The 422,886-nt window shown below is 42.4% G+C and overlaps 5 protein-coding genes across 7 annotated transcripts; 3 read left to right on the forward strand and 2 right to left on the reverse strand.

The window, feature by feature from the left end:
* The first annotated feature begins 2,696 nt into the window (after positions 1–2,696).
* SLC48A1 (solute carrier family 48 member 1) lies at positions 2,697–32,503 on the forward strand. The gene is made up of 3 exons (XM_089482854.1): positions 2,697–2,941; positions 27,134–27,301; positions 29,227–32,503. Exons 1-3 carry the CDS (start codon positions 2,803–2,805, stop codon positions 29,361–29,363), a joined length of 444 nt encoding a protein of 147 aa, XP_089338980.1. The 5' UTR covers positions 2,697–2,802; the 3' UTR covers positions 29,364–32,503.
* Positions 32,504–79,450: 46,947 nt separating this feature from the next.
* On the forward strand, positions 79,451–80,030 carry LOC149322768 (twist-related protein 2-like). Its single transcript, XM_089509301.1, has one exon. It carries the CDS (start codon positions 79,524–79,526, stop codon positions 80,028–80,030), a length of 507 nt encoding a protein of 168 aa, XP_089365427.1. The 5' UTR covers positions 79,451–79,523.
* A 40,758-nt stretch (positions 80,031–120,788) lies between these two features.
* HDAC7 (histone deacetylase 7) lies at positions 120,789–378,652 on the reverse strand. 3 transcript variants are annotated; one of them, XM_089482885.1, is made up of 27 exons: positions 378,553–378,652; positions 344,320–344,416; positions 291,752–291,837; positions 198,961–199,154; positions 197,594–197,684; positions 186,379–186,490; positions 183,534–183,649; positions 178,850–178,972; positions 178,013–178,122; positions 175,332–175,454; positions 173,312–173,495; positions 170,270–170,475; positions 169,347–169,538; positions 168,323–168,554; positions 166,570–166,703; positions 156,872–156,992; positions 154,508–154,557; positions 151,214–151,321; positions 146,639–146,694; positions 144,213–144,300; positions 143,377–143,496; positions 138,686–138,783; positions 133,974–134,092; positions 131,283–131,416; positions 128,253–128,337; positions 127,032–127,164; positions 120,789–125,613 (listed from the first exon to the last, which is right to left on the reverse strand). In XM_089482885.1, exons 4-27 carry the CDS (start codon positions 199,105–199,107, stop codon positions 125,571–125,573), a joined length of 2,925 nt encoding a protein of 974 aa, XP_089339011.1. In that variant the 5' UTR covers positions 199,108–199,154; positions 291,752–291,837; positions 344,320–344,416; positions 378,553–378,652; the 3' UTR covers positions 120,789–125,570. The 3 variants fall into 3 exon arrangements, with proteins under 3 accessions (XP_089339011.1, XP_089339002.1, XP_089338993.1); XM_089482876.1 differs by lacking the exon at positions 344,320–344,416; XM_089482867.1 differs by lacking the exons at positions 291,752–291,837; positions 344,320–344,416; positions 378,553–378,652 and adding an exon at positions 282,481–282,981.
* A 41,885-nt stretch (positions 378,653–420,537) lies between these two features.
* On the reverse strand, positions 420,538–421,228 carry LOC149322770 (histone H2B 5). The gene has a single exon (XM_089482909.1). The coding sequence runs from the start codon at positions 421,137–421,139 to the stop codon at positions 420,759–420,761; it is 381 nt and encodes a 126-aa protein (XP_089339035.1). The 5' UTR covers positions 421,140–421,228; the 3' UTR covers positions 420,538–420,758.
* A 307-nt stretch (positions 421,229–421,535) lies between these two features.
* On the forward strand, positions 421,536–422,377 carry LOC149322771 (histone H2A type 2-C-like). Its single transcript, XM_089482899.1, has one exon. It carries the CDS (start codon positions 421,574–421,576, stop codon positions 421,961–421,963), a length of 390 nt encoding a protein of 129 aa, XP_089339025.1. The 5' UTR covers positions 421,536–421,573; the 3' UTR covers positions 421,964–422,377.
* Positions 422,378–422,886: the final 509 nt, after the last annotated feature.

The raw sequence follows: 422,886 nt of genomic DNA on the forward strand, positions 1-422,886 counted from the left end.
GCTCAGTGCTCTGGAATCCTGGGAATTGTAGTTTATTGTGGCACCAGAGCTGTCAGAGAAGGCTTAATGTCTCACAAAACCACAGTACCCAGAATTCCCTAGCATTGAGCCAGGGCAGTTAAAGTGGTCTCAGACTGGATTATTTCTGCAGTGTGTTTTGGACCAGAGAAGGCTAAATATCTCCAAACTACAAACCCCAGAATTCCAGCACCATGGCAGTTAAAGTGATGTCAAACCGGGTTAACATTGCAGTGTAGATGCAGCCAAAATATCCCCCATGTTCTCCCTCTTCTGAGAGAGAGAGAGAGAATGAGTGAGTAAATTTCCTATTACACAATTGTAGCACTTTGATCCCACTTTATCTGCCATGGCTGCATTCTACAGAATCATGGGATTTGTAGCTTGGTCAAGCAGGAAAGCTCTTTGGCACAGAACTCTGAATACTTCACCAAACTACAAATCTTAGGATTTCATAGGCTGGAAGCATGGCAGTTCAAGGATGGCAGCCTTGACAGCCATCGACCTAAACTTCTGAATGTGGAGGAGGAAAGTTCATATTGAAGCCCAAAGCTATGGGGAGAGAGGGAAGCATGGGGTCATTTAGATTATCAGTGACAATGACACTGTGTGTCCCCTTCCCTGCTTAGTCTTGCCTGTTCCCTGTCTTACCTGGAATTACTCCATAGATTGGAATCCCTGCCCTGAACAAGCTTATCTGGTATTATCTTTACTAACTTTTGGATAACAGATAAAGATTCTTTCCAAGTAACTGGTGCTTCCAGACACTACACTCATTGTCACAGAATTAAGTGTGAAGAGGGAGAAGGGGGAGAGAACACCTTCATACTCTTCCATCTGTGAGCTGAAATAACAGGTTGCTCCGTATCTTTCTAGTACTTCTTCCGCCACCGCCATCACACCATTCCTTTCTACAAAGAAACCCACTAAGGAGGAAAACTATAGAACAGCTCCACAATGCATCTGAAAGGTAGAGTTTGGAAACAGCCATCTGAAGGTGCATCTACACTGTAGAAATCATGCAGTTTGACACCACTTTAACTGCCATGGCTCCATCCTACAGAATCCTGGGATTTGTAGGTTTGTGAAAAAACAACACTTTTGGGCAGAGAATGCTAAATCCCTTTAAAACTACAAATCCCAAGGCTCCATAAGATGGAGCGACAGAACTTACAGTGGTGTCAAAGTGCATGATTTCTACAGTGTAGATGTACCCTGAAAGGAGCCTACATTTGCCCATGGTTTTATTACACATTGTTACTAACCTGATTCTTATCTGATGCTGTTTTTGGCTTTAGTTTTGACTTTCTACTTCAGTGCATTGAATTTCAAGCTTCCTTGAAGCTTTTTCTTTCCAGAAAAAGGAGGATAAAAAAAAAAAAAAACTCACAGTAGTTTGACTTCAAGGTATACTGAATAACAATGCGTTTTGTTGTTGTTCTTGTAGTTGTTGCTGCTGCTGTGCGCAGTCAAGTCATTTCAACTTATGAGGGCCCTAAGGCACACCTATCATGGGGTTTTTCTGGCAAGAGGAAGAAACTGTCTACACTGTAGAAATGATGCAGTTTGACACTACTTTTATTTTCATTTATTATTGCTCATCGTCATCACCATCATCACAACCCCACAATGTCAAAGGGTCTATAATCTCACTTCATGTTTACAGGGACAGTGGCCAGCGTGCTTTGAGTGTTAAACGATGGGCAAGTCACGTTCCTTCAGTCTCATAGGAAGGCAATGACAAACCACTTCTGAACAAACCTTGCCAAAAATCACTCCCATCTTAAGATAGGCTCTCACAGTGGTTTGCATGTTAGACTACGGCTGTGGAGACCAGGGTTCAAATCCTGGATTGGCTATGTAAACCCAGTGGGTGACCTTGAGTGAGCCACACTCTCTCAGCCTCAGAGGATGGCAAGGGCAAATCCATTCTGTGGCCATAAGTCAGAAGCCAAGCCCTTGGGCACACCACCCTCTCTCAGACTCAGGTGAAGGCAAGATTGGCATGTAGTGGTCCTCAACCTTTGGTCCTCTAGATTTTTTGGAGACTTCAACTCCCAAGAATTCCTGAAAAATGCGCAGACTGGACTGGGGACCTCTGGGAATGCAAGTCCAAAACATCCGGAGGCCCAAAGGTTTAAATATTTTAATCTAAATGTTTAAATATTAATGTTTATACACTTGATGGGGTGTCATATTGAGGAGGGAGCAAGCTTGTTTTCTGCTGCTCCAGAGAACAGGACCCGGATCCAATGGATGCCAGTTCCAGGAAAAGAGATTCCACCTCAACATTAGGAGGATCTTCTTGACAGTAAGGGCTGTTCGACAGTGGAACACACTCTAGTGGAGTCTCCTTCCTTGGAAGTCTTTAAGCAGAGGCTGGAGGCCATCTGTCAATGGGGATGCTTTGATTGAGAGTTCCTGCATGGCAGATTGAGAGTTCCTGCATGGCAGAATGGGGTTGGACTGGATGGCCCTTGGGGTCTCTTCCAACTCTAGGATTCTAGGATTCTAGATGGAGAACCCCTGCAAGAAACCTTGCCAGGCAAAAAAAAAAACCCAGGACAGGTTCCCGGAGTGGGAAAGGCAGCAGGGGCAGAGCAACCACCGGCCCCACCTCCACCCCCTCAATTGTGACGTCATGGGCCTTGTTGCAAGTGGGCAGGCGCTGAGTCCCCCGAGCCGCGGAGCGTCGCTGCAAAGGCTGCCCAGGAGGACAGAGAACCAGTGAACGAGGCGTCTGTCTGGGGGACCTGGGCTGCTGCTGCTGCTGCTGCTGCTGCGATGGCGGTGGGCAAGAGGCTGGCCCTCCGCTTGGCCTACGCGGCGGCGGGGACCCTGTCGGGGCTCTCGGTCTTCCTCGCCTGGAACCTGGCCCCTGCCTTTAGGCAGCCTTGCACCGCCGCCGCCGGAGGACTCTCTGGTAAGAAGCAGCAGAAGAAGACCCCTCTCCTTCTCTCCCTCCCTCTCTCTCGCTCCCAGGGAAGGAGACACGCGTCTCTGCCACTGCACGTCTGAAGGCAACACCCGTGTCTGTCTTAGTACGTCTGAAACAGGGTGGGTGAGTGGAGCAAGGGGGGCAGATGTCCTCATTGCCAAGGAGGACACAATGTAGGAGATGGGAGGGTGTTTTTGGGACTGGAAGCTTTGGGTCCCAATTTTTTTCTGGGGAGAAGAGGAATACCTATTATTACTAGTACTGGTCCCAATTTTGGGGGAGAAGAGGGGTACCAAGACATATAACAGCAACAACTATTACAACGACAGTAATGTTAATAATAACAATGGTAATGATAACAACAACAACACTTGTTGTTATCCCTACCATTGTTATTATTAACATCACTGTTGTTTTTATATCACTTGTTACCCCCCTTGTCCCCCCAAATGGGGACCAATAACAGTAATAATAATAATAATAGTAATAATAATAGCAATAATGATCGATGGTGATGCTGCTGTGGATGATGATGATGATGTAGGTAGTGTAAATCCCTGCTGCTTAGTCACACTCAAAATGGAGGGTTTTTTTAAATTCCTCCTGGGCAGAAGGTGGACCTGGAGGACCCGTTTGGTCAAAGGAGGACGTCCGGTCACTCTTGGTTGGAGGCGTATGGTGGTTGTTGTTGTGGGCCTCCAAGTTGTTTCAGACTTGTGGAGAGCCTATCATGGGTTTTCCTTGGCATGATTCGTTCAGGGCTTGCCATTGCTGCCTTCTGAAGCTGAGAGAGTGTGACTTGCCAAAGGCCACACAGTGGGCTTCCATGGCTGGCCAAGCAGGCATTGGCACCAAGCAGGGATGGCCATCTGTCAATGGGGATGCTTTGATTGAGAGTTCCTGCATGGCAGAATGGGGTTGGACTGGATGGCCCTTGGGGTCTCTTCCAACTCTATGATTCTATGACTCCAGTGTCATAGTCCCAACGCTCTAACCACTACAACATATTGGCTTGCTAAAAGGATACTGTTACTTACTACTGTTTATTGATACTGTAGTTGTTGTATACCTCCCAAGTCATTTCCCACTTGTGGCAACCCTAAGGCAAAGTTATCATGAGGTTTTCCAGGCAGGTTTCTTCAGAGGGACTTTGCCATTGCCATCCTCTGAGGCTGAGAGAGTGTGACTCTTTCACCCAGTGGGCTCTCATGGCCGAGCTGGGATTTGAACCCGTCCATAGTCCAACATTGAAATCATTACACCATTTGGCTCACGTTCACCATACAGCAAAATACAATAACATCCAAAATTCACAAAGCAGTTATACCTTTATTTGACCAACCAAAATCCACAGAAAATACACGATGCAGGCTTTCAAAGCTCCACTGGCTTCTTCATCAGGCAAAGGTGTTTTTAAAAACCATTTGTTGTTGTTGTTGTGTGCCTTCAAGTCATTGACGACTTAGGGCAACCCTAAGGCAAAGCTATCATGGGGTTTCCTTGGCAAGATTTGCTCAGGGGTTGCCTTTGCCGTCCTCTGAGGCTGAGAGAGTGTGACTTGCCCAAGGCCTTCATTTCCAACTTGAAGGCCAACCTGTCACAGGGTTTTCTTGTCAGTTTTCTTCAGAGCAGGTTTGCCATTGCCTTCCTCTGAGGCTGAGAGAGTGTGACTTGCCCAGGGTCACCCAGTGGGTTTACATGGCTGAGTCAGGATTCCAACCCTGGTCCCTAGAGTCATAGACAGACACTCAAACCACAAAAATCATACAGGAGGAAAATAGTATAAAATGATGATGTTAGTCACAGGCCTGCATTTTCTCAAGGTGTTGTTGTTGTGTTGTTCTGGGTTGAGACAGCGGCTGTCTCCTCCTTGCTCATCCCTTTGTCTCCAGGCCCAAGAGACCAGTTGGTTACTCTGCCATAGGTGATGCACAGGAGCTTGTTCATGGGTGAAACATTTAAAATATATATTCTCAAGCACTGTATCATTTGACTTGGGAATATTTCCCTTGCTTTGGATCTGTACTCAACAGTCGTAAAGGCTGGTTGAGAGGAGGGTACGTTTCACCTTGCCTTATAAAAAGGCTTCATAAGGAGTTTTAATGCGATGGTAGACTAAACTCCACAAAAGTAAGCCCTGCTGAGTTCAATGAAACTGACTCCCTAACAGTGGCATCACTAGGGTTGGTGTAACCTGTTGCGGTTAACTCATGGTATCACACACACACACATACCATTGACTTCCTCCATCCTGCACTGTACAGAACCCTTAGTCACGTTTTTCGTATTAATGTTACTCATAAATCGTAATTCCCATATATCTCTTCAGTGTTTTAAAGGGACACAGGTTATAGGTTATTTCAGCTGAAAGGCAGATGTTTGAGGAGCATAGTGTCATCCCACTTAAGGGTTTCACCTAGTGTGGTCCGCACCCCCACACTGCTGTAGTGATGCCACTGTTTCCTAATACGTTTGTAGTTCTGTAGCTTTATGGACTCACACACACAGGCCCTGCATTTTCATCCTCTTGCTCTAAAGGAGCTACACCATAGCCTTGCAAGCAGGTACCCAAATATATGTTTCTAGCCCACAGGATTTTTAAGAATAGTTATACAATAATGACAACAAGTATGCTGATTTTAGGTAATCTTTGCTGTCAGACCATTTTATGATTATCTGGTATGTGTTTGTGTGCTGTGTGCCTTCAAGTCATTTCCAACTTACGGCAACCCTAAGGCGAATCTATCACAGGGGATTCTTGGCAAGACTTGTTCAGAGGAGGTTTACCATTACCTTCTTCCTTAATTGGGAAATTCATTTCTCTGTATTTCCCTTCTGGAAGGGATTTTGAAGATGTCACAAGGGACCAGAATAGGCTTATTTACAATCTGGTCTCCATAGACTAGTTATTGTACATATTTCTTGTGTGTATCTTTCTATTCGCTTTAATGGACCAGGTTGTTACCAGCTACAGGCAAAGTCTCCCTTACCTGGAAATGTGAAATACTCCAAAATTCAAAATTGTCCACATGGGTGGCAGAGATAGTGATACCTTTGCTTTCTATTGGTTCTGTGTAGACAAACTTTGTTTCATGCACAAAATTATTTTAATTATTTTGTATAAAATTATCTTCAGGCTATGTGTATCAGGTGTATACGGAACATAAAATAATTTCATGTTTAGGTTTGGGTTCCATCTCCAAGATCTCTCATTATGTAAATGCAGACATTCCAAAATCCAAACAAGTCCATAATCCAAAACACTTCTGCTCTCAAGCATTTCAGATATGAGAGACTCAACCTGTACTACGCTTGTTTTATTATTATTCGCAGCACAAGTTCTCTGGGTAGTTTACAAACAAACACAACACTGTAGTGTAGTACAGGCAATAGTAACTATTAGAACTAAGAATATCCTTTAAAAACACAGATTTTTTTTTAATGGGAAGGCCTGGGATAAAAATGTTATTTAACCCTGGGGTGAATGGAATGTCTTTAACCTAGTACCATCCTTGGCACTAGGCATTCTTGTCTGTCAAAAATGGGGGGGGGGGGAATGGCCCCTCAAGTTTTTTGTGGGTTTTTCGGGTTATGTGGCCATGCTCTAGAAGAGTTTATTCCTACAAAACCCACAGAAAACTATGGATGCCGGCCATGTAAAGCCTTTGGCCCCTCAAGTGTTTTTGGACTGCACCTTCCATTATCCTTACCATTGAGCAAACTGGCAGGGGTTTCTGGGAGTAAAAGTTAAAAAATTCTAGGGGGCCTTCCCTGCCCTCTGTTTCATAACTGTGATGCCACCCCCCAAAAGACCTTCTGCCAGTGTTTCCCCCCGATTTTTCATCATTCTGACCAAAATATAAAGGGGGATGAGTGTTGTCTTCCTTGATAGTTTAATAAGTTCATTAAATTAGGTAAGAAAATCCAGAAGATGTAGTTGGAGCGTAGAAGTATTTTTCAGTTCCAGACTATAACCCTGTTAGAAAATTATTAAATTAGACAAGCAGCATTTTAAAGTAAATTGCATAGTCACATAAATAATTGACAGTCAACTCTGCAGGATTGATAACTTGGCTTATTTAGGGAAATGCAGTTGCAATTCAGTTACATATGGCTCTGCTTGACGCCGAGCCAAACTGTTGCTGGCTTAGCTGATACTATCTGACCCTAACTGGTAGCAGCTCTCTGGGGTTTTGTGTTGATAGTCTTTTCCAGTCCCTAAGGCCCCTATAAAGATAATTTCCAGGGCTTGAATTGGGAGAACTTTCTGTCTGCAAAGCATATTCTGTACTGTGGGGCTGTTGGTGTTTATGCTAGTGAGTGCATTTAGAGTACCTCCACAGTATGAACTATTTTTTTTTTCTGTACAGAAACTGGTTTCTGGTTCTGTCATGTTCTAAGATGGGGAATGTGTGACACTTGGAAGGTAGCTGTACTTCAATTCCCATCAACCACAGCCAACTTGACCAGGAGGCCATACCTCCCCTATCCTAAAAGAGGGGAGAACAAACCAGATCATCCCATGTCACTGGGCAGGCTGGCAGGTGCTCCTGGGTTTTGGAGTCCAACAACTTCTTGAGTGCCACACTTTAACCATCCCTTTTGTAAAGGTTCACTGCTGCCAGGAAGTGGTCTCAGTTTGCTGCTTAAAGTTGCCAAGAGAACCCTATAATAGGTTTCCCTCAAGGTTGCCATAAGTTGGAAACAACTTGAAGGCACACAACAGCAGCAACAAAGAGAAATGCCAAGCTTGATACCATCTTCTAGTGCAGTGCTTCTCAGGCTATCAGATGTGAGAAATCAGCAATTAATGTTTTTCTAGAGAGCCAGGGACCAGAATTAAAATTGTGACCATTGGGTGTAATTGTTTCTTTCTTTCCTGGAAACTGCACAAGGATTGGCACAGGTCTAGGGACCACCACTTTGAGAAGCAGTGTTCTAGTGGACTGTCTGGCTATGCTTTTGTATGTTTTGAAGCAGATGTGGGGAAGCTGAAACTCGCTGGCCATTGTTGGCCTGCAGCTGCCATTATTCCTCATTATTGACCATTTTAGGTAGAGGTGAAGGGTGTTGAAGTTCAATAACATCCGGAAGGCAAACTGGATGTACAGTAAGTAGCATGTCTTTGTCCACTTTATCCGAGGAATCCCCAGTCATGAAAAACTGGAAATATAGCAGAAATGGGGAAGTGGTATCTTTTTATTAAAGTATTTGTTTACTGACTCACAGTGTGCTTTGCTGTTGTGTTCCTTCAAGTCATTTCCGACTTATGGTAACCCTAAGGCGACCATATCACAGAATTTTCTTGGTGCAGCTGAGTTGGAAAAGCCAAGGGCTGTACTCCTCCAGACTTCAGACTAAAGGCTCATATGACTGAATACTGTATTCAGTATTATGCCTGCCTTTTCCTCCCTAAGGGGAAAAAATCAAGTATTTCTCAAATGTTTTTTCTATTTACTTTGTTCATTCACTTTAAGGATCATCTCCTATGTTTACAGCTAGGTCTATTCCATTTTCATTCATCCCCCCCCCCTTTTTTTTTTTTTTTTGGTCACTGTCCACTTTTACTGGCTCTATCTACTAGGAGAACTCAAATTCAGGGGCCTCAGTTCATTTGTGTGTCCCAAGTAGATTACACCCTTTGAAGCAATAGGATTTACATAAATGGTGACTTGCCAAATTTATATTGATTATCTGTGTGTTTATGTTGGTTCTCAAGTAGCCTGTTGACTTATGATGTCCTCATGAATTTCATAGGTTTTTCTAAGACGAGGAACACTCAGAGGTAGTTTCTCATTGCCTTTCTCCAAAATACAGCCTACAACACCTGGTATTCCCTGGCATTACACCATTCAAATACCAAGCAGGGCTGACCCAGCTTAGTGTTCAGGTTCAGACTGCATCTGATGCCTTCAGGGTATTTAGGCCTTTATATTCATTCATAAGTGAGATTAACAGTTGGATTTAGGCCACTGTAAATAGGATACAACAACAACAGCGACAAAAATAATTAAAAAATTATTTCTTACCTGACTCTCCTCAAAGCTCAAGGCAGGGAACAGCATAGATTAAAACACATAAAACATTTAAATACATTATGTTAAAACACATAAACAAAAATCATCCAGCATAAAATTAAAATATTCCATTTTAAAATACATAGTTTAAAATCAACAGAATGTTACTTGCATGTAGAAAACAAGATATAAGGGGAATAGATTTAATAACTTTATGCTTTTTTCCTAATACAACATACCAATTCTCTATCAGTAGGAAGAGATTTGTCAGGGCATGTGCCTTAATAGGTGCCCTCACCTAAAGTCTGAACTAGTGTAGCTCAGACAGATAAGAGCTAGGCTTTAGATGCCAATAAATACTTAGGATCTGTTCATGTACTCTCCAGCCCCACATGAACACCACAAAATATATAGTATATCGGAGGAGGATGTGTGCACAGCTTAATTTCTTGTCATTGATCTGACTCAAAATGTGGGATGGGAAGATTGGCCTGGTTCACAGAGAATGATAAAGCTAGTTGTGGTTTGTTGAATGGTGGCTTAGAATACTATACAGACCTGTGGCCACAGATAAACCATGGTTTGTTAAGCCAATCGTAAACCACAATTAGAAGTCATGTGGTTTTTTTTTGTTGTTGCTTGTAAAATCTGGCTTGTTTAAACCATTTCTGGACCTGCAACCCTGGTTTGTTTCTGCCTTGTTTTCCCCACCTGCCCACCTCAAAGTGGATCTGACAATATGGGTGGAAGGAAATGGACCAGAAATTAGGAAAACTTGTTTTGATTTGTTTACATGTTGAGTCTCACTTATTCAGAATTCTGAAATCCAGAATGTTTCAAAAACTAAAACTTTTTCAGGGTGCCTGAGATAGTGACACCTTTTGCTTTCTAATGGTTGAATATACGCAAACTTTGTTTCATGCACAAAATTATTAAAAATACTGTATTGTATAAAATTACTTTTAGACCATGTAGCATCTTTGAGACTAACTGAAAGAAAGAGGTTGGTAGCATGAGCTTTCATAGACTTAAGCCTTCTTCCTCAGATGCATGTTTGGAATGGAGAATCCAGAGGCAGAACTATATACTGTAAATTATTTGTGTGTGAGAATGTTGATTCAAGTAAAACCGTATGGGCATGGAGAAGACAAGTTCAGTTTTAGTGATGGTCATTGGTGACAAAGACAGGAGGAAGACTGTTGATTAAAGCCAAGGAGAATAGATAACCGTATGAATGAGTATTGGAATGTAGTGTTGGAAACAGAGATTTACCCTCTGGTGCAGGGACCGGCCTTTTTGTTCAGTGTAGAGTGCTGGAGGGCATTGTTGACATAGTATGGCATAAATCACATTGGAGAAAATGCATGTGAAAGTCTCTCTAATATTGTGGATGATGACATTAGGGCCTGTGATGATGTTTCCTGAATAGATGTGTGGGTAGAATTAGCATCTGGTTTGTGGCAAGGCTTTGTAGTGGTGTTCACACAAACATGCATCTGAGGAGGTAAACTCAAGTCTACAAAAGCTCATGCTACCCACTTCTTTATTTCAGTTAGTCTCAAAAGTGCTATACTAACTTTTCCATACTAACATGACTGTGTCTTTGAATTTCAGGCTATGTGTATAAGATATATACAAAACATAAATTAATTTTGTGTTTAGACTTAGGTCCTATCTTCAAGATATCTCATTATTTACATATATGTACATACAGATGTTAAAAAAAATTAAAAATCAAAATCTCAAACACTTCTGGTCCCAAGCATTTTGAATAAGAGATAAGAGAGACCAATCTGTATCTGCAAAATAGTTCCTGGCTAAAGCAACAATCCAAAATTAACAAAAACCATGGCTAGCGTGACAGCTATGTGTAGATCTCATATTTATACACAAGAGCCTACATTAATATAGGGTAGCTTAGTATCCATTGGTTACACAATCCCTATTCTCAATACTGATGTAGTAAAACCTATGTGGATCAATGGTCAATGTGCATGGCTCACAAGCCATTGTTAAATTGTAGTCTGTTATGCACACAAGCAGTGTGCAGTCACATGCTACTCTGTGTACTTAAATGCACTATTGCATGTGCAGTGCTCCCATGTGCACAATTCCACTTACGCTACCATCAATTAGATACAAGCATTGTATGTGTGTGTCCAAAAAAAATCACTGCATGTAGAGAGTAGCTTAAACCCACATATGCTACTAACAGGATGCCAGCTTCTCTGTGTTATACTGTCCATGGTAACATAAGGACATTTGGTTCATGTTTCATTACTTTATTTGGTTTCAAGCTAGGCAAATTAGCTGGCCCATCACCTTCTGCACCTCCTTCCAGTTCTGTTTAATTGTTTGGTGAATAACCTAGCTGCTAAATTTGTTAGAGGGGTGAGGGTTATGGAGGGAACTCTAGCTCAGTGCTGAAATGCATGGGTTAGATACGATTGCATGTCCAACGTTCAATCTATTGGGTTTTTTTGGGGGGGAGTGTTAGAGTAGGTGGTGTTTGGGAAGGATTTGGTACCTAGAGATGGAAAATACCTCTGACATAAAACCACTGGCCATCCATAGTTGACAAACTACAGAACAAGTCTGTGTCCTGACATTTGGATTGCGTTTTAAAAAGAGGTTCCATTGCATTCTCCCACCCCATGATTTTCCTCCCCTCCCTACAACTATGATTGATTATTCTTCATCTGCTGAGCAAGTGTAGTCCACCTTGGTTCCCTTCTGCAGACCATTAGGTTTTCCCTGAGCTGGTTCTTGTGTGGATTTTTCTGTCTTTGGCCAACACAAAACAGACACTCAAAGAATGACTTTGTTGTGGGCCAATGGTTTGAATTAGTAGACGATGGTTTACTGTGGTTATTACTTTAATCATTTGTAGGTACATTTCTTTTCTTTTATTGGACAAGTTGGCTTGTTGGAAGTAAAACAGTATTAAGAATGCCCATGGGCATGCTTTACTTGAATAATTTTAACGCTCCAACAGTTGCAGCTCTTAGAGCATCTTTCTTAAAATCTGCAAGAAATAACTTACAGCAAAGGCAGGTTCCACATGACCCTTAAGATACTGTTAAGCTGCAATTCCCAGCATCCCTAATCAGTATATCTAGCCTAACTGAAGAATGCTGAGTGTTGCAATCTAGTGTCATCTGGAGGGATGCATAATTTCTACCATTGACCTAGTAGTAGTAGCAGTAGCAGTAATAGTTAACTGCCCTTGAGTTGACCCCAACTCATGGAGACTCTGTTGATGAGACATCTCCAAGATCCCCCTCCTCCTCCACTGCTTTGGATAGGTCCTGCAAATTTACGCCTGTTATCTCCCTGCTTGATTCTAGCCATATTGCATGTTTTCTTCCTCTCTTTCTACCTTCCACCTTTCCTAGCATCATTGTCTTTTCTAATCTCACTATAAGTCCAAAGTACGAAAGTCTCAGTGTCATCATCTTGGCTTCCAGGGAGAGTTCAGGCTTTATCTGTTCAAAGATCCATTTGTTTGTCTTTTTGACTGTCCATGGTGTCCTCAGTACCGCATTTCAGATGAATTGATTTCCTTCCTATCTGCTTTCTTCACTGCCCAGTCCTCATGTCCACACATGGTGATGTACCATACAATGGTTTGTAATAATGCTTAATAATAATAATAATAATAATAATAATAATAATAATACAGGTCACCTTTTTCCCAGTTTCCTAGTTTGGAACTCTAGGTGGCTTACAAACTGTTAAAACAAACATTGGCCTGGTACAGACAGGCAGAAAGCACCGTCCTCGGGCCAAAACTAGGGTTCAGGAGTGCGCAGTGACCGCATGCTCCTGAATCCTAGTGCACAGTGGCGGTGCCATCATGGTGGCCTCCTGTCCACAGGGGAGCCGCCATGATGATACAAACACGGCGCAATGTCTTCATGTTGGGGTGCTACGCTTGCATCATCAACGAGCCACAGTGCGCCAATGGCACACTAATGGTGGTGGATGTGCGCGCCAAAAAGAACCCATCTTTAGCAGGTTCTTTTGGTGCAGAGGGCACCACATGGTTTGGTTGCTGCGGGCTCCCTCAGGAGCAAAAACAAGCAGCTCCAGTCCACACTTCTGGGGTGGTCTGTTGAGCCCCATTGTTAAAAATTGTCAGTCTGCAAAAGTTGGAATAATAAAAATGAGTAGCCACCTCAACAGATAAATCCAGCACATTATACAAGGCCTGTCTGCCTTGAAAAATCAGTTCTCAAAGGCTTGCCAGAATTAAAACGGGTTTTACCTGCTTGTGGAAAGATAGTAAGGAGGGTGAGCCAGCCTAGCCTCTTGGAGAGGGAGTTCCAGAGCTCAGGAACAGCCACTGGGAATGCCCTTTCCTGTGTTCCTGCCAAATGAACCTGCGTAGATGGTGGGATGGAGAATAGGGCCTCCCTAGAAGATCATAAAACACACTGAATATGTTTCTTCTTGTAGTTCCTGTGAGGATTGGGGGGGGGGGGAGTTCAAACTGGCAAAGCAGCTACAGGTGGGGAGGATGATGGTGGCATTTGGGTTCTTGTGGCCTCTTCTCTGTGAGATTAGTGTTCCTTTTAAAATGCAGGGGCAGGCAACTACACAAACACATATAGAGGCAGGAGTGATATGGCTCTCTAAATGATATTGGATTGCAACTCCCAGCAGCCTCGGCCAGCATTAGCCAATGGTGAAGGATGATGAGACTAACAGCCCAACATTTGGAAGAGACTACATTCTCCACAACTAGTCAAAGGGACATCAAAAGCCATAGTGGATATTTTTAGTGGAGGCTGTGAACATATTTACAGGAAGGCCCATCTTTCTTCCAGAATGGAAAGCAGAGAGATGGAGGTGGGATTTGCCTATGATATGAGAATTGGTGTTTAGATCTCTTTATTCAGTTGTGACTCCCTCACAGTTTTCAATTAAGTGCCCCACATTAGTAGCCAGTAGGACAGAAGCAATCAGTGCAGTCCAAGAGCAAATTTTCACAATCATGACACTTAAGAGGATTTTTTTGCTATATATAAGCCAGGCAGGTAGTACAGTTGATTGGATGAAGCAAGGCTTTGGATTAAATCTTTTCCTAGGCACTGTGTTTCTGAACAAGTGAAACAAAAGTGTGGTTTAGGGGATGAAGGACAGGAAGTGAGTGATTGTGCTGTGGCAAAGATGGGTTGAACCGCCTTCAAAGAAGTGGCCTAGTTGAGCTGTACTACACACTGAGGGAATTTATTTTGCATTAAAGAGCAATATCAGGAAGATCAAATACAGAATAGTCTGTTTCATCTAGTTCATAATTCCCAAACTTTGGTCCTCTAGGTGTTTTGGACTTCAGCTCCCACAAACCCCAGCCAGCTTGGCCAGCACTCAGGAATTCTGGGAGATGAAGTCCAAAACATCTGGAGGACCAAAATTTGGGAACCACTGATAGCCCAATATTTTCAGCTCCAACTGGCAGTGGTTCTCTTAAGGGCTAGTGTACATGATTAAGATACTCCTCATTCCAGTTGAATAGAATGTGACCCAGCCATATGATTCATAGGAGTCTGGACTTTTTTGTGGAATATGTATGTAAGACACTTCTTAAACTTAGCAGAAGTGAAGGCTTTATGGTTTTTACTGGCACATCCATGGAAATTCACAGAAATACACATTATAGCAGGGGTAGGCAACCTTTTTGAGCTGGGGGCCGGGTTGCTGTCCCTCAGACAGCTGGGGGGCCGAAGCCAATAAATAAATAAATAAATAAATAAATAAATAAATAAATAAAATAGGACAACACGGAGGACATGCGAAAAAATTTGATGATTTTTTAAAAAATGTAAATATAAATGCATGTTTCTTAGGCATGATCAAAATGGAGGACATTTGGGCCTCAGAAGCTGGCTGATATCAATATCACCATCATCATCACCACTATCATTGTTAAAGCAGAACTTTTAGCATTAAAAGCACCGAAAATACACAGAAATGCACTTTGGAAAGTCACACTGTCTCACCTTCGGAAAGACTGAGTGCATGTCTCAGAAACTGACTGATATCATCATCATCATCATTATCATCATCACTATCATTGTTAAAACAAAGCAGACCTGTACAAATGGAATGGAAATCCTCCTCCTCCTGCTGCTACTCTTCTTCTTCTTCCTCCTCCTCCTCCTCCTGCTCCTTCCTTCCTCCCTCCTCCTCCTTCCTCCTCCTCTTCCTCATTCCTCCTCCTTCCTTCCTTGCTTCCTCCCTCCTCCTCCTGCTCCTTCCTTCCTCCCTCCTCCTCCTCTTCCCCCACCCCCTTCCTTCCCTGCCCGCGGCTATCTGGCAGCCGCGGGAAGGGAGGCAAGGAGGAGGAGGACCCCCGCCCCCTTCCTGCCCTGCCTGTCCGCCGGCTGAGGGCCGCTTGCACAAGATGCCAATGGCCCCATGCCCTTGCACGAGAGGCCCGGTCCTGCCGCCGATTGCTGCTGCCACGGGGCCTTTGGCCTCTTGTGCAAATGGCCTTTGGCCCCGCGCCAGCGGCACTCGGCGGCAGGACCGGGCTCGGGCCGGTCCCAAGGCCTCGCGGGGCTGGATCCGGCCCGCGGGCCGGGGGTTGCCGACCCCTGCATTATAGAATGTATCTGACTAGCTGCTTCAAATGAACCATTGATGTGAATGTGTGAAAATCCATAGCAGTTTGCACATTCTGCAGCCACAGCTTAAACCATCCCCTCCCTCTACTGCCAATCCCAAGATTCCATAGGATGGAGTCAAAATAGAATTGTAGTGCTATAATTCTATAGTGTGAAATGGTCCCAGTGCCCTCTTGGTAAAGCCCTGTGTGAAATTGTCTTTTTGCTGTGCCTTGCTCACTTCTTCCAGTATCAACAGACTGCCTTTGGGCAGCTGAAGCTGTTATCCTAAGTTGGGCATCACCATGATTTCTAGCAGCCATGAAATTCCCAGTAGGAACATGCAGTGAGAATGATGGTCATTACGGGAAGAATGTGGGTGTGTCTGCACTGTTGAAATAATGCAGTTTGACACCACTTTAACTCCCATGGCTCCATCCTACAGAATCCTGGGATCTGTAGTTTTATGAGACACCAGCACTCTTTGGCAGAAAAGGCTAAAGACCTTGTAAAACTACAAGCTCCCTGATTTCATAGGATGGAGCTGTAGCACTTAAAGTGGTGTCAAACTGCATTATTTCTACATTGTAGATGCACGCTGGGTCAGAAATCTGAAGATGTCTCAAGAAGACTTTGAGATAGGTTCTTTTAAACTACAATTCCCGGAGTCCCCTGCAACAGTGCTTCTTGAGGTATCTGTTATGGAGTACTGACAGTTTTTTACCCCAATGTTCCAGGGACTAATACTATATTTGTGCCTATTGGGTACAGTTCTTCCATCCTTTCCTGGAAATTTGCCAGGGAGTGGCACCCAATGGCTCAGGGCTGATATCAGGCCATGGACCACCACATTGAGTACCACTATCCTAGGTGATTCTGAAATTTGTAGTTTACACAAAGGGACCTTTTGCAAGCTCTTATCTCTAGCAACCAGGGATTCTACATAACTGGTGATTTCTCAGAAAATATTGCTTCAAAGGAGAGCAGGCTGCTGGTATGTTGACAAAATCATCTTAAACACCACTTCTGAGATGATGAGTCAAGACTGCTTTTTAATGCTTTTCTGGATCTGAAAAAACAAGTTGGGTTTTGTTTTGCTTTTATTTTTCATTCTATTTTTTATTTAATTTTTTCATTAAAAAAAATTTAAGAGAAGAATCCAAAATGCTGGACTGGGTGTGGGTGAAGATGACCAGTGTCCTGAGCGTGGGCATCTGTGTGTCCATGCTGAGTTGCCAAGAAAACAAAGAGAACCCCAGTTCCTCCCTTGTACATCTTCTGCCTTCCTCTGGGATGTTGTTGATGTCACTTTCCTCATTCCAGCAAGCAGAGGAATGGAGGCAAGGGAAGGCAAGTGTTGTTCAAAACAACTGTATTGTGCAACAGCCCAGTTGACGCAGCCAAGAGTTTGTTTGTGCTGGATCTGGACCAAAGAGCTCAGGCTCTGCTAGATGACTTTCTCACAGTTGCTTCGTTTCAGTCAGGAGAGAAGAAGTATCTGCCTGTCCTGGACTCTCTGTAGGGGAAGCATTGCCTTCAACCAAAAGAGTGGTGTGACAGAGGAGGGATACTTGCACTACTTATCTTTAAGAAAAACCAAAGATCCACATTCCTTTCTTGAAATCAGCCTGGTGAGCTGTTGGATGTAACTGAGCTTACAGTTACATGCAGTAACTGATTTACTGCTACAGTGAGCCATATCCCTGAGTAGGGATGCACAGAACTAAGCAGTGCTTTTTGTGCTTGGTATGGAAAATACCAAAATATCTAATATCTGCTTTCCTTCATCCCACATTAATACTTTCCTTTCATTCTACTCAGTGTTTTTGATCCTGCGTGCAGCTGGAATGCAGCCCCTCTGAGACCCTTCTCAAATTGGAGTGTGACTCATGGGCCAAAATATATATTTCTCATTCTTTTTTTACACCATTAGTTGAAATGTGGGGCCATCCATCCCTAATACCTTCCCTGCTAGTGGCACTGAAACGCCAAGAATCTGATATCACATCTCTTCCAGTTCTGAGATTTGACCCAGATATGGCAGTTTTTCAGTTTTTGGGATTGTTGGGAGGGTGGAATGGGGCCTTTTTGCCCAAGTTTTTGGCTGATTTTTAACATTTTGGGAGTCCGGTTTGGAGCTTCTGGGGGCCCACAAATTACATGGATCTTCATGTGGCTTACAGGTTTCCCCACTTCTGGTTTACACCATAGGTTCCCACCCAGCAGTAACACTTTGAGTGTCAGTGGGCAAGGGAAGAACAGTTGTGGTTCATAAATCATTGAAGAAATGAACTTTGCACATGTTCTGGGGAGCATTATTCCTTGTTCCAGGGTTTAGTTTTGATGCCGAAGATCAGTTCACAAGATTCCAAGGCTGAGGCCTCATGGATCCTGGGGCAGCCTGAGGAGTTCTCCATCCCATTTTCATTTTCCCTGTACGAGTGAGATGCTGAAGAAATACTGTATTTTTATTGCTTGATAAAGACTGTGTTTCTGCTGGAGAACATACATCCACCAGAATACATTGATTTCTATGTCTTGTTACAAGAGCTTAGAAGGGATTTAACAGCTATGACTGCATTCTTAATTCTTAAAACAGAATCAGCTAGCCCAGGGGTAGGTAACCAGGTTTGGACTATTCAGTAATTCCCATCAGCCTATGCTGAAGAAGATCTGAAACATTTCTTACCTGTGAAGCTTTTTTAAGCAACATGAGAATATTGGCTTTCATAAATGAGGTTTCTGCTTTTCATGGGTTTGGAGGTGGGGGTGGGGGTGGGGGTGGGGGAATGCGGAGAATCCCATTGCCAGTCCAGTCAACTTTTAAAAGTGCCACAATATACTATAATTCCTAGGATTCCCTAGTACTGAGCCAGGACAGTTAAAGCAGTCTCAAACAGGATTATTTCTGCAGTGTGTTTTGGACCTATGATCCTATGATTATTGAAGCAGCTTTTCAGATTGATACATCTCATAAAGTTAACCTGACATAGTATTAACTAGGCCTGTGGAATCTGTGGCCCTCAAGAAGTTACTAGACTGCAGTTCCTATGATCCCTACCATTGACTGTGTTGGCTAGGGCTGATGGGAGCTGCAATCCAGGAATATCCAGCAAGCCACAGTTTTCCCACTCCAGACTTAAAGGTTAGTCTTGGGGGGAGGAGAAACATACTGAATTTGATTGCCCTGGATTTAAGGCATCAGAACATTTTCCTGAATACAGTCATCCCTCCTTATCCACAGATTTTTTTATCCATCGATTCAAGCTTCCATGGTTTGAAAATACAGTACTTCAAAAATATACAAATTCCCATTGGCAAACCTTGTTTTTGCCCTTTTTTATGAGGGGCACCATTTTACTATGCCATTATACTTACATGGGACTTGAGCATACACACATTTTGGAACCCATGGGGGGTATCCCCCAGCTGATACCAAGGGCCCACTGTATTTTTTTTCCAGTTCCAAAATTTCTAGAAAACCCACATCAGTGTGAACTGAAAATCTGTAAACCACAGCTAGTTTACCAGAAGACGTTTTTGAGCTGCAAAGCTGCCTTGACTCTGGAAAGAACTTGTTTAGACTTTGCAGAGTTTTCGTCTTCCTCCGACTTGTTTTCCCCTTTTTTTGCAGAGTCATGTTGGAGGCTTCCTTTCCTGTGGTTCCCTTGCTGTGTCATGTTTTTTTTCAAGTGCCCTGTCAGGTGGCCTTACCACAAGGAGCCTGCATTGGGTGCTGCTGAATCAGTTTCTGACATGTGAGGGCAAGTCTCTGACCGCACACTTCCTGCTTACAAAAGCAGACTAGGAATGGAGGGGTGACTTGGCATTTTTAGAATGCTGTCTGTTTTCCACGTTATCCAGATGTGTGCATTTCTGCTGCCAAGTCTCTGATGACTGAGATCTGCAAAAGAGGAAGTTTGGCCTTTCTTCTCCATTTGAGAAACACTTGTGGGTTCCCCCCCCCCCCCAGTCAAACTTGCTGACATGGTTTTGCTCTTGTTTTGTGCTTCACGTATAAGTGAGAGCCTTTCATAGAATCATAGAGTTGAAAGAGACCACAAGGACCATCCAGTCCAATTCCCTACCATACAGGAACTCTCAAGCAAAACATCCCTGACAGATGGACATCCAGCCTCTGTTTAAAGACCTTCACTACTTTCCGAGGGAGTATGTTTCACTGTCAAACCGCTCTTACTGTCAAGAAGTTTCTCCCAATGTTAAGTTGGAATCTCTTGTCATGTAGCTTGCATCCACTGTTCCGGGTCCTATTCTCTGGAGCAGCAGAAAACAAGCTTGCTCCAGCCTCAATATGACACCCCTTCAAATACTTATATAGGACTATCATAGCATCACGGTTAAGTCACTGCTATCTACCCTAGTGCTTTCCAGGCTATCTCATGTGGGGGGCTGTTGTTAAGCACCTTCAAAGTTGATCCCGGCTCATGTTGACCCTGTGGACGAGACACTTCCAAGACCCCATGTCCTCCACTGTTCTGCTTAGTCCCTGTAATTTCATATTGTGAACTCCCTAATAGCAAAACACAGCTCAAGGCTTTCCATAGTCTGCTCAAGAATAAGTGCTAGTACAACATCTTCTAGGAATCCTTTATGTAAGGAAAGTTCTACTGGTTTGTAGAACTGTTGTAGTGTTGAGGTGGGCTGCTCTGACTGCAGGCTCATTTGTGACTATTTAAAAGTAAGCCTTTGTTTCTTTGTGATTTTTCTCCCCTTCTTTCATTCTTTATGGGCTACAGTCATCTTTGTACTTTCAAAGACCAAACTGGGAGAGGAGGGATTCAAGAAAAGCAAGGGGAAGGAGCATGGCTCACTCTTTATACAGGCCTCAGTGTCCATGGCCTCCCTCGCCGCCATATTTGCTTTCCTCCTCATTCAGAGAAGAACAACATCCTCATGCTACATGTCAAATGACACTCCCATCTCCAAATAGAGGTTTCTTGCATGCATCATTGAAACAGGATTAGGGACACCTAAGATCAAATCTCCACTCAAGGTGCCTGTACACTGTTGAAATAATAGTTTGACACCACTTTAAGTGCTGTTGCTCCATCCTGTCGTCTCTTGGGATTTGTAATTTTAAAAAAGTCATTAGCCTTCTCTGCCAAAGCATGTTGGTGCCTCAAAAATCTACAGATCTCATGATTCTGTAAGGTGGAGTAAAGTGCTGTCAAATTGCATTATTTCTGCAGTGTAGATGCACCCTCAGCCATAAAGTTTTCTCTGTCTGACTTTTGACTGGTCTTTTCCCCTTACACACACACACATGCACATCCTGACAGTTGTTGTGAGGATGAAAGGTCAGGTATGCTGTAGAGCTCACTAAAGGAAAGGAAGGGATAAAAGGTGACAAAAGAAACCTGTTCCTCCATCTAACAAAGGGACTTGTGGCCTCACAAATGATGAAGACATGTTGAATTGCAAAGGAAATATCTTTTTTGTGTTGCAAGTAGATGTTAAATGATCTGGAATTTGAGAATCTTCCAGAAGCCACAGAGCCAGAAAGAGAAGGTGCAGGCGTACAAGCAATTTCTCTCCATATCATCTGAACTGAAAACAAAAACAGCAAAATGCAGGCCTATGACTAACATCTTCAATTTTTTCCCCTCCTGTATGGCTTTTAACAACTTGCCTGATGAAGAGGCCAGAAGAGCATCAAAAGCTTGCAACATGTATATTGTGAATTTTGGCTAGCCAATAAAGGTATCACTGCTTGGTGGATTTTTGATATTACAGAGACTTGAAATTAAGTTTGAAACTGCTGCAGAAGGCCATCCAGTTCTGTCATCTGCAGCAGCTTTTTCTCACCACAAGATGGCACTCCTTCCATTGTATACCTTTCTGATTAATTTGGAGGCCTGGAATCTAAAAGTCTGAACTCACAGAGAAAACAGCCTTTGAGGCATTGGAAGCCAGAAACTGTGCAGTTGTAGAGCACTGACTTTATTTTTTCTTGTAACACAAGAGATCATATAAGAATAGGTATATAGTGGTCATTTGGTATCCGCTGCAGTTTGGTTCCAGGACCCCCCCTCCCCCGATGCCCAAATTCATGGATGCTCAGGTTTTATTAAACAAATAGCATAGTGAAATGGTGTCCCTTATATAAAATGGCAAATTCCAAGGTTTGCCTTTGGAATGTATATTATTTTTGAGTATTTTCAAACCATGAATGGTTGAATCCGTGGATAAAAATATCATGGATATAGAGAGCCGACTGTATGTTGAACCACAGAATCTTGTGGCATCTTGAAAGGTTTAATTCATTACAGGATAAGCTTTGAAGGGCTAGAATTCACTTCATCAGATGCATGAATGCGATACATTCCCCACCCCTCTAGATGTTTTTGGCTCCAATTCCTACTGTCCCCAGAAAGTAGAGTGAATATTCAGGGATGATGAGAGATACAGACTGGAAGATTTGGAAAACAGTATCTGGAAGGCAACAGGCTGTGGGAACAGTTGCATCAAGTATTGCCCTAAGCTGCAGGCCTATAGACCTCTGCCACTATGTGTGTGTAGCTCCAGTTAACATACTGTATAATGGAAGTGATGAAGTCCAACAATGGTTGATGATGCCATAACAAATGTAAGTTTTCAGGTGCCACAGAACTATGTTATTTTTGCTCAAACAGACAACACAGGTATTTAGAAATACTCCGGTTGCTATGAAATTGCTGACTTCTGATGGCCTGAATTTCTCTGAGGTGGTGAACCTGTGTTTGGCCTTCACTGGGTTAGACAGCAAAAATACTTCCTGCACATAGAAAGCAAGCTAATAATAATAATAATAATAATAATAATAATAATAAATTTTATTTATACCCCGCCCTTCCATGGAAATGATCAGGGCGGCTTACAAAATTTATAAAAACATTACAATACAGGATTAAAAATTCAATATAACAATTAAAACCATTACTACAAAAAACAAAAAACAGGAACAGGAACAGTAAAATAAAAAATACATATATCAGGGGCAGGAGAAAAATGCAAAAAAGTTCCATCGGTCCAGGGTCAAAAGGGAAAAAAGGGGGCAGGAAGAATAGACAAACAAATTAAGGTGGGAAGGCCAGCCGGAATAGATATGTTTTCAGCTGTTTTTTAAAAGCAGCTAATGAGGCGGCGGAGCGAAGCTCTGCAGGGAGCTTATTCCAAAGTAAAGGGGCAGCAGTAGTAAAAGCCCTCTGTGAGGTCCGAGTAAGGTTAGACCTAGGGACCTCCAACAATTTAGTCCCGGATGTTCTGAGTGTGCGGGGTGGATTATATGGGGAGAGACGGTCCTCCAAGTACCCTGGGCCCAAGCCATTTAGGGCTTTATAGGTCAAAACCAACACCTTGTATTGGGCTCGGAAGCGAATAGGCAGCCAGTGAAGGTCTTTTAAAATAGGTGTTATATGGTCCGACCTGGAGCTACCAGCGACCAATCTGGCTGCCATGTTCTGCACCAATTGCAGCTTCCGAGTTTGGTACAAGGGTTGCCCCATGTAGAGCGCGTTGCAGAAATCCAATCGAGAGGTTACCAAAGCACGTACAACAGCTTCTAGGTCCTTTCGGTCCAGGTAGGGACGCAGCTGGCGTATCAGCTGAAGCTGATAACAGGCACTCCTGACTGTCGCATCCACCTGAGAAGTCAGCTGGAGCGACGAATCAAGGAGTACTCCCAAGCTGCGCACCAGTCCTTCAGGGGGAGCGTGACCCCATTCAGGGCCGGGTGACAGATCTCACCACCAGAACCGGGGAACCTATCACTGGTACTTCCGTTTTCCCTGGATTCACACTGAGTTTGTTCTCCCTCATCCAGCCCATTACCGACGCCAAGCAGGCATCTAGAGGAGAGATGCCATCCTTAGTTACTGCATCAGTCGGAGACATAGAGAAAATTATCTGGGTGTCATCAGCGTACTGATAACACCGCGCCCCATGTCTCCGGATGATCTCTCCCAGCGGCTTCATGTAAATGTTGAATAGCATAGGGGACAAAATCGCTCCCTGAGGGACACCAGATGTCAGGGCCCTCCTGTCGGAGCGACAGTCCCCCAGCTCCACCATCTGGGACCTACCCGAGAGGTAGGAACGGAACCACTGCAAAGCAGTGCCCCCAATTCCCAACTCCCTCAGGCGTCCCAGAAGGATACCATGGTCGATGGTATCGAAGGCCGCTGAGATGTCCAAGAGCACTAACAGGGACACGCTCCCCCTGTCCATGCCCAGACGGAGATCATCAACTAAGGCGACCATGGCAGTCTCAACTCCATAGCCCGCCCGGAAGCCGGTTTGAAATGGGTCTAGAAAATCGGTGTCATCCAAGATCGACTGAAGCTGGAAGGCGACTGCTCTCTCGATCACCTTCTCTAAAAAAGGTAGCAGCGAGATGGGTCTATAATTATTATGAATCAGGGGGTCTAAGGAGGGCTTCTTTAGCAGGGGTTTAACCACTGCTAATTTTAATTTAGATGGAAACTGACCCTCACTTAGAGATGTATTGATTATGTGATGCAACATTAGTCGCACCACATCTCCCCCCTGAGCTGCCAACCATGAGGGACAGGGATCAAGAGAGCAAGTCGTCTTCCTAACACTTCGGAGGATCTTGTCCACTTCATCGGTACTAACAAACTCAAAGTGATCCAGTATAACAGGGACTACGGACGCTTCGGACACCTCTCCTATAGGATCTGCACAAAAACTGGCGTCGAGATCAGCCCTTACCCGAGAGATTTTATCCGCAAAGAAGTTATTAAAATCGTCGCAGCAGGCTTTAGATGGCTCCAAGATAGGGCTCAGGGTGGGAGGGAGCCTAGTTAGCTCCCTCACAACCCTGAACAGCTCTGCCGGACGCGACTCTGCGGACGCAATACGTGCAGCATAGAAGGAGTTCTTTGCTGCACGTATTGCCACTCCATAAGCTCTTAAATGAGAGCGAAGGAGTGTCCTGTCAGACAAGCGCTGATGTCTACACCATTTATGCTCTAGTCGTTGCACGACCCGCTTCCTTACCCTGAGATCTTCCGTATACCAAGGTTGTTTATTGGAAGCAGGCCGGAAAGGACACTTGGGAGCGATACTGTGTATAGCCCTAGAGAGATTAGTATCCCAGATGTCGGTTAGGGCATCAACAGAATCGCCGTCAGAGCCAGTCGTATACCCCTCTAGGGCTTCTTGGAACCTTATGGGTTCCATCAGCCTTCGAGGGTGGACCATCCTAATAGGTCCGCCACCCCCGGGAGGGTTAATGGTAGGAGCCTTGATTCTAGCCTCAACCAGGAAGTGATCCGTCCATGACAAAGGAGAGACATTAGAAATCTCTACCCACGGAGCCTCCATGTCCGTACTGAAGATCACATCAAGAGTATTACCAGCACAATGAGTTGGCCTGAGACTAATTGAGACAGGCCCATGGCTGCCATGGTAGTCATGAACTACCGAGCCGCACCTGTTGGAGTATCACTGGCCTCGAAAGGGATGTTGAGGTCCCCCAGGACAAGAAGCCTAGGGGACTCCAACACCAGTTCCGAGACCAGCTGTGTCAGCTCGGCCAGGGAGTCTGTTAGCGCACGGGGTGGCCGGTAGACCAACAGAATCCCCAGACTGTCTCTAGCCTTCAGGGACAGGTAAATACATTCGATGTGATCTGTTTTCCGGACTGGGATCCTGGTTAAGGAGAGAGTGTTTTTATGGACCAAGGCAACACCGCCCCCCCGCCCACCTAACCTGATCTGGTCCTTAACTGAGTAGCCGGCTGGAAGGGCCTGGGCCCACACTGCCTCACTCTCAGGCCCCAGCCAGGTCTCAGTGATGCACGCCAGGTCGCAGTTTTTATCCTTTAAAAGGTCGTACATAATGTGGGTCTTATTTTTTATAGACCTGGCGTTGCATAGGAGCAGTATCAGGGTTTGTGGTACGACTGGGCTGACCCTCAGGCCTCTTTGGTTAGGAAAGTGGAAGGAAGGAGAGATAGGAATCACACATCGATCTCCCCTTCCGTTTAAACACCTGTCCACAGTCCTACCGCCATACCTCCCCTTACCCCGCACAATCTCAATCGGGGCTCCCATTACATATGCATCCGCCACCACAGCTGGCCTCCCATATCCCATTCCTACCCCAAAGTCCAATAATGACGATAAAACCCCGCAGCAACAAAGGAAGACAGCAGAAGATGTCATTCCTAAAAAACACCAACTAATCCAAAATTACCCCAAATTGCAAAAAAAATCCCAGCTCAAACCGATGACAATAGATTCCTGTTCCTCCTGGGAAGGAACGCCAGTAATTCGCCAGAAAAAAAAAAAAAAAAAAACCTAGGCGAATATAGTAGCGCGCCCAGCTGGTCTGTGGCAGCGTCCTCGGGTTGGGGGCCGGCGGGCCAGCTTTTGTAGAGAGAGCCGCTCCCACCGGCTCAACTCCTCCCTCCCTTCAAACGCCGCAGGGCGGCAAAGAGTCCTCCTGGCGCGGGGGCGCGCCCAGCTGGTCTGTGGCGGCGTCCTCGGGTTGGGGGCCGGCGGGCCGGCTTTTGTAGAGAGAGCCGCTCCCACCGGCTCAACTCCTCCCTCCCTTCAAGCGCCGCAGAGCGGCAAAGAGTCCTCCTGGCGCGGGGGCGCGCCCAGCTGGTCTGTGGCGGCGTCCTCGGGTTGGGGGCCGGCGGGCCGGCTTTTGTAGAGAGAGCCGCTCCCACCGGCTCAACTCCTCCCTCCCTTCAAGCACCGCAGGGCGGCAAAGAGTCCTTCTGGCGCAGGGGCGCGCCCAGCTGGTCTGTGGCGGCGTCCTCGGGTTGGGGGCCGGCGGGCCGGCTTTTGTAGAGAGAGCCGCTCCCACCGGCTCAACTCCTCCCTCCCTTCAAGCGCCGCAGAGCGGCAAAGAGTCCTCCTGGCGCGGGGGCGCGCCCAGCTGGTCTGTGGCGGCGTCCTCGGGTTGGGGGCCGGCGGGCCGGCTTTTGTAGAGAGAGCCGCTCCCACCGGCTCAACTCCTCCCTCCCTTCAAGCGCCGCAGGGCGACAAAGAGTCCTCCTGGCGCGGGGGCGCGCCCTATGGCGGGGTGGTGGTGGTGGTGTCCTAGTCATGCTTTCTTGGCGTATTACTAGGGAATTTTTTTAATGTTCAAGAAAAGTGTATACTGTAGAGAAGCATACCTTACCTTCTACAGTCTGAAATGATAAGAGTCCAGACTCCTCACAGGATTCTGGGGCTGCTGCCACACTGCAGAATTAATGCAGCTTAAGACTGCTTTATCTGGCATGATTCCATCCTATGGAATCCTGGGATTTGTAGTTGTGGCACTAGAGAAGGCTAAAAATCTCAAAAAACTACAAATCGCAGAATTCCATAGCATCGAGCCATGGAAATTAAAGTAGTGTCAAACTGCTTTATTTCTGCAGTGTCGATGCAGCCTGAGAGTCCAAAGATTGTTCATTTATCCTTTATTCATATCAAAACGAAGGCACATTAAGATTGTTAATCTACCTTTGTTTTCTAGTTCAGTGATCATTTTCCTTCCTTCCTTTCTCTTCTCTTCCCCCCATCTTAACCAAACAGGTGTGTTGGCGCTCTGGGCCCTGATCACCCATGTGATGTATGTACAGGACTACTGGAGGACTTGGCTGAAAGGGTTGAAGTTCTTCCTCTTCGTTGGAGTTCTGTTTGGCATTCTCTCTGTGGTGGGCTTCTGCACATTCCTGGCCCTGGCCATCACGCAACACCAGTGTAAGTGTGGGAACTTGGAGGTCTTTTCAGTTGCCCAACCTTTGGCACACCACCTTCTAGGCAATGGTTGGGAAAGTTATTTTTTTGGATGACAACACCCAGAATCTGCCAACCAACATGGGTTATGCTGGCTAGGGATTTCTGGGAGATGCCATCCAATAAGGCAACTTGTATTCTCCCATCCACTTTCCAGTCTTAACTTCAGAACCCAGTGTGTGGAGGACCTGTGGTCCTCCAGATATTGGACTGCTTATTTTAATAAATTAGGTTAACTAACAAGTTTATGAGAGTCAGTATGGTGTACAGTTTTCAACATTGAGACTACAACTCTGGACCAGGGCTCAGTTCCCTGCTTAGCCATGGAAACCCACTTGGGCAAGTCACACACTCTCAGCCCCAGAAAATCACTGTGATAGGTTAGCCTTACGATCATCATGATACCTGCTCTGTCCCCGTTTCACCAGCACTTTAAGCTAGTTTATTGATGTGGTTTTTAATCTTGTAATTTTTTTATCCTGTTTTTATTAATAATTTGATGTATTGTTGTGATTTTTATATGGATACTGTTTGTAAATTGTACATTGTGTTGTACCCTTGTTGTAACCCGCTTTGATCTGCCAGGAAAAGTGGGCTATAAATAGTTTATTATTATTTATTATTATCATAAGTTGGAAATGATTTGAAGACCCACAACAACAAACAACAGCTACTAGTTTATACCTTATGCAAAGGGATTTTGTATCACCTTTGAGACTAACTCTGAGCTTATGCTACCAGCCTTTTTCTCTCAGTTAGTCTCAAACATGCTACAAAATCCCTTTGCATACTGATTCAAACTAACATGGCTGTGTCTAGTTTATACCTTGTCTTTCCACCAACCAAAGTAATCCAGGCCACTAACAGTAATAATATTCAATTAAAATCTTAGGTAAAACATAAGATAAAACCACAGTTTAAATGCAGCAAAATGGAAACAAAAAAGCAATACCAACAGGCTAGGTCTCATGGCAAAGGCCCTGCCTGAATGAAAAAATCTTTGCATACCACTGGAAGAACAATAGAGTGAGATGTGGTCTCTCTCCAGGAGGGAGTTCCAGAATCTGGGACTAGCTGCCCAGAAGGCACCACAACCCTCTCATCCCCAACCAGCATAGTCTATGTTCTGGGGATGGGATATGAAATCCAGTAATATCCTGGTCTAGAAAGTTAGTGGGGAAAGGTGTGGTTACAAAGGAGAAAAAAGACAGGTGCTAAGGTCTGCACCTGATATTAATTGCAGGTCCATTGCTCCATTTCTGAACAATATGGAGAGTCCAGCTAATAGCTAGGCGAGGTGTAATTCTTTGAAAGGCAGGAAGTAGGTGGTCAGTTAAGAGTGGTGTTGGTGTCTTCAGCCCTGGAGGATCACAGTTCTCTGGTCCAAGCGATGAAGGGAAATGGCATAGAGAACATGGGAGCCACCTTATACCTGTGAGGCCTTCTAGAGCTTCAATCAGCTCTAGCCAGCATAGCTCATAGTGAGGAATACTAGAAGTTGCAGTCCCACAACCTCTGGAGGATTGCATGATTCCCACCCATCTGAATTGGAAAGGCACCATTCCAAACTGAGTTCAAAACTAGTTTGCCAGCACTACTGTATATGCAAACAATGCTATACATTTTGCCTACTCTGCCTGGCAGTGGCACTCTGTGTTCTCAGACAGATGGTTTTTATCAGCCCTGCTTCCTCAAAAAGCTTTTAGCTGGCACTTCCTGGGATAATGGCTTAGTGTTCACTCTGTTGGCTTTGTAGAAGGGGTGATGGTAACTCTCCTTGTCCAGCAGGCTGGAGTTTGGAGTAATGAGCAGCTAAAGCGATGCTTTTTTCTTTTTTTCCTAAAAAAAAACACCCTGGCATTTCAATGTGTGTCCATTCTTCTCTTTAGCCCTGATGGATCCAAAGAGCTACTACCTATCTTGCGTCTGGAGTGTCATCTCTTTCAAGTGGGCTTTCCTCCTCAGCTTATACTCCCATCGGTACAGGAATGAGTTTGCCGACATCAGCATTCTCAGTGACTTCTAAGACCACGGACTTCTTAATCCCATCAAGGGAAGGCCCGAGGGTGGACGCCAAAGCAGGCTATCTCAGAGCAAGGTGCTGGCAAGAGAACAGAAGCAAGAGGCTCTCGAGAGGCTGACAATGGACTCCTTTCCTGCCTCTTCACCATCAGTTTTGTTAGGGGCCCATGCTTCATCCGGTCACGTACTGTGTTGGCTAGTTCTGTCAGTTGTATATGTGTCTGTTCATCTCTGTGTCTCTTCACCTTTCCCGAGAACATTTGTCCTTATTTTGAGGGATGATCCAAGACCAGGTTTTCTGGTGCAAGCCCTTCTGGGCCTGTCTTTCTTCCCATGTGCACAACCCCATATATTTTTCTCTCTCTGTCCCCTCTCTCCTTCCCTCCCTCCCTCTCTTTTGTTAAGCTTTGTGTTAAAATTTGGAAAGCCTGTGGCGATCCTGATATCCATGACACAAGGCATGAAACAGCAGCTTTTCTTCTTCTCTTTCTCCTTCTGGCCTGCAAAGTGCTTGGCAAAAGTCTGAAGAGATGTGATGCAAGGGCCAGTTTGTACTCCTTTCATACAGATGTATTTTCGTAGGGTGAGGCATGAATCCATTTTAAGAGAAAACTATTTTGAAAAATGCTGCTCTTCTGTTTCCCTCCTTCAATTCCTTGTGGTTGTTGGTTGTGGTTGTGCATGGCTTTAGGAAGAAAACAAACCTGTGACTCTTTCTGGACATCATTACACATCACCTCACTTCATCCTTTCCTCCTGGCACTTTTTTTAAGCTGATGTTTTAAAGCGTGTCTAAACTGGCTGTCGGGAACTTTGACACTACAGATGTCTTGGACTATGATTCCTATTAGCTTCACCTGGCCAGGCTAGTGGTAATGTGTTGTGGGAGTTCTAGTCCCTGAAGCAGGAGTGCGCCAGTGGTTCTCCACTCCTGATTTTGGCAAAATTAAACACTTAATTGAAACTGTTCTCAATGTTGAAGATTGTCCATGTGGAATAAGAAAAAAACATAGGACACCTTTTGAATCTCCCCTCCACCCTGTTCCTGGAATGATTTGCTAATGTCTCACCTTCTTATCAGGAGACCTGTACTCTTACCTAAAAAAAAGATAATCTTTATAAAGTAAACAAGCATATATTTTATATTCTAGAAGCTGAGGTTATCTTCCATATCCCCACATGTGTTTGGATGAAAAGCATAAGATTGAGTTCTGGTGTTACATTACAATTCCTTTCTTTTTTGGCATTACAATTCATCTTCTCATCTACATCAGGGACGAGTGGTGCATGGTTTCCAGATGTTGTTAGTTTGCAACCCCATCAGCATAGCCACTGATGATGAATGGTCAGAGTTGCAATCCAGTACTATTCAGATGGCCACATATTCCCACAGTTCTGATCTATGAAAATATGTGTAAGAATTCGCTCTCAGCTACCCACTGGTCATTGCATTAAATGACAACACATCTGCATTTTAGCATCTTCCTGTGTGCTCTATCTAACCCAGATAGCTTTAAAAAAAAAAACACCACGTGTCTAATGTGTGTCTGTTTTTATTAGAACATTTAGCCTTTAAAGATTAAGCATGGTTGGGTGCAAAAGTCCAGAAATGAGGTGGGTGTGACTGTCAAAAGGTAGAAGTGGTGTTTGGACTCTCCCTGCCTAACCTGGATATAAATCAACTTTTGGAAAAAGAAAAGTTACTTCAGCTTTACCCCTAAATGTTCAGTAGTTCTACCTTGGGGTGAGGAGAGGTATTCTATAATATAATTGCTCCTCACTGTTTCATCTCCACATCCATCCCATTTTCAATTGGGATGCTGAGCTGGGGATGGGAAACAGTCTCCCTGTCTTTTTTGAGTTCAAGCCAAGCATTGCTTTCTGCTCCCTGGGCTTGGTTTGGTATTTGGGGTCCAAACTAATTTCTGTTTATTTGTTTTTGTTTTTTTGCTGGGGGGGTCCCAGGGGACAATGTGCCCTCCAACCCAATAGTTGCCCACCCTGGTCAAGGCCTGAAACCACTGCACCAATTGCTAGGCTAGATGGAGCAGTGGGATGACTTAATAAGGTCAGTGGCAGCTGATAACATCTCTGTTGGTGGGTATTAGTCCAGACTTTGGAAGAACTATACAAGGTACTGGACTTATTTGCAGAATAAAGTTCAGTACCATAGATAGCTCCTTGAAAGTTTAGATGAAAACCTAGGTCAGATTTTCTGCCCCACTTACATGGAAGCCATCATCTATCACTTCTGCTAAACCTTTTATGTATCTTTATGAACAGAGTGAGTGGCTGTGTAAAGGCCATATATCCCACCTCCTCAGTTGTGGCTGATCCAGGTTTCTCAGTTCTTTGGTAGCAACATCATGAGAACTTTGTAGCCCCTTCATGGAATCAGGAGCTATTGGACTGCTGCACATGAGCTCTAACACAGGGCCTACAAAAGCATGCTGAACTATTCCTGTTGGATGAGACAGCAGGAAGACAGCTTTAACATCTCTTCTGGCCCCTTACTAAATATTGAACTGACCACCTGGGCCTTTAAAATAATGACCTGCAGAGGACAGATTCAGTAGGTATAGTAGGGTTGGCTGCAGGGCCCATGCTTGCTGAATACCTTCTGAATTCAGGTTTCTTTTAAAGACACAGAAGCATCTTGGTAACCTTTTGTGTTGGCAGATGTTGGGAAAGCCTTCCTATGTTTTCTCCCACATGCATGAGAGGCCATAGGACAATGTCCAGTTGGCTCATGACCTGCTTTAGTTGGGTTGGGTGGTTGGTTACATCTAGAAAATGTAAGAGTGATAATTTACTATCATGGTTTCTGGCAGCAGCAGCAGGATGAGCAGGGAAAGTTGGACTCCTGTCCAGGGAAAAAAACCATAGATGGATTCCAAGTTTCATGGAAGCCTCAGCATTCATCAGAACACGGGACAGTACGTGCTCAAGCAGTGGTTTTGCACTGCATCAATTTGCTTCTTTTAACCAACCCCCATTTCAGCCCTGCTTAAATCAGCCAGCAATAATGAACTGGTTTTGCTCTTTCATATGTTTTGGGATGATGGTGGTATTGCACAAACATCTCACCTGGGAGAAAGCCGGTCACACTTTTTTTCTTATTAAATAAAGAGAGGCAGAGAATAATATGTGTCTATTTTGTATTATTTGCAGTGCAAACCCAACAGGAGAGTGCTTGTGGGTGAATGCTCAGCACCTTTGGATGATGGAGCAGTGCTCAAATGTTTTGCCCGAGATTAAAGAGAACATCTGATCCCATGCACAGGAACAGATGTATACCCTATCATTAGGTAGTGGATGGTACATGTACATAATGCATCATATGTTTATCTTACCCTTAGGGAACAGTACTGACTACAGGTACTGGATGAGATACTGAATTTACCATCAGAGAACAGTACCAACCATCAGTACTAGTTCAGGTATGCAGTTTGTCTTTAGAAAGCAGAATGCACCCATATACACTGTTTTATGTATGCATCCTATCATTAGATTGTGTTGATGTCAACTGGGGCTGCCAGACATGAGCACAGGTTTTAAAAGGCAGTTGAATTTATAGTTCAATTTATTATGGATGGAGTAATTAATTGAATTCACATTTTAATGCAGTCTTACCTAATTCTGCTCTTCTGAAACAATATTTAACCAAAATTCTGTTGCCCTTTAAAAGTTGACCTTCTTGCAAGGTTTTAGTGGCATTCTCTCTTTAAAATATAGGGGGAAGTGCAAACAACATGCAGACTGGCAAAAATGTCTTTTTAAAAATGCAATCTGTCAAGAAAATAGTTTCCAAAAGCATGCCTATGCAGGCACACTTCAGTTAAGTAAGCCCTCTTTACAAAGGAGGCCAACCTAGCCTTCCCTTTCTCCTCTCCTCCTCTGTTTAGCTGGACTTTTTTTAGCATCACTAAAAAAGGATAGTGGAGGCTGATGAAAGAAGGAAAAAAATCCTTGATGGATTTTGGAAGAAACTTTAAAGTATTCCCTGGAAGATTCAGAATGTTCATTTACTTACCAAGGCTTACCTGAGCTGGTTGTTTGATTTCACATGTGCATATTGTTAGTTTTGAATAAAAAAAAGTTTGCTAAAACATGTTGAATTACTCTTTTTTTGGTGGTGGTGAAGAAACCTGCCTTTATTATTTCCATGTTATTTCTACTTCTGGTCCTAAATGTTCTGTTAAAGAAATAACACTCAGGAACACATCCAATTCGTTAGCTGAAGTATACCTTTACCAGATAAAACTGCATACATATTTTTCATGTACGCTTCAAATCAAAAACAGAGTTGACATTCAGGGTAAACTGAATTTAAAATGAGACAGGTTCCCAGAGTTAAAGATAGGCTGAATATATGACTGGAAAAAATATGAATCTGGAAACATGCTCTAAACAAACCTGGCCAAGAAAACTTCATTATAGGTTTGCCTTAGGGTCAGAATTGACTTGAAGGCACACAACAATAAACAGACAGCGGTGAACAAAGTCTGGCCTACAGGGCATATGAAACCCTCATGCCCCTAGCATTTTTTTAAAAAATTAATTAAAATTAATTAATTACAAAAATTAATTACAAAAAGCCCCCCTGTGGCTTCTATAGGGTGTGAGGACACTGTTGCCATACTTTGCCCCTCCTGACTTGTTTTAGGCGAGGAGGGCATTTTATCAAATCTTGAAATAACGTCCAGTTTTGAAAAACACTTCCAGAACTACAACAGTTCCGTTGGGGCACAAAGGTGATGACCCCTTCCTCCCTGTATGTTCTCTAGAGAATGGGTAGAAATTGTACAGCCCTGATCTTTTTGGACTGCAGTACCCAGCATTCCTTCTCATGATTCTGATAGCTAGGACTGCTGGGACATGCAGTCCAGACACATCTGGAATACTGAACAATTGCTACCTGTCCCCTAAAGAATGCTAGGGGCTATTTGAAATGAGAAAATGGAGGGACATGCAGGGTGCAGCCTTCTGAAGTTCAGCTGATGGCATGTGTGGCTCATGGACATTTGGAAGTGGCCCACCTCCTGCTCCACTTAGACTTGAGAAGCTGCTGTGCATTTTGAAGTAGTACTGCAAAAAATCTTTTCTGTTATGCTGTGGGGGTATATTGACACCACTGCCTACCTGGTTACAGCACAGTAGGTCTGCAATCTAGCATGAAAGGGAAAGAGAGGGAATATCCCAGTTTGCTCTTGTCCCTTCAGCAGTACTTTGATCTGCAAACAGCAGGCAAATCTTTTCATGGAGTGGCTCTGAAATACGGTCACCTGCTATCAGACAGCTGCTGAAAGAGACCACTACAGGGCCAGTCCTTTGATGAAGCCAAGGGTGGGAATCATGTGGCCCTCCTGATGTTGCTGGGCTGCAAGTCCCAGCAGGCTAGCCAGTCTAGTCAATTGAGAGGAATGCTGGGAGTTGCAGTCCAACATCATCTATTGGTGGTGGCTATGGTTATAATGTGCTTTGAAATTGACTCTTGACTTATGGTGACCCTATCACAGTTTTTTTTTTCTGGAAGGGGAGGATTTGTTCAGATTGGGTTTGCCTATGCCTCTGTGGCTGAGAGAGTGTGACTTACCCAAGGTCACCCAGTGGATTTCCATGGCTCAGTGGAGATTCGAATCCTGGTCTCCCAGAGTCCTACCCTGACATTCAAACTACTACACTAGGTTGAAGCTCTAAAACCTTGAACCATCTCTGGAGGGTCACATAATTCCTGTCCTTGAATTAGGTAGAATGAAGAAGATGTCTCAGAGGGCAGATGCTCAGTGATGCAGAAGGGACACTTAGGGTGCAGCAGCTACAGCTTTATTTCATGGGAGGATGTCTTCCAGACAACCTGCCCTTGTGCAACCAAGCTAACCTGCAGAAATGTTATTGCTGAGTACAATAAGTCCCAGACTTCCCTTGCCAGACTGAAATGGTGAATGGTCTTGAAACCATGCCCTTATTAGGAATGCCTTAGGGAGCTGGGGATGTTTAGTCTGGAGAAGAGAAGGTTAAGAGATTATATGATAGCTCTGTTTAAATATTTGAAGGGACTTCATACTGAGGAGGGAACAGGCTTGTTTTCTGGTGCTCCAGAGAACAGGACCCGGAACAATGGATGCAAGCTATAGGAAAAGAGATTCCACCTCAACATTAGGAGGACCTTCCTGACAGTAAGGGCTGTTTTGACAGTGGAACAAACTCCCTCGGAATGTAATGGCGTCTCCTTCCTTGGAGGTCTTTAAACAGAGGCTGGATGACCATCTGTCAGGGATGCTTTGATTGAGAGTTCCTGCATGGCAGAATAGGGCTGGACTGGATGGCCCTTGTGGTCTCTTGCAACTCTATGATTCTATGATTCTATAGTCACTAGTCACAGTAGCTTGAGAAGTCTAAGAGCTGTAGTCTCCCCAAAGGACCTTTTCCAGTTTCCAGTCAAGTGCAATGTCTGTTTCCAACATAGAGTCTATTTCCATTGGGCATCTGTTTGGCTTCTGTAGGTGGAATGGAGAAGGGTGCCATTTTGATCACCTTGGGCATCAAAACAGTTTGGGGTAATCCTCCACTACACAGCGTAAGGACCAAGGCAGGTGTAATGTAGACTCAAGTCTATTTTTAAAAAATCCTTGTAAATACAGTAATGGTCTAAATATTCTATTGTTCTACAGCCAATAGATCAGTGGGGGTTATGTGGTTGTTGATTCACCACTCCATACCCTTCAACTGTCTCGATCTGGTAAGGGCAGCCTCAGTTAATCCTCTCTCCCAATTTTCAGCTGTTTTTAAAATGTTTCAGTTTCAATGTGGAGTCAAAGGCTTTCATGGCCAGCATCCATAGTTTTTTGTGGGTTTTTCGGGTTATCACAGATGCTGTGGTTGGCATCACAGATGCTGGCAAAACCTCAGGAAGAAACTCTTCTAGAACATGGCCACATAGCCCAAAACCCCCCACAAAAAACTATGTTTCAGTTTCTTTCTTTCCCTCCCCCTTTGTCTTCAACATACTTCACTTGCTACAAATTGAGCTCAAAGTGCAAAATGTAGTTTGCATTCAATTAGCACTTTGGAGAGGAGAGGAGGGGAAAGAATCTTTCCCTTCCAAAGAGGTTCAGGCTGCAGCCTCTCCTAGCTTGTGTGTTCTTATCTTTTGCCTTTTTGACCAGATTCTGACATTGCTAGGTCACATGTGTCCCAGTTTTCATCTGTGAAATGTTGGACGGTGTGAAGAATTTAAACTGAATGTTACTCAGAGCAGAGATCTGGGTTTTACAGCTTATGCTGTAAAGCAAAATGCATATGACAGACAGACAGACAGACAGACAGACAGACAGACATTAGAGTGCATGTTTAAAACAATTTTGACAGTAAACCTACAAATTGTCAAGCTTTTTTAAAGTTTTCAATTATTTTAGTAGTTAGCTAAGAAGTCAGTGGTCTATGTTTTCATCCTATCCATGGGGAAAAGGACATCAATCCCTTTTGTGGGCTATGGAAATGTAGAATACTCTCAGCAGGCTACTATTTTTTAAAAAAGCAATGTAATAATGTATTTGGTTGTATAATACAAATATACTTATGTTTTAAATAGGATTCTGGGCAGACAACCACAGTGAAAAGCTGTAAAATCAATATTGTTACAAAATATAATAAAAAGAAATATGTAGTATTAGTACATTACATGACTTCTAGGGATCATTTGCCTACCTGAGCTGAACCAGGAGTCTTTGCCATATAACAAAATGCACTCAACTAAGGTACGCACCTTGTCTCCCATTGCAAGGAACTACAAAGTTTTGGTGCAGCCACTAAGAAGGTCCTATCCCTTACACTATCTCCCTGAGACAAAGAGAACAGCCTGTCCATCAGATTTTAAACCATGAGGAGGCTGGTATGTATGTACACAAAATATGCATTTTTAGTCTTACCTTCCATCAAACCAGTAGGCCATGAAATACTATTGTTGAGGACCGGGTTTCTTCCATGGCTGGTTTGGACACTAAATAAAATGGCAGAGAGACAGTGAAGTGATCCAAGCCTCCTCTGCCAGCTTTCTCAACTGCCTGCAAGGAATTTTGGTTTGTCGTGACTACAAATGAAGTTCTAGAATTCCTGCAGCCTCACAAAAGAAATCTGAAGCAACAGAACTTATGTCATCAAACAGAACTTACATTACAAAACATGGAGGCAACCCAACAAGACCAAGGCTGAGATGTCAGACAGTAGGGGGAGGGGCGCAAACTGATTATCAGCTTCTTTAGCTGTAAACAGATATCTAGAAGCAGTTGGTGCAACCAGCCAAACCTATATGTGAAGAATCACACATAAATGTGTTCAGCTCACATATGCACACAGCCATTAAAGCAGAGATGAGATACCTTCCCCTTTTGCCCTCAGCTTACTTCAGTTGCTGCAAACTAAGTTCAAAGTGCCAAAATAGTTGTGTCACTCATTTTGTGCCAGTGTGTCATTTGAACAGGTCAGTGTGGGAAGCAGGAACAAGGTGGGAATGTTTCTTTTCCTCTGTGTGGGCACCACCATCGTTTCCACTCTCACGCTGTCCCTCCCATTAGGCACAGCCCCAGAGCACAGAGACTGAGGAACCCTCTTTCCATGTGCCCCCTAAGCTTGCCCTCTCTCCTCAGTCGTAGCCACACAGTCTGACCTGTGTTGAAGTGAGACTCAACAAGAAGTCTGGTCAACTTTTGCCCATGGGATCAAATGTATTTTTCCAGGAACACCTTCATGATGATCTCTCCAAGGAAGAGAACAGAAGTGCTACAATGGCATATAGAGAGGCATGGAGAAAGCCACTACTTAATCTCACTCCATTTCAGCTTTCTTTTCTCATGTAAGTGCAAAAGTAGTTTGTACTCAATTAAATCAGTAGTGTGGAAAAGAGAGCAGGGGGCAGAGTCTTTCCCTTCACAAGCAGTTCAAGCAAAATTAAACTGCTGAAGCCTCTCCTAGCGTGTGTGTTTTTCCTCTTTAATAGCTTTTGCCATTGTGACCACACGCTGATGTGGCTTGGCCACAGGTGTCCCAATTTTCTTCTGTGAAATGTTGGAGGATAGGAAAGTGTAACGGCAACTCTGGCGTGTCCTCTGCGCCTTTGTCCCAAGTTTCCAGGTCTGGGAACCATAGTGTTTGTTATTGCTAACATAGGGAGGAGTGTTGTTGGGGGGTGGGGGGTGGTCACAATTTATTTAGAAGATGCTGCCAGGCCAAGGCCTGTTTCCAGTCAGGCTTTGAGGGCCTCAGCCTCTGTGTTGGCGCGTTGACAGAGTGAGGCGTGGATGTTTGTTTTCTCCTCATCGGCGGATTTTTGTCCTGGAGCCAAAGCAGCCGAGAGATGCTGGTGGGAGGCCTTGATAATTGGAACATTTGGGATGTATTTGGATCCAAAAGGCCAGGACGGCCTCTCGGCTTTGATGGAGTTCCTGGAGCAGGACATGGGCCAATGCTGGATAGCCCCGCGGTTAAACACCCTGGTCATGCGATGCCGCCGCAGCCAGCTGCAGTCTGGAGCCAATTACAGCTGGAGTAGATTTGGAAGAGCTCCACTGAACATCCTCCCCTCCTCCCCATGAACACCTGGGCCTTCTCAGGGGGGAGAAGAATTTGCCCCTCAGCCTGGCTGGCAGTTGACTCCAAAGGGGCCTCATAATTCTCATAGAAAGAGCTGAGATGGGCAGATTCAGGGGAGAGCATGCTGGCTATAGGCCTAAATTTAGTTGGGATGTGTATGTGTATGTAAGAGAAGTGCCACACATAATGGTTTGAGTGGTGGACTAGGCCTATTGGAGACCACGGTTCGTACCCCTATTCAGCCATGGAAAACTACTGGGTGACATCAAGCCCTCCAACTGTTTCAGTTTGACAGGAACAGTTCTGATTAATCCTCTGTCCTCCCACTTTCTCAGCTGCTTTTAAAATGTCCCAGTTTCTCTCGCCTCTTCCCATCCTCTTCCTTTGTCTTCGGCTTATTTCATTTGCTGCAAACTGAGTTCAAGGTGCAAAAGTTGTTTATACTCCATTAACTCAGCGGGGAGGAGAGGCAAGGAGAGACCAGAATCTTGCCCTTTCCTGTAAACTCAGGCAAAAGCATACTACTGCCACCTCTCATAGATTTTTTGTTCTTTCTCATTAGTAACTTTTGCCATCTTGACCACCCTCTGATGTTGCTTGGTGGCATATGTCATAGTTTTCATCTGTAAAATGTTGGTGGTAAGGTGATATTGGAGAAGGTGAACACTTTTAGGCCCAAAGGAAAGCAATGGTAAACCTCCTCTGAATAAATGTTCCCAAGAAAACAATATGATAGCATTTGCATAAATTGGCATCAACTTGAAGGCACATAACAACAACAAATGGGTATGTGTAAAAGTCAATTAACTCAGTTAATTTGGCATGGCAGCTGGGGGTGGCAAGAACTATAGTGCAATCGCGAAGTTCAGAAAGAGAGAGGCAAAGAGAAGAAACAAATAACTATACCCACTAGTGTGAATTTATTTTTTTCCACCTGGAAGCCCAGGATCTGTTTTTTTAAAACAGGGCTGGGAATCATACAGTGCTCTGGGCACTCCAGCATCTCTGGGCACTATGGTCTATGACGAAGAATTCTGGGAATTGCAATCTAAGAGCACCTGAAGGACAATTTGAATCTGGCTTTCTCTTGCCTGGAAATCTGAAATATCTTAGCATTGATGTCTTTCCCCTTCTCAAAGGTCAGAGCACTATGGTCAACCTATTACCAGGTCTTGGGGACTTCTGAGTGAGGGATGTACAGTCACTGTCCTTTCTTTTCAGAGGCCACACCTCTTCCTTGGGGAGCAATAGAGGCATAGCTTAGTGATAGAGTACATGTTTGGGAGGCCCAGAGGTATAGGAGATTATCGCACTGTGTTCTGAGAACGTTCCTATCATCACGTGATGAGAACGTTCCTGGAACAGATATTACTGCATTAGTAAACTAGAACGTGATCAGAACGTGATCAGAACTGCATTTTACCGCACAGCGATTCCTGAAACCGTTCCGAGAACATATTCCACCAAGGCCGCCTCCGTCTCCTGATTGGCTGAAAGAATGACAGGCAGGGAGGCAGTGAAGCAGGCAGGCGAGCGACTGCAGTGAGGGAAGGGGGGTGTGAGAGAGAGAGAGGGGGGAAAGGAGGAGGGAGGGAAGGGAGGGAAGAAGGAGGGATCGGGAGGAAGGCAGGGAGAAAGAGAAATGGGGAGAGATGAGCCTTGCATGTTACATCCCAAACCTCCTTTGCAAGGTTGGGAAGAAGGAGGAGCTCCATGCAGGTCTCTTCAAGCCGAAGAAAAGCAAGTTGCCAGGGAGGGGACTGGGCCAAGGGCAGAGCCCCGGCAGCCATAGCAGCTCTTTAAACCGGTTAGCAAAGAAGAGTCCTCTGCTGTCATCCCAATTCCCCATTTTGGCTGCTTGTCAGCCTTTTGCCTCCTGTGTGTGTGCACATGTAATGTGTGCCTTCATAGAATCATAGAATCATAGAGTTGGAAGAGACCACAAGGGCCATCCAGTCCAACCCCATTCTGCCATGCAGGAAATCACAATCAAAGCATCCCCAACAGATGGCCATCCAGCCTCTGCTTAAAGACCTCCAAGGAAGGAGACTCCACTACACTCTGAGGAAAGAGTGTGTTCCACTGTCGAACAGCCCTTACTCTCAGGAAGTTCCTCCTAATATTGAAGTGGGATCTCTTTTCCTGGAGCTTGCATCCATTGCTCCGGGTCCTAGTCTCTGGAGCAGCAGAAAACAAGCTTGCTCCCTCATCAATGTGACATCCCTTCAAATATTTAAACAGGGCTATCATATCACCTCTTAATCTTCTCTTCTCCAGGCTAAACATCCCCAGCTCCTTAAGTCGTTCCTTGTAGGGCATGGTTTCCAGACCTTTCACCATTTTAGTCGCCCTCCTTTGGACACGCTCCTTTTTGAATTGTGGTGCCCAGAACTGGACACAATATTCCAGGTGGGGCCTGTGAGCTTCCCTCCCCGCTTTAATTCTTGTCTGGCTCTTTGCTATGGAATTCTGGGAGTTGTTTGCTTGCTTTTGTGTGTTGCTCCAAACAGAGGAGCTTTTGTGGGTTCCTTCCTGGAGGGAAGGAGGAGAAGGTCCTGGGCATCCCTGCCATCCTTGCCTCCTGCAGGCTGCCAGCACAGGAGCCCCGCTGGACATGACACTAGAGGCCCCCGCAGAAGCAGCCAGACCCTCTCCCTCTTGCTCTCTGCTCTGGTCCCCCTGTTTCCCTCTCTCTTTCTCTCTCTTTCCCTTCTTTCCTCTTCTCTCACTTGTCCCAACTTTCCTCCCTTCCCTCCCTCCTTCTTTCCCCCCTCACACACACACACCTTCCCTCACTGCAGTCGCTCGCCTGCCTGCCTCCCTCCCTGCCTGTCATTCTTTCAGCCAATCAGGAGACGGAGGAATGAGAGAACGGATTTGAGAACAGATAAGAATATCGCACATACCTCTGTTGGAACGTTCTCATCACGTTTCAGCTCTCTGGGAACACATTCATATCTGTACCCTCCTGGAACACATTTGGAACACATTTAAACGTTCTGAGAACCCGACTGGAACACATACGTGCGGTATACTCAAATGCGTTCCGTTCTCATCACGTGATGAGAACGGTCTCAGAACGCAGTGCGATAATCTCCATAGAGACAGAGGGTTAGGATAATAAGAAAAGCATATCCTCCCTCATTTCATGGATGCAAACTGGGGCACACATGACCAAACGACATCAGAGTATGGTTAAGATGACAAAAGTTATTAAAGAGGGAGAACACACATGCTAAGAGAGGCTGCAGCAATTTCTTTTTGTCTATGGCTGCATCTATGCTGCAGAATTAACATACTTTAATTGTCATGGCTCAATGCTATGGAATTCTGGGATCTGTATTTTTGTGATATATTTAGCCTTCTCTGTCAAAGCGCTCTAGTGCCACAACAAACTACAAATCCCAGGATTCCATAGGATAGAGCCATGATAGTTGAAGTGGTGCCAAACTGCATTACTGTATTTTCCGGCATATAAGACAACTGGGCGTATAAGACGACCCCCAACTTTTCCAGTTAAAATATAGAGTTTGGGATATACTCGCCGTATAAGACTCTTCCAACACACACCAAATAAAAATTTAAAAAATGTAAGATTTGATTTCAGTATGATAATTTTCATTCAAATGCTTATGACATGCAGGTACTTAGCAGGAAAACTTGTATACAAAGCCTGGTTGGATTGGTCAGTTCTCCCTGCCTGCCCAGCCCTCTCTGTCTCCAAGACTATCAGAGCGGTAGTGCAAACACGTCTCTTTTTCCATACCTCAGGCGTCCTGGATGCCTGCAGCTTGCTCCGCCCTTCACTTACACCTTCCTGGTGAGACACCCTCTCACCTCGTCATCAGGACCGCGTTAAGTCATTTCTTTCCACGAATCCTAGCTGTACAGTGCCGCCCTTACTGCTTTCATATGGTCACTGCATACGGTGGGGATGCAGCCGTGGCCGTTTTTTAACTCCCCCCACCATATGCGGCGACCACAGATTCTCCCAGTCTGGCTTGGAAACTTCAGCACCTGCCCTATAAGACAACACCCGGCGTATAAGACGACCCCTGACTTTTGAGAAGATTTTCCTGGGTTAAAAAGTAGTGTTATACGCCAGAAAGTACAGTAATTCTACAGTGGGGCAGCAGCCTAAGTCTACTTGGAAGGTCACGACTCTGCCCTCTCTTCTCCTCCCTGCTCCTACTGAGTTACTTGCATGATAATTATTTTTACATAGTTTTTTGTGGGTTTTTCAGGCTATGTGGCCATGTTCTAGAAAAGTTTATTCCTGACATTTCGAATAAACTCTTCTAGAACACGACCACATAGCCGAAAAAACCCATAAAAAACTATGGATGCTAGCCACGAAAGCCTTCGACTTCACATTTATTTTTACACTTTAAGCTCAGTTTACAGCAACCAAAATAACTGAGTACACAGGAGAAAGTGAGAAGAGGAAAGAAAAACATGGACATTTTAGAAGGAACTGGAAAAAAAATGAAAAGGCTAAAGATTAACTGGGACTGTATGGAAAAGGCCCACACTTGTAGCCTAGGCAATGGGAAGTGAAATTTTAAAAATGCAATTAGTTACAATTATCATACCAAGTCTTGGCCAAAATACTTGGCTACTGTTGCATTTTTTAAAACATAAATATTTATTTACTTGTTATTCAAAAGAGATTACGATTGTTAATTCTAATGAATATGCTATAAGCTGCTTCCCCATGGCACTATCACAAGAGAGCAATGAGTCCATTCATCTTTTATAATTCCAAAGGTAACCAAGGCCCTCTACAGATTGGCCTGAAAGGCTGGCCTGTGGATGGAGTCAGGGCATTGCGTTCAGATGACGCACACCCTGACTCTGCCTCCAGGGTGCCATGATGCCATGTGCCACTCCACATGCTGTACTGCGTGATGACGCTCCTCCGGCACTGTGTCCATATGACAAAGCACTGAAGGAGCGCCATATAGCCACACTACCATGGCTATGGCACCCTTTCGAGGGTGCAAAAAGGAGCCACTTTTTGTGGCTCTTTTTTGTGCCCTTGAAAGGCTGGATTGGGGCCGCGGCATAAGGTTACTGTGGTCCCTATCCGGCTAGGAAAGGGGCAGCATCTCAATGCCCTTTCAGGGTGGTCTTTTGAGCCCCTAACTTTGCAAATGTTAACCCCTATTGTTAAAATTTAAAAAAGGAATTGATTACAAGTAGCTTGTTATTTACAATGAGTTGCTTCCTGAGTCCCTGAAGACCTACTGCCCACCAGAGTACAAAACACTTGGCTGGAGGGACACTTTGGCTGGTCTGGTACAAGTCTGCTTCCTATGGCTGAAATGCATGATGTAAATCATGCAGCTTTCCAGATGTTGATGCCCCCCCCTCAATTCCCCAACTATTGGCTATGCTGGCTAACATTGCTGGGCGATGCAGTCTGACAATATCTGAAGAGTCACACAACTTAAACTGACAGATCCAATTAGAGCAGACTTATTGTGGCCTATATCCACTGGCTGACCCTGGACAAGTCACACTCTCTCAACCTCGGAGGATACCAATGGCAAAACTCCTCTGAACAAAACTTGCCCAGAAAACCCTATGATAGGGTCGCTTTAGGTTCACCATTAGTTAGAAATGATTTGAAGGCATACAACAACAACAATAACAACAACAAAACATTTTAAGGGCACCAGATCCTGTCTGATCTTGGAAGCTAAGCAGCATCAGCCCTGGTTAATGCTTGGATGGTTGACCACCAGTGAAATACCAGGTGCTTTAGGCTATATTTCAGAGGAAGGAACTGGCAACTACCTCTGAGGATTTTTTGACTAAGAAACCCATATGAAATGCACAGGGTTACTATAACTCAGCAGGCAACTTGATGGCATATGCACACACATATTGAACCAATGACATTTAAATAACTGTTGATTTATCATTCCCCAATTGATCAATAGCTATACTTTACTCTAGCTGGGACTAGCAAGTGTTCGTAGGCATACATTACTTGTGTAAATCCAAGTGTATGTTATAGTTAGCTAACAGCTAACAATTCTAAACTAATCACAGTGATTGTTTAGGCCTTTTTGTTCTAAAATCTTCATTCCATGAAGGTGGATGGCATTGAAGGGAATGGCTGGCTCTGGAGCAGATGATAGGAAACTGCAGCAGGGTGAGTGGCCATTTTTCCAACCCATAGTATATTCTGTGAGCCCCACAGGTTACCAAAAATGTCAGAAAATGAAAAAGGAGAGCAACCAGAATCAGAAGTTCACTTTTGGCTTAGGAGGAGAAAAAACTGGTTTTTTAATATATATTAAACAGTTCAATAGGTCCCTGTGCTTGTTGTTGTTGTTGTGTATCTTCAAGTAATTTCTGAACCAAAGGTGAACCTATTGTGGGGTTTTCTTGGCCAAATTTGTTCAGAGGGGACTTGACCTTGTCTTCATCTGAGGGTGAGAGAATGTGACTTGTTCAAGGTCACCCAGTGGGTTTCTCTGCCTGAATGGGGATTCAAATCCTTGTCCCCCAGTGTCCCAGTCAACACTTGATAGACCACTATGTCATACTGGCTCTCAATGGGTTCGTGAGATCATAGTGCTATAATTGTGCAGTGTGAAAAGACCCCAGCAGTGGGGATTTTTTTTTAATAGGTTGCGATTTGCCACTATTAGAAAAGGCACAACCACATAGGCGGTTGCAATGTGATCTTATGCAGAATTAAGTCCCAGTGCAGAATTCCAATGTAGAAATAAGTCCCACGGTAGAATTTACACTCAAATAAGTGTGCCAAAGTCTGTAGCCTTATTTTCTACGTGAGACAAATTAGAACAGTTGCATATGTCAGCATTACCAGAATTTGGTACTGAACCTAGGCAGCTATTGGGAGACAAGGGTTGGAAAGGTATTGCCACTTTCTACACATGAAATACAAGGTTTTGACCAGCAGAGGTCAGACTTGACAACAGTCAGGAATTATTGTATTAATACAACCAAGTATTATTTGGTTGTAGTGTCAGTGAGGGTGGAACTATACATCAGAAAGGGAAGACAAACCTTTCTGCTTTGTGGAAGTCTAGAGTCCATCCTTCCCATGACCACAGACATTCCTCTGAAAAATCTAGCCTTATATCATTAATCCTGCCTACCAAGACTGTCCTGCTTGCCCTCCTGTTTATCTATCTGACGTTATTGCTGTTTTACACTGGAGAAGGCTGCTTCAGAAGAGAAACAACTCTTCTTCATCAGGGGTTTTTATGTGACTGCTGGATTACATTTGCCAAAGAAACCAGAATTGTGAATATTATGCAGGAGCATGGCATTGGGGCTAGGTGAGTTCAGAGCCACCAACTCATCATCATTGAGGCCCTGAAGACTTGGGAGAATGGCTATCTTTTTACATGGAGCTGAAATGAGTCCAGTCTCAAGTGTGGTATAGGGTTGCCATATTCCACTTCCTTATATCTCGGCATCTAATTTGTAGATTACAATTATGCACATTATTAATTTGCATTCTGATTATGAAAATTCAATACATCAATTTTTGCACATTTTCCCCCCATTATGTTTCAAGCTCAGTACCAGTAGCAAGCTAAGAGCACTTTTTTCTTCTTTCCCTCCCTAAATGATGTGAAGAGAGGGAGGCTTACAAGCAGCCCCAGAGAGTAAAGGGTCTCCCTGTATTCTCTTCAGGCTGTTTAGAAGCAAAGTTTCACTGTTCTGCTTAACCCTGGGTTCAAGCCATCAACATAATCACCACACAACACAAGGCCATCTCTGCTCACCTCATTTTTTTCCCCACCTTCTATCAGTGGAAGAGGGAAGGAAACGGAAGAATAAGGCAATAATGATATACCTGCGCAGTAGTAAGTGGAGTGTGTGGGGACAGACGAGGCTCCCGACAGCGCCAGTCTTCTTGCATAGTTCCTTGTTTCATCACCACTTTGCCACATTTTAATCTACCCATCAGCCTGCAATGAAGGGAGAAATCTGGTACATTTTTTTAGTCCTTTCTATCTTGGCTTTTTCAGTTTTTTCTGGGACAAATGGCAACCCTAATGTGGTGCCATTGCCAAAAAGGCCTTCTCTTGAATCTCTATGTAATAGTATTGTGCCCAAAAGTGGGAAACAGCAATGCTGGAAAATGATAGCAAATCAGTTTTGTTAATGCCAATGTTAATTTGGAATTAGACTTGTTGGCATTAATCACCGAGTGCAATTATTTACTGCATGAATTGTTAAAGACACATAAGTAACTTGCTACTTTTTGATTTTCCACCATCTCTAAAAATGACCATAGCTGATCCAAACCCCATCACAGTACCCTATCATAGTACAATATCTGAAATTTACTGTACAACTACCCCAAAATTTCAATAACACAAAATAACAATCATTATTCATCTCATTAATGTCATTGCTATTTGATATATATAGAACAATTTTAAATTGTTGTTTAAAACTTAGCCAATTAGGGATGGGGAATATATAAACTTTTAGATCTTTGAGCAAGTATTATTGGGTTATTAACACCAAGTCACAAACAGATATTGTTAGCATGGTATACTGAGCTGAGTGTTTGCCTATGATTCAGGAGACCAGGGCTCAAATCTCTTCTCAGTTATGGAAATCTACTGGGTGACTTTGGTAAAGTCCCATTCTCTCAGCCTCAGAGGAAGGAAATGGCAAAAAACCCTCTGAATCTTGCCAAGAAAACCCTATATATGGCACCTTAGGGTTGCCATAATTTGGAAAATGACTTGAAGGCACACAACAACACGTGAATAGAAGCTGATTCATTCATCTGGTCTTGTTTGGCTATAGAACAGTCTATAGTTCTTTTATTTTCTTGTTAATCCCTGACCAGAAGAGAGAGTGATATGAAAAATATCCACAGCAAAAGGAACATACCCACCAATGTTTCACAGATGACAACCAGGACACATGTGGCCAAGCAACTGCAGAATGTGTTCAAGATGGCAAAAGTTATTAATGAGGAAGCTGAGAGAGGCTGCAGTAGTTTGCTTTTGTCTGAGCCTACTGAGATGGGCAAGATTCCACCTCCTATTTGCCTGTCCCCACTGCTGAATTAACTGAGTTCAAACTACTTTTATGCTTTGAGCTCAGTTTGCAGCAACTGAAGTAAGCTGAGGACAGAGGGGGAAGGTGGGAAGAGCAGAAGAGAGAAACTGGGCCGTTATTAAAGTGGTTTAAAAATGAGATGGGAAAGGATTAATTGGGAGTGTCTTTGCCAAATCAGTACAATTGGATGGTATCAAGCCAGGGTATGTTTTGAGGATAACTAGCAGTGACAACCCTTCTCTACACACTCACACACAGCCCTGGTGACCAACTGACAATCAAGCTATCAGTGCTGTGTCACAGCAGTTAACTGAGACGTAGAAGGAACATGTCTGCAGATCAGCACTGGATGAATGGTTTTGGAACAAAACACCCAGCATCCCCAGCCAAGGTAGCCCCTGAAGATGATGGTAACTTTTGGGCAATACATCTGGAGGGTGCTGGTTTGAAGAAGGCTGCTGTAAGTAATGACTGAGGTAAGCAAGCCTTCCAAACAGACCTGGTCAGTTTCATATTCTCCACATTGACGGTAGGCCACCAGCCCCATTGCATAGAATCATAGAATCATAGAGTTGGAAGACACCACAAGGGCCATCCAGTCCAACCCCATTCTGCCATGCAGGAACTCTCAATCAAATCATCCCCAACAGATGGCCATCCAGCCTCTGCTTAAAGACCTCCAAAGAAGGAGACTCCACTACACTCCAAGGAAGGAGTGTGTTCCACTGTCGAACAGCCCTTACTGTCAGGAAGTTCCTCCTAATGTTGAGGTGGAATCTCTTTTCCTGGAGCTTGCATCCATTGTTCCGGGTCCTGTTCTCTGGAGCAGCAGAAAACAAGCCAGCTCCCTCCTCAATATGACATCCCTTCAAGTATTTAAACAGGGCTATCATGTCACCTCTTAACCTTCTCTTCAACAGGCTAAACATCCCCAGCTCCCTAAGTCGTTCCTCATAGGGCATGGTTTCCAGACCCTTCACCATTTTAGTTGCCCTCCTTTGGACACACTCCAGTTTTTGAACATCCTTTTTAAATTGTGGTGCCCAGAATTGGACACAATATTCCAGGTGGGGCCTAACCAGAGCAGAATAGAGTGGCACTATTACTTCCCTTGATCTAGACACTAAAATCGCATTGGCCTTTTTAGCTGCTGCATCGCACTGTTGACTCATTTTCAACTTGTGCTACAGAGCATCCACAAACTCCCCATCCCCCATCCCATCTATGTCTGCTGCCAAAAGTGGGCAGAAAAATAACCTCAGAAATCCATAGAGTTTCTGCTTGGCCCACATGTATGACAAATGGGTTGCAGGTGGCTTGGAAACTGGCCAGGTGGACAGGCCAGTTTTAATAAAAATTGAGAGGCCAAAGAGACAACTGCCCTCACTCCACAGAGTCAAAGGCCTGTCTTGGGTGCACTTGAGCATTCCTTGTTCTCTTCTCTGTTAAAGCTGCCAACCCACTCATAGAAAAGTGATCTAGCTATACATAGTGCAAATGCCAGAAAAAGCAACAGGCAAAACTCCATGCCTTGCCCTCTGTCATTTAAAAGCTGGCAAAAGTTTTAATGAATACATAAACCGCTTAGATAAGTAGAGTTTTTGACATGCGGGACAGTCCAGGCTTTGTCCCTAGACTTACTCCAACATTCAATTGTTCTGGTTCCTACCTCCCTGATCTAGAAATTTGGTCCTGCCCAAATACCAGACTTTTCTATTTTAAGATTTGGCACATTTATTCTCCTGGGCCAAATATTTGAGATGTTTCATTGTGCCAGAAATATATTGTCTCTCTCACTCACACACACACACGTATAAATAATTTACTTGCTGGAAAAGAAGTTGAAGACACATATTATTTCTCCCCAAAGATATGAAAAATGTACAATAAAGCAAACCTTGGAAGTAACTTATTAAAACAACATGTTCTTTCCAATTAATAGATTTGCCCTAGAACTAAAATCCTCCCATGAGTATAACAGAATGAGGGACAACTTCATTTTCCTGTTGTTGTTGTTGTTGTGTAACTTTATTTTGAAGTTACTTTTACAGTTATGGGAAGGTGTAGCCTCATCAAATGATGGAGAAATCTAACATGAGTCAAATGCTGCCTCATGCAGGTGAATTCACTCATGCTGGTGAATTATGAACACTGATTAAAAAACTATTTTAGCAACTTTTGATTAGGTTTGGAATGGTAGATTGTAATTATCTAATGACTTTTACAAGTAATTTTCCAGACTTCTGACTGTGATGAGAAGTTAATCCCTCTTCCCTAAATTCTGTACATGTTTTGCAGGTTTTTGTGATGCATCAAAACCTGCCAGTCCTATTTGAGAAAAAAACGCAGTACAATCTTCCTTCAACCTAAGAATGAATGCACATGTTGTAGGTAACAGTGGCTTGACCATTTTCCCTTTTCATCATTCCATTCTGTCCAGTATTCTGGCTTAGGAGGCAGAAAAAACAACAACTGTGAGGTTGAAGACTTTTATGATTGGCATCCATAGTTTTTTGTGGGTTTTTCAGGCTATGTGGCCATGTTCTGGAAGAGTTTATTCCTGACATTTCACCAGCAGCTGTGGCTGGCATATAAATAAAAAAAAAATCCTCAGAATACTTTGGAGCACTCAGATCTTTTAAGAATAATGTGCAATTATCCTTAGGCCTAGATTTTGCATTGGGAGAAGTGCATGTATTACATATCTACCACCCCACACGCTATATTGTAAGCAGTGCAGTTGCCCCAATATGGCCATTTCCATGTTGGTGAAGAGAACAAGGTGATGAAAAGGGATTCATCCAGCTATTTCCCAGTAGCTTGATGCACTCAACAGGCATTTGCAGAAATCTCCAGGAGTCCTTGGGAGCTCTCTGCAGATGACGTCTTTGCAGAATATTAAGCTATATGAAATTAGTGGGATGCATCCCCTCTCATCTCCCTGCTCTTCAACAACATAGAAATGGCTGTGATCTAGTGGCTACACTGCTTACCTAGGTTGGCTGGAGGGGCATTTTGGTTGGAACAGAATTCCAACTTCCGCAATGAACCAAAACAAGAAACAAAACAAAAAAAAGTGAGTTGCAATGATGTACATCTAATTTAAAACAGATCCTAAAATGCAAAGATATGCAACTCAGCACAAAAGTTAGAATCATACAGACCATTGTATTCCTTATTACCAGGGATAGATGTAAGAGCTGGACAGTTAAGAAAGAAGATCGGTAGAAAATCAATTCATGTGAAATGTAGTGCTGGGGAAGAGTGCTGAGGATCCTGTGGACAGCCAAAAAGAGCAGATCAAGCCAAAAATCTCCCCGGAAGATTGAGGCTGTCGTACTTCGGATGCATCATGAGAAGGCACGACTCATTGGAAAAAAACAATAATGCTAGGAAAGGTGGAGGCAAGTAGAAAGAGAGAAAGGCCACATGCTAGATGGATGGACTCTATTAAAGAGGTCATGAGTATGAGTTTACAAGAACTAAGCAGACCAGTGGAGGACAGGGAGTCTTGCAGATGTCTCATCCACATGGTCACCATGGGTCGAGATTGACTCAAAGGCAGTTAACAACAACAGCAAGATATTCACTAACAGAATATACGTGTTTCCATCCACAGTGGGGACAAAATTGTAGTAACTATTCACCTTTCCATACAAGGATTAAATAATTGAAGATTTGCATTCCTAAAACAAAGGGAGGCAAACGTATGATCCTGGGGTCTCAAGTAGATGTCAAAGCCTTCAACCTGTCCAACCTCCCTGGACTCCCCTTTTGCTAGCCAAAAGAAGAGAGGGCAAACTGCCTTTCTTGGAAGCCCCCAGGAGTGGCAATTTATGTTATAAATAAGTTGCAAGCAGTCTCTGCACCATTTAACATGGGAAAGAGGCATCTGTCAAAACCATAAGTGGACCTGAATGTAATGAAAATGGAACACTTTTTGGTTACCTCTTTTGGGTCTATTTCAAAGGAAGGAAGGAAGGAAGGAAGGAAGGAAGGAAGGAAGGAAAATATAGCCGGTTTAGACAATGAATGGCTCACTGGTATAACTGCTATTGGGAACAGAGTGCTTGTGGCAGACAAAGAATGTCCATCCATGATACTGCTGCCACTGAAGCCAAAATCAGCATCCTGATTTTGGCTACTACTAGTTCAGCATCAATCTTTGTCCTCTATCTCTCTCTGTACATACCCAGAGACTCCTGGAGGGGGTGCTGTGGCAGGTTAGGCTCCCCAAGGGGTCTGCCTGGACCAAGTACAGCAGCGCAATGTGGAACGCGTTAATAGGGAAGGAGACGTGGCCTTTGAAGTGTCTCCCTTTGATGTCTTTCTCTCTCACACATAATAAATGGAACCTTATTTTCTTTGTCAGACAAAGAGGGAACTGCACCTCCCCCCATAGCCCCAGGCGCTGAAGTTCTTTGCCGTTCCCCCTTCTCCTCCTCAGCATGCCAACAGGGCCAATCTAGTTGGAAGATGTGGAGTAGACACAGTAAGACTCAATGGGCCTTCCTTCCTGCTTGGGTGAAAACAGAGCTCAGAAAAGATTAGTGTTTGGACTGCAAATCTCAGAATCCCTAGCAACCAGGCTGATGGGGATCCTGAGAACTGTAGGCCAAAAGGTAATCTTGCCAAATTCTGGATGGAATCTGCAGAAGTGATTCCAAAGGTCTGCCTCAAAGGTCTGCCTGGTGATCTTGTACAGCCTGTAATAGCCATGTGCTTGGGAAAGTTTCGTTTTTGGACTACAATTCTCAGATCTCACCAGCCAGCATAGGCATGCTGTTATTGCCATTGTTGCATGCCTTCGTTTCTAATTTATGGGACCCTAAAGTGGATGTATCACAGCGTTTTCTGGGGCTAAGTGTGTGTGATTCACCCAAGGTCACCCAGTGGGTTTCCATCCTGATGTCCAGAGTCATAGTCCAATGTTAAAACTACTACATCACGCTGGTTCTCATATGAATGCTAGTAGGGAGAAATTCTGGGATTTGTATTTTAAATATGTAACATTTCCAGACTCTGACTGCATGACACAGTGGGGTAGCTTTCTGGGGTAGGGATGCCAGATTTCAGGGTACGCATTTTCCAGATTTGCAGGGGGCTCCGCTCCAGGCAAGAGGAATGGTTTGTGTATAAATCTCCATCTCAGCTAGGAGAGTAGCTGCTTGCTACAATTTGCAAAGCTTAATTGATTTGTTTCTGTCACTTTCAAAGACTTTTGGGGAAAATATTTATGTAATTAGATAGCATCTTCATCTGGAAAACAGCCCCTTTAGCTCAAAAGGAGGAGGGGGGGGGGGAAAGAATGCATCAGCCCCTTCAGGATTAATTGATTTTTATTTTAGCATGCAACTTTGAGGATAGAAACCCACTTCTTCGGATGCAGTACAAAGTGATATCCAAGCCTCAGGATATAAAACATATTTACACAGTACACTCAGAACTTTGGTTAATTTTCCTGCTCTTGGTATCAGCACTAGTCTTGCTCAAACCCCTTAGGTTTCATTTGAAAGTAATACTGGGAGAGAGAAACAATGAAGACAGACGTATGTTCGCTTATAGTTGCATTCTTTTTCTTTCTTTTTAGCAGCTGAGAAGAGTTATTGGTTGCAAAATGTAAATAGGTGCCAATCAAATACCAAATATTTGTTCCATTTTTTTCTTTCTTTGTTGCTTTCCAAGTCCTTAAACAGAGAACAGTTGTGTCTTTCCCCACACGCTTTTAAAAGTTTGATACTGAAGGATTTTTGATGGGGAATTTTAACAGTGTTTTTCATGTTTTCCAAATCTATATACATGTGGAAGGCAGGCTAATAGTCCTAGATGGGATGGGAGGCTAATTTGCAAGGCTCTCAGAACTCGTCCTTGGAATGCCAAAAGCTAAGGGGAAGAAGAGAGTGCCATAGTTCTGTGATAGCCCTTGGCCAGAATTCAGTTAGAGGCATATACCCATGTAAATCACACTATGCACATGGGGCTAAAATGTCACCATTGCACAAGAGATGTATTCTGAGGAAACACAGTTGCACAGAATGTTTGTTCATCTGTGCTTTGCCTTTAGAAGTTGTGTATTGTGCACTGTGTATCCCATACTTTGCATTGTGGTTGTGCATCCTACAGTTTGCATTGTGATTCCACATTACAATTGTGCATCCTATATGTTCCATTGCACTTGCACACCATGTTTTGTGCATTGACAGTGGCACCGAGTCATTGATATATGTTGTGAAATATTGCTGTTCTTCATGGGAGTTGTACAGTGCTGATGTGGCATATGTCTGCATGTGGATATTTATTCAACAATAAGGGGATGTTTAACTGAGCCCCTTATGTTTGCATGCAAAAGGTCCCAAGCTTTATCCTGGGCATTTCTAGGTAGGGGTGGGAAAGGTCCCTCACAAAACCCTAGAGAACTGCTACCACTTAGCATATTAGGCAATTTCTTATGGCCCAGATCCAACTGTAAGTCCGAAATGGAGTAAATCCACTGAAACAATGGAAGTTGCACACATAATGACTTAACAAATTCCCAACTAGTTGGAACTAACTGTTTCATTTAGATCAGGAACTGGAATCATGCAGTACTCCATATATTGTTAAATTGCAATTCCCAGCATTCTTTACCATTGGCTACACTTACTAGGATCATGGGAACTGCAGTCCAGCAACATCCAGAGGGCTGCACAATTCCCACCCCTGAATTTAGGCTGATGTTCCTACATATTGTTTCAATTTCCACTGTCCTTTGGGTGCTTGAGAGGCTGAAGCCTTGTAAAGAAAAGCATTAATAAGTTAACAAGTTGAACAAGTTGGATGCGTTGGGGGGGGGGCACATGGTGCAGCCTTCTAGGGACAATAACCATTTCTGATTGCAGAGAGGGGATCAAAGTGTTTGACCACTTGTCTGAACAGAGAAAACTAATGTGGCAAAGAAATGTTAAACTAATGGGCATGCATTATTCTTTCCTTAATATTAAGAAGTGCGACAGTCCTGGGGAGATTGCATGTTAATAATAATAATAATAATAATAATAATAAAAATACAATTTATTTATATCCCGCCTCTCTACAAAATGCAATCAAGGCAGCTTACAAGATTAAAAATATACAATCTGAACCCTCAACCCACCCACCCCCCTTAAAACACAATTAAACAATGTAGAATTTAAATCATAAAACATACTTAAAAACAATACAATAGCTGTGGTGAAGTCAGAGGTCAGCAATTAGATTTTCCTTCTGCTGGCTGGAGAACTATTCAGGAAAGGCCTGCCAGAAGAGATCCATCTTTATAGCTTTTTTAAAGCTGTTTAGAGTGGTAATATGATGGAGCTCGTCTGGCAGGCCATTCCACAATCTGGGAGCTACAGCTGGAAAGGTCCTCTGGGAGGTTGTAGACAGCCTTGTTTTACATTATTATTAACAAGGCTGTAACAGATTTTTCCTTGAGGATCTAAGTGTGTGGGGAGGATTATATGGAAAGAGGTGATCCTGAAGATAGGTTGGACTGAAGCAATTTAGGGCTTTAAAGGTAATAACCAACACCTTGTACTGGGCCCGGAAACTGATGGGCAGCCAGTGGAGTGATCTTAAGACCGGTGTTATATGGTCTCTTCTGGATGTAACAGAGACCAATCTGGCTGCCATGTTCTGAACTAATTTAAGTTTCCGAACCAAGCACGAGGGTAGCCCCATGTAGAGTGCATTGCAGAAATCAAGGTGTGAGGTTACCAGTGCATGTACTACAGTCTCAAGGTCCCTGACTTCCAGGAAAGGGCGCAGCTGGCATATCAGCCGAAGCTGATAACAGGCACTCCTGACTGTCGCATTCACCTGATTTGTCATGTGAAGCGATGAATATAGGAGCACCCCTAGACTTTGAACACAGTCCTTTGAGGAGAATGTGACCCCTGCTAGGACTGGAGGTTGTATCCCAATACCTGGGTTTGGAGCCGATACTGTAAGAGTTTCTTTTTTCCTGTTGAAATTGTAAGGTGTTTATGGACTTCAATGGCTTCCCTGTACATTCTGACCTGATAGTTGTTGGCATGGTCCAGAACGAAAACCACCCAGGGTGAGGGGGATTCCCAGCAGACAATGGATCATTAAGCAAATGGACACCCTGTAGGCCTTGCCATTCAGCAACAGAACAATACACAGATTAACATGCAAATCACTTCCTCTCAACCAACTGTATATATACCCCACTCTCTTCCCTGCCAGCATTCTCTGAAGATGCCTGCAACAGCTGCTGGTGAAACGGCAGGAATAAACTCCGCTAGAACAAGGCCTCATAGCCTGAAAAACCCACATAAAACTATGGATGCCGACCATGAAAGCCTTCAACTTCACATTCTCCTTTCTTTATTTTGTCCTCCATACTCAAGAAGGAAAACCCACATGGGGCTGTCACTTCAGGGATTTCTTATGTCAACTTGTGTTTTTGATTTATTTTTACCAATCCTCTTGTACCATATTCATCTGCACAACAGCTGTTTGCCTTTCCATGGGCCACTGCTGGCCCCGTAGTGGATACTGATTTAAGGTGGCTGTCTGAATATGCTGCTGTGAAGGTAACAGATGAGAGGTCATGGTAACAGGTATGATTATGAGCAGAATCCCAGCAACATGAGAAAGCCTGTTAGAATTTCCTCTCCTAAGACAGTGTCATCATACGTTGGGTGAATTATTTATTTTATTACCTTTTTTTCTCTGGTGTTGCCACTGAGGGGCAAACCAAAGATGTAATAAAGAAAGTCTATGTACTGACTCTCCAGACGATATTTTAGGAACCTTATTTGAGAGTTGTTGTTGTGCGCCTTCAAGTTATTTCGGACTTATGGTGACCCTAAGGCAAATCTGTCACAGAGTTTTTTTGGTTTGTTCAGAGAGGGCTTTGCTTTGGTCTGAGTCTGAGAGAACGTGACTTGCCCAAGATAACCCAATGGGTTTCCATGGTTGAACAAAGATTCAAACCCTGGCTTCCAGAGTCATAGTTCAGCACTCAGTGACTGTCCTTTTTCAGAGACCATGCTTTAGTCTTAATCCTGTTGCTAATCTCAGGGATAAGCATAGACCAGGGATGGACAACTGTGGAAGGTTAGGGGACTGCATTAGCCCCCCCCCCCCAATCCCAGACTTTGGAAAGCCATCTTGTACTGCACTCACTCACACCAACAAACAAACAAACAAACAATTGTATCCCCAAATGCTCTCTAGGAAACATCAGAGAGCATTCTTACCATGTCTGGGGGCGGGGGGGGCTTCCTGGGCCATTTTAGCTGCAGAAGAGGGCTTTTTAAACAAGAGGAAATGAGCAAAAGTCACTTCTTGTTCAGTTCCTAATTCAAAAAAGGCCCCTCCTAGGCACAAATTGACCTGCAAGAGGAGAGGGTAGTGCAGATGCCCTTCTACATCTCCTGGAGGACATTTGGGAGCAAATAAATAAATAAATGTTGCAAGTTTTTAAAACATCCCATAGCCCACACTTTGTGCATCAGGGTACAAATCCACCAAATCAACAGCTGATGGGACATCAGCACTTTTGCAAGCCTCATTAAATAGATAGGTCTGTTCTTGTTGGGAGTAGCCAGCAGGATTCAGATCTGAACCTCCAAAATCCATCTCCCAACATGGAGAATTGCCATGTTGGCCGAGGAACTTATTGGATCTGTAGTTCAAAAAAAGTAATATTTCCAAGCTCTGTTCACGTATGTGTGTGGAGGGAAGAGGGGATAGTTGATTCAATCTGGGTCTACAACATTAGCATTGCAAGTATGACTGAACGTCAATTTAAAGCCAGACATTTAAGAGTTGAGCTGTCAGGATATTTTGTCTGGATGGACATATCTGCCCATTTTTGATTCTCTCACATTTGCATGTTATTCTTAAATTCTTTCCATCCAATTTCTAAAGAAATGCGAAAAATTTTAGTGCACAGTAAAACAATGATGATGATATTCCAGTTGGAGTGAAGTTCATGCATAACTAGTTGGAAATAATCCCACTGAACTTAACAGGATTTATTTCTGAATGAGACTGCCAATGAATACCAGGTGCTTTAGGGTACATTTAAGGGAAAGAACTGGCAAAGCCACCTCTGAGTATTCCTTCCCAAAGAAAACCTTGTGAAATCCATGGGGTCACCATAAGTGACAGGTGAATTGAAGGTACAAACACACACACAAGCATGCATAAGACTAGGTTATCTCAGTTATCTCAGAGGAAGACAAGTTATCAGTACAGTGTGGGCCATTCTGGGATTTGGAATTACTAACCTACATTCAATTGTTAGTTTCAATTAGAGTAGATCCATTCGTGCAATTTACCTAAGTGTTGAGCAAGTTTCTATTGATTCAATAATCTAGCTGGGACTGACAATCAGAATCAGGACACTGTCCCTTCTCCCATATATAGTAATTATAGAATGCCATGTTCTTGCAAATTTCCTTTTGTCTTTTTGTTCTTCTTCATTTAGATTTGTATGGTGGTGGTGATAATAGATGTACTTGATCATTTCCCCCCAATCTCCTATTCTCTAGATGTTCAGAGCTACAATATCCATCATCCCCATTCAGCATGTGTATAAGAGAGTACAGAGGCTGGGTTCCAGGACCCTTGAGGATACCAAGAACTGTGGATGCTCACGTCCCATTACAATGGCATAGTAAGAAAGTGCCCCTTATATAAAATGGCAAAATCAAAGTTTGCTTTTTGGAATTTATATCTCATTACTATTTTCAAGCTGTGGGTGGTTGTATCCATGGATAAAGAATCCGTGGATACAGAGAGTCAACTGTATATTTAAAAAAGTTGGCCATCACTGCAGCAACCACATCCAATCTAAATAAGGGAAAGTAGTGGAACAAGTTTCTTACAAGAAAAAGAATGACAGTGGAAATTAGGATAGCAGAATACAAGAATGGGGGGAAAGGAATAGATCTTGAATGGCAGCCTGTGGATAAGATTTTTTTAGGAGATAACAAAGGGTTTATAAAAAAAATGTATAAATGTCTGTTAGAAATAGAAATGGAAGAAGAAGTAATTAAGGAAAGCATGGTTAAATGGATGGATAATATTGGCTATACAATTCCATTATCCAGTTGGGAACGTTCTTGGAAACTGAATCTAAAATTTACTAAAGGGAATACATTGAAAGAAAATTATGTAAAAATATTCCACAGGTGGTATATAACTCCAGCCAGACTAGCTCGGATCAATATGTCCTATGACAATAAATGTTGGAAGTGCAAAGAGAAGGTTGGAACTTACTTCCATTTATGGTGGCAGTGTGAATATGTAAAGAAATATTGGATCATGATCCATAAAAAGATGCAAGAAACGTTGATGTTAAGATTTCCCTTAAAGCCTGAAATATTTCTACTGAATATGCTAGATACAATACAATCAAAATTATCAATGAATACAATGAGTATTATATTATATATGGTAACGGCAGCACGTATTAGTCTAGCAAAAAACTGGAGATCTGAGACACTGCCCTCATTAGAAGACTGGTTAACAAGACTACATGACTACTATGTAATGGATAAAATGACAATGCTAGGAGCAAACAGAACCATACAGGAACACGCTACTAAATGGGAAAATGTAACTAAATTATGGTAACTCTACTAGAACTGAGTTATAAGGAATTTCAGAAATTGAGGCTATTAGACTGATAGACAATGTAATGAACGTCAGATATCCGTTAAATCTATTGCATATGGAAATGTATAATATATATACCTTCTTTTACTTTTTTTTAATCTTCTTTTGTTGATGTATATATGAAATTTGCAATAAAAATTAAAAAAAAATACAAGAATGGGGGGAAAGTGAAGGAGAGAGTGAGAAAGTAGACTGTTAAAAAACCCAAAACACTAGAAATATATTAGAAATTAGAACAGCAGGATACAAGAGAGAGTGCAGAGAAGAGAGAGGAAGGGGTAGAGAAGGAGGGGGGGAGGAGGAAAAAGAAGAAGACGGCAAGAAGGAAGAGAGGAAGAACCTTATAAGAACAGCTAAATGATGATGACTTAACTCAGCTATGTCTCTGTTCCAAATCAAGCCCCACCTGAAACTGCTTTTCCATAAACAAAGCAGTGGTCAAGACTCAGAAAACAAGCATTTAGGCATGCCATGGTTTAGTTTGGCCTTAAGGGCCAGTTCTTTTTAAAAAGAAGGATATACTATTAGCTGCATGCATGCATGCATGCATTCACTGGTTGATTTCACTTTTATCAATGAGTTCAAGAATGGAGGTTGGATCTCCTCCAGCCCTCTTCAACTCACAATAACCATGTGAGGAAGGTCAAATAGAGAAGGAACTGCATTAGAGTCTTCCTTCTTTCTATATTAATACTGTTGCTGTGTTGAACAGTGTTTTATATACAACTTTGTAGGGTCTCTGTGAGTAAAGGCAGAATATCAATTAAGGGGGAGTTGTGTGTTAGACTTCACAGTGGCACAAATGACAAAGGGTTACCTATCTTATCCTCACCATAACCATGTGAAGTGCATTATTCTTAGAAGTAATGGCTTATCCAGCAAGCAGCAGAAGGGATGTACAAAACTCTGAGTAGATAGGTGGACTGAATTATTTTACACCACACGTAGGGATGTACCTTTTTTTAAAAAAAATTGGTCTCACACATTACTTACTGTCTTTCCCTCCCCATTCAGAATATATATCCTCCCCATCAGCAGCTTTAGGTTCACCTTACAACCATCACTTGATTCTGCCACCTCATTCTGTAGTAAAGCAGGCTTCACTCTGGCTGGAGAAAATGTGACCTTCTAGATGTTGCTAGACTCAGTGGTGGCTGTTGCCTTCTATGCCAACGAGACAATAAAATAGCTTTAAGTTTTACTCTAAACATTGAAGTAACTATCCAATATGTTCAGCCTAGTTTAGGGATAGTACTCAGAACCCTGGATAGCTCCTTTGGCCAAAAACTCAAGGTAGATTGACCATCCCACCAATCTATAGCCTCCTTCCTATGCTCCCAGGCTGTAGAAATCCCTTCTGCGAGCTGTTATGTTGGTTTCCTCCTTGTTATCCTTTTACCAGCAAGAAAAATAAATAAATAAGCATTTGGTGGATTTCAACAAGGGATTGGATTTAGGTAATCCCAGAATATCTTCAGATGTTCATTCTGTGTATTTTGTAGAGAAAGCACTTTTAACAAGGTGGATAAATTTTCCAGCCTTACAAAAATCACTTTGAATATTTTTAATTTGTAAGATTATTACTCTTTTATGTTTTAATTGGACCCTTAGTATCTACTGGGGTTTGGTTCCAGGACCCCTCTCCCCCCCCCCCCCCGGATACTAAAATCTGTGGATGCTGAAGTCCTGTTATATATAGTGGTTTAGTAAAATGGCCTCACTTGGGTAAAGCAGCAAAATTAAAGTTTGCTGGTGTGTGTGTGTGTGTGTGTGTGTGTGTGTGTGTGTTGAGATGAATATTTTTGAATCCATGGATGCAGAATCCATGGATAAGGAGGCCTGATTGTGCTTGTTTTATCTGAGTTTATTGTTACCTACCGTGAGTCCCATTTTGAGAGGGAGAAGCAGGGGACAAATTTTAAACAAACAAATCAATCTCTGACCATTGGCCATTCTGTCTGGGACTGATGGAAGTTAGAATCCAAGAACATCTGAAGGGCCATAGGTTCACCACTCTTGCCCTCGGTTTTCTGGCATTAGCAAGATTGTTCTCTCTGTGATCCAGATGATCCACAGCAGAAGACAGTGGACAAGCAGAGTTACTTGGCTTCTTGTGGGAACCAAAGCCAAGATCCAATGGGACCACTGATGGAGCATGAATCCTCCCCAGTGTAGTTACAGTGGTGCTTGGGGGTGGGATAAGAAAGCCTTCTGGAAAGATAACCAGCTCTTCAATGGTAAGGGAGGTGGAGCTATACCAGGAGCTTCTGTCTGCCTTTGCATACTCTGGACAAAGGTACAGCAGTTCTAGAAGGATATTGACAAGCTGGAATGTTACCAGAGAAGAGTAACCAGATGATAAAACATCTAGAAACCAGGCATTATGAGGAAAGATTTAGGGAGCTGGTTGTGTTTAGCCTGTTGAAGAGAAGACTGAGACCATCATAGCTGTCTTTTAAACATCTGAAGAGAGGTAATGTAGAACTTGTCTTCTGTTGCGCCTGAGACTGGAACACAAACTAATGGATTCAAAGTACAAGAAAAGAGATTCCACCGAAAGACTAAGAAGAATCTTTTGACACTAAGAGCTCTTTGGCAGTAGTATAGAGTATCCAAGCTCGACTCAGGCTTGCATCCTTCCGAGGTCGCTAAAATGAGTACCCAGACTGTTGGGGGCAAATTAGCTTACTTGCTAATTAGCTTACTTGCTGTTCACCGCTATGATCTTTGGAATAGCGGTATATAAATAAAACAAATTATTATTATTAAAATTATCCCAGAGGATAAACTCTCCTTCCTTGGAAGTCTTTAAACACAAGTCAGATGCACATCTCACAGGAGTGCTGCAGTTCTGTATTCCTACATGGCAGGAGGTTGAACTAGATGCCATTGTAGTCTCTTCCAACTCTAAGGTTTTATCATTGTGTGATTCTGTACAAAGGTATTAAATAGCTTCTTGTGCAGTGTCTTTGAAAATACTTACACCGGGTGCTGTTCCACCGGCAGGATTTCGACCAAAGTAATGTGTAACCTAGTCCTCAAAGATGGATGTAAGGCCCCGACAAATGTCATCTGCTTCAAAGATACAGATGTGCTGTTCCTGCTTAGCAGCGTGTCAGGAAAATTTCCTGCCTCTTTGGGCTGCCTTGCCACTGAAAACATCCCCAGAGCTCACTTGCAGCAGCCCAGTTTTTTTCCCTTCCCTGCTGAAGCAGTGTTTAATAACTGCTCAGCAACTGCGCATGTACCTATACACACACACGCACACACCATTTCCTGCCCCCCCTTTCCCCCCTCCTCTTTCTCCCCCCACATCAAAGGGCATGTAATTGGATGTGAATTTCCTCTGGCAAAAATCAGTAAGATCTGTAGCTCCACCAGCAAGGCAGCAGGATTTCCAGCTTGGAGGCCTGAACGTTTTGGGATGGTTATTTGGGCAAGGGATGGTGTCAGCTTGAAAAACAGAAGCAGTGATGAAACAGATTTTACAGCCCTATGATTGTCTCTCAAGCCCACACAGCTCATCCTTAGGCTCCTTAGCCCATGAAGAGTCTGACATCTAAACTGAGAGAAATAGGGGGTCATAGAGAAGCAATCCAGGGCAATGGCTATAATGCTCTCTTCACATGAGACATTGGTGTGTCATCCATGTGTGGATAGCAGAGAAATAGGGAATTCCTACTGCTGGCCTTTCTGCAACCACATCTTGATCAGATTATAGAGAATGCCCAGATCATGTAGTATAGCAAGGGGAACCTGTCACAGGAATATATCCATTGCAAAACAATGATCCCGATGTGAAAATAAAGTGAGTAATGAAAATGGAAGTACCCATGCTAGTTTCTCGCCTTCACTTCTGTTTAGTTTGTTTGTTTGTTTTTTACATCAAAATAAGTGTGAAACTAACATTTGGCTGTTCATTTAGTCTGACAGCTGTTTTGAAAATGAATGTGGACACCTACAGACTGAATGCTGGGGTTAAATCATCTCTGCATTCTGCCAGCTAATCATTATGCCACCATAAATCAGGTTGTAATGTGCAGCAGCAGCAGCAGCAGCAGCAAGGGATGGAAGAGAAAGCAATCTTCATTACTAGAGAGAACTGTCCTGCTGGCTTCCTAGGCTGTCACTTTTTCCATGTCTCCAAGGCACATGGAGCCATTTTAATCCTGATGCTACACTGCTGACTACCCCACCAACACCAGCATAATTGCACTGGTCGACAGTATCATAGTATCCATCTGATGCTCTGTGGTTTAATCAATTTATTCTTGCTATAATTTCTAGTCACATGTTTTCCCATTAGCTTCTTACAGAATCTCTTCTGTTAATAGGAACCATTGTCCCAAATAATACTTATGCCATAGTTAGAGAGATATGCCACCAAGTCACTAAAGATGGTACTATAGTCTACAGGTCCGTTAAAGTCAAATAATTCATTTTTACAAGCCAAAAACTCCAAAGCATCTGAGGAAGTGGGCTTAAGTCTATGAAAGCCTATCCTATCATCTTCTTTCTTTCTCTCATTTAGTCTCAAAGATGCTACAAGATCCCTCTGCACATAAAAATCCTCCAGGATGTTCACTCCTATGGTCTCCTTATGTATGTCAACATTCAGGTGTCTAGGAACAAAGATGTAGAGAACACACACATACATGCACACACATGCACACACACACTTGCGCATACATGCACACATGCCCATACACACACTCCTGGCTTGTTTGTTCCCAGTACACCTCGAGACACATCTGCTGGATTAAGTGAAGGAGATCTGTCCAGCTGGCAATTGGGATGCAAGAGGGATGATACTTTTACCCACTTCCCACTAGTACGCAAGGCTGTAAGAAGGAGAGGAGTGCTTCTGATGGTCGTAGCCTTCCTTGCTGGTAGAAGGGGATGAAAACATTATCATACTCACAAGTTGAACAGACCTGCTTTACCCTATCTGGCATGTGGCTCTTAAAATGGACTGGGTAGTATTTATGTAGGTTGACAGCAAGACTGTAGTCATACGAAAGAGAGTTCAGTTATGGATCTGCAACTCTAGGTTACAAATCTGTACCTGCAACACTGGATATCAGCAACTAGCTTTTATTATTATAAATGTTTGTGTAAGTCTACACAAACCTTGAAAAGCCTAGAGGTTTCAGGACCTGCTATCTACAAGCACTTTAAATCAAAGCTCAGAGAAGTTAGTTTCTTGAACCATAGTTCCCAGAACACCCAAGCTAGCATAACCATCAAGTGTGGTCCCAAATAGTGACATTTCCAAGCTCTGTTTTAAACTTTGCCTGTGTGCAGTATTTGGGCAAGGTGTCCTTCATGTTATTGGGCACTCTGAATTACGGTACTAAGGGAGAGACCTTCCATGCCTGGGCTTTGGCTTCCTCCCATCCCAGCTAGCAGTCAGCTTATGGGCCTTTCTCTGGACCACATTTCCATGCTTTGGCCTCATGCTGGGGTAAGTAAGGCTAAACAACAAACCTTGAACTGGCATTTTTAAGCTTCCATTCATTTCAAGGAGAGGGGGAGTTCCATGTAGGTGATGTCACGATGACAAGGAAATGAATTGCAAGGCCATCATTGATCAGGACTGGAGGCACCAGGATCAAAGGCTGAGGAACGCTCAAGGTCCCATTTACAACCGGCCTCCCCAGGATTCTGCCTGCCTATGTTCCCCAGAGTTACCCGAGCAACAGCATGCTCCAGCAGATGCTTTGCATTTTTGATTCACACCACACATGTTTCCACTCTAGGACAGAAATAATCAGAAAAACCTGTGTATCAACATCAGTGCTCCTCAACCCCCCCTCTACCACAAGTACTGCACTGGGCCACAGCTATTACTGGCTTCTTTACGTTCTCAGCATTCAAAATCACAAAGTGATCTCAAACTCCCTCACCATGTACTCTTACATGACTTGGTTTTTGCTGATTATGTCACAAACATATCCGAAACCATCTCCTGGGAAAAGCAGTACCTTGAATTGGCATTTTGGAATCTTTGGAGCAATGATAGTTAAACTCTCTCTTTCTTTCTCTTTGTGCGTGCACATATGGACTAGAATATGGATGAGGCATTACACTGATGTAGCTACATCAGCATAAGTGGAAACCTCAGGAGGAAAAAGTCCCCAAATGCAGTGGCCATGAAGGAGATAGGTAATTAGGAATTAGGACCCATTCACACTACACAATTATAGCACTATGATTCCACTTTAACTATCATGGCAACAACCTATGGAACCCTCAGATTTGCAGTTGAGGGAGGGGCCTTTAGAACCCACAGCCAGGGAGCTCATCTGGTTTCTTTGACCAAACTGCACTCCCCAGGACTTCATAGGATGCAACTGTGGCCATTAAAGTGGTACCATAGTGCTATAGACTGTGCAGCATGAGAGGGCTCTTGGAGGTGATATATTTTGTCTGCGTTCCCTCGTCACTGCTGGACAAACCTAGCAAGCCTGCAACTGCTAGGGTTCAAGCCATTAAACTGCTTTCTGCTGAGGCAGATCATTGGTCCATTTAGCTATGCAAAGTTAACCCAAGCTTTTCCCAATCTGGCACCCTTTCAAAGTGTTGGACTGCAATTCACATAATCACAATTAATGGGATATGCTAGTCATAGAGTCATAGTATTATAGAATTGGATTTGCCACCAAGTCCAACCCTTGCCTCAGTGCAGAATCACCAGCTAAAGCATCCCCAGCAGGTGACAATACAGTCTCTTTTTGAAGAAGTCCAGAAGAGGAGGTCTTGTCATCCCTGTGAGCAATTGGTTGCATTGCTGAATTGCTCTTACTGTCAAGAAGTTCCTTCGAGCATTCAGTCAAAATCTGCTGTCCTATAATTAAAAACCATTAGACCCTGTACTAATCTCTGGAGCAGCAGAGAACAGCTCTGCCCCCTCCTCTCTGTGGCAGCCCTTGAGTTATTTAAAGAGCACAATCATGTCACCATCTCAGTCTTCTCTTCAACAACCAGAACATGCCCAGCTCCTTCAAACTTTTCTCATACATTTTTTTCTCCACACCTCTGATCATCCTCATAGCCCTTTTTCTGAACCTGCTCCAATTTGTTTATATTCTTCTTAAAATGAGGTGCCCAAAACTGAGTGTGGTACTCCAGATGAAGCCTAACCAGTGCAGAATATAGCATGACTATTACTTCCCTCAACTTGGAAGCTATGGCCTGTTACAGACAGCCAAAATAAAGCTGCTTTGGGTCTCTTTGGAGGTATGCTGTTTAAATGATGCATGCATCCTAAGAATCCAGAAGCTGCACCAAAGCTGCACTCCAGTGCTTAGGTATGGAGTGTGGCTTTGGCGCGACCTCCGGACTCTTAGGACCCATGCATCATTTAAATAGCATACCTCCAAAGAGACCCGAAGCAGCTTTATTTTGGCAGTCTGTAACATGCCGAAGCTTCTATTAATGCAGACTAAAATAGGATGTGCCTTCATTGCTGCAACATCGCATTGCTGTCTCATGTTCAACTAATGTACAACAATTATCTAGGTTCTTTTGAATTATCTTCCTATTTTCGAAAGCGTTAGCCACCTCTCCTACTTTTTGGTCATCTGAAAACTTGAGAAGGATTCCTTCCACCTGACAAATCTATAATCATTGCATTGTCATTAAGATACTTGCAGACAGACTCTTGCATAATCGTTTCTAATATTTCTTCTAGTATTTCTTCACTCATCTGAGGAAGCAATCCAAGTCTACAAAAGCTTATGCTACAGCTTCTTTCACACATTCTCAAAAATGCTACAAGATCCTTTTGTATCCTGGTATTGAGTCTATGGATTCCTGGCTCTTCTTTTTTTAATCTTTTTTGAATTGAGGGATGTTTGCCTGTCTCCAATCTTTGGCACCTCACCTGTTATCCAAGATTTCTAAAATATGATGACAAGTTGTTCAGAGAGTGCATCAGCCAGTTTCTTCAGTACTTTGGGATACAGTTTGTCTGGCCCAGCAGATACCTAGGTGAGTCCTGACTAACTCCTTAATAATCTTGATTTGCAGTCCCACTCTGTTGCCAAGGCCTTTGCTGCTGCTGCATGGAAGCACACATTTCTCTTTTTGGGAAAAACAAAATGGAAGCAAAATAGGTATTGAGTATTTCTGCCTTTTCATTGTGGTTTTTGCATTTCGCCATTCTTATTGAACAGTAAAAAAGGATCCTTATTGACTATTGAGGGACAAGATGGTTCAAGAGGTTCAAATACTGATTCTGTTGATTGGAAGATAATACTGCACTGTAGCTGTAGGTCTCAAAATTTTAGTATGGAGTCCTCGTCTAGCACAGTGCTTCTTCTCAAATATGCAACCTTTCCACATTGACATCTACAGACAAACTCCCACCCTTCCAAAGAGGGTTCTCTGGAATATTATAGAGTAACAGAACATACTTCATGAGCTTTATTGTGCACTGATTCTCATTGCCCTGCCTTAAACTAAGGTTGAGATCCTATATCATCCTGGTGGAGTGTAATTCTCCAAAAGTGTGGCAAGAATCTGGTGGAATGCAGCTCCATTGCCTTGGCTAATAAATGGCCACAAGGATATGCCACAGCATAAGGCTGTTCCCTAATCCCATGGTGCTCAACAGCAACCAGAATATATCCAGGTGCCTGCTTGCAGCTGAACGTTGGCTGAAGAAATCACCTCCTAATAGAAATCTAGTCAATATGCCCAGTGTTCCTCACATCTGCTTATTGCGGATGAATAGAAATGCATCTGAAATTCTTTTCATCTAGTAGTTCCAAAATGCCGGCCATGTTCCTGAAATGGAACTAAAGTACTAGCAATTTTCTGTCTTTAATGTCCAAATTCATTCTGTCTTTATGGTTTCCAAATTCTATCTAAAATACTCTTTGAACCTGGTTTGATGGACTTAAAAGTCCCTGTGTTGCAGTTGGATCTCTGTTGCTAGATGTTCTTCTTGTTGTTTTGAATTATAACCTCCAATGTTTCTCTCTTTCCCCCATGCCCATGCTGGCCCAGCTTCTGGGAGTTGAAGTCAAATGACATGCAAAGAGCTAACACCTCCCCAAATTGTGCCTGTTGCCTTCCGTTTTTCCAACTCTACAGGAAGAACTTTGATGCAGCTAGTCTTTGCATATATTATTATTATTATTATTATTATTATTATTATTATTATTAACCTTTATTTATGAAGCGCTGTAAATTTACACAGCGCTGTACATGCAATCTTTTTAGTTAGACGGTTCCCTGCCCTCGGGCTTACAATCTAAAAAGACATGACACAGAAGGAGAAGGGAATGGTGGAGGGAAAGGGTAAGAGGTCCAGCAGTTCCTCTCTTCCTCCAAGGCCTGGACCAAGGCAGATGGACTGGAGGGAGGGCTTGGCTTCATAATGGATGGTTAATCATTTTCCAGGAAAAATACATACTCTCAAGTAGGATAATGCATATACAGTACATAGAGATACAGGAAATGGTTTGATAGACAGGCACCAAAAGAACATCAAATAGTAAGTGACAATTATGCAATGCCTGGGAAGGCTTCTCTAAACAGGATGGTTTTCAACTCCGTTTTGAAGTTGGTTAAAGAAGTGATGGCTCTTGCATGTGGGGGAAGAAGGTTCCAGGAGTGAGGGGCAGCAAGTGAAAAGGGGTGAATCCGGGATGGGGCAGAGGAAATCCTAGGCTGAGACAGCAGACCTTGACTATCAGAACGGAGGGCCCTAGTGGGAAGGTGAGGAGAAAGAAGGTCTGATAAGTAAGGAGCAGCTAGTCCATGGAGGGCTTTAAATGTCGATAGCAGGAGCTTATACTGAATGCGGAAAGGGAGGGGGAGCCAGTGAAGGGATGCCAACACAGGAGAGATGTGGTCAGAGCGGTGGGTGGAAGTGATAATGCGTGAAGCTGAATGCTGAACAGAGATTAAAGGACGGAGGTGAGAAAGACAAAGCCCAGCCAGGAGGACGTTACAGTAATCAAGTTGTGAGATCACTAGGGCATGGACCAGGATCTTGGCAGTAGAGGCGGAGAGATATGGTTGGATTTTAGCAATATTGTACAAAAAGAATCTACAAACCTTGGCTGTGGTCTGGATCTGAGGGATACACGACAGAGAAGAGTCAAAGATAAAACCAAGACTGCGGGCTTGCTGGACTGGTTGAATAGAAATGTTGTCCACAGAGACAGAAAAGGAGAGTTGAAGGGTGGCCTTAGGAGGCAAGACAAGAAGCTCTATCTTGGACATGTTGAGCTTCAAACGCCAATGGCGCATCCACTGTGAGACAGCTGTGAGGCAAGACGAAACTTGCTCTTCAAGCCTTGGAGAAAGGTCAGGGGCGGAAAGATACAGCTGGGTGTCATCGGCATACAGATGGTAGGAAAAGCCAAAAGAGCTAATGAGTTTTCCTAAGGACAGTGTGTAGAGAGAAAACAGAAGGGGACCCAGAACAGAGCCCTGAGGAACTCCAACAGATAAGGGAACAGGAGAAGAAGTCTGGTCCCCTGCAACTATTGCAAAAGATCTGCCAGACAAGTAAGATCTAAACCAGTCGAGAACAGAGTCTGAGAACCCAAGGTCAGAAAGTATATCAACTAGAAGACAGTGATCAACAGTGTCAAAGGCAGCAGACAAATCAAGAAGGATGAGTACAGAGTAAAGGCCATTAGGCTTGGCCTGTAAAAGGTCATTCGAAATCTTAGTGAGAGCTGTCTCAGTAGAATGCCTTGGGCGGAAACCAGACTGAAAGGGATCGAGGATGGAGTTGGCTTCAAGAAACTCAAGACAGCGTGAATAAACAACCCGTTCCAAAACCTTAGAAAGAAAGGGAAGAAGAGAAATCGGATGATAGCTAGACAAAGAGGAGGAGTCAAGAGAAGGTTTTTTCAGAATTGGGGAAATGAGAGCATGTTTGAAGTCCGAAGGGAAGGAGCCTGTAGAGAGAGAGAGATTGAAGATATGGAGAAGCGAGGGCAGAAAGGAGGGAGCTATAGAGATTAGAAGACGAGTAGGAATTGGATCAAGAGAACTGGTTGCAGGTTTGGAAGAGTTCAGAAGTGTAGAGAGTTCATCCAAAGAAGCAGGAGGAAACACAGAAAATTTGTTAGGCGAGGGCGATAGAAGATTAAGAGCAGAAGAAGAATCGGGAGGGACTATCTCAGAGCGAATAGTGGAAATCTTAGAGTTGAAATAATTAGCAAAGTCATTAGGAGAGAATGATGAAGAGACAGGAGGAGAGGGAGGTTTAAGCAAAGAGTTGAAGGTGGAGAAGAAACGCTGCGGACGCCTCTCATTGGCGGAGATCAATGATTTGTAATAATTCTGTTTTGCCATAGAGAGGGCGCGTGAGAAGGAAGAAAGAACAAATTTGAAATGGATAAAATCAGCCCACTCTTTGGACTTTCTCCAAAGACGTTCGGCCGCTCTAGAGCAGGACCGGAGAAACTTAATGTGGGGGTAAGCCAGGGCTGAGGTCTAGTCTTAGAGGAAGTAGTGCATACAGAGACAGGGGCAAAATGGTCAAGAGTTGAGGAAAGAGTGCTGATTATATTTTCTGGACTGGGATGAACAGCTGTCAGCCCAACCCAGATGTTTATTGATATTCTTTTTTAATTGAAGCTGATGATTCTTTAGCAGAAAAAGGCAGGAGTGTCAATTGCAGCCACCCTTTAGACACAGATGGACACTGGAAAGAGATTTCAAGGAGAAACAACTAGGAGTCTCAAAGTGAGGTAACTTTAAAGTGAGATGGGAAGTGTAATTCTGAATACTGAAACTAGAAAGCAACCAAGCTGCGCTGAGTGCCCTTTGCACTTCCCCCAAGCTGGATGACGATCTGGACAAAGACTGGTTTTTCCCTGAAATCTCATTATTTGACTTAAAATAAGTTTTTGCAGTTCAGAACTCCAGTTTTGCTCTGTCCCTTTTTTAAAGTCAAGCCAAATCATCCTGTCCTCCATTTGGGTCCCAAGAGAAATACTAACGTCTTAAGAAATGGGTCATCATCATACCCATCATCACTCTCCTCAAAGCTATTTAAGGGGTAAGAGCTTGGCTCATAAAATCCTTGATGTCTGTCCAGCTGTTGCTCATCCGGCTGTCCAAAGTGTTTTGAAATTTTAACCCATTTCCCCTGTATTCTGTTGAAAACTGACATATTTTGCAGCTTTGTCATTCAGCTCAGTTTCCATGAACTCTCAGGAAGTTTTGAAACTTATACTGATCTGTATAAAAGTTTTAGCCTTTCTCATAGGTTACCATTTCCCCAAGAAAGTTCCAGAAGCAAATGAAATAGGATTAGTAGTTTCCTTGTGAGAAAAGAGACTACTGGAAATGTGATTGGGGTTTTGTAAAATCAGCTTGCTTAAAAAGATACAACTGGGGGATCAATGTGGAAAGTTAAACATGGGGTTGGATCAGAAAAGATCCAGACAAGACAGCTCCAGTCTTCAGACTTGCATTGGTTCAATTCCTCTGCTCAACTTCAACTCCTATCATGTCCAATGGCTGCAGATAATGTGGATTACAGTCAGAACCTGGAAGCGTTATATGTTTGGACTACAATTCCCAGAATCCCCTAGCAGTATTCCCCACTGGGATAATTTTGGGGACTGTTGCCCAAAAGGCAACTCCTCCATACTCTGTATGCAGCCCAAAAATACTTGGGGGAAAGGATGAAAACAGTTGCTCTACTCTCTCCAACATAACCATCTTAATTCAGGTGTATCTGTGCATCATCATTATAACAGATTTACTACCACTTTAACTGTCATCATACGGACTTTAGGATTTGTTATTCAGGGAAATGGAGTAGAGCTTCTTTGCAGAGAATTTCAAGCACGTCACAAAATTCAGGTCCCAACATTCCTTTGCATGAAGTGCTGACAATTTAAAAAGCTTTAGTTTTCCTCATGTCTATTAGAGCCTGGAAGTATCAAGTAACATTTACATGTACTGTAACTAGTTACTAGGTGGGTGTAATGAAGGTGTTCCAAAGTTACACCAGTTTCAAGGTATATTCAAAAGTTACCCTTCAAGACATTTTAAAAGGGATATTGACAGAAAAATCTCAACGTTTCTGCCATTCCCTTGTCAAATATTTTTCCTTAAAAAAAAAAGAGACAGTAAAGAAAAAAATAACATAAGCATCACCAAACTGAGTAACAGAAACATGTTCTTTTTAAATTCTGTCATTAGTAATGGAATGAAGTACTTTAGCAAAACACATTCCGAAACCCTAGTAAAGATTCACCAATAGCTTGTATCTGTTCTAAGGATAGAAACAATACTGGTAAATACTCAGAAAATGGTTAAAAAAGTTTTTCCCAAGAATTGTCTCAGCTTTACTAGTAGGAAATTTTGCAAAAGAAATTGCATTTTCTGCCAAGGAAACAGCAAAAAATGACTTCCTGCACAGAAAATGCTATTTTGTGAGCAAAAAAATCCCGTTTGCAAATTTTGCACACACTAGGTCCAAAATTGCAGAGATTTGAAAACTGCATATTTTGCAATGACTTTCTTGCAAGGGGAAGAAAGTTGTTAAAATTACTCATTGCTTCTCAGAGAATGAAATTAGCAAAGAATATTTGCTGCATCAAAAACATTAGGAATCTATTGACAGAATAGGAAGATGAAGAAGGTCTGAGCAAACTCCTCAAATGTCCAGGCATAACCTTTGTCCTGCTGTGGGTCAACCTTAGCTAGCTGCCTGTTTTACGAGTCCTTCTTGTACAAAGCAGGCTCCAACTACAGAAGCTGGGAAACCTGCAGGAAGGAGACCTCCTGCCCTACTTTCCCAGGCCAATGTATGAATGATTCATTCTGCTGCTGACTCTATCCAGATCCATCCAGGCTTCCTGCCCTTTAGATAGTAGATGAAGACAACCAACAAGAAGCATGCAAAATGTCTGAAAAGCTGTAAATGTCATTCATATTTTATGCCCTGTGAAGAGATAAGAAAACTCGAGGTGCATTCAAGTAGGGGCACCATGTAAGCAAGGCACAAGGAAACACTGCCTTATCTCCACGTTCCTCTATTTCAAATAGTACGATATTCCCCCTCTTTCCCCCCTCCCTTCAGCGATCCCAGGTTGGATGTTCACTTATACACTACTAAGAAACAGGACAGAGATTTCTGCATGTTCATATACATGATCGTGCTAAAATGAATGACTCTAATTTAAATCAAAGTACAATACATCCTATTGTATCCCAACTTAAGAACTCAACATAATACATCACCACTGTGACTGGATGGTCTGTATACCTGCTGCTCAGTTTGCTGTCGAGATTCTCACTGTGGTTGGTCATCTCCCCAAACCCTGCAGCACTCCCTTCTTAGGATATTTTATCTTTGAGCAGGACTTGGATAGGATGGCCCTTCAAACAGAAGATGCCTACAAATAGAGAGACAACATAGTGTTGGAGTTTGTATGTTGGTCATTGTGGGCTGTTGACCTTGACTCATGGTGACCCTGTGGATGAAATGTCTCCAAGCCCCCCTGTCCTCTACCTCCCTGCTCAGGTCCTGCAGGCTCAGATCCATGGTCTCCTGGATTGAGTCTATCCATCTGGCATGTGGTCTTCCTCTCATACTTCCCTCCATCTTCCTCAGCATCATTGTCTTTTCCAATGATTTGTGTCTTCTTGTGATGTGGTCAAAGTACAGCAGCCTCAATTTAGTCATCTTGGCTTCCAGGGAGAGTTCAGCTTGATTTGTTCCAGATCCCAATTGTTTGTCTATTTGGAACCAGGGTTCATATCCATACTCAGCCCTGTCCTCTCAGGTTAAACCAGACCCCAACTAAATTGTGAATTTTTCCTTTATTGCCTAAATTCCTAGCATTGCAGAGAGTGAGAGTTTGGAAAATGGTTCACACCTAGAACTCTTACGTTTGCATTCCCTTGGTAATTTTGCCAGTCCCTTTTCTTTGGCTGCATACATACTATTTCTGAATGTTCATTTGAAGTTTTAAGTTACTACAGTTCTAGAAATGTATGGCTGAAAAGGTGGGGACAGAAAGAAAAAATAAGTCTAGATAAAGAAATAATCCAGTTTGACCCCACCTTAACTGCCATGGCTCAATGCTAGGGAAATCTGAGAACTGTAGTTTTGTGAGCCATTTAGCCTTCTTTGTCAGAAAGCTCCAGTGCCAAACCAAACTACATTTCCCAGAAATCCATAGCACTGAACCATGGACATTAATGTGGGGTGAAACAGGATTATTTCTGCAGTATGAATGCAGCCTGAGACACACAATTCCAACTACACTCTGGGGCAGTGAGGTAACTCAGTAGGATAAGCAAAGAAACAGATCCAAGCCCAAAATAAAAAGAGAAAACTTCACAGAAGCTCCTGCTCTAGCTCCAGCACAACCACCATAAATTCATTCCCTCTTAGGGTGTAGGGTTGCCATAATTGTCCACTTTTACCAGGGACAAAATGTGGAACAAATTCAAGACCAAACTGTAGGACAACTGCAGGACAAAACTCAGCCCAAAATGTAGGACATTGAAGAAAAATGGTGGACCTTAAATGTCCTACATTTTGAGCTGAGTTTTGTCCTGCAGTTGCCCTACAGTTTGGTCTTGAATTTGTCCTACATTTTGTCCCTGGTAAAAGTGGACAATTATGGCAGCCCTAGGTGTATCCACCCTGCATAATTAAAACATTTGACACCCTTTTAACAGCCATGACCCTATGCTACAGAATCCAGGGAGAGATCAGCTTGATTTGTTCCAGAACCCAATTGTTTGTCTATTTTGATTTGTAATTTAGTGAGGTATAAGCTTGGTCTGCTGGAGAGCTCTGGTGCTTCATCAAACTACAAATACCAGGATTCTGTAGGATAGAGTCATGACAGTAAAGGTGGTGTCAAATTGCTCTAATTCTGCAATGTGGATAGTCTCAGTATAAAATGCCTTGAGGAACAATGTGAGATACGAATCTAATCAATAAAATAGAATAGAATTCTCCTATTTGTTCATCCTGTTTATTCATTCCACTCATTTCACGCTTGTTATTGTTATTTGCCATTGACTTCAATTGATGGCAAATTCTATAGGAGAGGCCTCCAAGAGCCGTGATCATCAATAGCTCTGTGCAGTTCTTGCAAACTCAGGGCTGTTGCATCCTTGATTGACTCAATCCACCTATAGTTCAATCTCCCTCTTTTCCTGCTGCCTTTCACCAGTGAGCCATGTCATCTCATGATATGTCCAAAGAATGACAGCCTTAATTTTATTATTTTGGCTTCTGGGCAGAATTTAGCCTCAATTTGCTCTAGGGCTATTCATTTGTCTTTTTAAAAGTCTATGGCATCTGCAGAACTCCAGCACCACATTTCAAATTTTTATTTATTTATTTAGGTATTTATATTCCGCCCTTCAGCCCTAATGGCTCTCAGGGCAGCTTACAATTATTATTTTTAATCAGACAGTTCCCTGCCCTCAGGCTTACAATCTAAAAGACACGAAACAAAAGGAGAAGGGAATGGTGGAGGGAAAGGGGATGAGGTCCAGTGGTTCTTCTCTCCCTCTGAGGCCTGGACCAAGGCAGATGGATTGGAGGGAGGGCTCTTCCTTCTTCCAGGCTAGTCCTGATGGAGCTGGACCTGCCTGGTGAACTCCCTCTCAGGCCGGCAGATAGCACTTATGGAGGGCGGAGTCTCCTTCCTTCAGGTTAGTCCTGATGGAGCTGGACCAAATGAGTTGATTTCTTCCTGTCTTCTTTCTTCACTGTCCATACTCATACAGAGAAATCAATCTATGGTTGACCCACGCTAGCTTTGTCAAAAAACAAACCAACTCTCTCTATTTTTTTAAAAAAAATCATCAATTCACCCAAGATTTTACTAGTCTACACCCTGATATACATTTAGAATTATTTATTTGCATATTTGCTAATGATTAGTAGCTCAATAGTGGCTTAAGAAAACCTTCCATGTTTATAAACATTGCCTTACTCGGTCACCTGGAACTGATTCATGTTCACCAGAGGCAACCAAAGCCTCTGTGCTGCCTTGTGTTGAAGCATGGACTGAAATCCTAAACACCTTCCATAGCTGCTCCCACTGAGCCAGCTACAGAGTACATTGTTACCTTCACAGTATAGCAAGAAAGGAGCTATAGCTCACTTGAGTATTAGTTTATATAAATGCTGGCATTGAAGCACCTCTCTTTTCTCTTACATTGTAGTCCAGGGGCAGCTCACTAAGCCTCTAAGTCTCCCCTATGAATAAAGCATGTATGAAGGAAATTAGCATTAACCAATTTTTTTTTAAAAAACAAATTTCTCCATTTCAAGGAGTACAAAAATATTAATGACAGCATTTATGCATCTGTAATTTTCTCATCAGGAGGATACCACAGGAGTCACATTGTTCTGTTTTTGTTTTAAATCATGTGTTAGTGTAAAGTGTAAGTGTAATGTAATTTATAATATGCACATTATAAGCCAGTGTGGTGTCGTGGTTTGAGTGTTCAACTACAACTCTGGAGACCAGGGTTCAAATCCTGACTCGACCATAGAAACCCACTGGGTGACCTTGGCAAGTCACACTCTCTTAGCCTCAGAGGAAGGCCAAGGTAAAACCTGTTTGAAGAAACCTGCCAAGAAAACCCTGTGATAGATTACCCTGCGGGTCGCCATAAGTCAAAAATGACTCTGAGGCACACAACAAAAACAACAACAACATTATAAGTGAGTATATTTGAAAAATGTGGCTGTAGATTTCTTAGCTTGTGGGGGAAATGTTTTTTTTTTTTTTTTAAACAGTCTGGGAAAAGAACATACCAAAATATGCATGATTTTTTGTGTATTCCACAAAGAATGAAATGGTTTCACAATCTAATACTTTTGGGATCTTGAGAAAAGTGATGGAAAGGAAGCTGACAGATTTCCACACCCGTATCTGAAACACATTCATTGGGTTGAAGCATTCAGAGAATTCCTCCTGTCTCATGAACAAATGGATTATCAGATGAGGAAGTGAGCAGTCTTGGTTATACTGATTATGACAAGTTATCAGTCAGTCTAGCAGGCTGCCCTGGTTCATAGTCCAAACTCAAATGCACTAGTCAGGGATAGGTATTGAGCATATTTAGGGCAATATGTGTTCAACACTACAGACAGTTCCTTTAAAGTTTGGACTAACTTACTGTCCTTCTCCCCTCCCCAACATCTGAGCCACCAGGCTTCAATGTAGCCTGCCTCCCACCTTCAATCATTCTAGATCTTTAAGACTCCTTTGGGGGTCAGCATCAAGAAGCCATGGCAGTTTTTGACCGATTTGTTGTACAATGGACCCTTGTTATACGCTGGGGTTTGGTTCCAAGATCCCCTGTGGATAACAAAATCCGTGGATGCTCAAGTCCCATTAAATATATTGACATAGCAAAATGGTGTCCCTTATAAAAAATGGAAAATCAAATTTTGATATTTGAAATGTATACTTTTTTTGAACATTTTCAAACCATGGCTGCCTGAATCCATTTATAAGAAGGGCTGACTGTAGTAGCACTCTCTTTCACTTGGCAGCCGCAGCATGATGTGAATTTGTTGCTGCTGTGTGCCTTCAACTCATTTCCGATTTATGGCGTCCCTAAGGCAAAGCTATTACAGGGGTTTCTTGGCAAGATTTGTTCAGAGGGGGTTTGCCTTTGCCTTCCTCTGGGGATGAGAGAGTGTGACTTGGCCAAGGTCACCCAGTGGGTTTCATGGCCAAGTAGGGGTTCGAGAGCTGGTCTCCTAGTGTTCCAATAATCAAACCATTCCCCCACTCTGGCTCTCAAGACTAGCCTACGTGAAAGAAATCTATTTTCTGATGCAAGGAAATAAATGGTATGGAAAATGGGGTCCAATGCGTTCATTAGATTCTCAAAGGGGTCTGTGACACAAAAATGTAAAGAAACACTGATTAAGAGGACTGTGATTGCCCATCCCAGCTCTTGTGCATGAATGATCTTTCCAATCTTTTTTGCCAAAGCAAAAACAAAGGCTTGCATACTCCTAAACAAATAGAAACAGGCCCTGAAAAGACAGCACATCCCCTCCTAGTGGTTCTCTAGGCCCCAAATGGCAACTGTGTCCTTCCTGAGCTACAGGCGACATCTTATAAACTCCGGTTTTGGGACAAGGGACCAAAGGGTCTACCCAGCAGCCACCGCAGCACCGTTTATCTTTTTGATTAACAACGGAGGCACCACTGAAGGTAGTAGCAACAACTTCAACCAGAGTCCTGCTCTTTCCCTGACTGGGTTTGGGGCAGGGGTCAACCCAGCAGATCCCTGTCAATTAGGACTGCTGAGGAAAACATCCTCTGGCATTCAGGCAACTGGCAAGAGCATCTGTGCCTCATGGCTTTGATGAAGGGGGGGGGGGGTGAGGGAAGGATGCAGAGGGTGGAGTGGGGTGAGGGGAAGAGGAAAGGAAGGCAATCTGGAACCCATAAGCTCCCTTGATGTTTGCATTATCGTGAACGGTTGTCTTGGCCTGAGCGCCGCCCCTCCCCTTAGAATGCCTCACCCTATCCGTAAAGGGCATTAACAAACTTTTTAACAAGGTCCCTCCTCTCTTATAACCCTCAAGGAGGTGGTGGGATGGGTGTGGGGGGTGTGGAGAGAAAAAGGAGCGCGAATAAGCAGATCCTTGAAGGTGGAAGCAACTCAGAGAAGCTTCTCTGAAAAACATCAAGAAAGGCTGGCTGGTGGGATCCCTGCCTCTGAGGTTGCCCTTTGCTCCAAACCACAAGAGATTGCCATTGGGTTTGGATGCACTGTGGCCTGTTAGGTCCAAGTCCCTGGTGCCTGTGCCGAAGAGGGAAGGGAGGCCGATTTGAAGACGATGAAAGAAGAGAGCCTGTGCCCAGACTCCCCAGAAGGCAGCCTGGGGACTAGTGAGGAAGAAAGCGAGAAGGTGCCCAAGAAAGGCCTGCGCAAGAGAAGCCAGCTGGGCAAGCCCTCTTCCCTGGCCACCTCAGCCCCACCGGAGTGTAGCACCCCTTCACCACAGGGCAAACGCAGCAAGCGAAGTCCTGTGCCACAGACCTTTGAGGACATGCACACGCAGCGAGTGATAGCCAATGTGCGGGAGCGCCAGCGCACCCAGTCACTGAACGACGCCTTTGCTGAGCTGCGCAAGATCATCCCCACTCTGCCCTCGGACAAGCTCAGCAAGATCCAGACCCTCAAATTGGCTGCCCGCTACATCGACTTCCTCTACCAAGTCCTGCAGAGTGATGAGCTTGACCACAAGATTTCTAGCTGCAACTATCTGGCCCATGAGAGGCTCAGCTATGCCTTCTCAGTCTGGAGGATGGAAGGGGCCTGGTCCATGTCGGCATCCCACTGAGATACCCAGCCAGAAGGTAAGTGTTATTGACCTTTTTCCTACCTCTCTGGGAGACTCAAACTCTTCACTAGACTTAAATTGGAGGTTTCATTTCTATGGAATGGGTAGGAATTACCTATAAATCATGTTTTCACTGGCAGGATAAAACATCCAATTACCATTTTCCTTTTAAAAGGATGGACTTTGGGCAAGTGCAGTGTGTCATTCTGTTTTTCTTAGGAAGTCATGCAACCAACTTCCACATATCAAGAATAAGGAATATAGACTTCCAGGTTAGAAAGCATGACCTCCAGGCAGTATTAAGATCCTGAAAGCATTAGGCTTCACAGAGACAACTGTTTTTTAATTCTGAAGAGAGAGATGAAATTCATGTGCTCAGAGGTATTGATGCTGCTGGCATTCTGCATACACACTTCTTTTATCCTCCTGTCATTGCTGATCAAAAGCTGTTTAGTAGGAGAAGACTGCAGTCAGAATGAAGAGTTGATGACACTACAGGCAAATGTGATCTCTTTTTCCCCTTGTACTTTCATAAGAACTAATAAGAATTTGTTTTCAGTGTAAAATTGCCCATCCTTGACACTCTGGAAGAAGATACACATTCTAAGCAACAAAAAAAAAAAAACTCCACTTATATTCAGCAGGACTGAAACACAACAAAATATTAGTCTGATAGAACTGGATGCTGATGAGAATTTAATGCTTTCTTCTCCCAATGGTCATCACAATATGGTGATACTATGGCAAGAAAGCATTAAACTTTCATTGGCCACTGGTTTTAAAATTTTCTAATACACCAATATTTTGTTGTGTTTCAGTCCCTGACAGCTGAGCTGTTCTTGAATTTTAGCACCAAATCCTGCCATAGATTTTATATAAAGAGACAGGCTTTATTCCAGATATACTGGGTGCAGGACTGTACCTTTCTATGACAGCCACCTAATGTTTCCCCTTTTCTTTTTTGCTAACCCATCTGGGAATCAGCTATGCATTTTTCTGAATAGTTTATGTGTATCTTCTTTAACAGACTTCAATGGACATATAAGGCATCTGCATCAAAATGCCATATACTTATTACAGAATGCCCATAAACAGGCTTCTCACAGATTAAACACTGGGTTAGTCTGCTTCCGAAGGAAATGTAAAAAGCTATGTGCATTGAATGTTACATGTGATTTCACCTCCTACATTGAAAATTCCAGTCTATATTGAACAACACTTTTTCTGACATAACACAAAAAGCAAGACTGATGCTCAAGGGTACTCCATGCCCTCATTGCAAAGGCATCTTGCTACAGAGATATGCATAATCTTTCACCCATTCAGTCTTACTATGAGACAAAATACCATTATTTTTATTGTACACATGTGGAAGTGAGGCTGAAAAAGCAACAGCTTTTTAAAACCAACCTTCTGGTTATACCAAGATAACCACAATGTGCTAGGTACCCAGTTCATGTGCACTGGATGGTTGGATTAATCTGTGCCATGGATCAATAATACCTCCTGTCCTCATAATAAAACAATGTACCTATCATTATACAGAGGTAGCTACTGTAGATACTCATGCATAAGTCTAGAAATTTAGGTTAAAAAATTAACCCCAAAAACTTGAGCCAACTTATCCACAGGTCAATGGAGGTACTATACTTTAACTCTTATATAAAAAAGGAGCCATTCCCCTGGTGAAAGGGACAAGTGTAATCTGTCCTGGACGCACCCACACTTTCTCTGTTCTCTCATCCATCCAGCCTTTAGTGTTAGCAGAAACAGTTATGCCTGCTGGGATTTTGTAAATGCTTTGATATTTTTTTTCCTTTGCTCCATCCTTGAGATCCTTTGTTGCATGACCCTAAGTTTTGCCCTCAGCTTATCCAAGAGTTGCATAATTTTGGCCCCCGAACATGCCCTCGACTTATACATGAGGTTAGCTTATAGTTGCGAATATATTGTTCCCACCAGCTTGATATATGTTCCATATAACTTGTATAATTCCATATACCTGGTTCCATATACAGTCGATAATCCTAATTAAATTGCACAGCACTAATGAGTATATATGGTGTAAGGGAGGGATGCAGGAAACACTATACTCAACACAAGGCCAGCCGAAGACATATTGCTAGAAGTCAGAATAAGTACGGCATTCCTCCATACTTGTTCCTTAGGATGAAATTTTGAATGGTACAGAATGACTTTTAAAAAGTGTTATTCTAGTTCACCGGGGGGGGGGGGGGGATATGGAGATGTGCAGTTTCTGCTTTTCTTTATAATTTTCTTTTTGGATGGCAATGAATTCCGTAGGACAGAGCTTGAAAATCAGGGCTGTCCAAGTAGAATGCCACTCTTGAATGGGGCTTGGGTTCAGGTTTGTGATGATGATGACGACAACAACGACATATATATGAGCACCTCCTGGAATAAGGTGTGCAGTCAAGTCAAATACAGATTTGATGTGTGAGGATTATCCCAATTTGTATCAGAGAAAGTTGGCTCCAGTTTTTGAATGGGGAAGATAGTGCCATGTTCAGCCTGTCTCAGATGAAAATTCATATATGTCAAACAATGCTTTGGATCATCACTGCAAAAACAGCAGATTTGCCATGTCACCATGGGGCAAAGCAGAAATACAAGGACTGGTTGGCTGTACATGTTCCACTTTTAGTCGCCAGGCTAAGGCACTGACAGGGTTGCTGTGTCTTTAAAAAAATCAGATGTGATCATTTCTTCCCTCCTTTCCCAACACAATGCACCAATGGAAGAAGCCACACCTGAAAATATTTCTCTTTTCTATGCGAGGTATAGAAACCTGAGGAGAATCTGGGCATGTGTACCATTACAGTCATTAGTGCACTTGGAGAGAGATATGAATCATATGAATCAGACTGCCTCAACAACTGAACAAAAGTTATTCAAATTCTGCAACTAGAAAACCTCAATTCTGTAGCCAGGCTACATTATGCATATTTGAATGATTTCCCTTATTTTGCACAATTTGTTTTCTATCTTTTATTTTGTGCAAGTCTTTCTGTTTTCATCATGAGGAGATGCAAAGAATTATCATAGCATAACATATCATACTTACCATAGCAAAACAAATCCCAGCCTTCGGATGCCCACAGGTATATTTCTGTAACAATGAGGACTAGAAACTTGCCCTAGGGGATGGGGTCCATATTAGTGGTAGAGCATGGTTCTGCATACTAAAGAGCCCAGCTTCAATCTAGCCTCTCCAAAGAAAGCTAGGAAAGACTGCTGCTCAAAATACTGGAGAGTGAGCCCCTGCCAGGCAAAGTTGACAATACTAAACCAAATGGATTGATTTTCTGACTGAGTATATAAGATAGCATCTTATTTTTTTTAAAGAGGAAGAAAGCCAAAAATCCTGCTGCTCACTCCTACAAATAATTAATAGAAAATGCATGTGCATACGAATCATTATAGGCTTAAATACTGCGATCTCATTTAATAAATTGGAAGGGATTAAACCTGTATTGACTATGCTCTAGATTTTTCAATTACTGTCCCCATCTTGCTGGGTGGGTTATTTCTTTCTGAATGGGGTGGGTGCATGGTTCCTGCAGAATCATGTCCTACACCAGTTGGGCATTCTTTCTTTCTTTTCTTTTCTAAAAAACACCTCTCACTTAATTTCCATGTTAAAATCATATCCCACTTTTTGACCCCTTTCTTCCCACAGTTGGCCCTGACAACATATCTATAAGTAGTAAAATGTGGTTCTAAAAAAGAAATGAAAGCAAATCTCAGCCAGTCAATTAAAAAGGAAGAGATTGCATGGGTTTGTCATAGAGCGGTGAATAGGGCATTTTGTTGTTCTATCTAGGCAAAGGGGATGATAAAATACATACCGTAAGAGATTGATACAAGAACGCAAACTTTACAAAGTTTCAAAATTATGCGGAAGAGCACAAAGAAGTGAAGGAATTGCTTTGCATTGTAGCAAAGCTACGAGGCTTCAGAAAAGGGGAAATAATTCAGATTCAATCCCTGATTTTCTGAAGACGTGAAAGCCAGAATGCACCCCTACCCAACATTACACCCTCTTATTAAACAGTTAGTGGAACAGACCTGTTGGATCTCCCTCCTGATGAAATTCTACAAACAAGGGGCCGACCTGGAAAATGTCAAATCCGATTTCCGATGGTAAGAGTGCTCACTAAAGGCTGGCACTCAAAGGCTCCGGGGGTCACATATACACACATTGGAACAATCATCCTGCCTGGTATGTGTCCCATCCACTGCCTGAGCTCTGTGATGGGATTCGATATTATAGAGTAATTAAGCGGAGGCAAAAGGTGATCATTCTCCAGGACTGCTCCAGGCAGAGAGAGCAGTGCCCAGAAAAAGGAGAGCCTTTCATACCTGGCCTTGACCTCTGACTCCTATGGTTATTCTGTCCCTTGGGAACAGGAGGTTCAAAGCCTTTTCTGATCCCCCCCCTTTCCTTCTCTGCATCTCCAGTTTTACTTGTTTCCATATGTTGGAAGATTTATCCCCTTCTCCAAAGGGAAGGGAAAATGCAGACCTAAACAAAACAAGGGATGGGGAAACTGGTCAATTATGATTCTTCCCCTTATTCACATTTTTTAATTTCTAAATTTATGGACAAATTAGCAAATCTTAGTAATTCTATTTTCCCCCCACAAAATGGATCGAACAATCTTTTCCCCCATCAGCACTGATTTAATTTAAACAGCAACAGGAATTCTCAGTACCAAAGATGTTGCACCTGTGTCTAGGTAGCTATTAAAATCAGGAGTCTGGGTTGAACATGTGATGAGTCAAAGCCAGGTTTAAGAATTCAGCACTCAGAGCCCTCTGCCTGAATTTTTCTTTTACTTTTATATATTCAAATTCAGTGACAACAAGCAAATTAATCCTACCACTCCAGTCTCCCCCAAATTAATACATTTATAACAATATATCACATACAATTATGTGCATACATTTAAATCATCTATTAATCTACCCATATAGTCTATTTTAGCCATTATATGTTTAAATGAATGGTTTTCAACATTTAGATTATCATCATATTTACTTTCTTAAAATATAAATTCAGTTTTTCTACCCCGTTTGGGAAGAATTCAGCAATAATAAGAAATCCCTACAACCCAAAAAAGGACAATATAATTGTAACAATATCTCAAATACAGTCATGTACATACATTATCAAATCACCTATAAATAATCTGTCCATCTAATCTAGATATTTGTCCATATCTATTTGTCTGTCTACCTATCCAGACACACATAGTGCCTATTACTGGACATTATATGCCCAAATGAGTGAATTTCACCATTTAATTTTCTCTGTTGTTAACTGGTGACAAGTCAGCTTCAAGTCATGGTGACCCTAGGGATGAAAGACTTCCAAGTCACCCTAGCCTCGGCAGGACTTTTTATTTTAACCTATTTCTGAAGAGGAATTCAGCAATCACAGGTAAATAAATCCTTAATATCCAAAAGAAACAATATAATTATTACAATGTATCAAATACATTAATGTACATTCATTATCAAATCACCTATAAATATTCTGCATGATCTATCTATCTATCTATCTATCTATCTATCTATCTATCTATCTATCTATCTACCTACCTACCTACCTACCTATTTAGACACATCTATCCATCTGTCTTTCTGTCTGTTGAGCACATTTTTAGCCATTATATGCTCAAATGAATTATTTTCACCATTTAGATTATTTCCATATTTACCTTTTAAAAATAAAACTCAGCTTTTCCATCCCATATGGGTAGAAGAATTCAGCAATGACAAATAAATAAATCCCTACCACCCAATCTCCCAAACAAGAACAATAAAATTATAACAATCTATCAAACATTGTTAATTGCTAGCATACATTATCAAAACACCTGCTACCTATCTATCCATCTCTGTCTGTCTAGCTACCTGTTCAAACACATTTAATGTGTATTATTAGACAGCATATGTCCAAAAGATGTTTTGCCACATTTAAAAAAATAAATTATCATTTCCCCCCAGCCAGTTTGCGAAGAACTTATGTGTGAATTTGGTAGAATTTTTATCAAAAGAGAAACCAACAGAAATCTCAACGATCCCTAATTAAACCACTTATTTGATTTAGTCTGGAAATAAAAGACTAATAAAAGACCGTCCTCTGTAAAATAGGAGATATGATCACCTTGTTTGGGAACTTGCTTCTTAGGCTGCATCTACATGGAAGAAATAATGCTGTTTGACACCACATTAAGTGTGGTAGCTCAATCCTATGGAATCCTGGGATTTGTGGTTTTATAAGATCTTTAGCCTGTTTGGCCAAAGCGTGTTGGTGCCTCACAAAACTACAAATCCCAGGATTCTGTAGGGTGTAGCCATGGTAGTTAAAGTGATGTCAAACTTCATTATTTATATGGTGCACAACCTGCCACGGCTTTGACTAGTTGTTCTTTCTGGCAAGAATGCTATAAGCTGGGATGACTAGTGGCTTATGAAGATTTAACCTTTTAGTTCTTTGGGGATATGGGTTGCTTGTTCTTCATTGTTCCTTGGTTAGGTGGTGGTGGGGATTTTAGGCATCCATACAACCAGAGTTCGGATTCCAGTTCAATAAATGCTGGATTGTAACCTGGTCTTGAATGTGTGTCACTCCCTTGTTGAAATTAAAGAATTTAAAAAAGTATCTTAGGCCTGGGACAAACGGTCCTGAAGTGGCGTGCTGCCGGTGATACTAGGGTTAGGGACCGTGCACCAACCGCACAGTCCCTAACCCTAGCATGGCACGGCGGCGGCATCATGGTGGCGTCCTGTCCATATGGGCACCACCATCTTGATGTAAGGGACGCACAGTGTATACATGTCGCTGTGTGTCATGTACTTCACCGGCATGCCAGTGGTGCACTCATGAAGTGCGCCGTGCGCCGTAAAAAGAACCTGGTTTTTCTGTGGTTTGGCTGCCAGAGGGAAACATGCCAGTCCAGCCCAGCCTTTTTCAGAGGTATGTACTGGTCTTGAATTTGGCAAGGTTGTGGTTACAGTGCAAGCCACCAAGCCTCATCAACATTGAGGATCATGTCGAAGATACTAACCAGCATTTCACAGATCAAAACTGGTGTGCATGTAGCCAAGCAACATCTTAATGTCATTAAAATAGTAAAGGTTATTGGAGAAGTCGAAGACATAAGGCAGGGCAGGCTGCAGCAGTTTGCTTTTGCCCATGCCTACAGGAAAGGGCAAGAGTTCATTCCCTGCTCTCCTCCCCTTGTTGCTCTCCTCTCCCCTCTCCTTTTTTCCTTGCTGAGTTAATGGGGTGCAAGCTACTTTTGTACTTCAAACTCTGTTCACATCAATGCAGGTAAACCAAAGAAAAAGTGGGAAAAGCAGAAGAGAGAGAAAGTGGGTTATTTTAAAGGCAGCTGAAGAAATGGGATGACAGAAGATTAGTCATGACTGTTCCAGACAAATCAGGACAGTTAGAGGACATAAATTAATTCCTGAGCAAACAGTACTTGATCAGGGTCAAGACAGCAGGGTTACTCTATTCTGCACATTGTTTATTTGCTCCCCTTAGTGGGTAGAAGGACAAGAAATATCCATGCACACAGCACAGCACATAAAAGAGAAACACTTTCAAGAAAAATCTGGCAAGAAAAAGTCTGAGCAATCTCAGTTCCGGGGACATGACAACTTTTCTTTCTGGTATGAAGGCTACCTCTAGATAAAGTTGACTGGAGACACTGAAATGCCAGATTCCCAAGTTCCAGGGAAAGCTAGGCACACCCCTTGTCTAAAGTTGTGGAAAGGAATTGCCAATTACTATAGACATCACTGAGTCCAAAGAACCAATACATAATTACATTGCTTCAATCTAAGATAGCTTACTCTGTCACCTTCAGGATCACTCTGGTATTAGGTGGAGTGAGGCCACAGATTCAGATTCCTCCCCTCGCAATCTGAATCTGTAGCATAACTCTTATACCATGGGTGGTTCAGAAGGTGACAAAGGAAGCTATCTTAGACTGAATCCATTTAGATTGAAGAGCCCCCTTACCCAGATATTTTGCCTGAGAGCCCTGATCATTCCTCTCTCTTGGAAGACAAAGATATGTGTGTACCGCATAGCTTTGGATGCATCCCTAAAACAGCTTGCTCTCCTCAGGTATTCTGGAAGGCACTGCTTCCTTGCCAGTATTGAGGTGAGATCCATAGAACTGTGAGGGCGCCATCTTGTTCTTTGCTACAGCAGCAAATATGTCTTACAATGGCCCTGTGTCCTATCCCATGTTCTACAGCAAGTCCTTGGTATCCACTGGGGTTTGGTTCCAGGACCCCTAGTACATAACAAAATCCATGGATGCTCAAGTCTTATTAAATACAATGGCATAGCAAAATGGTGTCCCTTATATAAAAGAGAAAATCAAAGTTTGCTATTTGGATTTTATACTTTTTAAAAATATTTGTAAGCCTTGGATTATTTCTACAGTGTATGTGCATCCACAGAGGATATTTTCTTCAGTCACTGCACCTGTCCCCCAGACTGCACAATGAACTATTAGTAGAGATTCATTGGTTTGAGAATGGCTGAGTTGGTCTCAGCAGTAAAGACCAGTCTCGTCATTACTTCTATCCATCTTACTTTTAAATTATTGTTTTAAAAGTATTTATAAATAGATTTTAATATATAGTGTTTTTATACCCTCGCTGATATTATGTGTTATTTATTGTTGTTCCCCTCCTCCATCTACAGGATGAGGTGGGTAAGAAATAGTAATAACAACAACAATAGTTGACTAAATACAGAACTGTCATATTCTCTATACCAGGTGGCCACTAAGATAGATTCCTATTGCTATTAGAAGAGAACAAAGCTAACATTCCAAAGAATTACTAAAATCATTAAATTCCAAAACAAGATTGCATAAGTTCTGCATTCTAGAGCAAAGGAAACTGATTGATGCCAAGTCAGACCACTGATCCAATTAGATCACAGCAGTTCTCAAACTGGTTGTTCAAATGTTTGGATGTCAGCTCCCAGAGTTCCCTACAAATGGCCATTTTAGCTGGATTTGAAATCTTAAACATCTCAAACAGCAAAGATAGAGAACCATATATCTACAGTGAGCAAAGGGAATTTTCTATGGTTTTGAATGGAGGTCTTTCCCAGTCTGAAAAAACCTGTTCCATTGTATTGAATAGGGTGCATTCAAGAATCTACCAATAATTGTAGCTATGGAAGGGGAAATCTGTGAGTTTCACTTTCTCACACATTTCATTGTTTTTGTTTTTCTTCTTGTTGTTTTCAAAAGCTTGAGTTCTTGCTATCCTGGGGCAAATAGGTCCCATTTTCATCCCCACATCTATGCCGACCAAATTCTACATGTATAGCTATTCCCAGCACAGAAAGGGCCACGTTATGCCTGCCTAACAGGTAGCTGTCTAAAATGAAGAGCCTTTAAAAAAACAAGACAGGCAGGCAATCCTAAATCAGTGCTAACATGGTTGAACACACAGGGCTTCTGTGCTGCAGAAATAATCCAATTTGATACCGTTTCAACTGCCATGGTTCAAAGCTGTGGAATTCTGGGATTTGTAGTTTGGAGAGATATGAGCCTTCTCTGTCAGAGAGCTCCAATGCCATAATAAATTATACATCACAGAATTCCCTAGTATTGTGCCATGGCAATTAAAGTGGTGTGAAATTGGATTATTTCTGCAGTGTGGATGCAGCCAAAGTCAGCTTTTTATAAGTTAAGTATTCAAAGCCAAATGGCTGGGTGGATGAACTTGTTGCTTTTGGTTTATTCCACATTCATTCGATGATGATGATGATGATGAACATATCAGGCCAAAATTCACAACTGCAGTTACAAATGCATAACCTAGAGTAACACATTTATGACTGGTTCATATTCACGATCCCTAAATATTCTCTAATTCAGGAAATATGTAGGTATGTAATAGTCCCCCATTCCTCCCTTAGTGGGAACCAGTTGCTGTGAGTGACAGGGGTCTGTTGTCTTGTCAGTTGGGAAGCAGATGACTGATGTTTCCACCCCTCTCTCATGAGCGATCTCTGCTGCAGGTCAGGCTAGGAAATGCTACTTAGCTATGTAACTAGGGTAGTTACATAACTAAGTAGATGACTGTGACCTCAAATTCTTTCCAACCCAAATATGAATACATTTGTGAATGTTGATAAATTCTTATCCAAAATTAATGGAAATGAAATTGTCACCCACCCCTAACGGCAGCAGCAGATTATGAGACGTACCACATCCTAAGATCTGTGCCAAAGGGTGTGAATACATTCTTATGGCCTGTTCCTTTTGTACTGTTAGAGTCCAAATTAAAACAACAGGCTGGTGAGACCAGAGAGAAATGATACCCAGCCCTGGACAGATGATGGTTTGTGCAGTTTATTCTCTCAGGAACTAGAGGTCGGAGTTCTGACTGAGCACTCAGCTAGTGGGTTGCACGCTTGCATGATTTCTAGCATCATATAGTAGCAGCAAGGGAAGTCACATAAAATCCACTGTGCTGGAGGCCTTTTTCTTCTGCTGAAGTTGCTATAGTTATGCTGGTATAGTATGCCTCTGTATATCAGTTACTGGGAAGCACAAGATGGAGGGTCATGTTGCTGGTAGGCTTCCCATGGGCATATGATCACCACAATGTGAATGGACACACACTGACTGGCATCCTGTTAGTGATACAGGTTGACTCTTCCTTGTCTGAAATGCTTGGGACCAGAAATGTTTTGGATTTTGGAATATTTATTTATTTATTTTCCAATTTCAGAATCCCTGTATTAACACATGCATACATAATCAGATATCTTGGAGATGAGACCCAAGTCTAAATACAAAATTCATTCATATTTCTTATATACTTACTGGCATAACCTGAAGGTAATTTTATATTTTTAATTCATTTTGTGCATGGAACAACGTTTGTGTATACTGAACAATCAGAAAATAAAGGTGTCACTATCTCAGCCACCCATGAAAAAAAGTTTAGAATTTTGGAATATTTTGGATTTTGGAATTCAGAATAAGCGTGACTCAACCTGTATACACAGACATAAGTTAATGCAAGGAGAAATAATGGGGTGCACAACAGATGTATTTAACTGACAGTAGTGCAAATAGATTTGTGCAAGTGGGATTGTTGCATATGTGATAACACGTTAAAGTCCACAAGGTAGTGTGTGAAGGCACATTGCCTCTACACATTGGCTTTGCCCATTGAAATTGTGCATTGAGCCATCAACCCAGCACATTGACCCTTGATCTACATGCTTTGTACTATTTTAGTATTCAGTGAAGGCGCTGTGTGACATAACTCCACTGGTAGATATTTATGCCACACTGAAGTGATGTAGAATCTCCATTAATGAGTATGAGAGTCCTTTGGTCTTATCCAACGTGGCTGTTCTTATGTTAATAGGAATCCTGTTGGTTTTTCACTTTAATGCTAAAATTGGTAACTTTAATATATTGGTATATCATCCAGCTGACATCTAGGATTCATCCCTTAAATACTGACCATGTTAGTATTTTGCTAGTGGGCTTTTACTCCTTAGAGGAACACTGACAATATTACAGGATCTTTGTATTAAACAAATTGAACATAAGCAGAGCTGAGAACAAGGGGAAAAGATGCTGATGCTGATTTTGATGATAGCTGGAATCACTATGACAATTACAAATATATAACCTAGAGTTATGCATTCGCAATTGGTTTGTAGTCATGATTCCTATACATTCAATACTGGCTAAAATACTCTAAAGGAACCAAATCCTGTCTGATCTTGGAAGCTAAGCAGGGACAGCCCTGGTTAGCACTTGGATGGAAGACAGTCACTGAATACCAGATGCTGTAGGCTATATTCCAGAGCAAGGAATTGGCAAAATTCTGAGCATTCTGAAATTCTTGGGGTTGCCATAGGTTGACAGGCGATCTGAAGGTGCCTGTACATATATATTCACTAGTTTAGGGAATACAGTATATAGAGACCATGAAAGTCCTCTCATCCCCACTTACTGAGCAGCAGCCATTATGAGTGACAGGGTCTTGTTCCCCTATCAATTGGGGAGCAGCTGACAGTTTCCACCATCCCTGCTCTTGAGTGATCTTCAGTGTGAGGAGAAATTGCAAAAGGACCCTGTTTCTGACCATCACAACAGAGATTGCTAGGGGAGGGGTTGGTGGAAACATTAGTTAGCAGCTTCCCAATCAACAGGGGAACAGACCTCCATTAAACACAATGTCTGCTGCCCAGTAAGTGTGGGTTGTGGGAGTTGTGTCAGGAGTCACAACTTATCTACATAACTAAGGTGGTTACATAGCTAAGTAGGTGATGCAGAATTGCACCCAACAACAACAAAGTACAACAATAATACTGAGAGCCAGTGTGGTGTAGTGGACTGAGTGTTGGACTTTGGAGACCAGGGTTTGAATCCCTGCTCAGCCATGGAAACCCACTGGGTAACCTTGGGCAAGTCACACTCTCTCAGCCTCAGGTAGTCAAAGGCAAACCCACCTCTCAACAAATTTTGCCAAGAAACTCCCATTATAGGGTCACCTTAGGGTTGCCCTAAGTTGGAACTGACTTAAAGGCACACAAAAATAACAAGTAATAATATTAATTATAAGAAGAAAGAATCCAGCTGGTGTTCACCGATGATATAAGAGTATCATGCCTCCTGGAGATCATTCCAACTCCCTTTTTTAAAATCCTGATCTGTCTCTTCCACCACCGCATAGGGGAACTCCAGACATTTTTCTGTCTGCAGTGAGTCAGTAAAGGTTCCTCTCACACATTCACCCAAGTCAAGGTGGATAGCACTGTAAATCAAATTATGTTACCACTGAAGGTAGAACATAACCTGAAACAAAAATTCCCAATCACCTCTATCACCCATTACCAATAAAAACCACTATAACAAGGTAAACACCAATTTGCTGATTTTCTGTGATACCACAAATTTGCTCCCATTGCCTGCTGGCTCATGCTGCATATTGCAAGGCTGTTACTATTCTGTGCCATTTATACATAACAGCAATTCTAAAGCTTTAAAAGTCTGTGAAGTCAAAGGCTTTCATGGCCGGCCTCCATCGTTTTTTGTGGGTTTTTCGGGCTATGTGGCCATGTTCTAGAAGGGTTTATTCCTGATGTTTTGCCAGCATCTGTGGCTAGCATCTTCAGAGAAAGTTTGTCAGTTACATCTGTTGACTCCTGAGCCTCCCCACTAGTTTCATTCCAAAGCCTACCACTGTGTTGTTTCTTATATATGAAGTCGATAATACATATGTGTCATGACTTTGTGTTTGTTAACTGCCATTGAATCAGCCTTGACTCATGGCAACCCTGTGGATGAAGCATCTCCATGACCCCCCTTCCCTCCATTACTCTGCTTAGGTCCTGTAAATTCAGGCCCATAACCTCCCTGATTGAGTCTATCCATCTGGCATGTGGTCTTCCTCTTTTTCTGCAGCCTTTTACCTTCTCTAATATTATTGTCTTTTCTATTAATTCATGCCTTATCATGATGTAACTGAAGTACAACAGTTGGGTTTCTTGGGAGATTCCAGACTTCATCTGTCCTAGGACCCATTTGTTTCTTTTTGGCTGTCCACGGTACTATCAGCACTCTTATGATGTGCTCCAGCACCACATCTCAATGAACTGATTTTCTTTCTGTCAGCTTTCTTCACTGTCCAGCTCTCACATCAGTACGTGGTGATGGGGAATATAATGGCTTGGTCAATTTTTACTTTAGTATTCAGTTGAATATCTTTACACTTTAGATCTTACTTTAATTACACTTTAGTTCTTTCATGGCTACTCTTCCTTTTTCTAGACTTCTTATTGCTTAACTGCAGTCTCCATTCTGATCAATGTTTGATCCAAAGTATGGGCAATCTTTTCCTCATTATCTAGGTTGAATGTGTTTATGTCCTTATGCAGCCACAAATAGGGGAGGGGTGGATTGCTCCTCTTGGTCATCCATCATTTACCTCCAGGAGAAATGCTAATCCCTCAGTTTCTGGATGGCACGGATTAGCAATCTATTTACAGCTGGGACTCACCCAAGCCTCCCTCTATTATGTGGAAGAGTCTTTCCACATTACACAACTGATCTGTATTTGCCTATTTCATAGTGCCTTGTAAATGTGGAAGGCTCCTTCCACCCCATTGTATTGCAAACATCCTCCAGGGACGCTGAACCTGTTTATTCTGTACTAGTGGCCATGGACTGAATGGACTGAGGCCATACATTCTGCAGGCATGGAACTTTCACCAAATTATAACAAAAAAATATGTGCCTTGAGCCACCTTGCTATTTGACTCTTCAAAGTCATATTTCCATTTGTTTTCTGATTAAAGGAAGTCAACATGCTGCACAAATCCAGTTGGTGATTTATATTGGTATAAAGCTCACAGATGTCACTGTAAGCCACGTTTTTGACCAGGATAAACACAAGAGGAGAGAGGGCTGGAAAGTCAGCAGTGAAAGCAGTTCCCTTTATTGGATAAAGCTGCCCTGTTAGTTTCCTTTTCCACTCTACACCTCTGCCTCCTTCTATCTTCCATTCCCTCTTAGAGTAACACATCAGAACCAGCTTTACTTTAAATGCTCCCCACCACAAGCAGATACACACACCAACATACATACATACACACAGGAGAATTAAAGTATGTCCTTAATTTGCAGCTCATCTTATTACAATTTGCCAGTGATTGAAATAGTCCCACAACAATGAATCATTTAAAAGGGTTGATTAATCTACCAATGAAAGCTGGCAGCCCTATTAAGCCTTACGAGGCCGTTGGAAAATGCTTTGATCCCGGCTAAGATCGAAAGATATTAATTGCCTGTGTGAATGGGGAGGGACATTTCTATATAGAGCAAATCTCAAAAGCAAATCCATTTCTTTGGAAATGAAATCCCAGATGTCCAAGCGCATAATTAAGGTGAGGAGGGAGAAGGGAGATAGGCAGTTTGTGCATGCTTTTGAGTAGTCTGGCTGTTACCCTTCAGATTTTCCAGGGCTACCCCTAGATATTCAAAGCACATTTCAGGGCTACATCCTAGCTCAAAGGAAGCCGTTATGAAATCAGATTCCATGCTAATTCATGTATAATTCGGTGACAAACAAATGAGCAGTCAGTATGCTGAGTATTGCTCACAGCAGGTCAGTATCTCTCTAGTACAAAAAGTATCTCTCTAGTGAACACTGAGCTGCAGTTATGTGCAGCCCCAGTTACTGTGGAGACATGAAATGCACATTCAGTAATAACGTTATTCCAGAATTAAGGAATTAATTAATTCTGCCAAAAACAAATTTTACATGTCCTGGTTTATAAATGTAAAGGGCTAGATTAAGAATCATTGTTTATTTCTGTTCATAAAGTATGCTAGTTTAATTAATTCCAACTCTAAAAGGTGTTATTGTTGTGAATGCTCAGAGCACAATTCCTTATGGCCATATATTTGGTTGCATTAAAGATAGTTTATCTCATAATCAGTTTAATTTTGATTTTATACTAACATCTGTCACCAAGCAAAATGCAAAGGGATCTTGTAGCACCTTTGAGACTAACTGAGCAAAAGAAGTTATGGAATAAGTTTTTACAATAAAATAAAATAAAATAGAAATAATACTGCTGGAATCCTATATATCCAATTAAGCTATGTAGCATTAGATGTACTTTTCTATGTAGCAGAGGTGCTTAAAAAACAACACACCTTTACTGAATTGAGAAGATGTGTAACAGGACACCAGCAAGAGTGTCCAATGCACTCTTTATGTACATTTGTGCCAAATGTACATCAGAATTGATACAATGTGCATCCCATTGTACTTTGGTCACATTGCTCATTGTACTCTTTGCCAGCTCTGCTACGCAGTACCATAACAGCAGCCCTCCACTGTATAGGGATGTTACATACCAGCCCAATTCTAACTCCCTGAGACTTAAGGGCATTTCCAAAAATGTATGGCCCCAAAAGAATTCTGGCCTAACTTAATAATTCATACTATTATTGTCTGTATTCCAGTAATTTTTTTTTAATTGATAAAATTGCTTTAAAACAAATAAGTAACAAGAACAAAAAGAAGCAGAAGAAGAAAAGAGTGGAGAATAATAAGAATAAGAAAAAAAGAAAGAGAGCACAGAAAGGGGGAAAATCTCTTTGAACAAAGAAACTTTTTGAGTAAAGAAAAAAGTAAAAATGATGAGCACAAATGTAAGAAATGGAATAGTACAGGGAAGAAAATGTGTTAGTGTAGTTCAACCATTAAATTATATAGATGACCTTTTCGTTCCAATCACTTTATAAACTTCTTCTCCTGCTGCAGTTGTGGTTCTCTCCTCTTGTATGTTACCCCATTCAACCCCCTGCCATATTATACTAAAAGTTTAAAAGATTTTAAACCAACAAGTAGTAAGGGCATCTTGGAATTGAGGTGATCTTCTTTGCATCTTCTTGCATTCTATACCTGACACTGCATAAAGACTTTTCAGAAACTGACACCTCTCAGCCTTGGGATTCCAGCAAAAATCCCAAGGCTGAGAGGTGTCAGTTTCTGAAAAGTTGTAGGCAGAATTCTTTTGGGGCCATACATACCTCCAAAGTGACCCTATTATTATTATTATTATTATTATTATTATTATTATTATTATTAACCTTTATTTATAAAGCGCTGTAAATTTACACAGCGCTGTACATACAATCTTTTTAATTGGACTGTTCCCTGCCCTCAGGCTTACAATCTCAAAGCAGTTTTATTTTGGCCTGTCTGTTCAGGCCCAGTAATGTCTACTGGAATCTCTTAGTAAGCATGCCTCAACAGCATAAGAGAGAGGAAGGGGGAAAGAAGATAGGTCTGCCTCGCCAGCATGTTATGAAAAGCATAAATCTGTTGTAGTGCTCTTCTTCTTCTTCTTCTTCTTCTTCTTCTTCTTCTTCTTCTTCTTCTTCTTCTTAATTTAATTCAATATTATTTTGTAGTGCAAGAACCTTATGCTTTACATGTTATTTCGGCCTCTAGTAACAAATGTTCTGTTAAAGAAGTCATACCCAGTAATACATCTCCTTCATTAACCAAGGTATACCTGTCTTAGGAATGAACAAATTTGTCAGTTTTGCTTCCCTCCTATTGGAATTTTGCAAATTTCAGTAAATACTAACTGAAACAACTGAAATTTCCATCATCAAGGATCAAATAAGTTACCAGTTCATCTTTCCTTCAGATTTAAATAACACACAATTTGTTTGTTTCTGATCTAAAAACATACTGAAGAGAAATCCTCACCCATCTGTACTTTACTAACTCCTTCCTATTCTGCACTGTTGGACACCACTTTAACTGTCCTGGCTCAATGCTATGCAATTCTGAGATTTGTAGTTTTATGAGATGCTTAGCCTTCACTGTTAGAGCGCTCTGGTGTCACAGCAAACTACAAATCTCAGAATTCTATAACGTTGAGCTGTTACCATTAAAGAGGTTGTGAACTGCATTATTTCTGTAGTGCAAATGCAGCCCTAGAGGAACTGGGTTGGCTGACTTAGGCCTTATTCCCACTTACAGGTAAATCGGTTTGTGATTCGAATTGATGGATCTATTTGACAGCAGAACGTGGTTCCCACATTTGCCGCAAACACATTTTTCCCCTGTACAATAACCCACTTGTGGTTCACATTCACAAATGAATCGATTCAAAATGGACCCACTCCAGCTGGTCGAAGGGCAAATTTTAATTCTGATCTGTATCTGGTTCACACTTGACCACAATAGATTTATCCAAAAAGACACAGAAAAAAAAAAACAGCATTAAAAAGACGCGGGTTAAATAGGTCGAGCACATGGCTTCCCTCTCCGAATCACTTCAGCGATTTGGTTCAAGTGGAAACCAGGTTCATTTGAACCGGTTCAAACCGATTTGTGATCCAATTTAAAAGGTAGTGGGAATCAGGCCATGGAAAACAGAATGATGAACTGCAGCACCCTTGGTTTAATCCAAAAGAGCTCATCTTCTTACACTGTAGTATATGTTCTTATTCCATATCTAGAAAACATAGTGGTCCTTAATATACTACCTCTTCTCTTTTAACATTTATTTAGTACTGACACAGTGGTAGGAAAAACTGCAAAACATTTATCCCACATGCCAATCTGTCAGTTAGATCCAGATTTAGGTAAGCACAAGTTGCCCGTTGATTTATGCTGACCCTATGAATTTCATTGGGTTTTCTTAAGTAAAGGAAAATTCAGAGACGGTTCCGTATTGCCTTCTGCTGAAATCTAGCATACAGCATAGTGAGCCCACATGATTGAAATAAATAGGACAAATATTCATAATTTACTCAAATTCCATTAATTTTAATGGTGCTATGAAAGAAAGCCTCAGCCCTGTGTCTGCAAGACCCAAGCAGAGTGGTTGATGACAGGATGACTTGGAGGTCTCTCATTCGTAGGAGATTATCACATGGAGAAATACTCCCAATTTAGATATGGGATTGAAAACTCAAAACTTGGTGTTAACGCACACTCCAGCAGCTGGGCAAGTGCAACCTGGATGCAGTCCAGACCTCAGGAGCTGCACTTATACCACAGCTTTTCAAAAACTGGAGCTTGTCATTAATGAAATTCTGCCAGATAATGCAATAACACCTGGGTTTAAGTTTTCAATTCCGCATCTATATTGGGAGTATTTCTCCATGCAATAATCTCCATAGTGTTGCAACAAGTCAAAGTTGGCTTAGAATCACAGACCATAGAATTGAAAGAGAACACAAGGCTATCCAGTCCAATCAAACACAATCAAAGCACTCCCAACAGATGAGCACCCAGGCCCTGTTTAAAACTTCCAAAGAAGGAGACTTCACCATACTCCGAGACAGCATATTACACTGTTGAATAGCTCTTACTATCTATCAGGATATTCTTGCTAATGTTTTGCCCACAAACAAACCTGGCTCTGCCCTTCTTGTCTAGAAGCCTGTTGTCTTGAAGTTTCATGGATTTATGCCAGTATTAACACTTCACCAATTCTCAACAAGATTTTGCTTACCAGGGCAGAAGGGTACCCATCCTGATGTGGCACATTTAGCCTGTCTATTCCATTCAAGTCATCAAGTTTAGAGCTCCTATGACAGCTTGGAAATATTACTTTTTTTTTGGACTACAACTCATAGATTCCCTCACAAAACAAAAACAAAAACAATATAGCCCCCAAACCCATACGAATTTATTTTTTAAAAATTGTACAAACTTGTACAAAACTTATGCCAACTTTTTTTTTGCACAAAATGACTTTTTTCAAAAGCAGAACACTGTTTTGAAATACAAATGTGGGTTTCTCTGTGCCAAAATGCTAGGTGAGGATTGCAACATCCCCAACAATTTCCTCACAAAACAACAGAGGTTTCTGGGAAGCAGGGATTTTCTGCATGTGTCTGAAAAATATATGGGGGGTGAGGTTGGTTTGATTCAGACCCAACAATTTATGCGCAAAGAACCCATTACATACTTTGGAATGTGCTGATATGGACAAAAACTACAAAAATATTCATTTCTTCCCACAGAGAAAGAACAACTTGGGGAAAGTGTGAATCAGAATGCATCTGATTCATTTTCAGATGCAACAATGAAATAGTCAAATATTTACTTCCCTTCAACAAGTTAATGGGAGAAAGTTCTAGAAATTTTGGCTATCGCTTCAAACTATACAATACTTTAAATACATAAATCACTTTAAATATGTCTGGATTATTTTGTTAAATAGCAGCCATGTGAGAGAGGGAGCAATTGGGACTGTATGGCACAGGGACGGGCTTAACCCTTCCTTCTTGCTGTGTGACACAGTTGTCTCCCTCCCTCCCTTCCTCTCTATATATGCAGTTAACAAATAGAACTAAAAAAAATATAAAATGAGCAAAATGTTTTGGTATCCACTGCTTCAGTTGCTAAAGATGAAACTGAGCTGTATCCAAGATGGCAGTTTACACCATTTCCATCATTCGTCAGTGGATGATGGCAATGTCCTCTACACTGAGACCATATGGGGTTGGGGTTATAAGGGTATAAATCCAGAAAGTCTCCCTTTTGCCCAAACTGCCTGAATTAGGTGGCACCTCAATGTCAAACAGGGACAAATCAGATAAATTGTGATGTTCTGATCTGAAATGCCTGACCACTGCTTGCTCCAGCTTCCTGGTCAGGACTGCAGACTTGCAAGACTGTGGTTGTTTTCCTCATGTGTTACAGATTGCATTCTTTATGTATGCATTCAATCGCATAAGTAAGATTTCAGGACTGGCAGGTGAGAGTTCATTATTGTATGTAACTATACGCCTAAAAGATACTTATGGGTCATGCAACACTTTAACATCCTGGATGATGATTGGTGACTGATGTTTTCAGGACTGCTTTTACTAGCATGAATATATATTGTGGCATAGGAGTGTTTAAATGTGGCATAGGAGTGTTTATCTCCTTTAAACCCAGAGTGGATTTATTGGTCCATTAACATGAGCCACCACTGGGTCTCAATTGTGGATATGTATCTCTTTCTGTATTATTATATTCAACCAACAACTATTCTTCATCCTGAGTTAACAGACAACATTCCTCACCACGCTCCAGATTATTTCAACGATTCAGTAACAACATTATTCAAACATTCTGCAATCTTTACATTTATCCAAAAGAGAAGATATGCAGCTTTCTCAGCAGAAACAAACAAAATATCCCAGGTAGTCACAGCAGCCACTAACAGTGACTAGGTAGCCGCTGGTGCACTGAGGGGCTCGACAGACGGGCGGTTCAATGCCACCCCCTTCAGCTCCAGAAACAGGCTACGGCAACCATATGCTGTGGCCTACTTATGGAGCAAAAAGAAGCTCTGAAAAGGGGCTTCTTTTTGCACCATAAAAGGGGCACCATAACTGCCGTGGCACAGCGTTATGACACTTCTTGTGCACAGCGCTGTTTGGGTGCTGCGCATGAGGGACATCATCGTGGTTTATCATGTAAATGGGAGTGTGCCAAGGTGGCACCTCGGCAGAGGAAAAAGGGCTTGGAACGTGTGAACGCTCAGCCCTTCTTCACCCGCAGTACACAGTCAAGCCGGCACAAAGTACTGCTCTGTACTGCCTCTGAGTCTGTGCATACACGCTCAGCTTTAGAAGAAGGCAATGGCAAATGCTCTCTGAACAAATCTTGCCAAGAAAATCCTGGCAAAGGTTCACCTTAGGGTCACCATAAGTCAGAAACAACTTGATGGCACACACCAATACCAAGGTCACAACCAAGCTATGAAAATTACTAAACTCTTATCATCCCTAAGAGGTTAAAACCAAGAGCACTGATATCAGCATTGTCAGTCTCCACTTCCAGTGATCAACCAGAATATCTAGCTGGAACTTCTGTCTTTCCCTGCCCTAGACATTAGGCTCTAACATTCATTTATCCACCTGTAGTAAGAACAAGCCATGTGTTAAAACAGACTTCTAATTAACAATCTCCCTTCTGGAATTATCTTCTGGAATTATGCAACACCATGTTGTGAATTTGTGGAGAAGTTCTGCATCTAACAAAACACTCAGTGGCGTACCAGGAGACCTCAAGATCAGAGGTGGGCAAAGGACCCACAGAGCCCCAAAACCTCCCCCCTCCTCCCCAGTGGTTCTTGCATACTTCCTGAAGTTACCTCTTTTCTGGCACAAAAGAGGTGCATTGCCTTTCCTGAAAAGGTTCAGGAGAGGCCATTCACCTTTTCAGTATGTTGTGGGGTGCCTCGAAATTCCAAAACAAGAACTGAAGTTCCAGATTACTTCCTGGTTTGTTTGATTTAAAAAAAAAAAATCTGGCAACCCATGTACTCCCTCTTCACCCCAACAGATCTCATGGCAGAAAACCAGCCTCCAGACCTACCACAATTGTCCACCATTGTTCTAGATCTTGAAGCTGGTTGGCACTATTACTGTATATACTCACGCATAAATCTAGAAATTTTAGTCAAAAGATTTACCCAAAAACATAAGTCGACTTATCCACAAGACAATGTAAGTACTATAATTTAACTCTGGAGCCCTGGTGGCGCAGTGGTTAAATGCCTGTACTGCAGCCATTCACTCAAAACCACAAGGTTGTGAGTTCAAGACCAGCAAAAGGGCCCAAGCTCGACTCAGGCTTGCATCCTTCCGAAGTCGCTAAAATGAGTACCCAGACTGTTGGGGGAAAATTAGCTTACTTGCTAATTAGCTTACTTGCTGTTCACTGCTATGATCTTTGGAGTAGCGGTATATAAATAAAACAAATTAATTAATTAATTAACTCTTATTTAAAAAGGAGCCATGGCCTAGTGAAAGGCAAGAGTGTAATCTGTCCTGGAAGCATTGATCCTATTCTGCTCCCTCATCAATCAACTTTTAGGGTGAGCACAAACAGTTATACCTGCTAGAATTAATTTATTTGGCATTGTTTTCCTTTCCTTTGTGCTTTAGAGCCATTGTTACATGCCCTTACATTTTACCCTCAACTTATCCACAAGTCATATCAAATCTATAATTCTGCTCTCCAAACCTACCCAAACCTATACTCAAGTATATCTGGTAGTTCTAACTATGCTGGTCAACAAATCCAGATACCCCTGTTCCCATGTCCATCAAACAATAGGCACCAAGACTGTTATCTTGCTAAGTTGAGGGGTTTACTGCTTTCATACTATTATCGACTCCCTAGCTGAAGAGACCTGAAAGTGGTTTTATAACATAATTCTTAAACACATTTCTTTTGTCTTGCTGTTAAACAGAGGTTTGTGGGTTTTTGTGGGTTTTTTTTTTTTAAAAAATACCAAAACCTTGAAAAACTCATTCTGTTCATCTGCAAAGCTAGAGATTCTCAAATGGTTCAAAAGATCCACCAAAAAGCTGTAAACATTTAGAGAGGCCCTTCTTGTTTATTTTTTACTTAGTGACAAAGATAATGTTTTGACAAGGCCGTGTGTGTGTGTGTTTGCATGTTGGGTTAGGATTTTAAAGGACAGTAATAATACTAGCCCTTGGCACACAACTGACACAGGGAAAGGATGACAATCAATTATATACATAGGCCCGTTACAGACGGGCATAAAGTATGGACTGGGTCCGTATTAGGGTTAGAAAGGGGCATCCCTTCTGGACGCCCCTAACCCTAATACAGACCGAGTCTGTACAAAATGGTGGCGCCCGTTCCACACGGGGGCCGCCATCTTAACGTAGCGGATGTGCTGCATCTGCACGTCACACGACGCATATGACGCTGCGAGTGCGCCATTGGCGCCTCGCAGCATCATATTCATGCCGCAAAGAGAAGCGCCATTTTGGCACTTATTTGCAGCACGGAGGAGCCTCGCGGTTTGGATGCTGGGGCTCCTCCGCGCTGCAAATGGCGGTGGTGGCAGACCGCCCCTTTTGGGCGGTCTGTAACACGCCATAGTCATATAATTCTTCTTGTAGTTGTTGTTGTTCTGTGCCTTCAAATCCTTTCTGATGTATGGCAACCTTAAGGTGAGCCTATCATGGGGTTTTCTTAGTCTAATTTGTTCAGAGAGGATTTGCTCTTGCCTTCCTCCGAGGATGAGAGATTGTGACTTGCCCAAGATCACTCACTAGGTTTCCATGGCTGAGTGGGGATTCTCAAAGTCCTAGTCTAGCATTACACTATGTTGGTTCTCATTCATATAATACTAAGGTCTACATCCAATGGTTAGTCCTTAAGAAAGATTAGATATATTGAATCAATGTGATTCCCATCAGTGTTGTTGTTGTTGTCTTGCTGCTGCTGCTATGTGACTTCCATTAGAATTTTTTTTCTTTTTGAGGCTGAGAAATGTGACTTGCTCAAAGTCAGCCAGTGGATTTCCATGGCCATGTAGGGATTCAAACCCTAGTCTCCTGGAGTCTTGGTGCAGCACTACATCATTCTGGCTCCTTTAAAAAGGAGGTTTGGTATTGCTTTCTCTAAGGCCGAGAGAATGTGACTTGCCCAAGGTCACCCTCTAGCTTCTATGGCCAAGCAGGGATTCCAATCCTTGTGTGCCAGAGTTCAATTTGTCACTCAAGTTACTACACCACTTACAATTCAGTAACTGTTTAGTGCATGTTTTGTAATAGGAACTGGAATTTTTGTTTAGACCTACAATGTCAGATCATCCAGTAATGCTGATGGACTAGATTTAGAGAAAACAAGAGGAACACCAAAAAATGTAAGTAAGATTGGCAGTAAGGGAATGCTAGCAATAATGGCTTTTGTAGCTTAATGTTCTTTAATGCTGGCCAAGCACCAGCTAGTCTAAGCACTTTCCACCTAAGACTAATTGCCTGCAATGGGAAATATTTAAACATGTATTTAAACCCCCCAGCACGGTTAAATGGGACTTTAAAATGTGCTGGCAATGCCCGTAGTGGGTTGTTCTTCAAGGTCTCAGAAATGCCTATATGTGCTAAAAGACATTGTTTTAAAAGTCATATAGCAACCATATGCAACCTCTACTGTTCCCAAAGCTTGCTGTTCTTCACTAGAACCAATGCTGGATTAACATCCAGACCAATTTAACTACAATTTATGGATTATGAGAGGCCTCTAAATAGTGTGTACACACACAGTTACTAAATGTCAGTTTTCTATAATTAGCTAAAAATTAGCCAACATGGTGTAGTGGTTTGAGTGCTGGACTATGACTCTGGAGACCAGGGTTTGAATCCTCACACAGCCATGGAAACACACTGGGTGACCTTGGGCAAGTCATACATTCTCAGAAACCCCTGTGATAGGTTCATCTTAGGGTAGTGTCATGAGCCAGAAATGACTTGGACGCACACAACAACAACAAATAAAAACGGAAAGGGAAAACTCTCTAAGAGCCTCAACAGACTGGCATCAAAGGCCAGCTTTGGGGTGGAGTGGGGGCTTGGCATCTGCACAATGCATGCCCCAATTCCATGCCCATACCGGTGTGAAGTCATGTGTCCCAACACGTGGCAGGCAGCATCATGGTGCTTCTCTGGCGCTGTGTCCAGATGACGTAGCACCAAAGGAGTGCTGAAAAGCTGTGGCGCCAGTGACTATGGCACCCTTTCCATGGCATTAAAAGCTTTTTGTGCTGCAGAAAGGACAAATTGGAAGCACAGCCATTTAGTTGTTGTGGCCCTGATCCAGAATTGAAAGGGGCTGTCTGTTCAGCCCCTAAGAGACTATTACTTTGATATGAATAAAAATATACTCAATAGACACACTTTTTATATTAATGTTATGGGCTTCTTAAACTTGGCATAGCTAGTTCAGGACTTCCGCATGTCCTAATCCAGTCCTGATGAAAACTGAAACAATCTGGGAGAGGTGTAGAAATCTCAGAATAAATTCTTGTAATTTGAGTATGGTTTCATGAACTTTTGTGTATATAAGGTTTTCATTGACAGTTTTTATAATATTCCTGGTAATGGATGCCCTTGGATCAAGAAGCTTTAGTTCAGAACTGGGAACTGGTTAGTCCTCCAGATGATGTTGGACTTTAGCTCCCAATGGCCCTAGTCAGCATAGCCAATGATGATGATGATGATGATGATGATGATGATGATGATAATAAACAATATTGGGAACTGCAGTTCAGCAAGTACTTTGAGGGTCACACTATTTCCACCACTGCTTTAGAGTAACACACACAGTGTTGGCTCCAGACTGGATAAACTGAACTTCAGTTCCTATTGAAATAAATGTGGAAAGAGCATGAATAAGGCTGAGATAATTTATAATGACTTAGAACACCGTAAGAAAGGGATATAACATAAGGAGGTATTAGGAGGTATCATACCTCCTTATGGAATGTCAGAATAAGTATTTATACTACTTATGCTGACATTGCACAAGGAGGTATTAGATACCTCCTAATACTTCCTTACACAGTACCTAATACTTCCTTGTGAAATGAGTGTTCCCAGGCTGTGCAATGACAGCTTGGGATTAGCTCCAGTCCTCACCCAAATGATCAATGATTGGTGGTAGAAGAGGTGTATCAGGAGAGTTACCTCAAACTGCTCTCCCCCTGCCTTTTCTATTCATTATCAGACTTTAAACTTCATGCTCTTCAGGGCAGAGACCTGGGTTCCTTCTTCCTTAAGTGAGAAAGTACAGTGCGTATGACTGTAGGGTTTAAAACAGCATTGAAGGTAAACCCACAAAATCTAAAGCTTTCCATTTTTTGGTTGCTAGCTAAGAGGCTAGTGCTAAGGATTTCATGCTAGCCATGAAGAAGAAAGTCATCTCTTTTGCAGCCTGTATGGAAATGTAGCATACTATCACCAAGCTTCTATGAAAAACAAAGTAATGTGTTGTTGTTTTTTTGGCTGCTTAATCCAGAAATATATACTGTATGATTTACAAGGTATTCTAGGCAGCCAACCGCAGTGAAAAGCTGTAAAATAAAAATAGTTACAAAATATAATTTTAAAAAAGATAGCATCTGAAGAAACAGACCAATTCTAAGAAAATGTATGCTGCAACTTTCTTCAATCGGTTAGGCTCAAAGGTGCTACATGATCCCTTTGCATAGCTAGTGTTTGCACATTCCATGAGCCCCAGGAAGCAATTGTTTACTGGAACCAAGTCTTTGCCATATAGTGAAATGCAATCAGTAGAGGTACCACTCCAGTTTTTCAGGCTAAAAAAACTGTAAAGTTTTGGTGCGGCCACTAGGAAGCCCCTGTCTCTTGCATGTATCAGCTGTATTGCCATTATAAACGAGACAAAGAATATACCCTGCTCCTCAGATCGTAGGCCATGAATAGACTAATATATATGTACACAATATATACATACTTGGTTTTACCTTCTACAAAGCAGGTTGACTGTGAAAGGGCAAGATTGAGGACTGGGCTACCTTTCTTCCATGGCTAGGTTGGACAACTAATGGCAAAAGGACAACACAATGGAGAGATACAGCCCTCTTCTACCAGCCTTCTCAACTGCCTTTGTGGAATTTGTGGTCTCTCGTGGCTACAAGGGAGGTTTTAGAACTCTCCAAGCATCACAGAGGAAGTCTGACGTTAACAGAATGTCACCAAACAGAACTTCCATTAGAAAACATGAGACATCCCAGAGAGACCAGGGCCAAGGGTTCAGCTAGTAGGAGGGTGAACACTGGTTGATTGCCTTTGGCTCTCCAGGTGTTTTAGGCTACAAATTGTGCAGCCTCTTACTACTGGTGACTTAGAACACCACAAGCAAGAAACATATTGGTGTAAGTACTTATTCTAGAAACTTTAGTCCACAATATTTGCAAGGTCAAATTTCCCTGCTCTTGCTTTAAACAAGAGGAGCATGACTTTGGCAAAGAAATGATGAAACAGTAGGTTTTTAGGGGACTTATTAGCTAAAGGCACCAGATCCAGTCTGATCATAAACTCATGGAATGATAGAGCTGGAAGAGACCACAAGGGGCCACCCAGTTCAACTCCCACCATATAGGAATATACCATCAACACACTCCCAACATCTTGGAAGCTAAGCAGGGGCAGCCCTAGTTAGTACTAGCTAGCAAAGCTTAGATTGGGTGTGGAGGGATGTCTGCATACCTAAGTGGGCCAAAGCTTGGAAAAATTACTTTTAGGGACTGTAGCTCATGGAGTTCTAGGACATACTAGGGTGCTATGGTCCCTAAAATTAACACTTCCAAACTCTAGCAAAGACACGTTTCTCTCTCTCTCTCTCTGACATAAAATAGTGAGTTGACAAAGGGCAGCATAGTATAGTGATGAGTGTTTTACACTTTGGCTGAAGAGATTCTGAGATTTCACAAGAAAGAGGAACAACTCCCCCCCCCCAAAAAAAAAAATCCCATAAAGCTGCCAGCTCCAGAATTTCCTGGAATTTCTTTTCCCAGAGATACTAATTCAAGACCTCACACCAATTGGCAGAAACGTTTTTGCCAATTGTCTCAAAAATTTCATCAGGAGGGCTTTAGACTGAATTATATGGGGGAAGGAGACAGTATTTTTGGAAGGCAGGAGTATATCAAAGACTGGAGGTAATAGTCAAACTGTTATAGAAGGAACAAGGCAAATAGTGCAAGGACCCAACAGTGGGAGGGGAAAATAACTTTACTCAGGCAGCTAGATGTCTCTATACTCTCTATACACAGAGCATGGGAAATAAACAAGATGAACTTGAACTCCTATGCAGTATAAGTATAGCATCTAGATTAAAGGAAGTAATAGTGCCACTGTACTGTGGTCAGGCCTCACCTGGAATACTGTGTACAGTTCTGGGCACCACAATTCAAGAAGGATGTGGACAAGCTAGAGCTTTTCCAGAGGAAGGTGACTAAAATGTGAAGGATCTGGAAATCATGAGGAGAGACTTAAGGAGTTGAGTATGTCTAGCCTGGAGAAAAGATGGTTAAGAGGTGATATGATAGCTCTCTTCAAGTATTTAAAGGGGTGTCATATTGAAGAGGGAACAAGCTTGTTTTCTGCTGCTCCAGAGAATAGGATTCAAGTTAGAGGAAAAGAGATTCCACCTCAACTTTAGGAGGAACTTCCTGACAGTAAGAGCTGTTTGACAGTGGAACAAACTCCCTCAGAGTGTAGTGGAATCTCCTTCCTTGGAGGTCTTTAAACAGAAGATGGATGGCCATCTGTCAGGGATACTTTGATTGCAAGTTCCTGCATGGCAGAATGGAGTTGGACTGGATGGCCCTTGTGGTCTCTTCCAACTCTATGATCATGCCTTCCAAATGTCCTGATCTGGCAGGGACAATCTCAATTAATCCTCTGCCATCCCACTTTTTCAGCAGCTTTGAAAGTGTCCCTACTTCAGTTGCTGCAAAATGAGTTCAAAATGCAAAGTGGTTTGTGCTCATTTAACTATTCAATGGGGTGAGGAGAGGAATGAGGCAGAGTCATAAGCAAATGTATGCAGCCTCTCTTAGCTTGTGTATGCTTCCTCATTCATAACTTTTTGTGACCATCTTGACTACACTCTGATGTTGCTGCCTGGGTCACATGTGTCCCAGTTTTCATCTGTGAAACTTTGGAGGGCATTTAAGACCCACCCATTGCCAAATATTTTGCAGCCCCAATATTTTTAGAGGTTGGAACATCTAAAAAAGAAGTAAGCAAGACTGACTTCTGGGTTTTATTTGTTTTGCTTACAGTAAATGGTGCCACTCCCCCTCCCCCAACATTTGAGCTCACAGTCCTGCCCTAACTGTTCTTTGTCTTTACCTTTGATGATGACTTCACATAATGCATTAGGGCTACATGTAACCCAGGGAATAATGGAGAGTGGAAGATTCCTTTTTGAAATAGACCTGGACTCTGGGTACTTAGCACTCGTTTAGAGCAGTCAAATATTAAAAACAGGATAGAGTTACACAGACTTGCCTAAGTGATAAAAAAAATCATCTGGTTTATGATCCCTGAAAAAAAATGTGGATCTCAGCTGCTTTCATTTAAATCTGAAAGGAAATGCAGTTCAAAGGGATCTGTTCTCTCATCCGCAAAAGAGTTTTATGCATTTAATTTCCTTTGAGTGTGTGTGTGTGTGTGTGTGTGTGTGTGTGTGTGTATATATATATGAGAGCCAGCATGATGTAGTGGTTTGAGCATAGGACTAGAACTCTGGAGATCAAGGTTCAATTCCTCGCTCCGCCCTGAAACCCACTGGATGACATTGGGCAAGTCACACCCTCTCAGCCACAGAGAAAGGCAATGGCAAACTTCCTCACAACAAATCTTGCCAAGAAAACCCTATGTGGGGTTTTTGGCCTTAGGGTTGCCAGAAACAACTTGAGGGCAAACAACAACAACAATAACAACAGCACACAGACAAAATGACCCAACAGCTTGGTGTGGGGAAATACCAAGTACATGTTATGCCAAGCAATGTGACGGGGCTGCTTGCCTGCTTTCACCTCTGAAGATGTCTAAGCAAAGAGCTGCTGACTTTGCAAAATTGTTCATTGTTTGTACTTTAATCTGCAGGTGGAAAAGAAGATTTATTATTATATCTTGTCCGTTCTAGAATAGTTCTCTGTCTTTAGAATGTACAGTGGCATTTAGAACTTGGAAAAGTTATTTTTGAACTCCAGCTCCAGATTCCCCATGTCTCCTTTTTTTGGTTCTTTTGTCACTTTGACCTCGACGTATAGTGGCCTTATGAATGAGAGACCTCCATGTCAACCTATCATCAACAGCCCTGCTCAGGTTTTGCAAATTCATGGCTGTGGCTTCCTTATCTATCCATCTGGAATGTGGCCATCTTCTTTTTCTACTGCCTTCTACCTTACCAAGCATTACCATATTCTCATTTTATGGTCATAGTATGACACTCTGTCTAGTCATACTGTCTAATTAAATAATTAACTTTTTGTAAGACACTCAGAGCATTTCTAAAGACCATATTATAAATACTACTACTACTACTACTAACAACAACAACAACAACAAATAGTCATCTTGGCTTATAGGGAGAGTTCAGGCTTGATTTTTTTTCTAGGACCCATTTATTTGTCTTTTTAGCACTCTTTGGTGTCTGTAGAACTCTTCTCCTGCACTACACTTCATTGAGTTGATTTTCTTCCTATCTGCTTTCTGCACTGTCCAGCTTTCAACATCATAGATAGAAACTGGAAACACAATGGCATGGACAATCCTAACTTTAGTATTCAATGATATATCTTTACACTTCAGGATCTTGTCTAGTTCCTTCATAGCTGCCCTTCTAAGTCCTAGTCTTTTTATGATTTCTTGACCTAAGTCTCCCTCTGAATTAATGATTGAGCCAAGTTATGGAAAATCTGGAGCTGTTTCAGTATCTTCATTGCCTATTTTAAGGTTACTTGAAGCATCTGTGGTCATTACATTTGTTTTCTTAATATTCAATGTTCTTCCTTGACTTTCTCCAGTAATTGTTCCAAGTCTTTGCTATTTTTCTGCTGTTAGTATGGTGTCATCTGCATATCTTAAACTGTCGATGTTCCAATTTTCACACCTCCTTCAATAATATTTTATCTTACTTTATTTTATTTTTTTATCTTTAAACTTGTATACTTTTAGTGGCTGTTTTTAGCCTGCATCATCAGTGGTTGTTTTGACTTGGCAGATGCCAGCAGCTGTAGTTTAGAGCAGAAAAAAAAAGTTCTATGTTTCCAACTGCTATATATAGCACACCAATTTTAAACAAACCAAAAAGAGAGTCAATGGTAGCTGAATTTTAACAACAGGAGCTGGCACAGTACAGCCCCAGGGCCAAAAGTCCTTTCAGCCCCCCACCCAGCCAAAACCATGTTTTCATGTGAAAAACACCTCTCAAAATGGTCAAGTGCAAGTCCTACAGGTCTCTGGGGGATCACAGCAAGAAGCAGTTTCCAAGGTCCTTCCCATTCCCCCAAAACTGTACCTTTAAGCCAGTTTTCTGGCAGTTTTGCCCATCACAAGTCTGTGGGAGTGAAAACTGGCACTCAGAACCTCCACAGTTGCCCACCCCTGTTTCAAAACAAACCATAAAACCCCAGAAATTGAGCATGTCAGAAAAGAAAGGGTTCTAGCTCAGCCTTCTCCTTGGTATGACAGCCAGTGATTCTGCATGAGAAAGACATAATCAAAGCTTGGAATAAATGTTCCTCTCTATTATTGTTGTTATTTTCCATTAATCAGTTTTCCATTAATCAGTTTCAGTTTATGGTGGCCTATGTATGAGAGATATTCAAGTGTCACAGTGATCTACTGTTGTCTTCAGGTCCTGAAGACTCAAGGCAGTGGCTTCCTTGACTGACTCAATCCACCTGCAGTGTTGTCTTTTACTGCCTTCTGCTTTACCAAGCATTAAAGGCCCTCTACACACCAGCCATTAAGGCCGGCATAGGGGCAGAATTGGGGTGCAGTGTCCTCATCAGTCAAAGATGTAAAAAAAAGCTTACAAGATGAAAAAAAGGGACATAGTTAGCGTTACAGGCCTTTTGTCTCAGACATTACTTCTGTTATCAGTTAATATAGCCTGGAGGAATATCATTATAGGCAGAGGCAACTCCCTTTCTTGGCCATGTGAGGTCTAGGAAAAAAGGGAAAGAAAAGGCAGATAATAAGATATCAGCTTCATTAGCCGCTGCAAAGTAACTTCCCTTGAGATCCAGGCTATCACTGTCCTGTGCAAGGCTTCGACCCCATTTTTTAGGCAGAGAATACTGGATTGCTCAAGAAGTCTCTGTACTGATACATCTGGAAAAAACTTTTAGGTGCTTTGTAGGTAAACCTTTTGTGTTGAGCTCATCCCATCTCCCAGTTTTGCACACATGTTTGTTATCTATTTGATTTACTCACCCAGGCCCCTTTTAACAGGTTATGTGCTTTGAAGTCTAGTTATGGTGACCCTGTCATGGGGTTTTCTTGTCAAGATTTATTCAGGGGAGGTTTTCCATTGCCTTCTTCTAAGGCTGAAGGAGTACGACTTCACAATTACATGAATATGCGTTGCATTTGAACTGGTTCCCCATTGCCTGAAAATAGCATGCCATTGCCCGAATTTGAGTGTGGCAGTCTATCATGCAATAACGTGAAACCCCATGATTGCGTTCGGACTGACTTCCCATTGCCCGAATTTGCGTGTAGTGGGTTATCATGCAATAACGTTAAACCCCATGATTGCCAGTGGATTATATTTCCAATTTCCCTTGTCTGATAAACTCCAGTGTGAATGATCTCACTCATGCATTCCAGGTTAGCTATTCATACTATGGAATCACATTGATGGGTATCTCTGCAAGTTCCATTGCTCACATGTGCAAGCATTTGAATAAAGATGAAGTCGATAATGAGAATGCATTCGGAACATGTTCAACGCATGCAGTTTTATCCCGAGTCCATTCTGGTCTATTTGCATCAGTTATTCACACTACTGACAATGCAGATCTTTAGAAAAAAACCTTACCGGAAAACTCTATATCCATTATCCTGGATTAAGTGGGTTTTTGGCAGTCCCTCCCCCAAACTTAATTGGATGCATTCAGGATGCATGTGAACAGCATAGATTCAAGAATGATTATGTTCATCATTTGAATAATCCCTTAGAGTCCTAATCCAACACTTAAACCACCAAACTATCTGGCATCTAAAAAGTAGGTTTGTCATTGCTTTCTTCTTGGGTTCAGAGAGTGTGGCTTACTCAAAATGACCCAATGGTTTTTGCTGACTGAGCAGGAATTCAAAATCTGCTCTCCCAGAGCCCTAGTCCAGTACTCAAAGCACTGCCTTGCTACTTCTGGGGAAGTAGGCTCAAGTCTATGCAAGTTCATGCTACCAACTTCTGTTTTAGAGGGGTATCACTCACCATTTAAATTGATTTACCCTATTCACATTTAATTTTGAAGCCAGATTTTATCACATGTGTTGGAGACAAGGTGAGTGCAACCCGGCTCCAGCCTGGGTCCCAACCATGCTTCTCTGGCATTTTTTCAAAAACAGCAGACTCCCCGCGCGTGCAATAAAATCTGGCTTCAAAATTAAATGTGAATAGGGTAAGTCACTTTAAACTGAATGCAATAAACTCCTCAGTTAGTCTCAAAGGTGCTGCAAGATCCCTTTGGATACTGATTTTCCAGACTAACATAGTTATGGACGTCATCACACGGAGGAAGATTGGAGGCAAATTGGTTAAATCCCGTGCAGAAACAGGGATTTTAAAATCCGCTTTTGCAGGTTGTTTTTCAGATGCGTCGGCATCAATGGGAAATAAAGCAAAATTAATTTGAATGCAAAGTCGACAAAACACACTCCTTCTTTTCAGGAAATTCTCGAAAGTAAAAAGGAATGGGTTATGTTGACTTTGTGTTCAGATTAATGTTTCTCATTGATGCAAACTTCATCTGAAAAACTACCCCCTTTTACAGGATATTTCTAATTTCTGTTTGGGTTAACCCTAAACATCATGTGAAAAACAACCCACTTTTGCAGGTTTTTTTCACTGTCAATCAGGTTTCTGCACAGGATCTGTCACATGTGATAAACTCCTATGTCTTTTAATTGTTGATTCTATTTAACAATAATATGAATAATGTGCAAAACAATTATGTGGCATCTCACAACCCCAATGATGTTGCATTTTTTAAATGACAGCAAATAGTGATGAGACATGCTCTGAGATGGTCAACTGTTTATTCAGTATTTTTAAAATGCATTTAAATTTAGTATTTTAAAAATACTAGAATCATAGAATCGTAGAATCGTAGTGTTGGAAGAGACCACAAGGGCCATCCAGTCCAACCCCCTGCCATGCAGGAAATCTAAATCGAAGCATCCCCAACAGATGGCCATCTAGCCTCTGTTTAAAGACCTCAGTTGACATCTCAGAGCATGTTGAGCTTGTCTCCTCATTGTTTGCTGCTATTCAATGTGCTTTTAAATATTGTCTTTGCAACTATTTTTAATATTACCAACAATGGTGTCCCTCATTATCCTTGAAATGTGATTTATTCACGGTAACTATAATTAGTGTAATGGATTACTCCTGAGCTCTAGAAATTCTAAACTGTTCTCTTGACCAAATTATTTCCACTTTGTAATACTAATCAAAGCGACAGGTACCCAGTTCAAATTTGATACTGATATTCTGTTGGATTTTGTTTTATTTTTCTAGGTCCACTCAGGAAGAAGATGGCCTGTATCGCAGCCAAGAACAACAATAAGACACCTACTCAAGAGAAACTCAGGGCTTGTCCACCACCAGCTCGGAAGAGGAACAACACCATTATCTTGGGGGACAAAGGGAAGGGAAATGAACCCAACTCAAACCCAAGATGGTGAATCCAAGCTTTCCACCCAGCAAGAGCTGTGTACACAATGGGGCCGCAATCCCAAGCAGGCACAAACTACTGGGCTTGTTACAAGCTGGTCTCAAAATGTCTATACAGAACTCTTTTGAAGAGCTAATTTATTTTTGAATTTGCAGGTTTTAAGGAGATTTTTTAAAGCCCCCCCCCCCCATGTTGTCCCTTAGTCTTCAGTGTCAACTTGGCCAAATTTGCAGCAAAGCCCCAAACCCACAAGAGCACACTAGGATTCCTCTAACTCATTCTGCCTCTCCAATTAAGAGAGGGATTTGGTGAGCAAAAGCCTTCAGATGATCCATGTGCTGGATTCAGTTTTTAAGTCAGAAGTTCCCCTTACCCTCCTTAAGTCCTCTTAAAATGACTCCCTGTCTTCCCTTTATTTTAATCAGGCTTTGGTTTCTAAAACAGGTGTGAGGAATCTGGTAACAAATCAGGCCCTTTTGAGGTCCCAAGCCGACTCTCTTGGGTTCCCTGGATGTCCCTTTTCCACCATACAGTTTATTTTTTACAGTTTTTGAACTTCTGTATGTCCCACAGCTTCCATTTCTAAAAAAAAGTTAAAACACCTCTTCTAAGGCTTAGTTGTTGACTGTAAGTGCCTTAGGACTGCAAAAGTTGGCATTTTGTTCCCACCCATTTGCCTTTGGCCTTGAGCATCACTGGAAGGAAGCCTCGAGATAACTTCTCTGAAATTGAATGCAGCCATTGGTCTGAAAGAGGTCCACCACCTTTGCCCTAAGAGGAGAGGCTTTGGAAAGGGAAACCTCGCTTCTCTCACACACAGCACTGTGGGGGTTGGTTATGATGGTTCCGCTGCAAGAGAGACACTATGGCTACTGCCTTCAGTTATTGTCACTTTGAGCTTCTGGGCTAAATGCTAATATTGGGAATAGGTTCCATCCAGGGCTCAAGACTAGTGTTTCCTGCCTTAAAATAATGTATTGACTTTATCTTACCCAGTGGAAGAAGGTTTGAATGTTCAAACAGTTCTAGCCAACACATCGATTGTAGGTCCAGCTGGAATAAGCCCAGGATATAGTCTTAGTCTGCCATAACTACTCCTGATAATATGAATAAGACAGTGATGTGTGAGAGAAAGAGATCAAATGATCTTATTTGGGTACATTAACAGCACAGACTCACAAAATGGTTTAACCAGTTGTTACTTCTCATCAGGGAACCTTAGGTACAGTAGTTTTATTAAACATTTTGAGGTTTATTTTTTAAAAAAAGTATGTTCAAAATCCTGCATCAATGCATAACATTATGATGAAGGAACTATGGGCCCGTGCAGACAGGCCAAAATAAAGCTGCTTCGGGTCACTTTGGAGGTATGCTATTTAAATGATGCATGCATCCTAAGAGTCTGGTAGCTGCACCAAAGCCACGCTCCAGTACTTAGGACTGAAGCATGGCGTTGGCGTGGCTTCCGGACTCTTAGGACGCATGCATCATTTAAACAGCATACCTCCAAAGTGACTCGAGGCAGCTTTATTTTGGCCTGTCTGTACAGGGCCTATGTCACTGAAGTGACATATAATGAGATGAGTGAATTGCAATGATATACAATGGGGTTCTGCACATGGTGTACTGTTGTGAAATTGGGGCTTCCATTCTGCAACTGGGACTTCCATTGTTCAGTGTGCCCCAATGCACAATCTGTCTTGAGGGGCAATGTGTCCCAAAGCACATCAGGACATGTTGTACATTGAGACCACTGTGCAATGTCCACACTGCTGGATATGCTGGGCGCAGTGGTCGTGGATGCAGAGCGATTCACCTCTATCTGATTGTAAGTCAGTTAACAATAATCTAAATACCAGTGATGTACTCAAGTCTTTTACTCCAAGTCTCAAGTCAGGTCTAAAGTCTTTGTCTTCAGCTCTCAAGTCAAGTCCTTACAAGATACTTTCAAATCAAGCCTCAAGTCTGGGAGCCACCTTTAACAGAGAAAAAGGAGGCAGGATGCATTTCTCAGAGGGGAGCAGCAAATACATCAGGCAACTGGCTTGAGGAAGGGCTTGCAAGTCTGCTAGGCAGCCTGTCCCCTTTGCACATCACAGAAGCCTTCTAAAGCATTTGAAAAGCATTATAAGAATCCTTCTACCTCAAGACCATTGCCTAACACAGTTGCTGTTCCCCTCCGAGAAATCCATCCCACACTCTGGGGGCAGGTCTTGTCTGCTGCTCAAAGTGACTGATACCAACAAGTTGGTCACTAAAAATATACAAGTCATAAGTCAAGTATAGTCAAGTCAGTGCATCATTTATTGCCAAGTCAAGTCCAAGTCGAGTCATTGAAGTGACTTAAGTCTGACTGAGTCCAAAGTACTCAAGTCTATATCAATGCTAAATAGGTAACAGCTTGTCTGTTGATATCTTAACCTGAAGGAAATTTATGGCTGTTGATGCAGTATAACTGAACAGAGGCATGTAGTTTAGGAAGACCTTTTCTGAATGCTGTGGATTACAACCAAGGGTAGAATATCATCCCGGAAATCTTAGCGTTCCTGAACTTGTCTGACTGAGAAACTAAGAAGGGCTAGCCTAGTCAGTACTTTAATGGCTAAAAGTGCCTATTGTTTCCTCAGAGAAGAAAATTAATGAAGAATTACATCCATACTTCTGACTTATCATAACGCAGGTTTTTTACATTTCTTTAACCTTCAGGGAGGTACTAGAGCTTAATGGCAGAGCACCATATTTGCATATATAATATCTCAAGACCGACATCTCTAAAGAAACAGGTACTGTAGTAGGAAACAAGAAAGAACCCTGCCTTAAGGCTCTGGAGGACTACTGCCAGTCAGGGTAAGCAATCCTGGCATAGACAAATTGGTACTGTACAATAAAGAAACTTCTGTGTCCCCTTATTCTCATGAGTTGTTTGACAACTGTGATAGTATGCAGTTATATTCCATCATTGTGGGATGACTTTATAATGAAAAGGGCATCTTTCTACAAATCAAACCTTCTTGTATGAAGTTGAAGGCTTTCATGGCTGTCACCTGTAGTTTTTTGTTGGTTTTTCGGGCTATAAGGCTGTGTTTGATAAGAGTTTATTCCTGATATTTCTCCAGCAACTATGGCTGGCATCTTCAGAGAAATCTGAAGAAAATATCTGAAGATGCCAACCATAGCTGCTGGAGAAATGTCAGGAATAAACTCTTCTAGAACACAGCTTCATAGCCTGAAAAACCCACAAAAAATAACCTTGTTGTTATCTGTACTGTGCTTTTTAAAAAAAGACTAATCCCTTGTGGTATTTATTGATTTTTTTAAAAAAATTATGTACAAGATGGGTTATGGGACTGAAAAAGAAACAATTGGGAGGTATCAGGAAGGCAATTCGTATTTTTACTCAATAGGGGAAATGTGACGCCACCACCCCCAAGATGCTGCTGGATTGTACCTCCGATGACACCTTAACCATCACTATGCTAGTTAAGGATCATGGGAGTTGTAGTCCAAGAACACCCGGTGAAGCTCCCAGTCATGTTCCTTCTGGTACAGGACAGCAAGGGCTGGAGGGAGAACAGAATGGCAAAAGTCATGGTGGTGAACTACACCAGTGTCACTATGGTTATGATTGGAGGATAAAGGCCACCAGAAACCTGGTGGGTTCCTGTGACTCAGTGGGGATTTGAACCCTGGTCTCCCAGGCTGCATCTGCACTGCAGGAATAATAATGTAATTTGACAACATTTTAACTGCCAGGGCTCATTGCTTTGGAATTCTGGGATTTGTTTTGGCACCAGAGCTCCCTGAGACAGAGAAGGTTACTAAATATTTCACAAAACTATAAATCACAGAATTCCATAGCATTAAGCCATGGCAGTTGCAGTGGTGTCAAACAGCATTATTTCTGCAGTGCAGATGCAGTCCCAGCTCAACACTCATACCACTATACCATGGTGGTTTTAACAAATCCTGACAGGATTTATTCAACACTCAAATAACTACCCTAGACTAGCTGTAAAGAGAAAGTATTTTGTATCACTGATCGTTAAATAAGAAAAACAAACCAAACACTGTGGCAAATGCTTTTAAAATGGAGCATTTGTTTTGCCATACTAGCCTTAACATTTAGCCAAATCAGGGCTTCTAGGCCTGGCTCAAGCTCATACAATCCTCAAACCAAATAAACGTTGACTCTCTCCCTGGTGAAACCTTCATGAAGATAATCATTTATAAAACTTGTATCAGCACAAGACCTTTATCGGCCCAAGCCAATCGGTGAGAAAGTAGCATATCAAGTTTGTCCAAATGGTCCTTGGTCCCACCCACAAATTCTGTAAAATCAACAAAATGTACTCTGTAGGAGTATGGTTTGGTTAGTAAATGTCTAGGAACAGACTGGCCCTGCACGGGGGGGGGGGGGGGGGGGTTGGTTGGTTGCAGGACTCCCCTGTGAATACCAGAATCCAGAGATGCTCAAGTCCCATTAAATACAATATCCAGGGGTAGAGCATCTCTTTTTGTCTTGCAAATGAAACTAAATTTTATTTCCTAAGAGTACCCAGGAGAAACCTGCCTGCATGAATGTCTCTCCATACCATCTGAACCGAGAACAGCTACATTTGGACAAAATGCAGGCTTGTGACTAACACTGTTATATTTTTCCTCCTGTATGATTTTTAAAAAAACACCTTTGCCTGATGAAGAAGCCGGTGGAGCTTCAAAAGCTTGCAACTTGTATTTTGTGCATTTTGGTGGGCAAAAAAAAGGTATCACTGTTTTGTGGATTTTGGATGTTATTGTAATTAAATACAGTGGCATAGTAAAATGGTGTGCCTTGTATAATGGCAAAATCAAGGTTTGCTTTTTGGAGTTTATATTTTTTTCCTGCATATTTTCAAGTTGTGGATAGTTGAATCCATGGAGAACGAATCCATGGATATGGAGGGCCAATTGTATGTTGGATTAGAAGAGTGATGAGGAACATGCGGCCCTTCAGATGGAGTGGTAATCTTGTTTGCCAGCATGGCCAAGGGTGGAGAATGATGGGGCTTGCTATCCAAGAATGATTGAATCAGGGAAGAGAGAGACAACGAGAGACTCCCAAAACTGACAACACACATTTGCTTTTGGAATGTACTGTTGTCAGCAAGCATAAATGCATGTCCTTTTTGCTATTAGTCACTCCTTCTCAAGATTGATGAGAACTTGGACTGTCTAGAAGGCTCGCAAACATAGTCCCTCCCTCACATGGCTTTTTTTAAAGGCCTTGCCTTGGAACACCTTCTGTGGAAAATGTCCAATGCTTGAATGTGCAAAAGCCCCCTTTTCAGACTCCTCATAATCAGGAAGGTACAATCTTTAAAATTCCAACTTTCTTACTCATGTTGAAGTATGCAAACAATTCTGATAACCCCATGAGTACATATTTGTATTTTTAACATGCATCTGGAAACAATTATATACCTACAAATGCCTTTGCACGTGACTTCCTGTTGTTTCTCTAGTACCTTTTCTCCAAAACTTCTGCTTTTCCCCCCCAACATAGCCTAAAGCAAGGTTTTAATAGGATTTAGCAGCACACACCCCAGAGGTTCCCTAAACCTTGTGATATCTCACTGCCTTGACTCCAGGTTACCCAGTGGTTTTATACAGATTTATGCTAGCTTTGGAAAGTCCCAACGTGACCCATCGATCACCAATGTTACTGGTTTGACTAGAACAGAATTCTTTCACTTTCTCCTGTGGGCCCAAGGAGTTCAAATCCTAGGAAGGAAAGTAAAAAAAGAAAAAGAAAAGCTATTTGGTTGAATAAATAACTAGGTGGTGCAGCAGGGTCTCTTTTATGGTGGCTTCACTGTGTCAGACATCACTACTCAGGAAGTTTTGCCAGTGCTCTATATATACAGCACCCTTTCAAAACAGACACACATGTCCTGGTTCCAACAGAAAATGCAAAGAAGCAGAGTTGAAGAGCCAAAAAGAGAAACCTATTTACCTCCCAGGCAGAGCTCCACTGAGAAACCACCAACTTGCCAAACTTTGGGCAGAGCTCTTGCTCCATAATATCCACTTCCCTCCACAGGATCTCTTCAACAAATGGGCACCAACAGAGCAGATGCTTGTTGGGCCTCCTTATTATGTACATTAGCCCTGGTTAGTGCATGGATGGGAGACCACTAATGAATACCAAGTGCTGTGGGCTATATTTCAGAAGGAACCATCTCTAAGGATTCCTTGCCTTACCCTGTTAAATTCATGGGGTCGCTGTAAGTCAACAAGCAACTTGAAGGCACACACACACACACACGGCTGGGGTACTTGTGGTCCTCAAGATGTCGGCCTAAAACTCCCATAATGCCTTGTCAATGGTTATGTCAGCTGGCCCTTTGAGAAGCTGAAGTCCAAACTATCTGGGGAGATGGACGTTTCCACTTTCTTAACCATCATGATTTTGTCCTTACTCAAAGCACATGTGATGATGGCATCATTGTCCTACTCCCTGTACAGGTCTGCTCAGGAATAAGCCTTTGAATTCAAAGAGGCTTGCTCTCTGGTAAATTGACTTTCTTCTAAGCATAGAACTGCACTGGAAATCACTTAAAATCTGTGGGGATAAAGAGCCCTGATGAATTAAACACAACGTCTCATACATACACAAATTTTAAGGGGTTTATAATACAATTCTGTCTTTTTCTGTCTGTCTGTCCCTCTCTCTCGCACACAAAGAGTGAAAGATGCAGGACAGTATACATCCACAGTTCACACATTTAAGGAACAATTTACAAATGGACTAATATTTATTTGTCATGGCTCCAATTTTGTTTTTCACTGAATTTATAATACCTGTTTCTATTGTAGTTCTGGAGCATGTCCATGATCTTGGCTCCAAGTGGAGAAAGGTGGTGCCCAATTTTTTTAAGACCAAGGCATTGTAATTTAAAATAATGGTAAATTAATTATTAGCCCACGCCAAATATGGTTGCCTAGGAAGGAGTTAGGCTAGTATGGGAGTGCCAATCTGCTGGTGAAGAAGAGCTCTACCACTGGAGTAGCATGCTTTGTCCTGGTTCCCCCACAGAAAGCTTTGTGGGTATATATCAATCACCAATACCCTTTTCTGCTTGAAAGGACTGAAAAAAGAATGTCCTATGATTTATTGGAAATGTCCTGCATCTTCGATTCAAAACGCCCTCCTTCTCAATGTGATCCTGCACATACTGTGCCTGAATATGGTGTAGAAGCTGCCCTCCTGGTTCATTTCAATGGAACAGGGGGAAAAATGGACCTCACCTACTGTTCTGGCAGTAATGTTCCAATAGGGCTTTAACAGTAGTAAAATCTCTGCCCTGCAACTCTATCATCCCAGTCCCCCACAAGATGGCATATACGGTTGCTCTTGTAAGTCAGTTCCTGAATAAAATGCCTCAGTGCAAACACCAGTCCTGGATAAGGGATAACCTGTATCAGTAGCATCTTTGTAGTTACCATGTCAGTGGGCACTGGCTTGATTCTGAGTTTTTGCCTGAAGTAAAGTTATACAGTCTACATTGTGTACAATCGGCCCCCCACTTTTGCAGATTTGATTATTCATGGAATTTGACGAAAACGTTCTCCCTAGGAACCTCTAGGTCCTCCAGTGTGGCCCTACGGTCAACTTTCCCTAGAAATAGTGTTGGAGGACCAAGAGATCCCTAGTGGGAACACTTCCCTATACATTTGTAGGTTTTCCAGCAGAATTTTATAGTCAACTTCCAGCAGATGTTGCCATAGAGTTGTGCCGGAGGACCTAGAGATTCCTAGAGAGATGGCCTCACAGGTTTAAAAAAGTGTTGTTTTTTTTAAAGTGTGGTTTCTCCACTTTCACAGGGGCCCTGCGTCTCTAACCCAAGTGAATGTAGAGGGCCCACCCTACAAGGTGCTGAACATATATGGTGGGTGTATTTCAGTACCCTGGAAAGTTCCACTGTAGTTTCTTTAAAACCTGGAGTCAATTCACTGTGACACTGAAGCCATGTCAGTATTGTATTCCACTGAGTGCTTGCTACCTGAAATAGTCCTCAGATAGGAAACACACTCTCTCTCTCACACACACAAAAACACACAACCTGCTATAGCAGTTATGGCAGTGATGGACAACTTTGCGGACAACACTTTGGTTTCTAGCATTCCTACTAAAATTGAATACCAAAAGGAAAGTTATGGTACAAAATGAATATCCTATTACACCAAAGGTCTGAAGACCATGAATGGAAAAAAAAATAAATGGAAAATGATCAAAAACATATTTTTTGAGTGATGGGAACCAGACAGGAAAAACCCTGAACTGATGAAAATCCTTGTAGTTTGGTCCATGTGCAAAATTCATGCATGGTTGTTTTGCACAGAAAATATTTCTGCACAGAGATAGTTTTTTGTGCAGAACAGGCTGCCCTGGGCCCAAAACGATGTAATGTGGGGATTTAGTGTACAGAAAATTCACACACAGTTGTTTTTGCAAAGAAAACAGAATTTTCAGTGCAGAAAACCATACTTCTAGATTTCTTTTCTACACAGAATATGCTGTTTCTTGCACAGAAAACCTTTGTTTTCTAGGCAAAACAATTGTGTGAGGATTTTCTGAAGAGTCATTCCTGAATGGTGAATAGGTTTTGTAAACTGCACCGTTTTTGAAGACTTTCTTGCAGCAGGAAAAACATTGCTAGAATTGCTTGTTGCTTTTTTCAAAAAGATAATTAAGGATTATATTCCTTCTGAAAAGTGGCAGGACAGCATCCTCTTCCTTTTGGAGATGGACAGAACAGAAAAGACTTTTATTCCTTCCTTCTTCTATGTTTCCTTTTCCAAAGCTGCTGAATTTCAGCAGTGAGATTTTATTGGCAGAACACATGGCTTGACCTTGATCCCTAGCACCCTGTGCTGTCTATTCCTTTTATGGCTAACACTTTAAATAGACTGGCTTCATCCAATGAGACACCAATGCTTCCCTTCTTCTATGCCTGCTTTTATGTTGTTGTTTTTTCTCCTGAAACCCATCTTGGTGCATGGTAGGGTTATTCCCAACTGTGTGGCTGAGGCATGGGAACAGACCCATATCAAGCACAGTCCTGCTCTCTGCTGAAGAAAAAGTAAAATAACATGCCTGAACTGCAGCAAAGGCTCAATTTACTGGTTGGTTTAGATCCAGAAGTTTATATACATATTCTGCATACTGCATCTTCCAGCATACACCTTTCCACCCTTCTCACCCTTCTCCCTGCCCTCCCTGGTTCAGTTTGGCCACTGGCAGTGAGACTGAGAGACATGATAGATCTCCCATGTGCTAAATAATTTAACACAGGACAAATATTTCAGTCTACATGTGGATCATTGTTGTGGGGCTCTTGTCACTTGTGGCACTGGGAAGCTACAATGGTTTGCAGCAGTCCAGTTCATCTACACAAAGAGAAACAGAAGTGTGTGGAAAAGGAATGTATGTTCATCTGACTGATTTCCATTGGCAATTTTCTTAAACACCGCATGGGCTTTCCTTGTAGGACTTTTTTTTAACATAGTGGCAGCTCAGACAAATAAGAATTGGGTGCTTTTCTATAAAGATGTGACAGATGTGGAGATCCACTTACCACAATAACAGTGCATTTACAGATGCAATGCCTGCTTGTTTTCAAACATATCATAACGATTAGAAACTTGTGTGGAGTTGTTTTTTGTTTGTTTTTTACAAATGGGGGGGGGGGGGACAAAAGAGCACCCAAACAACTAAGATTTACAGGAAATGGAATTCTGCATATTGGTTGGGATAACAGAAGACACATTGCCTTGCTCACTTTCTCCCTTCCCTACTCCATCTTCCAAAGCTTGTTCCTTGGAAGAAGAACTATTTTGTGTTCATAAAACAGGGGCACACCAACCAGCCACAAGCACTGTAGAGTTGTCTATTTACATGGTGCCTTGATGCTGGAGGAATGAGGGCTTGAGTCCACAAGGAGATGCAGTTTGTTCCTGCAAAGTTCTATGAGAAACTGGACAAAAGTCTGTGTCTGTAAGAATCTGTATATAGTGCAAATTAGGGAGGTCCTAGAAAAAAAGGGGAAAGTTTGGGGCAGTGGTTGAAGCGAGAGCTGGGCTGGGTCACTGCTCAAGGATGCTCCAACTGTTGGAAATCCAATGGTTGTTTCTGAAAGTTTTTCCTCTTGCAAAGGTCCAGCTCCTTTCAAGATGGGAAGAAGTCTTGCTCAGAAAAAAAGAGAGAGAGAATAAGGACAGTAACACCCTGGCTCTGCCCCAGCAGGATCTGTCTGTGGGCCATCTTTGGTTCTGGAGGGAAAGGCACCACCCCAACGTCGGAGTAAACTCTCCAGTTCCGCAGTCCATATCCAGTCTCCTGTGTCCCACCAGGCACTGTCGGTGCTCAGAGTTTCATCCCAAGTTAGTTTCCCAACAACAGGAGCACCATGGGTCTGGGGACTATTGCTTGGATTGTGGAGTTCACATGTGGCAGCCCCTAAGGGGCAGCTACTAATCCTGGGTGATCTGCCATATGCCCCTTCTAGAGAGCCAGTATTGCAACAGTTGAGTCAGTTTTCTAGCCTTGTGGCTCAGAATAACATGGGCTATGCAGCAGCAGTAAGCCAGGACTGTGTTATGTGGAATGAGCCACCAAGGAAACTCCATTCCCATTGGGAGAATGTAACAGGCCTTCATTGGTTCATGGGCTCTTCTTCCATAGGCTCATCTTGCTGCCTAAATAAGAGGAAAACAGGATATAACCATTAGGAGAACACACTGGTAAAATCACAAGGATTGCAAGGTCCCTATAGCCAAAGGTGTATCTGCACACTGAAATAAACTGATTTAACAGTTGTTTGCTCTTCCCCAGGGAACTCTGGGAACTTTAGTTCTGTGCAGTGAAAAGACAGTAATTTTGGGTCCCTACTGGGATGTAAACAGTACTCACAAATTTTCTTGTGTTGGGCAAGAAAGGGCATCTTGACACATTAAGGCATCCCTTTAACAACTCAACCTTATGAAATATTCCTTGCATCTCAACCATTTTGTGAAAAAACTGTTAGCACAAAAGCTTGAACCCAGGTTTTGCACAAAAGAACATTTGCACAAATGTAAGGCTTTAAAAAAAATACAAAAATTCAAGTCAAAGACCAAATGAATGAGGGATTGAGGGAGTCATGCTAAAACAAAGGAAAGCAGCAGAAGCAGCAGTAAATGCAGCTGCCCCATGAAGACAAAAAGAGGAGGCCGGGGAAATTATAAAAGGATAATTTTTACTTGGCTGTAGAGGCTCTAAGAGAAGTGCAGGTGGTACAGTGGGTTGTTAGCCCCACATCTTCTCTCTGTTCTTTTGACCCTTCTTTGACCCCCATGCCCCCCTCTTTCATTCTAAATTATAACCAGAACCCATTAATTTGATGCCTGGTTGAAACAGTGGACCACACGTCAAATATATGGATTCTAGGTATACTTTAGAATGGTCAAAAGAATGAGTAATTGAAAAGTATGTCATTAAAAAGCAGGGGACACTTGGACTTAGTTTATCCACATGACAACTTTGTGGGGCAGACTGTAGCCAAGGCCATGTACTCACTGAGCTTTACTGGAGAGGTTTTCATTTGAACCCAACTTTCCCAGCTTCAAATCAAAATCTTCTGTTCTACTATATTTCCTGAGCACTTGCTGAAGAGGTGGCTCTCCCTTCTAAGTATGTGACTCCCCCAAATCAGACCATGCATTCCCTCAATGAAAGGCTGCTGTGAAACATTCCATCTTGCAGGCAGATGCACCATCTTGCGAGAAGATGTTTCTTCAGAAACAATTCACTGGAATTGCTAACACATTGAAGGGGCTGGTAGCAATTTGCATTTGGAAATATTCCTTTCTCCCCTCCCTTTGTGTGGCTATCTCAGAAGTCAAGGTTTCAGCAGCCAAATATTTATTTGAAATAGAAAAATCACTTTTGGGAGTCTGGCTAGGCATGGGCACTTTGTCTGACGTGTTTTGCTGACCACCACCCACACAAATTTGTCTTTGCAACTCTTCTCTAATCTTTTACTTAACTTCATGTCTCTGCATCATCTCCCACAACCATCACAATGGTGTGGTCTGAACAAACAATGGGTTTAGTAGATAGAAGCACCATTAATCACCTTTTTTCTGTCATCACAGAAAGTGAGGCCAGTGCTGTCACAGTTTCCACTTCTTCTGTGTCATGGTGCTGGGCTTCCAGAAATGAATAGCCCACAGTGGGGGTAAAACGTCTCACCGAGCTCCAGTATTGGCCTGGAACAGAGGAGGAGAGAATCACTACCTGGCCCATTTACCTTGCTAGCAGAATGGAAAGTCAAGCCCTATTGTGGTGCCACGGAAAATAAACCTATGAATGTTTTCGGACCTGGTTTCCTACCCCACAACCACAGAATGCAACCCATTGACGTATTATAGCAATGAGTGATTGACAAGACACAGAGTGTGATTGACAAGACACATTGTGACTACAGCTCCCAGAATTCCCCAGCCACTATAGCCAATGTGTATGCTGGCTGGTGCATTCTGTGAGTTTTAGTTAAAAAAAACCCATTCCCCCCTCAAGATTGGTTTGGACATGTTCTCCAACTACCACCTCTTCACAGATGAGGGGATGTTGCCATCTGGATTCTGTGATAAAGCAGTGTAAGTTAGAAATGACTTGAAGGCAAAAAACAAAAATAGAAAGAAAGAAAAACAAAGAAGGGAATTGTAGAGCCTAGACATGGAATTATTGACCAAAGAAGCTGGCCTTGAGGTAAGTCTTACACAATGGCTGAGGGAATTAATGGTCCAAACAATAGTTAGAAGCGTTCTGCAAGTAAGGCATGGATGGCAGGGAGACAAATGGTGCACAGGCAAGAGACATAGAAAGGAATCTGGCTTAAACCTTTGGAGATGGAAAAGACATGAGAGGAACACCACTGCAAACTTAGAGACTGGAGGCTCTAAATGGCCCTCTCACTTCAATGAAGAACTGGTATGACCCAGAAACAGTTTTATCTGGGATCAACTGCTTCTGCACATTGCCTGTTAGGCTAAGAAAGCCATAATTTTCTCTCCCATTTGGTTTACCTTTTCCAGGTCCCATTACTTTTGGAAACCTCTTCAGGTTTCTTCAGCTTGCTCCAAGGCTTCTCAATGATATGCTCTGGGCCCAGTCAGTTTTCAGATTCCCCCAAGCATGCCCACCTTCACACCAAACTGTGGCTGCAACAGGTATGCTCTCTTTTGAACTCTGAGGTGCCAAATCTCACTGACAGTGAAAGGCAAAAGACAGAACTGCTACTCCCCATATATATGTACATCCCCACCCCTTGCTGCATAGGAAAATTTCCACTTACTTTGCACCCGGATGACAGCCTCCAATGAGCACACTGCATTGGTGTTGGGTTTCTGCTGCAGGGTCTCCTCTGGGAGGGGTTCCAGCTATGTGGGGGGTGAAAAAACCAGCCATTCCTGTAACTGTTGTTTTCTCAGAGTATGCCTTGTGTACTCTAGGTCTGGAGAACCTCAGATCCTTGAGGCAAAATCTGATCCTCCTGGTGCTCCCCTGAAAGCTGAATCCCTTTCCCCCTAATGCCATCATTTGCTTGTTTTTCAGCTGTTGTAGGGGCCTTTTCCCACACTAAAAGGTCAAAGTACCTCTTTAAAGGCAGTAAGAGCTATAAAGAAAAATATGCTGCTATTTCAGTCCCTTCTCCTCTTACCTCTGGCCCAACTGACCAACAGTTGGAGGATGTCTCCTGAGAACAACATTGAAACTACATTTGGGCATCAGGATGAAACAGACGCCTCATCTCTGGTGCAGTCTTAAACAGTAACAACAAGGGGGCTCCCATGCTGGGAATCTGTCCCAGGCTTCAGGGTGTAGTTTATCCAAGGTGCTTAACCAGTATTGGGGCTAGTGTTCAGTACCATAGATACCTCCCTGGTTTGGACTCAAACTGCAATATATTCATTGCAAGACACCTTGAAAAACGGCCAATAGACACAAGATTTTTACTTTTTTTGGTGCATTTTGGGACTTTGAAAAAAAGGTTCATGAAGACAGCTTTGCACAAAACATTATATATATTTTTTGTAAAGTGCTTTTTATACTTCACTAATTTTTCACCAAAGAAGAAAAAAAAATAATAATCCTGAAATGCAAAAGAAGAAAGGACTGTGGAAAAGTTCTCATAAACTTGCCCAGTGAGAGGATTTCCCCCCCTCAGAACAATTTTTTAATGTTTTTAATTTTTTTTATTATCATGAAATGTATATATACATTTTACACATAACTACTTAACACATAACTACAACCATTCAACCACACACACACACACACACACACACACACACACACACACACACACTTAACCTATATAATAACAAAAAGCTACTACTTCTTAAATCCATCTGACTTCATAAAACACTTATTAAGGCCTATATTCTCAGCTTCTGATTTTCATATAATTTCCTTGTATGCAACAGTATTGTTTCTATTGAGCTCAGTATTTAGTCTTGTATTCTATCTTTCCCATCTCTTCTTGCAAAAGTTTATCATAGGGAACCATTCTTTATCAATGTTGTTAATGTCCTTATTATACTATATTTTAGATTGTAAGCCTGAGGGCAGGGAACCGTCTATTATCCCCTCTGTTGTAAGCCGTCTGGATTCTCAGTAATTGGGCAGCATATAAATAAACCCTATTATTATTATTATTATTGGGAGAAAACTTTTGATATGTTTCATTCTTAAGTGTGGGAATGAAGTCAATGAAGATATACAAACTGACATTTTTTCTAATCAGTTTTGGCTTTTGCTTGATGGCAAAATTGTGAGGAAGGAATAGCTTTTGGAGAGAGGTTTGTGGCCTTCAACCTCTTTTCCACACTGAGTGAAAACCTTTTGATCAGTCTAGGTCTTCAGAACATTCCTTGCACTTGTGTTAAAATGGTTTTTACTTTGATCTATGCATTGTTTTGCTCAGCTTTTTTCAGAGGAAGTTTTTAATGTCGCCTTCTACTGTTTGGTGATTTTGATTATGTTTTATACATTTTTATCATTTGTCAACATGATTTTGAATTACAGTTGTTGGGGTACAACCCAGGTTCTCCCCCCATAACTCTGGGCTTGCCAGAGTTATGTGGTAAACAGAGTTGGCCTAAAAAAGCCCTTGGCAGACTTGGGAAAGTTATTTTTGAACTAGGGCTATTAGGGTGACCCATAGCATGGGCACTGGCTAGGGGATTGCGGGAATTGAAGGCCCAGAAAAGAATATTCTCAAGCTCTGGCTTTGGGCGTTATGTTTTTATGTTCCCCTCTCAGCCACAAATCTTACTGAATTATCATCATCATTATTATTTTATTTTCTTATATCCCATCTTTCTCCCAAAAAGGGCCTTGGGCAAGACATTTTCTCAGTCTAAACTGTGACAAAGGGTTACTGCTGTAAGACCAGAATGAAACAGGAGGGAGAGAGGGAATCATTCATGTTGTCTTGTGCTCCATGGAGACATAAAAGGATAAAAATGTGATGGATGCATAGGTAAGAATTTATCACACTCAAGTCAGTATTTCATCTGCACAGAGGTTTTTGTATTTTTTGCTGACTATCTTGCAGGTACTACTACAGCAAAGCTTTGCAAAACCAATTTGGTAAGAGCCAAATAAATATGTACACCAAAAGACACTCAGGTTATGGAACACCTTCCCTCAAGAGGCCCCATTGTCCCTCCCCAAAGAAACTTCACTGGCACTTCAATACACTGCTTAATCTTTTTCATTTCACCATGCATCTCATCTCGCCTCATTCCCTTGTGCACTCTTTACATCTTGTGGCTTTTTTCCCAGTCCAATTTTTTTTAAAATTTAATTGCTTCCTTGTCTGTGTATTGTTTTAATGGATGCCTTGTTTGTACAAGTCCTGTGTTTAGAAATTAAAATCTGCCTTTGGGAGGAAGCTGTGATCACTCGGTAAAGAGAGAGGGAGAGAGAAAAGAAGCAGAATTGTGCACATTTTCAGAGACACCCTCCTCTATATTCTTTTGTTATATATTCTACAACTAAGGCATAGAGATGAAAGAAAACCCTGAAAGAAACTTTGGATGCATCTGCACTGCAGAATTAATGCAGTTTGACTCTGCTTTAATTGCTATAGCTCAATGCTACAGAATTCCGAGATCTGTAGTTTTGTGATATATTTAACTTTCACTGTCAGAGAACTCATTCCATAACAAGCTACACATCCCCGGATTCCAGAGAATGGAGCCAAGACAGTTAAAACAATATCAAATTGTACTAATTCTGCAGGGTGGCAGCAGCCTTGACTTCAGAAGAAGCCCCTGGATGCTTTCCTTGGGTTTTGCTAAGCATGGACTCTACTCACCTCATTACCCAGCAGGGCAGAGACACAGGCTTCAGAAGCATCACAGATGGCTGTCAGATCATGGCCTCCTTCCAGAGCAAGAACAAGGGCCCCTCCAGCCAAGTTCATCAGCTGCCGGGTCATGTAGCCAAAACCTTTGGGGAAAGCCAAGAGAAATCAGAAACATTAGACCTTCTGACACTCTCTGTTAAGAGAAGCTGACCGTATAATGGGGCAGAATAGGACACTTGGGAGAGGCAGAAGTAGCAGGCCTTTAGTCTGCCACTTGTCTTGGAAGACAGGTGACACAGATCTATGTGTTTCATATAGCTTGTCCTACACCTACCTAAACTGTTTGGCTGCTTGCAGGTATGTTGGAGAATCCTATCCCATAGCCTTTATTTAAGTAGGACACATCTGCTAGTCTAGTCGAGTATAGAAAGGAAACTGTCTTGTTCTTTGTTTCTTGAACCAGAATTACAGCCAGAGTACCTTCCTATTCCTATCATCTCTCTTTAAGCTCAGGACAGCTCCTCTTTGTGCTATTAATCTGTAAAGGGAAGGGTGGCCAGAGTAAATATTTGGAGAGGGCTCCTGTAATGATTGTGCAGAAGAGGAAATTTCAGCAGGGTTTTGCTTGTTGCCCCATTGTATCATAAGCAACACTTGTTGAGATTTCCTATTCTACACAACCATTAAAATGTACAGAAATTCTCTCCAGTTTTTAGTTTGGCAGTCCTAGCGAACTAGCCAATCAGCAAGTTTGTTGGTCTCCTCTGCATGATGTTCCAAGACTCACTCCCACACACAAGCATGTAAAGCTAACTCCCCCAAGTAATTTTAGTTGGACAAACAGACCTCTTCTGGGCCTCAAATGTAGTGGAATTCCCCCTACACACCATTTGAGGGCATCAGCGGGCATTTGGAGACAAACAAAATTCACACTTTTCCCCTCGAGAGTGGTGCAATGGGAGCAGGGTCCCCATGATCCCCAGGGGGAAATGCAACCCCCTAATTCTTGACATCTCCCGTTTCCTATTTTAGACTGATGTGGACATGAAACCTACTGGCACATCTGAGCTCTTCCGAACAAGATTTACCAGTTTTGGTTTAGAAGGTCATTTCCCAGGATGTTAGCCCCTTTTGGTAAAAGAAACTGAGAGGCAGACTCCTTTAACAGAGTTTGCAGGGAAATCTGCTGAATGTCTTGCATATCCCTGAGACTAACGTCAGTAAAGCAAGACAAACAAGCAGTGTTCAGTTCAAAGACACGGCTGTATTAGTTTGGATCAGTGTGCAAAGGGATGTTGTAGCACCTTTGACACAAAGAGAAAGAAGTTTGTAGCATAAGCTTTTGTAGAATGCATCTACTTCATAGGCATTTCATTCCATGCATCTCATGAAATAGGATGTGGCTGCTGTCACACTGCAGAATTAATGGTTTGACACCACTTTAACTGTCATGGATCTATCTTATAGAATCCTGGGATTTATAATTTTTTTGTGGCAGAACTCTCTGAGAGAGAAGGCTAAATATCTCACAAAACTACAAACTCCAGAATTCCACAGCACTGAGTTTTGTTTATTATGGAGCCCTGGTGGCACAGTGGTTAAATGCTGGTACTGCAGCTACTACTGCGGCTCCAAGGTTGTGAGTTCGATCCCAGGGCTCCAAGGTTGTCTCAGCCTTCCATCCTTTCATAAATTGGAAGTAAGATTACCCAGCTTGTGAGGGGCATTAATTGGCTTACAGACTATAAATGGCTTAGAGAGTGTTGAGTTCACTAATAAGGGATATAGAAATGTAAATGCTATTGAGCTATGGCAGTTAAAGCAATGTCTAACTGCATTAATTCTGCAGTGTAGATGCTGCCAGTGTCTACCAAAGCTTATGCTACAAACTTCTTCTCAGTGCTACAATATCCCTATTGCAGGCAATGTTCATGTTATATAAGAGAAAAGTTTACTAGTTATTTTGAAACATACATTCTACATATATTTCCTAAATCCTGATTAACTAAAGTTTGAGGTTAACCGAGAGGCTCAACAGAGTTGGTGCTCCTCATCTTGAAGGAGGAAGAAGAGACTGACAGAGAGGGAGAGGAAGGAAGAAACCTTTATGTGATCACAGAAACTTGAGAGTTTCTGGGAGCTTATGGAACTTTTTGCTTTGAGGACCATGTATTGCAATTTGTAGTGAAGTAAATGGAGAAAGCTTTAAGAGACAGTGTGAAATTGAACACAAGGCATGCAGAAAAGCCTTATGCTGACTAAAGCCCCTATTATTCTAATAGCAAATGGGAGGTAGGTGTATGAAATGAATGTCTGATTGGGGCAACATTTTCCAACCATTATGCCTCCTGAATCATTTTCATCCCTTTTCAAACATAATAATGAGTAAACAGATGCATTTAAAGATCCTCAATATGTGTGGAGTAGCAAGTAGATGATCCAGCTTTAGAGATATTTATTTATTGGATTTATATCCTACGTTTCTTCCAAAATAGAGCCCTTAGGCCCTGATAGTGCTCTGGCTGTGGCTTTCACATGCCAAACAGTGGTATAGACAGATCAACCAGAAGCTGTCTGTGTAACACCTACAATGGAGTCAAAACTCACTACTAGTGGACTGCATATTCCACATGGTTGACACACTGCTGGCTTCCTTTTGCTAATGGGCCCCCATGCAGCAGATACAGAAGGGAGACTTACATTTGGCTGAAACTTTGTAGCCTCCCAGTGGGGGAGGATGGCCCTCGGCTGCATCAAAGCCGGCAGACACCAGCACCACATCTGGGCAGAACTCACGGGCAATTGGCATCACAACTGTCCTGCAAAGGGACCAAAGAGAACTGAGTCAGGTTGGCTAGCATCTATGATACAGTAAGCTACAGCACTGATGTCTCCTGAAGTATCTCTACAGAAAGTCTCATTAAATGCAATGGCATAGTAAAATGGTGTCCCTTATATAAAATGGGAAAATCAAGGTTTGCTTTTTGGAATTTATATTTTTGGAATATTTTCAATCAATGGACAGTTGAATCCATAGAGGAAAAAAAAATCTGTGGATATGGAGGGCCAACAGCTTACTTCAGTGTATGCCAGTGTGCCTGATGTCCTGTTGGCTGAATAAGCCTTAACCAAAAAATCTCACCAAAGCCAAACAATGAAAGGGACTGGAGATAATCCACTGACTCATGTTCACTGATTTGGCTTTTCGATTATCTTTTGAGATTACTTTTGAGTTTTTAAGATTACTGGCAGTCACTGACCACACACTTAGACATTCATCTTATAAATCTGAAAGGCTAGGATCTTATTTCCCCTGCCCTCCCCCCCCCCAATAAAAAAAAAGGTCAGGGATGTTCCAAGAGCTGAATTCTGTGTGCCCGGTACTATATTTTGCACTGGTTCTGAGTTCTGCCATGGAACTGTGACATACACATAAATCTGTGCATCTGTTCCTCCCCTTCTTTTCCAGAGCCTTTGGTGTGTACTCTCATATATTCTGGAGTTTGCCTCTGGATGAAAGCAACCCAGAGCCTTTGTTTCCATGGGGAATCTATTTCCCCATACTCCCTGTGAAACCAGGAATGATCGCAGATTTGGATGTGTTCCCAGCAACGCCAAGGGTAAATTGGCTTGGACTGGCATTCCTTTTCGGACACCCTGCTGTGCAAGCCTTTCTCAGCTTGCTTACAGAGGGCCCAATAGGCTCACAACCTCGCCTGCTGGGATGAAAATCCCAGCCTTTTCTGAAGACCCATCCATCAGCGGGATCACGTTTGGCAAGCAGCTCAAAGAGACACCATCTCCAAGGGGCCTGGGAGCTGCATTTCTGCGTGCAGCAAGAGAAGTGAGTGTATGTGGGGGAACTATTTATAGAGACCTTTTAAGTGCAATCAAAGCACATATGCTGGGCAGCTGTGGGAGGGTGGCCACTTGCCAAAGCCCAAGCCTTGGCACGTATCAGGTTTGCAGTTCCAAACTGGGGTCTTGCCAAGCCCAGTCGGCCTCATTCATGGGGGCCTGAGCCCCAGCACTGCTGGCTTGGGCCACGTGGCAAAACTGAGCTCCAAGGACCCCTTTTTCACAGTTTTGTCTTGGTGTGGAAGCCACGGAAGTTCAGAGAGTCTTCAAGTGTAGGAAGGCTCAAGGGGAACTCGGGAGATATGGCATGGCAGGGAACCACCTTAGATGTGACACCACTGACAACTATAACAATGGGTCTCCAATGGTGGAGAAAGGTTGGTTTGCCAGATGCTGTGACAGAGAAAGCCCTGTTACATGTACCCACCAAATGAATGGATGCAAGATACATGTAACATTCCAAAAGCATGTGGGAAGCTCAAGACCCTCTCAAGAAATGAAGTGATGCATGCATAGAAGAAGATTCACATGATAGGCTCTCCCCAAGCAGCCTACAGATTCAGATAAGATCTTTACGATTTGGAGATGATAATCTATGTTGTAGTGGCTCTCATGACATAATAAAGGGTCTGGGGAGCAGCACTTTGTGTCTTGGCTTAAGACCAGCTTGAGGAACGTGTGGCCTTCTAGATGTTGTTCAACTGCAACTCCCATAATCTTTCACCACTGGCTTTACTCTCTACAGTTGATGGGAACTGCAATCTAGCAATGGTTGAGTGCAGCAGCAGGTGATAGCTCCCATCTCAGTGATCAGTAAATTTATTCTGGATTTTAGTACAAACTTTGAGGGAGTTAATATATGATTAAAGGTTTCAGGACCTAAAATAGCTCCTTTGTAGTCTGAACTAAAACCTGAAGCAGATTCATTACGCCAGTGACACGGAAGTCATCATTGTTGTTGTTGGGTTTTTTGTTGTTATTGTAACAATAACTATCCCACCTTTTTCCCAATATAGAGATTCAAGGAGGCTCACAAGAAATTTAAAACCACACAAAAAGTATAAATATAGTATTTTTTTTAAAAAATAGCAATTTATAAAGTGAAAACCATTAAACATTAAAATAGCAAAATGTATTTTTAAAAACTCTATACAAACCTTAAAATCGGAATTGCGAGGCATTTAAAAGTCCAGTCCTCATCAGTATGAAAAAGCTGACAGTAAAAAATGTTTTTATCTTCCGCCAAAAGGAGAACAGGAATGGTGCTTCTCTAGGGAGAGGGAGTGCCAAAGACTGGGGACCAGCCACCAAAAAGGTCCCTTCTCTTGCTTCCACCAAATGAACCTGAGAGGGTGGAGGAGAAGGGAGCAGGGCCTCTCCAGATGATCTTAATGCTGTAGTGGGCTCATAAACGGAGATACAGTCTTTCAAATAACCTGGACCCAAGCCATATAGTTACCACTGACTGGAGGGTCATACATTCCTTAGCCATGGTTTAAGGTTTCCATATGGTTTCCCAGGAACAACCATGGCAGGAGGGGATAGTGAATGATGAGAAAGATTGCTAGAGACACCAGTCAAAGGTGTGTGTGCATGTAATTTTTGATAATGCAGGGGAAAATATTTATGACCTAGTCCTAAGTTTAATCACGTTAACTTGGAAAGAAGTCCAATAGGACTCAGTAAGACTTGCATTTCTAAGGATGTATGTTCATTAAAGTAAGTATAGGTTCTTTTTTCCTTGGCAGCAAAGTATCCTGTCCTCCTACCCCACTCCCATGCTTTCTTATTTCATAGGATTAAAATAAAAAGACCCATCCTTCAAAAAACAGGCATGTGTGCATTCCATTATATAACAGCCCTGTATGTATACTAAAAGTTGTCTATCAGTGATTTGAAGCATTTGTTCTACTCAGGCATTTCCTGCTCAGCTTGAGCTGAGGCTTTGCAAAGCCTTACATTCAAGACTTCAAACTAGGGTTATCAAGCAGCACCACTTTAGAACTTAACTGATGTTTTATTGGGGATGAGCTAAATTAAATAGGGGATGCAAAGGAGCTGATTTGCAAAATGCTCTATTCCCTTGTGGCTGATTCATTGTTCCTCTGCACCCCGCTTCAACCTTGTTTAACTTTTAGACTCCAAACTCTGCTGGTAGTAACCTTTCTTTTAGTTATACTGTTCTATGAATTTGCATGTATACCAATAAGCAACACTGTCCAGTGGGCAGATAGGCTCTTTAACAACTAGGTCATAATGGACTAATTCTGAATGACTTACAAAGCAATCCCAGGAAAGTCTGTAACAGATGCAAGTCTCAGTAAATCCCACAGAGTTTACTTCCAGGCAAGTGAGTATAGGGCAGTGATGGCAAACATATGGTACCCATGCCAGAGGTGGCACTCCAGAGTCCTCTCTGTGGGCACATGTGCCATTGTCTCAGCACAGAGTTTGCCAGAGTTTGTTACTAGAAAGCCATAGGGACATGGTACTTAGCAATAAATAAGTGGGTTTTGGGTTGCAGTTTGGGCACTTGGCCTCGAAAAGGTTCACCATCACTGGTATAGGGTTACAGTCTGAATTAATTCGTTTTGGTGTTTGTGTACTGCTCTTCCACCAAAAGTTGTCCCCTTAAAGTAGAGGTGGGGAACTGAATCATTAGGAAAAACCAATTTTCAGTGTGATCCCCATCCTGCCAGTGAGACACAGGTCCATTTCCTCTGATGAAACGTAATGGTCCTGCTTCAGCCTACTTCCAGTTGAGTTTTTTTACTACTTTTGGGGATGAGAGAAACAATACTGCCACAGTTTGGGTCAATTTTGTCATTCTGGGCAATTTTGGGGGTTAAAAAATGGGGAGGAAGCTTAAAAAATTGCAAAATGAGATTGGGGTGTTACACACAATCCATGTGCCTCACCCTCCCCAAAACATCTAACCCTGACTTTAAGCAATATACAAAAGAGACAATGAGAATCTTGTCAAACATTTTGGTGTTTAATTAAGCAACCAGTTCGGTGGAAGGGAAATGATCTGAAATTTCCAATCTTTCAGAGAAAGAACAATCTATTTCTCAACCCACGGGGGGGGGGGGGGGGAGCTGTTTGACAGAGTCTTCTCCAAATATCCTCAACCATTTTCCTAACACTGGCTGCCATACCCCACACCTCATCATACTGCAGGATGACACTATGTCCAGGCCTTCTGAAGGTTACAAAATGGTGAGTAGGCTGCCACTTCATTTGCTGCTTGTTCCATTGAAATCAACTTGCTGTGTTGTGCTATGGTCACAGATTATGTGAATCCCACACTCCTGAAAAACTGATGGAGAATTCCTACTGCCACAAAAGAAATTCTGTGAAAGGGCCCACCCTGTCTTCTCTGCCAGCAAAGATGGTGTAGAAATTTGTAGAGCAGCACACAGTCTAGAATCCTGATTTCTTCCTCTTGTTTCCAATGTAAGTGGAATGTTATTAGAAGTTTCCACTGGCATTAGCCCATCAAGCTCCTTTAGATAAAATGGACACTGTGGCCCTGGCTCCAATTAAAAACTTACCGGAAAGCAGCCAAGTATTCTGGATCCCCCATGGGTGGGTCAAGGCCACCTGTCCAAGCGACATTGACGGTGAAGCCCTCACCAGCACAAGAGCCCACCTGAAAAAGAAAAACAGAGAGGGTCTGTAGCTCACGTCTTCTTACCCTTTCACACTCATCGGAAGACATCTTCAGGAGAAACACTTGCATAGGAGTCAGGCTTCAAGGTGCTGTCTGCTGCATTCAGCTGCAGTGTGAGCAAGCATCTATGACACAACAAGGGGATGAAACATATGACTCTCCTGGTGCCTTTGGATGGCAACTCACTTCAGGACTAGCCAGTACAGCCAATAGTCAGGGATGATGAGAGCTACAACCTAGCAACATTTGGAGGGTTATACACTCCATAACCTTCGTCTAGAGCAGTGGTTTCCAACCGTTAGTTTTCCATTTGTTTTGAACTTCAGCTCCCAGAAACCCCAGCCGACTGGCCAACAGTCAGGAACTATGGGAGCTGAAGTCCAAATCATCTGGAGCACCAAATGTTGGGAATCACTGATCTAGAGTAAATGAAGTGCCCAAGGCAGCTGTATGGGATTTCCTGATGTACCAGACTACATCCTCCAAGGGACCAGAAAAAAACAGATACACTGTCAACACTGGGTACTATATGGGCCATTCATTACAACAGGGAAAAAATTGTGGCACAAACCTTTTAACTTGTGGATGTGTTTCCTTAAATCATTTTTATGGTCTTAACTTCTGGGGAATTGTAACACAGTGGCTTGCGTGATGTTGGTCTAAGTGTTTTTTTAATTTTGTTTTTTGCATTCTTTGAAACACAAAACACATCCAATGTCATAGAGGACTGGTGATGGAGTTGCAGCCCTAACTGTTCAAAGAACTATCTTTTATAAAAGAAAGAAAGAAAGAAAGAAAGAAAGAAAGAAAGAAAGGCATCCACAAAACCCCAGGAATGAAGCAACTATATCTCCAGGGAGCTATCATCTCCCTCTCTCTCTAAAAGCCAGTTCCCAACTTTACATGACATGGGAGTGGAGCCAGGAAATGGGATCCAGGATGAAGTAAAGCAAGGAGAAGCTGACTTGCCTCTTAGGGGCTAAAATTCTCAAGGGCAAGGGGCAAATTTGGCTCCTATCCTAATGATGCCCTTGAGGTCTGCAATCTACTTTCTCCCATAAGAGCTATCACTCACTTCTGAAGAAGAAACTGAAGCCCTGAATATAGGGATACTGTTTAAGGGAAGGCAAAGCCTACACCAGGGATGGGATGGCCTGGTTCCCATGACCCTGTGCATTGCTCTCTCACAAGTTTATTTCAAAGGCTGTCAGCCAAACTGGTGGTACAGTGGTTGTTAAGGTCAAGACTAAGAGCAGGGCATGGGAATATGTTACATTTTTACACTACAGACCCCAGAAACCCCCAATAGCAGTTCTGAGAATAGTGGTCCAAAAAAAAAGTAACTTCCTCAAGTTCTGATGGGATACCCAGATTTGAATTGGCCTGAGGTAAACTCAAGCTGAGTGAGCTTGGGGCCAGTAATTTTCTCAATTTATTCTACCTTACAGGATTGTTGTGAAACTGAATGGGGGAGGGGGCCATGCATCCCATTGGAGAATGAATGGGATCAAAATGTGAAAATAAAATAAAAATAAAATAAACATACCACTTCTCACTACACACACACACACTCACCACCACCACCACTACCATGATGGTCATATGTCTAGCACAAATTAACATTGACTATTTTCCTCTATAGTGATAAATAGAATACTATTAGAAAGATGCAACCCAAAAGTCCAGTGGAGACAATGACCAGTAGCAGTTCATGAGTGTGTTTCTCTCCCTTACCCCATGATCTACTTGTGCACTGGGCAAGGTTTGTACAGGTTGTCACTTATAAGTGTCTACAGATCTTCTTGGACACATTAATACACAAAGGTGAATCAGAGAGCAACAGCAAATGCCAGCATGTGATATGCACATCTGTAACTTTGTGGAACACATGATAGATTTAAAATGTTTGTGTAAGATTAGCTGCTTCCTCCCCTCCACTTCACAAAATCTACTGCCACTCTCATATACAGCTGTTGCATTGATCTTTTTCTTCCCTGCAAGGACAGTCCAATTGTAAAATATGAAGTAGGCTAGAATTCAGTTCTGGGCTTGCTGTATGTACATATCAATGTAGGTACACTTTTTTTAATGTATACCAAGCCTTTCTGCCAAATAAGGCACTCAAGGTGGTCGACAGCAATAAAATAGAGATTAAAAATAAAATCTTGATTAAGAACACACCATAAAAATAAACTGAAAACACAGCAAAAGGCATGAGCATTGCTCTGCTGTTACCAGTATTGCAGAGGGTTTGGGGTTGTGTGTATGTGGTTAACCTCTCGCCTCACACATTGTAATTCCATGTTCTAGTATCCGGCATTTTATTATCTTTTGTGGAGAGTGAAGCCAGCCTGTGGCACAACCAAGCATGGCACCCACAAAAGTAAATGACCCTTGCAGGGTTTCCCCCCCTCTTCTTTTTAATATGCCTCTGATATAGAGAAAGACATGAGGTTTTGGAACAACAGCAGCAACAAAAACTTATTTTATTTTATTTTTAGCAATATTCATGTTCCATGCGACACATCCCAAGCTGGCTCCTTGTAAGCAAGCAACCACTGTACCCAGATGGTACTGAAAAGGAGTGGAACTTTAAATAGGGGGACTCCCTTTCCAGTGGGGAAAAAGATAGATAATGGTTTGGGAGATAGGAAGAGATAATCTTTGAAGTGTTGCCACCCTTACAGATAATGTAATGTATGCTAGCTGGGGGGAAAGAGATCCGTAAGAGAGGTCCTCAGAATTTTGCTTCAGTTCTCCATTTTGGCAGAGTCCGCAACATCTAAATAGACAGTGGAGCTGATGAATGAGGGAGAAACAGCTCATAAAAGGGGTGGGTGGGAGCCTGGAGTGATATGCCACAGTCTCCCAGGGATCTGCGCAACATCATAAACAATCCCTCAGACCCTTTGATATCTCCTGCTTGGAGGGAAAGATGAGAACCAGATGGGAGCATACTCTAGTTCTGGCCACTTTCAGCATTAAGCCTCTTTGAAAGCAGGTTATAAAACATGATGGATATGAAGCGCCAAAGAGTTTTGCCTATTCTCCCCACCCTCCTGGCTAGGAGGAAACACCACCATCCGTCACTAATTCTGGGAGTTTTCCAGCTTTGGCTTAATGAGTCTCTCTCCAAAGTGCTTTTACAAGTTATTGAAATCAGCCTGTCCTCCTCTTTTGTTCCCAATGTGTCGTGTTGTTTTAAAAACTTGTGAGAAGGGCTGACATGGTATGTAAAGGTCAGAGAAACTCATAGCTGTGAATTCTGATAAATCAGTATGTCATCTGATAAATCATATGTGGTTGCATTGTACTTATTGCAAAGAAGCTTCCAATATGGATGGGTTGAGCTGCTGCTCACAACCACAGCAGTTGCTCAGGGAATAAAACGGTTGTCCTAACAACATGCCTGCAGTCCAGTTATCTTGAAGAAAGTGATAGCTGTCAAGTAGATTATATTTAAAATTCAGGGATTTGTGGATAAGACTAAAGGCTAGAAAGCTGATTGGGTGGAAGTCCCAGAAGGGGAGGAACTCAAAGGTCGGATAATGCAGATGCAAGGACAGTAATAACTGTAACCAGAAGAGAGAGGAACTTGAAGGAAGGACAGTTATAATAGACAGTGCACAAATAGATAATGGGGCAGGAGTGCCCTATGTATCACACCTGGGAAAGTTCCCTTTCCTTTCCTTTTGGATTATAACTCCTCAAGTCCTCCTACCAATTCCAGATTTGTAAAACTGAATTTTTTCAAGCTTGGCTCTAGATGTTGCTGGATTACAATTCCCATGATCCCTTATCAGAATTGGCTACCATGGCTAGGGCACACAGGAGCTGAAGTCCAATGCTATCTGAAGGGTCTGGGGCAGAGGTTTGGGGACTCAGGGCTGTGGAGAAAGGTTTGTGCTTTTGGAACTAGATAGAAGGGAGACTTCTGCCTACCTTGGTTTCCACTGTTATTCCAGCAATGTGATCTTGCAAATGAGAACAAGCCGTGACCTAGTTTTATCTGAATGGCCTGACAGATGTAGCAGTTTTCAAGATTTATGTTACTGAAGACTTCTAGATGCTGTTTCCAAGGGACATCCAAAGGCATATCTTATTGGCAGGGCCAAGTTGGGAGTTTGCAGCCCAACAATTCACATATAGTGTCACTGAGTGCTTGGGGAGTGAATTGGGATCTGCAGCTGGGTCTCCGGAGAGAAAAGCTGCTATAGATTGGACCATGTTTGCTGAAAAGCAATACCACATGCATCCTCCAACTCTGAGGTACCTCTTGTTGTGTATCCATGTTCCCTCTACAAGTGCATGTAAGCAATTTCCAGGGACAATAGGAGCAAGTACAATGGCTCTCCTGAAATACAGCAGGGGCTGCTCATGCACCACTGGAATATTGGTGATAAGGTAGTAGTGGAATTTACCTTGAAAACTAGATGTCTCAGTAGAATGTGCCTTGTTTAAAAACAAAATTACAATTCCTGGAGGTTTTGAAATAAGAGCAACATCTTGTTTTTAAAGGGAATTCAGAGTGGTACCCCCCCCCCCCCCCCCGGACTTTAAACAGGAGCTCACCTCATCAGCTGCTCCACTTCCAGGGAAGAAGTTGCCATTGTCATGCCGATGTAGAGAAATATAGAGAACGTTTGGGTCTCGGTAGAACACTTGCTGTGTTCCATTGCCATGGTGAACATCCTGAGGAAGAGAAGGAGGAAGAACAAGAAGACAAAGTAAGGGGAGAAAATGCATGAGATCTTTTAGGGCAGGTCTGCACTGGCCAGAATACCCAGGGCTGCCTCCAAAGTTTTCTGAACCTGAAGCTGCTCCGATTTCCCCCCCTTTAACTGGGCACTCCGAAGAGACAACAGGCAGCTGTCTACATGTGTGGGACACTGTGCCACCTGGGTCTCTTCCTCTCTGGGGTAGAAAATGAGGTGTTCAGCATTTATCACATGGCAAGGTTTCTTGTTGTGACCACAGAGGGAGAGACTCACACCCATGACATTGGTGTTGGGCAGCACAGGGGGATGCTGTGTACACAGCTGCCCAGTGCCACTCTGCTGTGTTTTCCTGCAAAATTCAGAGCATATAGTGAGCTTTTTTTTTTTTTAAATGATATAAGGGATAGATGGCTCAGATATGATGTGGAACTGGCCTTCTATTGTGAAGACAGTCCATAGCCAAATCCAGGTGAAGACAGGATGCAATAAGGGCAGGAGGAAACCGGTGCAAATATCCCATGTAGAAATGACCTTACATAGTGTATAAGATCCTTCAGAGTCAGTGCCACTCAACCTCTACACTTCTAAATTTTATACCTCACATCTCTGCAAAGGTAACTAGAAACAAACTTGCAGCTTAGGAGAAAAAAAAGAATTCCTCTATGGCAATATGAAGGGCACAGAACTCACCCAGTCTACAATAAGGATCTTGCTGATTTTCCCTTTCTGTTGGAGCTGTCTGGCTGCAATTGCCACAGAGTTGAAGAAACAGAAGCCCCTGTCAAGGAAGAAGAGGGGGGCAAACAGGCTAGTATTCAGAACGAGCAGTAATGCACCTAGTTAGCTTCCCTTAATACTTATTTTGTTATTTATTTAAACTATCTGTTAGTGAAATCTATATCCTATCTTTCTTCCAATGAATATGGTTCTTACCTTTCTGCTTCACTGGTATCTTCACAATAACTTTGTGAGTACTTGTTGGTTGTTCTGTACCTTCGAGTTGTTTCCAACTTATGCTGACCGTAAAGTGAACCTATCATGGGGTTTTCTTGGCTAGATATATTCAGAGGTTTGCCATTGCCTTCCTCTGAAGCTGAGAGAGTGTGACTTGCCCAAAACCATCCAGTGGGGTTCCATGGCCAAGAGGGGATTCAAACCTTGACTTCCAGAATCCTAGTCCAACACTTAAACCATGTGGCTGGGATAGGCTGAGAGGGATTGTCCCAGGCTACCCAGTTAATTTTATAACTTAGTGGGAATTAGGGTATAGATCTCCAAAGTGCCAATCTAGCACTGTGAAATCCTGCACCACACTGGCATCCAGACTTTGCTCTTGTAACCCACTGCTTCCATACAACAGACAGTTTATGCTCTTTTTTGCAAAGATCATTCTTCTAAGAACTTGAATTATTATGAAAAGTGACACTAGCAATTATTATTTTGTCTGTTACTCATACAAGTAATGAATGCTTCATCGATGGATTTCCTACCAATATTAATTTTAAACCCCCTCCTATATATTATCTTCCCAACTACCCAAAAGCAATATTTTGCAATAATGAACAAATCTTATTCATTATGCAAAATACAGTTTTTGCCTTAATTTTGTTAAAATGTTTTAAAATATTGTTACCTCTTGTTCCTTAAAAATAAAAGGTAACGAATATCGACATTATTTTTAAGGTATTAATTTCAAACTTTGCATCTTGCAATACTGACACAAAGGAGCCATTTCCCAAACCCTACAAAGACACAGAGTGGTGGAACTTAGGCCAGGATTGGATAAATGTGTTATGGGCAGGGGAAAATTTTCTCTCTCTCTCTCTCTCACACACACACCCCTTTATGAAGCTAAGCCATGTGAATTCACTTTTACTTTTACTCAATTGATCTGTTTTGGGGGTGAGGTGGAAAGTGAAATCTTAATGTCTGAGGGTAGCTTTCCATGCTTTCTGGAGGAAGGTGTAGCAGTCCACATCCAGCCAGCATGGTGTGGTGGTTTGAGTGCTAGACTAGGACTCCAGAAGACCAGGGTTCGATTCCCAGCTTGGTCATAAAATCCACTGGGTGGTCTTGGGCAAGTCATGCTCTCTCAGAGGAAGGCAATGGCAAACCCCATCTGAACAAATCTTGTCAAGAAAACCCTGCAATAGGTTTGCCTTAGGGTTGCCCTAAGCTGGAAATAAAGGCACACAACAACAAGTGGCCCCCCGATCACTCTATACATAATTGGGAGGGAGAGTCTGGGGGATTCATGGTCTCCTGGTGGGCTGCGATTGAGGGTGCATTTCCCCTACCCATAAGTTATCCAGGGAAGGATGCACAGTTCCAGTGGTGTATCTCATTTGGGTTTGGTAAGCATCCATTATAACACACATGAATGAACTTTGAAGGACACTATCCTACAACTAGAGAACCAAAGTCTGATGTCAAGATTCTCCTTGAAGCATTTGTGTCTTAGGATGAATGAAAGCTCTTACTCCAGGTTCCTAACTTTATGATTACAGCAAAAGTTTGACCTGCCTGTGCAAATGAACCATCAGAGGCCGTACACCAGAGAGGAGAGCTAAAGCTGCACTGCAGAAATAATGCACTCTGACAACACTTTAATTGCCACAGTTGAATGCTATGGATTTCTGGGATTTATAGTTTGGTGAGGTACCCGAACTCTCTGAGAGAAAAGGCTAAATATCTCACAAAATTACATATTCCAGAATTTGATATCACTGAGCCATGGCAGTATTATTGCTGTATTATTTCTGCAGTGCAGATGCAGCCAAAGCTTTGCATCACCTCAGATGCAAGGCTTTTCACTGGAATTCCTTCACACATTAAGCGGAAAGCCAACAGAGGTTGATTAGTGATGTACATGCATGTCAGCTGCAAAGGCTTTCTATATAAATTTAATAAATCTTAGTATCTTCTGTTTGACTGGCAAACACAGTCACTCTGTAGAAATCCTGATGTAGCCAAACCTTCACCATCTATGCACGAAGGAGTGGACCAAAAGGCCCAATATATGCAGAAGTAAAAAATCTTTCTTTAATTTTATTTTGAAAAACGGGGAAGGCACTGTGACCAAGGAGGTTAAGAATAAGTAGAGATGCTGTCCTTACATAGCTGTTGAGGGATCTGCATGGTGTCCCGGCGGCCGTACAACTGCAAAACCATTCTGCAAGACAAATATATTTAAATACATCTATGCACATAATTTAAAAAAAAAACTGAAAAGAAGGCGACAGACATTGCGACATTATTACTGTTAGTACTGTTGCTGTTGTTATCATCATCATTAATATCCAGAATGCTTAGAATGAACTCAGTGTTACACAGAAATTTGAAAGCCTCAACATCAATTTATGTTCGGCACTAGATTAGCAAAATAAAAAAAAAATGGTGAGGGTTTGCCTTATACTTGTTTTCAATCATGTTTCAATATATGTAGTTATAAGTTCAGTAACTGGCATCTTTGTTTGTTTCTTTTTCCATCCACCACATTATATCTTACTTTAGATGTGGTTACTGTACTTAGTCTAAATGGCTGTCTTTTATGGGTATGATGCAGCCAGAGATAAGCCTTTCTTCCCTCTGTAATTAAGGTACATATACCTACCAATTAGCATTACCAGAGTGAAAACTGGAGAGGGTTCTTGTACTTTTAATGTTTCTGTAAAAAAGGAACTTTCTGTCATTGTTGCTTATCATACAGTCAAGAAACAAGCAACACCCATTGAAATTCCCTCATCTACACAACCACTAAAGGTCTGCTCCAGTTCTCACCCTGGCAACCATACTACCAATATAGGTAATCTTTTCATGCATTTGAGAAAGTAGGCTTTGGTCCATCAACACCACAATATATCTGTTATCTTAAATTGGGAGTGGGCAACTGTGACTTTCAAGAGGATTTTGGACTGCATCAGCTCTCATCAAAATAGCTAAGGTTGAGGGATGATGGGAGTTGCAATGCAACACGATCTGGAGAACCATATACTATCCATTCCTGGCTTATATAATGCCAACAGAATCTTGCTGGCTTTTGGCTGCAATGGACTAATATGGCCATCCCCTTGATTAAGTCTCAGTGGGAATGATGGAAGTTAAGTCACACTGCAGAATTAAAACAGTTTTAACATCTCCTTAACTGCCATGGCTCCATGCTATAGAATCCTGGGATTTGTAGTTTGTTGTGGTACCAGAGCTCTCTGGGAGAAAAAGGTTAATATTTCACAAAACAATAAATCCCAGAATTCAATAGCATTATTTCGGCAGTGCAAATACAGCTTAAGTGTTAGTACAAAAATGATCTCATCCACTGGATGTACAGGAGAAACATGAAGCTGGGGACTTCTGAATGGTGGGCCACATCTCACTGCTGAATTACCACGGAAAGGATGAGAATGAAAAGCTTTCAAAAATTAGAAGAAATATTTTGTATTTGTGAGAGAGATGATGGGTAGAATTCACAGCAAGCAAGTGGTGCCACTGAAAGCAGAAGGAAAAGTCAGTTTTGATTAAGTAATGTTGCATCAAAATCTCTGAGCCTTAAGTGTAACTCAGTATCTCTGCATCTAACCATTAATCAATATGTGCCAGCAAATATTTTCATATTGTGGCAAGGTTGTCTTATAGAAATGCATTTTGCAATCTTTCTGTTTGAAGAGTGCTTCACTCAATGAACGTTCAGATCTTACTCAATCAAGACCAGAATGGCAACTGCCAGCTAGAGGACTTATTCTGCAGCTGCTCCTAGATTGTGGAATGACCTGTCAGAAGAGATTTGACAGCTGAACACGCTGTCCAAATTGAAAACAGCTTTGAAGACCAGTTTCTTCTAGCAGACATATCTAGATGATTTTAAATCGTGAATTTTAAATGATGAATTTTAAGTGTGGGTCATTTAATATCTCCATGCACAAAGACCAGTTTCCTATGCCTTTGTGCACTAATGGCCATCATTAAAACTGGACCTGCAACTTCATCTCCATACACAAAGTATTTGTAATTTGAATTGACATCCTCATATACCAATGACATATATATGTCTGTCCCTGGCTTCCACTCCGCCAAATGCATTTGAAGACTTAGACTGAAGTCTACGGAAGCTCAATTGCTGTCAATTTCTTTCTTTCAGTTAGTCTCAAAGGTGCTACATGATCTCTCTACATACCCATTTTAATATGTGTATCTCTTATTTGTCATTTTAAATTGATGTGCTTTTTAACAAATGTGTTTTAACTGATGTTGTTCATCTGTTCAATGTTGTTGTTCCCTGCCTCAATCCATGGAGGGGGGAGGAGGGATAATGGATTTATTTTATTGTGTTATATGTTATGATGTAAGCCACCTCGATCTTGCTGAAGAGGCAGGATAGAAATAATAGTAATAATAATAATAATAATAATAATAATAATAATGGATCGAGGTGGCAATAAATAAATAAATACATTTATTAAGTTTTCCTTTCTCTGTTCAATACCCATCAAGCATAATTTGAATAAATAATAACAATCTCCCACACTACAACAGGTCCTCTAGCTGTCAGTCTGTTGTTGGTTGTGACCTATATGGCTTGGATCCAGGTTGTCTGGCTCTACCAACTTCACAGGTTTGGCTGGTGGGGACAAAAGCTGGGGGCTTCTTGGTGGCTGCCCAGAGGCTTTGCAAATCTCTCATTAGTGAAGGCAGAATGGCACCCTCCTTGCTGTCCTTCCATCAGCAGGTTCAGGCCATCTTTTTAGAACAGAAGGCTTATAAGGGGAGGGATTTACTATTTTAACTGTACTATTTTAAGCAGTACCAGTTTCGTTGTACTGTTTTTAAACTGCTTTTATCATTTTAAAGTGTCTGCTTTATGTTCTGTTAATATTGCTATTAATTTTATTCGATTTGAATGTTGACCTTTCATATACTTTTTAGCTATATTGTATTCGTTTCAATTTGTAATCCCCTGAGTCCCAGTTTTGGGGGAAAGGTGGGGAACAAATAAATATGATGGTGGTGGTGGTGGTGGTGATGATGATAATGACAACAATGATGATTATACATTAAAATGAATGGTGTGTCTGCTTATCTGTTTGAGAAGACTTTTAACAAGTAAATTGAATCCAGTCACTGAAAAGTAATATAATCCTTCTTGTTTACCAAAGTATAATGAAAAGGGAAAAAATCCATGAAAAAAAAACCAGCTCAGTAGTATTTAAAACTAAAGCTTTTTGTTAATTATTTTTAGCAGAGTCAAAAGGCAAGCTCTTTTCAGTAGTGATTTAGGGCCTAAAAGGTGAATGTGGGCAGCCTGGAAAAGTGAGAGTAACAAGTGATCTGCTGCATTGGGATCATCCATGTGTCTAGTCTAAGAAGCACTGCGCTTACTCTTAGTTGGCTTAGTTCACTCTGAGGGATGCCAACATAACTCATTATTATGTCTGCCTGTATGGGGATATCCCTCCATCCTCGGAACAACACCAACAATATCTTGACAAAAGGCAGGCTTGTGATTAACATCGGCATTTTTCCCCCTTCTGTATGATTTTTAACACCTTTGCCTAATGAAGAAGCCATATAGCTTTGAAAGTTTCTGTCATGTATTTTATATATTTTGGTTGTTCCAATAAAAGTTTTTGTCTCCAGTCCAACCTGTTGCAGTGGGAGAAAAATGAAACACTTTGCAAGAGGGTGACACTGCCTACCTATTAAAAATTCAGGCTCATCCTCCCTTAGTGAAATTTCCCTTCAATCTCAAAATGTCTAGCATTGCAGAGAGACTCTGAATATAATTCACACCCAGAATTGTTACCTTTGCTGCATTTGCATTACTTTGCTCACTTTTCCTGCCCCTTTTGTTGGGTGCCTAAACTGCATTTCTAAATGCTTCCTTGAAGTTTTAGATTACTGTAATGCTAAAATTTGGGAAAAGTAGGAAAATTTCATCAGGGGGCAGATTTTTTATCCTTTCTTCCCCTCTCATAGTTGCACCCCCACACTGAACACTACATGTCTCTTTATTCGGCCTCTATAAGTTGGGCATGTTGCGTATTTGACAAACCCAGTAATGACCATGATGGCATCATAATAAGCATCTTAACTTCAAAATTTAGCACACATTTCCTTCAACCTAGGGCTCATCAGACTTGCTGGACTGCATCCCTCTTCTTCTACAAACAGCACACCTAGTGTTGATGGAGGCATTTGTCATGGATTATATCTGAAGAATGGTTAGTTGAGGAAAGTTGACTTAGTGCTACACTACTCAATAAACCTGTTAGAATTTTTTATGCTGCATTCAGTTGATGGCTAACAACAGGTAAGATTTGCATCTGGGATTCTAATGAGAAAGATCAGAATAACCCAGTAACTGTGTTTAGATATTGCCATACTGCAATACCTAAACACACAGTACTGGAAACCGGGCAAGTAGAGAAAATCTTAAAGAGCAAAGATATAACTTATTTTCTTGGAGTTGAAATCCCCAAATCCTCCATGGCTTAATGCTATATTTATAGACATTTAGTAGCTGAACTGTGGAATGAGTTTTAATAAAGGCTGTTCTTTCAGAACACACTTGTGCTGCCTCTGTTATCCTGCCCTTAGGTTTTCAGGAGTTTCAAGACTATTTTTGTGCATTATATGCTTGCTGTGTCCTGTTCTTGTTCTGTTACAGAAAATAAACCACCCTGGTAACAATCTCTTACCTTCAGTTGCCTAGTGGCCACCTTGAAGGCCAGTTCGGTGACGCTACCAGCAGCCCAGCGTGCCGCATTGCTGGAATGCAGCTCATTCCAAATGGTATCACTGTCCACCTGGAGACAGAAGGAGATGACAAAGAGGTTATCCTGCACTGCATCTTCAAGGCAGACCTAATGCTAACACTTCTACATTCAGCCAATGACATCCCAAACCCTAAATTGGCAATATTCACATCTACATCTGTATAGTTCAACCACAGCATGGAAGGCTGTAGAGAACCAATGAAAAGCCACTGGAGAGAGAGAAATGGGTTGAGAAGACTCATCTCCAAGCACAAACCCATCCTCAGGTCCACTGAGTGCTTTGGGTGTAAGTCATTTTTCAAACGACTTTCCCTATGGACTTAACAGGGAAAACATCCTTCAAGTAAGAAATGACATTGCAGGATTGTTGTGCAAGGCAGTAAGGACGGCACAGCACTTTACATGTGACAAGTGCTCCTTAATGAAAATATATGATGCTATAGATGGGAAGCGGCATTGCCCCTAATGCATCAAAATTTCATGGGGTTCCCAAAGACACCAACCCCAAGGGCCATGCTCTGGCCGTGTGTGAATTGTTAAAGCATATTCCCCTCTAGCCAACATGGGGTAGAGGAAAAGGTGGCAGAGGGAAGAGAAATAATCGGTTCTTGTTACCTTCTCAGTTCTGTTTGATTCCTCAGCCTCCCCCCCACCCTCCCAACATCTTGGTTTGATCAGAAACACGTCATCGACAAAGAACCGGAAAACCTCAAAGATTCTCTTCTGATCAAGTCCATGTGTGAGCAGAACACTCCCCCACACCCCCCCCACTTCTGCCTTACCGCTCCAGGCGTGCGCTCGCTCTCCCTCTTTCTCTCCGGGTGCAGGGGAGCAGGGGGGGAAGAGAGGCAGCAAGGCCCATCCATAAGGATAGGGGAAGGGAAAGGGAGGAAGATACACAGATCAAGAGAAAGAGAGTAAAAGGGTTAAGAGAAGGAGAACAGGGATGGGCTGGGAGGCAGCATCCTGGAAAAAAGAGAGGAACAGAAAAAAGAAAGAGAGAGAGAGAGAAAAAGGCACTCAAGAAGGTGATGAGCGAAAGTGAACATGGCAGAGAGTCTAGAGGGGAGGGGGAACATGAAAGATAGAAAGAAGTTGGGACTGGGGAGATCCCTCCTCCTTCAAACTAATCCTAGTCCCACCCTGTATCACCAAATCCTAACAGGCCAAGGCTGCTAAGCAGAGAAGGGAGACCCAATAATAAGGAATGACTGTGGATGACCACATGAGCTGACACCTGAAAAGAACTGCTTTTTGGAAACTGTGGAAGGTAGGTCTAGTTCTCACCAAGATGTAAAGCTGCATCTGGTCTGTCTGACTTCACACTGTAGGCAAGAGCTTACATGAGAAAATTCTTCTTAATCTCTGTATTTCTAATGTGAAAAACTAGATAGCTGGGAAACATCTAGGCTAGGATCTCTGTCCTTGACTTTCAGTTTTCAGTTTTCTGTGTCAACTGATACATTTAGAGAGTCATTCTGCCATGTGAACCCACCAACTCCTTTCTAACATGATACTGGTCAAACACAGGTTTATTATGGAACAGGCTGATATCCATGGGGTGGACAGATGGGAGACCTGGCCAGCCCAAAAACCCCTTGACTTCTCTTTCCAGAGGAAGGATGGACTGGCCACCAATCTCACTGGCCTTGTGCACATATTTATTTCCCATTTAATAATGTATTTACACTTCATCTGCTTTACATTGTACTACGCTGACTACATTCATTATACTTAGGCCATGTCAAAACAAAGCTTATGACTATGGCCTTGGAGAAAAGCATTATGTGGTTTCATACTACATACATATAATATTATGACTCTACTTGCCTATGAAATCCTGGTGTTTGTAGTTTGATGAGGCACCAGAGAGATCTCTGGCTGAGATAACTAAGTTTTTGGTTGCCTTGTGCCTTCCATCAATCTCCAACTTAAGTTGGTCCTAAGGCCAACTATGATTCTATGATTCATCCTGCAATTATTTCAGCAATATTTCTTCAGAGGAGGATTGTCATTACTTTCTCTAAGGCTGAGTATGATTTCCTCAAGGTCATTCAGTTGGTTTCCATGTCCAAGTAGGGATTTGAACCCTACTCTTGCAGAGTCCTAGTCCAGCACCCAAACCACTATACCACACTGGCTCTCAAGCATTCTAAGCACCCCACCATAAACTGCAAATCCCAGGAGTCCATAGACGGTTGCCATGGCAGTTAAAGTGGAACCATAGTGTCATAACTGTGAAGTGTGAAAGGCCCCTGGTATAGGATGAGCCAAACAACTGGTTTTGTTTTGGAAATATTTTGACTGAACAAGACAGTTTGGGTAGAACTCCTGATTGTGGGTAGATATCAATAGTACATGTAGGCCTTGGAAATGAATTTTATAATAACTGTATGGTCCAGTTGCATGAATGTGCACAGAAGCCTCTGACAGGTTCCAAGATCACAGGTACTGCTAGCTTGTGCTAGAGAAGTATCTATGAGTGTCAGAACTTAACAAATAGTTGAAGGCAGGAAAAGGAAGCTGTGGCCTCCCTTTGCGGTTCTCATCAACCTAACCAGCACAGGTTGGGGATGGTGAGACTTGTTAGGCAAAGATCTCACTAGACCCTGGTTTATATTCCCACAGAGGTTGCCCTGTCAAGAGGAGGAGGATGAAGAGAAAGCTACAGAGCTGAGTAGAGCCTTAGCAGTGCTTTCATGGGAACAGCAGACAATTAATTCTGTCTCCTTCTCTCCTTAACTGAGAGAGGCCTTCTCATATAATAACCCATTTTGTAAGAGGAGGCATACTTTTGAATCAAAGTCTGCACTTGAGCAAACCAGGTAGGCTGACAATTTATGTGAAGGAAAAGCCACATATCAAAGGCTGAGGAATGTTGATCTTTGACTCTGTAGAGGCACCCAGGATGAAAGGGACCTCGATATAAATAATGCCTTTTCCGTAAAACTGAAACCAAAGAGGTCCAAGGTTCACTCCACTCTCTTCTCTGCAACAGCCCAGTTACTCCAGGCCTGGTTTAGACTACTGGCTATCCTGGTTAGAGGGAGACAGGCCAAAAGTCTGGAATAGTTTTTGCCACCTTCACAGTATTCCTGTATGTGTTGCAGCTAGGTGCTTCCTCCATTTCCTGCTAGTCTAGCACACAAAACTACCACATCACTCCTGGTTGTGGGGTATAGGTTTTAGGAGGGCATCTGACAGAAGGAAGCTTACCCCAACTCCACCACAGGGCAGCATGACAAACATCCGCTGGGACAGGATTCCTGCAAGAGAGTGAGAAAGAGAAAGTCAGGGTTTCCAGATCTCAGCGTCTGGATCAACTTCTCCATTCCTCAGGGTGAAGGAGAGGAATCTCAGACTGAGAACATTGCCTTATATGGGTTTGTTAGACTTGGAGTTTTACCTGTGGTCAATATTTAATGCATCATGGTTAATGGCTCCACCAGGGATTACCCCTTGCAATATGACCCATGTGACATCATCTGAGCCCATTCTCTGTGACATCACAAGGGGCCATCCCTAAATCTCATAGTCTGATGCAGAAATGTCAGGGTCAGGGATAGTCCTGGCCTGCCAGTTCTAGTTATAGAAGAAAGCATATGTGAACAACACATTATGTGGGATGCGGTGAATGGGAGCATATAGGAATGACACATTAAGTGCATAGCAACATAACAAAATATAGATCAATTTAACTGGTGTGGCTTCCCTCCCAGAATTCTGGCAATTGTAGCCCTGCAAAAGAGCCAAAGCAAAAAACCTTTAGCATCTTCATAATGGTACAATTCTCAAGATTCTCCAAGGGAAATCTTCATGGGTAAGAGAGTTTTCAATGGGTGTTCATGGATACACAATTCAGGATTACGCCTTCCAGATGTGCACAGCTAAAATTCCCATAATTCCTGTCCATTGGTCACGCTGTTTGGTGCACATGGTAGTTGCTTTTCAAAACATCAGAAGAGTCTTCAGGTTGCCCACCCCCACACTATGTGATTGTAAATAAATGAGCTTTAGGGGAAGGGTGTACATGGGAAACTCCAGCTCTATCTTCCTCTGCTTGCACAAGCATGGGAAGGCAGCGGCAGCCAGGAACAGTTTCTCTGCCTGTGTGGCCAAAGCAGAGAGTGGAAATGGCATTTAAAAAACAATTTGCTACATAGCTGATTGCAAAGGACTCCCCAATAGGTCATTATCATTGCCACTCCTATCCCAATTGCCCCCAGGCCTTGTCCCCAGAGAGTAATTCATGCATTGTATTAGTCATTATTTTTCCATAACTTTTTTTTAGAAGTCGGGAATCCATCTTAATTTTCATTAAAAGAAATCTAACATTTTTTGGGGGGTGATACCCCTCTATAAGGACCTAAGTACCCTGAAGGCACCAGATCTGCATCTGATCTTGGAAGCTAAGAGGGGTCAAGCCCTAGTTAGCACTTGGATGGGAGACTGCTAATGGATACTAGGTGCTGTGTAGGCTATACTTGACAGGCAGGAACTGGCCAAACTGCTTCTGAGTATTCCTTGCATAAGAAAACCTTATGAAATTCAGGAGTCACCATAAGCTGAAAGGTGACATGAAGGAACATACACCACACAACTCAACATACTGTATCCTGAGAAAACCTTTCAGTAGTGCGAAAGGGCCTTTGTTTTACCATGAGCGAAACAACTTAGTTTTATTTTGTAAAATATTCTGACTGAACCACATAGATGTGTGTGTGTGTGTGTGTGTGTGAGAGAGAGAGAGAGAGAGAGAGAGAGAGAGAGAGGGAGGGAGAGAGAGAGAGTGCATCTGTCTCTATCTATCTATCTATCTATCTATCTATCTCACCATAATGTTTGTTGAGAATTCCTAATTATGGTAGAAATCAAAAGTTTATGCAGGATGAATTTCTGGAATGACTGCTTGGCCTTGTTGCACTGATGGGCACAAAAGATTTTGAAAAGTTCCAGGGTTTTAATTTGTGCTGGAGACCTGTCTATGAGTGTGTCAAACCTTATAGGGGGAAAAGTCAAGAATAAAGGTGAATAGGTACAACAAAGTAATGATATTACCAATCATTATATTATTTGCAAAAGGACTGTCATTGTGCCCCTGTTCTCAGAAAAGTAATACTTTTCTGGTATTGTTGTTACTTGTGACACATTATATCCAAGCCCTGAGCTAAAGGGATCACTGCACATGGACATAATAGGAACAGAAAGGGTACACAAGAGACATATTTAAAGGTACAGCCATGTTTTCAAGGGCCTCTCATCTGAATAGCCACAATACCTGAGGGACATTTTGTGAAGCATAACCTCCAAATATAAAACAATAATGTTAAAAGCATTTCCCAGTTCATCACACCTGAATGACCATTTCCAATTTGTAGACTCTGCAACATTCCAGTGGGTGGCATTTCTTCCTTCCCAGAACAAATGGCTGGGGCTCAGTCCTCCATCTTTCACTTTGGGACTTACAGAGGATGGTCTTCAGTGGAGCTTATCTGGAGAAGTGTTTGTGGAAGAGGGGGCAGATAACCTTGCATGTACCTAGGACTAGTAGGTGAGAGCTGGTGTTGCTTTGGCTCCTACCTGCCAATTTCCCATTGTCCAGCTTCAGGCGGCTGAGGGGGTTGGTGCCATACAACAGCACATGACGCTCAGTGTGAACAGACTGCAGCTCTTCCAAAGTGGCCTTGCGCCCCCGGAGACACTGACAGGGAGACAAATCCGGGTAAGTCAAGAGAGCCAAATCTCACTATCAAGGCTTATCACTGATTGTGGAAGACAAATTTGTGAGATTCTAGGATGCCCACCAAGATGATACAGAGAACTTTATACCAGGGAGAATGGACACTTCTCTAAGGCTGAGGTTCAGGATACAGTTGGCCATCTGTATGCACGTATTCTTTATCCATGGTATTCAAGCATCCATGGCTTGAAATATTCCAAAAAGCAAACCTTTATTTTGCCATTTTATATCAGGGACAACATTTTACAATCCATTATATTTAACGAACATCCATAGATTTTGGTATCCACAGGAGGTCTTGGAACCAAACCCCAGGGGATTCCAATGACTCATTGTATTGGCATCTTGGCTTCCAAACAATTTTGTTGTGCCCTAAACATTGTAGGAGTTGAGGCTCCCTCTACATTGTTTCATCTCCTCTTCTCAAGAGCCAGGGCCACTTAAATAAGCAGACATGAGGCAAAAATGAAATTGGGCAGAGTGATAGTTTAGGGTGTCCTTCACACTACAAAATTATGACATTATGATTCCACTGTAACCACCAATTATCATCTTCCTCATATTCCTCATCATCATTTCTATCCTCTCTTTCTTCCCAAACTGGGAGACATACAACAGCTTACAATTTAAAAGAACAATAAATACAATGTTCATACAAGCATACAAAAAATTAAAATTAAAATAGGATTAAATTATTCACAGTATTAAAATAATTCAAACCTCAAATTAAAATAATAAATGCTATTTAAAAAGAAAAAACTTAAAAACAGCTCAGTTTAAAACAATACAGCATCCTCTAACTCATTATTTTAAAACTTTCTGTTTTAATAAAAAGGAATATATACGGATTTTGTGGGAACAAAAAAGATTTCGCCTGCTGACCATTCTGGCATCCCTAGGAAGGCATTTCCAGAGTCATTGAGATGGTGCTTACACAGCTTACATAGGTCTGCTTTAGGTTCTCCATTCTAAACATACATCTGAGGAAGTAGACTCAAGTCTACAAAACCCATGCAACCAACTTCTTTCAGTTAGTCTAAAAGGTGCCACAAGATCCCTTTGCATACTGATTTTCCAGACTAACACAGCTATATCTTTGAATTCTACCAAAGTATGTTACATTAGTCCAAATGGAAAGTAACTCAGGGCCTGAACAGACAGGACAAAATAAGGCTGCTTCAGGTCACTTTGGAGGTATGCTGCTTAAATGACACACACATCTTAAGAGACCAGAAGCTGTGCCAAAACTGCGCTCTAGTCCTTAGGACTGGAGTGTGGCTTTGGCGTGGCTTCCGGCCACGTAGGACACATGCATCATTTAAACAGCATACCTCCAAAGTGATCCGAAGCAGCTTTATTTTTGGCCTGTCTGTTCAGGCCCTAAGACATGTAGCAATTTGGCCAGATTTGGTGTCTCAAGGAACAGGTGCAGTTGGAGCACAAATTTTAAATGTGCAAAAGCATTCCTGGCCAATGCAGAAACCTGGGACTCCAGGTTCAAAGCTGAGTCCAGAAGTATCCTCAAACTGCAAACTTGTGTTTTCAAGGGGAGTATAACTCATCTAACACAGGCTGAATCCCTATTCCCTGTTCTGACTGTTTAGAAGCACCTGTCTTATTTGGATTATGTTTCATACTGATATCAGGCACTGGTTTAGGACCAGGACAGCCTCCTTGGATTGGGGTGGAAAGGTGCAGTAGAGTTATGCATCATCCTCATATTGATGCCAATGCACCCCATAACTCCAGACAACTTCTCCCAGCAGTTTAGTGTATACATTAAGCAGCATGGGGGACAAAACAGAACCCTAAAAGATCCCACAGGCCAATGACTAGAGAACCAACAGGAGCTCCCCAGCACCACCTTCTGGGTTTGCCCTTCCAGGTAAGAATTCTAGAGTAGACACTGTAAAATAATGCACCCAACTCCTGTCCCAGCAAGGCAGTCCAGAAGGATACCATGGTTGATGGGATTGCAAGAGGCTGAGAGATCCAGCAAAACCAAAAGGGGCACACTCCCCCTTTCCAGTTCCTGTGTAGGTCATCCACCAAGGTAATCAAAGCTGTCCCCATCCCATAACCTGGCCCCAAACCAGATTGAAACAGATCTAGATAATCTGTTTCATTCAGACATCCTTGGAGCTGGAAAGCCACCACATGACCATGCCCCAATATGGTATGTTGGACACTGGACAGTAATTACCCATTATAGAGGGATTTAGAGATGGCTTTTTCAACAAAGGTTACACAACTGCCTCCTTTAGGCAAGTTGGAGTGCTGCCTTGTTATAAGGAGGCACTGACTACTCCCTTCACCCACTCAGCTAGTCCCACTCTGGCCTGTTTAATAAGCCAGAAAGGGCAAGAGTCTAGTACATATGTGGTGGCTCTTGCGTCTCCAAGGATTCTGTCCGTATCCTCAGGCTGTACAAATTAAAATGTACCAAATAACACTGGATAAACAGGAGCCAAGGTAACACCCACTGGAACTGTATCAACTACAGTATCCAAGTTGGAGCAGATCTGATCGACTTTATCTGCAAAGTGTCGTGCAAATTCTTCACAGTGGGTTATTGAGCAGTCTGCAATTTCTAATTGAAGACCAGTGTATAATAGACCTCTGAAAACTCAAAACAGCTCTGCTTCTGGATGGCTGGTTACAGATGGGACAGACCCCTGGTTGTCATGCTGGCAGCAATATATATCTATTTTGCTGCCTGCACTGCTATGGAGTAGGCCATTATATAAGTTCTAACCTGTGTTTGGTCAGATTCATTGCAAGTCTTCTGCCAATATTGCTCCAGTCTCCATCTCATTCACTTCATTGTCACCAATTCCCTGGAGAGCCAGGGGGCTGGTTTGGCTCCACTCCACAAGAGAGGATGCTCAGGACAGATTGTGTCCACTACCCTGGTCTTTTCCCCATTTCAGACATGAGCCAGAGCTTTGACAGAATTGTCTGCTGAGGTGACAGAAAGATCCCGAAGAGCCATCAGGAATCCCTCTGGTTACATCAACTTCCTGGGCAAACCATCCTAATTCTTCACACACACACACACATACACCCCCCCCCCCAAAGATTCTGCATCCCAGTGAGTCTGAACATGGCCAGCTACTTAACTTTCCATAACAACAGAAGTGCTGAAAGTTCATCTACACCAAGATCACCATCACCCCATCTAGTACAGAAAACAAGGTCCAGAGTGTGCCCAGCAGCATGAACAGGGCCAGGTACCACTTGGGACAGACTAATGCTTGTCCTGGAGGCCATGAAATCCTGAGCCACTTCCAAAAGGGCAGTCTCAGTATGGATGTTGACATCTCCAGCACTACTAGCCACAGAGACATTAACACCAACTATGAGACCACCTTGACAGGCTCAGAAAGGGAGACTGCTGAACATTGAGGTGGGTAGTACATCAACAGGATACCTATTCTGTTCTGGCTGCCCACCTTTAGATATACACATTCCAAACTTGCTCACTGCAGCACAGAACACCTGGTCAGGGGATGGACTCCCAATAGACCATTGCAACTCCACCTCCCCATTATCCAGGTCTTTCCTATTTCAGTACAGAAAAACCTGGCAGGTAGAGCTGAGAGAGAGAGAAATACCCCTCAGCCTCATGCAACAAAGTTAGCATGCTCACCCATGCCTCAATGGCATTTGTTTTTCCATTCAGTGATTTGACATTCAACAGCAGCATTTTGTACCCAGGGCAACTGTTTCTAAGGCTAGACATGCTATTTGACCTAGAATATAGTTTGGGGTCTGCCATGCCAACATCCCATGGCAACCTGGGATGTGCAGTTTAGAGAATGGTCTTTAGAATCCCTCATCCAGGGATCTCCTCTGCTGCCTCTGGCCAAACTACAAACCCCAGGATTCCAGAGGATGCAGCCAGGCAGTTAAAGTGGGATCACAGTGCTATAACTGTGTAGTGTAAAAGACAACTTGGTAGCTTGGACTCACGCAATGCAAACTACTGGTAATTCTCCCAAAGGAGTGTCACTGCAATGTGCATGTCTTGTGTAAGAGCACTGCATAGGGTTGACAAGAAATCCATTTTTTGTGTGTCTTTTTCTGAAGCCTCCTCCCCCCCGGCAAATTGGAATAACTTAAAATTATTTTAAAAGGAAAATTGGATTATGGAACATTTTCTGACTGAATTATGAAAAAATGTTTACGAGAAAGTGTTCATATATTTACTTCTTGCAAAAGTATTTTTAAAAACTGTGCAACATGAAAACTTTTATATAAGACAATGTACTCTATCTGATCATTGCAATTCCTGATCTTGGTTTTATTTTCTCAATCATTTTTATGAGAATGAGTGTTTTATGCCTATCTGATGCTATAGAAAACTAGAGGAGAGAGTTATTATTTTCTAATGTTAATGGTTTCTTCCATTGTGGCTTTTTTTTTTTGCCCCTAATAAACTGCCAAAACTAAAGAGGCTTCTTAAAGCTGAGGACCTTGCATCTCCATTTATAACAATCCCCCTTTATATTTTTAAAATGTAATTATTGCCTGAAAAAGGGCACTTTTAATATACCAAATATAATATTTGTATGCCAAAGAAAATTATATATATCCAAAGGGATCCTGCAACATCTTTGAGACTAACTGTGCAAAAGGAGTTGTCTCATAGACATTCTTCGACTTAAGTCTACTTCATCAAATGCAAGCAGAGAAGGCTGAATTTGCACTGCAGAAATAATGCAGTTGACACTGCTTTAACTGCCATGGCTCATTGCTACTTGTAGGTTGTTGGTTTTTTTGTGTGGCACCAGAGCTTTCTGCCAGGGAAGGCCAAAAATCTGACAAAACTACAGATCCCAGAATTCCATACTATTGAGCCATGCAGTTAAAGTGATGCCAAACTGTATTATTTCTACAGTGCAGATGCAGCCCTTTTCTACAAAAGCTTATGATACAAACCTCTTTTGCACAGTTAGGTCCAAAACACACTGCAGAAATAATCCACTTTGAGATGGCTTTAACTGCTTGGGCTCAGTGCTGGGGAATCCTGAAAATTGTAGTTTATTGTGGCGCCAGAGCTCTCTGACAGAGAAGGCTAAATGTCTCACAAAATGACAGTTCTCAGAATTCCCTAGCACTGAGCCAGGGAAGTTAAAGCCGTCTCAAAGTGGATTATTTCTGCAGTGTGTTTTGGATCTTAGTCTCAAAAGTGCTACAATATCTCTTTACATACTTATATTCCAGACTAACACAGTAAGGTCTCGGAAAAGTATACATAATATGTTTTAGGTTCTTAAAGTAACAATGCAGAGGACATTAATACCACATTTCATTTTTCCCCCTGAAAATTTCTACTTTTTCTTGATACCTCCCCCCCAATGTGTTTTTCCATGACTTCAAAATTTCTGGAAACTTTTAAATCTCTAGCACTGGACCATAAAACATGTCATCTTGCCCTGCTCTCTACTCATGAGCCCCCCCCCTCCATTTCTCCTTACCCAATGGACCCTACTTCCCTCACCAAGATGCCATCATTCTTCAGCCCTAACTGCCTTTCCTCTGGGTTCTGTGGCATGGAGAAAACACATTGCTCTTGCCTAGCAACCAAAAAACAGAACAGACAGCCATATCTGCCATTGTTATTTCAGAATGGGAGATCCAGATCCAAAGTAAGGATCTTAGAGCCTGGAAACCATACCCTATGAGGAGCATCTTAGGCAGCTGGGTATGTTTAGCCCAGAGAAGAAAAGGTTAAGAGGTGATATGATAGCCCTGTTTAAATATTTGAAGGTATGTCATACTGAAAATGGAGTACATTTATATGCTGCAGCTCCAGAGAATAAGACTGCTGGGTTCAAACTACAGGAAAAAAAGATTCCATTTCAACATTAGGAGGAACTTCCTGACAGTAAGAGCTATTTGACAGCAAACCTTCTTTGGAGGTTTTTCAACAGAGGCTGGATGGCTATCTGTTAGGGGTGCTTTGATTGTGTGTTCCTATGTGGCAAGGGGTTGGACTGGATGGCCCTTGTGATCTCTTCCAACTCTATGATTATATGAGATGTCCATTCAACCCAACCTTCCAAAAGTGATGATATTGATGATATTCAAATATGGCCTTTTGACTAGAAAAATATTTGAACAAAATTACATTTTTGAGATAGTGGTTGTGGAAAGTGGTGATTTTAAAGTCTGCTCCACAGGGCAGCAAGAGAGTAATGAGACAGCTACCAATACAAGAATATGATCTAGAGAGGACTCTAAGAGTTTTGAAAGAAAAATAGTTCTTCATAAATTTCTTGAGAGTGCAACTGCTTTGGTGAACATTCACATCTGTCGAGCATCTGCGAAATGGGCGTCTTCAAAAAACGTGGTGGTGCTGACTTAACGGGGCAGGATTTACAGGGCATGAGAAATGTTTGTTGCTCAATGAGTCAACTGCCCTTTGAATTAACAAGGGCATTCAGCAACACTCCTAATTCGTTTATTGTTCAGGCTGGGGAACAAACATGTCAGTGGTGGAAATATGCATTGTCTAAAGTGCATCCTTGGTGTCTGGCGGAAATCCCTGTGATGGGAATTTGAAGTGGGTATGGAGGAAAACAGCAGCAGTTAGGGAATGGGGACAGGGACATGCTGTAACTCTAAAGAAAGCAGATTTTCTGTCTTTCATCTTGGGCTGCACTCCCAACAAAAGAGAGGTTTCATAATTTGGGGGCCTGACAGCTTTTTCATCCTAAAATTATCCTTTCCTTCCTTATTCTTCTGTCATTAATCCTCTTCAGCTCATGCAAGCACCATTTTGGGCAAAAGATAGTCCATTTCTCCATTTCTTGTTAATTTGTTCAGGGTGGGGGGATTAGAGATGGAAAGGACAGAAGCAGGGAAGAATATGGAGGTTTAGCTTTGACAACTTGGCTCTCTTGGAGGAAGGGAGTATTCCATTTGTTTAGAATAAAAGCCCACATTTAAAATATATATATATATATATATATATATATATATATATGAGGTATCTTGGAGATGGGATCCAAGTCTAAACATTAAATTTATGTATATTTCATATACACCTCATGCATGTAACCTGATGGTAACTTTATATATAATATTGTTTTTAGTAATTTTGTGTATGAAGTGTACACTGAACCATCAGAAAGCAAAGAAAATACTATGGAGATTATTGCATTACCTTCGCTGTCGGGATGGACCTGGGATGTAACTTTCTTAGGGCAGATCTTATCGCATTCACCCATCACTGGGCAGTATGCAGCCTGTATGAACCCAGGCATCTCCAGGCTTGTCCCACATATTTTCAAGAACAGGAAAATCTTGGCACCTGGATTAAATACAGACTGCATACTGCCCACCGATGGGTGAATGCGATAAGATCCAGCTTCAAAAAGTTACATCCCCAGGTCTATCCCAGCAGCGAAGCTAATGCAATAACCTCCTATGTCAGCCTCCCATGTAGACATTTTTGGGTTTTGGAGAATTTTGGAATTCTATGTTCGGAAGCCTCAACTTGTATTTATACCACAGAAGAGCTGGGGACCATTTCACATTACACACTTTCAGCACTATGATTCTAGTTTAATGAAATTTGCTACTTTGGGAGGGGTGTGTATAATTCTCAGACAGAGAGCTTTAGGATCTCCCCAAACTACAAATCCCACAATTTTATAGGATGAAGCCATGGCAATTTAAAATGGAATCATGGTACAGTCGGCCCTCCTTATTCGCTGCTTTGACATTTGTGGCTTTGATTATTATGTAATCAATAGGAATAATAATAATAATAATAATAATAATAGGAATCTCTGGTTCCTCCAATATATCTCTATGACTAACTTTCACAAAACAATGCACTTGAGGATCATGAAGATGTTTGTAACTGTTTGTTTTTATGTGCAATAAAATTTAATTAACAAAAACTTGTTATATGTTTGTAATATAAAAATGCAGCATGCTGAGCTGACGATCACAGCTGTGGCTTCCTTGTTTTTGATGGTCCATTCTATTTCTATTGTTCATCATCACCACATGAAAGAATTATTAGAAGACTTTGAAATTAAAATTTGCCCATTGGATTTGTCTACAATAACCATTATCTTGGGACGTAAATATTTGTTTATTTTATTCTCAAATGCTAAAATGAAACATTACAAAAGGTTTCTTCCTGCTGGGCTTGCATACAGACATCTTTGCATGTTGCTCAATGATTTTAGATGAAATTCTTCTGAAAGCCTATTGCTAAATAACATTTGTTTTCCTCTATTTTTTTCTCTCTATCATGTAGGGCTGAAAAAAAAATCTTGCTGAAGGTGTGGCTTTTTTTAGTCAGTTGTCTCAATCTGTCATTATACCTTTTTTTCAACATCAAGGAAAATATTTTCAAATCTTCAAATATTCCCTACCACAAATCTAACAGCCATAAGATGTCACAGGGGAGAGCTAGATCTACAATCACTGCTTCCTTGAAGTTTCTGCACACAATGAAACAGGCAAATCACATTTTTTTGGTGTGTTTAAATTTTAAAGTGTAAATCAGAGTTCCTGTTGTCTTTTCATGTTATCAGTACCAAACGTCTGTACAGCTGACAGAAAGTCTATTGTTCTCCTGTCTTGGGGAGATCGTCTGAGCTATTTGTTGCTGTTGTGTGCCTTCAAGTCACTTCTAAATTATGGCGACCCTACGGCAAACCTATCATAGGATTTTCTGAGGCTGAGAGTATGTGACTTGACCAAGGTCACCCAGGAGTTTCCATAGTCAAGTGGGGATTTGAATCCTGGTCTCCAGAATTGTTGTCCAATTCATCAGCTGAGGTCAACTTGTTTTTTTTTAGCAACTTCTCCAAAAAATGGCTTGCTTTTTCAGCACAAATTATATGCATCTTTAGGAGAAGGTTTCATGGCTTTTTATTTACTTATTTTCCTTTTTTATTTCCACCTGGAAGTGCACCAGGCAAAGCCGTGGTGCTCCTCAAATCTCAGTGACTAATTCCCATGGTTGTAGAAAATGCTATTTCCCTCTGCCATCCCTTTCCTTGCATAAATAACTATTTTGCTCCCTGTGCCCCCTGCTCTGAAGGCCCAAATCAAGGAATTAAAACCCAATACAAGTTGAGTGTCCCATAGCCGAAATGGTGGAACCAGAAAATTTTTTGGATTTTGGAATTTCTTTTTGAAATCAGGAATATTTGCAAATACATAATGAGATATCTTGGAGATGGTACCCAGGTCTAAACATAAAATTCATGTATGTCTCATATACTCTTTATACACATAGCCTGAAAGTAATTTTTATACACAATATTTTAATTAATTTTATGCCTGAAACAAACTTTGTGTACAAAGAACCATTAGAAACCAAAAATGTCACTATCTCCATGGAAAAAGTTTTGGATTTTAGAGCATTTTGGAATTCAGAATTCCAGATAAGGGAGATTCAACGTGTACCAAAAAAAAATAAGCCTAGAAGTCTTATTTGAAGCAGCAAGAAGACAATCTGTGAGGAAAAACACTCCCAGCATAACTCTTGGCCTGCAGTGCCCCCTACCTCACATTGGTTGCGTAGACCTCGTTCCTGCAGGCGAGACCAGATGCTCTGAATGCGACCGGCATGCTCAGGGTGGTTGCTGTTGTCTCCGCATGAGCACTGATGCTTCAGCATGACAGAGTCATACACAATTCCTGCAATGAAAGGACAAGGGCACCGAAGTCACCCATAAAGTTCTTTCTGGCCACTTTTATCTTGGATCAGTGGACCTCATGTGTAAGTCGAGGGCAAGTTTGAGGGCCAAAATTATGGATTTTTATATGCCCCGTGGATAAGTCAATGGTAAAATTTAGGAGCATGAAGCAAAGGAAAATGATGCCAAAGAACTTACAAGATTCTATCAGGCATGAATGTTTGGACTCACCTTTAAGGATGGATGGATAAGAGAGACAATGTGTCAATGCTTCATTTAGGTTGCAAACTGTAATTGTAAACTGTGCTAAGAGAGTGCTAAGTTCACTATTAGGCACTATAGAAATGTAAATGCTATTGCTATTGCTAGGTGCTCTCAGGATGGACAAAGCTTTTGCTTTTCTGCCATTCTACTCACAGAAGAGGATGGCTCCTTTTTAAATAAGAGTTATTAAAGTATAGTATTTACATTGGCCCATGGATAAATTGATCCGTTTTTTTAATCCATTTTTTACTACAATTTCTGGACTTCTACATGAGTATACATTAGTAACAACAAGAACAATTCTAGTCTCTAACAAGTTAGGAAGAACTGATTTAGCCTTACCTTTCCCAATATTAAAATCTTTCACATAACAAACCATTAGTTCTCTATGGGTTTTTCAAAATATGGCTCAACAGTCACAAAATCAGCTTCACTCAACTGCACTCTGAAGTGATTCTTGAAAAGTTGCCTGTTTAGGCTACAACTCCAGTGGCCATGTTGGCTAATGGATTCTGGAAGAGGCAGTCCAAAAAGGGGGCATTTCCTAGCCATGGATATAGTCCAGCATGAACTGTATGTAACACACATTATTTCTACACTTTTCAACTAGCCTTAAATGAGGCTTGATGAAGACATAATGATGTTTGGCTGTGGTTCATGGTGTTTAGGGGCCTTTGGGGAAAATAACCTATTTTGTATGTATTTGAGGTTCAGTCCTTCAAAGTCTCCTGGGGTGTATGTGTGCACTCCTTCACCCCCCTCACCTCCCACAACCCACTCCTGATACAGTGGGAAATCGTCCTGTGCTCTTCCATGCAGGGATTAAACCCTTTGTACCACAATCAAAGAACAGCAAGATCTGCTCCTTCTTTCCAGTACTGTACTTCTTTGCAATAACTGAAATCATGCTATGGAACCACAAACACATATTCCAAATTCATCTAGGAATTCCAGCTGTCTCAGTCAGCATAAACCAATAAATATAAATTTATTATTTATCAAACATAATAATCAAACATAAATCAATAGATTTTGACAGGCTACCAAATTTACTTTGGTTAGTCATTTGAACACATAGAGGTAAATCATCTGGTGCTAGCAGAAGCCCTTAACTCTGAGAAAAAGAGGCAAAAAGAATCACATTGCTGCAATTTCTGGTGGGAATCCTCTCTCTCTCTCTCTCTGTGTGTGTGTGTGTATTATATAGTTCTGACTTACGGCACTTCCCAGTAGCCCCTTTTAGTTTTACTTGACTAAAAGTAGGGAATTGTGGGAGCTGCAGTCCAAACCATCCAGGGGGCCATTGTCTGTCCATTTCTGTCACAGGAGATCAGAAATGTGTGTGGGAAATTTTACCTGTGGTGAACCGTGGTTTGGTAGACTGCTCCTGTACAGGTGTTGGCAGGGATTTGGAAGACGTATCCTGGCTGGGCAGGGAGGCAGTGGCTGGGGCGGGTGATGAATGAGCTCTGGAGAGTGGCCGGTGGCCTCCACGGGTAGCAGGGATCAGGAGTGAGTCGGCAGGAGGCTGTCTCCGGAGAAACTGGTGCTGCTGGATACGTTGCTGCTGCTCCCAGGCATACTGGGCCTGTTGAAGGGATTAAGACAAACACCATGTTATAAGGGGAACCCCTTTCTCTAAAAACTAAACTGGCTGTTGCTCCCATCCTGGTCCTTACTCAACCCATAGCACATGGTACTGTGCCTCCATGTTGTCTCTGCTTATGCTGCCCTCTGGAGATTTCAATTGATGCAGGCATCTCATTGGCTTTTTGGAAGCATCATATTGTGAAGGGCAGGCAGTAGGAAGAAAAAAAAAAGAAAAAAGGAAGGGATAAGGGGGGAGTGTGAGAAGGAAAGAGAGAGAGGGAGAAAGAGAGGAAGCTAAGAAGAGATTGTGGCATATTAAGGTGCATAAACTATGGCCAGATATGCACAGAAACCATCAAAGCAAATCAAAAGGCAAGGTCTGAACAAGGTATGATCAGAGCTTATCTGATCTTGGAAGCTAAGCAGGGTCAGCCCTGGTTAGTACATGGATGGAAGACCACCAACAAATACCAGGTTGCAGTAGGCTATACTTCAGAGGAAGGATCTGGCAAAACCACCTCGAAGGATTCCTTGTTTAAGAAAACTCTACAAAATTCATGGGGTCGCCATGAATCAACTGGTGACTTGAAGGCACATACATGCACACATGTATCTCACCTTGCTTATTCCTGGGAGATTCACAAGCTGCCATCAAAATGGAGCTTGTTCAGCCCTTTGTGAATGAGAGATAGAGAGAAAATGATAGGAAGAGAAAGGAAAAGGGGAGAAATAAAGGGTTCCTTCACATGGGGCAAAATGCTCATTTCCTCCTTCTTTTCCCTTCCAATACCTGCTGAAGGGCATGTTCCTCCTGAGGCTGGCCCAGTCTGGCGCTCCTTTCTGCCTCCTTACTGCCGCTTCCTGCTGACAAAGGCTCCACCTGGCTCTGAGGCAGGTCACTCAGATCTCCTCCTCCCTCCGCCTCCATATCTTCAGAAGAGGGGATCTGCTGCAGTCGTGGCTTCTCACTCTTGGACATGCGCTGTCGAATGACAAGCATGGATGAATCTGTCAACTCTGGTTTACCTCCGTTTCCTACTTTTCCAAACTGCGTGAATTTTTAGGCTTTTCCAAAATCATGGCATGAAAATTTGTGAGCACTGTTCTACATTTCTTTTCATGCGTGCCTTTTGTTTTGTTGACTGTTTTGCCTAATATGTAAGTAGCTTCCTTAAGACAACGAATAGATGATAATTTCATGAGTGTAAACATTTCTGTGTGTATTTTTGCCCCATCGTATGCATTTCTCCACCCTTTTTTACTGGAAAACTCAACTGAATTTCAGTTCACCTCTCAATTTGATTAGGTTTGTCTGCCTTTCTATGGCACATGAAATTTCTCCACACTCCACACATGTAAATACATTTAGGCTGTGCATATCATATTGCAATTTCAAGGTATAATTTTCATTTTGCTAGCTGTTTATGTCACAAATCCTGGCATGACATTCAGTGATATATGAGAATTACGATTTATGAATAACATCAGTACAAAAAACATTACTAAGGATTCTGTATGGTGTGGTATGGGAGGAAGTAAATGGGGGAGTGACACCATAGGTTAATGCACCAGGTGACCCCAGCCTCAGTGATACCACTGATCTTCACCAACAATGCATAGGACTGCCAAAATATCAGTGCCTCTACACATACTCCCTTCTCTCCCTTCCTCCCTCTTTCTCTCTCATTTGGAAAAGAGAAAACCAGAGCCCACCTTGCCCAGCAGTGTCTGCTGCTTCAGCCGCTCAAGGAAAAGGGTGTGATGTTGCTGGTAGGCCAGCTGTTGTTGTACGGCTCTGGAGCTGGGTGGCAGGGGCTCTGAACGTGTCCGTCCCAAGGGCTTGTGGATCGGCACTGAGAGCCGCTCTGGGGGAAGCACCGAATGGCTGAAGTGAAAGGGAACCGTTCCCAGACCTGGAACTGCAAGGTGGGCAGACAGAGGCATAAAGGTAGGAAAGGAAAACTCACATTAAGGTTAAGGGCACTATTGTTGTGCTTAAGAGTTTGGTCTGGCATGAGATAAAGAGACCACCCTTACAATCCAATGCCTGTTTTCTTGCCTGAAGCAGGCTTTATGTCCACAGTACATATGAGGCAGTTCAAGAAGCAAATCTGAGTGTTTCTTTGTGAAAGCATCTTCGTTTTACTGTTTCTAAATCCACAAAGCAGGCAGACTCTTTGAAAACATGGATGGCGCTTTTAGTGCGTCATTCAGCAGGAGTCCTGCTGTTTTCCGACTGTCCTCTCAGTCTCTGTCATGTTTGAAAAATGTAAACAAATGGACAAAAACAGAGTCTGGATTTTTAAAAAAACAATAAAATTTGGAATTCTGCACTGATTAGAGCACCTAAAGCTATGGACATGCCAAATTCTTTGCTGGTATTTGATTTTAGGAGATTATACATCACCGGCCATAAACAATAGTCTTTAGCATATTCTGTTCTCTCCTTTTATTACAATTTTTCTATTTTCTATTTTCTCTCTATTTTTTTGCACAGTATCATTTGTCTTTCTAAATCACAAAAGTGCAATCCCAGTTCATGCAGTTACATCTCCTTCTCATTAAGTCATCCAACCACTTGAGATTTATGTCTGCTTTGCCTCAGCATTCCTTCTCACTCACTCACAAAATTATTACAGTTAACATAATGGTCTGTTCTTTCTTGAAAGTGGTCACTAAAAGGGTAAAACATTTGCAAATTAAAAACAGGAAAATGATACTTTAAACACGCTTTCTTCAGAACTTCTGACAATTGTAGGGCAGAGTAGAAATTAAACATGAGCACCAAGGAGAAAAACCAAACAAACCAAAACCAAAAAAAGAAAAAAAAAAAAAAGGAAAGAAAGAAAAACAGAGGGGAATGAAATCAAAAGGCCTAACAGAGCCTTCTCCAGACATAAAAATACAATTAGCATGAAGATTATAGCAGGAATGTGATTCTGCACATGCTTACAGAGCTAAATGACAACTGTCAAGGTTGGTGCAACATTGCAGTTGTCTATTCAGTGGAACTGGCTTCCAGAAAACTGGGTCTAGAACTGCCAAAACACTGGGAAGGGGGGCACTTGAGGAAGGAACCCAGGTCCCTCCCTTCTTTGTTTTCTTTTTGTCAACCATAAATACACTCAGCTGCTATGCAGGACCAACAAAATTTATCTCTGTGCATTAACATAACTTTAGTGGTCTCTGGGTACAATGTTAAATCACTCAGGATCTTTCAAGGAAGACAAAGCCCCAAATGGAAGGAAGATATAAATAAGGTAGGGAAGGGCAGTTATTTTGTTTCTACATGCTAGCTAGGGCTGATGGAAGTTGTAGGCCAAAGAATTTGGGCAGCAGCATGATTTCCACCCCAACATAAGAGCACAAGCAAGAGGGTTTATAGATTTGTGGGTAACCAAGCAGAGAAAGGAAGAACTGTTTTCGATGGAGGAAAAGAAAAAGAGTACCATTTGGAGGAACTGAGTTTTCTTTTAGAAAAGAGTTTTCTTTTAGAAATAGGTTGTCTCAGTACAAAAGCTTATTCATTCATTCAATTATTCATTCATTAATTCAATTTATGTCCTGCTGTCTTCCTGCTAGGTGACACAAGATGGCTTAAAAAAAAAGTTTAGTTAAAAATATACTATTACAAACATTTTTTAACAAAAATAAACATCAGTTCTATTAAAATACATAGTTAAAACAGTTTTAAAATATCATAGTAGTATGCACAGGTGACGTAACAATGGCAGCGCCCTGTATACATTGTTATGTAAGTGCTGCACGGTGTCCATATGTAATGAGTGTGCAAGTGGCACACTTGTTACGCTGGCCCTGCGGCTTTAAAAGAACACACTTTTTGCAGGTTTTTTTCCCTCCACAGGGAAGCCACATGGTTTGGCGGCTGCGGCTTCCCTCCAGAGGAAAAAAGGCCGTCGCCAGACCAGATATTAAGCAAGGTATGTACCAGACATTAAGCAAGGTATGTACCGGGCCTCAACCTCCTGTGGGAGGGAGTTACTCAGTCTAGGAGTAGCCACTGAGAAGGCACTCTCCTGTCTCCTCACCAGGTATGCCTGTGAAGGTGGTGGCACCAAGAAAGCCCTCACCAGAAGGTCTTAGACCTTTATCACACCAGCCTACAGTCCTGTCACAATTGCACTAATTTAAGGATGGAAGAATACTGGTTTGGCATCATTTTTTATCACATGATAGCGCTTTGGTCATCTATGGTTGTGTGATCTATTTTCTACACTGTCAAATGCACGTTGGCAGCTGAGATAGCTGATTCCCCAGACCCTCCCAAAGCACATTGACACAGCAGCCCTGTCCTGGGGGTGGGGCAAGTGATCATGGCCGTCAACTATTTCCCTAAGTTGGCTTTTGAGTGAATGTGCACACAGCAACTGACTTAGGGAAGGTGTTGGCTGCAGTGATTGCTGTTATCTACCCCTATCCAGTTATACAGTTATCAATCCTCAATCTGACCTACCTCACACGGGTACTCATGAGGATGAGCCACCTATATAATCATCTTATTTGAGGAAAGGCAGGACATAAATATAATGAGAGAGAGAGAGAGAGAGAGAAGAAGGAAGGAAGGAAGGAAGGAAGGAAGGAAGGAAGGAAGGAAGGGGAAAAGACAGATTTTTGTTACTCCTTAATACCTACAACAGCCTCATGCTGATCTCTTCTGAACCCAAACCTGACATCATGCTAAAGAAACATTTCACTGCCCCATTCACTTCCATTACACAAGGTCTCAGTACTCACCTGTCACAAGAGGAGGATGGGCAAGTGAGGGCTCCAGAATGATCACAGGCTGAAGCCGAGTGGATAAAGGGCTTCCAGGCTCGTGTTGCTCCAAGCTGGTGGGCAGAAACAGGGGTGTGTGGGTGCTGGTGAGGACAGGCACCTTGTGGGCAAGGCCTGGGAGTGTCCTGTGATCTCCATCCCCCTAAAGACACACAGAAAGCTAATTGGATAATATGGATAAAAGAGCACTTCCTTGAATCCACTAAACTAACTTATCAACCCTCAAATGGTTGACGTACCAGGGATCTTATTTTCATCAGTGGTGAGTAGAAAGACGACCATCAACTCTTGCAGTACTGCTGGGCAATTTCTGATGGTCTTCTAACTGCCTTGTTAGGCTGCCGGGATTCCCCCCAAAAGATAGCTGGATCTTGGTACAACCCACCATGCTCGTTTTACATTCTTAAGCTCGAATGGCTATATGAAACCACTTCACTCAAATTAACTGTGTATAAAAAACTATGAAGAGGATACTGAACTCACTTTGTGTATTTCTAACATGCGGAGTATCACAAGAAACAACATGATCTATGAACGACTGAAATTTGTCTGCCCCTGCTTCACTTAGTCCCTAAACTGGAGAGCACAATGAACACTGAATGTCCAAGTATGCAAGATCTTATCAACAGGAAGTTTGTTGTTATTGTTGTTGTGGGCCTTCAAGTCATTTTGACTTATGTTGACCCTAAGGTGAACCAATCATGGGGTTGGTTTTTTTTTGGCAAGATTTGTTTAGAGGGAGTTTTCCATTGCCTTCCTCTGAGCCTGAGAGAGTGTTACTTGCCCAAAGTCACCCAATGGGTTTCCATGGCCGAGTGAGGTTTCAAACCCTAATCAACAGATTCATAGTCCAACACTTACATCATTATGCTGTCTCTCAACAGGAACCTATATACCAGATACGTATATCCAAATCCTGCCCAGCAAGGGAGAAGGGAAGGAGTTGACTGAGCACCATCCACTTCAAGGTTGTCCAACCTCAAGGTGTCTGCACTTCCTGCCCTCAGTGAAATCCACCCCACAGCATGGGTGTGAGGAACATCCAGCCTTGGGGCCAAGTCAGGCCTTCTCCCAATCTGACCATCTCAACTTCCTCAGATGGTCATGTTCTCTTCACCAAAACACATCATTCGGTGGGTTCCCAGATTTCACACAGGAGTCTGTTTTTAAAAGTTGAAATGTCTCTCCTAAGGTTTAATTGCTGCCAGTGAGGGTTTTGTGCTAGTGATGCTGGTACTCCTGTCCCCATCCTTTTGCTTTTGGCGCCTTCCATCAGTGCAAAGCTTTAGGATGCTTTGGCATGGCTGTTTCAGAGCAGGTGTTTCTGCATGGCCATTTCAGTATGGCTGTTTTAGTGCATGGCCATTTCAGTACAGCATGCTGAACTGTCCCAGAGAAGATGTTTGTAACCCAATTCCTAACTCTAGCACTGGCACTCTGACCCTTATCCTAACCCTCTAATCCTGCCAGAGCATCAATATAATCCCCTAATTCCAAGACTGGCGCCCAAACCCGAACCATAACCTAAATGATTTGAATGCACTCAATGCAGCCTCAGAATGTGGACAATCTCATGATCAATATGCATTGTTAATGAGTCTGGGGAAATAAATGAGTACAAATTAACAAATCTGGGACAATGATGGAAAAGCTGTGTTGAAATGGCTGCACTAAATCATCCAGTGCACAGTGGAATGCAGGCCCCAAAGTTCACTCATATTGAATGTGGACATTGGGCTGAGAAAAGTCATCCCTCTTTGCCACAGCAGGAGAGTCACCACTGAAAGAACAGCACTGGGACAAAAGAAATGCCCACAGAACCCATGGGAACTGGGGCATCTTTCCCTTTTCTACTCTTGACAAAACTATTTTCTTTTTTCTCTCCTTGCCCCCTCTGAAGATGCTTTTTCAGGGTCACCACCAAAAATAATCACTGAAACTCGTTGAAAAATGCTTATTTCTTCCTCCACAATCTTACCCGGGCAGGTGCTGCTGAAGAGGCTGGTAGTCCAAGGGTAAGCGCTGGGAGGGAGCCGGTGGGCTGAAGAGCAAACTGGGCCAATGAGCTCTCCTGCATCCTCAGACGCTGAGCTAGTGGTGTCTGAAGGAAAAGTGGAAAAATATTCACAGAATTTAGCAGGTGTAAAAAAATGTTTGGAGCCACAGGGAAAATGTGTCACACTGATTTTTTTAAATTTTGTCAATGAATCTGGTAGCCCATCTACCATGGAGCCATTGCCATGTTGCAAAGGAATATATGAATCTTCTAGGGCAGTGCTTTTTGGGTTATGTGATGTGGCAATATTTTCCTCCCTCCATTGTGCTAAGAAAAGCATTATATTTGTCCCCATTGGGTACAGTGGTTTCTTTCTTTCCTGGAAACTTGCTAAGGAACAGCAGCCAATAGTTCAAGGATGGGCACCACTCCGAGGACCACCAATTTGAGTAGCACTGTTCTAGCACATCCACTCACTTTTTAAAGGTACGTATTCCAAACAGGGATACAAGGAATTCTCCCCTCTCCCTTTTTTAAAGTTCAGTCAGAAAGGGAGTTTCACCACATTGAAACAAGACAGCTGGGAGATTATTATTGCATTTTGGATTGTTTTTGCAGAAAGAAAGAAAGAACCCTGTTCACACAAAAACTTGGTGTTGATGAAAAACCAACATTTTTGTCTGTGAAAAAAAAAAGTATGCACAAACACCAAAGATGGGTTCTAAAGGCAAATGATTTTCTTGCAATGTAGAAAAATAATAGAAAATGTAAAAAATGTCTTTTCATCTCATCCAGTGGGGAAATAAATATTTGAATTTATTCATTCTGGCAGACAAGAATGAAGAAAGTGAAGATTTATTTCCCAAACATGAATGAGAGCTTGCTAGCCTCACTGTCTATGTGGCAAGGGTGGACCAAATAAAGCTTTCAAGAATGCTCTGTACTTTGGCAGCAGCTGATGTAAAAACCATTCTTTGAAGCCAGAAAGTACAGTTTAAGTTATATCCAGTTTTAAGTTGAATCTCTTGGGTAATCTCCCACTGTTTGATAAACTTCCTGCTTTTGTCAAAGATTACCCCCCAAAATAGATGACAGCAAAGTGAGAAACATCATGGGTAGTGGGGCTTCCCCAACCCATTTCCATGGATCTTTGTGTGCACTGCACCACTCCAACCCACTTCCCAGTTAGGTAACTATTTAAAAATTAATCCCCACAATGGCCAATTGTGCACCCATGATTTGCCCCATAAATGTGATTCCCCTGGGCCTTCATTTCAACAAAATTAAAATGTCCCAAGGGGCTGACATCCTATTTAGAGTGCAAAAAGAGGCACATTTTGCCATTTAGAGGGGAACATGTTTTTGGGGGGATTGCAAAGGTTGGAGATATGTGGTGCTTTCAAGGGGGCTGAACTGGGATTCCTGCACGTGGCCCACAGATTGCAATTCACCAACCCCTGATGTAATGACATATAATTGTGAATTTGCATTCAGCTGCAGAGGAGCACATATTTTCAATTCTTTCCACCATAGCATCCCCTTGATTTGATTTTCCCAAGGAAAATAAAGACTTCATAATTATTTCCTTAATCATTCTCTGTCTCCTCTTTCAGCTAAATGTACCCAAGGCAGAGGACAAGAGGAGATGGGTCCACAGAAAATAAAATATAAATATAGGCTATCTGAAAATATAAATATGTCCCAGTCATTGGCAATCCAAAATACATGGTAGGTGCTGGTGGCTCCATGCAAAACCTCTAGGTATTGTTGGAGTGCAAGTCCTATCAGTGCAAGTCCTATCAGAAGAGCCAGAACAGCAAATGGCAAGAGATTATGGGAGCTGGAGTCTAACTGAAGGCAGAGACAGTGTGGTGTAGTGATTTGAGTGCCGGATGAGGACTCCAGAAGACTAATGTTTCAACTCCTTGTTAAGCCACTGAAACCCACTGGATGACCTTGGGCAAGTTACATTTTCTAAGAATCAGAGGAAGGCAAAGGCAGCCCCCCTTAGTCAGAAAGCCCGATAAGACCTTGTATGCATGGGTTAAAAGCCTCCTACCCCCTTCTGGTATCATCCTGTTCAGATGATGCAGAAACTTTGGTTCTAGTGTGGGCAGTTGATATATCCAGTACGTTTCACACAAGAAACAGAGTACAACATTAACATGGAGTAAAAAAAGCTTACCTGTTGTTCTGGATATCTGAGACAATCCAGAGCCCTTTGTTTCCGTGCCATGGCAGCTGTCTGCATGGGCATCCCACTAGGCCGCCTGGTGCATTTGCTGCTATGGGTCACTCATTATCAAGTCAGAATGAGGCTGTCAGCATGTGACTAGTGCTGGATGCCTCATTGTGACCTCAGAAGCTAGTGACTCTTGGTGGACACACCAGGTGGCCCAGCAGAATGCCCATGTCAACAGGCGCTGTGGCGTGGAAACAAAAGATGAGGATACAGGGGTAGCTTTGGGTAGTTGCTGGGCCAGGATATTTCAGACTGCCCCTGGAGTATCCTGCCCAGTGCAGAAAAGGTCTAAGTCACAGTCCACATGAAACACATAAGGACAACAAAACATCTGAAAGGCCTGATGTTTCTCGGCCCACAGGTCCATAGCCACAGATGCTATAGCGGTTTTGTCCTGTCTAGGATGCAATGAGGTCCTTACCTCTTGTGCCAGCCCTGGTGCTGGTGGCAGGGCTCCATGTTCTGGCACCAGGCTGTCATTGGGTGAACTGCAGCCAGACACAGGGGTGCTGCTGCTGCTGGGAGATGAATCTGTTGGTGACAAGGAACATGCAAGTTTCAAGATAATGAAGAAAAGTAAAGCAAAGGGGGAAACAGAAGGTCAGCAAGGCAGGAATGGAGATTGGCAGAGGACCATTGTATGGCTTGGATCAAGAGAAGGGAACGTCTTCCAGCCTGAGGGGAGAATTAAAATTTTAGGGAAATTGTTTTGTGGGAGAGCTTTTTAGTGGTGGGAAGGGCTGAAGTCAAAATAATGAGATCAAAAATATCACACATAAGGTTAAAGCTCATCCTGCCAAGAACCAAACCTTGTTTAGAGACATTTCAGCCTTTCAGAACTGGCCAGAATTGCACAACAGATAGAAATGTCATGGGGAAAAAGCCAGGTCATTGGAGGAACCCCATAGGCCTGGCTTTGGCCCCATAGCCATGGTGCTGGGAACATGGAGGTCTCTGGTTTGGGCTTCTAGCCAGCTGGTTTAGCTTAATTTCAAATAAATGTTTTCAAACTGAGCCCCACTCCAAACTGGTCTGGGTATCACAATCCCAAAGTTGACTAATGAGGAAACCAGGAAACACATGCCATTTCAAACCATCCTAGCAGCAATGGATACTCCAACACACTCTAGAGGTGTTACATTACAACTCCCATTATTCCCAGATTCTTTCTGGTTTTAACGGGAGTTGTCTCTCTAGAGGGTGCTGGGTCTTCCAGAGCAAGTGCTCTTTGAAGAAACCCTTCCAGTCTTTCTCTCACCAATGGCTTCTGGTGGACGCCTCTTCAAGGAAGGGGGTGCACTTTCCTTGCGGGTCAATGGGTTCTTGCGCCTCTCACCAGCCTTCTTAGCCTTATAGCGTAGCTTCAGGTTAGGCTCGGATGCTGAGGCAAATTCAGACGAGAACACAAGAAATCATGTTGTAGGTTAGAGAGGATGTCTAGGTGGCTCAGCAAAGCTGCTTTCCACAATGATGACTGAAAATCTGTCACCCTCAAATATGAATCCCCCCCTCAATGATATTTTCCTTCACTTCCAAAATTGCAGAGGGTGAAAATTGCCCATACTTGAATTTTTCTATTTGCTGTGTTCACCTTCCCTTATTTCTAAATGCACAACTGACATTCTAAATTGCTGCAATGCTAGGAATTTGGGACTGAAGAAAAATTGTAGGGGAGGTAGTGGATCAGGCATTACCTCCCCAAGGGGACTTTTTGGCACCTGCAGGTCAGCAAATACACTTGTCAGCCTCATTACTGATGGTGAGGATATGCATCATGCTTGCAAGATAACTTTCATGCAAGGTCACAGGAATGCAGGGGACACCTTTTATATGAAAACATAGCAAGGGTGCATCAAGGGTGGCAGTGGCTCTCCAAGGTTTCAGACAAGGTTCTTTGTGGGTTTTTTGGGCTATGTGGCCATGTTCTAGAAGATTTTCTTCCTGACATTTTGCCAGCATCTGTGACTGGCATCTTTCTCTGAAGATGCCAGCCACAGATGCTGGTGAAATGTCAGGAAGAAAATCTTCTAGAACATGGCCACATAGCCCAAAAAACTCACAAAAAAAACCATGGATGCTGGCCATGAAAGCCTTCAACTTCACATTTCAGACAAGGTTTTTTTCTGAGGCATATCTGTCAGTACCAAGGATTGCATGTGACATCTCCTGCAGGTAAACCATGTGCTTTGCCATTTAATTACAGGCTTTCCCTTCTTCTTTTTCTCTCTATCCAAGTCAGGGGAAATGCAGGGAGGGTGGCAGCATCAATAGGCAAACTAAGGGAGCAATGTTAATGCCTGAACAGTGACACACTAGATAATAAGAATAAATTGATAATATAATAGTAATCTAAACAATTAGCAACATCTGAACAAAAGCATTATTCCTAATTCCCTAATCTTACCTTTTGTCCAGTCTCTCCCTGCCTTCTTTCTTTCTTTCTTTCTTTCTTTCTTTCTTTCTTTCTTTCCCTTTCTTTTCTTTTCTTTTCTTTTTCCTCTCTATAGCTCCATCTGCACTGCAGAAATAATCTGGGTTGACAACACTTTACCTGTGATGGTTCTATGTTATGCAATTCTGAGAATTATAGTTTGTGGAGGCACTTGAGCTCTCTGACAGAGAAGACTAAATACTTCACAAAACTACAATTCCCAGAATTCCATAGCATTAAGCCATGGCAGTTAAAATGGTGTCAACCTGGATTCTTTCTGCAGTGCAAATGGAGCTTATTTGATTCTCTTTCCTGTTCCCAGAAACTATGGCCCAAAACACACTGCAGAAATAATCCCATTTGAGACCACTTTAACTGCCCTGGCTCAATGCTTGGGACTCCTGGGAATTGTAGTTTATTGTGGCATCAGAGCACTCGGAAAGAGAATGATAAATGTCTCACAAAACTGCAGTTCCTAGAATTCCCAAGCATTAAGCCAGGGCAGTTAAAGAGGTCTCAAACGGGGTCTCAAACGGGAAGGCGAGATCGATGCATAATATCTATCTCTCCTTCCATCCACTCTCCTAACCAAAGAGATCTGAGGGTTAGCCCAGCCGTACCACAAACCCTGTGTCTGCAATAAGACCCACATAATTTACAACCTTTTGCAGGACAAAAACTGCGACCTGGCGTTCATCACTGAGACCTGGCTTGGGCCTGAGAGCGAGGCAGTGTGGGCGCAGGCCCTCCCAGCCAGGTACTCAGTCAAGGACTAGATCAAGTTAGGTGGGCGGGGGGCGGTGTTGCCTTGATCCATAAAAACACTCTTAACTTAACCAGGAACCCAGACCGGAAAACGGATTACATTGAGTGTATTTACCTGACTCTGAAGGCCAGAGACAGTCTGGGGATTCTGTTGGTCTACCGGCCACCCCGTGCACTAACAGACTCCATGGCTGAGCCAACACAGCTGGTCTCGGAGCTGGTGTTGGAGTCCCCTAGGCTTCTTGTCCTGGGGGACCTCAACATCCCCTTTGAGGCCAGTCATGGTCCAAGAGGTGCAGCTCGGGAGTTCATGGCTACCATGACAGCCATGGGCCTGTCCCAATTAGTCTCAGGGCCGACGCATTGCACTGGTAATACCCTCGATGTGATCTTCAGTACGGACATGGAGTGTCCGTGGGCAGAGATCTCTAATATCTCTCCCCTGTCATGGACGGATCATTTCCTCGCTGAGGCTCGAATCAAGGCATCTAACTTAAGCCCCCCCGGGGGTGGTGGACCTATTAGGATGGTCCACCCTCGAAGGCTGATGGAACCCAAAAGGTTCCAAGAAGCCCTAGAGGGGTATATGGCTGGAACTGACGGCGATTCTGTTGATGCCATGACGAACATCTGGGATATTGATCTCTCCAGGGCTATACACAGTATTGCTCCCAAGCGTCCTTTCCAGTCTGCTTCCAATAAACAACCCTGGTATACGGAAGACCTCAGGGAAAGGAAGCGGGCTGCGCAACGACTAGAGCATAAATGGCGAAGACACCAGCACTTAGCCGACAAGGCACTCCTGGACTCTCATTTGAGAGCCTACGGAGTGGCAATAAGTGCAGCAAAGAACTTGTTCTATGCTGCACGTATTGCGTCCGTGGAGTCGCGTCCAGCAGAGCTGTTCAGGGTACCCCTCCCTGAACTATATTTTGGAACCATCTAAAGCCTGCTGTGACGAATTTAACAACTTCTTTGCGGATAAAATCTCTCGGATAAGGGCTGATCTCGACGTCAGTGTTTATGCAGATCCTATAAGAGAGGTATCCAGAGCCTCCGCGGCCCCTGTTATACTGGATCACTTTGAGTTTGTTAGTACCGAGGAAGTGGACAAGATCCTTCGAAGTGTTAGGAAGACGACATGCTCTCTCTATCCTTGTCCTTCATGGCTGGCATCTCAGGGGGGAGATGTGGTGTTAACTTTGTTGCACCGCATAATTAATACATCTCTAAGAGAGGGACAGTTTCCATCCAAATTAAAATTAGCAGTAGTTAAACCCCTGCTAAAAAAACCCTCCTTAGACCCCCTGATGCGACGGTCAGGAGTGCTTGTTATCAGCTCCGACTGATACGCCAGCTGCGTCCCTCCCTGGACCATAGGGACCTTGAAACTGTTGTACATGCTCTGGTAACCTCTCGACTGGATTTCTGCAACGCGCTCTACATGGGGCAACCCTTGTACCAAACCCGGAAGCTACAGTTGGTGCAGAATATGGCAGCAAGATTGGTCGCTGGTAGCTCCAGGCCTGACCATATAACACCTATTTTGAAAGATCTTCATTGGCTGCCTATTCGCTTCCGGGCTCAATACAAGGTGTTGGTTTTGACCTATAAAGCCCTAAATGGCTTGGGCCCAGGGTACTTGGAGGACCGCCTCTCCCCATACAATCCGCCCCGCACACTCAGAACAACAGGGATGAAACTGTTGGAGGTCCCTAAGACACGCCATGTGAGGACCTCACAGGGGGCTTTTTCTATCGCTGCCCCCAAACTTTGGAACAATCTCCCTGTCGAGCTCCGTTCCACCGCATCCTTAGTTCTTTTCAAAAAGAACTTGAAAAGAATTTAAAAACATATTTATTTCTGCAAGCCTTTCCACCATAATCATTTTATTCTTTGCCCCTCTATCAACGACCTTGGATTGTGTACCTGACCTGCCCTTGTACTTCTACTTGATTGTTGTTCTTTTTTAATGCTGTTTTTTAACTTTTTATCGATATGCTTTTATCTGTATTGTAAGCCGCCTTGATCAAAATATTGGAAAGGTGGGATATAAATAAATTTATTATTATTATTATTATTATTATTATTATTATTATTATTATTATTATTTCTGCAGTGCATTTTGTGCCAGTCTAAATTCCAGTCATCTAATCCTGCATGAGCAGAACTTTTACTTTATTTTTTTAAACAAATGAAGATTGTATATACTAGTTTGACACAAAAGAAACACTGGAAGAGGAAAACAAAAGTCTACAAGTTCCATAATGGTTCTCGTGATAACCTTGTAGAAGGAAGATGAGTGAGGATGAGCAGAAGCCCAATGGAGCTGGCCTCAGCACAACTAATGGAGTGGGCTTTCCCCCCATATTCCACTACAACCTGACTGTGGACAAGCCAAGAAATTGCATAAAAATCTATTGCTGTAACTATCCAAGTGATTCCAGGCTTTCATACTGGATTTATTTTTTTATGCCTGCTGAAATCTTGCCATTGGTTCTTGCCTTTGTCTTTCATATTTTTGATCTATCCATTGAACCTGCCTTTATCGGCACTTCATTGTGCAAACTGAAATTGCTGATCATCTTTATCTCCATGCCATGAAAAGCTTCACTAGCTGTCTTCTGCAGGTCAGCATGTTGCTGTTAACGACACAGAAGTAGCAAGGCTGCTCCCTCCCTTTGTCATTTGGCAATCCTAGTTGCCAAAGAAAACTGTCTCACCCCATTCTGCTCCACCTTCTCACCTGTTTTTCTTAGTGGGAAGTGCTCTGGAGAGTCCCCGGAACTGTTGGAGACAGGAGGGAAGAAACTGGGAAGCACAGAGTTGGCTGGGCTTTCACGTTCCATCGGCTCCAAGGACCTGCATGGAGGAGGAAAAAGAGGCTGGCTGTTCACACTCATTGAGCAGTATGACATATCAGTTAAGCAAATGAGCAGCAAACTAGAAAGTCTCAATTTCAAATCTCCCCTCACCTGTGAACCATGCCTGGAGGCATATAATCATTCATGGCCACAGAGGCGGTTGTTTCTCTTTATAGCAATAGCAATAGCATTTACATTTCTATAACACTTCATATTGAACTAAGCAGTCTCTAAGCAGTTTACAACATGTAAGCCAATTGCTCCAAACAAGCTGGGTACTCATTTTACTGACCTCTGAAAGGATGGAAGGCTGAGTTGACTTTGGAGCTCCTCAGGATCAAACTCACAATATTGTGGCTGCTGTACTGGCATTTAACCAATGTGCCACTAGGGCTCCTTTTTTGTATTTATGTACATTTATATCAATATTAAGGTATTTACTTCTCTTTTAACCTCAAATAGAGGCAATTATTCTGCATGCCAAGAGTGTATTCTCCCACTGAGTGATGTCCTGTATCCAGTTCAAAGTTCAGGGAAATTTCATTTGCCTTCTAAAGTAATTATTGGATCATATTCCTTAGACTCACCTGACATAGAGGTCCATAGGCTTTGCCTTCATTCTCTTCCTTTTGATGCCAAATCCAAATCCAAATCCCTCTGTCTCTCCACAAATCTTTTGAGAAGGAAGACCTAACCTTCTTGCCCCACTTGGTCTTCACAGGGGTAATTGCAGAGGTACGTACATATATATGCAGATGTGTGCCTTCAAGTCATCTGTCAACACATGGCAGCCCCATAATGCCATAAGGGTTTTCCTAGGCAAGGAACACTCTGAGGTGCTTGGTCCTTGCCTTCTTCCAAAATTTAGCATACAGCACCTAGTATTCCTTGGAGGTCTCCCATCCAAGTACTAAAAGGCTGGGCCTTATTAGCTTCCAAGATCAGATGGGAATTGGTGCCCTCAGGGCACTCACAAACACACATATACAAATATGAAAGGTTAGAAAAGGTTTTAACCTTGTCCTCATTCTGGCGATTCTGTGTAAGACTGCTGCAATGTGGGTGGGAGGGTGCTTTAGGATCACTGAAGGAGAAATTAATAGCTCCCCTACTCGCAAGCAACCCCAAATGATATTAGTACTTCCATCCATGATTAGTGGAATAGAAACAATGAGGGCAGCTTTCAAGGACACTATGGGCAAAATGAAGACATCCCCCACAATGACCTAGTCAGGGTTGCTGGGCAAGGAGGGGGGAACTTGTCATTAGTATATTATAGGGACATCAGTGCATGGAGGGGAGATACTGGCAGAGTGCCCTGGGTACAAATACGTTGACATGCAGGGTCACATAAGACCTGCAGGCTTTAAGTTCTTGACTATTATAGGGGAGAATAGCAAATCAACTGGCACCAACTGTTTGGATTTTCTTTCTAAGCATGACTTAATCCTTTTGAGAAGAATGTATCTTATACTGCAAGACACTTTTATCCATTTGGAGGTAGGTGGAGTTAATAGGAATTGCTGCGTTATGTCCCGTTTGTTTTTTAAACCTACCAAACATGTTTGCCTGGAGAAGTCTGTAGTGCAAAAGAATCTGTGTGGCCACATCATGAGCCATGACAGCCTCTGTTCAACCATGTTCAGCGTAATCTCTATCTCTGATAAGGAAATGACAATGCTGGTCTATCTGACAAGATTCATTGTAAGAATAGCTGAAATAATGTTTGTGAAGTGCTCTGAGTCCTTGAGGGCACTATAAAAATAGGCACAACCAGACTCTATCTGCTTTTCATGAGTTTATGTCCCACTGAGTTCAACAGGGTTGGCTCCTTCCCTGGAACACATAGCCTCATGGCTTAGTATTACTGGTGCTTCCATCTGTCATTCAATGAGTGCTGGTATTCAGGGTACCCTACTTCAGCTTAGTGCTTTCCAGATGCATTGATGCTACAAGCACCCCCCCCCCAACCAGCAATCCAATGGCTTTCTTGGCTGGGGGATAATAGGAAATATAGTCTAACACATTTGCGGGGGGGGGGGGGCAGTTTGAGGAAGACTCCTCCAGAGGCTCCTCCTTGTACTATTCTCAGACAGAAATCTAGACTCACCTTCACAGCATTTGGGGAATAACCAGCAGAAAGGAATGAATCAGGTCAACAGGCAATGGAATGTTGTTGCAGGGTTTCTCTAGGCAAATAACCCTTTGATGAACAATCCTGAATGTTGAGCATGTAAACAGGTCAACTGCTCTCAGAAAGGATGTCACAACCAAGGTGACAACAGGGTCACTGAAGGTGTGCCAAACTCACTTGCATGACACAGCCAAGGGAAAGGAAAGGGCAGCAAAAAGCTGAGTACACTTAAGGTGTAACGCTAGACATGCAAATTAAAATCCCAAGGGTGTTTTAACCAGTTCAGGTTGCTAGCACAGGGACACACCCAGGGAATACAGAATTAGGATTACAGGGTTGTAAAATAGAGTGCATTTAAAAATAACCTGTTTCCCTCCAAAAACAGTATGAAGCAAGATCCTATGCATGTTTACTTGGAAACTGTCCCCCAGTGTTAACTAGTCAAGGAACATACAAGATTGTCTTCATTCAGAATGTATCATCCAATACATCTGAAAGCACTGGGTTAAGAAAAATTGGTTTAAGCATTGATGCCTGGTAGATTATACATCCAGTATACAGATATTTGCAAACAGGAGTTATCACCAACTTACCTGTATGGCATTACAGGGGCAACAGGGGCATTGGTCCTTTCCAGAGCAGCCTGCTGTTTTTTGAGGATAACCTCAGCCAACTTCTGCTTCACAACCATACTTGCTACAGCACCTGTCAAGAGCAAGAAAGCAGCTGATAATAACAACTCTGTGATGCTATCAACACCTGGACACCACCTATAGCTTTTAGTATATCAAACTGCCACAGCAGTAGAAATGTTCAAAGTTTTTTTTTAAAATATAAGATGCATGGGAAGCATTCACTTTGATTTCAAGCCAAACTAAGTTCCTGGAAACCTGCTGCGATTTCTTCTTGTTGTTGTTGTTCTTCTTCTTCTTCTTCTTCCTCTTCTTCTATTTATTTGTATTAAACTTTCCCCAAAAAATTGGGACTCAAAGTGGCTCACAGTTTAAAAATACAACACAATTTAAAGCATACAAAGGGGAGCATTAAAACAGAATTAATTTATTAAAGTATTAAAACACATCATTCATTAAAAGAATAAAATTAAAAGTTAAAAAGTTAAAAACACTTAAAGCTTAAAAAATAAGATGCATCCTCCTTTTACACATTGTTTTAAAGGAAGAATGGGGGCAGGGTTCAGTTACCTTACGGCATCTTTACCACCAAACTTGGAAGCCTTCAGTGTTTCAGTTTTATTTACAAAGGTAACTCCTCCACTTTCTTGATCACTGTGGGACCCAAACTGTAAGGACTCATCACAGCCTTCAAGCATACGAAATATGGCTCTATGTGATGCACCTGTAGATGCACTATGAGCTTTAGCTGCAGCCATGGTTACTTCACACATCATAAACAAGAGAGAGGGGAGGGCAGGTATAAGGGACCTCTTTGCTTAGTTTTCACAATAAAACTTTGCTTTAGCAAAGTAATACCTAAAGTAAAAGTGCCTGGCCTTCTGTTTTGCTCTAAGAATATCTATGACAGATGGAATATGTTTTGGGGGATTCAGATCTAGAGCCCACTCTACCATCAAGGAGGAAGCTGAGTAGACAAAGCTGTATGTGGCATGTGGTAGCTGTCCTTTGCTGATGAAGCTAGACTGCTGCTTTTGGGTGGAGTAGAGGACACTATCCCATAATTACTAGTGAAGTAAGAGTCAATTGCCAATTTAGCTGCCTTCTGTGTGGAGAACACCTTTTTCGTCCTTTGCTTCAGGCAGCAAAATGGTTTGGGCCAGCCCCACTCAGCACAGTTTTAGAATTCTTAAGAATCCAATGACAAACTCATGTTTTGAGCTTGAATGAAGTCAGTCTTCCAAGCCTCTTTGAAGATAATCTTACAGCCTGCAATTATTAGGCTTGTGCAGTGCCATTCTGTTGCAGGAAACCTATAAGATGCGGAAAGTGATTTCAGGGAGTTAACTCAACAAATGTGTGCATGTGTGCACATATACAGTCTGCCCATGCCATACATGGGGGATCCATTCTGGACCGTCCCCTGTCCCATGTAAGGCAAATTTTGCATATGCTGGAGTCCCATTGATTTGAATAGCGGCACACACCCATGTGCCTCTGGTGCACATGCCATTTGGTCCCTTGTCGCTTGCCATCTGCGTATACTTAAATCTGCGTATGGTAAGGGTGCGTATGCCGAGGTCGCACTGTATACAGGTCTGGCAGGATCAAGGCCAATTGTAGAAATAAGGCAAGAAATAAGGCTGCCTGAAGGAGGACTACATCACTACAAAAGCAGCAAGCAGAGTGCTGTAGAATGACCGGAGCTCAGAAAAGTTACCACTGGAGATTACAGCTCCCAGAATCCCAAGTAGCATAGCTGCTGGCCATACTGGCAGGGGATTCTGGGAATTATGGTCCAAAATTAACTTGTTTGACCTCTGGATAGGCCTTGAACCAATGAGGCTTGTATGTACATTCCTCTTAAGCCATGGTTTGGCCATCTCAAAGAACTAGTCCTTCGTCGGACTTTGGAGGACTATAGCTCCACTGTGCCCTCATTTTTTTATTTTAAAGATGTTTCTTCCTCAAAAGGGCAGGGGCATAATTTCACCACATATCTGAGCATCCTTGGACCATTTTATGTCCAGAAGAGGCTTTATTTAAACTTGAAATCAACAGGAACTCAACTTTCTGCTTTAAGATAAGAAATATGTCTTTGGTCTCATGTTAGGCTCTTAACCTTAGTTCCTACTTCTTTGGGGAATACAGCCAACTGAGCTGACAGGATTGTTGTGAGAATGATTAGCACATATGAATTCTGAAATTATATTTTTGTTTTAAAAAAACATGCAAAATAATGACATCACTTGATTTACAAAGATTAACTCAGAAAAACAGCAAGTCTGCTGTCATCTGTTAAAGGTGGGGATGTGTCAGTTTAGCATGTATCTTGCAATCTATCTTCTGTGATTCCCAAATATTTTTTATTAATGCAACAACATATATATAGTTACATACAAACAAACAAAAAATGAAACAAAACATTTACCAATATTTAAATTTTTAGTAAAAAATAACTGCTATCCTTATAAACATTATTTGTATCAAGTCTGATAACAGTTAGTGATAAAAGTGATTTAACTGGCTATTAACAATTTATTTGCTGAGTTAATTCATTAAAGAAGCATTTTCCCCATTGCAAGAAAATGCTCAAAAACTGCACAGTTTTGCACATACTTTGTGCAAAATAGGCACATGGGATTTTTGTTCAGAAAACCTTTTCTACACAGAAAATATTATGGTATTTTATTTCTTTGGGTCAAAGCTGAACTGCATGGGTGGGGAGCATGTGGCTCTCTAGGACTGCAACTCCCAGCAAAGATAATGTTGAAGACTCATGGGAGCTGCAGTTCAAAAGCACTCCCCCCCCCCCACAGTTCAGTATGATTGTGTGATGAAGCAGATCTGCAATTGGATCGGCTTCCCTATCCACTGACCTGCTTACAGACACCACTTAAAAGAGAACAAGTGATACACAGTGAAAGAAAGGCCAATGGACCAGCCTGTACAGAGGATCTAAAGAGATCCTAAAATGTCCAGGGCTGCTTTGCATCACATCATTTCAAACCAACAACTGCACCGTTGAAGCAAAAAAAGAAGTATGAAATTATAATGTTAAAAATGACATACTAGTACACATATTCCCACTAATGTGTATTCAAAGGTCCATGCATGTGCAAACATACACATATAGAAAGGAAGTTATGACCTCACATACTTTCCCCTGTTCTCAAGATTTCTCTTTTAATTACTCTATCCTCTCCTGTTTGTCTCATCCCTGGAAAAGCTACAAGAAACACACAGCAATCACTTTCTGAATAGGTAGGATTGGGGTGCAGTGTAACAGCAACCAAGCTTTCAGAGTGGAAAGTGGTCTGCCAAGATTAATGAAGAAGCTTCAAACAACGGCTGTCTTAAAGAAATGGAAAACAATATCACAGACGTTATTTGTGGGTTTTTTGGGCTATGTGGCCATGTTCTAGAAGAGTTTCTTCCTGATGTTTTGTCAGCATTTGTGGCTGGCATCTTCAGAGAAAGATGCCAGCCACAGATGCTGGCAAAACGTCAGGAAGAAACTCTTCTAGAACATGGCCACATAGCCCGAAAAACCCACAAAAAAATTAAGGATGCCAGCCATGAAAGCCTTCGACTCTACAATATCACAGAAGCCAGGATGATAGGAAGGTTCAGTTCTAGGACTGCACACTAGATGGCAGGAAGGGTATATGCATGTGGAGTCCCAATGCCTCTAACAGCATGGAGAAATAGATGTTCCTCTGGTTGCTATCAACAAGGAACATACAATCCAAGAAATGCAAGGGACCCAAAGGAGTTTTCAATGAGCTGAGGCCATCTGTCAGGTTCCTGCTGATCTGCTCACAACCCCCTCCCCATGTTTATCTCTCCCTGATGTCTATTTTTCAAGGAAATCCTACAGTTCGTGGTGTGCATGCGCTTTACAGTTAAGGTCAGTGTCCCTCCAACATGATCACCATGTGCTTTCACTTGTAATTCTCTCTATTTTGTAACCACCTTGAATCCCAGTTTTGGGGAAAAAGCAGAATATAGATAAAGAAATGGAATTGAAATGTATACTCCATCTGTGGGCAACATGGAGAGGGAGCTGCTTCTTTTACACACACAAGAGACGAGAGGTTCTCCAATGAGGTGGACCTATTGTGAAAGAGGAACCTGCAAGTTGTCCATCACAGCTAGCAAGTGGCAAAGGTGAGGTGCTCACAAGAGACCTAGAGGGAAGAGCAGATCTGACTGATGGGGTAGCCACATTGCCACACTCTATTTATGGATAATTTTTCTATGTTTTGCTCCTCTTTGGTTGAATGCTCCATAGGAGGATGCCAGAAAAACCTTCTTCTTAAAAAGAAACCTCACTGTTGGTCAGGGTAGAAAGAAGAACTTTAGCTCTACTGCTAGTGTCACTTAATACATAGGCTTCCTTATTATTATCTTGATTTTAAATCCATGAAGATAACACACCATGAATGCTGCTTGTTTTCATGGCACTAGGGCAGGCATGGGCTAAGAACAGCCTACAGGTCACATGAAGATGCCTCAGGGTTATTTTTGTGGCCCTGGAGCCTCCAGGGATTAAAAAAAATGAGAAGTATTTTTGGCTCAAAATGCACTCTGGGAGCAAGGGAGGCATTTCACTACATTTATGTCCCCTTGGTCCATTTTAGCTCCAGGAAAGTACTAATAGTAGCAGTAGTAGTAATTTATTTCTTTATCACCTCGCTTCATGGATTGAGCCAGGGAACGATAACAATTAACAGACAAACAACATCAGTTAAAAAGACATCGGCTAAAACACACATAATTTAAAAAGACAAACAAGATGTACACATATTAAAACAATCCACGTTTAAAATTCACAATTTAAAAATCATCTGGCTAAGCCTATTGGAAGAGACTAATCTTTTAAATTCAGACAGCGTATTCAGCAGTCAAATCAATTCCAGCAGGTCATTCCATAGTCTAAGGGCGGCTGAAGAAAAATTTCTCTGGCTGGCAGATACCAACTTAGTCCTGGGTGACTGGACTAAATGGCTGCTAGATGGCCTGAGTGTACAGAGTGGATTACATGGGAGCAGGTGATCCTGTAAGTAACCTGGACCCAAACCATGTAGGGGTTTAAAGGTAATAACCAACACCTTGTACCTTGCCGGGAAACTAATTGGCAGCCAGTGGAGTGATTTCTGAACTTGGTACAGAGGTAGCCCAATGTACAGCACATTGCAAAGCCATGAATGACTTCTGATCAATTGATTTTTTATTATTTAAAAAGCCCTGACCTAGTTCTAAAATTGCCCTCATCCCCCTAGAGATTTTTTAGGACATGGGGACTTTTTTTCTTGGTGGTGTGGCCCTCCAAAGCCACCCAGGGGGCTAATACAGCTCCATAGCCAGGGCTGGCTCAAGGTATTTGGCCACCCTAGGCGAGAAATATTTTGGCACCTGTCACACCTCATAATTATTTTCATCCCTTGATTTACGCAAAAAAATTATACAAAAAAAATAAAGCCACCACGCAGCCCCTAAATTTTACCACCCTAGGCGGCTGCCTAGTTCGTCTATGTGGATGAGCCGGCCCTGACCATAGCCCCCAAAATTGCCCAGCTCCTGAGTCCATATGTGACTGAAACATCTTTGTTTGCTGATTATTAGATTGTGGTCTCATACCTGGAATTACACAGGATGGCTGGAGTGCATGGGTATTACTCTTGGTAGCATCTCCTCACCATTCTGAGTGACCTGAAATGACCACCCCATGATTCCAGACCTTACTCTTTGCAGAATGAGGAGGTCAAAGTGATGGAAAACAGCAATTCTGGTAATGAAGGTACCAGCTTGATGACCAGCTTGGCCATGAGTTGGGCACTCCACTGTTTGGACTGCACCTTCCAACATTCAGTTTTTGCTATGCTGGCTAGGGTATCTGTGAGTTGAAACTGACATGACTCCCACCTCTGCTCTAAATGTGGGCTTGGAAAGGTTATTTTTGATTGTCAAATCCCAGAATCCCTCAGGTAGTCCAAAAAACCAGCTTTGTCCAAGTTCTATAAACAGCTCCAGCCAACCCTCACTATTGATTCAGCTGACCAGGGCTGTTGGAAACTGAAGTTCAGTAACATCTAGGGGGCACAGACTTTGATAAAAAGTGAAGTCCAGCCACCAAGTAAAACCCAGAAATGAAGAAGTTCCAGGGGTATAAGTTGAGGATTCATCTGCCAGGAATGTTTGAGAAACAGGATACTGTATATTGTCAAAGGGCTATGGGGTGATTTCATGGCTCAATGATTCCTCTTGCATCCTTTTTGTGACTCAACAAGGGATGCAACATGGATAGAGTACACTCCCTGCCCCAAGATTGGCCTTCCAAACTTGCCTACATGATCCAGAACGCCATGTCGCTACAAGCAGTGGGTAGGAACAAACAAGAAATAACTCCAGGAAGGTGTTTGGCAGGACTCGTAAATCTGACGGGTCATCCCACATTTGAATCTGACCCACATCGTAGATTATGGACTCCCAGTGTTGGGCCCTTGAGAAAGACTTATGCCATCATAAGCTATCAGAGGTGCACCAGGAGCTCTATGGTTGGGGTGTCTGTGGTTTGTACAGTTTTGTCTCTTTCCATGGTCAGGAGAAACAGATTTCTACAAAATGTGCTAATTACATGAAAATCTGCTTATTTACCTAAAGGAATACAAAGTCATTCTCATCCCAGCTTTTCTTGGCATTTAAAACTTTGGAGCTCCCCTGCCTCCAGTCAATTAACACTTCAATAAATGCATGTATTAGATCTGAGTTTCCAAACTGGGGTGCATCTGCACTGTAAAAATAATGAAGTTTGACACTGTGTTAAGTGCTGTAGCTCCAATGTATGGAATCCTAAGATCTATACTTGTATAAAGTCTTTGGCCTTCTATGCCAAGGAGTGCTACTGCCTCATAAAACTACACATCCCAGGATTCTATAGAATGGAGTTATAGCACTTAAAGTGGTGTCAAACTTTTTGCCAAGTACATGCACCCCTACATTGGTTTGAGAAGCCCCACCGAACTTGACAGGATACACTTCAGAGAAAACAGAGATAACAGATCCATTCCTGATGACTTCTGAGATGATGTCCTTTTTGTCAGAAGAAATTAAAAATGACTGTACAGTGGATCCTTGGTATCTGCTGAGATTTGATTCCAGGATCCCACCTCCAGTCCCATGGATACGAAAAGCCTTGGATGCTCAAGTCACATTCTATACAATAGCATAGTACTGTAAAATGGTGTCCCTTATATAAAATGGCAAAATTAAGGTTTGCTTTTGGGGATTTATGTATTTTTGGAATATTTTCAAGCTGTGGATGGTTGAATCTGTGGATAAAAAATCTGTGAATATGGAGAGCCAACTGTGGTGAGAAAGTGGATTTCAATGGGGAAAAGTCTGAAGTTTCTAAAACCTGACTTTCTGATTAACAACAGCTTTGGAAATATTTGGAAAAGAGAATTTCTGTTTGATATCTAGTTAAAGCTTTGTTTCTTTCCCACCAAACAGGAAGTTCCCTCTTTATCAAGCTAGTGCCTTTTTCTATATCAAAAAAGTTGTACTATATAAGGGAAGTTTTCCCATGCTGCAGTGACATCTATTATGACTGCCCATGGCTCTAAAAGCTCTCTGACAGAGAACACTCACATCAGCTATTACTTGCTCCTTACGACTCTACACTGAAGGTATCAGAGCTCAAACCCAGCACCTACTTCCATTGTGAGGAAGCCCGTGCTCATATATTCAGAGGAGGTCCATCTCACAGTCTCACCACCTTCCCAGACACATTTATGGGAACGCAGGATGTTTGATATCTGGGTATGTATTTAAATCTGCATTTGGTTTACTTTTGGAAGTGGGCGTGAAGGCCTAGTATTAAGGGAAATGGTGGATTTAAATGAATTAACAACCACAACAAAAACCAGATAATTACAGTGTGAACTGCATGGACACATCTATGTCCCATTTCTGGATACGTTCTGCAGTGACGCAGTGTGACAGATGGGCACTATATCTATCTCCAATCAGCCCTTACAATAGCTGGCAAGCCCTCCCTCGACAAGTTTCTCTATCCTTGTGGGGGCCTGTTTTTACTTTTATTTTTGTGATGACATCCATACATTGGTGGAGAGGGGAAGAGTATGTGCATACATACACTCACACACATACTGTTAGCACAATGTTCAGCCAGCCTTATCTTGATCCCTGCATGCCAGACAGACAGGAAGAGATGGAATTAGTGATAAGAGGGCCTGAGAAAAACAGCACAGGAGGAAAAGGAGGGCTCTTGGCTGATTTTTTTTCCATTTTCTTCCATCGCCTGGTTAACTCTTCAAAGCACATGGAACACCATCGGATTCCAAAAGAATATTAAAAAGGCCCCCATATACAATTCCTCCCTCTGTCCCTTTACCTGTGTCATTTTATACTCTGGGAAACTCTCATTGTCTATAATAATCAAAGAGAATGTCTGTCTCTTTTCAGCCACAATTTATCAAGACACCATCCTAGATATGCCTGAAAAACTGACTGGAGTATTCTTAGCACCCAAGCAGCAGTGCCCAGTTTGGAGCTAAAAAGTCAGAATTCCAAAGACAGTGAGGCTGCTTGGGGGGGGGGGGGGGGGAGGGAACTGCTATAATTCATCATGGTAGATACTTCAAAATTTCAAAATGTTTTTTGTTCTTATCCAGGGTGCATCCATGCTGTAGAAATAATCCAGTTTGGCACCACTTTAACTGCCATGGCTCCATCGTACAGTATCCTGGGATTTGTAATTTTATGAGGCACCAGACCTCTTTGGCAAAGAAGGCTAAAAGTTTGTAAAACTACAAATCTCAGGATCCCATGGGATGGTGCTACAGCACTTAAAGTGGTGTCAACCTGCATTATTTCTACAGTGCAAATGGACCCCAAGTTGGAGTGCCTAGTTTCAAGACAAAATTCCAAAACACATGGCTTCCCAGGAACAAACAAACAAACAAACAAAAAAAGACAGGCTGATATAGTTTACTAGTAAGGGCTAAAACAGGAGAGGGCTGTTTGAGACACTGATGTTAAGCTCTCTATATACTGGGAAAAGCAGTGGGAAAACAGGAGAGAGCTAAGATACAGCAGCTAATATTCTTGTGGTTAAAAAAAGCTTGGCAAAGTGGGAGAAGGGACCACTGAGCTACTGTAGGTAAGGTTCTTACCTGGAACCAAACTCCAGCAGATACCAAGGGTCCACTGTATTTCAATTCTATCCCTAAGTTCGTAAGCATAGGTGTCTAATTCATTGATTGGTTTTACATTCAAAAGTGTCATGAAAAGGTCAATGGGATCACTTATAATCTCATTAAAGTGAATTGCAGGTGGGTGAAGGAAATACTGAACATCCAAGGTGCTAAAGATCTAAATGATTCCCAACACAGTCAAAACTCTCTCTCTTTCTAAACATCATTATATTAAGAATGTAAGAAGTGCAAACCACCCACATTTTATGATTAATCAATTATAATTAACTGATAATTATTCCCAAGTAATTTTACAATTAATTAAATAATTAATTATTGGTGGGGAATGGAAGTACAGCAGGGTGGGTACCTCTGGTGTTCCATATATTTTTGGACTAGAGCTCCCACAGTTCCTCACCATTGGATATTCTAGCAAGTGCTGATAGAGGTTGCGGTCTAGCAATCATCTGGAGGGAACCTAGTTTCCCATCCCAGCTGTAGGAACATAAATGTTCTAGGTGCTTTGAATCTTGTTCAGAAGATCTAAAACAGTGATGGTGAACCTTTTACAGACCGAGTGCCCAAACTGCAACTCAGACCCCACTTATTTATTGCAAAGTGCCACGTCCCTCTGGCTTACTAGTAAGAAACTTTGGCAAACTCTGTGCTAGGGCGACAGCATGTGTGCCCACAGAGAGGGCTCTGAGTGCCACCTCTGGCATGCGTGCCATAGGTTTGCCATCACTGATCTGAAATGCTGCTACTAGGCCTGACTGAAATAGCTCTGCTGGCTACCAGTCGATTTCTGGGCAGAACTGCTAGTGCTGGCTATGACCTTAAAAGTCCTAAGTGGTGTGGGTCCAGACTTTCTAAAAGAGTTTTTTCCTCTCTGAGTTGGTCCAACCTTAAAGACCTTTGGAGGAGTTCTTTCACTTGGTCCAACCACCATCACAGGGATGTTTGGTGAGGACATGGGAGAGGTCCCAAACTGTGGAATTCCCTCTCATGGGAGGCCTGGTTGGCCCCCTCTCTGCTCTCTTTCTGCTAGCAGCACCTGGACTAAACAGATAACACTTCTCTTCACACTCTCCAGATGACAGCAGAGATCCAGCAATACCATTTTCAAATATGCTGCCTTTTTTACATGTATCCTGAGGAGCTGACATGGGTTTTCACAGCTGAAACAAGCACAGATATTCACAACGTCCTCACATTCCTAAGGTTAAAGCCAAGTTTAGCACTTTTAGCCAAATGTCATATACTCCCAGGGCTTCTTGGTTTCCCCCTTGTTTCACACTTTCCCCACTTCTTTTTTCCTTCAGTCTGCCCAGATGCCATAACCACATGCTACCAAGGACAAGGTACCATAAAATGTAGGTCATTCAAGAAAAAATGAGGACACTGCAAAATAAAAGCTTAAAACATAAATACAAATATAAATTCATGTTTCTTAGTCATGCTCAAATTGGAGTACATTTTGGAATACCTCTTGGACAGAAGGTTGAAATGTAGGACATGTCCTGGAAAAAGAGGACAACTGGCCACCCTGACTCTGCCCTAATTCTCTTAGGATTGCCATGAGTCAAAATCAACTTGAAGGCAAACAACACACACACACACATACACAGAAATAAACATCACCACTACCACCACCACTGGTTTAGGGGATGTAGAGAAAGCTACCTCTCTCTCTCTCTCTCTCTCACACACACACACACACAGCTCAATCCTAAAAGCGAGAGGAAAAGTCAAGTGGTCTACATGGACTGAACAAAGGGCTGATACTGGTGGTCCTGTCCATATCTGCTGCCTAGTGGGTGTTTCACTCTGCCCAACGGCCCTTATGTACACCTTTTGCAATGCAAATAATAAGGGGGAACCCAGAGTTGTTGATACAAAACCGAAATTCTAACAGAATGTGAAGGGTGACAGAGAGAGCGAAGGATGGTGCTTACTACGTTTGCTTTTGTCTTTATGCAAGAGCAGTCGCAGCTCCTGCTCCTGCTTTCCAGGGATGGGATCTTGGGGTGGCGGCTCCATCGACACCTGGTATGGAGAGAGTAAAAGAGACCAAATGAACATCCCAGGGAAGGGGGTGAATTACCTCTTCAACAGGGAAGGAAATGTTGCATAGTGTGACCCAAGGCTGGGAAGAGATCCAGGTTGTGCAGGATCTATTGTATATACTCATGTATAAGTCTAGAAATTTAGGTCAAAAATTGACCCAAAAAACCTGAGTCGACTTATCCACAGGTCAATGTAAGTACTGTATCTTAACTCTTATTCTCAAGAGTATAATCTGCCCTGAAAGCACTGACCCCCTCTACTTTCTCATTCATCCAGCCTTAAGAGTGAGCACAAAGATTTAAGTCTGCTTAAATTTTGGAAGTTATTTGACATTGTTTTGCTTTGCTTCATCCTTTAGATCCTTTGTTATATGCCCCTAAATTCTACCCTCTACCTATCCAAGGGTCATATCAAAATCCATAATTTTGGCACCCAAACCTGCCCTCAACTTATACATGAGGTCGACTTATAGTACTTGGTGGATTTTGTTTTGTTTTTAATCTTTACATCTTGGGACTTTGGGAAAAGGTGTGAGTTTTTTGGACTACAGTTCTCAGAGTCATAGAATCACAGAATCATAGTCCATCATGCTGGGGGAATCTGGAAGCTGCAGTTTGAAAAAGCATCCCCCCCAATCTCTGCTCAAATAAAGGACAATACAAAAGACACCTCATGGAAATCAAAGAATTCTGAGTGAACAAATGTGCTTGAGCAGCAGAACTGAATACAAGTCACTGTTCTGCCAGACGAAAATGTACACCTCCTTCATGCCTCTTGAGCTATACTTTTTCAACCTCTAATTTAGAGTCATGGCTGCAGGGAACGTGTGGCCCTTCATATGATACCATGATATTAGATCCCATTGACACTGATTATGGTGACTAGAGCTGATGGAAATGGCAGTCCCACATGTGGGGGGGAGGGATTCATACGTTTTCCAGTCTGTTTGTTGTTAACTGCCACTGAGTCAATTTTAAGTCATGGCAACCCAGTGAATGAGACACCTCCAAGCTTGTTTTCATCTTCTCTATTTGGGGCCTGCCATCCCAGGGCTGTAGCCTCTAACAGACTTAGAGGCTATTATTTCACCAATACTAATTATACTACCAAGAATGTGCCAACTCAGATTGGTTTCCTTGCCCAGGGAACCCCAGAAGACAACCAAGACTAAGTTGACCCAAGAATGGCTCCTCCTTGGAAGGGCCGTGGGACCCACTTGCCTCCACCCAATCCCAAGAAAGCACAAGAGACTAACCCGCAGGTGCGGATGGGTGAGCTGTTCCACCTGCTGCTGGTGCAAGCTTGCCATTAAGAACTGGTGTTGTAGCTGTGTCTGCTTCAGAGCCAGCAAGGCAGTGTCTGGGCTGGGTTTGGCAAGGCGCTGTCCAATCCTCAGGTCCATGGGGATGGTCTGGGGAACCCGCAACGAGACAGAGAGCTTCACGGCAGCTGTTGAGGAAAAAGTCGTGTGTTGGTTTGTTTGTTTGTTTTTTGGTGTAGTGGTAGTGCTGCACTATGACTCTGGAGAGCAGGGCTCTAAACACCACTCAGCTGTGGAAAGCCAATGGGTGGCATTGGATAAGTCATGGTCTCAGTCTCAGAGGAAGGCAAAGGCAAACCCCTGCTGAACAAATCTTGCCAAGAAAACCCCATGATGGGGTCACTATAAGTCCAAAATGACTTGCAGGCACACCAAACAATTGATATCCCAGTCTATATCCAAAGATCTCAGGGCAGCTGACACTGAAATCAATTCAAAACAATAAAAATACCAATCATTTTAAAAGATTAAAATATATATTAAATCATTTACCAGTTTTAAAAAATCAGACAATTTAATGCTGGTCGAAACAACTTTATATAGTGCAACCATAAGACATATGCAACCTGGATAAAATTAGTTAGGCCTAAAGGCTTTAATAAAAACTCAGGTTTTTGACTTAGTACTAAAATGATCCCAACATTGGCATGAATTGGGCCTCTAAGGGAAGAGAACTTTATAACTAGTGTGCCACTGCAGAGAAGGCCCTTTCCCATGTTCTCCCACAATGTAATTTCTCTACTGGCGCGACATAGAGGAGAGCCCCTCCTATACACTCAGTTCTCAAGCAGGCATATATAGATATAGGCAGTTCTTCAAGTATTGCAGTCCCAAGCTTTCAATGTTATCACCAACACCCTGAATTAAGATTAGAAGCATATTGGCAACTGGTGCAATTCCTTCAGAACTTGTGTTATATAGTCTCTGAAAGAATTCTAATGAGAAGTCTAAGCTACTGCATTTTACTACCAGGAGATACTTGTCAGTAGAAACCCTTCCTGGCCTCTTCTATGAAACCCTTGGAAAAGTGCCCCCCTTTTTGCGCTACAGCCTCCAGAATCCTGCACCATGCTGCCTGAGGAGATTCTAGGAGTTATAGTGCAAAAATTAATATTTTCAGGTTTATTCCAGGCCTTACAAACTCTTTGATACTGGGCCTAGTGTGCCACTTTTTCTGTTGCCCCAACTGTGCCCACCAAGCTAACCTGCCTTGATTTTACAGCAGTAGATTTCAAATTGTTTTCCAGAAAATGCCAGGGCTCCTTTGAAGTCAAGAAGTTCCTCAAGAAAAAGGTCTGGGACTGTGTGATTATCCCAGTTTCCAAAAAAATCAGATGAACTGAATTCAGATTTCACACTTTTGCAGCAAGCATTGCAGCTCAAAATGCTTATTTTTGGATACAATATATTTTGAGAGCAAATGTCTTTGAGATATTTTTGAGAAACATTTTCAACAATGTGTTTGTGTGTCTGCAATAATATTAATGTAGATTTTAACAATACATGTATAAATATACAAGTGGATGGGAACTACTTATGAATGAGAACATACAACATTGACATAGGCAGGACATAGACTGATTCATCTATTCATCTATCCGTACTACAAGAACGGCCATCTCCTTCTGGATTTATTGAACAACAATGTCCATCCTCTCCAACTTTCAGGTCACTGAATATTTTATTTAATTCTTTGTAATAGTGTTGGCAGTGGAGTCACTAAATGGCAAATCAAGGGAGAGAGGGCCTTACAGATTTATTTTACAGAAATGTGACCAAACCTGATTTTGGACAGGCAATGGGAAATAAACCAATCCAGACATGTCCCCAGTTCTACATTAAAAATAAATGTCTGCCAAAATCTTTGTTAATTTAATTTTGCTAATTTCACAGAAGGCTATTACACTGGAGTGGATCCTTCCCGTCAATTCAAGATTTACTTTGCATGTAGAGATTTTACAACTCACCATTTCAATCCAAGGCCTTTAAGGTGGCTTATTAAAAAATAAAAATAAAACTAAAGTACCAAATGAGTTAGTGTGGTATAGTCTTTGAGTGTTGGAATATGACCCTGGAGATCAAGGTTTGAGAGACCATCACCATGGAAACCCACTGGGTGACTTTGGGAAACTCACACACTCACAGCCTCAGAGGAAGACAAAGGAAAACCTTTTTTGAGCAAATCTTGCCAAGAAAACACTGTGATAGGGTCACCTTGAAGGCATACAACAACAAGGTACTACAAGGCATAAATACTAAAATAATAAATCTAACACATGCACATGCCACTTAATAGAGAACCACAACCAGCAAAGCAGGCAGGTGGTGAATGTCAAAGAGATCAGAAACTCTAGACAAATGACCCTCAATAGAGTGGTGACTGCTGGACTTCAACTCCCAGATGCCCCAACTAGCATAGGCAACAGTGAGGGATTTTGGGAACTGATATCCCAAAATACCTGGAGCCTCCACGGCTGAAAACTACTGATCTAGGGAATAAGATGTTTTTCACTAAATGATTAAAAGCGTTGGGTAGATACCAACTGAGTCTCTCTAGGGAGGGTATTCTGTTCATTAGTTAGGGTACTACTGCTAAAAGTTTTTCCCTACTACCCAGCTACATCCCAGTCCCAATATTACCTAGGGCTATGAGCTCAGCAAGTTAGGAAGTAGTGTGAAAGGTAGTGGAAGTAAGGCAAAGATGAAAAGGAGATGAATGTGGGCAGGGAAGCAGGACTAGCGGCAGCCTAAGAGGAAGAACAAATTACCTTCTAAGCTACAGCTAAATTTCTGGTGCCAGAAACACAAGAGTCCTCATATTTTCCTGTCAGCTTGGATATATTACCTAAAAGGAGGCCTGGAAATCTGTTAAATCAACCCGTCAGTTGTCAATAGTCCAGCAACCAAAAGGCCCAGAAGAATCAGTCTGGATCCTGCTACTACTAATCCCAACAAAAGTTTAGATTTATTGGATCAACTGTCAATATTTACAGAACTTCTGTTGATTCAATAGGTCTGCTCTAATTGGAATAATAGGATTCAGGGCTTCATTCACAATTGTTTTCTCCACACAAACACCCCTGTTTACCCAAATAAATGTCAGAATTCATGCACCAAATCTGCTTCTGTGCAAAATTCAACATGAGCAGAAGCATCGGGGCAAACAGCTCAGGCAGCCCCTGTCCAGAGGAAACAAGACATAAGATCCACCAAGACATAATATTCACTCAACAGGAGATGAGCACAACTAATTTGTTGCCAGCAGGGATTATGTGGGGTGGGGACAGGTTAGGGAGTCTCTGGGCCTTTTACTGTATTGATGGTTAAGCATATTCTGTGCTGGATTGATTCTTATCACACAGTATTTGGCACAGAAGATGCCATCCTGGCAACCATAGTTTTCATCACATCTACTGCAGTAACTAAAATTATGGATGTGGAGAAAGCTGGGAAATGTTGGGCATTTTGGCTGGTGCTATCTTTAAATTCAGCAGGGTAGCTGTGCAGGATCTGTCCTTTCCTGGGTTGTTTCCATAGCATATTCCTTTTACACAACTGAGGATTTGGAGGTTGAATCTGGACTGTGGGTGGCAGTAAATCGATGTGGGGAATATTTTATCCTGGTTAAATTGTACTTCCTTCTCTAAAACTCCTAAGTCACTGTCACCAAGTACCATAAGGAAGCCAGCTTAAGATTCCACCCTGAACAGCAAAACCACTAATCGCATCCTCTCCCTCCAGACACTTATGAACAAGCCCACCAAAACCGCCCTGACAGCCAGCAAAATCACTTGGTTTTTGTAGTTGTCTGATAGGATCTGACACTACTGGGCTAAAACAAAACAAAACCCTGATCCTTGGGAGAACAGCCAAAGTGAAAACACACACACATACACACATGCCAGCCATTCCCAGCAAGATCAAAATAAAAAGGCAGGGAAAAGGGCAGCAAAGCAGGGGAAAACAGTTTCTTAGCTGTTGCTGAAGGGGTGAGGCTGGCGTTTGAGACTGCAGCCTTGGGTAAATCATTGCAATTGGCTTCGGGCCATCAACATGTAAAGAGGTTCAGAGAAAGGAGAAGAAAGAGACAGGGTTTTAAGACTAGAATTTGGAAGATCCAGATTTAGAGATGTAATTTTTCTCTAATTGTCCTCTTGAAGGAAGCAATAAGTAGTTTCAGCAATCTTCTTCCATCTGCGAGAAAGTCTTAGGAAACCACACACTTTTCAAAGCCTATTCACAACTGAAGACTTTCTGCACAAAATTTGCACATGGTTGTTTTGCATGGTAAACAGTATTTTCTGTGCAGAAAAAGCTGCTTGCTATACAGAAACTGCCGATTTCTGTGCAAATCAACCACATGCAAGTTTTCCCCATTATAACATCTTCTGTGTTCATTTTCTGCACAAAAAATAATATTCTGCACAGAAAATGCTTCCTGTTCAAACCAACCATGTGTGAATTTTGTGCAGAATAAGTTCCAAAGTGCAAAGATTTTTATTGGTCTATGATTCTTCTCATCAGGGTCTCTTAACACATGAAAAAACATGCTTTGGGACCATTATGGGTGGAATGTTTTCCAATATTCTTTTCATCTCTCTCTCTCTCTCTTAGATTGCTACAACTACTTGTTGCTTCCTTCAAGAAGAAAATTGTATGTGTGTGTATGTGTATCTTCAAGTCGCCTGAGAAGAATGTGAACAAAATTAAAAATAATACATAAAATATAATAAGATCAGAGGAAGGGTTTACTGTTTGTCAGTTGCAAACCATCTTCCGTGAAAAGCCATGGAAAACAAATTTAATTCAAGGCTATCATGCAAACTATAATCTTCATAGGATGTATCACTTTATTCTGCTTTGGTCAGACCTCACCTGGAATACCATTTCCAGTTCTGGGCACCACAATTCAAGGGGGATATTGACAAGCTGGACCATTTCCAGAGAATGGCAACCAAAACAGTAAAAGGTCTGGAAAAAATGCCCTATGAGGAATCGCTTAGAGAGTTGGGTATGTTTAGCCTGGGGAAAAGAAGGTTAAGGGGTGATCTGATAGACATTTTTAAATATTTGAAGGGATGTCATATTGAGGACGGAGCAAGCTTCTTTTCTGCAGCTCTAGAGACTAGAACATGGGGCAATGGGTTTAAACTACAGGAAAAGAGATTCCACCTAAATGTTAGTAAGAACTTCTTCACTGTAAGAGCTGTTCAACAGTGGAATACACTGTCTCGGAGTCTCTGAATTTCAACTTGGCCCAAACAGCCTCTCCATGGCTGGTTTGTTTATCGTTAGTCCTGTGCCAGAGTCTCATTATCCCAGTCCTGCTGAGAGCTCTGTGACATTCACAGATTAATGGTGCCCTGTGCCAATTGTTATTAAGCCCTTCTGCTGCCACTCTGGTGTGCCTGTTGAGTATGGAAGACTCCTTTTCCTTCCATAGGAGTAAACAGGGCTGAATATTTACATTCAAATGAGATGCCACAACATGTTAAGCACCTGCAGTGCTTAGTAAATGTTGTTCACAGCCAAACAGGGTCTTCAGGATGGGAAGGAGTCTATAATTTTAGCATAACACAGCCTGTGGCTTGGGAGCAAAATCCACAGAGCTCAGTGAGACTTGTTTCTCAGTAGGTCTCAGTAGGATTGTATTGTAAATAAGCTGGGTTACCAAAAGGTACGGTGGCTAGGGATGTATTAGTTACTCTCTCATCCATCAAAGTAATTAATCTGAAACACATATTCAGAATCTTCCATGGGTCATCCAAACGAATGTGAGGCTAAAACACCACCACCACCATCATCATCATGGTTGGAATCCTATTGAATTATTATGTAACTGTTCAATATGCATGTTCGTGAGTATAGTACTACTGACACAATGGCACTGTCAAAGAACCACAACAAGCCTCTAACTACCTATACTATACAACCCAACACAGATGAATGCCTCTACTTAGATGCCGAATATACCAACCAGAAATAAACTAGATGAACCATGCCTATAAGGATGTATATATAACAAATTGTTTCTACAATTACACACACACACATATTAAATCAATATGACATGAATAATTTCATGAAAAAAAATCAAAAGCCACATAGAAAGGACAATTTAATTGCCAACAGTAAGTTCAAGCTTCAAAAACACTTTGTGGAAACAGTAGCAGGCACATAACAAAGATAAGACCACAACAAAGTGTTTATGCAACATGTACATTTACATCAGGGATACTGAATCAATGAATTCATGGGAAAATGACATTGCTGACACAATCTCAAATGCCTCCCCCCCAAATCTACCTTAACATCCAGCAGCCACTTTGAGTGTGGATTGCTCCTGCCAGCAGGCTCAGGTATAATCAAAAGCAGCAGCCTTGTCACAACTCCTCATTGTACCGAAGATCCCTAGCAAGAGAGGCTGTTAATATTATCTTGAACCCTGATCACCAGTAGAACAGATCTCCATTGCTCAGTATCGATGCTGATTTTTAAGGTAGGTCTGGGGACATTGGGTCAGGAGACAATACAAACTTACACACTCAGTACTACATTTGTGAAGCAGGATCTTGGCCAATAACAGCAACAACAATATCTTTGGACAAACAAAAAATCTGAATGAAATAACCACAGGTATATTCAAAGTAGCACAATTATAAACAGTGACACTAATTGGAACCGGCCAAAATATCTGATAATGCCCCACTGACATCTAGATTCTTGAACAAAATCCCAAGCACTGATGGTCCAAAACTCCATCTGGTAACACCGGTAGACTGTGAAACTGATGTTATACAGTAGTAGCATTAATAGTTATAAGAAGCCAGCATGGTGTAGTGGTTTGAGCATTTGACTATGACTCTGAAGACCAGGGTTTGAATCCCAGCTCAGCCATGAAAACTCACTGGGTGACCTTGGACACCCAGCCTCATAGGATGACAATGACAATCCCCTCTGAAGTAACAACCATAGCTGTTGTTACTGTTTGTTGCTGTTATTATTATTAGCTTTCTTTGAGCAAGAACTTTTTACTGTAAAGGAGCATTCAAACATGCAATGTCTATTCCTTGCTTTGTAATAATGCTGTTTTTCTATGTTAGTTCTCCCTGAAATGCTAGGTTTACATGGATGAGAAGTTTTTTTATGTAAAAGAATAACCAAACATAAATATTTATCCTTTACACTGTGTGGATTCTAGATTTAATTCAGGGAAAGGCTAGATTTTGTTTAAGTACTAGAAGGCTGTAGGAAAAGAAGACAACTGCAGTACAGGTGGATACTCAGTCAGGTGAAAAATGGTCCTGAGTTTGCAGGACCTGAGCAAGGCTTTAAATAACTGGGTGTCTTAGAGGTCTCCCAACTGTTGTTGGTTTGTGCCTTCAAGTCATTTCTGACTTATGACAAGCCTAAGGTGAACCTATCACAGAGTTTTGGGGGGCTTAGAGTTATGTGGCTCACATCACCCAGTGGGTTTCGATGGAACAGCAAAGAATCAAGCCCATATCTCCAGCGTCATAATCGGGTGCTCAAACCACTACACTACACTGACTCTCTCTCATTGATAGGGTCACCATAAGTCAAAATTGACTTGATGGCAATTCGTAACAACAAAACCCACTGGTGCACAGATGCAAACGTAAGCTATATCTATTCCAAAACCCACCTATCCACATGCAAGCTGGGGAACAATTAAGAAGAAGGAGGGGGAGGAGGAAGAGGAGGAGGTGGTGGTGGTGGCACTTTTTAAAACAATGGAATGTTCAACATGCCATAGCTATCCTCTTTCTCTGTCAGTACCATCCAGGAAAAGCTTTCTCATCTGCCGATGAAGAAATTAGCCTAGCCTCATCCCATGACAAAGTTGGAAAGCCACTGTATGTGGGATGAAGAGAAGCACAGCCCACAACACTCAGAGATGTAAACCGCTGGCTCCTTCATCTCTTGATCTTTCCCAGTCCCTATTACGAAGACAGCTTCTTTCTTCACCTACGCGGTTCCACTTTGCTGAGCTGGATGCCGGTGTGGGTGGTTTAATGAGGCATTATCTCCCTCCTGCAGATTCTCCCAACAACAGTGGCTGCCCTAAGGGCAGGGCTTGGCAGTCTTGTTTACACAATCGGGAAGCACTTGGATTCCTGGAAGTTTTCCCCCCTCTTCCTTGGTCTGTTTTCTCCATGGGGGACATCATGCCATATGGTAGGTGGTGCAAACAGACAAAGCTGTTCTTCTCTATCCTCCTGTGCACACACGATTTTCCCATAATGGGTATATGTGTGGTGGGACAGTGTACTTAACGAATTTACTAACACAGTGTATAGGGTGTCAGATATAAAGGATTGGAATGGGAAGACAGGTCTATCAAGGACCATGAATACCATATACTGTATGGTATACTGTGTATGAAACTTGGTACCAGGAAATCAAACCCCATCCCATACACATGTGAAGTTTCTAGGCCTTAAGATCATAGGAGAAAAGGTTTGCAATTTCTATGCTTAAAAAAAAAGAAAAAGGAATAGGACAGTTAGGATGGGGCTTTAATGTCCCAACAATAGTTGTTCAGAAAGGTCTTCTTTACTTGTGCTGAACTTCTTGGATCAACCTATGGATCCTTACTCATCTAGCCTTTTTGCCTTAGATAACAGCACAGCCCATCAGGATCACAAACCAGATATGAAAGTTGTCATGGTCCCTACTTTTTTTTGCCCACATTGCCTGGTATATTGGCTCTATATATGGAGGTACTGTTTTAGTTATTAGGATGAATGGCCCTTGATAGACCTGTCTTCCCATTCCAATCCTTTATATCTGACACCCTATACACTGTGCTTGTAAATTCGTTAAGTACACTGTCCCAACACACATATACCCATTATGGGCAAATCTTGTGTGTGCGGTAATACACACAATGGTTATTTATATCATTACTTTTTGGCATACCAATTAATATTTATTATTCCCTTATGAGGTGGGCCCTGAAATGTCTTCTTGGGGTATGTTGAGTGGCATGTGTATGTGCCTTCAGGTCCCCTGTTGTCTTATGGCAGTCCCATGAATTTCATAGGTTTTCTTAGGCCAGGAATCCTCAGATGTGGTTTCAGCTGTTCCTTCCTCTGAAATATAGCTTACAGTATATGGTATTCATTGGCAACCTCCCATTCAAGTACTAACCAGAGTTGGCCCTGCTTAGCCTCCAAGATCAGACAGGATCTGGTGCCTTTAGCATATTTAACTGAGCATAAATATATGTGACAGAACATATCCTGCAGTTCCAAGCCTTGGGCTCCTGTCATTCACCTTGCCTTTTTACCATTCGGATCCCTCTCTATGGGAGGCTATGTTAATTAGTGGATTTAGTGTGGTAAATTATGACCAATTCTCCCTTTCAATTCTTAAATGAAAGCAGTAAATATAGCAGAAAATAAAGCCAGTAAATATTTGTAACAGTTAAGCATGAACTCCTCAAACTATTTCCTCATTCCCAGCTCCCAAAGCCTTAATCAGATCTTATCAATTCCCTTTTTCCTGTCTTTGGTGGTACTATTTTATCCTGTCTCTTACTGACATACTGCCATTCAAAGTTCTTCTTCCCAAAATGCAAGGACTCATATTTTCTCTGTTATGGGGGAAACTGTTTTTCTGGACTAGATCTCCAAGCTTCCTCCAGTCAGCATGGCCTTTCTGGGATTCTGGGAGTTTACTCCAAACAAGTAGCTCATTTCTCCAAACTCTGCTCTGGTGTAGTGGAGAGACCAAAGGTGGTGCTCATCCAAATTCGTAGGACCCTCTAAGAAGCTCAGAGTAGTTCTGTTCACAAAAGTGTCTTTTTTCCCCTGTTCTACAGAAAGGGGAATGGATGAACCCTGGGATCATCTGGGGTAGAAAACCAGTTTAGTCCTCCTCCCCATCTAAATAACCTCATGGACGCTTTCTTTTTTACACTCTCCCATTTAAACATATTTCATCAATAGAGGCAGGTGGGCTTGCCATCAGTGGGGTGGCAAATCTCCTTTGTGTCATACTAAGGTCAACAGCCAGTTGGAGTCTCCTTCCCCAGAATGGCCTTCTGGTTGAAGCCATTCCCTGTCTGCCTCAGAGGGAAAGATGAGACAGTGAGATCTTTCCTCAGCTTTCTTGACATCAACTGCCATTTAGGCCCTTCCTTTCCCCTTTAAGTCTTGGATGCCTTTTAATTTACTTGTCTTCCTTCTCTTCTATGGGGCTGGCCCTATTGTTAGGGGTAGGAGATGGCAGTGAAGTGTGATGACGCCTGTCCTACACCCATGAGGCTAGGCCAGTGGTCCTCAGGGTAGCAGAGGACACCATCCACCAATCATTTTAATACAGTCTGGAAAAGAGATTTCACTTCAACATTAAGAACTTCCTGACATTAGGAGCTGTTTGACAGTGGAGTATGCTGCATCCAAGTGTGGTGGAGTCTCCTTCTTTGGAGGTTTTAAACAGAGGCTAGACGGCCATCTGTCAGAAGTGGTTTGATTGTGTCATCCTGCATGGCAGTGGGTTGAACTGGATGGCCATTAAGGTCTTTCCCAACCCAATGATTCTAGGGTGTGCTTGTTGGAGAAAACAGTGGATGCTTCTGCACTGGGAAAGGGCTAGGCATCTGAGCTGCATGACTGTGGATGCTGCTGCGGCTAGCTCAGCCATTGTCAAAGCCAAGCCCAAGGGCCTGGCAAATATCAGAGCAAGGGTGGCTCCAGCTTCCAGTTTGGTCTTGATGTGCTTTCAGATCATGGGAGAGAAGAAGAGCCAAGCACCTTGGGAAGGGAAAGGAGACAGTGCTTCCCCTGCAGGATGTGTTGGGTTCCAGCTGCAGCCTGATTACATCAGTACAGGGAGGATGCAACACTGATGCCAAGGGAAGTAGAACAAAGATCAAACGCAAACAAGCACCTCTACCCAATTAACATCCATTTGCATAAGCAGGAGAGGATCTCCCAAACTGGTTGAGCTAGAAGTTCACTGGAGGGAATGAAGATGCTTGTTCGAATGGCAAACCATCTCCACTGTAAAAAAAAAGTGCGAGAGCCAGTGCACTCTTGGCTCTGCACAGACATTCAGTGATGGAACAAAAAACAAAAGTACCCACAACCATTTTCCAGTGGCATCTTGTGGCATTCTTATCACTGTAGAGATGAATCTGCTCTGAGTCTTAGGTACATCGACACTGTAGAAATAATGCAGTTTAACACCACTTCAACTGCCATGGCTCTGTCCTTCAGTATCCTGGAATCTGTAGTTTTGTGAGGTATCAGTACTATTTAGCAGAGAAGGCTAAAGACCTTGTAAAACTACAAACACTAGGATTCCATTCGATGGCACTACAGCATTTAAAATAGTATCAAACTGCATTATTGCTACGGTGTAGATGCACCCACAATCCAAACATTAAAGGAGCTAGCCAAGGTGCTGAATATATCTTGGGGACATAGAGAAGCATCCTGTTAGCGAGATGTCTCTTTTTTGGACAGAGTACAAGGGGCTATATTCTAGTCATTTCTGCCCTTTCCAAAATTTTCCCCCAGGCCAGCAGCTTTGCATTGTTTTTTGTTCATCCTTAAAATTAGCAGGAGTGGAATAAATTATGTAGAATCTCCAAAGGGGTCTATGCAGAATTTTATCTTTTTTGGTTTCCATTCCTGTATTTTTACAGCACTTAGATGCCTAGGAATTAAGTGGGTAAACCTTCATGATCCACAAAAGCAAGAGCTTCTGCTACTAGATATCAGCCTGTTGGGGCTGTGACTATATGTGCAGGTGCAGGAGCAGGAGCAGGAGCAGCAGGAACAGGAGGAGAAAAAATATGGCAACCCTAGCAGCCACAACATGTACCCCTTTATGATTCCCTTTGGGACAGTGTAAGATCATCTGCCAATCATAAGCTGCTCACATCTGTACTATATGAATGGTAGTGGGGATGGGAAGGAAGAAGATCAGAATTATCTGCATGCCACCTGCTTGAAGGCACACCTGTATGTAACCTTGGAAGGGGTCCAATAGCTTACTTTTAATTTTTCAGTGATGGGAATAAGGTTGGAAAGAGTGACAAGTCCATCCACTAATCTGCTTAGCTACTCAAGAAACACTGTCTGCTGTACACTTCAGAATCAATGCAGAAGTACACTACTTTATTTGTCATGGCTTCATCCTATGGAATCCTGGGATTTTTAGTTTGCTGTGGCACCAGCGTTCTCTGGCAGAGAAGGTTAAATATCTCACAAAACTACACATCCCAGAATTCTACAGCACGGAGCCACTGCAGTTAAAGTAGTGTCAAACTGCATTAATTCTGCAGTGTATCAGATTTCTCATGTTCACATTCAAAGTTCTGGTTGCTACCCCAAGGACTTATGTGCATGTGCTGACGGCATGTCTCCACAACACAACTGTCTCAACAACATGGGAAGGGCCATCCACCCCGCACTCGGCACGAGTGCCACAGCCCCAAGGAATCCCACGCTTGCCCATTGCAGAAAGACCTGGGTGTAACAAGAGTTCAACACTTTTTCTATCCACATGTTTCCACCTGTGCAACTCCACCCAAGACAAGCTGAAATCTCCATTGTGGGGGAGGCCAGGGAGACAGGCTCAAGCCACTTAGGACTCCTCACCACCCATTAAATATCAGTCTGCTACTGGAGGCACAGAAAATAAGATTGCAGAATCTTATCCTCAAACCTTTAAATCTAGAGCCCTTAGATCCAGCTTTTTCTTGACATTCCTGCTCTAATATGCCAGAACACTCAGTAAGACAGACATGGATGTTGAGTTTATATTCCGTAAAGTTTAATTTGAGTTTTAATGGTGGCAGCAGTTTATGGCAGTGGGGTGGTAAATTCACTCTCTGTTTGGATCTGAACTTTAAATGAGCTATCCAAGATGCCGAAACTATTTGGGACAGGTTTCAGAAACCTGAGCAGCTCCTGTTAAATTTGGGAATAAAACCTGGAGTTGTTCCATTGCCCAGGAAGCCATCAGTCACCACCGTGTGCACTCCTGTGTCTTTCAACCAATCTCTGCAGCTTTTGCTTTTAAAAGAGCAGAGTGGATAGGAAGGATGTAGTAGTGAAACCTTAAAGGGACCGTTGCAGTTACACAATAGGCCCTTACATATCTTCCCTTGTACTTGACATATTAATTTTTTTTTAAATTATACAACTTTGAAATATTTCATTTATTATTTTGGCATTGCTTTCAAGGCAGTCTGATTGTTACTTCCATCACTGCTGACTGCTACAGGTTGAGTTTCCCTTATTGAAAATACTTGGGAACAGATGTGGAATAATTTTGGATTATTTGCATATATATAACAAGTTATCCTGGAGATGGGATCCAAGTCTAAACATGAAATTCATTTATTTTTCATATACCCCCTATACATACACATGCACATATACATGTGCCGTTATATACATCAGATAGAGGCTTGTTACAGCTGTTGATCAGAAAGCTTTCAAAGCAGGGTTGAGGCCATGTATAACCTTCAAGGTGTTGTTGGACTGCAATCCTAGCTCTTGTGTTGTGATTTAATCTTTTTTATTAATTTGTTTTAAATTCATGTTTTAAACCGTTCTGACTTGGCACTTTTAACCTTGCTTGTTTATTTGTTTTAAAATTTTGTACAGTTAGGTTTTAGCTGTATTTTCTTTTTGACTTTTTGTAAGTCACCTTACTTAAAGAGATGAAAAAAGAAAAAAAGAATTACACATTGAACAAAGAACTTGAACCCCAAATTCTAAAAAGTGAGGGTGAGGCTACAGTAGGAGAAAATGGAGAAAATGAATCACCAGGAACAGAAAATATTCCAGTTTAACTTCTACAATCCATACAGACAGAACCAACTCTAGTGAACTAATACATGTCAACAAATATGGAAAACAAACTGATGACCACCAGACTGGAAACAACCAATATACCTCCCAATCCATAAAAAGGAGGCACAAAAGACTACAGAAATTATAGGACCATAGCATTAATTTCCCATAGAAGCAAAATTAATCTAAAAAATCTACAACATAAATTCCAATCATATATGGAGAGAGAGAGCAAGAGAGAGAGAGAGAGAGAAATCCCAGAGGTCCATGTGGGGTTCAGGAAAGGAAGAGGCACTAGAGATCACATAACAAATACAGTGCGCCCGCGCCATACGCGGGCGCGCCATACGCGGACTTGAGCGTATGCGCTCAAGCCGCGGCGCGCGCGTGGGGCGGAAGGGGCGGCGCGTCCCATTCAATTGAATGGGCGCGCGCGCCTGTTGCGCCCCGTGCGCACCCGCGCCGCCACGCACGAGCCCCATTGTTTCCAATGGGGCTCGAGCATAGGCGGAATTCGCCTTACGCAGAGGGATCCGGAACGGATCCCCCGCGTAAGGCGAGGACGCACTGTATACAATGGCTAATGGAGCATACAAAGGAATTCCAGGAAAAAAATTAGCATATGCTTTACAGACTACAGTCGGCCCTTCTTATACACGGATTTTTTATACACGGATTTAAGCATACACGGTTTGAAAATGTTCCAAAAAAGTATAAATTTACCTTGATTTTCCATTTTTTATAAGGGACACCATTTTGCTATGTCATTATATGTAATGGGACTTGAGCATACACGGATTTTGTTATACACGGGAGATCTTGGAACCAAACCCCAGCGTATAACAGGGGTCCACTGTACACTCTTACCTCGGGTTACGAAAATAATCCGTTCCGCCGCCATTTTCGTAACCCGGAAGTCTTCGTAAGCCGAGAAAGCCATAGGCGCTAATGGAGGGAAGCCGCGATTTGGTGCGAAATAGCGCCGAAAAGCACCAAAAGGTTATTCGTAACCCGGAATAACCTTCGTAACCCGGAAATATTTTTTATTTTTTTTTTTTTCGTAACCCGAAAAGTTCGTATCCCGGCGCATTCGTAACCCGAGGTAAGAGTGTATATAAATCAAGCCCAAATATAACAGCACCTGGAGGTCTGCTTTTTGCCTATTGGTGCATTAGCATCTGGAGACAGTGGAGCTGGAATTTTTTTTAAGTACCTTTGTCCTATATCATCTTTCTATGGATGCATCTACACTGTAGAAATAATGCAGTTTGACACCATTTTAGGTGTTGTAGCTCCATCCTATGGAATCCTGTGCTTTGAAGTTTTATAAGGGCTTTAGCCTTCTCAGCCAAAGAGTGCTGGTGCCTCAGGAAACTACAAATCCCAGGATTCTGTTGGGTGGAGCCATGGAAGTTAAGTGGTATCAAATTGCATTATTTCTACAGTGTAGATGCATCCTACACCACTGCCAGTTCACAGTCTTCTCCAAGGAACAGCAACAATTACTTGTATGTGGGTTTGCCAAGTGTTGTTGTTTTCAACTGGTACTGACTCCTGTATCTTTAACAGCACCAGGATTAGAATGTGATAATGCTTTGTTTCCATATTATGAAAAGATTCACTTGCTGATATCTGCATGCCAAACCTCAGCTATAGATGTTGAGACACATTATTTCTCTCTGGCCAGTTGGGAACAGTAGGGAACCGAAGAAGAGAAAGGAAGGGAGCATTTTGGCTAGGATTTAATGGAAAAGACCCAAAGCCATCATAACTGGTTTTCTTTTAAGAAAGGGTTGTGGTGCCCAAACAGTTTCCTAGCTGAGTCTCTTAAAGTCTATCTTCAGGTTGGCAAGGAGTCCAGCTGATTTTAATCACACTCCAAAAGGTACTCTACTGCCCTTCTCAAGCTAGTCCAAACAGTCCACTGTTTCTTCTGCAAGGCAGAAGAAAGAATGCTAATGTCCTAAAATCAGAAACATAAGGAGACCTGCCAAGCTGAGAATATGTACCGTATTTTCCGGCATATAAGACGACTGGGTGTATAAGACAACCCCCAACTTTTCCAGTTAAAATATAGAGTTTGGGATATATTCGCTGTATAAGACTACCCCTCTTCCAAAGCACACCAAATAAAATTTTAAAAAATCAGATTTGATTTCAATATGGTAATTTTAATTCAAATGCTTATGACATGCAGGTGCTTAGCAGGAAAACTTGTTGTATGCAAAGCCGGCTTGAATTGGTCAGCTCTCCTTGCCTGCCCAGCCCTCCCTGTCTCCAAGATTTTATTCTACCGTACTTGTACTGCGCCACCCTTCCTGCTTTCATATGATCGCCACATATGGAGGGGATGCGGCCGTGGCCATTTTGAGCTCCCCCCACCATATGCGGCAACCGCAGATTCTCCAGTCCAGCACCCACCCTATAAGATGACACCCGGCGTATAAGACGACCCCCGACTTTTGAGAAGATTTTTCTGGGTTAAAAAGTAGTCTTATACGCCAGAAAATACAGTAGGTAGGGGTTAAGGCTACTGGGCAAATCAAAAGCCAGCAAGGAAGTGGACAACACAGGATTTTTGTAAGGACCCCTTCAATTTACCATTGCCACCATCAATCAACAATTAGGGACCCTGTATTTCTATCAATTATGTAGTTGTGTAGAAGAGGGAATTTTAGCTTGTATGACAAGCTGTGTGTGTACTTTCAAGTCATTTCTGACTGATGATCCTAAGGACAGCAGTTGGTTCCTTACCCATTTTAAAGATACACACACACACAAAAACAGAGAGAGAGAGAGAGAGAGAGAGAGAGAGAGAGAGAGAAATTATTGGACAACCTTTGCATCTGAATAATTGCTGGCAATCATTAATGTAACATTTCTGGGCAGGACGGCTGAGTGTGTGGTGGTGAGTACATCTCCAGACATGTCTGAATGAAACAGATTGCCTAGATCCTTATCACTCTGGCTTCAGGCCCAGTTTTGGTACTGAAACTCAGTTAACCTTGATAGATAGCTTCTTCTGGGAGACAGATAGGGACCAGGTGACCCTGTTGATCCTCCTGGATGTTTTGGCTGCTTTAGACACCTACAGTCACTCTATTATTATTATTATTATTATTATTATTATTATTATTATTATTATTATTGGGGGGAGTGATTAGATTGATAAACTGGGAACTAGAAGAGGGAATTCTCTTGCAGCAAGTTCAGTCCCATCCATCAGGCAGGACCCAGAAATGCCCCACATGGGGCTTATCCTACAAGCATCACCAATAGTCAACCTTATCCCCATGCATCTCAACATCACTATGGATCAACTGGAAAGGTCTAGAGATGTTCTTCTAGAGATCTAGAATACAGTGTCATCAGTTTGGTGCCACCTAGCTCTCCCTCTAATGATTCTTTTCAGGAAAGGCAAAGGAAAGTCCTGAAGAGGTTCTTATGTCAGTGACTAAGTGGATGAGATTTAACATAATGGAAACTTTGTCTAGAAGACACAGAGGAAGTAGTAGTGAACATCCAACTGATTCAAATGCTATTGGTTCTTCTATGTTGGAAAGGGTTGTTCTGCATCTGAAAAGCTAAGGCTGCATTCAGACCACAGAAATAATCCAGGTTGACACCACTTTAACTGCTCTGGCTCAATGCTATGGAATTTGAGGTTTGTAGTGGTTTTTTTTTTAATATTTAGCTTTCTCTGTCAGATTGTTCTTGTGCCACAACAAGCTTTAATTCCCAGGATTCCATAGGATTGTGCTATGACAATTAAAGTAGTGTCAGCATGGTTATTTCTGCAAGATAATTTCGCATTTAACACTGCTTGTGGAATCAGGAGGCTCCAAAGGAAGTCACACTGGTGCTTTTCTCTTCTTCTTTTTATACTTCAGCCATACACTAATTGACAGCTGGTCCTGGGAAATTATGACTTGGCCACCATAACATATAGTTTAGTAACCTCAGAGTTGGACTACTATTATCAATGTTCTATCTTGAACTACCTTTGTAAACTGTTTGGAAACTTCAATAAACTGAAAATGTTGCAATCTGCTGATTAGCAGAAATGCCCTATATAAAGCATTATACCTATACTATAAACTGAAGTGACTGTTCATCTGTTATGCTAAACAGATCAATATGTGATGTGTTATCTAATGGGACCCCCCCCCCCCAAAAAAAAAGACCATAATGAGATTTTGTAGCCAATCCATCAATTAATTTGAGTGCTTAAGCAAACACTAACCTGGTGGCTGTGGCCAAGACTGTCTTTACACAGCCTAGGTTGGTGTTCAGTCCAGACTGACAAAACTGCGACATAGGCTTTAGCTATACATAGATTGGGTTGCTGATTTACATCTCTATGCTATAACTTAAAGATTAATTCAAATTTATGGTGAATGACACCTTCTGTACAGTAATTGAAAGTATAATTGCTATCATATCTTCTGTATCAGTGCATCTCAACATGTCTGAAGTGATGGACTGGCAAATTTGTTTTCCCAATGTGTCAGATATTTGTGCCCATTGGCTATAACTGTTTCTTTCTTTCCTGGAAACTTGCCAGAGACTGGAAGCTGATGGCACACTGGTCTGTGAACCATCATGTGGAGTAGTAATGTTCCATAGCCATCACTTAAAGCGACAATAAATGACCAAGATGAAATCATTAACCCAAGAAATGCCAGGGAGATTTGAAACACACATACCCACACACATGCAGACCATAAAATAAGATATATGGCACACACAGAGACAGTCTGGGAATAACAATCAAAGTAGACAACACAGAACATCAATACTGAAAGAACAGAACTAGCTTAAAATTTGTTTCATAGTCCAACCTAGAATGTTAATTTTTAAACTTTAGAGCCCTAAAAAGACTTTATTCAGCATACTTGAGAGTGAACCTGCTCTCTTATCAAACTATTGATGGTACTACTTGTGCCTTTAACACCACAAGCATCAGCTATAGATGTTGAGCCAGCACTAAGTATCACCTATGGTTGAAGAAAGATTGATGGGGACAGTAAAATGGGGCTCTTTCAACTAGGGGCAGATGATCTGGCTTTAGGACGGGATTTGGGGTGGAGATGCCTTTGTCTGGGCATCAACAGGGATAGTGTGACCCTGTTGGTGCTACTGGACCTCTCAGTGGCGTTTGACACTACAGATCATGACATGCTCTTGAATCACCTGAGAAGGTTAGGAATAGGAGGCACTGCACTCCAATGGTTCCGTTCCTTTCTCTCGGGCAGATTCCAGAGGGTGGTGCTCGAGGACAGTTGCTCGGCAAGGAAGGAGCTTAATTGTGGCATCCCACAAGGTGCCATCCTGTCCCCGATGCTTTTCAACATATACATGAAGCCGCTGGGAGAGATCATCTGGAGGCATGGGACGGCGTGTTATCAGTACGCTGATGACACCCAGATATACTTCTCCATGTCTCGGTCTTCAGCTTTGACTTCAGATGGTGTCTCGCCTCTCAATGACTGTCTTAAAGCGGTAATGGATTGGATGAGGGAAAACAAATTGAAACTGAATCCAGACAAAACGGAGGTACTTACGGTATCGGCTCCGAACTCAGGTATTGGGATACAACCTCCAGTCCTAGAAGGGGTCACACTCTCCTCAAAGGACTGTGTTCGCTGTCTGGGGGTGCTCCTAGATTCGTCACTTCACATGAAAAATCAGGTCAATGCAATGGTCAGGAGTGCCTGTTATCAGCTTCAGCTGATACGCCAGCTGCGCCCTTTCCTGGAAGCCAGGGACCTTGAGACTGTAGTACATGCACTGGTAACCTCACACCTTGGTTTCTGCAATGCACTCTACATGGGGCTACACTTGTGCTTGTCCCGGAAACTTCAATTATTTCACAACATAGCAGCCAGATTGGTCTCTGTACATCCAGAAGTGACCATATAACACTGATCTTAAGATCACTCCACTGGCTGCCCATCAGTTTCTGGGCCCAGTACAAGGTGTTGGTTATTACCTTTAAAGCCCGAAATGGCTTGAGTCCAACCGATCTTCAGGACGGCCTCCTTCCATATAATCCTCCACACACACTTAGATCCTCGGGGAGGAATTTGTTACAGATTTGTAAAACAAGGCTGTCCATGACCTCCACAAGAGGACCTTCTTAGCCATTGCCCCCAGATTGTGAAATGGCCTGCTGGACGACATCCATCATATTACCACCCTAAACAGTTTTAAAAAGCTATAAAGACAGATCTCTTCTGGCAGGCCTTTCCTGAATAGTTCCTCAGCCAGCAGAAGGGAAATCTAATTGCTGAACTCTGACCTCACCACCATCTATTGTATTGTTTTTAAGTATGTTTTATGTTTTAATTCTACATTGCTTAATTGTATTTTAAAGGGGGGGGGGGGGTTGAGGGTTCGGACTGTATATTTTTAAGCTTTGTAAGCCGCCTTGATTGCATTTTGTAGAGAGGCGGGATATAAATAAATTTTATCATTATCATTATCATTATTATTATTATATTATCTGTCTCTAGATTGCCATATCATATGATTTCAATGGTTAGAGGCATGCAGGAGTGGTTTACCAGTCACCCGACACTGTCACCCTGCCACTAGACCTGCAGTTTATCTCACACACACACACACACACACACACACACACACACACACACCACACACCACACACATTATTATTGCTGGTGTCCACTAGCTGCTCAGAAGCCAAAATGAACAACGACTATCATAGTTTGGTCATACCATGAGATGACATGGGTCATTAGGAAAGATAATACTGCTTGGTAAAAAAGGAGGTAGTAGGAAAAGAGTAATACTACATTCCAGATTGATAGACTCAATCAAGGAAGCCACAGTCCTGAATCTGCAAGACCTGAGAAGGGCTGTTGATGACAAGATGACTTGCAGGTCTCTCATCTGTAAGGTCATCCTAAGACAAAACCAATGTGATGGCAATTAATAACTACAAATCTCTTTCTGGCCTGTATTACTTTTACCCTTAATCCCACCCTGCTCCATTTTTGTAATAATGTGAATTCTTCAGAAATGGCTTCAAAAATGTGTATTTCACTGTACATTTTCCATTTCAAATTATGTATACAAATACATTTCCCCCTGAATTGCCTATTTAACCCTTGTCCAGATGGACAGTACAGTTTTTGTTCATCCAGAGTCCCACTGTTTTGCAGAATCCCTACAAAACTAGACCTACAATGTAAGCATTTTATGACACTATCACCTGAAGAGTTGTAAACAGTGTCTCCAGTTTCATTTCCCTTTGAAGTACAAGGTTTTATTTTCTTTACAGACCCGATAAAGACTGGGACACAAGGAGCGCAGCCAGTCACTCAAAGCAAATATTCTACCTCATGTAAACACGTGTCTTTTGGCTGTGGGTTGGGGTACTGTGGAATGTCGATCAAAGATGACAGGAGATGCAGTCCAACTTTTGTGGTTGTTATGTGCCTTCAAGTCATTTCCAACTTATGGATACCTTAAAGCAAACCTATCATGAAGTTTCCTTGGAAAGATTTGTTCAGGGAAAGTTTGCCATTGCCTTTCCCTGAGGCTGAGAGCATGTCACTTGTCCAAGGTCTCCCAGTGGGTTTCGTGGTCAAGCTGGGAATTGAACCCTGGTCTCCAAAGTTATAGTCCAACATTCAAACCACTGCTACCTCTGTTTTTGATTGTGGATGTAAAAAAATTTTTGGTTATCATTTGAGAAGGGCAAGAAGACTAGTTTTTAATTACTGCTATTTCCTTCTGTGTTGTGCGGTTCTAAACCTGCTCTTAATATTTTCAGGTTAAATAAATTAAAACCACCACTTTGGCAGAGATCCTGTCCACAATGCCTCAAGCTCTGTTGGAGTACTTTACACAGCAGCAACATTCCTGGCTGTGTTCTGGTGCCTGCTGTTCCTGGATCAGCCTCTAAAGACAGCCCACATTGCACCAACGGTGAATGGGGAACTCCTTGAGTAAGGTGATCCTGGATAGCTCCTCATTCAAGCATGTAAAAATACAACTGCTTGCATAACCAGGAGTTAAGCCAACACAATGCCCCTGAGGTCAGGAATCTGGCCTATGTTTTTGTGACTACATGTGTGCAATTTCATAAAAGTATTGAGAACAGGCATTAAAGCATCAAACATTTTGGCTTCTCTGCCTTCCAACCTATTTTCAGAAGAGACTCCCCTCTGATCCAGACATGCTTGAGAAAAGCGAAATCTTCTGAATTGACAGACTTGACACCTTGACACCATCTGTATCAGAATACCTCTCTTGCTTCTAGCACCATCCTCTGAATTCTGTTCTTAAATGCTGGGAATTCTACAACTGCCAGAATCTCTATTAAAATGGCAATGGACAACAATGAGCGTGCATCTACACTAGAAATAATGCAGTTTAACACCACTTTAAATGCTGCAGCTCCATCCCATGGAATCTGGGGATTTTACAAGATCTTTAATCCATCTCTGCCCAAGAGTGCTGGCACCTCCCAAAACTGTAAATCCCAGGATTGTGTAGGATGGTGCCATCACAGTTAAAATGGTGTCATTATTTCTACAGTGTAGATGCACCCTCAGAATGGTGGAAACCCAAACATTGGGTCCTTTTAAACATCTATTTCAAATTAATTTTATTAAATGATATTAAATCCACCTCAGTTTATAGTGTCCTGGGATCCAATGTGAAAACAGTGCTGCTAGTTACTATACATGATTAGTCTTTATCTGCCATGAGGACACTGCTGTGCCATGTGACAGTGTCTTTTAAAATGAATGGATAGTTGGATGGATGGATGGATGGATGAATGAATGAATGAATGAATGAACAAGTGAATGGAAGATTATATTATAAGGGGAAGAGCAAGGAAGGGTTAGAGGATGGAAACAATGGGATTCATAACCCCAGAAATGTTCTATCCATTTCAAAGAAGCAGAAAACACAGAAGCACTCACCACACACAGATACCAAGAAATACTCTGAAATATGGGCAGGTCAGGCGGTATTTCTCAATAAATTTCATCATACGGGGTAAACAACAAAATGGAGCCCTCCCCTATTCCAACAACAGTACTTGATGGGAGTGACAGTTGAATCTTACTGCAATAGTCGTGAAAGCCAGCTTCCTCTACCACAGCTGAGGACAGACAACTAGCTAGAGTATCAGATGTGGGCTAGGCTGCTTGAATCAAGCTACAAGGAAAGGATAAACCCCAGAACCCATCTCAAAGATGCTAGAAACCAACAAAACTAGGGCTAAACAGCTACTAAGTATGTGGTATAGCTATGTATAGACTTTAATAGAGTAAATAAATGGTGCGAAATAAAATTAATATTTTGTTGGTTCCTAGGCTGCTTGAAGGCAATACTTTTTTTGTCTTCCAACCAGGAAGAATGTTTGAAGGGACTGCTGACAATAGTCTTTCCATCCCACCCAGCATTTGGTGCCAGAGGTAACTACTTCACACTGCCTAAAGGTAGGGCCAGTCCCAATTGTGGAAATGATGAAGAGAGGTAATCACTGGTCACATAATATGGCCAGTATGGAAATATACTATGGATTTCTTCTCTAGTCACCACTGAAGGCAAATTAAGAAATGTGAAACCCCCATACATCCCTCATAGATTGTTCCCACCCACCCACCCCCCCATTCTCAGTCTCTTTTGAGCAATGAGGAATAATAGTTAATAGTTGACACTAGAAAGTAGTTCCATATTTGTACTTCTGCCTCATTCCAGGCCGAGGCCATGAAGCTGCACAGTGAAGAGTAACACTTAAGCATCCCTCTAGAATACCCCTTGAACTCAGCATTTCTGCTCACCTTTGGGACTCTGAACCAGAGCCAACAGTTCCCACTGTATGCCATATATCTGAACTATGAGATGTGGCCACCCCAACCACAGCAAATTGAGTTATAAGTGCAAAAGTAATTGAGTTCAAAGTGCAAAAGTAATTTGCACTTAATTACTTGATGGGGAAGAGGAGAGAGTGGTATCTTGCCCTTCCCACTAGTCTCCAGTAAAAGCAAACTGCTGCAGCCTGTTTTAGTTTGTGTGTTCTTCATTAATAACTTTCACCGTCTTGACTAAACTTTGATGTTGCCTGATCACACATGGCTGGTTTTCATCTGGTGGTGGCAAGGTACAAAATGTTGGTTATTACTTTTAAAGCCCTACTTGGTTTGGGTGCAGGTTAGCTATGGGATCACCTCTTCCTGTATAATCTGACCCATACTTTCAGGCCCTCTGGAGGACATTTACTCCAGTCAGCCAGGATAGGCTGGCAATGCTCAAACTTTTTCTTCAGTTGCTCCCGTGGAACGACCTGCTGGAAGAGAGCTGAATTTAAAAAAAGCATTAATGACCAGTCTCTTCCAACAAGCCTATCCAGATGATTTTTAACTTGTAAATTGTAAATGATACATTTTTAAATGTGGGTTGTTTTAATAAGGATATGTCTTATTTGTTCTTTTAAATTGATATGGGCTTTAACTGCTGTTGTGTATTTCTTCATCTATATTTCTTGTTGTGTATTTCTTAATCTGTTGTTATTCCCCACCTCGACCTATTGGGAGAGGTGGGTAAGAAAATCATCATAATCATCAGTACATAACCTCCATCATCCTGCAGTACATAACCTCCATCATCATCGCTGTCGCCATCATTGTATTATTAGAATCATAGAATCATAGAACCATAGAGTTGGAAGAGACTCCAAGGGCCATCCAGTCCAATCTCATTCTGCCATGCAGGAACTCTCAATCAAAGCATACCTGACAGATAGCCATCCAGCCTCTGTTTAAAGACCTCCAAGGAGGGAGACTCCACCACTCTCTGAGAGAGTGGTTCCACTGTCATATTATTATTATTATTATTATTATTATTATTATTATTATTATTATTATTGAGGTTATGTACTGCAGGGCCCCCATCCATTAATGGGATCAATTTTTAGAATACTGGGTTTCTTTGCTTCCCTCAAAATCCTCTTCTCCTCTCTTGAAACCATTGTTCTTAGAGAGATGAACTCCCTAACTACATCTTTGTTTTCCTTTGCTTTTTGAGGGTTGTTTTTGGTGAAAGGGGCCTCCACAGGGCACAATGTTTGTACTACCTACCAGCATTTTCCCCAAAATGTAACATGAGCTTCCCTGCACAGAAAAACAGCTAAAGCCCTCTGTTTGGGAACCAGTTGCAGAGACAGCTGTTGCCATGTCAGCCCCAGAGAATCAGAAATACCAAACAGGAAAGGCAATCTCTCTTGGTTGCTGTAGGGGTATTTAATTTTCATTTGTTTCAGTTCAGCCCACCCTGAGACAGAAGACTCAGGGCAGAGGCCAACAATGGATTTAATGAATAGTCAAAACAGAACTTAAACCAACAACCAACCACCAAAATAACATCCTGCTGGTCTGCAATCACACACATGCACACTTGCCAATTTTTTTTAAAGTTTGTATTTCTACACAGCTATGAATATCTAGTTTTGACAGGGAATTCCAAAGCAAGGGATTAAGGCCAGAGAATGCTTTGCTATGTGCCCTCAGGACAGAGGATATCACCAAAAAGCCTCTCTTAACCATGGAAATCGTCATGGGACAGAAGCAAGGAAAAGGGTGTGTGTGCGTGCGCCTTCTGCTCGCTTGTCAACTTACGGTGACCCCATACATTTCATAGGGTTTTCTTAAGCAAGGAATCCTCAGAGGCCATTTTGTCAGTTACCTCCACCAAATATAGCCCACAGCACCTGGTATTCATTGGCAGCCTCCCATCTAAGTATTAACCAGGGCTGACTGTGCTTAGCTTCCAAGATACGATGGGCTCTGGTGCATTTAGAGTATTAGGAAAAGAAATTCCAGGTAATCCTTGTGTCTTCCAGTTATGAATCCTAATCCTATGAGACAGGACATTAAAGTATGCCAGAGTTATGTTGTGTTGCAGCATTCACAACAGCTTAGAAGGTGGCTAGTTTACAACATCATCCCCACAACAGTTTTAAACCATGTCCCCACATTTCAGTCCATTCCTACGTGCAGTTTTTTTAATAGACAGAAAACAACTGGTACAAAAAATGTCTCAACAAATTACTATAATTTTTTTCTACTTCAGTATCTTTTGGTTCTGAGACCCTGCACAGCGTAATGGTTTGAGTGTTGGACTATGACTCTGGATACCCTGGGTTCAGTTCCCTGCTTGGCCATGCAACCCATGCTCTCAGCCTCAGGAATAGGCAATGACAAAATTCATCTGAACAAAATGTGCCAAGAAAACCCCATGATAGGTTTACTTTAGGTTTGGCATGTCCCAAACACTGTGAAGGCACATAACACACACACACATACACATATCTTTTAGTTCCACAAAATGTAATGCAATGGGGCCGGGGGGGGGTGTCTCATGGCTGTTTGCGATTGATACATGATGCAGAAAAACTGGTGAGAGAAACAACCTCTCCCCATAGGGATGTAATTCCTCACTAATTTTCTTCTAGAAAAAAGCAATGAATAATTCTAGCAATTTTCTTCCTTCTGCAAGAAAGCCTTCAAAACCCACACAGTACTGGAAACATATTAACATTTTAGGACTTACTCTTTGCAAAATTTGCATGTAGTTGTCATACATGGAAAATAGCATTTTCCACCTAAGATACAACTTTAATGCTGTTTTTGACAGAAAACAACCATGTGCAAATTTTACACAGAACTGCAAAGATTCATATTAGTCTGTGAAGTCTCAAACTGTGAAGATTCTTGTCAGTTTAGGATTCTGCTAATTGGGGTTTCTCAACACCTGAATATCAAGGTTTTTGACCATTTTTGGAATATTTCAGAATAATCCTTCCATCCCTACCCACTACACAAACGTAGGAGGGCAGCAAGAGTCCATTTCTTTGTACCTCTCCAGGGAAGACCAAACAGAGATATGCATGTCACTTAAAGAAGGGATGATGGACATAGAGAAGACAGCTAGTAATACTTGATTATAGAGCACAGGTATAATGCAGCAAAAGCCATGGCCAAAAAAAGAATACAGACAAAGAAACAACGCAAAAAACCTTCAAACTACTCCTCACACAAATATTCTTTACCACAAAATCCATACGAAAAATAAAGAGGCAAAGCATGTCCTCAAGGCATAAAAGAAAAGAATGCCTATCAAATTCAAAGTGTGATTGTCCCCTGACATCCCTGAGTTGAATACGTGGACCTGGTGCTTTTGGTTGGGGTGTATGAGGAGCAACATGAAGCCTTGGAAGAACTGTGGCATCCAGTCTTAAGGTGCTGCCACTTCAGAGCAATAATCTGCCTAGAAACATTTTGTGTCTTCAGTTTGGTATGTGAGTTTCAATAAAAGGGAAACAAGAGCAATGTGCAGAGTAACTGATAAACTGAAATTCAATGGCCTTTCAGTACACATGGGACTGTGAGTGTTGAGCAGCTTTAAATGTGGCCCACACTAGCAATGAAACTCACCCCTGATGGACAGCTGATTGACAAATGCCCAATCTGGATGCATATGCCAAATAAACCTAGAAAATGCAGTAGAAAGGTGTGGCAACACTCCAATGCGATCACATCTTTTGAAGAGAAAGATTTATCTGAGCAGGCAGCTTGGCATACCAGGGGAAGCCTGAATCACTGTGTAGTGCTAACACGAGTGGAACCATATTTCCAGACTGAACAAAATGTGGTGATTATTTTCTTTTTCATCAGTTTAGAACCAGCAGTTCTGCCAACCATAGATCATATATTGGCACCATTCAGCAGAATAACTGCTTCCCAGGCACACTAACTGTTACTTTTGCAGAAGAGCAGAGAGGATAAGAAAAGAAACAGATGGTGTACTTTTAGTGAGAAATTTCCTCACAAGGACAATGGCTGCATCCAAGTGGTATGCTCTTGTTGACCATACAATGGCTGGCATTGAGAATGGCCCTTCGTGCAGGGGCAGAGGGCTGCATTTCCTTTTGGAGAGACTATTTTGTTATTGTGGTAGGAAGGTAGTTGGCCCTCTGTATCCACAAATTTTGCATCCACAGGTTCAATCATCCATGGCTTGAAAATGTTGGTTTTTTTTAAATCCAAAAACCAAACCTTGAGTTTATCATTTTGTAATAGGGATACCATTTTACTGCACCACTGTACACAATGGGACTTGAGCATCCATGGATTTTGGTATCCATGGGGGCAGTCTTGGAACCAAACTCCAGCACTATCCCACAATACCACTAGTGCTAGGTCTTTCTGCAAATAAATGAAAAAAGCTTCATTCTTTCAGGTTTTAGGGTTTTCCTAAGATTTTAGGTTTCCAACAAGTTGTCTGTGTTTTGTTTTGTTTTTGCTTTCAGTTGGAAATATTACTGGCAGTATTTTACAACACAGTAATTATATTGGTTGCAATGGGCAGGGTCATTTTGGGGGGCACTCAGAAAAAGGGGACTAGAATCTATTCAAAACAAGTTTCCCATTTCATTTGGATGTGTGTATTCTGGCTCTCTGTTTTTGGATATTATTGTGGAATTTACACCAAGTCAGAAAACACCCGAGAAATTACTTTTGCCAGTTTTGTTTTGTGTGTTTAAATCTATCTAGATGGTGCTTAATTTAAGGTCTAAATCATATACTACTTATCTAGCATGTCTGCTGCTGAAAAAAGTCACCTTGATGTGGTATAGTCTGTGACCACACAATCTTGGGCCACTGGGTGACATGTGATCTATTCATGTTATTATTAATGCGCCCCTAATTCCAATGACTAGAAAGGAGACTTGCTTGTATTGATATCTTTAGAGAAACCAGGAGGGTTGGTTCTTGAGGTCCAAGTTAAGCCAACAGATATTTTCCTCTGATAATGTATTGATATCACATTGGGTAGCATAGTGATAAAAGTTAAAGTGCACACACAAGACCTGGTCTTCTGTAAACCTAATGGATTTTAACTTCCCCTTCAAGACCAAGCCACTCAGGATAAATCGACATTAGAAGAGGAACAGCTACAGTGATATACTGTATATTTTATTACTGGCTATCAACATAGTGATACAGTAGGCCCTTGGTATCTGCTGGAGTTTGGTTCCAGGACCCCCCCCCCCCCAAAGATAACAAAATCCATGGATGTTCAAATTCCATTAAATATAATGGCATAGTAAAATGGTGTCCCTTATATAAAATGCCAAAATCAAGGTTTTCCTTTTGGAATTTATATATACAGTATATACAGTGTGTGCGTGTGTGTGCGTGTGTGCGTGCGCGTACGTGCGCATGTGTGATTACATTTTCAAGCTGTGGATGGTAGAAGCAGTGAAAAAAAAGAACCTGTGGATACAGGGATGACTGCAATTGCAGTCAAGAAGTGTGAAGTGTGTGTGACACTGACATCCCTGCCAAGCAAAAAGTACTTAGCATTCTGATCTGTGATCCTTAGATTCACTACACAATTGGTCACACTACTCAGATAAAACTATTTCTTATCTGCAGTTTTAAAATATGCAGCCATAGGGGTGACAGTAACAATAATGCCAGCTGGCATGCACCTCTCAGGTTGAACATAATGCTCAGTCTAGAATATTTGCTGCATACTATGAGAGCCCCTCCTCACAAGCAATGATGCAATAAATGATACCACCTCAACAGCTTATGGCTTGAGGAAAGCATCTGCACCATATGATAGCTTGCCAATTTCTTGGATACTTCCTAATCAAGCATTCTGATTAAAATCGCAACACATGCATAAAGACACATGCAATGAACCGGCCTCCCTAGGTCTGCCACCTGGCATCAGGGACTAATTTGACTAGTCCTGGCAACTGGCCACTTTCTGCACCTTGCTACCACTCTTTCAGATCGGAAAAATAATATTAAAATATGGGAAAAGTGACACTTAGTGGTAGTACCACAACATGTAGATGCCAAAAGTTGGGTGTGGAACAGAATCTCTTTTGCCTTCAGCTGCTGTTGCTACATCTCTTCACAGCTACAGCCAACTACTGCAACGTTTGCCAGGGGCAACCCTGGCTTCCCAAGCTATGAGAATTGAATTTTTTTCCTTCCCCCAAACTTATCATCAAAGCAATGAATTAAACACACACACACACACACACACACACCCTACCTGTCTACGTATTTTGCTGAAGCTGCAATCCAGACATGGCCCACTCCAGGACACAATTCCTTAGACCAACGGGACTACGTTAGACACAGTTTAGCTTGTGGGTTCTGTTTTTGTTTTTTAAAAAAACTTTTCAAAGGATTCAAAACGCCAAACAAAATCAAAACAAGGCTCACTACTATGATGTGGGAAGCAATAAAATATAGCCCCTCTTTTCATTCTTTCTAGGAGATGAAAAGCTGGGCTGGGGTGGGGTGGAAGGAGGGGAAGGCAGATTTGGAGTAAATGGGCAGCTTTTCATCTTGGCAAGAAAGAACTGAAAAGTTCCAGGACAATTTCTTATATTTACTAAATGATCTGGAAAAGCTGAATTACGTAAATTGAATAGAGGTTTGTGTCTGAGGACTGCCACGTTAGCTTGTAGTTGCAAGAATGATCAGGGACCATGTGGTACCTTAAGGAATATCATATTTATTGTAGTATAAGCTTTTGGGGACAAGAGTCTACCTCCAAGTCTTTTGGGTTGTTGTTTTTTTTAAAAAAAAACACATACACACACAGAGTAAAATACTCTTTTGAAAGTGCACCTCATTCATCAGGCTCTAGGGCACCAAAGTTTATACTGCAATCCTAAAATAACTAACTGGTAGGTAAATCTTACTGGATTCATTTAAAGTACATCTCAATGAATCTTCTTAGTAAACATGTGAATGACTACATGACATTAAGTTCCAGTTTTGGGGGAAATGTGGGGCATAAATAACATTTAAAAGATAGAATTCAGTGGCATAGCCGTGTTAGTCTGGAAAAGCAAGATGCAAAGGAATCTTGGAAGTAGTTTGAAACCAACTGTGTGAAAGAATTAGTAGCACAAGCTTTTATAGACATGGTCTACTTCCTCAGATGCAAAAAGATAGATAGTCTTTCCCGATTTGAGTTTGATCAAGAGGTTTTGGCCTACCATTCCCATCAGCCCTATCCATTATGGACAAAGGATGATAGCTGTAGGAATCAAGAACAGTTCAGGGAAGACCAAGGCCCGATTTAGATGGGCCTTTGCGACACCCCCATCACGTTCTAGGGGGTTGGCCGAGAACGCACCGTCTATATTGGCCTCACCCCAGCACGTGACGGGGGCGTCAAAATGGCGGTGCCCTGTACACACAGGTGCCGCTATTTTGACGTGATGGACGCTTAGCGTCCGCACGTCCCGGCACCTTTGTGATGCCACAAGTGCGCCATTGGCGCATTGCGGCATCACAAAGGTGCCACAAGAAGCCATTTTTTGCGGCTTCTTTTTGTTATGCGACGGAGCCATGAGGTTTGTCAGCTGCGGCTCCCTCGCGGAGCAAACCAGGGTGGCGGGAGACCGCCTGTTTTGGGAGGTCTGTATCCCGCCCAAGGGCCCATACACACAGGCCAAAATAAAGCTGCTTTGGGTCACTTTGGAGATATGCTATTTAAATGATGCATGTGTCCTAAGAGGCCAGAAGCCACGGCAAAGCCATGCTCCACTCCTAAGGCCCGGAGTGCAGCTTTGGCACCACTTCTGGCCTCTTAAGGTGCATGTGTTATTTAAAAAGCATACCTCCAAAGTGATCTGAAGCAGCTTTATTTTGGCCTGTCTGAACAGGCCCTTAGTGAAATCGTTCTTGACACTATCTGATGAAGCTGACTGACTTCGTGATTTAGGAAAATATTGTGAAGATTCTCTTCCAGGATGCTATATTTTTTTGTGCACACACACTTATCCTTAGTTGTCAGGGCTGCTGCACTGGAATCAATCATATTAGTTGGGATATGAACTTGCAGTTATTCTCCTAAAGAGACAAACACTAACAATCTCTAGTCCTTACAGGAATAGATTAAAAAATTAACACATTGCTAAACATGTTTTTATTTTGTAAAATATCCTGCGTCTGGATCAGTCAAAAGTAGTGAAGACAAAATGTGATGAGTCCTTGTGCCCACAGATTCACATCCTTCCTTTTGAGAAAAAGAACATTCAATTAGTTGTACTGAATTAGATTTTTCTCATCTTGAAACAGAACTAAGAAGCAGTAACTTATACTGTTACTGCTTTCATAAGATCCATCAGTAAATCTGAAAATCTGTCGTTTACTATGCCAGTTGGGATAAATTTTATAAAAGTAAACTAATTTCTGTGGGATTAAATTTTGATTCTCTCTTTTTCCTAACCGAAAAGAAGTGTCTTGAATTTATTAGGGTTTGCCTTGCAGAGAGAGAATATCAACTGACATATCCAACTCCTCCTAGAGTGTGTTTCCAGCGATGCTCGGTATCCCCCCCCCCCCCCTTTGCAGGGTAGGATTCCGGATTATTTGCAAACCCTTTCACTGCTGGTGTCGAGGGTTTCCATGGCCAGGTGGGGATTTGAACCCTGGTCTAAAGAATTGTAGCTGAATGCTGAAATCATTACACAATGCTGGCTCTTGTTAATCCAGGTATGAAGATAAGGCTTCAGTCACTTGTGCCTAGCTAGTCACCACTGTGAACCAGAAGTTCTGCAATGCTTATGATATTTGCTTACTGGAATGCTGTAAAATGTCAGTAGCAAGGACACCATAATGTTGGAACAAACAACTGTACCACGGCTCCAAACCTGAAGTATTGGCTGGAGTTATGTCCCAATGATGCCTCAGGCCAGGTCCTTTTTTCTCTAGTCGCACTGTCTACAATTTATGAGTATACCTCCCTATCCTTCCTATTCCTGCTTTTCTAGCATCAAAAAGATTGGAGCTAAAGGCATAAACACTGATTACAGGTTAGCACAAGACTTCTCAGAAACATAACTGAGATTATCCTTGCCCAAATGGCATGATTTTCAAAGGATGACCACAGGCTAGGACTGGCCCAACCCATCCCAATGAGCAGTATGGTTGTTTGCCTGTAATGACAGAACTGAAGAGTTTCAGGGCCAAATGGAAGAGTCTCTCTCTCACCAATCCTTCCTGCATAATTTTTTTTGGGGGGGATGTTGAGTATGACTTTTGGACCACTGTGTTTCTCCGGTTTCCCCAACTGCAGCCCATTTCTTTTTCCTCCATTCACATTTTTGAGGTAGGGAGACTGTGCTTGAGGGAAGGTGCATTAAGAGGAAAGGGAAATAATGAGTTCCCAAAGGTCCTGGGAGTACAGAGGTACCTCTCAACCATGGTTTCACCAGTGGTAATACCTTCACCCCATTCAGAAGTACAGAAGAGGAGATGGAAGAAAACCCCAGGGAACATCAATGAACCTGTCTGCAACTTACATCACTTGAAGCTCAGTTTTTGGTCCTGTCCTAGAAGGTCATACGGACAATGTATTGCTTTTTCAGTAATGGCACAAAACATCTGGAAAAACCATCTCCTTGGAGATCTGGATAGAACATTTAGGTTGATCCTAACCACTACCACCCCAACCCCCCCCCCCCTTTTGCTGCATGTTTCAATGGGACATTCATTTCTGAGTTTTCTTTTTCCTGCCCTAATGATGTGCTTGACTTTAAACCTGCTGTTTCAGATCTGGTTTTATCTGCTGCAGTTTTTAATTGTTTGCTTTTTATGATGAATGTGTGCTATTTTATGCTTTAATGGTTTTATGGAAGTTTCAGTTGTACAAGCCATTTCCTGTGTCTTCAAAGAAGTTTGCTATGTTTTCATTCTAAAAATCAGTTCCAACCCTATAACAAAGACCTGTCTGTTCCGGGCCTTTGCGGCGCCCCGTCACATGTGAGGGTTGCCCGGTGGGCAGAGCACCCACACACCTGGCAACCCTCACACGTGATGAGGGCACCGCAGCTGCGGCATGCCCACCAGACGTGGTGCATAATGGTGATGTCACAGCTGCGCTGCCTCCAAACAGGGCGGCGCAGCTGTGATGTCACCGTGTCGCACAATTTGGTTGCTGTGGCACTCCTGCAGAGCAAAGAGAGGCGCTGGGAAGGTGCTTCTTTCTGGCGGTGTGTTCCCCGCCAAATTCAACAAATAAGTTCTGGGACCAGAGGGGACAGGAAATATATATATATATATACACAGAGAGAGAGAGAAAGAGAAAGAGAGAGAGAGAGATTTCACATAGGGTGACAGGCAAGAAAGCAGACTGGACCAGTTGTACCAAAGGCACCATCCGCTGAGACTTTGGTGGAGATGCTAAAAACAGAGAAGGGTCATGGTCTGCTCAAGACATTGGCACCACATCCTTGTGTGGTGACACAATCACAGAATAAATATGTGACTGGCAAGTGCTTGAACAGAACAAAAAACTGGAAAGCATGTATCCTTCCTTCAAATACTCAGGTCCACTTTGAATGAGAGTGCAGACTGCAACTCTAGAAATTTCTGATAATAGCCCCTGAAGAAAACCAGCTGGTGATGGCTGAAATGCATAGGGCTTTTTAAGAAAAGAAAAAAAAAAGTTTTGGACCATCACACAGCATGTGGGACTTTGTCTCTTTTCATTCCTCTATTGGAAAATGGCTGAAACATAAAGCAAGGATGCAGCAGGACAGTGGCTGAGCCAGCCATTAGGCAGACTGTGGCAGCTGCTTTTGCTCCTGAACTCCCTGACCATTCCCCTCCATAGGAAGACACTGCTGTGCCATACCTCTTGAAATACCTCTGAAATCACACTACTGCCCTTAAGAGCAGTAGAAATCAGTGTCACTTTGCTAGTTCATTCCAACCCAGGTTCACCTCTCCTTGTGGAATGGGAGGCAGATATGGCATTGTGTTCTTTGACACAGGCAGTGAAATGTCTTGGGAGGGTGGCCTTCCTATGTCCTCCTCTGGTAGTCCAATTTATTGCCTTCACAGAGTAGGAGTCATCAAAACACAGAAATTCCTTCCATGGAAGGATAACATGCAATTCCACCAGTAAAAAAAACTTGATGGTAAGACAAGGGGATAATATTTATTGTAGCTGGATGGTATGGGTCCTTCAGCCAGAAATATAGCTCCAATGTGGAACAGTAATTTGAGTGCTGGACTATAGACCAGGGTTCAATTCCCATCTTGGCCATGAAACCCACTGGGTGACCTTGGGCTGGTCATATTCTCTCAGCCTCAGGGGAATACAATGGGAAACCTCCTCTGAACAACTCTTGCCAAGAAAACCACATAACAGGCTCACCTTAGGGTCACCATAAGTCTGAAACGACTTGAAGGCACGCGACAACAAAAATATTTTTTTGTTTATTTCAATGGTGTGGGTCCTTCACCCAGAAATGTAGCTCTGAATATAAATACACAAACACACACACACGCACGCACACACATATTAGTTTGAGCTACATTTCAAATTTGTGTGTCAATATATATATACAATTTGCTATTATAATCCATTTTAGGCCTTAGATATTGAAAAATCCTTTCCCATTGAGACCGAAACACACATATGCTGAATAATGGGCTCCTAGGAACACAATTAGAAGAAATATTGACTTTGTGAAAGGGGGAGGGGAACAAATGGTGGAGGTCCCACAAACGTTTAGGTATTTATAGACAACTTCCTTTTGTTCAAGGGGAATCTTTTAAGCCAGTGTGCAGATTTGTTAATGAATACCCATCTCAGGACAGATCAGAAAGTAGCTAAGCCAGATTCACCCTACTCCCCCCTCTTCTCCCCCTTTGCGTCTCCTATTTCTTCTTTTGAAGCTACGGGAGGTTTCCTTAACAGAGTCCTTGGCAGGAGGCCCCCTTGGGAAGATGCCATTCCGGGACAGAGCTAATGACGGCAGCATTTTTTAAAACTTTTTTTGCAAACGTCAATGCAGCCTCGTGAAAAGTAAAAGAAGAAAAAGAAGAACAAAAGGGGAAAGAAGGGGGGGATTACATCAGGTCAGTGTGTGCCTTGGCCACATCTATTAAAAAAAGGATCAGCCCTGCAGATAAACACTGCATGAGAATAATACAGTGTGGCAAAATTTGACCAAATTGACAAAAAAACTAAACATTTTAAAGGTGATTTGAAGTGGACAGGAGGGAAAGTGGGACCACAGGATGGTTTACCATAGATCACCAGCAGTTTTTTACTTCCATTTGTTTATTGCCAGCAAAAGCAAAAATGGATCTCCCATCCCATTGAATTTAGCTCTCCAACCCCCATCTTTAATAACCTGAAGCCGTGGCTTAACAGGGAGGTAGTGTAACATCCCATTCGTAGACTGAAGTTCGCTTGGTTTGATGAGATGATGGGTGTTGTACTGCAGTCCAGTGGTTCACAAACTGTTTATCCTTGTAACCCCCTTTACATCTACATGCAGATATCACACTCCTTTGCTCAATATATGAATTAAAAGAAATATTTTTTTTGTTTAGAGTTTGTGTTTTTTTCCAAACATTCATGTACATTCATATTTTAATATTTTATAAGTAAATAGCTCTCCTTCTCTTTCAAACAGAGGATCCAAGTGCCCTCTTTGCCTTTCTCTTTCCCTCTAAGACAGATAAAGTTTGGGATGAGGAGGAGGAAGTATCAGGGCCTCCAAGCCTTGCCCCCTTTGAGCAACTCTCGTGCCCCCAGAGGTCCTGCCCCACCATTTGAGAACCACTATCTAGAAGGCACCAGTCTGGGGAAAGGTTGCTTTATACATTAACTGGGTGTTGTTGTTATGTCACTCCAACTTAAGGCAGGATATCATTGTCTTTCTATAAGGCTGAGAGAATGTGACTTACCTAAGGTCACCTAGAGGGTTTTCGTGGCTGAGCAGAGATCAAACAAATAAAAATTACTACACGATAGGTGTATACAACCACCACAAAATTTGCAGCATTGTATATGTCCCTCCTTCTCACAACAACCCTATAGGTAGGTCAGGCTGGGGAGAGAGGGAGAAAAGTTGGGGCATGTTTTCCTAGTGATTTTCATTGTTGAGTGGGTATTAGAAACTGGGGCATGGATTTTATAGGTAGTCCCAATTACAGGATGCACCTTGAATCAACTAGTGAATGAATTATTCACTAGATTTAATAAGGTTGACTTGCACTTACTTCCGGTTTCTTTCAAAACTGTTTTTAAGTACATGGGAAGGGTTGTCCTCAACCTTCATCAAGTTCTCAAAAGTGGTCAGTGACTCCCCCAATCCCCATGGACCTACTAGATGAGAAAATAGCCCTACTACAGTTTTGGGTGGGATCTAATTTCCCCACCCACCCTCAAAATGACAAGACCAACAGCTAACATTAACACATTTCAATACAGCACATGCCTACACCCCACACAAAGGCAAGAAGGGCAAAACAAAGGCAAAATGGGGACAGTCCCTAGTTATGTGTCACCCCACTGCAAAGGCTTGCAAGCCCAACCATACTGCCCACACTGCATGTGAGATGCACCCATGAAATGCAAGACACTTCACAGATATTTTGACACAATTTATGGCAGTGGAAAAAAACTGTGGAGCCTTGACCTGAGAACAGGCACATAAATCTATAGAGTCTATCATGTGAGAATTCTAGGTTACATTTCTTGCCTAGTAAAAAAATTCATAGTTAGCCTTGGGAGAAGTCACTTGTTTCCACAGGAAATGTCAATGATTGTATTTAGGGCAGCCAGGACCCAACCCATATACTCCACTTCTTTGCTTTGGTCTCTCCTTTAGCAGTGTTGTCAGTTCAACATTGTCGTAGGCCCTGAGTTTCCAGACCAAAACCTGAGACCAAGGAACAGCCCCTGGTTATGTCATTAAGCATTATGCACTAAGTTTCCACCATAGTTACTCATAGGTTATCATTCACACACACACACACACACACACACACACACGGAGGAAGACCATATTTTTTTGTTTGGAAATTAAGCCAGAAATCTTAGTTAACATTTCTTAATTCCTAGATCAAGATGAAACTAGGGAAGCATTAGGGAATTAGGAGGATGGGAGCAATTGACATTTAATCAAGCCTACTTTCTTTTAAAAGGTAGATGAGAGCCAGTGTGACGTAATGGTGAGGTTTATCACACGGAGATTTTTAGAGCTTTTGCAGGTCAGTTCCGACGTGACTGTGCTTCCAACGATGCGCATTCACGTCAGAATGTGAATGTGTTATCAGACACCATTGATTTCTATGGGAGCTCCTTGCGAGGTGCTTCCGCAGTGATTCCAAAGTGCCCCCTCATTTTGGTAAAACCAGAAAAAAATGACTTCACAGAATTTGCTTCCAGGCTCCCTTCGATTGCACTGTGAATTGGTCTGGTGTGGAAAACCACTCCAATGTCACCCCCCTTGGCCCCCTGCATCCTGCTCCATCATTCCCCTCTTCCTCCTTCATGCCCCTCTGCCACCCTGCAACCCATCCCATCATTCCCATCATCCCCTGCCTTCTCCTGCATTCCAATCCTGGCCCCAGCGACCCACAGTGAGCTATCCCATCATCCCCTGCCTTCTCCTGCATCCCGATCCTGGCTCCAGTGACCCCCAGCGAGCTATCCCATCATCCCCTGCCTTCTCCTGCATCCCAATCCTGACCCCAGCGACCCCCAGAGAGCTATCCCATCATCCCCTGCCTTCTCCTGCATCCCGATCCTGGCCCCAGGGACCCCCAGCGACCTATCCCATCATCCTCTGCTATTTCCTGCATCCCAATCCTGGCCCCAGCGACCCCCAGCGAGCTATCCCATCGTCCCCTACCTTCTCCTGCATCCCAATCCTGGCCCTAGTGACCCCCTGCAATTCATCCCATCATCCCCCAATTTCTCCTGCATCCCCATCTCACCCTCTCTTCCAAACTGCCTTCTATCCCATCATCCCCTGACTGCTTCTTCACCCCATGAAGGATGACAGCTAAGGAGGGGGCAGGGAAGGAGGGCAGCGTCCAGAGCCCCACTGAGCATGTGCAAGGGTACCGATTCGAATCGTTGAACCCTCCAGTGTGGTAATACAATGTGCACTCACTCCGCTTTGCTTGAATCCACATCACGTGACTTGCTTGGAATAGAACTGACTTCACTTCCCCCTAAATTCGAAAGGACAATGGAAAGGCAACCAGGTGTGGTAAAACATCATGTTTGAACCTTAATTCGCATTGCTAGACAGGAGTGACTCTGGATCTGGTGTGAAAAAACATCATGCTTTGCACTGCTAGAACAGGCGTGACTGCGGATCTGAGCTGCAAGCCCCCCCCCAACACACACACGTGATAAGGTCTGGTGTGAGCACTGGACTTTGACTCTGGAGACCAGTTTGAATCCCAGCTCAGCCATGAAACCCACTGGGCGACCTTGGGCAAGTCACACTCTCAGCCACAGAGGATGGCAATGGCAAACCCACTCTGAATAAATCTTACCACGAAAACGCCATGATAGATTAGCCTTAGGGTTGTCGTAAGTCAGAAACAACATGAAGGCACACAACAACAACAACAACAACAACAACAACAATGCGGAGCAGAATGGTGGGTCAGCCCTGCTGTCACAATGACTTTGAGGGAAGAAGGAAGTTAACTAAGTAAACTCATACACAGAAGGTTTTGGATTACAAGATTCTTATAGGGTGGAGGGGAGGTTTTACTCTGTGAAACTGTGGTATTATCTTGAGGACCACCTTGATTTTTTTTCTGGTCAAAAGGTAGAATACTCAGTAAGGACAGCTGGGTCAGTTACTTTTAGCTACAGTGATGGTTTCAAGATCCTAAAATCAGGTAGATAGTTATTTCTATCATTACAGTTTTTAAAAAGCAACTCTATTCTCTTACTGGTTTTCAGTCATTTCTACTGTTGTTTTTAAATCAGAATGTTACAGTTCACTGGCCTGTGAAATAAATGCACACTAGCACACTAGTAGAGAAGCCACATTCTCTTGTTACCTATAAAAGTAACTAAAACAGTTACAGTCATGCTCCAAGAGGAGTGAATAATAGAATCATAGTACTGTAGAATGTGAAGATACACGAAAGATCATAAAATCGAGGCCCACAACAATGCAGAAAGTCCACCGTTAAGTATACTCCTGCCAGATGACCAATTGATCCCTATGGGCATACCTCACTAGTATAGTGGGTTATGGTACAAACCCCCACCACAGCATACAGTTGGCCCTCCGCATCCATGGATTCTGCATCCATGGACTCAATCATCCATGGTTTGAAAAATATTCCAAAAATGAATAATCTGAAAAGCAAACCTTGATTTTGCCATTTTATATAAGGGACATCATTCTACTACACCACTGTATTTAATGGGACGTGGAACATCCATATATTCTGGTATCCAGTGCGGGTCCTGGAACCAAATCCCCACCAGACAGAAATGGGAAATGCAATGACATGGAGAACCCTAACCTTAATGTTCAGTGATATATCTTTACACTTCAGGATCTTGTTAATTTCTTCATAGCTTCTCTTCCAAGTCTTCTTCTGATTTCTTCACTGTCTCCATTCGGATTAATGACTGAGCCAACACATGGAAATCTTTACTTCAATGTCTTCATTGTCTATTTTACGCTTCCCATAACTTAGCTATGCTTTATGTTGTGTTGCATCCTATGTTATGCCTTAGCTATCACCAGAGATAATTCATTACAAGTAACTCTTTATTTGTAAGAGGTAACTCCCAGGTTCTGGCCTAACTAGTAGGTTTTCTGGAGCTATGCTACCTGCCCGGGGCACAATGCACCCCCAGGCTACACTGATTTGCTCATTCCTCCTCCCGGCCATGACTTAAAGTGAGGGGCGAGGCCCAACAGAGTGACGCTAGCTGGTCTGGCTTTCTATGCGAGTGCTTGAATTGACTCTGGCACCGTGGAAGTGCTCTCCACCCAGCAGGGATGCTCCCTTCATCCATTCCAGATCCAGTTCCAAACCTTGTTTGCACAGAAAACAACACGGGAGACAAAAGGAATGTCCAGATTTAGGCTCAAGAGCTGGGAAGCCGAGGGATGATCCGAGCCAGAAAACATGCATTGACTCATGGGAATTAACTCCAGCCTGCCCTTTTCTAGGGAGCTTCTCTCAACTTTGCTAGGAGTTGGATACTGTGGGAGGGAGGCTGAAAGAGGGGGCTGGGGAAGTCCCACCTTCCCTTGCACAAATGACAAAAAGCAGGTTGCCAACTGGCTGTTTCTTGGCAGAGGGGCCTGCAAGCGTCAGACCAGCTGCAAAGGGGAAGGAGGGGGGCAGAGAGGCTTTGTTTATCTGCCTCCATAGCACAGAGTCCCTCCCTGCTGACCAGGAGGCACATGCTGCCAGTTAGCCAGCCAGCCAGCCGGCACACCCATCTGCTACCAAGGCATGGCTTCCCAGCTGAACAGTGCCTCCTCTCCCTCTCTTTGCCCTTTTGCACCAAACTCTCTCTCTGGCAAGGGAGCCAAATGTCATTTCTGAGATGCCCCAAGGGGCCACATTCCAGGGGTGGGAGGGACTAAAAGAAAAAGGGGAGGGGCCCAAAATACCAGCACGGTTTGACATTTTTCACTGCCAGCAATTAAGCCTTAGGAAAGGCATTTTGACCTTTTAGCATGGGGCGAAAACCATACAAAACTTGGAAACCATCAAGCATTCATGGCACAGGGAAGAAGGCATAGCTGTCTGGGAGCGCAGAGGGCTGGATTCAGCTCCAGAGCCTGAAGTTCTCCTGTGCTCAGAAAACACAGCTGAGCATGCTGGAAGAAACTAAGTTGCAAAGGGCCAGCTGTACTTTCTTTTTTATTTTTCAGGGTGTAACTGATTTTTTTCAAGCACTGCTATAGTTACAGGGATGCAGCCCCACTAAATGGCAAAGAAGGAATATCAGGCGGCTCATGTGTTTACTCCTGTCCTGTTTCCTGCTGCAGCAGTTTTTAAATGTAACTAAATGGCAAATGTTTACTTTTGAGAAACGGAAAATCAAATTATTTTTTTGAAAAAAGTAAACCCGTAGTTACTTCTCTGCCTGGCAACTTTAACTGTTACTAATTGTTTTGAAAAGTAACTTTAAAATCCCTGTGAAGTCTCCATGAAAACAGTGGCACAGGGCTGGCCCAAAACATTTTTTCCATTTTAGGCTGAATGGCAGTTCTTTACAGCCTGGGATGCAAATTGTTGCTTATTTTACTCTTCCCATCAAGAATGAATAATTTCAAATGTTTTATCACCCAATGGGGTGAGATAAAGGTTTTTCTGCATTTTTCAATTATGTTTCACTTTTGAGGGCTCTGCTGAAAGAACTTTATTTGTACATACACAAAAAATTGTTAGTACAGTGTGTACAAAACCTTCATTTTTGTGCAAAAAAGCCCCATAGTTTTTGTGAAGAAAACAGTTTTGAAATATATTTGGTGGCGATCTCTCCCAAACAAGTTTTTGTGTTAAACAATTTTTTTTCCCACCAGAAGAGTCCTCAATAAGAAAAATAATAACAGTAGAAGCTGTCCATATTTCTGATGGGATGATCAATCAATATATTCAGTGTTTCAATATAGTCAATGTTTCAGTCAAGAATGTCAAAGAGGAGTATTCCTTCTATGCCTATTTCCTGCACCCTCACCCAGATGAAGAAACATTGTACCCAAAGCCAGCCAGATTATTTTGACACGCAAGGCAGAAAATCCCACAAGCACTTCTCCCACTCTCTGGCAGAATGAAATAACCATTTGCTTACTGTTTGTGACACCCCAAAGCTACTCCCTGGCATTGCTACTTCACTCTGCCTGATGCCAGGGCAACCCCACGTGAACTAAAACAAAACAGTTGGATAAAGGGGAAGTGTATCTATGTACCTCTATTTGCACCAGCACTGATATGCTCTGTGTGTGAGACAGATCTAGATTTTAACCATGCTGGCTTTCTGGTGCACTCATGAGAACAGCCTATGTTCATATGTAGACCTCTTATATTTGCTGTTTGGGTTCCCTTGGTCACTTTGCTTGCCCCTTTTCTTTGGATGCCTAAACTCTTTGAAGTGCTCAGCTGGAGTTTCAAGCTACTTCAATGCTGAAAACCTGGAGACCAAAGGAAAATTTCATTTGGAGGGGACAGAATTCTTATGGAGGGGTTATTCCTTTCATTTTGCATCCCCTCCATTATCTACCCCTCTGGAGGGTGTGATGCAAAAGGGCAAATGACATCAAGATGTTCCTAAGCAGCATCATGCCTTACGAAAGAGGGCTGTGTGTGTGTGTGGTACACACGAAGTGTGGCTGCCATTTATGGAACACGGAGTTCCATCTGCAGCTGTTCAGATGGAGTTCAGAGCTCAGCCAAGGAAGACTAGAGTAGGGGGGAGAAGTCCTTGGTAAGCCAATCCATATTCTAGTCCCAGAGAAAGCTCAGCCAAGTGCAACAACTACATGTTGTTTCCAAGACCAAAAGCAAGAGAGAGAGAGAGAGAGAGAGAAAACACTTCTCACCCTCCGTCCTTCCCTCCTCTCAGCAACTTAGCAATAAAAGTCTGGAACAGGAGGGGGGGGCTCAGCTTTTTCCAATGGCAAGCAGGTGAATATTGCCAAGCTTGCTGTTGGCACTGGCAGTGTCAGCATTGTCTGCCCTGCCATGCCTCTCGCCAAAGGGTGCTGCAGTGACGCACATCCTTTGCCGAAGTAAAATATTATGAGGCTGCGTGGATCTAACATGTTGAGACTGCTTCAACCTTCTACTCCTGCCAAGCCAAAGCCAACCTCATGCCAACACATCTCCAAGCTTAGAAGGCAAGAGTGGCATTTTAATATTTTCCCCTCCTCTTTAATGTTTAAAAAGCGCCCAGGATGGATCTGGTAGACTAATTGGAAACACAGCCGTGGGTGTTGCAATCGCACATGGATGAGTCTTGTTTTCAGGAACAAACGTATTCACTCTCTCGGCTGCGGCAGTGGTGGTGGTGTTGCTGGAAGCAGTTCCCCAAATGGAAGGGCACATTTTTGCTGAATTAGCTCATCTCCCTCCTCCCAACCTGAAGGCAGAAAACGGCACCATAGGGACCTCACAGCCCAGGCTCTGGACACTGCAGCTGGGCCTGGGCAGACACGCTGCTTGCATCAGCAAGAAGGCCACACAGAGGTAGGCAGGCAGCCTTACTCCAGAGATCCTGGCCTTTCACAGGTCTCATTTTTGCCATGACTTTCATTGGAGCCTGCCCCAAGCCTATCTTTGCCAGGTCACTAATTTAATAAGGAACAATAAATGATGACATAACCAATTTGATCGAGGCCATTTGATTAATCCTTTCCCATCCTACTTTTCCAGCTCCTTTTAAAATATTCCCATTTCTCTCTCCTCTTCCCACTTTTCCCCTTTAGCCTCAGCTTATGCCAATTGCTACAAACTGTGTTCAAAGTTCAATAGTTTTGTTTTTTTGCATATAATTAATTCAGCTGGGGAGAAGGTTGAAGCTTGTCCTTCCCAAGAGGCTCAGCCAAAATCAAATTGCTGCAGCCCCTCCTAGTGTGTCTCTTTTCCCCCATTAATAACGGTTATATATAATCTTGACCTTACCTGATGTTGTTTGGCCACATGTCCCAGTTTCCATCTGTGCAATTTTGGAGGGTATGTGGTGATGGTGACGATGATAGTCAGCACAAGGTATTTTGCTGCCTGAGTCAAGACAGCAATCCCTGCCATTTTCTGCACAGAAGCCAAACAGGTTGGTGGTTGAACAATAGGTCAACACTGGCAATGTGATAGCACCCTCTGTCCAACTTAGTGGGCATGGATAGTTTGCAGTGGCAAACACAGCTCTATTCCTTCAAGAGACAAGGAAAGACCAAGGGGTTCAGGAGGAACAGTTAAGGGACTGCTGTTGCTTCCCTTTTCAACAGCAAACACAGCTTGAGGCAGCTGCCTCACTCTGGCTAATGGTAAGACTTGTCCTCTTAATAATTTGTGGGCCTCTGAACATGTAGCAATCCTTTTAGGGCTGCAACCCAACTGTAGGAATTTTAAATTGAGCTGTCATGCATTTTAGTAGATGAATGTGTTGATTTAAATTTGGATGTGAGTAAGTGGCGAGGGTGTTCTTTTGGGAGCCAGAAACATCTTTCTTTTGTTTTTATAGCAGGGTTAGGTAACAGAGTTGCAGTTCAGATGCAGCTGGACTGCAACCCTGATTGGTCCCAGTCAGCACAGCCCTTAGTGAATAATGCTGGGAGGTGCAACCCAAAATCATCTGGGGAGCCACAAATCCCTTGACCCGTTTTGAGGTGTTAGCAGGCATCCTCTTAGAAAAAGTATCCATCATGGATGTTTGGATGGTAGAGAAAGTAAGTGCCTCTTTATGATGGTCCTTGTCACTTGTGGATTTTATTGGCATGTGCATTATGCTAGGTCTTTTTTGAAAAAGCCATTTTGCTTACCAGTTGACGAGAGCAAATAAGTGGTGCTGAACTGGGTAAGACTGCACTAGTCAGTGTGCTACAGAGGGTCTTGAGGCTTGGGCACAAAGGAGAACTCTCTAGTATTTGCCAACATCATGAGGCAGCCTTCCCAACTTCATGCCCCCCAGCTGTGTTAACCTGCCACTCCAATCATCCTCTCAAGCCAGCAACAGGCCATCTGGAATATAGTATGACCCCTGTATCCATGGGACCAGTTTCACTTACCCAAGACTGAACAAGTATGTTCTCTCTAGGCATTTTCTAGGTCCTTCAGTGCAATTCTATGGTACACTTCTGGCAGATGTTATCTGTAGAGTCATGTTGGAGAACTCAGAAAAACCTAGAGAAGTGTTGTCTCTAAGGGTCTCTAGGGCCTCCAGCACAACTCTGTGGTCAACTTCCACTGGAAGTCATTCATTTTGATAAAGTTTGATATTATCTGCAGTTCTGCATTTTCAAAGTAGGTCCGGGAACATATTCGCCATGGATAAAGGGGCTGCACTTTACATATTCTTCCATTCTAGAGCATACTTAGCCTGTTGTTTTATCCTTCCCTCATCTGTGACCCCTTCCCAATTGACTGTTCCACAAAGATTACCTCCTTTTCTCTCTCTCTAGGTCATATAAATGTTATCAGTCATCTCTCAAGTTAGGGCAAGTTCCAGCTTTGTCATTAATCCCCTGTCCTGTGTTTGTGGTCCAGGAGCCAATTTTTTACAGCTTTCAATCTTTGTGTTAACTGTTCCATTCCAAGTTGACTGGAATGATTTTTCCCCACTTAAGATCCAGCGAGACACCTTGCTGTGTTAAAAGCTAGACACAAAAACAATCCAGATGAAAAACAGGGCCCTAGCGGACCCTAGGGCTGCAACGCTTCCTTAACTGCAGTGACCTCAGGTCTCGTCTGCTTCCCTTCACCTTGCAAACATGGAGATTTTAATCAAAGGAACCCCTCCAGGCTCAGAAAACACCATGGAATTTCCACCATCGGCTTCAGACTAAATGGAAAGTTTCAGCTCACTCTGTTCTTGACAGCAATGTCAGATTTCTCATTCATGCAGGCTTATTATAACTCTCCGTTTGCATACTTGCCTGCAGTAAGTCAACAGTAGCATCAGGTGAGCAGCTGGGAGATTTTGCAAGTTCCATGATAGTTGGTTCTCCCTCACCTTTCAGGAAGAAAATATTTAATAAATGACTTATGTGGGTACTACATGGGCGAGGCCTGACAAAGTTATTTCTTTTTTGGACTATAACCTTTGTAGTCATGCCAGTCAGAGGATTCTAGGAGGTACAATGCAAACTTTTCCATGCAAGACAAGGTGACAGTCCATATATATTGACTTACAATATTGCTTTAAAATGAAAACAGGTCTAAAATATATAATGGGGCTAGTTTGGAAGCAGTTTCCAGAGTGCTCAATGCAAATGCAGCCCCCCTCCCCCCTTTCCAAACACACTTTCTCACAGAGTAAATGGTGACATAACCTGTTCTGCAGATTTCCTTCAGAGTGATTTACTAAAAAGGGGAAAAGCTGGCTCAGGACAGCACTGATTCATTAGCACTTTTTTTTAAAAAAAAAGAAAAAGTTTGCATCAAAAAAAGGTGATAGGTGAATGTATATATAAATAAAAGTAGATTGGGCACTTACAAAATACACACACAAGTGGACAGCCTGCCTGAAGCAATGGGAGGGAGGGGCAAATTGTTGAATCTATTCAATTTGTTAGCATATGTAAACTGAAAAACCAGGAGAAAGGTTGATTCATAATGAAAGCAGAGAACCTGGTGTGATATTTCCTTGGATCAGGGTAGGGAACCTCTGTTCCTCTAACTGATTTGAACTACAACTCCCACAATCCCTTTCCACTGGTCATGCTGGTTGGAGCTGATGATGGTGGCAGGCCAAAACATCTGGAGGGCTAAAGGTTTTTCATCCCTGCTCTAAATGTCACATTTGTTTACATTCTTACACATCCCGAAAAGAAATAGTAGCTAAATGCCAAAAAGTCTGTCATCTTGCCCAAGAATTTCATCTAGAAGACAGACACGTGTGCATTATTTTTATTACTCTTCCCTTCCAAGGAAGGAAGTGAGACATCCAATGGGCTATTCCAACTTTCCCCAATGTAGTGACTGTCACATGTGTGGGATGACAATTTCTAACTTTCCTATTTCTTATGACCCTGTGTCCACTATATATTGAAATAAGCCTCAGTGAACTCAATGGGGCTTACTTCTGAGTAGGCACATAAAAGACTGCATACAGAAAATCAATGATCTCAAGTGGTAATCAGCTAGTTTTAGTACCTGAACACTCCCTAGTCATCCCACTCAATACTGGAGTTATCAGAATTAAAAATGGAGAGGGCTCCTGTACCTCTAATAGTTGTGTAGAAGAGGGAATTTCAACAGGTGCTGCTTGTCATGCAAAGCGGTAACCAACAGTATCTCTTGAAATACCCTCTTTTACACAAACATTATAAAGGCACAGGCTCCCACTCCAGTTTTCAACCTAGCAACCCTACTCATACTCAGCTACATGGCAGATCTTTGTCATGTCCTTCCATGACATCACAACAGCAAGGCCAATGATAAATCTGGTTAGCTTATTGTGACATCCCACGAGATCAGCCATTCACTGCCAGATGATCCTTCAACTACTTAATGTTGATCAAAGCATGAGTCCAGATATTTCTTTAAGCATAACTGTCCAAGTGTGTTCACATTTATGCATGTGTACACACACATATACATACACACACAGTGCTTAAACTCGGATCACCACGGTGAAGTTGATTAAAGTACCTACATTGATGCTCACAGAGGAATAATTAGAGGCAAGCATTAGAATCCCATTTCTAGTTTCAAGCAATATCAAATTTCACATAGCCTCTGAGAAAACAGGCTAACTAAAGCTTCAGTCATTTCAGAGCACTCTTTGCTGAACTCTTCTTCCTTTCATCTGGATTTCATTTGTGACCATCATCCTATAACAACAGGGGTGGGAAACATGTGGCTCCTTCCAGATATTGCTGGATAGCAGCTCCCAGCATCCCTAGCCAGTGTAGCTGTTGGTCAGGGTGCTGCGAGCTGTAGTCCAGCAACATCCAGAGGGTTTTTGTTGCCATAAGGATCTTGTTAATCCTGAACCAACAGATGAAACTGATGTAGGAATGGGGGAAGGATGGATGAACAATTACCAGGAAAAGTGATGGTTGCCCTTCTCCCTCCAAACCACAAAAAGAGTGCTGACCCATGTCAGTCTAAGGACTGATTCATCTCCAGATGTGCCTTACTTCATTTCTTTACACTTGATGGCATCTGTGCAGATGAACCAACTCCACGGAAAAACACAGTATTTAAGGCAATAGGGCAGTTCTATTGGTATGACAAGGTGCATCTTTAGTAAACTAAGGGCCCGAACAGACAGGCAAAAATAAAGCTGCTTCGGGTCACTTTGCAGGTGTTTAAATGACACACACATCTTAAGCGGCACACCGCTTCGGGACCGTCTGTCCTGGGCCATACCTATATTTTGTTTTGTGTTTTTTATTTTGTTTTTAAAAGTTGTTTGGGGTAGCTAGTGAGGTAGGCTGTCTATTTCACATTTTATCTCTATTTTGCTCTTCATGCATGTTCACAAAAGGATTTTTAGGGCAGTTGCTATTTGCCTGGCCTATGGGAGGAGAAACACATGTCTACGGTAGAACTGCTATAGTAGAATCACGTTTTTCCCCCGAGCTCAAGCTGTATCATATTGTTAACTGTAGACAGACTGCTGCAAAACAACACCAAAATCTCTGTTTCCCCAACCTTCTTTGTTATCCTGCCAAAGCTAATGGTGTTTAAAAAATTCCACCTAGTCAAAGAATGAGAAGGGGATGAAGGTAAGACTGAGAGGGCCTAAAAAAGACTTTGTAACAAGGAGGTTCTTTCCCAGAGGCTTTGTTAACAGAGGTATGTTTGTAGTAGTAATCTTAGAACTGTTACTATTGGTAGTAATTTACACCACACCGTTCCTCCAATGATCTCAAGGTGGCATATACAGAGTTGCCTCCTATCCACTTTATCAACACAACAACTTGGTCAGCTAGATCACTGAATGGGGGCTTGATACCACACTAGATCTCTTAAGGAAAAAAAAATATTCATGAGAGGGGCCGGTGGATGGATTTTTCTCCTGAATGCTCTCCAGTTTCAGCTTCTGTATTAAGAGTAATACCCATATTAGTTCAACCGGAAGGGAATGACAAGTGTACAGCCTTTTCAGATCCTTTTATTTTTGTTGGAAATGGTTTCAATATGTAAAACCTGAGCAGGCCAGATCACCTGACGAGGGGTGTATCCACAATGCAGAAACAGTTTCACGCTACTTTAGCTGCTATGACTCTCTCCTACAGAATCCAGGCAGGGACGTAGCCAAGGGGGGGGGGGTTCTTGGGGTCCGGACCCCCCCTTCCGTTAGAAAAATGAATGGTGCGTGCTGCTGCGCCGCCGCACCTAAGCCTCAATATAATCGTGGCACTTAGTCTGGACCCCCCCCCCTTCCTAAAATCCTGGCTACGTCCCTGATCCAGGGAGTTGTAGTTTGGTGAGGCACCAAAGCTTTCTGACAGCTCAAGCAGGATAGTTTATTAAACTGCAAATCCCAGAATTCCACAGGACAGAGCCATGACAGTTAAAGTAGTGCCAAACTGTTTTATTTCTGCAGTGTGGAAGAGCTGCCAGGTTCCTTTTTAAGGGAAAGTTGTAAATGTTAATTTCAAGAGGATTGTTCACTTACGAATGAAGGGTTAGAACTCACATAGGGGTGTGGAAACATCAAGCAACAGGTAAGAAACCATAGCTATCATGAGTTACTAATTCCCACCCCGATCACCAGGTTCTCTACCCTGATATTTCAGGTTTTTAAAATTATTTTTACAGAAGAGATCAAACTCTACAAGATATGCCCAGTGCTCCTGTGCTCTGTTTTGCTCCCTGTTACCATGAGGACTAAAAACGGTACATCAAAGGTGCAAAACTGAGATATTCCAGATCCTGTTCAAGCAGCCAGTGGGTGTGTTAAATGCCGCCTGTCTCATTCGCTTCCCAGATTCTCTGCCAAACCACTGGATGTAGAGCCCAATCCCCCCACCTCACCCCAATGTATCAAGCATGGGCTTAACATATACTGAGCTGAAACAGGTTCACGAGGCCATTCTCCCCAGACTGGTGAGCACCCAGACGTTGCTACCGAAGGAGGCAGCTGCCCTGGGCCCATCTGGCAAAATCATTCCCACTCTCGCCTGGAGGAGAACCTCCCTCCCCTTCCTCCCTTCTCTAGCCATGACATTTGTTTCCCAACTTGTCTAAACGAAGCAAGCAAAGGAATGTCTCTTTAGGGAGTCTGGCAGGAAGTGGTTTGGGTGCTTCTCTCTCTCTCCCTTTCCCTCCCCGACACCCCCTCCCCAACATCATTACAGGAAAAGAGATTCCACCTAAACATTAGGAAGAACCTCCTGATGCTAACAGTGCAATACGCTGCCTCGGAGGGTGATGGGGTCTCCTTCTTTGAAAATATTTAAACAGAGTCTGAATGGTCATCTGCTGGAGGTACTTTGATTGTGTCTTCTTGCATGACAGGGGGTTGGACTGGATGGCCTTTGGGGTCTCTTCCAATTCTTTAATTCTATGATGATTTTTACCCAGGATCTTCATGCTTTCCAGCAAATGCTGAGCTGAGGAAGGCCATCATTCTCCACCCTGAGGACTCACAGTGGCAAGGGTAAAGTCAAAATTGTTAGGAGAGCCATTCGGTCAATCCAAGGAAACAGGGTTAATTAAAACCAACCCACCAGGTACATATCTGGACTTTGTTTTTAATGACTCCCTCTCCTGTGTATGTGTGTGTAAGAGAGAGTGTGCAAATTCACACATCCTCATTACAGTCTTAGTAAACTGCCTAAGTACTCTGACAGCCCTTTATAATCTGATACAGGCCCACTCAGAGGGAAATCCCACTAAGTTCAAGCAGACATATTGCCAGATAAGCATGGACAGGATGTCAGGGTTATCATTCTGCCCTGTTAAAGGTATATGGGATGGGCAGGGGGAGCAGGGGTTAGATATGGTGCAGTGGCAACCACGCAAGCTCATCCCATTCTTGGATATTAGATCTTCAATGCATTCAAGCTTCTTTGTGGATACCGGCCATGAAAGACTTCGACTTCACATTGGAAATCTCTATGGGGAGAAACCATTCAAGGTTCACTTTCAAAAAGCAGTTACCTATAACAAACTCACATATCCTCCTACCATATTCTCTCCCACCAACATCTCTCAAAATCTATGGCCAGGTGTTTTTATCCTGTATCTTTGTCAGTGCAATATAAAAAGTTACTTCCCCTGCCCCCTCCCAAATAAAACAGATTACTCCCAGTGGCAGAGACATACAGAGCCATTTAACTGAAATGAACAGTTAGAGTCTAGAATTGAGTTAATTGTTGAGATGCATTCATTCAAGCAGCAGCAGGTTTAATTTTCTTTCTTTCTTTCTACAGTACTTCCCTCTTATCCACTTCCCTAGCCAATTTATCCATCATGATTTCCCTAATTCCTCTTTGCTGGTAGATTGTGCCTCATAATAATTCATACATGGGGGGGGGGGGGGATGAGATTTTGGTTTGCTTTCTACAAAGTTTTAAAACAAAGTCCACAATGCACATCAAAACAGAACATGCATATGGATTTTCACTGTGACACATTCAAATATCGGGTGGGAAAAAAACACACATTCCACATTCTTATGATGGGGTTCTTAGGGAACTGTGTTCTTCTATTTTTAGTGTAGGGAATATTTGAAAATATTTAAAGAATTTTCAAATAATGTTTGAAAAATATTTTTTTAAATGGTCAAAAGTGTTTTTCGAGTGTCACGAAATTATGATGAGATGAATCTTGGACTGATACAATCTTCACGGTTTGGTACTGATTCTTAACAAAAATTCACACAGAAAGCAGCATTTTCTACACAGGAAACAGCATTCCAATGCATATGAATTTTGCAAAGAATAAATCCCAAACTGCAAACAATCTTCAAAAACTGTGCATTTGGAAGACTTCTGTATGAGGATTTTGTGCAAGAAAACAACACTTAGGTGTAGAAGATATTATTTCTGCACAAAAAAGCCACATGTGGGCTTTTTAAAAAATCAAATGCTGAGTGGTTCTCAAAAAAATAAATAAATAAATAAATAAAAATCCACAGTACAGTCAGCCCTCCATATCCACAGTTTCTCTATTCATGGAGTCAACTACCCACAGCTTGAAAGTATTTTTTAAAAAATAAATTCCAAAAAGCAAACAATGATTTGGCCATTTTAGATAAGGGAGACTATTTTAATATGCCATTGTATTTAATGGGACTTGAACATCCACAGATTTTGGCATTCACAGGGGTGCTACAACCAAACCCCAGGAGATACCAAGGGCCCACTGTATTATTTATTTATTTATTTATTTATTTATTTATATATCCCGCTCTTTTCCCAGGACTTGGACTCAGAGTGGCTTCACAGCAATTAAAAAACAAACAAACTAACTAAAAATGTACAATTAAAACATTTTAAAAATAAATGGATAAATGACATGCATTAAACAGAATTATTAAACTAGTCCAACATTCCTGCCTGTTCTTATAGTGATTCCTTAAATGCCTGTATAATTTCACTGTATAATGGTGAAATTATTCATTCATGCCTATGAGAATGAAATTTATGATGATCTCCACCCCTAATTCTGAGCCAGGCCCTAATTGTGGGGAAAAGGGATGACTAGGAGAATTGTCTGAGCAACAACACAGGTAATTTTTCCAAGTCACTCTCCTGCATTGCCTGCCTGGCTAAAGGGATACAAGAGCTTCAATTCTCAACATTATCTACTTTCTGAAGCAGAGTGGGATAAGAGATGGAATGCTCCACACTCCAAGCCAGGTAATTCTCAGTTCTGGAGAACAGCACAGATGAGCATCAGCTCCACAAGAGTGGGTCAAGTGTAGCACATTGGAGATTCCAGTGTGGATAGAGTGGCAAATCTGTCATCCTTCATGCCCAGCCACCTGAAGCCATTGTCTCACCAAGATGATTAGCAGGGTCAGCCTATGGGTGCTGAACAGCACCTCCCTCTCACAAGAGGGATGTACTGGAAGAACCTTTAGTTTTCCAAAAGTTAACAGAAAATCTCTAGGAGAATAAATGGCAGGGGATGGTAACTCAAACAGCCCCAAGAGGATTGAAAATATATGAATGGCAAGTGATTTGGATTGGGAAAGACTGCATTTCTGGAATTTAGTGGCATGCCTGTAATCATGGAGTGAAGCATTCCACGCTGCAAAAATTTGTTGCCGGTGTCACTTGTGACTGATCTCTCCATGAAAAAAACTGTCATTTAAACACACCTGTGTACACTGCAAATTTATTTTTTTTCTGCCATGGTAGGAATACCAGCATCCCAGAATGAGGGTCTGTACACCTATTGCGTTTTACCCCACCAATTTATAAGCCGCTCCAGTGGAGGTGGACCTATTTAACTTTGCTTCTTTGAAGCAGGGAGAGGACTAGAGAGGGGAAAGAAACCATACTCATGGCTGCGTATTATCCTTCTCTTTTAAAGAAAAGAGGAAGACATATGGGGCAGAAAGGTCATCCAGGAAAGTCATAATTCTGCAGTTGCAGTTGGCATGCATTGCACAACCTACACCAATTTTCATGTACTTGCTACTTTGCATACAATTCATTCTCCTTCTCTTACTCACAGAGGGAGTTATGCAAAACAAGAAAGCCCTTCCTCCTCTTCACCAGCACATGGAAAATCTAATTCGCCCCCTCATGCTTTCAAATCTGTAACAACTGTAAACATTTTCAGATAACGGAGGCCAATGATGGTGCTTCGCTAGGTTAAGCATTTTTCACTATGTTCAGTAGACCAGTTCATGTAGAAACATCACAAGCATCCTCAGACTTTCTGTCTTGAAAGTAATTGAATGCCCTATGCCACCCAAGCCAAAGATGGTGAGAATGAGGTCACTTTGAAGGCTATGATTCTATAATTATTTGAATCTACAATCTCATATTCAGTAAATTTCAATAAAATTAGCAGACAAGAAGACATGTACAGGATTACCTTGCCATTTCTTGGCGTATGGTTTGGAATTATAATATATTGTAATAATTAAAGTTTGGAATGACTGAGAGCTAGATATTTAAAAATAACAACAAAGCCTTTGGGATTGTAATGTACTGGACTCTGCATTTAGGATAACACTGGTACTTGCCATGCAGTATATGCCACTAGTTGTTCTGCATGAAGTGTTATCTTTAATATTCAATTGTTTTCAGCATTTCTGAACCTAATTCTATCACTTTTGAAAAGGTTGCAAAGGTTATTATTTTCATTCCATTGACAAACACAAGCTTAGCAGCTAGATATGCCATAAAGTGACCTGGATTCAAAATCAACATGCAACTGTCCCTTCAAAAGCAACATGGATTTAATCTGAAGGACTTGTCCAAGGTAAAGAATTATGTCTAAACTCTTTAAGAGTTCTAATTTGGAGAGAAGATTCAGTACAACTGAATCTTCTCTCCGAATTAGTGGGGAGATGTGGTCTCAAATCCATGATCAGCCATGAAGCCTACACTGTGAGCCTTATAAAGGTGGATTCTGATGATTTCGTATCTGTTAGCGTAACCTATTGATAGGGTTTTGGTGAACAAAAAGGCAGGGTGAGGCCACACTTAGATTTTGGTGAACAGAAAAGATTAAAAGTAGTACAAATGGAGGTCATTCTTAGCCATATATTCTCTAAACCAGTGCTTCCCTAACTTTTGTCTTCCAGGTGTTTGGGACTTCAACTCCCAGATATCCAGCCAACTTGGTCTACGATCAGGAATTCTGGAAGGTAAAGTCCAAAACTTGGAAGACATAAGTTTGGAAACCACTGCTCTTAATAACAGTGATGTAAAGAATGTTTGAAAAATGATTGAGAATAATCCTAAGCCAACAAGAATCTTTGCAGTTTAGGACTTATCCCACTCAAAGATCATGTATGGTTGCTTTGCACCGAAATTAGCATTGTCTGTGCAGGAAACAGCTTTTTCTATGGAAAAAAAAATTGTCTAATTAAGCATTTATTCTGCACAATTTTGGACATGGTTGATTTGCATAGAGAACAACATTTGCTGCATAAAACGGAGCCTTTTTGGCACTGACAATTTTTCTGCATAATATTTCTGCATAGAAATATGACTTTCTGTGTAGAAAATGTTGTTTTCTGTGCAAAACTACATGGAAATTTTGCATTGAACAAGTCCTGAATTATGAATAGGCTTCAAAAATTGTGTGGGTTGCAAAGACTTTCTCACAGTGAAAAGAAAATGGCTAAAATTACTCATTGCTTCCTTTACAAAGAAACTGAGTGGCGAATTACATCCCTTCTAAATGCACATCATCTTTCCCTTAACAGAAGTATCACCATATTCATCATCTGTTATCTCAACTGCACTCACTGCTGTACTCTCCATCATATCTATCTCTGAAGATACAGCCTTGGCTATGGGGTTTCAATTTGATACCACAAGCTCACAAGGAAAGGCGGGAAACTACTACATCAGAAAGACAAAAACTATATATCAGATAAAAGTTCAGTTTCAGAAATGTGCCATGTTTCCAATGGAGGACAGAGTCAGATGTTCAGAGGGTGAAAACTGTAGTATCCTGTTATTTGTACCAAACATTCAGAATCAGATTGCCTCAGAACAAGGGGCTCCCATTTAACTGCCATGGCTAATCAGAGCTTGAGAAAGTTACTAATGCTTTTCCAAGCTCTGTTAATAAAATAGATAAAATTACCCTGTACAATCTTTTTATTTTAAACTCTTTAAACTTTTTATTTTAAACTACCACATATCATTCACGAATGGAGCTGTGCATTGGTGCTTTTTGCACTACAACTCCCACAGTCACCTTCCCAGATTACGTGGTAGCTGGTCAAGCTGATTTAAGTGATCCAAAAACTTCCTTTTCCAGACTCTCCTAGAAACCATAGATAAATTACCCCATATGATCTTTTTTTTAAAGGGATTCTAAGACTACTGCCACACTGCAGAATTAACACCACTTTAACAGTCATGGCTCCATCCTATGAAATCCTAGGATTTGTAGGTTTTTATGGCACCACAGCTCTCTGATAGAAAAGGCTAAATATCTCACAAAACTACAAACCCTAGTATTGAGTCATGGCAACTAAAGTGGTGTCAAACTGAATTAATTCTGCAAATGTGGATGCAGCCACAGTCAAGAACCACCATAATATCAATTTGTTAATGACAATGAGTCCATCACAGAACAAAAATGTCAACCTCCACCACAGATCACCTGAGCCAGCCCAAGACATTTTGCGACCTGATGTAAATAATCAAATCCCTCCACAAACGTACACATACCACTACCCGCCAACCGCCAATGTAAAGTGCATAATAACCCAAGACCTGCCAAGTTACTCTGGCATTTGATCTATAAACTCCTACTAGCACCTCGCCCCTCTCCTGGGAATAAAAATGCAATAATTACCAATTAATTAACAAACCATTGACTGCTTTGGAGACCTGACACTGCAAATCTGCTGCCTGAGGTGGCCACCTCACCCTTTTGAACGACAGAGCCAATGCTGCTGATCATACAGGATCCTGTGGAGCATTTGTGTATGTGTGTATGTTGCAATCTTTGGAAGCACTTCAGAACCCCTTCTGAAACCTGTAGGGACAGGGTTGGAAACTATTGAAGGCCAGAGAGAAGGAGTGGGGGGATCCACAAAAGGTTACAACAGATTGGACTGGGAAAGTGACGTCCAGGCTTCTGCTGGAGATGTCCTGCCCGGAGCTGAGTGTACCAGATGATGTTCTTGGACCTCTCTCCCTTGGAGTGAACCTGCTGTCCTGCCAGCACTGGGCCCCCCAGTCTGGCTGGCCCAGGAAGTGGGAGAAGTGGGAGTTAATGATGCTTCTTTCACGATTTGAACTGAGATAATGACGGGAGATGCTGCCAAGGACAAAAGGGGCCCTGACCTCAAGCAACAAGGAGAGCTGCCTGACGCGAGAGGTTGAATAATAGAAGTCCTGCTCCCTGAGCCCTCTGGCACCAGCTGGAGTAAGCAGGGACTGCCATTTGGCCAATGCCCTGACTGGGCTGGCAACACACAAGGCACGGGACTGCCTTATACCAAGCAAGATCAAGGGTCCATCTCATCTCAGGCTGGTCCATTCCCTCAAGCAACTCCTTTCTAGGTCTTTCCCAGACCTCTGGCCCAGAGCTGGGAAATATTAACATTCCTTTTTTTGTTCTCAAACTATCAGAATCCCAAGTCCCCTTGGTCCCTTATCTGAGGATGGCCCTGGCCACACTGGCTGAGTAATGCTGTCATGCTTTGCTCTGCCATGTCATGCTGTCCCCAAAACTAAGGACAACTGAGAATTTTGTTCACTGTTCACTAGAAAGCATTTGAATTTATTTTTTATCCATTTTTTTTAAAATGAAAAGGTAGGGGAAAGAAAAAAGCAACTGATTTGTCTGTGGACAGAAGGTCTGGCTTCCACCACACTGTAGAAGTCAAGCAGTTTGACACCACTTTACCTATTATGGATCAGTGCTGTGAAATTCTGAGATTTGTAATTTGTTGTGGCACCAGAGCTCTCTGACAGAGAAGGATAAATATCTCACACAACTACAAATCCCAGAATTCCATACCATTCAGTCATGGCAGCTATAGTAGTGTCAAACTGCTTGATTTCTACAGTGTGGCAGAAGCCAGACCTTCTGAGTGTTTAGCCATCCCAACCAAACTTGTCTCAAATCTGTGCAGAATGAACTAAGTTTGTAATGCCTAATTTCTTGCGTTACCACCTGCCCACCCCAAAAGGCTCCTTGAGATCTTAACATGCACAGGGCACAATAACATCCACAATCCACAAAACAGTGATACCGAAAATCAACAAAATACATCAATGCAAGCTTTTGAAGCTCCACTGGATTCTTCATCAGACAAGGGTGCGAAAGATCATTCAGGAGAAGAAAATAACAAGGACAATGCCAGAATCATAGGCTTTTTGTAGGCAGGTACAACAAGATCCTCTCTGTGGTGACAACAATCTGAGTTGATGGGTATAGACGGGAGAGAATTTTGCTAAAATTTTGTCATCTGTTAGTTCTTAAATACCGTGAGTGCTGTTGTTCTTTAGTCACAGCAAAAAGACAAGCTGTTCCCTGCTTCTCTTTTCAGTGTTCCTTCCCCCTCCCAAATCCATGGTTTCTGCACAGATCAAAGTTACTCAGGCAAATCCCAAAATGTGTATGTGTGAGGGGGGATTACTAAAAGTTACACCAAAACTCTCATACTCTCACTCGGTAGGAAGAAATCTTTTGAAATCTTGCATTCTAGCAGAGGAGAACAACATAAATGAAGACTACCCTTCCTACTATTCAGACATTTTCCCTGAGCTGCATATATAGGCATGATTTCTTTCCCTATCTCCAATCCCTTTTAGATTGACCCTAACTATTATTTCTTTTCTGTAATGTGATCCCATCATCTTCCTATTCTCAGAGCAGAAGGGGGGGGGATTTTTGTCTTAGTTTTTAAATAAAAATGCACACATACTTGAAGGGGGGAAACAAAACAAAAATGTCAGCTTATCACTACTTAATCTTATCTCTCTGAAACAAACATATCCGCTGTGCTTTTGGCTTTTCCTCTCCCAGACCCTTGACCATCGTCACAGCTTTCCTATTAATTCCTTTCCAATGCCTCAACATTGTTATTTAGCTGAAAGAAAACAACCCTGTCTTCCCAGTAGAACACACACAGCAGTAACACCATTACTACAAACTCAAGCATCCATGGCTTGAATACGTGTGTGTGTGTGTGTGTGTGTGTGTGTATTACATATAACAAACCTTGCTTTTGCCATTTTATATAAGGAACATAATTTTACTGTGCCACTGAATTTAATGGGACATGAGCATCCACAGTTTTTGGTATCCACAGAGTTATCCTGGAACCATATCCCAGCAGATACCAAGGGCCCACTGTACTTGCCACTGGGTGAATGTGGGATGGCAGTTAATACCTAACTCATTCTTTCCCAACACAGTACCTTCCAGGTGTACATGACTACAACTCCCATTACCCCCTGCCAGATTTCTAGAAATGTAATGCAATTCATCTGAGAAGCATCAGTCTCAAGAAATACAAAGTAGAACTAGTACTATGAAGTACTAACGTACAGCCTTCAGATATACAAAAGCTGGTGTTCGCCCTCTCCAGAAAACCTGCAGTTCATACATAAATGCCTAGTTATCCTGACAGTTAGTTAACAGGCACATACTTTTGTTTTCATCATGTACCAGTCAGGTACAGTTTCATCGACTGAAGCAAATCAATTGACATCCAGTTGATAACCAAATAATATCCAGCAAAATCACAATGATGAGCCGGGCTCTCTTAAGTGTACTCTAAGTATTTATTACCTGATCTATATCATGAAAGCTCAGGATAGCCTTATACAAAAGCAGATTCAAATATACAATGACCCATCAACAACAATATACCAAGGTGCCCATTCTTTTGTAAGGTCCCTTTCATCACTTGAAACAGTTATAGTGCTATGATTCCATTTTAACTTGCATGGTTCCATTCTATGAAATCTTGGGATTCACAATCTAGGAAAAGGGCACTAGTGGAGCCCTGGTGGCGCAGTGGTTAAATGCCTGTACTGCAGCCATTCACTCAAAACCACAAGGTTGCGAGTTCAAGACCAGCAAAAGGGCCCAAGCTCGACTCAGGCTTGCATCCTTCCGAGGTCGCTAAAATGAGTACCCAGACTGTTGGGGGAAAATTAGCTTACTTGCTAATTAGCTTACTTGATGTTCACCGCTATGATCTTTGGAATAGCGGTATATAAATAAAACAAATTATTATTATTAAATTAATTATTAGTGTCTAACCAAACCCCAGGAATCCATAGGATGGAACCATGACAGTTAAAGTGCAACAACAGTGGTATACTTGTGTAGTGTGAAAGGGCCTGTTATCACAGGATATCTCTCTTTTAAGCAGGCAACATGCAGTGAATTGTCCAAAAGCCATGTACATCTGCTAGCTTTGGAAAGAAAGAGAAATTTTAAAAAATAAATCCAAAACATTATTTTGTGTTCATACAATCTGAGTTAGGGAGTGGTCTACAGAGCAAAATATATGTCCTGTGAGAGTCACAAATCTCTGACTCTTTGTGTCAGAAATGCCTTTCAGGACCAACTTGTAAACTTTAAATAATGACATTCAAATTTGTAACTGATGATAAGTAGGAACTAGTGATAGCTAAAACACCCTTCCTAAGGTTTGGTTAGACTGTACTCCTCCAAGGTGGGACTCAAGGAAACTAGCAATACCATCAATGACAAGCACAAGGCTGTGCACCAAAGGATTCCAAATTCTGTTCCTTGGAAAAGCTAAATTCTGCAACTTGTAGAAATTATGCAAGTTGAGCAAATTTTCTTAATTTCTCTTATGTGGCATCACTAATTATATATTTTTAAGTTATTTGGCTGATTCATTCTAAATCTGTTAGTCATGGCAAGGACAAGGATTACTGTACCATGCCCTGAATTACTGGGCATTTTACTTAGTTGCCTTCTAACTTCAGAGATTGTAGCTGGCCATGCCCATATATTTTCAAATATATCTGGCAACACAAGGACTAGTTACATGCATTTCAAACATACTGCAACTTGAAAATCTCATGAATCTGAATCCTGCACTTGTTTGGCAGAGCTGCAGAAATGGCATCCTATAAGCAGCCTTGCCTAGGGTACTATACTGTGATTGAATGCCACAAAATTTCCATCTGTAAGCAATAGATGTCCCAAAAGAAAAATCATTTCCCAGGACATGATCCAGACTTTCTTGTTCTCCCTCATGAACAAACCAGCATAGCTAGAGGGCACACAAGATTGAACCTGTGGGTGATGGAAGCTGGCACTGAGAAGAGCATGCAATATATATGGGTGCAGAATTCTAAAAGTGCATGCACTGAGTTTCCACTGAGGGGGAAAAATCTTGCAATCAGTGGCAAGGGCTGACATTACTAAAGTTGGGCATATCATGATTTAAAAAAATAAAGAAGTAAACAAGAGATCAATTGACTTGCCTAATTACTTGCTCTTTTCCACATCTAAGATTAAAAACAACCACAGTCACAAGAAAACAATTAAGATTAATCGAGCACTGTAATCTGTGGGCACAGCCCACTATACAGACTTTTGCAACCTACTGATTTCCATAAGAGAGAAGCATCTTAAATCATGTAATTCAGTGCTCAGTAGGAAAGCACATGTTGTGCAGAATTATCCCAGGTTCAGTCTGTAGCAGGTCACTAGGGGGGGAAAGGATAGAAAAGATCTTGTCCTAAGACAATAGGACCACTTTTGTCTGCAGATGTTTTAGACCACAGCTCCCACAACCCCTTACTGCTGGTCATGCTGAAAAGGTTTGATGGGAGGTGTATGCAAAAATAAACCTTTGGAACAGATGCCTGGCACAAGGCAAATTTCTTGTATAAACAGGCTTAAATATTTGGCTGAATGGTGTCCAATTCTGGGGTCTATATCTTCTCTCAGAGATGTCACACAAACTAGCACCACAGGGTATGTTAGCAGCAAGCAATCTGGCCAAGAAAACCCCATGATAGTCACCTTAGGGTCTCCATAAATCAGAAATGATTTGAAGGCAAAACACACACACATACACATATATGGGAAGGCTTATATTGTGGCATTTCCCACAGAGTTGTTGCACCTAATATTGCAGCACATCCATTCACATGGCTCTACACAGCCCTGTTTCAGCTGGCAAAGTGCCACTGCTACATCAATCCCTAAATAAGATATCACTGGAGGGGGGGAAAAGCCGCACCTGACACTGTCTTTCTCCCACCCACCTTGCTTTGCACTCAAGTCTTTTTTCAGGGGGCGGAGGGAGGATTTGCCCAGACAAGATGCCAATAACATCCCCCTTCCAAAACTTGAAAAAGCAGTTCCTAATCCATCACAGGGAAACAGCTGCAACTTTAGAAATAGACTGGCACAGATGGCAACAAAGGCTGCTGATGTGGGCAGGTAGATAAGATAGCGTTTGCTGGGTTCTGCCCGAAGAAACCTGTCCTTCCTCCTTTACAGAACAGCCCCAATAATTATCACTTGGTCCATCACTGTCATCATCATCATCATCACCACCATCATCATTACTAACACTACCATCCTCCTCATCCTCCTCTTCTGAGTGCAGCAAAGGAGGGATGCATTCACAACATCCTTATCTCCTTGATCACCAAAGATCTGAAGGAGCTGGCAGAGAAACGTCTTGCCAATAAGGCAGGGAAAGGGCAGGGCTCAAGCACTTCCTCACATGCTCATGATTATTTCTCTGGTGTGCCAATGTCTGCAAGTGCATTGTGCACAAATTCAACAGTGGAACACACTCCCTCAGAGTGTGGTGGAGTCTCCTTCTTTGGGGATTTTTAAACCAAGGCTGGATGGCCATCTCTTGGAGGTGATTTGATTCTGTGTTTCTGCATGGCAAGGAGCTGGACTGAATGGCCCTTGGGGTCTCTTCCAATTCTATGATTCTATTATTCTAACTGCCCAGCTGTGTGCAATCAAGGGCCAATTTCTCCTCCAGGGGGCACCACCAAAAATTACAGCGCTTTATAAATAAAGGTTAATAATAATAATAATAATAATAATAATAATAAATAATGTAAAACTCTGCCTTGGCATTGGTGCTTTGAGGGCAGGACTTTGAGGCAGAGGTCCAGGGCCTTCTATCGCAGAATGAAGCAAAGGCCCAAATGCCACTGATCTACACAGCAATATTACCACCAGTAGTGTACCCAATGCTGTACAATAAGACCATTATCTCGAGAATGTGAAGTTATCTAAATACATCTTGGTGAATCGAGTAGACGTGTTGCTGAGCTTTACTCATTTAACAGAAAATCTAAGATCAGAGGCAGAAATAACATGGAAACACTAATTCTATACCACCAAAAAGGAGGAGGAGGAGGAGGGGGAGGCGAGTTGTATGTTGCAGTAAATCTTCCCCCCAAAGAACTGACAATATGAAACAAAAGCCAGTGTGGCATAGTGGTTTGAGCATTGAACTACTACTCTGGAGTCCTGGGTTCAATTCCCCACTAGGCCACAGAAATCTGCTGGGTGACCTTGGGCAAATCACTTGCTCCCAGCCTCAGATGAAAGCAAATGAAAGCCTCCTCTGAACAAGTCTTGCCAAGAAAACTCCATGATGGGGTTGTCATAAGTTGGAAACAAACTAAAAGCATACAACATGCACATGTGTGAAATGAAATGACCAGACTATTTGAGAGACCGTATCTCCCCATACAAACCAGCCAGAGCCCTAAGTTCATCTGAAGAAGGCTTTCTCTCGGTCCCACCACCATCCCAGGCTCACCTGGTGAGGACATGAGAGAGAGCCTTCTTGTTGGTTGCTCCCATGCTCTGGAACTCCCTTCCACTGGAGGCTAGCCTGGCCTCTTCCCTGCTGGCCTTTCACTGGCAGGTAAAAACATTTTTATGTAGGCAGGCTTTTTAAAATCATGCAAAGGTGGATTTATTTGGGGTATGTGTGTTTTAGATTATGTTTTTTAACTTTAGTATGTTTTCAATTTTAACTTTGTAATGTTTTAATTAGGTTATTTTAATTGTCTTTTAAAAATTTGTTTTAATGTGTTTTTATATTGTGAGCCACTCTGGGTCCCTTTTTTGGGAGAAAGGCAGCATAAAAATAAAATAAATAAAATAATAAAATAAATGACCACACCAGTAAACCTTGCATAAGTAAAGAAAAACATTTTTAATCTTCTAGTCTACTTGAAGGCTTCTTCCAAAATGTATCCAGTAAGGACTCTCTCCCCTCATCACCCTTCGTTTTATTATGATGAAAAACTGAAGCTGGGAGATATGGAAAATGCAGTCCCAAGAGCCCTGGTAGGCCCTGCTACAGTAACCAGTGGTTTGCACTTTTTCATCTTCACTTCTCAAGTCATAGATGAGATGCCTGCAAGGTAAGAGGCGTTCTTCTCCCCCCCCCCCCCCGCCCCCATACATAGGGCAACCAACATCATGTGCCTTGGGGCAAGGGAAGGTAAAACTAAACAAAACACATTTTCCCATCAGCAGCTCTTGTTTTAAGCTGCAACACAGTCAGTGCAGGACTGCCTATATCCATGTTAAAAGAAAGAAAAGGTGGGGCATGGAAATGTTTTTTATGTACTTTCAAAGTTGACTCTGATTAATGGGAACCTATCATGGGGGTTTCATGGCAAGATATATTCAGAGGTGGTTTCCCACTGCCTTCCTCTGAAGCTGAGAGAGTGTGATTTGCCAAAGGTCACCCAGTGGGTCCATGGCTGAGCAGAGATTCAAACTCTGATCATGCAGAACCCTAGTCCAATACTCAAACTACCACACCATGCTGGTTCTTCAACATGGGGGTGGGAGAGAGGTAGCCCCAAAAAGAGAATATAAATTTTAAGGGTGACAAGGTTTATCCCAGGCATAGCACGAGTACAGAAAATTTGGCACCCTCCCGCTCTAGGCTATAATCCCCGATAATCCCTCATCACTGGCTAGACTGGCTGGAGCTCATTAGCACCAGGCAAAATCTGGAGAACATCAGGCTGCCTACCATTGTGGCCCTCCAGATGTTGTTGGCCCACAGCCCTATTACGCCTGGCCACTAGTTGTGAGTGCTAGGGCTTATGGGGTATGGAGTCTAACAGCATCACAGTTTCTCCATCACACCCCCTGGGATAGATAATATGGAGGGGACCAAGAAAAAAGAAAAGAAAGAAAGGTCATTTTCTGGTCACAGATCAATACAGATGTATAGGTTGAGGATTCCTTATCCAAAATGCTTGGGACCAGAATGTTTTTCATTTCGCATCGCTATTTTTATTGTGGAATACATGTATCTGCATACACATCCACAAAGAGGTATCTTGGAGATGGAACCCAAGTCTAAACACAAACATTATGTATGTTTCATATACACCTTATACACACAGCTTGAACGTAATTTTAGATAATGTTTTTAATAATTTTGTGCAGCAAACAAAGTTTGTGTTCACTGAGTCATCAGAAAGCGTAAGTGTCACCTTCTCAGCCACGTGTGAAAAAAGGTTTTGGTTTTTGGACTATTTTAGATTTTGGAATTCCAGATAAGGGAGACTCAACCAGTATTATATTTTAATCCCTCCCTCCCTGCAAAATGTTTGGGGTGGCACACCAACTTCTCCCTCATTCTCTCCCCCACCCTTTGAACTGGTCCACAAAATGTTGAAATTTGGTCCTCAGCGAGTCCAAGAAATGCTTCACCTTTAAGTGGGAAAGTTTCTCTATAGTGCCTTCCAAATGGGAAGACAAGCACAACCCAGGAGAATCTCACTCTCCTCCTTTTCACTCCAATCCCTATTCAGAGATAAGAGAAGGGTTCCATGACTCCTCCTGGCTTCCCAAAAGGAAACATAAATGAGGGAAATACCACTATTTCCTCCCTTCATAGATAACAGAGGCATTCTCTGTAAAGAGAGATCAACAGGACACTATAGGGAGAAGAGAGACAACCACAGGTAGGGAGTAGCAGAGCCTCATGGTCTGCTGCCACGCTGGAGAGATAAAGCAGTTTGACATCATTTTAACTGTCATGTCACTTCATCCTATGGAATCCTGTGTTTTGTAGTTTTGTGATATATTTAGCCTTCACTGTCAGAGAGCACCGGTGCCCCATCAAACTACATATCCCAGGACTCCACATGATGGAGTTGTGGCAGTTAAAGTGGTGCCAAACTGTTTTGTTTTTGCAGTATGGTAGTAGCCTGAGAAGGCAGAAGACAGAACTCCAACCCATGACACTAACAGGTCCAGATGCCAACAACAAAAACATCTTGGTCCAGGCACCAATCCAGCTGGTGGCACCATTACTGTCCCCTGCCACTTACTGTTTTCAAGTTAGGTGGAATGAACGTGACTTGCTCAAGTTCATTCACCAAGTAGCATAGCTATAAGCATGACTGGGAGCCCTCCTGCAAGAGAATATGGACCAGAGTCTGAAAAGGTTTCCCATTGCTCCTCCAACCACTACACAGCAGTGTCTGGAACATAAAGTCATGGGGCCCATTTAAACTGCAGTTATAGTGCTATTGTTCACTTTATCTGCCTTGGTTCTATCCCATGGAATCCTGGAATTTGTACTTTGGTCGGAGGCAGCAGAGGAGATCTTTGCCTGAAGCATCTTAAGGCCCCTCTCTCAGCTTCAGATCCTAGGATTCCATAGGATGGAACCATGGCAGGTAAAGTGGGATCATAGTGCTACAATTTTATAGTGTGAATTGACCCTCAATCTTAGCCAGGGCTGTCAGAAAGGCCAGAAATAAAAGAAGTCAAATATCTGAATGAGCCTTCCTCTAGGATGGGGAAAACATATATATTTCCCGGTATTTGGGCAAAACAAGAGCACACATGTGTGTATGTGCATGTGCCTTCAAAGCCACCTATCAATTTACGGCAATCCCATGAATTCTGCAGAGTTTTTTTAGGCAAGAAATACTCAGAGGTGGTTTTGCTAGTTCCTTCCTCTGAAATATAGCCTACAGCAGTTTAATTCTGGAGACAAAACAAAACAAAAATTCCTGTTTTCTGTATGGTTGGAGAGGAAGAAATGAATAAATTCTGTCAGTCATGCCTGCTGCTGCAGAAGCCTTCCCAGGGATTCAGAAGCCCACAGGAAGTTTAGATACAAAACGCCAAATTATTATTACTATTTTTAAAAAAGCTAGCAATTCCATCTAAGTGAAGCAGTGAAAAGAAACTCTCTCCTTCTTTCCCTCTCCCTGTCTGTGGTATAAACACAGATTAGATTTACTGAATTTCTATTCTGCCTACTCAGGAAGCCCCGGGCAGTTTATAAAGATCAAAATAAAACCACACAATAAACCAATGTTTTCTAAACTCATGATAGCAAAAGTGTAGTTTCCTACCGCTGGCATTTCAAGTGAAATTAAACTGGAAGAACATTTATTCTCACAAACCAGAACTTGAAAAAGTTAATTAAAAAAAAAACATTGCAAACCAAGTTGGTTTTGCTGGCTGGGGGCATTCTGGAAACTGTAGTCCAAAAAGGTAACTTTCCCAAATTCTGCAGCAGTAGCTGCAGCCAAATGTGATTGTAATCATGCATGTCTAAATTGCCTTCTCCCACAGAAGGCCATGCTTCTGATGTTTCTATATTGACCAGGTAATTCTTCCTGAAGGAAAAAGAAGGGCAGTTAAATGCAGAGGCATGATATGTGCAAGTAAAAAATAGTTGTGGCTGGTGATGTTGAGAGCCACACTGTACTTTGGGGAATGGTCAGTGTGGCACATCCACACGACACGGTTATAGATGTTCAATACCTCTTTAACTTGTCGTAACTCCATGCCCTGGGATTCATCATTTGGTGAGCTAGTGAGGATTTTCTGCAAGGGAGTTCTTCTAGTGTTTTAGTTCTGGAGAATTTAGACTAGAGCTCTTTAGTCAAGAATTTGGAGATATTTACTAAACTACAAGCCCCAGGATTCCCCAGCCATGGGTTCCCAGATTTCTGGCCCCTGTTCTCAGGGTGAAGGGGAAGAATATCAGGGGGGGGAGGTCCCGGGGGAAGGGCCAAACTGGGGCGGGACCGTGTGGCCCCGCCCCAAACCGGGAAAGTCCCGCCCCCAGGCGGGATATGGCAAGCCTAGCCCTCACCAACATGATCAGTTGTCATTAGTCTAAAACATCTGGAAGGCTCAGTCTGGGAAGATTCAGGTTGATATCACCGCTCTGTCAGGAAGTAGCAAGAGTAAATATGCCACTGTGTATCAGAAGTGATTTAAAGGTATACAACAACAACAACAGTGGAGTACTAGAACAAATCAAGCCTGAATTCTCCCTAGAAGCTAAGATGACTAAACTGAGACTGTTGTGCCTTTGCCGTAATGTGAGAAGACATGACTCACTGGAAAAGGCAATAACGCTTGGTAAGGTAGAAGGCTAGCAGGAAAAAAGGGAGACTGCATTCCAAATGGGACAGATTCATTCAAGGAAGTCACAGTCCTGAGTCTGTAAGACCTGATCTTGGCTGTTGAAGATAGGGTGACTTGGAGGTCTCATTCATAGGGTCACCATAAATTGAAGTCAACTTGATGGTAGTTAACAACACTTTCTCTCAGCATAATCCACCTTGCAGGGTTGTTGTGAGAATAAAAGGGATAAGTACGGAAAGAGAAACATGCATACTGCCTTCAGCTCCTCTGAAGATGGATGGGATTATACATGTTAAAATTAGTAATCTAGATGCATAAACACTGGACACATGTTATTGTGATGGACAAATCTTGGATAGGATTCCTTGATGGAATATCAGAAAGGAAAGAAAGGCAGATTTATAAAATGTCTCCTCCTCTAAAACAGGACCCTAAAGACTGAGAAACACACACACACACACACACACGTACATTTGTAATTTATAGCTCTCTAGATGAATGAGCTAGATCATCATGAATTTAAAACATCTGGGTTGGAATTAGGCATCTTAATCTCCCCCTTCAGTCTGTTTACAGCTGTTATCTTTATCTCTCTTCCCCTCCCCAGCCTCAAAAGTTTTGAACTCATAACTGCTGTTAGGCAACACAGCTTGCTCAACTAACTAGTGGGCTAAGAATAGCCAGGGTCCACAAAATCACACGCATCAGGAAGTGGAGAGTGCTTGGAAAGTAAGAGAAGAATGCTGTAACAGGATGTGGGGAGGGAAGCCATGTGCAACATGCATCTCAGAGACACTAGAAGGCCAATTGTGGCAGGTTGGGTGTTCTTGAGTAAGCACTGGGTACAAACATGGCTTATGGTGACTGCACACGTGTCGTACATGACTCCTACTTTCATTCCTAAATTGGTCAAAGGGAAAGGGAGAAGCTATCTTTGAGTTCTCAGGTTCATCCACATTTTATATGCAGTCCTAAATCCCATGTGCTCATGGACATCTGCTGTGTCCCTCTCAAGCCACAAGTCAAAAAGCAGAACCTACACTCAGGGGAAGGCAATGGCAAACCTCCTCTGAACAAATCTTTTCAGGAAAACCCCATGATAGATTTGCCTTAGGGTCAACGTACGTCAGAAACAACCTGAAGGTGTACAACAACAACAAACACCACCACATTGGTAGGGATGAATGTTATATTTGTTATATTTGTAATAAAATTATTAAAAATATTTTAAAAAAACACCACCACATCAACCAAATGGAGTCATATGTTTAACAAACTAATCCATTTGGATGATGAATGGTCTTCTGGGCTAGTCAGCACAATTCAGTATTCAGTATGGATGATGCTCAAAACTCTTGATCAGGAACTCCCATCATTGGTTAATGAACAGTACCAGACTACCATCAGGAAATATTTTTGGCCACATGCAAGATAGGTAAGATGGAGAGCTACAAGCTAGATAGCTAAAGAACAGAGCATCTCCTTTTGATAGAGAACACAACCTAGTTCTTGTTCATGAGAATATCAAGAGTGGGCAGAATGACTGCCTAGCTATGATGAATATGGTTAGTGACCCTATTGTCTGGCAGTGAGGCAACTGCTTCAAACACTGAGGTATTGATGACAACTTCCTTCCTCTTCCTAAACTCTCTTCCTCAATCCTTGCCATTATCTTCACTTGGGGGGGACAAACCCGCATGTGCCACACAAACTGTCTTCTTTGTATTGGGTGTAGTGGGCAAACACCATCCAGTTGCCAATGCTGAAGTTAAGATGCAGCTGCCAGGCCAATTGGCTTCAATACATAGATAGAGGGGAAGCCAGCTTGTCCTTTGCCACAGGCAATAAATTCTCTTGGACTGTCTCTGAGGATGGAAACTTGATAGAGGAGGCTATTGGCAACCTACTTGATTAGATGTACAACTATATGGAGGGAGGGGAGAGCGGCTTGTGAAATAGACAGATCAGGGAAATATTTGCCTGTCTCAAACTTTTAGTGTCAGCCTGAAGGAATGGGGCAATGAGCAGAGAGAACTCATAAACATATAAAGAAAAGCTTCTGTCACTTCTCTTACCCTCTGTTTAAATTATCTTCCAAGATCAGTCCTCAACCTCTTTTCCTTTAACCCAGCCTCATGTTGCATTTGCTTTAAGAAATTGTTTTTAAATGGTAGTCAGTAAACACAACAGAATAGATCAAGTAATGAACAACCTTGGGCATGTTTATTCAACTGTGATTCCTATCACACTCAATGGGGTTTACTCTCAGATAACAGCATATAGGATCACAGCCTAAGTCTCCTATGAACTTGATCACACTTTCCTTTATTTATACCTCTGCAATTGCCATTTTAAAGAGAGCATTTTTGTACTCTTCTGAGTTCAGGGGTGAAAATAGTGATTTGTTTAAACCCAGGGTGGGAACCTCTGGTCTTCTAGATGTCTTCTAGGAGATGGCCTCCAACTCCTATCAATCCCAGCCAGCATAGCTGATAGTTGGAGATGCTGGAAGTTGTAGTCTACCACATCCAGAAGGCCACAGGTTCTGCATTTTGGTTTAAACAGTGGTAACTGGAGTATGCAGCATGTTCCTAGACTGATGAAACATAGTTCTGAGTGATTATGGCTGCTGACACACTGCAGAATCAATGCAGTTTTAACCTCAGAAAACTGCTGGCAAGCAGAACAAATAGTACATGGATTGCCAGTCTATTGGTGTGTGTGTGTGTGTTGTGAGACTTAAAATTGTTTCTGGCTTATGATAAACCTAAGGTGAAACTATCATGGGGTTTTCTTGGCAAGATTTGTTCAGAGGGTGCCATTGTCTTCCCCTGAGGCTGAGACCATGAGATTTGCCCAAGGTCACCCTGTGGGTTTCATGGCTGAGCCAAGAATCAAACTCTGGTCTCTGGAGTTGTAGTCCAGCACTCAAACCACTACACCATGAGGCAATTTTATATACCATAGTCAATTAATCTGTACACCACATTTTCTGTTATACATTGTGCTGAAAGCAACTTCAAAACCTATATGCTATAATGCAAGTGCTGCTATAATACAGTAAAACCACAAGTATAACTCAATCAAATTTCATTTAAAACATTTCAAACTCTTCAAGCAACACGTCACATAAGTGTAGGTCAGTTAACCATATCCAAGACCAATAGCATCAGCATTACGATTCCATTAAGCACTGCACTTTCCTTCATTAATGTCATCACAATAAAAACAGGGGCGGTATGATATGGTCCTACAACAATAGCATTAATAATACATATTATGTTTTACAACAATAACATCAATAAGATCAGCAAAGAGTTTTCCATTGATCTAGTTCTATCATCTGATTTATATCTTGGGCCCATTTTATCATATAATCTTTTACCACTTCACCTTCCATTTCCCAATTTAGAATTAAATTATAAAAATTCGAAATTCTTTTATTTTCTCCCTTTATAATTATTTCCTCGAACTCAGCAACACAAATTAATGTTTGGAAGTTACAAATTTTTTGTTTTATTATTTTTGTTAGGTTTAAAGTGGTGTATGTTTGAAATTAGAAAGCAGTATATTGTTTTATTTTGATGTTTTTGAAAATAAAATTATTTTAAAAAAAAGATCAGCAAAGAGTTTTTTCCTTCTTCTCTCAGACATACAGATTTTGCTTTGAAAGCAGTCCCAGTCTACAGCCAGAGGCAAAAAAAAAAAAAAAAAAAAAGCAGCAAACGGGGCTAGTTTCATGAGTATATGTCTGTGTCTATATGCGTGATCTCTCCAAATCACCCTCCCCTACATTTGAATTGCCCATTTCCCGGCTTTTACAGATAGCATCAGCTACCACTGCTGCAACCCAAACCACATAGTGTTACACATCTGAACACACTGCTGGGGCAACAGGCTGTTTGCCAGATTCCACTTTTCAGAAAGAGCTATGTACAGATGTGTTTGTCTACATTCTTAAAGGCTGGGAGAAAGTCACCACAAGCTTTCAAATGAGAAGAACCATTTAATTGGGTTTTTCCCTGCTTTGTGCAAATAAAAACAATGGCAGGGTATTGGTGCAGAGGTTAAGAACTGTCCAGATCATGAAAAGTTACATTTTACAAATGAAGGTAACAATATTCTGAAGCCACTCATAAGTGTACAGTAGAAACCAGAGCACAATCCTGCCTACATTTGCTCAAGTATAGCATGGCATGTTCAGTCTTCTTATGGTAAAATAATGTACAGTCGGTCTCAAAATATTGGTTCTCCAATCTGAATGGGGAAAGATGTGGACAAAGAGTCTGAAATTCACATTGTTATGGCTTAATGGATAATTTTATTAATAAAGTTTCATAAAATTATGTCAAGTGAGCTGTACGGCCCATGGAGGGTTCTGAAGCAGAACCTGCCATAGTTGACCACACTGGTACAGACTCTTATTCCTGGGAACAAGCCAATCTACCCTGGTCAAAACCCCTATGTAAGTATACCACAGTTAACAAAACCTCTGAGAAAGAAGGGGCTTTTTTGCAAGGTATTTTTATACCTGCTTTTTCATCATTGTTCTCTGTCTAGCTGGTTTTTTAAAACAGGATTAATACTGAGCAGATGGTGAAGGAAAGCTAGAGAAACACCAGCCTTTTGGTGTTGGGTTGCAGAGCCATGTCTCTAGCAAACAACACAGTAAAGCTTGAGTGGGGAAAGAGCAGGATTCTGCTCTAGATAATCCAACACAGCCATGTATGCCTGCTTACAACAAGCAAGGTAAACTGCAAATGCCTCTGGAATCCTTTAATGAGCATGTGTAAACAGAAAAACAGAGAGAAAAAGAGATAACAGATAAGCCTCACCAACATCCCCAACCCCCAGCATATTAAAAAATAATAGAAATATAGGTTTGACTACCAAATGAAAAGTATAAATTTGGCCACCAGGAAATTGTTAGGAAAATCAAGACTGGTGAAAGAAAAGAAGAAGCCTTGAAGCAGTCTCTACATATTACAAACGTTTTTTGTTTATTAATGCAAGGATTATCTGACCTGGTTGGTTCATATCACATATGCCTGATGTTAGTTTGGAATAAAAGGTTTGCTGAAACATACTGAACTGCTCTTCTTTTTTGTGGTATAGGAACCTATCCCTATTATTTCCATGTTATTTCTGCATCTGGTACCAAAGTTTCTGTTAGTGAAGTAAAACCCAGGAATACATCAACTTCATTAACAACCCCCCTCCTCTGTGTATAATCGGATGATTCAAGATTGAATTGAAATAGAAATAGAAGGGAGAATCCCATTTAAAAGATGTTTCCAGCTGCAGCTACCCAGAAGTCAATTCAAACTACGGCGGGATACAGACGGGCAGGAGAAGACGTCTTGGAGGTGTATTCTGCTGAATACGGAGCCTCCAGACCGCCCGCCCCGGGGACGTGCTTCAGGTGTCGGGGCTTCCACACGGGGGGCAGTGAAGACGCCTCACCTGGGTCCGTTTCGGACCCGTAGCTTCTATACCGCCGCCTCGGAGGACGCCGCAAAGAAAGGGGCAGCTTCCGCACGGGCGGCCCAAACCGCGGCTTTTTTTTTTCCTTTGCCGGCTGGCGGATGCGCAGCTGCGGCAGAAAGCCTATGGGCACATTTAAAGCGCCCAAGCCCCTTTAAAACTTTTTTCCCCGCTCTGCCCAAGAACAATGGTGGTCTCCTGCCAGCTGGTGATCAGCTGGTGTTGGCATCCTTGCCTGCTTGCACTTTGCCAGTGTCACCAGCATCATGGATGCCTCCTCTCCTTTGGTCCCCGCGCTCTTGCTGAATCTGCAATGCACAGCCACAGCTGTCGCCGCTGCCACCGCTGTCCCCCTGCCATCCCCCATCACCTCCCTTGTACATATGTAAATATTTACAGTTTTAGCGGTTTTTTATTGTTAGGTGAAAATGGCACAGGAATATGTGTAGGGGTGCACTTTAAAGTCCAAACTTTCCAAGCAGCGCATGCGTACATGTTGCTCTAGGGTTAGGGTTAGGGTTAGGGTTAGGAGTCTTAAAATGCACTGCAGCTGTGCTGCAGCTTCCACACCTGCATGGCAGCGGACGCTGCAATTAAAGCCTGACTGCAAACTGCGCATGTTCCAAGACCCCAACTCATTATGCGACGCAGCAGACACGGAGCTTTTAAATGGGCAACTTAAATTAGCGGCGTAGCAATTCTGGTGTACCGGTGCAGCAGCTCTTATGGCTTCTTCCACTTCTCGATATGTGTCAGCATTCAGGTAGGACTGCTCCAGTTTCTGCAAAATGTTTGGCTGGGACCATATAGCTATAAGGTCAGCCGTCTCCGCATGAGACCAAGACGTCCCCCTGCCTTTTTTCGGGGTGCTGGTGGATGGCTGAGCCGTCCTGCCTGGTGGCAAAGGGGAGCCGCCGCACAGCTGTGCCAGGAGCAGCCGAACTGTGCCCGTTCCCAGGTGAAAATGGCGCAGGAATGTATGTAGGGGGTCACTTTAAATTCCAAAATTTCCCTTATCACTTTCTACAACCAAAACATCCGCCGGCAAAACTTACAACTTCCCGCGATTCTAGCAACGCATGCGCACAAGTGGCTCTAGGGTTAGGGTTACGAGCCTTAAAATGCGCCGCAGCTGTGCCGCAGCTTCCACAGCTGCATGGCAGCGGACATTGCAATTAAAGCTTGACTGCAAACCAAGCATGTCCCGGACCCCGACCCATTATGCGACGCAGCTGACACGGAGCTTTTAAACAGGCAACTTATATTTGCGGCGTAGCAATTCTGACGTATCGGTGCAGCAGCTTACATACGGAGCTGCGCACGTACGCCGCAAATCAAAAAGAAGCGGAAAAAAGCAGCACCTTTTTAATGCCGCTTCTTCCCGCTTGGGGCGTGCGGGGGGCGTGTTCATGGCGGCATTCAGGTAAGGTCCGTCTGAAGGCTCTACCTTCATGACGTCATGAATACACCCCTTTTTGCCCGTCTGTATCCCGCCTACAACTCTGCACTGAACTATTTCAGAAGCGCTATCTTTCTTCTATCACCACCCTTCTTTTAAAGGCAATCTACAGGCTGTTAAACACAAAATTTACGTGTAAGAAAAAACAGCTTTGAACCCTGAGCAGTATGGGGGGGGGGGGATACCACTACTCCTGTGGATACTGTTGGGATTACAGCCCTCAGCATCCCTGTCTTTGCTGGTGGAGAGTAATGGAATCTGGAATTCAATATCTGGAGGGTGAATAGTTAGCCCCACCATTAGGAACCAGAGGTTAACACCAAGTCAAGCAAATTCTGCATATATTTCAGTCCTTTTTAACAGCAGCACCACTACACTTTATCCTAAATAAAAACCACAAATGGATATAGAGACCAAACTATTCCAATGCTGGGAATTCTGCAGCTCTAGGTGCCTGGGAAAAGAGGTTCCTTACCTCTCTTCGAAAGCCATTTATTCAGCTTATGACATCAATTAGCCAAGCCTGTAATGATCTACCAGGAACTAACTGCCTACAGATTTATTTTATTTTATTTATTTTACTTGGAGCGCCTGCTTGCTATGCACTCTGATGTCTCTGAAGAACACTCTTGAAAGCAGCCCAGCAAAGAGGCAGCTGGCAGGCTCAGGTGGCTTTGTGATCTATTATCTGGGACTATAAATAGCCGCTGGAACCCAGATGCCGGGCTGCTAATGGTTCTTGGAAATTCTCAAGCACACCTTGAAGGGGTGGGTGCAGCAGATCAGTTGCAAGTTAACCCTTAACTGGTCAAGCCTTGATAACAGCAAAGGGTGTTGGAACCCAAACATTGTTTGGTTAAAGCACAGGAGGGAGGGAGATTAAGAGGCAAACATGGTGAAAGACCTGGTGAAAGACAATCACTTTGGCTTTGATTCCACATAGCAGGATAGATAAACAAAACAAAACCTTGAGAAACAGACTGTTCTTGGGTGCATTTTCCCCTGTCTGTATTCCAGCTCCCATCAAGGGCTCCAGAATAAGTATGCCAAACCTTCTGCTCCAACTCTTCTATTTTTAAAAATATCTGACTCCTTCATAAATGGCAAATGTATGTTAATCAGTAATACCACTACCATAGTAAAATTACAGCACAAGGTATGTCATCACTTGCACATGAATCATTAGGTTACTTAGACTGATAGAAAGTAAACTATAAGTTCTGTTTTAGACTTACTTTACAAAATTTCTGAACAAGATAACTCTCCTAAATGCTTATGAAACTCAGTAAGCAACTAATCAGGCATTTAATATTATCAGTTTTTGCTTTTGAAGACAGAGTCAGCACATTTCTTCTGACTTCGACTCCAACCAAAACTGCTTCCATCTCCACAGCCCTGCTCCCATTGCCATAACTTTGAATCAGCTCGGTGGGGTAAATTTGTGCATCATCTACCTTTCCCCTCAGAGCTTAGGAAAGTTCCTGTTTTGGACTACAACTCCCTGAATCCTCTAGCCCAGTGGTCCCCAAACTGTGCCCTTTCAGAGATTTTGGACTTCGGCTCCCAGAAGCCTCAGCCATGATGGCCAATAATTTGGTATTCTAGGAGCTGAAGTCCAAAATCCCGTAAAGAGCACAGTTTGGGGACCACTGCTTAGCCAATGTAGCTGGGATGTTGCTGTCTGGGAAATCTGGGAACCATAGTCCCCAAAAGGAACTTTCTCAAGCTCTGTTTTCCTTGTGTTGCACTGCAGAGGTCATCACAGAATTAGAGCATATTGACACTGCCTTAACTGCCATGGTCAATGCCAGGGAATTCAGGAATTTATAGCTTTGTCAAGAGTACTCTAGCACCACAACAACTACAAATCTCAGGATTCCACAGGATGATGCCATGACAGTTAAAGCAGTGTCAAATTGCATTTATTCTGCACTATAACAGCAGCCTGAGCAAAGTACATGTAGGGAAGTTTTAGATCAGTGCTTCTCAGCCTTTGGTCCTTCAGATGTTTTAGACTTCAACTCCTAGAAAGCCCAAGACCAATTTTCAGGAATTCTGGGAATTAAAGTTCCAAATACCTAGACGACCAGAGTCTGAGAAGCACTGTTTTAAAGCACATTTTCCAAGCTCTCTCTCAGTCAGTAAGAAACACTTTCCTCATCCTCCTTGTTTCTAGGGAACACCTGGGCCTTGCACAACATTTCAGGAACACATTCTAAAATTATTTCTAAATTTATTTATAAATAAATAAATACTTCTAGGGTGCACACACTCTTTATGCAAAGCTCAAGGCAAGTGAATTGAGCCTCACTAATGACCCATAGACAGTTGATATCATAGTTAATTTAATCCTTTTCCTTAAAGAGCAATAGGTCAGTATTAATTTCAGTTAATTTTAATCTATTAGTTAAAAGAATGCAGCTCTTGACCACTTGTCCAACTCAAAAAAGTGGTCTGCCAGCCCATGGCAGTTGCCTGTCCCTACTGTATGCACACCAACACATTAAAAAGGAATGGCAATTAACTGCGGCTCATTTTGGTGTAGTAGTTTGGCGTTGGACTATGATTCTGGAGACCAGAATTCAAATCCCAGCTCACCATCTATGTAAACCCCACTGGGTGACCTTGAGAAAGTCACACTCTCTTAGCCTCAGAGGAAGGCAAAAGGCAAAGCTACTTTGAAAAAATCTGGCCAAGAAAACTCTATGATACGTTCACCTTAAGGTCACCATAAGTCAGAAATTACTTGAAGGCACACAACACCAACATTTTTGAATAACAGGTTTTCAGAAGCCATGTTGCATGCCACATCTCACACTTCTCCTGGCTCTGCCTCCCCACTACAAAGAAAACCCAGCCTATACATGTCATAGTTATTAAAATCAGCTTGTTGTTGTGTTGTTGTTGTGTGCTTTCAAGTTGCTTCCAACTTGTAGCAACCCTGATGCAAACCTATCATGGGGTTTTCTTGGCAAGTTTCTTCAGAGGAGGTTTGCCATTGCCATCTCCTGAGCTTCAGAGTGTATGACTCTCCCAAAGACACCCAGTGGGCTTACATGGCCGAGCTGGGATCTGAACTATAGTCTCCAGACTAACACTCAAACCACTAACACTACATCACACTGACTCTATTAATTATTACAGTGCTTTAGAAATAAAGTTTAATAATAATAATACTAATAACAATAACAACAACAACAACAACAACAACAATAATAATAATAATAATAACAACAACAACAACAACATCACCAAAAGGAAAGTGGAACAGAGCTTTCTACTATATCTCCAGTTCCCAGGACCTTCTTTGATGGAGTTTAGGGGATCTAGGTGCTGATGTTTTGGTCACTTGCAGGGCTCAGACATTTTTCATGACCCTGAATTGGCTCTCCACAATAATGATTTAAGCTTAGATTCAGAACTTTGTGAGATCTGAGTCTCACAGAACACCAGACACAACACAGAGCCAGCACTTCTGACGCATTTTCCGCACAGAATTGCCTTGGCAAGGGAATTTCCCAGCTTCTCCAGCAAGAAAAGTCACTTGACAGCAGCACATACTGTAGAGCCAGACATTAAGGGGCACAACTCTGGGGGGAAACTCAGAGACATTTGGGATGCTTCTGCAAGGAAGCTCCCCAAATTAGCACTTTCAGATTAAATCAGGGATGTGGTAATGAATTTCCAGAGCTTGGAGAAGGAGAGAAGAGAACCTTGTGCAAGGCACACCTGCTGAAATCACCTCTTCTGTGCCATTAGCGAGCCCTGCATTTCTTGTTCTGTATCCAGTGTACACAACAGCACCAGCATTTGTGATGGAAATAAGTCTGAAATGTGAGCTGATATAGCAACCACTAAGCAAAGAGATTAAGGATTCTTCTCCCACCTAAAGCCTATCTTCTCCATACTATACTTGTCCTGACTTACATAGGAAAAGTATGTGTACGAAAAAATTGCCATTTCTCCAGAATGCTTTGATTGTGTATTCCAAAATGGCCTTGTGGTCTCTTCCAATTCTATGATTCTATAAGTTGCAACTAAACTTTAAAACAAATTTCCCCCCTCCAGCAATAACAACAAACAAACCTGGTGGCCTTTAGATAATGTTGGACTACAGCCTTCATCATCCCCAGCTAGTCTCTTGATTGTAGATGCTGAGTGCTACAGTCCCGCGTATCAGATTGGGTGGGGGCATTAAAGGTACAAGGCTGAGGTAGGATGTTCTTATCTCACTGGCTGGCCAATGTATGATACTTGGGTCAGAGACCATATCAAGTCTATCTGCACTCTGGATGTTGTGGTTGTGTCATCATGGGTGGAAACAGGAAGAAATCCTACTTATGACATCAGAATGACACATCAATGAGATAGCAAAGTGCATGCAAAAACAGAACCAATAGTCAGATATAGGTTGCATCAGTGGGAAGAAACTAATGACAACCAGCTATTCTTGTCCTTCATTTGGGCACAACAATATGCCAAGGACATCTCTGACATTCAGCAGTACAGTGAACCCTTGGTATCCACTGGGGTTTGGTTTCAAGACCCCTCCTGGATACCAAAATCCATGGATGTTCAAGTTCCAATTAAATACAATGGATAGTAAAATGGTATCCCGTACATAAAATGGTAACATTGAGGTTTGCTTTTTGTAATTTATTCATTATTATATTATTTATTTATGGTATTTATACCCCCCTTCAGCAAATAACAAATATTTTCAAGCTAAGGATGGTTGAAACCATGGATAAAGAATCCGTAGATATGGAGGTCCAACTGAATGATTTGCTGGCTAATAATCTGCCACGTTCCTCTGGCAGACTCTTGAAGCTGCAGGTCATCAAGCTGCCAACTAGGCTAAGACAAACGAGCCTATACTGCATCAGCCCACTAGTCCAAGCAGCCCAGAACTCTATTCAACACTGATGGTAGCAGACAGAGCATTATCTCTGCCCAGCCTAGAGATGCCAAGATTAAACCTGGGGCTTTATGCATACAAAGCATGTGCTCTGACACTCAACTACAGACCTATCTTTAACTTCTCTGGCTTCAGCCAGAGGTTGATGGATCAAATTCTATGCACAGTATCCCTCATTTGTAGCAAGAGTGGTGAATCTCTGGCTCTCCAGGTGTTCTGAAATACAAATCTCACAATCCATTTTACCATAGGCTATGCCGGTCAGGGTTTCTGGTTGCTGAGGCCCAGAGGGGGATGTCACCCAGTTGGGTAATACACTCAGCAGGTCTGGCACAGCAACTGGGTGAGTGAGAAAGGACTTCACTTCCCTTTCCTGCTCACCCATAAACTGTACTAGACACTAAGTGGGCCCTGCAGAGGCCACAGCACAACCACTCCCCAATAGTAGTGGCTGCCGGGGGGGGGGGGGGGGAGTGCCTTCAGGGTCTGGCATGGCTGTGGTCTGGATGTGGGTGTAGTTGAGGGGAAGAGCAAGGCAGTTCATCCTCCTCTGCATTGAGTGACACCAAATTCAGTGACATCACTGTCCTCTGTCACTCAATTCCATGACCACCCATCCACTTTCCATTTTACAAAGCAGAATGCCAGAATGGGCCATCTCCTGCCTCAGCCATGGGGAGAAGAAAATGAAATCATCCAAGCCAGGGAAATAGGGAACTGGTGACCATCAAATAGTCACTGAGTTTCACTCTGTTTCAGTCCTAGCCAGGTACAGTTCTAGCCAGTAGTGTCCCTGTAATGATGATGTTGATGGGAGTTGCAACTGAACAACACCCTTTTCCCCAACCCTGATGTAAGCCCTTTCGATGTACTGTTACATACTCTAGGGCTTCGCAACCAGAATTTGTAACAAAACTCTGCCACCATCCCCTCTGCTATCCCAGGTTTTAGCAAAGGGGCGACCTTACATAAGGGGTTCCTTGTACATATATACTCAATGCATAGGCTTATTGCAAGTGCACACAGATGCACTCATCCTCCCTTTGGCATCACCCATCTTGAACAGGTAAACAGGTAGAAAGGGCTCAGACCTTCCCTGAATCTTACTGAGACTATTGCTCAACACTCAACCTTTAAATGTTCCTGTTACCACCAAGAGGTTCTTCTGACATTTTCAAGGGCCCTTGTTCTTGACTGCCTAGCAAATTCAAACAGATGCTTAAGTAACTCAAACAGACCCCACTTGAGAAGTCATGACAACCACCTAATAAAGCATCCCATTCCACCACCACCACCCACTAGGAGAGTTCACACTTTACTATATTGACTTTTCCCCCCCACTTCAGTGATGAGCCATAAAATCAAGTAGCAGGGAGCAAGACTGACACTGTTTTCACACAGAGAGCTTGGAAGCATTACTTTAGAGGAATACAGCTCCTAGAATCTTCCACTTGGTTAGGCTAGGTGGGGATCCTGGGTGTTCCCAAAATGTAATGCTTCTAGGCTCTGTACAAACACACATTGTGAGCTTGGTCAACAGTACCATCAACTGATTGGACTTCTCTTGTTTATTATGGAAATAACTGAATAAAGCCCATCAAAAATTGTGATGGGGGGGAGATGAATGGAGCACCAACTCAGCACAAGACATACAATCTCTGGAAACCTATTTGAAACAAATTTTTACTGGACTTTTCACAATGTTCCTAGTCCCACAAAAAGATGCTAATGCTTGATAAAGCAGAAAGCAAGAGGAAAAGAGAGAGGCCACGTTACAAGTAAATAGACTCAATCAAAAAAGGCACAGCCCTGAATTTGCAAGACCTGAACAGAGCTGTTGGTAACTGAGATGGGGGAGGGGGGTTTCTCATTCATAGGGTCACCATGGGTCAAAACTAACTGGACAGCAATTGACAACACCAAAACCTACAGATGCATATGTATGCTGGGAAGAAAAATCAAACCGCAATAAATAAATAAATAAATAAGGTACAAATAAATAAATTAATTAAGATTGCTTTGCTCCTGAAATATGCTGCATAAAGTGCTGGTTGGTTGATGTCCGCCACCAAGAAACTGCAGTACAGTGGGCCCTCCACATTCTCTGGGGTTAAGGGCTCAGGACCCCCATGAAAGTGGAAATACAGCAAATACAAAAGCACTTTTTTAACCTGAAGGAACACCTAACTGAGAATCTCTAGGTCCTCTGTGCAGCTACAGAATTGCATTGGAGAACCTACGGATGCCTAGAGAAGAGTTTTCTGTAGGAACCTCTAGGTCCTCCCATCGCAACTCCATTGTCAACATCCAGCAGAGTTGCACTGGAGGACCTAGAGATTCCTAAAGAGAACATATTACTCAAACCTGTGAATAAGCAAATCCGCAAAAGTCGAAGCCACAAATGTGGAGGGATGGCTGTAGTGTGTTGGGGGAGCATATGCATACTCCCAAGAGGACTCAAGCCAGCGAGCCAAGCTACATTTAACCAAAAACCAAAGCATCCATAGGGACCCTTAATCACAGAGCAGCAGAGGCAGCTCCTGGATCATAACAAGCCATGGAAGGCACTAGAGGAGACAAAATGGTCCCCGCAAAGAACACAGTTTAGGGGTCTCAACCCACTCCCACCCAGCCTAGTGTGCCTTCTCCGTGCCAGCCCCAAATGGGGAGCCTCAACTGAAGGAACAAAGGAGTCTGAAGGCACTTTTAAGTGTGGTAGCTCCATCCTCTTGGATGCTGGGGTTTGTCCTTTGACAAGGTCTTTTGCCCAGGAGTGGCATCAAAGAAAGGGCATTATTTCTACAGCGTAGTAGGTGCACCCAAGGTCTTTGGCCTCCTCTGCCCAAGAGTGAGGGTGCCTCACCAAACTACAAATCCCGGGACTGTGGCAGATGGGCCCAAGGTGATGGCGAAGTGCAGGCTTTCCCCCGCGGGTCAGAGGCCTCCCGTCCCCTTCGAAGGAGAGAAGGAAGAAGAAGAGGAGGAGGGAGGAGGAGGAGAAGCAGCAGGAGCCGCCGCCGCCGCCGCCGCCTCCTTGGCTGCCTGCTGGCCTTCGTCTTCCCCAACAGAAGAGAAAGGCCAAAGGGAGAGCAAGGGGAGGCAGGGGCAGCCTTTCTCCCGGCAAGATCGCCCCCTCCTGCAGCCCAGGAAGGAGGGAGCCGGCCTGGCCCTCCTCTGCCTGCTTACCTTCTTCCCGGGAAGCGCCGGGGCAGTCGAGGCGCCTCCTCAGCCTCCCATCGGAGGAGGAGAGCAGCGAGGCATCGGAGGGAGCTGGGCTGCTGCTGCTGCTGCTGGGGCTGCTGGGGCTGCTGGGGCTGGGGCTGCTCAGGGCTGGGTGCAACCCTGGCATGGATGGAGGAGCCCTCTCCAGCGAGGAGCCGAAAGTCCAGGGATCCCAGAGAGGAAGAGAAGGAGGAAGAGGGTCAAGGCGTGGAGGAGGGAGGCGGGCCAGGGAAAGCTGGCCCCAGAGCCTCCCCTCCTGGGGCCATGAATGGCTCAGCCCTCTTCCTCCGGGACCCGGAGCATCCCTCGGGGGCTCTCTGCTGCTGCTGCTGCTGCTGCTGCTTCCTCCTCTTCTTCCTCTTCCTGGCGAGGGATCCACCTGCCTTGCCTGCCCCGCCTTGCCTGCCTTCCTTGCTTCCCTTCTTGGTCCAGGCGAGAGGCTGCGCGGACAGAGGGCCAGCCAGCAGAAAGAGAGAGAGAGAGAGAGAGAGAGAGAGAGAGAGAGAGAGAGAGAGAGAGAAAGTGGCATTGTTGGCCAAGCAGGCTCGCCATTGGCCAGCCCTCAGCCAATAGCGAGGCGGGAGGAGAGTTGAGCGTTCTTCCAGGGCTCCATCTGCTGCTGCTGCTGCTGCTCCGGGGAGAGGAGGGCCTCCCCAGACAGGCTCTCGTGCACGCGCCTGGCTTCTCTCACACCATCCCCCCCCCCCAGTGGGGGCCTCGATAGGGCTGGGGGAAGGGGCCTGGCTCAAGAGGGTGATGCCTTTTGTCCCTGGCTTCCACTCCACCAAATGCATCTGAGGAAGTAGGCTGAAGTCTGCCAAAGCTCAGGCTGCCAACTTCTTCAAAGGTGCTACAAGATCTCTCTCTCCAGACTCATTCTACAGACTAACACAGCTACAATCCTTGCATTCTACCCTAATAAGAGGTGTTTGACACACTGGGGGGGGGGGGGGTATTTCTATACCACTTATCAGTGCACTTAAGCACTCCCTAAGGAGGGATGCGGTGGTATAGCAATTAAGATGCCAGTTCAGAAGATCAGAAGGTTGGCAGTTTGAGGCTCAGGTGCCACATGATGGAGTGAGCTCCTGGCACTAGTCCCAGCTTCTGCCAGCCTAGCAGTTCAAAAGCATGCAAATCATAGAATCCTAGAGTTGGAAGAGACCACAAGGCTATGCAGTCCAACCCCATTCTGCCATGCAGGAACTCTCAATCAAAGCATGCCCATTGACAGATGGCCATCCAGCCTCAAAGACCTCTAAAGAAGGAGACTCCACTACACTCTGAGGAAGGAGTGTGTTCCACTGTCGAACAGCCCTTACTGTCAGGGAGTTCCTCCTAATGTTCAGGTGGAAGCTCTTTTCCTGGATCTTGCATCCATTGTTCCGGGTCCTGTTCTCTGGAGCAGCAGTAGGTAGCACTTCTCAGTGGGAAATTAACAGCATTCGGTGCATTCATGGTGGCCACATGACCACCAGAGCAGTCCTCAAACAACACTGGATCTTCAGCTTAGAAACGGAGATGAGCACCACCCCCTACAGTCAGTTACGGCTAGACATTCATGCGGTTCCAGGGAGAAACCCGCCAGGTCTGGCATTTTTAAAGAAAATTTGAAAAAAAAATTAAAATTATTAAAAAATCTGGGCTCTCTGCTTTCCTTCCCCACTGAGCCAAATTATCCCAGGTCTATCTGGATTGGTTATTCAGACTGCTAACAATGCAAATCTATTTTAAAGGGGGGGGGGGGGGGAAATCCAGTATAGATTCTCCCAGGTTAAGTGGGTGTTTGGCAGCCCCCCCTCCACTAAAAACTGAATTGGGTGCATTTGGGTTGCATGTGAACAATGAAGATTCAACTCAGATTCCTCCTGGATTATTTTCACCATGTTAATACCCACCCCCCCACCCCCAATTTATTTTAATGAGATGTAATTCTAACTCACATTACTGCAGCCTTCAGGCTGGCAGCAGAATCTTATAATACCAGCAAATGAACTGTTTTCCCCAAAGCAGTGCTTCTTAAGCTATCTATAAGTAGAGATCGGTAGGGATCTCTCCATCCTAATGTGTCAAGGACTGGCATCATATACATCTCCATTGAATACAACTGTTTCTTTCCAGTAGATTGGCAGCTAATAGCTCATGGAGTAGCACTGGTCTATGAGAGGTTGCTTTGAGAAGCTCTGCCCTAAAGTGCCCAGCAGGGACAGCAGGAAAACTTAGGAAAAACATAGAACAAGTGATGTAGCACACATACAGCTCCCTCCTTCCAGACCTCTCAGCATCTGCAGCCTGAGACAATCACCTCACCCTGTCTGAAAGCAGGGCTGGTTACAGATAGAGCAAATTGGTTGGACATCCCCTATGTTCTGCATAGGCTTGGTATCCTCTTCAAATTCACAGAACAAGGAGAGGATCTCACATAATACCTAAAGGCCAAAATGAAAGTGTTTTAAAAATCAGACGGTTACTTTCTGTTACTGTCAGCACTGCAATTAACATTATTTGTACATGGGCAGGCCCTGAAAAATACATCATTTCACAACCTAGAAACCAGCACTGGGGCAAGTTAAGGGTAGGTGTACACCTTTAAAATGTTGTTGTTAATTACTATCAAATTGACTTGGCTTCTGGGAACCCTATAAATTCCTATCTGTCAACAGCCTTGCTCATCTCTTGCAGACTCAAGGCTGTGTGGCTTCCTTGACTGAGTCTGTCCATCTGGAATGCCATCTTCCTCTTTTCCTACTGCCTTCTACCTTACCAAGCATTATCAGGTTCAGAACCATTTTCTAGTGAGTCATGTCTTTTCATGAAGTATGACAACCAAAGCTTAATCATCTTGGCTTCTAGGAAGAGTTCAGGCTTGGTCTCCTTTAAGTTCCAAAGTTCCAAATGTATATATTGTTCCAATATATGCTTTAAGTTCCAAAAGTATAGATTGTTCAGGCAAAGTGCAACTAACTATAACAAATAAAACTACCTACTAATGACAGAACCAGTGTGTTATAGTGGTCTGAGTGTTGGACTAAGATTCTGAGAGACCAGGGTTCCAATCTCTACTCAGCCACTGAAACTCACTGGATAACCACAGGTAGCTTTGAAGAAAAGCAATGGCAAATTCTGTCTGAAGAAAACCATGTGATAGGGTCACCATACATCAGAAACGACTTGAAGACACGTAACAACAAAGTGATGACAAGTGATATTTATAAACCTCTGCGTCTTCCTTCAGTGCTGAGCTGCTGAAGATATGATACTGTTTCGTGTGCAGATATGGGATCAATGCGGAAATTCAATTGTGCTGCTGTTGTGCCTGACTAAGCGTTTGAGATAGCTGGTTACTGGATTATCCTCTATATCATAAAAAACATTATATATTATTCAGTTCCAGACAGAAAACAGACCCATGTTGAAACTGTTTTAAGGATCACCAGCGTATTGCATGATCTTTCATACTTCTTATAAACATTGTAGAACGCAAATCAGAAAATGTGGAAGATGTAATGTTCTTCCAACACACTCTTTATTCAATTCCATTTACTCACAGGTTCTGTTCTCCTCCCCAAAATACTAAATACTGCTCTGATTTGGGATTAGAATCCAGGAACAAAAAAATGTGCAAATTTTTGGTAGTGAGCCTCTTAGTCAAGAGACAGGAGATATAGTTTTGTATTAGTTTGGGAAGACTTCTATTGTGAATTATTTAAGGAAGATGTAAAAGAAAATAAAACTCCCTCCCAATGATCCCGTTACAATTCAGGAAATAAAGTTTCTTGTATAGTCACTGAAAAATAATAAAGCTTTTTACCACTTGAGAGAAATTTTTAATCCCCTGAATTTTTCACAGAGAAATTGATTTAGTGGTCTAGCAGACCTGATCACTCAAAAAATAGACTGTTCTACTGCAAAACATTATAATCCCCCTGTTCCAAAAAGGGGATGAAAGGGACTCCAGAAACTACAGACCAATCAGCTTAACTAATATTCCTGAGAACTAGGTAGAACAAAACTCTATAATTTCAGAAGAACAAACAGGTTTTTGACAGGGAAGGTCTTTTTGAGACTTTTTAAATTAATTTTTAACACAATCTAATTTACAATCAAAATAATATGCAATTGAAGATAAAGGAACTTGTTTCTTTATCTTAGACAGGATAGGTCTGTAACTGACAACTGTTTTATCTTATTTGATAGCAAAATATACAGCAGGAGCCAGTCAATTAAATGCTGCTTTTATTGACTTAAGTGCAGTTTTTGATTCAGTTGAAAGAAACCTTTTATGGGGAAAGTTGTCTAAAAACATTCAGATCACAGATTTCTCTCTCATAGATGTTATTTATATGAACACAAAAGTAGAAGTCAGAAGTGGTATAAAATCATGGCTTGACAAACAAGATTGCAACAGGAGTAAATGAATATTACATTTTAGCTTCATTTCTTTTTAATTTTTATATGAATGATATTGCTTCAGCAGTCTACAATCAAGTATTTCACATGCTAAAGGTTTTGGACAGACCTGTAAATATACTTTTGCAGATTGAGTCTCCCTTATCCAAAATACTTGGGACCAGGATTGTTTTTGATTTTAGAAATATATATTTTAGGGTATTTTGGAATACCTGTATTTGCATATACATACATTATGAGATATCTTGGAGACGAGACCCAGCCAGGTCACATTACAAAATTAAGTTATGTTTTCATATACACCTTATACACATAACCTGGAAGTAATTCTAAACAACATCTTTAATAACTTTGTGCATGAAAGAAAGTTTATGTACATTGAACCATCAGAAACCAAAAGTGTCACTGTCTCAGCCACCAATTTTGGGTTTTGGATTATCGGTATTTCAGATTTCATTGAGGGAGACTCAATTTGTATATGCAGATGGCATGATTCTTCTTTCTACAACACAGGTAGGTTTGTGTAAAGTATTGAGAAAATTCAATCCATATTGTCAAGAGAGTATTTTAGCAATCAACAGCATAAAATCAAAAGTTGTAATCTTAGGAAGAAAATAAGTGGATTTTAAACTCTAATGAGATAGAACAGGTGAGTTATTTTACCTATTTGGGTATAAAATTTTGGTGTAGAAATCTGGGGCTTCAACAATAAGAAAATTGAAAAGGTTCAGAACCATTTCTTACATTTGAATAATGAGAGACTCCACAACTCATATAATTAGATCTGACTGTAGAATAACAGCAGTTTCTGACCTGATACTTTTCAGATTATTTAACTATTGGTGCATACTAGGTTAAATGGGTAAAGACAGGCTCCCTAAAATATGCTTAAATGTCCAAATAAAACTTAAGAAAATGTCTAACTTTTCTAAAATACTATCAAATGTTGGTTTCAGTGTGAAGGCCTTGGGTATTTCCAGGCCTAACATAAAAATCATTTTAAAGCAAAGAATGGTTGATGCAAATGCACAGATGGATGTATACAAGATCTAGGAAATGGATAGTGGAAACAAAAAAAAATTTCAAGAAAACATTTATCCTTCTGAATGAAACATGATCTGTTTGCTTGTTTGTGTATGTCTTCAAGTCACCTTTCGACTTTTGATGACCCCCCACGAATTCCAGAGGGTTACTCATCAGATGGAGCAGATGGAAACAATAGTCCAAAAACACAGCAGAAATAATCCAGTTTGAGATCGCTTTAACTGCCCTAGCTCAGTGCTAGGGAATCATGGGAATTGTAGTTTATTGTCGGCACCAGAGTTCTCTGACAGAGAAGACTCAATGTCTCACAAAACTACAGTTCCCAGAATTCCCTATCACTGAACCAGGACAGTTAAAGCGGTCTCAAATTGGATTATTTCTGCAGTGTGTTTTGGACCAATTATACAACAAGAAAGATTTCAAGGCATCCCAGTATCAAACAGACTTTGTGTATGTAGTACAAGTTAAGTGGGACCTCTAGCCCACCACCTACCAGAATGCCGGTTGTATTCCTGTCCTGGAGAACATTATTCATCTCTTTTTAAACATACGGGAAATTCTGGGCTGGAAAGGTTGAGGACAAAATTGAATTTTCTTATGCAAGGCTTTCACCAGCTATTGATGACCTTACTGCAGTTAAAGCTGCCGGTTTTGGGGGGGGGGGGGGGGGCTTTTTTATGCACGTAATACTATTCCCTTTCCTTTTTGTTTCAAATTTACTGCACTTTATATGTATTGTGTATATTTATAGTCTGTTTCTGATGTTATCTGTTGACTTATTGAATACACTTTTACTTAGCTGACCGCCCCAAATAAAACTTTCTTTCTTTCTTTCTTTCTTTCTTAAAATCCTTCTTTCTTCTCAAGTGCCCACTGAATTTACAAAGTGTCTAAAACTTAAGCAGTCCCAAGAACTGAATTTACCCCAAAACTGAGTCATCACCTGGCATCTCTAGAAAGGAATCAGCCTGCCTTTACCCAGAGGTTGAGTCACTGCCTGCTTTATGTGATGAGTTTGCCACTTCACTGGCAGACAAAATTGTTGCAGTTCAGCCAAACCTGGGACTGCTCCCCCAAGTTAGAGGATGCGGGAAAGAGAAACACAAACTCGGTCTGGGGCCATTTATTTGGATCAACACCAAAACCAACCACCATTGCAGGGACACATAAAGAGCCACTCAAGGGCTGCATCCATCTCCGTTTTAGCAGACAAAAGTTGGTTCTTTTACCAAAGAGGGTAACTAATCCAGCTGGATCACCATTCATAATTGCCATTGCCTGATTGCTCACAGAAGTACCAGCAAAAGCTAGACATATCACAAATACCCTTCCAAAATCCTGCTACTCTTTAAGCTGCTTCTGCCCAACGTCTCTTTATTGAGACTTTGGGCCCGACCAGGCAGGGCAAAATAAAGCTGCTTCGGGTCACTTTGGAGGTATGCTGTTTAAATGACACATGCATCTTAAGAACCCAGAAACTGTGCCAAAGCTGCACTCCGGTCCTTAGGACTGGATCGTGGCTTTGGCGCAGCTTCCAGCCTCTTAGGATGCATGCATAATTTAAACAGCATACCTCCAAAGTGACCCAAAGCAGCTTTATTTTGACCTTCCTGTTTGGGCCCTAAGTCATCTTTCTTTTGCTCTATTACCCATACATGAGAGAAGCTGGATTAAAGAACTGGCTGGGAGAAAAATCTGGATTATTTTCTTTACCCTTGCAGATGGCGGGGCGGGGAGGGCAGTGACTTGGCGGATTTGGTTCAGAAAGTCAGCTTAGACATATGTTAATAACTGAACACATTTCATATGCACTTTCAAAGATACATGCAACATCTCTGGGTCACCATACCCAAGAACATTAATCCTGATGCTGAGACTGAAGAAGCCAGTTCTTCCTTTCTGGGGAATATTCATGAATGTGTAGTTTTTCTGCAGGATGAGATACAGACATCTATGTTACTACTGAAGAACAGTGGTAACGGGTGGATCCCATAACAGTAGAGTTGTGAACCCATTCCAAATTTCAGTTTGAACTTTAGAGGAGCTTTCCAAGGTGCTGACCCTATTTTGAGTTAAATTTAGCACTTTGGGTACTTAGCGTAAAGTTCAAGGTAAAACCTGGATTCACTGCCTCCCTGCCATGGGAGCTACCAGCGGCCACTGGTGCAGAGTCTGGTTCATTTTCTAGGAGAATAAGCATCAGGAAAAGGAAGCTTTTCTAGTCAACATTTCCCTCAAAGGAAGTTTTCAAACTAGCAAAGGAGGATAAGCACTGAGTTGTCATTTTGGATTTGGCAGTGTCTTTAAATCTTCGCAACATCCAAATAAGTGAGCATATCCAAATAAGTGAGATTTGAGGTGTTTCATTTTAATGCTGGCATTTCCTACACAGAGTCTTCAGGGGACTTGGTTATGGCTGACACATCCTTCCAAGTGGACACCTCACTGACCTTTGATATAACCCAGCTCATCAAAACCAAAACAAAAGATACGTCAGCAAGGGAAGAGATACAAAATTAGCACAAGAGATTCTCACATTGCTAATTATACTCAGAGACAAAAACAAGGCCCAAAGACAGAGCTTAACTGAACTATCACCACCACAAGCTGGCAATTCAGAGTAAATTACACACAAAGGATGCAATGTATATATAAATGGACAAGAGTCATTTAGATGAAGGTTGGAAAAAAATTAATTTCCAGGATGTTATACTGTACTCAGCCATGAAAACCCACTGGGTGACTTGGCAAGTCACACTCTCTCAGCTTCACAGGATGGCAATGGCAAATCTGCTCTGAACAAATCTTCCCAAGAAAATCTCATGATAGATTTGACTTAGGGTTGCCCTAAGTCAGAAAGAACTTGAAGGCACACAACAACAATAGCTAACAGCATGGAAAACTTGGGACAAGAGCCATATAAATTGAAAAGTAAAGGCAGCAGGTAATAAAGGGTGGGGGAGATATCAAAGAAGGTACCAAATGGATTTGACTGGGAAGAATCTTCTATGATGAGGTGAGGGAATATTAAAACCAATAGTTTTCCTGATTCTCTGACACTTGCATTAGTTTTTCGGCCACAAGCTAAGGTTCCAGTTTGAAGAGTCAAGGAATTCATTCTGAATTTTTAAGATAGTTAAAAAAAAAAAAAACAATCACAGCTACAATCCAACTCTCCCTCCTCCCCAAAAAAACAAATTGGACTAAGAGCATAGCATAAGAGTAAACAAGAATTAGCTCATCCCTCCCCACCATTTTCCACATGAAAATATCCTTTCTAGCTGCTATTTGGCCTGTCAAGTAAAGTGCTATTTTCACCCACATATTTCTCTTCTGGGGGCAAATATCAGCTGTGGAGGATTTTCACAGTGGCACTCACAGTGTAGACTCTCTGTCCTACTCTGAAATCTTGACCCAAATTGAGGCTCCCCAAAGCTGCAATTTTACAATTAATAAAAAAGGTAATTATTAGAACCTAGTAAGGATGTATCCACACTACAGAAATGAAGCAGTCTGACACCATGGCTCCATCTTGTGGAATCCTGGGATTTGTAGTTTGGTGAGGTATTCAGTCTGGTCTGTCAGAGAGCTGTTGTGCCTCAAACAGCTACAAATCCCAGGATTCTGTAGGAAAGAGTCATAGCAGCTAAAGTCGTGTCAAGCTGCTTTATTTCTGCAGTGTGAATATCCTCTAGATCTATGGAACCTGCATGCGGAAGATAGCATACTACAGCATAGCTTATGCCAAGGACAAAATATAAGGGAAAACTCACATACTCACATTCTGTCTGCAAGATTCTTCAGTATCGACGTCAATGGAAAGAACTGTCAATTTCACCAATACCTCCCTCTGATCTTGAGTGAAACCTATGAGGTCAGGGAAATGATGTGTAAATTTCACCAATACTCTTTTATTTTTTCCTTCATCCACTTCCTCCTCCTAGTCAGGTCAGACTACAACAATACTTTTGCTTAAATCAAAACCCTCCAAAGACATCTGACAAGAGTTTTCCACCGTCCCCCAAAGAGCCAGGACACAATGGGAAAAATGATCAGTATAATCCCAGGTCATTGATACTTTTACTCAAGTCACAGAGAGTGAAGTAAAGGGAGGCACTAAACTCTGCCTTGCCCCCTATGATGATATTACCATTAAATATTAGAATGAGGTTCCGGTTAAATTAACAAGCATTTCTTTTGATCCTGGGTCTCATTCACACTATGCAATTAAAGCACTATGATTCCACTTCAACTGCTGTAGCTGTACCCTATGAATTCCTGGGATTGTTTGCTTGGTCAGAGGCACCAGAGGCACTCTTAGGATGAGATTACTGAACACCCCTCCTTTCACTACAAATCCCAGGATTATGTAGGTTGTTGCCATGAGAGTTAAAGTACAATCATAGTGCTATAATTATGTAGTGTGAATGGGCCTCTTGTTAGTCTTGCCAGAAATAGGGAGGGAAACAGCAAAGGAAAAAGGCAAGCATGTAGGAAAGAAAGTCAGAAAGGTGCAGAAATTTGCACCATTTACAATTGTAGCACTAATGTGTCTGCTGAAAATGATTATTCATATGTAACCTGAAGATCATTTGTTACATTTGGTTTTGCCCACCTGCTCCAGCTTTCATATCAGTGGGATGGTGAATCCACTTCAGGTTTTAGTCTTTTGAGGTGCTCTCTCCACGGTCCTGAACCCAATTGCTCCAAATAGGTTCAGCACCTTGGACAGCTCTTTGAATATCCAGTTAAAAATCTGGAGGCGATTCATGACCCTATTGACATGGGAGCCACTGGCTGCCATTGATATTTACTGTGAAGCAAGTCCTCACTTGCTGTGTAAATGTGCAAAGAAAGAGCAAACATAATTACTTCTATTACTTCTTGGTTTTATATTCTGCCTTTCTCCTGCCATGGGACCCAAGGCAGCTCACATCAAGTTAAAGAAAAGTAGTTTGATATCTATATCTGTATCACAATTGTTCAGCCAACAGCAAAATATAAAAATAATACATTATCACATTAATACAAGCATCCATCCATCCATGCTTAATTATTTTGGTTATTAGTTGAAACTATATACTAAGCTATATGTACTTAATTAAAACAGTTCATACCTACTATATGCTTATATCTCTTCTGTCCTCTATGTCTATATCAATTTGTGTACCTTCCTATACTTATCTTACCATCCTTCCCTTCCCTTCTACATTTCTCCTTTCTTTCTCCTTTTTTCCTTCTTACTCTCCTACATTCTGTCTCTCCAAATCCTTCTCTTTCCTTCCTTCCTTTCTTCCATCGCCTCCATTTTTACAACTCCTCACCCTACTTCTTTTCCGCTATCTCTCTCACTCCTCCCTTTTTACGTACTCTCATCTTCACACCTATGTCAATACCCTCTTAAACATTATTTCCTCTTTTTCCTAACTTTCTTCCACATCTCCATCCTTCTTCTGTCACCTTTTAAATAAAAGTAGTTTAGATTACTTTTTAGGGGACTATCCCTGAAGACTACTCAGAACCTTCAGGTAGTGCAAAACACAACGGTTGGTTTGCTAACCCAAACACCACACACACACACACACACACACACACACACACACACACACACACGGAGAGAAAGAGAAAGACATGGAGGGGGAGCACTGGTTTTAAAGGAACTGCACTGGCTGCCAATAGATAGTCTGGTCTCAGTTCAAGGTGTTTGTGATGACATTTAAATCCCTAAACCACTTGAGACCTTAGAATCACAGAATCATAGAATCATAGAGTTGGAAGAGACCGCATGGGCCATCCAGGCCAACCCCCTCCCATGCAGGAAATCCAAATCAAAGCATCCCTGACAGATGGCCATCCAGCCTCTGTTTAAAGACCTCCAAGGAAGGAGACCTTGATAATTGAAAGAGAGACTCTCCTTATATAGGCTGGACTGAGATATGCTAGAAGGGCCCTCCCCTGTGTCTCTTCAGTGGGAGCAGTACACTGAATGGGAATGTGGGGCAGGGCCTTCTTGGCTGTAGCATCCTTCTTATGAAAACTCTTTCCTTGGAGGCTGACACTTCTGGTGCCAAGTCAAAGAAAAAAACTTTTTCTCTCTTTTTTTAAAAAAAATCCTTTTGAATCTACTTATGTTAGCCAGTTTGTATTTGGTCTTACACTACAGTACAATAACATCCCAAATCCACCAAATAGTGATGCTTTTATTTGGCCTACCAAAATGCACAAAATACATGACACAAACATTCAAAGCTCCACTGGCTTTTTCCTCAGGGAAAGGTGTTAAAAACCATACATGAGAAAGAAAATAAAGATAGCGTTAAGAGTCACAGATCTACATTTTGTCAAAATGCTGTTCTTCTTAGTTAACCATCTTAGTTAAAATTTGCCTGATGAAGAAGCCAGTAGAGCTTAAAAAGTCTGCATCATGTATTTTGTGCATTTTGGTTGGTCCAATAGAGGTATCACTCTATACTTTTAAACCTCAAACATGTTAAAAGAGAGAAATAGAAACACGTGCATAAATACTGTCTCTTCTTCAGCTAAAACAGGTGAAATTAAAATGTTTAACTTTAGCCATGGTATATAGTCCAATATCACAAATGTGGCATCATGCACTGGCAAAGATTTGGTCTATATCACTCTTGAGCTATGGGTTGGAAGGGATACCAAGAGTCATCTAGTCTGCCCTGACAATGCAGGAACTGGCTTAAATGAAGCCATGTTTTTGGAATGAGACTAGGTGTGTTCTATTCTGTTTTTCCATCATCACTAAGGCCTGTTACAAAATGCCAAAATAAAGCTGCTTCGGGTCTCTGGAGGTATGCTATTTAAATGATGCATGGGTCCTAAGACTCCGGAGGTTGCGCCAAAGCCACACTCCATTCCTAAGCACTGGAGTGCAGCTTTGGTGCAGCTTTCGGATTCTTGGGATGCATGCATCATTTAAACAGCATACCTCCAAAGAGATCCAAAGCAGCTTTATTTTGGCAGTCTGTAACAGGCCATGGATGACATAAAAAGAAAGAGCACTGAAAATATACTACAACCAGATCTCTCTGTGAACCACACACTTCTGACCCATCCTTGTTTAATCTGTGGCAGAGCATGGTGATTTGACATGTGTGCTTCCCTAGCCATGCATCTTCTGCAATTCTTGTCTTGTAATATATCTTTAAGCAGTGTCTCAATGAAAAGTGAATGGCTAACTGTTTAATCAGCCTCTGTTCCTGCATCTTTAGTAGCATCTTAGCTTAATTCAGTGGCATCCCATGCTGTGGAAATCTGCTGCTTTTTGCAGATCACACAGTTGCTAAAATTCCTATAGTATTGTAAAGTCTCTCCCCCCCCCCCCCCCCGCCACCTCTCTCTGTGCTTCCTTGCCAAATGGCAATTTCAGTAATTTCTAATTAAATCAGAGAAAGCAAATGTTGTGCCACCTGGGCAAGTAAATTCCACATTTTCCCTCTAACATTAGCTCTTCAACATTGCCAACACTGTAGATAGATTTTGCAAGATTACAGTTCCTGCTGTGTGCCCCACCAGCCCCACCTGGATCTCTTCTCATTTCCACTGTCTGCCCTTTTAGCCCTATTTGGAAAGAAATGCAAAGATTCCCCGCCACCCCCCAATCTGGCTGTCTGCCTCAAGGCTATCCATGACATTAGACTTTACAGTCTTTAATCTTCAAGTCTGCATTTTGTAAGGATAGTAGCTTGACAAATGAACTTGCATGCTGGGCTGTTGGGGGGAGGAGATGTAGACATAAAAATAGCTCCAGTCAGTCAGTGGCATCACAAGGATTACTGTCATCCAGTGTGGTAACTCGTGGTGTCACACACATCCCCCATTGACCCGCTCCCAGACCACACCATACAGAATCCTTAGTAATGTATTTTTTGTATTAGTGTTACTCATAAGTGACAATTCCCGTATATCACTGAATGTAATGGTAATTACAATGTAATGGCTGTACTTTCCATGGTCCAGATACGCCATTAAAATCAAGGTGGCTATATAAGAAAAAAAAACACAGCCTGTGTAACTTTATTGTGTAAAAACTTCTGCCTTACACTTTGAAAAGTAGAGAACTCTCCCCGATCCAAAATGTTTGGGACTAGAATTGTTTTGGGTTTTAGTTTGTTTTTGAATCTTGGAATATTTGCATACGTACAATAGGAGATCTTGGAGATGGGACTGAAGTTTAAATATGAAATTCATGAATATTTCATATACACCTTATATATATATATATAGTGTTAAGGTAATATTATACAATATTTTAAATAATTTTATTCATGAAACAAAGTTCATGTACACTGAACCATCAGAAAGTAAAGGTGTCACTATCTGAGCCACCCATTGGACAATTTTGGATTTTGAAGTATTTAGGATTTTGGATTTCCAGATAAGGGATACCCAACCTGTCTTTGTAGGTGTGTGTACACACACGTACATACATATACATATACAAATACAAATACACACAAGCACATACACATATGTGGCTGCTCTATTGGCTTGTCCTTTACAACCAATCAGGAAATCATGGAACCCTCCAGATATTGTTGGACTGAAACTTTCAACATTCCTCACTATTGGCACTTCTAGAACTATAGACCAACAAGATTTGGAAGGCCACACATTTTCCATCACTGCTTTAGAAAATATAGTTTAATCCCTCCCCTCAACTGCAGCAGTGACTTTATAAAAAACTGGACCTGTGCCTCCTTTCTGAGATTCTTACTTTGCCCTAACCACCCTAGGTGCCAACAAGAGCTAGTGTAATGTTGTGTTACATTGGGACTTGGGAGATCCCATTTCAAATTTAGAATGATGCCTTGGAACTTAGGAGACACAGGTTTTCGTTCCCAAAGATGCCCAGGTTTCAGTGATGCCCAGAAGTGCATTTGCACACTTAAGACTAGTGATCCAGCTATGCTCATTCCTAGAGAAATCAGATCTGGCAATGGCAACACATGGCTTGATTGCAACCCACTTGGACTATTGTAATGCACTCTAAGTGAGACTGCATTTTGAAACTGTTTGGAAACTTCAGTGGGTCCAAACTACTGTGGCTAGAATACTGATAGGAGCCAGTAACAGGGAGCACATAGTTCCCTTCTTAAAACAGCTTCACTGGCTACCAGTTCATTTTTTGCACAGTTCAAAATGCTGGCTATGACCTATAAAGCCCTAAACGGCTTTGGTCCAGAATATCTGAAAGACCATATCTCCCTATATGAGCCTGTCAGAGTTTTGAGAATCACAATTTGACACTATTTTAATTGCCATGGCTCCATCCTATGGAATCCTGGGATTTGTAACAGCACCAAAGCTCTCTGACAAAGAAAGCTAAAATCTCTCAAACCTACAAATCCCAGATTCCCATAGCATTGAGCCATGACAGTTAAAAAGGTGTCAAACTCCATTAATTCTACAGTGTAGAGGCAGCCTACATTGCTTCCTTCCCTGCCCTCCTTTTGCTCCTAGGCAAAGATCTTTTTGTTTAACAGTCTTTCAGTGAATAATTGCACACAAGGAGTCATCTTATGGTAGTGCTTTATTTTTAACTTTTATATGCTTTTGAATGACTTAATATGGTTTATAGGCTTTGGTTATAATGTGATGACTTTTAATTGTGTTTAATTTATTTATTTATTTTGTCCAAGTTTTAGATTATTCCTTTTCTAAGCTGCCTTGGGTCCCACACCATAAGAAAGGAAGCATATAAATAAAATAAATAACTATAATAAAATAAATAAACAAGAAGTCACAAAGCTCACTAGGTGAACTTGGAACTACCTCTCTTGCTCAGCCTTACTCACAGGGTTGTTGTGAAGATAATTGGGGGGGGGGGGGCACTTGAGATCATTGAAGGTAGGATATAAATGTAAATTATGAGTATAAGAAGGCTTTTGCCATCTAACACTTTGTGCACAAAGTGGCCAAACTGATGTTTCTGGGAAGCCCACAAGCACAACAGGAAAACAGCCAGCTCATAAATAAAATAATTAATATGCACCAATGCTCTCTTTCACAGGTGAGTGAAAGTAATCCTCATACACAGTTGTGAGCAATTTGTTGCTACATGCAAAGTGGCATCAGAAGGGGTACTGAGAAGGCCTCCTCCTGAAACCATGGGGTAGAAACAAGACTATGGTGAGTGAGAAGGCAAAAGCCACTGCATTCCCAAGCAGATTCTAATGTAGGCAGTGAGTGACCAGACTCACGCTTACTTAGCTTAATCACAGTGACAGTGGCATTACTGAGGGGGTATGAGGGGGTATGAGGGGTTCAAACCACACCAGGTGACAACCCAGAGGTGACAACCCAGAGGAGGGGTGACACCTGGTTAGGCCCTCCTCTCCCTTCGGTGCTGGAGGTGTGAACACTCACCCTTCCCATTTGCTCCTCACTGGGCTTTCTCACTGGAGAGGAAGCTCAGTGATGGAGAGGAGGAACAAATGTGCACCTTTCTCAGGTCTACACTGGGTGACACCCTACCTAGTGAAGCCACTGCACAGTGGCATCTGCTGTCCTATAGCTTAAGGGAAATGTAAATCCTTAAATAGGATTTTAGAACTAAATAATTCACACAGAATGCAAAAATAATACATTGCAATACCAAGTAATGGTAAGTTGCTTAAGAGAGTAATACCAGGGGCGCAATATGAAATTCAGAAGAAATTCTTATTGCGTGAGAGTTCCAGAATGATGATTTGCACTTCCCTTTTTTCTGAAGAAGGAACAGAGCAGCTATCAAGGAACTCACTGACTCCCCTCTGAAAAGGCACAAAAGAGCCAAGAATGTTCTCTGCTTGCCCAGCTTCTTCTTCAGCTTCTTACATGACTAAAAGATACAACCATTGTTTGAGAATAGGAAGAAATAATGGGCACAAAGGAGAGTGCTGGCTTGAAACAGAAGGTCTGCCTTTCTAGTGAATATGTGGGATATCCAGGATTCTCAAGTACTGGATACTGGTTTCCACCTCTCACCCTGGATGCTAAAGAGACACTGCTTACAAACCTCAGCATCCCACTCTTTCTCTCTCTACCTTCCTCAACAAAGTCTAATACACCCTTCCCACATCTAGCAGTCCCATATGTTTGGATTACAGTTCCCATCAAGCCATTTGTAAGGTCACTGTTTATACACAGCCTTCACTGTCACTATCTCACTTCTGCCTTGCTAGTAGAGATGGAAAGGATTTTTGAAAGTATTTGAAAAATGGTAAAAAATAATGTTTCTTGAATGGTAGGAAATCCTGCTGAGGACAATCTGCACTGACCGTTTTCATAGTTGTGGACTTATTGTGTGCAAAATTGACATGTGTGCGTGTAGTGTGGGTGTACAAGAAACAGCATTTTCAACACAGGAACCAGCATTTTCTGCACACAAAATAATATTCCTGCATAAAAATATTACCTTCTGTTCAGAAAATGTTGTTTTCCATACAGAAAATGCTGTTTTCTAAACGTTTTTTGCAATTTTTGTGCGAAGTAAGTCCTGAACTATGAATAGTCTTTTAAAACTATTTAGTTCTTGAAAACTTTCTCACAGTGGGAAGAAACTTACTAAAATTTCTCATTGCATTCTTTGTGAATTAAATTTGTGAAGAATAGCATAACTCCCTGGTGGTAATTTTGTTCACAGACAGACTCCTGTGAGACAAAGTGTGTAGATGAGACTGCTTTGTTGACTGCTCCTTCAGGATTTATTGATGGGGAGGGGGGAGAGGAAAGAGAGAGAGCATCTCCAGGCTGCAAACTGGTAACCCAACTTAGAACAACAGGAATGTCTCAGCTCTAGTGAAACGTTCCCCTTTGTTGCTGCTGTGTGTCTTCAAGTCATTTCCAACTTATGGAAACCCTGAGGTGAACCTATCATGGGGGTTTCTTGGTAAGATTTGTTCAGAGGAGGTTTGCCATTGCCTTCCTCTGAGGCTGAAAGCATGTGACTTGTCCAAGGTCATCCAGTGAGTTTCATGGCTGAACAAGAAATCGAACCCTGATCTCTAGAGTAGCAGTCCAACACTCAAATCAATACACCATGCTGGCTCTCCTAACTAGCCTAAAAATGTGAGGGGAGCATGCTAGCCAAATCCTCTCTGCACTTGTTCTCCCCAACAACATTGCTGAAGACAGCAACATGAGCAGACTGATGGTCTGCTCTCCATACAATCAAGAACTCAGATTCTCCAAAGATAGAAGAGGTTCCATAGAGTAAAGAAGATTTATTCTTCACAGTGTTGCTAGCAGTGATCACTGCTAGTTTCCATGTCAATGGACTGGTGAACCTGCTCTGGATGTCCACACACAACTAGACAACACTGCTCATTACACCCAAAATCAAAAACAACAACAATCAACCACGAGCACACAACTCATATCTTCCAAACCCTGCTCTTAAATTTCTCATAGAAAAGGGATCTGGAGTACACATGCACATGGAAAAACACAGAGTTTAGGGGAAAATAAAGCTAAAAAACTGTAATTTTATTAGAACAATATGTTGAATGCTAAAATAAGAGCTAAAACCTGCTGTGAGGCTTAATCTGGTTTATAAGCCACATTTAGTAAGTTAATAGGCAGAACTGGGCTTGGAAACTGCAATTCCCAAAATAATACAAAACTATAACAATTCCTCTGCGTCTCACACCTTGTATAGAAATGAGTACACACAATATTATTATATTTACAGAGTGCACAGACAGAGGCTTGGATGGAAAGGGATATACAGTATGCCCAAAGCAGATAAAAGTGTACAAAAGATACAAAAAAAGACCAGACGCGTTTCGACAATTGTCTTCATCAGTGGTCCAAAGAATTAAGCCACCTTGTAAGGTAGAGCATGTGGGAACCACCTTTCCTTTTGGTAAGTGGAAGGTCAACTCAGACCTTGAGCCGTGCCTAGGCTGGGGTGTCCCACAAGTGCTTGTCAGCCTTGTCAGCCTCTGTCTGTGCACTCTGTAAATATAATAATATTGTGTGTACTCATTTCTATACAAGGTGTGAGACGCAGAGGAATTGTTATAGTTTTGTATTATTTTGGGAATTGCAGTTTCCAAGCCCAGTTCTGCCTATTAACTTACTAAATGTGGTTTATAAGCCAGATTAAGCCTCACAGCAGGTTTTAGCTCTTATTTTAGCATTCAACATATTGTTCTAATAAAATTACAGTTTTTTAGCTTTATTTTCCCCTAAACTCTGTGTTTTTCCATTTGCTTCTTCGTTTAGGGCATCACCTCCCAGTTTTCTTTCTTTTCCTGTACACATGCACACACACATCCCACACCTCAACTGAAGATGTCTAAGGTAGATGCACTCTCCATGATATACTAGGCCAACACAAAGCTGAGAATATGACTGAAACTGCCAATTCGGACTTCTTGAAACTCCAGGATTTTCCAGACAGGAAGCATGAGATGTGTCTAAGACTGTGGGTTTCACATGGGTTTTCAGTGCATGCACTCCAACCTCTAGATAGGACCCAGCTATAGATGCCAGAACCTGTTCCTTTCATCCACAGTAAGAAGTAATCTTCTAAAAACTGCAGTAAGAGGCTCTGACTGAAATCACAATGAGACATTTCCTAAACACCATTCTGAACATAAGCCAACGTTTGCACCACCTGTGGTTTCTGAGCCATTGGCATCCTCCTCCATGTAGTGCGCATGACATCCTCATCAATGCCAAGAGGTGAATCATGGTTGCCAGATTTCAAATTTCTCAGCAGTTTATTGGATTTTTGGATGTCTGAATCAGTGGCCAGGTCTGGGAGGGCTTAGTTTCCCTGAATGTTTGTCCCATGAAGGCTTCACCCTCCCAGGAAAACCTTGAAGTGAGTTGCCACTGCTGCCTTAAGGCAGGAATTCTTATTCTTGTATATCATCCTCCAAGCTGTTCAGTCTATCCTCCGCAGCTTCCCCGACAGGAGCTGGCAGACTGAATGGTCATGCACAGTCCTCCCCCCACTCCCCAGAACAAATAAACCAATATGGTGAAAACACAGGGTAAGGTTTCAGTAGTGAAGCTCTGTTAGGACCAAGAAGAAAAGCAGCACCTAAGCAACGAGAACCCCAAGTATAATCAAAACCAGAAAGAAGCAAGGTTGCCTGGAGTGCAGATGTGCCCTACATTTGATTCCAATAAACAAGAACAAAATTCAGCTGATCCTGTGGCCAAAGGCTCTGTGAAAAGTGGGATCAAGAGGCACCTTTTCTCCTCCTCTCAAAAGGGCTGCAACTGTGTTTGTCTACACTGCTTGACAGGATCTCTCCAACAACAGTTCATATACTGTTGTAGAATTCATACACATTTCCTAGACCATTCAACTGTCCCAATTTGGCAGGGGCAGTTGCGATGAATTCTCTGTCATCCCACATTTTGAGCTGCTTTTAAAATGTCCCAGTTTCTCTCTACTCCTCCCAGTTTCTCTCTTCATCCTCTTCTTGTTGTTGTTAACTGCCTTCACATCGATTTCAACCCATGGCAACCCTGCTGATGAGACATCTCCAAGACCCCCTGTCCTCCACTCCTCTGCTTAGTTTCTGCAAATTCATACCCTTGACCTACTTAATAGGGTCCATCCATCTAACATGCAGCCTTCCTCTCTTTCTAGTCCCTCAACCTTTCCTAGCATTATTGTTTTTTCCAGTGATTTATGTCTTCTCATGATGTGTCCAAAGTACACCAGCCTAAGTTTTGTCATCTTGGCTTCTAGGGAGATTTCTGGCTTGATCTGCTCTAGGACCCATTTGTTTGTCTTTTTGGCCGTCCATGGAATCCTCACCACTCTTTTCCAGCACCACATCTCAAATGAATAAATTTTCTTCCTATCTTCTTTCTTAACTGTCCAGCTTTTACATCCATACATCATAATAGGGAATACAATGGCTTGTATGATTCTAATTCTTGTGCTCAGTTGTATATCTTTGCAGTTCATATTCTTTTCTAGTTCTTTCATAGCTGCCCTCCCCATTCTTGATCTTCTTCTGATTTCCTGGCTGCAGTTCCCATTGCTATCAATAGCCCTTATCAGATGAGTCTGGAACTGGGGGTCTTCAGCACTGGGCGGTTCGAATTCACGTTATTTCGCACAATACCATCATACCAGCATTCGAATGGCCCAATCCGAACTCACGTGAATGCGCGAGATGCCGAACTGAATGCGTACTGGCTCCTCTTTTTGGAGCGTGTTGGCCAGTGCGCTGATAAGGGGATTGGCAATATCCTGGATTGGGGCTCTGTTCGATCTCAGTGCGAATGGCTCTGGTGTGACTACCCAATCCTGAATTCCATCGCAAGACCCCCAGATTCCAATTTTAACTTCCGGTGGGTCTTTCCTCTTGCCGGTTCCAGGGAAGCGGGGGGGGGGCGGTTCCAGCGGCCTCCTCCTCCTCCTCCCGGCTTGGGAGCCAGCATAAGCTGCATCCCAAGAAGGGAAGAGGCGCGGGGGGCCGCTGGAATCGTGGTTCCGGCAGCCTCCTCCTCCTCCTCCCGGCTTGGGAGCCAGCATAGGCTGCATCCCAAGAAGGGAAGAGGCGCGGGGGCCGCTGGAATGGCGGCGATCGCCGCGATTCTAGCGGCCCCGCGCCTGTTCCCTTCTTGGGATGCAGCTTATGCTGGCTCCCAAGCCGGGAGGAGGAGGAGGAAAAAAGCATCCCCATTTACTTAGATGGCCATCCAGCCTCTTTGACAGCTGCTGGAACTGGTCCTCCCCCCCCCCCCCCCCCAGAATACATATTCACACACTCACACACACACACGTACAACCGGGCATTGCTAATTTGTTGCAAGGGAAGGTCATGGTAACGTTAAAACCAAGCAGGAATGTAGAGAGGAAACAGAGAGGAATGTAGAGAGGGCACGTTGTATCGCGATTGTTAATGTGCATGAGCTGGCTCTCCAGCTGTTTACCGGGCTGTCATGACGTGACCTCCCCTTTCACCCCGGAAGCGTTTAAGGTCGCAACCCATGCAGGGCACCACTGAGCATGTGCGAGGGGGCCGATACGAATCGGCCAATCCTCATGTTGAGCACCGGTGTGACAAAACATTCTGCACTGAATGCACTTCGCGCGAATGCATATTGGCCAATTTGAATCATGCCAATTCGGAGGGGCTCCCAGGTATGATGGTATTGTGCGAAATAACGTGAATTCGAACCGCCCAGTGCTGAAGACCCCCAGTTCCAGACTCATCTGATAAGGGCTATAGTTTGATCCCAGGTAAGATAATTCTTTTACTATTTCTATTTCCTCATTATCTATTTTGAATGTGTGCAAGTTCTCTGTTATTTTTATTTTCTTTATGTTCAACAGTAAGACCGCCTTTTCACTTTCATCTTTGATCTTCCTTAGTAGTTGTTCTCTTTTGGCAGGTCTTTCCAGATTAGCCTCCCACTCACTGTCACTGACATGGATAACTTCATTCACCCCATGGAGAAAAAAGTTCTCTCCTCAGTCCTTTTACCTTTATTTTTTTAGCTCATTTTCTGTCAAAATTTTACTATATATTGCAATTTATTTTATATTGTTTATAGTTTTTATGATGGGACTGGTCGTGGGGCAATTGGGATTAGGGTATGGGACTATTTTAATTGTATATATTTTTTATATTGTATTTTACTGTTCTTTGGATTACAACTCGTCTTGATTCCCTCGGAAAAAGGTGGGATATAAATAAATTATGTTGTTGTTGTTGTTGTTGTTGTGAGGTTTTCTGCTAGTAATACGGTGTTGTTTGCATATCCCAGACTGTTGATATTCCTTCCTCCTATTTTCACTACTCTCTCTTCTGTGTCCAAACCTGCTTTTCTTACAATATGTTCTGCATATAAGATGAAGCCTTGACTAACCCCTTTGCTAACTGGGAACCATTCTGTTTCTCCATGTTCTGTCCTGACAGTAGCCTCTTGTCATACATACAAATTCCTCATTAGGACTATCAGATGTGTTGCCACTCCCAGGTCTTTAAGGGTGTTCCATAGCCTTTCATGATCTATGCAGTCAAAGGATTTGCTATATAGTCTATAAAGCACATGCTGATTTTGATGTGAAATTCCTTGGTGAGCTCTATTAGCCACCGTATGTTTGCAATGTGGTCCCTAGTGCCTCTTCCTTTCCTGAATCCTGCTTGGACCTCTGGAATTTCTCTCTATATGTATGGTTGGAGTTTATGTTGTAGACATTTGAGCATAATTTTGCTTGCGTGGGAGATCAGTGCTATGTCCTACAGTTGCTGCAGTCTCTTGTGTCTTCTTTTTTGTGATGGGGATGTATATTGATCATTTCCAATCTGTTGGCCATCATTTTGTTTTCCATATCTGTTAACACTCTGTCAATATGGACTGTAGCAGTTCGATTGAAATATCATCTGTTCCTAGAGACTTGTTTTTTCTCTTACTGCATCTTCCACCTTACTTTTTAGAATTTGGGGTTCATCTTCATATGACTCTTCGTTCCATGTGTCCTTCATGTTGTCATCTCTTTTCTATAACTCTCCTGTGTATTGCATCCAACACCTTTTTATTACTTCCTGGTCTTGAATTATGTTTTTTATTGTCATAGAGTGTCCTGGTCCTTGGTTTGAACTTTCCTTTGATTTCCAGGAACTTGTGGAATAGGTCTCTCGTTCTTCCCTTTTTGTTGTTGTCTTTTATTTCTTTGCATTGATCATTGTAATAGTTTTCTTTATCTTTACACCTCCTTTATCTTCATCCTCAGCTTACTTCAAATACTGCAAACTGAATTCAAAATGCAGAAGCAGTTTGCACTTAGAGGGGGAAGGGGGGAGGGAGGGTGAAATTTGGCCTTCTCAGGAAGCTCAGGCAAAAACAAATGACTGTGGCCTCTCTTAGCATATGTGTTCTTCCTCATTAATAACCTTTGACATCTTTACAGGACTTTACACTAAGAATTTTAAAAACATGTACAGTGCGTCCTCGCCTTACGCGGGGGATCCGTTCCGGATCCCTCCGCGTAAGGTGAATTCTGCCTATGCTCGAGCCCCATTGGAAACAATGGGGCTCGTGCGCGGCGGCGCGGGCGCGCGCAGGGCGCAACAGGCGCGCGCACCCATTCAATTGAATGGGACGCGCCGCCCCTTCTGCCCCGCGCGCGCTGCAGCTTGAGCGCATACGCTCAAGTCCGCGTATGGCCGCCCGCGTATGGCGTGGGCGCACTGTAATACATCCAGTGCAAGCAGACACCTTGAGATGTGGTTGTACTACTGAGAACTAGCAACATGTCGGTTCCAGTTAATCTTAACAAATATCTATGACAGACAGCTCTGAAAAAAAGAGAGACAATTTTGAAAAGAAAAGCTATTAGGATAGACTTGTGATTCTCTCCCTCCCACCACCATCCCCCTAGAGGAGAGTTGAAGGTAGTATGAAAGACAAGTCACTGTTTACATGATTCACATACTCATTCCACATCTGGTAAACAAGACTTGACAGGAGTCTGTCATTTCAGAAACCCTTGAAATCTATTTCACCAAAGGTGAAATGGGGCAAAAGACAATATGGCAAGGGAAGCCTCTTAGAAATTAATTTATTTTTGAAAACAACCTGCCTGTAGTCTCTGAAGTCCACTGGGTGACCTTGGGCAGGTCACATTCTCTCAGCCTCAGGGGAGGTCAATGACAAACCTCTGAACAACACTTACCAATAAAACCCTATGATAGGTTTGCCTTAAGGTCGCCATAATTCGGAAATGTCTTGAAGGCACACAACAACAACAAAGTTTACATTTCCAGATTTTCAGAATACTTTTCAAAACCCTGCAAATCTATTCTGACGACAATAAGGCAAAGGAAATCTGCACTCTGGAACTCCCTTCCAGTTCTATGATTCTATGATTCCATGAGAAGCTCTGCTAGTCACATCACCTTTGACTTAAAAATGATGGTCTGTTTCTTCCAGTTGGAGAGAAAGAAACACTGCAATAAAGTAGTTATGCACTACACCAAAAGAACTGAGTGTATGTGCTGCAGCACAGTTTGCTGCAAGCCCTTCTGGATATAGTTAGGGCCTCTCTGACCTACTTTCTACATCATTTACTGACGGAAATGTTAACATACTCCCCATGCCCTGAACAATATAAACTATGCTAGGGTAGCTTTTTGTTTTATGGCCAATGGCTCTTTCTCAGAAAAGGCAACAGAGAGGACTGGAGGGAGAATACACATCCCAACTGACCCTTTTTTCTTGAAGCTACATTTGTTTCATGTTAATGAAGGATCCTGGCCACCACAATTAGTAAAAAATGAGCATACATGATGGATAGCCCTCACCCCTTCTTTCAAGAATAAGACAACCCCACTGTGCCAATGATATAATTATCACAACATCACAGAGCTGTGTGTGGCACAGGCCCTAAGAGACTGAGCTTCCAGTCAGGCTGTCCCTGGTTCCAATGATGCCTCTTCCATCATGTGGCAAGGCACTCTCTCTCTCTGAGCCACAGTCCCCATGAGATAACCTCAATGTGGGGGTTCTTCACTTAATAAGTTCAATAATTTGCATCTTGTATTTACATTTATGCCTTACCTTTCCTCCAATGAGCTCAAGGCAATGTACCTTGCTTTCTTCCCTCTCTTTTTGCCTTGTGACCAGGTTGAGAGACAGAGAATGACACTGGCCCAAGATCACACACTGAGCCTAATGGCACAATGAAGACTACAATGCAGATTTCCCAGGTTCCAGTCCAACCCTCTCTCCACTACCCCACACTGCCTTTCTTACAGCAGGGCTGGAAACCCTTTGATGTTTTAGACTATGCTTGCCATAAACCTTTACTATTCTTCATGCTAGTTAGGCCTTCCAGGGATCGAAATCCAAAACATCTGGTGAGACTTAGGTTTCTTGCTCCTAAATTACAAAGCTACAATAGACAGTGTATGTGAAGAGCTGGAAACACTTGAAACTGAAGCACAATATAAATGTTAAATATTATGATGATTACCCATTGCACAGTACTGCTTTCTCCAGGTTCCTATGCCTTTTGACAGGTACACAAAAGGCAGGGATTCAAGAGATTCAAGAGCTACATTATTTTACGATTTCCAGGCAAAGCTGCACCTGCTGGATTTCTGCCTGTTGTGATAGGTTAAATGCAAAAGATCTCCACTAAGAAAGGTGAACGGGCAGAAATGGCACTCTCAACGTGTTCACAATTGGCTTTTGAGAATGTTAATTACTTAGCTTAGAATGAGTAAGTAAGTAATTTCCCAAAGTTGAGCCAAAGGTTAATTGTAGCCCAGCAGAAACCCAAATCTGTGTACCTTCATCCAGACCCACATCTGTGTAGAGTCACATAGTCAGTCTTGCAGACAAAGTCACAACCTGGCTAGTTTCCCTTTTTGAAGAGCTGGTGACATCTTTGACACTGCAAAGTACTGCCCTAACCAAATGGGTAACCAAATATTATGCCAGGAAGATCCATTGGTAGTGAGTTGCAAATAAGACTTACTTTTTCATTCTCAATATTTTTAGCAGTAGACATAACCAAAGCCACAGCCCCTCCAACAGTGAAATTAGATTGCTGGAACTCCTGAGCGGCAACAACTTAGAAACTTTTTTGCTTGTATGAAGAACAAGAGACCTCTTCCACAAGATCCAGAACTCAAAGAGAACTTTAAACCAAGGGTGGGAATGGTTCTATAACCAGAAGAGGAACGTAATACACAAACATGATGAAATAAAAAGATGGAACAACACAGAGAAGAGTTATATAAAACTATGAAAGGATGAATGACACATGGGAACAGCAAATCTATGAAGATGAACTCCAAATTTTGGCAAGAGAGGTGAAAGGCACACTTAAAGCAACTGGAAAGAATAAAACACCAAGAGCAGAGGACATACCAATAGAACTGCTACAATCCACACAGACAGAATCAAGTCCAGTTCTAACTAAAATTTGCCAACAAATATGAAAAACAAAGCTGTGGCCCACAGATTGGAAGTGATCAATATATATTTCTATGCACAAAAAAGGAGACACAAAAGATTACAACAACAACAACAGGACCATTGCACTAATTTTCGATGCAAGCAAAGTTGTGCACAAAATTCTGAAGCAAAGACTCCTACCATATATGGAGTGAGAAATCCCAGAGATACAATCTAGATTCAGGAATGGAGGAGGCACTAGGGACCACATAGCAAACATATAATGGATCATGAAGAGCACCAGATAATTCCAAAAGAAAATCTGCATGTGTTTTATGGAGTACAGCAAAGCCTATGACTGCACAAAAAGCTATGAGATGCTCTCAAAGAAATAGGATCCAATTGTCCTGATGCGTAACCTGTATTGAAGACAACAGACTGCCATCAGAATTTAATATGGAGAAATGAAATGGTTCCAAATCAGCAATGGGGTCACTCAAGGCTGCATAAAATCCTGTCTATTCAACCTGTATGCAGAAAATACTGTGTGCTGAACAGGATTGGAGTGAAAGGCAGGCGGAGAGAAGGTCGGAGGAAGTTAGGCAGATGATACAATACTCCTAGCAGAAAACAACAAAGACCTGGAACAATTATTGAAGAAGTTCAAGGAGAAAAGTACTAAGGGAGGATCAATGCTGAACATTAACAAAACAAAAATAATTATCACAGAAGACCTACAAGAATTCATCCTACATAATGAGAAAATTGAAATAGTCAATCAACGCTTATATCTTGGACCAACTATTGATCAAAACAGAGACTGCAGCTAAAGAAATTAGAAGACGAATAGGAATGGGAAGGGCAGCTATGAAAGAATGGGACAGGATCCTAAAGTGTAAAGATGTAACTCTGAAGAATGAAGTGAGGCTTATACAAGTTACTGTATTCCTCATCACCTTATACTGATGTGAGAGCTGGGCAGTGAAGAAAGCTGATAGAAAATCAACTCATTGGAAATTTAGTGCTGAGAATACAATGGATGGCCAAGAAGACAAGTGCATGGTCTTCTCTTCCTGTAAGAAGGTGTTCCATTTTCCCACAGCTACAATCTGGCAAAGGGGCTAACATGGAAGTGGTCCCAGACACTGATAATAAATTAAACAGAAAGGATGTACAGGCAAACACAGACTCGCACTCAGCTTTGACTAGGAATGCAAGGTCTCCTTTTCCTGCCACTCCAGACTTTGCCTCTCCTGACAGGACATCACACCACTAGTATGTCATTCAGAAATTTGAACTTGTATGGTCAGTTCAGTCGTTCTCAAACTTTTTACCCTTGTGATTCCCTTTACATCTACATCTGGATATCATCCCCCCCTTGACTTAGTACATGAATAAACATATTTTGTTGTACGGCAACAACAAATCAAGGAATTAAACCATCACAATCACCACAGTAATAAAAGGCTGGCATTGTGTACTGCAGTCACTGATTCATAATCTAGACAGAGTTATGGATTTGTAACTGCTCCATATTCAGTAAGATTATGTGTTCACAATCATAGCTGTGTTACCATGACCATGTAGGCCCCCCCAATACCTTTACAGCCTGAAGTTGCACCAAATAATGTTTCCCACCCTCTCCTGCCATTGAACAAGGCTGTGACAATCAGACCAGGGGACCCCTGTCACAAGTACTTGTCACAGTCTCACTCACTGGTGGGGAGAAACTGGAAAAGTCATCCTCTTGCACCCCAATTGCCCGCTGAACAGAATTCTATGCACTAGAATTGGGATTTGGCCCTGCATTGTGCAGACAGGTTGCGGTGAGGGCAAAGGAAAACTGGTTTAATTGGCCCGTGAAGACATCTCCTAAGTAAGCAATGTAGGATATTGGTGACTATCTTGAAAACTTTCACAAGAGACACAGAACAGTTTAAAAGGTCACTTTGAGGAGATGTATTTTCATCCCTTTCCTGAAAGCAGGGAAGAATGTAATCACAGTTCTGCAAGGAGTACCTTCCACAACGGAAAAGAAATGCAGAGGAAACCCTTCCCCTGATGCCCATCAGGTGAGCTTCTGTAGGTTATAATATGCTTCAGGGGGGCTGAGTTGAGGATTGTAAAGGTCCTTCCCTCTATTACCAATCCCAGGAGTTCATAGGGTGCAATCATGGCAATTAATGTGGAATCATAGAATTATAATTCTGTAATGTGAATGGGCTCGTGGTGAGATATGGCATTGTGGGACAGCTCAGTAGTTTAAAGCTGGTCATGAAACCCTTTAAAACTTTGATAAAGCTATGGGCCCACCCCTAGAAAAATGTACTTACACATAATTTTCAAACTAATGGGAAAGAAAACAAAGTGAGAATTCATTAATTTGTTTTTTGCTGTGGTTTATGAACATCCTGAACTCCATCCATAGATCCTAGGTAAAGGGCCTTTGATGTAGTATTTGGAGTGCTGAACCAGAAAAGCCCATTTCCCATTCATACATAAAATTTACAAGGCTGCTTAGTCTTACCTACCAGACAGGGCTGTTGTGAGGATAAAATCTGGGTACAGAGGAACCACATGCACCACCTTCAACTCCCTGAAGGAAGAAGCTGAAATAATTACAATGCATAAAGAAATAGCAGGGGGAAGTGCAGCCATGTCAAGTGAAGTTTCAATGCTCATATTCCTGCCTGCTTCATGGAAGTCACAGAAATGCTACCAGGACAGTGGTGGCAGCTCTACTCACTCATTTTATCTGCAATCCTTGCCAAAAGTGTAACCCTCTGTGCTTCTCAGTAACACAATCACTACTAAGACATTGGTCTAATCTGCACTGCAGAAATAATGCTGTTTGATACCACTTTAACTGCTATGGCTCAATGTTATGGAATCCTGGGACTTAGAGTGTGTTGTGGCACCAGAGCTCTCTGACAGAGAAGGCTAAGGATCACACAGAACTACAAATCATAGCATTGAGCCATGGCAGTTAAAGCAGTGTCAGACTACATTATCTCTGCAGTGCAGACTAAACTTTGGCATCTAATCCTCTGAGGAAAAGGGACAGGCTCTGCTCCATAGAACATCCCACTGCCCTCTTCAGAGCCAGGGCTTTTGGGGATATTTTTGGAAAGCAAACCGGTTTAGTCTGGTGTGGGTTTCCAAAGTTCCCAGTTCCTCTTCTCTCCAAGAAAGCCACAAGAAGTGGGTTCCTCTCCACCTCCTTGAGGCAGGAGGCCCCCAGGGCCCATATTTAGAACACCAGCGAAGGTCAGCACTGCTGGCGGAAAGAGCAAGGAGATCCAAGCCCGTTGTCACTGACAGTATGATTAAGAAAGAAAACATGCTATTTTTGATCAGCCAAGATGGATGAGAACCTTTATAGCATATTGTGTAATATCCAGGGTGCAACCCGCAGCAGGGAATGGAGTGAGGGAGAAAGGAAATCCAGCTGGGAAATGTGTGCTTGCCAACACAATGTTCTGCCTTTCAAGCAGGCTCAGTGCCTGGATGGGTCATGGGAAATTAGGAACAGTGTATGCAGACAACCCAGAAACAGTATGTCCATACATCAGGGGTAGGCAACCTTTTTGAGCCGGGGGGCCGGGTTGCTGTCCCTCAGACAACTGGGGGGCCGAAGCCGGGGGGGGTGGAGCTTCCACCCCCCGGGGGCGGGGCCGCGTGCCAGGGGTGGAGCCTCCACCCCCCAGGGGGCAGAGCTTCCACCCCCAGGGGTGGGACTTCCACCCCCAGGGGCCAGGCCACCTACTCTTTGCCGGCCCCTGACGGGGCCCCAGGCCCTGTCAGAGGCCAGGAAAGAGCCGGTGGGGACCGCCAGCGCTGGAGGCCTCCCCGTCTTTGCTGGCCCCTGACGCCAGGGGCCCGCTGCCACTGTCGGAGCCCTCCTGGAGGGCCCCAGTGAAGGCAACGGGCCTCCCAGAGGCCTGCTGCCGCCGCCGGAGCCCTCCTGGAGGGCCCCAGCGACGGCAACGGGCCTTCCAGAGGCCCGGTGCGGCCCCTGGAGCCCCGTTCCAGGGCCCCAGCGACGGCAACGGGCCTTCCAGAGGCCCGGTGCGGCCCCTGGAGCCCCGTTCCAGGGCCCCGGAGGCTGCAACGGGCGTCCCAGAGGCCCGGTGCGGCCCCTGAAACCCCGTTCGAGGGCCCCGGAGGCCGTAGCGGGCCTCTTAATGGGCGCCGCCATTTTGAAGGACAAAATGGCAGCCGAAGTGGCTGAAATCGGCGGCGATTTCAGCGGCAAGAGGGACCAGGGGCCGGCGGAAAGGCGCCCGCGGGCCGGAGGTTGCCGACCCCTGCCATACATTATGGTAGGTAGGGGTAGTCCTGATTGACCTATACAGTTTCTTCCTTTCCAACTATTTTTAAGATGTCCCAGTTTCTCTCTTGCTCCCACTTTCTCCCTCTGTCTTCAGCTTACTTCACTTGCTGCAAACTGCATTCAAAGTGTGAAAGTAGCTTGCATTAAATTAATGCAGAAGGAGATGGGGAGAAGAGAAAAGTGGGAAATCTTTCCCTTCCCAGTAGGCTCAGGCAAAAGCAAACTGATGCAGCCTCTCTTGGCTTGTGTATTCTTCATTAAGAATTCCCCCCCCCCCCATCTTGACCATCCTCTGATGTTGTTTGTCCACACGTCTCTCAGTTTTCACCTGTCAAATGTTGGAGAGTATGTATATCTGCTGTACATGCTGACTCCATATTCAGGGTGGTGCACTCCAAATTACAGTTCCCATAAATTCTAGCCATAGACTTTGGCAGCTTTTTCAGGGGAAGGCAGCTCTTCAGCTGTTTTGGAGTATAACTCCCCATATCCCTAATTTTTTAGTTGCTGGTACATATTTAAAGGCAGACAAACTGCTGCCTTCCAAACTGAATTTTTATTTCCTTCTCTATGTGATTTCTCCTAAAATGGAGCCTAAGTCCAGTTGTCAGTCCTAACTAGAGTAAACCCATTAATGCTGCAAGGTAAGCTAACGTTTGTGTAAATCACTTCAACCCAGTCGATTTACTCTAGTTGGATTCATACCAGGGACTTAAGGTAGCTCATAAAAAAGATTAGCTTTTTGTAAAAAGAACCTGAATGTAAAAGCTATAGTATTAACATGTTATTGAGTTAAAAGAATTTAAAAACAAAACATTAAAAAGAATCTTATGCTTATTTATTTAATTGATTTAACTCTGACTAAAAGGGCTGAGTGCTGTTCTCATATTTCCAAACCATTTATAGATGGTAGTACTACATTCAGCGTTAGCCAACCTTGTATCATCCAGATGTTTTGGACTATTAACTCCAAAACACCCATTGCCTCTGCTAAATGAAGTCTGTGGGAGATGTAGTCCACAATATTTGGAGGGGAACTATGTGTGTCATACAACTACAGAGCAAACTAAATGGCTTCCCCTTCATGATATAAAATGGACCCATGGATTGGCACTTCAGCTGTCAATCTCCATCTGCCTTTTAAAAGAGACAGATGGAGAGCAGGTACTGACAAGAGTTCATGCCAGCTGGAATGACTGTAAAATTGAGCCTCAAATCTGCTTGGAAGTTCCTTTAAACTCTGGACTAACTGGAGCAGATTCGCACCCTCATTGATATGACATCCATCAGCTGCCACTGATTATAACCCTTTCTTCCACCTCTTTTCTGAAACTTTTGTTTGTTTTTTGTATTGTTATTGTCAGGAAATCTTTACCAATCTTCTGCAAATCACCCACTCATCTAGCAGCAGAGATTCCTCTTTGCCTTCTGCCCACCCCTGTGGGATTGCAAAGCAGAGCAGCCATCATATCAAACAAAATGGCATGAATGCGCACGCACACACACGCAAAGGCACACACACCTACCTACCTATCTCTTGTGTGGCTAATCTGGGCCATATTCCCAGAGCTAAATAACATGTGAAGCACTAATCCTCAGCTCTACCACTTTGCACCTGGTTTTAGGAGGAAAAATGGTCCCCGGGTGACATTACGAAAGCATGGGAAGGATCGCCAGATAAACAGTTTGTGGGGGCAGACAGAGATATAGGTCAGATACCCTGGCTTATGGGGTGCCATTGGGAGAGGAGTCACTTCCCAGGGCTTTCTCTCATCTGTGCATTGCTTTTAAGACACATACAAAGTTCTAGCCCTGCCAGAGACAATTTATATTGCTGCATTATATGTACGCTGATGGCATATACATCTTCATTTCTGATCTCCATTTGTCTCTGAAAAAGTGTCTGCAAAGATGCATTCACACACACACACACACACAGAATTTCAATTCCAGCAAATATTTTCTATGTGCAGCAACCAAAATTATGCAGGGGGAATAAGACATGAAAAGAGATACATGGATCAGCCAGTGCATTTGACTTCATTGCCAAAGTTGCTATTAGGCAACTTCTGGAAGTAAAAGGCCAACAACTGTTTTACAGTTGATGTGTTGTTCCTGTTGTTGTTGTTATGTGCCTTCAAGTAATTTTCAATTTTTGGCACCTCTAGTGCAAGCCTATCAGGAGATTTGCTTGGCAAAATTGGTCCAGAAGAGGTTTGCCATTGCCTTCCCCTGAGGTTGAGAGTATGTAACATATCCAAGATCAACCAGTGGGTTTTATTGTCAAGCTGGGAATTGAAACCTGGTCTCCAGAGCTACAGTCCAACACTCAAACCACTATGCCACACTGGTTCTATGGGGGATGTATATTCTCCAACAATTCACAGGTGAAAACTGTGACATGTGAGACCAAGCAATATTAAAGGGTGGGTTAAAATAGGGAAAGTTATCAATGAAGAAGAATACACCAGCTTAGGAGAGGCTGTAGCAGTTTCCTTATGTCTCAGCCTACTGGGAAGGGAAAGACCCCAACTCTCACTCTCTTCTCCCCCCTCCCTTAAGAGTTAATTGAGTGGAATCTACTTTTGCACTTTGAGCTCAGTTTGCAACAGTTGAAGTAACTGATAACAAAAGATAGAAAGTGGGGGAGAGAGAGAAACTGGGACATTTTAAAAGCGGCTGAAAAAGTAGGATGTGAGAGGATCAATTGGGACTGCCTTTGCCAAATCAGGACAGGTAGAGGGTGTATTGAATGTTGTTTGTTTGCCCTGTTCCTCTATGAAATACTAGGGATGGTAGGGTTTAGTCCTTAAAAGCCTTGAAGTAGACAAAAGGACATGAATTGGAGACCAGCAGGGGCAAGAGGCCTTTTTCAGGGTCAAGACATACCCTCCACAGTAAGGTTGCCCAGTTCCTGAAAATCTGGGCCCCAAACATGCAACCTTGTGATGTAAAAGGTGCAGCCTCTTATGATGTCAGTAGGCAGTACATATTAAATATCAGCCACAGAAGTACAGAATATCCCATTCAAATATAAAGCACAACATCAGGAAAACGCACACACTTTTCAAGCAGTATGCTTGCCCTGAGATTCCTTTCCCTAGCCCTGTAGACCAACAGGAGCAAATAAAGGTTAATAATAATAATAATAATAATAATAATAATAATCTGAGAACCTTAATCTACAGATAGATGTATTCACTTGTGGAAAACACACACACACACACACACCTCTCTTTCTTGTTTTGCTAAAAGTGCTGAGGGTTCAATCTCTTTCAGTCACTCTCAGTCTCACATTTAGGTTGGTTGCATATAAGCAACCGAAACCTCCTGCAAGCAGCTTTCAGTTCTTCTGCTCTGAGAAAGTGCTGAGTGGGGATGTAAAGGAACCCTCAGAGCCTTCTTCATCCTTGATAAGATATGAGAGTGTCATAAAACAACAAGACATCCTGTTGAGAAAATTTTCACCTATGTTTTTCACATTAGGGGAATTTTTTTGGCAGCGGAATGCATATTAACAAACAAAGCCCCTCTGTTTTTGCGGGGGATCCTTTCCGGACCCTTCCGCGAAAACAGAAAATCAATATCCAAGCCCCATTTGCTTGAATGGTGGCACACACCCCGTTTTGTCCCCCTCCATTTGCCACCCTCAAATGGCGAGGGACATGGACTCAAAGTCCGCGAAAACGGAGGGGTGACTCTGTGTGTGTGTGTGTGTGTGTGTGTGTGTGTAAATATATATTAAAAACAGTACTTTTTGTCAAGTAAATGCTGTATTAAACTCCTTGCTTTACAAAAATGTTACTAATAGTAATTAAATATTTTATTTGCATTTTCCCATTGCAAATACTATAGTCTTTAACTTACAGATATAATATTCAACAACTTCTTCCCCCTCTAAGACAAAAAAAGATAGAGTGTTGTGCACAAAATAAGTTTTTGTAAAAATGGTTTTTTAAAAAAACAAAATAATAAAATCCTGAATTTCAGGGGGGAAAAGAAAAATGAGCAAACATTCGTCTTACTTTACCCATTTTCAAAGAGTTTGTTATTCCATGCAAGAATGAAATAATAATACTAAAAAAAACCCTTACATCTTTAACACAGTGGAAGGTGAATCAGATTTGCAAATATGATCCCCCTCGCCCCATAAATAAAATTCCAGGAAGAAAACATTAAAGGCAGCTAGGACATATATCGAGAACTGGGGACTTTTCAAGAATCACTAAGAAAAAGAACTAAGTGTGTGTGTGTGTGTGTGTGTGTGTGTGTGTGTGTGTGTGTGTGTTATGCCACCTTTCCAAGCCTCAGGGCAGCTTACAAGAAATAAACATTAAAGCAAATTTAAACAAAAGAGAATAGCCAAGTGAAATAAAAACCTTCACAGATGAGCCAGGATGAGCCATGGCCCAGATGGGAAAATGTGAGCCTAATACATTCCCCTAGATCCCAAAAGTAATCCCACAGCCCTGGAGGCAATTGGTTTATTCAGTTATTGACCTTCATAAAGCTGAGGAAGGTTTTCAGCCTGGACCTCCTGAACCCTAGCTCCAGATGCATGCATCTGTAAGGCTCTCCTTTTCCTTTAGTTCAGTTGGTTTCCATATCTGGTAGAACCACGAGGGGTTTTCCTCTCATGTGCAATAGCCAACTGGGCTTGATGAAATGACCTACCTGCTGTAACTCGGGAAGAGACTATGGTCTGATCTGCACTGAAGAATTAATACAGTTTGAGACTGCTTTAGCTGCCATGGCTCTGTCCTGTGGGATACTAGAGTTTGTAATTTGTTGTGGCACCAGAGCTCTCTAATGAAGAAAGCTAAATATCTCACAAAACAACAAATCCCAGCATTCCGTGGCATTGAGCCATGGTAGTTAAAGCAACGTTAAACTGCATTATTTCTGTAAGGCAGATTAAATCCAAATAGCAGTCTCTAAGGCTGCAACCTTACATACCTGGGTGGCCTCCAGATGCTTTTGGACCACAAGTCCCAACAGCCCTCATCACTGGCTATGCTGCCTAGGACTAAGGGGAGCTTTGATTCAAGAACATCAACTCAGAAAACATCCCCCACTCATGCTATACATATATCCACATCCCCCACTTGAGGGGGTCATGTCTGAGAGGGTGATACAGTCAACATATGTATCTGTCTTGTGTGAGTTGCTATCCTAAACACACTAATTTAGGAGTAAGTCCCATTGAACTTAGTGGGATTAACTTCCAATGATAAATATTCATGTAGGACGTGTGAGACTTAGGTTATGAACTTTCAAATAATGGTAAGACCTTGAATTGGCAACAGAATAACAGGAGCAGCTAGAACACAGGAAACCACTTTACCCCAGCTAAATTGTGTGTTCATCAATCCATTATTGCCCATGCTGAATGGCAACATTTTTCAAGGGTTATACACAGGCTCTTTCTCAGTCCTACCTGAAATTGCTGAAAAATAAATTTGAAGTTGCCGAAAAATGAACTTAGAATCATAGTCATAGAGTTGGGAGAGACCACAAGGTTCATCATCTCCAACCCCCTGCCTTGTAGTAACACAGAATCAAAGCACCCCAGACTGATGGCCATCCAGCCTCCCTTTGATAAACCTCCAGACTCCACTACACACTAAGGCAGAGTATTCTACTGTCAAATAGCTCTTACTGTCAGGAAAGCCTGTAAACTAGGGGCACTGAGCATTTTCCTTACAATCATATGTGTGTTCAACTAGGGAGTACTCAGGAAGACCATGGGTCGAATCTTGCTTGGCTAAAGAAATCCGCTAGGTGACCTCAGGTGAGTCACACTCAAAGTACCAAGAAGACAATGGCAAACCTTCTCTGAATATATCTTGCTATGAAATATCTAGGAGAGGGTTATCATAAGTCAGAATCAACTTGAAGGCATGTAAAAGCAACAGCCATCAGTGCTTTCTCTTCACAGTGGAGATGAGGAACTGTTTGACCCTCCAGATCTTGTTGGATTGCACCTCCAGTCAACCAGTGGTGCATGATCATGGGAGTTTCAATCCCATAATCACAGATCATGCAGATGTTGCAATCCTACAATATCTGGGAAGCTACACTTTCTCCATCTCTGCATTACAGCCACACATAGGGATGGCCAGGTAAAACATGGGACAAGCCTCCTATCCTTTTAATGGTTGTGCAGAAGAGGGGATTTCAGCAGGGACTGCTTGTCATGGAACCAGGTAGGAAGCAAGATTTGCTCAAATTCCCTTATCTACCCAACCATTAAAGGGACAACCTAGCAACCCTACCAGTGCACCTACCCTCCCCCCCCTCCCAATTTTATTTTATTTTTTGGTCTTTCTTTTATGCCCACAACATTCTGGAAGCTTTCCATATACAGCCCAGGAAAAAAAAATGATGACCTGCCAGACAGGTGGGCGGCCTGCACACAGGTTGGTGTTCTTTTTTTATGGTTACAAATTATTATTAGTTGCTGATGCGTGGGGTTTAGGAGCGAAATCCAAACAGCTATTGCATGCCCTGCCTTGCACAATGCCCAGCCAGCTGTGCTGGGAAAGCCATGCTTTTGCTCAGCAGGGATGCAGGGCAGGGCTGGGTGTGTTTGCCAGTCACTGGATTCACACACACAAAGCCTGGGACTTTTCAGGGCACCCTCACTTGCAACATATCAGCACCTCTGAGAACTGAACTCACATCAAGTTCAAGCGAAGATGAAGTTATATTTCTACCAGCTAATCTCAGCAAGGAAGAGACTGGATGGGGTGGAAATGAAGTAGAGGCTGCAGCAGCTGGTCATGGCTGTCAAAGGTCCCATTATTGCTAGGTGGGCATGTGTGCCCCTTCCCCAGATGTTGCTGGATTGCAATTCCCACCAGCCTTAGCTGATGTAGTTAGTGTTGCCAATTCAGGATTGTTCCAGGCCCTGAGGTTTCCTGAGACCTATGGCAGCTGGTCATGGCTGTCAAAGGTCCCATTATTGCTAGGTGGGCATGTGTGCCCCTTCCCCAGATGTTGCTGGATTGCAATTCCCACCAGCCTTAGCTGATGTAGTTAGTGTTGCCAATTCAGGATTGTTCCAGGCCCTGAGGTTTCCTGAGACCTATGGCACCTCATGATAGCATAAAGGATTATGCATTAAATATCGACACATGTGTTGCAGTTTTCATAGTTGCTTCCAACTTGTCACACAGAGAGACAGGTAGCATATATTTTTCTGTGTAGAACTTAAGACAGCAAATTTAGATAAATGGGCTGCTCATATCCCAACTCCAAACTTACTGTTTTTCCAAACCAAAAAAAGTGGTTACTTTACCCTCCATTTAGTTTGTCTCCTGCTCACTCAACATCTCTCTCACAATATCTCACTATACAGTTCAAGCCTTTGTCCTGGTCAACTGGACTTCAATTCTTGCATGGCTGCAGGGGAAAGTGGTGATGGCAGCGTGTGTATATATTTATGTTTGCATGTAGGTCAGGCTGACCAACTGTGGACCTAAACATATTTTGGGACTGCAACTCCCATTATCACCTGCACCACTGGCTGTTCTCAATAGGGCTGATGGAAATCGCAGCCCAACATCTGAAAGGCCACACATTGGCCAGCCTGGTGTAAATTCCTGCCTTTAAGACTGTTTTTATGATAAGTTCAGCATACCCATACTGAAAAGAGCAGGCCAGCAAAAGATGTTTATTGGGTATAATAGCTGGCCTCTAGTTCTCACGCTGTTGGCATGAGTACCCAGCCACGTCTGTTGCTGTCACCTTTTCCCCGGTGCTTGAGCAGCTCCTTCCCATGACAACAGGAGACAGAAATGAGAAGAAACACACACAACCTCTCTCTCCCCCCACTTGAAAATAGGAAAATGTGATTGTAAAACCACAAACTCTGGCAAATAACACCAGAGTAGAAGCAGGATTTGAAAAAGCAACAGCAACCTGGCTGCTCTAAACCACTTTCTCTGACAATGAGCAACTGGAATGCCACAGCAATGGACTCACTGAGTGCCAGACAGAAAAGGTAATGGGCAGCTGAAAATAAATCACCTGGTCCAGGGCTCCTCTTGCTGCATTCATCACTTTACCAAGTGGCCAGTTTGTGGGACACATCAAAAACAAACAGGTTGACTGAAGCTTGAGCTAGGCCACTTGAAGGCAGACAACAACAGCAGCAAGAATAATGTTAGATAATGGGAATAACTTTCCTACTGCTGAACCTCTCGTACATATTTAGAATATCTGTACTGTACTAGATTAATGTGTATTTATACTTTTTGAACAGTGAGATGGTACTGCTGCATGCTGCCCCACTCTAAGCAAAGTAGTCTTTGATTAAACATCTGTCTGTTTTTCTCCAGAGTTAAATTCTTGGATCTCTTTAATGGGTAGATGAATCAGCTGAAGCTTTAATTGCAGATTAAAGCTTGCCTGCCAATTAATCTGTGAGTTTTAAACTAAAGGGCTCACTGCAGTCTGCTTGGCACTGGTCCAGCAATGGATTATCTGCTAGACTTTATTTTCTCTCGCTCTCTCTTTCTCTAATATGGGAAATGTCTTAAAACAACCAAAACAGGTCAACAAAACATACAGGGCAATAAAATGGAGGCATATATACAAAAACACATGTATACAAAAATTCCTTAAGCCATTAATTACGTTCCAGTAATATATGTTAAGCAGCTAAACATTTCCACTGCTTGACCCCTTCCTCAACTTTTACTTGCCAAAAAGTAAAGGCTAAATGACGCACTACTTTAATCATATTGCCAATGGCAACATCACCTCTCCCAGTCACATTTCATTACAACAGATGTGTGATACGATGTCACTGCCGTCAACACCACCTCTCCTGCTCCATTGGCTGCTGCTTCTGGGGATGGGTAAGGAGATGTTGAGTGTGAGGCCAATGCACCGGAAATGTGCTTCAACTAAACATTGTCAGGATACTTGTAGATGTAGAAATGAGGTAGGTTGGCAGCAGCCATATTTTTAAGAGAATATCTTTTTAGATGGAAACAATAATAAAATCTAAGAGCACAGAGTAAACCACTTTCATGTAGACCGAGTGACAACAATAAAAACTGTGTGACACCATAAAGACTAATAAAAAATGACCCACTAATACGTTCCTAGATAACCAGTGCAATGCAGCAGTTTCAGCATTTTTATACGTCTCTGGCAACCAGGGTTGGAATCCCCACCCAGTCACTGGAAACCTATTGGGTGACCTTAGGCAAGTCACATTATTTCAGCCTCAGAGTAAGGCAAGACAACCCCATCTGAACAAATGTCAACAAGAAAATCCTGTGATAGGTTCACCTTAGGGTCATCCTAAGTTGGAAATAACTTAAAGGCACACAACAGCAACAACAACAACAACAACAACAAACAACACTTGTCAACTAAAATGAATGCATTAATTACTTGCTGTGGCAGTGGATCTAGACTAACGGTCTCCATGCATCTGAAGAAGTAGACCAGGTCTTCAAAAAGCTTATGCTATACTTCCTTTTAGTTTCCAAGGTGCTACAAGATCCCTTTTGCATAATAAGCTAAAGATTTTTAGCCAAATTATAGAAAAATTCAATACCTTGAATTGCTAAGCCCACCTTTTGGAAACTATAGACCTCTGTCCAAGTTCAGATTTGTACACAGGACAACATACAACGTAGCAAGAAAATTCTGGTTCAGTACACTTCAGGCATTATAGGGTAAAGCTACATCATAGAATTAAAGAAGTATGACATTACTTTAGCTGCCATGACACTATCCTATAGAATCCTGGGATTTGTAGTTTGCTGATGCACTAGTTTTCTCTGACAAACCAGGCTGAATCCCCCATGAAACTGCAAACCTTAGGATCCTGTAGGATAGTGTCATGGCAGTTAAAGTGGTGTCAAACCACTTTAATTCTATAGTATGCTACACCCATAGTAGCATGCAAACCTACCAATAGGTAGCAGTGAAACCTACCAATCATTTGTTATTGTCATAAATAGTGATTGAATATCTACTGCATAGGTCACTTGGAAGGAGGTTTCAGAATTGTAGGAACAACATTAAGGGCCTAGTTTAGACCATCTTCTCCAAAGTGCAGGGGATGAGAGGAACCTCAGGATGAAAAGACTACCTTGAAAAGTGTGTGTGTCTCTGTGCATGCACTTTTCCTATTTTGTAGACCTGGGTGTTTTATTTTAAAGACATATCCACACAGCTAACGTGGATGCTTAATGTAGCATACCTGATCATATCACCAAGGATTGTTTCTTGTGAAATCATTAAGGCCAGCCTCCTATGCTATCACAATGGTTCATCCCTGAGTCCTGGATTTAGTCCCAGCACCACCATCATTTTTGTTATTGTTAACTGGCCTGGAGCTGACCTTGATTCATGGCAATCCTGTGGAGGAGACATTACCAAGACTCCCCGGCCGTCCTCCATTGCTCTGCTTAGGTCCTGTAACCTGGATTGAAAGGTCTTCCTCTCTTTTTGCTTTCCTTCACCTTTCCTAGCATTACTGCCTTTTCTAATGAATCCTTTCTTCTCTTGATGTGGCCAAACTATGACAGCCTCCATTTGACCATCTTGGTTTCCAGTAAGATTTCTGTTTTAATCTGCTCAAGGACTAATTTGTTTGTCTTGGTCCATGGTATCCTTGGCACTATTCTCCTGCACCACTTCTCAAATGAGTTAATTTACTTCTTGTCTGTTTTTTTCACTGTCCAAACCTCACATCCATACATAGTGATGGGGACTACTATGCCTTGGACAATTCTAATTTTAGTGTTCAGTTGCATATATTTACTCTTTAATTTCTTTTCTCGTCCTTTCATAGCTGCCCTTCCCATTCCTAGTCATCTTCTTATTTCCTGACTGCAGTCTCCATTATGATCATTGTTTGATCCAAGGTATGGGAACTATTTCACTATTTTGGTTTCTTTATTGTCAAGGTTGAATCTCTGTCGATCCTCCATGGTCATTATTTTTGTTTTCTTCACGTTCAGCAGTACGCCTGCCTGCCTTCTTTGGCCTTACTTAGTAATTGTTCCAAATCTGTGATGTCTTCCATTAGTAATATGGTGCTGTCTGCATATTTTAAATTATTGATGTTCCTTCCTCATATATTCACTCCTCGTTCTTCTGAGTCTTAGGACCTGGGATGTTCTGACTTGGAAACCCAACTCTTGTCTGTTAACCAAATCTGTTTTACTGGTGGGCAAATGAGCAGGGCTTCTGAAGACTGTAAAGGAACATGGGTGTCTTTTTAAAGCAAGTTAAGGTTTATATTCCAGTTGAACAGAAGCTAGCAACTGGAAATTCCTAAGAGGAAACATAGCATGGTTTTAAAAAAGCAACAGAGAAGTGCAGGATTTGCAATGCTTGGGACCTGGCTGCAGAAGCACTGGCAACAGGTGTGGAATCTGCACAGACAATTCCAGGGCACCCACACCAAAAGGTTCCTTGCCTATCTAAAGAAGCTTCCCACACATTTGCTGGAGTGCCAAACTAAGAATCATAAAACTGCCCTTCAGCCACACCCACAGTGAGAAAATAAGACACTGTACCTATTAAATAGGTGGTGTTTCTTTGATCAGGAGATGCGTGCTATATGTTATGTCATGTTCTCTCTTCTTTCTGCAGGGATGTTCAAGGTGAACTTTACTGTAAGAAAGGGGAATCTTTGGCCCTCCAGATCTTTGGAGCTATAGCTCTCATCAACTCCACTGCAAATAGTGGCCTGTTACAGACAGCCAAAATAAAGCTGCTTTGAGTCACTTTGGAGGTATGGTATTTCAATGATGCATGAATCCTAAGAGTCTGGAAGCTTCACCAAAGCTGCACTCTAGTCCTTAGGACTGGAGCGTGGCTTTGGTGCGGCCTTTGGACTCTTAGGACGCATGTATCATTGAAATAGCATACCTCCAAAGTGACTCGAAGCAGCTTTATTTTGGCTGTCTGTAACAGGCCAGTGAATGGTAGGGGACTATAGGAGTTGTAGTCCAAACAATCTGAAAGGTCAAAGGCTGAAGAAAGAGCACTCAAGAGTTATGGCACCTATTTGGCTTTTAAAATATATATACAAACTATGTTGGATGCACAGAAACAATAACACAGGCAAGCAATAGTAGCTTTAAAGCCACCGTATCTGCTAGAATGTGGAAGAAAAATTAAATCCGCTCTTATGAACTAGACGAAACCAAAACCTTACTACAACTTTCTTGAATAAGACAATACTACACTCATCCTTCCCAATTCACAGACTTGGAGTCCGCAGTCTTGTTCCTTTGTGACAGCAATTGGGAAGGGACAAAATGGCATGCGCGAGAATGTGCCTCCATTGTAACCAACGGGTACTCAAACATTTGCATTTTTCTGGATTCACATTGGTTTCCAGAATGGATCGCCTGCAAATCATGCTATGTAGCTCTCTCTTCTCTGGCAGATGGCTTTGACTTAAAGGACAACAGCTTTAGACAACACCAACCACATCTTGTTAAAGTGTGTGTGTGCGCATGCACGTATGTGTGTGTGAGAGAGAAAGCTAGTGGCACAGTGGTTTAATAAATAATAAATAAAAGCTTTATTTTTACCCTGCATCTCTGTCAAAAGGACAATCAAAGTGGCTTACAATTAAAAAGAAAACATACAATACCCCATATCCCAATTATGCCCTACTTCCCCTAAACCATCAATTAAACACATTAGGCATTAAAAACAATACATTAAAATATTCAGAGATGGGCAGATGGGGCTGCAGAGTACTCAGTGGGATGGTAGATTCAATTGGTGGTCGGGTTTGCTATTCAGGAAAGGCCTGACAGAAGAGATCAATCTTGATAGCCTTTTTAAAGCTGTCCAAGTTGGTAATATCATGGATCTCCTCCAGCAGGCCATTCCATAATCTGGGAGTAGTTGAAGAAAAGGTTTTCTGGGACGTTGCAGTCAGACTGGTCATTATAGGTTGCAGTAGATTCTGCCCAGAGGAGTTGAGTGCACGGCTGTGAATTATATGGAAGGAAATGATCCCATATATAGGTTGGACCCAAGCCAGGTAGGGCTTTAAAGGTCATAACCAACACCTCGTACTGCACCCGGAAACTGACAGACAACCAGTGAAGCGATTTTAAAATAGGTGTTATGTGGTCACTTCTAGTTCTCCCAGTGACTAGGCTGGCTGCCATATTTTTAACTAATTGAAGTTTCTGGACTAGGCACAAGGGTAGCCCACGGTTTGAGTGTTGGACTGTCACTCTGGAGACCAGGGTTCGACTCCCAGCTCAGCCATCAAACCCACTGGGTGAGCTTGGGAAAGACACACTCTCTTAGGGAAGGCAATGACAAACCTCCTCTGAACAAATCTTACCAAAAAAGAAACCCATGATAGCTTCGCCTTAGGGTCATCATAAGTCAGAAACGACTTGAAAGCACACAACAAAAACATACATACATACATACATATATATTCTGGACTCAGGAGCAAGCAAGGTTGCTGGTTGGCAGTGAATGGACACAGACAATGGTTGCATCTACACTGTAGAAATAATGCAGTTCGACACCATTGTAACGTCAATGGCTCCATCCTACAAAATCCTGGGATTTGTAGTTTTGTGAGGCCCCAGCACTCTTTGGCAGAGAAGGCTAAAGGCTTTGTAAAACTACAGATCCCAAGATTCCATACGATGGAGCTACATCACTTAAAGTGGTATCATACTGCATTGTTTGTATAGTGTAGATGCACCTCTTGACAACCATATACTCCAATAAAACACATAATGAGTGAGTAGCAAACAAGTGTATCGGGGAAATACAAAAACCAGTATAACACCAGGATGTTTTCACACCTTACACAATAAAACCTGAAAATCAAGTCTAGTTAGCTACACAAGAGAATGGATTTCCAAAGACTTATTTTATCAAAACATGGAACTATTCATGTAAGGCAGCAACTGGATACTTAAGGAACATGCCACTTTGGGACTTTTATTGTTGCTATTAATAACAATATCAAAAATAATAAAACCAATTTATTTATTTATTTATTTATTTGGAGTATTTATACCCCCACTCTTCACCTACAAAGGTTCTCAGAGCAGTTTACAAATGGTTAATTAGACGGTTCCCTGCCCTCAGGCTTACAATCTATAAAGACAGGACACAAAAGGAGAAGGGAATGGCCTTGGGGAAGGGAATAAGGTCCAGCAATCCTTCTCTCCCTCTGAGGCCTGGACCAAGGCAGATGGACAAGAGGGAGGGCTCTGCTTCTTAATCTAGGCCAGGCCCGACGGAGCTGAGCCTGCATCTCTCCCTCCATCTGTATTCTTTCTTTTCCCTTTGCATAAATTGCTACTATTATGAACAATATCAAAAGTAACAGCTATAATGATTTTTTTTACTGTATTCCTTGGTAATGTTAATAGTGGAGTAAGGTATTCAAAGGTACTGTATTCAGAGCTTCTGAATATTTCATACAATAACACAGATTATAATGATGATTGGTGTTGTTAATGCTGTCACTAATATTAGTAGCAATTTACTGATTTGTAAAATTAGTAATAGTTGTGCAACAATAACTGTAATTACTCTAGGGCTTTATCACACAGGGTAAATTGGTGGAAAATGGGGGTTCAAAAAAGCATTTTCCCAATATATTTGCATGATCATGGAAAAGATTTCCCTACACATCACACTTAGAGATGACTTATCCTGGGAAGAACTAGGAATGCTCCAACAACAAATCATTCACAAGGAATTTCCCTGTGAATGATTTGTTGCTGGAGCATTCCTGGTTCTTCTTGGGATAAGTCTTCTCTAATCGCAATGTGTGGGAAAATCTTTCCTGTGATCACATGAATGTCTCAGGAAAGTGCCTTTTTAAACCCCCAATTTCAACCGTGTGATAAAGTCCTTGGAAGTTATAGTGATAGTTGCAGCAGTATAATCATAATTTTACTAATCCTGACTCCCAGCTGTGCCTTTACCATATAGGAAATGGGTGGTAAATGAATTAGATGTATTCCTTCCATGTTTTTAAAATAAAATCTGATCCACCAACGCCAATTTGAGGCTGTTCTGTTTATTTGCGTGATTAAACCCTTGATTCAGTGGTTTGTTACGGTGCTTTCTGAGACACATAGCATTCTTTCCTCTGTGTAAAGGGGAAAAAATTGACTCATCCTCAATTATTTTGGTGTGACCAGGCTGCCTTCATTTGCTGCCGTTGACCAACCACATGCAGTTTCCTTCACAGAATACCCAACAGCTCAGCAGGAAGACTCTGTGCACATCACAAAGGTTTGCAAATGTCAAATTGAAACTGTTTCTTTCCAATGGGCATACATCATCCTTTTTAAAAAAAATCAAGACAGCTTTGAAATGGTTGCTTATAGCTTTAAGTAGCTTAAAAGTATTTGGAGGGCTCATATTAGTCCCACACAAATAGACAACGTACTCCATCCTAATCCTCACATATTTTAAGCCAATCAGGGTACGAAACAGCAAGAGTAGAGTTACGTCCAAAGCTAATCCACTGCAGGGCTTGTTCAATGTGGAAGTGATATTTCGTATAGAGTTTAGATACCTATGAATAAAACTTTTCATTTAAAATGCCTCATGTTTCTACTCCTTTTTTGGGGGGTCAGAGGAGCTGACAATATTTTTATTAATATTTTTATTCATTCAATAAAATTAAAAGACAAAGCATATTGAAAGCATATAAAAGTAAATCTTGTCTTCATGTAAACTTCCACAGTTTCTCACTCTAAATAACATCCATTTTCTTTTTCTCATCTTAACCTTGACTAGTCTCTAACATTCCCCAGTCATACATATATTCTTAAATTATATAAAGTTATGTTTAGAGAGGTTGATCTTCCTTCTATAGCACAGAAATCTTACTATTTAAATCTTTACATACTTCTATTCATCTTGAATGTGTTTGCTGTCTACAAGTAATCAAACTAATATACAATTGCTGTTATATTCTTATATTACATCAATGTCAATGTTATTACTGAGGGGTTGCTGCTTTAAAGAAGGAAATACTGATACTTATATTTGCAGAACCCTTCTAGCCTATTCCCTAGTAGACAGTGGTTGAGGAACAAGGAGTACATTCTGACAGGTAACCTGTGGACACCTTCCCAGATAGCAAGGTTCTATAATAATGTTGGCATCACACACACAAAGATTTGCCCAGTCCAGTTGTGCTTGAGAAAGCCTGCAACACTCTGTATGAAGTCCAAAAAGAGATGGAGAATGAAAGTGTCGCCATACCTTTCTCTCCAGTCCTTTTAAATTCCATTCCTTTCTCTTACATTGAAACTGTAGGCATCCCCACTTTCCACAGACCAGAACTAAAACTGTGTAGGGTAGTAGGCAGCTGGAAAGAACAGTCTTTGGGAGCCAAGTCTGTCTTATGGTCATTGGTTTTAAAACACAGAGAAGTCACAGTTACAGTGGTCAGGGAGACAGCTGCTAGCCACAGACTCATGGTCCACACTATCTAGCCATAAAGCGCCCATAAATATTCACAAGCGCATCAATGCACATTCTCCTACCCATGTCAAAAATATTAGGCTTTCAACAACTAGAACTATATTATCACCAGAGCCAGCTCTAGCATTAGACAAAGGCAATTGCTTCAGTAGGTAGTGGGGAGAAGAAATGGGATGCCTGTCATCCTTTTTTCCCAAATTGCTTGGTTACACCCTTGTTTCAGAGGACAGAACTCTGTATGTGTCACGTGGCCATTTCTGAATCCTTTAAACTAGTTTGCAGCCCTCAGGGCTGGTGAAATGCATTGTCTCACAATCAGTGAGAAAGGATGATTAAACTAGATCTATACAAGAACTGTCCAGGGAAGACATATCCCCTTTCTTTTGAACTGGTTCTGACTCTTACCAGCTAAATATGTGTCTTGCAATTTACATGGTTGCTATTAACACAAAGAAACACAGAAGGGTCTCAAAAGGAAAACAATACTTGACAAGTGAGGTGAAGTAGTGCTTACTCCAGAATGCAAGACAGAGTTGGTGTGTGTGACAGAGACCCCATGAAAAGGGGTCCAAGAAAGGCCTGCAGCGAATGCGAACAAATGTGGCTGGCTGACTGGATCACTGATCAGAGGCTCCTCAACCACCAGCACTTTTGAATGTATAACTTTTGAATGTAGTTAGCAAAGGAGAAACAGTCGGGTTGCTAACAAGAAGTCTGCCTCTACAAAGAGGGAGTTACCTCCTAACCTATCCTACCAAATGGTGAACTGTTTCACACATCACCAGATTACTCAGCCCTTGATGGCTGACAAACAAATTCCACAACAATCTATCTGTCTGATGTAACCTTAAGCCTTTCCATCTGCAAAGGCTCTGCCACACGTCCAAGTCATTCTTTCATCTTGCCATTGTCCAATGATGGAATCAGCCCCTAAGTGTGTCATGAGATACTACAGGAAGAATCCTGACCCAATTGAAATTATGGGATTAGACTAGCTTTCTTATGAAGAAGAAGGTACGGCAGCCTTTCTTAACTGGGGGCCCTCCAAAGAAATAGGATTAAATGTCCCCATCATTCCTGTGGCTGGAGTTGTAGTCCAAAGCCTCTCAAGGGCACCAGGATGGGAAACACCAGGTTTAGGTAGGCAGAGGAGGGGGAAGATTATTAGCTTTGCAATTCTATAGAACAAGTCTCCAAACTAAGCCCCACTGAGTTTGCCTCAAAGTAATTATGTGCATATAATCAACACCTAATGGGGAGACTTGGTAATTTATAAAATCAGAAATGGTACAGAAAAACAAAGGCATTTTCCACGCAACATCATAATAAAAAAACGGGTTAGCCAAAATCTCTCTCTTTCTCTCTCAAACACACACACACACACACACACACACACACACACACACACACACAGGACTTTATCACACATGAGGAATTTCCCTTAATTTTGAATGAAAAGAAAGTGGGGCCAGAATGCATTCACATGAATTTGCTAGTTCAGCGAATTTATGTGAATTCGAATTGCGTTCGAACTGGATTCCCATTGCCCGAAAATAGCATGCCATTGACCGAATTTGCGTGTGGTAGTCTATCATGCAATAATGTGAAACCCCATGATTGCGCTCGGACTGACTTCCCATTGCCCGAAATTGCGTTTAGTATGCTATAGGTCCTTATTTAGACTAGGAGTAGAAAAATTTGGATTCTGTTCTGCTCTCAGCTATGAAATCCCTGAATGAACTTAAACCAGGCTTGTTCTAAATCGCTTTCTCTTTTTCCCCCTCTCTTTGCTTTAAGATCACTGGAGGAAAAGCAGAATATAAATGTGTGTAAGAGAAGGAGAAGTAGAAGACCTTATAACTCATGCTTCCATGCAAAACTATGAAACTATAGCTGAGTGGAGGTCCATGAGCTTTTCAGAAAGGAAGTTACAGCTTCTGTCTTTGGTTTCTTTAGCAGTACATATACCCCCAACTATCCCAATTGGGGGTATAGGACATCCCTATAAATCCCCCTATCCTCCCTCTTTTTCAGTTGCTTTCAAAATGTCTCAGGCTGTATTTGCACTACAGAAATAATCCAGGTAGACACAAATTTAATTGCCATGGCTCAGTGCTATGGAATGCTGGGAATGGTAGCTTTGTGAGACATTTAGCCTTATCTGTCAGACAGCTCTGGTGCCACAACAAACTACAGTTCCTAGAATTCCATAAAGTTGAGCTGTGACAACTAAAGTGGTGTCAACCTGGATTATTTCTGTAGGGTGGATGCAGCCCCAGTTTCTCTCTCCTCCTCCCACTTTCACCCTTTGTACTCAGTTAACTTTAATTGCTGCAAAATGAGTTCAAAGTGCAAAAGTAGTCTCTACTTAATTTAGCAGTCGGAAGCCAGAAGGCTCAGCCAAAAGCAAACTGCTACAGCCTCTCCTGGCTTGTCTGTGCTTCTCCATTAATATTTATTTTTTGCAGTCTTGCTCACTCTCTAATATTGCTTGGCCACAATGTCCCTATTTTCATCTATGAAATGTTGTGGGTAGGTAGGAAGGCATGAAAAGCCACTGCTACCAGCCAGTCAGAACAGATCCAGGATGAAAAGTGAAAAAGGCATGTTGTGGAATCTACTTTTTATTCCCTTTTAACTTCAACTCCATGATATACCAAGAAGAGCCAAGTACAAAAGCCCAGAGCGTAGAACTGTTGCTTTTGGCCTATCAATGCCACATTCCCTAACAAGAATGGCTGGGGATTTTGGTAGTAGTAATCTAACAATAATTTCCCTGAGCTTGCCAAAAACAACTACAGCCAACCTTTAGAATGAAAAAACACATTGACTCTGAGACAAGGAATTTGGTTTCAATGGCAGGGTACAGACTGCCCAAAAAGGGCGATCTGCCGGCGCCTTGTTTTGCCGCGCGAGGAAGCTGCAGCGGACAAACCGCACGGCTTCCTTGTGTGGCAAAAAGAACCCACAAAAAAATGCAGCACCCTTGTGATGCTGCAGTGCGCCAATGGCGCACTTGCAATGTCACAAGGGGGCGCTAAGCGTCCGTCGCGTCAAAATGGCAGCACCCATGTGTACATGGCACTGCCATTTTGACGCCCTCGTCACGTGCTAGGGGTGAGGCATGTATGGGCGGTGCACCCTCAACCAATCCCTAGCACGTGATGAGGGCGCACTATAGGCCCATCTGTACCGGGCCAATATCTCTCCCAATAGGACAGCACATCCAGATTTTACTCTAGATTTAAAGGAACTATCTCAGGTGATGAAAGTCATCACCTCACATGAGTTCAGAGCCTTGACTAGCACCTTCAAAGATCCTGGGATGGATTCACCATCCCACTGACACTGAAGCTACCAGCTGTGGATCTGAACTGAGCTCACTATCCTTTTGCATAGAAGTCCACACCTGGTTACTCCATCTTTCTTCATTTTAGTAGTATAAATTGATCTGGAAGGGGCATCCCTTTGTTGCTGCTTTTGTGAAATAAGCAGGAGCCAGAAATCCCTGCTATTCTATTGCAAAACAATAGCGAGATCTACCAGAATATCCTAATTACCTTCTTTCTAATCCCAAATTAGGCAATTCTAAAATAGAACAGCAAAAGGATTGACCAGGTACCAGGCAGGCTCCTTGGACTGCTACATCAATTATGTACCATTGCAGCAACCTGGTGACAATTCATAGTCCCATTTCACAGATGAAGGAGGTAAGACTGAGCAAGAGTAATTTGTCCAACACCACCTTTCGATGCTCTTGGACTGCAGTTTTTATATTATTCTTATATTTATTTATATCTCACTCCGCTCAAAAAAAAATTGGGAGCCTAAGCGGCTCACAATTTAAAAGAATGCAATTAAAAACATACAAAAAGAGAGCATTAAAACAGAATTAAATTATTTATAGTATTAAAACTAGCCATTCAATAAAGAATAAAATGCATTTAAAATACAATAATCATAATCTCTCACCACTGTCTATTATAATGAGAGATGATGGGAGTTGCAGTACATTATGGAGGGCCACACATTCTCTCATTCCTGAGCTACATCACTAGAATTCATCTGGTGATTCATACTTCCACAGCGCAAGATGGGGAAAGTGTAGGCATATTCCCCTATTGCACTGTTCACAACTTTGCACATGACCTATGGGATTAGTAGGAAACATTTCCCTATTACTGAAGAAGAATGACTTAATAAATAGGAGAAGCAATGCCTCCCCAACATAATAGGAGGGTTGAGAGACATCATAATTCATAGATAGTTTGACAACTGAAAACCAAAAGTTAAAATAATTCCACCACACTTCATTCCATTTTGCAAATGCCAGGTCCATACATGGGTTCAAGAATGACATGCAGTAGGGGTTTGTGATATAAAAACAATGGCTAACCTTCTGGAACCTGCTGCCTGATGATTCAGCTACTTATATTGCTTCATAGATGCTGGATACTGCAGAGAGGTCTATTAGGAGATCTCAGTGCAAAATTCCAAAATGTTTTAAGAAAAAATGCAAAACACACTAAGGCAGTGGTTCTCAAACTTTTACCCTTGTGACCCCCTTTGCACCTACATGTGGACATCCCCCCCAACTCAACTTAGTATATGAATAATTTTATTTATTTATTTAGTGTGCATATTTTCATTCACACATTCATGTGTATTCATATTTTAACATTTTATAAGGAACTAATGTTCAAAGTAGAACAGTTTAAGTAAATTCAGTATTTCACCCACTACATGTGCAAATTTTACAATTTAAAAGGTTTGAAAAGAGGAGGAGCAGGAAGGATAAAAGCCCCAAGTCTTGAACCCTGCATGAACTACTCTCGTACCCACCCTGGGGGTCCAACACCCATGTTTTAGAACCACTGCACCAATGGCAGACTCCCTAAATATTTAAGGAGACTGGACTGAATTCAGATACTATTAATGCTAGTGCCTAGCTCTGAGCAGAATAGATAATAGTCTCAGAGCATTTCCCTTGTGACCATGGGGCTTGGACAATATTGATAGTGGAAAAGGACACCCCCTACTGGCATGGGAGGCATGTTGCATACTTGCTCTCCCAGCAGTTGCAAAGGGGAGAGGGATGGGATATGCAGCAGGAGAGTATCAGAATGAAGAAGGAGCATCAAGAGGAAGTGGGGATGTTTAATTCTCCCCCTACCACCAGTTTTCCATATCAGGTCTCTCTTCCCAGGCACTTGGTCCCTCTATTATGTTTCTAGATGCATGCTTGTCACCATAAGGGAAAAACAACTGTGGGGAGAAGAGAATAGTGTGGGCAGGGGGGAGGGTTAAGCATCCATTCAACATTGCAGATTATACCCTACTCTGTGCCACTTTGTTGTTATTTAGAGAAGATCTGGATTCCTAAGTCAGCACCTATAACCAAATATGTAGCTTGGCTCTCAAAGGGAAGTCTCTTTCCAGAGTACCCTGTAGTGAGATGGGTTTCTGCCATCAGGCAGATGAGTTTTGCTATCATTAGGGTCAAATGTTAACAGCTGTCTAGCATTGTGGAATAACCTGCCAGAAGAGATCCATCTTATCACCACCCTAGATGCCTTCAAAAAGACAGTCAAGACAGATCTCTTCCAGCGGACCTTCCCAGACTGACCTCCCGAAGAAGGATAGCTCCATCAGCCTTTAACCACTTTTAACTGTCCATCGTGATTATTTTAGATTATGTTATTGATGTAATTATTTTAATTGTATTGAATTTTTATTATTTTAATGGTTAGAGGGTCTAGGGGTCATTGAAATTTTTTATTGCATCTTTGTACTTTATTTTATGTGGTAATCCCACCTCAATCCACAGGGAGAGGTGGGAAATATTATTATTATTATTAGACGGTTTCATTTGTATCAGTGACCTGTTTGGATAATTTTTAGATTTTCATTGCAATTTGAGGCTGGTAAAAGATATTAAATCTGAGGATGGAATGGGGGAATGTGAATTTGTCTCTATTGGTAAGAGGTTTGTACTGTTCTCATGGCTATGGGGTGGATGAGTCATGTTGGCACATTTTGATCTTCTTTGTTTGCTTCTGCACTATAAAACTTTGAGAGCCCATCTTCCACCAACCTGGAGAGGGGGTGCAATGAAACCCAGGCACCCCACATGACCAGCAATAGGGAATTTGATTGTTGGCCATGGGATAAGCTGGGTGTAGTTTGTTTGAGGGTCCAGTTCTACCATTGGATGGTGGACTCCATCCATGAAAGTGCTGGAATGCTCCTCTGCTGTGTCCCACCTGTTGCATCATTTATGATCAATAAATCTTATGCTACAGCAGTAACATTTATCAGGGGAGGCCTAGAACTACACCCAGTTTTGGCTCTTTGGCATTTAAGAGGTCCCAACTGGAAATGTTCCCTAAAGTTTGCATGTGCAGTGAATATAACCACAAAAATGGTATGTATTTTTCTTTATGTGCCAGTTGCTAAGCAGGACCTGACAAAACTCTAGAAATAGTAGAGAAGCCAGCATTTCAAAAGTTAAACAGTACCACTTCTGGCTTCCTTTCAGCAATCAGGCAATCACTTCAAAATATGATCCAGCAAATAGTGAAGACAAATCTCCAGAAAGATATTGCCCTCATTTGCCCGATTCCCCCTCCCCCCCGTGTAAACAAGGAGGAATCCTTTCCCCTTTCACTCCTTCATAACACTGTTCCATTGTCTTGTCCATTTGACAAAAGGGGAAAGCAAATAAAACAGAAACCTGCCAAAAGTGAACAAAACGGGACAGCCAGCCAGCTTTCTTAGGCAGACATGTGGGACTGACGCAAATGAATTTCCTGAGTGATGCGGATCACTTCATTGGATGCATGCCGCTTATTGCCAAATCCATCCAAAGGTCCAACTTCCTCTAGCTGTCAGATCAATGGGCAAACACCAAACAAAGGGAGTATGAGATTCCAGCAAGGTTGGTTTGCTGTGGCCTCACTGTCTGCTGCTTTCAGCTAACCAGTTCCACACACAAGAGTTGCATGAACCTTACTTCCAAATGTGATTTTGACAGCAGCCTCCAAATATACAGGAATGCTAGCAGATAAATCTCACCAACATCAGCATCACTGTGTTTTGGTCACTTGTCTCCAAGAGCCCTTTCACGCTACAGAATTCTAGCACTATGATTCCACTAACTGCCATGGCAACTTCCTATGGAACCCTGGGGTTTGTAGTTTGATCAGAGCCACCAGAGAAGCTCTCTGGCTAAGAATTTTACATGTGCCTTCCTAAAGTGCAAATCCTAGGATACCACAGGTTGTTACAATGACAGTTAAAGCAGAATCATACTGCTATAAGTGGAATCATACTGCTATAACTGTGTAATGTGAAAGGTCCCCTGAATTTTTGAGAAAATGCCCCTAATTGATTATCCCTGGTTTAGAGAGTTAAACATTTCACTGCAGTGTATGTTCTATATACCCACCATCAGCTCCACTCACCTTCTGCTTTACATATGTGCTGCAACTTACAACAATATTTTTTTAAAAATCACATTACAATAAAACCAACAAAAAATTAATAACAAAATCAAAAGAGTCTTACAATAAAGAGTGAAGAAATGGAAACCCAACCCCAAATAATGCTATAAACCAGAACATGGTTTAAAAGGTCTGAGCAGTAAAAGCAAAAGCAAAAACAAAAACAAAAGCAGAAGCAGAAAGGACACTAGAGTCCTCCTTTGGTGCAATGCTATAATCATGATATACTGTTTTAAGGAAAGTGGGGTCAGTAGCAGGGCAGAATGGCACCATCCCTCTGTAATGTAATGTCAAGGATAGCAACTGGTAGTATGGAGGAGTTGAAAGATATGTGTTAAGTTTTATCCCATCAAAAATAGTCAAGATGGCAGTACCCACTGGATACCATTTCACAGAATCATAGAGTTGGAAGAGACCACAAGGGCCATCCAGTCCAACCCCATTCTGCCATGCAGGAAATCTCAATCAAAGCATCCCCCACAGATGGCCATCCCACCTCTGTTTAAAAACTTCTATGGAAGGAGACTCCACTACACTCCAAGGGAGTGTGTTCCACTGTTGAACAGCCCTTACTGTAAAGGTGGGATATAAGTGCATTACTGTACATAAATAAATAATAAATACCCACATGGCACGTTATTACTTCCAGACATGTAGCACCTCTGTTCTTATACCAGCAGCCCTATCTACTGTTATGTACTTCTGAAGACTCTACTTTGTCCAGGCTACGTTGCACTACTCTTGCCATTACATTCAATAATATATGGAAATTATGCTTTACGAGTAACATTAGTACAAAAAACATTACTAAGAAGGCTGTATGGCATGGTATGGGAGGAGGTCAATGGCGTAACACCATGAGTTACCACATCATGTGACACCAACTCTACTGATGCCACTGCCAGTCCTAGCAGCCCTAATCCACATAGTCAGTGGTGACAAATGCTGGGAATTGCAGTCCAAACAGCATCTGGAGGGCTGAATAATTCTTATCTCATTGTATTCAACAGTCTCTCCTCAACTGGCTTCTGAACTAGACTAGTGATAAACCTGTTTAACACTAAGCCCAGGTCACTTTGTAATGTCAGGGCTGGGCAGAGGGGGGCAGCTACCACAAACGCCAGATGCCAGGACATGAGTAGTGGTGGCCAGGTTTGAGAGGACAAAATGCCAGGTGAAGAATAATTGCAATTTTTATCTCTTCAAGGATATAGGTTGCCTCTATATGAAACAAAAGTCAACAGTCGTGAGATTTTAGGTATTTGGGGAATTTTTTTTGCAAAAAGAATAAAACATGGGAAACAAGGTTTATCTCAGTGGTAGGAAATGTGCAGCCCTCCAGACACTGTTGGACTGCAACCCCCCATCATCTCTCGTCCATTGCAATGCTGACTAAGGCTGATGTGTTTTCCCATCCAACAATCTGGAAACCCATAGGTTCACCAACCATTTGCATCTTCCCAGAGATCCCTGAGTTTTCTAGCTGCCTGAAGATCTGAATCAGGGCCTCTTGTGTCTCAGCCTGCATTCTAACCACTGCATCTCAAAGTTCTACAGTCAGAGAAGAGTTTTTTGTGGGTTTTTTGAGCTATGAGGCCATGTTCTAGAAGAGTTTCTTCCTGATGTTTCACCAGCAAATGTAGCTGGCATCTTCAGAGGATGTCATGAAGAAACTTCATGGCCTGAAAAACCCACAAAAACTATGAATACCGGACGTGAAAGCCTTCGACTTCACAATTAGAGAAGAGTATTTCCAGCACACACAGTCTTTATTTTTCTTAAAGGTATTAGCGTAATCTGCCTGACAGGAAGGAAGGAAAAAACAGGGACAGAAGTGGAGACAAGAATTTACTGGGGATAAATCCCAAGAAAACAGAGTTTTCCCCTTGAAAGCTGGGTCTGAAGGACCACACTGTAGTCTCCTGTGCAGGAAACCTGGTTGATAACCCTTCAGCCCAAGTGTCAAGTCTAAGAGTGGCTGGTGAAGTGCACTTCTGGGACACAGAGAAACAGAAACATAAGGTAATGTGTTTTCTGCTGCCAGCAGCCATGCGCTTAACAGCAACATACACTGTTTTAAATGTTTTTTGCTCTGCACGTTGTCTGTATTTCTCCTTCCTACTGAGGAAACTTCCAGCCCTGTGTTATGTATCATGTTGTCCTCTCATGTGGTCTTCATTCCAAATTGCACTCAGAACTAGGAAAATTTCCAGGGCTGTTTTCAGAATGAAGGCATCCAACCTTGAAGCTGACAGTCTCATTATTCATCACATATTAAGAGAATTCTCTTTAAGAAAAAAAAAAAAAAAGGGGGGGGGAGGACAGCATTATTTCACTTTTAAAAAATAAATTAGCTTGTCTGTGATAAATAAAACCTGATGCAAAATGATCTAATTTTTTTGTGAAAACACATTGTGCAGTTGTTGGGACTAATTTTGAACTTAACAGGAGCCAGAAACAGGAGTGGGGGGGGGGGGAGGAGTGTGAATTGTCAGACATAGTCAGACTACTGGTTTCATCTGCTTAAAGTGAAAATTTGGTAAAATGTGATGTTTTTTCAAAAATATTTTTAAACTTGTTTTTATTTTAAAAATTAAATTATGAAATTTGAAATTTATTTTTTAAAAAAAAAAAACTTGGGCTCTGCTTTCTTCTCCCACTGAACCCCACTCATTCCATCTCTTAAGCGTTTTAAATGGAAACAGGCAAATGCCACAGCCCATTTCTGCCCAAATGCAAATGTTTGAAAAGCAGTGGTGCCACCCCCTTAGGGCATCACCTGGTGTGGTCCACACCCAATGCATCCCCCTAGTGACACCATTGCTGTGTCTCATGGGAGTTACAGTCCAACAAGACCAACAGGGATACATATATCCCCAGCTGTGGAATAAAACCAATCAAATCCGCCTGATACGTCTTCCATTCCACTTATAGAACAAGAAAACATTCTTTCCCTCCTTCCCCTGCAACCCTTGCTGATGCTACCAAACAAGAAATGGAGGGAGCAAGTTTAGGGGAGGGCGTGAAAGAGAAATGAAAGTGGAGAGATGTCCTCTCCCCAGTCTAGTGGAAACAGTTCTGTCTTGTTCGTCCTTGCTTGAAGCCTCAGACACATACACACTTCAACAATCTCATGCCTGTATCTTTTCCCCCTCCTCTCCATGCCCTGATCTGCTCAACAGTCAGCCTGCAAGAGAGACCTGGAGAAGATTCGCTCTTTTAATCTGTCCCATTTTAACAACTATATATGTGTATTAAGGTCCCAGTATGATGTAGTGTTTTGAATGTCGGGCTAGAACTCTGGGGGACCAGGGTTTAAATCCCAGCTCTGGGGGCAAATCACACACTCTCGGCCTCTGAAATGGCTATTTCTGGTTCAGAAATTGCTAGAATTGGGGACTATTCTGTGCAAAAAATGCATGTGTAGCTTTTGGTTTTTATTTTATTTTGGGACAAGGTTTTTTTTATTCAAAAAGTATCAGTTAATGCATAGGAGACAGCATTTTCTGTGCACAAATGTTATTTTCTGGGCAGAAAATGCTGCTTTCTACAGAAAACGACTGTGCCACTTTTGCGCAAAATACTGTAAGTTCCAAACTGCAAATAGCAGTTAAAAATGCACAGTTTCAAAGACTTTCTTGCAGCAGGAAGAACATTGCTAAAATTGCATATTGCTTCCTTCAAGAAGTAAATTAGCAACAAGTTACAGCTCCACCCCCCTATGTTTTAGAATGACTTGAGACAAGAAAAGGATGGGGGACAGGGTTTCTGCCCCTTCCATCAGTGTGCAGAAGAGGGAATATCAGGAAGTATAACTTGGCATCTCCTTTCCTCTTTCCATCAGCCACTTCAGCAAACCACCCTCTCTTTCTTTCCTGGATCTACTATGCCCCCCCCCCTTTCCCAAAAAGGCTCTCTTACCAGATGGAGCATCCATGGCCCATCACAAAGCCAAGGCCACAAAAAATGTTCACCGTTCTGTCACTGCCTTCATGGCAGCCAGTAAGTTAATTAAGCTAATGGCACCAAAGCAGGCTTGGGTGTCCCAGAGCTATCAAATGTCCCACACAAGCTGTGCTCCCTGGAGTAAATAAAGTAGATCAGCCTTTCCCTCTCATTCTGTGCCACCTGGGCTAGCAACACTCTGGCAGGGCTGATCCAAGACATTTACCTGTCAGAAGCACAAGGCAAATGGTGCCTTTTCCCATTCACCCAAGTTGAAGTCTTGGGTACCTCCTTTAAACTCACAAGCATAGTTCCCTTAAGCTCACAAGGCAGAAAATCCCCCAAGCAGGAAAAAAAAGCAACAATTACAAATAAACAGCTAATGATTTGCTGCCCTTTGCTGACATCCAAAACCTGCTGCCTGTGGCATCCGCCTAGGGATGCCATATCCCGCCTGGGGGCGGGACTTTCCCGGTTTGGGGCGGGTCCGCACGGTCCCGCCCCGGTTTGGCCCCGCCCCCGGGACACCCCCCCTGCGACGGACGCCAGGCAGGGAAAGGAGCCTCGCATGAGCGAGGCCCGTTCCCTGCTTGGCCTCCTCCGCTGAGGGAGGCGGCCTGGCTCTGCTCCCTCTTTCCCGGCCTCTGTGAAGGCCAAGCCTCCACAGAGGCTGGGAAAGGGAGGGGGGCCGCCTGCGATCACGGTGATTGCGGGCACTCTCCTCCTTCTTTCCCGGCCTCTGTGAAGGCCAAGCCTCCACAGAGGACGGGAAAGGGAGGGGGGCTGCCCGCGATCGCGGCGATCGCGGGCGCTCTCCTCCCTCTTTCCTGGCCTCTGTGAAGGCTAAGCCTCCACAGAGGACGGGAAAGGGAGCGGATTCCTTCTCTGCTTGGGCTCCGTGAACGGAGCCCAAGCGGAGAAGGAATCCTCGCTGAGCGGAGGGATTCTTTTCCCCTTGGGCTCCGTTGGCAAAAACGGAGTCCAAGGGGAAAAGAATGCCTCCCTGGGGGCGGATTCCTTCTCCGCTTGGGCTCCATGAACAGAGCCCAAGCGCAGAAGGAATCCTCCCCTCAGCGAGGCTCTTTTTCAAATGTAGGACCCCCCCAAAAAATAGGTCCTACATTTGAAAGTTTTGTCCTACATTTGTCCCGGTTTGGAGGCCCTGACTAATGGCAACCCTACATCCGCCTCACTTGTTGTAATGGGAGGGCTAGCCCTGCCTACTGAGGCCTATACTGGATACAACGAGTGCACACACAAATGAGAAATGTCTAGGGTGGTCACACCCAGGAGGACACCTCCTGAGCCTCCAACTGTCATATGGAACACAGCATAGAAAAAAAATACCTTTTGGACTATAATGTCCAGAATCCTCCAGCCAGCATGGCCACGGGAGGATTCTGGGAGCTATATATCAAAAATGAACTTTTTCCAAATTCTGGTATGGTATGGGGGGAAATTGTAGGGGACTTCTCTGTTCATCTAATTACTTTGCAGCAAGCTGTACCTGCAAAATATTCCCCATGCTGTGTTTGTGTGTCTGCATGCCTTTAAGCCATCTGTCAATTTATGGCAACTTTGTTAATTTCATAGGGTTTTTTTATGCAAGGAATACACCGAGGTAGTTTGCCAGTTACTTCCTCTGAAATACAACCTACAGCACCTGGTATTTGTTCATGATCTCTCATCCAAGTACCAACCAGGGTTTTTCACACAATACAAATGTTTTAAGGCACAGATGGTGAGCACTGCCTTCCATTACCATGGTTGTCAAAGTGACATGTACATATGTCTGCCTGTGCTTGTTAATATGTGTGTGTGTTTATATGTATGCATGTATCTTCATCTATACACACAAATATACTTGTTAATAATTAAAAAAAACTAACAACAGATTACTGAGTGCAAGAGTGTCATTGCACAGCAGGACATTCACAGTCACAGTAACTTCTGTGGGTTCCAGAAGAACAATGTCGACAAGCCCTGCTAAATTAGACACAGTTGATGCAATAATTATGTGATTGGCTTTAAAAAAACACAAAGTAAACAGCAGTCCCAGGGAAACTGATCTGGGTCTTAGTGTGATAGGTATGAGAATTTTAACTCTTTCCTCATTGCTGTGATCCATGTTAACTCCCACCACTATCTGATTTGTATTGCAAGAAACACTTCTTTTTCTGTGAATAACTGCTTTTCTTCTAATGCAAATAGGAAGATGGGGGATGGAATATGAGGTTGCCATAGGAATGGAGGAAAAATGGTTAAAATCTCATTGCACTACTTTGAGACAGACATCCAACTCAGATTGGACTCCCTACTCCTCCTATCCAAAACTTTTGTCTTGAATGGCTGCTGCATAAGTGAGAAAGGGAAGCAACATCCTTTCTCACTCCCCCAGCAGCTGCATTAGTCCCACCAGCAGGTACTGGTGTGTCAACCAGTGTGGTCCGTACCCCCTGCACCTCCCTTATGACACTCCTGGCATTATGATTCCATGTTTATTACAATGGCTGTCTCCTTTGACATTCTCAGGTTTGTAGTTTAGTGAGGCCTAAGTCTCTGGCTGAGAATTCCAAATGCCTTTCTCTAAACTGCATATCCCAGGATTCCACAGGAGGCAGACATAAAAGTAAAAGTGGAATAACAGCACTATAACAGTGTACTGCAGTATTGTAGTTATTGTATTTTTAAAGACACCAAACCACCACCACCCAGATTCACCCAGCCAGCATGACCCTAGGAGACCAAACTGCAGGGACTCTTGCAATTGCTACCTATGTACGTGGTGTATACATGGCAACCTAGGAGTGCAAAGCACACCATTCACATGAGAAGCAAAAGGATATTAGTAATAATAGTAGTGGTCATAATTGGGATGCAGTGGCTCCAGTGGTTAAGACGCTGGCTCTGTTCATTGGAAGATTGGCAGGTTGAGGCCTGGGTGCCACATGATGGGGTGAGCTCCCAGCACTAGTCCCAGCTTCTGCCAACCTAAAGCATGCAAATGCAAGTAGATAGACAGGTACCACTCTGATGGGAAGGGAAACAGCATTCTATGCAATCATGTTAGCCACATGATCATAGAGTAATCTCTGACAATGCTGGCTCTTCGGCTTAGTAATGGAGATGAGCACCGCCTCCTACGGTCGAACATGACTTGAGTACCTTGTCAACAGGGAATACCTTTACCTTTACCTTTAGTAGCAGTCATATCACCATCACCACCACACTTTTCCTCCAATAAGCTCAAGAAGATGATGTGCAGTATGGAACTTTTGTCTCAACAAGCACCCTGTAAGATTGATCAGAAAAAGAGAAAGAAAGAAAGAAAGAAAGAAAGAAAGAAAGAAAGAAAGAAGAGGAGGGAGGTCACTTCTATATGAACCTTGTTAATTCTTGGTTGCAGTTCTGACCACTGTAACATGTTGCCATGTTTGTGGAAGTCAATCGTTTTCATATATCCTTGAGAGCTCCCTGCGGGTACCACAAAAGCATACAAGGGGGAGTTCCTCAAAAGCAGTCCCACCTTGATCCATTTCCTTGCCCAAGGGCCAATCCTCTCCCCACAACCCACAGTAGAACCAAGATTCTCAAAAGATCTCCTCGCACCCTCTCAACCTGCCCCTCTTCTGGGCCAAGTGAGCACCCTCTTCAGCAGCCGCACCCTGTCCCAGGAAGCCAGTGCGTGCAGCTTGGCGCTGGCCTTTCTTCTCATTCTTGTTTATTTAGTTTCTGTTCTGCTGGAGTTATTTTTAGGTAGCGATGCCGAGGGTATTTTGATGAAGGATATCCGGTCTAAGCCACTTTCTGGGAAGTCCGTGTGCTTTAATTACTAACAGCCTCATTCAGTTGTTGCGAACAAACAGCCGAGCCTGTTGAGTCAAACAGGAAGTCTCTTGCTTCAGCAGAAAGAAAGAAAGAAAGAAAGATGAACAAGCCCAAGCAACTGCCATAGCTTAGGGTTTTGGATGGGCCAGGAACAAAGACTGTCAGTCATTTGTCAAGATAAACATTTGCAATTTGGAATTAAATGATTCCTCAACTCTGGATATACCTGACTTGTGTTTCTAATTATTTGGGTACAGATTGCAAGTAACTAGTTACAAATAATGACTTCCATGTAATTTTCTTTTTCCAGAAATGAAGGCAGCATTACATTTCATTACAGTAGCAACTTAAAGAAAAAGAACTTCCTTTCTTTTGCAGTGCAAATCTAATAAGTTACAGGGATGTAGCCTCATTAAGAGTGTATTTCACTAGATAGTTAGCTCAGTTGATAAACTGTTGATTTTCATACCTCCATGCTATAGAAACCCTTGGATTTATAGTTTGATTGAAGAGTTACTCTATGCTAGACCACTGTCCTGAACTACAATTCCCAAAGTAATCTGAGTACCTATCTGCCTACAGAATTATACAATTTAATTTGCAGTCTGTGTGCTCAAGGGATTCTGATCAGAGTATCCTAGGTATCCACTAAACTACAAAACTTCCTAAGGATGTAATTGCCAAGACAATTAAAGTGGTAAGAACCCCCTATAACTCTGACATGCACATACCCAAATCACAAGCAAACAGATCTTGACCTTCTTCCTTTTTTTAAAAAAGCAAATAGTTGTCAACATTTACTTTTAAAAGAACACATCATGCCACTTATTAGAACAGTGGGCCCTGGACATCTGTTGAGTTTTGGTTCCAGGACCCCTCCTGGTTACCAAAATCCATGGATGATCAAGTCCCTAAGGACTGGAGTATGGCTTTGGTGCAGCTTCCAGACTCTTAGGACACATGCATCACTTAAACAGCATACATCCAAAGTGACCCGAAGCAGCTTTATTTTGGCCTGTCTGTACGGGGCTATGTTAATTATAGCACTACCTTATTATGAGGCCTCGGAACCATGGTTGTAATTGATTAATTTTTAAAAGTAACTTCCTACACTTTGTATTTTGGTCTTATGCAAGATCAGAGAGGGTCCATTGTCCACAAGTATGCATGCTTAAGACCAAAGATCCATTCACACTATGCAGTTATAGCACAATGAGTCCACTTTAATGGCCATGGTTTTGTTCTATGGTATCCTGGGGAGGGTTATAGTTTGGTCACAGGCACTAGAGGATCTCCCTTGCTCATGATTCCAAATGTTCTTCCCTGAACTACCAATCCCAACAGTCCATAGGATGTTTCCATGGCAACACAAATGGAATCATTGTGCTATAATTCTGTAATGTGAATGGGCCCCTGGTTATAGTCAGCCAGACCGAAAGTTTTCACCAGAGGCTGAAAACTCTAAATACCCCTCCCTAAATGTTCCTGATTCTATGAAATGTTGGCATGACAATTAAAGTGGAATCACAGTGCTATAATTCTGTAATGTGAATGGGCCCCTGATCTTGAAATGGGGTGCAATTTTCTCTACACTCCCTGGTGAAATTCTGCTACATGAAATTCTAATTCATTTTTTTTTGTTGGTCTTAAAAGACCACACAATGAAACATCTATAGAACTGATGTTCCAAGATTGAAACACAACACGTACACACAGAGTTATGCTCTCCTCTGATCTGACTAATATATGTGTGTCTCTTGGGGGAAGCACTGAGCCTGGTAAACAGTGCTCTGTTTTCCCTCCTCCACATTTGCTAACTGGAAAAAAATATCTGGTGTCTATTTTTAACCCCCAAACACCCACGCCACAATGCAACTTGCACTCGAGATTACTAGCAGGCTGCCCTTCTCCTGGCTCCCTTGGGAGTTTGCCAGTTTCTTTGCTACAGCTGTCACCAGCTTCTGCTTGCCAGGGTAAATAACAATGTGAGTGAATCATTCAAGTAGGGACATTATCAGGGGGTGAAGGGGGAAGGAAAAGGTAAAATCCAGAGATAATTGTGTGATCACAGGATAGATTTTCAGAAGACGTTGGGCAAAATCTGGACTTCTCCACGGAAGAACCAGCAACTGAAGAGGAACAAACCTTTCACAGGATATCTTGTGAAAAGCCTTGGTAATTGAAGCACGATTGCAAGGGTGTGAAAAACAATTGTGCTTCATTCATGGTAATGGAGAAGCAACCCAAGCATTTTAAAGGGGAAGGGCTAAAACTTTAAACTTTAAATGTCTACAAAACTGGCTGGGATTTACAAGTAGCTGTGGGCAGCAGCCAGGGCTATTTACAGTTTAAATGGCTAGAGGGCCAGTCGGTGAACTTTTTTTGTATTTGCCAGCAGCTGTAGGCAGCAACACGGGTTATTTAAAATTAATTGGTTTTGCACCAGCCAGCCCGGGAAATTTAAAATGGAAACGGCAAATGCGCAAAACAATCAGTTACTATGTTACATCAATTAAATCACTGATATAACCAGAAAGCAATTGCATAGTTCTAGGGCTTTTGACTTGCGTTTTCGCACAAAAGTGTGAAAATATAGAGCACTCTAGTGCTATTGTTCCTCTTTCTTTAAATTACTGCAATTGCTACTGCACTGGCCCTGGTGTGATAATGTCCTAGTTCTCACAGCAAAGTGGTGGCGATGGTGACCACTGCTTCAGCCTGTATGCTAATGGCGAGTGACTTGTATAGCTCTTGGGTCTCATGTGGCCCTCATCTTTATTTCATGCAGACCCCCATTTCTGTTCTTCATTTTCTATCCTTCCCAGCCTCTACAAGGAAGACAAAAAAAAAAAAAGTCTGGCAGGCCAACCAAAGATTGTAAGAGATAGCATGAGTGTATGGATGGAGAAATGAGGGACATAGCATGGAGTCTTACCTTGGTATCTTGAATAGCTTAGCTTGGTATCCCTTGAGGGACAGAGCAGGCCTTTGCAGTGTTGAGAGCCAGTGTGGTGTATTGGTTTGAGTGTTGGACTATGACACTGGAGACCAGGGTTCGAATCCCATTTGGCTATGAAAACCCACTTGGTGACCTTAGGCATGCTCTCAGCCTAGGGGGAGGCAATGGCAAATCTCATTTGAACAAAGCTTGCCAAAAAAAAAAAAAAAACCATGATAGGTTCACCTTGGGGTTGCTATAAGTTGGAAATGATTTGATGGCACACAACACACTTTGCAGTGTTGAACAGAGATATCACACAGGGAGTAGATTTTACTGATACGGACTCCAAGAAAGCCCCTGCTTTCCAGGCCTTTTCTGCCCATTAGGCAAAGTTAGGTGGTAGATGTTAAGGCACAGTATGGTGTCAGGAAACAGAACTTTTCCCTCAGTGGTCACTAGCAAGCACCCACAAGTGAACAGTTGTCAGGTCAGGACTGTACCAGGGTAACACTTGTGATGTCACAGAGGGCCTTGGTGATGTTACAAAGGGGAACTGAACTCTCAGAGATGTTAGTAAGCCTGGTTTATACATCAGGTCTAGATGATCTGAAGGACCATATTCTCCCATTCAAATTTTTCCATGTTTTGATATCTGCCGAGGAAGCCCTGCTCACTGTCCCACCACCCTCACAGGTACACATGGGGAAAATATGGGAAAGGGCTTTCTTGGTGGATGCTTCCTTGTTCTGAAACTCCTGAGAGAGATTAGACTGGTCCTCTACTTATCCCCCTTTTCTACAGGCAGGTGAAGACTTTTTTTTTTAATGTATTGCCCTTTGAAAATTGATTTATTTTTTAAAAACCAGAAACCGGTCTTGTATAATGTGCTGGATTTTGCTTGTGTTGTTCTTTTTAAAATGGTTCATGTTTTAATTGGTTTTAATTTTCCTGATTGTTAAAATGCTTTTTAATTTTTGTACAGTTTGAATTTTGAACGATATCTGTTTTCACTGTCGTAAGCCATCCTGAATCACAAACTGGGGAATGGGTGGGATATAAATAATGATGATGATGCACACAGTACCACAGTTGCACAGTTTAGGCCATTGAAATAAAAAACACCAATCATAACAAATGAGGGAAAGAGGTGGGATATAAATGATGTTGATGATGATGATGATGCACAGAGTACCACAGTTGCATAGTTTAGGCCACTCAAATAAAAAAAACACACACACACACAGACAATTTGCAAGGCAGTGCTCCCACTCTGAGATCCCCCCCCGGGGCAGGCCACCCTGAGGACTGGAAATGAGGAGCCATGCCCTGAGATGTGGCAACCCTAGCCAGCAGGAATAGACAGCAATGATGCCATTTTAAATCCTAAACTAGGTACAGCCGTACCATGAGGCAATATGAGGTGGCTGCCTTAAGTGCCAGATACTGTGGGATGGTAACCAGTGGCTGTGGCAATCTCCACTCCCCATCCCAGCTATTTCTATTGGGCCTCTGTGCTTTTCCCCACCCTTGGAGGATAGAACTATGTGACCATAGGTTTTCCATCACCATCAGCTGAAAAGAAATTCAACTGCCAACCCAATCATCTTTGGAAGAAAGACAGTGCGCAGCAAAACGTCTTAGCCTGGGCCTCTTTCCTTTCACCCTTGCCCATTTCCCCCATCCTCTTTTAGTTCCTTCCCTTTCTTTAGCATAACCCACATCCTGGGACCTTTGACTTGCAGTGGGATGTCTGTCATGGGAGAGAAAGAATGTTTGGAAAGAGGCTTGGGTTTTCTTTTCTCTTTTATTCTTTATTTCTTTTGCAATAAACTTTCAAGAATGCTGCAAAAATTATTTGAAAAACCTGGTTTATTTTAATCTGACAGGGAGAGGAAAACATGCTATAAAACAAGCTGATAATTTTTATGATGCTATAAATTGTAGATCACGGGCAGCTCATGCAGATATGAGCTTGCTGTCAAAAATGAATCTTAGCCTAAGCATCTTAACTTAGGGGGAAAGGGCACAAAAAGAAATAACTGAGAATAGCCCAGGAAGCTGCTGGTCCCTTCCAAATGGCCATATGAACAAACACACTGGATTTCCAAATAACTACTATGATGCATTAGGACAGGTTGTGATTTCCCCAGTAATATGAGATTAAGAGTGCTAATGGTTTTTCTCCAAATGGCCATGGAAATACGTGGAAAATATTTTAGATCCAAGGTCAGGGATATACAAGGTAATCTTACATATGTTTATTCAGATGTCTCACTTGTTTCAATGTGGCTTGCTCTCAAATCAATCTGCCTGGTGATTACACTCAGTTCCTGATCCTGTGCATAAAAGCATGGAGTACAAAGAAGTTTTGGCTCTTTTATTAACACAGAAATCATCCCAGGGCAAACATGCCACAGAATCTTCCATCCATATGGATTGTAGAGTTTGAGTTTCTTATACCCTGATCCCAAGAAGCAACACCTGGATCTCAACTATTGAGATGAGCAGCATTGAAAAATAATGCTTGAGATTTCTACTAACTGTAGCTGGAGAGTTTGTCCTAAATCAGGAATGGCAACATGACTTGCATGCATACCCTTGCACCAGCTGCTTTTGCAGGCCTCTGTAATTCTCTGCCCTTGTCACTAAAACCTCCCTGCCAAAATCAGCAATACCTGATTGCTAGAAGAAAACTCCACTGCTTGAAATAGCACTGTGAGCTTTCTTGTGAGACCACATTTAGCCACTACAGTTAGTCCCGAAAGTTGAGGCTGGCTCACCACAAAAATTTAGCACCAAATTGTGTGTGGAGGGGCAGTTGTGACCTTACCAATGAGGATTACTGTTGTAGCTTTTGTTGTCAACCATTTCTCTCGTAATGCAATTATTTATCTATTGACTAGATTATCATAATCATTATCATTATTATTGCTACAGGTTGAGTCTGTCTTATCTGAAATGCTTGGGACCAGAACTATTTTGGATTTTGGATTCCAGCCCCCCCTCCCGATTTTGGAATATTTGCTTATAGATAATAGGATATCTTGGAGATAGAATTTAACTATGTTTTCTATATCCCTCATAGACATACCGTGGTCTGAAGGTAATTTTATACATATCATTTTTAATAATTTTGTGCATGAAACAAATGTTTGTGTACCATCTGAAAGCAAAGGTGTCACTAGCTCAGCCACCCATGTGCACAATTTTGGATTTCAGAGTATTTCGGATCTCGTTATTCTGGGTAAGGGAGACTCAACCTGTATTATTAACTTTATTTGTATCCCACCTTTTCCTCAAGACTCAGGAGGACTCAAGGTAACTTACACATTTAAAAGATTAGCATTAAAAGCATTCAAAAAGCCAAATGAATTAAACTAAGAACCATATTAAAAGCATACACTGGATTTTAAAAATAACAAACAATACAATTGAAATAATACATCACTTACAGCCCTTTTTTTTTTAATCTGCAAGCCTGTCTGGATTTAAAAAAAGATTTCACCTGCTGACAGAGGGACAGCAAGGGAAGGCTCACTCCAGCCTCCTTAGGGAAGGAGTTCCAGAGCCTGGAGGTGTTCCCACCAACTGTTCCTGTGAAGGTGGTGGAACTAAGAGGAGGTTCGGCAGGTTTATATTGGGAGATATAGACTGTCAGAGCCCATGAACCTAAACTGCATAGGATTTTATAGGTCATAACCAGTACTCTGAATTGGAAACAAACTGGTAGACAGTGGAGCTGTCCCTGCAACCCTATAACCATCATACAGTTCTTTGTACCAACTGAAGTTTCTGAACACTCCCTAAAGTTAGCCCCACAAAGAGCATGTTACAGTAATCCAAACAAGATTTAACCAAGGAATGTGTCACCATGGTCAGATCAGGTATCTCCAGGAATGGACGCAGCTGGCACACACGCTTTAAACATGCAAAGGCACTTCTGGCTACAATAGAAACCTAGGCCTCCAGTTTTACAGCTGAGTTCAGGAGCACACCCAAACTGCAAACTTGAGACTTCAGGGGGAGTGCAATCTCATCCAACATAGATTGTATCCTTGTTACCCAATCTGCCTTTCAACTGACCAGGAGCACCTCTTTCTTGTCTGGATTGAGCATCGATTTGTTCACCCTCATCCTCATACCAGGACCATTATTGGTTTTTGTTGTTGTTGTGAACTGCCCTCAAGCTGATCTCAACCTATGGCAACACTGTGGATGAGATATCTCCAAGACTCCCTGTCCTCTACTGCTCTGCTTAGGTCCTGCAAATTCATACCCATGACCTCCTTAATAGAATCCATCCATTTAGCAAGCAGCCTTCCTTTCTTTCTACTTCTCTCTATCTCTCAGCATTATTGTTTTTGTTTCTTTTTCAAATGAATTCTTTCTTCTCATGATACATCCAAAATATGACAGCCTAAGTTTTGTTATTTTGGCTTCCAGGGAGATTTCTGACTTATCTGTTCTAGGACCCATTTGTTTGTCTTGTTGGCTGTCCACGGGATCTTCTTCACTCTTCTCCAGCACCACACCTCAAATGAATGGATTTTCTTCCTATCCTCTTTCTTAACTGTTCAGCTTTCACATCCATACATCATAATAGGGGAAACAATGGTTTGTATGATTCTAACTCTTGTGCACAGTTTGTATATCTTTGCATTTCAGGTTCTTTTCTAATTCTTTCATAGCTGCCCTCCCCATTCTTGATCTTCTTCTGATTTCCTGGCTGGAGTCCCTGTTCCTGTCAATGTTTGATCCCAGGTATGAGAGCTCTCTTACTATTTCCTCATTGTCTAGGTTGAATTTGTGTAGGTTCTCTGTGGTCATTATTTTTGTTTCCTTTATGTTCAACAGTAAGTCTACTGCTGTTGGAGTTCTGTTATTTTTATTGTCATATAGTGTCCCAGTCCTTGCACCTTGTAGTTTCATTTATATGTTAAACAGCATGGGCGGAAAACGGAGCCTCAAGAGATGCCACAGGCCAATGGCCAGGATGCCAAACAGTACCCACCCCCAGCACCACCCATCCAGGAAGGAACAGAGCCACTGTAAAACAGTACATCCTAGTCCCATCCCAGTGAGGTGGCCCAGAAGGATACCATGGTCTAGGGTATGAAAAGCTGCTGAAAGGTCCATTAGAATCAACAAGGACACACTCTCCATATCTAATTTCCAGTGTAGGTCATCCACCAAGGTGGTCAAGTCTGTCTCCATCCCATAACCAGGACTCAAGCTAATCCATTTCATCCAGGAATTTCTGAGCTAGGAGGCAACCACACATTCTACTATTTTGCCCAGAAATTGCATATTGGACACTGACCAATTCTGATATCTTTTAAACTGATCCTACAAAGATTGTCACCATTTAAATTGTTCCTACAAAGTACTGGCTATGACATGGTTTTGAACAAGCAATTAAGACCCATTCACTTTATAAAAAACCTGCTCCTGGACTATATAGAGGATAAAATTAAGGTTCAAAATAAGCCTGGAGCTTTTCTGATCAGGTTCCCACCTTTTAAACTGCTCCTACTCATATCCCTTTAGCATGATGATGGGCAAAGTTCCCTTCCTCCAGATGTTGGCAGAATGCAGCTCAGAATATTTCTCATCACCAGCAAAGTTGGCAAGGAGAGCTGGGAATGGCTGTCCAACAGCATCTGGATGATCACACTTAGCCCACCCTTGCAGCAGCTGCAGTCTGTCTATTCCTATACGGCATGGGAGTTGGATTAGATGGACTTTGCAGCCTCTTCCAATTTCATGATTATATGATGCAATGACACACCCCAATTCAGAAGGCAGCAGCTCCCCATACCAAGTAGAAAGAAAAGCTAGTGTCAGAGAAAGAAGTGGCTACAATAGAGAGCACCATTCCAGACACACTGCAAAAGTGGGAAGCCCTTTTGAGAGCATCCAGGCAGTCTCTGGGGCCAAGGACAGAGGGCTGTTCCTGACAGCTTGTTTCCTAAACTCTGTCCAACCTAGACTGAAGTAAGCCAAGCAAGAAGGTTTCCACCCATCCCAGGAGGGAACTGTTCTGCAGCCAAAGTCTACTTAGAACAGTGGTTTTTTTAAAAAAATCAAATCATGCCGTTCAATCTGTTAGGATGGTTTTGTAACAAGAGACCACTCCTCATACACCAGTTGTCCAAAACAACAACAATAACAAAATCCTACATCCTGCTCCCATACTATTCCAGTGTGCTCTGGGATTTTGCAAAGCCACACAGATGTCTTGCAAGACTCACCAAAGCATGGATGTTTTCAGGCCATGGTTTCTCAAACATTGTTAGAGCACATCTTCCAGGGAGAAATGCTCAGAGAATTTTGGTGTGTAGCTTGCCTGCAGATTGTATATTTGATCTTTCATGTGCACAGCTTAGCAGCAGAGATGGGTGAAGGGACTCCTACATTTTGGACCTCAACTCCTACAATTGGCTGCACGATGCTGGGAGATGTACATAATGAGTACCATTGCCAGGCTGTGGTTAGGATGGTTTAGTGTTGGGCTAGACCAGATTAACTGGTCAAGTGTGTCCTGCATGGCAGAGGGTTAAACTAGAGGGCCCGTGTGGTTCTATACAAGTCTATGGATCTATGATAGTCAGGGTAGGGCTATCATTAGGAAGAGTGAGATGATTATGTCAAGTGGTGGATGCTGGGGTGGATGGTAAAAATGACTTTAATAGATTAGAAAACTGAGCCAAAGCTAACAAAATGAATTTCAGCACAAAGAAATGTAAGGTACTGCACTTAGGGCGGAAAAATGAAATGCACAGAAATAGGATGGGTGACACCCGGCTGAATGAAACTACATGTGAAAGGGTCTGGGAGTCCAAGTAGACCACAAGTTGAACATGAGTCAACAGTGCAACGCGGCAGCTAAAAAGGCCAACAAGATTTTAGGCTGCATCAATAAAATTATAGTGTCTAGATCAAGGGACTTAATAGTGCCAGTTTATTCTGCTCTGGTCAGGCCCCACCTGGAATACTGTGTCCAGTTCTGGGCACCACAATTTAAAAAGGATGTGGAGAAACTGGAGCATGTCAAAGGAGAGCGACTAAAATGGTGAAGGGTCTGGAAACCAAGTCCTATGAGGAACGACTTGGGGAGCTGGGGATGTTTAGCCTGGGGAAGAAAAAGTTAAGGGGTGATATGATAGCCCTGTTTAAATACTTGAAGGGATGTCATATTGAGGAGGGAGCAAGCTTGTTTTCTGCTGCTCTAGAGACTAGGACCCAGAGCAATGGATGCAAGCTCCAGGAAAAGAGATTCCACCTCAACATTAGGAGGAACTTCCTGACAGTTAGGGCTGTTTGACAGTGGAACACACTCCCTCTGAGTGTGGTGGAGTCTCCTTCCTTTGGCGGCGTTTCCACTTGCGATTTAAAACGATTTTAAATACAGCAATTTGTTTTAAAACGACTCAAAATACGGCGAGAGTTATCCCGCTTTTCAAATCGCTTTATTTGTATCGTTTCCATTTACTGTAACGTTTTATTTTGTTTTGCTGTAATTGACACAGTATCATTCCCATTCATGGATGAATCGATGTATATTTAAACCGGTTTTGTTACTTTTTCGTTCACATTCACTTGTTTCGGCTATGAATGTCATGTCAATCAAAGCGACGTCATCATGACATCACAATACTTCGGAGTAACTTGCATCGATGTAGCCTGTACCTGCATTCCCACTACGGGGACATTTTTAATTCGTATTAAATTTCGCGTTTTTTTTTTTAAAAGAGCCAATGAGGAGGCGCTTAAGCTCTTAAGAGTCTTGTAATTTCCGGTCTCTCTTACTTTTGTTATCTTATCGCAAAGATCTCCACGGACAAAGGGGCAAGGGAGGGAAAGATGGCGGTGGCGACAACGGATGGGGACAAAGAAAGGGTGACTCCCCCGAGCCAGCCCATCGCGCTCTGCTCCTCCCATCCTGTGGAACCCGAATCAGATGCCAAAACCTTCCCATTTAAATACAACGATTCTTATATTGGCACAAGGGATAACCCGGGGTAAAACCTACTATTTTTTTGCGCCAGTTTATAGGCTTCTGATCCGGTTTAAATGTTTGGATTCGAATCAAATACTAATTGCTGTAGGAACGATAGAAGGTAAATCTAGAACTGTTCTAGAGTTAATTCGAGATTGAGTGGGAATGATACACCCTGGATTCACTTTGTAAACCGGTGTATAAGTGAGTGGGAACGCCCCTGGATGGCCATCTGTCGGGGATACTTTGATTTAGATTTCCTGTGTGGCAGAATGAGGTTGGACTGGATGGCCCTTGCTCCAACTCCATTATTCGATGATTCTATGATTCTATGGTAGCAGCCATTGCCCATGGACCATTTGGTCACTCCCATCCTCTTTATTCCCCCAAAGCAGACCAAACTGCTCCATAATGTTTGAAAATATTTGGCAAGCATACCATTATCTCGAGTGCTGGGAAACCCTGATGAGGATTTTGTTTTTTTGCAGGGAATGCTGCATTTTGTGCTCATCAAACATTGTTCTCTGCAAAGAAACAGCATTTTCTGCAAAGAACATGCTGTCTTCTGCACAAAAAGAAAAAAAATCCACCCATTAATTTTGTGCAGGATTAATTCCCTAACTCTTAATAGTCCTTGAAAACTGCAGAGTATGAAGAGACATTCTTACAGCAGATTTTTTTTTTTTTTTTGCTAAAGTTGCCTATTACTTCTTTTGAGAAGAAGGTAAGCAAAAAAATAAAAAATAAAAAACTAAATCACATCCCTTCCACAAAACAGTCCAAAAACACCTATTCCTATGATTTTGCTGGTGAGTATGCTCACAATAAGGTTCCATGGGTGAATTCTGGTTCTGCACAGGCATTCCAAACTTCTGCCTAAATACCCTAAAGGCATCAGATGATCTCTTCTGATTCTGGAAGTTAAACAGGATCAGTTTTGGTTAATACTTGGATGAGAGACCGCCAATGAATACCAGGTCCTGTAGGATATATTCCAGAGGAAGGAACTGGCTAAACCCTCTCTGAAGATTCCTTCCCTAAGAAAATTACTAATTCATGGGGTCATCACAAACTGACTTGAAGGTACATACATATACATAGGCATTTCAAGGCTAGATGTCTTGATTTAACAATCCTTCCCTCCTTATATAACTCACTGTTGTTGTTGATGTTGTTGTTGTTGTTGTTGTGTGCCTTCAAGTCATTTGTGACTTATGGAGATCCTAAGGCAAACCTATCACAGGGTTTTCTTGGCAGAATTGGTTCTGAGGAGGTTTGCCATTACCTTCCATTAAGACTGAGAGCATATGACTTGCCCAAGGTCACCCAGTGGGTTTCATGACCAAGCTGGGAATCAAACCCTGGTCTCCAGAGTCATAATCCAATGCTCCAACCATGACTCCATGCTGAATCACCCTACTAATTTAAAAAAAGTCCTATAGAACCATCATTCCCCTTAGCATGTCTTTGGGATAAAGACAGAGCTACAGAACACTTAAGTGTTCCAGCCAAAACTGTGGTGTTCCAGTTTTGCGTCCCAGCAATTGAGCCACCCTGGATCAACCTATGAACAGGAAAATGTTGACCATTGGAAAACAAATGCCAAGAGTGGAAGCCTCCTTAGAAAGAGAAAGAAATGCAGAGGTGGAGGCAGGAATGTGGTCATTCTTTCCCTGTGATTTGGACACATGCTTGAGGAAAGCAAAGCAGGGGATATTTTCTTTGGACAGCATGAAGACGAGGGAGTCCCAGCTGCGTAACCTGCTTGGGTAAAAAAACATCACCCCGGCTCACAATGAGGCAGGTTAAAACAAGTCAACGCAGGGATGACGCAAAAAGGGCTCAAGTTTCATGACTCATCATGATTAGTGCGAGTCAGCGGAATTTGCTTTCGGGACCAAGCTTGGCTCCACAGTGTATCACCTCACCCTGGGGGTCACCCCCATCCATGCTGCAGAGGAAAGAAGAGTTCCTTTCTGGATTAGATCTCTGACCCTTTCATTTCGCAGCAGTTTGACAAGGATGTCCTTCAAAAACTCTACAGGTAAAAGGAGCTGGGTTAAATCCCTGTTTCTTTCAGGCCTTTCTTTCTTTGCTTCTTTCAGAGTGGGAAACACACAGGTCCCTGCAGGTGTCCAGTGAACTGCAACTCCCATCATCATGCAGCATGGACTGTGATGGCTAGGGCTGATGAGAATTGTAATCTCACAGGATCTGGAGGGTCACACAAAACCCCATTATTATTTTTTTTGGTAATGAAAAGAAGGAGATTGAAACCTCCTATCAGTTGTGGTCCCTGCTGTTGCATGGCCCACTGCTAAAACATTAGAAGCAGAAGACAACCAAGGAAAGATTTAAAAGATTTAAAGCTTTAAAACCATTCCCCATAGCTCTGATTTGCATTCTCCTAAATCACATTCAGATGGTCAGAATCACATAGAAGCAACCAAGCCCTCAGCAATTTCATTTTAAAAATTGGTTGCCCTTTGTTACCTCCAGCCCAACACACATATATCTTAGTCTACAACCAATCAATATGAGTACTCTTGTGCCAGAAAGAGTAACGATTTTTTAAAAAACAAAACAATACTGTATGATACATGATTTGTTTGTGTCTGAATTTATTTTTAAGTCCAGATGCCTTTGGTATACACTAGGGTTTGGTTCCAGGACCTCCTGTGAGTATCAAAATCCATGGATGCTCAAGTCCCGTTATATACGATAGCATAGCAAAATGGTGTCCCTTATACAAATCAAGATTTGCTTCTTGGAATTTTTAAAAATATATTTCCAAGCTGCAGATGATTGAATATGTGGATGCAGAATCCATGGATATGGAGGGCCAGCTATATGTCACTGTTATATTTCCATGCTGATACAATGCAGAAAAAGAAGCATGTTATTCCTAGCTATCTCTAGTAGGGATACCTTTCACAGTAGCTTTAGATTTGTTCGAGGCTGTCCCAAAGCATTTTGCAATCTGAGTCAAAGAACAAAATGGCACATCTAATCCCACTCAAACATACAGAAGCCAACTGGATTGGGAAATGGATCTTCTTGAGCCCTGATGGAACAGCTACACCTGGAGGCACGCTGGAAGTGAGGAAGGAATAGGGCAGATTACTTGGGACACAATTCATTCCCTTCAATGTCTGCCTGCTGCCTACCGACATCTGATGTCTTAGGCTGCATCTACACTATAGAATGAATGCAGTTTGACACTGCTCTGACTGTCATGGATCAATGCTCTAGAATTCTGGGATTTGTAGTTTTGTGAAATATTTAACCTTTTCTGTCAGAGAACTTTGCTGCCACAACAAACTGTACATTCCAGGATTCCATAGGATGGAGTCACGGCAGTTAAAGCAGTGTCAAACTGCATTAATCCTACAGGGTCTCAAAAGCCTTAGACAACCACCTCAGTCTGCTTAACAGTATGGTTAGCCCTGATGTTACTGAAGGACCAGCACCGGTTGCATAATGATACATTTCCCAACAGGCAACCACAGAATCAAGAGGATTGAATTAGAATAATAATCATAAAAATAATAGAATAGGTAATAGAATATATAGAATATAAATAAACAGATAGAAGTATATACACAAATAGAGAAAATGAAATTTAGATGAATGAAATCATTGTCTGTGTTTGATATTAAGAGACTAAATAGAAGAAAGATATAAATACTTAAAAGGATAATAAGGATAGATCAGAATATATAGAATAAATCAATAAATCAAGGTATAGATGCTAGAAAAAATAGATCAGCAATAAAAAAATATTTAGCTGAATAGGATTCAAGAAGAATTTGAATAAAAAAATTATGATAGGCGATAGATTATTAGGAAATATAACATAGCTAGTGTGTAGTATAGATGAGAATAAAGAGGAAAATATATAGACCTTAATTAAACTCATTAATTAGGATTAGAGAGTAACATTGTGTGAATGTACATTTAGCGTTTGTTCTTGTTTTAAAAATTGTTTTGTTGTGAGTTTGTCTACGTTGTGTTGTATTTTTGTACATCTGTATTTTGTTTGTCCTATACAGAGCTACCTAGGACTATATATAAAGAAACAAGGATATGGTAGAATTGTTTGGCCCATTCAGGTGAGAGACAGGAAAAAAAGAGGGATTAAGTAAGTGAAAGAAGGTCTGAACAAGTGTAGAAGGTTTGGGGAAGTAGAAACAAAGTGGAGTAGGTATAGAGAGGAGAAAGAGAAGGAAGGAAAGATGTTGGAAAGGAGGATAAAGTGAGAGAAAAACCTTAAAAAGTATAAGAAAAGGAAGAGAGAAAAGGGGGAAAGGAACGTAAGTTGAAAGAAAAGAAAAAGAGAGGAAAGGAAGGCATAAAGAATAGAAGGTATGAGGCCAAACAGTTAAAGGGATAAGATAAAATTGATCAATGCTTGTTATATCTTGTTTAATATTAACAGACAAATGTTATGTAAGATAAACTACAGCGATGAAAAATGTTTATTAATGTTTATTAATTTCCTCAAGTACAAACTGTGAAAAACTGTTTTTAAAGGTTTGATTTGTTTCTTTTTGAAAATCGATAAAAGTCATATCAAAATAAAAAAAGGTTTTGGCACACAGACTCCACAGCCTTGATGGAGGCAATTGGCTTTTAAAGTAGCAAGTACACTTTTCCCTCAGAAAGGGCTAGAAATCTGTGCTGGTGTTTTGTTCTGTTTTGTTTTAAGGAAGGAAGGAAATTAAGAAGTAAAATTAGTAATGTATGATTCCCATCAACTAAGTTCTGCATCTCTCTCTATGCATTACCCCCCCCCCCCCAATACTTCGAGGGAACTGTAACTTTTGCACACCCCTGATTCAATTGTGGGTGTGTGGGTGTTCGATAATAATAGCAAGTGAATCTTGAAAGCTTCAGTGGGTCATACAAGAAGTATTGTCATTGCCCTCTGCATAATGCATCCTTTTCTATACTTCAAAGTGGGATTGCAGAGGTGAGCGAGGGAAGCCTTTGCAAACCCAGGCCTCTGGCTTTTCCTATCTGCTGGAGCCATGAATCTCATCTGAAGGTTTCCAAAGGGATGGTAAATATTTTGGGTGAGTTGCTAGGACCCCTCAAGATTCACAAATACTGTTCGGCTGCCGTCATCGGTGGCTTATCGCTCCCTCAGGGATCCTGACAATGCAAAATCACGTTTGCTGCAGATAAAAGAGAAAACAAAACCGCCACAAACACACACACTCACACATGAGCATCAAGAATTTTTCCACAAGAAGGGCGAGGGGAATGAGGAGCCAGGGGTCTGTTTGAAAAGTGAATAAGTCAGCAATGCACTGGCTTCCTGCGATGGGGAGAGCGAACAGGAAGGTCCTGTTTCCTGCCTGAAGAGCCTGGGTCCTATCAAAGAGCTCAGATTAGAAAACAAACACCATTCTGATTGAACAAACAAAAGGGCCCAAAACCTGCAGTCTGGGTCAGGCCCAAGTGTTACAGAAATGAGGGCAAGAAAATACACATGCATGCAAGCATACACATGCGCACATATGCATACCTCCGCTAAAAAGTTCCAGTCACAAACATATAGCATTGTCAAAAGAGGGGGGCAAATCTCCATCCTGTTTCCTTTCTCTCTTGCTATTATCCCTTGTATCACAAAACACACACAAACTATCAAGAGAGCTGTATTTATCACACATACCAGCATGGTCTGGCCAAAATATTCTAAAGGCGCCAAATCCCATCAGATCTTGAAAGCTAAGCATGGTCAGTCCTGGTTAGTGCTTGGATGGGAGACAGCCAACAAAAGCCAGTGTAGGCTGTATTTCAGAGGATGGAACTGGCAAAATCAGAGGATTCTTTGCCTAAGAAAACCCTGTGAAATTCATGGGGTTGCCATAAGTCAACAGATAACCTGAAGGCACATACGCACACCAGTGTGGTGTAGTGGTTTGAGTACTGGACTATGATTCTGGAGACCAGGGTTCAAATCAGCTCGCACATGGAAACCCACTGGGAGAACTTGGGCAAATTACACTCCCTCAACCTCAAAGGAAGTCAAAGGCAACCCCCACCTCCACCCCTGTCCCCAAACAAATCTTGTCACGATTCACCTTAGGGTTCACCTTAGGATTCCTAGAAATGACTTGAAGGCACATAGGAACAACAAAAACTCAACAACAGATCAGTGTGTAAAGATCTAGCCCATAGGGATAGGAATCAAGAGGCCTCCCAGATATTTTTGGACTGCATCTTCCATAGCCAATGATGTGGAATACTGGGAATTATATTCTAACACCTGGTTCTTATCTCTGATCTAGAGGGATCCCTGTCTCTCCAATTGATTTCCTGGTGCAAGGCTAACAGAGACAGTATTATATAGTGGTTAGAGTGCTAGAAAGATCCAGGTTCTGTTCCTCTTTGTATTTGGTCACCTTACCAGACCTGTTAATATGACAACACAAATAATACTAACCCATCCTTGATCTCCCAAGGATTCCTTGATCTTGAGAGCACTCTGCCTCTCCAATGGATTTCCTGATCCAATGCTATTAGTGACAGTATGGTGTAGTAGTTACAGTGTTGGCTGATTCAGGTTCTATCCACCTGAAAACTTAGAAACCCTGATTAGGCAAATTCATGTGGCAGCAAAAATAACACTAGCATCTGGGTCTGTGATGGGCAGCCATAAGAAACAGCCGAGGCAAAGAGGACATCTTTGACCATTACCTAGCAGACAACAGAGCTTGGCATTCACTCCTGTCTGCCATGGAATTAGGTCACATGGCCAGGCCACCACATCCACATCCTCAAGTGATATCAAGTCCACCCTCCTGACATGCAGGAATACCAAATCAAAGTACCCCCGACACATAATCATCTAGTCTCTGTTTAAAAACTTCCAAAGAAGGAGACTCCACCACTCTCTGAAGCAGTGTACAGTATTCCACTGCTGAAAAGCTCTTACTGTCAGGAAGTTCTTCCTAATGTTGAGGTGGAATCACTTTTCCTGTAGTTGAATCTGTTGCTCCGTGTCCTTCTCTTTGGAGTAGCAGAAAACAAACCTACTCCATCCTCAATGTGATATCCCTTCAAATATTTAAACAGGGCTATCATATCATCTCTTAACCTTCTCTTCTCCAGGCTACACATCCCCAGCTCCTTAAGTTGTTCCTCATAGGGCATGGTTTCCAGGCCCTTCACCATTTTAGTCGCCCTCCTTTGGATACAGTTCCAGTTTCACCATATCCTTTTTGAATTGTGGTGCCCAGAACTGGACACAGTATTCCAGGTGAGGTCTGACCAAAGCAGAATAGAGTGTACTATTACTTCCCTCAATCTAGACCCTATATTGATGTGGCTTAGAATCGTATTGGCTTTTTAAACTGCTGATAAAAAATGGTCATTTGGTTACTCCCTCAGCATAGGCTGTTCTCCATCTTTTCTTCTTTGTGCAGATTTCTAAAGTGTTTCTCACATATTGCAAGTGTACATATTCAAAGAAGTATGCTTGAATTATCCTAACTGCATCATATACAGTGGTGTAGTTGACCCAGGGCTAATAGGGTCAAAGCCCTTGGCCTCTGACATAAGCAGGGATTCTGACATTATCTGCCACTGCCATCCCACTCTTTCTTAGTTTAGATACAATTCCCAGAGGAAATAGAGAGGAAATGGATTTTCCTAGCAACAGTGTATTGTTATGTTAGCAACTATCCTTGTTATGATCCAAAGTATTTTGGGGTGGTTTAGTATTGAGCTTTATAAAAATTCTGTTCCTGGTAGCAATGAAACTACTAGAAATACAGACAGAGAGAAAAGAGAGACCATCTCCCTTTGGAGCAGTCTCTTTATAAAACATCTTGATGAGAATCTGCACATCCAAATTTACCCTTGCACCACTAATTATCAAACACAGAGACACAATTTATAAACTTAACCAATATCATAGATTTTGAAGTTGGTGTACAATAATTTAAAACTACCAAATACAAAAGCATGCCACAAAAATGCTTTATAAAATATTAGCAGGAAGTTACTGTATCACTTTGGAAACACTTGCCTGAAAATAAAAAGACTTCAGCAAGAATGCAAAACAGTTTTGCTTTTACACCAGTTTGAACTGTGATGCTTCCTTTCTTCCTGAGAGACTGTTAAGTAAGAACTCTCTCATGCGGATCTCCCAGCCCTCATAAGCAATATAATTCAAGGTGTTAGAATTAACATTGTTGTTGTTGTTGTTGTTGTTGTTGTTGTTGTGTCTGTCATTTCCAACATATGGTGACAATAATGGGCTTTTTTTGGGGGGGGGGGAGGTTGGCAAGATTTGTTCAGGGGACATTTGTCTTAGTCTTCCTCTGAGGTGGACAGAGTGTGCCTTCCCAAAAGTCACCCAGTGGGTTTCCATGGTTGAGTGAGGATTCAAACCCTGGTTTCCACCATCATGGTCCAGTGATCAAACCACTACACCACTCTGGCTCACACATTATGTGGCAGAAACTTGGTTTGTAACCAACTTGATCAACACAGTTTGGTAGCTTTAGGCCAGGGGTAGGCAACCTTTTTGAGCCGGGGGCCGGGTTGCTGTCCCTCAGACAACTGGGGGGCCGAAGCCAATAAATAAATAAATAAATAAATAAATAAATATTTTTTTTTAAAATTAAATAAATAAATAAACTGGGACAAATGTAGGACAAAAAATTCAAATGGAGGACACTTTTTTTAAAAAATGAAAGACACGCAAAAAAAATTGCTGATTTTTTAAAAAATGTTAATATAAATGCATGTTTCGGAAGCTTCTATAGACAATTGCCCCTCTTGCCCGCCGCTTGCCCCCCCTTGCCCGCCTCCTCCTGATAGGTCAAAGGCCCCACGCCCTCACGCGAGAGGCCAAAGGCTCCGGCGGTAATCGGCGGCAGGACTGGACTGGGGCCGGTCCTAAGGCCTTGTTGGGCCGCATCCGGCCCGCGGGCTGCAGGTTGCCTACCCCTGTTTTAGGCAGTTTCAAGCTTTCAGACAAGTGTACTACTAGTACACCCATTCACCATCAAATTATCATCTTGGGCAAAATTGCCATTGCTTTCCCAGTCTGGCTTCTTCACTATAACTACCACTGGCACAACCATCACCTTCCGGTTGTCCTCTGCAACACAATTGCCACTGCCATGCCACAGTCAGCACAGGCTATCACTATCTCTATCATACTAATGAACCTCAGAGTAGTCTCTTTAATTTACAAATAGCCCTTGTGCTCATAATTACAGTATGTCATATGTTTCATTTGCTGCAGGTGACTTACATTTGAGCTGCTTGAATCATGCTAACAAGAGCCGGTTACAGGGAGAAACTACTCACATGATATCTTCATTCTTGTTTTTGACAGCAAGAGAAGGATATCACAAGAGGAACACTGCCCTCAGGTAATTTACTAACTGCAGCAATATTAGGAGGAGTAGAATGGGGCCCACTACCAAGTTTATACATATATAAATAGCTCATTGTGCAATGCCAAAATAGAGTGATTAACTCAACATTTTTGAAAAGCAAAAATGAGTTGAAACACATGCCTTCCTCTTAGAAAAGCTGATCTGGGACACTTAACCTCTTGACCTTCATGTGGTTAGAGATGCAGCTGCTTGTCTTGAAATACAGAAGGAATCCGTTGTTATATTTAAAAACAAAAAACAAAAAAGCCACATAAAATTTAAAGTGATGGAATAGCAATATCAACACAGCTGCTTTCTGACTGGCTGAAGACTGGCGTTAAGAAAATAACAACAATTACAATATCAATGAGCTATATGTTACTTCCCTGCCCCACTCCAAACCTTTAAAGTTTGACAAGGATCTACCAAAAATGATCTGTGGTGGGATCCACTAATATATGCATGATGGACTCATGCATCTGGTACACCTTCACTATTGAATTTAAGCATTGGCTTCTTTATCAGTGGAGTAGTGAATTCATTCTGGGCTTTCCTTTGGACTTTCAAGGAGCTGTCCAAGGTGTTTAAACTATTGTAGCTAGCCTGTGTAGCTCCTCTACAGTTCAAAGTAAAACTCAGAATGGACTTGCTGCTGCACTGACTTGGAAGGCATTGGCTGCCATGAATCACAACAAAACTGATTCAGAGAACTTTGGTTTGCCAAGGACAAACCAAAGTACTAGTTTGTTGTTGTTAACTGCCCTCAAGTTGATTTTGACTCATGGCTGTGCATGAGACACCTTCAAGACCCTCTGCCTTCCACTGCTCTGCTTATGTCTTGTAGATACATGCCCATGGCAACCCTAATTGAGTCTAGCAATCTTGTGGGCAGTCTTCCTCTCTTTCTACTTCCTTCAGCTTTTCCTAGCATTATCTTTTTTTAATGAGTTGTCTTTTCTAATGAGCCATGTCTATGGGTATTTCAGGCTTGATCTGTTCAAGGAACTATTTCTTTGTCTTTTTGGCTGTCCACAGTATCCTCAGCACTCTTCATCAGCACCACATATCAAATGAACACTGCTAGACACTAGCTAGTCACTCTCACTTGTAGAGTTAGCAGCTACATAGATATGGTGGGAAACAGTCTGTTGGGTAAGTTGGCCCCAAGCTGTGTAATATCCATGTGAAGTTAGATTTAATTATATCTTATTTTAAAATTCAGATTACTCTGCAATGTGTAGCAAAAGCTATCTTTGCTTTTGGCTTCAGCTCCCCTCCCTCCTTTTTTGAAATACCAAACTCTTGTCTTTCCATGACATTTTGCAAGTTTATCCTCTGCATCTAGAGAAGACTGGACCATATAATACCTCTTCTTTCAACTGGAGTTAGATATTGGCAGGCTATGGGGAGATGGAGAGCCAGCATGGCATAGTGCTTTGAGTGTTGGACTATGATGCTGGAGACCAGAGTTCAACTCCACGCACAGCCAAGAAACCCACTGGGTGACTTGGGGCAAGCCACATGCTCTAACCCTCAGAGGAAGGCAATGGTAAACCTTCTCTGAACAAATCTTTCCAGGAAAACTCCAAGGAAACTCCATGATAGGTCCACCTTAGGGTCTCCATGTATCAGAAATGACTTGAAGGCATGCAGCAGTATGGAGAGAGGGTGTGAGTTGACTTCCATTCCTCTGTTCGAGCTAGTAGCTAGGGTCTCTCCACCATTTATTCTGATCTGCTCACATTTATTGAGTATTAAAAGTACATATTTAATGCTCTTCTGCTTTTTTTGCTGACATAAATCCCCATGCAGGTACCACAGAGAGTAGAAAGCAGGGGACTAGTTTAATGTGCCTGTTCTTGCATTCTTTTTGCTTTCTGGTGTGACTGATCTACTGAACCAACACCACAGTATAGTCCATTTGTGACCTGAACCCCTTGGAGGTGGGTGGAGTGAGGATGGAATTGGAGGGGGTCAGCATTTCCTGCAGATAGGGCTTCCATCCTAAAGCACAGCAAAGTTGGCAGTGGGGTGGGAGAGGACTTGGCTCCAAGCACTATCTTATCAAGAAGGCACATAAATTGACTGAAGTTCAGAGAAGAGCAATAGAAGTGATCTAGCAGCTGGAGAGACTGAGATATGAAGGAAGATTAAAGAGCTGAATGCTTCAAGGGAAACAGTTTGCAGAGAGGTAGCTGTGTTAGTGTGGTGCTTCAGAATAACAAAAACAATAACATTTATTTATACCCTACTTTTTGTCCAAAATTGGGACTGAATTTAAAAGAACAATGCAGTTTAAAAACAACCATACAAAGCGTGAGCATTAAAATAGAACTGAACTATTACAGTACTGGAACAAATCACACAATAAAAAATTAAAAAGTAATTTTAAGAGTAGTACCTTAAGAACAAGAGTTAAGGGCTAAAGCAGTCAACTTGGAATTGTGATTGGCAGTGTGGCGTAGTGGTCAAAGGTGGCACGTGGGCAAGGGTATCAATTCGCATTACTTGTAATGACTCTCTCTTATTTTACAATAACTGGGGTATAAAAATATTGTGTTGCAATTTTGATGTGATGAGGGAGAATCTGTAGTATAATTGTAACTGTTTTGGTTACTTTTACTATTACAAAGTGCATGGCATCACTAGGAATTTAGTTGGGGTGTGTGTGCAAAATGGTTTCCTGAATAATAAGTCTGTGGTTCTCCCTGAAATTTTCCTACAGTCTCCAAATTTCTAACATTGCAGTAGCTTAAAATGTCAGTTGAGCATTTAGAAATGGAGATGAAGCATCCAAAAAGGAAGAAACAAGCACAGTTCCCAAGGGAATGTGAACATAGCATAGAGAAGAGTCCCTGATGGGAACATTTTTCAAAGTTTTATTCACTACAATGCTATAAATTTGCAGAATGAAGAAAAATTCCAGTTTGGGGAACAGAATTCTAATTGGAGTTCATTGTCCTCATTTTTATGCCTCTCCTGCAGCTATACCCCTGGATGTTGTTGTTGATGTTGTTGTTCTAGGCCTTGGTGATGTATCTGACTTATAATGATCCTAAGGTGGCCCTATCAAGGGGTGTCTTGGCATGATTTAATAATAATAGGTTTTATTTGTTCAGAAGGGTTTGCCTTTGTCCCCCTCTGAAGCTGAGAGAGTGTGACTTGCCCAAGATAACCCAGTGAGTTTCCATGGCTGAGCAGGGATTCGAGCCCTGGTCTCCAGAATCATAGTACAGTGCTCAAACCACTACATCATGTTGGCCCCTGGGCCCCGCTATTTTTTATTACAGACTAGTGTTGCCACACAGTGTTCTGAAACTACAACTCTTGTTGCAGCGAGTGATGACCTGGGGAGGGTTTTGCAATAGGAGAATCAATAACAAGGGAAAGGGTTAAGTGGAATATTGTGTCCAGTTCTGGGCACCACAATTCAAAAAGGACATTGAGAAACTGAAGTGTGTCCAAAGGAGGGTGACTAAAATGGTGAAGGGCCTGGAAACCATGAAGCCCTATGAGGAATGCCTTAGGGAGCTGGGGATGTTTAGCCTGGAGAAGAGAAGGTTAAGGGGTGATATGATAGCCCTGTTTAAATACTTGAAGGGATGTCATATTGAGGGGGGAGCAAGCTTGTTTTCTGCTGCTCCAGAAACTAGGACCAGGAACAATGGATGCAAGCTACAGGAAAAGAGATTCCAGCTCAACATTAGGAAGACCCTCCAGAGCTGTTTGACAGTGGAACACACTCCTTCCTCAGAGTGTAGTAGAGTCTCCTTCCTTGGAGGATTTTAAGCAGAGGCTGGATGGTCAACTGTCAGGGATGCTTTGATTGAGAGTTTCTGCATGGCAGGATGGGATTGGACTGGAAGACCCTTGTGGTCTCTACCAACTCTATGATTCTATGATTCTACTTCTTCTTCCTTGTCAATTATCCCTTAGAAATGTTTGCTCCTGCTTGCAGGTGAAATGTGCATATCCATGCTCATAGACATTACTGCTCACACCCACTATGTTCATATCACTACCACAAACACTTAACACTGAGACATACAATTGACCAGTGATACCCTCTACTCATGCTCTGTCTTTTTGCACCGACAGCTGGGGGAGGGAGTGGGGCTGCTGGGAGAACAGTTAGACACATAAAGGGTAAAGTATTCCTTCCTCCCACTTAGGGATCCTCCCTGCAAATGTTACATTCCTGTTAATTGGCAGACAATCAGCGGAACACTGCCCAGTCTTTCCTTAAGCCTTCTTTGCTGACATTAAGAAAAACAAACTTCTGACCAGTTGGAATACTCATAAACATTCCATAACACCTCAGCAGTTCAGCCAATGCCCATGGAAGGCTCATTTCAGACAAGTGATGCCAGAGTTTTTACAAGCAATAACTATGGCAGTTTTTTAAAATAACAACAATGGGTGCTTGCTTTTGTTATGTTTATACCCGATTTGGAGGAAGGGTGACACAAGAATGAGCAAACCACCCTGGCTGGCATTTTAATGCACAATTTCATATGCCTCCCAAAAACTCCAGTACATGACCTAAAAGTCCGTTCAAAATAACATCCACTTTGAGAAATGTAGGCATTTTCTCTGCATATGAAAGCTGCTCACTTAGATAGCATGGTTGAAGTCACCCACAACTTTATCCTTCATGCATTTATCTGACTCTGTTTTATCAACATCCACTGCCTTAACAATAAACTTTCTATAGGCTGCAGAGAGTAGCCCTCGTTCATCTGCCTTGAATTTAATGCTAACTATTCCTATGCAACAAAAGAGTCAAGCAGCATCTCAAAGAGTGACATGTTTTATTCGACATAAGGTTGTGTAGACAGCCCACTTTGTCAAAGGAAAATAGGCTGTAGGTCATAGAAGCTCATGCCAAATAAAACTTGCCAAAGGTGACACTCGATTCCTACTTGCTTTCTTTCATAGGACAGATTAAAGGACATACCTCTCCCTGCCTGTGATGTGAACCCTATCTGCCAAAGTTTTTAAAAAGTTACTTTTTTAGGACCATAGCACCCAAACTCTGGGAGCTTTTTCAAGCTCTGGCAGATAAGGATCAGATGAAGTTTGTTCTTCCTATGTATAGCCTTTTCAGTTTGCAGCTTACTTCCTCTTGCGAAGAGCTCCCTTGCTCTTCTTAACCAGGCCTCCTGGCCTCCTTCCCCCAATTCTCCTCAGGGACAAAGTAAGATCAAACCCTGGAGCCCACCAGGAAATGTACCATAAAGAAAGAAGTAAACCTCATTCTCCTTTTGTCTAGTTTCCTCTCAATGCGTTTGATCCCCAAAGAATTTGCTAAACTGCAGAAATCTGGAAACAAACGCTTGTGTCGCTAAAGCTGGCCAATTTCTGGATGAAGCTAAATAGACAAATACCCTAAAACTGATGCCCAAGGAAAGGTCAGGACTGTGTGGGAAAGACTCTGACTGCAGTAGATCTTCTGCTTCAGTTCTGGTTAAAGCTAGACATACGTGTGTGTGTGTGTGTGTGTGTGTGTGCCTTAATGTTGCCTGTTGACTTATCATGACCCCATGAATTTCATAGGGTTTTCTTCAGCAAGGAATACATTGGGGGCATTCCCACTTGCCTATAAAGCAGATCATGAAGCGAATTAAGAGGTGTCATTTCCACTGGTGCCCAAATTAGTTCCTCAATGCCCCGGAATCGTTTCCACTGCGATTCGATTCAAAATCGAATTATATCATATAATTCGAATTTGACACCTATAAACCGGTTTAAAAAATAGTAGGTTATAACGCGGGTTATTTTTGAAAGCGGGGTATGATTCGCGGTGTCTAATGTGGGAACCTGGAGATGGGAGGAGCAGCACTCAAGGGGCTGGCCTGGGAGTGTCACCCTCTTTGGTCTCTTTCTGCATCGCCAGCGCCATTTTCTTTCTTCCATTCGCATAGCCTTTCCCCCGGTGGATTGCAACCTCCCCTCTGCTCCTCATTCATAGACCGATGTGTGAAGAGAGCCATTGAACACAATTTTTAACTATTTTTTTTTCTTTTTTCACCTCTGCCTGAGTGCCTGAGCAACAGATGGGCTTTGCAGGACATCCCTGCTTGATTGCCCAGGGAGCAATGGGGGAGGCAAAGGGATTTGGGGGAAAGGAGGCTCCTTCCAGAGGAACTATGGGATGGGCTTTGCAGGACATCCCTGCTTGATCGGCCCCCAGACAGCAATGGGGGAGGCAAAGCGATTTTGGGGAATGAAGAGCCTGGATGCCCAGAGATCTGAGGGGGGGGATCAAGCCTTATCTTCTCTATTCTCTCCCCAATAATGAAACCCACTGCCTTCTCCTCCTTGATCCGATTTGCCAAGCCTCCTTCTAGTCTGGGGAGACACAACAGAAGAGCCTTGAATGCAGCTGATTTTCATTGGCTGCCCTAAAAATAAAAAAATCCTAGACTTGTGACGTCTGAAGCCTAGGTGCTTGATTGACAGCTTGTGGACACAAATGGGAACGGGGAGCAAGTTAATCCGCTTTAAAATAAAGTGATTTAAAATATATGGGAACGAAAACAGGGTCTAAATGAATCGAGGTAATTTGCCCCTTTTGGTAATGGAAACGATGGAAAAAATTCAAATTATTCCCGGAACATAATCCGAATCAGAATCGCGCCAATATAATCCGTTTTATCTGCCAAGTGGGAATGCCCCCTAAGAGGTGACTGTGCCAGTTCCTTCCTCCAAAACATCAGCTACAGCACCTGGCATTTGTTGGTGGTCTCCTATCCAAGTACTAATCAGGACTGACCCTGCTTAGACTTCCAAGATCAGATGAGATCTAGTGCCTTTTTAAACGGGTATTTAGGCCTGCTGTTAGGGCTACCTAGACATACTATACAGTTATAATCAATTTAATTCACAACAACAAAGGGATAGCTAAGTCACGTAGCAATTGTAACATAACAAGGGACAAACATCACCATTTTGGGGGCATCAGCTATAATTCTCTTAGTATTCAAAAACATACTCATGTTAGTCTGGATCACTGTGCAAAGGGACCTTGAGAGAGAGAGATGTTTGTAGCATAAGATTTTCTAGACTCTAGTAACGTTTATAGCTGCCACTTAAAATCTGCTTTGTACCATAAACCAGCATGTTGTAACACAGTTTTCTTTAAGAGTAACTAAAAGTATCAGTTACCCTTGAACAATGCAAAAGTAAATAGCTATTTTAAAATGCATGGTAAAAACTACTTTGGGGGCTTTTTGTGGTTTTTTTGTGGGTTTTTCGGGCTATGTGGCCATGTTCTAAAAGAGTTTCTTCCTGACGTTTCACCAGCATCTCAGCCACAGATGCTGGCGAAACGTCAGGAAGAAACTCTTTTAGAACATGGCCACATAGCCTGAAAAACCCACAAAAAAACTATGGATGTCGGCCATGAAAGCTTTCGACTTTACTTCGGGGGCCTTGGAACTTATAACCAATTACTTTTGTAAAGGAGCTTTCCATGTTGTTATCTCAAGGCAACCAGGAAAAAGTAATTGGGGGGATAATAAAAGAAGAAGTCATGGTTTACGCTACAGTCCTTATGCATACTTCGATGAGATCAACAGTGTGATCCTAGGCTGCTGCCACACTGCAGGAATAAGTCAGTTTGATACCACTTTAACTTCCATGGCTCAGTGCTATGGAATTCTGGGTTTTGTAGTTTGGTGGGGCACCAGACCTCGCTGACAGGGAAAGCTAAATATCTTATTGTTGTTGTGTGCCCCCAACTCATTTTTGATTTGGAGTGGGAGTTCTGCTAAAATGATTTATACCCTCTCTTTCTCCTAGCAACTGAGCTCATAGAGGCTTGCACAGTTAAACAGGACAGAGAAAAAGAAAACATAAAATGAATAAATACTCCATTAATAAACACAACTTATAAACACACCAGTGAAATAAAACAAACCATCCAACCAGTGGAAAGCTCCTTCCATCGCAAGCAAGTTCACTTTGCAAAGGACTGGGATTTAAATGACATTTTAAACTAATAGCCACAAATGTTATCCTCCACATAGCAGTAGCACTTGACTGGGACTAGGCCTCATGCTCTTGCAGCAGCCATAGAGAGGCATATATCTTCAGGTAAGATGGAACTGGCCCATTACACCTGCAAGGGAGGGGATCAAGATAACATACTGAAGAAAAAAAAATATTTGAAGGCTTTCCTGTTGGATATGGCTCAATCTCTTTCTTGCACAGTAGTAAGTGTAGTTGTTGGTGTAATGCCCTCCCTGATGCCACTCTGCCTTGCGCTGCATACACAGTACTAAACCTAAGCAATTCAAGACAAAAATGGCAAGACGCCCTTAGAAGAAAATGTAGAGTTTGGAAGTAATGTGTTACATATAATGCATTTAAACCTAGTTAATTACCAGATGGGCCCAACAAAGATGTAAGGAGGTTACATTTGAAATTAATGTACTTAAGATATAATGATTGATAATTTATGCTTACTTTCAAAAGTTATTTTTAGACCATTTGTAGAAGTATCCTGACAATCCCCTGCCCAACATTTTCATCATTACTTCATAAAAGAAAAAAGAAAAAAAGCAACAGAGGGTAGTAGAAAAGTAAAAACAAGCAGAAATGATGAAACAGATTAGGGTTTTATCACTGCTATGAGTGAAAGCAAAATGGGTACTTTTCAAACACTGTGATAACATTGTTTTGTTGTATGCCTTCAAGTTGTTTCTGACTTATGGTGACCCTAAAGGGTTTTCTAGGGCTGAAAGAGTGTGACTCATCCAAGGTCTCCCAGTGTGCTTCCATGGCTCATCAGAGAATCAAATCCTGGTCTCCTGAGTCATAGTCCAATGCTCAAACCACTACACCATGGTAACTAATAGTAACTGATTACTTTTAAATGTTTTCAAGCTTGGTGAAAATGTGCTTGTCCAGCTATCCCTGTACAAAAGAAACAAAGGCTAGAATCCTGTTGATCCAACTACCATAGACCCATTCTATCAAGTGTTAAAATGTTGAGTCAACACAGATGTAATTCCAAATTGTTCAATGGTTCTGCTTTACTTGGGACTAGTAATAGGATTTAGGCCAGGAGTGGGTAGAAAATACTTTGGGATCTACTGACAGTTCTCTGGGTAATTTGTTGCAGATTAGCCAGCACCAGACAAAAACATGGGGCAAACAGGAGTCAATTCTTGTCCAGAGAGTTCAAATATTACAGTACTGTACAAATTCATGGGCCCAGCAGCTTTCAATGTGGTGTCTTTTGCACCAGGCTTCAGGTGATACTCCTTCAAGCCTGAAGTCCACCTAGGCCGGCTCTAGGTGACCCTGAATGTGGACCTGTAAAGATGTGTTTCAGCTGATGTCAGGGTGTGTGTGTGTGTGTGAGAGAGAGAGAGAGAGAATGCTGTATCTTTTATCACAATGGCTCTCCTCATTAAAACAAACAAACAAACAAACAAACAAACCAGGCCTGGAAGTTATAGTCCACAAAAGTACTTTTCCATGCTCTGGATAAAGGACGATGCAGAAAACCATCTTAATAATTGGCTGCATGCACTTATTGTAGTGAATCATCCCTTGGCAAATTCTCGTCTGTATGCACCCAATGCAGTGGACGGCTAATGTAAACTTGAGAGTAAAGTTTTCAAGCGAAGCATAGACTGCTGCGTAGATATAGAGGTTTTAGAATGGAAACAGAAGTGATAAAATGTTGATTGTTCTATGCAAATCAACCATAAAAAGTTTTGATTAAATAACAATATTTAATCTGAAAAAGTCTTCAGTGTGAAATTGGTAAAGTTCAAAACTGGAATTCATCTTCTCTGCTCTCATTTTCCAGTTTTGAATTATTATTATTTCTTTAAAAAACCAAAACATTTTGACCTTATCAGTACTGAAACAGAACTAAGCCACACCAGCAGATCTCTCTAAATCCAACAGTTCAGATACTGCTCTATTGTTCTCACCAAATTAGAAGTTATTTCTCTCTCTCTCTCTCTTTCACACACACACAGCATGTATACTTTCCTTCATCCTTATACACAGTAACGCTTTTGAACAAACTAAGAACTCACTCCTGATGTCCTGTTCATGAACCTCCCCTCATGCTTCCTTACAGACTCTCCTCCTTTTGTTCGCTTATTTTTATCCCACAGCCTGAAGCCCTTCTAACCAAATGGATTAAAAGAAAGCAATTTATCATCCACCCGGCCTCCAATGGGGAGACTTGGCTACACTAACTGCATAGGAAGCTTCCAAGGAAAGCTGGTAAGTGAAGCATATAATGCACATGCCCAAAAAAGTGTTCCGCATATGTAGTCTCCCTTTGCAGCTGAAACAAGGCAGAGCCCTATATATGTCTGTTTCAAAATATGTCTTGTGGGGTTATATGATGCTTACTCCCAGGAAACTCTGTATACATAATTGCAGCCTTTGGTTGATACAGTAGGGACACTTGCACAAGAGTTAAATGCTTCCATACACAGGGTGCATCTACACTGCTGAAATAATGCAGTCTGACACTGCTTTAACTGCCATACTCCATCCTGCAGAATCCTGGGATTTGTAGCTTTGTGAGGCACCAGCACTCCTTGGCAGAAAAGGCTAAAGCCCTTGTAAAACTACAAACCCCACTCTTCAGTAGGATGGAGGTACAACACTTAAAGTGGCATCAAACTACATTATTTCTACAGTGTAGATGCATCAACAACAGGGTTTGCTTCTGAATGAACTTGCACAGATCTAGGGTGCAGAAGGGCTATCCTTAGAAACCATAACTCCTCCAGTCTTTAAATTCTCTAGCCTTGAATCACTCTCCTTTAGAATTCCTTCTCTGATTCCACTGTGGGTTGAAAAAGGCATCTCATTACAGCTCATGCCATACAAGGAGAGAAAGGTAAGAATGAAAACCCACACCTCTGCAAGCCTTTGTTACAATGAAATCTGGTGAGGTGACAGGCCCTTGAAAGAACTGGACAGAACGCTTTGCACAGAACTTCCTCACCAGGAAGAATGGCTAAGTGAGAGCATCTCTCTAACCCTTCCAAGAATCTCTATAAAGTCAAGCTTTTTTGTGAAGTTGAAGGCTTTCTGGGTTTTTCAGGCTATGAGGACATCTTCTAGAAGAGTTTATTCCTGACGTTTCGCTAGCAGCTGGGGCTGGCATCTTCAGATTTCTCTGAAGATGCCAGCCACAGCTGCTGGCAAAACGTCAGGAATAATCTCTTTGTACATGTTTAAAACCTACCAATAAAACTATCAGGCTTTTTAGCTGCCTGTCCATTTATGAAACTAGACCCTTTTTGAGTTGTCTCTTTAAACTCAGAGAAAAGTTGCATGCCATACGACAGGCAAATTGTCACATGAGGCAAGCTTTCAAGTTTTATTTTAATTAACTAATTAATTAATTGGTTGATTAATACTCCACCTTTTTTCCTAGCATGGGACCCAGATAAGAATGCTTCAGCAGGGTAGGTAGTAGCAAAGTAAAAAAGAATAAAAGGTACACATTAGTCTGATGATGGGTTGTAGAAAATCTGGAAGCTTCCATAGGGGGCATTTTTGTTGTTCTTTAATACAAAAATATATATTTTTCCCCTCTCACAGACTAGCACAGCTTTATAAGTGGGTGTATATACACACAAGGTATTTCTGCACACCTAATTTTCCTCCCTATGCACCAGTGTTTCCCAGGGGATAAGCTAGACATGTTTCGCTGCATACAGTTCAGCCTTGTGAATGTCAACCTTCTCCAGGAAGAAGACAGTTCTGTATGTTACTCAGAAATCTGTGGTCTCCGAATAATGTTCTTTTAAAAACTAATAAATTGGGTCAAATTAAATAAAGACTGAAAAATGCGAATGTCTCACCTGATGCCTACCATCGGAGTCTGGAATAGTGGATCAACTCAGAAGATGTGCAGCCACTGTGTGTGAATCTGCGTGATTCAGAGAATTTCTCACAGGAGCCACAGGGGTCAGAGGGAGCTATTTTCTCTCTCCCTAGCATGGCACAGTGGTCTGAGCAGAGGATTGTGACTTTGGAGATCAGGGTTCGAATCCCTGCACAACCACAAAATCTACTAGGTGACCTTGGGCAAGTCACACTGTCTCAGCCTGAGGTCATGGCATAAACCCGCTTTGAACAAATCTTGACAAAGAAAGCTTAGGATAGCTTCATCTTAGGGTCGCCCTAAGTTGGAAATAACTTGAAGTCACACAACAGCAAGAACCTTGAAGAGAACAAGAGAGAAATAATATAAGGGCAGACCATGCACCACTAGCTCATAGTTTCCAGCCACCAAACTCCTGATGTGTGCAACTGTCTGTTGACTGTCAAAAAACAACTACAAAGCCACAAAGTGACAGCACATATACATACATACATACACACACAGAGAGAGAGATGCACTGTGTTAGTTTGGAAAATCAGTATGCAAAGGGATTTTGCTGCACCTTTAAAACTAAAAGTCAGCAGGCAAGGGGATCTTGTAGCACCTCTGAGACTTAAAATCAGTTTGCAATGGGATCTTGCAACACCTTTGAGACTTTAAAATCTGTATGCAAGGGGATCTTATAGCACCTCTGGGACTAAAATTCAGTATGCAAGGAAATCATATAGCACCCTTGAGACTAAAAATCAGTTTGGAGTGGGATCTTGCAGCACCTTTGGGACTAAAAATCAGTATGCAAGGCAATCTTACAGCACCTTTGAGACTAAAAATCAATATGCAAAGGGATCTTGCAACATCTTTGGGCCAAAAAATCAGTACGCAAGGCAGGCGATCTTGCAGCACCTTTGAAACTAAAAATCAGTAGGCAAAGGGATCTTATAACACCTTTGAGACTAAAAATCAGTACGCAAGGCAATCTTATAGCACCTTTGAGACTAAAAATCAACAGGCAAAGGGATCTTGTGGCACATTTCAGTGGAACTGGAAGAAAGAAGTTGGGAGCAGGACCTTTCCTAGACTTGAACCTTCTTCCTCAGATGCATGTGAGGAAACTCAAGTCTAGGGAACCTGCTAATCCCAGCTTCTTTCTTTCAGTTCCTCCCAAAGGTGCTCCCTTTGCCTGATGATGATGGTGGTGGTCTCAAAGATGCTCCAAGATCTCTTTGCCTACTGGTTTCCAATCTCAAAGGTGCTCCCTTTGCATCCACACACACAAGCTGGAAAACGTCAAGCCCAGTTGCCCAAGGGTGCCTGTAAGCCATTCCTTAATACTGTATGTATGTATGTATGTATGTATATGTATAGGTGAAGTGGAAGTACTCACTGCAGGGAAGTCCCTCCATGCATTCCGATGCCTTCAGAGAAATCCTCGTTCCTAAGCGCCTCCTTTTTGCTTTCAGAAGGAGGAGGAGGCACAGTTGCTCTCTTCCACCGTAGGACGGACTGAGGTTCAGTAAAAGGAGTGAAAGAAAGAGGAAGGCAGGAGGGAGGAGAGCAGAGGAGGCGCCTGCGAGAAAGCCAAGGCGCACCCAGCCAGACTTGGAGAGCAATGACAATGGGAGGAAAGGCTGGATCAAGGGGCCAAAGCCAGAGCCAGCCTGGGAACAAAGGGGCCAAGGCTGGAGCCAGGTTTCAGGGGGAGGCAGGGATGCAGATGGCCCTTGGGAGGTTGGCCAAGGCAGCCGAGAGACTGTGCTCCCCTCCCTGGGTCACCTTGGCCTCTGTCATGCTCCTCTCCTTCCCTCCTTCTCAAAGCAGATGATGCTGGACTGGTTGGTGCAAGGTGGACCAGACACGTCCTCCTTTCCCCAGACGTGGCCCACAGTTCAGCCTTCTGCCCAGGAGGAATGCCAACATGTCCTCCATTTGGCCCAAGGAGAATGGATTTGTATTCACATTGGGTATTTGAATGAATGCACAAATACATAATGAATGATGCGTGCTCCTGTCCAGACTGAGGCACAACAGCCTCATCCACAACACATTTTGCAACATGTTGGGTGCCAGTTCTCACCAGGATACTCAGGATATGGACTGCAAGTGAACTTTTCATATACGTTCATATATGCACTTCTATAGCCAGAAGTCATTCTGCCTGTACTCATTTAAATTAGAATAGTGTTAAAGATCTTTTAGACAGCAAGGATGGGCCATTATGGTGGCACCAGTTTTGTGCCCTCCAAGGAGGGCATAGACTGCCAATGTGAGTGTCTGTGCCTTCAGCTTGCATGTTGACTATGGTGATCCCATGAATTTCATGGGGTTTTCTTAGGTAAGGAATTGTCAGGAGTGGTTTTGGCAGTTAAAGATAAAGGCAAACCCTGAAGTTGCGGAAGACTACCTTTGGGGAAAAACCTTTAAAAAAAAGAAAAGAAAAAGATATATAATTCACAGCAAGAATCACTACCCCAGAGGTTTATTTGATACTTTTTATTACCCCCAGGGGTTTATTCTGTCACCTTTCTCTTCCCCCCCTCCATCCCACCTCTCTCTCACACACACAGTTTTTGGCTCCAGCTCTCCCTCTTTTGCTGAACAAAACCAGCCAATCCTGCCCCTTCCTTCCAGTTTCACCACTCACTGGGCCAAACCAATATTTCATTGGGGTTACATTCACACAATTCAGGGATGCCTAAACAGGCTTCTAATTTGTTATGGTTGCATTTTTACTACTAGAGGCAGGGAGACCTCCTTGTGAGATTCTCTGCCTCCCGTGCCAACATTACTTTGCCGACTTTGGATATAAAACACATTTGACTTAAGATGGCCTCCTCCAATTTGTTGCTTTGCCTTGGGCAGCAAAATATTTTTTGGCATGTAGGTCTTCATGAGTGAGTGAGCAAGCAAGTGATATTATTTCAATCTCCTGCCTCCCAGTTTACAAGTGGCCTGCAAGGGCAGTGCACAGTGATAACTAAAACAATGAAAGCACAAGAAATCACAATGCAGTCATGAAAGCAGCTTGGAAAAGGAAGCTTGAAACAAGAGCTGAAATGGAATAAATTAAAAAGCTTGGATAAGCAAAGGGATGTTTACTTTGTGCTATATAACCAGCAGCAGGGTTCGAATCCCCACTCAGTCATGGAAACCCACTGGCTGACCTTGGGCAAGTCAAAGTCTCTCAGCCTTAGAGGATGGCAATACAAAACCTCTCTGATGAAATTTGCCATGAAAACCCTGTGACAAGTTCGCTTTAGGGTTGCCATAAGTCAGAAACAACTTGAAGGCACAGATCAGCAACAGCAAATGCACCACTCTCATGTTGTCTTTCAGTGGCAGACTGTGTCTAAACGGAGACACCTCATTCAGCTATTGGATTTGTGAGGATGCCACCTGAGACTTGCTAAGTGGGCTGGCAGAAGATCAAACGTTTGGGGGTTCCCTCATCCTTGGCGGGTCAGAACTTCTCATGGGAAAAGGGCACTGGGGAAAAAAGCCTATTCAAGTCCAGAACAGAAGCTACAGTGCTAAATATGGAGCCTACAACCCCCATCCTACTCCACTCCCCACCCCCAAGCTGTTTCACCCGGATGAATGAAGCTTTGAACATCCCTATGAATACAGCATGGAAGAAGAGGCATATTGCCTTTCACCCTGGGGGGATTTCCCTTATCAAGAGCTTTTCTTTTCCATTTTTTCCTAGACAAGAAGGGGCAAGGACAAAGCCTGGCCTTCCTTCTGCTTAAGGCCAAGATGAAAATGCTCTCTTTGCCTGTCATTGTCTGCCTGTTCCCATCCCTGCTCAGTTTACCTTCCCCAGTATCGGTTACCATGGCTCAAAAGGGACCTGCAGCGTTTCAGAGCAGGGATCAGCAAAGGCTGTTTTGTTACTCTTCCACTCTGAATATAAGAAAAGACAGTAAGAGCTCAGTGTTTCCTATATTTTATTGTTAGGATGAACTTTGCTGGGGCAATTTTAAAAAATCCTGCTTAGGTTGTTTCTTTCTTTATCTTTTTTTTTAAATCCTACCTTTTCTCTTAAAACCATGGAACTCAAGGCATCTGACAGTCAAATCAGTTAAATAAGAATGATTCAGACATAAAGCTGCTTAATTAAAACATAATGGATCAATCGTTGGTCCCAATTAGTGGACACTCACTTAATGGATTGCAAATTGGTAAATCAGAGGGTCATTCCCACTGCAGTTTTCTCCAAAGCAGGATTTGGGGCAAATTACCTTCATTCCCATTTGAAACCGCTTCTGATCCTCATTGGATCGATTCCAGGAGGAAAAAAGCGAGGCAAACCCAAATAACCCAGGGTTTCCTGACACTACGGCCTGTTACAGACTGCCAAAATAAAGCTGCTTCGGGTCTCTTTGGAGGTATGCTATTGAAATGATGCATGGGTCCTAAGAGTCCGGAGGTCGCGCCAAAGCCACACTCCATTCCTAAGCACTGGAGTGCAGCTTTGGTGCAGCTTCCAGATTCTTAGGGTGCATGCATCATTTAAACAGCATACCTCCAAAGAGACCCAAAGCAGCTTTATTTTGGCAGTCTGTAACAGGCCTACATTGAAAGTGAGTTTTTTGGGGGGAAGAATTGATTTTGAAGCGTGCCCAATAAGTGGGAATGCCAGATAAGAATCGATTATCTTTTTTTGGCAATAGAAATAATCGAAAAATCAATATATTGCTAAAGCAATTACTTGCTTTAGCAATAGATCAATTTTTCGATTATTTCTTTTTTTAGAAAAAAATTTGTCTCTCGACCTCCTCCTTTTCCTCCTGGGTCCTCTGGACTTGCCTTGCTCCCTCTTCTGCAGTGCGGATGCAACCCAAACCAAGCTCCCATTGAAGGGAAAAGCCGCCGCCACTTGTCTAATGCTGGTGGGGTTTGTGGCACTGCTGTCGTGCCACTGTTGCTTTCCTGGTGCTCTGGCTGGGCTTGCGGCACTGCTGCTGTGCTGCCGCCATGTCTCCGGAGCTGGTGAGGCTTGCGGTGCTACTGCCAGCACCAGGGAAGCATGGCAGAACAGCAGCAGTGGAAGCCCTGCCAGCACTGGGAAAGAGGCGTCAGTGGAAAGGAAAGAGAGAAGGTAAGCAGGAAGGAAAAAAGGAAGAGAGGAGAGGAGATGGGAGGGAAGAAAGGGAGAAAGAGAGCCGCCTTCTCCTGACTCTACCTAATGGGAACGACAAGCGTTCTCAGTGAAAAAAGCGATTCCACAAAAGGTACCTTTTCATAGTGAGAACAAGGGACCTTTTGGGAATCGCTTACAAAGTGGAGGGGAGCCGGATCAGGACGCAGATTATACCACAAGTGGGAATGACCCCGAAGACATTTATTTAATGAGTTTATTCTAGTTAGCTGAGGAGGGGGGGGGGGTGAGGAACTGGATTAAGGCCAATGAGACAGTGTGGCATAGTCATTTGAGCATAGGATTCTGGAGACAAGGATTCAATTTCTAGCTGGGTCTGGGCCTTCCCAGACTGACCTGTGTCCAAACTAGAACAAGTCAGATCCTCTGATTAAATCTTATCCCTGTTGCTATGTGTTAATTGATTTTAATTTGTTATTGTGATCTGTATTTATATATGGTTTTATTGTGGTAATTTTATTCAGGGAGGGAAGGTGAGGGTTGGGGCGAGTCGGGGGTCTACGTTGTTTGATTATTTTGTATTGTATTAACCTCTGTTGTTACCCACCTTGATCCCCAGAAGGGAAGGTGGGATATAAATAAATATGTTGTTATTATTATTATTATTATTATTATTATTACTATTCTTATTATGAAAACCACTAGGTGACTTTGGGCAAGGCACATTCTCTCAGCTTCGTCGAGGGACAATGACAATCCTCTTCTGAACAAATCTTGCCAGGAAAACTGTACAATAGGTTCACCTTAGGCTCACCATAAACCAGAAATTACTTGAAGGCACACAACAACAACTACAACAACAACAACAGGAACTGGTGGCTCCCTTGTTAGTTAGACAGTGAATCCACACTAGATTTTAATCCAGACATTAAAATCTGGTTGGGCAACTTTGAAAAATCTGAGGGCCATTTTTATGCCTCTGAGGACCACATGAACTACCAAAAAATAGCAGCCCCAAAATTGTTGGAATCCACTTATGCCTGGCAAATAGAGGTATTTTGTTTATATTTTAAACTGTTCAAGGTGAGCTTGCAACTTCTGTAAAAGGCAAGTTGTTGCACAAGAAGCAGCACTTTGTCCTCTTTTAGTGGTAAAACTAAAGAGATTCTTTTGGAAATTCTGATGGTAGCAAGGGCTACCAGAGCATTCTTGGGAACACATAGGAACTTCAGATCATACTTTGCCCACCCCTGCATTAAAGGAATGGTGCAAGATGCTGCATCTTACCCCCAAACTAGGCTTAGCACCTTGGACAGGTCCTTTAAAGTTCAGGCTAAAATCTGGAATGAATTTGCCAGCCGCTTTGACATGAGCACCACCAGCTGCCCCTAGGCCAAAGTGGGAAAATGTTATTGCAAGAGGATAATACTTTTCTTGCAAGTAAAAGAGGAACAAAGGAGAAACAACGAGCATTTCAAGGCAAGAGTTAGCTCTGGGAGAAACAGGGATGGTAATGTTCGGTCACAGCCAGAGTTCCCAAAGGAATGGATGTTGTGGTGGTGGTGGCTGTGTGCCTTTAAGTAGCTTCCATCTTATTTCAGCACTAAAGCAAACATCTCATAGGGTTTTCTGGGGCTTAGAGTGTGTGCCTTGTGCAAGGTCACCCAGTGGATTTCCATGACTGAGCAGGGAATCGAACTCTGATCTCCAGAGTCATAATCCAAATCTTGACCACTACATCATGCTGGCTCTCCTGTAATGGACAGAGATACTTCCAGAAGGCAGTGCCCATCATTGATGATGGCTGAGGTCTAGTGGGGCTGAGGGTGGTTTTACCCAAGGGAAAGCCAAGTGATTATCAGAAAGAAAGTCAAATATATCATGTTTGCTACCCAATTTCTCCTTGTGAGTTAAAAAGTCATCATTGCAATAAGGATGGAAAGAATATTAAAAAACATTCCCTCAAAAATGATTGAAAACCCTGTTTTCCAAGTACTGAAAAATCCTGATGACAAGAATCCTGGACTGACAGTTCAGGACTTATTTTGTACAAAATGAGCATATAGGAAAGGAAAAAAGAGGGAGGAGAGAGAAACTGGGACATGTTAAAAGCTGTTGAAAAAGTAGGACAACAGAGAATTAATCAGGATTATCCCAGACAAATCTGGAGAGTTAGAGGGTATGGTGCCAGGAGCTGTCTTGGCTGGAGGGGCACTGAATCCTCTAGCTTTTATTCCAGATTATAAAGAAACTATTCAAGAGGCTAAACCCCAACCTCCAAATAGAGTCAGCATCTTGGGTAGCAATTTATAGCCTGGAACAAAACCTGGAGTGGATACACTGCCCCTTTGACATAGGGCCCATTCTTTGTACACAATTGTAACTTTATTATTCCATTTTGACCCTCATGTTCCATTTTATGGAATCCTGGAATTGGCAGTTGAGGGAGAGGAATTCAGAATTCTCAGCCAGGGAGCTCTAATGGTTCAACAGATTACAAACACCTAGATTCCACAGGCTGAATCCATGGTAGCCAAAGTGGATTATCACTATACCTGTGTGGTATTAGTGAGTGCATGGACACTACCAGAGAATGCTGGAGACACACTCTGGCAGCCCAGTCCATCATTCCCAGCCTATGATGATGCCAGACTGAGGTTTGTGAGAGCTGGAACCCAAACATGTATCTTACTGACTCATATGTTTATTCCCAAGTAAGTGGTGACAGTGTGGCATAGTAGTTTGAGTGCTGGACTATGACTCCGGAGACCAGGGTTTGATTCCCAGCTCAGCCATGAAACCAAGTGAGTGACGTTGGACAAGTCACATGCTCTCAGCCAAAGAGGGACGCACTGGCAAACCCCCACTGACAAATCTTGCCAAGAAAACCTGTGATAGGTTCCCCCTAGGGTCACCATAAGAAATTACTACAAGGTACACAACAGTAACAACAAGTGTTACACAATTGGTACCTTCTGCTTGGAAGGCAAAGAGCAGGAAGGCAAAGAAAGCAACCGTCTCACTTTAGGTCATGTATGAAAAGTTTCTACCTGATGTTATCACCCCCTTTTTCATCCTAGGCAGATTAAGCTTGTATTTTCTTTAACTGTATTTTCCATAGTGTTGGTGCCTTAGGGGGCACTTGTCTGGCATCTCCCCTTCACCTTCTAAGCTACAGCTTGGCTCTAGAGCCCTGGTAGGGGGTAAGGACAGCTGAGCTCCATTTTCTGCCTATTAACCCCAGTTACAATCCACATTTTTCTTGGTCTGCCTGGAGCTATTTATAGCTGCTCCAAATAGCAAAGAAGAAGAAGAAAGGGGGGAGGTAGCATGTAGGGTGGGGGAGAAACATGTGCAGCTGTTTGCCCGCCTTCCCCATCCCAGCCCCTGGAGGGGAGATTCAAATATTCCAACAAAACAGGAAAACTGCATTGCGGGGTTGGAGGGGGGAGTGAATGAGGAACAGCTGCTAAAGTGAAGGAATGAAATGCACCCTATAGAGAAAGCCTGACAGACCTCAGGAAATAGACAAGAGTTCACAGATGCCTTTTCCCCTCTATTTGGGGGGAAAGAGGTTTTATTAAGATTCCACCTAAGGATGGGGGATGAAGGGGGGAGTGGAAGAAACCTCCTTGGTGAGAGTGTATATATATTTTGCACAGAATCTGGAGGAGGGGAATGGACTTCAGCAAACTAAACACAACATGGAGAATTATCTTAGAATTTTAATGGTCTAACCTTCCCACACTCCCTAAGTTAAAACTATGGCTGTCTGCCGTACCCCCAACAGATACACACACACCATAAAGGAAAACCATTTGATCCAGGCCAAGCCAGAGTTCTGGAGTTACACGCATGAAGGAAGGCCTGAGAAGAGCACTGGCTCCCTCATTGGGCTGGTGTTGGTGAATGGTGGTCCCAGAGCTGGTCTTACATCTTGGCACATTAGCAAAACTTTCCTTTGGAAGTGGTGTTGCTAACTTTTCAACCAACCTCTGCAACTGTGTGTTTAATAACAACTAGGTGTTCAGATACTCAGTCACTGGTGACTGAGTATTATGACTACTGGTTATTGCCTGCACAGCTAACAATTGCTGTTTGAACACACAGGAACAGAACTGATCCAGATCTGCTGATAGGTGGATCTTCGACTTTGTATTTCCCACCGGTTTCTCTTCCACCTAACCATTTCATAAATATCCCCCCCCCCCCCCCACAACTCCACAGATTATTTTGGGAACATGTTTTTTCCTAAATCACTTTCCCTTCCTTCTTGTTCAGTGTAGTGCTTCTGCTTCCCATGTGCTTTCTTAGTTGTGATTTTTGAAAGCATTTCCCATCAAACAAGAAACAAAACCAAACAGAATCACTTATAAAGTCTTAGTTGTGGACTCCAAGAGATGGCATCTATTCAAAAATAGAGTGTCCTGTAAGGCAGAGATGGGAAACAAATAATAATAATAATAATAATAATAATAATAATAATAATAATAATAATATATTAATTTATAGCCCATCTTTCCCTTTCGAGGATCTAGGCAGGTAACAACAGTCCAATATAACATTTAAAAACAGTAGTAACATGATCCCAATGCCCTTGTTGCACCGACTTCATAAACTGAACATAAAAACCTAGGAGACTTGTGGATCAGACAAAAGGCCAATCTAGTACAACATGTTCTTGTTCCAACTACCCAGGGATGGGGAACCAGTGGCCCTCCAGATGTTGTTGGACTTCAGCTGAATCCCATGATGAGAGAACCACTACTTGATGTCCTAGCTAGATCTGATGGGAGTTGCAGTCCTCTGCCTTATTCCGTAAGTTCTGTAACAGTAGTACCACCTGTCAAGATTTTTAATTCCTCTGTTTCTCTCTCTGTTTTTCTTCTCTGAACTCCACTCCATCCCTCCACTTCTTCCAATTATGTTTTGTAGAACGTGGCAGTTCTCAACCAGCACATGGAGACAGCACTGGATAAGGGTTAACAAAATAGAATTCAGACCAGACAATATGGGATTCCTGATCAGAGAACAGTCAGACTCCAGTGAAACAGATGAATCCCTCCTTTGAAATGATAAATTTCATAGAATCATAGAATCATAGAGTTGGAAGAGACCGCACGGGCCATCCAGTCCAACCCCCTGCCATGCAGGAAATTTAATCAAAGCATCCCCGACAGATGGCCATCCAGCCTCTGTTTGAAGACCTCCAGGGAAGGAGACTTCACTACACTCTGAGGAAGGAGTGTGTTCCACTGTCGAACAGCCCTTACTGTCAGGAAGTTCTTCCTAATGTTGAGGTGGAATCTCTTTTCCTGTAGCTTGCATCCATTGTTCTAGGTCCTGTTCTCTGGAGCAGCAGAAAACAAGCTTGCTCCCTCCTCAATATGACATCCTTTCAAATATTTAAACAGGGCTAAATTTGTAGGTTGTGTGAATGGTTGTCAAGCCAGTTTTGACCCTGGATGTCTCTTTGCCCAATTTAAGTTGCTTCATAAGCTGTTTTTGCCTGTTGAGGAAGAAGATAGATCTGGCCCTGGTGGCGTGTGCTTTCATGATGTCAAAACCCACAATAGGCTTGGAGCTGCCTTTTAAAAAATGCCTGGAAGCTTCTGCTTGTTCAGAATGCAATAGATAGGTTGATTTACCAGAGCTGGGGGTCAGAAGTATGCCACCCACTGAGGTTACAGAATGACGTTCCTATTTGTTTCTGATCCCCAATTCAAAGTGGGGGCTACAACCTTTAAAGCTCTAAAATGTTCACATTCAGTGCATCTGATGGACCCCCCCCTTTTCTTCTATGAGCCAGCCTTTTAATAAGAGTGCTCAAGGAGAGCCTTTTGTCAGTTCAAACCCACATTTGGTTGGCATAAGGGAGAAGACCTTCTCCAGTGTTGTGCCCAAACTGTGGAACTCCTACTTTCAGAGATTTGTCTTTTCCCCCTTAGTTAGGAAGGCCTTGGCAAATAGTTCGTGGTGGTGGGCAATCCCTATGGTCTCCAATGTCATTGAACTCCACCTCTCATTCTACCTGACTGTTAGATATGTTATCTAGTGCCAGTGGGATTTGGAGGCCAACCACATCTGGAACAGCTTTTGACAACCTGATATCTTCCAGATGTTGTAGATTTCAGTACCCACTAACCAGCATGGCCAATGATCAAGGGATGGGAGCTGAAATCCTACAACATCTAGAGAACATTAGGCTGGGGAAATGTGACTCTGGAGTTTATCACATGGCAGGAATTTCTCTTAATTTCGAATGAAAAGAAAGTGGGGCCAGTACTGACTTCCCATTGCCCGAAAATAGTTTGCCATTGCTCAAAATTGTGTGTGGTAGTCTATCACACAATAACGTTAAACCCTATGTTTGCGTTCGGATTGCCATTGGATTATGCTTCCAGTTTTCCTTGTCTGATAACGTCCATAGAGGGCCTCAGCTTCCCAAATTCTGCTTTTAGAGTCTGGATTTTATTGCTTGCTAGCATACTTAGATGTGATATTTCTGGAGTTTAAGGACATCTTTTTTTTTAAAAAAAAATTGTGCTTTATGATTGATTGTTTCCCTTTTTTTCTTTCAGCCATCTTTTAAGGTTACAAGAGGCTGAATTTTATCGCTGCTTGCTCAGACATATGTGTGTGTTGTAGCTGCAGCTACATTTATTTTTAAAACCTCAGCTTCCCTGCCCTTATCCTAATTATTCAACCCAGTAACAATTTCCCCCCTAGACTGGGACTAAGGCCAAAGCAACCCGGAGTGGACTCAGAAGGGTGGAGATTATTTCCCTGTGAAGAGATCAGTGGTGCAGTTAGGTAATTCTGCACTGAGCTTAACAGTGTTATGGTAGGGCCACCTCTTTAGATGGGAACACATATTAACATGTAATAAAACCTGTTTCCATGTTACTTTTGAGCCCTTAAAAAGAACTGCCAATGCAGCTTGCAGTAAAACTTATTTATATACTGATAGCACCTTTATAATGCCCAGTAACTGATGTTCTCCAAACAGTGAATAATATATGTAAAAGCCTCAAACAAGCCATCCAAAGGGAATGAAAATAACCACAGAGTAAATTTAAAAGAAACAAAACCATCACCAGCAAAACTAATACAGCAGAGCTAAAGGCATAAGAAAAAACATCAAGTGAAAATGTCTGAGGAAATCCAAAGGTTTTCACCTAGTTCCAAGAAGTCTGTCATAATGTGGGTCTAACAATCCAACTACACGAAATTCAGCTAAAATGCAACTTAAGGGCAGGAAAAAACAGAAAGCCTTAATGTCAGTGGAAGCAAACCCTCACTTTCAAAAGAGGTCTTTCCAGCTTGCTTAAAGTCTAATTCTAAAATGAGAGGCAATCAGCTATAATCTTGCATTTGGACCCTAGTTCCCAGCATTTCTTAACCTCAACCCAAGCTAAGCTTAGAAAACTATCCCATAACATACATCTCCGTGACTGGAAAACAGTTCCCTTGGAGATAAATTCTCTCTTATAATATGGTCATCTTTGGCCAATGCACATTAATACTTGATGTCCTCAAGTTACCATCACAAAGATTTGGGCCTCTCATCACAGAAGAAGGTTGCAGCTACTCTAGGTGATATAGTCACATAAAAGTACCATCTGGCTGAAAGCTCTTGGTACTTTCAGGGCACTGTCAAATATGCCCCCCTATATTAATAATAACATATGAGTATATGTATATAAGAATAAGGAACTGGAGGTCTGCACTTCTTATTGTGTGGGAGCCATCCCAAGTCATGCACCATCCATCCAGAAGGGTAATATCCTAGGAATGGCATGTAATTCTACCCAACCCAAAGCTTTTTGTACACACAGGGCATCATCAAGCTTGGAATATTAAGCCAAGGCTATCAAAAGTAAAGTACTAGGGTTTTGCACAGTTCAATCCCCTTCTAACCTTTCCTCCAGGAATGCACTGTATTATAGGGTGCCAGGTCCCTTTTGGCCAAAAGCTATTTATATATGTAGGAGATGGTCAAACCAAGGGTGGTATCCCATGGCAATAATACCAAAAAAATAGGCACAAATGAATAAGAATAACTGCTCTTTCTTTCTTTCACCTGTACTTGCATGGTATATTATGCTTTCTGTATGCTTGAAAATGCCATGCACATACATATACTTGGAACCAGATCAATGTTGATGCTTTTCCATAGATATCACTCTCCTGGATGAAGGTTTGGAGTGGCCCACAGTTTATTTGGGGACATAGACCCCTAGTTTCTTATACTTTTGCATCCATTTTTCTATTATTGCAATGGGATGGCACAGTTGGCAATACCTGAGACTACAAAAGGGCTTGTTATACATAAGATTTAATGACATCTGATTGGTGATAGTCTCCATAGTGGATAAGTGTACAATTTGGATGACTCACAATGGTATAAATCTGATTGCTAGTGTAAGCTAGAGTGGATCCATTGTATCAATGAAATTGCCATAGGTGTTGACTTACCATTCAGTAATCAATCTAATATGCCTTGTCTAGTAGGGACTAGAATTTGAATTTAAGCTGGTGTATTTTGGGCACTGTGAGCAATATTTCAGAGGCAGGAACTGGCAAAGTCACCTCTGAATAAACTCTATGAAATTCATGGGATCACTATAAGTTGCAGGTGACTTGAAGGCACATATGAACACACATTTTGTGGGAGTGGGTTTCAGTATGAGGCTAGGACTCTGGAAACCAGGGTTCAAGTGCCTGCTCAGACATGGATGTCTACTGAGTAACTTTGGGAAAATCATACTCCATCAGACAGAGAAAGGCAATAACAAACCCACCATGAAAATATTTTGCAAACTGCCCACCTCCAGGATATGGTCCCCATCTCAGCTTCAGAGGATGGCAATGGCAAATCTCCTCTGTAAAAACTTCCCAAGAAAACCCTACGATAGATTTTCCTTAGAGTCACCATAAGTAAAAAATGACTTGGAGGCACACAACAAATCAGAATTGACTTGTAGGCACAACAAATTTAGGGCTGCTGTTGCTGGCAGATTTGACTGGCCAGTATTAGAAAGAGGACAGCAAGGTAGGCAGACTCACAGTCTGATGCTGTGGGGCTGTTCTAGCATATTCAACTCCTGCAGCAGATCTTGGTGAGTAATGCAGACTACAGACCCTGGTTTCCCCCTTGGTGCTCTAAGGGTTAAAGGAAAGACCTGAAGTCATTGACAGCAATGCAATGGGGGAGAAAGTGTTCAGGAAAAAAAAAACCCAACCCCAACCCCAAACCATGTAACTTGCTTCCCACCCCTCACCCCCCCAAACACCTGCATAAGGGGTGCTTATCAGATCAACATGCAAAACCACATTTCCTCCATTGCTGGCAGGTGCAACCAGTGTCTTTGTACCCTCACCCTGTTGCCTTCTCCTCCTCCTCTTCTTCCTCCTCCTTCACCTGAACCCTTGATGCAGAAGGAGGCAATGAGTTAGTTTAACATTTCATCTAGGAGCTAACTATCAAAGAAAGTTCCAACTGGGAACAGCAGATATGTGTGTGTGTAATTTTCAGCATGTCACACATAAAATGGAGAGCTGATGCCAACTGAATTGATTCCTAGAATTAAGGTGATTAACTTATGAGATAATAATTAAACTGTTATTATATCTGCTGGGCTAAGCCCAATGGTGAAGATCAACAGGTGGAGGAATGTGGAGTAGGGTATATTTTCTGATTGTCCCAATTTGGCAGGGATAATTCTAGTTAATCCTCTGTCCTCCCACTTTTCACCTGCTTTTAAAATGTCTTACCTTCTCTCTATCCTCTTCCCATTTTCTCTCTTTGTCCTCATGTTACTTCAAACTGAGTACCAAACCCAACAATAGTTTGCCCTCAGTTAACCCAGCTGAGGGACAGGGAGCAGAGACAAGAGGGCATAGTCTTGTCCTTCCCTCTAGCCTCAGGCAAAAGCAAACTGCTGCAGCCTTTCATAGCTTGTGTGTTCTTCCCCATTAACTATTTTGCTGCCTTTAACAAATGCTGATATTGCTTGGCCACCTATGTCCCAGTTTTCATTTGTGAAATGTTGGAGAGTATGACTTGATGATTAAAGGATGGGATCAAGATGGAAAGGTGTTGGATTCAAGCATCCACTTAACCATTATAAAACTCACTGGAGGATTTGGGGCAGTCGCTCCTTCAACCTGATCTGCCCCACAGCTGGATAAAATGAGAAAGGTAGGGATAGACTGTATACATTACCTTGCTTTGAACCTCTCAGAAAAGATGAAAAAGTAATTTTGGTGAGGCTGGTGTAGCAACAGAAGTTGTCAAAGGTGTCTGTTTAATGTGTAGATGGGGCTAGGCTTGGGAAAGTTATTTTTTGGACTAAGGCTCTCAAAATTGGCCAGCCAGCTGAGTCAGTGGTCATGCTGTGTAAGGGATTCTGGGCATTATAGTCCAAAATTTAGTTCTGATAGTGGGAAATATTACCCTGATCTTTGCTTTTCTGTTAACTAGTTCCAAAACATACAAGTATGACAACAAACTTAGGCAGTATGGTTTTCATTTTCCTGGTTGGGTTGGTAACACTAGTGTTATTTAGCATGCCAACCAGAGGCCCAAGTTACTTATGGATTGCCAAAAAAAGTGAAAATGTTTTATCAAGCCAAAGAGACAAGAAGGAAAACAGAAGAGGATTCATATCTGTATAATAGATGAATAGGCAAAAGTATTTACTACAATTTTAGTGGGAACATGATAAAACTCACCCTAATGGGGATGACTGTGGCTAGGTGACCTATATGTCTGCTGTCCCATGGCAATTGCTGGCTTCCATGCCAGAGGAGGACGATTCTGGTCCAATTTTAGTGTGAGCTTTAAAGGAGCTGTCCTCAGGGGCCGAATGTATTTTGGAGATAGGTTCAGATTCACAGCCCCAGTGACATAGTAAGCTCCAGTTGTCACTGCTACAGTTTAGGTATGCAACTGATCTAACAGGCAAACTTGTTGTTCTTGTTCTCCTTTTTATGATGCTATCTATATGTTGAATTTGAATTGGACAGAAAAAGTACAATGGTGGTTAACCTCTGGCCTTCCAGATGTTGTTGGGCTGCAATTCCCATCAGTACCTAGCTGCCATAGTCAATAGTGAGGGATCCTGGGAGTTGCAGTCCAGCAACTTGGCAGGGCACCATATATAGAAGATGTCTTGAAACACAGGACTGTCCCCTGATAATCGTTCACAATGGAGTGCTGCCAGCTGTAAAGTAAGGTATAATTGACCACTCTAATATGGCTGCACAATGATCTGTTTAAACTGTCATTGTTACTTTATAAAATATGGGACAGCTTGCCAGTTAAAATACTGTGCCAGGTGTCAGATTCATATCTATGGATGGATAAAGAGTGGTGCGGTGGAGTTGGAGAGGAGAGAAACATGACATTTTTAATCTGTCAGCTCTTCAAAAGGAGTGATGCAACTGAGCAACTTGTCAGGAGTCAAATCAGGAGTGGTTAGGTGGTTTACTTAGAGAAAACACAGTGGCTTTTTCTCCCACGTCCTTTCTCTCCCCACTCCATTTGCTCTAGACCACAGCCTTTCCCAACCCAGCACCCTTTAGCTGTATTGGACTACAGCCCCCATCATCCTGGACCAGCACAGGGGTGATGTGAGTTCTATTTGGATACATCTGTTGGGCAACAGATTGAGAAAAACTCTGTCAAACTTATACAGAATGTATAGATGTCAAGAAATGTATCATGCTATAATCCTCCCACCACAACTGTGGGAAAAATACCTGGGAACAGTTATCATATCAGTTAAGTAATGACTACAGGGATCTTGCAGAAGCTGGGATAAGAACAGAAAAAACATGAAAGGTCAGAATAGAGATCACATCAGGGGCAGATGAGGAACGAGATATCCTGGTTCCAGGATATCTCCTCAGTTGGGAAATTATCTTATTGCAGAGCCATGAAATGAGGCTTATATCAGGAACAAGGATGTTCCAACACATCCTGTTGCCTGAGCCTTGTTAGTAAGCAGCACTCTTGTTTCCACTCGCCCCCCTTAAAATGCATGGTACTCAAGGTCAAAATGTTTTCAGAGCATGATGTTTGACACTACACAGAATCTCTCCCCATCCCTGGCAGTTAAAACAAAATATTAACCTTGTATATAACTAATAAGTAGGTGCTCTTTCATGGCATCCAAATCTGCTGCCTGAGTCAGTTGCCTTACTTTATCTAATGGTAGGGCTGAGCCCTGCTTAGGAAATGTATGAGCAAATGTATGAGGACAACTAAGCTGACAGAGACATGTGCCTTAGTGGAACCATTAATTTCTTGCCCAATAATATCTAGTGTGTTTCTATGCCCCTCTGTAACATAAAAAGGGTGAGTATTACAATATTTTTTTAAAAAAACCAATTTAATTCTAAAACAAAATATAAAACTATCAGATCAGAAGCAACACAAAATATGAAAACCAAACAAGACTCCAAGCACCCCAAAATGCTGGGTGATTTCATATATGGAATGGCCAAATGACCCCATCCCTCCTCAATATCCTATTAGTGGCTTGACTTGCCCTGTGTTGGAGTGCTGACCTCTACAATAAAACTTATCCCGGCCTGTTACAGACTGCCAAAATAAAGCTGCTTCGGGTCTCTTTGGAGGTATGCTATTTAAATGATGCATGGGTCCTAAGAGTTCAGAGGTCGCACCAAAGCCACACTCCATTCCTAAGCACTGGAGTGCAGCTTTGGTGCAGCGTCCGGATTCTTAGGGTGCATGCATCATTTAAACAGCATACCTCCAAAGAGACCCGAAGCAGCTTTATTTTGGCAGTCTGTAACAGGCCCTAGTGTCCTTCATGGAATTTAACCATGAAACTCCTAGAGCTGTTCCATTTTCAGATTTTTTTTTTCTCCCTGGCAATGGGGGCACCTGGTGGAATATGTCTCCCAAATTGCACCCGGAAACCTCAACCAGATGTCTTCTTTGACCAGCTGCTCCGCAAATGTAAGCAATGTAAGCATTGGGTGATCTTGGGCAAGTCACACTCCCTCAGCTTCAGGGGTAGGCAGTAACAAACCTCCTCTGAACAAATCTTGCCAAGCAAACCCCATGATAGGTCCACTTTAGGGTCCCCATGGATCTTCAGCGTGACCAACAGTTCTAGTTCCGCTTTACATTTGGGGGAAGTTTTTCTGCTCATCTCTTGATTCAGGGAAGTAATCTTTACCCCCTTTTGAACTCTGAAATTCTTGGGTAGTTTCAAAGGCAGGATCAGAGCAAATAACTGTGGTATCATTTACAGTGATTAAAAAGTGCCAGCTTATGTATGTGGGAAGAGGGAATGTATGAGCTGGCAGGCAGGGTCAGAGGTAATTGGTGGGCTTGTTTCCAGAGAGTGTAGGAGCCTTAAGTGCATTTCCATTCTTGGGTTTGGGGCTTGGCAGAGGGAGACCCATAAGGATTCATAGTATCCTTGATTCATGCTTTGCATACTTGCCTTGTGGTCTGCTGCTGCTGCTGGTTCCATTTGTGTATATTAATGAATCCAGAAAAGAAATTGGATTTCCCTAACCCCAGGATCATTTGTCAGGCTCCTGAGCCAGAAGGCAGGAGTCTCAGATGAACTGTTAACCTGAAGAGCATTTTCCTGTTTCTGGATAGGGCTTCGGCCAAACCAAACAACCACACTCACACACACACACTTTTTTTTTTCCAGTCAGGAAGGAAGTCCTGCTCAAAGGCTTTTGTACTGACCAAGTGTAGACAGATCAGAGACAGCTTGGGCATGCATCTCTCAGAAGACTCCTTCCCAGAGCCAGAATCTTTTCAGCTCTTCAAATGAAAAAGGAAACATGTCCCATATAATTTGCAAGCAGCATTCCTCAACTTGACTGATGGTCTCTAGATATGGTGGGTAGGCCACAAGGGCCTACAGGCAACACGGGGGCCATTCACACTACAGAATTATACCACTATTATTCCACTTTAACTGCCATGGTTCTAATCTGTAGAATTTTGGGTTTGGCATTTTAGGGAGTAGTATTTGGATTCCTGAACCACAGAGATCCCATGCCTCACAGAATACCAGTCTCATAGTTCATAGAATGGAAGGATGGTGGTTAAAGTGAACTAACAGTGTTATGAGAGCCAGCATGGCTTACTGGTTTGAGCATTGGGCTTGGACTCTGGAAGACCAGGGTTCAAATCCCTGCTCAGCCATGGAAATCCACTAGGTGGCCCTGGGCAAGTCACACTCTCTCAGCCTCAGAGGATGGCAATGGCAAACTCTCTGTAAAGAAACCTGCCAAGAAAACCTTGTGATAGGGTCGCCATACATTGGAAACAACTTGAAGACACACAACAACAATATTAGTGCTGCTCTTTAATTCTGTCTTTGGACAAAATATTCAGAGCTGTAATCCAATATGTTTGCAAAGCACTGGGTATAGGAAGCTGATTTGCATCATTAAATTAAAACAGGGGCTATATAGCCCAGTGCGCAGGACACATGCTTAGTATGAAGGGAGGTCCCAAATTCAATCCCTGGCATATCTAGTTACAAAGGATCAGGTGGCAGGTGCTGCAATACACCCTTGTGAGACATTCATAATCCAATACTATTCAGAATACGGATCGGGGATGAGGAATATGTAGCCCTGCAGTGTTTCTTTACTGCACCTTCCAGTTATAGGTTATGCTATCTAAAGCTGCTGGAAGCTGTAGCTTCACATCTTTTGGCATGCATGATTACTATACCCATAGTATAGACAATACTGAGAGGTGGGTGGCATGATGGTTTGCCCCAGTGGCCATGCTCAGAAAAGTTATTTTCACCCTACCCCTTTTTTAAAGGCTATAGCTTCCAGAATCTCTCAACTAGTTTCTGGCCATACTGGCTGGTGGATTTTGGAAGCTATAACCTTGAAAAGTAACTTTTGCTGTATACTAGCAATCTGTAGTCCCAACAAGTGCTTTAAACTGACATAAGATTTCTCAGAAATGTTGCAATCCCTTGATTCAAGCCCTGGATGTCATTGTTGTGTGCCTTCAATTCATTTCTGACTTATGGCAACCCTATCATGGGGTTTTCATGGCAAAACATGTTCAAAGGAGGTTTTCCAATGCCTTCCCCAGAGGCTGAGAGCATGTGACTTGCCAAAGGTCACCCAGTGGGTTTCATGGCTGAGTGGGGAATTGAACCCTGGTCTCCAGAGTCATAATCCAACACTCACACCACTACACCATGTTAGCTTTCCAAGCCCTGGGTCCTGCAGTGTAATCTCAACCAATGGAAGTGATTCAGCCAGTACTAGCCATGACAATTCATGATTTAATTTGAGAGTTACTGGACTGGTCTGGTTGTTGTTGCTGTTGTGAGTCTCCAAGTCTTTTCCAATGGCCTGGTCTAGGTGGAGTTATTTTTAGGAGGAGTGAGGGGGGTGGGGGGTGTTCCTTTCAATATTGTTAAGTTGCAATTCCCTTCAGTCCTAACTAGCATAACAAGATGGTGAGGAATGCTGAAAGCAACAATCCCAATAGAGCTGGAGGGCCACATGTTGCCCATCCTTGATACAGATTGCATGAAACCTGTTACATCTCTTCTCCAGTCCCTACTGCTATGTTCTCCCACTCCCCTTTAGGTTCTAAACTGGCATTTTCAAACAGCAGAGTGAAATGAAGTTTATTGAATCTAATGAGAAGAAGAGAATGAATACACTGATTTGGGTTGCAGTCTTTTCTACGTCTGTTTTGAAGTAAAGCCATTGGAACTGAGTGGGATGTCTTCTGAGGACAGATTTGATTGTGCTGAAAATTTCAAGCGGCAAAAGATGCCAGAAAACTAGCAGGATAATATAAAGATTTTAGAAGAAAACATATCAACAACCCTATTACAAATCAAACTTAAGAAACACTGGGCACAAAGAGAAATTAGTCTTGATGGGGATTTTTGATTTTGTTTTCTTTTTGTTTTTGTTTTTAGAACAAAAGAGATTACATTCCTTTAATCCAAGTAGTTAGGCTGCAGGCAACAGGGCGCAGACAGAGATTAAATGTGTAGTAGTGGGCCAATTAGGAAGTTCCTTTTCTGTGTTCAGTCTAAATAGCCTTTCCTTTCCAGGACTGAATAGTTTGAGGACTGGATGGGTGCAATTTTGAAAGTTTGTGGCAGAAAGTTGGCTGTGCACAGTGTCAATTGGCTGGTGCCCATAAGGTCATAAAACCAAAAAGCAAATCCTTGAAATAGCTTTACTGGAAAACAACAAGAGATATACTTCCCCTTTTCTTTCTTCAGAAAGTGAAGAATACATGCACGCGCACACCCTTGTGAAAAGTGGGGCACCTTCCTGAAACAAAGTGGGAAGGCAGGGCAAAGACAGACAGCTAAAAGTCTGCACCTTCTGTCTGCAGGTATGCATGCTTAACATTGCAAAGATGGACTCCTTTCCCTGAAGGGCCTCTGTTCTTATAGCTATTACTGCTCACAGTTGTTGAAAAGAAAGGAAGGTAATCTGAAAGAGGAATTACTTGCCTGAAACTCTCCTTTGGTCAAACAAAATTTTCTTAATTTTGGTGTTCCTTCATAAGTTTTCAAAAGAAGGATATCTGTGTATACCAAGGGAATAAAAACTCAGGAGGGCCCTTTCACACTAAAGAGTTATAGTATTATGGTTCTACTTTAACAGCTATGGCCTTTCCATGGAACCTTGTGATTTGTAGTTTCATGAAGTATTAAGAATTCTCAGACCAGGGATCTCCTCTAGTGTTTCCCCAAACTACAAACGCCAGGATTCCATAGGAGGCAGCCATGGCAGTTAAAATGGAATCACAGACCTATATTTTATTGTGTGAAAGGGTCTTCAGACAAAGAAAAAATCCTGGGTCTCACTCATTCTATTACTGCCCTTTTCAACTGCAAAGGCAGGGTGGTGCAGTGGTTATAGCAGGTTTCCTCTCACCTGGTGCTCATCTAGATGTATCTCATTTACAGCTCCCATCAGCCCCAGAATGCAGGTTGAGAGAAGGCTGGGTTGCATCACAATTGGGGAAACACAGGCCCAATCTGCACAGGCCAAATAAACCAGACTCCCGCTGTCCTCTTGGCGGAGAGTCCCAATGACACAGGGCCCAATCCCCAAGTTTAGTGTGAACGTTTGGGCTCTTTGGTGACAACCTTGTTGTATATCTTTTTTATCATGGATTTCAAAAAGTCCCTGTTGGCTCCAAGAAGATCCATAGGCTTCTATTAAAATGGCAAGCGGTTGTTCACACAGGCCTCCCTCTGTGTCACCCGGCATAGCTGCTGTGGGTCACTATGCTCTGAGGTCATAAGGAGGTGACTAGCATATGTCAGCCTACATCTATCTAGTCTGGTAGTGCTATTGCTGGCTGGCAGCAAGGGCTCTCAGGAGTTTAAGGCAAGAGTCTTCTGTTATCCCCTGCCTGGAAATCCCTGTTTCCAGGTGGCATTGTTAAGTAGATTGGACACTGCTAAGACTCCAAAATGCAGTGCGATAGGCTGTATTTAGTGTATTATGTGGATGATCTCAGTCTAGGATGATATGGTGATAACAAGGCTGTGAGTAGAAAATAGGTGGGTGGAATGTGAGAGAATCAACAGTATTGCCTTGAATTCCCTACATAAAAAAACAGGATATAAATGAAAGAAATACAGTCTTATACATGGATTTTTCATACATGGATTCAAGCATACACTGTTTTAAAATGTTCAAAAAAAGGATAAATTTCAAATATCAAACCTTGATTTTCCATTTTTTTTATAAGGGACACCATTTTGCTATGTCATTACATTTAATGGAACTTGAGCATACACAGATTTTGTTATACACGGGGGATCTTGGAACCAAACCCCAGCGTATAACAAGGGTCCACTGTATATGAATAAAGCATAGAAAAGCATGTGCACGTTTATTCAATAACTGAACACCCTTGAAGAGATGTGTATGCATTTGCTCACTGCATATATTCATACCTTGGCTTCATATTGTCCTGAGTTATTACAAGGGTACACAATGTATGTGGTTAGAATTCAGTGACATAGGCATGTTAGTCTGGAGTATCGGTATGCAAAGGGAGCTTGTAGCACTTTTTAGACTAATTGTGTAAAGGAAGTTGTAGCATAAGCTTTCATAGACCTGATCTGAGGAAGTAGACCACGTCTATGGAATCTTGTGCTACAGTTTCTTTTACATAGTTAATTACAAAGGTGGTACAAGATCCCTTTGCAATGTATAGTTGACAGCCTTCTGAAGGTTTGCCCCTTTCTTTGCCATGATAACCAAATTTCCCACCCAAGATCTGAAAGTTATTGTTTCTACCGATGCTCTGAGAATATTCATAATTAGTCATTCCCATGTGAAAAAAAGAACAGACCAGTAAGACTTTTGCTTGGTTTTCTCCTGGTTTTGATATCCCAGTGTGTTGTGTAAGAATTATTCTGCAGAGAAAGTATGTAGAGAGATCTTGTAGCAACTTTGAGAGCAACTGAACGAAAGTAGGTGGCAGCATCAGCTTTCATAGACTACAATGTACTTCCTCAGATGCACTATATTAAATGTATCTGAGGAAGTAGGCTACAAAAACTCACGCTGCCAACTTCTTTCTTTCAGTTAGTCTCAAAGGTGCTACAAGATCTCTCTACATACTGATTCAACTGACTAACAGGGCTATATCTTTAAATTCTGCGGAGAAAAACATTCTCTTTTGCACACAGACTGTTTTCTGCACAGAAAATAGGTTTCCTGAACAGACAACAATGCTTTTCATTCCTGTGCAACACTTTGGGACGTTCAAATAGCGGAAGAACCCTGTGGAGGCACATTCTCTGGCAGCAGGGAGGAGGAAACTACTATAATTATTAATAGTGGGAGGACAAAACAGTCTAGAATTTACATCCCTTGGTCAGACCACTATTATTTAACTGATTGATTAACAAAGGTATAAATTAGCTTTTAAGACACTGCAGCCATGTTCATGGTGCAGATCGCTGGTTCCATCTGCAAATACAGAGGGAAGGTGAAGTCGAAGGCTTTCATGGCCGGCATCCATAGTTTTTTGTGGGGTTTTCAGGCTATGTGGCCATAAATAAGGAATAAACTCTTCTAGAACATGGCCAGATAGCCCAAAAAAACCACAAAAAACTACGGAGGGAAGTGTTTATTTCTTCCTCTGGTCTCTCTGTGTAGTGCATGGTGCAGATGGAACCAGAGATGGACAATTAGTGGTCCTCCAGATGTTGGTGGACTGCAGCTTCTATTATCCCCAGTCACCACTGGCTGTGCTGACTAGAATGGATGAATGGTGGGGCAGGGAAAACATGTGAACTCTCTTTTAGAAGGAAAAGCTTCATCAGGTCCAATACATTAAGGTCAATGGATTTATTAATGCATCAAGTCATTGAATCTGGAACATCAAGAGAGGAGCTTCTTCACAGCAAGACACATGCTCTCAACCCTCCCCCCCCCTCATTTCTTGGAGACTTGTGGCAATGTTCTTTATCACAGCAGTTGGAAGACAGTTGGATGTCTCTCTAATCACAGAGGGAGGGGAAGGCTTTGCTCCGACAGATAAGGCACCATGGTCTTTTGGGATCTTTTCAAAGGCTGCATGTGGACTTGCAAGATGGGGGAGACTGTGGGCCTGACACAGATATGTCCAAAGACAGATACCCAGGAGTATATTTTTGAGGTCAATTTCTTACGCCTTTCTTCATTATCGCCTCTGTTTTCATATCCATTCCCTTATATATAGATATCTTCTTTGGTCTTATCAGCTGAGCACTTGTCGTGTTTACTTCACTAGCCTTATGGAGAAGAACTCTTTGTGGTTACACAAGGGTTACAAACCAGCCAGATAATACTTAGGTGACACAGACTTCACAAAATGGCTACTGGATAGCATGCATCAAAACCTCAAGGCTTTCTCCTGTCTTCTTCGATATAAGGCATCTACACAGAGAGACCACAGGAAGAAATAAACTCTGTCTTCTGCATTTGCAGAGGGAACCAGCGATGGACAATTAGTGATCCTGCAGATGTTGTTGGACTGGAGCTCCTATTATCCCCAGTCACCACTGGTTGTGCCTACTAGAACGGATGACAATTCAACCTGATGGTGCCTGCAGGCTCCACAAGTTACCCACCTATGTAGGCAAAGGGAAATCCAAATTCAACAATATGGCACTCAGAGGAGAGTGTGAATGAGTTTGGTACAGGAACACCTGATACAAAATACAACTACCACCTGTATGGGAGAAACCCAGTTCAGATAATTTCAGAATCCCATGCCATCTTTTCAAGGTTTGTTGCAGATATTATGCCACAAAAGAACAAAGAAATAACAAAGAGTAATATTCAACACCACACAAGTCTGTTTTCTAAATGGGACTTCCTATCCTTCTTCCACCCCTTATCCAAAATCTGTTCTGGAGAATCTTCCAAGCTAATGGCATCAGTTTCCCCGAACTGTTGTAGGTCCCTTTCAGATAGACCCATTTTTAGTGATGTGTGCCCAGCCATTAAATAGAAAAATATTTAGGTGCTGTATAAGTCAAACCAATTGTCAATTATAGTCCCATGAAAGAGTTTTACCTTTGCTAGAGGTAGAAAACCTCAAATAATTAAGTCCCAGTCATTTGGCTGCCTCTTGGGACTTAACTCTTGGAGGTTTTCTACCTCCAACTAAGATAAAATTCTTTCACTGGAATACAATTGGCAACTTTTACCAATATAGTATTGAATTTTCCCCGCAGATGTAATAGTAGAGGAACTTCTTGAGAAATACATTCTCTACCTAAGAAAGAGACAGGTAGCCTTGTATAGGACAAAGATGGCTGGATCTCAAGAGAAGTTACTTTTCTGTTGCTAATGGAGTTGAAGTTTTATTATCTGCCATTGAGTGTCACTTCTTGTCACTTTTCCCTCCAAATGCTTTCCTGGCTTTCTAAATAAATCCTCAGCAAAAAGGCATCATTGTTGCTGCTGTGTGCAGCAACTTATTATGACCCTAAAGTGAACCTATCATTGGGTTTTCTTGCCAAGATCAGTTGTAACTGATAATCAAACTGATAGTCCAACACTGAAACTACTATGCCACACTGACTCTCAAAAAGGCAGCAGACTTTGGTTCCTTTCTGGGCTTCTTGTTCATGACACGGGTTGTGATGTTAGATATCTGTTCATTTCCCCCTGCCCCAATTTTGGTCTATCTGAATGAGTCCCTGGTTGAATTTCACCAATGATTTCTGCTTACTCTTACTCCGATTGCTACAACATGCTGGTTGCTGTACTTGTACATACAAAAAGGTATGGGCTGCTTCTTAGGGTGATAAATATCACATTGTCCACACAAGAAATGACAAATTATTCCTTCATGGATCTTGCTCAGTAATTGGACACCTTGATGTTTATCACACTATACTCTTAAAGTGCTACTATTCCACTTTGACTGCTCTAGCTGCCTCCTGTTGCATTCTGGGATTGGCAGTTTTAAGGAGGGGTATTTAGAATTCTCAGGCAGCGAACTTCTCTGCCTGAGAATTCTAAATACCCCTCCTTAAAACTGCCAATCCCAGAATGCAACAGGAGGCAGCTAGAGGAGTCAAAGTGGAATAGTAGCACTTTAAGAGTACAGTGGTACCCCGGGATACGAATGCGCCGCCTTACGAAATTTCCGGGTTACGAAAAAAATCCATTCAATTAAATAGTTCCGGGTTACGAAGGTTATTCCGGGTTACGAAGAAAATTTTTGGTGCTTTTCGGCGTGATTTCGCACGAAATCGCGGCTTTCGCTATTAGCGCCTATGGGCTTTTCGGCTAGCGAAAGTTTCCGGGTTACGAAAGCGGCGGCGGAACGAATTAATTTCGTAACCCGGGGTACCACTGTATAGTGTGATAAACATCCTTGAGTCATGATGTCACTACCTCTCCATGCAATACCTTAGCTGGAAAAAGGTTGTACCTACTTAGGCCCGGAAAGTCGTCAGAATGCTTAAAAGAGAGGAGAGGACCAGGAAAACCTTGGGTGGTGGCATCAACTTCAGCATTTAAAGGTGTTTTGCAGGAAGACTATCAAGGTAAGGTGAAACTTGAGAGGTTTGTTTGCCTTTCTCCAGACCAGAACTATTCTCCAGCATATGCTCACCCACACACTTTCCAGCATTTTGACTAATGCTGAATGGAAAGATGCTCCCTCAGGTGCCTAGGAAGATAACTTGGAAAAATTACTTTTTGGGACAACAATCCTTAGAATGCCCAAGCCAGCCTAGGCAGTTGTAGTTCAAAAAAGTAACTTTTCCAAGTTCCAGGCCAGTGGTAGCTAATGGTTGTCAGTGGCACAGTGAATCTACTTCAGGTTTCCAATCAGGCTCTGAAAGCCTTCCTTGATGCTGAAGCCATATTCTTACATAGGTCCAGCACACTGGACAGCTCCTTTAAAGGTAGCATGGATTCACTGCCCCACTGACATGGGTAACTACTAGCTGGCACTACTCTAAGCACATAAGAATGCCCCTTATAGCTAATTAAGTTATTTGTCCATCCCAGTCCCTTTCTAGCTGTTTTGTGGGGCCAGCTCCTATCATGAGGTGGAGTGAGGCAACTGTGAGAATGTCTGCTGTTGTCTGGGGTTTGTGTCACTGCTTCTAAGAACTGGCTCAGGATGTGGTGCGGCACAGCACCCGAGAATGAGAAACTGCTTCTAAAGTGGGCCACCTCTTTGCTCTGTGCAAACTTGTCTTCAAGAGTGGGCCATAGTCTGAGAGAGAGGAGAAAGAAGGATTCAGCCCATCCTAAAATACAGCATAAGATGCCTCCTTACCATACTCAGAATACAAGTTTATACTAGAGAGGAGAGCTGGCTGGCCAACTCAGAAGTAAGGCTGAAGCATGACTCTGAGTCTAAATTCAGTATCACACTACACTGTTATAATGCTATTTTTTCCACTTTAACTGCTATGGTTGCCTCCTGTGGAATCTGGGGCTTTGTAATTTAGAGAGCTCTAAGAGTGCTCTGTCTGATCATTATAAATGCCCTTCCCTAAACTGCAAATCCCAGGATTCCAAAGGAGGCAGCCATAGCAGTTAAGATAAAATAATAGAGCTATAACATTCTAGTGTGGTATTCAGTTTAGTGGCATGGTGTGAATGATGGAGGCAGGACTTTAAGGCAGAGGTGGTGCAATGCCTAGGAAAATGCAAGGCTAGAACCTCTTTCATTCTACACACTTATAGCTCTGTGGTTCCACTTTAACTGCCGTGGCAATATCCTATAGGATCCTGGATTAGGAATTTAGGAGAGGAGCCTTTACAAGCCTCACCCAAGGAGCTTCTTTGGTACCTCAGACCAAACTACAAAGCCCAGGATTCCACAGGAGAAAGCCATAGCAGTTAAAGTGTGAATCATAAACTGGAGAGAGAGTCAGCAGGAACAGAAGAAAGCGAAGGACTGGAATGAGGGGCTACTTTCACTACAAGGTGGAAGAAAGATGAAGGGTGATAATGAAGGAAAGATATTTTCTGCAGTATGCATCCAAATCCCTATTCCATTTGTCCCCTTCTGAGGTGAAAGGGTGTTGCTAAATTCAGTGGGATCAGTAGGGTTGGCATCACCTGGTGTGGTAACTCATAGTGTCAGCCCTCCTATACTACACCATACAGAATCCTTAGTAATGTTTTTCTACTTATGTTCTGCATAAATTGTAATGCCCATATATCACGGAATGTAATGGCAATAGTTGTGACCTAAACAAAAACCACAATTAAAATTATAGCTTTAAATTACATTACCATATGCCCAGCCTGAATGTATTTACATGTACATTGTTTCACGTGGTTAAAGTGAAAATTTGGCAAGATGTGACTGAAATTTTTTTTAAAAGAATAAAAAACAATATTTTTTTAAAATGTTAATTTTTTAAAAAAAATTAAAATTAAATTAAAAATATATATATTTTTAAAAAAACTGGGGCCTCTCCTTTCTCTTCCCACTGAGCCTCAGCCTATTCACACCATCTCTTCAGCATTTTAAAGGCATGTGGGCAAATGCCACAGTCCATTTCTGCCAAAAGGCAGGTGTTTGGGGAGCAGTGGTGTCACCCTCACTTAGGGTGTCACTTGTGTGACTCACACCCTCTGCATCCCTTCAGTGAAGCCCCGGGTGAAAATTATGAAGAATTGGGAGCAAAGCTTATGAGTTTTACCTAGTGCTTTTAACACTGAGTTTTTTCAGTTACAACTCCCACTCACCCCCAGGTCTCCCCAGCCAACATGGCCAGCAGCCATACTGGCTAAGTGGTTCAGGGAGTTGTAGTCCAACCCTCTCCCCTACACATTCCCAAGTTCTGGTTTTATCAAACATTCTCCCTCTTCCACTATACCAGAATTTAAGCACCGGTCTTATTCATAGACAGAGCAAAAAACAGAGCCCGACATGGGAGGTTTTATAATGCATATGAAGTCCTAAAAAGCTTGGGATTTCAATGTACATGAAAGTGTGTACTCCCAATATATGCCAGCCAGAGGATTGAGATCTGCTGGAGAAGGCCTCCTCTACATCCCACTAGAGATGGGGTTATACTCTTTGAGGATGAAAGAGAGGGCTTTCTCAGCTGTGGTGCCCCAATTGTGGAATGCCAAATTAGCCTCAGCACTGGTTTTATTTAATCACCAAGTAAAAATGTGTATGTGTGTGTATGAGTGAGTGTGCAATTGCTCATAGGCATTCAGGTTGCCTGTTGATGTATAACAACTAGATGAATTTCATACATTGTGGTGGTTTGCCATTGGATGACCCTGCTTAGCTTCCCAGATCACACAGAATCTGGTACCTTCAAGGTAAAGCCTTTGAGGCCCAAATAACCAACTCCAAAATGTTCATGCACATAATTTTAAATTGTTCTAAACTTCTTAATCTGTTTCACGTGTTTTTAGTCTTTTCAAATTATTCTCTGCTGCTTTATATTGTTTTCATCTGCTTATCTGCCTATACCATAAACTCTTCCACTGAGAGGTCTGATGCTGTATAGGTCAAGACATAACTATTTTTATAAATAAATAATAAAGTAAAATCCAGAAATCACAAAGGAAATGCTGACTGAGACGGACACTTTGCAAAACCATCTGTGTTTGTCATGCAGCTTCTCCCCTTTACCCTGCTGGCTCAGAACATTTTCTCCAATAGTGATGCTAAACCTAGAAATAAAAGAAGGGGTTGTTCTCACTAGGTGAAACCCCGCGTTCTGAATCGAATCCAAGGAGTGGCGTTCCTATTAGGATCCGATTTAAACCTAGAACGGTTCTAGAGCAACCCGCAATCGTCTCCACTACAAATCGAATTGTAGAGTGGAATAAAATTTTGATTCGAGTTTTCCTCATTTAACGCGTGTTAAAAAAACACTAGGGTCTGACCTACGTTTTTCCATTGATTCGATTTAGGAACCGGAGCATTTAAATAGGAACAACAGCCTTTGAAATTGCGTTAGATGAATGGGAGGAGCGGAGTGCGATGGGGCTGTCCTTGGGGGAGTTGCCCTTTCTGTCCCCATCCGTCATGGCTGTCACCATTTTTGCTTCCCTCACCCCTTTGTCCGCTGTGGTCTTTCAATAAGAGATAAGGATTATTTTTATTTTTTATTTTAATGGTTTACAGGCGCTTAATCTCTTCAGCGCTTTAAGCGCCTGAAGTCCCGGCTGCTCAAGCGCCTGCATCTGCCGGTGGATTGCAACCTCCCCTCTGTGTGGGGAGAGCCCATTTCTAACGGAGGAGAGGCAGGAAGGGAAGGCTCCTCTCGAAGAGGCATTCCCTGCCCGCTTGGGCACTGATCTCGCCCAGACAGGGAAGGGAAGGCTCCTCGCGAGGAGGCATCTGATCTCACCCAGGCAGGGAAGGGCTCTGATCAATGGGGGGGGGGGGATAGAGCCTTTCTCCCTCCATTTCTCAAATGGAATCTGCCTTCTCCTCCAACCCTGGAAAAAGAATCTTTGGGAAGAGTGCTCCCTCCCTGCTTTTCCAGCAGCCTCCTTCATTGATCTCTGTGCTCTCTGAAGGGATTCTCCCTGGCTGTCTTGGGAGACAGGATGCTGCCCTCCAAAACCTATCCCATAGTTCCTCTGGAAAGAGCTTCGCTTTTTGCCAGCAGCCTCCTTCATTGATCTCTGTGCTCTCTGAAGGGATTCTCCCTGGCTGTCTTGGGAGACAGGATGCTGCCCTCCAAAACCTATCCCATAGTTCCTCTGGAAAGAGCTTCGCTTTTTGCCAGAAGCCTCCTTCATTGATCTCTGTGCTCTCTGAAGGGATTCTCCCTGGCTGTCTTGGGAGACAGGATGCTGCCCTCCAAAACCTATCCCATAGTTCCTCTGGAAAGAGCTTCGCTTTTTGCCAGAAGCCTCCTTCATTGATCTCTGTGCTCTCTGAAGGGATTCTCCCTGGCTGTCAATGAAATGGAAACGATGCCAAAAGATAAATCGCTTCCAAATATTCCGGATTAACGTTACGTCATTCTGACGTACTATTGATTGACAGCTCCAAATAAGGTATGGAGGAGAAGAATCGCTTTATTTAAACACCGATTTCATGCCAAGTAGGAACGCTTGCAGGTAAAAACTTCGATTTAAACAAACAGATGGGAACGATGAACAAAGCGATTCGGATAGCGGGATAAGAACAGTGTTATTTTGAATCGATTTTATTAAAAACGTTGTATTTTAAATCGTTTCAAATCTTAAGTGGGAACAACCCGGAAGACAGCTTTACCCTAAAGGAAAAGCCACAAAACTCAAGTGGCTTCCTCAGAAGGAAACTAATCATTAAAAAAGGGGGCCCTTCTAAAATACTCACTGCAAGAACAACAGCAGCAGTGACAGATTGGGAAAGCGGTAGTTCCACATATAACTGTTGTAATAAGGTTAGGTGCTGCCACTTCCTCATTTTCTAAATCAAGCAAATTGGAACAGAAAAAAAAGAGAAGTGGGATCCGGAATCTTAGACTGGTAGTTGTGTGAAAAGAGAGGATTCCAGGCATGCCTGCTGGAATCCCCTCTTCTACACAGCTGCACAGCAGAAGCCAATGTGGTGTAGTGGTTGGAGTAGTTGTAGCGTTGGACTAGGATTCTGGAGACCAGGGTTTGAATCCCGGCTCGGCCATGTAAACCCCCTGGGTGACCTTGGACAAGTCACACTGTCTCAGCCTCAGAGGATGACAATGGCAAACCACTTGTGAACAAATGTTGCCAAGAAAACCCCATGATAGGTTTGACTTAGGGTTGCTATAAGTCAGAAACAACTTGAAGGCACACAACAACAACAGCAACAGCAACAACAAACAGCAGGAGCCTTCTCCTCTTTTCCCTTCCCAGCCTAAATGTCAATCTCTTTGGAACTCCATTCAGGTCAAGTTCCAGAGGTGATGTCTCTCTGTCTCCTAAAAGATAATGGCACTGAGGGAATTACCCACTCTCCATTTCCTACCCAACCAACCCCTGCAGCACATTGTTGAGTTACTAGTTCTTCTGAATTTAGGTGCAACCCCTGCACTCACCCCTGCCCATATATCCAAAAGCAGAAGGGATTTGAGAGACACTTCTGGTTTTGAAGAAAAAAGCAGTAAACCCCCCTGCTGCCTCATTCAACACTTCACAAATGAAAACAAGGACACATATAGCCAAGCAATGTCAGAATGAGGTCAAGATGGCAAAAGTTATTAACAAGGAAGAGCACACAAGTTAAGAGGGGCTGCAGCAGTTTGATCGTCCCTTAACCTAGAGGGAAAAGCAAAACCCTGCCTTCTTCCCCCCTCCCCCACCACTTTTTTAAAATGTAATTCCCTTCCTCTCTCATCTCCCTTCTCCTGCATTGATTGAGTGCAAACTACTTTTGCACTTTGAACTAGTTTGCAGCAGTGAAAGTAAGCTGAGGATAAAGAAAGAAAGTAGGAAGAGGAGAGAGAAATGGGACTTTTTTTAAAAAAAGGCTGGTAGATGATTTGACAACCCTAAGATGGCGAGTTAGCGATTATGCCATTTTGGGCCCTTTCTAGGCTTAATGATGAACACAACAAGTTGGGCACAGTGCTAGGAACATGTAAAGAAATCTCAGAAGCTGTAAAGTGGGGTTTCGGATTTTCAATAATCCTGGGGAGAAGTGGGTGGCTTCCACATCATTGGGTGTTTCATAAGGTATTTAAACTTGATACTTCTGGGCACACGATTTGGGTTGCTTCATGGTTTTAATATACATCCAGCTCTGCTCAGGTGCATCCAGGTGTAGCTAGTACACTGGGAAAGAATAAATTGACCATGTATTAAAAATCAATAATTTATCTGTCAGAATTGGCTGAGACCAGAGGATGAGACCCAAGCTCTGAAAGATTAGAATAAATTACAGATGGAGAAACTTTTGTTAAAAAGGTTATTTTAACAAAAGGAGCACGCTGCCCTCTAGTGGAAACATGGATGCATTGAACCAGTGGCATCCTGGGATTGGTGGGTTCTTGAGCTCTCTTTTGCTTGGTCTGCTCATCTTTGAAGAGTGCCACAGCAGGGTCCTCCCATTCCATCACCATATAAGCAACATTAACCTGGTGAAGTGGTTGGGCTAGGACCCTTTAAGACCAGAGTTTGAATCCCTGCTCGGCCATGGAAACCCATTGGGGGACCTTGGGCAAGTCATGTTCTCTCAGCCTCAGAAGAAGGCAAAGCAAATCCACTCTGAACAAATCTTGCCAAGAATACTCCATGATAGGTTCGCCTTAGGTGGAAATGACTTGAAGGCACACAACAAGAAATATTAATTATATCTCAAAAATAAGATAATTGGACCTATATGTATATTACAGTACTGTTTTTACTGAGCTCAGTTGAAGGTGCACACTTCACAACTGACTGGCACAATGGATTTCACAAAAGACAGAGACAGGGTGACCAGATGTCCTAACCGCAAAGGAGGACAAGGCATTACAAAATATAGCAGGATATTACAAAATAAAAGCTAAAAACACTCATATAAATATAAATTCATTTCACATGTTTTTACAGCTATATTACATATACTGTATTTTATTATGGACTCAACCATATTTTTCTGATGAACTCATTTTTATTCAAATACCTTGTTGGCTTGCAATAGACTTATAGAACTCTAAGCAAGGCAAATGCTTACAATTGTACTTTAATAGCAACAAACCCATGGCTGAACCTGCATTTAAATTATTCCTTTAATTTGTCCATTCTGCTGAAATTAAGGGGAAAACTCTTTCAACGTTTGCACTGTGTCCTCAAGCAGCCCACTGCCTAGAACATTTACAGTCCTTTTCCTCTCGAAGAAACAAACACTCCCTGAACTCTGGGGACAAGTCTTGTCTGCTGTTGTTCCTAGGGAAAAAAGAAAGTTAGAAGGAGCCATCTTCTCTCCCTATTTGCAATGAGGACAGGCTGCCAAGTGGACACATTTCTTGAAGGGGAACAGCAAATGTGGTATTATTTAATATGCTTCTTAGTCATACTCAGAATGGGGGACATTTTGGAATTCCTCCTGGACAGAAGGCTGAAACGCAGAACATGTCATGGAAAAGGAGGATGTCTGGCCACACTGCCATCTTAGAAGAAGGGAAAAAAAAGTCTTTACACAGAAAAGAGACAGACAAATTGACCAAGGGAATGTGAACATATTAAATATAAGAGTTCTGAGTGTGAATAATTTTTAATGTCTCTCTCTCCATAATGCTAGAAATTTGGAGATTGAAGGAAAATATATTTGGAGGAGCAGAATTATTGTTGGGCGGGCAATCTCTTCATTTTGTCCCTCCAGTAGTGACACCTTTCTAGCCATGGGTTAAAGCAGTACCAGAGGTCATTGCCCCCCATTTCTAATCTGCCAATGGGCTGTGCCATCACTTCGCACCAAAACAGAAAATGATGTTATATCACTTCTGGTTTTATTTCTCATATATTGTTACTACTACATTTTGCTGTGATCTTGAACATGGAGCAAGTGTCACTTGATTTTTTAAAAAAATATATTTTTGGAGGGCTATGGTCTGGGGATGCCCTGTGTATACAGGGGTTGGCCCTAAAGAGGTTGGCCCTAAAGAGGTTTAGGGGTTGCCCCTAAAGAGGTTGTGGGGATTTTATACGATGGAGTCATGGCTATAAAACTGGTACCAAACTGCATTGTTTCTATAGTGTAGATGCACCGTCAAATAGTTCTTCTGAAATTCAGACCCCTGGTGATTCCCTGCTGGAGCATGGGATAGAGATGTCTATGTCAGTGGGGTGATGCATCCACTCTGAGTTTTAAAGGAACTCTCTAAGGTACTTAAATCTTATTCCTAAGTATGATCAGCACCTTGGAGAGTTCCTGTAAAGATAGCCAAACCCTGGAATGGATTTACCTCCTGACGGACATGAAAGTCTCCATCCCATGTTCCATCTATGACCTAGAGTGGATTCATGGCTCCAGTGACATTGAAGTCTCCACCCTACACTACCACATATCCAGCTAAGAAGTCCAAGGTGCCCCAAATGGTCCCTTTAATCCAGGGGTAGGCAACCTTTTTGAGCCGGGGGGCCGGGTTGCTGTCCCTCAGACAACTGGGGGGCCGAAGCCAAAAAATAAATAATTAAATATTTTTTTAAAAAAATTTAAATAAATAAATAAACCAGGACAAATGTAGGACAACATTTTCAAATGGTGGACACTTTTTTTAAAAAAGTGGAGGACACGCAAAAAAAATTGCCGATTTTTAAAAAAATGTTAATATAAATGCATGTTTCTGAGGCGTCTATAGACAATTGCCCCCCTTGCCCCTGCGCACGAGAGGCCAAAGGCCCCAGCGGCAATCGGTGGCAGGACTGGGCTGGGGCCGGTCCCAAGGCCTCCCCGGGCTGCATCCGGCCCGCGGGCCGCAGGTTGCCTACCCCTGCTTTAATCCCTATTAGTTCGGTAGTTAGGGGTAGTGTCCAAAGTATTACTTACTTTCCAACTACAGTCGGCCCTTCTTATACACGGATTTTTTTATACACAGATTCAAACATACACGGTTTGAAAATGTCCCAAAAAAGTATAAATTTACCTTGATTTTCCATTTTTTTAATAAGGGACACCATTTTGCTATGTCATGATATTTAATGGGACTTGAGCATACACGGATTTTGTTATACACGGGGGATCTTGGAACCAAACCCCAGCGTATAACAAGGGTCCACTGTATTTTGATTCGACAGGAACAACCTTGATCATTTTCCTGTCCTTCCAGTAGTTTGGCTGCTTTAAAAGGGTCCAGGTTTCTCCCTCCTCTTCCCACTTTCTCCCTTAGCCCTCAGCATACTTCCATATAAAGTAGTTTGTACTCCATTAACTCAGGAGGAAGGAGTGGAGAGGAGAGGGCAGAATGATGGCCTTCCCAGTAGGCTCGGGCAAATGCATATTGCTGCACCCACTCCTAGTTTGTCTTTTCTTCCTAATTAATAACCTTTGCCATCTTGACTCTGATGTTACATGGCCACACAGGTCCCAATTTTTACCTGACAAATATTAGAGTCTGATTGTAAAACTACAAATATCAGGATTTCATAGGATGGGGCTACAGCACTTAAAGTGGTCTCAACCTGCATTATTTTTACAGTATAGATGTATCCCAGATAAGGATTTGGAATGACCATTTATTCAAACACAGCAGAGCAGGAATCTTGAAGTCCTCCAGATGTTGTCAGACTACAACTGCCAGCCTCCTTCACCACTGGCTATGATGGTGAAACAAAAAACCTGACTCAAGACTAGTAAATACCACAGAGAATTAACTAATTGTGTGTATGTATAATGAATAAATGTTTAGAGGTTTCCAGTAGATCTACCAAACAACCAACAGGCCATATATAATCAACACAGAATCCATCCCATTTTATAGCGAAAGATGCAAAAACCTGTTGTACATGAATAATGTCCAGAGAAAAATACTATATCTGTAGTTAAAAAAAAACTCATAAAAACCCAAAACAACAACAACAAATTATTCAATATGTTTTAATAATACACCAAAAACCTAATTGTTATAACTCAATTCTTGTATTACTGGGCATGAATAATTCTTTTTTTCTGTTTTAAAATATCATTTTTATTGACTTTTATTTTCATATCAATTTGTTAAAAAAATATACAATAAATACACTCATTTCACAAACAAATATAACTATCATTCATGCACCATTCATTACTTCTCTGTACATAGCTTTTTGGAATTTCATCCTTTTCTAATATTATTATTAAAGACTATCTCATGCTGGAAATAGAGTGTTTCTTCCTACATTTTCAGTTCAATTTTATAACAAAATATACATATAAATCTGTATTCATTGTTGTTCATGTATATATATATTTACTTTTGGATTAGTCTAAATTTCATCCCATAATGACTATTTCTCCCCATTTCTTAGTTAAATAGTCAGGTACTTTCCCCCCCCAGTTCTTGAGATATTTTTAAGAGTATTCATTTTGTAAGTGGTAGAATTCAAAGATATAGCCATGTTAGTCTGTAGAATCAGTATGTAGAGAGATCTTGTAGCACCTTTGAGACTCACTGAAAGAAAGAAGTTGGCAGCAGGAGCTTTTATAGTTAAGTCTATGAAAGCTCATGCTGCCAATTCTTTCTTTCAGTGAGTCTCAAAGGTGCTACAAGATCTCTCTACATTTTGTAAGCTTCTAGTCAGCTTATCTATTTCTATTAAGTCTAATAACTTCAACAACCAATTTACAATTAATGGTGTTTTCTCTTGTTTCCATATTCAGGCATAGAATATTTTAGTGGCAGATAACATATATTTCAAATAACTACATCTCCATTAAAATCAAATACAAACATAGCATCACTAGGAGCACATTACTTCCAGTTTATTCTTTGTTTCAACTATTATTTGTTGTTGTTGTTTTTGGTTTTTATAAATACTAAATTATTAATTGGTTTTTACTTAGGATTGTCATTGTGAGTTTGTATGTGCCTTCAGGTTGTTTATTGACTTATGGTAAACCCAAGAATTTCATAATGTTATCTTAGGTAAGCAGTACTTAAAGGACATCTGCCATTGCCTTCCTCTGAAATTTAGCCTACAGCACGTGGCATTCCTTGGGATTCCCCATCCAAGTACTAACCAGGGCTGAATCTGTTTAGCTCTCAAGATCAGATGGGATCTGGTGTCCTCAGGGTATGTAGGCCCTGTAGGATGATCATTAGTGCTTGTCATTTAATGTATTCATGGCTTATTCTGCCTGAACGGAGTTCTGCTCAGAAAGTTATCAGTGCAAATAAGGAGTCTATTTCATAGAATCATAGAGTTGGAAGAGATCGCAAGGGCCATCCAGTCCAACCCCCTGCATGCAGGAACTCTCAATCAAATCACACCTGACAGATGGCCATCCAGCCTCTGTTTAAAGACCTCCAAAGAAGAAGACTTCACCACACTCCAAGGAAGGAGTGTGTTCCACTTATCCTATAGCCATTACGGTCAGGAAGTTCCTCCTAATGTTGAAGTGGAATAACTTTTCCTGGAGCTTGCATCCATTGCTCTGGGTCCTAGTTTCTTGGGCAACACAAAACAGGCTTGCTCCCTCCTCAATATGACATCCCTTCAAATATTTAAAGAGAGCTATCAAATCACTTCTTAACCTTCTCTTCTCCAGACTAAACATCCTCACCTCCCTAAGGCATTCCTCATAGGGCATGGTTTCCAGACCCTTCCCCATTTTAGTCGCCCTCCTTTGGACATGGTCCATTTGCACCCATTTATCCTCCACCCAGCATTCTCAAGTTCCAGTGATTTCTATGACCATGCTGGTGATCAGATTTACCACCACAGAGTGGAAGGAAAGGTAGATAGTTCTTGTAATTCCTGTCCTAAAATAAATAAAAAAGATTCATTTAAAAAAAAAACTTGGATTCCCTGCCTAGTGGGCATCAATGTATTGGACCACCTCTGGAGATGGCAGCTGAAGAGTAAAGAAAATATTTTATGCAGAAAATATTGAGAAGTCAGGCCTACTGGTGGGCATAGCGATGCTTTTTCTGGTCACTAGGACAAGGTTTGGGAATGGTCTGTCAAGCAAGGAAATTTTCAAAGTTGTTTTAGCCCTTCAAATCCACCTTGGCCCAGTGCTGGGATCACAAAGACTGAAGCACAGCCCTGTACTTTTTTGTTCAACAGCAGGAGTTAAAAGCAAATGGTAGGAATGGACCTAAGAAAGAACCTTATGAGGATAGGAAGCTGCCTTATAGAGCTATAGGATGACTCTAAAGAATTAATGCAGTTTGACACCACTTTAACAGCCACAGCTCCATGCTATGGAATTCTGGGATTTGTAGTTGTGTGAGATATTTAGCCTTCTCTGTCAGAGAGCTCTGGTGCCACAAGAAACTGCAAATCCCAGGGATTGTATAGCATTGAGACATGACAATTAAAGCAGTGTCAAACTGCATTAATCCTGTAGTGTGGCAGCAGCTTGACACCAGTGGCCCATTTTGCCCATTTTGGAGGGAGGCTAACAGCAGCTGAACAGGATTTTCCAGACAACTTTCTTTCTCAGTCAGGTCTGGAGGTGATGCTGTGGGCCGAAATAGTGGGCAAAAGAACCATACAATGTTTTATTTTGTTTATTTTATCTTATTGTCTCTTTCTCCTCCTCTTTCTTCTTGATATATTTTCATCTAACTATGTTTTTAGACCATAGTGCAAGACTTCAGATTTCCAAAATGAAAACTGTATAACATAGTAATACTAAAGGCCAGGGCAGATAGCGATACACAGTCCTATGTTAACAAAGCTCCTCACTTTAAAATCAAGTTCAGAGGATAGTATTAGCATAAGATAAACCCATAACCACAATTTTTAAATGTATCATTACCAAGAGGCCACAACAGGAACCAATAGTGGGAGATATAATAGCACCTCATACATATGTGTAGAAGCATAATTGAACTAAATGATCATACTTCTATTCTGACTTGCTTCCGAATGCTAAAAGCTGCTACATGTCAAACTTATCACCCTACCGGGATGTTTTTTGGTTTTGGAGTAGGGAGGCTACCCTAGATGACCAAACCAAATAGAAGTTTTGGGAACAACAGCAACAGCAAAACCACACAGTACAGTTTGAGAAAATTATCTCCATCAAACAGAGTCAAACATCCAGATTAGGTCTGAGAAGTGGGAGGGGGGGGGAATGACGGATACAGAAACAACAGTTTAATGTTGATTCAGTCACAAGAAGAGGATATGCCACATGGAAAGGTTCAACATGGAAGTAAACAGCAGTGGAAAGATCTGGCTCCTGAACAAAGTCAACATGAAACTTGCCTTCTTCCCAAGTCTCTTTGAGTCCCTGCTTAAGATAAGTAGTAGATGGAGTGACAGACGAAAGAAGAGCCCTTGAGCTTGGAATGTTCCATTAATCTTCCTCAAGGGTGTGCTCTCCAACATTCCTGGACTACAGTTCCCAGAACACACTCTCACCCCTGGATACTGAGATACTGACCAGACATGGTGCTGAGAAGTTTCTCTTGTTATAGTGATTGCCTCTGGGAATTATAGTCCAGCACCTCTGGAAGGCAGACAGCTGTAGAAAGTTGCTGGAAATGCATGGATTCATACATGATACACCAAGGTGCCCACCCTGAGTTGTATTATGGGTATGCTCTTGGGTCCTTCCCAAGCATCAGAGGCTGCATCTACACTGCCGAATTAACACAGCTTGACACTGCTTTAATTGTCATGACTCAATACTATGGGATTAGTAGTTTTGTGAGCTATTTATTGTTGGAGAGCTCTGGTGCCACAACAAACTACAAACACCAGGATTCCATAGGATGAGAGTTAAAGTGGTGTCAAACTACATTAATTCTGCAGTGTGGAAGCAAGCTTCAAACCCATTAGCCTTCCCTAGTGGTGATCACTTTCACCCTGTGGAAAGCCTTTTAAAAAATGGAGAATAATAATAATAATAAGGATTTATTTATAGCCCACCCAATCACAAGGAAGGGGCCCAGATTGTCAGGTTTAACAGTACATTTTTATACATGGTTACATAAAACCCAATTGCTTTAACTGGAGTATTTACAATGAATCAATAGGAACTTGGTAAGCCAACACTTGTACGGTTTCCAATTGTATAGTTTCCAAATTAGTCCAACACTTCTATAGTGTTATTATAACAAATTAATCCATCGCTTGTATAGTTTATAAACTATACACTTGTATATTTTCCCAAATGGGTCTACTCTAGTTGGAACTTTCAATAGAATTTATGCCAAGATGGTAATCGTGCAACTCTCCAGATGTGGACCTGCAAGTCTTGGTATTCTTGCCCATTGGCTATGCTAAGGGTGCTGGGAGTTGCAGTCCAACAACTTCTGGAGAACCACACAGTTTCTACCCCCCAAAACAAGGGGGATTTATTCCTAAATGCAGGTAGAGGACCATAGCCTTAATTTTGAAAATCTTAGGAAATAAACATATTTGTATACTACCAGTGGACACAAGCAAGGGGAAGGCTGTGGCTGCTAGGAACTTATACTACATTTTGATGGAATGATACCTTTATTGGACCGACTAAAATGCACAATTACATGTTGCAAGCTTTCGAAGTCACACTGGCTTCTTCATCAGGCAAACAGGAGAAAGAAATTGAAGATGTTAGTCATAGGCCTGCATTTTCTGTTTCTGTTCTGCATCTGAACTATGACCAGAAACAGAAAATGCAGGCCTATGACTAAATCTTCAATGTCTTTCTCCTGTTTGCCTCATGAAGTCAGTGTGACTTTGAAAGCTCGCAACATGTAATTGTGCATTTTGGTTGGCCCAAGAAAGGTATCATTGTTTGGATGTTATTAGATTTGCTATAGGGCCAACACGGCTACCCCTAGATTTTTTAAATTACATTTTGATAGGGTAGGGGGCAGAATACAAAAGAGCTCTTGTAACACCTGTGAGGCTAACTGAAAGAAAGAAGCTGGGGGCATGAGATTTGCACTGGTAGTCTGTCTAACTGTCATGGCTATGTCTTTGACTTCAACTTTTTTGACTGATGGGAGAAGGCAACATGGGGTGAAGTGCTGTCCTTTAGAAAAACCCAATGAAGATTATAGAGGGGCATAACCTCCTCAAGACCCAGTGTGATGTAGGGATTTGAGCATTGGACTATGACTCTGGAAACCAGGGTTCAAATCCTGGCTTGGCCATAGATACCCACACTGTAATCTTGAGCAAATAACACTCCCTCAGCCTCAGGGGAAGGCAATGACAACCCTCCTTTGAAGAGACTTGCCAAAACGAAACATGATAGATTCACCTTGGAAAGGATTTGAAGGCACACAACAACCTCTTTGAAGACACAGTGACACACCTTTATCTCAGAATAAGCAGCATACAAGAGACTTTAGGGAAGCAGGGAAAGATCTGTGCCTTCCCAAGTGTGGAGGAGGAGGAGGAGGAGGAGGAGGAGGAGGCAACCTAAAGATTGAGCTGAAAATACAGGAGAGGAAGAAAGCAGCCTAAAGCCTGGGCTGAAAATCCTGCAGGAAAAGGACAAGAGACTAACCTAAAGCCTCATCAGAAGATCCAGGAGAAGAAGGAAAAGAAGAAATCACTTAAAGCCTGATCTGAAACTCCAGGAGAAGATGAAAGCAGCCTAAAGCCTGAGCTGAAAACCCATTACGATGACAGCAGCAGCAGCAGCTACTGCGGAACCGGTCCATCCCACCTGGATCTGCCCATTAGGTGGCAGCACAAGGACTGCAAATTCTTCTTAGGCGCTTGCGATGAAACAGCAGGCAGGGAGGGATCGCAATGCTGCTGTTAATGTGGCCCGCCTCTTTCCTCTTGGGGAGGGACACTCGCTGCCTCTCCTTCTCCCCCCCACCCCCCCCCCCCAGTTGCCCTTTTGCTAGGAAGGGTCCGGAGCTGCCTTTGCTTCTCTCCGGCCGAGGCACAACTTCCCTGAACCTCTCCAGTTGAGGAACCTGGAGTCTCAAGTGGAAGCTCTTGGAGCTGAAGGAGAGGGAAGCCTTTTCTTGATCCAACGGGGGGAGCCACGGAGATGAATCAGGAACTACCCTAATGGGGGGGTGTCTATGGACTATAATAAATAAACCTATGGGCTATAATAAATTGGGGGCTATAATAAAGTACGACCTAGGTATATATTCAACATTTTCTCACTCTTGCTGCCACATTTGAGTGGGGGGCTTATCAACTACAGATCGCAAGAAAACCTTCCAGACATTGGCGTGCTTTGGAGGAAAGACACTGATCGTGCATTTATTTGGGTACATTTCTTGAGTCAAAGGGGGATCCTCTTGGCCGGGGATCGGGGGGGGGGTCATTAACAAAGTCCCTTTGCGACTCCAGCTCTTTCCCAGAGGAAGTGGGTGGCTCTGAAAAGAGCCTTTGGGTTCTTGGGTGCTTCGTCCCTCTCCGGAGCAGCAGCAACACCAGCCTCGGCCGACGGGCGCTTACTTGGAGCTGGTGTACTTGGTGACGGCCTTGGTGCCCTCGGAGACGGCGTGCTTGGCCAGCTCCCCGGGCAGCAGGAGCCGGACGGCGGTCTGGATCTCCCGGGAGGTGATGGTGGAGCGCTTGTTGTAGTGGGCCAAGCGAGAGGCCTCCCCGGCGATGCGCTCGAAGATGTCGTTGACGAAGGAGTTCATGATGCTCATGGCCTTGGAGGAGATGCCCGTGTCCGGGTGGACCTGCTTCAGCACCTTGTAGACGTAGATGGAGTAGCTCTCCTTGCGGCTCTTGCGCCGCTTCTTGTCCCCTTTCTTCTGGGTCTTGGTCACCGCCTTCTTGGAGCCCTTCTTGGGCGCCGGGGCTGACTTGGCCGGCTCGGGCATTTTGCAAGGGACAAAATGACGCTTCTCCTTCTCTTTCGCAGACTCACAGGGCAAGGCACACAACCGAATCTAACGCAAGCTGCCTCGTCGTCGCCCCCCTCTATTTATACTCTCCCTATGCAAATGAGGGGTTCCAAAACGGAGCCTTCCCATTGGACGGCCGGGGTCTGGGCGTGGCGTGCGCGCATGCAAATTGAGACTTCTGTAATCCTATGCTTCCCATTGGGAGCGAGGCGGCCCCCGGCGCTTCTGATTGGCCGAACGGAGAAGGCGCGGTTCCCATTGGTTCCAGAGGGCTCCAGCCAATCAGGGGGCGGTGCTTTCCTCAGGCCAGGAGGGTATAAAAGGCGCCGGTGGGGCTGCTTTGCTCTTAATTGGGGGTTTTGCCTACGTCCGCTGCGCTTGAGCAAACGAGCGGATCTAGTGTTGTCGCCATGTCCGGCCGTGGAAAGCAGGGAGGCAAAGCGAGGGCCAAGGCCAAGTCTCGGTCCTCCAGGGCGGGCCTGCAGTTCCCGGTGGGCCGCGTGCACCGCCTCCTGCGGAAGGGCAACTACGCCGAGAGGGTGGGCGCGGGGGCCCCGGTCTACCTGGCCGCCGTCCTGGAGTACCTGACGGCCGAGATCCTGGAATTGGCTGGCAATGCTGCCCGGGACAACAAGAAGACCCGCATCATCCCTCGCCATCTCCAGCTGGCCGTCCGGAATGACGAGGAGCTCAACAAGCTCCTCGGAGGAGTGACCATCGCCCAAGGCGGCGTCCTCCCCAACATCCAGGCCGTCCTCCTCCCCAAGAAGACCGAGAGCCACAAGGCCAAGGGGAAATGAAGAGGGGGGTCTGGTCACCACAAAGTGCAACAACACAAAAGGCTCTTTTAAGAGCCACCCACAACCTCCGAAAAAGGGCTGGAATTGAAATCGGAATGCTCAGCTGTTAAAGGTTTTGTGTGTTGGTCTTAGAGGCTGGGTGTGCCAAGGGGACTTACTTGCAGCACCTTTGGGACTGGGCCGAAAGGAGGCTGGAGTCTGTCAAAGCCCATTGCTCCCAGCTTTCAGGTAGTCTCCCGTCCCAAGGTGCCACACGCAGGATCCCCCTTTGGGGAAGTCGCTGCATGCGATTGCCTTAGTTGCAACACTTTCAACTGCCGGGAAGGGCTTTCACTTTTAACACCCCCCCGCATTTTCCAAGCGATGCTTAGATGCCCCCCCCCCCCGCTTTGGGCGCCCTGCTTGCTCACTTCATCGGATACATTGTAACTTGCTTTCGCGCTGTTCAAAATCCCTGCTTCGTGAATAGGAGGAAATCCTGTAATAAAACCTGGGTTTTTTTGCATTCAGACCCAGACGCGGGGGCGCAATGTTTGATGTTCCATATATTTCCATACGTAGAGCGATTTCTGAAACATACTGTCACAGCACTTCAGTTGCCCTCTTAGGAGATATTGCCCCCCACAAGCTCTGTATATTCCTGCTTTGATGTCAACCCCCCCCCCCGACTTTTATACGGATGGATTTAGGTTTCAGAACCTACGTTATGGGGTGGTGACCAGGGATGTTACAGTCATCTAGCTTCACTAGGTGTGGGTGGGGGGCAACCCAAGGCGATCCTCAGGCGAACCTGTCAGCCAGTGTGGTCTACTACTGGCTTAAGGGTTGACTATGGATCTGGGGACCTTTTGGGCCATATAAAGTCATTAAATGCAGTGTCATAATACAATGGTGTCCCTTACGTAAAATGGCAAAAATCAAGG

The sequence above is a fragment of the Sceloporus occidentalis genome, unplaced genomic scaffold (assembly GCF_023333645.1).
Source record: "Sceloporus occidentalis isolate IW3139 unplaced genomic scaffold, rSceOcc1.0.p SCAF_1, whole genome shotgun sequence".
Taxonomy (NCBI): Eukaryota; Metazoa; Chordata; class Lepidosauria; order Squamata; family Phrynosomatidae; genus Sceloporus; species Sceloporus occidentalis.

Excerpts from the sequence above, each read along its gene's own strand:
- LOC149322771 (XM_089482899.1), top strand. The coding sequence starts at position 421,574 with ATGTCCGGCCGTGGAAAGCAGGGAGGCAAAGCGAGGGCCAAGGCCAAG.
- LOC149322768 (XM_089509301.1), top strand. The coding sequence starts at position 79,524 with ATGAAAGAAGAGAGCCTGTGCCCAGACTCCCCAGAAGGCAGCCTGGGG.
- SLC48A1 (XM_089482854.1), top strand. The coding sequence starts at position 2,803 with ATGGCGGTGGGCAAGAGGCTGGCCCTCCGCTTGGCCTACGCGGCGGCG. Across the intron at positions 2,942-27,133 it reads CGCCGCCGGAGGACTCTCTG|GTGTGTTGGCGCTCTGGGCC; the intron begins GTAAGAAGCAGC and ends TTAACCAAACAG. Across the intron at positions 27,302-29,226 it reads GGCCATCACGCAACACCAGT|CCCTGATGGATCCAAAGAGC; the intron begins GTAAGTGTGGGA and ends TCTTCTCTTTAG.
- HDAC7 (XM_089482867.1), bottom strand. The coding sequence starts at position 282,643 with ATGCCAGGGTTGCACCCAGCCCTGAGCAGCCCCAGCCCCAGCAGCCCC. Across the intron at positions 186,491-197,593 it reads TAAAGACAAAAGCAAACGTA|GTGCTGTAGCAAGTATGGTT; the intron begins GTAAGCACCATC and ends TGCTCTTGACAG. Across the intron at positions 156,993-166,569 it reads GTCTACGCAACCAATGTGAG|TGTCTCCGGGGGCGCAAGGC; the intron begins GTAGGGGGCACT and ends TCTCCCTGTCAG.
- LOC149322770 (XM_089482909.1), bottom strand. The coding sequence starts at position 421,139 with ATGCCCGAGCCGGCCAAGTCAGCCCCGGCGCCCAAGAAGGGCTCCAAG.